We start from the raw sequence: 500,577 nt of genomic DNA, 5'->3' as shown, positions 1-500,577 counted from the left end.
CCCTGCTCCCTCCTGGTTTAGCGCACCTGACTCCGGGTTTGCCAGCCGTCAGAGCTGATAACGCCGCTGGATTCCTTTCAGCTCAGGGCAATGGGGCTGACACATTCCTGCTTCCTTCCTTTATAACAGCTGGTCACATCTGCACCTGCGGGAGCCCGGCAGGAGCCAAAGGCCATCCACACAACAGCCCAGAGCAAACAACGAGCCAAAGCACCGCCCAGACTGATCGCAGCATCTGCAGGCGCCGATGCTCTGCTCGTGCTGCTGCAGGGAGCAGCTCCAGAGCCAGCCTGCTGTGCAGCACCTGCAGAGCCACGGGGACCTGTTAACCACAGGACCCCAGCTTCTGGAGCTGCTTGTGCTGTCTTTTCCCCCCGTCTGTGTCAGTTGGCACTAATGTGAATGCAGTCACAGAGAATTTATACATCTCTGGCTCTGCCTTCTGTCAATTTAATGTGCCCTGACTGTGCATCTGCCTGCAGGACATTCCTCTGGCCTCACAAACTCTTTATTTACACCTCCTTCTCTAGCATATGTGTTACAAACCACACTGTTGTGTGCTCTGCAGAGCCAGCTAGCAGCTCCCCTTACAAAAGGGTACAAGAGACAGACATTCATTGAATACATCCCTCTCCAGGAGCTCGAGCTGACTGAGGTTTGCAGTTCCTCCTTCTCTAATTCAGCCTGATTTGAATTAACCCTGAAACAAGGGAGGCTAGAAAGCTCTCAGCAGGGATCTTTCCGATGACAGAATGGTCTTGGCTAAAAGAAAGAGCTTAAGAAAAGCTCAGGAAACAGAAATGGAGCCCCCATTCCATCCACAGGACTTCAAAGACATCACACAATCTTCCTAGGTGCTGTATGCTCACTAGTGCATGTAGTTCTCCATCCCCAGCGCATCAGTGTTGCCTCCAGCAAAGGGGTGCTTGTTCTTGCTTAGGGTATCACGGCCCTAATACAGGAACAGAGCTCATTGCTTACCAGGGAACACAACCATTAGGATTTCATACCCACAGGTTCATTGCTCTTCACAGCAAAGCCAGGACCTATAACCAGCAAATTTCAATGCCTTATTTTCCTTTAGTAGTCGCTAATGGCTATGGACAACCAACTCCCAGAATCACAATGCACAAGACCCCTCATTTTCCACCTTTCTCAGAGATGGTTAAACCTCAACCTCAGTATTTCTGAAGCAGGTACTCTCCCCCTCTCCTGTTGCCTCCTTTGGGCCATTCATTTTAAACAGCACCAATTGCCACCTTTTGGCCTTTCAAAGCACATCTCACCCATCTGCACTGGCAAGACCTTAAACACAGGAAAAAACAGGGTTTTGAGTCTTGTCAAAGCCAGGGAGGGTGACAAGGGAGAATGTGCTAAGATACACCCAAGCTGGTGAAGAGGAGGTGTAAAAGACACCATCTGGATAGCACCACAGGGTGGATTCACTCAGAATTAGGATCGGCAATGCTGAAGTGGTGATGTTACTGCCCTCCTTCAGGGCAGCCACAGTTGCTTTAATGTTAGCACTTAGTGAGCTATTAAAACGGCATTATCGGGTCCAAAGGCCCTGTATGAGCCTGGCACATCAGGAGAGGGGCACAAGAAGCCAAACAGGAAGCAAAGAGTACACCCTCATAGCCACCAACAACTGGGCTTGCAAGGACGGCACTGCCTTATCTTATTATATCCCACCTCATCAGCAGTCCCTTTGAAGCCCTTTTAAAGACCCCCACACATAACAGAGCATTTGCTTTCCCAATTCTGCTTGTTTTCCAGGAGGCAACCAGAAACCAGGAAAACCCACCAGCTGCTTCTCTATGGAGACAGCCCTGTGAAAACAGGGACGTCACGCAAAGTTAGAGGCCAGTTTGGGGTAAAAGGCTGGTAAGGTCCCATCTCCACTCTTCTTACTCAAGGATAATTGAGTCCAATCTATTCCAGACACAAGCCCCTGCCCCAAAGTCAGCTGGACTCTGGCTCATGTAAATCAATAGAGTTTAGGACAAAAAGCAGTGACTGGCTCCCCTCGTGTGACATGCTGCTCAGTAGCAAGGCCAAATCCATCCCCAGGCTCAGAAGTCAAACCACAACTGAAATGGACTTTGCCCATTCCCTTTGTGCTTGCGGTTCTTCCTCTCCTCTTTGGTTATCTCTTTATGCCAGTGAGTTCCAAGCAAGGGAAGAGATGGAAACCGCAGCATCTTCTGACAGAATCTGTCCTCCACTACATTTACAGCTCCGTTTTATACACCTCAAGGGTTCTCACGCTTCAAAAAAGCCAAGGACAAACTGGAATACCTGAAATGAACCTCCAAACCTTTTGGTTTTTTTTCCCCAGCATATGCAAGGAAAGCAGCTGCCAATCTCAGTACACATCGAGTCAGACTGAAATATATAGCAACTATTTTATAACAGAGCCGTGCAATGATTCAACTTCAGCTCGAGTTTCCATAGCCTATGGCTAAATATTGGTTCCATAAGAAGAATGTTGGCTCGGGTTCTTCCAGTGCTGATCATGGCACCTCTTTGCTTCATCACAGTGGCACTGATTTATCTTTCCTTTGTGCAGCTCATCTGTTTAAACCGCTACACGTTAACTTCCAATGCTGTCTGCAGAAGCTGGAGTGTGTTTGAAAAGCACCTAATCCTGCTTCCACCTACACTGGGGGGATGAGGGCAGCTCTGCCAGGGATACACCAGTGCAGGATGCCAGCCTGGCCATTTATCTTTGGGATGAGCTAAACTTGATGGTCCTGACCAGTTTTTGAGCCTTCAGACACTCTGTGGCACACAGGCATGCGAGCTGTACATCTAAAATGCTGCGCTAATCCCACCTCTACAAATACACATTCAGGAAACACCACCTTCCTCTCCCGCTTCCTACCACTGTGATTTACAAGGTGAAATTAAAGCCACACACATCCCAGTGCTTGGGGTTTTACATCTTGGGTCACTGAGTTATAAAAGCTGCCAGTGAATTTTAAATGCTTTGTTTTGACTTAGCAATCACTGCATTTACCTGGAATATTCAGCTGCATTGCACATCACAGGAAAGCTGATTTAGGGATTGCGAAGTGCATGCAGAGAGACTACAAAATGTATTTCCAGATCACTCCCCCTAATAATAATATATGCAGCTCACCCACCCAAGAGATATGCACATATTCATACAAATGGGTAAACGCATAAATGTGTATGTATCTCACATATTTCTATTAAATCCTTCTCTCCCTAACTACATTTTTGATGGCAAGATCAGGTACCATGTCAATATATAATGAGAGGCTCTGCAATTCCTCCCTGCCACCCCCTCACCTCATCACCCCTGCTAGCACGTATCAAATTCAGCTTTAAGCTCCATTTCCAGCTCCCTGGGTGCCTTTTCCTCCTGCTGCTGCTGCCAAAGGTGGAAAGACTGGAGCAAAACCAGGCCAAGTAATTGCATCCTTCATCCATCCCTTTGGTGAGGCTGTGGGATTGCTCCTGTGGTCCTCTGTCCCCACCTAGCTTCCCTCTTGCTGCTGGGCTAGAAAGAGATTAAACCCAACCATGGGGGCACTGCTTCCCTTAAAACGGAACGGAAAAGACCTGCTTTTCCTTCTGGACTCATCCCATGACCACTGGGAGAACAGGAGGAAGGCCGAATCATTCACAGGAAAACGGAAGGATGCTCATTCCGTGACAGCTTAGTTTTCTTTTCCCAATCTCATTTCTTCAAAAGCCAACGATTCCTGCTATTTCATCTCCAAAGCACATCACCTGCTAATGGCATCACACAGTGCCTCATCACCCACTGGGTTTTATTAAGTAAGCCAATGGTAGTAGAAGTTGGGTCCTATTATGTGAGATGCTCTCAAAAGCTCTCGCCATGTGCAGCCTTTGTCAGCAAACAGGCTCAATCTATACACCCCCTTTTGCAAGTAGTGAGGTGTGGGAAGCAATGGGATGATTAAAGCCATGCAGAAAGTACATATACACGCTATTTCAGTCATCCATAGGCACTAATCCCAGGTTTTCCCCAACCACTCAGCTGTTTTCAGCTTGAACTCCATTGCACTTCATGCTACTGGACAGGGGACATAGGGTGGCATCACCCGAGGGCTCGTCATGACCTGCACCAATTCAACCACATAAATCCACATCCTCACACCTCCATTCACGCTTGTCATTGCATCCTCCTGCTTCATTGCCACAACTGAGACCAACTGCACAGAGCAGTTTGTTAGCAAAAACATTCCTGAAGCAGCATCCCTGGTCCCCGGATAAAGCTGGAATCCCTTCTAACTGCTCCTACACACTTGTTCGGGGTACCTGTGGTCTTCCCACTCATTGGCAGCTCATCTGATCCCCTTTATCTGCCTCCTGGGGATGCTGTGAGCCTTACTTGAGCTTTAAGGCCCCTTCCAACCCAAACCAGGCTGGGATTCTCTAATGAACTGATTTCTACTGCAGAGTGCTTTGGGATCATGAGACAAAAGGCAGAGAGATATTCAAAAAAAGGGTGGTTAGAGCATCTCGACACCATGCAAAGGACCAGAGCAAAAAACAAGGCAGGAAACCCTATTTTGCAATGGCTCCTCCACACAGGGGTTAACTTCACCCTCTGCTCATGATTAAAAAATAGCTAGCCTAGTCGTTTGCAATTATTTATAGGCTGAAGAGGTGGTGTACATTGTGCTAGCAGCTCTTTTCAAGCTGATTAGGTTTGCATTACAACTTCATGTACAGTGAGGTCTGCTGACAGCTCGCTGTTCTTACAGGTTCAACATTACACCTTCTGTCACATCACAGCCAGAACTGCATTAGAATGCCTCCCCTCTTCCCCAAAGGCCATTGAGAACACCAGGTAGCTGGGGTGGGACAGAAAGGAGGAAGATCCTCTTCCATCTGTATCACATATGGGAATAGATCAGGAGATCCACCATGAACCTACCTCTCCAATCTGGACTCAGGTTTTTGCAGCTCCTCCTAAGGAAGAGGTTTCATTGTCCTTACAATGGCACCGGGAAGCACAGCTTTGTGTCCACAGTTAGGTTTCTACATAGAACAGGGGCTGTGATTTTAAGGATGAATCAGCATGGCACGATGTGGTCTGTCCCCTACAAAGGGAGGAATTGGTAGGACTGAGATTCAAGTCATCCTTTCTATAGATTAAAGAGATGGGGCTTGTCCATGGATAGGTTGTGGTAGTTCTCAACACTGTCTTTAACAGAGGTCTTAGAGTTTACTCCACATTTGAGAGCTGGAAGTACTGAAGTTGTTGGGCATCTTGGGAAAGCCTTTGCAAACCTGATGCTAAAATGCTTTGACTCCAAATCAAGAAGCTTGCATGGACCACGCAACAACCCTGTCCTACTGCTCTGTATCTCCTATAGTCTTTTCCATCAGGGATGGAGAACACTGTAAGTTCCCTTCGTCATGTTAGTGTTAACGACTGCAGAGATTGTGGGGCTAAGAGAGCTACAAGTAACACCTCTCCCTCCCTGTTGAGCCCCTTTAGTGCTAAAACCTGACTCAGAGGCGAAAACACACACAGGGAGGGAAGGAAGGTGAAAACAGACATGTAGGATAGTTATATGTTCAACTTACTGTACAACAAATGCCCTACGTAGAGTATGTTTGGAGAGCATTAACAGGTATTTATCCAGCCAGAAGGCAGGTTTATGAAGATACCTATAAAATTAAATGTTGGGCCGAGATAAATAACAATAATATAACTATACTCCATTATCTGCCTTAAATCGAGGTAATTAAAAGCCACATATTTCAGCTGCCAAAAGGCATGCTGCAACTTTTACGGACACATTGCCATTAAGATCCATCAGTTATGAGTAATATAATTTCCTCTTCACTGAGCACTGCTTACCCAATTTCACCTTTCCCTTAATAATAGGCATTACTTAATTCTCCAAACAGCTGTGTAATTTAACTAGACGTGGTAAAAATCCACTGATGAGCCTGCCTGCAACTCTGAACATGCAATGGAGAGAAGAGGCTTCTTCACCAAAAAGCCTTTACATTTAGGACAGCATCAGGATGTGGGGCAATGGTCTAAAAGGTGCAATTATGATAATATGCTTGGAAGGCAAAAGATTAAGCTTTTTATTATTCTGTAACATTTTTGGTTATATTTTACAGCCCGTAATTACAGCGGTTTCTTTTTGATTTTCATTGCCTCAACATCCCCCAGGTTAATTATGTTGTCAAGAGGATGTCAAAAAGCCACGGCTAAAATGATGGTTCTCATTACATGATGATCTAATCAATTTTGTGGGGTAATTTTGGTCCAACCTATTCTACCAACACACATATCCTCTACATGGAAAAACCTGTCACGCTGTATTATACTGTTGTTCTTGTGCTACTACAGTTAAGAGCCTGTCAGCAGTTGTGTTACAGCCTCTTATATCTGAGGTTTATAAAATAGATATAAAATCATTCCTGGCTGACATTTGACAGGCATTTTCATTATGGAAACCAATTATATTTAGTTGGAATTTTGGTTCCATTTGAGCAGAGAGTGTCCATTTGAATAGATAACAGTCCTACCTGTTATCCAAAGCGCTGTTAAAACTAGGGATTGAGCCAGGAACCAGAACCACAGCTCTAAACCACCCCTGAGAAAGAGAAAAACGCCTTGCCTGATGCTCTGCCTCTATCACGTAATTAAGGGTTTAGCTTTACCAGCATCATAAGCTGAACTACGTGGCATTAACCAGACACACAGTTACGAGAGGATCTGCACCCTACAAATGGCAGAAGATGAGATGCAAACAAAAAGCCCTGAAAATATCCCAAACCATGTCCATGCTCTATGCAAAGAACCTGCTCTTATTGCTGATAAAAGATGAAGACCTGTTTACATCTATAATATATAGGGGATGTATATAAGTAATTGAATCATGCAATGGTTTGGGTTGGAAGGGACCTTAAAGCTCATCCAGCTTCAAACCCCTGCCACGGGCAGGGACACCTTCCAGTAGAAGGAAACTACCTCTGAATGGGGAATTACCACTTCATAAGCCTTGCTCTGAGACATTTAAACACTTCTGATGTTCAGCCGTAGGTGAAACCATGACACAGAAGGTCAGAGCTTAGCAATGGCCAGCTCGAAAGAGAACCACACAAGCAACTCGTCACATTGCCACGGTTAACCAGATACACTTCAGTCCTGCCTGCATGCCCACATCTTGTGTTTGCTTCCTACAAACACTGCACTGCCAAGAATGCCTCGGGGAGGGGACTTTGCCAATGGCATCTGTGCATATGCATGGAGGCAATGTTGTAAAACATACCCGTGCTGAACTTTCTGCTCCAGAACAGGCTGCACCCTCAGTAGTCAAAACCACTGCTGAGTGGTTTACCAGGCTTGTCACTGAGGGAATGACAGAGCCACTGGAGACAAATGGAATGCGCTCAGGAAACGAGGCTGAATCCCATTCCTATGCAAAGGGCAAAAACCCAAGGCCTCAAGCGCTCCTCCAGCTCCACCAGGATCCAGGCAGTGCAAGGAGCTCAGAGAATACGTCCTGCTTTGGCTGAATTACTCAGCACAAGAAGATCTTCCAAGCTGTAATTACCCTGGCACACTTTGCTCCAAGAGGGATGCAGGTGGAGGAGGTATTCAGATCCTAATCTCTGCGATCACAATGTGCTCAGTGTCTCTCGAGCCCTAAACAGCATACATAACAATTTAAAACACATGTGATTCCAAAGTGGAATTCAATATATATACAAATAAGAAATCAGGTGTACCATTAAAAGAGATGGGTCAAATCTGCTCAGAGCAGCCTAGCTCAAAGGGATTCAGAAGCACCAAAGCATGTATTAGGCAAGGATCAGGCATTAAGTGGTGGGGAGTTCTACTGCTGGAAGATACATGTTTTAAATGGGCTTTCCATCTAACAATTCATTTCAACCCCTATATAAAAACAAGAGCATTCCCTCCTTGTACCACTCAGAATCAGAAGAAAGCAGGTTTCTGCAATTCCTGCTCTGAATTATTGAACATTTGTGTAAAAAGAATAAATAAATCTGTGTAAAAAAATAAATAGGACATAAATAGGAAAAACTGTTCATGGGAAGAGGTAAAAAATGATTTCCAGTTCATTTTTAAGTCATGCGTATGCTGTGGGCTAAGAGCTGCAAAGGGCTCCACTGGGACCCTCTAGACACCTATCCACAGACAATGATGCTCTGCAGAGGTGCATGTTGGACCAGGTTTCAAGGCCAGGTTCGACAGAGCCTTGGGTGCCATGGTTTAGTGTGAGGTGTCCCTGCCCATGGCAGGGGGTTGGAAGTGGATGATCTTAAGGTCCTTTCCAACCCAAACTATCCTATGATTCTATGATTCTATGTACAGAAAGCTGGTTTACCCACCCCAGCAGCATGGAGGAGCTCACACACTCCCTAAACACCCTGCCTAAAAGCCAGCCAAACCCCAGCTCTGCAAAAGGCTGACCTGCAGATGGTTCAGTAGCAGGCATAGACTTAAGGGTGGGGAGAAGAACTGCAGAACAAAGACAGCTAAAGGACCAGTGGTTCCTCCCTTGGCACCAACACATCCAGCGGCAGAGCAGCAGTCACGTAGCAAGGCAGGCCTATTCCTCTTCTTCTTCCTCTCATCCCATCCCAACCAGGGTTCATCCACCTTTGGGCTTCACTCACAAATGCAGCCCTGTTTCTCTTGTCCAGGACAACTACTGCCTCTTTCTCTAACATTGTGCCCCTTCTGGAAGCACTTTGGTTGTCTTAGGCTTCCTTTGGCTGACAAACAGACCCCTTCCAGACCTGTTAAAAGCAAGAAACCAATCCTCTGCTGAGGTTTTCCACACATGCTAAACGTGCTCCATACAAACAAGAGACCAATACATTTTTTCCTGCTTAGGCAATGCCTCTGCAGCTCTTCAACTGATAGTCCATCAGCAGGGAAGTATAAATAGGTTGCTGTGTGGATCGGCCAAGCTACCTGTTAGTCAATCAGATTAAAGAGATGATGGCAACTCTCCAATAATTATGCAGCATAATTAAAAAGCTGGGAAACCTGATTTAGGGCTTGTTAGCCCTCCAAGTCCTTCATTAGCCACATTTGTTTCCTGCACTGGATCCCAAAGGGAAAACATTACTGTTGCACCAGGAGTCACAAATATCTGACCAGTACATTCAGACATTACATCCACTCCTCCATTTCCTGACATTTGGAATGTCAGGGTATAAACCCAAATGGTTTTGCCCTGCACTCTACGTGGAGAGAATACCCACACATTTTATGGCAAATACCTTCTCCATAGGGAAAACCTAACAAGAAATCCATGAAGAAAATCCTATTTTATCCTAAGGGGTGCACCTCTGTCCTGATCTTTAAAATGGGTGAAAGATCCTGATCTTGCTTAATGAAACATTCTGACCTGTATCTGTTCTCTTGCATCTTACGCATATTCAGATTTGTCAGCCTCTCTTGGGCTGTGGGGAAGAAAAGAGCAGGGAAATCAGTGACTCCCCCTCCACAAAGGCAACCAAACCCCATCACGTAACCTTGCAACGTTTGTCCCTCTTTCATGTTAGATGCTCTCCTCACATTTGCCACTATGAAGACAAATGTAGATGACAAGGGTGAGTCTGCACAAGCTGTCCTGTACCTCAATCCACTTTCCCATGTGTAAGATCTACAGAACAAAAGGTAATTCCTCCCAAACCTATATGTGAAATAAATCGGTCCAAAGCACTGAGGTCAAGACATAAAAGCAGTACCGGGATCTCAAGTTGCTCTGTGGATGGGGACGGGGTTTACGTGGGATCAGACAAAGCACTTCCACACAGAAGCTGGATTTCTGCTCAGCTGCATGGGCTCGTCCCCTCCCAACCCTGATGAGGCAGAGCTGTAAACTGCAGGACACAAATGCCAAAGCAGAGGAGCTCTTAACTGCACAGACAGCATCTGGCGCCTTCCGATGGGCTGTGTAAGCAGATGCCATTGCACAAATGCCAGCACTTCTCAAGTGGTTCACCCAGTGTGATATCAACTGGCTCCCTTCCCATCCCGCTGCCAGCTGCCAAGGATGCTTCCCTGCAACCTTCTCACCTTCGAGCAGGAGCTGACATGCAGCTCTAAAGCTAAGGGTGATACGCCATTGTTTTCTGCAATAAGAACATGTCATCTGGGTCAATGGACACCGTTGACCAATGTCTCCCACTGTCACCTTCTCATTTCCTCTGCTGTCTCACACATCACACTGGAATCTCATCCCTCACCTATGATGACATGGTCTAGTGTGAGGCATCCCTGCCCATGGCAGGGGAGTTGGAAGTGGATGACTTTAAGGTCTTTTCCAACCCAAACTGTTCTATGATGGAAGCACAACCGGACACTCGGCAAGGAACTTCTCATGCTGTAAGACTGGGTACACATTCCCAGAGTACGGCCCCGTTGATTAAACAAGCACTGTAGATCAGTAGATAACAGTTCTTACCTAAACACAGACAAACAGGTTCTGTATTTGCCTTTGTTCCTCTCCTCCAAGTAAAAAAAAACCCATCACTCCACAACTGTGCTGCTTCTTCTGTCTCTAGACTGCAGCTCATCTTTAGGCTGCAGGCTGACTTGGGCAGGCATCGGCTCAGTTCCTCCTAGCACAGTTCTGCTCTTTAGTTCTTACTGAACTTTGTTTTATCGTAGTAATTGTTTGCATTTGGTGAGAAAAACCTCACGTCCATGATCAGATGGAGGCTTTCCTGACGGAACATCTCAAAACAGGAGCTACCATTCAGCTGAGGATTATCATGCAAGTCCTGCCATGTAAATCAGGACAGGATCTACCCCATCCATCACCACGGCATCTAGGCTGCCCTACTCTGCTATGAAATTCCTGCCTGTCCAAGACACCTGTAAACCAAGCAGCTCCTCCTGTCTTCCTCCCGAATGGAGCTTTCCAAGCCCCATGAGTTATTATTTTGGCTGGGCCAGCACTAAGCTAATCAGAGCTGCTTGTTTCTAAAAGCCTCTAAAGCAAGATCCAGATTGCCGCTTGTCTCTGCGGTGCTCTTCCTAGCACCGAGGACGATGCTCTTCCACAAAACAACATCCCCGCTGGAAGATGGGAAGGGAGCTGCTAATTAAAGTCCCATTGCCAGTGGCTCCTGGTGGGGAGGCAGCTGCATTGCATGTTCCAGTGGTTTAAAAGCATCCTGGTGTTCAAGAACGTTGTCATTACTTTCTGGGTAACATCCTGAACGCCATGAAACGCACCGAAGCAACGCGTCTGCTCGTGCATCGCGTTGCAGGTGATGAGGGTTCACTGGAAGACTGTGACTGGGTGGCGTGTCTACTTTGAATGCATCCTTCCCTTCTACTCTTCCAAGTGGGAAGAGATGGCCCTGGTTTTAAAGAGCTTACAGCCTAAATGCATGGAAAGAGGAGGTAACACCCTTTCCTATGCATGAACACCTTCCTTTGTGTGGAACCAAGATCCTACCACATAGAGCTTCATTTTTGTTCTGTTCCCCAAAAATTAAGAGGGTATGAAAGAGAATCACATAGCTCCTATGGAACACCACTGCCAAGGGGGCAGAGACAATGGCAGTCTCCACTACTCTGAATCCTGAGACTATCAAGCAGGTCAAATAGCTGAAGGCAGTTCAATATGATGCAATTAGATCACTGCTCCTCTTCTTATGCTGTTCACTGGAAAGGAAGAGCTTGACCAGTGAGAGTGAATGAGGTGTAGAATCCAAGAGCTGCCTTCTCCTAGCACCAAATAACAGGGATGCCTTTAGCTAAAGGGAGGGTAACACAGGAAAAGCTTATTCTGCTGGTCTGTACTGGAGCTATTTAGGCAGAGCACCCGGGTTTGCAGCTAAAGCAGGGCCGAGAAAGAACCACCCCTATTACAAATAACTGCCAGGAAAAGGAAATGCATTAGGGGAAGAAAACCCAGCGCACATAAAAGCTCTCGTTACCCTTCTTTACACATGCTCCTGAATTTTATACAGGGTTAAATGCATTTTTTTGGTGACTAACACTGCAAGGCTGAGGATTAAAAAGGATAATGCATGATGCGATTTATGAAGTTTTAATGGAAAATCCCCATGGGTTGTGTATAAATCTTATTTATAGCTTTAAAAGTATGTAATATACTTATTGCATAGTCTAAAAACTGTGGGAGTGCAGTCCCTGTCATAGTTAATCCATTAAGAAAAGCAGCTCCCAGGGATAAAGCATTTGATATTTTAGAGACTATCGGTGTGTTCAGTGTGAAATGTCCAATGTGATTTAGTTAGCAGGGGAGAAAAGGGGAAATAAAAGGACCCAAAGTGTCTTGAAGGAAGGAACAAAACTGCTGCTAAGGAGCAAGCTTGAACCATTTGGATAAAGGTGATGAGTGTGTGGGTGGGAATAACACAACTTGCTGCAGGCTCTGTCCTGATGCCTTCGCTAGCTAATCTCTGCCACAGGCCTGAACTTAAAGCTCCAGCTTTGTTTTTAGATTAGAAGAGTCACTACAAGGCCTTGCATCTCAGATGTCAAAGGATGCACATCCTCCTAGACGAAGTTAATCACGTTAAATTGAAACCACAGAATCCAGTAGCTGTATCTGGGCAAGAAACACATAGAATCATAGAACGGTTTGGGTTGGAAAGGACCTTAAGATCATCCAGTTCCAACCCCTAAATGCATGGTATTGTCTACCTGGCTTTATGAAGTTGCTTCCTCTTATCCATGTGAAAGTAGTTGTGTTTTTTCCCCCTAAAGGTTATGGAATCAATTTTACATCAATTCAGGATATTAACTCTTGGACTCTGCGCTTTAGATATGAAAGAAGGGAGCCCTTTGTTGATATCAAAGTAGGTAAGCCGATAAACCAAGTAACTTCCACATTTGCTGCTTCAGTCCATGCAGGTTTATTGTTTCCAGTGCTGGATGTTCATCCTTTGGGCATCGGCCCAGAATAGCCACACAGCTCCTAATGAAGTAGCACGATTATCTTGCAAGATAAAATCAGGCTTTCTAAAAGATCCTGACATATATTGCGTGAAGATGTTGTTTGGTTATCTTTAATCATAGGAAAAAAGTCCTGGGGTCCAGCCAGGGAAGCTAAATCCCTAATCTCATCTAAGTTAGGTACAGAGGATTGAATAAGGGTGCCTGAAAGTTAATTTGCTTTCTTGTCTTTCTTGCCGTTTCTTAGAAGGCTGGTGATAAATGGGAATTCCTAGACTAGACAATCAGAGGCAATGATTCATTTCCAACGTGCCAAAATGAGCTAGCATGGTACTTTGGCTGAGAGCATTGCATGAAATCAGATTTCTTCTAACGATATTTCTGAGAAATGATGATTCTTCCCTCCTAAGACACTCCACTCAGATTTATTCTAATTATATCATGTTGCTCAACATCATTGCTAGCGCTTTAATAACAACGCGAGGCGTTCAGGCATATTTCAGCCTAACCAGGGAATAAAAGGTAAGCATGTGCAGCACATGCTTACCTTTTGGAAGGGGCTAGGCATGATCATTCAGGGAATACTTTACATCCAGATCGACTGCTTATTTTCTACTTCCACAAGGCAACATGGGCATTACAAAGTCGGATTCAGTGCTCTGGGAACGACAAAGAGAATAAAGAGCAACCTCAGGAAACTGGATGCTGAATGAAATCCATTATTTCATGCAACTGTAATAAATCTGGTCTTCAATGGAGTATAGCCATTATAGCAAAGACTGGGGCCCCCCTAGGCCAAACACACCCACATGGAAAGTCAGTCCCCACTTGGATTAACCAAGCTAAATCAGCTGAGTAAATGAAAGGAACATTAACATCACCATTACAGAAGGAGCACAACTCTTCCCAGTCTTACAGAGCCACATCTTATCAGCGCATCACACTTTTCCCCCCCAAGGTAAGACTGTGATCCGAATCTGCCTTCTCCCTTTCAAGTTCACACGTATAGATATAGCTCATCACTTTAATGCACAGGTCCCTGCAAAAGAAACCTAACTGGGGATGATGCCAAGGTTTGGAGCATCAGATGGAGTTCCCATCTCCAATAAATGTACTGGAATCCTCGCCTAGCGCAGTCCTCACCTTCCCCTTGGAGGAATTAATCAGGGCTTTGCAGAAGGATGCAAAGAACTGCTAGAGAATTACTCCCTCTCAGATAAAATGGTCCAGAACTTCCTCCACCATCCCCTTTCCATGGTGCCTTCCTTGCCACTGTTTCTAACCTTGATAAATTGGCATGCACAGTCTGTTTCTTCTTCCTGCAGTAAATGACCTGCTTCAGCGACGGTGCCACGTACCAGCTGCACTCAACATATGGCACACAGAGGACTGCCAGCGAGGCCCATTATGTCCTGATGTTCAGTTCATTTGGAGAGATGTCGTGCAGCACAAGCCTAGGCAGAACTGCCGCTGTGATCCCTGGAGAAGGCTTTCACACCATGGATGCTTCAAGGATCTAATTTAGGTGAAACTCAGTGGATTTGAGCAAAGCTCCCTTTCGAGGGGAAGAAGGTGATGGTGATACAGGAATGAGAACATTTAAGATGGATATAAAGTAGTCTGAATGGAACTTGGACTGTTTCCACAGGTTGGGGCAATTTGGAGCCTGAGAAGAAGTTTACCCCAAGACTTTTGCTACCAAAGGATAAGGGATGAACCAGCATGGGTATCATGGCAGAGAAGCAACAGGGAGAAAAAGCCAATGTCAACACATAGCATTTCCTTCATCACCTACTAAAACTCCTCCTGAAAGGGATCACAGAATCATGGAATGGTTTGGGATGAAGGGACCTTAAAGCTCCTCCAGCTCCAACCCCTGCCACGGGCAGGGACCCCTTCCACTAGAGCAGCTTGCTCCAAGCCCCTGTGTCCAACCTGGCCTTGAACACTGCCAGGGATGGGGCAGCCACAGCTTCTCTGGGCACCCTGTGCCAGCGCCTCAGCACCCTCACAGGGAAGAGCTTCTGCCTAAGAGCTCATCTCAGTCTCCCCTCGGGCAGGTTCAAGCCATTCCCCTTGGCCTGTCCCTACATCCCTTGTCCCAAGCCCCTCTCCAGCTTTCCTGCAGCCCTTTTAGGCACTGGAGCTGCTCTCAGGTCTCCCCTTCAGGAGCCTTCTCTTCTCCAGGCTGCCCCAGCCCAGCTCTCTCAGCCTGGCTCCAGAGCACAGCTGCTCCAGCCCTCACAGCATCAGTGTGGCCACCACTCAAAGACACAACATAAAGCACACAGCCATTAGATTCCATGCATGTTTCTGCAGCAGGAAGGCAGAAGCAAGGCGCTGGTACAATAACTGCCAACATTTTATCAACCTGGCCCAAAAAAAGTTCTGGGGGGCCTTCAAGAAGTGCTAATTTATTGGGAAAGTCAAATCATCACCTATGAAATATTTACACTTCTGACAGCCTTATCATGTGAAATGCAGCAGGAGAGATCTCATCAGCATTTTTCAGCATGGCAAAGACAGCTGAGAAATTAAAGGAAGGTGATAAAGTTGTACCAGATAATTGCAAAAAAAAAGCAAGCTTGAAAACAGATACATTAGCCAGCAAAAAGGGCTCTTGCTGTTATCACAGCCTTAGGGGCATCTTCAGTCCTACAGAGTTTAATAGGAATGAAGCCCAATAGGATTTTGGAGGAAGTGCATTAAAAGTCCTTATTTGTTAGAGAAAATGATAACCTTTCTGTAGGGCTTTAGAAGCTCCCCAGTAGAATTATATAGCACAGGCAACATTTCCTATTACGTTTAATAGGATGATTTAAAGCTTTTTTTTCTTAACACCCATGCTACAGATATTGAAAAAATCACTAGTGTTTATCTTAGAAAGGAGGAAAACACCTAATAACAGAGGGAAAGTATGAGAAAATAATCCCTAGGGAAAACAGAATGTACATCCCTTGATAAAGTACTAGGATAAATACAGTTTCTTTCAACATCATATTCGGGTACCATGGAAAACAAGAGGTCAGAATAAGGAGTCAGAATAAAGAACATCTGGAGTTACAGGAGGAGGGTTACAAGAATTAACACTGGGGGTCTTTCAAAGGGGTAGAAATGGCCCCATGTCAAAGAATAGCCTGTATCTCATCTATTGGGTAAGGAAATCTATCATAGAATCACGGAATGGTTTGGGTTGGAAGGGACCTTAGAGCTCATCCAGTTCCAACCCACTGCCATGGGCAGGGACACCTTCACTAGAGCTGGTTGGTCCAAGCCCCATCCAACCTGGCATACATGTGTACCTATAACCTATTGTGGCTTCATGCATCCTAAACCCCCACTAATTTATTGTGCTTCCTCTTAAACCAGATGCCAGCAACCAATGTCAGCAACAGCCTAAGGCTCCTCTCTTGCCTCTCCTTAGGGTAAGAACTGAGGAGACAGTTGTTTGGGGAGTGAACACTATAGAGGAGCCCAGGTTTCTGAGCCTTTCCACAAAGGTACTTGGCAGCAGGCTCTGACTGAGATGAATGACAGGTCCTCAACATAAAAAGGACATGGAACTGTTGGAAAAAGTCCAGAGGAGGCCACGAGGATGCTCAGGGACTGGAGCAGCTCCCGCATGGAGCCAGGCTGAGAACATTGGGGCTGTTCAGCCTGGAGAAGAGAAGCTGCGTGGAGACCTCAGAGCAGCTTCCAGTGTCTGAAGGGGGCTGCAAGGATGCTGGAGAGGGGCTCTTCATAGGGACTGCAGGGATGGGACAAGGGGTGATGGGTTCAGACTGAAACAGGGGAAGTTTAGATTGGATCTAAGGAGGAAATTCTTTCCTGTTAGGGTGCTGAGGCACTGGAATGGGTTGCCCAGGGAGGTTGTGAATGCTCCATCCCTGGCAGTGTTCAAGGCCAGGCTGGACAGAGCCTTGGGTGCCATGGTTTAGTGTGAGGTGTCCCTGCCCATGGCAGGGGGGTTGGAACTGGATGATCTTAAGGTCCTTTCCAACCCAAACCATTCTATGATTCTGTGATTCTAAAGAGCTCTCTATTTAGCCAAAGGAACAGAAAGGTGCTTTTTCAGAAGAGAAACAGAGCCCCCAGTTTCCCACTGCCAGCTCTGAGGTGAAACTGGTGAAAATCAGTGCCCATCCAAACCAGAAGACCCTTTTAACACCAGTTCGAGACTTTGCCATCGGCATTTCTAAGGGAGGTCTGTGATGCCAGGGAGTTTTCTCATGAACAGGTTTCAAACACACCTCAAATCCAGTTGAACTGAGCGGGTTAAAACCTGCCAGAGGCTAAAACATTTGCATGAATTAAAGAACAGCAAAAACCAAGTGCCAAGATCCCCCTTTCATACTGGTATATTGCTAGTACATCACTAGCTCCGGGGAAGTCTGTTCTGATTTGTAGCAGGGAATGGGAGAAGTGAGACCTATTTATCATTCTGTTGGAAAGTCTCTCCTACATTAAAGAAATCTTCTTCACCCTTTGCTTTCCTATTGAGTTTTCAATGCTAGAAAAGCATTACACCCAGAACTGAGGTTTTTCCCCTTTATTATTCAGTCTTTCTCCCATGGCTGCCAACGCAGAGGTTACATTAAAAGCAGCAGCAAACTGGGTTAGAGGATTAAGGAGCAGCGAGCTTTCAAGTGTGCCCCACATCTGATTTCCCTGCTTTCCACCCCAGGTGCAGATGTTCTGTACTCGTGCAAAAGGAGTGCACAACCTTAGCAAAGTGGTGGGGAATCAAGCTGGTGGTTTGTAGCTAATATCACTCCGTCACTCCGATGGGAGAGCTGTTATGAAGGGGGAGCCTCCTGTCCCAGTTTCCTCCTCGTCACAAGATTCAGGCAGGCAGAAGAAGGAAGAAGCTTGTTTAAATGCTCTGTAAATCTGGGAATACAAATAAGCCCTCACCTCTGATGGAGCTGGGGGTTGAGGCTTAAGAGTAGGGGTGTGTTTGGGCAAGGACAGGGAGTACTGCAACTACAACCACTATGAAAGCATTTGGAAGTCAACACGAATGAGCTGGTCTAGTGGAAGGGGTCCCTGCTCTCAGCACGGGGTTGGATCTAGGTGATCTTTAAGGTCCCTTCCAACCCAACCCATTCTGGGATTCTATGAATTACAGAAGCAAATTAAGACTACTTAATTATGAATTAAGGGGTCTACACAGGATTCCCATACAACTTAACTCAAACTAGGTCAACTTGAATTCACAGTGGGTTGGGAGGCCCGATTCATTTAACAATCTTATTCTTCCCCCTTTGGTGGCACTCTGTGAAGTCCAACAGAGCTCTTCCTACTAAAAAAGCCATCAGGATGCAACTGATTTCTAACTATGAGCAAGTTGTAAACCAGTAAGGAAATGGGGCTTGTAACTATGGAAGGGACCAGGTTAATAGGTACCAGCTCCTCATCTGCCTCCCAAACAGCTCAATAGTTAACTAGACACGGGCTGCAAACTGCAAGCTTGAAAGAACTACTTAGCAAGAGCGAGAGCCATCCACATGTGCAGAGGGTTTGGGACTGGAACGTCTGTGTTTGTGCGGTTAGGTAGCAGGGAGATTTTCATTGCCTCCTGAGAAACCACGTCCCCATGGTTTGTAGCAGATGTCCTCCAATCTGCACACACAACCCTCCTGCCACTTCCTTTTGGATGGGGTGCAAAACTACCCGACCGTGCACTTGGGATCATTAAGAGATCCGATGGCATTTAGCAGCCCCAGAATCCTTGCCAAGCTCCAATTTGCTTTATCACCTGCTGCCTAACTAGGATCTTTGCATGTAAAATCAGTGTATGGCTCTTGACAGGAAGCCAAGTAAAACCCTAACTGCAAAGTTCGGCAGGCTCTGGACCATTCTCAGGGAAATAAAATGAAGGGATACCAGGGAAATCCCAGTCTCCAACAGGGTATTAAAAAGAAATACAAGCAAGGCAGAGAGCTAGGGAAGAGAAGAGCTTCCCTATAGCTAAAGGTTTAGCTTTTATCTTCCGAAATCAGTGAAACAGAGACTGAGATTTGCTTGCCCCATCCCTGGCAGTGCTCAAGGCCAGGTTGGACACAGGGGCTCGGAGCAAGCTGCTCTAGTGGAAGGGGTCCCTGCCCGTGGCAGGGGTTGGAACTGGATGAACTGCAAGGTCCCTTCCAGCCCAAGCCATTCTGTGATTCTATGATAAAGAGATTCTGATATATTTATTAATGCTACAAGATCTGTGGTAGGCATCAGAAATGGACCCTGATGTCCCCGTTCAGTTGACTGAGCCACAAGACTAACCTACAATTAACGTTACAAACACACAAACTAAGTCAGTACCAATAAGTCAGTCCAGATTATCCCGATCTTAGGGCCAACCGAAACAGGACAACAGACTTGGACAAGCTGTTTCCATGCAGGAGTCCTGCAGATGGAATCTCCTCGTGGTGACCTAGCTCAGCAGCCTGCTCCAACACGAGCCCTCAAACACCCCACAGGAGCTGGGCTTTCCCCTGTGCTGTGCTTATGCAGCACAGACACGTTAGCCCTGCACTGAGCATCGGCATCGCTGAGGCAGCACCATGTGGCAACCAGCCTCATCCCCATGATAAGAAGATCATTATCCCAGGCAAAGGACCATAATGATGTTGCTCCTGGGACACGCCAGGCTGTCTGCTGAACAAGGAGGAGAAGGTGGAAGCCAGCGATTCCATTCCTCCCTCCTCTCACCAGGGCATCTGCAAGGTGAATGTGTGAAGAAGGGAGACAGGCACTAAGGTTCAAGCAGGTTCTTCAGCTCTGCAGAGCTCCTGGGTTTCAGAAATGCCCTTTGCTCTGGTGCCCAGCAGTCTGGGCTTCTGTTCATGGCTGGTTCCCAAGTGAAACCAAGTAGAAGAGCAGCTCTAACGAAGCAAACAGCAGCAGCACAACTCTATCTCTGTATTAGTTAATGTTTCAGAACCTGCAGAGACCTGTGGTTGTGTCTCCATCCATTAACTTGTGTTTTATAGCGTCTTCTTTCTCATTACATTCGTTCTTCTGAAATCTCAATCGAAGGCTTTTTAAACGTGGGTTTTCTTTAAGCAGATCAGTAACTTACGGCAGCAATAACAAGAATTCATTGAGAGGAATAAAGTGTTTGGAAAGGAGAATATGTGGGAGTGGAGAGAATGAAAATGATGATGCTTTGTGGGCAAGCTTTTATCTGAGAAAGCAAAGTGGGTCACGGTGGCAACGTACAGAGTGAAACTCGGCAGCAGGGAGAGTTCAGGCCTGTGTTAATGAGGCATCCTTGATAAGTCCAGGAGGAAACGTGGTGGCAGAACTTCACTCTGAAAACTCATAAACAGAGCTTGAAAGGAAGCACACAAGTCGATGATCCTAGAGAGACAACGACAGCAGCCTTGCACGTATGGCTTTACATCAACAGAACGTAACAAACAGAGGCAAGTCCCTCTCCTGTCAGTTTAAAAAGGGAAACTGAGGCAGGGGAATGATGTGAAAGCAGAATGTCACTTAGGAGGTGAGTGCAGAGGCAGAAACAGCACCCAGATCTTGGCGCTGTTCTGCTCTGGTTACCACGTGAAGCTGTTTCACACAAGCTGCCTGCAGCCTCGGTGTGGGTTGTTGCTGCATCTTTCAAGTGATGGATAAACCACAACTGCAGCAATTTCCCCAAATACTCATTTGTAAGAGTTTGCACATGGTTTCTGGCATGGGATGGGATTTCTTCCCACACAACTTCCAGCTACCAGAAATTGTTATTTCATTATCTCTCAGAATAAGCAGCCCTTTATAATCACATAACGTCTCCCGGTGGGGATAGGCTGTGATCAACTTTCCTTTAGCAGTATTTTGATTAACTTAATAAATTGAACTCCTTAATACTTCTGTTGCAAAGGGTATTTGCAGCCCTTTTCTCCCAACCTCATCTGCAGAAATAATGGCATCCCTGAAGAATAAAAGCCTGGTTTGCTTTCAATCACGGAAGTCTAAGGACAAAGGAAAACCTGTTGCTATGAGTGTTGCACAGTCTGGCTGGAGAAAGAAACACAAAACCTGCAGCTCCCAGTAGGAAAAGACCATTTCAAACCCGAGCCGCTCCATCAAGAAACAGCCAAACAAGAATGCTGTTAGCAGGGGAATTCTCTTCTACAGCATACTGCCTTCAGGACGCCATAAAGTCAGCTCCCCAGGTTGTCGCACGACCCTCAAATGCCTCCAGTACCAGTAACGACAGCAAGTCTTGTGCTGGGTATAAAAGCCTGCGGTGTGAAGGAGGTGCCAAGTGCTGATGCAAAATGTTTTCCCTCCCAGAGCTCAAAAGCAAAGTTTGCTGGGGATGTGCTACCCGTGTGTCAACAAACCTGCATCTCCTGGGCTTCCAGTGTCATCCTGGCTCCTAAATCATCTTACTAACGGGATGCAGCCAAGAGACCGCCAAGGTTGGTTTGGGTTTGATTTTCATCCGGAGCTGCAGTTAATCCCAGAGCTACTAATTCAGGGGATCCAATACTGCACAGTCTCAGCAGGAATCTCTCTTGCTATCACTACAACTGGAAGGATCAGACTCATTAGAAACCCTAACATTCAAGTTTGCTCCATGCTAATGATAACTGGAATCGGAGAGACTTCTAATTCTGCCTAGACTAGTCCTCAGTTTTTCCTCTCTGTTACCTCCCTCTGTTTGGATGAGTAAGTTCCTCTTGACATTTGAGATATTATTTGTTTCCTTCTTGGGTTTAACATTTTATTTCCTTTAGCTGCCTCGTGAACCACTCAGACAGCACTGAGTTGTGTTCTTATGGGATTCACAACTCACTTCAGCAATGCAGGCTCATCGGGATAGCCAAGAGATGGAGGGGATATGTAATCCGAAAAGAAAAGACATAGAAAATGAAAAGGAAAGCAAACCATGGTAGGAATTTTATGGCACTAGAAAGATATCAAGCTAAAGGAGGAGTCAGTAACGTGATTATTGCATTAATAGTCTCCTATGGGGTCTGCTGGGCTAAGAGATCTAAACCCAAGACAGACTCCTTGTTTCAGTCGAAGGGGATTTCATTTTCAGCAATTCCCAAGCTAGTAACTGGTGCCAGAATCCAGCCTCTCCTCCCTCAAGGTTAATGCCAACTGTGGGAAGATTCCAGACTTTCTTTCACCAGGCAATTTAAACTATTTATCTAGTTGCAGGCTGCTAATGTCAGGGGTTCAGAGAAACCATCTGGTTTATACCTCCTCAATAACACTTCATCCTGTGATACAGAGCAGGAATCGTCAATTCAGGCTCCAGGCTGAGCATCCTCCTGCACAGGGGAGCCTTTTCTCCAAGGACCCCAGTTCAAATGTTGCTGCCAGCCCACGTTATTCTCCTCTAGACACACGTGCTGGCTTGCTCCTTACTGCAAAGGGATGCACATTGATTTTCCTGTCCTAATTCTTCGCCTTGGAAAGTATTAATTGCCTAATAGAAACCCAAACCCAACCAGAAAGCCCCCCAAATAAACCACTGTGCATTCATGTTAGTTTCTATCTTAAGTATGGAAATACCACTGTAAGTGCTGGATATACCTTAACTCCTTTGGTGATGGCAGAGGATCTACTCCCTACCCCTCTGTCAGAGCCACAGCACGTTTGGCAGGAACTTTGTCAGTCAAATAGCATCAATACCGGGACTGGCAGGAGCCTGGATGCGAGAAAGCCACCACTGAAGCAGAGCTGAAGTTCCCTGAGTGTGAGGAATGAGTTCTCCTGCCTGTTTCTCAGTAACTTCCATGCGATCAGTGCAGACAGTGGCTCCTGCTCCATCACCAGAGTAGCCACACCACTTCGCACACATCAGAACTGGCCTCTTTCTCAACAGGCATGTCCTGTGTGTTTGCTAGTTCCAAGCAAGGGTGCTCAGGCTGTTGCTATTTATCCCCTAGGACCTCATTAGACCGAACAGTCAAGCCTGAAGCAACCTATCTTTTGGCATCCTCTCCAGATAGGAAACCAAACCCATTTCCCATCCTTATAACTTGCCATTAAAAGCCACTCTTCTGAAAATAGGCTCAATAATTAATCCCTTTGATTGCACAGGGAAAACCATTGAATCTGTCAGGATTCAATTTCAAATGCCAGCTTTCACTTGCAATGCAAGGGAAGGAAACGGAAATTCCCAATACAGCAGCCACACAATCCCAGGTACCACTACAAAATTAATGACTTCTCCAGGCCACCTGATGCTAAATTGAACAGAGACAGGTTTTCAACATCCCTGTTACTGTCTTTTCCCAGGTGGAATAGGCTTGCTGTTAATGAGTAACACCAGGAACACGCAACTTCACGGTTAGTATTAGCTCTAAGCATTCAGACTGTGGTCTTACCGAGGCATTCCATTCAGGATTGAGCACTGATAGACACTACAGAAGCAGGGAGATTCAACAAGCAGGATATAATCAGCCTGGTATGCAAAGCCTCTAAAAAGGAGTCAATAAGGAGTTTATAATGCAAGAAACAGAAGAAATGCAGGAAATAAGTTGTTAATATTGAGCAGTCCTTTACTCCTCCACTGTGCAAATCACCTAACCCGAGATCCATGATGCTTTTAGGAATCCCAAGTCTCATTGACCTCAATGAAAGCTGGTTATTCCAGCATCCTTCAGCTGCCTCCTCAGAAACAGCCTTCTAAGCTCTGCAAAAATGCTTAGCACCAGAACCATCACAAGGCTTCAAATGTATAGGATGATGAAAGCTCCAGCAGGCACCCTCAGGTCATGCTGTACATGCAAACCAGTCTCGCTGCACCCAGAGAGCAATAGATTAGGCACATTCCCAGTTTATCAGAGCGATGACAGAGATGGTTGCACTAAGAGTGCACTGGACAACAAGAGGTTCTCTCAACAAAGAGAGGCACAAACCCAGTTCATGGAAACAAATTCAAAGCCAAAGTGACAGATTTATCTCCACACTTCCCACTAGCCATGTCTCATTATATTATCTACAGTCATCAAGAGGTGGATAACTAGAAGCAGAATAAAGATGCTTCTTGTAGGTGAAAAGACCTAAACCGACTGGAGTCTGCTAGTGATGCTAGAGAAGACAGGCAAGCAGCAGGTGAGAGGACCCTTTCCCTGGAGCTTCCAGGGGATGTATAAAGCACAAAGGAATTCACTGCCCTTGCAATGGAGTCAGGGACCAAAGTCCCATCTCCTGAATGCCTCTTATACATGCGTTTTTGTCTTGTAAACCTCTACAATGATAGTAAGCAGTGGCTGCAACTGTACTCACAAAGCCTACGCAGATCTGTTCAGCAACAGCACGGTCATCAATTGATTCTGACACACATGAATTAAACCAGAAGAGTCAGCTACGAAACTGCGTGGATAAACCCAAGACAACCTCACAACGGATGGGTAGGGATTTCAGCAGCCTCTGCTCAACACACTCTAAGTACCCCCCCGATTGCCTCCTCTCTGTCCCTTCAAGTGACCACACAAACAGTGATGCTTGTGGCACAGTCAAGACAGAAGACAACTGCTGACAATAATAGGACACAGCAGGTTTTTAGAACAGAAGGCTGGTACCTACAACTGCCATAACTGCACTGGCAACACAGATCTAACACCCATTACATTTTAATGCTTTACAGGGTAACTGCAATATTTGGCAAGTGCTTTTGCTGGCAGTATTATTTTGCTTCTTAGTTCATAATGAAACATAAGCCACCTAAAATGGGAGATGGAGAGGGATGTTTCTAATCCCACACTTTGGACACCAACATTCAGTGTTCCGAGTCTGGACAGCAATGCAGCCACCACCAGCTGTGCCTATGGAGAGCTGGGATTGATCACGAGGCCATTTCCCTATGAACAGAAGCTCAATCTCTTTGTCCAAGGGTCCAAGTGGTGACTTGATCATCATTTGTAAGGTCTTATTCTCTCAGCTTTCCTAAGATTTGGGAGCTGGGTATTTATCTCTTGGCACCAGCTGGCAAAAGCTGGTGGCTGACTGATTAGATTCAGACTAAAGCCACACGAATCATCAAGGGTACTGAAACTCTGATTCCTATGGAGACGTTGGAATGCAGCTGCGCTCAAAGGGATGGAGCGAGCCAGCCTTCAAACGCATACACACAATTATACAGAGAAATATTCTATGTATTTATAGAAACAGCAAAAAATGCTGCTCCTAAAAAGATGGCTTCCAGACCCTTTCTGAAAGCACTCAACGACTTCCACAGTGGATTGAGGAAAATGGGAAACTCTCACTTGGAGTCTTAAACCAAGGCTTTCTTTCTAAAACACATTTGAGAGCTCTCAGAGACACTAAGTGTGTGCAAGACAGACGATTGGGAGGGAAGGTTTCATGGGATGCAGAAGCTGATTATGGGAATGATTCCTTCTGGTGTGAATAAAGCAGCACCTCTGAATGAGAAGCTGCAGAATTAAAAATCTTCTTTTATAAATCTGAGAATGGTGGCATCAAAATGCAGGTCTTGAGGTAAATCACAGCATTATTCAAAGTCCATGAGCAAAGCATCAGCTGGCAAGTTAGGAGAAATGGGATGACAATGCCAATCCTTCAGGCAGCAGCGTGCAGCTAGCACTGAATTCCTGTTCATTATCCTTTAATTATAATTTCATTAACTCTATGCTGGAAAACATATAAGCTAAGGGCTACATACTAAAATAACTGGCTATAGGATGTTACAAAGAAGAACCCTGAGTTTCCACAAGTGACACAGGGGGAGCAAGTCCTGTGAAGCTCTCACCAATTACTACACCATGGAGGAAGTACACTAATAGGGGTCTTTAATAAATAATAAGCATCCTGGATGCTTAATATTTCGCTGGGTTTCTAAGGTGCTGCTTATTTCCCAACAAGGGCTGTCAACATGCATATGCAGAACTACTCATTAGCAGTATTGAAGGATGGTTCATAGAAGGTCAAATAACGGGCCATGACAATGCAATTATGTTCCCTGCCATGAAAGTCACTTTTCCTCATCATACTAATTATCTTGACAGGACTACATTTACTTCCACTGGTTTCAATGTAGGGATGTCTTCAGTACCTTGGCCTTTCTGATTTCAGCAATGCATTTGCCCTCGTTGTTCTTTCTAATGCATGCTTCCTGATGCAAGGCAAGCAACAGAACCAGTCTCCTAGGGAAAAAAAACCCCATCACCATCCAGCAAGCACTGTAATTAAAAGCCAAGCAACGAGTTAGCTTGCAGCATCAAGGACACACGTTCACATGCTGAACTTCGCTGCTGTGTGAGGAATCACTATGGAGCAAAAGGCAAAGGCTCTCACAATAGGACAGAACTGCACATGCCTTCGAAAACCCACTTGAGTTCTGTGGGTCCCAGACTGCCCAGCCTATCTTGCCAATGGGATAGTCAGTCAGTGTCTTGAATAGTTAATTTGTTTAGACTGATCAATGAATAGAAAAGGGCTCATGATCTTGCTGGATTGATCCTGCCCAACAGTACTGACCCATCTCTCAGAAGTGAACTATTCTCAGAGGTACAGAAAGCCTGAGCTGGTTCCTACAAGCTCCCTGCATCCCATTTGGTTCTGAGAAGCAGCCAAACGCCACAGAAGTGTCAGCCCTGGGGCTTGCAGCCTTTTGCTCGGCTCAAAGAAGCAGAACGCGAGTGTTCACAAGTCTCTTTACCCTCCCTACTCCTCATCCTGACCCCTAAACAGAGATTACTTCCAACAAAGAAGGTAGGAGGAAATTTATCCCATAAACCCAAGAAGTTAGGGACTATTAGGGAGAGAACATATGTTTTATAATTCATTTTCTGATATGGTGGGATGGAACAAACTCATAATTGACGTTAAGCTTTAAGACTGAAGGAGAAACTAGGCTAGGAGGAAGACTTCTGTGAACGGCTATGAATAAACGAGAGAAATACTTGCTGAAAGTAGATAACTCATGTTACATGCTTTCATTCTAGAGAAAATGTATAGGTATTAAATTATGTGCACGGAATTATGTGCAAAGCTACAATGAAGCCTTTGCAATGAGCTGGTGATGTCTACAACCCCCATGGCATTTGAAAGGCTTTTGACTTGGAGAATAAAGGTAAATACATACAGCTTTCACAAGCTAGCTGGATCAGAGTATCACACGGGGTAGATAACGCTATTCAATTTAAGATGGTGAACTATATAAATGGCTTGATTGTTCAACAGAGTTTTGCTAATCAATCCAAGCTAAATATAAGCTCGCTGTGATCTAGACCTTGTGCATCAGCAGCAGGATTGGGCAACACACACACACACTAAGGGGAATGCAGGGAGCTGGAGGAAAGAACAATACATGAAGGTTCAAGCCAAGAGAAAAAGCACATAGAGGGGATTCATTCATCACAGACAACAGAGGGATGCCTGCAACAACCTTCTGGGTGCATCAAACACTGAAGCATCTGTTCTTCCTTTCTAAACTACTTGGTCTCCCTCTGTAACGCCTCGTAACAACCAGCAACCGCTTGTGACCATCGAACCATCGAATGGTTTGGGCTGGAAAGGATCTTAAGCTCATTCAGTTCCAACCCTCTGCCATGGGCAGGGATGCCTCACATTCACCCAAGGCTCTGCCCAAGCTGGCCTTGTACATGCCATCATGGATTACGTTTTCTTCCTTTGGAATAGCCACGGTGCTGTCACAGGGAGAACAGAGCGACAGGGCACCTTTGCTGTGGACACTATACGGATAGGCTGCATGGAGCCCACAGTATGTTGTTAGAAGACTCTTTGCTCCCTACAGCTCTCTCAATGCCCTTTCTCAGCAGCAGGATAAGCATAAAATAACTGAAAGATGAAAACTCCTTGATTTTCCACTACATTCAGGACAATGTTCATGACTCTACGGTGGTACATGGCCCAGTTTCAGGGCCCGAGGAGTGAAAAGGCAATACTGTAAGAGAACGATGCAAATGCAGACATCTCTTCCCAGCTACAGTCTGTTTAACTCCCTGTGGCTGAGCGAATCTGGTTGGCTTATGGGTGATTTAATTAAGGAGATGGCAAGTGTGAAGAAAGAGGGAGAAAAGCACTGCTTCCCATCGATGCCTTCCAATACTGTGCTCAGATGTGTTTGTGGCATCTCTGAGACACAGCAGGGCTTATGTCCATGATCCCAGAGCACCCGAAATCCCCACTAAGTTCAGGCTGTGCATCGAGTCCCTCTGCAAACAGAGGCTCAGTGTTTGTTACCGCTCCACCTCTCATTTTAAGGTCACTCTCAGAACAGATTCTCATTCACCGACGGGCTCCAGTGCACTGCTGGATGGGGCTGACCTGCCACGGACAGAATGATGGAGTCCCTGATTTTGCAGGCAGCACACTGGGTCTGTTCTGTGATCTGCTATGCTGGGTCACCACAGACCAGTCACTTGACGTAATGTGGCAATTATGACATTCATATTACTTTGTAAAGTGCTTCAAGGCCACCTCAGGAATGAAAAGTATAATTAACGAGGCAGTAACCACCTCTTTCAGGCAATAAACCTCTCCTCTCTGAATTGGACGTTGATTCGCCCTTATTAAACCTCAAGCAACCACTTGAAAAGGACACACCGGCCTCGTACATGGAGGATGGGGGGCTGCAATAGGATAACACGATGTCAACAGCCCCCACAAACGCAGGGAGGGCTCAGGCACAAAAGCATTTGCCCTCCTCTCAAAGCAGCCTCCGCACTGCCAGGAAATACAGGATCGATGGCGAGGAGCCCTCTGGTCAATGGTTACACACTCACAGAAAGGTCAATGATTTGTTTACAGCCTCCCTGGCACCACACCATAAGAGCAAGAGGAAACATAGCTATAGGTATGGCTCATATAACTCATCCTAACTAAATTACTGGCCGGCTTTATTCCATACATCACGCAGCGTACTTCACTGAAGGGAGAACCCACTCTCATTTAGCAGGGGAAAAAAATGAAGGGAACTAACTCCTTCTCCTATCACAGTAATATGGTCATGATCCCATAAATGTGTCATAGTTCAGATTGTTTTCAAAGTAATCTTTATAGGACGTTCACATCCTGATTTATGGCCAATGAGGAAATGCTGTGCAGAGACAGCCCTGAGTGCCGAAGGGAAAAGGTAGCAACGTTTCTTCTCCTGATCCTTCAACCCTTGGTTTCATATAGCAACGAGGAAATTGGGGCAGAACAAGGTAAGCACGTTATTCAGGAGAAACGAGGCCATTACAGCACATCAATTCCCTGCTCAGCATTGAAAGGGTGGAATTAAAACACAAATAAAAATGAAACAACCGACCCCAAAACGGAGCAATCTGAAAGCGTGGGCAGAGATATCCCAGTGGGACTGGTTTGCAAAGTCCATTACTGCTCTAAGTTTGTAATCAAACCCTTTTAAAACCGTAGTGGTCCCTGTGATGAGCACAGCCCTTGTGGAACACTGTCCATCTGCCCTTGGGGGGTAAGGAGATGGGTGAGGGTGTGATTTCCAAAGAGCTAAAAACCTTTCATAGAAGCCAATGAGGCCCCTGTGAAACCCATCTAACAGGATCATAAGAGCTGTGAACAAAAGCAGCAGGTCAGGGGAAAACAGCCAGGTCTGGCTTGGAAATGAGCTCTAAAAATCAAATCAGCTTAAAAGCAAGAAATGGGCAATAAGTACTGCTTCCACAAAGAGGCCACACACACCCCCAGACAGCCCTTTCCTTCCCGGATTGTTTTCCCTGCTTTTCCTTGTTACCTTGAATCATTCCACAGAAAACCCTCCCCACCCACATGTATTCTGAGGGAACAAAATACACCCAGTTTCTCACTACCCTTTTCTATTTCTGAGGCTCTCCCAATCTGCATCCAATGCTACGCCTATAAAAGAGACCCGAGGAATATGGAAGGCTGTCGAGTCATCAGCTTCACTTTGTCTTCCTTCTGTTCTTGCTTGCTTTCTGACTATCAAATCAGTGTTTGAATGGGTAGCAACTGTAGGACACTTAGGTACAGAAATTACCAGACCTTACTATTCATTGCACCAAAGCAGTGAGGCCCTCAAGTATTAATTACATCTTAGATTGCTTTCTGGGGCAGAATGAGTGCTCTGGTTTTAATGGTCCCAGGAGCGTTACGGAAACCAGCCTTTGTGACATGCCCAGAGCCATCCAGTGAATCGATGCGAGGTCCAGAAGAAACGACAGAGAACCGAAGAGCTGAGCCTCAATTTTCCCCTGCAAACACTCCAAGCCTGAGAAATGAAACGACTGAAGCAGCCAGAGAGAGCAAAGTGAAGACAAGACAAAAGCTCTGAGCTCACACGGAGAGGGCAAATTCTTGTTTGGCCAATTATTTGAACCCAGGGAAAATGAGATGGGGACACAGAGTGAGAAGTATGCGGATGATTACGGATAATGGGGTTGTTTTTCATTTACAGGAAGATCTCCCTGTAACAGCCTTCAAATGACAGAAAAATAGGCCCCAATAACTTCTGTTTTGCAGAGACTGTTACCTCGGCAGCTAAAGTAAGGACTTGCCTCTTGGTACCAGTCCCACTTCCAAGGTGAAGTGAGGAGCAAACCAAGGACATGTTAAGAGAGTCATTACAAAGGATGCTATGGGCATCCGTTGGCTTCCCGAGATCATAAAGAGATTCTATGGCCCTGAATGATGGGAAGCACAAAGATCTCTCAAAACTGTTTGCTTCCTACTCCCCTCTTTTCAAACAAGTGTTAGAATACTAGCTGAAGAGCAGGCCAAATATGATGGCAGCTCAGGCATCAGCCTCCCAGCAGGAAATCCATTATGGAGCAGATGCCTGGCGTATATTTTTCAGCTTTGCCTGAATAAACATCATTTCCTGACACTGAGGTACAGCCTGGTTTCTATAACACAATCCTATTTTCCCCATAGACAACAGATTTATATTTACATGCTAATTAAGAAACACAACCCCAAAACAAAGCCATTTTTGTTTGCAACCGCACACGCCACCAGCAGCACTCATTCCATGTCCTCCTACAGAGACAAAAGGCAGCCTGATCCATCCCTGGCAGTGTTCAGGGTCAGGTTAGATAGGGCTTGGAGCAAGCTGCTCTAGTGGAAGGTGTCCCTGCCCATGGCAGGGGCTGGAACTGGATGAGCTTTGAGGTCCCTTCCAACCCAAATCAGCCTGTGATTCTATGATCAGAGAGTTCAGAATTATCCAACCTGGAGCCCGTCTCATAGTGCATTAACAGCCAAAAGGACAGGTTAAAAAAGCAAGAATCACCTCAGCTTCACTCATCTCCAGGCTCGCAGCGGCCTCATCATCAGGAGATTTAATCTGAGTTTATTTTCCAGGTCATCAATTCAATTTCTCCACTTCTTGCAGTTCCTGGTACTCCTTGTTAAATAATGTCAGGTCACTCAATCATTATCTCTAGGGCTTCAATTTTCCATTCAAGACTCTGCCATTTTAAAGGCTGAGTTTTCAGCCCCCCTTCCTCGCTCCTTGCCTTAAATTCACCTACTTCAACTATTCAATATATTCAATTGTCACCTTCCTGATTTTAGTTTACCTCTGCGTGCTTGGTTGGCAGAGATAACGCACACGCGCGAGACTGGATTCAGTAAATCTCACCTGTGCTTCTGGCCATCCTGTTTCAGTGAAATGACTTATTAAAGGTCCAGGAAAAACCAGAAGGATACTAAAATCATAACAGGTTTGGAAATAAACAAACACCTGATTCAAAAACCTGACGTGTGGGGAAAGGGAGAAGAGAACACACCACAGGTTTAAATAAGGCCTTCAATTCCACCATGCTTCAAATGCAGGACTCGGTCAAGCTCAGCTCTCACAAGCTTCAAAGCACTTCAAAACAAGACTCCTTGAAACTACATGGGCAACTCTTCAAAGCCCCTGGAAGACAAACTCAAAGACTTCAGCCATGAAGCAGTTGCTAAGAGCTCACTCTGAGCTCTTATGATACAAGGGCCTGTATTTTCAAGCTGCCAGAAGGATGCAAATCTCAGCACTCCCTCAAACAAGCCAAAACCCACCTAAACCAGAGCAAGAAATCCAGAAAGGAAGGTACTGAGCAAAACACTGCAAAGAGATTGCAACTCACCATTACAGGAATGGTCACCTTATTCAGAAAGATAACCTTTGAACATCTGAGCATCCTGCGTGCTCCTTCCATTATAAAGAGCTGCACGGGCAAGGTTTTGATTTTAGCCGGTCATCAGAGCTGGGTTGCAATTTCAGGCAATAGAGAGCAACATGAAAACTCCATTTAGCCATTCAGATTTGAAAAGGCAGTAAGATCATCCATGAAAAATGTGTTAAAAGCAACACATTGTTGGAATAAGGAATGAGGGGCTGGTAACACCAACGACAAGACACCGCTATTTAGCGCCGAGATGATCAGCCCGTACACAATTGATACGCACAGGCTTTTGATGCATCTGTATTTCCAACACACACCTGGCTTTCTCTCCCAATCAACAACTGTTTCACATCATGTACATCAGAACATGCTCTGGTTTTTGCCTGGTAACACAGGATTCTCAGCCTAGCTGCTCACTATTGCATATCTGTCATTGGTAAACTCCTATGGCACACCTCTTGTCAGCCTACGAGTTCCTTGAGCAGGGAACTCTTCTTGCATATGGTGCAAAAAGCAATGTGCAGCTCTACTGAGTAGTAAGTACTAATCTGATAGCAGGTTGGTTTGCACTGTTTTGGTGTAAAACCAATGTAGAGGTGAAGCCTGCCTTCTCTTGCACATACACTAAGGGGCTGTGGAGATCCTAAACCAGTTTGAGCTCTGCACAGTATCACAGAATACAAGGTCCTTAGGAAACCACGAAGCACAGCTTGTGAAAGATGAAGGATCAGTGCGTTGACGCTTCGAGTTTGATACACAAACATGCAGAAACCCCTCAATTACATATTCTTACAAGATATTTGGTCAAGAAAAACACGCCTAAGCTGCTTCAGCAATGTGAAGAAATGCAACATCCAAAGTTGGGGAGGAAAGGAAGCAAAATAACCCAACAATTCTTTTCCTTCCCAACCTTTCCTCCCCCAGATAGAATCATAGAATAGTCAGGGCTGGAAAGGACCTTAAGATCATCCAGTTCCAACCTTCTGCCATGGGCAGGGACACCTCAAACCAGACCAGGTCACCCAAGGCTCTGTCCAACCTGGCCTTGAACACTGCCAGGGATGGAGCATTTACCACTTCTCTGGGCAGCTTCTTCCAGGGCCTCACCACCCTCACAGGGAACAACTTCTTCCATGTATCTAACCTTATATCTAACACTGACTCTGTCAATGGATCCTTAAAACAAGACATAACTCAAAGGCAATGGGCCTGAATTAGACTGAAATGCATGAACAGAGCCATTCTACTCTGAAGCAAACACTTTTTGTTCACTACATCATGAAGGTTTTTTATTCAGGCTTGAAGAGGCACTGCAGCTTGCTGAAATACACACACTTCACAGCAGGGTTTTCAAAGCTCTCAGAAGATTTTGGGGCTCACAAGAACTCCAAGCATTAAGCAGAGTTCAGAAAGACGGCTTGAGAGGCAGGATTTAGGTAGGTGAGTTATTACATTTGACAGAGCATTCCATCATCTTTATTTATCAGGAGAAAATTCCAGAGTAACCTTTGCAGGGCTGCTCAGAAGAAAACCTGCCCTGATAAAATGCACTTCTAAGGCTAAAATACAACGTGGGTAAGTATTTAATTGGTTGCACACTGTTTGGAATGTGATGGATTTATATGTGCTCTGCTGAGCTGCTACTTCCCTGCAGTCTGCAGGAGAGATGAATTGTCCTAGGAAGAACCTGGAAACCTTCCAGCCCAGCAAAGGGTGAACACAAAAGATTTGTTAGTGAGCTGCTGCTATTAGGTTTCAAGTGGATTAGCAGCAAAAATTAACATGTCATTAAACCCTCTGACAGGAGACAGGACCCTTTTATTACATGCAAAGTACATAATTAGCAATAATAAGTATACCTGCAGGTTCTTTGTGCATAGCCCATTCATTATATACAGGATGCAATAGGAAAACACTGCTTGTACCATCATTGTGACCTGGAAGACACTAGGGCATTACATATTAAACCTTTTCTATAATTACTCCTGATCTTCAGCTTTTCTTAGTTTTAACCATTCACAACAATGAAAAAAGAATCCCTGCTGCAAACAGCTAACAGTTTAGCTCTAAGTTACACGTATTTTATGCCATTAAACAACTTGCCTGGGTCACAAGGGTTTTAACTGATGCCATTATAACTCTTAAGACCTAGTAGTATGCATCTGAAGGAAAGGCTCTGCATTTCCATGTGCTTTAATGAACTCGTACTTAGTTTATCACATTGCTTAGGACTGCTGAGACTCTCCATTTACTCAAACTGGGAGTTTAAATAGGAAAACCTAGCCCTGTTTCCTAAAGGGAAATCCAAGCTATCTTCACACATAACCAGTGATGTCCCTGCCTCCACTCAGAAGCCCCTAAATTACAAGAAGTCTCTTGGCAGAGCCCAAACCTCATGAGGGTGCTGCCTCAACCACCGAGCCCATAACTAGACACCCAAAGGTTCCATTCCTGGATGTAAGCAGCCTCTGAATGATGCCTCAGGAATGAGGATGTCAAGGAGTCACGTTTTGTATCTGCCCAGTTCAAAACAAGTGTGTATTAGCAGATGTCTCCCTTTTATCCGATTCTTCCCTGCAAGGGCTTATCAATTTTGTACCAGATTCAGTCAGAGTCCATTTCTGTTACAGGCTTATCACATGGTAATTCAAATGTTGCAGGTACCACTACACCTACAGGAATACTGATGAGCCAAAAGGCTGACAAGGCTTGGAAAACCGTGGACTGATTGCAAACTGCTCTAACTACTCCCTGTGTCTTGGCAATGTTAATATGCAACAGGCAGAAAAAGAAAGGTGCATCGAGCATGAACTTTCGTTTAGGACATGGACCTGATTTTTGCTAGATGGAAAACAACAGAACAGTTGCAGTTCCTATTCATTTGGGATGACAGAACGCTCAACACTGCTGGCGATGCTGTCATCAGATTGGATTGAAAGCACTGTCAACTGGGGAGACGAGGTAAATAACAACAGGACCCGGGTCCCATGTTTTAATGAGTCCCAGAGAACATAGAGTATTCAATATTTGCAATTCATTAATCACCTCTCTGGTTCATTGTAAACGAGGATGGACACTAGGCTGGAATTCAAATCGTTGAGAAATCCTGGAGCTCTGGAATTGGAAAGTTAACAGTTTTCCATGGCAAACACTGTATGGGAAGAAAACTGTTATTACAGTAAGATCAGGAATAGGTTAAGAGTGGGATTGGATTGCTTTGGTTCCTGTTGCAACAGATAGTTATCAGGGAAGGAGTCGATAGCAGCAATCGCTGCAACATGTCAAGCTGATTGTGCCAAAACATCTGCCAGATACCAAACACAACCATGGAACTGAGGTCAACAAGATGGGCAGGACAAGCAGTTCTGGTACCTAATAAGACATGTCACATCAGCCTAACATTGGCATCAACGTCGCTAACACCGCGCTCATTTGGATGGGCACTCAGTAGAAGCAGTTACTGCTGAAATCAAAGCCTCAAACATTGCAGCATGGTGCAAAGCTACTTCTTATTTATTTTATTCCTTCTTCATGTGGACAACATTTGATACTGACCATCCCAGCTGATATCACTTAAATATGCCATCATTGGCACACCATCCTGTAAGCAGGACAGAAGCCATTTAGAGGAACTGGTTCAATGGTCTGAATTTCCCTGCTGCCACTGAATCTACTTTAAAGATTCCAGGAAAAGCCCTTTCCTTCCTCTCATTCTCTCCTTTTCTTGTTTTTCAATTAATCCCACTGCTTTATCCTCCACAATAACTGAGTCCAAGAGGTCTGTTGCTCCACTGCATTTATGGGAGCTGCACCATTTAACATCGGTTGGGGTTTTGGCCTGTATTATACATTAGCAGAAGGAAAAAAAACTATGATAATCCACTGTGGAAACTGAAGGAAAAGATCCTGTAAAATGTGTTTTCACACATATCTGATGTATTGCCTCTGCAGACACACTGTGTCCCTTCCAACGGACCTCTTTGACATTAGCAGAGTTACATACATTACCTAATCTAACATACATTACCTAATCTCTTTTCCGCTTGTCTTTAGGATGCAAGGCAAACCTTTTAACATCAAAACTGCATGGCAATAGCTCAAGCAATAATGCCACTGCCCACATACTGCTCTCTAAATGCTTGCTATACAACAGGACTGGCAGAAAGAGAAAACTTATCAAGACAAGAGAGAGAGGGAAGATCTGCTCCCCAAGCTCCTGCTATCATCACTGCAAGGTGTCAGGCCAAATACATAGCAAGGTTATACAGCATCCTTGTAGCCCCCGTCAGACACTGGAAGCTGCTCTGAGGAAGAGCCTTCAACCAACAAAGATCTCCACAACCTGAAAGATTTTAACACTGACACAGTGGGGATGGAGAATCCCAACTCCGACCCAGCTTCTATACTCTCAGTATTTGCAAGACCTTCTAGATGGCCTCCTATGCTATTACCAGCCCTAAGTCACAGAAAAAGCTTTCAAGGGATGAAGTTAAAACACAAACCAACATTAGAAGACATATATATATATATATGTACAGTGAATCTGCCTTCTACCATTTATGCTTTTGAGGATTTTTTCCCTCTCAGGTCTAGCCACTGCAGGTAAAAGCACAGCGTATGTGAAATCAGGGAGGGGTCCTTGCGTAAAGCTTCTCAGCAGATGAGACTTTGAAACAGACAATATAATGGTAAGAGCTGGCAATGGCTCATTCAACACAGGCCTTTGACTTTAGCAAAGGCTTGAAACGTTGCTATGACAGAATAAAGGGACAATACTGAAGTTGCTGGAATGGGCTGGCCCAGATTTCGGGTTGCCCGAACCACCTCAAAAGCAGCAGAAACGATGACAAAAAGAAGCCTTTGAGGACTCCAAACCAGCTTCGACACTCTCCGACACTCAAGAAGTGAAAGATGAACTCAAAACCTCCCACTGCTGCACTCGCTGGGCTGTGTGCAATGACTCTGAGCTTCCCAACTCGCTTTTCTTAGTGTCCAACAAGAAGGATTTCAGTCTCCACGTTAACGTGCGTTCTGAACACCGCCACTTATTGCCAGCGTCAGATCTGCCCATTCAGCTGCACGCTGAGTACCTGATTTTCCTGGTAAAATATGCCCTATTTTTCTGGAAGGTATCAACTTCATGGAATCTCAGCCTGGTTTGGGTTGGAAGGGACCTTCAAGCTCATCCAGTTCCAACCCCTGCCTCCCCTTGACTGCATCACTTCCCTCCACTTTTGCCTTTCCCGACTTAAGGATTCACTGCGTGACTTCAGCTGTGCTTCCAGAAACCCCTTCAGCTCCAAGGGAACAGCCAGCCCTGCCAATCATTCCTCTGTGCTCACTGACAACGTTCCAAGCTCACAAAAAGACAGATGATGGGATTGGCTTACAAAAATCCCAGCACTTCTCTCGTTTCATCCTAACTCCCATTGCTATGCAGCACGAGCGAGCTCCAAACGCATGCAGCAAAAGCAGCAGAGCTGTGGGAGGGGAGTACTTATCGCTAAACAAGGCTGGGGTGATAATAAGACCAAACCCCACATTAACAATGGAATAATAACAGCAAATGGATGTTCCATTCAAGTGACAGGCCTCTAGCTGTGGATACACAAAGCTCCCAGCAAGCTCACACGCCAACCAGGTCTTGGAAACACTCAAGTAGGTTTGTAGCTATAGGAGAGGCTGTCGCTAACCTGACATATAAAGAAACTCCCCCTTGGTTTCTTTAGGAGGGGAGCCTGCCTGATGTCAAATTACAGCCTCTTTTGTCTAAGCAGCAGAAAGAAACTCAAAGTGTGATGTCCTTCAGAACTGCATGCCCGCCCTGGTCCCCCTTCAACCCGCCTTCCCTACAGAACAGGCACAACTGCTCTTGCTTGGCATCAAGGCAGATTAACCAGGTACCAGAATATTCCCTTCCCAGCTTCTCTCAGGGACAGGGGTCAGACATCCTTCAAGACAGCCCAGTGGCACTGTTAGTTCCTGGATACGTCCTGTGTTTGACTGGGGTAATGGGTTCAAACTGAAACAGGGGAAGTTTAGATTGGATCTAAGGAGGAAATTCTTTCCTGTTAGGGTGCTGAGGCACTGGAATGGGTTGCCCAGGGAGGTTGTGAATGCTCCATCCTTGGTGGTGTTCAAGGCCAGGCTGGACAAAGCCTTGGGTGAGATGGTTTAGTGTGAGGTGTCCCTGCCCATGGTCCTTAAGGTCCTTTCCAACCTGAACTATTCTGTTCTATGATTCTGTGATTTTACCTTGTCCTCCCACCGTGAGTGAACCAGGCAAGGAGCAAAGGCAGCTGCAATCAGTGCCACCAGCTCCAAGTCGTTCAGTGGGATGTCCTGCCTTTATTTTCCAGCTGCTGGATTCATGTGAACCCAGAACAAGAGGCACAGACTTGTTGGTTAGTTTCTGCTTTTCATGGTGGATGAGGTGAGAAAGATGACCTGAGGGGGAAAAAAAGGGTAAGAATAGAATGCCCCATCCCTGGCAGTGTTCAAGGCCAGGTTGGACACAGGGGCTTGGAGCAAGCTGCTCTAGTGGCAGGGCTTGGAACTAGATGAGCTTTAAGGTCCCTTCTAACCCAAACCATTCCATGATTCTATGAATAGACAAATTATAACAACGGATAAATCTGAGTAAAGCATTATGACTTGAGCACAAGGAGCACAGCAGAAATACAGAGTTGCCATATTCTTTTTTTCAATAGGGAGGGATGTACCTTTATTGGGCTGGAATGTAATAAAAGCTCCACTGACTGGAAAGGCTTCAGGGCTCTCTTCCATTCAGATGAGGTGACACCAAGCCCTATCTTCTGGTTTAGGCAGTTAAAACACCATGAGACACAATCCCAATGAGTCTCTCAGGGGTATGCGTGCAATGGAATTCATTTTAGGTCACTCACAGAGGCTGCCCTCTGGGGGAACATCAGGAGAAGATGGTTTGGGGTAAATGGAAGCATAAAGAAAGGCCTGGAGAAGTGAGCAGAGAAACCCTTCTCTGCTGCTCGATTCCTGATGTATGGAGGGCAACAGGAGTTCATATATAGACTGTAATAAATAAGAATGGAATCCAAAGGATACCTGACCTCAAACCCCATTTCTCCTCTGCATTAAACCAACTTCCTAGACCTCAAATGCCAGGTTTTAGCTCGTGTCAAGCAGGGTTGTCGTGGTTTAAACCCAGCCAGGTAATTCGTTCGCTCACTTCCCCCCCTTTTCTTGCCCTCCCCCTGCTCTCGGAGGGACGGAGAGGAAAATTAAAAGAATGCAACTCCCACGGGTTGAATAAGAACAGTTTAGTAACTAAGGTATAACACAAATCACTACTGCTACCACCAATGATAATAATGATAAAGGAAATAACAAGGGAAGAGAATACATCATCTCACCACCAGCCGACCGATAACTCGCCCCCCCAGCCCGACCAAGCTCTGACCGATACCTCCTCCAACCCTGCAGTCCCCCGGCCCTTCCGGCTAACTCCCAGTTACCTCCTGGGCATGACGTGCTGTGGTATGGAATACCTCTTTGGTCAGTTTGGGTCAGGTGTCCTGTCTCTCCTTCCTCCTGGCTCCCCCTCCTCCCTGGCAGAGCATGAGGCTCACAAAGTCCTTGGCCACATCACCTATCAGCTCTGTTCCCAAGCTGAAAGTCAAAACACTGCACTGCACCAGCTACCAAGAAGGGGAAAAATGACTGCTACTGCTGAACCCAGGACATTATCCACCCCTTATTCCATACCATTCATGTCATGCTCAGATCCCCCATTTTCAATATACCATCATTCTTATCTTAGTGCATGGACCAGTCCCTATAAAGCTGCTGAGTCCATCTGGTCCATGATGTCAGGCTCCATCTCTTGTACCAGTCTTCCAGAGCAGGACAGACTGTGTGCAGTGCTCACACTCGTGAATAATCTGGGCAATAGTGTCCATTGCTAAGTCCACCCCTCGATCATGAGTCCATCTCTGTGTTGCATCTCTGCTCTGATGGCCTGAAGTGCCATGGGCCCACCAGGCTTAAAATAATTCACTGTCCCCTTAAGCAGTTTCTGCAGCTTGTTGCTGGGGACTCCATACAGCTGCCTTCCATCTCCGATGCTTCCAAAGCACTGGAGGGGCCCAGTGGACTAGATACTTGCCCATACTGTCCCACACACCCTGCCACTCATGACTGTCCAGCCTTGGGGAAAACCTTTTGGTCCCCCTATATTGTTGTCTAACCCCAGACAAGACCCAAACCTGACTCTGCTTAACTTTTGAGATCAGACAAAATGGTTGTGGGTAGAACACAGTCTGTGTGTGTGCCAACATGCTGATCCCCATCACAATCAGCAGGCAGGTCCCAAGGATGCCCAAAGGCCATTCAAAACCTTCAGAACTCTCAGTTGATGCTGCTGTACTTGTCACTGGGGCTGGTGTAGCCGCTGTGCTTGCCGGCTCTCCCACCGCCAGCTTCTCTTTTCCCGAGTCCAGATCTTCCTCCTCTGCCTTGCTGGGAAATGCTGCGTGGTCTCCTGCATCCTCCTGGGGCTCGGCGGGCGGCTTCCGTGGAATGCTCTCGGCCGTCGCGGGGCTGGGCTCGGCCGCGGGGCTCGGCTCCTCCGCGGGGCTCGGCTCCTCCGCCGCCTTCTCCCGCTGCTCGGCAGCCGCCTCCTTCCGCTCCTCGACCGCCCCGACCTCCTCCACCGGCAGCCGTCCCCTCGCGGCCTCCGGCCCCGCTCCCACCGCCGCTTGGTCCCCGGGGCCGCTTTCCCGGGCCGGTTCGGCTGCCGCCGGCTCCCGGGGCCGCTCCCCCTCAGCTCCCCGCAGCCTCACGAAGATGGAGAGTAGGGTGAGGGCCAGGACGGTGAAGAGCAGCCGGACGGCCAGGTACAAGTCCACGGCCACATCCGTCCCGCCCTGCTGCTGGAATTACAAGCCATTGCCATAAAGCACAGTGAGACAAGAACCTTAGCCCAGGCCCCATACTTGATAAACACTAACACAGCAAATACCGGCTCTACGTAAGTTACAACATTCTGAAGCTGTGAGATCAAGCGAAACAACTCTGAGAGCCAATAAATCAGCATTGTGACGAGTGACTATTAATCCAGTCAAATCTGTTGTTATCTCAACCCTTCGTGCCCCACGTTGGGCGCCAAAAGAACTGTCGTGGTTTAAACCCAGCCAGGTAATTCGTTCGCTCACTTCCCCCCCTTTTCTTGCCCTCCCCCTGCTCTCGGAGGGACGGAGAGGAAAATCGAAAAGAATGCAACTCCCACGGGTTGAGATAAGAACAGTTTAGTAACTAAGGTATAACACAAATCACTACTGCTACCACCAATGATAATAATGATAAAGGAAATAACAAGGGAAGAGAATACATCATCTCACCACCAGCCGACCGATAACTCGCCCCCCCAGCCCGACCAAGCTCTGACCGATACCTCCTCCAACCCTGCAGTCCCCCGGCCCTTCCGGCTAACTCCCAGTTACCTCCTGGGCATGACGTGCTGTGGTATGGAATACCTCTTTGGTCAGTTTGGGTCAGGTGTCCTGTCTCTCCTTCCTCCTGGCTCCCCCTCCTCCCTGGCAGAGCATGAGGCTCACAAAGTCCTTGGCCAAACCAAAACATCACCTATCAGCTCTGTTCCCAAGCTGAAAGTCAAAACACTGCACTGCACCAGCTACCAAGAAGGGGAAAAATGACTGCTACTGCTGAACCCAGGACAAGGGTAATGGCAAATTTTAATTTATCTTCTCGACTAACTTAGACTTGAATGACCTTTTCTGGATGTGCATCACTTTGCTTTCGTCTCACGCAGGCACAAAAGCCTATCCTTAAGGTGGTAAACAGGTTCTGTCTACCAGGTTTTCCCACCTGCCCACGAGCCTGCCCAAAGGTCTCATTTTTGGTGCTAACAGATTGCAAGGAATAAATCGCTGGAATCTCTCATTACATGGGATGGTTCCATCAGCCAATTTTCTTGCCATTAAGTGCTCTGTAGATGCACTTTATGGGCAGCACTCAGAAGCTAGCAGAGAAGGAGAACCAAACCCTGCTGAAAACTAACCCAAACTAGTTCTTCATTAGCTTAAAACACCTCTGTAATAGGCAATTACTGAAAGAGCACTACCTAATGCTGGGTATATTTTCACCCAAGAGGAGTAATAACTGATTGAGAATGGTGGTGGTGCTAATATGTGCCTCTGGATGCTTCACTGATTATATTCCTCTCCTCCATAGCCTCTTTCTAGGTTCAAGACAAGCAGCAGAGAAAAAGCTGCTCAGCTCCCTGGGGTTTCCTACAGGGCTTGCAAGTAGAGGGGGAACAAATGCTCCTGCTTGTTCAGCATCCATTCGAGAATCCAAATAGAAATACTACTGCAAACACGGTTCTTCCTGTGCCACTGCTCTTACAGCAAGGCCCGGCTCAAGACAAGCAAGATCCTCACTCAGCTCTAGTGCAACTCTTCATTGGGTTGGCCTGATAACATCTTAAATGAGAACAGAAACCGAACAGAACGAGCATCTGTATGAACAGCAAAGATTCCAGGGTGGGAGCACTGCGTTACCCAGATCTGCTTGGTTTTCCCTCAGTAATCAAAGCCAAAAAGATCCCATTCCATCCATCTATCAGGCACTCTTTCTTGCTCCTAAGGAAAACCTGAAGCACAGGAGTCACTGTCAAACCCTGGCAGGGGTGGTGGAAGTGCAGCAGCAACGCCCTCCCAATCATAAGTAGCTCAATGGATTATTCTGTACCGTCACCTCCGTAATACCAAGGCTCTGAGATTTTATTAAAGCACAAAGTGAGCTCTTGTTGCTTTTATTAAACTCCCATATAGAAATCCCAATCACAGCCCCGTTCCTCATAATGAAAGGCCTTACACAAGCATAAAAATAAAGCCTCCCAAAGAGACAAAACCGGAGGCAATCTCATTTTCATTTTAAATCCTAGCCTTTCACAAAGGCCAGGGGCCTTTAGGAAGGACCCTCTGTCCCCAGGGTTAAGACAAGTGGTGCTGTTTGGTCCCAAAAGGAGGGGACTTCAAAACCCACTGCACAATCGCATCTCCCCCTGTTACCTGCCAGCTCCACAGCAACAAATAAGAGATTCTCTTTCTCTGATGAGTTTGTCAGAGCTGCTTTGCAATGTTGGCAAGCCCCTGGCTGCTTTGATGGCTCACAGCAGTTCTCCTATAGGCAAGAACCAAGTTCCCTCCTTGTGTAGCTCAGTGATGCTCCATTAAAACCCATGGAACAACGACCAGGAGCAGGGCTGTGCTTCACTGACCTTCTTATCACAGTCTCAGGGCAAGCCCTCTGTGTTGCCCTTCGCTGTTCTTCCCTCCCTGCACCCCCAGGTAACTCCTTTGCCTGTATTCTCAGGAGATATGGGAATCACACCAGCTAAGCCATCGCTTCAAAGCACCGCTGTCACATATCCAGCCTCTTCTCTCCCCTTAGAGTACAATGAGATGAGTATAAAAGGGCCTTGGTATTCTAAGCCACTGTGCTAACTTAAATTACCTTAATCTCAAACCATGACTGCTTTAAAATCTCTTTTTCTTTCTTAGTAATACTAATAAGGAGCTAAACTGCATGGACACAGTGGAGACAGCGCCTTAGATTTAATACAGCACATTTAAATTAAATGGGCCTAACACATGGTTTTCTTTTCCTTTTCAAGTTCCATCTTTCATCTGCAGATCCTATAGCTGTTCCAGCCTTGACAGACTTGGAAGAATTAGCAGCTCAAATATATACATACATTAAACATGTAAGGCAGGTCTAGATCCCAAGGGGAATAGTTCAGCTTTTCCAATACTCACATTTGATTATTTATGCAGTTAAATAAGAAAGGAAATTGCTAACAAATCTATGCATAGGTTTGGTGACCTACTCCCATTTGCCTTTTCCTGCTCTCCTCTTCTAATTGCTATCTGATTAGGAGTGAGGAAGAACAGTCTCGTTTCACACGCTGGAGTGGGACTTGAAAGCGTATTTCCTAATTCACAGCTCTGCCAAAGACATCAGACACTCATGGATTTGATCCCTGTGAATCCATATTCCCCATCCATAAGACCAGGAGGCAGTGATGCTTCCTTCTGCCTCTGTTGGGGCACTGCAGAGGCAAGGGCTTTGATGCAGCAGCTACTCCCCGTGGCAAACCCATTCTTAAGCAAAGACACTGACATGTATTTGCTCTGCCTCAGACATTAAGTACATAAATCACCACATTAAACAGGCTTTAACAGGTCATGTCCCTCTGTGGGGTCTGGCTCTTCAAGGTACTGCTGCAAATCTCACCCTTCAATGTCATCTTCAGAACAGGAGGTAGAAAGAATGGATGCTTCTGATACAAGTTTAATGAGCTGAGATCAACCTAATACAACCACACTGCCCAGTTACAGGGATTCAGCTCTAAAGCAGCATCAGGTCTCACACTTGCATGAATCCCATCAGTTATAATCTCAAATCCATGCCCACATCTGCTACCCATCAGCATCCCTTCTGCTTTCTCATGGCTTCTTTCACCTTACTTTTGACACGCTGGGGTGGAAGGTGGGGGGGGATCAACTTTTAACCTGCTTTCTGGAGCTGTATTCTGTCCCATACACAAACATAGATATGGCTGAGAGCTGAAGGAAGGCCCAAGAGCCACTGAGACCTTTAGTAACCCTGGGAAACGATGCACAGATCAAACTAAATGCCTTTTGCTAAATGTATGCTCGGGATCTATTTCCATTAGAGTTGTGTCAACTCCTCTCTTGAGCAACACTTTACCTTTCTCACTAGATCTGCCTAGCGCTGTATAAGATACTTCGCATGAATACGGCATCAATCACTTAAAAATTAGTCCTTTCTTCCCCTTGAATACTTATCTCCTCATGTTTATGAATAAGTTCCAGCTATGAAGAATTTACTGGCATCAGTGAGCGCCTTCTGCTTCTGTTGTCATTCCGCTCAGATCTCAGTATTCCATCTGAAACATTTGTTCTGTAGTTTCGCAACTCGCAAGGAAATAAACGGGAGGGAATGAAAGCAAAACCATGCCCGTGTTAATCCAGGCCTCTTCAGAAGCAACACCACAGCACTTTGGTGCCTAAGTCAAGATTGTTTCTAGAGATCATCTTGAAAATACACTTGGAGTAGCTCACACTCTTACTGTCCCCTGCTGCTGATTGCCACTGAGCACCATGACAGCAGCAGTGTCCTGACAGTGCTACTTACATAGCCTGGTAAGAAACCAGTTAACTTTGCTTAACTCATGGGTAAAAACCTCTATTTAAGTTGCCTAACACCAGCCAACAGCCCCTCAGAGAGCTCCTGCTGTTGGAGCTATCAGAGGGTCTTTGCAAGCCTCAGGAGGTTGGGACATCTCCAACTGCCACAACCGCTGTCACCACAACCACTTCCCACAGCCTTTGACACTCTGGGATTTCCACACAAAAGTAGGTGGGTAAGCATGGAACTTCCCTTGCTTTCAGTGGGGCCACTGTAGGATGCTTTGCAGTTCTGAGAACCAAGCCCCACAACTGGTACTGTTACTAGGAGACACCGACCGCTGCCAATGGTTACGTGTGTCCCCTTGAAAGCAGCATCCTTGAGAAACTTCCAATCAGAGATCAAGGAGAGGCCTAAGATGGGCAACCAGGAGGCAACTTCTGGGTGGCTGAGAGCACCCATTACACGGGGAGCTGCAGGAGTCACTTTTCAGGATGGATGGGCAGGATAAGGACTTGATAGTGGAGACCAGGAAAATCAAAACAATCTATCCCTGGACCACCACATTAATGCTTTCAGCTCACTTTCTAGAGTTTAACTTATTTGCATTTCATTTTTCATATTAAACACATGCAAGAATGGCAAACTTAATGCTACCTCAATTTCTCGCCATCTTTTTGGAACTTCTATTATCTTCTTCTGGTATCTAGCATGTCAGCTTCCAAACTGCTTGGACCAATGCACGCAAAAAGGTACCCACACATACAAATACTCAGAATGGAAGAATCTCTTCCAGTGTCTACAGACCAACTCCATTCACTTCAGTAGAGACCTAAGTCACAGCAACCAACCACTTGGCCTGTATTTAGTAAGCTTGTCTTCCAGTAATCAGATTCGTGATGGTCTACCATAGACATGAAGACTACTTCCAACTACTGACTTCAATCGTGCAGGGTTTAAACCTCAATAAAAGGACCTGTCAACCTCCAGCCTGGCTTCTTATTTCTCTTGTATTCTGACAAACACAAAAATGAAGCCAAAAAAGAACAGAAACCAGCTCAGTAGTTTAGGAGTTATGATCATTTGCCAGTTTTACTGGTATATATTAGGTATGTTCCATAACATTTAATAATGCTCAGTTTTGGGCCACATTTATCAGGATGTCAAAAGGTAACATGCTGAATTGATCATGATGCAAGCCTGCCACCTGAATGGGAATCTTGAAAGATTCAGCCCTTTAAGATTTGAGGAAAATAGCAGCAAATTAGAACTGACAGGATGTTACTTTGATCTGACAATCATGACTGTAAGTCACTTTGAATATTGAATATCAGTTCCCTTTTAGTTCCAAGAAGAGTGGATACACACTCTGCAGTTTGTGCATCTCATCATGTAACAACTGACAACACCAATAAGCTTTCTGAAAGTGGAGCTGCTTGGAAGAACTATGTATTATTTTGCCTTATTTTGACACCCACATACTCAATAGAATATAACTGAAGATATATTAAGAGCCACGTGCATGGGCAAAGCTGGTAATCTGTCACTCACCGGGAGAACTGTTTCTTCTATATAAATACTTCTCTTGCTTGATGCAACAAAAGGAAGTGGGTTGAGGCAAGAAGAATTTTCCACTGGCAGTGCCTCCGTTCTGGGTGGTTTATACCAGGCTGGTTGCAGTTAAGAGCTAAACGGTAACTTGATGCAGGGTTACATTATCAAAGACTGAAATGCCATTTTCTCTTTACTAAACATCCTGGAATCAGCCCCCCTCCCGCTCAGTTGAGTGGGAGAAAAATATTACCAGGAGATCTACCACAGTTCCAGGGATTAAAGCAAGGGAGGAAGCTTTAGGATATCCAATTGCTCATAAACAGGACCTAGATGACATTTTGGACATGACTCCTTTGTGCCCTTCATTCAACAAAGTAGCTATAAAGGCACAGAACGCTGTCATTTACGCTCCCTTAAAGCACAACCAACCAACACATGTGCACCCAATGTGGGGTTATACAACCCTGTCTTTGCTCTCTGGTTTTGCATTAGCACATCCTCCATCCCCTATACATGATAGCATTCTCTTCAGCTCTTACCATTAGCAGGACACAACCACCATGCCCCTTGCTGAAGGTTTGACTGATGAGCACTAGTAAATGAGAATACATCAACAAACCTCCCAACAGCCAGCACTGAGCCTTCAAACAGCAGAAGGAATGTTATCACACACATTGAGACTCGCAGCAATGAGTGGGAAGTCTCAATGGACCAGTTTCCTTGATCCAGTCAATCTCCAAAGCTAGGAGCGTATTTGGCTTTGGTAAAACATGGAAAACCAAAGCAAACCTACCCCGGTTGTAACACTCCAAAGTCACAGAAAATGCCTGTTATTCAAGGAAACTTCACTCTGCCAGACCAGTGGTTTATCAGAGCTATAGAATCATAGAATAGTCAGGGTTGGAAAGAACCTTAAGATCATCCAGTTCCAACCCCTCTGCCATGGGCAGGGACACCTCACACTAAACCATCTCACCCAAGGCTTCATCCAACCTGGCCTTGAACCATATACTATAAACCTGTTTAACTTCCTTTTGTTCTGCACCTCACGCTGTCATTCCTACCAGGAGGACAGAACTGCTCTACATGGCTACAATGCTGATCCATTATCATCTAATGTCTTCAGCAGCTATGCTGAAAACCAGCTCGAGTACCTACACAATTAAATGTTTGTATCAGGACCTCACTACAGGAGAGACGTGGCTAAAGATGGATGATGAAATCTACCCCCAATTACCTGGCTAAATGTTCTCAAACACAGTCTAAGCTAGTGAAGAAGTTCAAAGCCAATTTGTGGTCTCAGCTCTACACAGAGCCTGAAGGCTCTTCTGCACTCTCAAAGCATGATTGAATGCATCTGAACATAAGAAAACATCACGGAGGGGTGCTCCAATATTGGAGTAGGCTGCCCAGAGCTGTTGTGGAATCTCCATCCATGGACACATTGACTGGACATATTCCTATGCACACTGCTTAAGCTAAGTAACCTCCACAGGTCCCTTCCAACCTCAACAATTCAATGATTCTATATGCAATATTCAGTTAGGGTGAAAACTGGATAAGATCAGACAAGCAGCTATTTCCATCCATTTTCCACCAAATTTTACTGTTTCATCTTAGTAAGCACTGGACATGAAAATGATGTTTCCATACACTGAACAGTCCACATTAAACGCCTCTTTAAATGTGCTAAGTCAGGGCAAACTTTGGGATTTAAATAGCACCGAGATCATTATGGGACTTTCTTCACCTGAAGACATATGGGACTCTAAACATAACACTGAGCACTTCCATCACCCTTTAAGTCTTCAAAGGGTCTGCTGACATTCACTCATGAAACATTAACTAAGCACTTTCTTACTCTCTTTCAGAGACACATCCATGCTGGCATCATTTCACATAGGAAAAAAACAACTAAAAAGTCACAAATAAATGTAAAGCCATACACTTACTGCCAGGAGTTGCACTCCTTTGTAAGCTCAGCTTGCTTGGAATCATTCAGGACATGGACTGGAGATTACAGACAATGGCTGGAAGTCTGATGGAGAGGCAACGCTAGTTATAGCCACCAAGGTCCTTGCTCCTTGTAGCCTCACGGTGTCTCTGCAGGAGTTCTGCAGCTTCTCTTCTAGCTGAGGCAATGATGCTCCTGTTGCCTTCAGCACCTTCTAAGCGTGAGGAGCTTTTTGAAGGCAACTGGATTGACCTGGTGACAGAAGACTGATTCTGGTCCTCTTCAAAGAAAATAATGCCTGTGGGCTCCAGTTTGGTGCAATAGAGGCTGCTTCCCCTCACAAATTGGGAAAGGACATTTTCCAACTAACCATCAGGCTTATCTGCTGGGAAGGGAAATCTGCAAGCTGGCCTTTGTGCATCTCTGGCTGCTTCTTCAAGAGCTGGTTGTCAAGGTACTGCCTAGGAACAGAGCAGGTACCACAACAGTCAACACATCTCCATGGCTACTGAGGGCTTCTACATTCCATAGCTTAACAGAACTGGCCAGAAGCATGAAGATGTGAGAGATCAGTCAGGAAGACAGATCCTTTTCATAGGCTTGGTTGAAAAGAGAGTGACAACACTGAATTGGGCAGAAATTCCTACTGTGATCTCCTCTTCTGTTATCAAGATAGAGGCAATTATGCTTGAGTAAGAGAAGTCCACACCATGGTGTGAAGCAGCCTCCACTTAGCAGCACTGCATCTTCCTGGGACTTGAGAAACTACAAACATCAGAATCGCTTTGCTGACCTTGCTGCACAGCTCCTGACAAAGAGAGACCCAAGATGAAATTCAGTATGCTGCTGCACCTGGCAGCCCATTAAAACCTTCCCACTTATTTACACGGGGATGACACCATCAGCCAGGAAAGGCAGTAAAGTGTCTTCACTGGTCAAAACCTATTTGTCACCTTTGAGCACGACTTCGACACATTCAGCTGCAGAGCAGAAAGCCTTTGGTCAGAAAGTGCCTCAATAAAGTTGTTTTAAGGCAGAGGCAACATTTGGACCTTCCAGCACTACTTCTCCTCTTTGAAACACTTCTCAAAGAAAAGCCATCATCTTCCATTTGCAACACATGACACCCAGCTACCCACACAGTGTAGTTTATGTCATTACCTCTTATTGCCTGATAGATTGCACTCTGACTGTACGCACCAGATTACATCGAGCAGCTTTGTCAGCTGATGGCAAGCTTGATCACAGAACCCTTGACTGCTTTGGGCTGAAGGGACCTTAAAGCTCCTCCAGCTCCAACCCCTGCCACGGGCAGGGACCCCTTCCACTGGAGCAGCTTGCTCCAAGCCCCTGTGTCCAACCTGGCCTTGAGCACTGCCAGGGATGGGGCAGCCACAGCTTCTCTGGGCACCCTGTTCCAATGAGAGGTTATCACACTCCATGTCAACCCATACTTCAGGAGTACTGTATCTCCCTCTAGTGCCTGCTCGACTTACTGGATAACGACCTGCTACTGCTGCCCACCACTGAATTCCCTTTACATCCAATGCTTTGAAAGGGGCAGAATTCAGAACTTCCATAGCAAAACCCTCATTTTTGCCTAAGGAACAGATGCAGTCAGGTCAGGTACAGTTGTGACACCCTTAAAAAGTCGATTTTGAAGACAAAGGATTGAAAGCTGGGAAATATTAGCTTTACTGTTGCCCAATACATCCCAAAGTTAGCTGCACTGCTCTAATGTGGACCGGTTCCATCTCTCATGGTCATACCCTTCTTTCATCTCTTTTGTACCCTCACCAGACGCAGGGTCCATAATGTACAAAGCAGGTTCTCCTCACTTAACCAACAGCTATTCAGTATACTTTGTCATGTCTTTTATTGTTCAGTGAGAGGTCCTATACCTTATTTACAGCATATTACTCTAAACCTTCCCTGAAGATACAATTAAGCTCCTCACTGGGTTTTTTATTGCTTTCAGCACAGGTTTTCAGAAACAATTTCTTTTTCCTAGCATCTCTAAGAGATAAAAGACATCATGTCCACATGACAAACAGCAAACTGAGAGAAAGAAGGCCTTCATGGTCAAGGGAGACCACTAACTTCAGGTGTTTAACTTCCAGTGCCCTGGAAGCTGATGTAGACAGGAACACATGCTCAGCTCAGGGGTTTCCATCACTTTCAAGCACAGTTCTGAGTGCTCAGCACTTTGTGATTGAATATGCAAACTACTGATGTTTTTACTGTAATAGATGTGAGCGTGTGAAGGAAACTACAGACAGCAGGAGAGAAATCTTCTGCATTAGTTACCCCCCAACCAGCACGCCTGCTTCCAGGCACACCAACTCCCCAAAGCAATTTATTTCAATCAGTACAGGCATTACTGTGAGATGAAGTTTTTCCCTATAAAGAGATACAAGACAAGCTCCTATAAGCAATTTAGATCCCATTTTGAGGCTCTAAATGGTACCTAGGCCATGGGATGATGCTTCAGACAGTGGATTTCATCTTGTGTGCTCTATTATGCTATTTGCCATTCAACATTGCCATGTTTCCTGTTGCCTCTCAATACAAAACGCTCTTAAACAGCTGCTATTCTGAGTGTGTATTTAAACAGTAACCTACTGAATTGTTTGCCCTCCAAGTGGATATAACCTGGTAAGACCAATTTGCATCTGCAAAGGCAGGTATACAGATTACAGTGCACTTAAAAGTGCTAAAAGTGCTTTTCTATCTTCCTCAACCCAATGAGGATTCAGCATATGAGACCAAAGACACACAGACTACCAAGTCATCAGAAGGGCTATTTCCAGCATCGTCATTTCTGCACTCACAGTGACATCCCCCAAAAGCCAGACCTGTTGTGCAAGACCCCCCACACGCACAAAGCAGGTATAAGCTCCAGTCAGGATTGCATACACTTAACCAAGGCAGGCAGAGAGTGCTGAGGTCCTTAAGTGACTGAAAGCCTGAACAGCTTGCCTAGAATTAGAAGGGAGTGTGTGGCAGAGGTCACATTTCAGACCCTTACAGCAAGCCCTTTAACTATACTACTCCTCCTAGCCTTCAAAAAAAGGTGTAGATGAAGTCCCCAAGGACATGGTTTAGTGGTGGACTTGAAGATTCCAGCATTAAATAGCTTTCCTTCCTATGAAATCATCTCCCTTCACAGGATTTTCTATAATTTACTGTATCTGTTCATAAATATGGAGTTTATTCATGTGTGTATAAGAGACTCCCTTTTGCAATCTAATGCTTCACTGAGCTATAACCAGGAAGTGCTTTTCCATCCATTTCTTATGCCCTCTCTATCCTAACCAGGAATCCAGGTTAGAGCGTTTTTAACTTCCAACTTGGAGGCCCACGGGTACGAAACGGTAACAAACAGCATCCTCCTTGTCCAGTGTCCTCAGGAATCGGTACCCTCATCACCTTGGAGATGACTTTGTCCCAGAGGCTCTAGCACCATCCTCATGTTCGTTACTGCACTTCAGGCAACAAGTACCTTGCAGAATAAAGTGAGATCTTACAGATATGAGAGCAAAGTGAAGAGACTATTACATACTACATTATACAGTGAGCATTTGACAGCATATTGGCCCCTTGGCATTTGAGCTGCAGACCAACCACCCAACTTCCATGCTCAGCTGTGTTGTAAAAATGGGAGGGAGAAACAGGAGGCTCAAGTTCTCTTCTGATTTCAACAGTCACATCCTCAACAACAGACTTGGCAATGCATTTTCCTCCACTGAAAGCAGGAAAAACCCTCTTCCTCTTCCTACTTTCTGGTAACAGGACCACTAAGAGGACATTCACAGACCTGCAGACTGATCCTTGCCCAAATTAAGAACTATCAGTGCAGGTGCATTCCCCCCTTCTGTATTTCAGTGCAAAACTGCAGCAGGAAACCAGCCAAGGCAGAAATCAGCCTCACAAACAAAAGATTTAAGATGGTTCCATGCTTCAGGCTTCTGCCTTGTTCTCTGCATCACCTAACCAGGAGGAAGAAGCTGGTCTGTGGCTCAGATGAAGAGGTTAACCTCTGCGCCCCAAGCTTCCTCAGATCTAAGAGCACAGCACAGCTGGAACCCACAGCTCAGAAATATTTAGCTCTGCACGTGTTTGTAAAAGCACATTAACATCTCATTCACAGCACTGCAGGAATGGCTTAGAAATGGTATTTGGAACAGCAGTCGCTTCATAGTGCCTGTAGAGAGACGGTGTTTGGGAACGCTGGACAAACCCCCTGCTCCACAGCTGCATTTCTTGCATTATACAGCATCTACTTCAAGAGGGTTTCACTTGGATGAGGTCTGGCTGGCACTGATTTGGTTGCCAGCTTCTGTTTGGTTCAGGAATGAACACACTCTGCTGCTATGGGTGAAAGAAAAGTGGGATCTTCAAAGAGTAGCTTATGCAATACTGAAATACTCCCTCAAATCTTCACCCTTTTGGACCCCCAGGACTATTACCACGATGGAGAGTCTTCTGCTCCAGCCAATGATGCTCCCAACCTCCTGCCTGACAGCATTACACTGAAATCAGTCAGAAAAGCAGCAAAGAAGGGCCAGGAGGAAGGAGAGAAGCCACATTCCTCACTGCAGCATCACTCTTAGGGATGTTACACTTCTCTCTCAGCTGTAGTTCCCCCCTTGGAGCAAAACCCCACTTCAATCTCGTATGTTCATAGAATCAGAGAATAGTTAGGGTTGGAAAGGACCTTAAGATCATCCAGTTCCAACCCCCCTGCCATGGGCAGGGACACCTCACACTAAACCATCTCACCCAAGGCTGTGTCCAACCTGGCCTTGAACACTGCCAGGGGTGGAGCATTCACAACCTCCCTGGGCAACCCATTCCAGTGCCTCACCACCCTTACAGGAAAGAATTTCCTCCTTAGATCCAATCTAAACTTCCCCTGTTTCAGTTTTAACCCGTTACCCCTTGTCCTGTCACTACAGTCCCTAATGAAGAGTCCCTCCCCAGCATCCCTCTTGCCATTCCTTCCATTCAGACTGACGTGCTGCTGTAGCCAAGCTGGTCTCAAGCACGGCCGAAAGCAGAACTCTACTTTTTAGTTCTCCTTCCCTGCATCCTCCCAGTCCTCATTGCCCTCCTCCTCTCCCGCAGCCACCTCCATCCCGCTCCCACCACTTTCCTCTTTCAGCAGCTCTGCTGACAAACCCAAGGGTTTACTCCAAGTTCACCAGCTGAGAGCTCTTCAACGTTCATGGGGAGGCCAACAACCACCACTGAGCTCCGGTTTCAAGAGATCAGCTCAAAATACACCGCGGAGAGAAACCCAAACCCTTTGTGAGGACCAGTACTGGCCTCACCGACACAAGCAGCAGCTTTTGATCTCCGCATGGCAGGGCATGGAGGCTGCTCCTGAACACCCAGCAATACAATGAGCTTGGAAAAGGAGAAATTGAAAACTAATCCAAAATAAGCAGGGAGACAAGCAAATATCAAAGCACAGATTCAAGGGTCCGAGTGCTCTCAAGGGGGACAGCTCAATCTCAAGTGTCCTTTAGGCAGAGCCCGATGTCTTTGATAGTTCACCAGATTTGATCAACTACAGCTATTGATCCCTAGCATGAAAGTTCAATACAGGCTATCAGTGCTGTAAGAGTAGTACAATAAAACCTTCGGTCTTTTTGATCTCTGCTGAAGCATTTCATCTTGACATTTGTTAAATGTATCAGTAGATTGCTTAAAATGAGAATAGGGCTTTAAAAGCTTCCTGGAAAAGCAAAGCTCACATAAAAATATTCAACTTTTACATTTGTTCACTTTTACATTCCGTGCTTTTCATTAACTGGATTGCCCAGCCAGGTATTATCATCCAATTCCATTTTAAGCAAGGTGGAGAGACCTAAATGCATTTCTAAATACATATTCTTGGCTTCGTTCTTACAAGTGGTTTTTATGAGGGTTTATCTGCCTCTGCACCTTTGGAGTTCATCATTCCTTCAGACCACCTTCTGACCCCAAACCAGCAACAGAAACAGGGGGTTCAGACCAGAATATCCCCAGCAAGACAGAAGCCAGATGGCAACACCAGCAAGCAAGTAAAGAAGAGAGGAACGAAAAGAACATTTCCCATCATCCGATCCCCTGTAACAGTGGGACAGATTGCTGCCCCAGCGACACCAGTGCAAGCCAAAAGCAAATGGGAAAGCCATGGATTTTATTACTGCTTCTCAGGGCATGGTCTTGTGAAACTGGGTATAACATTCACCCACATACAGGGTGACGCAGGTAAAGCAGTCTGAATCGTGAAGGTGTCTTTACCATTTGAGTTGGTTCTGCACTGGAGTTACTGCACCTGCCTCTTTCAAGGAGATATTCAGAACAAGAGGAGGCCTTTGACAAGCCAGCCTAGCTCTAAGGTGAGGAGGAAGCTGGTTGAACTGATGTGCAAAGGTCTAATCTGACTCTTTCCATGAGCTCGTGACTTAAGATTCTAAAGACATAAGGACGGCGATGCTGCCGCATTAGGTCATTGCTCATTTCTCCCTCCTTACCTCAGCATCTGTCAGGAAGCCAGGGAAAAACTCTGCTTTTTCAGACACCTGGCCTGGAACGGGCCAAATCTGAGGTAGGACGAGTGGAGCTGAGGATAATCAGCGTTACAGGGCCAGGCTGCTGGGAAGTACACAGACAACGCTTGCATTTCCTTAAGGTCTGGCTTACAGACTTGCCTAGAAGAACAGACCGCAGGCACACAGAAAAGCAGACTGTGTATCTTCAATTACACAGTCACAGGAGCAGCAGTGTATGTTGGGTTATTAGCCCATCTAGTCTCAAAGTTACTCTCTGCTGAGGTGATCTCAACTGCTCCAAAGCTATTTTGTTATTCATAGATACACACGCTTCTTCCTTCCATTAAAGCATGGAACACATCAAACACCCCAACAGGTCAGAGCATCGCACGGACCTGATCTTCGCTTCTGCCCGTATCCACCCTGGAATAGCAAACCTTGAATCTGCCAGGATGTCATGAATCCTAAAGGTTGGGAATGTACAATCCCAGGGTTAGATTCTCAGCTGGAATAAACTGATGTAGGCCACAGAGGTTCATTAGTTTATACTCTTTAAGGCGCTGACACCTAATGTGTGTCTTTGGAGAGGGCTGAGATGTCAGAAATAGCTTTCTGTTTGATTTTAAACCCAGTCAAAGCACCGTGCCTGACATTTTGATCCCGGCTGTGCCATCCCTGCTGCTTTGTAGAATGGAAAGAGAAGAGACTGAGGAAGACAATGTGAAAGTGCTCTGGAAGTGAGGAGACCTGGAGGAAGAAATGGAGATGGGAGGGGAAAAAAAGATCACAACAACGTATATTCTCTTGAGAAACCAACATGATTGACCTGATTCTTCCCTGCTATTCCCCAGGCAATACCAGGCCCATATCAAGGGGATATCCTTGGGGAAGGAATAGGTTTCATCTATGATTACCACTCCAGCCCCATACACAACCACGGTGTAGCCACAAGCTCTGTATACAACAATACAGCCCAATGACCTCTAATGCTGCTTCCTATATCCTCAAGAAAGACTTAAGGGCCTGTCAGAGCCAGCCTCCAGCCCAAGCCTGGTGCTGCTGTCTTCCTTGAGGGAAGTCACCTTTGGAAGTAAACAGTTCAGAAGTACTACAGCAGGGCTGGGGGGACAAGTCTGTGTGATTTCAAACACGATCTCAAGCCCAGAGGAACAGAGCTGCACGTACGCACCTTGAACTCCTGATGCTCCCCACCATTAGGACGCTTTCTGAGGCAATGGAAAGCAAGTCAGCAAGTAACTTAGAGTGTTTCTTTCCCTTCTCTGCAGTCAGCATCCAAGAGGCCCTGCTGAATAGAGAGTGGGCTGAGTGACTGAAAACAGAAGCACACAGGGGAGCAGACAAAAGAAGGCAAAAAGAAAGCTCTTCTCCCCTTCCCTTTCAGCTAAGTTTGTAACCGTACTGGAGAGAAGCAGCAAGAAGTTCCTTTTGAGATGAGAGGGCAGGGATCTAGGGGAGAAAGAGGCCAGAGTATTTCTCTCAGGGCTTCTTTTTCTTTTTCTTCCAGTAATAATAGCATCAAAGAACCCATTGTTGGGCTTGCTTTAATGCTGGGAACTGGACTGAGATTTGCTACTAGGCAAACCAATCAAAACAATACCTGCAGGTAAAGTTGCACCTCCCAAAGCAGGAGTGGAAGAATTCCACACTTAATGGGATGTAACTGATAGAAGTCTATAAGTAAAACGTGATGACAGGTCAGATTTCCATAGAGACCTAAACCATCCTGGTACCTGCCCAGCTTCTTCCCTGCGATCGTTCTGCAAGTCCTGTACTTGTACAGGTGTCATGAAGCTGGATCTCTGCTGCTATTTGGCAATGAGACAGGTTAATACTCTCTAGAGCATCTTCTGCCCCTGGAATGGAAGGGAAGGAGTCTCAACAAAAGCTGTACCTAGGTACCAGACAGGCTTTCCTATGACACCAAGCAAGGACACACCGTAGTCCAACAAGGGGGAAACCCAGAGGCAGCCAGGAAGCATCCAGCAGCACCAGCCAAAGCATCCAAGTCATCTTTAAAGAGAGCCTGGAGGGGAGCTGACTGCAGTAATCCTGCCTGGAGGTAATACAGCCTATACTGCTGGGAAACCCCCCCCCAGGAAGGGCAGCTGAAGCAGAACAACACAAACCCATGAGACAGAACCTGCTTTGCTTTGTTTTACAGTGGTTTTGTGCAAGAGAGGGACCAAACCACACCGCAGCTGTAGTTCTACTGAAAGCATCACTGAGCACTCAACCTCTGCTTTGGGATGAAGGGGTGAATGCTGAAGGGCTGCAAGCACAACTGGAGCAAAGTCAGCAAGAACAAGTGAGAGTCTTGAGCTCACTCTGCAGGACCCAGCAAGGTCTAGCAGATGTATCAGTATCACAGTATTGCCTAGAGAGGGTATCTAAGACTCTTACAGGAGATGCTGTGAGAACAACCACCAAGATCATCACCTGTTATTTGCCAAACTTTCAGATAGGAGACAGAAGAATTGGGACTTTACACAGCCCAGTAGCAAAGCAAGGGATAAACCCCAGAAGGCCTAACCCTCAGCCCTTGGCCTCTTCTGCAACACTGCCTTTAACAATCATGGAAAGGTTTGGCTTGGAAGGGACCTTAAAGCTCATTCAGCTCCAACCCCTGCCACAGGTAGGGACACCTTCCACTACAGCAGCTTGCTCCAAGCCCCTGTGTCCAACCTGGCCTTGAACACTGCCAGGGATGGGGCAGCCACAGCTTCTCTGGGCACCCTGTGCCAGCGCCTCAGCACCCTCACAGGGAAGAGCTTCTGCCTTATCTCCAACCTGAACTCCCCCTGTTTCAGTCTGAACCCATCACCCCTTGTCCTATCCCTACAGTCCCTATGAAGAGCCCCTCTGCAGCATCCTTGTAGCCCCCTTCAGACACTGGAAGCTGCTCTGAGGTCTCCATGCAGAACTCTCTCTCTGTGATAGAAGAAGCTGAACCAAACTGTGTCTTTTTTCCCTCACTGTGCTTTTCTATAGCTTTGCCCTCTCTCCACTGTTGTTGAGAAGCTCCATCAGAGATGCTGCTTTTAAGTCTCTTCTTGGCAAGGTTCCTAATCTGCTTATTATTTCCTTGTGAAAGTACAGCCCTGATACGAAGTCAAACACAACCAAAACGCTTAATCACATCCTTTCCCTTGGGATGGGGAAACCATTTCAGCCTCTGTGAAAGGGAGGGCAGTCTTAGTGGAGAATACCTTTGTTAGAGAAAACAGCAGCACACTGCAGGAGCAAGAAGGGAATGCAACTTCTAATTGAATGCTACTACTGCATTATCCCTCAAACCCCGATACTATATAAAAGATGGAGTCCTCCTGTAACACTCATCATGTACTTGTTAAATGTCAGGTTTGGTTGCAAATTTTTTGCTTTCCAACTATTTAACGGGCTCTCTGTTTCCTTGTTTTCCTTTAAACAAGTGAAGCAATTCAGAAAGTGCACTGCCAAATGAATAATCATCACAGATCTCTTCCCAAGTGCCTGCAGTAAGATAAGGAATAGCTCTTTCCTTGACTTGCAAGACAGTGAACTCAAGAACAGAGACAGCAATGGGAAACTCGGCCAGCCTGAGGCATCCTGCTTAGAAACGTGGTTGGCCCACATTCTGGCTGGATAACCGGTGGAGAGGCATTCCCAGAGGATCGTTCCACCCCAGTGCAATGAACCAGCCTCAAGAACTGCTGCAGACGCACCACGGGGGCAATTTTTGTGCCTAAAATGAGATGTGCTGAATCTGTGGAAGCTCTGTACCTGTAGCCATAGAGGAAACACACTGGCAGTGCAGAGGATTAAACCCAAGCCTCCCAAGTCACTATCTTAACCACACACTTCTACTACCCAGTGTAGTGCTAGGCAGATTCATTGGCCATGATCTCCTGTCTCAGTGGTGTAAATGGAGTCTCAGCACCGGAGGCAGCTGTGTTGGAGATAGCTGAAAGCGAATGCAAAGAGCACAAAACCTGGTATTTGGTTATGTTGGCTTAAATCTAACAGCATAAAACCTGTCTGTTGTTTGGAGGAGCTTGAAGGGCGTTAAATCACGCTTTGGGAACCTCCAGTGCTCTCCTGGATGGCATTGCTAAGCTCAGAACGCCTGCATGATGTATTAGAGCTGAGAGCCTGCCCTGCCTGTGTCCTTCCTCTTCTGTAGAGCATTCCCATGTAATGCTTAGTGCTAAACTGCCTGCAAACCACAGGTAGACAACTGCTGGAGTATCTCAGTAGTAAATTAAAGTGACTAACTCTCAATAGCAATTTGTTTCCAAGAGGTACATTGTCAATAGATTTAACACCTCTGGGCATCGATGCAAAGCCAAATATATGATCCTTCTCATCTCAAAGTACTGCTAATTTTTCAGTAGGCATCTGGATGAAGATACATAAAACCAGGTCCCTTCTGTTTGCTTAAATGGAACATCCTCAGTGGATAGTTATTACTTAGCAATAAAATAAGTGCTTGCACTAAATTTCTTTAGTCAAGGGCCAGTCCTTCACGTTGCTGAATAACAGAAGCTCCAGATCCTGTCAAGAGCTGGAATGTAACATTGATTTTCCTTGGACAAAGCCCTAAATATGTTTTAACTGGAGATTCTGAGGGTGAATTGCCAAATGAACAATGGAAATAAAATATACCTGACAAGCTCAGCAGATTTTCTTTGGATGGTCTCAAACATATTCTGACAATCTGAAAACCAGGAAGCATCTGAAAACGATTCCTAACATTGGGAAAGTGTTCAAGCCACTTTAACTGGAAACCTAGGAAAAGTGCATGAAGCCAACAGTATCCCAGCGCTTCCCTTCACACCCTGAGTTAGGAAGAGAACCCAAAATGCAGGTGCTGAAGGCTCTAAGAACATTACTGGCCAAGTGACCAGCCTCAGGTCAGTAATAGAACTGGAAACATACCAAACAATGGCAGCAACACAACCCAGTATCGAAGCATTTCCCTCTTTATCAGGTCCTGCAGCAGCCTCAACAAAATTATGAGTGTGTTTATTAGCTGACAGATCCAGGAGGAAAAATGTGCCATCCAGCTAGAGAGAGGAACAGCATCAGCTATCTTCATTGTCATCTGTGAGCACCAACACGCAGCTGCACATTACAGACTCAGAGTAAGGTCAGCACATGGAAGGTGTTGGCATTTATCAGTGCTTTATCATTTATAACCCAGTGCTGCTCAGCTGTCGCTTGCACCTGCAACCAGGAGGCTGCTTGGCTTGGGTTTGGAGCCAGAGCTGAGCTCGTTACAATAGACATGGAACTGCCATCCAAAAACCAATCCCAACCCCAAACCATTCACAGCAATGGTGCCTCCTCCTCTGCTTTCCAGGGATCCTCCTCTTCTGATTCAACCCTGCAATTGAGACCACTCCAGAGCATCTCATGCCTGCTCCTGCAAAAGGACTGGATGAAAATCCCTGTGCTTTGGGTATTCCTCCCTTCCTTTGCAATAACAAATGCCCCAGGCTCAGTTCTGCATTAAGAGCACAGCATACTCCAAGCTGCTTCATTATTTACTCCTAGCATTAAGTGGATTAACAAACCAAGAGGATATTAACTGTATCTACATACCTGTTATAACTATTAATCTGTGTGCCGTCCTGCAGTGTAAAACAAGCTGATATTAACTCAGATGAGGAGCTAATCTCCCAAAGGGTACAGCCCTTTAATAGCCCTGTCCCCTGTACTGGAAGCATGCCACGTGCATAACTCACTTTTCCTTCAAGGTATCTCAGTTCTGCCACATCCAGCTAAGAAAAACGCTTTTCTACATGGCTCCAGGGATAAAAGCAGGCAGGCTCAGATCAAAAGCCTCACAACAATTGTTGGACCAGCCAGCACCATGCTCTCGTGATGGACTGATTCGTTTCCCACAAGTAGGAGGATGAGGAGGAGGTGAAAAAGGGCTGGGGCATGAGCCAGGCCCCCGCTCTGGGGCATGAAGCATGTGAGATAGTTTTGCATCTACTCCAGCCACCGCATCTTTGGAGAAGCAGTAAGTTGGCAACAGGCAGGGAACATCTGAGGGCACAGATCTGAGAGCACCTCTGGGACTATGCTGCAACAACAGAAGGTCCATTAAAGCCCCTCAGCTGACAGTACAGGGCGAAAAGATGTAGGACATCTAGCATACTATTAAGCAGTTACAACTACACTCTAAGCCAGCACTCAGGTACCATCAACATCACTCATTACCAAGCGACAGAGAAGCTGACAGAGGAGAACAAGGACCTCATTCACACTTGCATAAACCAGGAATAAGAGCACCATTATCCCAAAGTCAATGAAGTTAAGATGAGAACAGACTCAGCCGCACTGAAGAAGGCATTTAGATATATTATGCAGGACCCTTTACAATGTAATATTTGGCCTTGGAGATGACACTGCAATTCCATCAGATAATTAAAAGACTGAAACAAATACTGCTTTAAAAGACACTAAAAAGATGCCCCTGCACCTAAATAGTACTAATGTTGGGATTGAAATAACATTAAGGGGAGACTTTAATCCTGACCTTACTTTAACTAATTGAGAAAGTATTCACCAGATGGTTTTATTAGGCAACCAAAGGTAGAAACTGCCACATCAGCCGTCTCTATATGACTTAATTAAACAACACACACAACCCCAATGCACTGCACAGAGTCTCTGGGGAGAGCAACTGGGGAGGAAAAGGCCATGGCTAGCAAAGGTTAATCACATTGCCTAATGCACTCGCAATGCTCCAGTGGCCAGGAGGGTAGAAAGTGAAGTAATAGCCCTGACAGCATATAGACATCGCAGATCAATGTAGGACAGATGCAGCTGAGTAAGTAAGATGGGAACAACCACTTTGTGGTTTCAATACGGAACCACTGGAAGGCCTCCTAAAAGACATTAATGTCTTTAACCAGATACTGGGGCTCCAGGAAGAGAATTTAGACAAGCAATTGAGTTTATGGAGCAGAAAGACTATTTATGATGGACTGCAACCAGTCAGCTCAGAAACAAACCAGGCCACGAAAGCTGGGATGACGATGAAACAGTCCATGGATGTCAGGAACAACAGGAGAAGCTTTAAGTACAGATTATTATCATCATCATCATCATTTTAAAATCAGTGGCCACTTCCTGGTTAAGGGGAATCAGACTGGGAATCACATCATGTAAGTGCAGAGGCTGCACACCCCCTCCCTCCTTGGAGTAGGGGTGGTTTTGACAGTATCTAACTATAAACACTCATATGTGCCCAAGAAGAAAGCTTCTCCAGTCCTCCAAACAGGAACATTTTCATTCTCCTGCAGATCCACATTGGGCTGTTCTGCTCCTTCACAATTACCTTCAACCTCTGTGGCTAAACCTGAGAAATACTGGTCCAATCCATCACCCTCCACAAGCGTCAGAGAGGCATCAACCCGACTGAAATGAAGGGACTGGATGATACCACCTGAAGATGAAAACCAAGCCGTGTCTTTTCAGCTGGTACCTAAAACTCCAGGAACACACTTCCAGTCTACCATGGCCACACAGCTGTAGGTGCCTTGGTCCATTGTAGGTGCCTTGGTCCATTGTAGGCGCTTGGTCCAAGCGCTGGCGCAGAGTTCCAAATGATACTTGCACTGTGTCATCGATGCCATTAACAAAATAAACAGCTCCTCTGCTTGGCTGCAGGATAAGAACTATCTATAGATCTTTTGCCGGAATTCTGCTCCAAGATAGATCCAAGGTGACAACAAAACCCTCAGTGCAGGGGCTCGCGTTAAGGCCGTACCATTCAGCCTCCTTGGAAACAGCAATTTCTCCTCCAAATCTTTGCTAGAGATCAGGTAAGATGTTACTTACCGTACTGCAGCCAGCCTTGGTTCATACCACACCCCTTTCTAAATCCATCTGAACACATTTCCCATATAAAAGTTACCTGAGGCTTTGCAGAAATGCAAATATTAGTACAATAACCCCCACCACCCTACCTAATAACACCCATCCTTTATTCATCCAACCCTGTATATTGCTCATGGATCAATGGCTGACCTGAACTCGCCCCATTTCAAGAGCTGTACCCTTCCAATTTGTTATGGGCCTGGCTCATTGTATTTGCAACGAGAGTAACTTCCTTCTCTGCTTCCAAAACGCATGCTGAATGCAGGAAGAAGCAGAGCTCAACAAAATGACCTTCAGGAGTGAGAGCTACAGGGTCTGGGATAGTTCCACAAAGGGCAAAATGAATGCTCCTCACTATCAAATGGCACTTTTAAAGACGGCAGGTGAGATACAGACCTATTTCTGGCCAACATGCCCACAAAAAGTGTGCTTCAAACCCAGCCCAAGTTACACTCTGAATGATCTCAGTGCATATCACACCTGAAAGAAGAGCTCAGCTTGCCTTTCGGGCAGCCAAAATACCCCTATATACAACTGGATATGGACTACACCTGCAAGTCCTCAAGACTGACTTTTGTTAAACTTCCCAGAGTTTGAAATATAACTTACTAACCCTAATGGGCCCAATTTCCCCCTACTTATAGCCACACATAGTAAAAGTATGTGCAAAGGAACAGCTAAGTGGCTGAAGAGCTATTACTGTGATTTGGCAGCATTTTGCATTCACTGTGCACTGGCTTTGCACAGGGCTTAAATGACTACGCTGGAGATGCAGGAGGAAAAGCAAGCAACCACAGGGAAGGCAACACGGTTCTGTCTGACTCAGAGAGGATTCAGTTTGGGCTGAAGAAGACTGCTGTGTACGTAGATGGCACAACTATTCCCAGCTTCCCATCCGCCCCCTTCGAACACTTGGAGGCAGGGAGCTATGGGCAAAACACTACCCAAGAATGAATCATGATGAGTATTAGAACACGTTTCCTTAGCAATAGGTGCAGGTCTTCATCCAGTAACAAGTAACAGTTCGGTTTCTTCCCCCAGATCACTGAGTTTGAAAGATGCGCATGGTTTGTATCAGTTAAGAGAAAGAGCTTATGTGGGAGGGTGAGACCCCATCCTTCCAAAGGATGCTACAGCAGTACAATAAGAAGAACCCCTCCAACATCTCATGGGACACTGCAACCTTTCCCTTTCTGTGGCCTGACAAACCGAGCCCATAAAACATGAATGAGATCCTAGTCAACCCAAGTCATTAGGTTTTGCTGCCCTGAAGCAAATCAAGCCCAGAGTTCTCCGTCTCCTAATGTTGCTCAAAAACGCACGCATGAAATGAAAGGAATTTATCCTCACCAGGATATTCTGGGTGAGGGTGTGTTAAAGACAGGGGGTTTTGTGAGACATTCTGGAAAGCAGCTGCAAAGCCCAACATGAACCATGCACATGGATACAGCTCCTCCGTCCAGCACAGGGGCCTATCTTTACTAGTAAAGTTATAGAGGACTGCAGGAGAAGAGTTACAGCTCTGAATAAAGTGTAAGGTTATGACCCTCATTCTTTGCTGCACTTTACAGAGTAATTTATGGTAAGGCACAAAGAGTGCTAAATGCTACCAAGTCAGCACCGTGGCTTTTTGTTCTAATGGATGAATGTTACTCCAGGGAAGCAAGAGATGCCATTCGGCCATGGGGCTGAGACACCCTGGAGTATCATTGTCCTACGTAAAGCAAAGAATGCAATAAAGAGAAGGGAATTTGACTCTTGATTTCTTTGGGTTGAACCAAGAGCACAGAAAACCGTGATGCAACAAAACAAAGCATGTAGAAGTGAACAGACAACATCTTTCCAAGAGAGGTTTGGGTATCTGCTTTTTAGGGACATGAAACACCCCCTTGTCCCATCAAAATAACTGCTTCCACACTTACACACATTAACTGGTTCAGTGGCTATTTCTGTAGCTCTTCAGAGGCAGGCAGGGAATCCTGCCTGCAATTACACTGAGCTGTGGGCTACAGAAACAACTAGCCAGATAGCTGTGGTTGCAGCTAATCTGGGCTAACTACCCTGAAATAAGCAGCTCCATCAACCGTGGAGCTGTGCAAGGTCAGAATCTGGTGCTGTGTGGGACAGAGCATCTTTAAACCCAAGCGGAATGGCAAAAGACGTCTGCCTTAAGCAGATGATGATTATGAAATACAGGAAGATATTTGGTGCCTTTAAAGCAGTCTGAATGATTCCATTTTAAGAACAGAATTAGCCATAACAGCTCAGATGTGACATGGTTATAGGAGGGATTCAGCTCCAACAGAAATCCCTTCCGCCTTGATGGAGTGATAAACTCATGATTGATGATACAGGGAACTATCTCCATATTGAACCATCACCATTCTTTCTAAAAGGAAAACCAGGGTGGACCCAGAAGTTGCTGCAGGGAACAGAAAGATGCCGTTGCTGCGTTCTGAATAGGGCTGTCTGGAATAACATCACTTCCTGATCTAAAATCAGGCTTTCCACTGGCTCGGAGAGATTTCGGAATCTTTTATTCTCACAACATGGTTTCGGGGAGAAAAAGCCTCCCTGAAGCCAAAGCAGCAGCCAAGGCAACTGTCAGCAGCCTGTCCCCGAGTCTGCCGCACAGGCAGGCACTTCCACGCCTGGCAATGCCTTTAGACACACACACATTCCCTCCTGATACTCTCCCTATTGGCCAAACTGGATTGAATGCTATAAAAAGCTGCTGCAAAAACAGCCGGCAGCTAATGCAAGTGGGAGGAAGGCTACAGAATCATAGAATCCACTGGAAACTGGAAAGGACCTTTAGGATCGTCAAGTCCAACCTTTAAAGAAGAGCATTCTTGTTGTGGGGTACACAACCCATGTCCCAGAAGAGTCAGGGCTCAACAGTGGTGTCCCCAAGCGCTGCCACATAATCCTAACTCAGCTACTTGAGTGCATCACATCCTGCCTTCTTCCTCCATAACAAGGCATACAAACAGTTGAGAATCCATGTTCCCCTAATATACATGCACTGAAAATGCAAGAAACAGTGGCATTACCTGTACAAAACCACAGAGCTGAGCTTCATTGAGAAGTCCACCTCCTTGTCTCAGAAGTGCTGGCACATGAATGCCACTTACCCAGAACATGAACCAAAACAGCTTCCACCCTAAACCAGAAAGGCACCAGAAGCTCTGCATAGGTCATTTTGCTGTTCTGATTGCTTATGCAGAGGAGATGCTTGGAGACAATAGTACAAAGCAATATAAAGCCTTGAGAATGAGGAAAACACCTGTATGGATAGAACTGACAATACCACCACTTTCCATTCCCTTCACAGTGATGTTATATGATTTAGCTTCTGGTTTTGTACCACCACAGTAAATAGAGATATAGATGCACAAAAGGGTACATCCTCTCTGTACAAAGATAATCCATTTTAAAAGATGCTGCTGCACAGTTGACTTTTATACCCACACAAACTGGTCATTTTGTTGTCACTTCCCTGTCATTTAAGTGCCTTGTGCATCTGTGTGTCCATCAAGTACTTTAAATCATTGGCCATCCGTGCCCCGCTGTGAGTGATGGAGATGGCTGGCTCATTGCATTGAGTGTGATGTATCAGAGACATCCAAAGAGGTAAAACTTGAACTTAATAATGAAAAAATAATCAAAACCCCACCCAAAAAGGCCTTCAAACCACGAATAGTGGAAAGAAGAAAGGTAGGAGGAGATTATTTAGGGAGAACAGAGAGAATACTACAAATACCTTAGAGAAAAACCTCAAAAATACCCTTTTTTATTCCAGCACAGTCTAAAATAGAACACTGTCTTACACTTTAAATACTTAATGACTGAAATGATTGGATACTCCAACTTCTGTCCTGGTTGTCAGCACAACAGCTGAATATGAGCTTCAGTGTGTATATTCTTGGTTCAACTGTTACCTATCCTGCCTCTGTGCCGGCTTCAATTTGCAAGCAAGCAAAAGATGGTTTTGTGAGGTCCCCACGAAGTAACTGAGGCCTCCCACATAGTAAGTTCAAGTCTTCACTAGCACCTCAGGATCAGTGAGAAATGACCATTTAAGCCTCGATCCAGCACACTGATTTGAACAGAAGCCTTGCAAACTGCATCTATGTAAGACCAAATAATAACAGTAAGCACAATTCTGTCTCCTCTCCAGTCCCACCAGTATTCAGTGCTCCAGTATAGCTCCAGCACAGCTCTGAAGTGCATTTACCCTCAGCTTCACATGCTTAAGAGCAGTCAGTACGGTAGTGAAAGGAAAGATGGGGATGCTCTACGGGCTCCCGTACACTACTGTAAGTGCTGTATACTACAGGTACTCAACTCACAGCAGCAAGACTTAACAACTATTGGGAAGCATCCTCCATGCAAGAACTGCCCAAACCCATGTAATATTCACAATCCTCCTTGGCTTCAAGACCTTTCCTTTCCTTGCATTAGTCCAATCCCAGAGGAATGAATTTTTAATCCCTCAAACTTCTATTGTAGCAATTGAGGGAGTTTTGAAATATGGAGAAAATGAACACAAAGTTACAAGGAAGAAAAAAACCCACCAAGGTTCACACAAACGTACAGTAACTTTGACTGTTTGCAGTAATAGGATTTGGTGCAGTAATTTATAATTCTTGTGCAAGCAACAGCAAAGATTAATGCTGGTAGTTATTATATGCAATAATTACAGGCTCTTTAGAAGCTGCCTGGCTGGAGGGACGCTGCCTGTTTGCACAAAAGATAATGATGGGACAAATCTGATTTTCCCATTCCCTTAGTTAGGCAGCTGCTGGAGACAAACACATAGCTCACTTTCAAGTGCTTGTGCCTTTGAAGTGGCACAACCCTCACCACAACCTGCGTGTGGATACAGCTGAGTTCACCAAGGTACTTACACATCAGTGTTATGCCAGCCTGAAAATCCCCTCTCTCAAACCGAGGGCTGCTCCTATTCATTTCCTGCCACCAGGCAGGAACCACAGCCCAGTGTTCAGCCCTCAGTTTGTGCCTGATACACTGTCAAGTCCTGCTGTGGCACTCTGGAGAGGGGAAACCCAACCACACACGTAATCCTGGCATGATCCCACCTCCAGGTCTGGACCTGCTACAGCTTTCTTCTCCCCTACACAACAGACAAACCAACCAAGCTTTGCTTTCCTGAAGGTGGGCAACGCTTTGGACCCTATCAACATCAGCAGTTTGGTTTGGAGCAGCAGGATGGAGTTGGAAGCAGTTCCCAACTGTTTTTGTTTGCAACACGTTGGGTCAGTCCACTGAGCAGTTCTGGCAGGAGCAGAATCATCTTGGTCCAGTTTAGCTCTGGAAACTCTGCTCCAAAGACTCCGCAGTGATTTAGTGGAGCTGTGACCTTCCAAGTCAGCTCACAGGCAGTGCTTCCACCGTCCAGCAATATCCTCACTCGCAGCAAACCTCAAGTCCTGTTGGATGTGAAAAGCTTGGCTCGAGAGACCAGACTAGATGCTACCTGAGGTGACCTTCCCTTGGATCACATATAACGCACTTATGGAGCTTCAGCACCAGCTAATCCAACCTACTGATCTGCTCCTGCTGCCACAACCTATCTGCCAATACAGCCTTTAAGTCAGATCAAGAGCAACACAAGAGGAAAACATGCAGCTATGAGGGTCCACAGACCTCTATCTGCCAATAGAGTGATGTAGGAACATTCCATTCTGGTTAAGAAGAGAATAAAACACTCCCTCTATTTGGGTCTTTTATTTCCCTAACACATCCCAGGGGCTCATACCTGGAAGGTCTTTAAAACATGGTTTATAAAGCATGGAGGAAAGTAACTGCTGCATGGCTTAGTCTGCCTGATCAAGCAATCCCATCTCTAGCATTTTCCCTTACAGAACTCTGTTCTCTTAACCTCAAGCCAAAGAGTTCTGCCATGGATTCAAAGCCCGATGAGGCTTGCAGCCCAGAGCTCTGCTGGCTGCTACCTGCACGAAGAAAAGCCTTCAACCACCCCTCTTGCTGCTACACAATGAATTCCTTTTCCTGCAGCCTTTCTGAAGCTATTGAATTTTACTTTTTTTCCCCTCTGCTGACTCTTCCACCCTCTCCGGAAAGTGCTGCTTAGATGCTAACAGGCACAGAGACAATGAGATGAACACAAAAAGACTCCAAGTGGTTTCCTCATTCTCCATCCTCTACAGGGCTGCCCATTCCCTGTAGTCCAAATCAATTGTTAGTAAAAACAGGGCCTTTGAAACCACTAATTTCCTGCTATTTCCCTTTTTGTGTCAAAATATTTACTGGCCTTTTATTTTTCAGCTCTGCCACCCCTAATTCTGCTCTCCAAAACTGCTGTCGTGTCGGGAGCTGCAAACCACACTACTAGGCTTTCCCATCTGCAATCCATGCTCTTGGGATGAAATTCCCCTCTCAGGGCTCCACTTCCCTGCTCCTTCACAACCACGAGCTGCTGGCAACTTCTGGTTTCATCTCCCAAGACATTTAATCCCATATTCTGGATCCCTTCCCTCTGTAAAACAGGTTCTTCGATGTATTTTGATTATAGAGCTCCTGTGCCAAGGGGCCGTTTCTCACCCCGTTTCTATCATGCCAATGTAAAGATATTTGTTTGAAATGAAGTCTTAATATTCTGTGAAACACATTGAAATAAACGTTCAGAATTACAATCCAATTCCTTACAGATATAAACCACTTGGATGACCAGGGACTGGGATCAATACCCAGGTTAACTTCCCAAACAGTTACAAAAGAGTTCATCACTGCTTTATCTCCAGAGCTTTTCCTCCCAGAACATCAGCTCCTAGGAAATGTCTGCAGCATTAAACCCAATTTCCCTGCGTGCTCGTTTGCTTCTTGCAGGGACGTATCACAGCAGAGCAGAGCTGCACCAGCCTCACCCCCATGAGCATCGTTCTCCCTACATTTACCCTTGAACTCCTTTTAAAGAACACACGCTCAAAATTAGGTTCCAAACTCAGCCTTCAAGTTGAGGAATGTGTAATTTGGAGCTTGCTCCCAGAGAGATAACGAACATTAAAGCAGCTGCCAGTCCAGAAACTCCAGGACTAAACTAGTCTCGATATCAAACCCACATCTCAGTATAATGGACCATATAATTAATCCATGAACGAGATGACAAAGTCCCTGCTCACAGAGTCAGCTGCTGCTTTGTCGATCTGGTTACTAACTCAACTGTTTCATTTAATACTCTGAGTTAATGAGGGGTCTCCTAGCCTAATCAGCTGCACATTAGTGCACTTCTACACCGACTGGAAGAACCTCACAAGGTTTAGTGGCAAACACAGGGAGCAATTACTAAAATCGAATGGTGACAACGGTGCGCGGAGTTTCCGGATGGGATGTGGAGTTCCCTGTGGGCTCACACCAGGGAATCATTACCTTGGAAGTTCAGTTTTACTTGGAGGTTTATTTACTGAGAAACTCGTTAGAACAGGGTTTCAGAGCAGAGACAGGAAACTCGTGCAACTGTAGGGAAGGTCCTTTCCTAGGCAGGAAACAGGTTTATGATCTGCAAATGCTTCCAGCAAAGTTAGGGGCATGTTTCTTCTTCTTAACCCATAATAAGTGCTGAGACTTCCACGGAGATTAATGACCTGTCATTGCTATAATGTTGTTCAGCACCCCCAGTTAAAAGCCTTTTTGATAATATAATTACACTGAATATCACAAGCCCCAGTTCTCCTTACCCTGAGCCTCTCTACACCATCTCCATAGCATTAAGCTTTACATCAAAATCTTACACCTGAATATCTTCTCCTCCTCCTTGAATTGCCTGTCTTGAGCTGGGGACAGACAAAGTCCATCATTTACATTAATACTGAGAAGAAAAATGAAGCAGCAAACTGGGTAGCAGTGCTGAATGCAAACCTAAATGAAGGCTACGGACAGCTGTCCTTGGGATGCGTTGTTGTTTAGGATGCTCTAAAACAACATTAGTTTAATTGCATATATGTTTAAATGGAGTGTTTCAGTGGTTACTCTGAATGTACAGCTAGTTGGAGAAAATTAACACCATCTCTTTACTTCAAAAGGCTTTGGAATGAGTAAATCAGCATCATTTACAAATTATATTATAGCACTTCTAACAATTTATGGCACTGAATCCACAAGTGCTGCAGGGAGCAGCTTGGTTGCAAATGTTCTGGGGAAGAGCTGGCTTAGGACTTTGGGAGCTTAGTGAGCTCTCTCTGAATTCTCACAGGAGCTAAAGCCTGTGGCCTTCCCTTGCTCCAAACACATTGGTTTGGGGCTTACACTTGAGATAATGCTCCCTTCCATAAATGTGTAATTGCTGCAGTTTCCATTTGTTAGTGCATTTTGAATAAGCTTGCACGTAAGAACTCAAGTTTGGACCTACCCCAGGACATCAGCGGGACTGTCTGATTTCATAGCAGCGGGGAACCAAGCCCCAGAGCCTGAAGGAGAGCTTTGGCCAAGCTCAAAGGAATGACACAGGACTTAGGTTCCACTGCTTAGGTTCCACTGCTGTGGTGGAAGAGTGCGCTCATGTAGGGCTCTGAGAGAGGAGAGCAGAGTAAAGCAAAGCAAAGAGACATTACACATCATGAGGCCAGGAATGATGTGGGCAAGAGATCACTGAGCCAGTGTCTGAAGGCTTCTTGACCTGGCAGAGAAAATGCCTTCCTAGTCCTCTTTGCCTATGCCAAGGATGAGCACTTCAGCTCCTCTTTGACTTCCACGGATCCAAAAGGATGCAGCTCCTTCAGCCCCTAATCCTTCACTTTTCCAAGGTAACTGAAGAGTGAACCCACTTAAATGCACCAAGTCTGAAGATTAACAAACTTATTCCTGCATATTTCTTAACCTGGCTCAATGCTTGCTAAACAAGAGTAAATAACAGCGTGTGTGCAATGGGATGGGACACATCGCTGCCTTATTGTCTGCCCATTTGTGGGATAAAGCAAAGCTTCTGGTCAAAAAGATGCTTAAAGAGACACACATTCAGCAGCTATTGCTATTACAAACTAAATCAAGTATTTCCATCCAGCTTACGTTGCAGCCACAAGTCATTATTGGCATTTTTTGTCGCTGATGGATCTGTCCAAAAGCAACCCGGAGAAGCCCAGTTTATATCTAGTCATTCACACCATTTGGATAATGCTTTGTGGCCATTGCTTTGTTAAAGAAGCTGCTGCTTTTGGGCACCAAAGGCAGATTGGGCTCTCACTCAAAGATGATCCAGTAGGTGCCATTGGAAGTCATAAGGGATGCAGAACAGTTCAGAGCAAAAGGCTGCCTTCCGGAGGACAAAGGGCACATTCCCACTCCTGGTAGCTACACAAGGTCAACATCCAGCTCTCTCCATGGGCTTCAGAAATCAAACATCTCTGGAACTGCAACTGAGAAGCTGAAGTGTGGAGTTTGGACAAGACACCACAGAGCACAGCATCCCCAGTAATGGAAGCAGCCACTGGTCCTACCTATACCCAGCAGTGGAGCTCTATCAGCCCAAGACAAGACTTTATGAGGACACTGAAACCCTGCCACTGTCATCAGGACAGGAATACATCTGCAGGAAATGGCTGCTAAGATTTAGCCTGATGGATATCTTCGTTTACATCCTGGAGAATCCCTAATGGTTTGTGAAACAAGAGTAAACAACATAATGGATCAAAGCTGGGATAAGACTTGCTTTAGATAATAAGATGAAATAAGCTATAGCAATTTTAAACCACCCCTGTACAAAAGCAAGACAGTCAACAAAAGCCAGTGCTAATACTTTCCCTCTGGTACCCCACTGTCAATAGTGATCCCTCTCAAACCTTAATTCTCCTTGCATAGCTGGTGGGCCAACTGAGATCAGTGGTAGTATTAGTTAGAATCATAGAATGGTTTGGGTTGGAAAGGACCTTAAGATCATCCAGTTCCAACCCCCTGCCATGGCCAGGGACACCTCACACTAAACCATCTCACCCAAAGCTTCATCCAACCTGGCCTTGAACACTGCCAGGGATGGAGCATTCACAACCTCCCTGGGCAACCCATTCCAGTGCCTCACCACCCTCATAGTAAAGAATTTCCTCCTTAGATCCAATCTAAACTTCCCCTGTTTCAGTTTGAACCCGTTACCCCTTGTCCTGTCACTACAGTCCCTAATGAAGAGTCCCTCCCCAGCATCCCTATAGCCTCCCTTCAGAGACCAGAAGGCTGCTTAGGTACAGGCAGATGTTCAAGGCACTTTGTTGGACTGGGTCTTTCCAGAGAGGTCAACTGCATGGTTTTGCATGGAGGTCCATAAAATAGGGCAACAGCATCACATCACCAAATTTCTACCTTAAGTATTGTATAGCTTTGGTATTTTACATATGACTGGATAGGACTGAAACGGCTTTCAATTCATTTAAATGATAGAAGGACCCTTTTTTAATATCATGGAAAATTATTAGCGCTAGAAAACTGCATGAGTAGCTCATAACTTGGGTTCAAAATGGCTATATGATCCCAATATTTAATTAAAAAGATTAATCTTTTGGAGTTCTGAAGAAAACCATGGCAAACAAAGCCTATTAATCTGGTTTAATGCTGTCCTACACCAGTCACCCACTTACATGGTAGGAAAAATGTGTGTTAACTCAGCTATTTTTTGTTATCATCATTTTAGAGAGGGGTTATTTATTCCAGTGAATGGCCTTATTTTTATAGCAAGTATACAGAGCATTAATATTAACACTACTTAATTGTTCTGGAGGAAAGGCAAAGAAAAAGGGATGGAAAAAGGAGGAGAAAAAGGAGCAAAGTTGTGATCTAAAGCCCAGGAGAGCCAACAGGAAAAGGCTATGGACCAAGCCACAGTGTCACTGTTCTTGCATGGAATTAGTAGCTGGATTGTAGAAAAGGCAGGGAACTTCTTTAAATCCCACTTGAATGAAGTGATTTGAAAAGGAAAATGATGCCTGTGGATGGATCCTCCCCTACAATAGCCACTGATTCTATTCCTTTCTTCCCCTCCCTTTTGTACATTATGAAACACAATAAATCAGTGAAACCACATCTGGGCTTTTTATACACCAAGCTGACAGCAGGGTCCAGCTTTGTTTGAGGAAGTGATCAGAGACTTCCCTGGCAAGGGATGTGAGCTCCTGAAAATCCCAAACGAGGGAAAGGGGCTCCATCCACAGCGGAGCTTTGCCAGCGGGAATCTGCTGAGGATCCCACCTTGCTCTATTGGAGGGGAAGGACCTTACTTAGGAGAGTTAATATGGGGGCCATTAAAAAGTCAGCATGGGCCAACTCTTGCCACGCTGTGGGAGCAGAGATAACCATAATCTGGCCCTGCATTAGCCTCCGAAATAACAGCTGTGTGATCTGCTGCTTTAGTTCAAATAGCCACTATGGGCCCAGCGTGCAAAGCAAAGCACTCACATAGGTTTTCAAGGAAGGAAGAAAATGATTTATTTTTTAATAGCAGTTAAATGTCACCCTATTAATTCTTGCAGGGTAGAGAACACCCCGCAGGCTTAACCTTTAGGATTACTTCATTCCTGAAAGCAATAACAACCCTCTGCATTGGCCAGATAACCAGCGGAATGAAATCGCCATTTACACACTTAGTATCAAGATACATCCCTGAGTGTGCTGGGTTTGGTTGCAATGCCATCCTGTCCAAAGCTTCTTTACCAACAAATCCAGAAAGCAAGAGGGATGATGGTCACAAACGATGCCCCAAAAGAGGGCTGGGGGAAAGCCGAGGTCACTGACAGTCATCACTATTTAGCTGCTATGAGAATGGAGAGCTCAGAAGCCCTGGTCTGCCCTGGAGTTATTTGGCTGCGCACTGGTCCAAGAACATCGCGGCCCAGTGCTCGGTTTCCAGCATACATCAGTGTCATCTCTGATCACTCTGATCCCAGCTGATGAAGCCAAGATCCCTGCTTTACCTCTCACTGCCCTGCACATCTTATTTGCCAACAGAATGGCCAGAAAGCCTATGGCAAACAGCAGAAGGGATTAGCATAAATTGCTCCCTAAAGTTTGCTTCTCAACAGGTTGCAGGGAGGAAATGTGCCAGATGCTCAACTAACGCTAAGTTAGACCCTGTTTATACAGCCAAGCATCTGCTTTATTATGTTTTAATACTTCTTTAGGTGCAGCATACTGGAAAAGGTCATTACTAACCTGAGCATCAAATTCCTGCCATGTGGAAGTCAACGGAGCTTCAAGGTGTCTTTCGGCTTGCACGGCATTCATTAAACACCAAGCCCAATAGCGGTTAATCAATATGTGGAGAGAGAGTTGAGCTGTAAGATACTCCTACGTTGTAGGATGTCTGACACAAACCTCACCATGCTTTGCCTCTGAGCCTTGAGGCATTCGAAACACAAGTTACTACAGATAGTGTCAAACAGGCAACACTGGGGTCTAGATAAAACTGAAGCCAGTTCCTCTTAAATACCATCATTTGATCCTTTCCCTGCGTCTCCATCCCCAGCACATGTTCATTTAAAGCAAAACCAGCAGTTAAATCAAACCCAGCCTAAGATACCAAGTTCCCCTCCTTCTTACTGCAACAAAGACCTGCTTGTTTCTTTAACCACCAACTTTCTGTTACATGGAAACTAATGTGGCTTGAGCTTTTAGAAAGGCAGAAAGGAGTGCAGGTAAAAATAGCTTGAGAGGAAACTGCGCTAGGTAACCATGTCCCAGTCCTGTCAGCACGTCACTGCAAGTTACTGGTATAGCTCTGCTGAAGGAGAGCTGTGGATGTGGCAGCAGTGGAAACCACGTCAGTCAAGCTGTGCAAGAAAGGAATCCATCCTGCCTACGACACGTCTACTTAAGTCAGAAGCTGGATGTTTTACATACAAAACTGCTGCCGCTCGGAATGGGTTTTGCTGTCGTGCCAACACAAATCAAGGAGAATGGATAAGGGAAGAGGCTGTGCTGGGCCACAGCAGTGCCATTTGGAAGCTGAGGAAACCTGGCCTCAAGGATTGGATTGCTGAGAGACTGGAGATTAGCTGACACACCAGGCTGGGAGGGTTGTGCCAGGTTAAAACTGCACATCTCCCATAAATCATTCCAACCCTTCCAGCAGGCTGAGAGCCAAACAGGTCCCAGTTAATCCTTCCCTGTGCGCTCCCATTTCCATCAGTCAGGACACAAGGCATGTGGCCTCGAAGCCTAAGATTTGCCAATGCTCTGGGAGGAAGCAATCTGTGCAACCCCATTTAATGGGAAGTGGTGGGAACGCCATCATTTGAGCTGGGATCTTGGAAAGAGATCCCTGCTTTTTTTGCAGAATTAAGCAGTAAAGAAACACAGGCCAAAAGGAAAGAATGAATTTCAAAAGACCAAAACATGAGCTTTACAATGGACTCATACTAATGAATAACAAAGGTGACTCTTATGTTAGGTTTGCATCCACAGGACATTACTAGTTTTTACATAGCCTGAATAAAACAAGAGAAAAGAAAGTGGTAACAGAGAATACAGGCAGATGGAGAGAGCTTCATATCAGTTCCTGCACCCTGCTGAGGGTTGTACCCTATGAACCATCTAATTAGCTGCCCAGCTGGTCCAAGAGGGTCAGGAGAAGAGATTACAGACACATCTTTGCCTTCTTCTTAGTGGCACTGAATTCCCTCAGGGCTGAACAGATGAGCAGGCTGCTGTTCCTCCACATGTCTAAGTCATTACAGTGCTGCCCTAGGGCAAAGGCATAACTTATTCCTATCACTCGCTGGTGTAAGAAATAGCCTAGGTTTAATCCTAAACTGAAATTAAGAAGCGGTTGATCTCAGCCAGATGTCAGAGTGACAGTGGAACAGATCCCATCTAAAATACAGTGCTATTTTGGAAGAGTTTTATATAGCAGCTATGCACACAAGCTTCCTAATGGTGATGGAGCTGTATGTGTGCAGCAAACACATTTACTAACACATTGTATCTGCACAAGCCACATACTTAACCCACAGACACTGACTTCTCAAGAGTTCTGCATCCATCAGCTATTTTCAAGCCTTCCAAAAATGCTCATCTGCTAGAAATAGGTGACAAACACCAAAAAAGCTTTTAGTTTTCAATCAAATCTCAATTTTGATTGAAAGGGGGTAATAACGGAGGGGGGTTATTAAAAGATCCCTTCTTTCCATGTAAACACAAAGGCCAGCAACCAATCTCCCCTCATCACAAAGATGCACTGAAGAGACTCAAATTATCCCTTGTTCTAGCAAACCTCAGCAGCAGTTGAGCAATGGTCTTGCCACCTTCCACTGGAAGCTAAGACCCTCCTAATGACATGATGATGTTTCTCCCATCCATGCACACATCCTTCACACAAATAGAGGCTGTGCCTTGCTGGGAAGAAGCCAGGAGCTCCGTGGCCTGTCCTGGAGGACCAACTTCACCCTTATTTTGCACCAGGAAGCATTCCGAGGATGGCAGTGTGATGCAGGCCACAGATCAGAGGATCTGTCACATTTGAAGCCTCTTCCTTTTGACTTTCTTGTGACCTTTCCCAAATCACTGCTGTCCTTTACAGCCCTATTTCCTCTTCTGAACTTCTGATGTTATCAACTCTTTGTGTCTCTCTGGCTGCTTTGTTGGACATCAACCCCTGTGGGACCCACAGGAAGAACCCAAATACAAACGGGCAGCTGATGACTGCACTGCTCTCACTATTGGCTCATTTTCTAGTAGCTGCCACCATAAAAGGGTTATACTTGGTTCCAGGGGCTGTAGCCCAGCTCTCACCCATTGCAAGCACACCAGTCACCTGGATGCGAAACGCTACGTGCCTGAGCTTCAAGGGGAATGCAGGGGAGGCTGAACTTCAAAAGGAGAGCTGATAGTTTTGAAGGGTTGTTATTCATCCCGCTAATGCAGGCAATTGCCTCGCCGCAAACAGACTGCAGTGTTAAGAGACCATTTGATTTTCTAATTCCAGAGCGTTTTGCAAAGGAGCTGCTTCCACAATTTGGCTGATTACTGTTAGGAAATACAAACATTCGATCCGTTATAAACACTACACACAAGACAGGTTTTTCTCTTGTCCTTTTCTGAAGTGCCGAACGACCGATTCAGGGCTTTCTCCTGAAGTGGCTTTGTCCCATCTCTTTGATTTATTGCTCTTCCATGGGGGGATTGAAATCTCTTCATGTTTTCATGACTCAACGATGCTGATTAGGAGTTAGCAGCAGCCGGCCTGAAAAGGTGGGTTATTTTGGTACTCACTGTTTGAAAGACAGATCAGCGTTCGGCAATGACTGGTTTTTTCCAATGCTGTATCGCATTCCTTTATCACACACTTTATCAATATTCATTCAGAACTGTTCAGAGAATCAGCATAATATTCCCTTCCCTCCATTATCTTCTCTTAATAACTTTTTTCTGCTTAGTGATTTTTTTTTCCTAGGCACTAGTTTAATATTCTCTTTGGACAGTAAGAAATATTATCCCTTAGTAACGATTTACTAACTTTGTCCCTTTATCCTTGACTCCATTCTTATTCCTCCTGCCTTCACTGAACATATGTATAGTTTGGGGGGAAGTTTCAGAGGCTCCTGATGGGATGCCCTCAGCTCTACACCCTTTATCAAGCTGACTTTTCTCAATAGGGTTCAATGGAAGAGTCAAACCCAGACTCAAACCCTTGGATTTCGTTCTCCATGTTGCACACGATCAGGTCTGCTATCCCTCCTGCTATCCTGTAGTTCAAAGCAGGAATACCACTTGCTTTGCATTGTAAAGCACTGTGAGCTCTCCACACTGTTTCATATAAAGAAATAAAGAGAATTATTATTAACACTGTCTTTTTAGTAACTCAAGTCAGAGTGAAGGGAAAACCCGCAGGAAGTTTTGGAATTTAAAGAGCAGGGAGGAACATCTTCTCTGAACTCCTCTGTAGCACAAGCCATCCAATTTCATCCCTGAGAGCCTTTGCAATGACATTCCCAAGGTCTAGGCTGGATCATTTCAGGGCTGGCATTGGTGCCTGAGGAAAAACTCTGACTAGGGTTTTGTTATGTTGTTTCTACATTACCTGACACAGAATCTTCCCAGAATAAAGGTCTTTATGTGCTTCTGTGATGGAAACAATAAATAGGGCAGACTGTCTATGGTACCAGTCAGCAGAGGTTCTAACACAGGGATTAATGAGAAATGAGAGTAGAGAGTTGCATAAAAGAGTGTCTTTAACAAGTGGATTAGAGAAGGAAAGGGTTTGTGGGACTCAAAGACCTGTCACTGTGCATTTCCCACCAGCAGTCAGGTTCCTAATGCCCGATTCTCACACAAAGCAGGGCTCAACCAGACTATTCCAAAGGTGTTTCATATCAGGTCTCAACAGAAACGAAGCACAAGCACACACAAGCACACGTCTTCATCCACTAACTGCTGACCCTACGCTTACTATCCTTGTGCCACCTCTTGTTACTACTATGTCTCCCACTCAGTAACCATCAGGAGATGCTACATCTCGCAAGCATCCAACAGTGGATCAGAGAAAAAGGGCAAAGCTGCTGTTAAAAGCCAGTAACAAATATCCTAGTAGGGCAGAATCACAGAATCCCAGCCTCGTTTGGGTTGGAAGGGACCTTAAAGCTCATTCAGTTCCAACCCCTGCCACAGGCAGGGACCCCTTCCACTGGAGCAGCTTGCTCCAACCCCTGTGTCCAACCTGGCCTTGAGCACAGCCAGGGATGGGGCAGCCACAGCTTCTCTGGGCACCCTGTGCCAGCGCCTCAGCACCCTCACAGGGAAGAGCTTCTGCCTAAGAGCTCATCTCAGTCTCCAGGCTTTCCTCTTAACACCATTTCCTTGATACCCCTCCAACGCTGCCCATTAGGAAGCAAAGAGGCTTCCATTTAAAGGCTGCTGCTGTATCTGCCTCTTCCTCCCAGACCTGATTTCTCAAAGCTTCTTGATGGAAGGCAGGTCCATTTGCCAGCACAGCAAAGGCACGGAGAAGCAGAGAGATGCCACCTAAGGTCAAACAATCTGACAACATCTTTAAACATGTGCACTCGAATCATAGAATCATAGAATAGTTCGGGTTGGAAAGGACCTTAAGATCATCCAGTTCCAACCCCCCTGCCATGGGCAGGGACACCTCACACTAAACCATCTCACCCAAGGCTCTGTCCAACCTGGCCTTGAACACTGCCAGGGATGGAGCATTCACAACCTCCCTGGGCAACCCATTCCAGTGCCTCACCACCCTCACAGTAAAGAACTTCTTCCTTAGATCCAATCTAAACGTCCCATTTCAGTTTGAACCTGTTACCCCTTGTCCTGTCACTACAGTCCCTAATGAATTTATCATCAGTCTTTCTGCAGCACACCAAAGGGATTATTTCTCACCCAAGCAAGGAAAAACCAGGGAGAAAGTGGGAGACACCCACCCAGAAGCTCAAATATGCAGTCACCAGGAGAAATCCATGCCATTTCTATCCAAGCCACAGACTCCCTGACTGGTAAGGGGTAAAGCTGCTCGAGGACAGTTTGAAAACTGGCTGGCAAGCTCCCAGCTTTAAGCCTTGGAAAGATCTCTGCAGCCTGCCTGTGCTTTAACCCATCTAGGACATCAAATCGCTCTCCCAAAGCAGTGCTTTGTCTAGGTTTTCTGTTTAGACTCCGAAGCTCTTTCAGGAAGGCACAGACCCCCCTCTCCTACGCCCTGCAATGCAAATCCAAATCACCAGGTTTCAGTTGCCTGCTGCCATGAACTTGGGGGCAGTGAAGCAATGCCATGGGAAGTAGCTAAGGGCATATTTTGGTATGCATGAGCTGCACATCAGCAAGTGGTATCAGCTGCAGCTTTGCACCTTTTTCCAATTGCCTTCAAGTAACCCTGGCCTCCCACACCATGAATCTCTGGAGCTTCAACCAGAGGTGATTTTCCCCTTTTTAAAGTAGAAGAAGTAGCTGCAGTTTTGAAATTACCTTTCACGCCAAAGTAACACCCTCCAGGATGGGGCAAGAAGGGAAGAAATGATGTGCTCAGGTGCTAGAAGCAATAGAGCTTTTTAGTAAGGAATGAAAGAGTGACCATCTGAGCGCACCAGCTGCAGTGTTTGGCATTGGCTCTGCCTGAAGTAAGGCAAAATACAGGAAAATCAAACAAAACAACCCTATAGTACTTCATTGGTTATCCACAGGCAGACTATGCCAAAACCAGGGAAAACATCAGCCCAAATACATCTATTAAGGGGGGACAGGAGATGCACTTGCAGACAGGGTGGTGGTTAAAGAGCCCCCGATGAGCTGTGACTACAAGACACATGGAAAGGGTGATCTGTCAGTATCCTGACAAAGCCCATGGAAACCCAGACTGTGGCCACCAGATAGATACTGGCAGGTAGGGCAGCAGCTTTCTCATCAGCAGAACAAGCTCTGGGGGTCACAGCAAGCAGCAGTGCAAAGGAGACACGAGGAGTTAATGAGGAAGTGAGATGGGAGAAGCTTCAAGATATTCCTAAGGAAAAAGCCTTTAGAGAGAATCACAGAATCATCAGAATCCCAAACTGGTTTGGGTTGGAAGGGACCTTAAAGCTCATCCAGTCCCAACCCCCTGTCACCAGGACACCTTCCACTAGAGCAGCTTGCTCCAAGCCCCATCCAACCTGGCCTTGCTATGGAAGTTTGGTAAGAATGGGAACATTTCCTGTCCCTCCACTGTACTGGCTCCGGAACCAGCAGGTAGAGAATCAGATCTGCATTGTCTACAGGAAAAAGCAGAAGAGAAAAATGTGTTTTTTCAGCACACATTCCCTCATGGGAGACAAGATCGGAGCTGAAGCGTATCCAGTCTGCCTGTCCAGTGATGTCAGGAGCTGAAGTATGGGTATATGAGAAAATAGCTAGCAGCCAGAACATAACAGCTCCAAAAGTGGATGTTGGAATAGCTAAAGACAAGCTGTAAGACTAAACAGAAGCAATGGCTCAGAAGATCTTTAAACCTCTTCCTTGGACTGAGCACAACGTAATTCCCCCCGGGGAGGGAAAAGTACTTCTCTTTTCACCACCGTATTCTTAAGGGCACCAGTTCTCAAAGAGAGCGTGCAATGAAAAGGATAAAAGTTTAATGCATTAAGTAAGTCAGCAAAGAACGCTCTATGGCTAATTACAATATTCATGATAAAGTCATCTGAGACAGCGATTCAGAGGAGAACTTATGGGGCACTGCTCACCTCTCCAGAGGAGAAGGGAATAAACAAGAGCCATATATGCTCATTAATCTCAGTGTATTTCCTACGGTCCTTAAATTCCCTGTTTTAGCAAAGGCTAAGGAGAATATGCTAACTAACCTCATTACTCTAATTACCTTTTGCTAATGGGCCCAATGAACCTTAAAGAAAAAAGGTTAAAAATCTCTTCAAACTGCAGTACACAAGCTATTTTTCTTGCATTCTGTACTGATACTGAAATGAGAAGATGGAGGAGATGAGAAGATCTGAAGGGGGCCTATAGGGATGCTGGGGAGGGACTCTTCATTAGGGACTGGAGTGACAGGACAAGGGATAACGGGTTAAAACTGAAACAGGGGAAGTTTAGATTGGATCTAAGGAGGAAATTCTTTCCTGTGAGGGTGCTGAGGCACTGGAATGGGTTGCCCAGGGAGGTTGTGAATGCTCCATCCCTGTTCAAGACCAGGTTGGATGAAGCTTTGGGTGAGATGGTTTAGTGTGAGGTGTCCCTGCCCATGGCAGGGGGGTTGGAACTGGATGACCTTAAGGTCTTTTCCAACCCTAACTATTCTCTAAGATAGTTAACTTGCATGGTTTGGATGAAGTGAAGACCTGAGTGCAAAGAGGCCCCAGGTTCCATAAAAAGCTCAAATACGAAGAGTTACCATTTGTTGCTTACCACCTCACAGTGCAACACTGGGGTCTACAGATTAAACAAAGCAGCATCATTTCACCTCTAATTCAGACCTTGCCTTCCTCTGGATTAGTTCATTTGTGCATAAGCTAAGCCAACCAGGTTGCTCTTTTGCAACCATCAGCTGGGCAGGGGAAAGGGTGAAACACTGCAGCAGGGCTGACAAGTTGTTCACTGAGCCAAATACCCTCAGGTTGACGTGCCAGAAGCACCAGGAAAGACTCAGGGGGGATTTCTTGGTACAAGACACACGTGGGTACTGCCAAAGGAAAACAAATAGCAAAGCAAAAGTAACTGGCAAAGCAGCAGCAACCACCGGTCAGTAAGGAAAGCTGAGCTTTGAGGAGATGCTGACACGGGAGCCCTCACATTTGCAAGCAGTGAAATCAGATTAAGACAGGATTCTCCTTTATGGTTGTAGTGTGGTTTATGGGATGAAAGAAAACAGGCAGAAAGATCTGATAGATCAGAGCTTTCAGGTAATGTGGCTCCAATAGCAATTACCTCAGAACCCAAAGAACAGAGTCAGTGACACAAAATCAAGGTAGTTTTGCCTGCCCAGTATTAAACAAATAAAGCCTGTTTATCAGCTGAAGCTGACATTATCACTTCCATCACGAACTGAGGCGATGCTCGCCATCATTTGTTCTTATCTATGCAGCAATAGGACCGAGACCCTGTTTTATTTCTACAGCTTCTTCAGCGTTATCTCTTGCCCTTTTAATTGCACTTACCATCTATTAAAATCCCCAATTCAGAAGTCATGTGCTGATGTCCAAAGCCCCACATTTTTAAGCCTCCCAGCTCTGAAGAATGAAAAGCGTACAACTATCTCCTAAAGGGCTCCACATCTATTTTTCATGCTTTCTGGGGGACCAGGGCAGGGGAAGATGATTTATGGCTTTTCAATGCTTAAGTCGTCACAGCTGCTTCCCCTTCCTCCGTTATTTGGTAACATAAATGGAGCGATCCATTCTTAACGCATGAAGAGAACAAGGATGTTCATGTTCTGCTGCATAATGCGAGGAGACAGGCTCAGGAAAGGAACCACAAAACTTCACCCAAGCACTGGAGGAGTTGTGACCTGATTGTTGGCTGTGTGAAGGGGGAGGACCAAGAGGCAGGCGGTGCAATCCGGGCACCAGGCTGTCACCATGCGCAACAATGACACTTAACAAGTGAAGCCATTCCAGTTTCCTCCCGCTGAGCTCCTGGCCTCTGGTGGCAAAGCTGGAGGAACAACTCAGCTTCTCGTGTCACTTTGGTGAATTGTAGTCCCCTGTATGTGCCTGTGCAACCAGCCAGTGATTGCAGCTCTCCTGCACATCCCCTCCTCACTTACAGCCATACCCTTCTTAACTGGGCACAATGTATTAGACTATTTATGTGGACTAAAGTCACAGTGAGCAACCCAGCTACACCATCCCTACAGCTTTTCATTAAATCCACTTCATTAAACCTGCTTCTTCACTTTAATAATCTCTATTCTTTTAGGGACTTTTGACAAGTGCATGCAGGGACAGGCCAAGGGGAATGGCTTGAACCTGCCAGAGGGGAGACTGAGATGAGCTCTTAGGCAGAAGCTCTTCCCTGTGAGGGTGATGGGACACTGGGATGGGTTGAATGGAGAAGCTGTGGCTGCCTCATCCCTGGCAGTGTTCAAGGCCAGGCTGGACACAGGGGCTTGGAGCAAGCTGCTCTAGTGGAAGGTGTCCCTGCCTGTGGCAGGGGTTGGAGCTGGATGAGCTTTAAGGTCCCTTTCAACCCAAACTGTTCTAGGACTCTATGATTATCTCTGGCAGCAATAAAGTCAAGCTGGAGTAATAAAAAAGGCAAAATCCACACAAAGAGAACAAAGCCATTGCAAGGATACCTTTCTCTTTATAATATAATTAAAAAGAACCATGCTGGCCATGAAGGTGGCAGGCACTCTCCAGTTGCTGCTGTAAGGTCAGTGGGGTACTGCCCTTAGGGTTTCCTGCTGCAAACTCTACGCCGATGTCAAACAGCAGCAGGAAAAGGAATTACACGGACACAGTCCCTGCAGAGCTGGTGTGTGAGGCCTGGGCAGGAGAGCAGCACAAGGAACACACATCTCCAGTTCCATTTAACCCAGACAACACAAGGCTTTCAGCTGTCCCCATTTCACCAAAGCACTTCAGCATCTCTCTCTAAAACAGGGTGATTTACAGGACGTGCAAGTGAGTGATGCTGTAGTGGTTTCCGTTCTCAGGACCACAAAACCTATGGGAGGGGACCATGGGCAAAGTTCAGTTCACCTCTTTCTTGCACAATTAACAGCGGGTGCAGCTGTTTCCAAAGTGCAGTGAAGATGGAAAAGTTACAGACCCAAAACACTCTTCCAGCTGTACATGAACACCTGCCTCTAAAGGTATGAGACAGCTCCTTTTTGAGAGGCTTCCTGTACCCCTTTCCAAAAGTACCTGATGCTTGCTGCTACTGGAAACAGGATGCAGGACCATGACCCATCAGTGTTCAGGTCTGACCGCCATAGCAACTTGGCTGGTCCTGCCTGCAGAAACCTGGGCACAGCACAGACCCAAAGCAAAGCTGAAGAACAGTTTCCAACACAATTCCACCTATTCTGCAGCGCTGGCAACGTGCACAGACATCTTTTGTATCTGTAAGCAGAGAAAATTTGATCTGGGAGTCGTGGAGAGAGCAAGCGGAATTTATGGCACTCCCCAGGTCATTTATTTTTCATAGCATCATTTTTCTGACCATAACTACCCTTTAAATGGCAACAGCAGAGAGCCACTGAGGTTTCTAAATTAAAATGAAAAAGCCCCATGGTTTCTTTCTCCTTCCCTGAATAAACATATTTAAAGTACAAGAACTGAGCTAGAAATCACCAGTAACAAAGACTTTTCATCTGTGGTAGCCTCCAAACAGTCTGGTACCATCTGTACTTTCCTGATTTCAGCAAGCAGCAGTGAGTAATAGCATCTGATTGTCTGTAGGAGTTGGGAGGAGGAGGACTGAACACTCTTCCACCACTAAACTCATTGTGTTATAAAGATCAAGGAGCCTTGTTCTGATCCTACTTGCATGCTGGTGTAAAGTGACTCCCAGTATAAGCTCTCTTGGGAATGAAGTTGCTGTGGATGCTCAAGGAGCTCCGCAGAAGAAGGAGCTTGATACTGTTAAGAGTTCTATGTTTTCATTGAGAACAGACCCTGTTCCCTTACTCTGTGTCAGGCTTCAGGTCTTGCAGAGCCTCTACAATTCATTGCTACAGGCATCACAAGAAATACTCTTAGTTCTGCTAGTAACATAGGATCAAAACCCTCAACTAAAGCTTGGGAGTAAAACATCTCTTGCATCCATTCCATTCCATTCCATTCCATTCCATTCCATTCCATTCCATTCCATTCCATTCCATTCCATTCCATTCCATTCCATTCCATTCCCTTTTGGTCCTCTTATGCACGCAGCTAACACCACTACCACTGATACCAGCTTTTTGCTCAAGAACCTTATCTTCAGTGATAACTATCTAGCTCCAGAGTTCTCTTTCAGCCAGCTAATAAACCATTCCTACTCCCTGTTGCTTCTCTCCTTTTGTCACTAAACATCAATCCCAATCCAGAGAACCTGGAGCAGAGCCTGCACAGAAAACAATAGGCAAAGCTATGTGGTGATGCCTCCCATTCCTTTGGGAGCTGGCCACATGCACCCGCACACTGCTCACAGCTGTGCAAAAGGATCAAAAGGAAAAGCTGGAAGCAGATTGTCTTTCCAGCCAGCATTGGGGTAAGGCACACTCCTTGCAGCAGGAAAGGAGAGGAGGCTCCTTCCTATCCCAAGCTAAAACCACCATCAGTGCCTTACTCAGCAGGAGCCTCCCAGCAAGTCGGGCTGAGTTTAAGACCCCTATTCAGTGGATCTACAGTGTGTTTAGGGGATGCAGGAACAGCTGCCTGGGAAGGATGCAGGGAATTCACCTACAAGAGTTAAATTCACTGCATGGAACAAGAGGCAGCTGCCACCTTCCCTTTGCCTTTTAAGCGAGGAAGCAATCAAAGAGACCTAACTGGACTTTAAATGGTCAGGGCTGAAATCAAGCAGTGCAGCTGATTTAGAGGCATGTTCACCTCCCTGCCTAAACCCAGCATCATTTAACCTTCCTCTATAAATCAAGAAGTTAAACAGAAATAGGTACAGGCAAAGTGGCTACCGTAAATCAAGTGATTGAGTGAAGGAACCCAGGCAGAGCACAGAGCTCCTCAGCCACACAAAACCACTGCCTATGTAGTCTCTCTCGGGAGAGTTATGATCCCAGATCGGCATGCTGAGTAATAGCTTGAGCTTATGCGGTGCCTGTCATTTGGTAAAACCAGAAAGTGCTTTCCTGGTTGTGTACAGATAGAGGTCAGTCATCTCCAAATACAACCAGCCATGGATGCAAGCGGAACGCAGCAGCAGCTCTCTGCAAAGCAAGCCAAGGGGTTCTGAAAGGGGAAACCAAGGCAAACATCCCTCTCCATGCTTTGGAGAGGCAGAGTAACATCAGCTTGGCAACCACTGAGCTAAGGGAGCACGCTCACTACTTCGAGAAGCAGACAAGGCACCCCAGTGGATACAGGAAGGATGAGAGCAGAAAGCGGTTTTACATCCTTCATTTGCGAGGTACCCACTTCAGCTCCAGCCAGTATCAGGCAGCTTCTGGGTCAAGAAAACAAAGCTGAATGCCAAACAAAAAGAACTGCAGGAAAAGAGATCCACATGATCCAAGGCACTTAAAGATCCCTTGGAAAATTCAGCAGTCAAACCCAGGAGAGGTTCTCTTTTAGCTCACCATGTCAGCCCTGGTGTATGGGAAGCAGACGCAAGGTACCAGGGTTAGATCTTGAGGATTCTACTCGATCTAGCAATACAGCTTATTTCACTTCTGTCACTGCCACTTGTCAGACTTCTGTGATGCATGGTTTTGTCCCTAAATCCAATTTCTAAAGTAAAAAACCACCCCAAACCCTAAAAGAGTATCAAGGAAAAGAAAAAAGTGATTGTTCCAAGGCTGGCTGGCTCCTGGTATGGGCTGTGGCAGGAGTCATATATTTTGCTTAATTAAGATAAGGCTGTTGCTTCTTTGCAGATTGCACTAATACAGAATTTATCGATGCAGCATTACACAGCGGTTTAAAGTGATAAAATACAGCTGATGCAGAAGCCAAAGGCACCCTGAGCTGAAAAGCAGAAAACACGCTAATAGAGATGGATCTCCATGCTTCAGCCTAGCAGGAGTGCTTCCCACCACATCCAATAGCCAGTCCTGACTTAAGGAAGCAAATACTTAATGTACTGATTCAAATGAATTCCTGCCTGTTTTAACTTAGGCAGGAGTGTCTGCACTCAGCCCAGGCACTCAGCCCCATTCCTAGAGCCCACCTGAAGCAGTTCAGTGCCACCGGTTCAACATGGAACCACAGAGGCACCAAGTGGCAACTCTTCTGAAGCCCTCACCCCACATACCTGTTTGATGACCCAGAACTCCTCCGTTGTTGAAGATTATCCTACCACAGCTAAATGTTCTAGCTGTGTCTTAGCTCTGCGTGTAAACCCAACTGTGTTCCCTGCAGAACACTGTTTGCTTTGGGGTCCAGGTTCCTTGTTGCTCAGGTTCCAAGCCCCACGTTACCAGGGCAATGAGCCTTTATGACTTCAAGTGACAGCTGGTAAGCGGTGAGGTAAGAGTCTTTGGGTGGCTTCAGAACAGAGCATGGCTTCAGAACAGAACCAGAGCATGACTGGTATTAACAAGTCATCAAGAGCAGTGATTAATGCCCCCCTTTCCCTTTTCCCATCCTTGGCAGTGTTCAAGGCCAGGCTGGACAGGACTTGAAACAACCTGGTCTAGTGGAAGGTGTCCCTGCCCGTGGCTTTTAGAAGGAGAAAACCATGGCATGACAGATCAGAAGTGAACTCAGCAGCTGTACACATCATATCCCATTTAGATTAAGATATCTGAGCTTCCTGAGAGTGCAACCATGCCTTAAAAGGTGTGCTCTGGCCAAAGGGTATAGAAGAGCCTGACACCAAAAGCTACAATTCTCCTGTTTGAACAACCGTGAGAAGGATGAGCTCAGTGGGGCTGGATGGAGCCACTGTGGGTCTGTAAGATGAGTATTAATCAGTAATGGTGTCTGACACTGGGCCTTTGTCACCTGTACCTGAATCCCATGGGAAGGGCACAGGCTCAGCTAAGGAGAAAGCATCGCTTGTGTGTATCTCAAACTCACAATCATTTTTAGACAGCTTTTAATCATGGTGCATTTTGTAACACAATGTCTTGATCTCCTCTGACTTGCATCTCTCTGTTAGACAGCTGATGGCACGACACATTTCCCTTTGTTTAGATTGCAACAGACTAGTCCCCAAGTGTCAGGTGAAAAAGAACACCCTGATTATGCTGCTTAACTTTAGTTCCTAATGACTCATGTTCACTCTTGGCAGCGCTGACTGATTTGATTGCCATTTAAATTCCTACGTACAGGTGAGGACCCAATCACAAAGAACAGCTTCTTGGTTTTCAGGGTTTCTGGGCTGGATCAAAATCAAGATTAAAATTGAGGTCTATGGATGGGAATGTTCATTCTGCAAACTGCTTTCAGGAGAAGTCTGTTTAAAGTGATAAAGCTGCTTGTAAGACCTGCTTCACGTAGTCTAACTGGGACACGGAGGCTTTAGCCTGCATACTTGTGTTAGAACAGGACACCCTGAGAGCACGTTTCTGGTCTATCTGTGCATGTCCAGTTTCTTTCCATAGCTTGGGGGGGTCAGGAATGGGTTTGGGATCTGACAAATCCCATTCATGTGTTGTGTTAACTATAAATATGCATGTGTACTGTATTTGAATCTGGCACTGGATGCTGAACGTGGCATCTTGAGCAGTATTTTTATCTTTGTTTATTCTTAGATCTATTTTGCATGAAAATCATACATATTTTTGTAGAGAGGGTTATAAATTTATCCAGGACACTAACAGAGTTTGGCTCCTTAGCTGATCTCTCACTTAGTCCCCAAATTCCCTGAGCTATTAGTTTATTTACAAGGCTAATGAATGCCCTACTTTTTCCTTTTATCCTATGTCAACAGCATAATGCTACTCTCTTCTTTTTAAATTAACACTTTGCCTAAAAATCTTTTTATAGTATCTTCTTCTAATCAGTAAATAATTGGGAAATAACTCGGAGCTGTTACTATAATAATGATAATCATCCTCATCAGCTCACTGGGGTGATTTCTGGCTATTCCCCATGTAGAGCAGCACTAGCTTTAAGGCAGTATCAGGAGCAGCAGCGTTTCTGCAGTGTTTCCAGCATGATGGAAAGCAGAGAGGCTGCTGGCAGCTCTGGAGGAACCTGTGCTCGTAAAGCTTTCCTGTCCAGTTGGCAGATCCGTGAGGTCTGTTTAGATAAAGCCCTGCTGGAAGCGTTGGCATTTATGTGAAGTGGGCCAGGAAGTCTGACACTTGGCATTGTGTGCTGCCTCGGGCATTCTGATTCCAGCACCTACTCTGAAACAACGGCACACAGCGTGCATCAGAACAGGGATTCGTGTCGAGCCGTCAGACAACTGCGAAAACAGGGCTCTGAATGCTCAGTTTAAAACAATTAGACAGCAGGAACATGCTTGATTTTCAGTTCTCTTCCCCCTCGCGGTTGAGAGGAGCTGTTTGTGGGTTCTTGAGGCTTTTCTTTGTTCGTGGTCGCAGACCTACTGCTTGCTTCTAATGCAGTAAACATGCAGAGCAGACACCGGGCTGTCACCTTGGAGAGACTCCTCCATCCCTTGAGAATGGTTTGAGGGACTGCACAACGCATATATGGAATAATATTCTTATTTGAGAACACTCGGAACAACACAGACTGAACATTGGAGGCGTTAGGAGAATAAAAAGGAATTTCGCTTAATGTGACATCGCACTTCCAATGCCTGGGAGCGAGTGGGAACAATGGTGAACTTCATGGAGCTTAATCTTGTTTGTCAGGCGATTTAGCACGCTTGTTTTTGTAAATCTCAGAGATCATCAGCATCCATAGCGAATGGAGACTGGATTAAACAGGAGCTAACGTGTTGTTCTCTTAAAGCGCGTCGTGTAACACAACACGTCAGGTTTTAACCGGGCACAGTGCGAAGCGACACGATTTCAGTGGGGTGATGCGATGCGAGGTGTCGACCATTGAAGAGTGCAGTTGGAAGTGTGATGGCTTTTAAGAATTCTAACAACAAGCATGTTTGCACCTACTTCTACTCACTTCCTGGGCTACCGTGTAACTACAGGTAGAAATAAACCTTACCTTGACATCTGAATGCCCGTGGCTAGAGTTCTGGATGCAGGCGATTCTAATCAGCATCCCAGAATCACAGACAGCTTCCCTGGGCACCCTGTGCCAGCGCCTCAGCACCCTCACAGGGAAGAGCTTCTGCCTAAGAGCTCAGCTCAGTCTCCCCTTGGGCAGGTTAAAGCCATTCCCCTTGGCCTGGCCCTAGAGAGGCCCAAAGCCCCTCTCCAGGTTTCCTGCAGCCCCTTTAGGCACTGGAGCTGCTCTCAGGTCTCCCCTTCAGGAGCCTTCTCTTCTCCAGGCTGACCCAGGCCAGCTCTCTCAGCCTGGCTCCAGAGCATCTTCATGGGTTTTCCCACCATTGGCCTCCAGCTGCCAGGCTCTGAGGCAAACTTCACATCCAGCACTGAAACATGCCTGTGTGTACCCACAGCATCAGTGGCAACGGGTACCTTAGGAACTGATGAGTCTCCTTTAATGTCACCTTCTGGATTTATACAAGGGGACCATAAGCCCGGGCTGCCCCTTGCCCCAGGGGGCACAGGATGATAGCTGAGGTTAGGAGCTCCCGCTGAAAGCAGCTGCCCTGCCATGAATTATGTTTCCAAACTGCACCCTTTGTAGTGCTTTAAATGCTGCTTGGGCCTCCAAATGGGAAAGAAGAACAGAGCTGATGATTATGTGTAATCCTATGTCCTCCCAATCCCCTTCACCCCAGGTTTCTTGAGGATTAGTCTAAAGCACCCAGGGTGTCTCTAATTACTGGATCAAAGCTGTGCAACAAATGATGGGAGAGCCTACAGCATCCAGGAAAACACGAGCTCAATGCAGTTTAAGAGGAGAGAGGAGGAAAAGGAGGATGCTCCCCAGGCCCACAGCCTGCTGCACATGGTCTTGAGGGATCTAAGGCAGCACACGCTTGTTTGAAGGTGTTACTATCCTGCTTTTGTGTGAGAATTCCCCAAGCTTTATCCACACACTTTTGCAGAGGATTCTGGCTTCTCCGTAGGGATTTATTTTTACCCAGAGAATTGGGCTTGCGGCACTCCTCATGGGCTGCATCCTTGGCAGATGGGAACTGGTATTGCTCCACTGACGTCAGCACTCACAGCTTGCAAGGAATCACTGAGACAACAGTTTATCCTGAACTAATCTCCTCCTCCTCCCCTTTCTATTTACTCACACCAGGGAACACAGCTCATGTCTGGCATGGGCCATAAAAACACTCAAGGCAACACTCCTCATCCCTGCCCTGGAGCAAAAAGCCTCTCGTGTACCTGAAGGAACAAGGCACTGCCTTCCAGGTGAGAAAGGGGGCTCTGCAGCCCTGCCACATCCTGTGCTGATGTGACACTGGGGTGGGTACCCGAGCAGATGTGCCTGCAAGGGGCTGCCCTGCACTACGCAGCTGTAAGAACACCCCTGCAGCCAGCTCAGCATCCCTGGAACATGTGCTCTTATGTAGGATCCAGATACATGATTCCAAACATAGAATTGTATCATAGAATCCCAGACTGGTTTGGGCTGGAAGGGAGCTTAAAGCTCATCCAGTTCCAACCCCCAGCCATGGGCAGGGACACCTTCCACTGGAGCAGCTTGCTCCAAGCCCCATCCCTGACTAGAGATGATGGCACCCAACATGCCAGAGAGTACCTGTTAACTTTGTACATTTAAAAGAACAACCTTGTACATTACAACTTCTCTAAGGGAAACAGTAAGTTTTGAGTGATTTTGGTTTGTTTTCTACTTATTAACACAATATACTTTGTGGTTACTCCCTGGAGCTACAGACTTAGATCTACAATAGCAGGCTGAGGTTCTGACATATGCACAGGGTACGTGAAGATCAAGCTTTAAGAAGACAGCACGTATTGATGCAGGGTCTGCCACTGAGTTATATCATGGGTGGAAAGCTGGGGCAGTAACACAACACAGCACAACCAGGCTTACTTCTGCTTTCTAGAATAATCTCAGCCTTGGCATCGCTTTTTGATGGACTCAGACAACAAAAAGCTCACAAAAAGATCACAGAACCCCAGACTGCTTTGGGCTGGAAAGGACCTTAAAGCTCATCCAGTTCTAACCCCCTTCCCACAGGCAGGGGCACTGGGTGCAGAACTGCTCCTGTAAGCGAGCATTAAGAGACTGTGGAATGAGCCAGACCATGGAGCCACACAGTGCTTACCAGTGAAGTCAGGGAGCAAGGAGACAAGGGGTGATTTCAGGCCCATCATTTCCAAGTGCCTGCTGCATGACGCACCAACAATACATCTCCCACCTTCCGGCGAACCACCCTGGCTCTAGTCTGTGAATCCATTCCTGTGTCATTAAGAATACTTAATGGCCTGGACAACTGCTGGCAATCAGCACACAAATAAATCAGTTGCATTTTGGAGCAAAAAAAAAGCACTACCCGTTGAAAGCTTGTAGTATTAACAGTGCACATTTAACTACCCTCGTGCAGCTGTCGAGGTGTCATTTAAAGAGCAAAATGATGGGGAGGGAAGGATTTGAAACGACTCCCAACAAGACCCTGACCCTCTTCTTTCTTGCCATTAGCAAGTTTCTGAAGCCTTCAGAGCAGTTTCATTTGTTCTCAATCACCAGGAGTTTTAACTGTGGAATTTAAATGATTCTCTCTCAGACAGACCTAATTTTAAGAGCCATTCAAGTGACATCCCTCTGAGCTACGGCACTTTGAGAAGACACTCCACTAGCATCCGCAGAGCTGTTTGCTCCACTGGAGCAAAGCAGACAAATACGACTTATCAGAAGAGGAGCAGGGGCTCAGGGATAGAGCCAAGGAGCTCCTAACAAAGGACAGCACATTCAGAAAAGCCCTGGCACCTGAGCTTGCAGCTAGAAATCTCAGTGGGAGCAGGCTGGTGTTCAGAGATACCAAGTACCTGCAGCAGCCCCTAATGACTCCACAGAAACATGAAGATCTTCAGCCCTTTGGAAAGATCCACGAGATGAGGGTCTGCCTAAAGGAGATTTGAGCATCCACACCGAGATGCTTATAAACCAGTTATAAACTCTTTGGCCCAAGTGGTCCAAACCAAGCCAGGATGTCATTTACAGAAACCAAAACGACCTTTCATAAAGCCTTGGTATGCAGGAAAGGGAAAAATCCAATAAAACCCAGAAAATGGATGAAGTTTGGAGGATCTGAAGCATGCAAAGTTCACATGAAGCACAGGAGCCAGTGGCCTTTATTAGGTTGCAGAATCTGCCCCAAAACCTATATAACAAAAAGAACAGCAAGGATCTTTAAAGCTGTGACCCTGCTGGATGCAGATGCCTTCTCTTTAAGAAACCTGTCTTTCTCTAAAACATTTGATCTGAGCCATACAAGCAAATTAGTGCAGATGTTGAAGCTGTCAAAGAACACAGCAGAACCTAATAAACACGCTGACAAATAATTGCATGCACACTGAGGAGGAGCCTGGAGGCTTGTACCATCCCTGTCTCCCTGCGAGTGCTGCTCAGAATCACCATACCCTAACAGGAACATTTCACTTCAGGAGGCTCAAACCACTGTGTAGTGCTTTGACATCATGGTTTCAAGCAGATGTCAGAGTAGGACACAGTCGTCTTGCTCTCAACTTGGCAACTGTCGTCTTGTGCTGTGTTTTACACAGAGAACATACTTTAAACATCTGCAATGAATACATCAAGGAAGCTCAGCGGCTCCATCGTGGCAGTCTAATTTACTCCCTAACCTATTTCTGTCCCTGTTCCTCTCCTTAACACACACAGAATCAGTGTGAGCAGGCTGGGCCTTGAATAAAACTGGCCAAGTCCTTCACGCTGCAGTTCAGCCCTTGCTCCAGATACGGTCCAGGTTTAGTCCAAGACTTCAACCTACAGGAAAAATGCCACCAGCTTCCTTATACATTTTACACCCTGTACTTACTGAGAAAAAGGTTTATGTGAGAACTTTCCCCCCGATAACAGCATCACATTCTGATCTGATTCTGATCTAGAAGATAAAATTTGCTTGTCCTGCAACACAGTACAACGCATATATAATTCTCCAGCAAGAAGTAAATCAGCTGCTTTGAACAGAGTATGGCATTCCAGCTCCAGATGTTAAGAGAGAATATGCAGGAAGAGTTACACAGGGGGCCAATAAATCTCTCCCTGCTGATAAAGACCTGGAGGTGTTTACTAAACCCATGATAGATGTGACTGAGCAAGCAGCAAAAGGCCAGACAAGAGGCAAGGTGGAAGCGGTGCTGCTTCTCCTTCTGCAGGCTTTTCTGTTCCAACTGCTGCCCATCATAACTCCGAGCTACAAGCCTCCTTGGAGAATTCAAACCTGACTGAAGGGTCTTCCAGATGAACATTCAATATCAGAGCATCAAACTGTTTTGCATGAACCAAGCATCTTTTATAGATGCTGTGGTACCTGGCTATGGACGTGAACTCCATATACAACAGCTCTTTCTCGCTGCAGACTTTAATCTCATTAGACTTGACTGCAGATACTTATCTGGCCCTTGTCATTATGCATAAGACTATATATTGCTTTCTCATTAGAAAGAGGAAGACTGGCTGACAAAATCTGGCATGCCTTGCTTGCAGTGCCCACTGGAATGACTCATTTATGTCCCTCCTCTGCTGGGAGATGTACTCACCATCACCCCCGTCCTCTTATCCAGGAGACTCAGAGCTAAACACTATGAAGAAAGCACGGAGGAGATCTTCAGAAGTGCCCCAAATAAAACAAGCTATTTTGTTAAATATCAGCTCATTAGCACATCCCAAACACATTCTTTCATGTTTTATATATCAGTTTATAAAGCGGCCTTCAAGTAGGTGCATACTGGGGGTGTTTAAAGGTAGGGGCTTTTTGGTCCTAGTTAACCACAGCTTTGAACACGTGAACAAGGAAAGGCTGCAAGTTCTGCTGTGATTACCTGATGCCACGGCGAGGGAATCCATAAGGAGCAAACCTCTCAAACACAGCAAAGCAATGGGAACGAGGCAGCATTTCCTCATCTGAGCCCGTTGTTGTGCCCACACGGGACCACAGCAGCAACCTCCCTGGCACTTGCATTTATTACCAGCACCAGCAACTACCACACACAGCAACTAAAGGAATTACTAGGCAAATACCTGCTCACTAAGCTAAAGGGATCATCAGTGCAATTAGCCATGAATCCAACACTTATTTCAGAGGAAGACGGATCAGTCCAGATCCTCACATATCTGCAGCTCACAGAATCAACCAGGTTGGAAAAGCCCTTTAAGATCATCAGTGATGACAGCTAAGCCGTTATAGTTACAACAGAGGATGTTTTACAAGGCAATATTATGGATTTCAATTTGTTGGTCATATTAATCCATATACTTGCTGCTTCCCCAGTGTGGTAGACTGCAATGGATCTTCATCAGCTGTTAATTAGAAAATGCATTTAATCCCATTAGCAGTGAAAAGATGTCTGCAGTGTAACCCTTCCCTGTACAATTTTCCCCTCCTTATCACCATCCTCTGAGCGGCGGTTCATAGCAAGAAGATATGCAGCAGCAAACCTCCCCGAATAGGAAATGTTCTGAGTAATTCTGTCACAAGTCTCCCAGGACAACCCAGTCAAGGATGAACAATTCAGGCAAAGCCCTACAGAACAGCAGAGAAATTCATCATGCATTTTTAAGTGTTTGCAACCTGCTGGTAGGAAGAATTCTGTGGTGTTTCTGAAGGCAGAGGGGGAAAAAAAAGTCTCACCTAAGTCTATAAATGAAGTTTTTGGTATAAATTAAGTTGATCACCATGAGAGCAAATCTCATCCTGGCTTAAGGCAATGCTAAGGAAACCCTTGATTTCTTACTGGGTGGTGTGGTTTCTTTATGGCATCTCCTTCCACAGAAGCCAACAGCAAAGGTGGCATTAACTCCTGACCAAAGAACTTCCAAACACTCGCTCAGTCTTTAATGGTCCAAGAGTGGGAATTATCCACCGGCTACTCCATAAGCTGGAAATTCTTAGCATCATTAAAAAATAAATGGCTTCCCTACATAAAGCAGTGAGGAGCTTGCTTCTGCAATCAACTCTTTCATTTGCAGTTAACAGGCAAAACTGAAAGCAGGTATCAAGTGTGTCATTCCTTCCCCGGGAAGTGCAGCGGGCCCAGACTGTTAAAACTTTATGAAGTGGCTGAGAAATAGCCTTTTCCCCTCAGATGAATGGGATCTGCTTTAAAATACCCTGGGCGCTGGCATATGACAGTAAATGACAGCAAATAACCACTGCTTGAGGATGTCATTTCAGGATAAGAGTTTAGTCAAAGTCACAGAAGGAGTTGTAGGGCTAAAAACCCACCCGGAATTGTCGCATATAAACCCCAAAACTTCAGAAATCATAAATCCCCTTCTTAATGCAAGGAATGAGCCGGCCCCTAATTGAGTGAGGCCAGGCTGGAAGGAATCTCCCCTCGAGGGGATGTTCTTCTGTGACTGCACAACAGAGGGTATTTTTGGTAGCACTGATTGCTGTCTAAGAGGATGCTGGAACAGCATCTGATGTGCAGCAGCACCGCACGCATGCAGGAAGACTGCAGAACAAAGAGCTGCCACCAACAGTACAGGTGAAACTCTGGCTGTTGAATCATTATCCTAATGCTTTTTAATGGCATGCAAAGACTATGTCAGTAGCACTTTTCATTATCCACTTCACCAGTCCAGAACTCCTTGGTAATTATGCCCATCCACTCTCCTTTGACAGAGCTAACTACCACAACATGAGCTTCTGATAATACACAAGCTTCTTATGAAGAATTCGAGTGAGAAGGCAATAACCTAAATAGCAAAGCTGATGAGTTTGCACAGTGCCTTGCTCTAGGGAACAGGCATTTCCCCTAGTATGGAGCCAATACCTCATACATGGGGAGCAAACAGAGAGGGGCTAAGATGCAACTACTTTAAACTATTGAAGACAACTCTGACAGCCCCTACCTTTGCCAAACAAGTCTGTGAGGAGAACTATAGAAGCATCCCAAAATAAGCGATTTGCTTCTTGTCAACCCCAAACAAGGCAGTTTCCCTGCATCTTTAGATCCTCCAAAGAACACATCCCCCCCCCCACTATATCTATTGAGAGTATTAAAAGCCAGACACAGAAATAGTAATGAAAAGCCAAGGAAGTTTCTTTCACACTGAAGTTCTCTGAGCATACAACTAGATATAAATCATAACCCCTGATACTAAGGCCTGATTTAACTTCAGTTGACTTCACCTAATTCCTTCCACTTCAACAGCTACTGGACTTGCTTGTTCATACTGTTCCTATGACCGTTTCTTTTCATTTTCAAGCTAAGTATGTCTGTAGGGCAGAGGAGGAAAGACCTTCTCGTGTCCCAGCCCCAGAAAGAACACTGCAGCAGGGAGCAAATGTCATCAGAACCTACGTGGCTGTGCCAATGAAAGGAAGTACTGTAGCTGGTGCTTGCTGCATGGGTATGAATAGGCCTCCTTCACCTATACAGGCACAACTCACCCTCTGCAAACTCAATGATACCTTAAGGATGCTTAAATGAACTGGGATGTGTTTCGGAACAGATGCTCCTGTTTGCGTCCTTCTCATCTTCCCCTTTATTCTTTAAACAGAGGACTCCAAATCACAATCACGCCCTCTGCATAAATCTCACTGATAGCTGCCAAATCCCTCATGTGCACCTTTCCTCCACCCACGCCTGCAGACAATGTATTACAAAATGCAATTAAAACCACGTCAAGATAATGATAAGAGAAAGTCTGTAAAGTCTCAGTCATGGGATTCCCCACTGGCAAGAAAATAGATTTAAGATATGACAAAGATCCTTAGAGCCTTCCTTAGTTTCAGTATAATCTGAGGCACTCCTTTCAGATGAGCACAAAATCCATAGGAGCTTAAAACCATTTTCTGCTGGATTTGAGGAACGCACCTTCAAGACATTAATTGAAGGTACCAGCTCCAAGCTCAGCACCATCGCAGTGTAACAGCCAAAGCTCAGGCTAGGCAAACTAATAGCCTCAGCCCCTGTAAGGTAGCTGAAGATTAAGCTTCTTGGCTAGATCAAATCAGATTAGCAATAATGACACATTTTAGGTGTTTTCAACCTATATTCACAGACCAATCTTCCTAATGCTGCCCATAAAGCTGCCTCATTAGACAGCTCTTCATACGAAGGCTTGGAGTGTTTCAATTTTTCATCTTCCTCTTACCTTTAAGCCAAAAACCAGAGAGATACCTTGTTAAAGAAGGAGAAAAAGGAAATATTTCATCCCTTCACCGTGACACCAGACAGGGTTTTGCACAGACGACTTTGAGAGACCATAAAGAATCTGTGAGAAACAGCAGCTGGGTAAGAAATCAGCCTCTTGAAAAGGGTTTTTTATAGGCAAAATATCAAGCTCTGGGTTTGACACTGAAAATGCTTCAGCAGACTGATTTCCTAATCCACCCATCCACAAAGGAACAAGGATCTATTTTACCCAAAGAACTGTTCTGGGGGTTAGCAATGTTTTGCCATCACCTCTAAAAGTGGTACTTAAGTGATCCATTATTTTACACACTTCCCTTAATCCCAAAGCTCTGTCAGACCCTTCATCATGGCAAAAGGCAGCGCTTGTGCCCAACCTGTCACATCCTCCTGCTTGGTGTCAAGGCAAATTCTTACACCTCCACTTGCTCACTTCATTATGGAATAGCATTGTCCAGAGAGGTTTTTGCTTCATCCTCTGCCCTCAAGAAGCTGCCCCGAGGTTTCTGCCCATGAAGATTCTCCCAAGACACGAAGTGGGGAGGGAATTCTTGGTGTCCACACGAACAGAGCTCACTGCACTTGGGGGCAGAAGGAGGAAGTAATTAACACTCCCAAAAGCACACACAAGAATTGGAGGCAGAAACGGGGAGAGAATCAAAACCTGAGGCTAGCTCAGAGCCTGAGCACTGCTCTTGATTCCCTTCAGCACAGTCCCCTAGAGACCACTTTCCATCAGGTGAGAACACCCATCTAATCAACTTCCTTAACTTCAACTGTCAGTCACCTTTGGGGATGCAGGCTTCACTTTAAACTATATCCCAATGCCTTCTTGCTAGTCACCCAAGTATTTATAGCTTCTTGTACATTTTATTCTATTAGGAGAGTTATGAAGAAATAAATTGGAATCACAACACATCTACAGCTTGCTCTGAAAGAGACTGTTAGCACTTGACTCACCTCCTTACGTGTCAAATTAGCACTCTTAGCTGGATTTGGATGGAGTCAAGACTCATCTGCTTAAGACAGAACCTGCATTTGCCCCCCCAACAAGATTAGGATGAAAGGGTTAGTATGGAAAAACACCCCTCAATTATTGCTGTAACGTGGGGACACTCACTAATCCCGAGCACGACAGGTTCATCCCCCTGCCTCAGGCACCAAATCCGAGTGTTGCCCAGGCACAGAATGAGCTTTTCGTGCTGAAAGTCCCAGCTGCTGGTACACTCTTCTGAAGAGGGAACCTTGCCTGCGCATCTTTAGGGAAGGGCAGGCTCAAAGGTAGAAATCCCCCTGAATTTCCTGCTCCCTGAGCCCAAGTTCCTCACTAAATGACACTTTCATCCCTACTCCAGGCTGTGATTTTCAAAGCCATCTTTCTCAATACAAACCGCTGAAGCTTTTCAATCAAACAGCAGCCAAGGAATAAGAGGTAGGTGCCATCTCTTCCCACACTGCATGGCTCAGCATGGCAGCACAGCAGTCACCACCAGGTACCACTTAAGTCTTCCCCAGGAAGAACAGCAGCATGTGAAGAAGCACTTAGTGCTACTCTCAAGTTCCTCCTCTCCAGCTTTCCTTTCTTTAGCTCCTTAGGATCTCTAACACTGGCCACCATCACTATTTTTCATGTTGTCTTGCATACGTGTTAACTCTTTAGGGCAAAGGAGGCTTCTATTTGCAGTAACTAGCACAAAGATGCTCAGTCACTAGTGGGATAACTCCATTACTCCTAGGAGCAGTGATGGAGTGTGACCACCAGGACAAATATAGACTCTATTTAACCCACATCACCAGCCAGAAATACCAGCTACTCTAAACTATGGGTGTCTGAGGTTCAACTATGCAGGAGAAGGTAGGAGTGAGATCTTCAGAAGCAGCCAATAATTACGCCTATGTTCTTGCTTTAAATAAAAGGCCCCAACACAGAATCTTTAAGAGACTCATTATTCAAGTGTATCCAACAAGTCCCCAAACCAGGTTCTGGCCCTAATTCTGATGCAGTCACTTTGGAAAGTTGGTCTGGATGCTCAATTAACTGAGGAAAAAACCTCTGAGCAATTCCAACTCCACCTATTTGCTACAAACCACAGTGTCTCTGCTCACATCGCTACCTGCAACCACTCGTCCACACATTACTGCAATATAAGCCTATCTTTAGAGCACCTCTGACTTCTTAAAGAACTCGTGAGCTGACATTCAGCTAACCAAGGGGAAGTTTAGTGCCTCAATCACAACCCTGGCTGGGCTCCGGATTACAGTAACATTGCACAAGTCTGGTGAAATACTCCTTGTCACCAACTGCATTGCTTTAAAGTGAGAGGGGTTAATATCAAAGCAGAATCTTAACTGTTAAGTCTAACAGTGAAGCGGACAGAAGACACATGCATGCAGCTACAAGCAATCAGCCCAAGCTCAGAGATGGAACATCTAAGGAGAAAAGCCCCATCTTCTTGCATCAATTCAGTAATTCAGTGTATTAAGGGCTGTGCTGTTCTTAATCAAAACAGACACAGCTGTTCTATAAAGCAAATTGCTATTTCTTATGTAGACAATACCAAACACCTACAGTTGACATTAATGATGAGCATACAGAAAATGTGGCTAAAAAGGATGCACATTGTCCTTTACCTCTTGAACAGAAGGGAGGACTTGCCAATCCAAACATATGCTTACTAATAACGTCATGCCTTATACAGTAGTTACTTCCAGGGTAATTTATCACCATTTACTCAAGTTGAATGCAACACCCACCCTCTTCCCCTATGTAAAATAAAGCCTGTTTCTAAGGTAGTTACTCATTCACCTCTCAAGGCTCCAGTGCTTTCACAGCTCCCTAGCTGCTCTCCTTCAGTGTGGAGCCCTGGTTCTCATCTACAAAGCCATTAGAGAGCCAGCTCCTCAGGAACCACATCACAGCCCTGCTGCCCCCACACCACAGCCAAGCTCATTCACACCCTCTGCTACACCAGGTCCTCATGGGACTGTCCACAAGCAAGTTAGCTGCTTAATACCCAGCACCTTTCCCCATAGCAGAGTTCAAACCCATCCATGTAGACTAATTCTGAGCACTGCACCTAAAAGGAGTGAAGCCAAGGGCAGGCTCAGCATTATCCAACCATTCATAGAATCATAGAATAGTTAGGGTTGGAAAGGACCTTAAGGTCATCCAGTTCCAAACCCCTTGCCATGGGCAGGGACACCTCACACTAAACCATGGCACCCAAGGCCTCGTCCAACCTGGCCTTGAACACTGCCAGGGATGGAGCATTCACAACCTCCCTGGGCAACCCATTCCAGTGCCTCACCACCCTCACAGGAAAGAATTTCCTCCTTAGATCCAATCCATTATCCAACCATCTTCCTTCCTACGTTAACGTGGCACATTCATTGTTTGACTCCAGCACATTTAGAACCAAGAAGGCTCTCTAAATCACAGCCAGGAGCTCTGCTCCTCCACCGAACAGCTAACGCTGTTGGGATGGGTTTCCACCTTTGCAGACCCTCTGAGCTGCAGTGGAAGGGATGCTCAAGTTTCACAAGGAACCATTTCTCTGCCTGGGCATTCCCACAGGAGCCCATCACCCATCTATAGGAACATGCTCCCTCCTTACAATGCCACAGTGGATCTAATTTTCTTTTGAAGATAGGGCAGAAGTAGTGACTGCTCCTCATTATACAAGCCTTTGTAGTAAGGGCACATGCCTAAGGGGTGGGAGATCAAAGCTCCTTCTCCTTGTCTGCCAGAGGGAAATCCATAAAGCAAAGCTGCTCTGCATGGAAGCACTCCCTCTCCTATGGCTGACCTGGGCTGTGATACAGCAGATTGCTGTGATACGCAGAAAAAACCCACTTAAAAAGGAGGAAGAAAACGGAGCTGCCAACTTGTGTCTGTTAAGGGCAGCTTTGGTTTCATTATCTGCCATCCCCACGCTCAGCCCTGGGTGCAATTAACATCATCGAAATAAAACACGGGATGGAAGCAGCAACCTGTTTTACTGGCAGTGAAATGTTTATGCATCCATTTGGTACCCGAGTAAAGAGCGAATGAATTTCGTTCAGGATGGGAGAAAACAAAGTGTAGATAAGCACTGAGAAACACTCTGACTCCAGACATTCACCCAATGTTATTGCTGTTGTTATCCCCCACCCCCAGAAAAGAGAATATATTGACTGGGAATCATTTGGACGACGACATCAATGTGTTTTCCTGAGAGAATATGACCCATTTAGGAGATGCCTGCCCAGAAAACAGCACTGACCGAAATCAAGCTCCACATTTAAAACCTGCTTTGATAAATCCCCGGAGGAGAAGACCTTGACATGACCTCTCTCCTCCACAGTTCTTCTCTCTCCTGTCATTGTGCTTCAAGGACCGCATCCCATGGCTATTGGGACTAAAGTGACAAATTTTGCCTGTCCCTGCTTTAGTTTTAACACTGTTTGCATCCTTAAGACAAAAAGAGAAGATTAAATCAGGTTCCTAAGGGCAGGAGCAGACGGAGACAGTGCCCAGAATAACAAAAGCCTCAGCTGGGATGAAAGGGAAACGGCTTCACCACTGCAGCAACCATGTAAGAGAGCTTTTGATCTAATGTAGTTTAACACGTGTCAGAGAGGGGGGGAAGAACCGCAGAGAATGTGGCTGCTTCTATCAAAGCTGAAATGCTCTCTCTTCTTCTGGGTTCAGGCACTCTTAGGAACAGCATCACATCCCAACCGCACAAATGGGTAACAGAGCTTTGGGTGGGATCAGCGGGATTCCCTCACTGCTGTTTTTACAGAGAGCTTGAGAACAAAAGGGTCTCTCCAATGTGCTGGGAAATAAAAAGAGGTCCAGGACAGATTCCAGCTTTTCCTCTAAGTTCCCAGAGGATTCCCAGCTCCTCCTTCCTGCACTCTCCCCCTTTGGTCTCAGTGTTCTTGACACTGCTCAGACCCAGCTTGCAATGAAGGTGCAGAATGCAGCTCATGAGAAGCACCATACAGCAATAAAAGCAGGGTGAGGAAAGAAAGGAAGAGAAAGCAAACACGGCTGGAAATGCAGGAGAGCTGGAGAAGCTTCATTCATCTCCACGGAACAAAGGGTGATGCAAAACAAGCATCAGATCCTGAAGAGACTTCAGCACTGCAGGTCCCAGGAATTCCTGGAAATTCTCTGGACTGTGCCAGCCCAACAGCTTTTGCAGAGGGCTTGAGGACAGGCTCAGGAAATGATCACGTTAGATCATGTTACTGCTGCTGGCCCAGAGAGGTGGCAGGTTAACCCAAAGACAAGCTTCGCCACCCATCACATTTAACCCCCAAACCAGTGGTTCTCAGCAGTCTTTGAGCCTGGATTCATACTACTACGTTCTAGCTACATAGTATGTAGTATAGTATGTGTACATAGTATGTAGTATATAGTATGTGTATACAGCGTGTAGTATAGCATGTGTATATAGTATGTAGTATAGTATGTGTACATAGTATGTGGATATAGCGTGTAGTATAGCATGTGTATATATTATGTAGTATATAGCATGTATAGCTACATACTGCTTCATACTAGCTACAACTGATAAATGCTGAAAGGCTTCACCAAGGCTCCCACACGTCACCCCTCCACTTTGAAACAGGCAAGGACAAAGTCACAACAACCCCTGATGTGTCTGTGGGACCTGCAAGACAAACCCCCCTTGTAGGGTTAGGCCTCAGCAGTGAAAATAACTGATTCCAAGTCTGGTAACAAGGTGTACTCATTAACAAAGGCACTTCAGAAAAGGCACCTAGCCGACCATCACACCCAGATGCTGACCATCACAGACAGATGCCGACCATCACAGACAGATGCTGACCATCACACCCAGATGCTGACCATCACACCCAGATGCTGACCATCACAGACAGATGCTGACCATCACACCTAGATGCTGACCATCGCACCCAGATGCTGACCATCGCACCCAGATGCCGACCATCGCACCCAGATGCCGACCATCACACCCAGATGCTGACCATCACACCCAGATGCTGACCATCACACCCAGATGCTGACCATCACAGACGGATGCCGACCATCACACCCAGATGCTGACCACCATACCCAGATGTTGACCATCACACCCAGATGCCGACCACCACACCCAGATGCTGACCATCACACCCAGATGCTGACCATCACACCCAGATGCTGACTATCACACCCAGATGCTGACCATCACACCCAGCAGCAGCTCTTGGAGACCCAAAGCAACCTAACCTGTTTGCATCCATTCTGCTTTTTCCCCCTGAAGCATAATACAGCTGAAAAGTCATGCTTCAAACTAAGCAGTGATGCTTCAGTGGAGGAGCCAACTTCCCCAAGAATCCTGACAAGCAACGAATGAACACGGTATAAAATATGCAAAGGAAGACTCATCTTTGCCTAAGGACTGGAAAAGTTACTGAATCCCAGCCCACACACCTAAAAGAAGACTTTTCCAGAAGACTTCATCAGTAATGTGGATGCAGACTCTGCACAGGTTAACGCTCAACATGCCAAAACAGAACATAAGCAGAAACAGCTCCTTCATTAGCTGTTCACCTGAAAGTTCATTTAACTTTCCAGTTTCAGGTGAACTTTTCTGAAGAGGTATAACAGTGTTTCAGGTGATCGTTCATGGAATGTTTCTTTATGCACAACCTGTAGTTATCTTAAAGGCTATCTGACCCTGAACAGGCTGCCCAGGGCAGTGCTGGAGTCACTGCAAGTGTTCACATACCGTGGAGACAAGGCCCTCAGTGCCATGGGTTAGTGGTGGCCTTGGCAGTGCTGGGGTAAGGGTTGGACTTGATCTTAAAAGCCTTTTCCAACCTGGTTCATTCTATGATTCTAAACAATGAACATTATTTGGTTTACTCCAGAAAGAAGGATGAAGTTAACACATCAATGAATGGCATTCAGCCATTCCTCCATCCAACTTACAGCAGCCTGGAATACAACATTTCATACACCTTCAGCATCACACAGACTTTCACTGATGAATAAATGACCTTCCTACAGAACTCCTCCAATGGATTAAAAGCTTTCTTTTATTTTGCCACTGTGATTTCTCTATTCTCAACTTATTTCCAAGTTTTTCAATTGCCTTCAGGGTAATAAGTTTGATCTTAGGATGAGCCATACACCTTCTTAAGGAGTTTAGCAGCCTCTTTATTCCTTACTCAATTGATTTGTCCTTTACTGGGTCGCCTGCCACTTGAAGTCATCTTCAGGGAACCTGATTAGTCACCACACTGAAGAAGAGATCTTCAACCAGGTTTCAGCACAATCCCCTACCTTTCACAAGCACGAAGCATCTTCCTGTCCCCATGATTCTAGAAGAATTTAGAAGGACCCCATGGCTTCAAAACAATCTATATAGTTTGGGTCATGCTTCAATTTCCTGCAAAATTCACTAGTGAAGCCGTAAGAGGGAAAACTGCAACACAGAAATAGATGGAAAAGACATATGCTCAGAAAAAACACTGCTCAAAATTTCAACAAATTCAAACAGTTTTGGTTTACTATTCATAGTTTCTCCCATCAACATGTCAGAAGAGAGCTCTGACTGTTGCACAAAAGGGTTGCATTATGTATCAGTGGAATTTCAAAGCGGTGCAAACTGCACCCATTTGATACAAATCACACCGTTTCCCCCTTCTTCATATTTTGTATTTCCAGCCTGATGCCACCGAACCGAGAAGGGAACAGATGCAAAATGTGCTTGGACTTGGTGACCCCTCCATGGCAACTGAGACGCTTGTCAGTTTGTGCAGCAGTAGGAATGCAAATGTGTGCGTGTGGGCAGGGGAGGTCATGTATAAAAAGGTATGTGTGTGGTTTTTTCGAGGCTAATATACTCATTGCACCTACAGCCACTGAGAGAAAAAGCATCCTTTCAAGAATGATACGGCCACTGCTATCAGGTCACCCAGTTATCCCCATTGCTGCCACAGCGCGGGCAGTGCGAACGGTTCTGGACTTCAAAGCCAATCCCAATCTTTCTGGCCCGTTGTGTCTGAAGCCAAACTCAAACATAGTGCTGTGCAGGTCCACCCCTTTACCATGAAGCAAAGGCCAAGCTGACAACCCCAAAAGCATCCCACCAATTTGTGTGTTTTCCACACTGTGAAATCTCTGACAGGTCAAGCCCAAACTTCTACAGAAGCGCGATTTCAAATCAAGATGAACAAAATGGCTTGCTTCCACCCTGGGAGGACTAAAATTAGCTTGTTTTGAACAGATTGCTGCACTGAACCAGGAAACAGAATGCTCAGAAGGATGTTCAAACCTCACAAGCTGGTTCTACCCCATGCAATGAATGTTTCATCCACACGACTCAGTTGAGCCCATTGCCAGGGATCTGCTTCCCATCTGACTCCACCTGCTGAAGAATTCACTTGCTCTTCAAACAGACAGCAACTCTTACATTTAGACAGGATCGCTTGTTCAGCGATGACAATGAATAACCTGTTACAAGTTCCAGGCAGAGCAGCGAGCTTGACCACATCTCAGGTAGAAGGAAATGGAGTCACTACTGAAATCAAAGCCACAGCGTATTTATATCAGCTTATTTCTTAATGAGGATAAAATATATAAAGGAATTCCCAAGTAACCCCTCCTTCCATCACCCCAGCTCACAAAAGACTATAAAATCAGCATTTATCCCTGTCATCTTGCTGTTTAAAGTCTGTGTTTCACTGCAGAGGGTTTATGAACTGAATACAACCTGCAGAGACTCGCCGCGCCACAGATGATGGCATCTGAGGGTACAAATGCGATGCAGAACTAATGGGTTAACGTATGAGGAGCACATAGAGATTACTCCTCCTTGGAGTGCATCAGGATACTTCTGAAAGTATCTCTGCCCTGGAAAAATGTCATTTCATGGAATTGTTCCGGGAAAGCTGTCAGTCCTGCTACAAACAGTTGTCCTTTTCAGAACATACAGTGCAAACACTGTATTTAACTCACTTTCTTCTCTCATTTTTAAGATCACAAGACTGCCAGAATGATAATGAAGTGGGATTTTATGCATTCCTCTACTTTTGAGTCCCCAGTCGCAAGGAATCCTGACTGCCTCCATCCCAATGGATTTCAGCAGCAGAAAATTGATGTGGAAATGAATACTGGTGATAGCAAGAGTGGACTAGACCACAGAAATTGAGAAGTGTTGCCTTCTTTTGTTATGCATAACATCAATAGAGGAGGGACCAGAGTAAACAGAGATAAAGATTAGGAGGATGGCAACACTAGCAGCGCTTCCTTAGTTACTTGTGATATTTTGGGGGATTGCTCAAACTACAGACATCAGTATCACATCAGTGCCTGAAATAAGACTTGGTCCCATCCTACATCGTGCTGAGAAGCTTCACTGGGAGCTGGGGGTACTCTGCAATCCAGTCTTTTCCATTTCCACTGTTTACAGGTGAACCAAAGCACTGCGTAGAGATGCAGTAATGGAACGAGGGAGGCAATAATGGAAAGCTAAAGGGTGCCAAGAGGAGCCCATCCTGGACTCTGCGGTGTAACAGCAGATTTGCTGATGATTTCAATAGAAGCAGGCAACCTAAAAAATGGGAATCCATTTCCAGGGCAACACCGGGAGGAGGTGAAACATAAAAATGAGTGATGGGTTAATGAAAATAAATGGTGTGAAATAACAGTAGTTCAGCAAAGCAGGTATTTATCACGTTATCCAAGTTGGCTACATGGGAGTTATTAAGTTAAATCAGCCCTCATAGAAGCTGCATAAATGGAGACAATTCTGATGATCTCGAAGCTTTAATCTCCCTGTTCAGAGTATATTGGGGATGGAAAGAGCAAGAAATTGTCACAATGAAATACCTTAATTTTTAATGCAAACCTTTCCACAAAAACTCACTGTAACACAGGTGTATCACTTCCATTTCTAATGAGGACCCATTAAAACTATTATGAAAGGCACCACTCCATACTTCCAGAACCTACTCGTCAGCTTAAAAGACAATTCAGCTGCAGGGGCAAAGAGGGGAGCACACCAATACCACCAGGAAAAGGAACACAGCAACATTTGCTGTTCACTCCTTACCTTCCAAGGACATGGATTCTCTGCTATCATCAGTATTGCCAAGTATATAAGTAAGTTTGTTCAGCAACAGTGACAAGGTGATGGCTGTACAAGGGAATAACACCAGGAACTTTGGATCTTAAGAGATCAGTCTTGTGATTCTCACAAGGATAAATAAGTCAAATCTCCCTTTCAGCTCCTGCTTTTATGAAGCTGGGCTATTTATGCCCATCCTCTGGTCCTGCTACCGTATCAAGACTGAGGGAGGCCTGTCATTTGGAAAGGTATCAGTCAATGTGCCACCTCCAAAGAGAAGGGGAAAAAAGATGGCAAAGAACAAACCCCCTCCCACAGCCTCCTATCCCCATCCCGGCTCACTGAGAGCTCAAGGACATACAACACAAAAGGTCCGACTCCACATTGTGGAGGAAAAGAGTTATTTCCCTTTCTCCCCAGAACTGTTATCTTCTATTTTTCATTACACATTTCAATAACCCTTGCTCAAGGCAGCAAAGTAAAAGCAAAATAGGCCAGGCAGAAGGCCTAGAGATCCCAAGATCCCTTCCACGATCTCAGTAAAGACAGGTAGGAAACACAGACAACTAATGATCCCTTCTTCCCATTTACTCTTCCATTTTCCATGGAAACAGCAGTTTATAGTTTCCAAGCCCAAAGAACTTAGGGTGTCATCTTTGTTTATTGCTCCCTAGAGGCTGCTCTTTTCCAAGGGTACCTTATTTTCCCTCTGAACTCAGCTGAAATCTGCTCCTGTGGCAAAGAGTTCCCCCACTGGAACACGCTGCAGGGGGGAAAAACCCCAAACCTGCCTTTTTCCTTATTATTTTTAATCCTGCTGATGAGTTTTAAAAGACCGCTGCAGGATGCCCTGCAGATGCTTTCCAGTTTGAAAGAGAAGTGGCAAACCATCATTCCCACCTGGAGGTGGAATTAGAGTTGCTCTTCTGAGTTCAGACCTTGCTTCCACCAGCGCTATCATGAAACCGCACCTATGTAATTCTTCCCTAAGTACATTGTCCATAAGGAAGAGCTGATAATGGACCACTCTGCTCTATTACATCAATGTAAATCCAGAGCAATTTCATCTACTTTGCTCAAACATAAATTTAACCAAGCCCTGGTTTTACTAAAAGCAGGCTTTTCCCTAGCAACGCGCTGGTTTTCTCCTTCCAAATCCCCTCAGTGTTTTAGGTAACAAAGAGCATCCACTGCTTTATGGACCAGATTATATATCCACAGCTCCACTCGATGTAATCAACCACTGAAATACAGACACCTCTCAAAAGTTTACAGTGGAAAGAACATTAGAGTAATGGCCTAGGTAAACTCAAAGTAGCCTGTTAAATATCTCCTCACAGGTTTACTGCTGATGGCCACTTCCAGACCACTGAAAATACAGAGGAATTCTAAAGGAACTGAACACTGTCAAGTTCTTTTTCGTTGCCTTTTACCTTATTGGCTCCTAATCCATTATTTCTAGAAGACATCCAAGGAAAAATCTACCTTCCAGACCTGCTCCCATGAATCAAGTTTTCAGGCTAGAGTTCATGAGATTTTGAGCATCATTAATTCCCACAAGAGATGCTGCCCTGCACTTCAGTCCACTGCTGCTCTGTGGTCATTCCTCTGCAGCCTTGCAAAGGGCATGGTATCAACTGTTAAGATAAAAACGGACCTAGAAAAGTGAGACTTCCTCACTCCTGTAAATCAAGAGAAACCAAGTGTGAATCCATGCCCCTGAGTACCTTACATCCAGGAGAGCAAAGCACCTATGGGGCTCTTCAGCCTTATTCATTTAAGGGTTCACTGAGTATTTATATCCCAAAGACATCACTGGGGAGGTATGCTGGCTCTCAGACTTCAGAACTTGTTTCAGTGGCCATTCTGCCACAAAACCTAATGACCATTACAGAGATCATAAGAAGCATTCTCATAAAGCATCAACTTCTGCTGACACTGTCTTTTCTCAGTGCCTTGGTCAAGTGCTTGGGACCGATCTCAGCATTTCCTCCAAAGGCCCATTCCTCCTCCAGTTGCTGCTGTAGTGACGTGACAACCTCATAAAACCTCTAAAGGTCAGTCTTGAGCTTCAAGGAACACATCAGCAAGAAGAACCTGAGCTAAGTCACAACTGGCTGCACAGACAAATGGAGTGCACAAACACTAAAGAGGAAATTAATGCCCAGCAGCTGTTTCCACCTAAAGCCACAAAGTAAAATCAAGCCAAGGTGAACCTGCCCTATGAGACAAACATAGCTTGCTGCTTTTCTCTCTCATTAATATGTGACTATGGTCTCTTTCTGGAGAGGATGCTGTTGCAGTGAAGAATAGCAAGGAATAACTACAAGATAAGTAAGCTCTGCCTTAACATTACTGACCTGTCACTTACTAATCCTACATTGATTAGGCTGGAGGACACTGCTGGTCTCACTTTTGATCTGAAACTCCAGTCAGATGCTGGTTTATCTGAAGTCTGTATTCTGTTGGAAAAGACAAGTTGTCCAAGTGTTACAACTAGCTCGACAGCGAGCTGCTTCCACTGTATCGGATCAAGCAGCCTCCATGGTATCACAAAGCTTTGAGCTCACCAGGCAACCTTGGCTGAAGAAAAGGAAGAAGTCCTACAAAGTTACAACAGCCTCCCCAACCTTTGCTCTGTCACTACACGATCCTTAGCCAATGGCCCCGAGAGCACACGTCACCTGCTGTGGACAAGAAGGATGTGACAATAGGGCAAGTCTCATTATTGCATCCACCACGTGCCTCTTCCGCCCTCCAAGGCCCCCAAGGTCAGCCAGGTCCTCCTTGTTGTGGCTCTCCACAGTGGATCTGAGGATGAGCACAAAGCCACACAAGCTCTACTGATGGGTGTATCACACCCTTGCTCTCTGAAGCGCTGACTTCTGAGCTGTGGCTGCCTTTCATAGCGGTGACTTTTAGGTTCTCTCTGTAGTGGCCTCTTCAATGCCCCTTGCCAAGCCTTTTCATGCAAGTCAGCCGGTCACGTCTTCTTGCTTGGGTAGCTTTGAACACACTGTTGTAAGGGAAGGGAAAGCTCAGCTGTTCTGGACCTCCGCTCCGTTTCATTTATTGTGGCTTTAAGAGCTGCAGAGCACCCAGTTCTGAGAGGCAGGTCAGGAGGTTAAAAAGGAGGATCAAGAAAAAACACCAAACCTCCCCAAGATAGGAATTATTGCTCACAAAGATGCATGGGGGCAAGAAAAGTATAGGGAAACCTGGCTACACTTATTCCAGGGGCTGCCGTGCCTTCTGTTAGTCCAAGGCCCATTGAAACTATCTGCAATTGAATTAGCACTCCACAGGCAGAAGAAAAAGCAAAACCTTGTCAAAGGAAGGGCTAAAGGTTGACACAACCCATAAACATGACCTCCAACAATAGAGCTTTGCACACAAAAACATGGCTAAGAAAACCTGGTAAACGAATCCAAAGATGCTGCATACTGGGACATAGCAAAAATCATGCTCATTGTCCACAGTGCCCCATCAGATTTGAAGTACATGGAAGTAACTGAATGAACATTGCCCCATCTCCTTATTCTTCACCTTCCCTCTTTCTCTGCTTCCACGCTATTAACTCAGGCACCTAAAACCCCACTAAAAGCCAACTGCAGAAACGTCTTTCCTATCAGTCCATGCAAGGCAGCTCTGCTTGGTGATTTCTTTAAGGCTTTGCCAAAGCCCGAGGCCTTGTCACTTGGAAAAGGTCAGGGAGGATTTACACTGCCAGAACACGGCCTCGGAGGCATGGGCTGTCCCATGCTTCTCTTAAACCCTGGCTGCATTGCAAATGGGCAGCAGTTATGGAAATCAGGTCAAACTTGTAAGGGCTGCAAATTCAGAGCGGGTTACCCAGCGAGAGGACCACTGTTCAAGGGCTCCAGCATCAAGATGAATTCATCTCCTCCAGCAAGCCAGAGCTTTTTTCAGCCTCCCCCCCATGCTGGGACTGGTTTTATCTCCTCTGAAAGCATCTCCTCTTTTCAGGGTTCTGCAGAAGGCAAGAGGCTGTTTTACTCTTCTGTGTCAGTGCAGCATCCCTGTTGAATGTTAATACTCACAGACATGTGCTTCTGAATGAGAAGGATCAAGAGCTGCTACTCTGGAAGTGACCGGGAAGCCAGGCTGACAGCAGGGATTACAGCCTGAGGCACTGATGTCTAGCCTGGAAAACTGCTTGTATTTGCAAGACAATACTGAGATCAGATGCCTGATCGAGATGGATTTTATAATGTTAGATACAAGTCCAGGAGGGGAATAAGGAGGCAACAGGGGAGGAAAAATAATTCTTTACCAGGATACAAATACGGGTTTTGTCAAGAAGATCCTACTCACGGTTTTAACTTTCATCTTGCTACAGTGAGGCATTTGCTCCTCTCCCCATGGTCAGTGATAGTGGAACGCAGGGAGGCAGGAGAAGGGCTCATTCACAAATAGGAGCTGCAGTCAATCCATCTGCTGCTACCTTTGCTATCCATGCTTTAACAGAAGTTCTCCCCATGACTAGCACAGGAGGGAATAAAAACCCGTTCACTTCTAGCACTGTCCAAGAGTGAAACCATCTGCAGCAGTAGCCATACCACAGCTTTATTTTTAACGGCTCCTTGTGTTACAAGTCCTCAGTTCAGGGGTTGTCAGGGAGGCTCGACCACACCAGAACAGGATACGTATGCTGTACTATCAGTGAGAAGCCTGAAGAACACCAAGGGTTTAGTAAAGGATGCAAAGGCATGAAATGGAATATAGATATACATATTAGTACATACAGATGCACATATATGTACATACAGATGTACATATTAGTAGATTCTTCACTACCTAAACCAGATAAACCTTATTAGGTTGACTTACTTTATAAGGATTCTCAGATGAGTAGGGATTGAGGATGAACCAGCTTCTACTACCTGTCCATGGACATCAGCTAAGTGTGACATTTCCAGCTGCAGTGTGAAAGGATTATACCCAAACCCCAAATCACTGTATAATGTGGGTGAACAACAGCAGCCACAGAGGCAGCAGAGTAGGTGACATGGTCAGCATTCAAGAAGGTCAAAGAATCACAGAACTCAATTTACTCGTGTTTAACTACAGTCACTTATGTGATGTTTGGCCATATTTGCACAACTGCTTGGTGCAAGGATGCTTAAGCACAAGATGGGATTCAACACTGGGCAGAGCAGGATTTTGTATCACAGTTCTTGAAGAGAATTACTTCAGCTGGACCTGTAAGTGCCCTGGGCACCCTGCAGCTATGATTTAGGTAGCTCCCACCTCAGAAGATGACTTCTCACTATACAGATGCAAATACACACCATACAAATGAGGAATACACGGTTCAAGTATTCGAAACTGCCTGAATTCCCCTTCAATACAACATGAACATTTAAGAAGCTTGGAGATGGTATTGGAAGTGTTACCCTGCAATATATTGCACACTGCATTTATGAAATGAAGAGACAGGTAAAGACTCCACTTTGTCAAAGGATCTTGCACAAAAGCCACAGTCTTTATATGAACCCAACCTAAAGGTAAACCTCCAATCTACAACCCCCATCTACAACACAATTACTAAAGCTGAGTTTTGAGGTGGTTTTAAATGCTTCACCAAGCTCCTAGGAAATGAGAATGTGTCCCCCCAGGAGTTTAAGGCAGCTGGAATATGGGGACCATATTTTCTCTGATAGCTGTTGCCAAAGATGTGTAACCACAAGCAATGTAAGAACAGAGAGAAGTCCAGATTTCAGCAGAGCTCAGCACACTGACACCAAATGCTTCTGACAACATCGTTCGTGGACAAAATGCAAAGTGCAAGCAAGCAACATGCTGAGCAATCTGGCAAATCAAGAAGCCCTTAAGGCTGAAAGGAGAACGTGGCTTTAGAGCTGTACTGACCCCCAGTTAGGAGCACACAGAGCCCAGTGACTGCAGCATTTACAAGTATTGATGATGTAGATACACACAGGAGATGAGCATAATGTGTACTGAGGATGTGTGTTTTAGTCCTGTGCAAAAAGTAAAGATGAGTGACCATACGGAAGCTGAAATTTGAGCAACATCTCGTGTCTGCTTGCCTGATGCCTTGACAAAGCTCTGAGGTCTTTAAACTTCATGGACAAAGATAGAAGACACCAAAAGGCAGTCAACGATGTTCAGGGAACTGTATTTGGTACTGGAAAATGTGATTCTGCTGAAATCAGAGTGGTCTGCAAGAGAATTTCAATTCAAAACACAAGAAAGAAGCAGAGTAGGGATTCATTCTCAAACCAAAGACATTTGCAGTCAGCAACTACAGAGCACACAGCCTCCAAACACAAAAGGCCTCAGCAGTTCATCCCAACACAAACCATGACAGTCCCCTCTCTATTTTCAGCTCAGCTCTCACTGCTATTTATAGGAGCAGACAACTCCCAGGACAACAAAAAGAGCACATTACCTGTTACTTAATTTAAGCCATTACACATGCAGATACCCAAACGGACTGAATTTGTATAAACCTAAAATGGGCCTGAAACCAGAGGAACCGATTGCTAAATCTATAGGAGAGCGCTGACATCAACCAACTTACCCACCCAGATGAACACGGTTTTCAGAGTTAAATCTGGCTGATACGTTAACAGGCACCAATTTTCCACACTGTGTATTAATAGACAGCTTCTGCCTGCTCACTGAAGCGTTCCCGGAGGTGGAGGCAGCTAGATGACAGAAGTGAACTTGACAACGGTACCAGTGTTGGTTGAGCACAGACGCTGCTCTTCGTGGGCACATGGTACCCTGAGGAGCACAGCGGGAAGCAGCCAAGAGGGTGTTAATGGGAGAGAAACAAGAATGACACAAGCTTGAAGGAAAACAGTGTCCCAAGGGTTTAAGGAAAGAAGGGAATCCTGGAACCACAGAATGGTTTGGGTTGGAAGGGCACTTAAAGCTCATGCAGTTCCAAGCCCCAGCCGTGGGCAGGGACACCTTCCATTAGAGCAGCTTGCTCCAAGCCCTGTCCAACCTGGCCTTGAAACAAGCACTGCATTGCCTTCATCACATCCCTGCTTCAGCAGAAGCCCTTCCCTCTGTCAGTGTGAAACTAATCCATCACAAAAACATTATTTATCAGTACTGTGTCCAGAGATCTGTGTTAATTTGGGACGCTCTGTGTGACAGATCAAGACAACAAACTGGTCACAGCAGTGCAGGTGTGTCAGCTTAGGAAGACATTTCAAACCCCAGGTGTAGTTGCCATTATGATGTGGAAACATCATCCCCATCCTATACTGCCAGGATACACGGTCACAAATCCTAACACAGACAGAAAGGGCTCGCACTCCCTTGCTGGTAGTGGCTTCACGGGAGCTTGTGGAACTCCCAGGATCCTGGGAAGAGGCACTGCTGTCAGCAGGGAGAACTTCAGCCAGTGCCTCCCAGTGGGCAGCTTTTCAGGTGGTTCAGACCCCCTACTCTGCAAATTATAAGGCTACAGCTGAAATACATCAATACAGACCTTGGGTGACACACACTGCAGATCACAGAATCATAGAATAGTTCGGGTTGGAAAGGACCTTCAGATCATCCAGTTCCAACCCCCTGCCATGGCCAGGGACACCTCACACTAAACCATCTCACCCAAAGCTTCATCCAACCTGGCCTTGAACACCACCAGGGATGGAGCATTCACAACCTCCCTGGGCAACCCATTCCAGTGCCTCACCACCCTCACAGGAAAGAATTTCCTCCTTAGATCCAACCTAGACTTCCCCTGTTTCAGTTTGAACCCGTTACCCCTTGTCCTGTCACTACAGTCCCTAACGAAGAGTCCATCCCCAGCATCCCTGGGAGTAACTGTACAGTCATGCACAATCCTCCTCTCCACATACTCTCCACATAACAAAATAAGAGGAGAACACAACGAAGGTAACAAAATGTTCTCTAGTGTTTTCAACCTTTTAAGTCAGGGCAGGGAAGCAGAGGCAAAGCAGGGAACATTTCCAGCTAACACTCGGGGCATTTTTGGGAAGTCAAGGCCCCTGTTTGTTAGCTCCAATGGAAAACTAAAATTGACTTTTAGCTGGTGCCATTCCAGAGCACCGGCTTTCAGTGAGTGCTGTCTATTTGCATTAGTGCAGCCAGCACGAAGCCACAAATCCTCTGTATTCACCAAAGAGGCACAGCAGGGGATGCAGCAACTCCTCCCAAGGACCCATTGTGCAGGTACCGATCCCACGGCCACGTCCCTGCAATACACTCGCTTCCTTGCTCTCCAGGATGCTCCCAAGAGGGAGGATGAGCAGGAGCTGACTTTGAGGGGTGATTCAGAGCCTGGTGCAGGTCAGCCCGCAGATGTTAGCAGCATGCACAAAGGCGAGCTCTCCCCTGAGCACCAGCACAAGGCTGCAGTGACAGCTCCAGTGAGATGGGAACTGTTGTGTAGGTCTCCTACTGTACTTACCAGGGAAGCATCTAAAAGTGTGTATGTATATATATATATATACACACACACACTTTTTTTATATATATATATACACACTTTTATATGTGTATATATATACACTTTAAAATCCCTATATATATTTATAAAAGGATTTTTTATATATATACTATATATAAAAGTATATCTATATATACTTTTCAATCCTTTTTTATATATATAAAATGATTTATTTATATATGTATAAAAAAGGATCCTGTTATCCATGTTGAAATACTCCAGCAAAAGTTACCTTTTGGGTACAGAAGGCACAGGGAAAGGAGAGCCAAATGGGGACTGAGAGCCGGTTATCAGTGAAGGTGGCACTGATTTCAGTAATTTGGGGGTTGGAACTAGCTGAGCTTTTAGGTCCCTTTCAACCCAATCTATGATCCTAATTTGATTTCTGTAATGGGTTGAGAAACGTAACTAAAATATTTGACTTTCACGTTTCAAAATCACACGTTTCAATTTTAATCACTCAAATACGGTTTCCTTCTGGAATGTAAAAAAGACCATTAAGATATTTACACATATTTTGATCTCTGTGAAAATAAACTCGACTTCTTGAATCCAAGCAGCTGTGTGCCTCTGCTGAAACTACTGGCAAAGCAAAGCGTGGGTTTATCCTTCCCCTCATACACTTCTAGTGCTGATGAATATCTTACTGCCTTCAGACAGGATGCTGGAGACCAATCTAATCAACTTGGGCACAGCCTCTATTGCAGAACCTTTCATCTACATTGCTTGGATTATTTAGAGGATCTTCTAATGCCAGATGCACAGACAGGCAAATTGTGTCAAATATATTGAATACACATTTCTTGAGTTTCCTCCCAAAATGCACTGAGCAAGCATTTGCCACTCCTTAAGCAGAGGTTCCAGAGGAAGCTCAAAGGAGAACTGGGCGCCAACCGCTGCGTTTATGAACTTCTTGCTCTCAAATGAATCCCAGAAATCACAATATTTTCCAAAGCTGGCATCTTTACTTTGGAACTTCCCATGTAGTTTCAAACCAGATTCCAACCTTCCCCCAGGAAACACAAAACCAAGCAGCCAAGCCTTCAAGTTACATCTTTTTCTTCCTACCATTGAAAGCCAAGTTCGAATCTGCTCCCTGTTCATCATGACCTGTCAGCCTGGTGCAACAAAGCCCAACAACCAAGCCAAACCAAAGGATTTCTGTCTCAGCATGGAGAAACATCACAATTACTTGGCCAAAGCCAAACTCCACTTACTAAATGCTAAGGAGAAGCTATTCAAGTTCTCCATATGCTCAGCAGGGTGTGCTAATCTGGGCAGCACCCACATCACACATGCTCTACCCAACTCCTCCTCCCTGCCCTGCCTGCAGCAGATGCTACGAACATCTCTGCATCTGCTGCTGCCTCGCAAGTTGCTTTGATGTGCTTTGGGATTTGAAGGGTATTTGCTGTCAAATCAACCTGTCAGGGCAGCTGGAAAGCACAGAGGGAGATGGAGATGGTGATGTGAACCCACGAATGAAAGGGAAGCTGTTTGCTTCCAGTTCCTCCTTGATTTCTAAGAGCCAAATCCTGGAGCCCACCCTAATCTTAGCCTCAGTCATGGCAACAAGTGCTCAATGGGAACCACAGTTAAGCACAAAACCATCTCCTTCTGCTGGCATCAGGAGTGATGGGAGTGAGGGGAGTCAAGAGATTACCTCTTCTTGCAAATGGGGCCCTCACCTTTTGTGCACTTCAGGTCAAAATGACAAATCCCCCCCTTCTTTTTTGGCTACTGCCACCAAAACGCTGCCATTCTGATGCCACCAAAACGCTGCCATTCTGATGCCACCAAAACGCTGCCATTGTGATGCCACCAAAACGCTGCCATTGTGATGCCACCAAAACGCTGCCATTGTGATGCCACCAAAACGCTGCCATTCTGATGCCACCAAAACGCTGCCATTCTGATGCCACCAAAACACTGCCATTCTGATGCCACCAAAACGCTGCCATTGTGATGCCACCAAAACGCTGCCATTGTGATGCCACCAAAACACTGCCATTCTGATGCCACCAAAACACTGCCATTCTGATGCCACCAAAACGCTGCCATTCTGATGCCACCAAAACGCTGCCATTGTGATGCCACCAAAACGCTGCCATTCTGATGCCACCAAAACACTGCCATTGTGATGCCACCAAAACGCTGCCATTCTGATGATTAAAACTCTTTCCTGGTACCTCTCTCTGCAAGATTTGCAGTGAATAAAGGTGTGTGCTTTGCCCAGTGTGTTGAACACATTCAGATGTTCACATGCACCTGGCTGGCTCCTCTTTGCCAGGCTCCAGTGTCTCCATGCCCTGTTAGTCCAGCTGGGGATCCAAGCTAACAGCACCAACACAGATCCTCTCATATCGTAACATGCTGCTTTCAAATCCAGTGACTTTCAGGAACAAACCCCAGATATTCAAACCATGGAATGTTATTAATGCTTGCATTTATGTGCTGATGTGCTTTAAAACCTCTGGTTCCACAGCTCCCTCTGTTCTACCTCTAAATGCGAAGTTCCTAAATCGTACTTGGATCCTAACCCAATTTCTATTGCTCAGCAAGAAAACCTCCAGGTAGTGGCAACTGGGACACATTCCTGGTATCAAAGTTGATTTTTTAAGGGTTTTCTGTGGAGTAAGTGCTTTAAGGAGCTGTTGCAGCAAGGGTTATTGCTGCATCAGCTCATCACTGCGGCTGGTTCCATGGGAACACGCCATGACCAGTGATCCTACTGTATGCCCAGCTCTCCATTCCTTGCACCTGATGTCACCCACCAGACATCAGAGAAAGAAACAAGGAGCTGAGTCTCACTTTACTCCTTTGGATTCACCAAACTGCCAAGATACAACATCAACAGGCAAAAGAACATCCACCCCAGCTGATGCTATAGTTTACTGGCTTAAAACCATGTTGCTGCCCTCCCCATGTGGCACTGGATTGAAGTCTTCAGCCCTGAGAGCAGAGGCAGCTCATCTCCTGAATCAGCTCCTAAACAGGCACCCTGCAGCCCAGCATGTTAAATCAGCTGGGTTAATCACAGGGTGCTGATGGGGGCTGCAACGCCTCCGCAATACACTGGAATACTTCAGTCCCAAATCAGCTGAGGGACACATGTGCAATGGTAAACCCAACAGCGAACATCTAAGCTGGTTTTTGTGCTCTTGTTACTCAACATGGAAGTTCCTCAGGGCCATTAGTGATGGGATATGACTGGAAGGATGAGACTGCTCTAAAGCTGCAATGGGATGCATCAACTCAGTAACAACTGCATTACAAAAGGAGCATGAAATAGCTGCTTCTTCTGGCCTGTCCATGACTTAATATTGTTACTATTCCCCTTCCAAGATCTTCCAGTCCAACTGCAAATGCAGAAGGAAATAAATAGCAAGAAAGACCCTTCAAAACCAAAGTGCTTTACTATTTAGACAGTTGAATTAACCTGACTCACCAGCAAAGCAAAACAGCATGTCCATCACAGACCAGAACAAGTATTTTCCTGCAAAGGGTATTTCTACATCACTAGCTCAGCTTCATCTTTCACCTATCTGTGTCCACACGCAGGGAGGCTTCAAATCGGGTGACACTGACAGTCAGTCATCCTTGGAGGGATGCTAAAATGCAAACCAAAGCTGTCGCTTGAACCGAGAGCCTGCCTTTCTGGCAGTGAGGACGTCACTCAGCCCTCGGGGTGCTCAATGTCTCCCCAGTGGGCTGGCTGGGAAAAACCAAGTTCTGTTGCAGCCTTTCATGAAAAAGCCATGCTTTGCAACTTGTCCCCATGGCACAGCACGGCAAAACCAGACCGTACCAAAGGGGTCTCAAAAACCAACCACCCAACCCACAGGATGCAGCTCCTCGGGGGTTAGAGAAGCCACCTGACAGGGTTTGATAGGAGATTTAAGTTCAAATTCACTTCCAGCTGATGTGAGGGAAGAAGGCGAAGCTGAACCTCTGCTATGGCAAGGGAATGTCCTGTAGCTAAAGCATGGGATCTGCCTTTGTAAACCTATGCAGAACAAGCTTAGTCAGAGTAACTCAGTGTCTGATGGACAGTTTGGGGCTTAAATTGCTTCTCTGGGATATGGGAAGTGAGCAGAGCAGGATCTGGGTGCTCAGCTCCTCCCTAGTTCAGGGGAATACACCAATACCAGCGGCTGTCCTGCAGCTTTGTTTCTGAAAGACAAATACCCAGCAACCAGCTGGTTTTCCTAAGGAAACCACCTCCTTTGGTCTCCAAAGTGTGAGATGTGCACTGTACATGTGCGCAGAAGGCAAATACCCTCTCCAAACTCTGGAAAAGACTCAAAGAACAGCACAAGGAATCATAGGCAAAACACCTACAGATCCAAGCAAATATATCACAAGTGAGAACACAGTAGAATCTGAAATTGCTTTGCAAGGTGGTAATTTATAGCCAGGCTGAGGCCGTGGTTCCACACTGGTACCCAAGTTTAACACATTTGCTCTACCCCAGGTGCCTGTTTCCCCTTCCCCAGCTGAGGATCACTGTCTACCACATTACACCCACATGGAGCAGCAGGGAAACATCCAGTGCTACAATTCCAGTGTTATTTCAGCCTGTTGCATGCGGAAGATGTGCCCCAGCTGAAGCACATCAGACTTGGAGCAGACACCGCTGAACTTCCTGCAACACACTGAGGGCAGTTTGGATGCTCCAAACCAAAGCTCCCTCTGCAAGCAAACACCCACTTCTGCACAGAGGCATCCAAGTTACTCTAATCTCATTAAGCCCACTCTTTAATTGCCATCAGCTCTGCAAACCTACAGCATCTCCTCCCTGCACCCACACACATCTGGTCACAATCCCTTTCCCTTCCAAAATAAACTCCAGGGAGCAAAGCAAAGTTCCTAGGGCTTGAGCTTATTTCTTTACTTCTTCTCTCATCTCCCCACTTCAGCTGCCCATATCCCATTAAGTGTGGCTGTTCCACATCTGGATATGCTCTGTCAGGTGTAGCAAATGATACAGAAGAGAGAAGCAGCGTTCAGCCCCTCTGTTTCGCACTGAGGGATGCGCACAAGCCTATGGCAGTAAATGTCAACTCAAATCAATCATCACTATGACTCCAATGGCAGTTTGCTTGTGCACAGCCCTTACAGGATCAGAGCCTCCCCTGCCTCCAAACACAAAGGAAACCTTGGTAGTTAAATGCTCAGTCTGGCTCTTATTAGTCTCATAATCCACATCTCACCTTGATGCATCACAGCCTCCCTCCTCCCTTGGAGATTCACCCCAGTTAAACCCCGCAGCACCTGAGCACAGCAATGCTGCTGCATGAACTGGGGAACGCTCTGCACTGCTTAAACCCACCCTATTGCTCAGAGGAACCCGAGCTCAGTTTCAAGCAGAGTCACCAACACCAGGCAGCATCCCTTCAAATCAGCATCGTGTCTCAGGTAATTCCTTTCCAGGGGAAGACGCTCAGCTGTGCTCCTGCAGCCCAGTCTGTCCAAGCTTGATCCACAGAATGAGTTTCACTGACACCTTTAAGCAAGCTTATTGCACAACTGGAGAACAATCATGCAGCACGTTTCATCCCCTGCAGACAAAACACAGGGCCCTGCTAACTCAATTAACCTGACAGCTGTGTCTGGGCTAGGTGAGGCTTTGCTTACTGCGGAGGACGCAGGAGGGCGCAGGCAAGGAGTCGGGAAATGCTGCTCCACTCAGGTGGACTTTATGGGGAATTTATAGAGATAAAACAGCCTGAAGGGCACCCAAGTCAGGTGGAAGAGAGGTTGCGTGAGAACACGGGGTGGGGAAGGCATGGCTGGCAGGGCTTTGGCAAACTCTGCTATACACACAGGGGAGGGGGAGAGAAAAGCTGCAGTGCTCGGGGGGGCTGAAGAGGCAACTTCTGCAGAAGCGAGCAGTGACTGCTCCTGGTGCTCATGTGAATCATCATCATTAAAGAAACTTCATGAACAGATCTGCTCTGTTACACAAAAACCTCTTTTTTTTTTGCAGGGCCCCAGAGCTGGGTCCCATCCCTGCTGTAGCTCACCCAAGTAAATCAAAGACCTAACTGCAGCGTGTCATGCATCGCAGGATGTGGCAGGATGAGGCAAGAGCAGGAGGGAAGCGCATCAGTAGCTTCCATCCCCACAGCACACCACATCACAGCAACAAGTATCTGGTCCCATGAGTCTGAGCATGGACTGAACTGAGGACCTCGCACCTCTGGGCACCACTACTCCTGGTGAAGGACAATGTGGCACCAAACCCACCCCACCTCAGCAAGCACAAGTGTCAAATGCCTTCTAGAAGGACCGAGCCTGAAGGGAAACGAAGACTCTTCATATAAATCCATGTTCCTAACCATGCAAATGTGACCACAGAAACGCACCCAGCTCTGGGGCAGCAGCACAAGAGGGACGTGGAGCTGTTGGAGTGAGTCCAGAGGAGGCCATGGAGATGCTGCGAGGGCTGGAGCAGCTCTGCTCTGGAGCCAGGCTGAGAGAGCTGGGCTGGGGCAGCCTGGAGAAGAGAAGGCTCCTGAAGGGGAGACCTGAGAGCAGCTCCAGTGCCTGAAGGGGCTGCAGGAAAGCTGGAGAGGGGCTTGGGACAAGCGCCTGCAGGGACAGGCCAGGGGGAATGGCTTTAACCTGCCAGAGGGGAGACTGAGATGAGCTCTTAGGCAGAAGCTCTTCCCTGGGAGGGTGCTGAGGTGCTGGCACAGGGTGCCCAGAGAAGCTGTGGCTGCCCCATCCCTGGCAGTGCTCAAGGCCAGGCTGGACACAGGGGCTTGGAGCAAGCTGCTCCAGTGGAAGGGGTCCCTGCCCGTGGCAGGGGTTGGAGCTGGAGGAGCTTTGAAGATTCTATGTAAGGCATTTGCACAGACTACTTCCACCCTTCCCTCAAAGGGACTGAGGGAAATCAGTGTTTAAATCATGGGAGCGTCAAACACTTCATTACTCCAACATGAGATCGAAAGATTTTCAGATGACAATCTATTAAACAGAGTAATGGGTACATTTTATTAACCTGTATTTTATACACATCTATGCTGGCACTTTTCATCAGCTCTTCGGGGTTTTTTGTCTCAGTTTTTGCAGCCAATGGTACAATTACTTCACAGATGCTGAATTACAGCAAACCCACAACTTCTGTGGGGACCTCATCTAAAAACCACAGCAGTCCACTCAGTAACAGTTGGGAGACACTGAAAACTAACAGGAATGTACATTCATCTTGAACAATACCTGTAAGTGCAGACCTCAGCTTACAGAATGTTAAAATGCAAGGCAAAAAATACAATGGGACATGGGAAAAACAAATGGGTTTAAAGTAGATCTGAAGCTACCATAAACCAACATTATCAAGCCCCAGCCTGCAGGGGTTAAGCTGTTCTCCGGGTGTTCACAGAAGGCTCTGTTGTGTGGGATGGATTCTTTCCTTTCTCCTGCCCGTTGCAGGTTTGTATGCTGGCCCTGGTCATCATGAAAGATCAGAGGGTGCTGGGTCTCAGCCAACACACGCTGCTGTTCACACACAGCTCTCCATTGTGCTTGGCCAACAAGAAGCCTGAGCTCTTCAGGTAACACAAACCAACAATGACCCTTTCAAGCCACAGCATCAAACCCAAGCACATCCTTACACAAACTTGAGTAAGTGATGTTTCTTCAGCAAAACAGACCTTAGGGACTGAAGGCACAGCTGGATTCACTGAAGGTACCATGATTCTTACACAAAGAGGAGGCTTTTGGTACATCTCTGTAATTTCTGTGTATCACTCAATAAGCACCAATACCCAGCACAGTGTAAGTAAGTAAAGACCTAGGTCCAGTCTGATCTCTCCTTTTTACAGTAACCCATTGATTTTAACAGTCGAATCTATATGGTTATGTCATCACTACTCCTCTAAGGTCAGTTTGGAGACCCTGGACACACAAATAGATGCCCTACACACACACAGTTCTCTCTAATACAGCATCCAGTAAAAATAAGTCAATAACAGGCTTGGCAGGAAGTAAAAAACCCAAACCCACAAAACCCAGCTCCCAGCTTCACAGGTATCTGGATGCTGGGCTATGATCTGTTAAATACTGAGATAGCCATTAACATAACTGGACAAGAGGGAGCAGCTGCCATCCCTTCCCTCCAGCATTCCTCCGTGGATACAGCATCCTATTGCTTTTTCAAGTACCAGACACACTATTCCCTCTTGACATATCTGTATGGACACAGAGCAAGGGGATGGCTTCCAGCACCTTCACTCAGACCCAAATTGAGGCCTTAGGCCAGCAGGAGAAACTCCTCTCCCTCACCTCCCAGCCTTATTGATTTCAAGTAAGTAAATCAGGGTTGCAAAGCAAGACCAGCACAGCAAAAGCCCTGGAGCTCTGGTATGGTTTAGGCAACACCACAGATGGTAAGTGGCACAGCAATTCAATCCCAATTTCCAGCCATTTGCCTACAGTTGAAGCCCAGGTTCCAATCCTGAGATGCTGCACTTGCATTCCTGGTGCTGGACAGGGAGCAAGCGCTCACCCAGGCTACTCAGGACACATGGAATGTCAACTCCAGTGACCCCAAACCTTTGTTTACCCCTTCTGCTCATCACCCAGCTCCACAAACCTGTGGGGATTTAACATCCTGTATCTGAGACTGGTGACGGGGTTCAGAAGCACTCGGTTAAACAGACACACACAACGTGATCCCGTGGGTCTTGTTCCCTTAGGAAAGCAAAAGACATGACTAGCTATTTTCTTTTCTTCCTCTCAGTGTGTGGCTTCAGGCATCCCATTCTCCTTCTGTTTATCCATCTGTGAATGTGAGAGAGCACCTATCTTCCCCACAGTGACAGATGTTGGATTCATTCCGAGGGTGAAACCCACCCCCTCGCAGCCAGCCAGCACAGGACCCACAAAGCCTGTCCCGTTCCCAGGATGTCAGTGATGCTCAAGGAGTGCACACGCAGCAGCACATGGAGAGGTTACAAATGTGAATCCCAGTCTACTTCTCAAGTCAACTGAAGCAGATGCATGTGTTATGGAGGCAAGAGCAGCGTTCCCATTGCTCGGGGGCAGTGGCTGAAGCGCTACCACCCTTCCTCACGTTTATCAGAGCTGCTGCCTCATCTCCACGAGTGCACATTTGTGCTCATTAGAAATCACCCCCTGTCACCTCCTCCTCGGAACCAAGATCTTCAGTATCACCAAGTCTGTGTGATACCAAATGCAATCCACCCAAAATCAGAGCCCTAAAACTCCTCTGTAACACAGCCACGACACCAAAGACTCAAGCTCTGGCTTCGAACTCAGGTGTACGCTTTGTGGATGTGAATCCAAGTTTGTTTTACAGGAACACAAGAGTCACAGGCAAATGCTTCCCCACACATCCACCACTATTTGCTGTACTCTACAGGACTATTGAAACACTTCTCTCCAGAGAGCAGATGCCATATGGGTGTGTAGGCTCAATGAGCACATGCTGACAGATAGCAAGACGCTTAAAAACAAACCCCAAAGTCTTGGCAAGCTTGAAAAGTTACTGTATTGATTATGTCATATTGCATCTCATGGTGCCTCAACTTCTGAGCTTCCTGTGCTGGGAAAGGCAGGAAACAATCAGAGGAGCAATAGGAGGGATTAAAAGGAAAAGGTGGAGGGGGCTGTTCAAGGAGGCACCAGGTTGGGAGCAGTCAGCAAGTGCCCATTTGCCAGCTTCCCCTTGCCAAGGGCGGGCAAAGGCACTGCATGGAGCAGACGTTTTATTACTCACACATCTCTGAGTACCCAAACTGATCTTAAAGCACTTTGGCATGTCCCAAGGGTCGTCAGAGACGACTTCCTCCCTGCATTAATAATGAAACAGCTCTTAACCAAAATTAAACTGGAGCAGTGCAATAGCATTTTAAACCTGACAAAGCTGAAAGAGCTGATTTCTTATTCCCCTCTTGCCCATGCAATTAGCAACGGGAGGAAACGTCAAAGTTTTCTCTCTTAAGAGCTGAACAATCTTCAGAGCTTCTACAGGAGACAGAAAAGAGCAGCCCCCCCCCCCCCCTTTACAGGGGCTCCCCAAAACCACAGGCAAAAAGGGGCTAAAGTAAAGGCAGAAATGATAGCTGGTTTTCCCAGCCAGAAAACTGATGGAATGTGATGTATGGGCTCATCCTCTGCTCTTCTCACAGATGGCTGATTCATCGGGTTCCTTCCTGCTGGGAAGGGCACACATTGGGTACCTGCCACCACATCCCACAACCTCAGCGCACATCTTGTGGTGAGCACCAGCTGGACAAAGCACATGACCCTTTGCCTCCTGGTAAACGACCATCTGCCCCTGCAGACACCATCACAGACTTCCATAGGGGAAATAAAAATAGGAACAAGGAACAACTCTTCCCAATCCCACCACTGTGCCCTAGAAGCCACTTTCAGTTGTGAAGTGAGCTCCGGCATCTGTAGCTCTCTTCTTCCCTAAGATAACACTGTCACAAGAGCCTGGTTGACTTTTCCATGGGATCCCTGTGGCTGCTTCTCAGCACAGGAATTTATGGAATGTGAATCCAAAAGTCACTTGTGCTCTGGGAGGGAAAGGGAAGGCACCAACTAAACACAGAGCAGCTGATGCAGCGAGCCAGGGGATGCTCTACAACTCTGCCATTCCCATGTCTGTTTGACTCAGCCAGGAAATGAAGGGAGTCACTGCGACCCCCCAGGAGGAATCCAAGTGCCATTCCAGTGACCTGTGGTGAGCAGTTTCCCTCCTCCAGGAACAGCACCCGGCTCCACTCCACAGTGGTTTTGCTACAGCATCTGTTTCAACACACCAACCACCTCAACTGGAGAAGGGTGAGATCAGGGGAGAGGGGAGGGACAGAAAAGGTTTTCCTTCCTGTTGGTCAAACACAACAAAGGATAAACCCAGCCCTTCCATATGAAAACCAAACCTGAAAGGAAAGAAAACAAAATACCCTGGTTTGGGTTGAAAACGACCTTAAAGCTCATCCACTTCCAACCTCCTGCCACAGGCCAGGACACCTTCCACTAGAGCAGACTGCTCCAAGGCCCATATGCCAGAACAAGCAAGAACTTGGACGTGTTAATCACCTTGTGACAAGATCAGTGCATGCCAGCAGGAAGCACGGTAAGAACTGGGCTGGGGAGAGGCACATGCAGCCTTTCCAACAGTGGCGATGCCACTCGAGCAAGCGACGCATTCATCCCTGCTCCAAACAAAGGTGGTTTATTTAACCCATCCTGGATGTATGAAATAATCTGAGCAGTGAAGCCTCACAGCACTGCGTTTATGCAGAGAACTGTGCACTAAAGGACATCATACCTGAAGGTCTCAGCACTGGCAGCCTTAGAGGGTGCTGAGCCCTTCTTGGTTTCATCTCAATGGTTAACTACGGAGCCGGACTGTGGCTCTGTGAAGAGGCACTTCAAAGCTCAGAGTAAGCTCACTGTCCCTAGACACGAGGTGCTCTTCAAACTACAAAGACTCAACTACTTGTTGCCCCAGTACTGCAAGGAAATAGATGGAGACTTGCTGATCAAACAGCAAGAGGGAGCAATCCACTGCTCTGCTCCTAAAATCACGCTGAGAACCTCTCTCACACACCTTTATAAGCATCAACTTGAGGGAAAGGATCTGAAGATCAAGGAACGGTCTCACATCTGAAGATGGGGACAAATGACCCCTGCCAGCTTTGATGAAACAGCAAAGGGGAAACATCCTTGGTTGTTTTGAAGGTGGGGGAAATATATGGTCATGAAAAGAAACAGATTTCTTAGATGAGACAAGCAGAAAAGCGCGGTGCAGAGCACGCTGCCAGAATGTTGTCAGAAACCTGCTGCAAAGCCTGTGGCAAGAGCTCCAGCCTTTGCTACCACATTGGCTGCCAGCCTGCGAGCAACCTCCTGCTGCTCTCAGAAGCAGCTTTCGCCAGCAAGTTCTCCCACCTGACGCTCAGCAGCTCCCACCCCTTCCTCACTGCTGTCCCCGCCGCTTCGTGCGCCTGTAGGATGAAGTGGGCCTAAAAGGGGGCACAAAAAGGAACAGTTGTTTATCCCAGAGCGGTGCCTCAGTCTTGATTCAGTGCCAGCTCCTTTCCCCCTCCCCACCTTGGTTTATGGGCTGCACAGATGTTTAACTCGATGCCTGCTTATGCTCTCAAGTGCCTTATTGCAGCAGCTGGTCCCCTGAGACAAGCTGTTTCCCCCCCAGCTCTCCCTTCTGTTACCAGCAGAAGGATGCTTGCTGCTCTCCTGCCTTCGCACGTGGGAATGCTGAAGCCCTCCACCTCTCCGATGAACTGCAAAAGCCTTCCACAAGGTCATTTTCCTCCCTTCTCCACCTCTATTCTTCCTTTAGCCCGAGTCTATGCCTGGCCCAACAAAGCCTTCATCTTGTACCCGGCTGCTGTGTGAACACCATGAAGTCCACCCATGGTGGGGAGAATGCTTCTGGCAGATTTGGATGCACTCACATGGAGTAAAACTGAATCAGGGCTGAGATTCAGTATAACACCAGTGTGCCAGTTATTTCCATAAAACAAAAGCTATGGGGAACTTAGCAAGGAATGAGAAGAGAAATGGTCTGGTGGTGCCTATGGTGCATAGCAAGACATGAGATAACTCACCTCTCCCTGCCAGCCTCAATCAGAAAGGTTTCAAACTGTGGTACCCAACAATAAGATACTTTGATGGGAGCAATTTTTTCTCTTCCTCGGGAGGATATTAACTGAGACACAAAGAAGGAATGTTGATTTAAGCAGCAATCCAAAAAAACCCCTTCTGTTCTGCATCAATAACTTCTGGATAAACCGAAATTCTCTGCCAGGTTAAGTTAAATTTAACTCATATTTCTTTGCTTTTATTAAAATGGAAAAGCAGTCCATCAGAGGGGTATTTTCACGACACACAGTTCTCGGGTGCTATATCTTATGTGGATGTAATTATTCCAGCTATTCATCACAGAACCACAAATCCAACCTTCAAAAAGCATCGTAATGCTAGATTCATTGAATCCAGCTGATATTAAATATCAACAGGGCTCCATTATCAGTTTTTGTATCTGAACACTGTAATATCAGCTATTACTCTTCTATATTAAAGTTGTATCTTTGCAAGAGAATTACTTTCCCTTGGCAACAATGGTAAATGTTAACTACCTTGAATATTTCAGTCGCATATACATTATGTATAAGATTGTGATCTGCTAAACAATAATGGAGAGAAACAGAAAGCGACAAAAAGATTTGCTCTGTGAAGGATTTCTTTCTGTTCTCGGAGAAAAAGCACTGTGCAAGGGAAAAAAATACATGGAATAATGTGTTGAAGTCTTTTTCCACTGGGAAGCAAGAATGTGATTTAGCATTTCTGAAAGAAGGGAGTTCTGCATCGCCAAACATAGCATTAGAAGTAAATGGTTAATGGTATTTGGATGACAGTAATGCTTAAGGACTCCAAGAACTGCTGCGGTGAGTCCTGGAAAGCACTACACCTGCAAAGCAGGAGATGCACTAATCCCATACCCAGGATCCCATGAGAGATGGCCCGTCTCAAGCCTCAGACTCCCACCTGGGTACCTGCGTTCAGACCTCTCTCAGAAGATGCATGCAAATGCTCCGTCTCCCTGCTCGCCCAGAAAGTAAAGTTCTGTGTTAGCATCAGGTTTAAATGAATGTTTACCCTGACAAGTAAATTGGAAATCACATCACTTGCATGCATTACACCAGCTAATTCCTCAGCCCTGTTTGCAAATATTTACAAAGCTCTAACTCAGTCATTAGACCACATACTAATGACAAATCATTTGGAAACCACCAGTTTATGTCAACTTCATTTTTCCTACCGTGATATTTAGTCATTCCTTGTTCCAATTCCCAAGGTAGGAGGGTCGTTCTCAACAGTAAGGGTGAAGCTGAAGATTAGCTGTGACTCTAACGATGCTGGTTATGCTGCTCCTCTTGTCTATCCCATTCCTGACCATGCTGCCATCTGATCCAGTATCTAGCTGGATTCATCAACCCTCCACACAAGCAGATATCTTGAGGCAATAAACTGAGAAGCAAGAGGCTACTGAAATGAAAACTGCCACCAAGAAGTTGCCATGCCATGCCCAAACACACAAGCCCCTACGTGTCCTGCCTTTATTAACCCATATATTTCAACTGCTCATCTAAAGCAAGATATGGCTTTTGAAACTTGTGGGTCTGTATCATTCATATGCAGATGCCAGAAGGAAGCAATTTAAAGTACCAATGATGCTGCAAAAGAGCCCGTTGAAATGTTACTTTTAGGGATATCACATCTATTCCGTCCTGGAGGAAGATGACGATGCCCTTGCTCACCACAAGTAGTGCTTGACTTTTCACACACTCCACCTCACTGCACCAAGAGCACTCGTGCTAGTCAGCACCAGTATCAGCACTGCAATCTAGAATGTGATAGCTTCACGTACAGCTTCTAAGCATATAGATACACTTCAATGTAAATTACAGGCACAGCAGGTAACCCTTGTTCATTTATACACTGATTCCATCTTTAGAAAAGCACCTGTTAGGAATCAGTGCGAAATGTTACAGGTGCTCTTAAAACCCAAAAGGTCAGAGGATCTTTAACAGTGTTACTGTTATAAGAATATATATTGAATATTGAATATACTCAGTATATTGAATTATATACTCAATGTTAGCCATACTTTCTGAAATAATCTCTATTTTTTAGATGCAAAAGCATCTATAAGCATTTTAGTTTGGTATCAAGAGGCAGAAACAGTCATTGCACCACACACTACACCACACTGCACCCTAAAATCTTACTAGTTGTCTAATCAAAGCGACCTAGGTTTGTACAAAGATGAGTTTTTAAACAGTAATAGATTTACATCCATTACTTCAGCTTTTGGCCACCTTTGATCAGTCTGGCATGAAGTTCAAGAATCACAAGCTATACACACCACTCTGCTGCACATGCACACGAAGCAGTCCTGCGTTAGTGCCTGCTAAGTTCTCTGTTCCAACCTGTATTCCACTTCAGAAGTCAAATGAGAGAGGAGCACTTGTTCTGCAATAGAAATAAGAACCCAAGCAGAGGAAAAACTCTATGAGCACACCCATCCCTAACTTCTTCCTAAGCATCAGGGGACCACATGGGACCAGCTCTGAGCACATTTATAGGCAACCAGCATCCCTAGAACAAATAAGGACAACAGAAGGGACCAGATGGGATTTTTGCTCCCTGTTGCATGAAGAGGGTGATACCTTTCAGTGCCCATCACTTCGCTGCCACTTTTCAGAGCAACATTTAAAGGTCTCTGTAACTCACTACTGAGGATAAAACACATGAATTTTGGCTCCTCCAATGTTCAGCATAAAGCTTACCACAAAGTAGAAGCCAACGTTGAAAAATCCTTTCAAAAGAGAGCCCAAACCACTTGATAGGGACAATAGGAACAGCACAGAAAAGAACTGCTGACACTTCCTTCGGATTCTTTCCCAGCTCGACTTGTAACACCTATTGATTTTGTGTTTTTCACAACTATATATACATTATTTAACACATCTGAACACTACGTAAACCAACTTTCTTGTGCTTCTGCAATATTGATGCCTTTCAGAAAGTTGAAACCTCTACTGAAAACCCCAGTTCCATGTGTGAAGCCTGAAATACTGCAGCTGAAGCGGTACAAAAGCAAAACGTAAGTGTTCCTTAATGACCAGGGGCCTCTCTGCCTGTTGTTGCCCCAGAGCTGGATGATGACTGCAGGAGGTGGGGGTCTCCCCAGAGTGCAGCAGAAGGGCAGGATCCCCTCCCTGAGCTGCTGCTCACACTTTGGGGGTGCAGCCCAGCACACAGGGGGGTTCTGGGCTCAAGCTGCATCATGAGAAGCTTCTCATTGACCAACACCCCCAAGTCCTTCTCTTCAGGCTGCTCCATCCAGTCTCTGTGCTTGGAACTGTCCTGACCCATGTGCACTTGGCCTTGTGCAAACCTCTCACAAGCTCCACCAGACTCTGGAGCCTCTGAACAGCAGGTCCCTGATGTTAAAATAGAAAGCATTTGAGTTTTGAGACAACCTCCACCCCCTGGTAATACAATCAGCATTTCTTAAAGGCTTTTCTGGCACAGTTTGAGACTGAGACTGCTGCTGAGAATCTGCTAAAATTCAGTGTGCTCTGTTAATACAAACAGCTGTCGGTGTTTATCATGTCTGCTTCGTTCAGGTAGGAAGCTACCTAAGAGAAACTGCAGCAGAGAGTGTGAAGAAGCAGCCCCAAAGGCAGAACTTGGAGGAAAAAGCACTTTTACAAACTTAATAGATTCAGTCTATAGCAGAGAGATGGGGAGGATAAGATTCAACAGTTTACCTAAGAGCACCTAAAAGCATTTCTACCTTTTCACATTACATAATCCATCACAGATAGCATCAAGAATATGTATTTTAGCCACTTGTAAAGATTGATACGATTATGTCTCAAGGCTCACTTGTTCCCTGCCTTTTTTCCTGTGCAATCACACACACCTGTGGAAGGCCAATACAAAGCACCTGGTGATCTCTGTAGCAGGATTTTACTCACCTGGCACTAAACCAACTGCTGAAAATACGATTCTGCATTTAAACAGGCACCCCCAGGCCTGCTCCTGCCCAGCACAGCAAGCTCTGCCTTGCCTGCTGCCCCAAACCAGCCTTGTACATAAAAGAGGAGCAGAAGCTCTATCCAAGGTTCCTGCTGGGGAGAATCTTGCATCCCTGCTTTGATTTTACTCCCCAACCACAACCTGTGTGAAGGTCCTCTCAACATAGAGCAAGTAAGAGATATCTGCATCCCCTTCTATCATGTGCATCAGTTAACTCTGAACTTCCATCACCACAGCACAGACTTGAGCTCATCTACATCCCTACTGACCTGTCTTCACTGTCACCTCCATTATTCACCAAAGTCTGATGGCACACACAGTCCTGCACCAGAACCACATGCTAAACCAGCCAGGCCTTGCCCAGACAAGCCTATCATCTAGGCTTCTCCCTCAGTGACATGGCTTAGTGATGGACTTGGCAGTACTGGGGTAACAGCTGGACTTGATGATCTTAAAGAGCTTTTCCAACCAAGCTGATTCTATGATCATCTAAAAGATAGATGACACAACATGAGAGGAAAGCCACGGGTGTCACAAAACGTCTGTCAGAAGGTACTGAACAAGACAAAATCAATATATAAGCCTAAATGTACAATACTAACGATCTAAGACCTGAGGAGAGGTCAAGGATGCTCACAAGGAAGAGATGGTTCTTGCAGTGATCTGCACTGAAGCTTTAGCTGGTACTGCATCCAGGTTTTAAGCTCATTTTCCTTGTACATACACCATTTCCTAGGTGGATCATCCAGGGCTATCACTCAGCATTTTCTTGTGGTGGTTACTGTCAGCAGGAGCCTGCTAACACCCAGCAATCACCAGAGTCTGCCTGGTGCTGTCCCAGATTCATTCAGTCACCTAAAGGATGTTCTTGTAGCTAAGGAAGTGCAAGCACAGGAAACTGTAATGAATTCAGATAGCCCCATTTAGCTCTAACACAGTTTTACCTCTACAGAGCTGTCCTCCAGCAGTCTATTTCCAAAGGGAAAGTCAGAGCAAAACAGAACTACACAAATTTTAGCTGAAATTTCCCAAGAGAGTGCAGTTAGGACGCCTTTACTCAGAGCCAGTTGGTTGTGCCACAAGTATTCACCTAAACCTTTACTAAATGTGAATAAACCATATTAAACTAATAGCCAGCAACCAAAAGACACCAAATAAGAGCATCTGGGTATATAGCTATGTACTATAGTGTCCTCTTGTCGACAACAGTTAGCATGTTTTACCCTGTTTATCCTCACTAGGACATTAACCCCCATCTATATGTTCCTACCGTGTCAGAAAGGTCATCCACCAAAAAAAGCTAACTCCACACTTAAAGAGTAACTTCTTATACCTGAAAAAAAGCTGTTTTATCTATGTACACAAGCACACACGTAGAGAGGGATGCACACTTTACAAACACTCTGTTAGTACAAGCTATTTTCAGTTCTACAGTTCCAAAACCATCTACATTTTCAACCTTAATGAGTTTAAGCAAGAAAAGGACTCCACGCTGCTCCAGCTGGACCAGAAGGAATTTCAAGCACTACTCCAAAACTCAATTGCACAGATAAACAGAAACCAGCAGCATTTGCATCTCAACAGGTACAATTCCAGGTCTTTAACACCTCCTTATTTTGGTGCATTTTACAAGTTACTTACCTGAGGTACTTTGAAGGGTGAGAAGTTCATCCCTGAAGATCTGCTCCTACAAAACCCCACAAAGCAACTGAATGAGAGCATGGTAACCACAGACCCCCATTTACATGATGAGCTTCAGGTGAAGGGATTGAACCATTCAGACCAACCCAGTCCTCCCCTCAGCTGTGCCTTACCTTCCAGCTGCTGCAAATGGGGGCTCTTGCTTTGTAATCCACGTAAAAACCCTTTGCTAAGGCAACAAATAGCTGTAGACTTTGAAACATGTATTAACAACCCAGTTTCTACAGAACATCTTCTAAGACCTCTTCAGTGCTCTACAAAGCAAAGGTCAAGCTTAAAAACCCTCCTGTGTTTTGCAGAAGGTTTATTAACACCTCTATGTTAACCTTGAAGGGTTTTTCCCTATGTGTTTCCAACTCAGAAAAGTCATTTAATGCTTTGCAGGAAGAACAGAGGAGAAGACAGAGGAATCGTCTTGGCTTCAGGATCTTGTAAAGTGAGATTCTCAGCTCCTGTTACAAATTCTGTTGGTTTCTTTGCCTGAGTGAACACTGCCAGAAAACTTCTAAATCTTTAAGGTCCCAAACATTTGCCAAAGAATCCCTTCAACAAAGCTTCTAAGAAGTCTGTATGGGATCAGAACAGACTGACAAGCAAGGGATGATAAGAAGAGAAAGAACACTGTCTTCAATTTGAAGGTGGAGAATGTGGCTGAAAGCAGAGAAGAAGCTCAGAGAAGAGACTGGAATCGTGACTGAACACTGAACTGCTGACAAAGGCACTCAGGGTTATGCTGTCTTCCACAGCATCTACAGATAATTCAATTTGCTGTTGGTTCCCAAGTGCTGATACGATGAGTTTGCAATGAAGAAAACCTGGGAGAGATTCACTTGCAGCCTGAGCTACAAACGTGGACAAGGAGGGGGTCTGGCCCATCACCCCAGCTAAGCTGCAAGCCTTTTGCTGCCTGAGCTAGTGAGAAAATGAGCTGTAAATCACCCCCAAAGCACTTGCAGATCATCTGCAAACTAATTAATATCAGACTTATTGATGCCCAGCAGATATCTCCCAACAAATTTATCTGAAACTGTCACCATTTCCAGCACTGATTTATAAATCATTGAACAAATACTGACGTGCCCAATAAATACTTTATGAATGTTTGCCAACCATTTATCTTACATGAGATAAATACATGCAAATACTGCACTGTTTGAGTATGCTGCTTGTAAATTACAACCTGAGTACCACCAACTGCAGTTTAGTCCTTCCTCTGCCCAGTACAAGGAATTTAAAGGGAATCTGGCCCCACGTTTGGTGTGTAGCCATATGAAAGGCAAGCCCTGCCTCTGACTATGTGAGTTTGGGCCTTTCCTGAAGCTTTGGAGGAGTTCCCACTACCTACAGGCTCCTTCACCTGAGTTTAAGAGCAAAAAAGCTCCTTGACATTGCTTAGAATTCTACTAACTACAAACTGCTCCTATTTGCCAACACTCCTTACAGCCAGTGCTCTGTTCCCAAGCTCTTTTGTATGTCTGCATCCATCTGTTTGCCCTTGAATGATCTTCAGATAAGATGTTCTTTAGGCAAAGGTTGCCTTTTCCTTACATTCTCCATAGCAGTTGGGACCATGGATCCAGGACTGTGGTCAGATGTGGGGTAAACACCAATATGAACTCAAACAAGGTCTGATTCATTTTCCTATTACATCTCTCCAGTGCCCAGCGCTCCAGCTTCAGAGAACACATGAGAAACATGCCTAAATCAGTTAAACTTTGTCTGCCATAACTTCAAACATGCCCTATAAATACACATATATAGAGAGAGAGGAAAGCACAGATCCCAGGGTTTGAAGAGCACAAAGTGCTGCTGTGCTGAGCGTGAGCACAGCCAAGCTCACCCAGCCTGCGATCCTCTGGTCACAGAAACCACAGGAACTTCTGGGGAGGCAAAGCAGGTTGTGAGCGAGCTGACTTCACTGTGTGTGCAGTTAACCCTGTGCTCACCAGGAAGACCCCCAGAGGACTTCCCAACCCATGCTTTCCTACTAGCCTATGATTCCATTTGACATGCAGAGAAGTTCAGTCCTCCCCTGAAAATTCAGCCTGACCAAACAAGCAAGTCACAAGATGGTGATTTAAGACTGACGTTGGGACGTGCACCCCTTGCTCAGCAGAGCACTAACCTCACAGCCTGCTCTCTTTTTCAACTCTAAGTCCCAGGATGACTTTGGAGGAAAATGCTTTCTTATTCCTTATCATCCTATCAAGATCCTTTCACTCCTGCTGTTCTGAGAACACACTCTGAGCAAACAAGAGTGCTTCAGATCACTGGGGAGCCCAAAGCACTGATTAGTCGTCACGAGCTACCATAGTTGCTGCATTATCACGTTGATTTTGCTTGCCTTTTTAATACACAAAATATCACAGGGGGGTGAGGGGGAAGGGGGGAAGACACAGAGGGCTTGTTTGACTTTATTTCTGTTTTGCCTGCACCAAAAGCCATCACTGAGACCAGGGCTGGACAGAAGATGCAGGCTCTGTCCCAGAAAGCTCAAAACTGAAGTGAGGCAGGCTAACAGCTAGGAAGGAATTAAAGAAGAGGTATTCCCCAGGTCATAAAGCAGAAGCAGTGAGAAACACCTAAACCCCACACCACTGAATGAGCAGGAACTAATGCAATGAGCTGTCTTAAAGGCCAGTGCTTCACCAAGGTCGAGGCCAGTCACATTCTCCATAGTGTTCACAGGAATGCAACAGGAATAAGGTCTACTACCTGGCCAGGTGGCAGCTGATCATGTGCATCTTGCCCCCATGAGAGGCAGTAACTCCTGAGTTACTCAAGGCTGCTTTGCAGATGCATGATGGTTCAGCTGCCTCTGAGTTTGGGATGATTCTCTTCCTTTTCTGCCTGATTCTGGATACTTCCTAGAGGAAAAAAAATACAAAAGTTACTAAAAGAAGCAAGAATACATTTAGCAGCTTATTTGTAGCTATTCAGAAAACTTGTCTTACCTGTACTTCAATCATGCAATAGAAATAAACACAAAATCATATATATATTGCTCACTTGATTTTAAGTCACTCAAGTAATCAAAGAATCCCAGCCTGGTTTGGGTTGGAAAGGACCTTAAAGCTCAACCAGCTCCAACCCCTGCCACGGGCAGGGACCCCTTCCACTGGAGCAGCTTGCTCCAAGCCCCTGTGTCCAACCTGGCCCAGGGATGGGGCAGCCACAGCTTCTCTGGGCACCCTGTGCCAGTGCCTCAGCACCCTCCCAGGGAAGAGCTTCTGCCTAAGAGCTCATTGAATCTCTCTTTCATCTTAAAGCCGCTCCCCCTTGTCCTGTCACTGCATGCCCTTGTCAGAAGTCCCTCATTGCCTAGGGTGATGTATCTCAAAGCCACTGAAGCTCATCGTGTCTTGGAAGCTGGCAGATAATGTCCACATCCATCTCTATGGTCCCCTGAATACCTCAGAAGTGCTGAGCCAGCACTGGAGGGCTGCTTGGCAGCAGATCTGTGGGAGAGAACCCTGCGATCTGCCTGCCTCAAACAGGGTTTTATTTTTGCCATGGTAGAATATGTCTCGGCATAGCAATGACAAAGGTGTAATGTGTCCCTTGACTCCAGTAATGACTGACATAATTCTCTTCTGTAGACTAATTTACTTTAACCTGCCTACATATTAGTAAAGTGCCAGCCACCAGGGCATCAGAGCAAATAATGGGCATTAGTACTACTGAAACGTGTGCCTGAGAAGCAAAGGAAGGATTATTTAGTACTGCTGCTCCATTTAGGACCCAAAACTGCTGTGGTTTTTGGTTTCCTTCTTGCATTTAACCTATCCACTTCACTCTTTCTGTTTAACTCTTACCAGGATGCAGTTAGCCTGGCTGCAATTTTAAGGAAAGGGCTGGTTTATTCTTCGTTGCCATTGATACTGACCTTGCTGAAATAATGATAATCAAAGCTCATCTTTCCAGTGATGAGCAGGACCCTATGGCGATCAGCAAAGAACATCTTCAGGGCACTGGGGAGCACTTTACGTTTCCCTAAAATCTGGTTTTCCCCGTTTTTTTGGCAAGCAAGGAGAGGTTTTAATTCTTGCCTTTAACCAGCCCAAACTCAAAGTCTGTCAGATCTTTTTTTACTGCTCTTCACATTCTGGAGAAGGCCATTCCAATGCTTGTGCATGGGTAATCACATCAGACAGGTCACTTCTTTCTCTTAATTTAAGGCAAGGTTCCAGCTTGATGGACTTACAGCCTTCTCACACCCCCCCCCCTTTCCTTGATATAGGTTTAAAAAAGTGACTAGTGACATTTAAAGGAGCCCAAACTGCAAAAAACACTCCTAAAAATTAATAACACAGTACATTAGGCTCTTAAATCTTCATGCAGCTTAATAATACCTATAAAAGCACTAGATTTCCCCTGAACAATGTGCCAAATTCCTTCAGGGACTGTTTTTCCGGTGGGGAGTCAAGCTGAAACTGTGTTTATCAATCTTCAGAACCCTTTCAATTCATTATGGGAAAGGACAGCTTATTCCAAAAGATTTCTGAATCTCAGAGCAAAATATTGCCAGCTCTCCAAGTGGCAGATTGCTTTTACAGGCTTCTCTGCCATGGTTGCAGATCATACCCCCAGCATTACCAGGACACTGTGATTTCAGTGTCCCACTGATATTTGGAATGTAATTATTAGCTAGAGAGACAGGCAGCAGGCAATTTTCCTCCCCCAGAGGCTTCCAGAACCTGTTATTTGGTCCCATCAGTTGTCTTTTACACAACGCAAAGTTCATCAGCTTTGGTTTGAAGGTCAGGCTCAGTCTGTTGCTTGTCTGGATACAGCACAAGTGTGAGCTCTCACAGCAGTGCTCGGGGTGCTTGGTGCTCACTGTGCCATGACCACGAAGATGCCACCACAAGCAAACACTCAGCAGTGAGCCCTGGCTGCTGTTTGCAAGGAGAGGAATCAATAGGGACATTGCAAAAAGGTATTTCTTGGGTCTTACCTGGACATGTGGTGGGTTGCTCCATCCTCTCTTTCACAGCAGCCACTTCCCTATGAAGAGGAGTAGAAAGACCTTCCCTATGAAGAGCTGGGACATATTTTCAAGCTGAAGTTGTAATACAATCACAGGATTCCAGGAACTGACACTTTAAAAACAAAAACCAAGTATGAAACTCGTAAGAACAGAGTGGAGAGCAACACTTGACAGTCTTGGGCTTTTGTATCACAGCTGAAGAGCAAGTTCTTAATCAAATTGCCTTGGCTTTAATTGCAGCTATTGTAGCTTAGATTTCAATTTGTGTAAGATCCAGAGTCCCAGATGGGCTCCTATAGAGCCCTTTGAGCTTGTTCACAACCCACATTAGGTCAGGTAGCTCAGCTCATGCTGCAGTGACTTCTGCTTTGATCTAAAGCAATCCACACGTAAGTATTTTGCTCGTCATGACATTTAGCACTTAAGCAAGGTATAACTTCATGCCTTCAAACCATTCTTGGAACATTACCCCCTTAACTGTCAAGAACACAAAGAAAAGTAATGGGGTTCTTGCCCAAACTGGCATCAATGTATAAAGAGCAGAAACCCAGCAATGTTTCAGGCAGGAGCATGAACTGATCCAGGAGACTTTGCACCCAATCATGTATTTGTTCTCCTTGGGCAGCACAATTCCCACTAATGGCAAAGAAAGTCTGTGATCTGAGTCTAGTGCCAGTTCCAAACATCCCCCAAACCAAGGCTAACGTTATTCTGAACCCAGGAAATGAGAAAATGGAGTTTGGTTCATTTTACCTTCCCTTTGAGGAGCTGCAAAGTTCATTTTTCACAAGCCTGGGGGAAAGCTGCATTCATGCAGATTACAACTGGAATTAGCAATCACACAGGTATTCTCCACTATTCACATGACCTCAGCAGCTGAGGGTTTAAGGAAAATACATATTAAAAGACAATAAATATTCCTGCTTGCAATTCCTTCTCTGATTTTACTGGTATCAGGTTGGCAGATACATAACTGCCCTCGTAAAACCAGAATCAGACAACTGTCTTTAATGACCCTTGCAATAAAATGCCACCATCCACACCTTTTAGGAGCATGGGAATGCCATTATGCTTGTGATGCTCATGGAAATGTGGCTTGCTGCTGATACGGAGCTAACAGGAATCGATGGGAGTTCTTCCAGTTTCAGCTCAATAGGCTGCGGGTCAATGTTTTAAACTCAATTTGAAGGAAACCAGTGCTTCAAGCAGCTTTCTCCCTCCATCTGTAGCACAGCTAAAGCTGACAGATACCCTCATGTCTAACAGAGCCGGCAGTAAACTCATCACCGAGCCCTTCATTCCATTTTCTTTTCATTTCCTGTCTAACGCTGAGCTCTAAATATGTTACCTTTGATGCATCAAGTTGACTTTGCACGTCCCGGTTTCCCTGCAAGCTGCCTAGCACACAGAATGGGTACATCCAGACATATCCTTCCTTTCAGAGAAAAAGAGGTAAGTTTTTCAGGCAAGGAAACACAGAAAACAATATCATATCACAGATGTGAAACAAGACTCAGCACTTCCAGAAATTCATTAAGCCCTTACCTTGTGGCCAAGTGTATTTCTCATAAAAACACCCACTATAAATACCTGAAACTATCACAAAATTCATTACATCCTAAACCCTGCAGTTGTATTACTCAGCCTCCAGTTCAAAACTTACAGCTTATGTTGTAATCTGAACTGCTTTAGCTTCAGCATGGGGTTTGCATCTGAAAAGCCTGACTTCTGAGGGAAGAAACAACAAACTTCGATAATAAAGAAGGTTTCTTCTCTCTCTTCCCCTTCCACAAGCCCGTATCATACAGACACAGAGTGGTTTATGTTGGAAGGGAGCTTAAGGCTCATCCAGCTCCAACCCCTGCCACGGGCAGGGACCCCTTCCACTGGAGCAGCTTGCTCCAAGCCCCTGTGTCCAACCTGGCCTTGAACACTGCCAGGGATGGGGCAGCCACAGCTTCTCTGGGCACCCTGTGCCAGCGCCTCAGCACCCTCACAGGGAAGAGCTTCTGCCTAAGAGCTCATCTCAGTCTCCCCTCGGGGAGGTTCAAGCCATTCCCCTTGGCCTGGCCCTACAGGCCCTTGTCCCAAGCCCCTCTCCAGCTTTCCTGCAGCCCCTTCAGGCACTGGAGCTGCTCTCAGGTCTCCCCTTCAGGAGCCTTCTCTTCTCCAGGCTGCCCCAGCCCAGCTCTCTCAGCCTGGCTCCAGAGCAGAGCTGCTCCAGCCCTCTGTTCTGATGAAACCACACCTTATATTTCCTAAGTAAACCAAAGAAATTGAGCTTCTTACACCTCAGAGCTCCTCCTAAGAGCCAGGCTGGAGGTGAAGCAGGACAAAGCACTGCACCCCTTGGCCACAGAGCCACCGGGTCACACAAGCAGAGAAACCATTCAAACAGTAGCTTGGCTGTGGTGTCCCAACCACAAAATCATATGTTTATTTTTTGTTTTTTTTTTTTTCCACCACTTTTGTTGTTGTTGTTGTCATTTTATTGATAAAAACTACACAAAAACTAACTGATCATAATAATTAATTAAAAAAACCAAAACCCAATGTTACACATTCTCCTGTGGTTTAGAAATGGCGTCAGCCAGTGAGTTGCACCAAATACTCTTTTTGCTTTAAAAGATTTTTCCTTCTGATCCATTCCAAGCACAGCACTTCCGTTTTGGTTCCCCAATGTCCATTAATTTTGCTCCACAAGCACCGCTGGACTGGAAATAGGAGTCGTTATTCCGTTCCATGTTTTCCCCTCTTATTTTTTTAGAGCCCGAAAAGGAATTATAGTGTCAACAATGAAGCACAATGAAGATAGGCAAAATCAAAAGCACCCTCCATAGTGTACAGCCTGTGTCTTAAATGTACATGCACCCAAGTTTCTTTGTTTCTGCTGCATCAATTGCCAATGTCCTTTTGGTTCAACATAAGCCTTAATGCCCATGTCTGAAGGTTGAAGTATTAGTGCTTGACCACTAAAAAAAAACACCCCCGAACCAACCAAAAAGAAACCAAAGCCCCAAAAGAAAAACCAGAAAATAGAGATTTATCTGTTGTTGCTTTAAAAAGAACAAAAAATATGAGACAGATCTTTGTCGAGTAATAACCACTGAAGAAGGGACCATGGTTGACCCACCCTACCCAAGCCCTCGCCCTCCCCTTTTGTTTTTACCTGTGGTTCTCCTTCCCTGGAACCGTGCAATGTAGAAAAATCAAATATACAAACAAAACTCTTAAATCCATCCCTTTATGTAGCTAGAGTGAAATCTATTTTTTTTTTCTCTGTTTTGTTTTAATAAGAACTTGACAATCTCTCTTTAATATTTACATTGAGGAATCTGTTTGAAAGTTTAAAGCAAAGAAAATCCTGAAGTTCTCAGTGGGTCCTGCAAGGTCGCGCTTGCACAGTCTGCGGAGGTTGCTTTAGCCCCTTCCCTTTGTCTCTGTTGGAACATTTGTAACTGGAATGGTAGATTTGAGTGTCTTGCCCTGGTCTCTTCCGAGACGAAAAGTCCCCTCAAAAGAACTCCCACTCTGCCCCTGAAGAGCTTGTCTCCACTGTTAGTTTGGTATTCTCTCAATGTAAATGGCTGGAGCAGCCGAACGCGCGATTGTAGCTATGAAGCTGTGGTCTCGACTGAGTTCCAGGTTGGTTGTCTCAGCCTGCTCCCGGGACATGGCATCGTAGCCCTTATTTACATGGAGAGGCTTATGAGCTTGGCAGTATCCGATCACCGGCTGGTCGTAACTGTAGTAGGGTAAAGTCTTCATGTGGTGAGGAACCTGCACCAGAGAAACAGAGATCAAGAAAGAGAAAGCTGTAAATGAGGTGCTCAGGCATGCATTTGTACAGCATCTATCACAGCACAGCCTCAAACCACCTGGGTGCTCAGCACATCCACACTCATCACACCCAGATAAACCTTTGAGGCTTCTAGGTTGGCTGAGGCCCACGCACATCCCTCTTGAACAGGACTGCCTACATCTGTGTTAGCCAGTGGATCCCCACTTGAGGATGGACCTTGTATCTGCTGCAAGCCTGCAGTGACCACAGCCTCCTTCTGCCCCTTCTGCCTAGAGAAGCTGTGGCTGCCCCATCCCTGGCAGTGTTCAAGGCCAGGCTGGACCACAGGGGCTTGAAGCAAGCTATTCTAGTGGAAGGTGTCCCTGCCTGTGGCAGGGTGTTGGAACTAGATAAGCTTTAAGGGCCCTTACAATACAAACCAGTCTGTGATTCTGTGATTTGCTGTCTGAAGTCAGGTTAGAGGGGACTGCTCTATCCATTTCAGCAACTGTGCTTGTGGACAGACTCTCAAAGCAGTCCTGAGTGCTGAATTCCGGCCTGTTTTGGACAATCCGGCTCTGAAAGGTGAACTGGAAGCTGCTGGTAGAGCCATAGGTTGGTTTAAGTTGAAAGGACTGTAAGATGATCCAGTTCCAATGCCCTGCTATGGGCAGGGACACCTCACCATAGACCATGCTGCCCAAGGCTTCATCCATCCTGGCCTTGAACACTGCCAGGGATGAGGCAGCCACAGCTTCTCTGGGCAACCTGTGCCAGCGCCTCAGCACCTTCACACGGAAGAGCTTCTTCCTTCTATCTAACCCAAACTTCCCCTGTTCAGGTTTAACCCCACCACCCCCGTACCCCTTGTCCTTGCAATACAAACCTGTTAAAAACTGGCCCTTCCTCCAGTGCCCTGAAAGGGGCTGAGCATTTCCAGAGATCCCAGCCCAGCCTGAGCATGTCAGAGCACTGGGGAACCCAGCTGCCAGCACACGGAGCTTCCAGCCCAGCTGAACACGTGTTTGTCTCTCTATGACCAAGCTGCCTGCCCCAGGTCACCATCTCCTCAGGTCTTTCTCTTACAACCTCCCCCAGATAAACACTATCAAAGCAGCTCAACAGCGCTGAGCAGATGCACACCTTGTGAAATGGTCACGTAGCTGAGCTCTATCCTGAATCCCATCTCTCTGCTTCATGGAAATACTCAGAAACTGCCAGCCTCCCCCCCCAGCCTTCTCCCTTTCCCATAAATGATCTATGCCTGCAAATGTTAATCCTGCAGCTAAATATTATTTATGGCCCAGCATCAGCTACAAATCTTTGCAGATAATTTTATCATCTGCAAGAGAGGAGCTGATCAAATAGCAAGAAATATGCTCTTAGGGATAAAAACACACTGCAGGAGATACAGGCAAGAGTTTATTGTAACACAGAAAGCCTAAGCTCATTAGAGCTGCAGATATCCTACACATAATTCAATCTTCTAACAAATGCCTTTTTATTTTCCATGCCCAACTTTAAGAGAAGACTACAGAGCTAATTTATCACAAGCTTCCATTGCAGGGCATGGAATCACAGACTGGTTTGGGTTGAAAAGGACCTTAAGATCATCCAGTTCCAACCTGCTGCCATGGGCAGGGGGGCCTCACACCAGACCAGGTCACCAAATGTTCTTTCCAACCTGGCCTTGAACACCGCCAGGGATGGGGCAGCCAAAGCTTCTCTGGGCACCCTGTGCCAGCACCTCAGCACCCTCACAGGGAAGAGCTTCTGCCTTATCTCCAACCTGAACATCCCCAGTTTCAGTCTGAACCCATCACCCCTTGTCCTATCCCTCCAGTCCCTGATGAAGAGCCCCTCTCCAGCATCCTTGTAGCCCCCTTCAGACACTGGAAGCTGCTCTGAGGTCTCCACGCAGCTTCTCTTCTCCAGCCCCAATGTTCTCAGCCTGGCTCCATACGGGAGCTGCTCCAGCCCCTGAGCATCCTCGTGGCCTCCCCTGGACTTGCTCCAACAGCTCCATGTCCTTATGATGTTGAGGACACCAGAACTGCACACAGTGCTGCAGGGGGGTTTCGCAAGAGCAGGACAGAGTGCAGGCACGCTTGGCTCAAACAGGTACGAAAAAGCAAGGGCATTAAGACTAACTGTAAGCTTTGCAGGGTTAGAGTTCCTCCTGCATTTGGATCCTCTCAGCAGCTCAATTCCTCCCTCTGCTTCTCTGCAGAATACTGGAGAGACTCCAAAACTGTTCCACTGGATGGAATTCAGCTGCAAATGTTGTTTTACGTGACAGCTGAAAGGCAAGGATGCCGAAGACAAGCTGCTGGCCAGAATTTGATGGGACAACTGTGTTCACTTGTGGATCAAATTCAGCCACAGTAAGAAACTGTGACTCCCTCTGGATACAGGGCTATCTACGCCAATGCCTATCAGGGCCTGGATTTGTCCTCAGCCTTTAAGGCAGCTCTTTATGCTTCTATAAAAGCCAAGGACCATTTGTGTTCTGGAGAGCTGAGAGATTGAGGTCCCAGCTTTACAGCAATAATCCACAGGACATTAACCTGGGTGCAGCACTGTTTGCTTGTTTTCTCCCTTTCTCCATACAGGAGTCAGAAGGATCAGGATCTCAACAGCATCCCTGTAACAGGGGATGAACACGCTTCCTTTCCAGCTGTTTCTCTGTGGTTTTATATAGCTTGCTTTCACTTCAAAATCAGGTTTGTGTATGCCTGAATCACATTAGGAAGGGTCTCTGTGCCCTGTGGGTGGAGAGAAAGGTGTAAAACACAACATAGGTGTACTGGGCAACGAGGGAATGAAAAAGCTGCAGGTTAATGTGTAGAAAACATTTCTAGGGTAATGAAGGCCAGCAATGGGTTTGCTGCTCCCCATTTTCAGGCCTGGCCCTTGTATGACTCTTCCTCTTTTCAGTGCTAGATCCCACCAAGGGAAGTAAAACAACAATCACAGAATCACAGACTGGTTTGGGTTGGAAAGGACCTTAGGAGCATCCTCTTCCAACCTCCTGCCATGGGCAGGGACACCTCACACTAGACCACGTCACCCTAATCATGTCAAATGACTGTAAGAGCCATAATCCTTAAGGTACCTCCAGTAAAACTGGGTTAAGAAACGCCACCAGCACCCCCCAGGTTAGCTCTTGCATTGGCTCCAGAGTCGAGGTAACAACCACAGAAAACATGCAACAAAACAGAACCTTCCTGATGGCAGTGAAAGGCTCCCAGAGGACAGTCCCACAGAATGAAGTGTCCTTTCCTTCCCTGACACAAGACTGGAACTGGATGAGCTTTAAGGTCCCTTCCAACCAAAACCAGTCTATGGGTTTCAGAAAGACACGAGGGATCATTTTCATGTACAGTGAAGGGACCCTACCTCAAACCTAAGCCCACAAAAGCTCTTTCAGGACACAGCCTCGACTGTAGATGCAGACTGCTGCAGATGGGGGCACGTTTGTGCCACCAGACTGGCACAAGACAGAAGGATGGCAAGTACTGATGCCTTTGCTCATTAAACAAAGCTGGTACTAATCGGATTTCTTCTGATTCAGAGATCAACAAAACATATTTAAGACTACCTAAGATACTGAAAGTTAATTTTATATGTCTTTTTACTCCAGGATCTGAAGCAGCTTCTAGTTTCATTATAGCTATGGAACTAATACCCGAGATACTGAGATGTGACCTTGGAGAAGCCATTTTATGAGCTGGAAAATGAGAAGATTAAGTCCTGTCCCTGCTTGCCCTTAGAGAGTAGAGCTGGTTGAGGCAAGGGCTGTTTGTGCAGGGACTAAACCAACACAACTGTAACCTAAGCCAGGATCTTTCAGCTCCTACGGTCTCCAAGAGACGACAAAGCAGAGGAGAGTGAAGAAAATGCAGGCAGGTCCCTAAATACCTCAGCAAACAAATACAGCCTCTGGGATTGTGTCACCTCTATCTCAGGGCCTTTGCCATGGAAGGCATGTTTTTCACTAGCTGGAAAATGGAAGTAAGGCTGAAAATTACCTGCCAGCAAATGAAAGGCAGAGCCAGGAGCAGAACAGGGATCCTCCAGCCTCCTCCACGCTGCCACTCACCACAGCCACTTGTGCTACAGCTCTCTTTAAGTTTAGTTCTGGACTAAGTTCAATTGTAAATGAAGATAAAGAGTTGCTTACATGGAAACAGCACAGATATAAAACTCTTTCTTTCCTATCCCAGACTGGTTTGGGTTGGAAGGGACCGTAAAGCTCATCCAGTTCCAACCCCCTGAGCAGGCTGCTCCAAGCCCTGCCTTGGCAGGTGAATTTACTGACTTATTCTATCAATTTCTGATAGAAGAGAAAGTTCTCTATAAGATGTCAGTGCTCAGGATTCATCCTGGACTCCTGCTGCAGCACTAAAGCCTGGAGTTTTATCAAAACAGCTACAAAAATCCTTATTCTTGGAATACACATCAGTAAAGATGTAACCTCACCTTATAGCCAGTGAATGCAGTGATCTCTTAGAGACTATTTGGACTGGGGCCTAAGTGAGCATCAGGTGACCTTATTTAAAATACCATTCTCTACCACCTCTCACAGGATGTTAAACACCCTCATACACCCATAATTCCTTCCCTGATTCCTAACAGGATGCTTCAGCCAACCTGAAATTCAGCCCTGATATGAACTCTAAGGTAAGGCAGTTCTCTATCAAGTAATGCCAAGAGCCTTTACCAGAATGCCAAGCTCTTCCCACTGCAACTCCTGCTTCAGTACTTTCTTCTGTGCTCACCACAGACTCAGTGTAGTGAAGATCAGGTGAGGATCAGAGAGGAACTTTCTGCCTCCCTCAGTCTGTTGCGAGATCTGATCACCGGCAGTCCCAGTTGGAATAATTTCCTGGTAAACTGCTACACCACCTTTTGGAAACACAGGTTTTCCAAACAGATCTGTTTCACGCTGGAAATATTACTGCTTTTTTCTTTATGCTCCATTTTGAAGAAGGATCTCTCACCATTCATCACCCTGCAGAGAAGGAAGCTGTCTTGAGAAACATGAATGGTCTCAGTGACTCACTACCAGAACCATCAGCAAGGGGACAGGAATATAACGTAAGGCAGGACTGACAATCCCAGCACGGTTGCTGGGGGTATGGATGTGGTGGGATGGAGTGTGCTGTATCTTCTTCCCTGAAAGGAGAATGGTTTTAGGGCATAAACTGTCACAGGATCCTTAAACAAGTGACTGCTTTGGCAAGAACCTAAAGCCTAGAGCCTGGCAATAGAAGTGATGGATGTTCCCAGAACCAGACTTTCTCTGTTCTCTCAGTCTGGGCACTTTGGCTTCATACAGTCACTGTTTAAACACTGCACTTCATAGGTCTTCCATTCTGTCGATCCCGTTTTCAAAGAGAAAGAGCCCTCTGTTTTTAAACCTGAAGACATGCTCCATTCATCCGGGTGGAAAATGCAATCTGACAACCACCCCTGTCCTGCAGGAGACACCTTTCCCTTCCGAAAACCAAAACTGAAGCATGAATAAACTCAGGCAGTTGAACATGATCTGCTTTCACATTTGTTGACACTTTATAACCCAGGTAAACTGATTCATGTGTAAGTATCTGCCTAGTTAATGATTAAATGATGAAATTACAACTTTAGAAGTTGTCCATTCATAGTAGAAACTCAAGAGTTACAAAACATAGAAGCTATCTTTTCTCATTAGTGCTAATATTTAGTCTCAGAACACCATGGCCTCATTGCTGAATTAGCATCATAGCTGTTGATAAATCAAATTCAGAGTTCATTTTAAAGCCTACCATAATTTAGAGTAAAAATTAGCAAGATAAACTATCCCAGCTTTACGATTAGCGAAGCACAGCTTCACATTCGAGGTGGATGGCTCAAGCACATTAGCAGATAGAGCTGGCTTAAACTATGTCAGTGGATTGCACACTGCTGAAAAATCACGGTTCACAACTCTGGAACATCCCTTTGGAGTCAGCTCACAAAAACATTCCCGTTCAGGAGAAGGCCCAGCCATACACTTCCTATTAGACCCACTAGAAAGGACATTGAAGGTAGCTCTGGAATATGAATGGGTACCTGTTTGCTTCTGTTTCCAATGGGAGCAAACACAAAAGGGACTGGCTGGTTTTTAGAACAGGCCTAAACTCACTTCCTAAGGTAATTCCCATACTGACAAAAGAATCCAAATCTCATCTATTGTAGCTCAGAGGGCTCAGTTCCGAGGTGGGGTGAGGTGGTTACTGAGGCTGTCTGTGAGACATCTCATGCCTGTTTCTCATGTGAAGGTCTTCACAATCTTTAATCAGCTCAGGTTCTCCAAGAGCTACAGATCTGCTGGGATCTGCCTGAGGTTGGTGTGCCTACATAAGGCATGAGGCACGGAGCAAGAGTCTTTTGGTAGTTTGAATTGTAGGTGCAATTCCCACAATCAAGCTCCTGCAATTTCACGTTCAATTTCCTTCCCACTCCAGACAGAAACCACTTGCCTCCTCCAGCTACTTCCTACCCACTCAGATTAATGGTCTAAGCACTCCCCCATGGTGAGGAGGGAAATGAGAAGGAATCTTTAGTCTCTAGGTGAAGGTCCCGCATTGCACGGTACTGAGCCCACAGCCCCAGAATCCTTAGTGACACGACAGGAACCCCCAGCTCCTTATCACAGACTGGTCTGGGTTGGATGGGACCTTAAAGCTCATCCAGCTCCAACCCCCTGCCATGGGGAGGGACACCTTCCACTAGAGCAGCTTGCTCCAAGCTGCCCCCTTTACATACAGGAGCCTTCCCTTCTCCAAGAAATTGAGGACATACTTCTAAGCATCCACAGAGGGCTGGTGTCCTACAGGGATAGCTCCTAATCTCTTGCACTCTTGTACACACACGCAAAGGTGCATGTATGCTCTAAAGTGACAGTGCTGTACAAAGTAAGCTTGTCTTCTAGTTAAAGCACATTACCTCTGCTGATTCACTTCTCTGAAGCATTTTACATTATCTTATGCTTACATCCACCACAACAGTGCTACAAACTGGTCTTACGAGCACCCTACATCCACTTAGACTTGGATCCTACCAGTCCAGTTGGAACTGTGGCTAATGCAGAGTCCTGCAGACACTGACGAATATGCTTTTGACCAAACCAGAGAGTGCATTTAGCACCCTGCAGCTTCCTACCCAAACCAAGCAGTGAGAGGCCAGGGTAAAGACTGCTCTCCTGACCAGATCTGAGCACTAAATCAAGGTCTTTAGAACCAAGCCTGAAGTCTTCAGAAGGATGTCAGGGTTGGGCACAGGACAGCTTCTTCAATGCACGGAATGGAAGCCTTTTCTTCCTGTTAGTGACAGCAAAGACACCATTCGTAGCAAGATGATGACTCTATGATTCTTTACCAAACATTAAGCTGGAGATAAAAGGTTGTGGTTGGCAGATCTCACACCTTGTCCTGGAAAAAAAAAGGGTATCAGTGGAAATCTGGAGCCGAACTACTACAAATGACTGACAGATGGGTCATTAACCTCCCTCAATTCTTGTGCTTCTAGCTGGAGAAATGGGATCCCAAAATTGACACGGACTGTCAGAGCAGGGGTGTTAGCCTGACAGATGAGGAGAAGCAGCAGAGAGGAGACAGAGGGCAGACGGCAGCGCAGCCATCAGCTCCTCCTGCGCGTCCTATTAGAGGTCTATTTATAGCTCATAAAAAGTTAACTGATAATTAATAACTAGAGAAATTAAACAAACATCATTGTGTCAGATATGATTATAAGCATATTAACCCAATAAATTATGTCATGTTAATAGGCAACTTTTGGATAGATGGGGCTACATAATACTCTGCAAAATTGATTGATTTCATATAAAACAAAGATAATTAGAGCGTATCTATTAATTTCTGATGTGGCAATAAAATATTCCCCAACTTTTTTAAACCGTCCATAAGCAACAGAGGCTATCCTATAAAGACAGGAATTGATGATTTATTCATCCTTGCAGAGAGTATTTCATGGTTTAAACCCCGATACAACATCACCCTGTCACTTCCACTGACACTATGAAGTGGATTTTAAGCTTTCCTGTCCATCCCTACAGATAACTTCCTAATCCTTCTACCCCATCACACAAATACCTTTCCCTTTAAAGAGGAACCTCTCCATGGGCTGTTTAACCAAGAGTGTTTTTCCAGAGATCAGGAGAAGTATCATGCACACTCCTCTGCTCCCTCTATGGGCCGATTTGATCTTTCAATCAGGAAATGAAAAGGTTTCCCTAAAGGAAACCCTGAGAAAGAAGAAAAGCCTTGTAAGGCTTGTTATTGTTCCTTGGGCAAAATATTTCCTCTAAATTGCTTTATGTGGTTGTTATGGAGTATCTGGCTCCTGACAAAAAGGCCCCACTGATGGAAAACTTCAAGTGAGATCCACGGTAACCTTCGATTTTCCGCCTTGGAAGGCCAATAAAATAAACAAACTATCCAGATATCTAATTGGAAAGCCATTAATATTGCTTCCAGTGCTATTAGGATAATTTCCTATAGAATTCAATAGGGAGAGAAGCCTGGTGGTTCAAAAATGTTTTTACATTGCATAGAGACAGATTAGTTCTTCAAAAGTGATGCAGTACATTGTAGTAGTTACTTACCTAGATGCAAAAGAATCCTTTTGGGTGTCTACACAGATGTACCTTCAAAACATAGAGTCTATTTTAAGGCAAGTCGGCTTGCATTTAGCCACTTTAAAAAGCTCTATTCCCCCCAGGAATTTCTGCTCCCTGTGAATTGCACCAAGAGCTGCAAAGGGAGGATCGGTTGTACTTAACCTCTCAGGACAAGGCAAAGGTCCACCTAGCCAAGTCTCCAAGGGATCAAGAAGAAAGAGTTGAGCATAGATCAGCAATCCAGTAATAACTCCCACAGGGCATTCTCCTGACCTCCAACACTCCCAGCTTCAGTTAGCTTTCTGAATTGCTGGCATTTCAGGCCCCAAGTGCTACAGAGCTGGACCTGTGATGTATTTAAGAGTCTGAAGCATCCTCCCAGCCTCCAGGTCCAGTGCAGCACTTGGGAAAAGGAAGGATGACAATAAGAGAAAAGGCAGAGCTGTAATCATGACGATGACAACCTGCTCCAGCCATTACAATAAATAAGTACATATTTAATATGATCATCTGATAACGTTGCTGCCACAGTGACAAATGAAGGCAATGGCGAATGAGTGAAATAAGTCTTTGTCTCATATTAAAACACTGCCTTTTCATTCGATCTGCCTAAAGTTTATAGCAAAAGAACTCGAGGGCTTCTTTAAAGGTTTTTGAATACTATTTAAAGTTGTGCATGGATTCTGTACATCAAGAGACCAAAAATGTACTGCCTAAAGCTGGAGAAATGTGACTCAAATTGCACAATGCGCTGTCCTTAAGACATGAGTAGGGATAAACAAGGCAACGTGATGGCTTATGCTTAAAACCCACACCAGTGCTAGGAGAAAGGGATCTGGGGTGTCTCATCAGGCTGATAAAAGAAATGGAAGCTTTTGCTTCTCTGTTATCCAGTTAAACTACACCCAGAAGGTTCTGTCTGGAGTCAGAGGCCAGTCTCAACCCACTATTTGAGTAACAAAATGCTTAGAGCCACATTCATAATCGGCACTAATTCCCTTTAACATGGCAATATCAAATATGCAGGTAGTATCCAGCCCCTGCATCCCCAACAAGCTGTAACATGACAGAGTCCTCCTCCTCTGTCATCATTAAAAATTCAATGCTCAGCATTATGGCATTGGCTTAAGAGAGCAGATAATTTGATTTATGTTTCAGTCAGCTCAAGGCAATTTGAAGGGGTCCTTCTTTACAGAAACTGGGTGCCAAAGAGAAGAAAACATGAAGAAATCAGATGCTCACGCTACTGTTTCACCTGATCTGGGGATCAGATGGTTACATCAGGCCATCGACACCCAGACCTGTTGATATGGAACGACATACACTGAAAGCAGAGGAGCCAGCAGAGCATCACAACTGTAAACTGAGCACAAGTTTTGGGAATTACTCATTTCACCTGAGAAAACAGTGAGATAAATTCACTCCCATGGGAGAGATGAAAGAAACTGCTGGCACCACAGACCCTCCTGGACACGGGAGGGAGCTCCTATTGTACTGAATGTCTCAGCAGGGTTCTGTTCATGAGAAATCACAAGATTCTAATTGCCTCCCCTGTCTCCTAGCAGAGGAATCAGTGTGCGCTGACATACAGGTGGCACAAACAGAGTGGTGAGAGCATTAATCCAGGAGCAGAAGGGACGGCTCCTGATGTGCGGATGTCACTCCCATTAACGCTGACGGGAGCCGCGCGCCTACACCAAGAGGAAGCTGCAACCCCCAAAAGGTGCTGAGAGATGACTCATGTTGGGGTGAGGATTTACATAAGCACCATCTTCCCTGAAAGGGTGAGCATCAGTCTCTGCCTCTTGCAGCACCATAAGTTAAGGTAGCATAGGGCTGAGCTGGAGGGAAACGACTATTTTAGGCTGTGGGAGAGAAAATAATCCAGGGATGAGGATGATGAAATAAGCAGGAATGTGCCCAGTTGTGGGTGACACGCTGCCGGGTACCAAGGCTGGTGCCAGGGTTCCTTGAAGGCAGCAGCTTGAAGTCAGAAGACAGGGTGGAATGGCTGGAATGGGACACAGCGTGGCTTAGGCGTGATGGGGAACAAACACTCAGCTCTCTTCCCAGCTCTGCTGTCACTGAACCCACAGACTGTGATGGGAGAGCACGTTCAGCCCATCAGCTCTGAGGAAAATCTCTCTACCTGACCCTCAGAGGCTCCCAGCCTACCTAGCTATAAATGTATTACTAGTAGGTATGGCTACAGAGCTCCCTCCCACCTACCTGTGTCAAAACAAGATGCTGCAGAGCAATATAGGCACTTTAATTAAACTCAGAGAAAGCCTCGAGACCCTTGGCTGTGAATTACAACAACTCACTGTATTCCTAAAGCCTCTCCTTTCCGTGACAGGGCAAGCACACGCTGCCACTGCCCACCTATGACATGCAAAGGAGGGATGCAACAGCAGCATCGTCTGAACGGGCTCCTGGCATGGCAAAGGGGAGAAAGCAGGGCAAGGACTCAATAGAGAACAGTGTTAGAGAATAAACACCAAACGTGGGGTCATGCTTCAGTCACCTACAGAATCGCTGTATAGCAGAGGGAAGCAAGCAGAGAATTAATGCAAGACTGTCCAGCATTGCAGGCAAGGGCACTGCACAATGATGACATTATTTTTTAATGCTATACAGAAAACAAATGACTTTTTCATTCCTCTGGGCAAGTTTTAATAGGCAGGGAAATAATCAGCTAAGACGTACTCAAAATCCTCGAGAAAACTGGAAGAAAGATGAGTTAGAAAATCTTGCCTTAGCAATCTTTGATGCCACAAAGCCCAGCAGATCAATTCAATTACTTCATGAAAGCAAAAACAATGGCAATAATTATTGAGCAAAAGTCATTGCTTTTAAAGCAGACAGGAATGCCTGCATGACAGCAGAAAACCAGCCAACCCCCCCCCCCAAAACCACACGCTAAATCCTCAAAGCAGCCGCTGTCAAACGTGTAAGGAGAGTGCAGCAACTACCCAGGAAAAACACTGAAACACCAGAAAACAGGGTTTAGTGGTCAACCTGCTGAGAACTGGCACAGAAACTACACGGTCAAATGGCTCAGAAGTAGAAAGGCCAGATGCTCCAAGCTGCCTTTGCTCTGCGGAGATGGGCATCAGCACGTCTTCCTCACTCTGTCCCATTTCTAAGCACCAACAGAGCTGCTCCAGCCCCGGGTCCAGGATGGAAGAGCTCTGGGACTGCTCAGTGTCAAGATCACCCCTGTCCCCTTGGAAACAGCTGTCAGCTGGAAGAGCCAGAGCTGTAATTACCGGCAAACAGATTGGGATGTGGAAATGTGAGCGGCAGCCTGAGACTGGCTCTGGGAAGCAAGAAGCAAAGAGAAATCAAGCTCCTTCCCTGTGCAGCCGAGCACTATTGAATCTGGCCAGGAGAGGGCTGCAGAGGACATGGACTTCGGAGCCTGCTGCCTAATACAGACTGGCGTTTAGACAAGCCAGAGCAGTCTCGTCCCTATTCTAATGCAATGAACATTAATGAGCAGAAGTAGTTGCTGCCCACTCGGACCGTTTCTGTGCACAGCAGTCGCGATGGAGTGTAAATGAAAAGAACCAGGTTCAAAGAATCCTGCTGCAAACTAAGATCTGCCCTGTGCCCTGGATTCTGGAAGCAAAGGACTGGCTGCTAGAAATACCTGCAGCTTACATCAAGGGAGCGGGCTTCAGCACTCGACCAGCCAAGCGTAAGCCAAATGCTTTCCAGCTACTTGGATATTTAAACTTGTTCTGTTGGGAAAGGGAATGCCAGTGGGTCCAAAGGGACAAAGAGACAAAGAATTCAACTTTTTTGGAGTGTATTACCACTCTGGTGCATTGCTGGTGTGGTGGAACGTGGGGCTGCAACCATTAACAACCTTCAGCATGGGCTCTTCCCCTTTGATGTATCTACACCAGTTGCAAACACCTAGAACAAGTACCCAAGGCAAGATGCAGGTGGTATCACGACCTCATCCCCGACTATACAATAGTGAAAGAGTTCAGGAGAAGAAATATGAAGAGATAACCAAGCCTCTCATCATCCTAAATCTGTTCCTTGTTTGCAGCGCCTGGAGGCCTCAACAAGACCTGCAACCACAGTGTGGCAACCAACGCTCAGGCACTGGGTAAGAGCCCTGGCCCTCAAGAGCTTGTACTCCAGACAGGCATGACAGATGAAGGGTGGGAGAAAAGCAAACAGCAAACAAGAAAGAGATCTCGAAAGTGATGCACAGATTGAGGGACAGATTTTCCCACAAGCTAAATACATGAATACAGATCTTTTATCCCTAAATGACTTCCCTCATCATGCGGCCACTGTGACTGTGTATCTATCTGTAAGCTGTACAGCCCAGTATGAGCAAACCCGCTGAGAGCAAGAGCTGGTGTTGAGTACACAGCGTTCACAACAAACACATTTGAGAGGATTTAAGGTCCTCTCCAGCTCAAACCATTCTATGATTTACATCAAACCAGCTCCGGTCTGATCCTATAAACTCTCAGAGCAGATCCAGTTTAGCTTAATCTCAAAAGGAGTCAGTCTCTGTTCTCTAAGACTGCTCTCAGATGTTAACTGAAGCACATTAAGGTCCCTTAAACCCCAAACCACTCAATGATTCTATGAATTAGACATGATCTTCCAATTCAGGAAAGTGAAACTCTGATACTGTGTCTACAGCCCCTTTCATTTCACCTCCATCCAATTCGACTGGTTTCTCCTTTATCCAGCCAAAAGGACTTCCCTATGAGGTGCTCTAAGTGTTCTGGTGATCAGCTCTTCCCTAAGTACGACCACACACAGTGCCCAGCAGAGCAGGGCAGCGATCACAGCAACACTTACAGCATCTGCTATAATCCACTAATAATCCCAACACTTAACAGAAGGGACACAAACAATGGGGGCCTTGGGAAAAACAGAGTCCTCTGCTTGCCACCTCACTTTAAATACGGAATACAGCCTTTTTCTTTGCCCTGTGTGTTTTCCCACTCACATAAACAAAACCAGGGGAAGGTTATTTAAGTATCCATTAGTTTCCCAGTAACTGTTCCCTTCCTTATTCTTTACCCTGGAATAAAGGACATGGGCTTGCATCAAAACACAAAAGCAGAAAGACCAGTATATACAGTGATTATAACCAGCTATTCACTGCCTTGACACAGTGCTCACTGCTCTGAGGAAGAGCCTCAGAGCCTTCATCTCCGTGATATAAACAAGCTACACAGAAAGATGAGGTATGGTGAATGATAGTAATGCAAAGTACTGGTTCCCAGCTGGACAATGGTTGACATGGTTACCCTTTTCCTTTTTGTGCTCCAGGTATGTAGTAAGTTCAGCTTCAAAACCTTCCTACAATAGAACACAATGCCACGCAGACTTCCTATTACCACGGAGGAGAAGAATGTGCCATTGACAGACTTCTGTGCCCTTCTGAAGCAGAAGCGCTCCGACATCAAAGCTCACAGCACTCCGCTGCAATGGTTATTCACTGCGCCTTTGTGCTCGGGAACTAAAACATTTTTTATGAAGTTCTAAGGGGAAAAAAAATTATCTCCTCAAAATGAGTCTCTTGTAGTAAGTGCTGCAAATAATGAACAGCGGCACTGTTTCCTTTAGGAAGGTGAACTGAAGGAAATGCACCTTAATGTGCATTTAAAGCTGGACCGGGTCAGTCTCTGAGATGTTTATTGGGCATAATGGAAACACTCAGTTGTCAAAGGAAACATTAAAAGCAAATTGACAGCCTTAGGTAGGATGCATTATTTAAACACATTTATCTAGCTGAAAGCAAGCAGCTGCACATTAGAGGGGAGTGTGATCAACCATGGCTCAATTGGAGCCTCCACCATATGGGTTTTGGCTGACAGATCAGGGACTAACTGGTTTGGAGGGGAATTTTCCCCTCTTTTGCAAGTGGGGCCTGGGCAGCATAACAATGAAGTAAATATAGCCTCGTGAAATGTCCTTTCATGGAGGGCTCTGCTGCCACTTGTTGACATTAGTGACAGTTCTCACAGCACACCTGATGCACTGTGGATGTGACATTAACGGCACAAGGGCAGTGCCTGTGCTCAGCCTGTGCTGAAGGACACAGAATCATTCATAGAGGAATGGTCAATGAAGAACGTTCACAGAATCCCAGCCTGGTTTGGGTTGGAAGGGACCTTAACGTTCCTCCAGCTCCAACCCCTGCCACAGGCAGGGACACCTTCCACTGGAGCAGCTTGCTCCAAGCCCCTGTGTCCAACCTGGCCTTGAGCACTGCCAGGGATGGGGCAGCCACAGCTTCTCTGGGCACCCTGGGCCAGCGCCTCAGCACCCTCACAGGGAAGAGCTTCTGCCTAAGAGCTCATCTCAGTCTCCCTGAGATTAAAACCATTAAATTAAAGCCATTCCCCTTGTCCTGTCCCTACAGGCCCTTGGCCAAAGCTCCTCTACAGGTTTCTTATAGCCCCTTTAGGCAGTGGATCCCCACTTGAAACATAACACAACCTAAACCTACTTTTTAAATGCAGCATGAAATATGAGTAATTCATGTTCTCTTTGTGATGCATGCTGTTGCTGTAACTCTCTGAATTTTGGGGAGAAAAAAAGTCTTCAGCAAAAGAAGTTGACACAAATATAGGAGAGAAGAGAACCGAATGACCTGCATATACAAAACACTTGAATGGTCTTCAGGCATTCCCAGCATCCAATTCCAAGCATTCTATTGCAGAAACCTTCTCATATACATTTGGTAGAAACTACATAAAGACAATATATGGCAAAGCATGTTTGCTTCTGGTTTTGGCAAGGGAGGGAAGGGACAGTTAACCACTAACCACTGCTGACTTACTGATAGCCACGGAATTCCTTAGGCTTGTTGGAGTTGCTTTGGTGTAAAACACTGTTTGACCAAGCTCAGTTGACGAGGCCCTCAGTGCCATGGGTTAGTGGTGGTCTTGGCAGTCCTGGGGTAATGGTTGGACTTGATGATCGTAAAGAGCTTTTCCAGCCTGGTTGATTCCATGATTCTATGATGATCTGTGCCCAGAGCACAGAGGCTGCCACATGGGATCTCTGGTCCTAGTGTGAGACCTTGAGGAGCTTGGGTGATACAACACAATTCATTCTGGTCCTCTGGAAGAGTAATAAGGAGCTTTGCAGTTGATGCTGCTGGCTGCAGAATGCCCTCTCAGGCATAAAAAGGACAACAAATTACTTTCTCCTTTCCTTTCTATGGAAATCAGACCTTTCAAGTGGTGGCAAACACGATCATCGAGCCACAGCATCGCTTCTGTTCCTACAGTTCTACTTTACCCAGCTCAGATGCAAGGCAAGGTCCTCATTCTGCAACCTTCATGCTTTCCTGAATAGTCATTTGATAACCAACCTTAATGTTGTATTATGAATACATTCTGTATAAAAATAACAGCCACAAAACACACTGAGGCCAAACCTCATTTCATTCAACATCCACTGTGAAAACAAACTACCTCAACCCCCCCACCCCGTCCCTGCCTTTCCCTGTAGATCTTTGTGTACCAAAGTCTGTGAGCACAGACCTGTTAATGCAATTAGCACAGTTCATTCTGTTTATTCTATTTATACAGTTTGTTCATTATTCTGTTCTCTGGCAAATGAGCTCCATGGCAATTGGAGCCTGTGCTGGGTTATTCTCACTAAGTAAATCTCTAGCTCAGTGTAAGCAGTATGTAGAGGATGATGACTCCATCTTCTCAAACCCTCCAGGAAACACACTTCTGTCCCTGAGGAGCTGATGGGCAGAAGAGGGACAGTACCATTTTGAGGGACCACTGAACAGAGCCACTGTGAGAGTGAGAACTTCCTTTTAGAGAACTGGAACTGGCTAAAATTCCTTTGCAGAGGTTTCTGCTCAGTTTGGTTTAGATTTTACAAGCCTTTTTAATTGATCTGGTTAAAATCGTGTTCCCCCTTCCAGTGAAACTGTGTAATCCTTATAAAACATAATAGCATCTTATAAGGTTACAGTTTTCCTCTCATCTCCGCTCAGTCACCTCTCCTCAAGCTGAGAGATGCTGTTCATTTACTATCTACTTCTATGTAAGCCTGTTCATAACTCTCATCTTCCTACTGCCTTTCTCTCTGTTTTCCAGTTCTCCTAGATGTCCTTTGAGGTGGGTGGCCCAGGACTTCAGGAAAGCCTCACAATAAGTGAGTAAAAATAATGATGTTCTCGGGTTTATTCTCAACTTCTTTTCTAACCATTTCTACCAGTTCAGTCAACCACCACTGAGCTGCTTTCAGAGAACTGTGCACAGGAACCCCAACACCTCCCTGAGTGGCAACTTCTGTGTAGTTTGTAAGAGCCCTACTGAACAGAAAGAAGATATTATACTTGCTCCTTTTATTATTCTATGACTGATACAAGCAGCAGACACCCACAGTTGTTAGCTTGGTAATTCTATACTACAACAGTTCTTAGAAGCCTGGAGTGAATACATCTAGCTCTAGGATATTGCTGTGTTGTAAAACCCCCGCTACAACACAAAGTTTTCCAGATGCTTCAGGGAGTTGTGTTTTGGCTGCTCATTTCCATCAAGTATCATGTGGCTGTCCCACCCCTGGCAGTGCTCAAGGCCACACTGGAGCAAGGTGGTCTAGAGGAAGGTATCCCCGCCTAAGGCAGGGAATTGGAACTGGATGAGCTTTAAGGTCTCTTCCAACACAAACCAGTCTGGGATGCTTTGATTCTATCTTTACTGAATCTGAAACTAGAAGCTGAGCCTGTTTCCATATCATTATGTAAAATGTATGCTTATATTCTCTATACACACAAGCAGAAGTAAGGATAGGGGGCTCATACTCCTTATGCTGACTGTTGATGCTGTAGATTTACTCCTGATTTATACTGGTATAACAACCAAGAGGATCATGATGCATGTTTTGATGTGCACTGGGAAAACTGCAAACAGCATTCCATTTCCATCATGGAAATCTGATGTCTCTGAAACTCCAGGACTGGTAAGATACGGTGTGAGCAGTAAAAAGAGGTCCAGCACGTCCCCCACTGCTCTGTAACCTCTTTGTACTAACCACAACCAGCCTCATTGCATTTCTTTGTTCTTTGCCATGGTAACGTGGGATTGCTTTCACAGAGCTGGTTTTTAACATTGTTTAATAAATGCAAAAACCTGTTGAAAGGTTGCTCATCCTAAAAAGCAGTCCTTCACGTCAGAACACTCCATGCATTTCCTGCTAAACTATGTGAAAATAGTAGGCTGTTTGAGGAAGAAAGGGATTGGTGTGCAGTAGCACTATTACCACCACAGCCAAGTTTCTGCAACCAGGATCATGCATCTGAGTACAGAATCGGTGATTTTGTACCTTAAACTGTTTTTAACTGGGCTGTGCACCACCGCCTCTAACAGCAAACTCATGTTTCACAGAGGATTTGGAGCAGAGTTACACAGCACTGAGCTATTATCTTCAAAAGCAAGTCTGACCCTACCGAGTTCAACTCATTTCCATCAACTGTTTGCCTCCTACAAAAAGCTGCTTCCCATTAATTTGTGTTCTTTTGATGTTATCACATCACATCCTGAACTCACAGTACTCAGCTGTCCCTACTCATCTTTAACCTCTCTGTCCCCAGGGCCTTCTTGCATCCCCTTCCCACCACTTTATCCCCACATCTGCACTCTTCTTGGTCCCACAGCTGCCCTTGGGAAATCCTTGTACCCAGAACTTGGGAGCAAGGTTTCTATTTCTAAGCTCTTTCCAGTCCTTAGCCAGGGCTTGATCCAAACTCAAGAACAAAACAAAATGAGCAAAGTTAATTCCAGTCCTGTAAACAACCCTGGAAAGAGCTTTTAGGTTTGAGACACTAATGTAGATGGGCAGCATTTAATGCAAGTGGAAGAGAATTAACTTGAAGGCTTTCCAAAGTCTGATATTTATGGATACAGCACTTTTCAACACGTCACACACAGCAATAGCCCCAGCAGAGCACAGGGAAAAGCAAACTGGCTTCTGAGTGACTGGAAGTGAGTAGATGCTTACGCTGCAAAACCCTCCTTGCTGACACCACTAGAAGATGTGTCTGCTGCTTGGGATGGATGTGTCTCTCAGGGATCCATTTCAACTCACCACAACCTCCCATGTACCGTATTTCCTTGTCTTTCTGTCACCGAGGTTTCTGCTGTCTCATCTATATGGTAACACTGGCTCTCAGCTTCAACACCACTCAGAGAAAAGGCAGCCCTCTATTTCCTATCAAGCAATGGGAAGGGGGAAAGGAACTCCATAGGCTGCACCTCTCACTCAGTTTGATGGAGGTTTAACCTAGTGCTGGCTTCCTTGGCTAGGCAAGGAAAACTCTCTCCACAAAAACAACTTTGGCTGGAAAATACATTGTGTAAATGAGGCAAAACACAACCAATTTAGTGCTGCTGGAGTTTTACTGTACATTTCCAAGTAATTTCTCCTCTTCTGTAGCTAAAGCTGGAAAGGAAGCAGTTCCTTATGTATATCTTTAGTTCATATTAATATATAGATAGGAAATATTTATATGGAGATGGGAAATATGTTTATGTTGTTCAGGACATAAAAGCAAACTAGTCCCCTATTACAATCAATGGAAAAGTTACTGCTACCGTTACTAACTCACAGGCTCTTCTTCAATGTAGATATGAAAATGTGGATTCAATACAGAAAACCTTGGAATTTCAGAATTCAGAGATCACAGAATTAATCCTGGGATGGTTTGCATTGGAAGGGACCTCAAAGCTCATCCAGCTCCAACCCCTGCCACGGGCAGGGACCCCTTCCACTAGAGCAGCTTGCTCCAAGCCTCTGTCCAACCTGGCCTTGGCACTTCAGAGCTGTTGTTTCAGAGCTCCAGTTCAAGTCAACATGCTGAAATTTCTCATGGAATTCCATGAAAATTCCATGGCGTTTTAAACTGGAGTTTGTGCTCAATTAGGAATTCTTGCCTAACTCTGGAGCTGTCTGACAGTCGAGGCCTGTGCTGAGAGCAGCACGATGAGCTGCTCTATGTACCAAGCACAAAGAGATTACCACAATTGTCTTACAGATGTCAGGACCACATCACAGAATCCAAAAATCAAAGATAAGAAATCACAACATTCTCCTATCAATGAGGAACTGTTCTCTAGGGTATATTAACAAGGATGATAAGCTCCTGTCTCCAGCTGAGGATTGTTTCCTTCACAGGGTTTCCTACATGTGGGTGCTCAAACCCCTCCCTAAAGACTTTCTTGCTGGGATTAAGGGGTTTGTGACTGTACTCTTGAAAGCAGAGCGATGTGAAGAGTTTCCTTTATACTTTGCTAGGGATATTCTGTGGGGCATAAACAGTTTGATAAAGACGAGAACTGCATCTTTGATTTTTTCAGTTGACTCGAAGTACTACATTCCTACTACAGAGTCATCAGCCTTGTGATGCCCGTTTAACAACTGTCACATCAGTGATGTTACAAGGGCAACAAATGTCACAACGCTCCTCTCCGGGGGAAGCTCTTCCTACATTTAGGTTTACGCCAATAGGAGCAGAGAGCACACATACAGAGAGGCAGCAAAGAGATGTACTCGAAGAACAAACCCCAAGTACAATTACAGAAGCCAGCAGGAGCCCTCAACTTCGGGAGAGTGCCACTAAGTGAAGCAGCAGCAGCCCACAGACACACTCGGCACGGCGAGAGGCAGATCTGTTAGCCAGCTAATTCCGTTCTGTTCACAAGAAGGCAAACGACATCGAGCGTGCAATCCTCCTGGGAACGTGGGATGCTCCAGGGAGGGATCAATCCATTCGGCTCCCTGCACTGCAGGAGCTAATGAAGGCCAACAGGGACCATCGGGACAAGTTAGCTCTTGCCGTAGCAGGCTGCTACACCAGCGCGGTGCGCTCGGCTCCGAGCTCTTCTCTTGGTAGTGCTGCACCATGTGGAAGCAACAGGGCCTTTCCCAGGGGATCTGAGCTCCATCTGTGTTAGCCCATCACTGCTTGCTGCTGCTGCTTCCAAACAAATGGCACTTAGAAGAGTGAATGCGCAGCTCTTACATCATTAAGTGCACCCTCTTAGGTTCATCTGCTCCCTTGTTTTTATCTCCAAGGGCTCTCACAAACTTAGAAGAAGGGTAGAGAAAACTGAAGACCAGTAAAGCCCAATATCCTCTATCAAAACTGCTGACTTACCACACAGCTGGTTGCTAAAGACCCCGATTCTCCAGTCATTAAGGAAAATTTAACCCACCAACTTCTTATCTATTGATGAGAAGCAGCTTTCCAGTGACTTACACATCACAGACCGCATAGAATGGGGAAGAAAATAACTCCTAGAATTAAACTAGCAGTTTCAAAAGGAACACTGATCTTAGAGGTTCTTATTTCAAAGACACCCTCTGCAAACATGGAATTCCTTAAATAAGAAGTACATTTTAAGGTTTTGATTTAAATTTTTCTGCTTTGAAGAAATGGTTTCTAATGGCACCACTAGCTAGAAATGATGACTGGGCCTCAGGAGACCTGCCTGTGCCTCAGCTGTGGTAGGTGTCTCTGGACAGACCAGTTCTTTCATTGCTCCTTGGGTTCTGAGGGTTTCAAACCAGCACAGTTTTCATTGAGTGCTTTGAGATACCCCAGTGAAAAGAGCTTAATATTGTGTCGAGGGTTCTGTGATTTCTGGTTGTAGAAGAGCAGCAACTATCTGTCCATAGAAGTTGTGAATGCTCCCTCCCTGGCAGTGTTCAAGGTCAGGTTGGACAGAGCCTTGGGTGACATGGTCTAGTGTGAGGCGTCCCTCTCCATGGCAGCTGGCATGGATGATCTTCAGGTCCTTTCCAACCCAAACCAGCCTCTGATTCTACGATTCTAGGATCTCAGTTTCAATGCCTAGCTGCATGCCAGTAACTCTATGAATACTTTACTTACTGGCATCACATTCTAGCTAACCACGAGGGCAAAGAACCAATAAAGGCTTGTAAAGCCTTTGGCAGATGTGCAGTGGAAGTGTGCAGTGGTACGTGTAGTAGAACAACTGCTCTGCTCCTTCAGAGGCCCAGCTTAGCAGGCGAGGGCTTCCTGGAGACTGATATTCATGCAACGGGCACATCCTCCTACACAACAATGGCTTTTCAATGAACAATCTACCAACAACAACCACTTTGAGGATAATTAGGTAATTAATTATATTTTCTAATCTATTAAGCCTTGATTGCTTATCAAAGCATTCAGCTGGATCATTTTCCTCTTGTCATTTTCAATTAATTTTGCCTTTATTTTTGGTAAGCAAAGGAAAAAGTCTCTCAAACTTCCTGGGGAATAGGGGCTTCAACAGAGCAGAAAGAGGAGCTGCTATTCTGTTCAAGCTATAGCTTACCAAGGGATGAGGATGTACACACGATTCCATAGGTCGGGTACCTGATAGCTAGAAAGTATGAAGTCATTATCTTCTTCATCAGTGAAAAACTCATAACGCTTTTATGGCTTTAATAATCCCTGAAGCTATGCAGTTGCCTTCACCACAGTGCAGGATTAAACACAGCAGCATGGGGTAATTAGTGCAATTAGGAATTAAACTCATCTGGCATCACATCTGCAATCGATACAGACTGATAGGGGATGCTGGAAGTGCTAATGAAATAAAATTAAAAATACCAACATGCTCTCTGACAGCAGAATCTTGCAGAGCTCCATCAGAGACCACGGGACTGCTCTGCTTCAGGAAACTGGAGATCCAGCCCCCAGGTCAGTCTCGGTTGGTAAAAATCATGGCATGGTTTGGGTTGGAAGGGACCTTAAAGCTCCTCCAGTTCCATCCCCTGCCACGAGCAGGGCCACCTTCCCCTAGAGCAGCTTGCTCCAAACCCCTGTGTCCAACCTGGCCTTGAGCACTGCCAGGGATGGGGCAGCCACAGCTTCTCTGGGCACCCTGTGCCAGCGCCTCAGCACCCTCACAGGGAAGAACTTCTGCAGTTTTCTCACAGAATAACCCTTTTTGGCCACTAATTTGTCCTGGGACTTTCATTAAGCACAGAAAACAAGTGAATATCCAATAAGGGGGAAGAAAAACCTGGCTGTTGTGGATCTCGATTGTATTTGGGAAGGAATTGTTTGGGAGAAAACCCACACAGTTGTGCATGAAAGCACTGCTCCAACTAACTTTTTTACCCTGTACTAGTATCATAAGGCATTTATGAAGATGAAATTTGGTCTAACAATATAACATTCTGACCTGCTGAGGACTTAAACCTCTGGGATCAACCTGGAAGTGAACAGTTAGTAGATTCTCTTACATCCTCCTCACTTCTAATAGCAGCAAATTACAAGCCTTTTTGCATGTAGTCATGTATTAACTAATAAAAGCTAAAAGAACCAGCTTTCCTTCTCCTTGCTTCTTCTCCAGCTGAACCAGGAATGCTGCTGCATTGCAAACAATCCAAGCAAGCAGATGATTACCTAGTCCCTCATGGGCATATAATCCAGCCATAATGAACAGCACAGCCACAGATGAAGTGCTCTGCTTTGCATAAAGAAGTATCCACACAATGCACTACATACAAAATACATAGTGCATATGATACAGAAAATGTAATCTCAAATACATACGATGTACAAATACATTGTGTGTACAAACAGATGTCTGTGATTACTGTAAGAAAAAGTGATCCCTATATGAAATGAGATGTAAAACACAGCAATGAGACAGGAATTTGATGAAAGAGGATAATCTCACTTCTGTTGGTATGGATCCAAGGTCTTCCTGCTGACTGTGCTGTGAAAGCAGAAGATGTGGCTTGTCTGTTATTTCTGCCTTATGAGTGACACCAGGATTTCTCGGGTGCCTGTAGGAGTAGGGATGATGGCATGTTTCCTTCCAGCCATGGAGCTCTGACAGTTCCTTACATTCTTTATGGAATTGTATGCTCTCAGTTCAGCCCCAGGATGCTCTTCCTCAGGGCACTGCAATGCTGCAGTTGTGAAACCCTCTGCAACTCTAACACGATGCGCGGGAGCGCATTGCTTCAGTGGGCAAGGTGGTTACAGTTAGAGTGAAGCTGGGAGAACAGGACTGGAAAATCACCCAGCTGGGTACTGATACATCCCCTCTAAAGTACAGTCAAATGGAATAAAGCGGACAAAATTAACTGCATTCACTTCTGAGGATAATGAGTTGAAAAGATGCTTCATAAAATAAAATGTAATGCTAATTATGCTTTTATGGAACAGGATTATGTTGCCTTGCTAGCTATGGGGAGTGGACCATCACAGCTAACACTCACTGGAGACACATGCTGTATTCCTAAACACTGCTTTCCTAACTCTTTGGACCCTGATGCACCATCGTGCAATACTTACAACATGTTTGGGAACTCTACTACCTATATGAGTCCATGAATCATTCAGAAAGGCTGTCTCAGTAGCTGCAAGTTTCTATTCAGACCATCCATTTCTCTTGCTTGGCTGATAGCCTTGAGCACCCCAGGAGAAAGAAAATGGGCAAAATAGGGAAGAGAGAGAACTGAAACACTTTGCTTTCTATTGAACAACACTACTGCAAAAATCAAAGGCTCTCCTAGGTCCTGATTAAATTCTTAGTCAATTAAACTTGGAATTTTATTCCAATTACTTTGTTTTATAGTAGATATAAAGAAAAACATCCTTGCATTGGCTTTCTTGATATACATATATCAAACCCCAGAAAAATATTATCCACATGAACAGATTTCAGCAATCCCAGGGGAAGTTCCTCACATACCAAAACTGTGATTTTTCACTGAACCTCACTATAACCCTCACCCAGTCTAAACTTCTCCCCTGCTTATGCAAAGTCATCCCTTCCCTGCCTCACTGTGGGCTTCAAACAGGGACTGGAATGGGCTGGACATATGAGGCACATGGATAAACTAATTCCAGACCTACTCCCCTCCTTCCACAGAATCAGAGAACCCCAGACTGGTTTGAGTTGGAAAGGACCTTAAAGCTGATCCAATTCCAAACCCTGCCATGGGCAGAGACACCATCCACTAGAGCAGGTTGATCCAGCCTTCCAACCTGGCCCTGAACACTGGCAGGGACGGGGCATTTCCCATGCAGGCAGGGAAAAAACAGCATTCCTTTTAGGAACCTTGGATCTTGCAAATGGGAACAATCTTTCCCCTTAAGTGACAGTTACATTTGAGCTATTAATGCCACAGAGAATGGCCCTGTGCTGTTTTCATGCTAAAGAAAGGGATACAGAATATATAATTCACTTTAATTGCCTCTTCTAGGCTCAACAATGGAAATTTCACAGGCACAACAGAAAACTTCCATAAGAAAAATAATCAAATCTATGTGTGAGATTCAGCTTGGTGAAGAAATTCATTCCTGTGCCAATACATGAACGAACAGGGTTTCTCATCCTTCTCCTTGGTATTGAAAGTCATTCATTTGAAAACAGATATATAGATGTATCGCTATTTCCACTGCAGAAACAATGCACCAGAAAGACAGTTAAGTGACTGGATAGGAAATAGATTTCCTGCCTTACTGAGTGAGGTGAATACAAAGAGATGAAGCACTAAATCCTGCCCACAGCATGCCACCCCTGCCTGACGTCATGCCAGGCTAATTGTGTCTAACTCAGTCCAAGTAAATTGTCCATCAGAAATATTCTTATTAAATAAGCTGGGGAGGGTTTGTCTCTCTGTTAAACCTACAAGCTCCTCAGCATGGGGCTGGATCCAGGGTTTAACATACTGACAGCACCATTCTAGAGAGGAGAATTCCATCTGACGTCCTCAGTAGCTCTCAATGAGCACTTCAGCATCAGAGAGAGAATCTGTATGAGCAACTTAAGCTATGTAGCTTGAACTCTCCAGGTCACTGTAGGAGAGAAAGCAGTTTGAAATACATGGTTTCAGAGAGTTATAATCTCAGGTGTATTAAATAAGTCATAATCACTTTAATACCTGGTATGTTCCTCTACAGATTCATTCCACTAGTCCTTTCCATCCTCAACGTCTCCAATCTTCATGTAGTGCTGCTTTGCTGCACCCACAAGACCCAGTTACCTTGGGCTGTATGTATAAAATAAACCCTGAAAACAGGGATAAACAAACAGGTCAACTGCAGGATCTTGGGTAGCTGCAGAAAGGAACAGGTCCATATCCAAATGCATCCAACTGCTGTAACCAAAAGCTTTTCTCTCCTCCTCGCCACAGCCCAATTCCCAGCCTGCTGTTTCAGCACAGCATTAGAAGGTGCATCCTGAGTTTTCTCTTCACAAGAAGAATCAGACAAATAAATAATTAAATAGATAAATATTTTATATATGTATATATATATATGTACATATATATAGAGAGAGCATCATTTAAGTGACTTTACCTTCTCCTGGAAGAACAGTGAAAGCCTTTAGGACTATTTGGATTTATGTCACAGAATGGCAGTTTTTCAATCACATCAGCTAAGAGCTAGAGATAAGACAGAGCCAGAAAGGGAATTACATGGAATATACCTTGGTATAATTTGGCTTTAGGGCTGGGGAGAGGAAAAAAAACTACAAAATCAGACCTAAAATATCAGAGGGAGCCTCTGAAAGGCCTCAAGATTTTAAGATTCCATCTTTAAAACTTATTTAGTAAGAATCAAAATTGGGATACATTCAAGAAGCGTCTCTATGGCTTAAAATGTGAATCTGGTTGTTAGGCCTGACCTAAGCACTCCGAAGTTCAGCCTGAGCTGCATAAGGTGCACTACAGCAGCTGAGTTTTAGGGTTTGGGGGTTTAGAGGTGTTTTTTTCCCAGAGAGGTTACTCACTGCCTGTACTGCATCTGAAAAGGAACCTTTATATTCCTGAACACTTGGAAAACTTAAACTGGAATAGAATTTCTAAAGGCTCAAGAGCTTTTTTTGTGACAGCAGCTCTGACTCTGCTAAAATAGGAAGGTTGGAATATTCCAGGGGAGGAACGTAGGACATTCAAATGCTGCCTGCATTACTCCTCAGGTTAATGACTTCCCTTTAGGTGTTTCTCTAGCACCTGGCACGATGAACCCTGGTGCTAAGTGGGGTCTCTGGGTCTGATGGTGAGGACTAAACGGTTGTGTGACCCCCTCGGAACGGCAGCAGATGAGGGGCAGCCTCCTCAGACTTGCCTTCTCCGTGTCCCATCCTCTAACCATCAGGGCGGCAGCTGCCTCTGGCTGAATGCCAGTTTGGATCTCAGAAGTGAAGAGAATGGTAACAACAGGCAGCTAACACTGAGTCATGGCAAGAGCTTCCACTACTAGAGGCTCATGCTGCTTCCAGCGGAGGCTTCTTTCCTCCCAGCCCTCCCAGGTTCCATGTCAGGCAGCAGACTGCTGGACGACAACCAGTAGCAAACCTGCAGCAGCACCTCCCATGAGTCGATTAGTTCTTCCTGGCTCCAGAACAGTAGCTGATTTGGGCTGGGTTTTATCTTTATTTCCTTTCTGAACTGTTCATTCAATGGAGCAGGAGCCAGGGGCCATTGGTGCTACATAAAGGACTGCCAGGTCAGTGTTAAACTGTATTCCCAGCTGCAGGGAATGTTCCCAGGCAGGACCGTGTGTGTGCAACGAACGGTGAGAAAGAGAAGCAGTGAGCTGGTTACTATGGAGAAGACATAATCAGGTTTAATATAAACTGAGTGTGCCTGGAGCCCTCTGGTTTGTTTTGTTTGGGTGTTTGTGAAAAGCACTTCAACCCCCCCCCCCCCCCCCCAGCCTCACCTTCATACACCTTCATCCAGACAAAGATGTAAATCCCTGCCAAAGCCACCAAGAGGGAAAAGGCCTGAGCTTCTACACACATAGTGTGGTGGATACCTTCTCACCTGGAGCTGAGACCTACAAAACAGAACACTAACAGAAATAATGTACGTGTACAGGAGACTGGATACATGAGCTCTTAGGCAGGAGTTCTTCCCTGTGAGGGTGCTGAGGCGCTGGCACAGGGTGCCCAGAGAAGCTGTGGCTGCCCCATCCCTGGCAGTGCTCAAGGCCAGGTTGGACACAGGGGCTTGGAGCAAGCTGCTCTAGTGGAAGGGGTCCCTGCCTGTGGCAGGGGTTGGAACTGTATGAGCTTTAAGGTCCCTTCCAACCCAAACCAGGCTGGGATTCTATGACTGGATTTACACCTCCATCCTCAGAGCTACCAAATGCAGCCAGATTCTTTCTGCGCTAAAAGCCTCGCACCAAGTAGTGAAGTGGAGGAATTCTGCCCCAGATGATTTCAGGCTCTGTCCAGCCAGGGGAGCTCTCGGGCAGCACAGCTCACACCTCCAGTAAGCTACATCCTCCCACTGGGAAGTGCTGGTTATCTCCCGAACCTGTGATATTATCCAAGACAGCTGAGAGTGTATGAGCAGTGCCTCTCAAAATGAGCTGTGACCGACCCCTTGGAACAAGCCCAGCACAACCAGAATTAAAACTGACCAGGAGTGAATTGCCAACTAACTCACTGCCTCTAGTCCTCTACAATCAGTCCCTTTTAACCCATACCTCACCTTCAGCTCAATGCATGCTCAGAGAAGTAGCTGAATTAAGATACTCTAATGATTTTAGCTGTCTTGGCAACCTAATTACACACACAGACTAATACAGTGATGTGTTGTCTCCAAGATGAGTTGAATGATGAAGCTGGTAATGAATATATGACCATCTACAAGGAAGAAAATAGAAGCTTTATAGAAACAGCAAACCAATCAGCAGATGGCAAACAGATGGATACAAGATTCAGAGATGTGTACATACAAAACTTAATTGAAATTAAAATTATTATTCATTGCAACAAATGCAGCTTGGGCGGATGAAAGGCAACATCCTGAAGTAAGGAAGGGAGAAAATGGGTTTAAATAATGAAGGCTCTATTTATGAATGTCTCCTGAAGTATTCATGAGAATCAATTCATAGGGATAATAAAGAATATATTTCTTCCATGTGACAAGCAGAAGTATTATCTGAGCTATAACCCCTCCAGATGAAGAGAGCTTCCGCCAGTCTGGAGAAGCTATAGGACAGGTAAGAAATCCCAGCTTGTGGGTTGGAAAACCTGTGCTGGGCTCAGGCAAACTGCTGCTCCAGCACCAAGCATTAGAATCAAGATCTTTGACAGCCCTGTTCCTCCATGCTTTTAAAAAGGTCACATAATACATACTTGTAGCTATGGTGCTCATCACTCTGCAAACGTTAACTAACAGTAAGCAAAGGATCGTTTTGTGCCTTGTAACAGAGTGTAGATGCAGTTAGTTGTAGCATTGCTCTACATTATCCAAGTACAAGGAGCTCAAACTTGCCCCCAGGAACCCAAAACGCCCCAGCACACCTTGTAATGTTATTAGCCTCACACACAGCTAAGTAGAACTTCCCAAACTCCCTTGATTCCAACAGAAGCTGTGGGACCCTGGCAACTCACACAATGTTCTGTGTGAGGGGCTGTAGTGACAGGACACTACACATTGACAGGACAAGGGCTGATGGGTTCAAACTGAAACAGGGGGAGTTCAGGTTGGAGATAAGGCAGAAGCTCTTCCCTGTGAGGGTGCTGAGGCGCTGGCACAGGGTGCCCAGAGAAGCTGTGGCTGCCCCATCCCTGGCAGTGTTCAAGGCCAGGTTGGACACAGGGGCCTGGAGCAAGCTGCTCTGGTGGAAGGTGCCCCTGCCCGTGGCAGGGGTTGGAGCTGGATGAGCTTTAAGGTTCTTTCCAACACAAACCAGTCTGGGATTCCTCACCGTTTGGATTATAGGGTTCACAGGGTCTTTCTTCGAGGATTTGAATACTTGGAACCCTCTGGGATTGCAGCACAGCCCCAAGGGACAAGCTGTCCTTGGGATAATCCCAGAGCAGCAGCACAACCGCAGAAGGAAGCAGTGAAGCCTGGCAATGAACATCAGAGAGCACGAAAAAGCATTCCAAATCCTGTCACTCATATGTATTATAATACAGGACTAAGCCAGATTTATCGCGTGTTTCCCTCCTTCCAGGGCAGCAGCTCCAACAAGCAGCACATTCTGCAGGGACAGAGAGACATAAGCTGTTCTGGTAAGTGCCCTGACACAGCCCCAGTGCAATTCCTGAAGCTACTGCACTGCACCTGGGCAAGGGCTGATGATGGGCTGCAGTGGTAGGAGGTCATGCCATGGTACGGCAGACAGCAAAGATCTACTATGCTTGCAAGCTCTGCAACTCGTGCCTGAGGTGGTGCTTCTGCTCTCCTGCCCCCTCTCTCACCTGCATGGACAGGGCTAGATCTGCTCTTAGTTTGGCTCTCACCCAGCCTGGAAGCTGGTTGTACTTTGCAGAGAAGGGGAGACAGCCCCTACACACAGAGCTGTTCCACCACGGAGCACTCACCTCTGCCAGAAAACACCTGAACTCTGCCTGTAGCAACTCAAGGTACACGGTAAGATTTTCTTTTCCAATTGAAGCTGCAAGCAGAGGAGAGGAAGTTGGGAGTGTTATTACCTGGGCTGGAATGTGCCCCAAAGCAATTCCCTCCCTTCTCTTTAAAGGAAGGAAAGGACAAACCAGGTGCTCATTTCGGGGACGCATATAATGGAGCAGAACTCTATTAGAAAGGTTGTGAATCTCATGTTCATCTCCTGGACCTTCAGAAGGATACAACAGGTCTCGGGCTGTACAGATATTTCCCTTACTGCAGGTGGCTGCTGTTTAGACAAGGGAGCTGTGTGCCAGTCTGACCCCCAGACACTGACTAATTGTAATGAATTCATACCCAAATCCATTTGCCTGCAAGCACAATTCAGCCCTCAGATAAATAAGCCCAAGTTCAGGCTGGGAAAGAAAGCTGCTGTTCAGTGTAAGTCAAATCTGGTACCTATGGAACTGCCCATGGAAGATGCTCTAGGATGGGACCTGGAAAGCCTGGTGTGCATCCCTGCAGCAGCCCCGAGCTCTGGGCTGCTCCTGACACTGCAGTACCTACTCCAAAGCTCTGAGGTCCTGCAGACACCATCTGCCCTTCCCTTGGGGCACATTTCCTTGTGCTGCATCTGCTTTTGCTGGCAAACAGGCTTCCAAGTGACGGCGAGAGAAGTCAAACCCTCCCTATGGGGACTGCAGAGAGCACGGCACTGGCCTGATTTGCCATGCAAGGAATTGTAGGTTTTAACGGACCAGTGACTTCCAGAAATGAGGGAATTCACTACAGAAGCATCCAGAGATGACATTCATTTGTTCAACTCCAGCATGCTTCACCTACCCACTCTCTGCAGCGTGTACTGCAGGCAGCAGGGCAGCACAGCGCATCCTTCCCTCGCATCCACGGCATTCCCATCCTGTCACCACTGCTGAACCAAGCGCAGCCACTGCGCTAACACCCTGCCAGGTTTCTCCCTTCCTCTCCCTCTTCTGTAATGATAAAACTGGCCATTCTGAGAGTGCCTGCCATCCCCAAAGCCAATTTCACACAGTGACAGCCTAATTAATCTTCTTCTTTTGTTTCAATAGCATACGGGCTCCACTCAGCTGTGGAATATGGTGGAATCTTGCTGAGAACACATCTGTCAGGATTGCAGTGTGAAGAAAGGCATCGAGCTGGATTTTGTGTGATTATATCTGTATTTATATAGCTATGTGCCTATCGTGTGCTCCACACGCACACAAGTAAGATAGAACAATCTATATAGTAATGTCCTGAATTTAGAGAAACACCTGTGATCCCAGACAATCCAGCATCAAAATGCAGCAGGAAAGCTGTCTTTTTGCTCAGGGAGACATCATTACTCCCTCACACAGCACTCAGGTAAAGAAAGATTACGTGACTTGGCCAAGGTCACCCAGACAAACTGTGACAGAGCTGGGAACTAAGCCAACGTCTCAGATCATGAACTGAACTCCAAAGACATCCTTTGCCCTTGTTTTCCAGGGTCTGCCTTCCCTCTTCCTTTCCAGGGTGGTAATTACAGCCAGTGCTGGCCTGGCATTACCACTTCTATACAGCTGTGAAACGGGAAAACTCCTGCCGAGAGCACAGCAGCAAACTGAGATACTTGGTCACAAGGATCTTCACTCACCTGAATGGAACCAAACCCACTATTTTTGTTCACTTCATGTGTGAAGAAACTTTACACCCTTAGGTGCCCAGACGCTGTGTTGCTGTCCTAACCAGCTAACCCCTAACCAGCAGCACCCTGGGCTGGCTGAGATGTGAAGAGGTTGACTTAAATCTCACTAAAAACATGTAGTCACAGAACCATAGACTGGTTTGGGTTATAGAGACCTTTAAAGCTCCTCCAGCTCCAACCCCTGCCACGGGCAGGGACACCTTCCACTACAGCAGCTTGCTCCAAGCCCCTGTGTCCAACCTGGCCTTGAGCACTGCCAGGGATGGGGCAGCCACAGCTTCTCTGGGCACCCTGTGCCAGCGCCTCAGCACCCTCACAGGGAAGAGCTTCTGCCTAAGAGCTCATCTCAGTCTCCCCTCTGGCAGGTTAAAGCCATTCCCCTTGGCCTGTCCCTACAGGCCCTTGTCCCAAGCCCCTCTCCAGCTTTCCTGGAGCCCCTTTAGGCACTGGAGCTGCTCTAAGGTCTCCCCTAAGGAGCCTTCTCTTCTCCAGGATGAACAATTGCTAGTTGGTTATTTCTGTGAGCAACAACATCTAACATATGTCAAGTCTCAGTCTGTGTACGGTGCTGAAAACTCTGTCTCCTAATACCTATTTATGTTCTCAATACTGCAGGTTCTGGTACCATGAAATTAAGAGATGACAAGTTTTACTGAAAACAAAGATTTTAAGACCTTTCACTTAAAACATGACCCTGAAGCAGACCCTCAAAAGCTTCAAGGAAAGAAACTTTGCTATGGTCTTTTGATTGGGGTTGGAGAATGGGGTTTGAACGTCCAGGGCTGTCAGCGCTGCCCTTCAATCACTGCACCACAACATAATGAAAGGTCGCGGGATTTCAATCGAGATCCTCCGCCAGTGTAAATCTTGTCTCTCCACGAAAGCACTTGGTGGTGTGTGGACTTCTACCTGCTGAAGTCAGGCTCAATTTACAGTTTCAAGAACAATCAATAAAATTTGGTCTCTTGGTTTTAAATAGGAAAGCTAAATTCGTCTCTCCTTCAAGCTACATTTCTTCCAGTGCAGCTTCTTGCGCTTACACCAAAAGAGAACCTGATCTACACCAGGGAAATCTCAAGGACCAAGCTCTGCTTTGCACCACAGGATCCTTCCCGACTTGGCTGCCTCCATTTCTGGTAATTGCTGAAGAAATGCTTTGGCTAATGAGCAGTGATAGCACCAGTTCTCATGGGGAGCTGCTGTGATCATTAGGAAGACAAAGAAGGGGGAAGGGAGGGGGAAGAACCTACAGGTTCTTTAGGATAATTATCATTTGTGTCAAAGAAGACAAATATTTCAATTTTGGGCAACATGTACCTTCAGAGTAAATGTGGGCTGCTTTAGTCACAACATGTCACGGGAAGCAGTCTGATCCAATGCTTGCAGTCATACAATTAAACCTGGCATGTAGTAATTAGGGAGGCAGGTGTACCCGATACATACTACAATGTTCCTTACTAGCTGTTGCCTTACATTAGCCCATCCTTGGTTAAGTGATCATGGAGGCAGAATGTAACTGCTTGCAAATACCCAAAGGGTATGGAATAGAGGTCGGAGAAAAATTATTTATGGTGGGTATGATTAAGGGCAATGTGAAGTGACTGGGAGGAACTGGGAATGAGCAAGTGGGGCAAATCTCCCTGCCAAAGACTATGAGACCTTAATGTGCTTCCAGTGGAGAAGAGCAGGGTAACTGACCCAAGGGAGACAACTTCATGGGAGCTTATGGAGTAGGTTCCTGAACTGTAATAGGGAATTGTTCAATGCATGGTGTTTTTCTAATGCAATTAGGGCCCCTGGAAGAGGAGAATGTTCTACAAGAAGAGCTATTACGATACATGCAGATCGTATTATATAGAGGATATTCTAAGGGTGACCTTAGAGCAGCTTCCAGTGCCTAAAGGGGCTACAAGAAACCTGGATAGGGGTTTTGGACAAGGGCCTGTAGGGACAGGCCAAGGGGAATGGCTTTAACCTGCCCGAGGGGAGACTGAGATGAGCTCTTAGGCAGAAGCTCTTCCCTGTGAGGGTGCTGAGGCGCTGGCACAGGGTGCCCAGAGAAGCTGTGGCTGCCCCATCCCTGGCAGTGCTCAAGGCCAGGTTGGACACAGGGGCTTGGAGCAAGCTGCTCTAGTGGAAGGGGTCCCTGCCCGTGGCAGGGGTTGGAGCTGGGTGAGCTTTAAGCTCCCTTCCAGCCCAAACCAGGCTGGGATTGTGTGATTCCTAAAATGTCACTGTGACTTACAGGTTATTTTTGCAGAGAGTGAAGTTTTTGCAAACCTTTCTGACACTGAACACAAAGTCACGCACACATCCACCACCAGTGATGCCTCCTGAAATTTAGGCACCTGATACTGCTTACAAGAACACCAGTCAAAGAACAGCCACTAACAGCAAGAAACACTCAGAATAAGCTACCACCGTGGAGAAAATTCATTCCTCTGTTAAGCACGTTCCCCTACCCGTGAAAGCTGCTGCTAATGAGAGCTGTAGTTCACATGTCAGTGCACAGGGAAACAATTAGGAGCTTTGTCCTACTTCATAAATACCAATATTGATAGAGTAGTAGAACTTAAACCACCATTAGACGTTTTTATGGTTACTAAGAACTTCCTGAGTTACATTAAGTGGGATGAGGAGTTACAAAGGAGTACAAACACCCCAGCTTCAAGCCAGCAATGAAGTGCTTCGAGTGAGGAAGAAACTCTCACCTCCAGAGCAGGTCATTATAATTATCTGTAACAGGACGTTTTTATCATCTCCTGCTGAAGTATCTAACACTAACGAACTCCACAAACAATTCAACTAATTTTAATGGGGATTTTTATGTCTCCTACTAAAAGAAGATTTTTCAGACCTACCCGGGGCATTTAGATGGTAAAGTCCCATAACAATTAATGGGAACTGAGCCTCCCAATTCCCTGAGCATCTCTGAAAACCTCAGACACAGTATATACAAGTTCTACTCATTCTGAAGGCTCCTAATGCACTTTACAAGCATTGCTACATGGAACACATTTCACTGAGATGTAGCTACCTCTGTGATGAAACATGGCACAGGAACACTACATGAAAGTTTGAAGACTGGAAGTGAAGAATACCCAGAGGTAACTGGGGGAAGGTTAATGGTTTGTGATACACAAGTTCAGAGGAGATGATCTAATGGTCCCATCTGCCTTTGGATGCTACGACATTAATGTGTCAACACAGCCAACCATTAAGCCCAGGAAGGCCAGGGGAGGTGAGGTGGGTGCTTGAAGAGGACAGACAGCTCCAACTTCAACGTCCTGCAGCAATAAGCCTGCTGCACAGGGCAGTGCTTGTGCAGTGAAGGAGGGGGCTGGCTGCCTTCACCTCCTCTTACTCCAACTTTGTACTCAGCTGGAATTGCCACAACATCAGAAGTTACTGTATCAGTTCACAAAAGCCTTTGAGTGATGTACAAGGGCTCCAGAAGGGTCAGGAGCTCAGCACTTGTGTAGCCCTTGACTGGGAGATCAACTGGCAACACTGCATGGCAGAGGGTGGCCTTAGGAATAAGCATTTATACTTAGTCTGCACTAAAAACAGTGGCCTGAGTCGTCACCTGCAACTCATTGCTCCTCTCCTGAACTCAAAGGATCACAGAATCCCAGCCTGGTTTGGGTTGAAGGGACCTTAAAGCTCCTCCAGCTCCAACCCCTGCCACGGGCAGGGACCTCTTCCACTGGAGCAGCTTGCTCCAAGCCCCTGTGTCCAACCTGGCCTTGAACACTGCCAGGGATGGGGCAGCCACAGCTTCTCTGGGCACCCTGGGCCAGCGCCTCAGCACCCTCACAGGGAAGAGCTTCTGCCTAAGAGCTCATCTCAGTCTCCCCTCTGGCAGGTTAAAGCCATTCCCCTTGGCCTGTCCCTACATCCCTTGTCCCAAGCCCCTCTCCAGGTTTCCTGCAGCCCCTTCAGGCACTGGAGCTGCTCTCAGGTCTCCCCTTCAGGAGCCTTCTCTTCTCCAGGCTGCCCCAGCCCAGCTCTCTCAGCCTGGCTCCAGAGCAGAGCTGTTCCACCCTTCTGGCATACCTGAACAAGCACGTGTACCACCACCTTGTATTTCAGGACAGCAACTGCTGTTTCCTCCGAATGGCAAGAAAACAACTGCCCTCTTCATACCTATGTCACCTCTCTATCATTTTCCTGCAAAGGTGTATTTCACCAACAGTATCGCTTTCTTCCTGCTGATACTGACACAAAGGCAAATAGAATCCTGCACTGGAAGTCTGAATACGTGCAATTATGGGTGGATCTATTGTTTGGAGCACACTGCAAAGGATTATCATTTAATCACACAAAAAAACTATAATAATACTATCCACAATTTCTTGTCCTTCTTATCTTCTATCACAGGTCCTCTTTGGCAAAGTGAAATTGGTGCTTGCTGCCTTGACAGCAAAGGACAAATGCCACGACAGCACATAATGCTTCTCTAAGAATAATTAAATCCAAGCATGGTGTAAATCCCACAGGTGCCTCTCCATTGGTAGTATTTCTATCAAGAATCTTCAAAACCTTAAATCCAATATTTAAAATTGATGGCTTTCACCTATGGCTTCAAGGTGAAAGGCAGCTGTAGCAATGCTTTGGCACTTCTATCTCTCCTTTTCTTTCAGGCTGATAAAGAGCAGAACAAAACTCACCTGCATGCCACGGCACTCATAGTTCCTGTCTGAACAAACACAGGGAAAAGGGTAATGAATAGAAATATCCCCCATAAGCCTGATGGGTAAAGAGAACTATGGTATGAACATAATTGTTTATACTGCAATCTAAGTGTTGCATGAGTAGAGGCCCCAGGCAAGGTCAGGACCGTGTGTTAGGAGATATCACAAACAGACAGGTAGAACAGAACTCTCATTATCTTTGTTTAAAAATAGGGAACTAATGCACAAAAAGATTCAGTAAATTGCCCAAATTATCCAGGTTTCTGTCAGAGAACTGGCAAGTAACTAAACACTCTCCATTCAAACTCCCATCAGAGCTAACTGAGACAAAGAAGAGACACAAGAAAAGAGACAAAAGTTATTTATGCTCCCAGAAAGGGCATCGCTACCTGTAGCAAAAAGAAGGGGAAAAAGGGGTGTTTGCATGGAGAATCTTCTAAGGTTCCTTCAACCATCCTGAAAGCCACCACAGGAACAGGAGGACTGTGGATGTCACAGTATTTGATGAGTTTCTGGTCTAGAGTCATGATGTCCATCGCAATGATACCAATCTTTGGAACAACCTAAGTTCAAACCTTTTGTTTGGACATCAAGCACCCACACACTGGTGAATTCTGGACCTCCCAGGTGGTAGCAGCACTGACAAGAAATCCTGTACCAGCAGCCCTGGGATAAATGCTGGATCTAAGAAACATGAAGGATTGTTTTCCTGTTCTCACAGTCATTGCTCACAAAGGCCTCCATTAACCTCTCCCACTCGGCTTTCCCTGCATCAGAACATGCAACTTGAGCACCCTGAAAACTTTTTCTCTGCCCCTCCTGTGGTTTTAAGAGCTCAAGTTGTGCTCTGATCGTTGCTTAAGAGAACTTACCGGAGCGATGGATTCTAAATGTTACAATCCAAATGGTCACGGTTGGATGCAAATCCAGTTTATTCAGTAATGCTCCGACCCTGGCACGCAACCATATTCACTTATGAAACCGTTGCTGCCTGATGGGTTGAATAATGAAACTGCAGGAACATCAGCTTTGAAGATGAACAACAGTGGGGCATGAGTTTTGTTAGTTTTAATAACATCTCTGAAACATCATTTAGGAGAAAACCAGCTCCTTTAATAAGGCAGTCCAGATCGACACACTGAGCTTGATTTTCACCTCCAAATCGACTCTGGGAGTGTGTGCCAAGATAATAATTGCTTTTAGACCTTATCCATGTTGGGATTTTGGCTCCCAACTGATGACCATCTCCCAAAACAAAGCCCTAAGTCCAGCTGTTCAGCTTTCATGGATGAGCTGCCTCTACTTCCATGAAGGCAGGAGCTCTGGCAGTTCCCATCATCTGACCACTCAGCCCCATTGCTGGCCAGGGAAGCAGTGATGTGCCTGGGGACCATCTGAAGCCCAGGTTCTCAGTGTTCAAATCCTTCATGCTTGTACATGTGCACAAACACGGTCTGTAAACAGGCACAGTCCAGACCATTTGCATGCTGGAGCAGTCCAGAGGGACCTGGAGAACTTCATCCCTCGGAGTGAGATGGATGCTTCAGTCCAGTGAGCTTTTACTGGTAAGCCAGGGCATCAAAAAGAGCAAGGGCTAAGCTAAGACAGTGATCTATTCCATCAGTTAGTTGTACACAAACGGAAAAGATTTGATTAGAAAAGCAAGTTAACATCCTGATTTAATCTATACTGACACACGACACAAGCTCTCTGTCATCCTCCAACTACCTGGGGATTGCAGCCAAGCTCTGACAGCTGCTTTAAGCCTCATAGAAGTGAGTAGAGAAAATGCAGGGGCAAATATAAAGCAAGTATCAGGGAGGGGGAATTTTCACTCTTGTCCACAGCAGCTCCTAGGCCAGCTTTGCTGGGGCTCTGCTCTTTCAGCCCTGCGGATGCTGCAGTGCCCTGCTCCTCCCCTCACTGTCGTGACCAGGAGGGAGAATCACAGAATCAACCAGGTTGGAAAAGACCTTTAACAGCATCAAGCCCAACCCTTTCCCACCACTGCCAAGGCCACCACTAACCCATGGCACTGAGGCCTCATCTCCATGGTGTGTGAACACTTGCAGGGATGGTGACTGCAGCCCTGCCCTGGGCAGCCTGTTCCAATGCCTGAGCACCCCTTAGGGAAGGAATTGTTCCTCAGCTCCATCTAAACCTGCCCTGGTGCAGCTTGAGGCTATTGTCCTATCAGTTGCTGCTTTTGAAAAGAGACCAACCCCACCTCACTAAGAACAGGAGGTGCTGCAGTTGGAACCTTGGTGGAAACACCCAGGGAAAGATCCTATGGCAGCAATATAGTAAATCAAATCCTAGAGCCCAAAATGCTGAACAAGCTGAAAGTAATGAATGAGAGATAATATTTGTAACCACTTAGCACACACTAAGACAATTACAGTGATGAAAATCACACAGGCAGGACTGTACATCAGACTTATTTTGCACAAGTCCATAAATAGGTAATTTGACTTGGTAAAGCACTCTGGGATGGCCTGGGGCTTGGGAAGTGACACTGAAGAAAGAATCTACATGTACACTTGTAGCTTATTATACTGCAGCACAAGCAGTTTCTGACCTCATTGTACTTACATTGCAATGCAGTAACAATAACAGAATCTCAGACTGGTTTGGGTTGGAAATGACCTTAAGCTCCTCCAGCTCCAACCCCTGCCATGGGCAGGGACCCCTTCCACTGGAGCAGCTTGCTCCAAGCCCCTGTGTCCAACCTGGCCTTGAACACTGCCAGAGATGGGGCAGCCACAGCTTCTCTGGGCACCCTGTGCCAGCGCCTCAGCACCCTCACATAAATCACTTCTTCCTTATCTCCAACCTAAATCCCTCCCGTTTCAGTCTGAATCCATCACCCTTGTCCCATCCCTACAGTCCCTAATGAAGAGCCCCTCTCCAGCATCCTTGTAGCCCCCTTCAGACACTGGAAGCTGCTCTGAGGTCTCCACACAGCTTCTCTTCTCCAGGCTGAACAGCCCCAGTGTTCTCAGCCTGGCTCCATATGGGAGCTGCTCCAGTCCCCTTAAGAGGAAGGCTGGAAATGAATGGTGGATGCCCCTTACTGCTTATTTCTTCAAAGGAAAACACTGTTTTTTTCTAAGCAGAGATCTGTGTTCAGACAGATACTCTGAGAACCACAGGCTCAGTTCTGAAACCATTTGCAAAGGTCACATGGAGGGAGAGAAGCAGACAATGTAATATAGGAAATCCAGAATGTCAAATCTAAAGTAAACTTCCAAAGCCTTTTCATAGGGGATGCTGAATGAGGATGCTGAAAGGATGAACTGTAGTGGAATAGAAAACCAGGTGCCAGTGATGTTAAAAGTACCTGTTTAAAAGATTACTAAACTACATTAAAATACTCATCACAGGAGAACAGTCGGTATCTGTGAAACATCTAAACATCATTAGAAGGTGCTTAGCAAGAACTTTTAAGGGACATGTATTTGTTGAGTGTGTTAAGAAGGGATCTCTACCATGAACTGACAAAAAGCTGTATGCACAGGCAATAAAGCATTAGAACAGAACCAGCCCCTGACCTGTTGAACACATCTCCCTCAAACAAATGACTTATTGAAAACATTTAATGATCCCCAACTCATTTTTCACATCCTGTTAATAGCTGACCAGTTACTAGAGCATGTGGCCCAAAAACCTATTTAAGAAAGACCCTGGGGACTGTGGTCCAAGTCTTACAGTTCTCTGTTATTACTTTGCTCTCCTTACATCCAAAACACTGTAAGAATCACAGGCTTGATCCAGAGCTCGCTGAGGAAATCAAGGGGCATGTTTTTATTCTCTCTGGTACCAGGAGGGTTGAAGGGGAGGCTGATGGAGAACATTATCATGCTCAGAGATGAAGAACACATTTTCCTCCTCAGATCTCCTTTTTTCAAGGACAGATAACCCTGTGACAGGAAACGTGTGTGTTCAGCTGCTGCTGCAACTGAACTAAGTCAAAAGGCTGGTGCAGAAGGAGGAACTGTCTCAAGTGAGGCTCTCTCAGGGTGACCTCATCAAGAGAGACACAACACCACCATTTAGAGGGGTCAGACTGCACACAACAGAAAAAAGAAACCCTAGTTCCAGCAGACCCAGAAGAGCAGATTTTAAGGACAATATAGTTATTTCCTTAGCCCTACCTCAATGCTTGATCTCCATGGCATCACCATTTTATGTCCTCCGTCCGCATTTTCTCTCTAACATGCCCACTGCCTCCCTCCCCCTGCTACAGCACCCCAGGGAGAGGAGACTGAACGCAGAACTAGAGAGACAAGCAGGCAGATCTGCACCATCTCACAGGCAGAAGACACCCATGCCCTTCTGTCGCCTGGGACACCCAAACACAACTCACCCTGGCAACACCACCAGCTCTGACAGCCAAACTACTCCCTTCATCTCAGCAGGGCTGAGTTAATGCTTTGACCTCTGCTCACGGTGCTGCATTGCAGCTCTCGTGCTCTGGGGAAGTAGAACACCAACAGAATCCTTCCCAGGCTCCACAGAGAATCATGGAATGGTTTGGGCTGGAAGGAACCTTAAAGCTCATCCAGTTCCAATCTCCTGCCATGGGCAGGGACCCCTTCCACTGGAGCAGCTTGCTCCAAGCCCCTGTGTCCAACCTGGCCTTGAGCACTGCCAGGGATGGGGCAGCCACAGCTTCTCTGGGCACCCTGTGCCAGTGCCTCAGCACCCTCACATAAATCACTTCTTCCTTATCTCCAACCTGAACCTCCCCTGTTTCAGTCTGAACCCATCACCCCTTGTCCTATCCCTACAGTCCCTAATTAAGAGTCCCTCCCCAACATCCTTGTAGCCCCCTTCAGACACTGGAAGCTGCTCTGAGGTCTCCATGCAGCTTCTCTTCTCCAGGCTGAACAGCCCTGACTTTCCCAGCCTGTCTTGCAAACAGGGTCCCCAAACAGGCTGGTGCTGTCCTGCTAACATCAGCATCCAGGAATCATTCCCTCCAACTCCAGCCCATGTCACTGCTTCTATTACAATCAGGATTTCATTTCTGCCTTTAGCCTGATTAATTTGCTATACATCATTAATTTTCCCTGTAAACTTTTTCAACACCTCCCTTCCCAAGGCATTTTAAAGTCCAGCAATTAACTTCTCTCATCTCCCTTATCACGCTCCCACCTCTGCTGTGTGCTCACAGTTGGGTTATTTGGGTTTATTCCTTAGTTACTGACAGCCAGTGCCACTGTGTGAATGACAGGCTCTCATTAATTAATATTCTTACATTAGCAAATAAAGAGGATGAGCATCTAGGGGGAAAACTAGAGTGTAAGAACTAAAAATACAGCTTTGCCTGTCTCCTCGTGATGTATGGTATAATGATATATAGCTCTTAATAGAGTGCTAATTGAAAATGTGAGTTTGGAATGAAATAAATTATCAGCTGCTCGTATTTTTACAGAAATCAAACTCAAGTTGTCCCGTGCCATCCACCACAATTCACAGGGACTGCACCTCACTGCTGTATGAATGAATGGGAGAGAAGGAGCGTTTGGAGCGGAGGCTGGGGAAGAAAGAAGCTGAGAAAACCCCCAGCTGCTCAGGAACCAGCTCAGAGCAGCTGTAACATCAACAACAAACTCAATTAAAACTTGAGAAAGAGAATTTCAGCGCTGCTAAAGAACTCTGTCAGGGAATTGTCTGGTTCCTGAGCTCAGTCCTGGCACATTCAGACTCACAGAATGCTGTACCCTGTGGATGAGGCTACATGGTACCGCCAGCCTCAGCATCTCCGAGCCCATGACACTAAGAGCGAGCCCTTTCCCTGGGATTCTGCCACATGAAAAACATTATCATAAAGCTGTTTCATGGGTGCTGAGGCGCTGGCACAGGGTGCCCAGAGAAGCTGTGGCTGCCCCATCCCTGGCAGTGTTCAAGGCCAGGTTGGACACAGGGGCTTGCAGCAAGCTGCTCCAGTGGAAGGGGTCCCTGCCTGTGGCAGGGGTTGGAGCTGGAGGAGCTTTAAGGTCCCTTCCAACACAAACCATTCCATGATTCTATGAAAACACCTTTATCAGTTCACTTCAGTTTCATTTCAAAACACCTATTATGTGAAGGAAAAGAGCATGGAGAAGTGGCCCAAACTATTACCAGGTACCATACTGCACATGAGGCTTCCATAAAGCTCAGGTATCAGCAGGACATGCAGCTCTGCATTCAAAACCAGACCTGGTCCCAAGAATAAAGCTTCTTAAGCAGCTGCAGTACAAACTGTGTCTGCATCACACACATTCATGTTGTTAGTGCTTAATGCAGAGATCACAGAAGGGTTTGGGTTGGAAAGGACCTTAAGCTCATTCAGTTCCAACCCCCTGTCACAGGCAGGGACACCTCACACCAGACCAGGTCAACCAAGGCTCTGTCCAACCTGGCCTTGAACACTGCCAGAGAGAGAGCATTTACCACTTCTCTGGGCACCCTGTGTCAGTGCCTCACCACCCTCACAGTAAAGAGCTTCTTCCCTTTGTCTAAAGCAACCCAAATCTGCACTGACTTAACTGCTCCCAGTTCCTTTGGAGGAACCAGACAGTAATCCATGGCTTAACAGCCCCCAGGGTCACAGTTTGGTACCACATGCTGTATCTAAAAGCACGACTATAGGCATACAGGTAAAAAACAATTCCAAAGTTATGCTAGAGAAAAACTAATTGACAAAAGCTGCATGGAGATAAAAATGAGATGCTGCATTCGAGCACAGTTTACAGGGACATACAGTGATAAATGAACCCAAGTTTGAAACGGAAACTGCACATCCTAATTACATGATTTATATTAGGTAAATAATGAATTAATAGTAATTAATGCCAGAGATCTGGATTCTAGTCTCAGTTAAGAAAGCACAGTTTCTAGGCAAAAAAGACCTTCATTCCATCTTGGGCTGTTAAAAGAAAACCACTTTCAGCACTCTTCTGACTGCAACTGTTCAAGAACATTTATTTTGGCATTAGAAAGCACCTTGAGACAACCTCAGCCCAACAGAGGCTGCAACTGCCAAACCTGGGGGGTTTTGCAAACACTACTACTTCATTGTATTTTCCATAGAGAAACAAAGGCATTAAAGAGGGAAGCAATCCACATGTGAACACAAGTGCAGTGCTTCCCACTGGATCTTATTATCTCATTGGCTCTACCATCCTGTGCGTGCCTGTTAATGCATTGCCAATAGAGATGTTAGGCTGGGTGTGCAAGCAAACAGTGTGTATGTGACAGCACTCTGATTTAATATCATGGCTGCAGTGGATGACATTTCATTGGGATCCTGAGGATAGGCAGCTCTTGGAATGCCATGTACCAGCAGACCCAGCCAGGCAGAGCAAAGTAGCAGCGCATTACGGACACTGTGCTCCTGTCTGTGGGAGAAGAGAAGTGCCTTAGCTCCAGACAGGGATATTTTCCTGCATAACTGTGCAGCCACTGGCCCTGCAGGATGCAGGGTGAAATGGAGAGCACTCCATCACCAGGCAAGTGTGAATGAGATGGCATTTCCCAAATTACTACTCACTCTTTGTTAGAAAATTAAGCCACTCTAATATATTTGTGTTAGTGAACAACACTTGCTTGGTGCACAGGGGAAATCATAGGATCAGAATAGTGTGGGGTGGAAGGGACCTTCAAAGCTCACCTAGTTCAACCCCCCTGCAAATGAGCAAGGACATCTTCAACTAGATCAGGTCGCTCAGAACCAAATCCAGCCTGGCCTGGACTATCTCCAGGGATGGGGCATCCACTGTCTCTCTGGGCAACCTGTGCCAGTGTTTTACCACCCTCACTGGAAAGAATTTCTTTCTCACATCCAGTTGAATCTCCCTCTTCCAGTTTAAAACCATCACGCCTCATCCTGTCACAACAGGCCCTGCTAAAAAGTCTCCCCCCATCTTTCTTTATTGTGCTGCAGAAACATTACACCCACCATATCGTGCTTAATTCCAGCTCCCTGCATATAAACCTGTACAAGCAAGGTAAAGCCAGGAAGCAAAGGAAGAGAGAACAGGGCAACAGAGAAACCTGTTACATCAAGAGCATGCTGCAACTGGGAGCAGTGACAGTGATTTATAATGCAGCATTAAGTGTCAGAGTGTAACTGTCACGCTGGCTGCTCCGTGAGCACAGACCAGTGCTGCAGAAATGGGATGGGATTGGATACTTTCCATTCCTCTCTGAACTGGTGCAATTCAGAAATGAAATTTCCATCGCATTGCTGCTGTAATCTGGAAGCAGATTTTGTCAGGAGTGTTTGGAGAACAGCTGGGATTCAAGTTTCAAATAAGAAGTCAGCCTGGAGGGGAGGGTGTAGGTGAGGAATGTGTGAGACCATCACCCACACACAAGGTGTGTGCATTTCCAGCAGGAATCACCATGGACAGCCCAGTTTGCTTTTGGAGTCACTAAGGCACAAAGGAAATTACAGAGCTCTCAGCACTTTCTTTCCAGGGAAGCCCTAATCCTGCCACCTCCTGCAGTCTGGGCTGGTGACAGGCACTGAGGAGGCTCTGCTGACACGCCAGGGCAGAGAGAACAGAAGAGGTTCAGCACTTCAATCCTTTCTCAAACACAATGCGCTGGAAGAATAAAACTTTTAGAGTCCACTCCTATGAAGAAAGGTGGAAAACATCAATGAGGAATTTAACCAGAGCCTGCACCACACTATATTATGTGGCAGGGCACCACTGTGCTCCTTTGCTAAGGAAGAACGTAAAACTGGCAGAGAAAAGCAGAATCAAGATGCTGTTGATGGCTGCTTGAAAAAGACTACTGCTGGAAACTGAATTTTACCACTAGCAATGAGATGAGTAATGGGAAAACTACTTCCCGTTAAAAACAGCTCCATGGGTTTTCAACCAGCTTAAAAATACCTACACAAACATACACATGCATTGAGGAACCCAGTATGTTCAGGCAACCAACCAGGAGGAGAAGAAATCCAAGTCCACATCCATCCCCCAGGTTGGAGGGGGCTTGGAGCAACCTGCTCTAGTGGAAGATGTCGCTGCCTGCGACAGGGGTTGGAACTGGATGAGATCTAAGATTTTTTCCAACTCAAACCATTTCATGATTCTATAAATGCAAAAGAAAGAAAGGAATCTGTATCTTCCAAGGGCTTTATTAACGCTTTGACTATTAGTTTTTCCTCCTCCCTCCAGAAAACAACTTATGTTTAACTTGCTCCTCAACTAAACCCCCTGCCCAACACACACACAAAATGCATCTTTCTTCTTCCCTGATTCTAACACTCCTCTGGGAAAGGGCAGCAAAACTAAAGATACCTGTATCTGATGTTATTTTGTTAATTATCAGACCTTTCTCACGTCAAGGTCTTACGGGTCTGTGAGCAAAGAGACAAAATCTAGATTTGATGGTTCTCTCCTCCGTTGCTTTCAAATTTGCATGCCTTTGATAGAAAACAGAAGAAAGCAAAGCAAAGTAAATCCATCACTGAGAAGGCTGGCATGAAGTAAGATATAATACACATGCCACAGGTGATTTAGAGGATTCTGGCATCAGAACCAACTAGTGAGGCTCTGCATGCAGGTTCATCGATAACGCAGTAATTTATGTGACAACGCTGGGGAGGGGGGAACTGATGAAGGAGGAATACACAAACATGAATTTCCTTCAACACAGCCTAAATTTAATAAAGCAATCCCACAAGTGCCAGTGAACACCACGGCTCCTGAGTGATTAAACAAGTACGAGCATAAATTATGCAGCACAGTTCATCAAACTTGTGTGCAATTGGGAAGAGCACCCACTGCACGGCAAAGCCTCCGCAGCACCGGCCCAGTGCATCCACATGCACACAGACTCATCCTCAGCTCAGCACTTCAATCCTACACTGCAGGAGGAGTTTTGCCTTCACAAGAGGGTTTTTCCCCTCACAAGAGAGTTTTTCCCCTTCACATGAGGGTTTTTCCCCTTCACAGCACTATTCATTCCTGAGGACAGGCTTTTTGCAGCCGTGCTGGAGGCAGCAGGACTTTGCTCATGCCTTTACCTTAACATAAAAAATGGATTTCCTACCCACCCCCCTTTCTGGTTTTGAAAGATTAAGGCTAATCCGAACAGGGCCCCAGTGGAAATCTAGGATTTATTTTCCATACTTACTTTTTTTCCACTTAAAAGCCCAAGCTTGAATTCACAACACGTTTATCACTGTGTTCAGCATCACCGACTAGATCTATTAATAGCTTTCCCAATTTCTAATGTTAACATAAGTTTCTTCCCATACATACACGCACACATTTCTCCCTTTGCAGTTTTAAAGGGATAAATTTATGCTGGCACTTTCAAATGCATTTCAATGGCGTTAAAATGGCATTCCAATGAGACAAGCAGCTCAGTCATTCCTTCACCCACCAAAGAGACTAAGGTTGGTTTCAGTGTCTGTCCAGAACTGGGGATGTAGACGGCTCATGGAGGCCCTTATGTTCACAGGGATTTCCATGTTACTCCCTTGTAGGAGTGTCAAGACTCACATAACCATAATCCTTCAAACATCTGAGCCTGGAACTTTCCTGCTCTCCATACGTTACTTTTGTCACCTTTAAAATTCATGTTAGAGTCCTAAATTCATCAGGATAATGAAGGATGTGCATGCTGGAAATCATGAGGTGTTGGGATAATTTTAATCTAGCTGAGACTGAAAACTGTCAGGCTCCTTGGAAAATCACAGGTTTAAAGTAAAGCCTTTAGTATTAACAATTCAGGGTGGGAAGGAATCAGGGCACTATACACAAAGACCTAACCTTCGATTCATTGATGCTGTGCCACTGCCATTAATGTGAACAGGATCCAAATGTATACAGTTCTGTATAAGCGAGTCCCCAATTCATGGATTCTTGCTTTTTTCTCTCTTCTAATTCAGTCCCAAATACCTCAGCTGAATCAGTGAACTGATCTCATACCAGAATGGGATTTCAGCATCCTGGTCCACTTCAGCTCTGGGTCTGGCCAAGAGCTCCAGGGACATGTTCCTGTTGAATAAGTTGCCCCACTGCACCAAACGGTCTGTCTTATCTGTTCTTCAGATGATGCCAAGACCTTCCACAGCCAAAAAACTCTTCCCTTATTTGAATGGGATTAGCAAATGGATTTTCTTTAGTGGCTGATTAGAGGAAAATACAACATATTTATGTCATGAGAGGGCTGATACAGATTTCATTGTACAAAGAGTCAGTGAAGTGACAGGGTGCAACAGGTAGCAAATACATGAGTCAGAAAGGCAATGACACTACACTTTGAGATAGAGGTGCAAGCAGAATGAGCACTTTAAATTCCTTAGCAGTTGTAGACAGCTATCAAAACGTCATGAGAAAAAAAAAGATGACCATTTAATATACTTTACAGCTAGGGAACAGGTTGTAGGTAGCTTATCTTACATCCTTTGATAAGCCAGAGCAACAGAGCCCCATGAAAATCCTATAGCTTTTGATAGCACACATCTTTTTTCTAAGCAGCAGGTCTTAACCTTGGCACAAACCTTGACAAAAAGACCTGTAAAACACTGCATGAACTACTGCCAGTGGTGGTGACCACAAAGATCCCCTTCAGCTTTACCTGCAACAAACACCAGGCAGGTTCTTCTCACCTTCACCTTCTTCAGGCCTAAACAATTAGGTCTCCACATATTGTGCCAAACTCAACACTTCCCAGTCTATGTCACTGAGTTCCTCCCAACCCCATGGCGTGGGTTGGAACTGGATGATTTTAAGATCCCTTTCCAACACAAACCATTCTATGATTCTAACAACTCAACCACAACACTCTGCTGTTAGCTCGACAAAGCGGTATCTTCCACAGCTTCAGTACAAGTTTAACTGTTCATCTCACTTACCCTCTCCCAAGAGGGGAGAAATACCAGTGTTCAAAACCAGGACTCCTCCAGACTTGCGGCAGTGAAAGACAAAACATCTGAATTTATCCCACTTTTCCCTGCGTTTTGGAAGAAGATCCCCTGCAGTTCCTGAATTTCCACTCTTCCTACAGTGATTTATTAGTTACGCAACCTGCCCAAACAAACTCAACCCAGTTTACACACAGGGTTGCTTTTTCAACAGTCACACGTTACCTGTGGAAACAATCAGACACGAGGTGGAATTCATCCGTGTGACCTTGAGCCATAAGGACTCAAACCTGCAGGGAATCACAACCGATTTATTTCAGGTGACCTTCCAAGACTGTGCTAAGAAGTTTTACAGGGAAGTGCTGAACAACAGGCCCAAAGCTTGAGAGATCTGACATACACCTTATGGCTGTGGCTGACCCCTGCCTATATCCCAGCACCTCATAGGAGTGGGGAGATGACTGGTGTCCTCTCTTGGAAGCCCTAACATCCAGGTAATGCAACCAACAACACGGCCCTACAGTGCAGAAGGCCATCAGCATTCAGGGCTGCATTTGGCAGTGTTGCCCCTCTACTTGGCCCTGGCCAAACCACGTGGAGCTGTATGAAACAGTCCCATGTCCAGCCCATGTCCTGGGCTCCCCAGGACAGACATACCCACACTGGAGTACAGTCACAAAGGTGATGAGGGGCTGAAGAATCCATCATGTGAGAGGCTGACAGGGCTGGGATTGCTCAGCCTGGAGGAGGGAGCTTACCAGTACATACACTTATCTGAGAGGTGGTGGAAAAGGAGGGGGTGAAGACAGAATCTGCATCCAGACACTCTGATATGCAACAATGGAATGACAAGAGGCAGTGAGCATCAACTGAAACAGACAAAATTGCATGGGAACATCAGAAACAGCTTTGTACAGTGAGGGTGCTCAAGCACTGGGGCAGGATGCCCACAGAAGCTTCAGTCTCCATTCTTGGAGATGTTCAAAACCCAATCCTAGATGACACTGCCCTGAACAAGTAGATGATCTCCAGAGGACCCTTCCAGCCTCAGTGACTCTGATTCCGCAAGGTACTTTCAAGATAAGCACACTACATGAGGAAGTTTCCAAAGGATAGAAAAGGTTGGTACTACCCCACATATCCCCTTCCTGAATGTCAAAGGGGGTGTCACTGTCACTTGGAACAGAGTTTTAATGAGGATTATATTGTGTTTGCACCTTGTCTCCAGTAAATACTGCTGTTGTGTGCAGAGTGGTGACTACAGAGCACAGACCAGGGCATAAACCAAGCTGGAATTTACTGCTTACATAGATTTCTTACTGTAAGGCCTCCATCTGTCTCTCTGTGCTTGTACTTTGGAAGAGCTGAAGCCTCTCCATTGCCTTTACCCTTCACTACTCAGATTCAGATCCATGCGACAATGGTAGCTCCGGTTTGTTCTACCCCTCTTGCTCCGTATCACAGGAAGATGTGTGTGACTCTTGCAGGCAGTTTCTGTACACTTCACAAAGCAATCTTCCTAATCATGATCTGAAGCAAAATCCAATTATAGGCCCGCTCTTCTGTCCATTAGATTACTATTAGCAAAGATAAAAGATATTGCTTGTAGTGTTGCCCTCCCTCTCTGCTATCCTAAAACCTCCCACTCAGACAGCTCTAGAAATAATAGCAGCACACACTGCTATGGAATGCTCCATCAAGAAGAATATCTTCCTTCCCAGTTAGCAGAAATGAAGGGAGCAGCTGCTTTGGTAACCAATGGGGAACGTGAATCATGCTCATTACAGTCCAGATCTGAGAGGAGCTCAATGCCTGATCACCACCTCCTCCAGGCACCCACAGGGGCAGTCAGCTTTCCAAATCCACTCTGAACTCCACAGTTCCTACAGAAGCCTTCTGGGGTTTGATGCTTGGTGCTGAGTGCTTTTGATTAAAGAACATTCCTGCCTGCAACCACAGCTGTTGGAAACTCTGCCCAAGCAGTGAACTGGATACAGGAACACTCGCCTCGGCTTTGGCTTTTGCTGACCTTCATGGTTGTAAAGAACAGCTGCAATGGACTCACTGTGCAACGACCAAAGGGACCAGCTCAAGAGCAGCGAGGGAGAGAAGCACAGCCCTGCATGAGGACCACAAAGATACCAGAGACCTGGAGCAGCTCTGCCCTGGAGCCAGGCGAAGAGAGCTTGGGCTGGGTCAGCCTGGATAAGAGAAGGCTCCTGAAGGGGAGACCTGAGAGCAGCTCCAGTGCCTGAAGGGGCTGCAGGAAACCTGGAGAGGGGCTTGGGACAAGGGCCTGTAGGGACAGGCCAAGGGGAATGGCTTGAACCTGCCCGAGGGGAGACTGAGCTGAGCTCTTAGGCAGAAGCTCTTCCCTGTGAGGGTGCTGAGGCGCTGGCACAGGGTGCTCAGAAAAACTGTGGCTTCTGGGCTTCTAACGGAGATGGTAAACCTGGCTCTGCCACTTTCTTCTTGTGGGATGTGTCACTTCACGGGTCCATGACATTCCCCTCTTTTCCTAGTAGAGACTGCATTCTCCTTCAGCACCTGGACACTGCTAAGCACAACAGAGCACTAATCCCAGGACACCTCAGCCTTCCTCTAATTTAATGAATAACAGGCTGAATTCTATCTGTGGATAGAGTGAAAAGATCAGATAAACACATTTTACATAACCCAGGCAGTCAACCTGCTGCTCTAAGAGTGCAGAGATTCCTTTGAGCTACTCTGGAGGGGAATCTGATCCCTTTGAAGCTTTCTGATCCTTTCGCACTGACTGAGGTTCATAACACTTGTTTCTGAATCACAGCCCAGCACTAAGTGGAGCACTGCAAGTTGCTTCAGATGATTTGATTTTCCATCTATCTCATTGTAACTGTCTGCCTCGGATATATCCATAGGACACCCACTAAGGTCTTTCCCCTTTTTAATACATATTACCCTTGTAAATACACATTACACAGGTAGCATTCATCAGGCCCGAAGCATGCAAGAGATACAACTTCCTGAGACCCCACTACACTTGGGATGATCCTGGCTTAAGGATCTGCGTTTTCCTTGACAAAGATGTCAGGGGTGGTATTTACCCTCATGAGACATATCAGAAGCTTCATTGCTTATGAGCATTCACATGTTACAGTCACTGCAATAGAGCTTCCTGTTGAGGTGAAAAAAAAGGAATGACAAAAGAGGCAAGTGGAACAAAATAAGGATTCAGAAGGAAAGCTCAAGGTCTCATTTAGCAGCAGTTTCTCGCACCCTTCATCAAGCTTTAGCTTTTCACATTTATCTTTGATGTATCTGCAGAAACTTCTATCTGCCAGAGGTACAAGTCCAACGCAAATCACACTTACTGGATTTTAAAGCTATGCCATGTGAATACAGGCTCATTTGGTGTTAGGTATTTCCTACCCCCAGCACAATGAGATGTGATATTGCTTCTCATTGCTAACTCATGCTTCTTTTTAAAGCTTGTGAAACAAAGCAGGAGCCATGGCTTGTGGAAACTTCAGGTTTGCTCTATAGTTGTGCTAAACTGAATTAGTTTAGGAAGTGTGTGGCCCATTTCTTTCCAATTCCCCATAGCACTTGCAGTGTACCTGTCACTGCAGGGCTCAGCACCCAAGGAAATTTGTCCAGCAGTCATCAGACAGAATCACAGAATCATGGAACCAAACAGGTTGGAAAAGACCTTTAAGAGCATCGAGTACAACCATTCCCCAGCACTGCCAAGGCCACCACTAACCCATGGCACTGAGGGCCTCCTCTACACTTCATTGTTCCTCATCTCCATCTAAACCTCCTCTGGGGCAGCTTGAGGCCATTTCCTCTTGTCCCATCCCTTGTTCTCAGGGAGCAGAGCCCAGCCCCTCCTGGCTCCATCCTCCTGTCAGGCAGTTGTAGGGAGTGATCAGGTCCCCCCGAGCCACCTCCTTCTCCAGGCTAAACCCCCCAGATCCATTCCCCATCACACTTGTGCTCCAGGCCCTGCACCAGCTCCATTGCCCTTCTCTGGCCAAGCTCCAGCACCTCAATGTACTTCTTTGCAGGATTCATTCCTGTGGAGGTTTAGGGAGGAAACAAGAGTTTCCAAATCGCTTCACAGCACATCAGCGTGCTGCATTGTTACACTTGGGTATCTTGTTGGAGCTCGATGCATGCATTTTGTTTTCTTTTTATGCATTTGTTTTTGCGTTCATATGTTCTGAGAGAATGTGGATTGATAATTCTTTTTGGCAAAAAATCATCCTTAAGGAATGTATTTGTATCTATATATAAAGTACTATCTAATATACGTGGAAACTGCGTAACATGGAAGACATTGCAGAGGGTTCTCAACATGCTGTGGGAATGATCCAAGGTTTTAGCATCCTGTCTTACAACAGCTCACTCCACTCAAGGGGGATGGTAGAGATAGGGTTTTGGTTTAAAAAAGGTTAATTTGTTCAAACCCTTTTTACATGAAAGAACACTTGAAGAATTTCCCCTTCGCAAACCACAGTGTGTGCAAAGTTCTGACTATGTATACTTAATTCCAAGGGTAGGATTAACCTCATCCAGGTTTATAGCACAGGTATATATGTGGATGCACATGTCTGTATGCTTATCTCGGTGTCTAAAATCAGCTGTTGTAAATGTTCACCAGTATCAGGCTGAAAGACCAAATCAGGCTTTTCTTAGGGACACTGTGGGCTTTGGCTGCCTAAATCTTCCCACTGTTTGCTAAATCCTCTGCCCAGTAAGTAACAAGTGCAGGATGAAACCTTCTTCTGAAGTCAGGGAACAAGAAATTAAAGTTTGAGGGTTTGGGAAGGTTTTGTGTTTGTTTGGTTCGGGTTTTTTTTCCAGTCTAAATGCATTCTAAACAGTAGGTTGCTCTTTTATGCTAAATGTGGCTGGGAGAGAATGGAAATACTTGCTGAGAGAGGCATAAATAGCTTTGATATCAAAGGCGCTGAAAAGCTTTATTTACATTCACTCTGTGTGAATAGCAGGTTCCATATGGTCAGAGCCATGGATTACAGCTCTGTGGGGGAAGGTGAATAGGTTATCTAGAGCTTCTTATACAAATTGTAGTCTTCCAGCAAATAACACAGTTCTCAGCTTCTTGGGCTTTAATAGGTCTATCTGAACTACTTTATCATTCAAATCTGATGTGAGCTGAAGTAATGTGGAATTGCGTAAGTGCATAAAACTGGAAAGAAAGCAGAAGAGGTTGTATTGCTCTTCAAAGTCATTATAACAAGTGTGGGGTTCCTCCAGTGGGGATTAATGGAGGGGACTATTAAAAACAGAAACAAGTGGAAAACCACTTCAAAATCCTCTCTTACAACCTCCTCTTATGCTGCTGTAATACTACAGAGTGATACACAGCATAATACTAAAGACTGGCTGACTGAGAGTAATGAAGCTGCAGCTTTTGCTGCTGAGTTGGAGAATAGCTTTAGCCAGAGGTACAGCATCCCGTTCATGGCAAGAAAGCTTTTCTGCTGGACCTGTAACAGTATGAAAGATAGGGAGAAAATTCACTCATCTGTGTATGACACAAGACTCCAAATAGCCATCCTGGATCACCTCTGCTAAGGAGATCTGGTAGCAAGCTGCTCACAGGGTCACTATCTACAGCAAAGGTCTAGAGAAGATGCAGCCATACTAGTTTCAGAGATAGACTATGAGAAGACAAAGAGGCAGTGGCCTCAAGCTGCAAGGAGGGAAATTCTGATTAAATACGTATCTATTATCATAACTATCATTATGATCATTATTATATAAATACATATAAAATTGCCAAGAGTTACTAAAGACCGAAATATGCCCCACAAAGGCCCCAACAAGGCCTACCTGCAGACAGGTAGTGCCTTCAGAGAAACAAGCAGCTCTGGATGCACACCAGGAACATCTTCATAGCCTTCAGACATCCACTGCCTCTCAAATGGAGTATCAGCATGACTACGGACAGGGGTAGGAACTGCATTTGTTGCACCTAAGTCCCAGGTTCAGGTGGTTAACTAAGGCACGCTCAACACAAATCTGATCTACTCACTGAAAATCTCTGAGGAGTAAAGAGACGACACTCCTCATTTGAAACCTTCTATTGAATCAAAAGCCAGGGTTTCATTAGATATTTAATGTTTAGCCCCCATCCAACTTGGACGAGTGAAAGGTGTCCCTGCCTGTGGCAGGGGCTGGAAGTGGATGAGCTTTAAGGTCCCTTCCAACCCAAACCAGTCTGGGATTCTAGTGAAGTTTAAAAGTGCTCTGGAACTCTAAGAGAAACAGAAAGCAAATAAATGCACAGAACACTGGGTTTTCCAGTCAATGCGATAACAATTCATCCTTATTACAAGCTTGAGATAGGCACTGGTGCTAAAGGATGTTTCTCCAGAACACTTTAGTAGTGATTCTCTCTTAACCCAGGGACTTCTCTCATGAGGCAGCGCAGTGCTTGTGCCAAACAGCTGATTTCCAGGCAGCTGCATCATTTCCCACACAGAATTATTCACAGCTTGGTGATGGGAGGAGATAATCAACATATGGAATAAGATGGTGAAGGGCTGGAGACAAGAGGGCAGAAACAGAAATTCCCAACCTGCCAGCTGGGGAAATAGAAGGGATGAGGAAGAGAAAAATAAGATCAAAAAGACAAGAGACTTGGCGATTTTCTGACTGGAAATCCCTCTGTAATGAAGAAAATGAATGAAACATCAACCAGCCCCAGGCAGGAGTAATATTTCCAGAGTATTCATCTAAGTGGAGAGCTGAAGTTTCCTTTTTTAGAGAGGCTTCCCAGTTGCCAGTCCAAGAGAAACGTCAATGAAAGCATATGTTATGTGCCAAAGTGCTTCTAAAAATCAGTTTTCACCTATCCTGTTACTTTGTTCTGGAAAAGTGTACCTGGAAGCTGAGCTAAGAATTAACACAAATTATCTTGCCATATAAAATACCCCGTGGTAGGAACAGGATCAGCAGAAAATACAGACAAAGAGAGCTATACACATACTACATCTACTCATCCATATGTATCAGTTGCTTTAATAGCTGAAATTCACAGGAAAGAGAACAAAACACAGGCAGGGAAAGGTGTTCTGTGGTCTAGGCAGGAAAAATAGCTCCTTCTTACATGCTTTTCCTTCTCATTTCCCATAAAGCCTGCTGAAATCACACTGAGCTTTTGACTGCTGAAGGGCAAGCGAGGACAATATTGTACAGATGGACAAATGAACAGGAAAAGGGATAATGGAGGAAACAAAAAAGCCCAATTCTGTGGTTCTCAAGCAAGCCAGAAGTGCTACTCAGACTGTACCAGTTACAGCAGTCAGGCTGCGAGAGAAAAATCATACCAACAGCATTCCCAAACTCCTGGCTCACAGGAAGAGCTGACAATTCCCCTGTTTTTCAAGCGTCAGGGTGGAGTAAGCAAAATACAGCAGCTCTCCTGACACCATGGGAGGTATCCAGCCCCATTCCTAACCACGCCATCTGGGCTGCCTGCCTTCTGCTGTACTAACTTCCCACCTCTGCACGCAGCTCCTCTTGCTGGAGGCAGTTCTGCTTCTTAGGAATGCCAGTGTTACATGGGCCTTGGCACAAGGAGGCACCGATTGACATGATGAATGTACACCCTGGAGTTTATATCCCAGGGTTCTGCATGCAGGAGGAACACAGTTTGTGTTCTGCACGTATTTACTCAGCTCTGCATAGGCCATACCAGGAAATGAGAAACTGCTCTAATTTCCATTGGCATCAGCATGAGTCAGCTTAAGTAAGACAACATAAAGCACAAAGGAACAGGCACAGACACCAGGCTTCCACCTGAAAATCCTGAAGATAATGTGCTCCATTTAAACCACTGCTGCTGCAGGCCATGGAATATTTGTTAAAGTTCAATGCTCATCTTAAAGATCTCATTCTTAGGAATTTCAGCTGTCCCAAACTGGCTAGGATGATGCAGGAATTCAGGCTGTTTCCTCTGGTGTCTTACAGCATGTTTATGGAACACTAGGTTACCACAGACTTCCATTTAGGATACAGGATTTTCTCCTGTTCCTCTTAAACCTCAGCACTGGTATCCCATTTATGCTGAGCCTAATGACAGAGAAACAGGAGCCTGGGGTCAGTATGGGGGCTTTTGGGGATAAATACCGGGTAATACTACAAAAGAGCTCTGGATTCCTGCTCACTTGCTCCCAGACTATAAACACAGGCTGTGCGTACGACTGGCCTGTACACCAGGTATCCCTCAATCCTGGTTTAAAACAACCTGCAGAGAGATTACAGAATGCTGTGGGATTTTGTCTTGCATTCTCATCATCCCCAGGCAGAACAGAGACAGGAAATACCCCAAGAAATAGCACTCTCCAAAACCCTCAAAATTTTACAGACATAAAGGTAAAACTAAACCAAGAAAGTTAACGGTTAACATCTTGCAAAACCTTCATTGCTTACTTCTGTGCTGTCAAGAAAAGAGCTGTGAGGCAGGAGGATGAAAGTGCCTTTCAAACAGGGAGTAAAATGAACTGGGCATTTGTAAAGAGCTCAACTCAAGTGGTGTGCTCAGCTAACACTCCAAAGCATGACTGCAAGCTTATACCCACCCTTACAAGAGTAATTTCAATGCGTTTCACAGGAATGTGTTAGACTCCAATCGATAAGAAACCCTGTAATGAGCAACATCTACAAATAATGGCTTTACTTGTGTTTTTCAAGATTTGGCAACTGCTCCAAAACACAGGGATGTGGGAAAACAAACACTTCATTCTCTGCTCTGCCACAAGCAAATCACTTGACCCTATGGCTGCTGGAGGTACATCACCCTGTAACATGGGCACTCTGTGAAGAGGAACGTTGCAAATGATGTTCTGCATCTTTAACGTAGGAGAGTGTGACGTATCATGGAAATACTGATGACGTTCATCAGCATTCACCATTCAACAGGGACTGCAGTGATAGGACAAGGGGTGATGGGTTCAAACTGAAATAGGGGAAGTTCAGGTTGGAGGTAAGACAGAAGTTCCTCCCTGTGAGGGTGGGGAGGTGCTAGCACAGGTCAAGTACCTCTTGGTGGCTTTCACATTACCAGCTAGCTGGAGTTTTCCTACTAATACTGAATGAGTTAGAAAAAGATGCACTAACTTCAGGGCTTCATGCTTTGTACTCGACTATTTTAGAGCACTAAATGGCCAAAGCAGCTTTATAAACTGCAGCTAAATGTGCCACCACTGTTGAGCTCTGAGCGTGCAGATGAGCTCCTCATCCCAGCTGTGGTGGAAGCTGCCTCCACATAGGGAGAACAGGAGCAAAAGCCAACAGAAAAGGCAGGTTAAAGCCATTCCCTCTTGTCCTGTCCCTACAGGCCCTTGTCCCAAACCTCTCTCCAGCTTTCTTGTAGCACCTGCTTTGAATTACCCTCCACCTTTCTGTGTTGGTTATTGTGTGGGGGTCAGCTTCGCTCTGCTGCTACATTCCCAATGGGCTGTGCATTGCTCTCATACTTAACATCCCAAAAGTATGATGACCACAACCAAAGGTGCTGCACAGTGATTTCTCTCTCCCTAATGCCATTATAACAGCCAAAGACCAAACACATTTAAATGCTTTTGGCGTGAGACGGACCAGCAGATAACACCAGAGGCACCTACATTACAGATACATATTTCAACATGAATACACTGGAGTCCAGAGCCCTCTCCTCCTACCCACAGACCTCAACACACCTCTGTAGACCTACCCCCAAAGCACAGAGCTATGTAATGGACATCTCTTTTCTGCAGGTGCATGAACTGCTGTCATGCAATATGGATTTTAATAGAGAATGCAAAACCACACAATCAAACACTTTCTTCTCTTTATCTGATAAATGTATTTTTCTTCCCTTTATCTAATTCATTAAACTCCAAAGCAAACAGAGAATTTTCCTACCAATCTCAAAGGGTTTATGAAGCAGAGATTCAATGGAGCTAGATATACTTTAATTCACCTGTTAAATCATACTATTGATTTAATACACATGATCCAACAGCCTAGCTGGATCAGGATGGATTAGATTATTCAAGAGGGTAAGGTGGAAGTGTCACATGACAGCAGGAAGAGATAAAGGATTAGCTGAATGTTCTGACTGGGATGTGGGTCATATTTTAACTTGTGTCAGTTCAAATACCTGACAATTAATACCGAGGTCCTGGGTTTTATCCTTACTATTGAACTGAAGCAGATGGAGAAAGAAGTTCATGCTTGAGAATCCTCTTCTACTTGAGACACCAAAGATAAGGAGCATGGCATAATCTTTGCAAGTTTCCCAAACCACAGAATCCCAGCCTGATTTGTGTTGGAAGGGATCTTAAAGCCCATTCAGTTCCAACTCTCTGCCATGGGCAGGGACACCTTCAGTTAGATGAGGTTACTCCAAGCCCCTGTGTCCAACCTGGCCTTGAACACCGCCAGGGATGGGGCAGCCACAGCTTCTCTGGGCACCCTGTGCCAGCGCCTCAGCACCCTCCCAGGGAAGAGCTTCTGCCTAAGAGCTCATCTCAGTCTCCCTTCTGGCAGGTTAAAGCCAAAGTACTCATAAAACGTTCCATTAACCCAAGCACCCCACTCCTGGTTTATTTTCTGGTCTTTTCCCAGATGATCAATGCGGGCAGAGGAGAGGTGAAGCAGTTTGAAAACACTCTTCAACTTGTCAGCTGTAAACCCAGAGACACCACGTGAACCTGCCTGCTTTGAGCTTCTCTCCTCTGACTACAGGACTCTCAGTCTGCTATCGGTCTGGTACATACAGCACAGCAGTAGAAATCCCAGACTGAGTTTCACAATTAAATACAGTAATTCATTACTGCCATGGGCCAGCTGCTACCAGCAATATTAAACCAAGAGGAGCGAGCAAGAGAAGTTACAGCAATGGCTTATTATCATGCATAGTGACAGTGCCTTGGTGTGGGAATGGTGCACGTGGTGCAGAGTGAACTCAGGCAATGCACTTATGGTGGTAACTCACATGGAACAGTCTGGACTATGAGTGTTCTCTTCCTTCCTTCCTTCCATCAGGACCAGTACATGCTGTGGTGCTGGAAAGCCATGCTCTGGTTTGCACACTGCAGTCTTGCAAATAGCTTACAGGCCAAGCGCTTTTATCCCCTCCAAATAGGAAGGTAAAGTATTATTTTCTCTTGCAGAACACATAGCATTGGAAAGGATCTAACACACTTAACACTACCTACTTTAGCTGCAAGAGGAGCAAGGAATCCCACTACCTGTAAGGATTTGGGCCTCTCTGGTTTCACTGACATCAGCAGCCCATCCCATTTTCACCTTAATGACACTGAGCTTCCACCCTTACACGTCCATGTGCATGAATAACCTTCAGTCAAATGCCAAGCCTAAATCCTTGTCTGAAACCATCACAGTTATGCTCATTCCTGTTCTTCAAGCCTCAGTTTCCTTCACCAGAGGCCCACAGTTAATGTCCAGTCACTTGCTATCACAGAATCCTTTTCAAACAGATACTTCTCATTTACTACCCACAAAATGAGTGGTTTTCGTTTGTCTCCAACACAACACTTGTATGCAAAGAGGCTCAGCCTTTCTCTCCCACAGAGACATACGGTCAACTACAATTATTAATCCCCCATTGTTGTTGTGACTTTAAACCGTGCTTTAAAGCCACTGTGATCCCTTTCAAGCAGTGGAGGGAAAGAGCACTTTAATCACTAAAAGTGCATTAAAAATTCAGCACTGGAATCTTACCTAATAGACTGATATCTCCCAGGAGCTGTCAGGGTAGGACTGGCTATCCAAAATTCACTGTCCACATTTAACGCATGTTAAATCTACCTGACACTGGGCTCTGCTTGCTTTCATGTTTAAAGAGAGGCTTAAATTCGGACCTGTTCAGAGTTTAAATAAATCAGAGAAGTTTAGTTGTGTCTTTTTACAGTGTTGTAAGACCAACTTCTATGTCAAGAGCCAGCAGACACTGGGTCCTCCTTGTCCCTCCAAACTGTCAAGGCTGTCTCAATGTCTGTGGTACACCCCAGATAGGGAGCACAGTGTAACTGTTATTGCACTGACTTAAAATCTGAAGCCATGTGTCTTAAATTATGCTTTGCCACCACCAACTTTGCCATTGGCTGCGATGAGGGCTAAACTGGAAAAGACACACAAACAGATACAGAGAATAAGGAAGCCCAGTTAAAGCCTTAATTAGCCTCTCAATGCACATAGAATCCCAGACTGGTTTGGGTTGGAAAACACCTTCAGATCACCCAGTTCCAACCCCTGCCACGGGCAGGGACACCTTCCACTGGAGCAGCTTGCTCCAAGCCCCTGTGTCCAACCTGGCCTTGAACACTGCCAGGGATGGGGCAGCCACAGCTTCTCTGGGCACCCTGTGCCAGCGCCTCAGCACCCTCACAGGGGAGAACTTGTGCCTTGCTTCCAACCTGAACTTCCCCGTTTCAGTTTGAACTCATGCTCCCCTGCCCTGACTACACAGATTTAGACAGGAGTCCATCTAAATTCGGAAGCAGGTAGAAGCAATCTACCCATTCCTCAGTTCTTCCTCCTATGACTACAAATAGTTTTCTGGTTCATTTCACGGTATTTCTTCCCACCCTGATGTTACAACCAGAAACCACACTGGGAACAATTTGGGATTGAACAGAAAATGATAGTGTCTAGACAGCAACTATGCCTGAAGTATTTTCAAGGAATATAAAAAACAAGCATTACCATCAGCTCTAATAGCAAGAGCTTAATAGTGATGTTAATTTTAACTGATTCAAGATGGCTATTCAAAAAAACCAAACCAAACCAAAGCCACAAAAGAAAATCAATGACCTGGAACAGAAATTCCAATTTTCAAAGCAGGACAATTATTACATTCAACTAATACTGAATTTTCTAATGAACAGTATCAGAATATAATCTTTACAGAATAGCCTGCAAGAAACCTGGAGAGGGGCTTTGGACAAGGGCCTGTAGGGACAGGCCAAGGGGAATGGCTTGAACCTGCCAGAGGGGAGACTGAGATGAGCTCTTAGGCAGAAGCTCTTCCCTGTGAGGGTGCTGAGGCGCTGGCACAGGGTGCCCAGAGAAGCTGTGGCTGCCCCATCCCTGGCAGTGTTCAAGGCCAGGTTGGACACAGGGGCTTGGAGCAAGCTGCTCTAGTAGAAGGGGTCCCTGCCCGTGGCAGGGGTTGGAGCTGGATGAGCTTTAAGGTCCCTTCCAACCCAAACCAGTCTGGGATTTTTATGCTTTATGCCCCTATCTGGGATTCAAACACTTAATTCATTTTTATTCTTAAGAAGTAAACAGAGCTGCAAACAGTTCGATTTACAACTAAAAGGAGACTCGAATCAGGCACTGGATTCCCTTCTGCATTTGAGAAAAACCATTCCCTTGAAAAAGAACGCATTTTGTTCTAACACTCCAAGGGTTTGTTGCTCTGGATCCCATCTGCACACCTTTTTTAAAGGAGCTTGCCAAATTTTTTATCCACAGCCCATTTTCCCTGCCTGTCTGTGGACTGCGATGCTTGGTTAGGTTCAGGCATTCAGAAAGAGGTCTGCAGGCAACATTTACACATCGAATGACCCAGACTAAACCTCAGCACTTTCCACTGGCTTGTGGAAAATATTCCTACACAACCTGCTTCTGTGTACCAGAAGGAGCTGCTTTGACTGAGAGTACCTATAGGAACACGTAACATCAAATAATGACATGAGAATTTCAAAGAGCTTGGTTCTGCTGAGGTCAGATTAAGTTAAACTGGCAGCATTTAGTGATTACTTCTGGTTTATGGAAAGAGCTGCAGGCTTTGATTTAAAAATCAAGAAAATACAGATTTGAAATTGAAGAACTTCATGTTTTTAATGCAGATCCTGTATTGCAGATCAAGAGCCATAGTGAGGGCCACTGTAATTCTCTGGGTCAAGATGCATTAGAGTCTGGTCCTTTATGTCCAAAACAAACGGCACATCTTTAAAAGAGCTTGTCTAAGATTTGCAGCGCAGCTCCTACAATCAAAGCTGTAAACAGCTTCTTGGCTTTGTCCTGAGTAAGCAAGAAAAATTACAGAGAGAAAAGCATCAAAACTCTGGATCTTGAAAGTGGCCGAAACCTTGACAACAGCGAACAGCTTCCAGGCCAACGCTGGCATTCCAAGGGAACAACAGAAGTGGTCTTCAGGGTCTCTAAACCAAGTGCCTTTATCAAACACTACCCTTTCCATAATAGTGCCATTATGTTCTATTGGTGGAGTCTCTGCACGACTGCACTGATAATGAAGTCCATAAAGGATGCAGTCTGCCTTCTGCAGAGACTGGAGCAGGCAGTGCCTGGCAGGGAAGGAAATCAATGACTCCAATGCAAGCACCCTGTTGCCTACAGTGTGGAGTTACCAATTTTCCTCCCAGCTAGACAGCAGCTGCTTCAGTCACAAAAAAAAAAAAAAAAGGGAAAAAGAGGAAAAAAAAAAGAGAAGAAAAAATAAGAAATAAACCCCCACCCTCCACAGAGCAGCCACCATGCGGTACATCGGGCTAGAAACATGGATATGCAGGAAGCTCATATTCATGGCAAGCTGAAGATCCAGCTTCTTTTGGTAAGATTTTAATTTCCAGATCTTCAACCTTAAGTACCAGGACATCTGTTCAAGCTTTCTACGTGGATCTAACCCCCAAAGCAGATCCCCTCAGCTGCTGTGGATAGAGGGATAAGCTTAGCTATGGAAGGCTCTACTGCTAGGTCAGTGCCTGCCCACTGTTTGCAATAACATTCAATTTAACTCTGCTAGAACAAGTCAGTCATTCACAGCCTGATTTTCCCATTAAGAGAAAAATATTAAGAGAAATGTTACCTGTAACCAGGCAATGAGGAAACAAAACCATAAGTACAGCTTCAGCTCCCCTAAATGCGCTGCCTATGCTGCTATCAGTGTGCTGGTTTCCAGCACTGAGCCAGGCACTGAGCTGGATACAGCACTCACTGAACTGAATGGTGTCGTGGTTTAGCTGTGGGTGCTCCAAGGCCTCACTCTGTACACATCTGACTGCTCATTTCACAGAAGAGCAGAGGCACACACAGCCAGACCAAGATTTGGGCTAAATAAATGAACTGCTCTAAGGATCCCAGTACAGGTCAGGACAGCACTTCTCAGAACAAGGCTTTTAGAGTGTGAGAAGGTTCCTTAATGTGTTTTCCTCCATCAAAGGAACATAAAACCACCCTACGTTAGCACCACTACACTGAGAGAAAGTGGTGAAATAAACACAAACTCATCCCTGAACACCTCACAGATAAATCATACCCGGATTTCCCATAGTTACTTGGAAAAGTAATTTGCAGAGTAACATGTACTTCATGAAACCTGATGACAAATGAAGTCTGAAACTTACTTTGCATAACGGGAACTACCCATGTGTGTGTAGGCATTTATCCTATGGTAAGCTCTAATGGCATCTTTCTTGGTGAGGAAGGTAACACAGTGCTTATTACAGACCAGGATGATAGCATGGACAATACAGATGACCTGTACTAAATATACACCTTGGTTACCTTATAGGCAGGGTCTTGCTTACCGGCCCACATACCCAACTCATGGTCCTGGCAAGTTCACAGCATTAACATTCTCTGGGCTTTTCTATGATACTGTTTGTGCTTTTCAATTTGGTAGACTTCTGAGTTAATAAACCTCCTTTTCCCTTCACTGGAACACAATGGATAATGAGAACCATCACCCTGAACCTCTAAAATATCCTAGGACACTCAATAAACACGGTACAGCGCTGCAAGTCCATAATTTGCAAAAGAAAAGTAGCAGATATTTCATATTTAAACACTGCAAGTGTCAACTCTGGGTACATGCATCAGCAAGAGACTTGGTGAAGAAGAACAAATAAGACACTACTACATATATTTATTCCAAACAGAGCAGCAGACAGCACTAACTTAATGCAATATTTAATTTAAAGCTTGGGCTGCTATGCTAGCATCACCAAAGTTAATTTATACTACTGAGTATGACTGTATGGCCTTTATTTTAATACTCTGCCATTAACCAGTTCCCTGTGTTAGTTCAGAACAGAGCCAAGCGGAAGCTTGAACCCAGACACTAAGACAACCCATGGAATTTCTCATCCTCTTATAGAATCATGCTATGGTTTCACTGACATGGTTGGAAGCGACCTTAAAATCACCTAGTTCTAACTGCCTGCACAGGCAGGGACCCCTTCCACTGGAGCAGCTTGCTCCAAACCCCTGTGTCCAACCTGGCCTTGAGCACTGCCAGGGATGGGGCAGCCACAGCTTCTCTGGGCACCCTGTGCCAGCGCCTCAGCACCCTCACAGGGGAGAAGAATTTCTGCCTTTGATCTAGCCTGAACTTCCCATTTCAGTTTGAACCCATCACCCCTTGTCCCATCCCTACAGTCCCTGATGAAGAGCCCCTCTCCAGCATCCTTGTAGCCCCCTTCAGACACTGGAAGCTGCTCTGAGGTCTCCACACAGCTTCTCTTCCCCAGGCTGAACAGCCCCAATGCTCTCAGCCTGGCTCCATACAGGAGCTGATGTAGCCAATGATCATCCTCACGGCCTCCTCTGGACTTGCTCTAACAGTTCCATGTCCTTATGTTGAGGACATCAGAACTGCACACACTGTTCCAAGTGGGGTCTCGCAAGAGCAGAACAGAGGGGCAGGATCCTCTCCTTCAGCCTGTCTTTGGGGAGGCAGCAGCTCACTGCAGGAGCTAACAGGGTTAAGCATTCGTCCACGAGAAGCTTTGACTTTCAAATGGAAGCCTTCAGCATCAAGACAAATCCATCATTCTAATGCTCAGAACTAAGCTGTTGAAACCAAAGGAAATGAATCCATCCAGGGATCATTAGCCATGTGTAAAGCGTTGCTCCCAGAATTAATAGATGCTATGTCATGCCTTGGGACTACTTTCAACCCGTTCCCAGTCAGCTGGAAAAGGACAGAGGAAAATTTCTATTCTATTTTTTCCCTGCTCTCTCTTTCTTCCTTCCTGCCTCCTTTTGAGATCCACACTGCTGAGAACTTCTCCACAGAGCAATTCATAATCTATTAAAATAAGCACTGCTGCTGCTAAGCATAAACCCAAAGATGAATTAGCAAAACAGGAGAACAATACTAACACTGAGGAGCTGAAAGCTCTTTGCAGGCATGGGAATAGCTTGCACCAAATGTCTGCCTGCCCCCTGAGATGAGTACTCCAAAGCAAACCATCTGCATCAGAAAACAGCCACCAAAAAGGCTGATTGTATTGCTCAAACCTCAAACTTCAGCACCTCTTCTGACCACAACAGACTGACCATGAGCATAAGGAATTCTGCTTACTCTGGGTCATACTGGTAAAGTCTGTGTAGATTATACAACCACTAATGAACCATTAACATATGCTTCCTTTCACTGAGAGGTTTCAAAGGTTTCTAAGCCTTGGGATCCATCCCAGGGAGCATCAAACAAGCAGCTCCTTTTAGACTGCTGAATGCTGCCATAACCTGGCTGCACGGGAGGAAAAAGACCCCATGAAAGTCATTGTGTAAAGCAACAGCCTCCCAGCTTGCTCAGCTCCAACCCTGCTGCACTCCAGGTTATCCCAGCACTTGCTCAGTGTCTCACTTCCTCCCCTCTAACACAGTCAAGGGCTGTGCAGCTTTAACCCTAAGCCAGCACACAGCAATGAATAACACTGCATTCCCAAAAAGACTTGCAAACATGTTTGTGCTTTTCAATTTGATAGACTTCTGAATTAATAAAACTGCTTTCTCCTTCAGTGGTACACAGTGGATATGAGAACCATCATCAGTGCTCTCTTCCCAGTGCTCTTAAATAAGCAGGACAGGTTTGGCTTCTACTTCAGCAGTGAAGATGGAAAATAATCCAACATCTTCATTGCAATGGTCTTCCAAGATTTTTTATTCCATGCTCTTACAGTGACTTAATGACAATCAGTCAAGTCGCTCCATGTCGTTTCTCAATACATTACTCCAGAATAAGGACATTCATCTCGCACCCAGCTCACAGCTGAAAGGTGCTGTATGGAAAAGCTTTCATTTCTATGTGGTTTAAAATACAACACCACCTGGAGATAACAAACAATTGGCCTTAATTCTACACATCAAAACAACCAGCAACTCCCAAAGAATGCCCAAAACAGTAACAAGCAGCTTTCTGTACACTGAGGCACTGAGCCAAATTCATTTGCCACCAAGAGCTACATATTCAGGGCTGTATTCTGGTAAATCAGAAGGAAAAAGTCTCAGGAAGTTTAGCAGTAGAAGTTTTTCCATGCCTAACTATCCAATTTTAAGGAATATATATATACACACACTCAAATATAGACTTTCAAATTGCCAACACTTAAAATTCCTGCTGAAGGCAATTTGCTTTCCATGCCATGAAATGAAAAAGGAGCCTTAGAAGCTGAAGCCATTCAGAGCACTCTGGTACTGCAGCAGAGAACACAACAGTGGATTCTTGTCCAGAAACACTCAAGTTTTCATCTTACTAAACAGTTAGCATGCCCAGAGCATCCTTTCTCATGTAGAGGAGATTAACTATGGTGGCCCTGCTCGACAGCATGCTTACATAGGCCTTCCTTTAGTATCCCAAAAACTGAAAGATGAAAGGGTTCTGCTACGGTTCTGTACAACAGATAGAGAACAGTGCATAGATACAGTGAACATACAACAGATCTGAAACTGGTTTTTGATTGCAGGGTTTAAAGACAAAACAAAAGTGATTTAATCACTGTTACAGTTTTGTTTCATTTCTTATATTCCATTGTTGAATACTGTATCTGCTGTAAATAAAGGAATACAACAGCTCAGCACAAAGAAAACTGCAGGGCCTGCATTTAAATATCACATCTTCCCTTACTGAGTTTTTAGCCATCAAAACTTGCAGCAAGTACATGTTGTGTCAAAACTCCATTCTGAAAGCTTAAGCTTTGCACTAACTAAAGACATTATTTGCATCAGCTCCAAAAGAACCAGTCAGGATGATGTAACAACTCAGCTAAGGAAGGAAAATCTCCTTAGAGGTACCAAACTTTGCTGCGAGCTTCCAAACTTTCCCAAGACAACAAAGCTGCAGAAGAACAACTCCATCCTGTACCTATAGAAATAAGCTTAAACAATTGGCACATTCATTAGGAATTTGCTGAATTTGAGATGACCACTCACCTTGGATGGATGAAGAAAAGCTGGAGCAGAGAGTTCAAAGCCTTCGTATAAAATCTCACCACAGCCTGGCAGCCCCTGCAACAGAAACAGGTTCCTCTACTCTATAAACGCTAAACCAGATTCTGCCCTGCATGAAATGATGCTGAACCCCACCAGGAAGAATTCAACCCTACTCATGACACAGATGGCTGTTGCTTTGAGTAACTGATGCTTTTAACAGCTGTAGTAGCTACCAGGTGCCTTTAATATCAGAAAGTTTTGACTATCACTAGAACACACCCAGTACTGCAGGTGAGTAACATTATATGGAAACAGAAAAGATAATACAATTATGTTATTAAAATGTCTCATAGATTTGAGATTAAATCGACTTTTTACATTACATGTCATCATCTTTGATCATTTTAAGAACTCTTTAACATACACCTCTCTAAACAATATAATTATATATAATTATAACCTGCAATCTGGAATTTTTGGTACTATCAAACTCTGGGTTCACTGCTTCAGTGAATATCATGGTTCCATGTTTTCTAGACATCTGAATAAATGAGGAAGAGTTACTAGACAGAAAAGGAAATCAAGTCACCTATTTGATACTAGATTTGATCACTAAAATGATCTGAGGTTGCAGGTGATTCATAACTAGTAGATCTTTCCTTGCAGGAAGTATATTCTGTACTGAAATCAACAGCTCATCTCGTGCCATCCCACTGTGCCATCCCAGCCCCACGTGTTACGGAAGCATGTTTCAGAGGACTCCTTTGTTACTCCAAGCCTTGATGTGTTCAGTCTTCCATACCACAGTCACAGGTGGTGTCTTTACCTTATACCACTAGAACAATCCTGCAGAACTTCCTCATCCAGTGGGAATTCATCATATCACAGCAAGGCCCAACCTCCCCCCACCCTTTCTGATGCAAACACTGCCACTGAACTAAAACATAAAAGGTGCCAAAGAAGCAAACCTACCCAGGAAAGGATCTTCTTCATTGCTTATGTATAATTAGATCTGGTAAAAGAGCCAAGCAGGATCTGACCTTCTGCTACAAGGACATGGCAAACCTGAAAATAAACCCCCCCAAACCAACCAAAAAAAGCCCCCCCAACACCCACTCCTTTGACTCTGGAGTTCATTTAGCAAATGTAAGATGCGGGCGTTGCAGCAAGCAAAGTAACTGGACACAACTGTTTGTACAACTCATCCAGTCAACGATTTTGTAATGGCTTGACATAAAAAGTGGTACCCGCCTCACAGTGTCTGCATGCTGACGGGACCCTGGTTAGGACCTGCTGCCCAGGGACACGTCTTTGCAGTGTGCACAGCCTGTAGTTCTCACTGGGATTTGCTTTGTTGCTGTTGTCATTTTCTTTAAGTGAGAGCAAGCAGAACTCTTACTTCACCCATCTTTCTTAGCCTTAAATCTCTTAGTGTGTTAGAATGAGCTCCTCTCCTGACTAAACACAGGGCTCTCTTCTACTTCATCATTTTCAGTATTACCACCAAGAAGACAGACATAAAAGTCTCACTATAAATGAGTGAAGTTCACAGGGTTCAATGAGCTCAATTCTCACTGCAGCCTGGCCTGACACAAAGCTGACTGGCACCAGCACATAAAGTCTGATTTCAGGGTTTGGCTCAGCCTCCTACACCAAAACAGTGTGCATCTGAGATCTAGGCTTCCTCATAACTGAATATTCATTAAAACTGCAGACACAAAGAGAATATAATGAAACAGTAGATGACTCAACAATAAATCATCATCAATTCCACTAAGCTCACTTCAACCTGTTTACACAATGGAGCAAGGCTACAAGGAAGCCGCACACAGACTGCAACAAAGCACACAAACCACCACAAAAAGCTTGGCAAAACATGGGATTGTTTAGGCTGGAAAAGATCTTTAAGGTCATCAAGTCCAACTGTTACCCACCCAGCACTGCCAGCACTAAATCATGTCCCCAGGCGCCACATCTACACGTCTTTTAAACCCCTGCAGGGATGGGGACTCCACCACTGTGCTGGGCAGTCTGCTCCAGCTCCTTTGCCTTTCTCTGGATCTGCTCCAGCACCTCAATGTCTCCCTTGTAGTGAGGGGCCCAGAACTGAACACAGGATGCGAGGTGCAGCCTCACCAGAGCTGAGCCCAGGGGGACAATCCCTTCCCTCCATAGAGCCTCCTATCATCTAGCAGATCAACACTCCCACCCAACTTGGCTTCACCTGCAAACTCACTGAGTGTGCTCCTCATCCCAATCACTGATGAAGATACTAAAGAGAACTGGCCCCAGCACTGAGCTCTGGGGAAACCACTTACAAGCAGCCACCACAGGATTTAACTCCATGCACCACCGCCTCGGCCTCCAGCCAGCTAGTTGCCTACCCAGTGAACAGCACACCCATCCAAGCCATGAGCAGCCAGTTTCTCCAGGAGAACACTGCAGGAAATGGTGTCAAAGGCTTTAGTAAAGTCTCAGTACACAACATCCACAGCCCTTCCCTCCTCCAAAAGCTACCTGGCTAAGCTAATTATTCTCTTCTTTCAGATTAGTCAAAGTAGCTGTATTAACTGCATGGAAAAAAGTCTACTATGCCCTTCCATATTTCCTTTTACTAACTTTAAGTTCATTCTCTCTTCATTATTAGGACCTGCTCTGCATTGTCCTGGATGAATAAATATAAAAATTCAAGTCCAGGTATTTTGTTCTCAGCTACTGGGAAGTGCCGTGTGGTGTTTTCTCTCTTCTGAATAAGGAAAATTGAAGAGACACATTTGTTCATGACACCAACAGAATCGCTGGTTTGTAACAAGACAAATATTATCCCAAGTTAATGTGAAGGTAGCATACATAATGCAGCATATCAATTTTGTATGACATATGAGCTTGTCCTGAATAACAACAACTTAAACCCAGCATTGTGTTGCAGTGACAACTACTACACTGTAAACTACTGCAGTGGGACAGACATTAATGCATTGCAGCAGGTAGGGTGACACACAGAGAAAAAACATCACTGCAAAATGATGAATGCTTTACATTTTATGACATAAATACTTCCTCCAGGACTACTATCCCTTGTCACGACAAAAGGACCTTCTGGTATTACTCCAATTTATTAAGTAAGCCCCACTGCAACAAAAATCAAGTAGAGGACAGCCACAGAATCAGGAGTGGTTTGATCGGAAGGGACCTTAAAGTTCATCCAGTCCCAACCCCCTGCCATGGGCAGGGACCCCTTCCACTAGAGCAGCTTCCTCCTCTTGCCAGCACCTCAGCTACCTCACAGGGAAGAGCTTCTTTCTTGCATCTAACAACTTCCCTGTTTAAGTTTAAACCCAACACCCCTTGTACTGTGTCCCTCATATGGATGCAACAGCAGAGAAAGCATCCAGGAGCTTTCACCTAAAACTCCTGGAGAGTACTATGAAATACAAACCTAGGAGCATATCTGTTCTCTTACAGCCAAGAATTTACCTGTCAAACAAGCCCTGACTCAAGAAACACTTTACGTGATATAGTGGGCAGCATGCTTCACTGGGAAACCTGAAGAGTTGGAGTCATTTCAGTTTGACAGATACCTGCTTTAATCCCATCAAATGGTTGTGTCCATTTTCCCAGCGATGCTAATATAATAATGGAGAATTCCATTCATTTTAGTGAAGCTAAAGCCTGCAGTGGATAAGATGGATGGGCAATACTAGTCCTGCAGGACTGCCCAACCATTCCACTGCTTGATCTTGAAAAGCCCTCAGAACACATGCTTCCACAGGGAGCTTCAGGCAGGTATATGCTCAGAATACAGACAGAGCATGTAATTTCCTGCACTGATTTAACAGGCATGCATGAGAAACTGGTATGTACAGTTCTGAAGGCAAATAGGCTGGTATCACCAAGGAAGTGAACGAACAATTCACATTCTTGTCTTGGCAATGGACCACTGAAATGACTATCCTTGTTGAGGGTACCACTGTCTTCAAGCTGCTTTGGAAAGGTAGTAAGAAACCACCACAATTAATCTGTTCATTTAACAGTTCTGCTCTTAAACTTCCTTTCTTGTTCTTATTTCCACATGAAATTCTCTCACACAGGAAGAGACTACATCACATTCAAGTGGAAGGGCCCTTGCTTAGTGTTCGAAAACAACAGGAAATGCACAAAAAGAATCCCAAATCACAGGGTCTTCAGCCAAAACATCGCGGGGGAGAATTATCCAGTGCTAAAAATCAGTTGTAAGAGCAGAGAAACTTTCTCCATGTTATACACAAGCTACTGTCTTTCTCGTCCTTTCTGCCAACTATTTTAAGCCATTCTGTCTCTGCTGGCGTCAGTTGTTGCTAACCATAGTAATCTCCTTTTACAGGAAAATAAAAAGGCTTCATGTGATTATGTAAAGTCAACCAAGAATAGAGATGAATATAAATACCAAGGAATGTATCAGCTGTTAACATTCAAGACAAGCTGTAAGCTTTTGGAAGCAACAATGTTTAGATGTCTTTAGTAGGCATTCACCATTTGTGTAAGAACTACAACATCTTGAACTGATCTATTTAGATTTGGGGCCAGGATTTCAAGAGGGGCTGGCGCAGCAACAACAGCTTCCTACAGAACAGGGGCAGCAGTGTCACAGTCAGGACTTCGCTTGACCATGTGGACCGAGATTGCTCATTTCTGGCCTTACTGACAAACTGAGACCTGGTCCGTTTGCTCAGGGAGGAAAAGGGAAGTTATTTGAGTGAGTTTCAGGCTTTTACCAGTTTTCATGCTTTTTAAAAACAATACTTCCTCTTCTTCTTTCTTTTTGCGGTGCAAAAGTGCACACACTTTTCAATTCTCTTCCCTCCATCATCACAGTTTCTCTTTTTCATGGCAGCACAAACTGAAGATGACAGTAATTCCAACCGGAATCACACAGAACCTTGACTGCATGGAAGAGCTTTGCAGAGATTAGCTGGTTTCCAGTTCTAATGAACCAGCTTAAACAGAGACAGTGTTTACATGCAGGAGAACTAAACCCATTCAATTGCTGTCTTCATGCGAGGTGCCCAGGGCTGCCAGTGCTCTTTTGATGGCAGTTCCCAGAGGTTTAATTTACAGCTTTGATACCTTTCCCCATAGCTGCTGCTGGACCTGATCAGTAGCTTGCAAAGGAAATGTAAGTGAAAGCAGTCAGAAACTGTAGGCGGCTTGGCTCTGCAATACTTGGGAGTTCCCAGGTTTCACCTCAGCTTTCTGAATCATTCTAGAAGACTGAAAAGGTAAACTCTCATGTTGCCCATATTTCTGTTGATCTACTACAGCGCTTTGCAACTTTCCTTTAAGAAAAGCTTCCCTAAAAAGGCTGCCACAACTGACAGACCCTTCCATCACCCTCAAAACTTCAAACACCAAGCAGTGACTGACTGTATCTGACAAATCACACACAGAATGGCTTGGGTTGGAAGGGACCTTAAGGCTCATCCAGTTCCAACCCCCTGCCACGGGCAGGGACACCTTCCACTAGAGCAGGTTTGCCTCAAGCCCCGTTCAGCCTGGCCTTGAACACTGCCAGGGATGGGGCAAATGTTTGCTTTAAGGGAAAGGAATGATTAGCACTACAACCAGACCACGTGAACAGGGCACACAAGTGCATGCCTATGATGCATATAAGAAAACGTGCAGTGAAATTGTCCACAATACTTCTTTGTTCCTCTCTAAATCTTGTATTGCAAAGTCCATGAACTTTGTAGCTTCCATAATAATATTTCTTAGCATGTGGAGTTCACACGACTATTCTCAATACACAGACTTTTTTCTGTGACAAAGGATCTCAAACATCGGCCACTCCAGAGCAAGGTATAAAACAGGACAGGGGAAAAGCAGTGAAGCAGATGAAGCAAAATACAGTAACGTGCTTCCCTGAGCAGCATGTGCATATGCACTTTCTTGACTGATGGCCTCGGCTCATAATCTTGTTAAATCAGATGAAGTTGCTGAAAGCCTCCCCTGGCTTTAGCTCCTCAAAGCCACTGTAAAAACGTTTTAGGCATTCTGGAGCCCATGTCTCCTCAATTTATGGCTCCTGTGATCACTGAGTCATACCTGCAAGTTGACAGAGCCTTGGCATCATGCTGCGGCAACAGATTCCTGCCTCCAGCAGAAAGCTACCAGTCCACAGTGTCAAGCACCAACCCTCGTGAGCTAAACCAGGTACCACACCGTGATTTCCAGACATGTTAACATGCCACACAGCAAGCTGATAGCTGACAAGCTGCCATTCAGGTACTCCTTCCACAGGGAAGATAAGAGGGCAGCCTGATTGCAGGGAATGACTGCTGCTACCGCAGACTTGAGCCCAGAGCATCTTGACTGGGTTCAAGTCAGGGGTTAAAGGCACTTACAGCTACAGCCAGGTCAGAATCTCATGGAGCCCGAGGCCCTCTGGTGTAGGGCTGTACCCCTGTGGTCATCCTGATCCCTGCAGCAGGTCCCTTCACTCGGGGTACAGTGTTATGCTGGGCAACTGTTCCACATACAGCTCAGACTGCATTATCATACTGAGCTGCACTGAACAATAACAGAGTGACAGGAAAACAGAACAGGTCTGTAAGCAGCTAAGCTACACCAGAAATGAATTCTGTACCCATCTTGTTCAGCACTAGATACTTAAATGCTTACAAATTTGGCTGTAGAGTCACAACTGAAAATGTTATCTTTCCTCCCCCTCCAAAATCCCTTTCAGTCCAATGAAAACGAACAGTGTAAATGTCAACGCTAACCCAGTATCAAACACTTGTGCAGTATCAGCCTGACACTCAAACACAGAGGGGAATCAAGTTTAAACCAGATTTCAAGTCACCATGATTAAGAACTTTGTGACAGAACCCTCTTTGAACATGAAAAGCCAAGTAAGACATACTCCATTTTTAATTCATGCCACTAGTTACAAACAATACAGGTGCTTCAGAACAGTGAATTACGTTCTCTCTCCTACTCTGAGCACAGCAGTAAGAATGAACAATGAGATGTGACTATGATGGAAAACCAGCCTCTACATCTGAATTTTAACTGAGGCGTCTTTCTGCATATAGCATTGCACACTGCAAGTACTACAATGCTATCTGGAAAGTAATTAATCTTCTTCCTTCTCTCAGTCTCTCGTCTACCAAACTATGCTGAAAAATTCTTGTGCCTCCTGTTTCTGTAGTAAAGATATTACTCCTGAGTTATCTGCACATTGAGCATTAGTGATGAGATGCCTTGTACCTCTGTAGGATAAGATGCCTCCAAATTCAAAGCTTCTAATAATTTCCTTTGTGAAATAAATCCCTCTGCCTGATAAAAGCATTCCTCCATCCCTGACAGTCTGCATCTATACCATCAGACACAATACAGATGACAGATCTGTGTTTGCAGAAAACTGGGGTTATACCCTTGTGTTTTGTGGTCTTGTAGCCACACAAGAGAGGGTTAGAAATAGCCCAAAGCAGCAAGGCCTCCCCTTCCCATGTGCCTGCTGAAGAACATGTACTTACTTGGTATAAATACTGTAAGTATCATAGAATCACAGACTGGTTTGTGTTGGAAGGCACCTTAAGGCTCATCCAGTTCCAACCCCTGCCACGGGCAGGGACCCCTTCCACTGGAGCAGCTTGCTCCAAGCCCCTGTGTCCAACCTGGCCTTGAACACTGCCAGGGATGGGGCAGCCACAGCTTCTCTGGGCACCCTGTGCCAGCGCCTCAGCACTCTCACAAGGAAGAGCTTCTGATCTTGTTCAGCTGATCCAGCAGCATTTCAGCTGGGGAAGCTGATACCCCACACAGGGTTTCAGTTTCATGCTGCAAACTGAGGCAAGGATCACACACAGGAAAACGTGACTTGGGAAGAAGCATCTGAGAGAGCTCTTGCACCTTCCCAGAAGCAGCATTAGAAGTGAAAATCAAAGGACCCCAGGAGCTGATCTGCCCCACAGCACTGGCAGTAAACATGTAGCACTCGCCTTACCCATCTGCAAGAGGATGCTCCTGGAGGCAGGCTGGACCCTTGGGAGCCATGATGTACCTCACAGAGCAGCACTGCTCTGTGGCTGACTTGGTATCTCCTCCTCTTGGTTTTGATCCCCAGTCAGGGATCAAGCCTTGCAAAAGAGAACCTCAGCTACTGTAGTTTCCGGTTCTTCTCCTCTCCCCTCCCTTTTTTTCATATCATCCTGGCTAATAACTGTGAGTGGACAAAGCAGATGCTGTTTGCCAGAGACAACAACATGGTCATCAGCAACAGAGTGCCAAAGAGATGCATCTCAATTAAAAACCAAAGCAAAACAAACCCTGACCAAACCCCACCACTATCAAGATGAATATCTGTTTTGCTGCATCTAGAGTTGGTTCATGGTCCCTCAGTGATTTTACCAGGAAACTGAAATAAATATACCTGAAATGTGCATATGTGTGTATTATAGATTGCAATCAGTGGGGCTTCCAAGTTTTTTAGTAAGAAAGCAAGGATAATGACTGAAAGAAATGCACCAATTTGATTTGCTGGCTCACTCTCCATTCAACCCCACTGATCAGACAGACAAATTAAGAAGGATAGTGAGCTTACCCAGAAGCCATTTGTTAGACATCTTCAAAAATCAATGCTTGACACAACTGAGGATCTTTTTGCAACAGAATTTTATTTGTCATGTTGGGCTCGAAGCATCAGCTAATAATTCACTCCACAGTTCCATAAACCTCCATCACTATCTTTCACACAACCTTGCAGTTTCACAGACTGTTGTTAAGAGTAGCTTAAAATAGTCTGTTATCAGTCCTGACCGTCACTGTTATAACCAAACAGATGCACTATCTGTGATCGTTCTGACAAGGAAACAAAATAAACAACCCAGTAACTTTGAAAAGGACATAGGCACACTGAATACATACACAGCTGATGGCTACCCACTCACCAGCTCGTACCATGAGCAATGAAAGGTCAGATCAGCTACACGGAACCGCTGTCCCAAGCTTATGATGAGCTGGAGGATGGGAAAGCCATAGAATCACAGAGTGGTTTGGGCTGAAGGGACCTTAAAGCTCATCCAGTCCCAAACCCCTGCCATGAGCAGGGACACCTTCCACTAGAGCAGCTTGCTCCAAGCCTTGTCCAACCTGGCCTTGAACACTGCCAGGGAGGGGGCATTTACCACTTCTCTGGGCACCCTGTGCCAGCGCCTCAGCACCCTCACAGGGAAGAGCTTCTGCCTTATATCAGTTCTAATAATTCAGATTTGAGTTTTCTCCCCAAGTCTTGGCTGCCTGCACATATGCATCTGGTTTGAATGACAGGGTACAGAACACTCCAGCTGCAGGTCAAGGCAGCTGGAATTCCCATGGTTTGAGTATACAGGCACACTTCCAAAGCAGCCAGGCTTAGTGAGCTATGATGCTCTCCACAGAAACAGAAAACTCCACAGAATAAAAATCTTAAGCAGACAAACTAGTTTGGAAACAGCACCTCTTTTGAGTCAAACACACTGTTAATTCTGCAGCGTCAAGAGACTTCCCATCTTCAGTCACAAATACACCATATCTGATGTATTTCAGCTTCCTGATTCCCAAGCTCCTGAAGGAGGGCATCAGCTAAGTGCCAGCCTAAACTTCACTGCACTAGAAAGGCTACAACTTACACATGCCTTAAGTCTTCAGCCCAACAAATAACATTTTCTCTCCAGAAACAGAAAAACACAAACACGGTCAGAATTCCTTCCTGCAGTCATGACTGAGTCACTGCAGGGCTCTTCACGTGCCCCAGGCCCTTCACACACAGCCTAGACCCAGTTAGTTCTCTCCTGCTGTAGGCGCTCCCAATGTGAGGTTAGACTGTGGCATGGAAGCACTCCACCTGAGAGCAACTCAGACAAATACTCTTTGCCTGCTCAGTGGACAGCTTAGGCTGTTATCCAACAAAAATCTGCAGGAAGATCTGTTCCTTATAGTTAGTTATTGCCTTAAGTCTTTACAAGGTCAGCCTGAGAGTCAACAGACCCCAGCTAGAAAGGGGTCACTCTGTTGACCACAGAGGTGAAGGAAACTTCAGAGCACAGGGACTTGCTGTGAAGGTTTCAGGATGAAATTTCACTTCTCCAGGTCTGTTGTTGCTGTTGTATGTGTTCACTGTGTTTCTGCAGTACAGACAGAACCTGCTATTGTTACTTGTGCTGACAGCACAGCAAACTCTCCATTATCTCTCTTCCACTTAGCAGGTCCCAATAATGTAATGCTGTCTCCACAGGCTTGCGCATCCTATGGGCAAGCCATTGCGGAAGCAACTCCACATGCTACCCTAGGAAATGGGGAATTACTGGTATGGGAAATCAGAACAGAAATAACTGGGGTGCAGTGCACAGCAGTCATTTGTAAATGCAGAGGGTAGGAGACTGCTAATGCAATTTAACTTTAATACAACAGGAGTTCCTCAGATACCTTTGACGGATTCTCTACAAGCATGTGGATATACCTGGGATGTGTGGACTGTGGTTTGGGCGCTACGTTGTTTACAGTGTAAGGAAACAAAACCTGATAGAGTGAAGAAACACTGAGGAAACAGAGAAGCTAACCTAAATTCATTATCTCACTATTGTACCCTGCCTTTCAAATGCAGGATACGCAGACAGATGGGAGTGAGGAGCAAAATCCATATGTTTCCTTTACAAAATCTCACAGAATGCTCTCTGAAGTGAGTTTGTGGAATTAATCAGATGAGTGGCAAACATTACACGTTTGTAACGTGGATAAGCAGTGTTGCCACAGCTAACACCGAATTGTTCCATTACAAACTCTGATGTTACCAGTTTAATATTCCTAGGTGGGAAAAAAAAAACACCCACTTTGGGCTGAATGCATGTGGGATCATACTGTAAATGTACCTATCTGGATTCAAACTTGGTGGCTCTCACCAAGAACATATTTACTGCTGAGCTTAAAATCAACAGGGGAAAACACATTCCCAATCTAGGCAAGGATTAAACTAAACGTGTATTCATTCCTAGGAGTTTATAAGAATATAACTAAAAACTTGAACCAGTGACCAATGTGCAGGCAGCACAAACAAGCCTGGGCAGGGATTTCATTGTCATTGTCAGCAACACTTCAGAAGAAAGGCGCATCTCTGGTTTTAAAGCTTTGCAAATTTGGAAATAAGTAGATATTCTCAAGGAAGGGAATGGCAACAGCAAACAGATGCTGCTGTGATTCACAGAGAAATTAAAAGAGAAGTTGGGCACATATTTCCCATTGTAATTGAGATGCTGTTACTCAGGGGCATCTAAAAAGTACTTCTCTGGTTATAGAATAAGCTCTTAGGGATAAGTTAATGGTGAGTGAACCACAGAAGTTGTCTGGTCCCACATTTAGCAACAGAAACACCTGCGTGTTCTGTGCTGTTTAAGCCCCAGGACAGGTATGGCTCCCCATTTTTTGTTTTTAAATGGGAAAGGAAATCCACTCCTCTTTATGTACATCATTATGTGTTGTAAATATCTACCTGGCTCTACAATAACAGCATCACAGCAGTTGCTTGTTACTGTTGACTCATTTTCTCTCCCCTTGCCTAAAGCAGGTTGCAGCCAGGGGTGTTTTTGAAGTGGAAAGAACACACAATTCCTGTGGTTAGGAAATGATCAGAAAATTAGCCTTATGGAAGGATGGAGGAAAATACCACCAATCTGCCAACAGATTGCATTTAATTTTCATATATTATAATAAAAATCTTTATTACAGAAACCATCCTTTCTCTTAGCAATTTTATTGATCACTGCAGTGATTCACAAGTGAGCTCTATCATGGGAGATCAGCAGCTGTAATTTTATGGTGCTGCCTACTGGAAGAGACCTCAGCAAAACTCTCATCTTCCACTGCAAACACAGCACTGTTTCTAGAACTTGTACGACAAATAAAACACTTGGTAAAGAATATAGGGAAAAGCTTTGTGCTATCCTCCTTCTCATTATATAAAAGCTTTTAATGTATTACCAGTTTTAAACAAATCTGCTGAGGGGATATTGTCTCTGCAGAACAGTAATGGATTCAGATTACACAATCATCAGGAATCTATGGTTTTGTGATTGAGCACAGGCTAAAGGCTTAATGCTTCAAACCAGGGTTGGCCTCCCTGATTTATGAGGCCTCAACATAATCAGCGTCTCCCAGTTACTATGAAACTTGTGACTTAAAATATAATACACTCCTTAGTACTTCTTTGTCTTATATACGTACATGCATAAAACCCATTATATGTGTGTATGTACATTACAATGAAAATCTAAAGTGAAAGGATAGCAAGCAAATATGTACTTGCTCATAGGGGGCCTGCAAGGAGGCTGGAGAGGGATTTTTCATCAGGGCCTGTAGGGATAGGACAAGGGGTGATGGGTTCAGACTGAAACAGGGGGAGTTCAGGTTGGAGATAAGGAAGAAGTGATTTATGTGAGGGTGCTGAGGCGCTGGCACAGGGTGCCCAGAGAAGCTGTGGCTGCCCCATCCCTGGCAGTGCTCAAGGCCAGGTTGGACACAGGGGCTTGGAGCAAGCTGCTCCAGTGGAAGGGGTCCCTGCCCGTGGCAGGGGTTGGGACTGGATGAGCCTTAAGGTGCCTTCCAACACAAACCAGTCTGGGATTTTATGATTCTGTATCACACATTTGGGTACTTGAGGACTCTCCGTTTTCCTAGCTGTTAACTAACTGCTAATAATAGCACCAAAATAACATCACAGCACTGTCCCTAGGTCATGCTAGGCTCAAAAGATACCCCACAGGACAAGCTATATGGTTATATGAAAGTGGGGAAAACAAAGTTCAGAGGCAAAACCCCCCAATCCTTTCTTCCTCCTCATTCAAGCAGAGTTAGAGCCCTCTTTGCATGGCAAAGCCTAAACTGGAGGCTATGCCAAGAAAGAGGGATTTAAAAGCTGAGAGAGTGAGTAAAAGCAGACACTTGCCTGTCCAGTATACAGTTAAATGAACAGTGAGGAGCAGTTAATTTGCTGTCTTGGTTACATTTAATTAATGTCATTATTCCTGGCTGCCTAATAGATCAGATCTGTAATTAAGCAACTACTCTCCCTGATTAAAAGAAGTTACCGTAACTAAAGCTTTGAAACAAAGATAACTATAGTCGACAACAACATTGTCAGGTAGTTCTGCATCTCTACATCAACTCTGAGCACAGTGTGAGGCATCCCTGCTCACGGTAGGGCGTTGGAACTGGATGATCTTAAGGTTCCTTCCAATCCAATCCATTTTGTGATTCCAGTCTGTAACTGAGCCTCGCTTTCCCCAAAAGAATATTCATCTATCAAATGTTGCAATTCAGACTTCTAGTTTAAAACAGGATGCTTTGACACACGGAAAGGTTAACATTTCCTTCCGTTCACCAGCAAACAAGTTTGTATCCATCTTCTCCTTCAAGCATCATCAGATTGAGCCTGAAAACTGGAGTTTAACAGACTTCACTGCAGCACTTTATTCTAGTATTATTTATACTTGAATAGAGATATAAATATTAGAATATAAATATTAAGAAGTAACAAGGTCAGAATGAGCAGAAGCCATTTTAATCTCCATCTCTTTTATGCTGGAGTGGTTTGATCACCTTAAGGGGATTCAGAATCAAGGTCTGGAAGCCATATGGGCCCACACCAGCATTAATCTAGTTTGCCTTCCATGCCCTGCTCACTCTCTCCCCGCCTGCTCACTGGATGCACTTGATCTGTCATGTTCAGCAAGGACTCAGCTGAGGTCAGACAAGGTGCAGGATGTAGCCCTGCTCTCCATGTTCCCAAGGATTACCCCAAATGGTGAGATTAGAGCAGTGCAAGCAGCTGGAAACCTCATCCCCCTCTCCCCCTGCTTCTGTCCACTGTGGGAGGAGGGAAGATGTGCACAGATATATTCTTACACATAAGCAGGCTTCTGGTTTTTAGGGGAGGGGAGTATAATTTGTCTGTATTTAACCTTTAGCCTTAGTTCTTGTATCTTCAAAAGGAGATAAGTGACTCGTGCATGAAGACAGAATTGGCTTGAAAAAGATCTCTGGGCTCCATCTAGGGTTAACAAGTGAAATCTTTCAGTTAGAGAGGAGACGAAAGTGGATTTTCTAAAGGTTGCTTCTGGCTTTAAAAAAATACATCTAGAAAGCTGTGAGAGGCAGCTGATTATCTGCTCAGCGTCCTAGGCATAAACATGGGGCTACTGAAGGAAGAACTGCAAATCATCAGCTTAGGAAAGCAAGAAATGGAAATACAACAGGATGCAAAAGGTTTCTAATTGTTTTTACCACTGCCAGACAAATGCTGCCCTGAGGTATGCTATGTATGCACTCCTGCTTGCTTTCTAACCCATGGGCAACTGCGTGGCAGCAAAATTATGTGCCATAGGTTCAGGTAAGAGCAGAATCCACTGTGTGGCCAGCCTGGTGCAGTCTCTTTCATTTCTATCACTGACATGATCAGATCCTACTGAATTTTAGCTGATTTCCGTAGGAAAATACCACACCTTTATGCGTATCATGAAATCACAGAATCCCAGAATGGTTCTCATTGGAAGGGACCTTAAAGCTCCTCCAGCTCCAACCCCTGCCATGGGCAGGGACCCCTTCCGCTAGAGCAGTTTGCTCCAAGCCCCTGTGTCCAACCTGGCCTTGAGCACTGCCAGGGATGGGGCAGCCACAGCTGCTCTGGGCACCCTGTGCCAGCGCCTCAGCACCCTCACAGGGAAGAGCTTCTGCCTAAGAGCTCATCTCAGTCTTCCCTCTGGCAGGTTCAAGCCACTCCCTTTGGCCTGAGGGAAAGTCTTCATCTAGTTCTTCAAGTTTTTAGGAAGCTATAGATTTAGCCCTGCCATCCGTTGTTCCTGTGCTATGTGGAATGAGTACAAAATGCTGGTGAACCAATAAAGGAGCATGCATGTGCCAACCTGCTATACAGCAGCAGGCAGTCACACCGAGCACAAGAACACACAGGACAACATAGAGGAAAACCACTTAAGTCCCTAGGTCTCCACAGAAACAGATGACAAGATGCAGTGTTATCTGCCTGCTACGTTAAGACTGTGGCAACACCGATTTGACATAGATGCAAATACTTAAAAGCAAAACTTCTAGCACTAAGGGAGAAAGGAAAGAGAATAACTCCATTAGGCAGAGACTTCCTTCAATGAAAATACAAGGCACAGGTAGCTTATAGAACTTCCTTATTAGCCTGGAAAAACTCCTTTGTATTAAAAGACCACAGAACGCATTTAATTTCTCAGTCCAGCACAGGAACCAACCCACACTCTGCCATTTGTTCATTTACAGCAAATATTAACACGGGATACAATTTTCTGCCTGACACAATCATTTTAATTTTTACCAAGACAAATGTTTTGAACAGCAAAGAACAATTAAATCATTTTCTAGTCCAGAGGAAGCCTCACGGCCTCATCGGGTCTTTGCACCGTTCTGTAAATCCTCTAATGATTTTCTGCTAGTTTAAATACTACCTCCCCATACCAAACTGATTACCAACATGAAATACATGTGGCAGAGGAGCTTGCAGGAGGCACCAAGTTCCTAAATCATCCCAACATTTCCTGCTGCTTTGAATGTTACTCGCCCTATGAGTCACGATAAGGCATAACAAGTCCAAATTCCAAGCTGCAATGCTTCTTGCTCACTTGAAATCAAATAATCTGCTCCAAAAAGAGAAAGGAAACTGCACCTTGAAGCTCAAATTCACTCTTCAGTCACCAGAAAGAAAAACACCTCCCAGTTTGCCCAAGACAAAAGCTGTAATATGCATTTGATAGGGACAGACAGAAAACTTGAGCTGTAGAAATAAACTGATATTTCAAAGTCATTCAAATCTGGTCTACAAGGGTCCTAAACCAGTGAAGAGTTGTCACTCTCACTTTAAAATGCTTGGGGTGAGCAATGAGTAGCTATTTCCTTCATCAAGAATATGGTCTGTGTTTCACTTCAAGTGCCGCATGTGAGAATAGTGATTTCCATATCAGGCCTTTCATTCATTCTTTGTTTTGCTCAAAAACCAGGGAGTAACGGGCTCACCTCGAGCCCCAAAGCCTGACAGAAAAGCATTTGATGCTTTTTGCAGTGCACGAACCTGCAGAAAATGGATGAGGCTATGCACTGCCATTGAAACCAGAAGAGCCTCATGACGCTGCCGTCTCACAGCTCTCCAGGATTCACTTGGAAGTTCTAACAGATGTTAAGAAATATTGAGCCCAGTTTCATCTAAAATGAAGCAAAATTGTTCATCCCCAGGAATACTAGAAAAATCTACTCATTTTTCCCCGAACTTTAGAAACACTGCCCCACTAAGTCATTTTGATCTCTCTGTGCCACTCTGCAGCCATGAAACACTAGACAGATGACCATTTCTTCCCAGTTCTCCATAAGGTTAGAGAACCAGGAAGGAAGGAATCCCTGTCAGAAGGAATCCGTTTTTTTCCCCCTGCTGGATCTCAGAAGCAAGTTAAGCTGGCCTGTTTCCAGGCATCTGTGCACCAAACACATCCCACATCAGGAAGCCTGCTGGCTGCTACCTCTGGAATGGGCTCAGGTTCTTCACAGGTAGGGGATGGTTGTCAGCCTTAAGGACACAACTCTTGATTATATCTGATACATCAAGGTCAGGTTAGAGGGGTTCTGGAGCAACCAGGTCTAGTGGAAGGTGTCCCTGCCTGTGGAAGGGGGGTGGAACTGGATAAGCTTTAAGGTTCCATTCAACCCAAACCAGCCTGGGATTCTGTGATTAATGCTCAGAGCTGCAACTGAACAGGCCAGCTTAGTGTTATCATACCTGCCACAATGACAGGAACACCAGCCCATCAATAATGCATATTCATTTCTGGCACTCTTTTGTTGCTATATTTAGCCTGACTCTTCACCTTATTCTTAGTCTGACCTCTGTGCCCTCACAAAGGGCAGTTCAGAGCTCTAAAGCTTTAATGTAGTTTTGTGTGATAGAACATGGAGACAGACCACTGCTGCGATTCAGCCAAGACAAAGCTCTCAGGCTCATGCAGAGTAGCTAACTTGGCATCTGATTTGCAAATGTAAAAACCTGAGAAACTAAATGAATTTTTCAAGGTCAGAGAAGGAGTCAACAGCAATTTCGAACAGAGCCTGACTGACTGACACCTTAATGACAGATTGACCATTAATTTGCACTTTGACTCACTCACAGCGCTGCGAGCACGCACTGAGGCTTCGAAGCCAAACCATTACATTTTAATTTCACTTTGCACTGGTAGAACAGGGACACAGCTATGGGACAACAGCTAATCCAGTTGCTACAGAGTAACTCCATGGAAGCACAGCTGCTTCATTATCAGAGCATTTATGCCTTCTCCTTGAATCCTGCCTACATCGCACTCTTAGTTCTGCCGGGCTGCATCAGTTAAGGAAGAGAGAGCCAATTCTCTTCTGCAGCATGCATGAGGCATCCAGATAACCACAGTGATGGGAGCAGCAGAAAAAAACACACCAGGACAATGAATACATTGTTGTCTCATTGTCAGAATGGAACTGGAGAAAGTAGATTTAATCCTTTGAATTTCAAAAGAAATTAATTTCTATCAGAAACTAGAGAGAAGGACCAGAGACTCCTTTAATTGCAATGTAAAGAATGACTTTTCTTGCCATAATGAATGTGGAATTCAGGTGATAATCTGAATTTTAAAAGCACAAGCCTAATATACACACACTCCATTTTTCCACCACTGTTTTTTTTAGGGGGGTTAAGTATCACAAGTAAACAGCAGTTATGAATTACATTAAAGCCTTACCAACAAGAAAGAAGGACTGGATCACATTTCCATGCAGCAAAACTGCGCCCTTCCAAAAGCATCATTGTTCTATTCTGCTGTTAAAATGACAAAAAATAACCCTCCACCCCAAGAGATGATGCAATTTATTGGTATTTCAGTGCTGAATGCACCTGTCAAATACTTAATCGTCTGCTCCTTTACATTAAAAACTGTGCAGAGGGAGCTGCCCCTAGGGAATAGTAACAATCCACAGAAGAGGGAATATTTCTGAAGGATACTTATCAAGAAGAAATGAAGATATCGGTAGGAAAGATGGTACTGCTGCTATTGTATGCTGAGGAAAACATTAGAGGTGGCTAGGGAATAGAATATGTGAGAACAGCAGGGCTTATCCATGCCGTGATTTGCTAAATGCACACTTGAGAGAACTGGTTAGAAAAGATTTGCACACCATAGTCTAGGTCTGCCTCTGCATACAAAAATAAGAGGTTTTTTTTCAAGGGGCATGGAAGCAACAATCCCTTTGGCAATGCTGCCCCCTTAAAGCCTGCTGGCTGTAGATGCTCCAGGGAAGTCATGATCTCTGCTCAATCAGCGAGATAAAGTTGGGAAATGAAGCTGCTCAGACACCTCTTGTCAAAGCTTCAGACCTGGCACTGAAGAGGGGGGTAAGGCCATGGAGGCTGAATTGAAGGCACAGAACAGGACAGAAGGGAAAAGCCTCACTCACACTACTTACACTCCTAGATTTTCCTTTGGCTTCCAGAATGGAACAGAATTTAACCTGATGCAACAACTTCTTTAGCTTTATACCATCATCAATCTCTTCTACCATGGGTTTGGGTTGGAAGGGACCTTAAAGATCATCTAGTTCAAATCCCCAAATTTCTTCCCTAATCCTTTCTTGTTCTACCAAATTCATTACTTCTTTCTTACTGCTTCTCTCCAGCCCCCCCAGTTGCCTCTCTTCACAGTTGGACCATTTTTCCTTTACCAACAACATTAACATGTAAATCATTAGCACACAGAAAACCTAAGTGATACAATAACTGCTCACTTAGAACAATACAAAATCCTGACCACTGACCTTTCATCAAACTCAATCCATTTGTACTGTAAAGCTTCAAGTCTACTTTGTAAGAGGAACTGAGGTGGGTTACATCCACAAAGATTTATGTCTACAAGCTTAGTATTTCTCGTCTGCTGTTTGGCTCACTATGTAAGAGACCCCTTTGAATAACCAGAAATTTAAAGTGAAGTCTTCCTTCGGTTAGAAGCCAGTCAGATTTGTTTACTACATTCAGTCATGTCATGTGAGTCTAACTCAGCACTTACATCCTAACACCTGCAGTGCTTATCTAGCAGTTACACTTCATCGGTGCCTCAGCCTCCATTTACACATCAGGATCTATAGATATTATATGGACAGATCAGAAAGCTGACTCCCTGACCCAGAGTATCTATATTCAAGATACCAGACATGAGTCAAGAGATAAACAAACAGACCAGAGAATATAGGAAAACACTTAGGAGCCTCTGTGAGAGCTGCCCCCAGAAGATGGAATTTCCCTCCCAGGGAAATTGTGCTGTTCAAATTTAATTTTCCTCTAACAGAGGAACAAGAAAACACCTGCTACATTCAGCAACAAAGAGTTGCACTTGTTTCAGCCCTTGCAGACAAAAGGCTTTCGGTGTTGCTAAGAACGAGTAACATAAAACCTAAGAACACCACCACACATTTCAGTTTTTTATACATAACACCCCAATATTTGCAACTCATGTGTAAATCTATGCACTTTATACTGATTCATCTGCAGCCTGTGAACAAAACTCAAGGCCTTTATATTCCAGCAGGGATCCATGCTGTGTGGCTAATTATAAACCATGTCTCTTCCCCCCTGCAAAATGTGAAGTGTCAGAACTACGACACAGGTAAGGATACATCTGAAATTCATCAAAAAATACCTCATGTTTCATTTGCTTCCCAGTACATGGTAAGAATTCATCACCAGGACAGGAAAATAAGACTTTGCTCCTTATCATTCACTGGTATTCAAAGAAGCAACCTTAGCTCTTCATGTTCTTTTCAGAGTGATCTGAGAGAGGAACCACAAGGGTATTTTGACAATATATTACACCTAAAGAAACGTGCTACCTGTGTCAAAAAACCCCAATCCAACTCCTTACATGAAAGTCAAAGGCCATTCAGTGAGACAAATGGAAATGAGAAGCATAGGGAACTCTGAGAAGCCTCAGATTTGAAATTCCATGCAGAAATGCCTCTTGGGAACACAGCACTGCTTTCACTAGTGTTTTGACACCAGAACTTGAGAACTGACACTGCATGCTTCTAACCCCTTCTGCCTTCTAGGTTAGCTCCTAGACAGGCTCAGGTCTGAGCACTGTCTGTTCAGTCCTGTGTGACTGAAATAAAACCTCCAGCCAACAATGCGAGAAGGTACCACAGCCTCACTGCTATGGGGAATTTATCAATTAGTATCACTGAGGCTTAATCCTCATCAACTGAATCTCCTTCTGGTGGAGTTCCAGCAACCCTCCAAACAACTGGACTATGGCATTATCACAGAACCACACACTCGTTTGGGTTGGAAGGGTCCTAAGGCTCATCCAGCTCCAACCTTCCACTAGAGCAGCTTGCTCCAAGCCCCTGTGTCCAACCTGGCCTTGAACACCGCCAGGGATGGGGCAGCCACAGCTTCTCTGGGCACCCTGTGCCAGCGCCTCAGCACCCTCACAGTGAAGAGCTTCTGCCTAAGAGCTCATCTCAGTCTCCCCTCTGGCAGGTTAAAGCCATTCCGTCTTATTACTGGTATAAGCAACATTCACAGCAGCAACAGCAGACAAATTCCAGAGTAAAAAAGACAGTCACAGTGCTCACAGTCTTTTCAAACCATCAGGTTCTAGGTGTTAAGTTTCCTTTAATTAGACATGTATGATCCAAATCAGCTTGACTGTGACAACTCCCCGATTACTAAGAAGGCACATGACCCCTAAAAATACCATACCTTTAGGACTGAGTCATTCTGCCCACTCCAAAGACATTCTTGGCAATGAGCATCAAGGCACAACTACTTTTTCAAAATAATCTTGTTTTATCCATTTAGTTTAACAATAAATTCTGCAGTCCCTCACTGAAAACGCAGCTCTTTGCTATCAAATGCAGTAAACGTGGTCTGTCACATGCAATTTATCTCCTGAAAAATCTGAGATTAAACAGCCACAGGTTTAGAATGAAAATGGCCAGAAGAGGAAGAAACAAAAGCAAGGTGTGTAGTCTACATATGTAAAGTGTCCCAGGCAGTACAATGGTAATATTAATACAGAATTAACCTGAGACATTTTGTTATGACTACAGGATTAGTTATCAGTGTATGGGGGAGGGAGGAAAGGTAATGAAAATGACAATAAAGGCATAGATAATTCTGAGGGATTAGCTAGCGGAGCTGCAGGGGAGAAGTCACACATTCCCCTTCCATAGTTACTCTACTATAATCATGGTTTTGATCTATGTTACTGCCATTTACTGCCCTGAATAAGCCATTAAACCTCACCCGCTGGATTACAGGAAGCCATTCCAAGCATGACCCCCAAGTGGCCTTTGTGCAGATATGCACAGATGTAAAACAAACACCACCACCACTTGGTGATAATTAATTTCAACCTCATTTGCCTCGTGCCAGCCCATCAAGTCCTCCCTCGGAACAGTACTTTCAAGGAGTCACGAAGAAAACGTTGCTGAGGTTTTACCTGGTTCAGCCATAACGTAATATCAGCTTCATTTCCAGCCATGTGGATGCCCCATCACAAATCAGGAAGTAACTTAACTCATGGATCTACTCGTTAATTGACAGAATAATCACTTCACCAGGTGATTTCACCCCCAGCAACTGTGTAAGCTCCTGCTGCTGTTGGGAAAGACAAGATAACATCACTAAACCTTGGTAGTCCACAGAATCCACCCTGGCTCTGTGAAGTCAGTGCCAGGCTGCATTAAAGTCCTTGGTTCCCCTTTTGCCAAACTTAAATATTGGAAATGTAAATTTGGTTACTTCCCAGGATGCTGAAACAGGAGAAGAAAAATAAAGTAAGTTCCCCAGTTAGTAGCTGTGTATTTCTTCTGTGCTGCTCAGTGCCATTTGGACACTGTGCGCTAAGCCAGGGGCTGGAGGTTTGCTGCACAAGACAATGCAGTTTTAGCATTCAAACCACTGCTATGCTAAGTGCTCTTTGGATACAAGGTCTTCATTTGAGACTCGAGATAAATCATCCTAGCTGCTCCTTGCAGCACTCGACTGCATTTGTAATGTGCAGCTATATTCTAGTGACTTTTAGCTTTGTTTAGGTTTACAGTTCTGCCTGACACTGTGAATACCAATTCCTGGGTTTCCGGGCAGGCACCTGCAGCACTAGGGAGGTAAGTGACACAATTACACTGCAAGTCAGTGATCAAAGCCCTGGTTGCTTTACAATTCTAGTCACTGGACTGCTTCAGCTCCTCAGCAGCGCTCTCCGATCAAAGGAGCCTTGACAAAGGCCCACGTGTAGAGTGATGCAATTTGTACAAACAGCAGGATGTGAACCTTAGTGGTCGGCACAGGTGACAGAATATTGGCTCTTGTGGCAGTTACAACTAAAGCAAGAGCTGTTCCGGACACCCCTACAGGCTAACAAACAGGATGGCACCTGCCTGAAGCCACTTGGCATAAAGCTCAGTCAATCCTCCAATACAACAGAAAATCAGAGGGTACCAGACTAGTGCAACACAAAGTCCCGTCTCTATTCTGATGCTGTAAAATACCTGTCATTCATTGTCCATTTCAGTGACCCACTGCATGCCCTTATCCCCTTCCATGAACCTCTGTACTGAGGCAGGCACAACACTACATTATGCACCACAGCTGAGCATGAGCCATGCCTAAAGCTGATGTCTCCGTGTCACACTTCGTGTCTGTAAGACACTTGGCCAGTCGCATCCAGAACTCAAATGCTACTTCCCTAAAATTAAAGCAGAAGTTACTGTGAGCGCTGGGGAAGGCAGCACTGGAACTCTAGAAACCAGTTCTCTTCCTCCTGCCATTTTCTATAGGACTCGAAGTTTCTACTCCAAACAAGACCCTATGTTACTGTAACATTCTGATCACTTCTTCCTCATACTCCTGCAGAGCATATTTTGACATACTTATTTTATCTTCATGAAAAACTGTTGTCATATGTTTAATGAATAATGAAACATAAAAATATCAATTCATTTTGCAGTGAGATTTCCCTCCCTAAATAAAACAACCTAATTACTCCCTGCTCTCTTTAAATAAGTCATTTTTATTAGGCTATTTTACACTATAACTAACAGAACTTGGCTCCCAACTATTCTGAACCCAATTATAAACCAAAGGTACCATCTTCATTGTATTCAGCCTTATTATGACATTATAGTCCTGGCACTTGAAGACAGCTTTATATAATAGAGTACAAGAATGAAAATCAACATTGATACACAACCAGTAAGACAATACCAGATCTTTTAACAGAGCAATGGGGAAACTAAGAGAGTGTGATCCCCTGACCACCTACTTCTGACCTTTTCTAAATGGGTAGATTTTGCACACAGAAGGTCAGTCATATCCCAGAAGTTAACACAGAACTGGAAACTAAACTTTTAGATTTCCAAGTCTCAATTTCCACATAAATTTATTTCTCAGTGAACTGTACATAACCAAACAGAAGTGTTCAGCCAAAACACCCTCAGGCTTTCTGCGTATACACAACAGCTCAGTTTCACTGGCTTCCCAGTTAACCCTCAGGTACACTTGAGAAGCATAGGCCTACACAGACAGGCAGCTGCCCAAGAGCAGCAATGCACAGGATCCACCACTGAAGTTGCATTCTAGGAGTTGCTCTTGTTAGCCCAGAGCAGCTGTGGCTGCCCCATCCCTGGCAGTGTTCAAGGCCAGGTTGGACACAGGGGCTTGGAGCAAGCTGCTCCAGTGGAAGGTGTCCCTCCCTGTGTCAGCGGGTTGGAACTGGATGAGCTTTAAGGTCCCTTCCAACACAAACCAGGCTGGGATTTTATGAGTCCATGATTACAGGAAACAGGAGAGACATCAAGCTATAAAGTCACACATTAAGCAGATAGTAAACCCAACGCTGCAGTTACTGTTCAGGGCCTTAGTTTCTCCCACTGCTTTCAACTGCAAACACTGTTACCATCCCATCAAAAGCATTATGCTGTTTCCCTGGCATCAGAGCTTAAGGACAAGTTTTAGAATAAAGGACCTTTTCCAGTAAGATTTTGAAACTTCATGTGTAAAGCAGATATATAGACATGCATTTTCAAGCACTAGAAGCACTTGAAGGAGTAGTTTCCAAAGTTTTTCTTACACAGTAAACCAGTCTTGGTTCTTGGTGCTATGGGGATTTGTACATGCTAACAGTATGATTCAGCACTGCACACAGTTTTCACGAGGGGGTGGGAGAAGGCAAATGCAAACTGTCAAGTCATATAGATGAGGGCTAAAATCTCAATCGAGCATTCTGAAAGCTTGTCAGGAAAATTAATTACCCTCTTGATTCAAGGAGTTCATTTTTGTCCCCACAGACAAAAGCAGCATTTAACTATTAAAAGCTTATAGTGGTTGACAAGTGACATCCAATTCATAACATAGCCAAAGCATAGTATATTCAAAACAGAGATCCCTCAGGCACCCCATTCTTTACCCCTTTGGTGTGTTGTTTAGACTTCTATCAGAATTTCCCTAACAGTAAACCCTATACTGGCACCATCAGATTTGTCAAGAAGTTCCACGATTCATCGTTTTATGTCCTCAGAGGAGTGAGTTTTAACCTCAAGTTTTCTGTGATAACAGGACACTTCAAAAATTAAATGTAACCTCCCCATAAGAGACCAAAACTGTTTAATGGGCCCCAGAACACCTGCACTTCATGCCCTGCCTCAAAAGGAAGCTGTCTTAACTGGTAGCTAAACACTAACAAAGAAGAAAATCAAAGCTTGCTTCCTTCCATTCACCTGTGTCTATTAAAAGTTCATCATGAAAAGGGAGCCCAGAGAGTAATAATGTCTAAGGCGAGACACTGAACAGGCAGAAAGAGAGTGTGCAAACATGAGATGAAACAGAGCCCCTGAAATTAAACAGGGCTTTCTAATGAGAAAAAATGGGTCACAGTCTATTTTGGAATTTTTTCCTTCCCTTCAGAAGGGAGAGTTAACCTAAGAAAACCTGGAGTCACGTGTACTCAGAGAGAGAAAACAAATACAAACCACACAGAATTTTCCAAGTACGTCCAAAGTAGAATAAAAAGAATTCTGTTGTTCAACCATCAACCCCCACACAAGTGACAGCAATCGCAAAAGCGAAGAAACTGTGAAGTACATATAGAAAAGATGTAAGAAATGTAATCTGGCAAACAAGAGATGAAAAGCACATAATAACAACAGTTATTTTCAAACACTGCAAAAGCCTTGTCCATTTGAGATCAGAAATGCTGACGAACTCATAAGGACATCTTTTTCTACCTTCTACATATGAACCAACTCCTCAGCAGCACTGTCCAGCCAAAACTGATTGAAGCCTCAGCAGTACCTGATGCAGCAGGTAAGAATTAACAGCTTTTAAGAGCACAAAAGGATTTCTCAATGTCAGCAGATGAGTCAGTAGTGAAGTGAGGCCATCACACAGCTTACTGTATCCCATAAATCATAGCAGGATGAATAAACCCGTCCAACTTTATGCCCAGTCAAGAGAAGGGTTGCCAATATCATCAAGGAAAAGCAGCCCTCTAATACCCTTTTTCTTTCCAGACCTTTTAAACTCCTCATCTAACAAGCCAACCATCCCCATTCCTTCTGCCTTATCTGCATGAGGCTGACTTCCTGTACAGGAGAGGTTTCTTACACTGCAGTCAACTCAGCATCAGATTCCCTGCTCTGATTCGTCTCAAGCCCTTCATACTGTAAAAGTCATTGAGTGATGACTTTATTTTGACACACAAGCAAGGCACATTATATTAAAACCAACAAAAAAAAAGTCACCCCGCACTGTCTTACAGGAGGTATGATTAGAAGATGCACCCCAAGATGTCACATAACAATATGAATGCTCTTACAGGAGTGCTGAGCCAGAAGACCTTCATATATTTACCTCTTGTCCTTCATGACATTTTTACTGACTCATGCAAGGAGAGTATCAGCACTTGTTCTTTGAGCTGACTGACAAGCACAGTGTTTCACAGTCTCTATGTGGTTAGATATGCACAAAACCATTGGAAGATTAGGGGATTTAGGCTTGATATCTTCTCCCCTCCCCACATGATTAATGCTAGTTTAACTCCATCAAAGAATCAGGCTGTAAAAGTGCCTTAATGCAGATGATACAGTCTGCAGTTGTGCAAAAGAGTAAGCGGAAGACTCGGCTAATTTTACTACCGAGATTGATTTCTTGTCACCATATTAGCTTTACACATGTAAAATAGCACGTATTTGGGTTTACTCTCTCAGCCAAGCAGAAGTGGGAATATAAGCATCTGGAGTCAGCCTTGAGGGAAGAAAATAAAACAAACCGGGGGTTGTGACAGGAGAGAGGAGGGACAGAAGAAGGGTGGCAGAGGAAGTACTATTTCTGGGTCACCAAACGTGACCTGTCTTAAAAACAACAAAAAGCCCCAAAAGACAGACATAAATTAAAAAACCCAGGAGAAATTCCTACACATCCAAATGAAATTTCTCCAGCAAAGGAGATGCAAGAGTTGTAGGTTCATTTTTTAGCTCCAGCCCTCAGCACTAGACTGGCAGTGTTGGGAGACTGCTGGTTTCTGGAGCTCCTTTCTGGTCTCATTATTATTGGTCCCATTTTGAAAGTCTGGTCCCATGATTATTTTATTTGCATCCTACTTTTTCATTTCAGTCATGCTCATGATTTCCTCCCTCCCTTTCCCTTCCCCCCAGACTGACACAGACCAATCCTACAATCACCATACTGAGGCCAGGCGATTACCAACCTGCCAAAATGAAACTCCTGGACACCTCATGTGCTGCAGTCTCTGCAGCACAAAACAGAATGAATCATGTGTGCCCACTGAAATTAAACCAAATACAATACAGTCTAAGTAGAGTCATTCATCATTCCAAGGGCCAAAGGGACTGTCGTACTGTACAATATACCAGCAGCGTTCTAAAGAGAGTATTTTCTCTTTGTAACTGGGGATGGACAGGGAGACTGGAATGCAATGGCCGCAGCAACAAGAGAGTGTGTAGTCATCACCTGACTAAACCTGAAAGAAATCAGACAGATATTTATAAGCCTACAAAAAAGCCTGAAAGGGGATTTGGACAAGACAAGGGGAATGGCTTTAACCTGCCACAGGGGAGACTGAGATGAGCTCTTAGGCAGAAGCTCTTCCCTGTGAGGGTGCTGAGGCACTGGCACAGGGTGCCCAGAGAAGCTGTGGCTGCCCCATCCCTGGCAGTGTTAAAAGCCAGGATGGACAGAGTTTGGAGAAAGCTGCCCTAGTGAAGGTGTCCCTGCCCATGGCAGGGGCTTGGAACTGGAAGAACTTCAATGTCCTTTCCAACCCAAACCAGATTCTGTTCTATGATCCTTTGATATTTCTTGAATTATTTACAAATGATTATGAATAATTTCATAGCATTTAGCAAAAGACCACATGTATTGCAGCAGCAGTTACAAGATGATCAAGATACTTTTTGGTAAAGCACCAACACAAATGAATGTTCCAATAAAGAGATGTTTTCAAGTTACTAATTGGACTGAAGAAGACAGAAACACAGGAAGAGTGGTAAAGCAGCAGCAGTGTGCATGATGAACTGTCAGCTTAGAGCATTGCCCAAATGCCATTTTAGACTTTTGCAGACAGCGTGTTGAAGGAGTTTTGAAAGAGCAATCACAGGGTTATTTTGCAAATTACCATGGAAAATCTGCAAGCACATGGGGAGAAGGCATAAAAGTGCTCGTAAATTTAACATAAAGAAACAAACACAATTATCCAAGACAGAGCCATTTGAATTGCTACAATACTTCTATAATACATAACACGATCTTAATCACTTCAAGTCCAGTGCAGTAGGATAATGAATACCTCCTGCAATGTGCTGAGCACCCTCATCACTCCATGATAGCAACATGAATTGTTCCTAAAAGCTGCCAATTTACAATGTTGGTAGTAGGTAATAGTTACCTGCTTCCAAATCTGTCCACAGTAATTGATTTAGTGGAAGCACGCTTACTCAGCCTGGCCCCAGCCAGACTCCAGCTATTCTGCTTACTTGTCTGGTCAAAACCTACCATGATAGCCATCTTTTCTGGGTGCAGTACATCCCAAGGAGATATGAACACCAAATCCACTGTTCTCATTACAAACTCTTCCTCAACAATCTTCAGGACATTGAAATCACTCTTTCAACTACTCTCCTTAGGGGGGTGCTTTTACAGACCTGAAAACAGGATCTGTCACACGATGCTTCTCACCTGAATGGATGAAATATAGATTTACTCCACTGGCACACGCGAGAGTTGATGGTCTGCACAATGCAGTTGTCTGGACACATCACTGAAAAGTGAAGCCTATCAGAAGAGTGAACTGGTTGCCCTCAGCAATAGTGTAGCCAAGCACTTGATAACAACATTCATTACTCTGTTAACACCTTTACAACAGGAAAGCCATACTACCAGTTTACAAAGACAGAAATAGGAGAAGCAAAATCCAACCTGAGCTGGGAATACAACTGGTCTCTGCAGTGCCCCGGTTTTGTGCTCTGCCCACTGGGTCAAACATCAAATGCAGTGAGACTATCTACACCCCATAGGTTTCAGTCCTCTTACAGCTTTGCTTGCTGGAACAAATCTCTCCCCGTTATTGACATCTGTTACCTGCTCAGCAGGATGTTCTACTCAGCTTCATTCTCCTAAATTTCTCTTGAAGTAAACGCACATAATGTCTGACTGTAAAATGTGCACAAATAACCTGAATAATTGAAGAGTTTTGCATTTTTTAATACTGGGCACTGAGTATGGATTCTTCTTTCCTTTTTTCCCCTATTTTGAAAAAAATTGGGAAGAATAATGGATACATTAGTAACAGTTTGGAGGATAAGAAACCTTCTTTTTCCACGCACCCCAATGAGATGAAGGCTGATGGTTATGGGATGCAGCCATGCTATGATCAGGCAGTTTCTTCTGTCTCCTGGGAAGAAGGTAACTATGGAGATAGTCAGCAAAATCATCAGCATAACTGGCTTCATTACTGCCCGACACAGATCACACAGACCTTGGGCAGACTCAGAAACTTTCTTCTTTCTCTTTATTATTGAAACAACATTGCTTTTATTCGGAACTGCTAAACTGAAGGTGGCAGTTTGGGTTTTACACTTTGAAAGTTTACTCCATAAAAAAGGAACATATTTTGTTTATGCTCAGCTGAAGAGACAAGAAAACATCTAATTCTAATCTGTCCTTGCAACCAACACTCACAGCCTGCAGTGATTGCAAGCTATTGGACTGCATGTGCAGAGTTTCTAAGGGATGGAGAAGTGGACTGAGGTCAGTCTGTGGCATGCCATGTACAGAACAAAACAGAGAATTAACAGTGACTTGCACAAACACGACAAAGCACAGTCAACATCTCAATCTCACTCCATCTTGGCGGTAGAGAAAGCTTTGACTCCATCATCTAAACTAATACTGCAGTTAAAGCAGTATGGGTAGTTATTTTAGCCTGCTGCTGGTATGTGGGAGCAGCTAAGCTGCAATGGCATTTGGAGTTTTCAGATGATGTCTATACTGCTGCCTGGTGACTGATGGATGTCAAACCAGAACATGGGGTGATGGATTTTCAATAAGGTGCCTTGTACTGTACCACATTTGGGGATCTCAAAATGAGCCCACACTTCATAGTGAGGGCCCAGCAGACACTGGTTGCACAGTAGTGCTCTGTGCTTTCAACTATGGCTGCCACAACTTGGAGCCCACACAATCCAAGTTTTATTTAAGCTCTGCAGTAACAAAAAGGGAGTCCAACAAGGAATATCCTTTACATTCATGTCCCTTCATGTTTTCTGGTATCGCTGCCAACTGACACAGCTTTTTCAACTACAAGCCTTAAAACCTGAGAAACATTCTTTTGCAGAAAGAGAACAGTGAATCTCTCTGGATAATTAAAAGCTGTGAAAATTTAGGCCACAAAAGAGGAATGAATTATGAACAGTACCATCCTTCTCAAGAAGGATGACACTGGGCATGGCAGTGAAACAATGAGAGGTAGTAGTGGATTTCTTAGAAAGGGCACTATTAAAGGAATATGGCAAGACAAGGTACAAATACTTTCCACATTTCTCTTCATTCCTCAACATGAAAGTGGTCAGAAAAAGTGAGTTTTCTTCCTAATGTGTTCTTAAACCGTAACCAGTGATAACAAAAAAATACTTTCTGCTAGCTCAGAAAGGGAAGCAAGGCTAAAGATAGACTAAAAGAAACAAGATGACACAGTAAAGGATAAACTTTAAAGATGCTGACAAGAATCCTAAAGCAATTTGTGTCTCTTACTTCCACTCACACTGTATGCCTCAATTCAGGCCATGTTTTGTACTTCAGACTGCAAAGCACTAAAACAACAGAGAGCAGAAACCTTCTATGGGTTTTCATCCTCCTCCCCACCCCACCCTCATGGCAGACAGAACTCCATTACCTTCAGTAAGCCAATACAATAAACCACAGCAGGAGGTAGTATTTGTGACATTAACCTCACTAATAAGAGGGATAAAACCTAGAAGCACCACCCCTGGGATGGGCAGACACTGCAGTCACACACCCTCCCTTAGTGCAGAGGCTTCACTTGCTAAGCAACTGCTTACAGCGTCAGACACTCCATGAATGCCATACATACCTACTACTGCATTACACTTCCCTTAAGACATGTGCCACCATTAATCCTTAATGTCAAAATACTAGCTACTAATGAATATGAAAGGACACAACTTCTTCAACTACAAGAAGCCTTAAAACTCGAGGAACATTCTTTTGCAGAAAGAGAGTAGTACACCTCTGATGATTAAGAGCTGTCAATATTAAGGCTGCAGAAGAGAAATGAGTTATAAACAGACAGCCACAAACCCTGTGCATCCTTCAGTTTGTAAAGTGCTCACCCACTTTTTAATAACATTTTTCTTCATTAAACCATTTTCCTCTCACCCCCCCCCCACCCCTCACAGAGGTATTATTGTTGGAGGATGTCATCAGTGCTGTTTCAGATCTGTCAGATATAATCTTCTAATCTGCCAACTTTTCACAAGGAAGAGATGAGCTCATGTACTGACTGACAAGATGTGCTGAAAAGTCTGGGCTTTCTCGAAGCCTGTTAAAAGTTTAAGTTCCCCCATTGTGTGAATACTGTCAAACTTGGCCCTGCAATTTTCATAATGACAGCTGCTGTCAGTTTAAAAGGGTAAATTATTCAGTTCAACTGGGAATGCTGACAGTAACTGTAAAAAGGGCCTCAGTAGTGGAAAAAAGAAAAAGGTTCCAAGTATCTAAGGGAAGACGTAGTAAAATCATGAAGACACCTTAGAAATATTCAACTCCAGCTCTTCTCTAGTTTCCTTCCAAAAACTTGGGAAGGTGTTTACTTTGGCAAGAAAAGAATACCATGAAATTAAACCACATCAGTAACAGTTTGAGACACCTACAGCCAAGTATACGAAGACATTTTGCTGTCTGTAATCACACATCTTTACATCATTTTGCAAGGCCACTGTGCAATTTAAATTGTCCTACCCCTGGTGCTTTCAGTGGGAGATCTGAAGTTACCTGATACATCCTTTAAAGTTACTTTAAAAGCTCTATTAGATGGTTATCTGATTTTGGTTTTTTTGAAATCTGTTTTCACTATTTCATATTATAAAGGGGATTTACCATATAGATTTTGTAGTTTCTTCTCTGCACTACAACAACAGATCTAGAGATCTACCTCTGCAAAACACATTTTGAGGTCAATCCATTTTGGAGGTGGACAGAGAGAAATAAACTGCAGTTTCATCATTCTACTTGCTTGAAGGAAAATGAAAAAAGGAACAGCAAACCATGACCTCGCAGCACTGCAATGGGCAGCACTTATGCTCTGTGCAAGATTGTCCACCTGCTCTTTCAACAAACTGTGCAGGTATATAGGATGACATGTAGTAGCAAAAAAGTGAAGAACTTACTCTCCACCATCTACAATCTGCAGCATCCTTCTGGACTAGGTGAAACAACTACTTCCTGTTCTTACTGGGAGGAACAGCAGTACTCTAAGCCTGAAGTTTGCTAGGACATTTCGAATGTGAAAAAGTGTTGTAATAGATACAGAGTGTTTGCCATGTGCTGTTAATGGACTGCTGGCTCCTAACAGTGAAAAAAGATGTACTTAAACTAAGGGGGATGTGGTTTTTTTTGAAAACTGGGGATCATTTAAACTGAAATATATTAAGTCAGTCTGGAATAAGATAAAATAATAGCATTACTATACACCAGCCTGAATAAAGCACTATCTAAACCCATTACAACTTGCACCATCTATTCTCAATTACAACAGACACAGTGATACTTGTAGATGAGCTATGAGAAACATTAAATTAACTATGAAGTGATACAATCTCTCTCAGTAAACGTAGTCATCATCTTTCTGCTCTCTTAAGAAACAAATCTTTCTGGCATGTAATTGCATGTTCAGAGCATCTCTGCTCACCTGTGCTCCTGCTATTTCCATGCTCCATTATCCATGTCTCAACAGACTCATTTACCTATTTGGAAATAGGATTTCAGCCTTTATAAAAGCATAAATTCCATACTGAGAGGCTAATCAATGCTTCAGTTCTTGGGGTAAGGAGAGGTGGAACATTTACAGACTTACGTGGTTTCATTTTCAACTCTCCCTCATACAGCCATATTTTAAACTCGACTGCTGCAACTGTAGATAGGCTCAGTTATATGGATTCAACCCCAGAAGAAATGTATCACCCAGTCTGTGAAAGAAAAACGGTTAATGAATACCCTAAAGTGGTCTGCAGCCTTTTTCTACTGCCTAGGTCAAAGGAGCACTCACTCTGTGGAGAGATTTGTTACAAGCTTTTAACCATTCCCTTAAGAATACAGCACTTTCTCCTTCTGCACTAGAACTCTCGTAAATCTTCTAAAAACGATGCTGAGTTCAGAAAACTTTCAGAGCAGGCTTGAATTTCAGTTTTGTTTCTCCCTATAGCTAACACTGAATAGGACCATAATTTAGTGAGAGTATCAGCCAGCCCACAGCACACTTTCCAGCACAGCCAGCTCAGAATGCTCCACTGCTTCCTTTACTTTCTCACCAAACACTAAAACCAGTTCCTCTCAGTACCTAATAGTCCCATTAACATTAAGCAGGTGATGATGATGCTGGTGAGATTTTATGTGGCTCCCAGAGCCACTTTTGACTGATGCTTATAAAGTTGTGCTTAATCTGCAACATAATTTTTAGCAAGCAAATCATGCCTCCTCTTCAGCTCTTCATAACGTGCCTCCTTAATAGTTACTTGATGGCTATATTTAAACTTGGCACAAGCTCATGTATACAAACATGCCTTTGCTACATGAGGCAACAAGGCCCACCAAACAATCCCTAAACACCAAAGCAGAAAATAAAGCTTCTGCCATTAACCAGCTGCCTTAATGAAACTCAAAGGCTGTGACCCTGCTGCAAACAGAAGTTGTGTTCAGCATGCCTGAGCCAAGATAACAGTGTTGTATAGACTGTCTTAGCTGTTTCTTCATAAAGTCATCAGGACCCAAAGGCATATAAGCTCTCTCAACAACTACATCAGTGACAAGATGCCCTGTGATGCAACCAAGCTTCAGTGGAACATAGCAAGAGGTTTTCTACCCGAAGCATCTCTATGTGATAGCCCTGATCAAATGCAACTCTGTTAAGGAAAGGGAAGAAAAAGATCACAACAGTTCAAAAATTCATCATCTCTTATGGAACAGATTAAAAAACAGAGTCAGGAAGCTCTTTCTCCAGATGTGGAAGGAGCCTCTACCAGATCACAGTCCAGTAGCCTAAGGTTTCAGACTCCTATTTGACAAAGAATCACGGACTGGTTTGGGCTGGAAAGGACCTTAAAGCTCATCCAGTTCCATCCCCCTGCAATGGGTAGGGACACCTTCCACTAGAGCAGGTTGCTTCAAGCCACATCCATGATGGAAAAACTGCCCTAAAATAAAATCTCAAAGATCCAGATGATCAAAAAGCCTTGCATGATTTTTACCTCCCCAACAGTTTTCCAGCTGTTTCACTTGCAATAAAAAACAGAACAACCTTTTGCTAGATCTCCTTTCACTTCTAGTTCTACAGGAAGAAATGAATTAAGAAAAAGGAGAAGGGGCTGCTCTTCTTTATCAACAACAGCCAAAACAAACAAACCCCCCCTACATTACCCCAGTTCTTACTCTAACCAGTGGTACAGTCATTAATTTTTTTCAGATCATTAGTTGGTTCCCTCTGTCCAAAAAGATTAAGAGATTGATATTTGACCAGGATTAGAATAAGGGTTTAGTTATTGCTTGTAAGCACAGTACACTCACCCCTTCTGGACCTAGCTGTTGTCTCATTAGAACAATGATGTTCCTTTTCTTCTTTCACAGTCCTTCAGGTACTCCTCTTGTGGAGGATCAGATGGCAGTGCTACACATAAAGCAGTTGCTTGTCTAGTGATGTTAAGAGTAAGATAAATACAGTTCTATGTACATGGTACTGTTGCTGAAAATAAGGAGGAGGAGCTGATCTTACAGGAACAAGCTCTCCATGAACTATCAGTGACCTACAAATGACAATTTGGGAAGCTCTGCTTGTATTTTGTTCATGATACTGGGCCATTGCACAACAGATTCTTCTGTATTGCAGACAGAGCTGGAGAATGCTAATATCAGCCATGATGGATGCATTCTCAATAAAGCCAGGCTTACAGGATCTTTCAAGGAAGCATTATGGCTACTAATCATTTTACAGCATCATTATACTTCAGAACAAGCAATTCAGGGCTGGAAAACCAAATAAAAACCCCTCTATACACATGCCAGTACCTGAGATGACTGAAAAACTGATGGAAGCGGAAAGCCTCTCTGCTGAGAAAACTAAAAGGAAATAATACAAGGTTTTACAAAACAATTCTCCTTCTTTTGCCCTCTACACTGTTAACTGTCTTTTAGAGAAGACCATAAGAGATCGCTGCCCTTGGCCTCAAGTTCTCTTGCACTCATCTACTAACAAGAGTAGACCTGATCTCCACAGAGCATCTAAGTCCCTTCTGGTGCTCCATTAACAAGACAACATAGGCAAAAGGATACACACTTTAAGTGAAGAAATGTGGAAGACTAGTGATAAGCATCACACCTTTCCATTCACAAGGCCTTTTCATTTCCCCTAAACTCAGATTTGGCTCCTCTACTACAGCTCTGTAAGTGTATCTGACTTAAGTAAGATCAGCTTGCCCTCAGTACTGCTTTTCCTGTTTTGTAACATCCTACAACAGGTTCATTGAGATCATCAGGTTCCAAATACAGCCTCCTGGAGCAGTCTACACTCATTACACTGGAGTACATTACCTACTCCAGTGTGGATTTGATGCTTCATCTCTTCATTTTATTTTGGTATCATTTCCTTTATGGCGCTTTTAAGCACCATAACAAAAATATTTAGCATTTCATTCTCCATAATTTCAATATTTCATAGCAAACAACTTCATTGAGATGCAATTTTAGAAGAGCCTTCAGCATCAGTTAGATTTCTAGCCAGTCAGAAGGAAAAAACAGTCTTCTTTTCATGTGACACCCAGCGCCTGATACAGAGAAGTGACAAGCGCTAAAAGCTCCAGCACAAGCATAGCTGGCTCAGAATCTTAACAGAAGTTTCACATCCTACCAGTCAGATCACAGGACCAAAATGTAGTGATCCACACTTAAAATCTGACAGACTGTAAGAGTGGACTGAGGACGGTAATTTATCTGGTTTTCCCCCTCAGTTTCCTACCAGTCCAAGCTTATTTTATCAGCTTTTAAGTCAATTTTGGCACCTCTCTGAAAACCATGGATGCTGAGTAGTGCAAAACTATTTACCACTGAATGCTTACAGGACTGTTTGCTGTCAGCTGCAAAAGAAGATTAAAAACATCACAGATGCTATAGCTACAGCATTTTAGAATTCAGACTTTCTGTATTGCAAGCAATGAACAAATTCACTTTATGATCAGCCAACCAGCTAATGTGGACCCCATTTCCCTTCACATAACAACAGCCCCACATCCAACAATCTCCTGGAAACACCTAGATCAGCCCGTGAGTCAGTACCAGAAACCACCCGATAGGAGCTGAAAAGCTATTAAAGATGAATTTCTTAATTTTCTTTGTTCAAAACCATAACTGCTGTTGCCACAGGTTATTTATAGTACAGTAAACATGGCACTAACAACTATGGTGTGGAAACGTTAAGTTTAGAGTCCTTAAATGAGTGGAATACATCAAGGAAACAGATTACCTTTTTTAAAATCAGTAAAGTTGTGATAAGTGAATTAGTAGCAAATGTACAGCCATGTGCCAGGTTCCAACTTCTCTCTCAAAAAGCTTTTGACTTATATTGTATCTGGATAAGAGACAGGAAACTCTGTTCAATGACTCCAGCACCTGAGCACAGTTTCTTGCTGGATGTTTTGCTGTGTGCACAAGGATAACAATGAATGGACACAGAAAACTGCAGTGTGGAGAAATATACGTTACAAGCTGCCTCCCAGCAAAATTCCACAGCAAATCTTTCCTACTGAAGTCAATCTTACAGGTAAGATTCATTGCCATGTACAGGTCAGTGCAAGACTACAACTTCCTGGTCTTCAACATGCCTCATATGATCCTGAAACGCTCCATTTTCCAAAATGGATGAAATCCAACTCTCCTAAGCACTTACTGTAATTGAAACGCCTCCTTAGGCCAAAAATCACCTGATTTACTGCACAGGGATCTTTAGACAGAGACAGGAAAGGACATGGCTTGAGGGCAGGCCTCTCCCACCCCTCACTAGTAACTAAATACACTACAAACCCGAGTTCTATGTTGTTCCATCCAAAGAAACCACTTAGCTTTGTTGTAGCACCTGTGTGAACCTTTTGGTTTCTGGCTCAGAATTCCTCAGCACTGTATTTTAGAATTTTCTTAATTCTGTACTTACAGAAGAGGGAAGGAATCCCCTGTTTGCTGTCACTGGGTCTGTGTGCTCTTTTTTTTCCAATTCCACTGAGAAATGGTAGCATAGAGAAGAAAGCAGGTAAGAACAGAAGGACCAGAACCTGGACTCTTGAGTTCACAGAATCATAGAATGGTCTGGCTTTGAAGGGACCGTAAGATCACGCAGTTCCAACCCCCTGTCATGGGCAGGGATGCCTCACCCTAGAGCATATCATCCAAGGCTCTGTCCAGCCTGGCCTTAAACACTGCCAGAGATGAGGCAGCCACAGCTTCTCTGGGCACTCTTGTGCCAGCGCCTCAGCAACCTCAAAGTAAAGAACTTCCTTACATCCAACCTGAACTTCCCCTGTTTTAGTTTAAACTGAACAGTTTACAATTAAACAATTACAATCAGGGAGTTCCATGCCTGATCATTACCTGCATATTACATGAACTGAAGAGTTCATCTGGAGCAAGATCTGTAAAAAACATTCCAACTTCCATCTGTTCTAATTCAAGTCACTGAGAGTGGTAATTGTCAACGTGAGTCCAAGGAGAGATAGATCAACAAAGTGGGATTTTGGAAATCCCATATTCAATATATTCACTATCATGCCTTGCCATCTTATGGAGGTGTTGAGAACATTTAATTAAAGCTGATACAACTCAAGAGGTCCCAGTTGTGAAAGGCAGCAGATCAATGCAGAACCTGTTAATTAAAGGCCATCTATACACAGAGCTTTCAAAATGTGTCCCCAGAAGAGAGCAACAAACACAAAAGCTGCAGAAGAGATTTCCTTGTAACAAACTTTACCAGTCAACGCCTGTACTAGCTTTTCCCATTGTTTTCCTGAAATACAATTTACTATTAATTTCTTACATCATTACGTCTTACATCATGACTTACTTATCAGTAGAGATAAACACTTTGTAAAGGATCTATGGACAACCCAAAAACACTGAACAAATTAACAAGGGGGAAGTTTTGAATGCAGTGGTGAAACAACAGATACATTTTCAGTAGAACTATCTTTCATAGCGAGTAGTCTGGTCTGAGTTTAATAATGGTGGTCAAGAACAGTGCAGTGTGCTGGAAAGGTGAGTTCTACGCTCGCAGAGCTGTGGGAAGTGCCAAAGCTTAATAACCCCCTTTTTGCCCCCTTCATTTGGTGCAATTTGTATAGGTGACACAGGGGAGGAAGCAGGCAGTCTCCTGAGCAGGGGACAAATACAGTGAGAGATTTTAACTCCCTCTAACAAAGACTATACGCTTTCCCTTAGCTCACTAAGCACATTAACTGCAACTAACCTTGAAAGACCTGTGACTGCATTCTTGATGAGGTCTCTAGTACAGTGACAGACCTATGATCATCTCACACAGTGAGTGCAAAGGCTATCAAAAAGGCACACATGAAAGTCACATATGATGCTGGAAGCATTCTAGTTTTACAACAGTTCTGGTTTTACAATAGGACACAGAAATACCTAACAAAACCCCAGGTTCACAGGCCATTTACAGACACAGGGAAATAGAGGTTTCCATTCAGCTGCAGCACTCCAGTTCCACTCTGGAATAGCATGTGGTTGTGTGGCTCAATAAAGGAAGAAATACAGAAACAAGACCTGAATATCCAAGCGGAAGACAGATTCTAAGTGATACAACTTCATCCTCTAAAACTACACACGATATTTAACATATCATCTTTCCTCCACTACTGTTCTTCTGAGAATATTCACCCTGCAGCATCTGAGTACTGAAATCCCACTGAAGTCATTGGGTAGCAATGAGGCACCAAAGGCCTGGCAACTGTTTGTTAGCATTTGTGTTTCCTCTGAAGCATGAAGGCTTTTATATGCATGTCAAGAAAGGTTATATGGAGGCACTGATACCAGAAGCAAAGTTTCAAAGTCATACATTGATTTGAAATGGCTCTATTTAAGGTATTAAACTTCAAACACATCAATATTTCCAGAGATCGAACCCTTCTCAAACAGAGGCTTATGGTGTTTGTTTAAGTTGCAAGACAGGATGACAAAGCTGAAGTCAAACACTCGCTATAGCTAGTTTCAAGGTCAGTCCCTAGCTCTGGGAAACACTTTCTGGCACAGAGGGGAGGAAAAAAACCGAAAGAACAGAAGGGAAAAATAACCTCAGGAGCAATAATCTCCATTTTATTAAATGAAAGGAAAACAGTGAGATGGATTATCATACCAGCATTACTGAATGACTACATTTAATTCTTCATGATATAATTCTGTGTGAGAGATTCAGGTGCTGCCCACACTAAGAGTGGATCCAGAAGTATTTCTGCTTCTAGGCACTATGAGGACATTTGTAAAACAGTACTTTGAATTCTTGGTAAACATCCGTCCTTTTGTATTTCACTCAAAGAAATGGACTAGAAAATGCTTGTCTAACAGCGTTTACCAGCAAGAAAAATACCACAGTTCATACTCTGTGCCATGGCGTGACAAAGGCAGTTAATTTGCAGTGTTGAATAAATTTGTGCAGGTGTACAAGGTTTTGCAAACTATCTGCTGAAGCACTTTTACGGTCTGTCACCATGACAAGTACCATAGAAAGTAAACAAATATTCAGAAAGAAGCTAGATAAGATAGGCAGAGCTTAGATCTGCTGAAGCTGCAGAAAGCCTGTGGCTCCTGTGCAACTCCTAAATCAGAAGGATAGAATACACGGCTTAGCTATTATTTAGTCATACACATAGGCACACACACTCCTCCACTCTCCATTCCTGCCAACAAACTCCTGTCTGAGAGCCCTAGGCAGCACAGAGAAGCAGCAGGCTCTTGCGCACTAGAGCTTTGGTCTTAATGCCTCCCTGTACCTAAATCCTTCATACACTTGAGTTTGGCGAGGCAGACACTTCTGTGCAAAGGCAATTCCTGCCCTCCTGAGGGCTGACAATTCCTAACACAAATGCCATGCTCCACACTTACCTTTTAACACAAAAATGCATCAAAGCCTGAGATATACTAAAGGACAATGTGAGGTGTAGGGGGTTTATTGTGTTTTGTTCTGGGGGGTTTGGGTTTTCTTGTTTTTAAACAAGTGTAGTGTTCCCCCAAATTGTTTCTGCTTATTTTTTAACACAGCTTAAAAGCACACACGTAAAATGTATTTAGGATACAAATGCACACACTAGAAACCTTGTTAGCATCCTCCTCTTTTTGGTGAGAAGAAAGCAAGTATGATTTTAAGCTGCAACTTCAATAAAAAGAAAAAAAAGAGAAATGTTATTACAGTTAGTGGGATAAAACACTCTGCAAGGGCTTGACAGCTGAGAGGAATATGTACGTTGGCTGAGAGTAATGGAAATAATTAAAGGGAAAACATGAGAAAGCAACACTGCTGTAAGTAAACTGAGTGGATGTGTCAGAAAGCTACTGTGTATGTCAAAAAACTCATCCAGGCCTAGCTCAGAGCTCAGGGAGGTGATAGAATGAGCAAAGTGAAATATATGTGAAGTAATTTCAGAGTCGTTAGCATGCTGTAAAGGTCTGCACTACATTAAGCATTATTGTCAAGGCCGCCAGCCTGAAAAAAACAAACCTACATAACGTGACTGATGCTGAAAGCAACTGGTGTATCAGCCACTAAGGTCAGGCGTACCTGTGAGGTCACAGGAAGGGCCAAAGGAGCAACACAGCTTGTGCTACCACATTCCGTCTGAGGAGATGCCAAGACACATTGAATGACACCAAAAGGGAAGTTAAGAGGATTAGAAGAGTGAAATAAAAGGGAAAAGGTTAACAGAACGTTCTCCTCTACCCCTCTACTCATCCCCCCTCCTCTCCCAAGGAGGATATTACAGACAAAGAGACAGCATTCCCAAACCAAACTACTGATAAACATGTGGAGGAAGGCGGTGTGAAATCACACTCCTTCTCCTGAAGACAGGGAACAGCTGAACATATCCCCCTGTATACACACAAAGTGAGGTAGACAGGCATTCAGCCCCTAGCCACTCAGGCTCAATACACAGTGAGTCTGCTGCTGTTACCAGTGTCCTACAGAGTGGTCACCTCTAAACTGGCAGTACCTAAGTGAAGGAAATGGAGAAATAACCATCTGAACAACCACTTCTTCATAATTGTGAAGAAGCCATGGATAAGAGATGTGATTTTCAAGTCTTCATTTTGTGGATCTCCTACCCATCAGCCCAGTGCTTCTAGGCTTTTATACCTATAGCTATCTCAGCTATAATAAAGCACATCTGGTCTGGTTTGGGTGATGCAAGAGGGGGTAAGATTGCACTCCCCTGTATTTCCCTCCACAATTCATCATGCATACAGGTTGTGTATTACCAAGGCACAAAGGCTGGTATCAGATGAATGAAGTACAGAACTGCTCAAAATTGAAGGATGTCTAATTAGTTCCTATTGCCCAGCCCAACTACAACAACTCTACAGTGGGAAGCAAATCAGAGTGAAATCAGTTTATGCACACCCCAAAACGGAACTAGCGTTTCAGCTTTTCCCAACATCCAAGCAGCACGTCATGTATGCATCACAGTGCCAGACCTCTTCTGGAGTGTGACACCTCTTCCAGACTAGCTTATTAGTTAAAACATTGAACCTTCATGCTTGAAAGGAACAGAGCCTTTGGGACATTATCCAAGCAACAGTAGTAATTAAAACTTGGAAAAGAAAAAGGAAAAATTAAACATACCAACTAATGTTGGATGTTTGACAAAAGTTTCTGACCAAAGAACCAGTATCAAGTGATTATTTTTTTCATGGAAAGATTGAATAGAGTGAGTTGAAGTGATATTTGAGAGTGGGAATGAATTGTTGTTTAATAAGATGTGACACAGAGCACCCAAGGGTGCTGTTTTCCTCCATTACTGTGATTAACAATGTTGTCCACAAAGATTGAAACTTAATTAACATTTTTAAATTCTGCTATGCCATTTTTAGCTCTTCCTATGAAAGCACTTGTGCAGCTGTGTCATTAGAACAGAGAAGCTTCACAGCTTCAACTGTTTGAGCCACTCACCCACTGGAGCCTGATTGTGTTTAGACTTCTGGCAACAGAAAACCACTTTGAATCCAGATGTAGCTTTCTGGACATTAGCAATGTACATCAGCATTTAAAGAACTTGCTACGAGCTACTGAGGTAATTCAGTGTCCAGTATTGGGACTCTTCCTTCTGAAACACACAGAAAACATGGTATTAACTTTGGCAAAAGAGTTTTGTTCAAATATTGTCTCTCAGCACCTGAGAACAGTTAGCCTGACCTTGGTGAACTGGTAATATACCTATCTTCTGGTGAAAAGAAAAAGGAATCCAAGCCTCTCCAAGAACTTTCTGTTCCCATTGAACTGCCAAAGTAAGCTTCCCACTTAAAGCGGGAGTACCAAAAAAGATGGAAGGGACAGGAAGGACCTAAATGTTTCCTTTCTTGTGAAAGGGCCTGCAATCCACTCTTGTTCTCCTCCCTGCTTCCAGTAATACCAGTGCAATGCACAGACTGTTGCAGGCAGGAGCTATGGGAACAGTCCCATGGGACAAGCAGAAATGTACAACCAAGCACACTTTCTTCTTGCTGACTCATGAGCTCCCAAGTACCACCCGAGACTTTCACTCTTTGACCTAAGTTTATGAACCTGCAGTGGAGCTTTTTGCGGACGTCGGCAGAAACTGTGCATGGCTGCTGCAGCATGAAACTCAGAACTATATTTAACTTTGACTTTGGGGTACTGCGGATAGAATTCCTCATGCATTCCTGGTCTCCCAACGGTCTCCCCTCTTGTACAAGTCGCTCCTTTATGGCTTTGATCCAAAGAGAGCCAGTACTTCCCCAATAATTGAGTATTAAAAAGCAGAAGAGAAAGACATATACACTGGAAAAGAAGGAAACTGAATGTTCTGAAGGCAGAATTATGATCCTGTTAAAACAGCGAAGGAAAAGATGTAACTGCCATGTATTATGCATGGAAAAGCAGAGGGGAAAAAAAGGTTGGGAGGAAAACCTTTTTTCTTTTTTTCCCTGAACTCTGGTGGAAATTTACAGTCCCTTCAAGTCTCTCACATGCAACAGAAAACGTCTCATCTCCTATTGAATTCAATAAAATTCACTCTATTGAGCAAAGGACTTTTAAATAGCTGGTTATACATACACTGCAACAGGTACTCACCGTGATGTGTACATGCACCAAAAAAGAAAGGCTACAGTAAACAAATGCCATTTGTTTTACTGAATATTTAGCAGCTTCATTTAGAAAGCAGAGCCATTTTACCTTTTTTATGTGCACTAGGTGTCAAGACACAATCACATATCAATCTATTCAAATCAAACCTAAACCAGAGCCCCTTATATATAAATACAGAATGTGATTAGAAGGAAATGGTCATCTCAATATTGGCACACTAATGAGAACTGCCTCTATGAAATTACTATATTCATTTAATTAAAAAGTCCATTCTGGATCCCATTCAAAATGCTGTTCATTGAACTCTTTCATGTAAATCTAATTTGCTTTTGTAGAATGTCAGGAGTATTATGTTTATTTGTATAAACAGGCTCTGAAGAACAAAGTCTTAGGAAAATCCAGGCAACCCTTCATGAAAGGGTTTTAAAAGAGCTGCCTATTAATTTGAACACTAATACTTGCAGCTCAGACTCCTGAGTAGCATGGATACAGGAGTTTCCAACCCATCCCTTTCCCTGAATATCTGTTCCACTCCTGTGGCAAGGACAGCTCAAACTGCACATGCAGCAGTTGCTGAATCCCCACAAACTCCAGTCAGGCTGGTTTAGAAGCAGCTGTGTCACCCTGTAGTGGATAAGCCTCAGCAGGATCAGCTGCAAACCACTACAGCACTCCCAGTGCAAGCCAGCCTTCACTGTTAGTAAATTCATATGGGCAAAGATGCATTTATCATACCAAGTTACTCACATACGAAGCAGCAACACAAGAAATGACATTTTCCAACAGTTGTATTGGTTTTTGTCTTCACTGAAAAAACAGCAGTTGAAGCTGAAAGACGCTGAAGAATAGGAACCATTGTTCTGTGAAAACTTGGGGGGAAAGCACTGTAATTTGTTGGTACAGGAAGTTAAAAAGCTACTAAGCAGCCACATCTACTTGTGCTTCCAAAAGGCACTGCAGAAGCAAGCAGTTGTTTGGATTTTCTCTCCCTTACCTCCAAGGCTTAAGTAACAGAAAATAAGACCACGTTCAATGCGCAGAATCACTACTTCAACAGACAAGGCAGCCCCAGAAAGGTAACCCCAGTATGCGGGTATCTGCTAAAAGGATGGACATCTTCAATTCAGCAACACTCCTTAGCTGACCTAGCTTTAAGAAATGCACAGCAACACACAGACTAACCTGGAGTCTCAAAGACTGCAGCACAAGCCTTCGCACTGCACAGCTTTGCTTACCACAGACACACCCCTGTGTACTGAATGACCCAATTCTTACATCCACCAGGCCCCCGTTACCAGCAGTTGAGCTGGAATGGCAAAGCAGGAAGAGGGAAGAAAATCTGACATGCGCATCTGATCTATTTAGCTTTTCAGAGATTTGGAATCAAATGTTGCCTATGCAGTATGTGCCTAAATATGCCAGGACTCTAGTTTTGGATATCACCTCAAAGTTTGACAGGAACATAGAAAAGTTATGGCATACATGTTGAAGAGACACCCAGTTCCAGGACTGAGCTGTAGTTTCAAACATTAAACTTAGATCCAGACATCACAACACTTGAATTATTTATGTGATTGCTAATGTTAAGACCCAGCATTTAAAATGAATGCCTTATGCCCTGGTCTTTGGCACACACATTTACTGCTAATGAAGGCATGTAATGCCAATGACCTCCATTCCAGATTTCAGCTACACTTAAAATTTAGTACACTGGAGACTGAAAATCATAGGCTGCCTGTATTTACATCCCTTGCAATCCTCTTGAAATTAATAGAGCTTTGTAGCATACATAGCAGGCAATTTGGCTCAGAGTAAGCAGAAGGCACACTTTCAGCTTTCAGTGCAGATTATGGCACATTCTGTTAAACTGTCAAGCATCTTTGGTAAAAGCAGGCTCGAAGAGTGACAAGCCAGCAGTGCTGCCCTTTAATACTTCACATTCTGCAGTGTTATTCATTTCCACAGCCCCTTAGAAAACAGGATTTCAGGAGAGCCTCATTAGTCATAATGTCTATTTCTTGTCAATGCAATTATGTTCTACCAGATGTTGCTAAGTGGTTTGGATAGTTCTCTCTAACCTACAGATTGGTATTGGTGGCCATCACCACAGCAGCTCAGGATCTTCTGTATCACATATGTAGCAGTGAGGTGAAGGTGCCACTAAACAACTTTGGCACTTTTCTGAAAGGAAGTAAAACCAGAGAGAATACAAAATAGCGATATAAAGGATCACTCTGATTGGAAGCCTTTGTCAGAGAAAACCATTCGACCATCCCTAGCAAATGTTGTCAGAGCCTAGATATGTTCTGTTTCTTCTGGAAGCTCATTTTCTGATCTCATGCATAAGAACATCTTGTCCTCTTTCACGTTAAAAATGAAAACCTTGGAACAATAACATAATTGTTTGCTTTAGAATTCAGAAGCTTCATTTTCATCCCATGCAGCTTTCACATTCCCAACATTAAATGCTGAATATCTTTGCTACAGGTCTGTGCTGGTAATTTAATCTAGAGAAGCATGAGTGGGAAAATCTGAGGCTACAATTCAGGAAGTAGCACCAGGTCTCAGTTTTTCTCAAGTTTCCAGCACAGAACTGATCAAAATATACAAATCATCTCCCTATTTATGCAAGGATAGATGGAAGAGTGGAGTATGCTATATCTGACCTGCAAAACTGTTATTACTCTGTAAGGAAGGGAACACAGAGTCATAAATGCAGCTTTTCTCCCTGCTTTGCTACCCTGCCAGAATGAAAACTTCCTGCCTGAGGAACAGAACAAGAACAGACCTACTGAATCAAGCCAAAAGCCGACTCAGTCAATATCCTGTCTCTGTTAGAAGAACTACATGCTATCAAGGAGCATAAGAACACGGTAAGCATAAGCTATCTTCTTGCGGCAACGTGACTTTCGGATCCAGAGCTGTCACTGCTGTGCTCAGTCAGGATCCAGCCACACGTCCCAGCCTTACTACACAGGAACCCTTGCAACGCTACAATAACAAGCGTGTATCACCTGTAGGCATCTTTCTGTAAGTTAACTCAACAGGCAGAGGAGAAAGGGAGAAAAAGGCCTATTTTTAAGGCACTGTTAAAAGATTATGTTCTTACCAGTAGCAAGCCCTAGCAGACAGGTCTCAACAAGCCTCTTCCCATTCACTCTGGGAGAAAGTTAAACTGGGCAACAAGTTAAAAAGAAGGTTTTCTGTTTCCAAATTTGTGTTATCATTAAGACTGCACAATTCCTGTGTCCCCCCCCCGAGCTCAATTTAAGTAATCTCTACCTGTTATTCTGCAGTAAAGACTTTAGGGAAGGCAAAGCATTAAATTTTGCCTCATCTTCTAATGACTAACAGGGGAACCTCAGTGCTAAGAATGCCCTTCCACACCTGGCAATCTTTCTTTGTGGACCCATCTGCACTAGGCTAAAACCCAAGCAGTTTAAAGTCGTATCAAGTGCTTTAAGGCAAAGACCTGCTGGACTCACAGCAGCACTTGTGAGCTATTATAATTTGATTTCAAACTCAGCCTTCAACCCAAGCAGCTGTCAGTACCACCACAAAATGGCCGCCACACTCCACTCAAAATGGCTCCGACTGAGAATGGTCCTGAAGGAAGTAAATGCTGGGAATCACTTCACAAAGCTGCTCTGTACAACACCTAGAAACTGCAATCAGTACCCAAACACAAACGGAAGATAACAGTGAACACGGTTTCTTTTTCTTTCAACAAGGTGACAGTCGACTGGGACGCAGCCACCATTCTGTGTGCCTGCACACTTAACAACATCACTGGTGACTGCAAGCAAACACTTCCAAACGAGCTCAGAGCCTCAGGTTTGATGCTGAACGACTTGTTCTGGCTTACAAATTGCTCTCAAGGAGGTTCAAAGCCTGGGATTTATAAAGTTAATCAGGTATTTCCATGTGACGCTAATAAGTCAAAATTAAGGCGTGTCAATAGGTTGTGACAGAAAAGTGATTACCCACATTATATAAAACACATCATTTCATATTACTGTTTCTTAGTGTATCATTAAAATACATTGACATTTCAATTTAAACCATCTTGGATATTGCTGTGACTCCTTCAAACTACTACTGCTCATCCTGAGAGGGAGCATGCAGTGAACGAGAAGGCGATGAGCTCCCAAAGCACCACTGCCATCACACACACCACCTTCCACCCGGGGATCAGCAGCACCACTGCCATCACACACACCACTGCCATCACACACACCACCTTCCACCCGGGGATCAGCAGCACCACTGCCATCACACACACCACTGCCATCACACACACCACTGCCATCACACACACCACCTTCCACCCGGGGATCAGCAGCACCACTGCCATCACACACACCACTGCCATCACACACACCACTGCCATCACACACACCACCGCCATCACACACACCACTGCCATCACACACACCACTGCCATCACACACACCACTGCCATCACACACACCACCTTCCACCCGGGGATCAGCAGCACCATTGCCATCACACACACCACCGCCATCACACACACCACCTTCCACCCGGGGATCAGCAGCACCACTGCCATCACACACACCACTGCCATCACACACACCACTGCCATCACACACACCACTGCCATCACACACACCACTGCCATCACACACACCACTGCCATCACACACACCACCTTCCACCCGGGGATCAGCTACCACAACACCCGCGGCAATTTGCTCTTCTAACACTGAAACACAGGGAGAGAGGAGGTGGGCAGGAGCGAAGCGTGGGGAAACAGAAGACTTCCCAGGCAGAGGCCATGGTCCACCAGCACTGCCACAGCTCCTGCACCACAAGCCCCTCACACTCACCCCTCAATGTCGCGACATGTTCCCAGCGCACACCTCCGACGCTCGCTCGTTCACCCTCCCGCCAGCACGGGACTCGCCGCTCTTCTCACTCCCTGGCTCCACATACACCAGGTCGAGCCGTCCCCGCGCTGTCGCGACCCCCAAGGGCCCTTCCTCGGTCTATCGCGACAGGCGGGGCCGGCTACCAAAGGCTTCAGAGAGCCCACGCGCGGCCCCCGCCGGCTGCACGCGCCCGGCCAGGAAGGGGCGGGAGGGTCGCGGCAGGAAGGACCTGCCCCGCCGTGAGGGGAAGGGCTCGGGCGGGAGCGGCCCCGGGTCCCTGCAGCCTGGGTTAACCGGTAACACCCCGTGAGGGGCGCCCCGAGGGCAAGAATCCTGCTTCGGTCATGGATAACCCAAAGGTGATGCGTCAGAGAGAGAGGGGCCATGTGTGAGGTAAATGGGAGAGAGATCCCTTCCCTCTGAGGAGGCAGACCCTCCAGCATCCACGCACCAAAAACATACCTCGAACTTCACACTGGCTCCTGGGTATGTTAAAGCTTCTCCATCTCTGTGGAGAACACTGTTGTGCCTGACCTCTAATAGTCAAGGGTTATGGGGCACTGCCAGAATCACAGCACCCCAGAACGGTTTGGGCTGGAAGGGACCTGAAAGCTCCTCCAGCTCCAGGGACCCCTTCCACTGGAGCAGCTTGCTCCAAGCCCCTGTGTCCAACCTGGCCTTGAGCACTGCCAGGGATGGGGCAGCCACAGCTTCTCTGGGCACCCTGTGCCAGCGCCTCAGCACCCTCACAGGGAAGAGCTTCTGCCTAAGAGCTCATCTCAGTCTCCCCTCTGGCAGGTTAAAGCCATTCCCCTTGGCCTGTCCCTACAGGCCCTTGTCCAAAGCCCCTCTCCAGGTTTCCTGCAGCCCCTTTTAGATACTAGAATTTGCCACTGAATTTGCAAGCTTCCATGTCTGCAGCTGCTAAATGTTGGGTTATTCTTGCTCAGATCAGCTGCAGATCAGTGGCAATTCCACCACAGGATCTGTCACCTTAATCAACCCAAGAACAGGACAATTTATTTTCAATGGAACATTAATTTCAGACAAGCTGAAGTGAAACCTTTTAGCAGCTTAATGCAAAAAAAGGGGGGGGGGGGGGAAATGAGGATCTCCCACTAAACTCAAGCAGTTAAGGATAAAAGGTAAAATAATAGCTATCATGGGAAGTAGTGGAGAAGTTCATCCCACCTCTAGGAGAATAATTAGTAAGATGTAGAATGCACAGTCAGGAAAAATAGGAAAACGTATGAGGGCTTATATATGGAATTAAATCGAGGTCTTATAGATAATAAGATGTATTTTTGCTAGGGTTCAGTTTCTGTTTATATAAATACACACTTATACATATCTTAAAGTGAAGGCTGGAGATTTACAGTGGCAGAGAGATGTGTATGCACACACGCATGACAAGATCATCATAGCCAGCATGGAGAAAGGGCTGCATGCATTTTAAGCCAACTTCTCTCTTGTGAACATGCCCTGAATTATAGAGACAATTATACAGAATATTATTCTAGGCACATTTTTCAGAGAATTTAAAGGATTTTCTTGGCCAAGTCCCACTAAAGTTAAATATGAGATAGGGATTATTCCTTTGGACTGTCTTGCAAATCTTAATCACAGATATCTACTAAGTGTCTTGAATCATGAATCCCTTAATCAGAATGCAGCTGACAAAGCAATCTATAAGATGCTATTATGTTTACAGACTCTTACAAGGTTTTCCATTAATGTCACCTTTGTCATGATGCACCATTTTAAGTTATTATCATGTTGACTACCAGGTCATGACAGTTCAGTTTTAGTTATATCAATGCTACCCTTTTGTCTGTCTTATTCTAAACACACTGAGTAAATACTTATCTTTGGTAGCCACCTAAAGCCATCTGAAGTCCTCAGAAGGAATGAACAGTGCCTGCACTTCTGCCTGTGTCACCAAATAGGACTCTGTAACTGTGGTTATACAAAAAATTACTGAGTACGCAAAGCCAACAGGCAAATGTCCTACTCCTAAGTGCTGATACAGCTTCAAATACTGTAGAGTTAATGCAGATTTCTAAAGGAACTGGGGAGGGACGAAGTTTTAAAGCTCTGAAGCTGCTTTGAAGCCATGTTGAACTCAAAGTTTCACCAGCAAGAATGGACGTAATTTTTTTTTGAAGGATAAAAGCATTCCATGCTGATGTGTTCAACAAAAAAAGTTTCATCTTAGAAATATCAAAACAGTTTGAGGGTTGGGTTTTTTGGGGGTTTGCCTTTTGGGTTTCTTTGGAGACTGTACAATCAACCAGAAAATCCATGGAGCAGTGTATTAGAATCTAGGATTGATTCACCGTGATAGTCATAGAGCTCTTTCTCTTACACCTGCTCAGCAGCAAGAATGGGTCAAAGCAATGGTTTTTTGTTAGCTTCTTTCTAACTATTCTTTTAAGCATTCTTTAGACTCCCAAGTAGCTACTGGATTCAAGAAGCTTCCACCATTTGGGGTTCTATTCCACAACCTCTTTTCTAACTTTAGGTTTGTGCTTCCAAAAAGACACCTTATTCTTGTGATATATGAAGAGGCTAAGTGAGACTTTCTTCCCTAAGTGAGACTATCAGCAAGCTGAGTTCTGTAGCTACAGTCTGCACCCAGGGCAGAGATTTTGGCTTTCCCTGCCAAATGCAAACAGCCTGCTGCATGTATTTAGTAGGAGCCATAATGGTCATTTGCACTGCAACATTTGTACCACTTTGCTGCAACTCTCTGATTGTCACCAGAATACAAATACCTGATGGAAAACACTTATTCACTTCCCAAAGACCCTCTGTCTTTATGATTAATATTTGATTTTCTCCCAGAACGCCACCAAAGTGAGTTAAACATACTGCAATCTTATCTGGCTAACAAGAGGTCCACTTAGTTGTGATTATCACCTCTGTCACTGCACACACGCATAGAAATCAAAAGCTTTACATCAGATTCAGTGTTATATGCAGAGGAGGAACTGACATACCCAGCGACACACGGCAGTTAGAGGTGGCAAAGCCAGGAGCTGATGCTCAGCTCCTCAGCATCACTGCCCCTCTCACATACATACACAGAGATGACTAAATACATGATCAGTTACTGTCTCCATCGACTAGAGGGAACCTAACAAAGAACTTTTATCACGTCTCTTAACAGCTCTTATCTCAACTCAAGCCCTATATGCTGTTTCAGCAGACCAGTCCAATTTGAATTGGAATTTGAAGAAGGAAAGCTGCTCATTCTAAGGTGAATCCAGAAGGCTCTGTGTCAGGGAGTCAAGAGTATGTGGTCTTGGCGTGCTATTCCCCCTCCTCTATCAGGTATGTCCTTTAAAAAAAGACACACGTTTCTCTTTTCCCTCTTTTCTACTTATGACCCCCTAGCAGTCTGTGAGTCATCTGTACCCCTGCGCTGATACAACCACAGAGGAGAGCAGGCAGCAACTTGCAAAACTCACTCTAATCAGTCACAACACTGTAAATACAGCTCTAGATAATTTGCAGACTGAGAGTAAAGATGCCATAATGAAAAGTGTATGCAAGATTTGTACTTGTTGGCGCCTGTTTCGTTGGTGCTGAGTGACCTTGTCTACACTTACTTGGAAAAGACAACAATCTGCTACCGATACAAACCAGACCATGCTTTGCTCCTTCTGGAATAAAAGAGAGCTGAGATTCATGCTGTAGGAAAGAAACATTTATCCTGTGGGTCAGATGGTATGCAGCCAGCACATGCTGTGCTCCGTGACCATCCAGAGGTGCTAGTTTGTCTTCAGGGGACAGGCAGACAAATTTAGAGCAAGCCCTGGGCAGCCCTTGAAGCACAAAGCCACCATGGAGGTTATTTCAGGCATTTTCTAGGAGCAGATCTGCTCTCTCTTCTCTCCCTTACATACAGAAGACAAAAAGAACAATATGATTATACTTATGAATCAGCAACACTTAGTTCTTGAAAATATGATCGACTAATGAAAGTAGCTCCTTTCTGTGCAATTCCTGTATTTAGTGTAGGGTTATAGTTAATACTGAGGCACTAGAATGGATATTAAAGATTGTTGCTTTAGCCTTCCTCTCCATAGCCATTATAGTATCCACCAGATAATACGAGCAGCCTTCACTTAACAGGCAAAGGAGGAGAAATGACAAGGTCTGCCATTACACTATTATATTGGAAGGCATTCTATTATTTTCTTCAAGTATGCTTTTGGAAAATTGCTGTTGAACTGAGGATATGTTCAAACCCCCTTCATTCTCTGGACAAAAGCCTCACATACGGGCATGTCATGGAGTACTCCCAACTTGAAATATTCTGTTATTTATATCTTGCAATATTTACATAAGAAAAACCCTTTATTTTAGAACTTTCATGGCTTTTGTCAATTCCTTTTTCTGTCAACTGAGGGACTGATAGATAATGGTGGTAAAAATCTGATGCCAAGGACGTGAAATGCAGACATGTAAGAAGTGGACAGCTGCAAAATGCAGAAGCTTACATGAGTGGTCCCACTGCAAGCAGGAACATCAGCATGAGCTGGGCACAGAGGAATGTAAAGGGTTCTAACCTTTCTGTGCAACTGTAGCCAGATGAAAGCAAGCTGTTTCCTTACATAAATAACATGATATTGGATTCTGACCTGAGAATCACATAAGAATTTTAGTAAGAGCTGCCATGCATACATTAAGAATTACGTTTGATAATACTGGTTCTTAATTTGTCCTTCTGTGCGTCATTGAGGTTATTCTCCCCCATACTCCGATTCCTAGCACTTAATGCCATTAGTAACTGTTTTAACCACTTAATCTGATGACATATTTATTATACACAGAAACAAATCCTCAATAAGTGAAATCAGAAGCCAGTGAAGAGTTAAATGAAAAATCCCCAGCTCCTGGAAAAAATACATACCATTTCTCCTTAGCTTTCCCCAAAATATAGCAAAAGACAAGACTGGAAATGTACCACATTTAATGCCGCTTAAATCAAACTGTTAAGAAGATACACACAAAGGTCTAGGTGTATAGCCTGTTGAAAAATCCATCCCTGACCACACAAAAGGTGTTGCTCAAACTCAACATTTCATACTCCAGAACAGAAATGTTTCTCTGTAACAACACCGCAGCAGACTATAGGCACAACCCATGATCCTGACGATAGACATCTCATTATCAGCCTTTTCCTTGTGGCTCATTAACTTTTTAAAAGGGGGGGAAAGAAATGGAGAAAACACTTAAGATGTATTAGTGGGGTCTGATGTGTCTATTACAGCAAACAATGGTTCCTATCTCATGGTTTCAGACTCAGAAAACAAGACACAAGCAAAAAGCTGTGATTTGTCTAAGCTGAAATCTTTCTAAAAAGAAGCATCTTTCTAAGAGAATTTAGCGTTGAAACAAAGGGCTAACAGGATTAAAAACCAGGTATGAGAAAGGAAAGAAACCTGCATTGGCAAAAGTGAGAACAATGCACTCCCAACTTGTACGCGCTTCTACCGAGGTCAGTGCCTTCAGGGTGCTGTTCCAATACCTGTCTCTCCCGGGGTAACTCCAGAACTAAACACTTTGGAAAGATCTTTAAAAGATTTTAATCATTTAAGTCCACTTCCATTAACTAAACAGCATTCTACCCATCTACTTCAGAGGAACGAAGCTGATACAACAGCAGAGTTGTGGAAATTGCAGCCTGAACGGCCAGAATTTCAAAAGAAGTTGGCGTGACTGGGTGCACTTCCAAGTGGAAATGTGAGAATAACTGTAGTTCTTCCTGTGTCCAACAGCTACAGCCCCTCTACCAGACACCAGAGCTCCTAACTCCTGACTGAAGGAGGCTGAAGATTCAGCCTCTTAGGAGAACGCGGGGCTGACCTTGGTGAGTCACTAGTGCTTGTTACATTATCAAGCCAAACAAGTGAAGATGTTTGTTCACATACACTTCAGAGAAGTACCAGAAAATGCTCTATTTATACCAACAACTGAAATAATGTGCTTTGTCTTATGAAACTGCATCACCCTGGACCTCAAAGCATTAGTGAATAGAGCCTCCCTAACAATGATCTTCACTACTTCTAAAATTGAAGCTAACACAAGAAGTGCAAGGCTGTCGAGCAGGGGAAAAAAAAAGAAAGTCAGGTTTGTGTGTTCTGGCTCCTCCCCATCCATATAGCACAATCCCCAGGGTTTCAGATGATGAAACTGCTTCCCCTGTTCCCAGACTCTACCTTGGTGAAATGCATCTTCTGAGTGGACAGCACAAGATACATTAATGGATTACCAGTGAGATGCTATTCTTGTGCTACCTGTGCACCGAGGCTCAAATGTGATCTGAATGACTCCCTAGAGTTTAAATTTATATGCAACTTGGGGACACTGGATATTGTGTGTTGCTACACAGAGCTAAAACATTACAATCTCTGTTTATAAATCTTGGAGAAAAATGCATTTTCCTGAGCTGCAGCTATGGCAACAAGCAACCCAATATTGAGCAGGGTTGCATAGTGTAATATACAAAGGACTTGTTTGTTAACTTCTGAAATAATTTATTGGAACATCCAGGGCAATTAGACTGGTGGACATGGATTTACGCAATATGGATGGGTTTCATGCTCTGCAGTGTTGGCCAGTAAAAACGGAAGCTTTATTTTCTCAGAGCTGTTTTGTTTTACTTAAAAATCAAAACAAATTTAAAAAAGCCCCAACTGACACATCCCAAACTTCAAATTCTGAACTTGAGTGAAAGTCTGTGATTTTACAATTGGCCCTAAAGGTCTCAGCTCTTCCAGAAAGGGGACACCTGACTTCATAATCCTTCTGAACTCTGGGGATATCTGTTAACCATTACATTGTTTTGACACCTTAGTGAAATGGATGCAGCTGTTCTGAACTACAGCTAAGGTGGGGATATAGATCTAGGCCTTAAGCCTGTGTCTTTAATAAGTAGAGCTCTAAAATATGTCTGCTTTTGTAGTTGAAAGATTCAACTTCTGGCACCAATGTCTCAGTTAAAAACATCCTTCATGTCACCTGCTTACACATTCTTAGGATGCTGTCATCTGACTTTATCACTTTACAGGGGAAAACAGTCATTCTTGTCCTACTTTCAAGAGAAAAATTAAAGCAACCTCCACAAATCATTAGGGTATAGTTATGTGACCAAGGGAGTGACATTCTATGCTCATAGGCAAAAGTCAGTCAACAAATCAATATATGCCTCTGTACCTCAATTTCCCCTTGTTCAATAAGGATTACAGTGCTGGTTTCCTTTGTAAAATACCTTGAGATCTATAAAAAACAGTTATAGAGTATTACTGGCAATATCCAGTTGGAACATGAAATCCCTAAGTGTGTTTCCTGCAGTCCCAGGCAGTCATAAAGTAATTGAGAAACCGTCCGCATACAGATTACCAAATAACAGCCTCCAAATGTTGTGTTTTCTTTTATTGACTCCTAATACTGATGCAGAAAGTGCAACCTGTTTCTGATGTCAAGTACCTACGTTTGTCTTTACCCTGTGTTACCCAGGATGTTATTTTCACAGCTGCAGAAAACATCATTATCAAAGAAACAGCCTGTCTGAATTATTAAGAAAACGGAACAATTGATGTTTCTATAATACACAGTATTCCCCATCTGAGCCTTGAAATCAATTATGGAAAACATTAGGCTCCTATGTCTTCCCTTGGACCAATTTCAAGATCCAGTATTTTATCATCATTTGTTCCAACGTTATAATTGTCCATTGACTTTGATTAAGCTCTTTTTAGCCTAAGCTCTTGAAGACTGTTTCTTACATCTGTATGCATAAAGCGGCTTGCATTGTAGGGGGGTTCCACCCCCTTCCCCATATGCTTTATTTTTTCCTGCAAGTGAATTGGTTATTTTCAAAGTAACTTCTGCAAACTTCTCTCCCATAACCCCCTTTTTCCCCTTTATTCTCAGTCTTTATAAACAGAGGTAGGTGTTATTCTTCATTAGGTTCCTTTTCCCCGCTACACAGTCCTCAGAGTTGGAAGCACATCAAAACAAAGAGATGCTCAACTGCTGGACACGTGTGTTTTTTCTGAGTTTCAGGCTGGATTTGGCATTCCTTGAACCAAATTACCATAATCATTGAAATTCTTTGCAAAATTACCACTTCTCTGAGTTTCTGGGGGGTCCACCATTGGTGCAGATTCACTATCTTAAATGCAAAGCACCCCACGTGCCAACTCAACCCCAACCAGCTCCAAGCACTCATTCCACCTGCATGTCAAGACAAAAGCAGTTTGAGCTGAAAACCAGATTCTAAAACTCTGAGATGACCTGTGAAAATTTTGGTCTATCTTGGTTTATGGAAAGTTCTGGATAAAAAATTATGTTCTTATGCCATAGGGACTTTAGGTTTTAAAAACATGTCCCTTCACAAACATAAAAATACTGCAACATGCCTGAAAGTTACCAAATGCCCCATTTCACTGTTCTCATGACAAGATGGAGAGAGAAGAAATCATCAATTAGGGATCAGGCAAGAACAAGTCCTTTGCTTAACTGTTAACAGCTGATGAGAAGGTGGGCAAACACTGAACACCCAGAAACTAACCCTGCCCTCTGTCACTGCATCCTAACTATCTTCTTTGATGCCTGTCCCTAATGAAAGCAGATCACCCCGTCCATCTCTACTGATTCTATCTAACCTTCATTTTCATTTCTAAGGCCAAAACCCTGTAGATTAGAGCAATTAAAGGTAAAAGGAATTTTTGATTTGGGAAACAACATGACTAAACCTTCTGAACCTTAACAGGACCCTCAGGGCTTTGCTGTAGTAGCCACTTGCCCTGCCAGATGTTTCTTTTGGCCTGAATGAATACAAAGAATTAAAAAAGTTGCCTGTTTCCATCATATGCTTGGTCTCCGCCTCGTTTGGCAAGGTTTTTAAGCATATACCTTACTCTAAGCTGAACCTTTGGGGCTATTTCTGCATGCTAAGTAACTTATTTAGTGACCATCGCTCTTACCACAGTGTAATTCTCCATTCCAAACAAATTAAATCTATAAAGCTACAGTTGGACGACCAAATTTCACCACAGAGTGGGCAAGGAACAAAGCAATGGAGGTTAAGAGGATCTGTCAGGTCTGCAGGCCTCATGGGAGAGGTTTAATTAGAGCCCAAATCCAGACTTACACGGTGCTGACAGAAAACTGCTAAGGTTTGGAATGAATATTGTTTAGCTTCCTTAAAAACCAGTCTTTTTGCTGGCTGCTGCTGAGAGTAAATCCACTTGGGTCAGGGCTGGCTTAAAATCATTACCACTCAAGCAGAAAGTCCATTATCCATTCAGACATTTGGCCTATTCCTTTTTCTTTTCTTTTCCCTTCTTAATATTACTGCACATCGGATGACTGTATTGACTCATCCTCTTACAGAAATTAACACTCTTGGATGTTAAGAGCATATTTGAAATCAATGTCCTTCTTGACTCACTGCTGCAAATATCCAGATTTTGGGGCTCATCTGGGGTCCTCGCTAAACCGAAAGGCAAAACTCTTATTAGAGACTAATTGGCTCCATAAGTAACACTGGTGCCCGAGACCCTGTAAGGTCCTGCAGAGGGACCTTCCCTTGCAAATGCCAGTCAAAGTGCTGATCAGGAAAGGGCAGCAGTAGGCTATTTCAGCAGCAATGCGGACACACCAGCTTTCTGGAAAAGCAGAGAGGATGTGAAACAGCATGAGCAGAAAGCCTGGAGGAGGCTAGCCTGGAGAAGAGAAGTCTCAGGGGAGCAGTCTTCCAATACATAAAGAGAGCCTAAAAGAAATCTGGAGAGGGGTTTTGGACAAGGACCTGTAGGGACAGGCCAAGGGGAATGACTTTAACCTGCCCGAGGGGAGACTGAGATGAGCTCTTAGGCAGAAGCTCTTCCCTGTGAGGGTGCTGAGGCGCTGGCACAGGGTGCCCAGAGAAGCTGTGGCTGCCCCATCCCTGGCAGTGTTCAAGGCCAGGTTGGACACAGGGGCTTGGAGCAAGCTGCTCTAGTGGAAGGGGTCCCTGCCGGTGGCAGGGGTTGAAGCAGAATGAGCTTTAAGGTCCCTTCCAACACAAACCATTCCATGACTCTATGATTATTTCCTCTTCTCTGTGATTCTATGATGAGTCTGTGATTCTGTGAAACAATAAGTGGGCTTATCTGACAAAGTTATATGTGAAATGTGCACCTCAAGTTCCCCCTCTCTCTTTACACCTGCTTGGAGACCCACACAATATAGGCCAAAACCAGCCGCACACAACTCCAGTCTCAGATCCTCACAACTTGCCTCGGGTTCTGGCAAATTAACTCGTCTCCCACTGACTGGCGAGCAGACTGCTCTGTATAACACGAAGTTACACAGGCTCTTCCTTATTCATTGCTTTTACCCTGTGCTTGAATGCTCAGTCCTCACACAAGGGATCAGTAGGATCCTGGCATATGGAGGAAAAGCATGTAAGAAATGGAGGGGAATTACGTGGCTGTGATTTGCAGTTTTGTACTGCAATTTGCAAAGGATTTTGGAAAATTGGAAAAGTACGGTAAGACATGCAAAAATGCCTGGTAGGCTTGAGAAAATGTTCTTCCGCAAGAGACCTTAAGACCTCAATCTATTTACCCTGTTAAAAAAGAAGAGTGACTAGCTTATCATGTATACATTCTTTTTGAGAAAGCAAATAGAAAGTACCAGAAAGCTCTTTAAAAATCAAGTGTAGAAAGATATCAAAAGAAACAGCAGCCAGCAGTGAAATGCCAGACTCATACAAACTAGAAGCCAGGATTTCTGCAGTTACTTACACAGCAAAGACTGTTAGCCACTGGAACAACCTGCCAAGAGAAGCGGAGGCAACTCTGTCTTTTGGAGCATTCCAATCAAGACTGCCTGGGCTGCATTAATCACAGAATCATAGCATGGTTTGGGTTGGAAAGGACCTTAAGATCATCCAGTTCCAGCCCCCTGCATGGGCAGGGACAACTTCCACTAGACGTGTCACCCAAGGCTCTGTGCAGCCTGGCCTTGAACACTGCCAGGGATGGAGCATTTATCATTTCCCTGGGCACCCTGTGCCAGCGCCTCACCACCCTCACAGGGAAGAACTTCTGCCCTTTATCTAACCTGAACTTCCCTGTTTCAGTTTGAACCCGTCACCCCTTGTCCCGTTGCTACAGTCCTTGATGAAGAGTCCTTCTCTGGGATTATATCCTATATATTATTTCTATATTGTGGTAAGAACTACTGCTAGCTATTACAATAACAGTTTCTCTCTGTAATTCTCAGAGTATCTTGACTCTGCAATACATTTGCTAGAGGATGCTTTAAAACTGCATTCCAAAGAGATTTTATATGCCCGGGATACAAATGCTCATATAGACATACACATATATACAGTATGTGCATGTTTAGAATGTGCCTGTCTCCCACACAGCCAAGAACTGCATTCTCTGCAACGACTCTGTCCGAACAGTACCTTGGATTATGTTACTGGATTCCAACCAGGAAGGTTACTTTTACTGGGAATCAAGATAATAAGGTTTCCTACCCTCCCTTCCCTGTGCATGCACGTACACATGCTGAGAAAACAATAATTTTCTTACAAACTAGAAACATCCCTTCCGATAACTGCTGAACAAACTGCTTCTTAAAAGATGTTTTGCTGTCCTGATTGGAATCAGCATATTCCCTTCAAAGACTGCCAATGTGGAAAGCAACATCTGAAATACATGAGGCATCTTTCCTTTGCTTTAAATGAGAATCTCTCTCCTTTCTTTAAAAAAGTCTCATTGGGAGATCCCTAGGGATAGTGTTGTCACATGTCTTCCGTACAGCTTTTAGTGGAGACTATTAAAGCTAAACTTAGGAGAAGAGAAAATAATCATAGAGTCATGGAATGGTTTGTGTTGGAAGGGACCTTAAAGCTCCTCCAGCTCCAACCCCTGCCACGGGCAGGGACACCTTCCACTGGAGCAGCTTGCTGCAAGCCCCTGTGTCCAACCTGGCCTTGAACACTGCCAGGGATGGGGCATATCAGAGTAAGTAAAGTGCAGAGGAAGTAAGATGCAGAGTATCTTGCACACCTTAAAGGTACCAAAGGGTATTTATCTGCTCCTGCATGGAGGCTGTTTAAAAGTATAAGTCAGCTTTCAAAGTCAGTCAAATAAGAGCAAAAATGAGAATAGGAAAACACCAAGAGTCATGCTACTAAATGAGAATTTAAGCCTTTCTATATAAAACCCCATACATTCTAGATCATGTGGCTAAGCAAAAAGGTATACCCCAAAACGTTATAATCTTCAAAATACTGTAGTTTTCATGCCTATCTTACAATCTTTTCATCAGTCATCATCTGACTTCTCTCCGCTCAGACTTGTTCTGTTTCATACAACATCTTGCAGAAGGGTGAGCAACAGACACAGTAAATAACAGGAACATAGATCCTACAAGATATTATTTCCATTTACTTCAGTGAGAGTTGGAAGGCATTCAGTACCCTGCAAAGGAATTCAGATCCTTTTAGGTGGCGGTCTAGTGAGCCGTGTATAATTCACCACACAAGAAGATACCACCACATCAGCTTTTCATCAGGCACCGCTTGCAGCCACACTGGTTAATGAAAGTTAGCTTGGTATCTCTGTACATCTGTATATACATCTGCTGAAGATACATGTTGGAAAAGAAAATATCCTTTTTTGACCTTTTTCCTCTGCATACTGTACATGTTACAAATCTGAAGCAAACGTGTTCAGAAGGTGGCAGGTAGAAACCAAGACTGGAAGAGTCAGAGTGTTAATAGCTGCAAAAAAACCCCTTCCACTTCTAAGCACTGCAAGCCAGCAGCGTTGACAAGAGTGATGGAAAGCTGACAACACCTTGCCAAGCAGGGTGAGGCTATCATAACCCAGCAGATGATTAGTTTTAAAACTTTTAATGGATCTCTGTCCACTGCAGCGTGATGGAGTGAACAGCACCAACAACCCCAGGGAAATGTGAAACTATTTTATATCTCATTTGCAGGAATGAACACCCAGGAGGCACTTTCTTTTGACGGAATACATCAGACCTACCTGAATGCTTTACATTAGCTTTCTGTGCTGCTCCATACAGCAGATGCTAATATTTTTTATCCTGGACTGGCCTCATTAAGCTGCCTGGCATAGGAGAGAAAAGTAAACCTAATAGAAATTTTTAGTTCTGCTTTGTGTGCTTTGTATACAAAACACATTGGCTGTGTAGTAAATAGCAGCAGCAGGGCTTAAGAGAAGGAGTAAAGCAGGAGAGCTATAAATGAGCTTACCTAGAAATGCACTGGGAATTGAGAAAAGTATACTCTGATTTAGTATTGACAGCATAAAAAAGCCCATTTTGCCCCACTCTAGGAAAGGGTTAATGTTTGTCTTAGCCACACGGGGTGTATGTTTGTAGGTAAGTCAGCTGAGAGAACAGTAACTTCTTATTAGCTGTGCACTGCTTCTTTAGCTTAAGTGCCAGATGCCTGGCCAGCAACATTATACCTACAAGCAGGCCCTCCAGCTGAAGAAATAAACCACACAGAACATAAGATACCACAACAGAGGAACTCGAGAGGCTACAGAGTGTGGGCTGAGCACAGCCAGACTACGAGTAATCCATCAAGTTGGACATAGCTGGAACATTGTCCTTGTTATTCACTTGCTTGTTCTCCGATCAGACTTACAGATGGCTCTTACTTCTTTAGGACTCTTGTAGGAGCTCACAGAGGTACTATGTGACCTACCTCTAAGGCAGCTGAGAAGGTGGCCTGGGTCCCTAAATCATCACTTTTCTGCTGAAGCGCACAGCATCTACATCTTTGTTCTGCTCCTGCCATAGCACACCCTGAATATTAACACTGCACAGGGCATGCAGATTGTGTCTAAAAGTAAGCTAAGAGTTATCTCCTGTTCAGGGTCTACAAACCGTTCAACAACTGGCCCTACAGGCAGTGAACTGTTAATTTTGCTTTTTAGCCAAGCTCCACTGGTTCTCTTGTTACCTCGTCGTGTGTTTCAGCTGCCTGCAGCCATCCATCTCGTGAGCAGACAGTTAGTTCTCTAGGGAAGTGGCTGTGTGTTTGTTACCAAGCAAGGCCAATGCCACGCACACTGGGGCCCAGACTCTTGACTGGGGCTATAAGGAAATTTCACATTTGCATTAACCCAAAATGCACCTACTTTACATAGCTAATGAGCTTCCCAAAGCAATCCCAGAGATTTCAGAGCAACCTGTTCCCACAAAGATCCTTCACCATACAGGATCACTAGAGGACTGCATGTAAATAATGTAGCAAACAAGATTAGAATTCCAGAATGCACTTCTTCAGCCCAAAGGTACAATCTTCCCCTAAACAACAAAAATGATAAAAACATTGAGAACTGTTTTCTGCATTCCCTGTGTCTCCCAAATGCTCAGAAAAACAAACCATTACAGCAGATTGAGACCACATCTACAGCATTCCTTTAGCCAGTTCTCATACAGAGGTGTATAGTCAAGTCAGTTTGCATTAGCTTGCAAAGCGAGTGTCGATCCACAATTATTCCAAGGGAAATGTAATGTTGTGAAAATTACCAGAGCTATCCTTTTTATTACCATTACTTGATAAAATGTGAGCGGGATCACGTTAAAACTATTACATTAATATTCCTCAGAGAGTTGTACTATAATTTTAGCTTCTCTTTCTCACTCTCACTCATTTTGCCCTGTGAGTCAACACAGGAGGATGGTTGGCAATCAGCTCCTGCAATTATCTTGCTCCCTAGATTTGAATTTTTAACCGTAGCTTCCACTAATAGAACTGCAAATGAATAGTATCCTTTTCACTTGGATTTACTGGATGAACATTATGCTCAATGACTCTTGTGCTGGAGGCATGATGCTAAACAGAGGGCAAAAAGGACAAGTTGGATTTCTATTAGCTTACAGTGGCATTAAGGACAGGAACAGAGACCCAAGGGCCAGAGTAGTATATCCAAGGTCACCTGGGTGGCTCAGAGAGACTACAAATGGATGGCAAAGATTTTCCCATTTGGGGAATTCTTGCACATACACAGATGGCATTCTTTTCTTCTAATAGCTATGTATCCAGGGAACTCCTGGCAAGTCTCTGGCTCCTCTGGGGCAGATTCAGCAGAGACTCCTCATTTCCCATTGAGTTCATTTGCAGGTTACAAGCATAAAGACTGGCGAATCTGGGTCCTTTGCATGCAAGTCCTTTTGGAAAATGGAACTTATAATCCAAATTCAATTTTGAGACATTTCACTTGGTAAAATTTCTCCATGAACATACATGGGGGGAACTTCAATTAAACAATCTCACAATCTTCCTAACCTAAACGCTAAACGCTTACTTCAGAAGCTTAAAAAGATGGAAAGGACTACGAAAAATATCACCCCCATCCTCTTTCTTGGATGTTCCAGGAACAACATATACAGCAAAAGACATTGATATTAAGTACATTACATACCTTGCCAGTTTGTTAATAGATGCTTTTAATAATCTGCTTTTTTAGCTTGCAGACAATATGCCTTTATGCCTTTGAATTCAAACTGTGCCAGGTCTTGTTCTGCTTTATCACATGTGGTCATTTATCTACATAGCAAAACGGGGTATATCAGAGTCCTGAGTATGTCCTTGGGTATAGAAGCATGTACAAAGACTAACCTGAGAAACCTCAAGACTCCACAACACTGAACAACGTGAACATGACTGCAAAGAATGAAAGAACTCCACCAAACCAATTGGCAACAATTGGCTTTTTCTGCCTGCCAAGCACACAAGACTACACTGCAAGCCCCAAGCCCATTGATTCAGCTGCCCTTAGAGCTGCTCACATAGGTCAAGAAATTCCAGTCAGGAATGAACACTTGATGTCCATGCCCGTGTTTGGTTACATATGACAGCAGTAATTACACAATCATACTGCTGCAGGAGGGTTCTGCTTATTGTATCACGCAGGTAAATTCTTGTTAGCAATGCTCTTTGCTGGCATTTGGACTCCTTTGACAACCCAAGACAAACACTGCAGGGAAGCTATTCTAGGCTCAGAAAAAGGAAGCTGGCTTTCAAACTAGAGACTGTTACAGTAAAAAGAATAAGGGGAAGGAGAATATCACAATGTCTTTGATGATGGCACATTGCTTTCAGAACTCAGGTAATTACCTACCTCTGGAAAATGTTCCTCAGAGAGAGGATTTGAGCCAATGGTACTATAAATCTCTGCAGATCTATAAATCGTGCAGCCTGTGGAAGTTCTATACTACAGCCCAGAGTCACCCATCCCTTGTCATCAGCTGCTGGCAGACAGGCTCTGAGATGACGCAGAAATTAAACGCTATGTTAATGCTGGTTTGAAGCTTGGCTCTCACATTATTCATCCTGACTCCTGAAGAAAGAGTACAACACAGACTGGAAACAAGAGGATGTGAAACATTGATCCTAGGCCTAGAAATTTCAGGTGTTAACATATTGCAGCATTTTTCTAAATGAAGAGCACTGTTGGAAAACAGCCTTGTGCCACAAGTGCTGCTGCATGGCTACAGTGCTCCAAGGTCAAACAGTTGCACTGTGTTGTTACCTGATCACCCGGGGCAGGGGGAAGTGTCCTCCATCTGATTGACTTGCTCCGCTTTTCCTAACGTCTGGTGCTTTTTAGATTGCTTGTACATCATAATTCCTGTTCCTTCCTGTGTTTCCTAAATTTAAGCAAATCAAATCTGAAAGATGATGTTTTTCATTTTCATCACAACTTTCAGCAGAGGAAAATAATTTCCTTTTTCCCACCTCCTTTCATTTCTGATAGGCTCTAATCAACATCCCACATACTAAACTCTGCTGAAAATCCAAAGTGGAATTACATGATTCAAAATACTCAAGTCCCATTTGCCTTCAGTAGTCTTTATTCACAAGATACTTTGTTCTTTGGAAATTCTGGTACATAATGACTAAAAATTATCCCCCCTTTCTGCTGTTTGGCTCTTTAACACTCAGGTCTTTCTATCCTGCTGCCTGCTCCCTTTCAAGACTCCACAGAATTGCATCTATTTTATACCGTTCTCCCCTGACACTTTCAGCTCCCTACACCAGAACATACATGGACTTTTGTATTCATAAATAGGAGCCGGTAAATCCCAGATCTACTCATTACTCTTTAAAATGAACTACCAGTTCTTCGAGTTGGTTGTGAAGGCAACACCACTTTGATCCCTATAGCACAGATCCAAGCCACAGGAGCCAAATACCAACCTGAATCAGTGCCAAAACTGCCACTTCCTTTGGCCAAAATGGAAACAAGACACACGAATTCCCATTGGGAACTCCTGCCCTGATTTGAACTGAATGATCTGAACTATCAGCTAGCCAAAAAAAGGATTATCACAAAATCAAGAGGTACATCATTATCATTTACTTGTAATCAGTTAGCCCCCTCCAAAAAGACGCACAGAAGAAATGGTGGTTCCTTCTGTATTTAGCTAGTCACAGGAACCACATTTTCAAACTGCTTACGAGAAAACAAGCTGATACATTTTAACCCTGAAAAATTATATGCACTGGATCATGTAATTCCTATCTATAAAGCATTCCAAACAGCAGAATTCACTGTTCATTCAAGCAAGAAGCAATTCTATAAGCAGAGCAATGGGGAAGCATCTTCACAGCATCAACAGGATGGAAAACAGATCAAACCAGGAGAAAAGGAGGTCAGAACTTAACATTTCAAGGTCACTGAGTCTAAAGCTGGTTTTGTTATATGGGATTATTTGGTTACTTTTAAACAGGAAGCCTGCAGAATCTCACCACTGCCCAGAAGCCAGAAAACACATGGATTTGTTAGATTTAGCCTAGAGAAAATACTCCGTGGAATTAGTAAAGACTAATACCAAGGTTGGTCTTAAAACCCTTTCCACTGAAGCATGTACTTGTCTTTGGCATTTCCTTACATAGAAGATGACAGGGTCATCACAAGAATGGTTCGCTATCAGGAAGCAATGCATGAAGTCCTAAGTCATAAAAAACATAGCAAAGCAGAATATGATCTCTGCCAGAATTGTTTGGAGATCAGATGCTGTACTGAAACTGAACTACTGGAATAAATTCTGTCTTCCACACCAGATCATACAATGGGTCTAAAAATTCACTTCACCTACATAGAAGCAGTGGTTTATCACGGTTTGTTGATATCAGGTTTACCAGCCTAATGATACTGACAAAATTACACTGGTAAAATATTTAGCTCAGTGGAAACTTTTCTTTCCATGTGCTACTTCAGATTAAAGACTTCCAAATACAGAACTATAGGAGCAGTTTTAGAAGTAATCAGTTCCTGTTATCTAAAAGGAATGATAAAAGGTATTTGGTTTATCTACAGTAACCAGTGTTTGGTTTATCTACAAGTAGTTGAATGCTGAGCACTTTTACATTCTTATTTAGAAGGGAGACTGTCAAAGTATCTACATGCTCTCTGAAAATCTGACCACTGTGACCATCTCTGGCTTGGCAGCTCATGGAAAATCTCAGCTCTGACAAACTCCCTGTGTGTATTTGCTACATATTAGTCATAAATGCTCCTGAATATTTCTACCAGCACATCTGCATGGAAGGGCCTGAGTTTCTTCTCAAAATAGGATGAACTCAGCATAAACAAATAAAGATGCTGCCATACAAACAATATCCTTTTCTCTATATAGATCCTTAATATGCTTTTGTCTCTTTAAAATGGGCTTCAAGAAGTCTTCATAATTGAAGAACACCTAGAAACTCTATTACTAAAAGCTCCATCTACTGGCTATGAGTGAGCAGTAAACTCAGACATATCAATGTCCATCTTGCCAGCAATTCATAAATGATGGCAGAACGTGATTTAATTCTTGTTCCCTCACTTCTGATTTTCTTCGGTGTGTCCCCAGGCTCCTGTGAGCTACTCTCAGTGGTAAAATGGCTTGTATGGAGCTTGTAAATCATCAAGGGAAAACTTAAGTTGTAAATTCCATATCCACACCATGCCTTCTGACAACATTAGCAGAGTAAATTCTAAGACTAAGATTATCCTCATAGCTATTTCTCCACCAGAAGACATGCCCACAATATAAACTCCTGTTCAAACCCCAAACTACAGAGACAAGCATCCAAGGACACAGATGCCTTTATACCACCGCTGATAACAGAACACATCAGCTGTAGAACCAACATCTTACCTAACTTCACATTTTGAAGCAGAACATCTAAATTCAGTGTTGAACACTTTGCTTGTTATTCACCGCTCAGCTTTCCTACTGCATTTTCAGCATGGCAATTATTGTCTTGCTATGCTTATTTTCCAGATATTACTTAGCCACAAAATGCATTCATGTTCTAGAGCATTCAGAGGGTGAAAATTAAGGAAAAAAGAGAAATATAGGGTACAGCTCAAGGAGGGAAAAGTGTTTTGTGGTGGTGAGACTACCTCAATACAGGGGTTTTCCAGGAATAATTCATTTAATAGATTACTATTACTCAGAGCAGCCCTTCTCTGGTGACTGTAAAAACACACTTTAAGTCCCCCTGTTCATTACTTTGCTCCTAATGATTGTTTTTTGGCAGTGACCTCATGGGGATTTGGGCTAAAAACTGGAGTGTGCTGTGGAATCAGAGTGGAGGAAGAGTCTCAAAACTCTGAGTTTTCTTGTACTGCTTTGTGAGCCATTTGGATAGTCCCTGAAAGCTTCCACTGCTTTACTGGGTTCAGCTTAGGACAGAGAACACACGAACCACACACCTGGGCCACTGCAAGAGTCACCTACTGATGAATCACACCAGTCATGACAGGCCTCAGTCACTCTCTCACCTCAGCCACCTTGGAGGACACTCCAGAACTACTTCCAGCCTCTCACTTTGACTGATACAACATACTGAGTACTTTGTGTTTCCTCAGCACCTTTCTCTGCAATAGCACCCTGCATTTTACTGGCAGTAATTAAACTGTCACTCCCTTTCTGACTTCTATTTACACTTCTCAACATGCAACTCCTGAGACATGAACACACCAAGTTCTTTATTCAAGGGCACACGAGCCAGGGCCCAAGTCAAAACCTAAAAACCTGATCTATCCACTTGTACCAGTCAACACCCTGGCTTTCACACCACTTTTGTGCGAGCTTTCAAAGCTCCATCAGCACACCTCTTCACTGCTTCCCTGCTTCACAAGGCTGTCAGATACCCCCAGAATGATCACCACTGTTAAAACTGCAAAGGAAAAATCAGCACAGGAATATAATACCAGAAGCCAATGAGGCATCTTGGAAATCATCTGCATTTTAAGGAGTAATTAATAAAGAATGGCATTATTCATTTACAGTGCATGGAAACCAAGGCTCTGCCTACAACTGCTGGAGAGAGCTGTCAGATGTATCATCACAGGAAGCCATATAAATCAGATATTACTATTTACTTGTTCTTGTAATACAAGGAAGAAAAGGAACATTCATCTAAACAAATGCAAACTGTAGAAAATAGCATTTTTATTTATTATTTATAAATAATACTAATATCTGAGAAGAAAAAGCCCATGGATCATGACAGCTACTGTGCAAATTTCTAGTAAAGGAGGATGTTTTTTCTCCAGAGAGTTTGTAATCTTAAATGAATCAGATGAACACATTTGGGAAGGCTTTTTCCAGGCACATAAGACAGATCAGCAGCAGAGCTGGGTACAAAGCTCTCACTTTTCTTATACTATCCACTGCATTTCCTTAGTGCTTGGGTTTATCTTTTAAGTCCTCAAAACATGCATATTTTGTTTCACCAACATAAACCACAACAGGCTTCCAAAATCTGTTAAGAATCACTGCATGTTCCTGCCATACAAATAACAAGTGAATTGAATCTATATTTATAAGGTTGGACTAATGAACATGATTTTAAATCCATACTTTTGTTATGACAAGTGCTGATCTGACTGAATGATCTTTTAGGAGGCTGCAGTCACTGTCAATAAGAATGAACAAAAGAGAGGCAGTCTATAAGAAGTTCATAATGGCTGCAATGCTGAAGTTCTAATCTCAGTGATTCTATTTTTGGATTGTTTTTACCATTCTGAAACTTCTGTGGCTCAAACATGTTCTTCCTCCCTTGCTCCCAGCTAAAATCACGTCTGTTTTCTCTCAGGCAGCAGAAATAGTCTGAAAGAGATTATCTGTGGTTTGGTAGAGACAGAAAAAGGGCTCACTTTGAGGACACAGGTCAGTGATACTGCAAATCTAGCTTTAGGCCTTCTACAGGCAGATGGAAACCACGGTGGCCACATGATGCAAAGCAATTATTTGGTAGGAATTCACTCTTGTGAGTATAATTCCATTACAAAAAACCTGATGCTTTAACCATACCAGTATTGCAGGCTTTATGCTAGGTCAGACACTGGCTTTCAAGAGTAAATTACCTCTTTCATAGAATCATCGAATCCCAGCCTGGTTTGGGTTGAAGGGACCTCAAAGCTCATCCAGCTCCAACCCCCAGCCATGGGCAGGGACCCCTTCCACTGGAGCAGCTTGCTCCAAGCCCCTGTGTCCAACCTGGCCTTGAACACCACCAGGGATGGGGCAACCACAGCTTCTCTGGGCACCCTGTGCCAGCGCCTCAGCACCCTCACAGGGAAGAGGTTCTGCCTTATCTTCAACCTGAACTTGCCCTGTTTCAGTCTGAACCCATCACCCCTTGTCCTATCACTTCAGTCCCTGATGAAGAGCCCCTCTCCAGCATCCTTGTAGCCCCCTTCAGACACTGGAAGCTGCTCTGAGCTCTCCACACAGCTTCTCTTCTCCAGGCTGAACAGCCCCAAAATAATTCCAGCATAATGTGTATGTTACATGTATGAAAAAAGTAAAGAAAAGGTTTCTTTTTCAATGTCGAAACTTTCTTATTTGCATTTACCTTGCTCTTAGTAAGTAGAACCAAATCCTGAAGACCCTATGATATTTACATCAGGAATTTTGTTAGAATTAGGATTAGAACTTCCTTCCATAGTCTTTCCAGGAAGCAGGGAGCAGGCAGGGATGGAAGCTCTAGCTTGTACCTCAGAAAATAAGCAGCAATAATGACATTTTTGCATTTCAGTCAGTCTGTCCATCTCCAAGTGCTGCACAAAGGAACTCTCTGACATTATCACCATTTACAAGCAGGGAGATGGAATCACTGCAGTAAGTAGATCACGTTCACTCATCTTATTGATGAGCTGAAGACAGAAACCAAGTTTCTCCAGTCTTAGTGTAGGTCAGCTGTGTTCAGTTCCTAGCTCAGCCAGACACATGTCCTCCCAGCAAATCAGGTTACTTTTTCTGTCAGACGTTTTATTATTTTCCTATCACCTATAAGGTTCTCAAACACTACAATTTTAGAAGTTATGGAGATACTTCCATTTCACACCAATCCTGTCTGGCTGCAATTTCCCACAACTGTATCAAATGCGCTAAAAATGGATCTATCTAGCACAGAAACATCACTCAGGAAATAATGAAAATGACCTTCCAGTTTCTCTGAGCCACAGTATTCCAGTTGGGAGTTAATATGAGTTGCCTGAAGAGGCTGCATGCTACAAGTTATGGATGTCTTACAAGATGCAAAAACCTTGCTATGTTTTTAGCACTATGTACTGACCCCTCCATGTTACAGCCCTGTCTATAACCGCAGCCAGAAGCATGGCTTCAGAGAACTGCTGCTTTCTGTTAGTCCGCAGATCTGGTTCAACCTGCACCGCTAAGACTCTGTCCATGAAAGGCCTGTTTGTTTGAGTGTCATCACTCAGGCACATCGGCAAAAAGCCCATTGACTTCTACTGGCCTTCAGTACATGCCTAAAATTTAGCATCACCTTGACCAGTTTTGAAGAGGATATTTCCCTTTGCTGACACAAGCCCAAGATTGCCAAACGAAGTCCCTGTATTTCCTGAGATGTCACATAACTTTCTGGTGAAAAGACCTTTGAATTCCCTGGAAGAAAGATCCTGTGAGTATTACTATATTCAGATCTCCTTGGAGAAGCTGATTATATGACACTAATACTTCACAAAGAACCTTCACTCCCCAAAAAGCTTTCTTGCCAGCAGAAACTGCAAACTTGAAGCATTTCCTTATTACACTGATGCATTTCTCTACTCTGGCTTAGGAAAGAAAAAAAGAAATCCCAATCTGTTTAGCACTTGCTGATTTCAGTCCTCCCATCCTGAGTTCCAACTTGGGAGGAGGAAAAGAAACGCGTTCCATAGAGTCACCTTGAGAACATATTTGAAATATAAGAGAGTGCAAATTAAAATGACTGATGAGTGGGTAAGGTGCTGTGAATGTGTCATATTTATAATGATGACCATCAAATCAATCAGCACTCAAGGAAGTTTTAAACGACTGCTGCATAAAAGATCTTTGTTCTGGTTCTCTTTCCAAGGATTGGGCCTGGCGTCAATACTGTACTTAACCTTCCCTTGAGATTTGTACTGCTTGAAGCTATTTGTTTAGGCCTCATCAGAGAGGTTTGAATAATAATTAGAGTTTCATGATGGAGAACCACGTTGTTGGCTGGATTTATAGCACACCAGATGGCTGAGGGATGCCAGAGAGATTCCAGTATTTGACTGCAATGAAAAGTAAATTTAAGATTTCCCTCAATGACCTAACATAGAGGAGAGAGATCACCGTGGCAATTACTCTGTGATTCCTGTCACCCCTACAACACTTCGTAAAACCCCTGGAAATGCAATTAGTTTTCTGCATGGCCCACCTTATTTACAATGTGCGCTGTTGTGTTAAATTATTTGGCAGAGGGCAGTGATTCCAAAGCACTGGCAGCTCCAGGTGTTTACATCTAACAGAGATATAACAAGATATGGTAGGCACAGAGCACAGGCTGTAAGTTAGAACGTCCACCCAAGTGACTTGGATGAGTGAGGTCAGGACAACTTCTGTTCTCCTTGCCCCAAACAGCTGCTCCTTCCAAGGCTGACATCGCAGCCAAAGCTCATAATCATATTACACCACACTGACATTATTGATGTTACTGCATTTATCAAACTTGGAATCTTATTAAAACAATAAACTGGTTTAATAAGACCTATACCTGTGGTTCAGGCTCTAGGGAAGGAGCAGATGGTCGTGTGAATCATTCTGCTCTATGCTCATTTAGGACTAGGTGGGACAGGGTTGTTAAGACATCACTGCTCCTTTCAGCCCTATGTTCCTGGTCACCAGCATGTACCACATGTACCACACCAGCATGTACCAGTGCTCCTTTCAGCCCTATGTTCCTGGTCACCAGCACATACCACATGTAAAACAGACTTTTGGGGAAGCTTTTGTCAATACCGGTATCATGACTGCAACAATATTAGAGAGAGAAAGAACAGGAAAGCAACTTGCATACAAGGCCACATGCGTGTGTTAGATTTTTCTATCACATATCATCAACAGGGGTTTAAACCATGGTAGATTGAGATGAGCTCTTAGGCAGAAGCTCTTCCCTGTGAGGGTGCTGAGGTGCTGGCACAGGGTGCCCAGAGAAGCTGTGGCTGCCCCATCCCTGGCAGTGCTCAAGGCCAGGTTGGACACAGGGGCTTGGAGCAACCTGCTCTAGTGGAAGGGGTCCCTGCCCGTGGCAGGGGTTGGAGCTGGAGGAGCTTTGAGGTCCCTTCCAACCTCCTGGGATTCTATGACATACAAAACATCTCAAAGCAATAGAAACAACATATAACCTATTCATTAAACACTCAAAGGTCATTCCTTTGTTAAGGAAACATTTCCAGTGAATTCTTCATCTACTTTACTCTCAGGTTGCTGATTCAGTGGTTTTCAGCCAGAATCATCAGTGTCCTCCTACAACTCTCAACTGGTGCCATTTTTTTCTCTTCCAGGACAATTTCTACTTCTATGAGACATGCAAAAACGAAGCCAAGAGGAACACGGATCTACGCAGAAACACCTTTATACTGGAGGTAGAGAAAACATTGATCCTTACATGAGCATGAACATGGGCACAACCCCATTCACATGGTAATCTTTCAGCTGTCCCGTGTGGGACAACATCAGCTGGAGTGATACAAACTGTGAGCCAGAAAATAGCTTCTAATTTTCCATCTCCAATCAGCTCTTTGCTAGCTGAGCCTTCTCATTTCACTCATCTATATAATGCAGGTATCTTAATAGAAACCCATTTCATGACTGTGGAGGCTGCTATTCTGTTGCAACCTCAGTGAACACAGTATTGCTTTTAGCAAAACACTAAATCATACGTTCTTTCATTAAAACACTTTCAAGATGAAAAAGTATTTTCATTATGAAGTATCAAGGTATCTTTCAAAGTAACACCAAAACTGGAATCTGCACTTTAAAAGAGGCAAATTAACAAAGGGCTATGAAAATTATGAAGTTGTTATGAAAGTCATGAACACTGCAGGATGCATATAAAATGTTCAGGCTTTCTGAAGACACTCTGTGGTACTCTGCATTTCAGTGGGAGTTGGTGATTTATAACACCACATTACGTCCACAGACAAGCATCTAGAGGGCATTGGGTTTTGTTTGTAATAAAATCCAGTGAAGCAAAGGGCAAGATTTTCTGGAATGCTTCCCCTGCCCTGACAGTTTCCAAATGAATGAAGACATGACTCTCAAACACTGAAAGCCCAGTGATGCTACAGGCCATTGCAGCAAGCTGCTATCTATACAGAAAGATATGTATAGATTAGTCCATAGCAATTTATATTCTTTAGTGGGAACTATGGTAAGATCTGTTGCATTTCCCCCACCAGGGCAACTTGGGGGGGGGGGGGGGGGGTGGTGCTTAGCTCATTACTGAGCAGGGCACCTTAAAATTGTTTAAATAGTATGTTAATGAATTGGATGTGAGGAGTTAATAATTCTTCTCATTTCAAGTCTATCACCCTCCATTTGGGTAAAAATCTGTCTGTTATGGCTGTCATCCTTCACTGCACTACCTGCCTCAGAACACGGGCACACTGAGAACACTGGGCTCCCCTGACCCTAACACCTCCTCCCTCTCCTTTGTGGGACCTGCTTAGTAAAGCACTGACAAAATTCACCATGACTTGTTTCCAACTTTATCTGAGGTAGCCACTGGTTTATCCTTAGCTTGCTCCTGTGTGAAGGTGCCTGTTGATTCTTGTACTGGATGAGTTCAGTAACCAAATGGAATCATTTGTCTCAGGCAGTTACTTGTGCAGGGATACACAATGTAGGTCCATGATGAGCTTTTTGGGAGAGGGCCACCCTGTCCATCTCTGCACAACTTCTACCCCAGCAGGGTTATGATCAGATGCTCCCTTTGAGTGCCACCATAACACTAAGAACAAATGAACAGTACACCTGTGCCTCTCCAAACAAGAAGCCAGGAATTTGCTGTACAAAGACAGTGTTTTCCATCAGCAACAGCCGATTTCTTCCATGTTTTCAATCTCCAGTGGACCTTTCTAATTTACTTACACAGCCTCCATTACCATGGTAACTGAGCACGTCACAGCCTTCACTGTACTTATCCTCACCACACAACTGCAAAATATGGAAACAATCATTTTGGGGGTGGAAACACAATCATTTTGGGGGCAGATACTCAGATTACTGGTTCACCCTCCAAACCTATCACTTTGCTTCACTGCTATTGCCCTCCATGCTGACTACACTGAAACCAGTGTGCAGATGGCTACTGCGTAGAGATTTTCGCCATTTGCTCTGAGGTCTGTCAATACCCAGAGACTCAGCAAGCTCATCCAAGTCCAGCACAGGCCAATCCCTTCCTAAAACTGCAATCTAGAAGTACCTAGGTGAAAGATGCAGTACTACCTGCATCTCAGTCCTGTGTTAATTTGCTGTGCAGAAATACCCACAGCACTGTGAAATCAGTTTTCATTTTCTCTTCCCAGCCTATACACCTATCTGCCCCGTGTCACAACGTATCCCAAGACATGCTAACGCTGAGGCACAATAGTGTGCATTTATGCCAAGCCAGCCATTGCAGCTCAACTCTGAGCTGTGACCAGAATAGCAAATGACTAACAAATGCTCCTCCAAAACACTCTCTCATTAAGAGTGTGTCCTCATTAAAAGGGGCAAATTTACCATAAACAATTGCATCCCTCATGCACAGACCTCAGCAGCAGCTGAATGTAACATATAACATTTACCCCCTGCTTGCCAGTAGGCAGTAACACTGAATGCTGTGGAGTTTTAACTAAAGATCTATGTGGGCAGCTCTTGCCCTAGTGCAGCCAAAGCTTCAGGGAAGGAGATTCAAATACAGTGGATTCTGTTTATCCTTCGTTTGGTGTAGGTACCACATCCTCCCATACAGTTTAAACTGAAACAGGGGAAGTTCAGGTGAGATACAAGGCAGAAGCTCTTCCCTGTGAGGGTGCTGAGGCACTGGCACAGGGTGCCCAGAGAAGCTGTGGCTGCCCCATCCCTGGCAGTGCTCAAGGCCAGGTTGGACACAGGGGCTTGGAGCAAGCTGCTCCAGTGGAAGGGGTCCCTGCCTGTGGCAGGGGTTGGAACTGGATGAGCTTTGAGGTCCCTTCAACCCAAACCATTCTATGATTCTATGAGCTGTTCTGACATATATGAACCTTTCTGCAATATACACTTGGAATACTCAGGTACTTTTAGAAGTTCCACAAGGCAAGGGATCTGAATAGTTTAGCACATTCAGCACATTGAGCAACTGGACTTCAAATACATTTTTAAGGTAAGTCTTAGGCACTGAAGTCCCCTGCATTGAGTCCCTGCATTGACCCAACAAAAAGTCCTTTTCTCTGCTGTATGCCCTCAACAGAAGGAGTCTGCACGTCAATGCAACCATGCTGAATGAAGATTATCAGAGTACTAACATGACTTGGAGAGGCAGCAGCCTTTTGGGAGAAACTGATTTATTGTATATGAATAAAACAGGGCTTTCAATTATTTTCAATCTTTAAAGAAAAATTAGACTTAAGGGTCAGGTTTACACAGATTATTAAAAGATGGACAAGTATATTAATGCTCTATCCACATGATGGCCCTTTAACAAACCACAGTAATAGAAAAAGGCTTTTCTAAAAGCAAGAATTGAGCTCAAAGATTTTTCATTCCAGTTACACACATATTTGCAAATAACTCATTTGCTGGACAATGAGCATATAATGAGAACATTACAAACCAGATGACTGGAGGGAACCTTGATCTGCTGAAAAGCCATAGTTTCAAAGGCTAATCTACAGTATAACATTTTAAATCAAACTAGTAACAGTCAGCTCAGCACAGAAAATATGTGTAGAAGACAGTCTTACAATTACCAGTTGTAGAATTAACATTTGTCTGAGTGGTGAAGAATGAAGCTGTTGGCCCTCTGGAGTGAGGACCTGATGACCTCCCTCTCTCCCATCTCTAGGCTCTTGTCTTTCAAAAACCAGCTCTGTGGATATCATCTCCTCAGGCATTTGTGGATGTTTTCTGGCCATACTCTTAGTGACACTTGGTTATGCTCTATTCCCATAGCTCGCAACTCTTACAAACATTGTGTTCAGTCCATCTCCTAGGACTCCATGCAGGGAACCTCCTGGGGCACACAGGGGCTGTCATTTGAACATGCAGTTAGGTTTGCTTCATGGTCATGGGATATGGGACATGGCCATAAGCCAGAAAACAGTCCAGGTATGTTGCCTCAATGCAGACCATGTGCTCCAAATGCACCTCACCACTGCCTCCCCATCAGACCTTCTAGCGAGGGACCACTGTAGAGTACTACAACAGGACTGAATGGGCCATCTCTGCTCCCTGGCAGCTCTGAACCTGTCACGGCACAGACAAGGCTTTGGGAAAACAGGCCACATGAGGCTGGAGCTCAGAAACACATTTCTCCTACTAAATTACCATCGCCCATCACAACTGAAACTTGGCTCTTTGGTTTCTCCAACCAGCTTTAGCTTAAAAACAAACCCCAACCCCACAAAAATAATCCCACACAATTTTCACCAAGATCCGTCAGGATTCGGTGGTGGTGAAAGGAGTTCATAAAAAAAACAGCATAAATACCTTTGCTTTGCACCAGAAACACATTGGGGATTAGGAATGTAAATGCAGGAAAGGAAAAAAAAGGGGTTTAGACATCAGAAAAATCTCCTGGTTTGATCCTAATTATTCTTAGTGAAAGAAAACAAAAAGCATATCCTGATGGCTGCAATTCCCAATCTTCCCAAACAGGGACTCCACTTGTGTACAGGATCTACTCCAGGAGCTCTCATTCTCTGGAGACTTCAAGCGCTCAACTAATAACAACAACAGATGAATGAGAAAATGTAACACTCAAAGCAGCCTGAAATAATACTGCATCTCTTGAGGTGGATTAGCACCATTGTAATGGCTGCCAAGAGGGAAGTAAAACTAAGAGACCTAGTCAGTATAATCCCAGTTCCCTCACAGTAATCCAGCCAGACTGAAAACAGTACTGGAAGAAAAAGAAATGTAATGAGTCTGCAGAAATCAGTTGTGCCACCTGATCTGCTCTCAACTGGGACACCCTTGAGCAGGAAGTTCTGGGGTCTTTTGATTGGTTCTCAGGCATAATGTTACACAACAGTACCTCCATTTATCATTCTTCCTCCTTACTTCTTCCTTTACTTTAAATGTGCATCTTCAGATGCTACAGCTCAGAGCTGGTTCATTTCGCTTCCAATACATAAAGGGGAGGCTACAAGAAACCTGGAGAGGGGCTTTGGCCAAGGGCCTGTAGGGACAGGCCAAGGGGAATGGATTTAACCTGCCAGAGGGGAGACTGAGATGAGCTCTTAGGCAGAAGCTCTTCCCTGGGAGGGTGCTGAGGCGCTGGCACAGGGTGCCCAGAGAAGCTGTGGCTGCCCCATCCCTGGCAGTGTTCAAGGCCAGGTTGGACACAGGGGCTTGGAGCAAGCTGCTCCAGTGGCAGGGGTTGGAGCTGGAGGAGCTTTAAGGTCCCTTCCAACTCAAGCCATTCTAAGAGTCTACGATTTCCAGCTTTTCCTTTATATACATTATCTGGATTCTTTTTCTGCAGTTACCATAAAAAATATTTGAGTCAGAAAAAATATAAATGGATATATATCACCCTACAGTACAAAGCAATTATAGCATTCCCTACTGAGTGATGGGCTCAGATAAAAACCTCACAGCCTGTATATTTAATCACATATATTTCTATTAGCTTTCAAACAATAGGTACTGCTATGTCCAACTTCAGCACTTCCAGTAGCTGAGCACTCACACTGCTGTGCCTCCTCAGGGCCTGGAAGAAAGGGTACTGCTGCTCTGTGTCATCAGAGAGGGACATGAGCAACAACAGCTTAATGATGCAGCTCATTTAAGTGAAGTCAATGAGGCCACTCACATGGGTAAATGCTCACCAGTAGCAGAAAAACATCTCTAATTTGGTCTCTAAATAGTTATTGCTTTTGTTTTTCACACACAAACAGAAAGAAATAGATGCAGGGCAGCAATTTATAAAGGGGCCACCACTCTCCAGCTTTCATCACAAAACATGACATGAAGAAAGTCAAGGCTTGGAGGCTAGAAGCATCGCAGATTCCACTATGGAATGATGGAAATCAATGACAGGGTTCTGTGTTCTGAGTCATCCGTTCTAGCTGGATAACACAAGCACACTTCTACGGGCCAAGCAGCCTTCAGTTGAATTCATCACAAGTTCAGAGCACTCTTTAAGAAGGGGAGAGATTCCAAGATTTCCATCCTCTTTTGCTCCCTCATTTCATTTTTATCACTCAACAGCTTTGTGTTCCCCAGCAGGAGAGCAAACTCAGCCTTGTGAGCTCACAAGCAACATAGGTATGAGACACATCAGCTGTAGCATGGCCATAAGCTCCTGTAGAGGCTCTGGCACCAGGTACAGTTTGGTTTTAGGGCTGAACAGCTGGAACTTTAACCTCTTTCAAGCAGTCCAGCTTTTCTGGACCTTCTCCCACTTGTCATAATCACATTCACTCTGCATATGCCTGAGTGATGAATTTTCAGAGAGACAAATTAAAACAGGTTTTTATGCAAGTTTTATGCATATCTGAATTTTCTCCCCCCAAAAGCCTTCATTCTTCTTCTCCTGAAAGCTCTGCCAAACTTAGGTGCTATTTCTGGTTAGCAATTAGCAAAAGAATCAGTCCCAAAAATACTGCCGTTACCAAGCAGCAGGGTTTAGGAAGGAGAGGAAAAAAGAGGAAGAAAGGAGCACATGCTATAGCCCACTGGCATATGATATTCTCCTAGAGTATGAACAGGATTTCACGTCACATGCTGTGCTTGAATTTGAGAATCCACTTCTAATTGTGTGCTCTTTCTCCTCTGCACCACAACTGTATCTCGCTGTGTCCTCCCATGTGTCTGATGTCCCAATCCATGGCACATCCAGCTAATTGCCCACCTACATCTGCCACCATCTGACACGTGGGGCAATGGAATGTCTCTTCCTAAAGTTCAGCTGCCACTAAGCCTGTGCTCTGCCTGCTGCAAAGTAACCCACACACTGCCCTTGATGAGCTGGGGAGGGTGGTGGATTTTTGCAGGCTCCATAAGGACAACACATCACTGTCAGATACCGGCTGCATTAGCAAGTTCCAAGCACTTCATGGTGAAAATCATTATTATATCCTGGCTTTACAAGTGAGGAAGGAGATACCTGAAGAAATGCAATTACTTGCTCAAGGTCAGTGGACCAGGAGCAGGGACAGAGATGAAACCTGGGATTCTGGAACTCCAGGCATATGTGCATCAGGACTTCCTGATGATGCAACATCAACAAAAGTATGATACACAGCACACATCCTCGAGTCACTACTGATTGGATTTACCCTTGATTCCAGGACACACTGCACCTGTCACAACTGTCAATAAAGCTATACCCTGCTTCCTTGGAGAGCCAGGCCCCTGGGAGTCAGAGCGGAGAGGAAAATAAAAGGTAATACGTGCAAGATGCCTTATGTCAGAAACAACAGAGAAATTCAGAAGCACTTTCTCTCACTGACAACTTCATGTCATTCTTCTTTGTTAGCTTATACGAGAAGTAACTTGCTTTCCAGTCTAATGCTGGCAAACAGGATGGAAATGGAGCCCAGGAACTGTCTGGTTCAGGCCTCAGTTGTGCCACAGAAAGAGCCCAGGCAGACAATGGCTCTTCCTACTCTTTACATTATTCATCAGCACAGAGGACAGGTATTCACAGTTGCCCTTTGCCTATAGACAGGGTTAAACAGGCTGACAAGCTGTGGTGCATTCTCACAGAATCCCAGCCTGGTTTAGACTGGAAGGGACTTCAAAGTTCATCCAGCTCCAACCCCTGCCATGGGCAGGGACACCTTCCACTAGAGCAGCTTGCTCCAAGCCCCTCTGTCCAACCTGGCCTTGAGCTCTGCCAGGGATGGGGCAGCCACAGCTTCTCTGGGCACCCTGTGCCAGCGCCTCAGCACCCTCCCAGGGAAGAGCTTCTGCCTAAGAGCTCACTCTGGCAGGTTAAAGCCATTCCCGTTGGCCTGTCCCTACAGGCCCTTGTCCAAAGCCCCTCTCCAGGTTTCCTGTAGGCTCCCTTTAGGTACTGAAAGACAGCTCTAAGGCCTTCCCTGAGCCAGCTGCAAGCCCACAGATGTATAAGTAAAAACCCCACAGCCTTTGTGAAGATGCTGCAGGTCCTGTGCTGTGTTTAACGCTGATTCACACTTATTTCCCAACTGGAATAATGAGCACACAGGAAACATTCAAGACATGGAAGGAAGGGAAAATCTACCCATGACTGAACTCCAGAGACAAGAGTCTAAGACCTCACTAACAAGGTTTAGCAAAGCTGCCTCTCCCCACAGGCCAGAAGACAGAGGCCTGATTCGCAGCCTGCATCTCCCGCTGACAAGGAACGCACGCAGCGGAACAGAGGACTCCTGCTCCAGTTAGCAGTGGGCACACACAGCCTGTTAGAACACTTGGTGATTAATGGGGCTTTCCTGGCCACTTCTGATAGCAGGTAACGGGACTTGTCACTGGAGAGCTGATCAGTGTGAAAAGTATGGTCATGCTCCACTAACCAGCAGTCATGTAATTCACTAAGTAAGTTCTGTATGTGAGATTCAGCTACCGGCGGCAGCAAATTGGGCCTGACTTATTTTGATACTGAACGTTAGCAAACTGGCTTTACTTGAAGGCTCAGGTTTTTATCACTTGCCTGTGTTTGGCTTCAGCTGTAACTCACAGAGCCTCAAGTCAGGGCCTGCAGCAGCACAGGGAGATCACAGCAGCAGATAGGCAAATACCCTACTTCACCAGTTCTGCACATACTGTGGTGAGCACGTTGCTTCTTTCAACACCCAAAACCTTTTAAAATTAGGCTTTGGCTTCTATGAGAATGACCAACTTTAACATTACACACTGGGACCAGTCTTGCAGAGCATTCCATGTTCATACAGCCTCTTACAGCATCAAGCACCTCAGTAGGAAACGAAAAGCAACAACTCCCAGCCCCTTCACAGCATCTCCCCTTTGGGTGTCTCCTATTTTCACTTCACAGTGCCTGCTGACATTATGATGTCATTTCCATTATGATGGAAAATGAAGATAAGTAGATACACAAAGGATGTAAATTGACTTCTCTTGAGTGAGCACATGCAGTGACAGACATGCCATAATCCCAGGGCAACTCCATGAGAAAACCACCATAGACATCCAAACACATAGACACAGAGAATTCACTCCTTGCACTGTAAGGGGAGAACACAAGGGTGGAAGGAAGTGGGGGACACGAGTCCTGCCCCAGAGCATTGGTGGAAGCAGTAGACCATGCCACCAAAGGAAAGGCCTTCGCTATTGGAAGATCCATCTTCATCACCTCAGTGTGCTCAGTGTTAAAACCCTATACTAAACTCTTGGTGAGCAGCCACTAGGAATAATCCACAGGTAGAAACTGGGACAGGAGTACACTGCACGCTGTCAAGGATGTGCTCTTGAGAAGAGCCACAATTAGCACTTAGATGGATACCTAAGTAATTCTTTCAGCAGGAATTAATCACTTGAGAGTGGATGCACACAGGGACATAAAATACTCCATTTAAATACATGGGGATGGTACACATGACACGGGAAGGGAATGCCAGAAGCAAGTTTGTCAACTGCCAACTGAGCATCCAAGAGAAGCAGGAGAGGTAAAGGAGATGGTGGCTTTTCAGAGCGGCCTTGTGGGCAACTGGAGACCTGGATACTGCTTAACATGAAAACCAAGAGATGACTGCTTACAGACCTGAGCTTGTGATCAGCAGATCCCTTGCTGGGGAGGGACTCTTCCTTAGGGACTGTAGTGACAGGACAAGGGGTAACGGGTTCAAACTTAAACAGGGGAAGTTTAGATTGGATCTAAGGAGGAAATTCTTTCCTGTTAGGGTGGTGAGGCACTGGAATGGGTTGCCCAGAGAGGTTGTGAATGCTCCATCCCTGGCAGTGTTCAAGGCCAGGTTGGACAGAGCCTTGGGTGCCATGGTTTAGTGTGAGGTGTCCCTGCCCATGGCAGGGGGTTGGAACTGGATGATCTTAAGGTCCTTTCCAACCCTAACCATTCTATGATTCATAAGATCAAACCTTGGAGTGCCCAACTGCTCTCAGACACATCTGAGTGCCCAACAAATCTTTACATGTAAATGTTCTCACTGCCTCTTGCCCTGCTGTCATCATCTACCTCAAACGTGTGCAGCGGATCAAGGTCAATCAAATCAATCACAGGTGAAGGATGGAAAACCAGGATAATGACAGGTAACCAAGCATGGTATTAAATGCTCAATGATTAAACTGGGAGACAAAGGAATGCTGGATAGTGGGGTGTCACTGAACCTGCAAAACCAGTCACAGCGGAACGACTCTAATATGGCATGATAGAGTATGATAAAGAAGAAATAATCCCAAATAGAACTGGGGAGAGGAAAGAGGAAGGTGCATGTGAGGAGGCAACAAAGAGAATTTCCTGAGATCAGGCCATAAATTTACTTGGACGACTTCTAAAAGAGAGGTGCTATCTGAGCAGGAAACGAGTTTTATCCTATTATTACATATAAACAGAGACATACTACAGAGTGCAGGAATCAGGTGATGTCAAAGGTGATGGATAGCCAGTAATCCCACTTGGGGACTCTCTGGATGCTTTTCAACAACAGACAATCTCGCTGTTGCTACAAGGTGCACTTGACTGCCTCAAAGTACATGGTTTATGTTGCTAGAAAAACACTGGACAAAAGATTTGTTACAGTTTTCTATGTAAGTGCAAAAGTGAGAGGATACAGAAGAATGCTCCCAGGACAAATAGCATCTCTTCTCAAGATACTCTCTCAGAAGTGTTCAAGGTTAAGTGCTTTGTTTTGCTGTTACCAGGTTGGGAGCATAAAGTGTTTTCAGCATACAAATTAGCTCATAGAAAAATGACACCGTCCCTTCATCTTTGCACAGCATTCAAGAGACTGAAGTCACATCAGTTGGACACTTGACACTACTGTCATCTAAATTAATATTAAGAGCTATATCAATTATTTCAGCTACTGAAAAGCTTATGCTGCAAATCTTGTCCTATTGCTTGTGTTCTTCAAGTCTCATAGGTGAGGATTTAACCATCATTTGCATGACTAACAACTGATTTCACATCACATCTAATAACATATTTCAACTTCAAGGAACTCAAGACAGTTTCCAAAGAACTACATAAGCAAAGAATACTCCTATGTCTCCGAAACCCCATGGATGTCGGTGTGCAAAGGCTCTGCCAAGTCCACCTGCTGGAGCCACCACCAGATCCCACCAGTCTTTCGCTGAAGGTTCTTCCCAGAGAACTCAGCGACTTCGGATCCTTCTCACGTCTTCAGCAGTTCATCAGAGGAATTATTCTAAAACTTGAAAGCATGGTATAAATGAGAGCTACAAAGTCTTTTTCAACACCATTAACTAGAATTAGCTCAGTCAAGCCACTGCACATTGACTGCATACATTTTTCATACATAAAAAGCAGAGGGTGGGTAGAAGCAATGCTGGGGATATGCCATGCAGTATAATTTTAGTTGTTTTGATGTAGAATTAATTCAAAGGCTAATATTTTCGGCTGCGTTGCTGTGCATGAATCCAAGTGCAGCAAGTTCCTCTAAAAATAAGTCTATGCAGAAGAAATTAAAAGAACAAAAAAGAAAGGTTGGAGGTGTGATGAAATGACTAATGGTGCTATAATAAGTGAGCAGCTTACTGCTCAGCTTCATCGTACATTTGCCTGTTATTTCTGTCAGTGGATTTTATGCAACCAGCATTGCAGTTGGTTATTCACTTGTGTCTCGAGAACTTTGTTTTGGTTTAGGTATTTTAATGACTCTATTTCTATTACCAGAATTACGAGGAGTACAAATGGCTGTTGTATTACCACATATATCAAACAGCCTTGACCTTGAGCCCCTGCAAACTGATCAATATGGTCGAGAGAACTTGAGTCTGGATACGACTCCAGCTTCACGCTGAGAGTGTCTGAAGGGCTCAAGGCACGAGCATCAAACATGTGTTACTCCAGACTATCTGCAGTGAACAGCTCAGGCATTGCTAAAAACCTCTATTTCCACTGGATGATGTGTGGGTATCTCTTCTGATGATCGAGCATATCTGCAGAAGTGATATGAAAATGCCTCACTAAAGTGCCAAGCATTGCCTGGAGTGAATAAAAACAAGAGAGGACTGACTTAAAGCTCTTAGACAATGAGCACTGAATACAACAATGTAAGAACACAGGAACACTGATGCATTACACGTAAGAATCACACAAGATGGGTATTAACAAGGGTGTTAGCAAAAGCACTAAGATTTCCCATCAGTAGATCTGTTCACTTTTGCCTCCTCACTGACTTTCCAATAAATTCCCAACAGATTTTCCATTAAGGTTTCAAAATACAGTCATTTTCCAGTAGCCTCTGGAATCACGTTAGCAATCGTCCGTCATGCCATAGATGTACAAAATCTAAAGAGACAAACTTAGCCATGGTATAAGCACGGAATGCCCCATGGGTTGATTTTTGTTGCAGTCATCCTTCATCTTCACACACTTATTCAAAGGTGGGATTGGTCTTAACAGCCAAACCCCACATACATAAACTTCAGCACTTCACAGGATACTGAAGCGGCTGTTCTGTACACTGGGAACACCGGTGTTTGACCAGATCTGTTTGGTCTAACTTGGACCAGTGATAATCTGATTTTCAGAAGTTCTGGTTTGATTAGCTTTGAAATTACCTGGGACAGCTTCTTGGCAAGATGAAGAACTGTATTTCCGTATATTCAGTGTGCAAAACTGGCCATCGGTCCCTATTGAAATAACTGCAGAATACAGGTAGATGTTGAAAGCAGGTCCAAAAAGCACACACACACACACACACACACACCCCACTTAACATATCCAGTCATTTCCTTAAATGCAATGAGCAGAAGCCAACTCTGTGAATATCCTGGTTGTGTTTGTAGTTGTAAGAGGGCCGTAACCTTTCCGTGACTTGGACTCTTCTTCACAGAACAATAAATATATCTCATTCTTTTCCACCAAGGGCTCTGATACCAACCAACACTAATAATTATTCTGATCAAGTGCTCTGAAACCTGCAGCTAAAGCAGGGGCAAGCAGCATCACTTGTTCCCACTACATAAGGAAGGATGGGTTTGGTTTTATGCAGACCTAGGAATGTCTTTTACTTCACCCTCAATTCAAGCCCTCCCCAAAAGAGATGGCGTAGCCAACTGTGACAGAAAACATTTTCATTGCAGTGTATGATATGTATTTAGGCACTTAATCATTCTGGAAGCATCCTGCTTTGCCACGTGTGAAACCAATGATGAATATGCAACCTAATTCTGGTGAGCTTTCTAAATTCATTTCTCTTCCCATCACCTTCATGACTTCTCAGGTGAGGGCAGGCATCTGTTCCCTTCTGCCTCTTCAGTGTCACGGTCAAACGCAGGCTGTTCCTACAGCCAAGTACCTCAAGGAAAACTACATTTTGCAGTAGCTGCTTTCAGAGTCACAGTTTATTAGGAAGAAAGAAAACTTGCTTTTCTCTTTATGGTCTGTTTCAAAGCAATATGCTCACTGTTATTGTATTTCCTATGTAAACCTTCTCAAATCAGGCACAGCATTGGTGAGTAGCCTCAACAGTTTAAGTGCTTATGGTTCATACAGGTTCTTGTATTTCTCATCATAATAATATCTGAATTTCTTATAGCAGATATTAAACTATTTTAACATTAGCCCAAATGGGGAGCTCTGCCTCCTTCTAATACCAGCAACAAAAGTGCTCTGACTTACATTCTCATTAGAATCTATTGCCTTGGTAATGTATTTTGAAAGCAAATTCTGTGAGGCAGCTCCTCTGTACGTGTAAAACACCTACCACAGTGCATGTGAGGAGGGAAAAAAGAAAGGAAAGAAAAGAAAATCTATCAAAGAATGCTGTCTTGACAGGAGAATGGCCAGATTTGTGAGGGTTACTCATCCCCCCAGAGGAATTCATGTAGAACAGGGAGGAACTGGCCCTCGGAACACATTTGCCTTGGTTCGGATGAACTTTCTACAGCAGCATTTTTAGAATCGAGAGAAGAGTCCTCAGTGCTTTGTGAGGATCATCGTCATAGCCAATTAGTCTCAGTGCAAATTAATATGAATATACAGTACAGAGAGAGGCACTGTGTGACACAGTTTTGGCAGCCCTTAGGATTCAGTGGAATTGTAATGCCAGTGTCTTCATCAGTTCACAGCAGAGCTTAAATAAAGATACCTGCTGCAAGAACAGCATGCACCACTTATCCTTCAGACATTAAATTACACATAAAGTGGCACAGGTCTTACTGGAGAGGGGCTGGCTACATGCAGCAACCCACACTGGACCTCATCTACTGCTGCAGCAGTGAGCAAAGTGAAGGAAAGAACAGAGGGAAGCCAAGGCAGGCTGAGTGTGTTGTAGGACTGTGCTGCAGGAGGAGCAGGGAAACGGGGGGAGAGGCAAGCAGTAACTCTGGGAGTTCAAAGTCACAGAATCCCAGGCTGGTCTGTGATGGAAAGGAGCTCAAAGCTCATCCAGTTCAGTCTGTGAGTAGGTCCCAAAGGACACACCCTGTGCTTTAGTATAGGAGGAGAGGAAAAGGATGATTTGGGGCTTGGTGAAATGCAGCGGGCTTGCCACAGATCAATCTGTACAACGCTTCATTTATGTTCCTCAGTTAACCTATAAAATGGGCATAATAATGGACTTTTCTGTCTTGCCACTGTTGGTTTTAAGTGCTGAGGCAGAGGATCTGTCCTCTACTCCCTGAATCCTATTCACATGTTCTTAGTTGGATACTATTCCGATACGAGTAGAGCCATGTTACTACTCAGCCTTGTTCTACAACCTAAATTAAAGACGTGTTCACTTCTAGCAGTTTTTATCTACTGTGGTATCCAAATTAAGCCTCTTCTTTAAAACAGCATTGTCATAAACAACTAAAGCTGCAAAAATGTACTTATTTTATTCCACACACAATACTGCACAATTATTGTCAAAAGCTCTTTGATTTACTGGCAGAGAAGAGTAAGATTGTGCTCAGTCCCAGCCAAATGTGGGGTTTTTTTAGTATCTGGCTTGCCCACCTACCCTTTGGCACAATTTGTTCTAGAAAGTTTAATGCTACTGCAGCTTCCAAGGGGGTGGGAAACATTTCAGCCTATTCTCTTCCAGGAGCAAAGTCAGCACTGATGGAAGCTTGCTTCACTTGAATTACCAGATCACGAGAAAGCAGCCACAAAGTGTTGATGGGAGGATAAGAATGAAGGGAAACCTGTGTCATGGTTGAGAAGACTGTTTGAATGGCTCATTCTGGTGACCTTGCTGTCTGGAGCTCATGCATTTACATGAGTGTTCTTTTACACCTACTTCTTGTCTTCATCTGGGAGCAGGTTAGAATGCAATTTGCAGTCATTGCTCCTTAGCGTTTACTTCTGCTTCTACTGTGTAAAACAGCTGCTTCTCCAGCTCACAGAGGAGCCAGGAGATCAAGAGTTAATCAAGCAAAGAAGTGGAGGCCATGCAAGGAGAACAGAGGCAGATCATCTGCCTCACGCCAAGAGGAGGAACAAGACACGCTCAGAATCACAAATACTACAAAACACGAGTGGAGGAGAAGCTGCGTTGTGGGAAACAGTGCTCTTGAGACCTGCCCTTTGGACAGTGTCTCCCAGCTCACTGGAAGTACTTACTTCTTTATAATGCTTTAAAAACCTATCATTACTACTATGCTGTAGAAGGTGTCCCTGCCATGGCAGGGGTTGGTCCCTTCCAACACAAACCAGTCTGGTGTTCCGTGATGATCTTCAAATCCCTGGATGAAAGGTGTCAAGCACCTCACAAGAGGCAGTTGATGGGAGCGAGTTGAGTGGATGCCCTGCTCACAGGCATTTGCTGTGCCGTACCTGTCAGATGAGTTTGTGGTCTGACCAGGTTAAACTCAGTTAACCCTCAGATCACCTCCTTATAACTAAACTGTTAAATGCTGTGTCCTTGCCAACGTGGGGAGAAACTTCCAGACAGGCGGACAGGGAGCACCAGCAAAGACACCATGGGAATAAGAACAGATCAGAGCTGCTGACTATCCAATCCCAAACGCAGCTGACAAACTGGATCTAGCATAAACCACAGGAAGTAGGGGAGGGAACTGGTATGGGTTAAGACTTGTTGGCTATTATTCTGTTATCAACCACCATGGCCTTCCAGACTGGATCCCTTGTGACTTAGTTTATGTCCTTGAACATTAGGCTTGGCACCCCTACCAAAAATCATGTCTTAGAGTAGTACTTTCAAACCTGCATATCCTCATTAATCACACACATGCCTTTTGAAACTGCATTATTTTTATACCTTGTTGCTCTGTTTCAAAGCCATCTCACAGTCATGAGTTCCAAAGAATGACTTCATGTTACATTACATGAAGAAAATACACTGCAAAGCTCTTGTTTAAAATGCTTCTTGTCAACTGCTCACAAGGTTCAATTATTCTTTGGGCTTTTAAATGGAATTCAAGTCCTATCCAATGCCTTAGCTGCCCTCCTTGATGAGCACACTTGCCCTTAATTCAGAGCACCACAAGTTATGTGTCAGAACAAGAGCTGATGGACATTTTGATTTAAGATCTAGCATGTTATAGTTTTTAAAGCAAATTAGATCAGGCAAAACCTTTCTATAGCCTGTTTAGATTCTACACGCTAACTTATTTTTTATCCCTATTAACATATGGTGGTGGTGGTTAAATATTACCCAGGATCCAAGAAGCAGGATCCTTCCGTGCGCAGTGAGCCTCGGCGACAGACGACGGTACAGCAAAGCCTCACATTTCATTTATTGGTGAATGGGAATGAATCTGTGTGCTGAGCTGTGACCGCTCAGATCAGGTGATTCCAATCACACCTCTGAACTCCAGTCACACACAAAAACCCCCACCTTTTCCCAGAAGCAATGGCTGAGCTTCACCTACAGACCTTTTCTATTCCTCCCCTTGGGTTTTGTGTACGATTTCTACCCCAGCAGCTCCACAAAGATGGTAACAGATCATTTACAGCCTCCCCTGAACTGACAAATGGATCCAACCCACTCAGCAAAGACAGAGCTGAAAATCAGCTGGAGCAATGGAGTAGAAAGAATGGAGCTCTATAATCAGGTTATTTGACCCCAGGCATAATGGAGAGTCTCCCTCTCTTTTAAACCAGACTAAACTTCAAGCATGATGCATCCAAGAAGTGAACTGAGCAGAAAGACACAGGCAGTTAATTTAAAGCATTTAATGGGGAAAAAACCCAACTCTTTGATGAGTTTTTCCCTGATCATTTACAGGGAATTACCTCCTCCACTTCTTTAGCTGCTCTGACAAACTAGCACTACTCCAAGCAATCCCTCGATAGCTCAGACTCACTGTGCCACACCAAAGCAGCAGAAAGACCCCTCAGATTTCAGATCTTGTTCAACCACCTGCCAAACACAAGGAAATCTGTCTTAGGTGCAAGTCCCTGCATATGCACTCCAACAACTTCTGTTTCTCCAACAGAAAGCGGTGTATGTGTAATCTATGGATATGTGCATTTTAAAAAGCCAGCTTGTCTAACACCACCATTACTATAATGCTGCATATAACTGCAAAATGCAAATAACTGTGCATTCCATCCTGTGCATTCCATCCTCTGGAACAAAGCTTCCATCACAAGAAATACCCTCAACCTCCTTCCGTTTTAAGAGGCAAACTCTAATGTTGGTTTAGGTTCCCTCTCCCTCCCTTCAAACTCTGAAATGTTTTTATGGGGTTTCATTAACATTGTTGTTTTGCCAAAGGCTTCATCACCCCAGCTGGAATTTGAAATATCAAAGAAGGGCTCTGAAGTTATTTCTGTTTGGGGTCAAAAGCAGGTGAGAGCAGAATTCCTTCTCAGAAACTTCCTCTAAGATTCTCCAGTCTGGTGTGGTTGACTTGAAGAGCTGCTAAATTCCGAACTTCTGAGTTTCAACTCTCAACACCTAACATGAACTTGATGGAACAAGACTACCAAGAGCTGTCTTCGGAGTCAGACATGCAACCCTCCATCTGGAACCTGCTATTTCAGAGGCAGTCAGACGTCAAGGAAAACTAAGGCAAGTGAGGCCAGGGATAACACAGGAATGCCACGGTGCATTCTCACGGAATCACAGAATCCCAAACTGGTTTGTGTTGGAAGGGACCCTAAAGCTCCTCCAGCTCCAACCCCTGCCACGGGGGCAGGGACCCCTTCCACTAGAGCAGCTTGCTCCAAGCCCCTGTGTCCAACCTGACCTTGAGCACTGCCAGGGATGGGGCAGCCACAGCTTCTCTGGGCACCCTGTGCCAGCGCCTCAGCACCCTCACAGGGAAGAGCTTCTGCCTAAGAGCTCATCTCAGTCTCCCCTCGGGCAGGTTAAAGCCATTCCCCTTGGCCTGTCCCTGCAGGCCCTTGATCAAAGTCCACTGTAAAAGAACCAAATGGGGATTCTGGGCTCACCAGGAGGATCTGAGAATGGCTGAAAACATTATTTCTAAAAAAATAATAAGTAACTCTTTCGCTCTCCAATAAAAGCAACCCACGCTTAAAAAGCTGTAACAGCTGACACTGAAAAATACCAACCCAAACACAGCCAGGGAAATCATCTTCCTCATAGCATCATTTTACACAGCAGTACTCACATTATACCGGATTCAAGTAAGGAGCAAACAGCAATATTCCAATTTGGACAGGAATGTCTTGCTGCACTTTCATAAATGCAAGTGAGGCAAAGCGATTTCAAATCTGTGTCTCTATAAATTGTATTTTCAGACATACATTATATTTCAAATAGGAAGACAAGAGATTTTTCTCTTCCTATTTTCCTCTGCGGTTGAGCCCAGAACTGACTGAATTCCAGTGAAATCTGCAGTTTTGCTGTTATTTTGGAGGTTTCATGGTTCTTTCTGAGTAGGGCTCACCCTGCTGGGATATGGACAGTGCACACAGCTCATGGCCAGAGCTGGAACTGATCCACCTGATCCAGTTCACCAGTGAAGGCCATGAAGTGCCCTTACAGACATGACCTGTGGCTGATGAAGCCACCAGCTGAGCCCCAGTGCAATGTAAGGGCAGGACCTGGCAGCACACATGAGCCCGTATCCATTCCGCTTCTGGAAACAGCCTGGTGCTATTTTACTGTCCTCTGCAACTCACATCAGCCCCATCTTTTCCTTCAATTCTCTTTCCTTTTTCCACATAAAAAGTAAATTGTATTAATTTGGGTTTAATTAGTTTGAGGTCAATAAATCTCAGCTTTCAACTCTTAACATCTGTGGAACCACAGTGTTTATAACAAAGCTTTTAAATTCATTATGAGACTCCCATAAATCAAGTTTACACCTGCTATGTACTGAAACTCATCTCGTTGCTGCTTAACCAATCTAATTCACAAGTCATGGTGGCAAGATCGCTTCCAGAGAGAAAGAGAACTGCAGCCTGCTTTTTTTTTGCTCAGCCTGGAATCTGCATGTTCTGAACACACGATGAATCTGTGCCCACATTTCATCTGCTCATATAAGGGACGTCTGTGCAATCGGTTACTGCTGCTTCATAAGAACCCAGCCAAACAGCAGACTCTTACTCTGTCTTATAACATACTCTGCTCTGGGTCTGACTTCTAAGGATATGGAGAAAATTATGGGAATGGGAAGGGAGAATGCTCCAAACATTCAAAACATGAAAACAAAGGGTGGCAACTTCAGCTCCAGGACTGCCCGCTTCTGAGCTCTGTCAATTTAGACCAGCTTTGGGACTGTATGGAATACATTTAAACACACGAGCTATCAACGTGGGGATTAATCACTCTTGTCCTCAGTCTTTCACGAGGTGACATGGACTACACACACTATGCGCACACCCCCAGCTCAGACTGGCTGCAGCACTCCCACGTTCAGTCTCTGGATCAGGGATGGTTTCAGATCTGCTTCTGCATTTCCCATTCATTTCGCTCAGCAGTGCTTATTCATTGTAACTTAAAACATTCATCTAAAACACCATGTTCTTTAGAGGTTACATCAGTGTTTGCAAAAGATGTGAGTCAAAATACTCCCTATAGTAAATTAATGGATAACTTGTGTCACTGATTCAGTTACATACAGTGATTTTATTAAGCAAGATCTCAAAGATGGAATGAATGTGCAAGGAAGTTATCTAGAACATGGTGCTCTCATAGGATCCAGGGGTGGTTGTTACTGTTAAATGATCCTAGAATCCCAGACTGGTTTGGGCTGGAAGGGACCTTAAAGCTCACCCAGTTCCCACCCCCTGCCATGGGCAGGGACACCTTCCACTAGAGCAGCTTACTGCAAGCCCCATCCAAAATAATGAATACTAATTAGTACTAATTAAATTAAAACTAGATTTGCACAGTGAATAAACTAACTTTGAGAAAGGAGTAGGCACAGACAAATTACTTTTACTTTGGGGAAAAAGAATTCAGGTATTTACTCAGATTAGGAGCCCAACTTCCATTGATATTTAGTGGTGCTTAACCTCTGAAAACAACTGGGCTTTGTTAAGTATAACTCACAAGCACTGAAAACATCTCTTAGGGACACAGCCTAAGCTTGTCTTAGCTGAGCCCAGCACCGTTAGTTCCAGTCACACTCTACTCAGAACATGTTCTAGCCACAATATCGAATGTGGCTGACGTGGTTCTATGTTGTCACAAGATGAAAAACTAAATGCCTGATGTATCCCCACATCACACCCGAGTCCTCTTTCCTGAAGTGGGATTTGCTGGGATAGAGCCAGAACCAAGCGGGGGCGGGATGGGCTGGGAGGAGCAGCCACATCCCAGCAGCTCAGGTGTACTGGTCCACACTGCCCCCAAGTCGTGCCAGTGGGACCCTGCCCTGGAAAGAACACCGGGGAACTGGAGCTTGGACCTGTCGAAGTCCCTGCTATTCAAACCTGCAGCACACAATGTTTTTCACAAGAAAGCCTCCTTTCACCCCTGATTAACCTGCAAACCAGCTGTGTTCTGCCTGTACGCTGTATCTGAACTCGTGATGGTTGTGTGCATGGAGGAGACTTGATTCAAGCCTCACAAACCCTGGTGCTGCTACTCACGTACAGCAGTGGGAATGAGCAGAGGAACATGTCCTGGCTAGCGGCCACCTGGCAGTTATGAGGTATCTGTGCTTCCTTCTCATGTCACCACTCATGGACCTTTAATCCAAATGCTTGACCCCACCTCAGCTCACTTACAAACACTCAGAGGTTCTTCATACTGGTTTTGTTCACATCAGGGTCATCCGAATGGGACATTCCCCACGGGGCGCAGGACTGGAGAGGAAAAGGATGCACTGAACATGCCTGACACCTCACACGTTTGGTAAGTGCAGAATTTACCTGTTAATTCCATGTTAATTGATGCTGCTGTTCCTCAAGGGATTTTTATAGAATTGGGATGCTTTATCCCTTAACATCCTTAGGAACAGTCATCAGAAGGTACTAAGACAACAGCCAGCTCTTAAATACTGTCATTAATAGTCCCAAACACTATTAACATGCAAACAAATCTAACCCCAATCCCACAAAGCAATGGGTATCGTGACAAATGTGTGGATCCCAGAACAAAACAGGTCTAGGTATAAAACTGAGCCTAAATTTCTCTGGGGAATTATTTCTTCTCTTTATGGGATCTGGTTTATGGGAACAGAAACTGCGAAATTTCATGAAGCTGAAATTTCAGCTGCAAATGCTGAGCTCATTCTGGTTTAATCAAAATAATAAACATCCTTTTGAGTGGAAAAATGTTATTAAATCCAAATTAAAGATGGGATTTTTGTTTCTGGTTTTTGATTGCCTGGTTTGTAGTGGCCAAGTCAAACACAGCAACTTGTCACAGAAAGCTTTGCTTCTGAAATATCTTTTTCCTGACAAAACCCAAATTGTTCCTTTACTTTCTTCTCAACCCTTTTTGGCAGCTTCACTGTAACTTTCAAATCCTAGAATCACAGGATAGTTTGTGTTGGAAGGGGCCTTAAAGCTCACCCAGTTCCAGTTCCCTGCCATGGGCAGGGACACCTTCCACTAGAGCAGCTTGCTCCAAGTCTCATCCAGCCTGGCCTTGAACACTTCCCAAAAGTGAGGCACTGCAACACTGGGCAGTTTCGAGCTCTTACACAGGCCCAGGCAGAAAGAGAGGCCCAGAAGATGGAGACGCACTTTTGATGGCTGTGCCTGGAAGCAGGGAAGTTGTGAAGGATGCACAAGGGCATTGCTGGCTGCCACTGTGCTTTCTATGGGAAGAGATGTTCAGACTGCAGCAGCTTATTGAGTGAGCAGCACATCTCCAGACTATGCTCTGGTTCTGTAAGAAACCAATCTGGTTAAAATCTATTGGTAAATGAAGCTGCTGATTAAATCACGGATTGATTAAATACTCTTTGGTCATGTGAGAGCTGAAATACAGAAGCCAGAGCACTGGCTGCATGGCAAACACTACTCAGAAGCCAGGCTACACAAAAGGGATTCCCTTAGGGACTAACAGCAAGCATAAGGTATTGACTGCAAGAAGCCAAATGAGTGTTAGGCCTGCTGGGGTCAAGTGCAGGAGGGAAGCCAAGGCAGTGTTTCTGCATGAGCAAGGCTGGAAAATACAGCCCTGCAAGTGTCTGTATGTCTGGTTTGTCTCTGGGCTGTCTGTTTGCTAAGAGCACCGCAGAGTTGCACTGATGAACTGTCATCTCAACAATTCCTCTTCTACCTCAAACTCCTGAATTTTGCAGACTGTGACATTACAGGGCTCTGTATCTATGAGATCACAGCTCACTGATACCAGGCATGTGGTATCAGCTGTGCCTGCACCTCCAGCCTCAGCACCTGCCATGTGAGACACACCATGGAGCCAGCACTGCTTATGGCAAGTCACTTACCCCATCAGCAAACTGCTCCCACTGAAAAAGTGGCTCTTTCTTAAACCAAACCAAACCAAAATAAAGCCAGGCCCATATGTTGCTGATCAGTGCTGCTAATCTGGATGCCAAGAGGGTTGGAGACAAGGCAGAAGCTCTTCCCTGTGAGGGTGCTGAGGCGCTGGCACAGGGTGCCCAGAGAAGCTGTGGCTGCCCCATCCCTGGCAGTGTTCAAGGCCAGGTTGGACACAGGGGCTTGGAGCAAGCTGCTCCAGTGGAAGGAGTCCCTGCCCGTGGTTGGAATTGGATGGTATGGTCCTTTCCAACCTAAGCCAGTGTGTGATTCTATGATATGGCACTTATTACCTTCCCATTAACAAGCGAGGCAAAAGCCCTAATCCCTTCAATTACTGTGAGGGCTAGTACCCTCCAAACCAGCTTTTTCTTTCCTTCTCACATACACACACAAACTGCCAAAACCAAGACCACCCTTTCTCCCGGTATCGAGACACTTCCTGTCAAGCTTCATCTCATTGCCAGTGTTTCCTGCCACCAACACTCCTGAAAACAGAGCTGAGAATCAGTTGAAATGACAAACTCCCCCATGTTAGCAGGTCATCTCCTCCCCTTCCCCAGCACAGAGCCTCAGTGACACCTCCATGAGATGACATTATGCAAAAGAGCTGCCATGGCAAAGCATTTTATTATGCTTTGCCTGATTATGCTAATTCCAACTCTGTGGAGCCACTTTGCTTTCTCCCTCGCTCCTCTTCCCTCCTCCCCTCTCCTTCCTGTGCTGTTAGCAAATGGTTTTTATTGAAATGGGGAACATGAACACAGTTATGAAACAGAACAAATTAAACCAAACAGTTGGGATCACTTTTCTTTACCTCATGCACTCTCTGCTTTTGGTTTTCAGCTATTCCCATCACATGCAAAGCAACGCCGTGTTGAGGGGCCAGGCTGTCCATACCCCCCACACCCTGGTGTGCAGGCAGCCCTCGACCCGGCACTGCTGACCTGCTCCAGCAAGTCCTGCAGGACCACAACATCATCTAGGGGCTCCCCTGCTGAAAACACAGAAGCCATGTCCATGCACACAGGTAGAAGAGAGCTTTCTGGTTCTGGAAGCCCCATGTTATACCTGCACAGGTTTGTTCATGGGGTTTATTTGACTCACTGTAGTACTGATATTACTGAATACGAAAGGTCTCCAACAGTAGGGATGCTCACACTAGCAATATGAGGCTGGGGGTGACAAATTCTTGTCCTGATAACCCTGAGGCCAGTAACAAAACAGAAATCAGACAGAACTCGCAAACATTCTACTCATACAAGTGCCACAGGTGACACACGACTCCAGCCCAAAACTGATGTTTTAAAGTGAGAGAAAATATTGCAGAAGGGGCAGAAGGATGCTTGTGGGAGCAGGAGGTTTGCTGATGAGGAATGAAATGCTCCAGCCTTGCCCCACACTGCAAAGGAGGGCGGAATATCATTGGCACCTGACCCTCAAGGAAATATTCCTCCTCGACTCTGAATACAAACCTGGCTGAGTCCTGAGCTCAGATACAACATGTACCCAACAGGCACCTCATAAATTTGATCCTAAACTCAGTTTGCGGCCCTTGCCAATTGCAAGTACTTCAGAGGAAGGAATGGAGCTCCCTGCAGAAGCTGTCACACAGCAATGAAGGGGGAGGGCAGAAACATATTTGCTTCCTGGTCTCTGCAGGCAACCAGCAAAAGCCTCAAAGGATGGGATTAGTATAAAGCAAACATGGTGCAAAGAGACAGGAACTTAGTTCCCTGATGAAGTCTCTTGTAATACCAATGCATTAGGCATCTAAGGGCTTATATGAGAAGCTTAATTATTTCTCTCCAGGAATTCTCCTGTTCTGGAAAGAAATCTTTTATAACATTACAAATCCTTAAAACCCCCTCAGGATCCAGTTGTAGAATGTCCCTCTCCAGCCCGTTCTACAGCTTCCCTCCCACACGCCATCCTCATTTCTGGCCCAAGCTGAAAGGAAAAAGCAGCATTAAAATCAGGTTCCAAAGCACCAAGCCAGGATTGGTGCTGGAGAGATGAGGAAGAAACAAGGATCCTCCCTACCCTCAGCAAGAGCTGCTCAAGGTCTGCTCTTAGTTGACTTGCATTCCCCTCAAAGGTCCCTGTTCCATTAAGTGGGATGTATCACAAACATGTTCCCCCCACAGGCACCAAGGTGGCTGTGCAGAACATTTACAGGAGACGTGCTTGTGGGGAACACAAAACTCCTCTGGGAGCTTCTCAGCAGGTAAATTTGGTACAGACCAACAGGTCACATCACCCTCTTTAACACCTGCAATTTTCACTCTCAGCACAGAGCATCTTTCTCCCTTTCCTGTACCATCAGTCCCTGCTCTCCACACAGTGAAACCAAACGACCTGAGCAATCTCATTTATTTGCGAAGAGTATTTTCTCATATTGCCCTCTAATTCTTACAGGCTTTCAGGTCATGACTGCAAAATTCATGATAAACAACTCAGTAAATAGCTCCTGAGAGAGGTCCAGCAAGTCTGATCTCATCCCATGCCAGTCCTTTACTGACAGCTGTGGGTGTGGTCGCTGCCTGTCAGTCTGTCGAGCTGGACACCCAGTGCTCCAGGCACTCTGAAGGTAACAAATTGATCACCTTCCTTTTTAAAGGCACCACTGTGTAAGGTAGACATAAAAATCATAACCACTGCACCTTTTGTGTAAATAAAATAGGCTTCAGTGTGGAAAAGTAGTGACAAGGAAAGATGGATCAGTGAACCCATTGTTCAGCAGATCTGTTTCCATGCTCCTACTGCAACACCCCAACTGCTTCCAGAGAACGTACATTCTGATCTCTGATCTTAGGAATTCTGCTGCAAGGAATCTTCACAATGACAGGAGCTCGTAAGACAGGAGCAGATGTGGTCAGGGGTAACAACTGGTACCTGGAAAGCCCAGGTTACTGTTTTCCTGAGGCCTGACTCTCAGGAGTCTGTAGATGCTCCATCACACACGTCCCTTCCAGGGTTAGAAATAAAACGCAACCATGGCATTGATCAGAAAAGGACTGATGCCCAACAGCATCACCTACTGCTTCAGACACCAGAAACTTCTTCACTCGTTCTACCTGTAACCTCAAACTCTCCGTATGTGAGGTTTTCTTGTGGCCAACAGTGACACTTCAGCCACTCTCTTGTCACCCCCTAATTCCTCTACTCAGTCTTGACCATCCAAACTTCTGACTTGTAGGGGTGGGGAATGGAGAAGCTGACCCACCACATGTCCCTGAGTGGAAGCCACTCTCTGAGTCACCACATCTCACTTTGAATGTTCCCTGAAATTCCCAGTTCTCTCTGCTAACTTGTGTTTCAGCCTCTCCAGAAAGAGAACGATCCTCTGCCAACCAGAGCTCAAGGTACAGCACCACCTTTTTGTCTGCGGCTTGGGCTTCATTACTTCCTCTTGCTTAACTGCATCTCCCATCCCATGTTTTATCTCCATCATTCATTAAGGATTGCTTAAAATCTGAATCTATACTGTATGGTCAAGACTTCCATCTACTTTGATAGATGTTGATAATTCCTTTGATCCTCCACTTGTGCAGATCTTTCTAGAGAACACATCTGAACATCAGATCTTTCCCTTCCCGTGGGACAGGAGTCAGCTACGTGTTGGAACAGAGCCTGCTTTTCTGCTATTCAGGTTAATTTCTCTGGGGTGAAGAGGAAAAGGTATCTCTGAAAGCTCATTTAACACACTTAATGTTTCAGAAGTACCTAAAGACCTTCTGGAAAAAAGAATTCCTTTGCAATCCTAGCAGTGTTAAATATCATCATATGAATCATTTTTATAGCAGCAATGCCTCCTTTCAAATACAGAATCACAGACTGGTTTGGGTTGGAAGGGACCTTCAAAGCTCACCTAGTCCACCCCCCACTGCAATGAGCAGGGACATCATCAACTAGATCAGGTGACCCACAGCCACATCCAGCCTGGCCTTGAATGCCTCCAGGGACAGAGCATCCACATCCAGTGACACAGAAGAGGCCAGTCTATTGCAAAAACCCCAAGCTATATTGAACATAAAGGAGGCTCAGAAGCAATACCCCAAATTTCCAGTGTTTCGTGATGAGGTTTGATATTCCTGATTAACTGTGATGAATTCCCTCGAACAGTCTCTTCCCATTTCCAAAGCCTGCACGAGCTGGAACAGATGGAAAACTCAGTCCCTGTCACTGGAGATAGTGCTTAACAGATTACTTCAGAAAGCTGACTGAGGGTTGTCTCTTCTCTTATCACTGCTATAACAGCAGAGTAAGTAGAAGGCCTGGTAACGATTCCAGCATTCCCAGTGCCACCCCCAGGCATGAAGCAGTACATCTGCATGTTCTGGAATGCATCTTGCCCATTAGATCAGATTTATAGAGTACCTTTCTGTTCCTATTTCTTCAAGGGAAAAAGACTTGGAAGTGTTCTTGAGAGGAATTTACAATTCATATTCTGTTCACAGCTATCCTCCCCCAGCCTGGGAAAAGTAACCAAATCCAAACGGAGCTGGAATTTACACACACACAGGCTTCCAAACACCCTTTGCCTTTCCCTTCATTTAATTCCCATCTACTCGCCCGCTCGTGAAGACATTACTGGTACAGCCTCCATCAATTAAGAGCCTTGTGATATTCCCAGCACCCATTTTTGGAGCATTCCATTTTAAACCCAGAGCACTGAGGTACAAAGCGTCTGTCTGAGCATCCCGGAGCCACGAGATCTGAATTAAAGTCGACCACAGCTGACTGGGTCTGTTTCTTTCCCTGTCTTACTCAGAAGTGATGGGCTTGGTCTGGGCTTTGAGCTTGGGTTTAGGTTTGGTTTGTTTGCTTTGTTTGCATTTTAAAGGTGGCAGGTACAAAGCAAGTCCAGCTTAGACTAAGACAACCTGCAACATTAAGTCACTTACTAAACCAGTGAACACAGAACCCCAAGATGGAAGAGAGATGTGACCTCAAAGGACTTAAAGGGATCCTCAACAATCACATCTGCAGATATCAGCAAATACATGCTCAGAACAAGGTTTTAATTAGCAACTAAAAGAATTGAAGTATCTGAGTCCTAAATCCAACAGTCTCTCACCAAACACTCAAGGATTCTGGCCTCTGCACCTCACTCGAAGATAAAGCATGGGCTGCAGTCACTTCAGCCACAGAACAGCAGCAGTTGAGATAATATCTTTCTTTCTTTCTTTTATTCATGTTATTCATTGCCCTCAGAGTTTGAGCTGTGGTTTAGAGCTGTGACAACAGGATGTTAATCATTATCTTTCTGACAGAACACAGATTTCACACTTTAGTTTTTGTCCTGCATAAAGGACTTCACATCAAGAGCAAGAGAAAACAAAGAGCCTGTCCTCTACCAGCTGAGTTTAAGTGCCTTTGACTATAAGGTGGCCTTTATGGATAGAGCAATGACAGGCCCCAGGAGTCACTGTGAGAGGGATGTCAAATTCTGCCTGATGAGCAGGAACAAAAGGCAGAAGTGAAAAAGCAGGAACTAGGCCTTTCCTGCCAACAAATCTGTGTGGCATAGCCCCACATCCTTGTTAAATCTTAATAAATCACTTCAGACCTCATTGTGAACTGTGTTCAGTTTTCAATGCAGGTTAAAGAGAAATCAGAGTCAAAAGCTTGTCTTAATTATAATTCAAAGCTGACTGATACATCCATAAATAATGAGCCTGCTGCAAAGGAGAAACACTCTGATCTCTTCCATTGCCTGGCTTCAGCAGCAGCTCAGGAGCAGAGCTCTGCATCCCTTTAAGGACCAACACACACCCAACCAATAACTGATACCCAGCCCAGGTTTCAGTAAGATAAATCACTTTTTTTTTGCTTCTTATACAGATTATCCTACTTTCTACTTAAAACAGATGCTTTTGTGTTGTTTTGTGCTCTGATTTGGTAACACTTCATCATTTCAGTGTTACTCTCCTGATAATGGAATAACAGAACAAAAAGGAATATGCAATGAAGTTAATATGAGCTACAAGAGATACAGGTAGGTGTGAAAATGACAGTGTGACCAATCCCTGCTGTCAGCAACAGAGAATTATAGCTGTAATGTATTTCAGTTGGTTCTCTGGCTTCAGAAATGGTAACTTGTTTATCATTTCACCAGCATAAGAGTTTTCTCATTCATATCTCTGGGTTTCTACATGCAAATGCTGATTTCTGTTCAGCAAAGATGAGCTGCTGTAGCACTGCAATGCCAGTCTAAGGGCAGCTACCATGGAAGTGAAGGAAAGTTTTGCATCTCTTCATCAAAGGAGGTGAATAAAACCAAAACCACCCAACAGGTAGCAGCTCCAGCTTCAAAATGAGCAAGTGCTCTCTCTGAAGCGAGGACAGGCAGGTAATCGATTCCCTTCCACATAAATTCCTTTCACGGAATTCCCTACTGGACTATTATTGTTCCTCTACTCACTTCAAATGGAATATTGGGTCCGTTAAAACCAACACGAAAATTTCTCAGACACAAGATTTCATTTCATCTTTGGCTGCTACATACCCAGGAAGCACACACAGATAATAGTGTCAAAGGAAAAGCAGCTTCTCTTCAGATTCCTGACATGAAAGGAGGAAGAAAGTGCGATGAGAGGCAAACAACCATGGCTGAAAAGCAATGGGTGCGCTGAAAGCAAAACCTCAGCTCCAGCCTAATGTGAGACAGGAGGGGAGGCCACCCACCCAGGAACTCATTACCACAGCCTCATCAGCAGCTTAACCTCTATGAGGGGCTACATTCTCCCTAACAAGGCTGGGATTATCCCAGTCATCCATCTGGTAGAATCAGTTGTCTCCTGTCCGCAAACACGAAGGTGAAAGTACAGGAATGAATGAGTAGCCCAACACAAACACGTGTGTGTGCACACATCTCAGAGTGCTAAGGTAACAGAATGAGCAAGGTTTAATTCAACAGACTCCCCAAATAACATATCATCTAAAAGAGATGTGACACCAGAGTCAGATGGCTCTGGAAGAGGCATCTGGAGATCACCAAGAGCCAGCCCCAGCTCAAGCTGGGTCACTCACATGCCTACAGGGAAAAGATGTGTTCCAGGAAGTAATTACCTGGAATGAAGACCATCAAAACCAGTCTGAGCAACACAAACATTTCATTTCTCCACAAGCAAAATAAATTGATCTTGCAACAAATTCCAATTCTTAATAAACTGCTGCCTCAGATGAAACCAGAATGGATTCTAACAACGAGTGTCTAACGTGCTCCAGCAGCAGCACCCTCCTATTTACACCAGGAGGGTTCAGGCCAGAGCTCTCTGCTGACTGTAAGCATGGGAGAGAGGTCATCTCCCAGCCAAATTTCAAGCCATTCAAGACTTCAGAGGTCAAATCAGCAGCTTAACTGGAAACCAGGTGATCATTTCTGATCCCAGCCTATCAGTGCTGCACAACACCATCATGATGGGCCGTGTACAGGCAGGATCACACACTGCCTTCACTCGGTGAAATGCTGGTGGCCAAAGCCAGCAGAGAAGAGCAGAGCTGCCAGAGAATAAGCACAGCACCAGCCAGAGCCTCACAAAAGCCTCCAGGTGAGGCTCACTGTTAGGGGGACAGTCATGGCTCCAACAAGGTAAATCCAGCTCTATGAAACTGCTCTACCTATGTGAGTTACTGTGGGGTTGTAGCAATATAAAGGAGGACATTGAACATATTGCAGTGTCCTTTAACAACACTGACAGAAGGGCAAGACTCAAGACAAAATACAGTTCGGGTTCTGAAATCAATACAAGATACAGTTTTCATGTTCTGACATTCACAAGGGATCAATCACCAGGCGCAAGTGTTAATCCTCTATGGTTTCAAATAGAACGCAACTCCTGCTCTGCTTCCGTCTCTCCCCATCACAGTATTCAACTTGTATCAGTAAAACGTCAAGCTCAATCCCCTGCAGCACTGGTTAAAATTAAAATCTATTGTAATTATGCCTGATTGAAAAATGGAATTTTTGCTGTGTAGAGAATTCAAGGGGTTTGCATCTTATTGATCAGAAAAAATGAAACAAAGCATCCGATAGAATGGGAAATTCCACAAAAATCTATTGGAAAATAGTTTTTCATGTGTTTCATCTGAACTTTTTTCCACCAGCCCCTGCTCTTGTCTATGCATCATGAGTCTCCAGTGCCTCATAGCCCCCAGAACCTCTCATTTCAGTGTGGCAGGGGGATTTGGGCTCCCACCCTAGGCTGCAGCGCTTGCTGCTCTTCTAAGGCAGGCTCTTCTCACCCCATCTTCTTGCACTTGCTTGTTCTTTCCTGCTTGTCACTGTATGCAATTATGCACTTGCATTTCATTATCCAAACCTCTTTGAGATGGGAAGTGAACAAAACAGCTTTAAAAATGCTGTTCATGGGATGGAAGGAGAATCTGCATCAGCTGACCTAGACCTGGACCCCAGATCCAGATTCAGGCACGGCTCTAACCCAAGAGCAGCAAGGCCACCACGTGTTACAGTTAACAGGTACATGGGGATCTGGTTTAATCCTTAGCTCCTGACTGCCTTATCAGGCAGTGAACTGCAGATAAACAAAATTAAAAAGTGCTAAAAATTCTTGATGATTATAATAAAAGGACTGCAAAGTCCCATAAACTCTTCTGAAGATCTGGTGATAGTATCCCAAAAACGAGCACACTCCTCCAATTAAGGCTTCCTTATAAATACTCTTTATGCCCAAAGGTGTCATTTCATTTACATATTTATGAGCCTAACAAGAAAACTCTGAGGCTTGTGTTTCCCTTTTAGTTGCTGAAGGGAATAAGCTCCCTCTGAGAACACAGCCTGGTGAGCTTTGCTGCACCAGGTCATGACAGAAGGCGGCCATGCAGGGCAATGCTCCTGCCTACCGTGGCCACCTTTGGTGCTCACTGGTCCGCTCCTAACTTCCAACACTCCCATTTAGTGATCCGGTGATAAAAGCTGCTTCACAAGCTGATTCGGGGGAACCGAAGTATCCCTCTAACTCTTGCATCAATCCCACGGTGTAAAAGAGCCTGAGGGGGGCAAAAACAACCCTGCATAACCAGGGGCAGCAAGTTACAGACTAATTGGAAGAAGCGAGACAAGGCAGTATAGATTTCTCCCTAACTAGCCTTACTTTTCAATGTGAAAAGAAAATATTAAATTAAAACAGTGACTCAATTTCTATCTATTACAAAATTAGGTTATGAAAGTCAATTAAATCTGCAGTCTTGAAGCTCCAATTCCACGTGCTTGGCACCTTGCATATAGAACATCATTTCCTTTCCTTGTGAGCCCTCAACACGAGCTGTAAACCTGCCTTTAAGAAATCCCCCAGTGACCATCCGCAGTGAGATAACAAAGCAAATAAAGGAATCTTATTTTCACAACTCCCTGTGAACATTGAACCCTCCACAAATGCCCGCTTGGTACCCAAAAGCAGAGCTGTGCTTTAATTTGTTATGGGAATGACTCTATTAGCAGGAAGCGATTGCAGATATCTTTGCTGAGCTCCATCCTTAATGAATATGACCTTTCAGTGCTGCTGCTCAGCTACATTTCCACTTGGCCAACACGGGGAGCTCCTGATCAGCTAAGGACTTTCGGATGGTTAAAGAAACTAAAACACATCAAATGAAAGTAGAAACACCGAAAGAAGACAGACTTGTTCAAATATGCCCTTCAAAGCCCAGAAGACCGTTTAAATTATGTCTTCCTTCGCCTCACGCAGGAGGTATTTTTTTACCTTCCTTCCTCCTGCTTAATGAAATCTATTTGTTGACTCATGCAAGGAAAGAAGGTGATCATATTCTCTCAACTGGGCTCAATTTTGAGGCAGGTGTAAAAGCAGCTTGACCCAATAGATGAAATACAACAGTAACATCAAGAGCACTGTGCTCTTATGAAGAACATAATCCTTCCTGGTGCCAAAGCATTCTGGTAGAAAAAACAATGTTCCTGTTAAAAAGCACATAAAATTACAGAGCTTCCTGCTCGCAGCTGCCTCTCCCTCCCCTTCCTCTGTGCTGAGGGGTTTTACATGCTTTATGGCCTTTCAAAGAAGGCTGGCCCATGCGTTCGGAGCCAGCCCTGAGCTCAAAGCTTGCTGCTCAATGCTATACCCCAGCACTGCTGCAGCTTTGGGCAGTTAACCCCCTTCATTTGGCTCTCATCAAGCTGAAACCAGTCGGAACACAGACACTGCTCCACATTTATCCCTTAATTTCCCTGTACTTTAGTTGATCGGAGCCACGCAGATAAGCCAATGAGTTAAAACCAGAAGAAAAGAAGGACAACACAGAAGACACAGCATCACAGCAAGGCAGGGAAAGGAAATCAGGAGGGGGAAACCAGTCTGGGCTTTGGCACTGCTAGCTTTATCTTTGAATGTAAAAGTTAAACAATTAGAAGAGGACTGGACTCAAAGGCCCCCCTAAATCTGGGAACTGCAGCATCCCTAATTTTAGTCCATTTTAGAGATACTAACTTAGTATTTGAGTAGGGCAGGTTAGAAAACAGTGCACAAATATGAATATCCTTGCCTCTTTTTCCATGAATTTCAGAGTGTAGTACAACTTCCCATCAAAAGCACAAGATTCTAATCAGCCCTCATTAGTACCCATGTCAGATGCATGGAACAGCAGATTTCCATATGTACAAAAGGACATCAACACGATTCCTCCCATCCCATAGCCAGAGAAATTAAAAGGCATCTATGCTTTTAATGCAGCTTTGTCAAATAAGCCCCTTGTAATATTCCTATGATCATTCTGGGACTACTGTGAGGGGAAGGAACAAAGCACGGCTACGCATACTTGTGTGCCTAAGAATCATGGAATGGTTTGGGTTGGAAAGGACCTGAAGATCATTTCGTTCCAACCTCCTGCCATGGTTTCTTTTTGTTACTAATCAAAAGACACAGGAATCAGAGAGCCCCAAGAACCTGTAAGGAGAACAGAACTGAGCTAAAGCCAAGTCAGGTTTAGACAAGTCTAGACAGTCTGTACAGCAACCCGGAGCAGGCCTCAGGTCTTCCTGAGCATCCTCTTCCCTGGGGAATGTGCCTATAAATTGTGCTGAATCCTAAAAATATTTACCAGGTGACCAATCATCTGTTAGGCCGTGGTTGTCAGGGAAACAGACACTTATGAACACCCCTTCAGGCACACCGTGCCAAAGCATCGCATCTGCCCTTCCCTGCCCTCCCTCTTCCTCACTCACACCGCTCAGAGCAGCACCGAGCCCAGCACCACACAGGGTGTTCAAGGACCTCCCTCTGTACAGCCCGACCCCTCACAACCACACTCACTCTTTTCAGCCAAGGCTTCCAGTGCAGCAGCTCCCCAGTGCACACAGGTTGATGCCTCTATCCCAGCGATCACTCCTTGGAGTGGAATCTCCCTCTTTGGCCACTGAACAGCAAGTTTCCCACCCACAGCCCTCAGAGGAATTGGTGACAGCCAGAAGATGCCCTGGCTTCCACTTCTGCGGTCCCTGCTGTGATTCCTTTACCTTGAGAAAGAAACCACCTCAGCACAGAGGCTGCTGACCCCCTGTCAGAGCAGTTTACTTCTCGACAAGATCCATGCACAAGAGCTACTTTGAGGTTTAATTAATGCCTTTTGCTCTGAAACTCTTTGAAGATCAGACAGTGAATTACACCTGCATGGAGCGAACGCGGATCCTGCCATCGGAGCAGACACGTTTATTTCTGAGGCTTGGCTGCCCTTCCTTTTATTTTCTCTATAAAATCTTTTTATACTTATTTTTTTTTAATAGAACACCATTAAAATCAGTCAGTGTCAAACGATGAGGAACAATTCTGGAAAGTATGTTCCAGGCAGAGAGTTATAAATTCACTGTATTTGACAAGAAAGTGGCATTTTCTGATACTCACTGCAGAGAGCACCCAAACCCACCCAGTTGCTGTGGTTACCCTCAGGATGCTGTGCCCACCATGATAATCCCCAGAACTTTCATGCAGTAACATTTGGGCCATATTTGTGTTTTCACCTCCTCTGCTTTAAAATAAGAGGAGAAAAAAATGACAAGAGGAAGGAATGAGAGACTCCCTTTGCAGCTCTATTACCCTCAACCTTCTGTTCCATCTGCATTCAGCACAGAAGATGAAGTGGTAATTTTTAGTGCGTGGCTCTGAACAGCAGACCAAAATCAGAGCAACTGCGAACAAAACGTGTGAATATGGCAGACAGGAGAGGGGGGCCCAGGAGAACTACAGAGGGAGCAGCACTTTCCACACAGCAGAACTCCCAGGAGCCTTTCAGCTCCACCATACAGGCACAGGCAGATCACACAAGGTCACAGGAAACTACAGCAAGAAGAGGAAAAGTCATTTCCCAAGCAAGAGAATCATCTTGTTCCTCGTGATCTGAGAGGGGCTTGAAATGGGAGGAATGACATTTTATATCTGTGCATGTTTAAAAACATTACCCATGACATCTTCAGTTATTCTTGTTCCCCTGAAAGCAGGGAAATCTCACCCTCTGGACCTCTCCTCACAACGACTGCCAGAGATTTCTGCCTTTCACTGGAAAAATGTATTTTTTTCTTATAGATTCTTTTTTTAGTTCCCTATCTTTCGGCTTCACTATCTTCTAATTTGTGAGTAATGAGACAGAAGTGAAGCTCCAAATAACTATCCTCCACATCAGTCATTATTGAGAATACTTTAATCATCCTTCATCTTAGTCATCTCTTTTCTAAGATTAAATGCTTCCAATCTCACTCATGCTCCAAAAAACGCTGGGAAAGCAACAACAATTAAACAGCAAATATGAACACAGAGACATCTGAAAGGGTACTGACAGATTGTACTTCACTCCTGGTGTGTGTGTGTGTGTGTGTGTGTATATATATATGTATATGTGTGTGTGTGACTGGGTACTGCTCAGTGGCAGGCTTCTCAAGGCAGCACTTCAGCACTGGAGAGCAGAGCTGCTTTGGGCCGCCCAGGCACGCTGCCACGTCGGCTCTTTGCAAACAGCTTGTAAAACCAGAGGCAAAGCATCTCGCACAGAGCAGCAACTCAGGGGCTGGAAAACACAGGGGCCCCGTCTGAATAGCTGCCTCTGTTCGAAAGGCCATGTGCCTCCAGCACCACCTTTATGCCTCAGAACACCCCGTGTCAAGCCAGTAAACACTGACCTACTTTAGAGATAAGAAAACTGAGATTTGAGAGGCCTGAAGCAGCTACTGTGACACTGCAATGAATTGTTATGACCTAATTAAAAGCAAAGGCGTCGTCTAAGGGAATGGATTTCAAGAAAGCTGCATTTAATCCCCATACAATCACACAGAATGGATTTACTCGATACGCTCTGTGCTCGTGGGGCAATCGCTTATTCCTTCCCTCTGTATCCATTTCCCTTCTCACCACCTTGTTCCTCCTCTTCGTTGCAATTCAATGGGGGCACATGTGCAGCACCTTGCACCGGAGGTCCTACACTCAGCAGAGCCCAGAGTGCTGCTGCTAAATAAGCAACAGTCACAAACCAGCATCCAGTAACTAAAGGAACTGATTCCATAGAACATAAAGGATACCCTTTGCTACCATTATGGCAAAGGTGAGATCAACTACAACCACAACACCCGGGAATATTTTGCAAACAAATTCACAACAGTAAGGGGAAAAATAGCAAAATTTGCTGGATAATTTATTCACAAGGAATAATTCTTCCAGCTCTAATAGTAATACATAATTACATATCATGATGGCGTATTATGTATTAGTTGGGGGTACTAATTAGTTAATGTTTGTACAGCTTCTTGAAGGTGTAATGTGCTTAAGCATTATTATTAAGGGGAACACTGCGTTTGAAATTATTTTTACCATAACTGAGAGCGGTATCACCCACACCCTTTCAAAGAGCTGTGATCAGTTGAACATGGTACCTGCCGCGCCTTTGTCATGGAGGAGAACTCACAGCACAAATTAGGTACGAGGGGGAAGTCTTAACAGCTCCCTTGTTGCTGAGCAGATTAAAAGTGAGCTCATTTATTGCCATTTTCAAGGAGCCTTCTTTGAAACCGAGGTGTGACTGTACCTGACACGCACGAGATCGCACCAGCTCCAGCTCATCAGGTATGACACGATGCCAGGACCTTCCATGGGCTTCAACAGTGCTACAGTAGATGCTCAGTGCCACCGATAATCAGGCTCTTAAAGCAATCTACACAGGTGCCTCATATGGCTATTACTTAGATTAGAAAGGTTAAAAGCCATGAGATATACCTGTACTTGCCCAAGCCTGATCAACCTACTGCTCAACTACTGCAGGAAGGAGGAAAAACTGCCCCCAAACCTATTTGACATTAGAAGCTTTAATACCTGCCTCTGAGGCTCAGAAAGAACTCTGAGGAAGTGCAACATTACCATGAAGAAGAGCTTTTAATTTCATAAAATCTCCATTATACACAAGACAAATGTAACAGCCATAAACATCAGAGGTTAATACACTCCGAACAGCCGTGCCAGGCAGTTCGTTGCTTTTATTTTCCCCTAGTGACAGAGACAAGAAGTAAAGCCAGTGGAAATTTTCAGCGTGGAAGTAGCCTGCTATCATTTGGAAGACAGTCCATTGGTACTTCCAGCTGTCAAACTCAGTCCAAAGGACACTAACGCAAGCAAACACGCTGGCATTTTGCTGCTAAAAGAAAGGAGGATTCTTTTTCATGAGGAGTTTCATCAAAAACCATTACTTGAAGCTTTCTTTCAAAACTTCCAACATCTGCATTTTGTAATTGTTCTGCGCCCTGGCTAAATGATCCATGAAAGAGAATAGAGTGCACATCCATTTTATGCAAGATCCCCAGCAAATGCACACCACTCTTCAGCCCAAAGGCCAAGCACTTCAGCTTTTGCCTTTGGAACTTCTTCAGAAGCATCCCACGCTAAATATCTCTGGCACTGGGGAGTCTGATCTCACTGGTGCCTTTGGTACATGTGAGTAACTATTCATGGATCAAGGAAATGGCTAACAAAGCTGTTACTCTTAGCTTGTCTGTTGCAACTACCTTGCACTGCTTCATAAAGGGGTTCAGCCTCCTCTTCTAACGCTGGAGAGCAGATTCATGACAGGACTTGCAGTCACGGGTCAGCTCCTGACAGTCTATTTGTGTACATACATTACTCTTGACAGATGCTAAAATGAATGCCTCCTAAATCAAGTGCGGTGCGAAAATGAAAATCAAGTGTTTTATGTTCAGATGAGTCACTGCTATTCATCTCTTGTATCTGCACTCTTTTGGACTCCACAATCTTATCCCAGTGTATTTGTATTAAGTGTATGTGACGCTAACATAACTGGTGGCAGATCAAGACGCTTCCCAGCTCCCTTTGGGAATCCAAGTTTAGACACCAACATGCAAACACATGCACTATGGTCCAACTGACAACTAAAGGATGCATTAGCACTGTCAGTGTGGAGGTGCTCGGTTTGAACTATGCAAACAGTGAGTAATGGCCAGGGAGGGAAGAGATGAGCTGGCACATTTTCAGGCCAAATTAAGAACCTGGAAAATTACACTTGCGGATGTTTGCATTCATTTCCCTCCTCAATGTTCCATCACTCTGTGATAGCCACTGATGCAGCTTCTATTAATTCAACAGCAACACAGCCACTATATGCTTAATTTGGTGGTGCAGCACCTTATCTGAGCTACAACTCATTGAAGCATAAACCATCATCTTAATGGTTGAAGCAATATCACATTCTCACCAGGAATGTGACTACCTACTCATAATCATCAGCCAACTCTTGCATCTCCAACTCAACAGCCTCTTCCACCTCTAACACTGGGTCTTCCCCAGCCCCTCACTCAGAAGACCAGACACTGTGGTCACAGAAACGAGACCACGTGTGTCCTTGGGCAAGCTGTGCTGGGGATTCTAAGTCAAACTAGAGTACGTTCCGAGGTGGGCAGAAGGCACAAAGCAAAGAGGCAGTGCAATGACCAGCCAGACAACGTGCTGGTCTCCAGGATGGAAGCTTTCACCAGAACCGTTAACCACCGTGCTGCCAAGTACGTGTGGCGAATCTGAGTCAAGCCCAGGAGCTGTGCAGGTACTCCATTCCAATGTTTCTCTGTCTGTCCTACAATAGCAGTTCAGGTAAGAACAGGAGCTTTCATCCCTGCAGGAACGAACCCACTCTGAGGCTGTCCTGTATCGCTTCCTTGCAGCGATTTCATCTGTCAGACTGGCTGAAAACAACACCCAGGTCATGCAAGTACCTGGTTACATGTATGTCTGCAGATGCTGTAACAACACATCAGACACCCTCCTGATGATTCATCTGACCTAAGAAACTTAAAGCCTTTGCAGGAGCCTGGCCTAAATCTAGCACATAAAGCACAGTGAAGTCAATAAAACATACACACGACTCTCTTTAACCATACTGCCTTTCATTCTCCAAGCAATTTTTCATTAAAGCTTTAATAGTGCAGTCATCTATATAGAAATGACAGATATTTTTTAAGTCCTTGCTTAAAAGTTGACCCCCTCTAGTCAGGAACCAAGTGCAGCATGTCACTTCTGATAGTATCTATTAGTATTATGAATACTTTTGTGGTTTCCTAGTAGCACTTGTTCACACTTGGCTAAATCAATAAGCAATTTCCCCCTACGTATGTAATATACAGTCGCTGTGACAGGAACCAGATGGCTTCTTCTACCTGCAATTGAGTTTAGTATTTTACAAAAATAATAACAAAAAGAATAAACAGAATAAATACTGAGAGACAAAAAATACCTTTTGCTTAATTCCTCTTGTGCTGCCTACCATGGCAATAACAGACCCAACAGTTAACATCAGCATAACAAGGTAGTGGGGAGCTGGGGCATGGGCACCCTGTGCCAGGGAAGAGCTTCTGCCTAAGAGCTCATCTCAGTCTCCCCTCTGGCAGGTTAAAGCCATTCCCCTTGGCCTGTCCCTACAGGCCCTTGTCCCAAGCCCCTCTCCAGCTTTCCTGCAGCCCCTTCAGGCACTGGAGCTGCTCTCAGGTCTCCCCTTCAGGAGCCTTCTCTTCTCCAGGCTGCCCCAGCCCAGCTCTCTCAGCCTGGCTCCAGAGCAGAGCTGCTCCAGCCCTCGCAGCAGCTCCATGGCCTCCTCTGGCCTCGCTCCAACAGCTCCACATCCCTCCTGTGCTGCTGCCCCAGGGCTGGATCAGGGCTGCAGGGGGGTCTCCCCAGAGCGCAGCAGAAGGAGAGAAGGATAAAAGGATGAAAATAAGGATCAAAAAGCGATAAAAGCTCTGTGAAGGCCAGCACTGACCACACACAGCTGAGACGACAAATCTCAGTACTCTGGTTTCCCTTGCACAAAAGGCAGATCCAGTCCAGCCTCTGCCAACTGCAGCTGACTCAGTGTGTAACAGGGAGATATACATTTATATAGAAACACAGAACACCAGGTTGGAAAGTCCAACCCTTCAACCTTTAGTCTGTACACAAATCCCACAGGGAACTCAGAAAACAACTGGCAGAACATAAACTGAATTGTTGCTCGTTCTGGCTCTAACAGCACTTCCAAGCACCAGGAGCAACCTATTCCAGACTGAGGTCCTGAGCCCTGGAAGCTCCAATGCTTCAAGCAAGACCCAAAGCATTCTGTAAAGCACATTCAACTTCCTACTAGGTATGCACTGTAACTTCTAAACACTCACAGTAATCGTTTCAAATCCATAGAAACACCAGGTTTAGTTTTAGATTGTCTTTAAATCTTTCCTTTAAGCAGTCAGGAAAATGAGTTTTGTTCAGTTCCTTTGAAGAAGAAAGGCCACAAATAATGAAAAAAGAACCACTAAAAAATGAGAAGACAAACTCAGGCCCATAGAAGTCATGCGAGGACAGGGAAAAAAGGGGAATATTGTACGGAAGTCTTTTTAAGAATCTCTTCTTAATTTTCTATTAAACATCTCTGACAGCCCCCTTGTCTGTCTCCAGAGCTTGTTGATCTGGTTTCCCTTGTACCTTCCCTAAGCCTGTTCAGGCTCTCCCCATGTAACAGAGCACCCAACGCCTCCCGTTTCTTAGCTGTGCGATTCCCGAACGCATCCCATGAAAGCACAGAGCACTGGAGAAGTAAATGTTTGCAAGTGACATTTTCGTATGGTTATGTGCTGCCTCCTTTTCTAAATGACACCAAAAGCTAAAGACTAATGTGAAAAGGGCACATTTATTATGACTTTTATTGCTGTAGCCCTCAGAGGCCCCCGTGGAACAGGAGTTCTGCCCAGCCCCAGCCCACAGCAGTTCAGTGGACATACCAAGCAAAGGCAAAAGGAAGACTGAACTTCAAGGAAGAAACCTGTTCAGACAGGAGCAGGGAGAAAGCTCCGTCAGCTCTTTGTAGACAGTGAAATGAATACCAACAGCTTGGGACAGGCTCTATTACTTTGTTTATTCATCTGCATGTAATTTAGAGGAGACTGAACTAAGCTGCAAACACGGTTGGGATGTGCATGATGGCAGCAGATGGATTCCGTGAGCGGAGGAATCCAGCACTCCAGATTGCCAGCTCTAGAGGCACAAGTCCTCTCTGCAGCCACCAGACAGGTGCAACAGCGGTGTCATCCCCTCCATGGAGTGTTTCAGACCTAGGCTGGAAGGAATAACCAGTCTGTCAAAGCTCTTTTCTGCACCAGACCCCTTCTACAGGTATCACTGCTTTCTGAAGACCCATGGATCAGGAACCTTCTGGGTGCAATGCTGGAAAACCTTTCCATTCATCCTTGAAGAAACTACCTGCGAATGAGTAAGTGCTTTTACATAGGCCAGAACCCTGGATCTTTCCACCTGTAGTTCATGTGGCTGGATTTAAACTACACATTGGAGCTAAGACCTGATGCACACTCATTGCCTGCTGGCAGTCTCCTGTCTTTCCAATGACATTCCTAGAGCACCTCCCCTTCCTGGCTCCCCTTCCTGGAGCTGCCACACCACCCAAACCAGCCAGGGTGCTGGTGGGACCAGCATCCAAACAGTCCTGGTGATAAAACAGTTTTATCATAGAATCACAGAACCCCAGCCTGGTTTGGGTTGGAAGGGAGCTTAAGGCTCATTCAGTTCCAGCCCCCTGCCACAGGCAGGGACCCCTTCCACTGGAGCAGCTTGCTCCAAGCCCCTGTGTCCAACCTGGCCTTGAACACTGCCAGGGATGGGGCAGCCACAGCTTCTCTGGACACCCTGTGCCAGCGCCTCAGCACCCTCACATGGAAGAGCTTCTTCCTGATGCCTAACCTGCTTCCCCTGATTAAGTTTAAACCCAACTTTGCTCCCTTTAAGCTACTGCTCTGTGCTGTGACGACTGTTTCAGGAGCTGATCGTGCAGTGCTCAGCACCACGCACCAGAGTGCCCAAAGTGGGTCAGCACACCCTGAAGCCAGCACCATAAAGAAGTTTTCAAGTTCCTTCTGTAATTTTGGACTGGAGGAACTGCTCACCCCAATTTTCATTTCTAGGTTTTGTTTCCATAAATACTTCTTGTGCCCCATTTCTGATACTGCACATACACATAAAGCTACAACTTTGTGGTAAGCCTGTTCTAAAGCAACTCAAATGAAGGGCCTCTCCTGAACAGCTCACTCCCCAGATCCTTGGAATATGCAGAGAACCCCTTCACTGGCACATTTCTGCTGTGATGTCTCGGGAAGAAGATTCTCCTGCAGACCCATTGCACCCATATCCGAAAGGGATGGTTGGGATGGACAGAGCTGGCTTCACACCAAAGACAGTGGCCAGTGAAGCCCTGGATACGTCCATCTTCAGTAAAGGGGTGGTCTGGAGCCTTTGGCCATCCCTGCGATTAAAGGAACATCCATGAACACGAATGGTGTGCTACTGAGCTGGCCTCAATCTGAATTTCTCACATGCTTCTCAAGAAGGACAGCAACAGCTCCCAGTGAGGCTCTGTGAAGGTCCTGGAACAGATTCTGTTCCAGAGAGCAAAGCTACTTTCTGGTAAATTCTGTATAATATGAGTTTTAAACTGGGAATTACACCAGAGGTACTGAGCGCCTGCATGGCTTAAAGAGGAAACTGAGTTTAAACGTGTAAGTCCTGATCCTGTTGTCCAGCTGCATGGTTAAAGCCATTACACAGTATTTTGGCTCCAACAGGATTCTGCACATTAGAAAGGAGATTATGAAAATCAAATTTATGGGCCAAAGGTCTGTTTAACAGCACAAGAGGAAAAAGTCAGAGGAAGAGACAGAAACCTTACAGCCTGGTCACTAGACTAAGAAATGAAACAGAGAGACTCTGCAGACCTCTCTGGCCGTGAGACAAATACATCTCACTGCATCTCTAGTTGGGAACAGGAGGATAAACCCTTCTACTGCCAAACTGATGCTCTGGATGTGGTGAATAAGCAAAGGAGGAACTTCAATATTAACAGGAGGGAAGGAGAAACCAGCAGTGGGAATGAGCAGTCCTGTTTGCTGTGCCCTGGGAGACCAGGGCACACTGCTCTGAGCTGATAAAGAACACGTTGACCCTGCAACGGCTGTAACCAGTCCGGAACAGCCCAGTGCCATGCCTGGAACACACTGAGCTCAGCTTTGCCTCCCTTTCTTTGCCCATGCAGACCTGCACTAAATAGAAGTGAGGGACAATTTGATTACAGTTTGTAAGCAGTTTTGCATTTAGGCATGAGTTCACTGCAGCACAGCCTGAAAGTGCATACAGCATCTGGCACAGGGGGTCAAGGTCAGCAGAGCCTCTATGATCATACACAACCATGACTATAAATCAATGCTATGAAAAGCAAAAATGGGAGGAAAATAATGATCCAGCTTTTTAAAATACAATGAGGAAAATACCACTGCAAACTGCCTTTAAAGGAAGAGAAAAACCTACCAAACTAAAACGGAGCAGCAGCAGCCTTTTCTAAGGATCCTTATGGTAGAGAAGCGTACCAAGTTCAAGGACCTGACTTGAAGAAATCAGATAAAGCTCAGAGGTAGGTAAAAACAGGGAGAGAAGGGAGAAAAAAACCTTCAGATGATCAAACATCAAACGGATGAGGAGTTGAAATAAGGTATAAAAACCCCAGAGCTTCCACCCTAGGATGGAGGCAGCTGCAAGCAAAGCTCAGAATGGCTCTGCCTGATGTTCATGCTGTTGTCTGACTCCAAGATGATGAGAAAATAGTCCCAAGCAAATGCTTGTGAAGGGAAACAAAGCAAACCTTGCATGTTTGTGTAATTAGCAATCAGCACAAGGAGAGAGGAAAAATACTTAAGTGCCTACCTGAATGAAAAAGCCTATTGCAGAGCTCGGAAACAAAGCCCCGGCCTGCTGCCCAGGGGAAAGCAGGCATAAACAGGGGCTTTCAATGGGATCACATTATCCAAATGTTGATTCACTAAACATAAGCACGGAGAAAAGCTGATTTTTTTCTTTTCCTGTTTGTGAAAGGTCTGTAAAGACTCTGGAACTCAAAGAACAAATTGTGCATGTTATCCGTGAGTGCTGTACCCATACATAACTGACACCTACAACATCACACACTCTGCTCTTCCCCAAACACAGCTACTCATAAGTGGAGAGGTTTTGGCAATAACAAATTCACTTGAATCTTTTCTATCATGGAAAAAACACCACGTGGTGTTTCTTCTATTTCACAGAACCCTGGAACAGTTTGAGTTGAAGGGACCTTAAAGCTCATCCAGCTCCAAACCCTGCCACGGGCAGGGACCCCTTCCACTGGAGCAGCTTGCTCCAAGCCCCTGTGTCCAACCTGGCCTTGAACACTGCCAGGGATGGGGCAGCCACAGCTTCTCTGGGCACCCTGTGCCAGTGCCTCAGCACCCTCACAGGGAAGAGCTTCTGCCTAAGAGCTCATCTCAGTCTCCCCTCTGGCAATCGGGCTCTGGAAGTCTGCATGGGCAAGGAATCTTGCAGGTGCATTGGCTCTGTGGGTACCAGTTGTAACGCTGCCAGAGCTCTCCTAACTGTAGCGAAATCAAGTCTCTTTGCAAGACTTGTATTTCCCACACAAATGTGTCTTGCTCTCACTTCTGCAGCAGGCTGGATCTCAGTCACAGCTGGATGCAAGTCCAACATGCAGTGTGCGCAGGCAAGCATTTCCAGAAGTTACATCTTCCACGTTCTGCAGGATGGTTTGCATTAGGATGAGTTTTTTGCCACCCCAAGTGCTCACTCCCATCTTTCTCCCCATGGATAATGGGACCTTCACTGCAAGCAAAGTCTTTTTGTTATGAAGGTGCCCCGAAGCAGCATAACTTAGCAAGCTATAGTAAGGCATCTATTCCATGCTGTTTCCATGGAAGGGCTGAGGTAGTGAGCCTCTCGACTACCACAAGGCAATTCAAACCACACAACTCCCCTCTTTAAAAAGTCCTGAATGACGCAGACTACCCAAGATGGAACCTCAAGAATGGAGCTGACTCCTTAAATCACTGTTTCCACACTGGGAACCGCCTGATGGGTGCCACAGTCTCTACTTTCAATCTCAGCATCAAATATGAATAATTATGAACTATGTTTTGTTCACTGAATCTTTCAAACGAATTTCCCTGAGCCAGTGAACTGCTGGTTCTGTAAAGCAGACGTTAGTTTTTGGAGGTTTCTATTTGCTTTACCACTACAGCTCATTTGAGTAGGTTTCAGATCTGACATGTGGTTGTAAATAGCTTATCAGCAATTAATAAATAATTAACACGCACTGTAAGAAATGATCAGAAATCACATGTGACCTCTTATTTATGAGCTTACCCGGTTTTAAAATTCATCAATGATTAACTACTGCTTCTTAAACCACTTCCAAAATGTACACAGAGCAAAGCAGTAATTGCTATATTAAGTCTGAAAAGTGGCTCACCCATATGCTGCCCACCCAGGGGAGGTTCCAACTAACAACCAGCAGAGGTGAATTGTAGAAACAGTAATGAAAATCTAAAGGAACGGGTCAGGGTTTGGGTTTGTTGGGTTTTTTTCCCCAATTGAAACATGTTTTCCTTTGGTTTTATTACTCTGGTTTTAGAGCCTTTGTTAGCAAAGGGGCCTTGACGCAACTCAACATGACTTCAGCAGCATCATTTAATTTCAAGTGTGTCAGTGAAAGCACATATTCATGTGCTAATTTCACTTCATCTCCTTGATAACAAGCACAAAACAAAACTTGAACGTTACCTCTGTTAATGCTGCTCTGACACGTGGTTTAGAGGCTGGAGAAAGAAGCAGGAAAGAAGAGGAAACGCACCGGTACTGGCCAAGAGAGACAACAGCAGCTTAGTACTAAGCAAACAGATGTAAACATCTCCACTTGAAGAGAACCAAGACTCTAGTTGTACCAAGTACAACCAGTACTAACTGGCCCAAAACCCTACTCAGGTCTCTGTGTGCTGCTGGAGGTGCCTCCAGTCCTCTCCACTTACTGCCTGCTTGCACCCTTCCCATGTTGTCAGTTCATTTCTGTATGGCTGTTCCCAGTGTTAATACCCTCACGTGGAGACCCTGTGGCCCCTGTGACCCTGTGGTCAGTGTGGTCGTGTTCTCCAAGTGCAGATTTTACCCCTTTACTTCCTGTGCTTATGCTTCTCTCTCACAAGTAACACATTTGCTGTGTCCCAACACTGCCAGAGTCCCTGCACAACGTTATTTCTTGGATTAGGAGGTAATGCAGCTGTGTCTGTGAGCCAGGGGCGCATTTTAGGATCACATCACCTTTCTCCTTTGCTGTTGTTGTTTGTTACGACATGCACATACACCCCAGGATGCACAGCATAAAGTATCCCCTGCTGTTCCCACCCTGCTTTAACCATAGGGTTAGGATTTATCAGTGCTGCTTCCAAACCCTGGGTCTGTGCCTTTACTGATGAAGACACAAGACCTCTGCCTGCTTGAGAATGGTGCTGCAACACAGAAAGGAGCACTGGAATCTAATGTACCTCGAAATGTACCTTGCTGCTAACAGTAAAATGAAGCCATTAAATAAACAGGAAGTAGTGCAACTCCAGATTAGGAATGAAGTTATTGCCATTTTATACATGCATATAGACAGAAGCCTCTATTTCCCTTGAGCTCAGTTCGATCCCATGCTGCTCGTTTTGATTAATATTTAATCACTGCTTAAAACAGTGAACATGAAATAGTTAAATCATCCAAAGGCTTTTTTTTTGTTTTAGGTAGCAGGTGAGATGAAAACAGCTCTGCCAATGCCCTGCTGAAGGGAGGGAGGGAACACTTGCTTGGGAGGAAGAGAGACCATTGCCATTTTTTCACCTGACACATTTTCAAAGGGAATAATATGTTTTCCTTCCTGGTATTTCTGCTCCGTGATGATCTAACACGCTGTTCTGGCGAACACTAAAAGACAGGCTGGAAGCCCTTTCAGGTAAGGATTTATTTTATAGCAATGTTCCATGTCTATAAGATACCTCATCACAAAGTAGGACCTTGACCATGAACAGGAATTCTAACTACTGCTGCAACGCAAAGAGGCAGAAAGAAGTCAGCATCTTCAGCTCCTGCCTTTAGCAGCCCTGACTAAAATGTCACTATTGTTTTTTAAGGGAAAACAGCATTTTCTATCCAGAAAGCATCGATAGGAAACATCCATTCCTGATAATAGAAAAGAAAGAAAAAGACAATTCCTGGGTTAGGGATACAGCTAGTTGGGGTTTTTTTTTTTCCATTTGGCAGGTTCAGGTTTCCATGAGGATACCAAAGCCCCAAGATTTGATGTTTCTGGGAACCCAAAGATGCTTCTAGGAAAAAAAATACATCTTTACAAAACCTGTCTATTTGTAATCCTGCAATACTGTTTGTAGGATCATAGAATCCCAGAACCATTTGGGTTGAAGGGACCTTAAAGCTCATCCATGGGCAGGGAAACCTTTCAGCAGAGCAGGTTGTTCCAAGCCCTGTCCAGCCTTGAACACGGCCAGGGATGGGGCATCAATGACAAAACAAGTGCCTAAAAACGGAGTCACTAATTACAATATATTCACTCAAATGTATTCAGTCCCCAGGATAAGTATATAGGAATATCTGATACATCACACAAAGTCTTCATTTGTAGCTCTTCGAAAGCAGAGGAATGGTTAATGAAGAAAGGAACAGGAAAGCCTGTGAGGATGGCAGCAATTGCAGACAATAAACCAGGGTAAGAGACACCCAAAGAAGCTGGGTGCTAAATCTGACTTTCCAGGTCAATGCAGAAAGATGCTACTGAGAAATATCTCAGTACTTAACAGGTAATTTAGACAATGCTGAGAGCCAGGTGGTAAGTGGAAAGACACATGCTTTAAGGAGAGAATGGTGTGATGGACTGAGACAGGGAGAAAGAAGCACCTCAGAAGTACTACAAGATGGTCCTAAATGGAGCTTGATCCTGCATGGCTTGTTGGTTATCCCTGACTGCTGAAGTAAGGGAGAGCTGAGCTCTAGTAAGTGTTTGGTAAATTACTACCCTCTCCGGTGTCAGCTCCGAATGCACCTTCAGCAGTTTATCATGGCAAATTAACGGGAGGAATATCTGGACTATCAATGATTTTTAATTAATCACCTATAATGGGAACATTTGTTAATTCTGTAGAACAAGACAGACTTGGGCTCTTTGACAAATACCTTCATTCCTCAGCTCAATGACCAAGATCTGCTATTTACAGAAGATCTTGAAGATACCAGCTCTAGAACAATACCTCTCCTTTGAGAGCCTGTTTTCTATGGGTACGTAGCTAACTGAGCAAACCATGAGCCATCATATCCCCATCACGGCAGTTGATCTAAAGCCAAACAATCAAACTCCATGTAGTTAAGACCAACCCTCAGCCATACATTAAACACCAGATACATCATCCTCTTGGATGAAGCTTAATATCATTGTGGAGAAAGGCATTATTTAACAGCTGGATAAGTTCTTTTCAGTGTGAAGGTTATTAACCTTTGGAACAAATCATCAGAGAAGTGGAGGTGCCTCTCCAAGTCCTCCAGTGACTCTCTGGAGGCCCTTTGCAGTCAAAGTAAACCAGTGGGTTTAAAACCAGTGCCACTTTTGAAGTTGTGTGGCCCTTGATACAAGAAGGGAAAGCAGATGGTTAAGTGCTTCTTCTCCACTCGATTTTTATGTGTTCCAGGGTAAGATATCCCCCCTCCAGCCTCCATTAGACATAAGAGGTAATGGGATACAAAACGTAACACCTACCTGTTACTCATAACCTATGTGGAAAACTCACTGAGCCATGTTAATTCTAGTCCCTTGTCTGTTGTGGCAAAACAAAGCATTCTGGACCTCGCTCTCAAAAGCTAATATAATAAACATTTGGGAGCTAATCAGAAATAGAAAAAGGTTAATCAATTCCTCACATTGTGGAAGCTTCGTGCCCACTGGGACTCTTGATATATTCAACAAAGAAAAGGCAGCAAAGGAAATAGCCATAGATTTTCTTTTCAATTAAAACTTTCTAATAATTCAAACCTGCCGGTGGGTTGTTTCCTTTCTGCATCGAGCACTTCGTGTTCCAGCCGCAGAGCACACCAGCAGCCTTCATTTCCCCATTTCACTTTGCACGTGACATGGATGGGGCTTTTCAAGCCAGAAGCCTAGGGGCTCTGGGAAAGAAAATGATGATGTTGGGGAAAGGAAAGGATCCAAAATTTACATTAAGATCCTGCCATTTCACTGCTCCCAGGACAAGGGAGCACCTGAGTAGCTGTAAGTCACCCTCCCTTGCATGTGAATATAATATAGACATTTTAAAAGGACTAAATAGGCATGTGCTAATATCACACCAAGACAAAGCAGACCACTTCAGACTGGCTTTTGTGACAGGAACAAACATTCTCAGTAGGAGTCCCTTCAGGTTCCAGACAATTCTTCTTTCTTTCTGCTAAAGTAGCAGCTCCAACCCCAGCCCTGTTCTGTTCAGCATCATGCAGGAAGGGAGTGAAAGGAAATCGTCCAGCTGACCCTCCCGTAAGTAGATGGGAGGGAAAAGACTGAGTCAAGAGACATTTTCAAAGATTTTAGCACTGGTTTCAGTGCTCAAATCCTACTGAAAGTCACCGTGCCCTTGCTTGCCTTTTTCCTTTGGCACTGTGACACTTTGCACTGAAACCATCTCTCCCACATCGCACAAGAAATTAACAGCAGAGTTTAGAACGGTTCCTAAGTCATAAAATCATTTGTGTTGGAAGGGACCTTAAAGATCCTCCAGCTCCAACCCCTGCCACGGGCAGGGACCCCTTCCACTAGAGCAGCTTGCTCCAAGCCCCTGTGTCCAACCTGGCCTTGAGCACTGCCAGGGATGGGGCAGCCACAGCTTCTCTGGGCACCCTGTGCCAGCGCCTCAGCACCCTCACAGGGAAGAGCTTCTGCCTAAGAGCTCATCTCAGTCTCCCCTCGGGCAGGTTAAAGCCGTTCCCCTTGGCCTGTCCCTGCAGGCCCTTGGCCAAAGCCCCTCTAAAGCTTTCTTGTCAACCACCTTTATGTATGGTGCCTCCAGCCATAGCTGACTGGTGGACCACCTTGCCTTCCAAATTCACAGGGAGGAAGGATGTTCCGCAGTCTTGGAAACAAAGGTTGAGTTTACTGGGTAGAAGCTCTCCCCTATATATCACAGTATCAAACAGTATGCTAGAGATTGGAAGGGACCTCGAAAGATCATCTAGTCCAATCCCCCTGCCGGAGCAGGAACACCTAGATAATGATATATCTTTGAATCTTACTTAACTCTAAAGCATGCCAGCCAGCATGACACATCCCTGTACTCACAAGTTCAAGGGCTACAGTTTCTTTTTGTAATTAGAAGAGTAAGAAGGATCCAGAGCAGCAGGCTGAGATCTAGCCTTAGGTTCTTCCACAAATCAGAGCTGTAAACAGCGTGCAGACCTACATTAAAGGGAGCAGTGCAGAACTCCCTGATGGGATTATGCATAATGCAGGCCTGAGGATGCTCCCACTAACATCACTGCTACCTCACTCTCACACATGGGACAGAGCTGCTCGGAAGCGAGGGCAGATCAAAAGTTGCTAGAATGCTTTGTACATATTCTTGGTCAACTTCAGTATTTGCAGCACTTTTTCCTTCTGGGCACCAAGAATGAAGAGAACTGCAATCAGAGCTGGTTTCCAAAGAAGGTATAATCGGATGAATAACTGCCTTCTCCCAGCTGCAGCACAGTGCTTGACACCAAAGGTCTACCCCATGGGAGCAACAGAGGGCCATGATGTGAGGAACACCGAGGGTTCTGTTTCCACAAGATCTTGGATGGGAGTTGACAATAAAATTACTACTAGAAATTATAGTTGGCAATAAAATTACTACTAAAATGTCTTAGTCTCAGGATTGGTTCTGTGTTCTCTGCCATAGGTTTGTGTGTGTATACACAGACACTGAACATCTGCCCCGACCTTCGGGGCTCCTTAATACACATTGTTAAATTAAATGGATAATAATGGCCCAGAAAAATCAGTGTGCTCATCTTTAATGCGAGCAGTGCATGGTGATGAACCAGCCTTTAAGAATGACACTGGCGATTACTTCAGGACAATCAAGTAACAGCAGAGATAAAGGAGTTGGATGGGGCAGGACAGTGTCAGATGCACAGTTTAAACAATAGCTGGTTCGCCTGTCATTCATCCCAAATCACTGCAGGAGGGGGGAGAAACACTATTTATAACCTGTCAGTCTCAAGGAAGCAAATTACCATGATTTAATTAACACATGGAGAGGCTTCGGGCAATCACAGCGTTCTGGATTTCAGAAGGAGCACGTTGCAGGCCCAAGACGATTTAGAACATTAACAAATGCTAGCTGAACCAGGGCAAGAATTTGATGGCCTTGTTGGTTCCTTTTAAAGCATCCATCACGGCACAAAGATAATACAAATGGATGTGTTAGTGAAAGATGAGAGCAGTGAAGAATCATCTGGGGCTTCAGAGGCCATCACACAGGAGGAGCAGCTGATTGTTAATGAGAACTGAGTTTGAAAATGAGCAAACCCACACAACTCAGGACTATTCATCAAAGAAACTCTATGCATTGGAAAAGTCTGGGACAAAGCCAAATGAGGTTGCAGGACTGTGCAAGCAAGACACAGAGACTGACCTTCCCATGGAGAACCTGAAGGCAAAGAAGTCGTTCCTTGGCTTGATGCCCAGGAGTGAGCTCTAACCTACACACAGTGCAACCAAAGGACATGGGATGGCCTTTTCACTGCACTGTACAGAGCTGGAGTCACCCAAGAAACAGGCTCTTAAAACCCAGATTGCAGTGCTCACTGGTCAACTCACCTCCTGCACAGAAATCATGTCTCCATCTCCTCTTTCCGTTCCCTGCTTGTCCACATTACCTGCTGCATCCTGTTCCCCCAGCCCAAATGATTCCTTCAATACTTTCATATGGTGATTAAACCTGGGAGTTGGCAGCTACTACCCAAACACAAGGAGTCATAGTAACAACACTCCTCTTACATTGAGCTCACCATAGAATCATAGCATGGTTTGGGTTGGAAAGGACCTTAAGATCATCCAGTTCCAAACCCCTGCCATGGGCAGGGACACCTCACACTAAACCATGTCACCCAAGGCTCTGTCCAACCTGGTCTTGAACACTGCCAGGGATGGAACATTCACAGCTTCCTTGAGCAGCCTGTTCCACAGCCTCACCACCTTCATAGCAAAGAACAAAGATGTTGAACAGGATCAGTCTCAACACTGACCCCTGAGAGGCACCACTCGTTACTGGTCTCCAGCTGGACATTGAGCCGTTGACCACAACCCTCTGTGTGCAGCCATCCAGCCAGTTCTTTATCCACTGAGTGCTCCATCCATCAAACTGATGTCTCTTCAGTTTAGAGACAAGGATGCCGTGCGGGCAGTGTCAAACCATCTTTCACTTTGTATTGCCTGCTTCTTAATTGGATTAACAGGAACCACACACAGGGAAAAGCTACTTTTGCATCTATGGAAATCAAACTTGACCAGAGTTTAGGTACAAAAAAAACATAATGAACCTCCTGCTTTAAAAATGGTTCTTTCGTTCTCAGCCCAAAGTTGGGGACTACAACACAAAGGGACTTAACAACCATCTGACTTTCTTCCTGATGTAACACTTCTGCAGTGCAGCTGAAATGCTTGGGCAGAAAAATACTATTTTTATATGACAAAAAACTCACAAAATCCAGTATCAAAATTAAGATTGAGTTCAGTTTTCCCACTGAGGTCTTCACATACACAAAGCACACACTGATGCACACACAGTATCAGTGGTCCATCATAAACTGATCACGCTGTTTTTCCCCTATAGGCTAAACCCAGAAACATTGGTTTTCTTTCTGTCGTTGTGTATGTCAGAGGAAACTGAATAACACAGTGATGGTAAAAGAACAGGAGAATAAATGGAGCCTTCAAAGCAAAAAGCTGTTGCTTAAGATGGTGATGTATGTGACACAGGAAGTAACTATTAGGAGAAACGTTACTTATCTGATGAGTTTGGAGAACTTCAGATGCTAAGTGCTGTGGACAAAAGCGAATAGGAAACAACAAGGAGAAGTCCCAGCATCCTCAGAGTCCTGTCATGTTCTGTGGAAGCTGCCCACTGACAGAGACTCAGCCTTCAGGAAAGGCTCTGCCTTGACAGCATCCACAAACTTCTCATATTCCAGCCAACTACATTCAAATGTATCCAAAGATCCACATAAATATAGCTATACATGGGCTAAGAAACAAAGCTGGAGATCCTGCTGTAGCAGAATATACCCAGATGGTGAGAGATTATAGATGATCAGCACGTTCTGGCCTTTCCCGCCTTCCCCACTCTCGCAGGTGGAACAATTCCCATTCCAGTGCCCGTGACAACAGCACGACAGACACATCTGCCAGGAAGACCTTTCCATTTCCTTGTGACTTAAAAAGGCAAAGACAAAACACAGTCACTAGGCCAAGAAGCAATATTCCCATCACCTAATGCCCTCTCAGGCCGCCCCTTCACTGCACACTCTGGCTTCTAACAAAGCTGGAATGTTGCAGCTAGGAATGGAGATAACTCCCTGGACATCCCTCAGAAGCGATCCAGTCATCTTCATGTGCAGATGGAGAGATCTCCAGGCAATCTAAGCTTCTCTGGCTGCACAAGAGGCAGATGTGATAAAAGCTGATCAGTGTCACAAATGTTTACTGCTGCAGCCCATCTGTGCTCAGCCCTAAAATACCTGCCTTGAAATGACCAAATACCAGGACTTTAGGGGTGCTAGAAACACAAATCACCCTGAGATTTTTCACATCCCAGCGTTTATAACATGGACAGCAGAGAGCTGCACACTTCTGTACACGCAGCAGCTCCTGCTGGAAAACCACGGGAGCTGCTGGACACGACAGGTACCATGGCAATGGAAGTAACACACCAGCACAGCTGAGACCTCAAAGGCTTTGGAACGTGAAGGTCTCTTCTATCCGGAGCAGAGAGTCTGCCAAGAGGAGCACGTGTGAACAAGGAGAACTCATACACAGCTCTGGTTATTCCCAGCACCCAGCCCAGCTCACATTGCTCTGTGCTGGGAACAGCCCGTGGAGTTCAGGTAACAGTCCAACATCAAGAATCAGGTCAACCCTCTCATTCTGGTGCAGGGTTTCAGGCAGTGGGATACTTACTAAGAAGCCTGCTTGCCCCTTTGGTGTGGGGTTCTGGGGATTTTGATTGATTTGGGGTTTTTCTTGGTGTGTGTGTTTTAAAGGAAAAACCCCACAAATGAACAGGTTCTGCAGATTTCTTTGCCATGTCTTTTTGCCTTCTCCCTCCTCGCACAAGCTACATAACAGAGTAGAAATGATTTTTTTCTCCTCCTTAAAATAGTGGCAGCCCATCGGAGAGTTTGAGCAAAAGCAGAAGAGGTGAGAGAAAGGAAAAGAGGGATGGAAAGGGCACACTGCACCCGTCACAACACTGGCAATGCAAGAATCCTTCACAGGGCCTCAGCAATGAATACAATAGCAATACAATAGGAATACAAGTATCTTGCACAAAGGTTTTATAATGCAACATCCTCTCCATTTGAGCAGTCCTCACTGTGTGTAACTCAAAACCATGAGGTCTCTAGGAAGTGGCAAAAGGAGGGAATTAGCTGCATTATCCCAGAGGAAAGCACTTCCAAGGTCACAGCAGCACCTGTAGAGCAAGAGCAGATTTCAGACAAGCTGATTCGCACCCAGGCACCTGAGGAAGGACTTTCAGAAGCGCTCAGCATCCTTTTGCAGTTTCCTTTTCCAATTGACAGCCCGTGTCTCAATTGCTGCTGATGCACAGCTGGCAGAGCTCTGCCGGAAACACGGCCACTCATTTGGGGAATATCTTTGTGAAGTCTCACACTTTACAAGTGCTGAGCACAGGGAAATTCAGCCCCGCGTTTATTGCTGCATCACTGGTACTTCTATAGCACAACTTCCTGCATACTGACAGTACACTTGCAGGAACCAGTATGCAATGCAGAAAGCTCTTCCCTGGGAGGGTGCTGAGGCGCTGGCACAGGGTGCCCAGAGAAGCTGTGGCTGCCCCATCCCTGGCAGTGTTCAAGGCCAGGTTGGACACAGGGGCTTGGAGCAAGCTGCTCTAGTGGAAGGGGTCCCTGCCCATGGCAGGGGCTGGAACTGGATGAGCTTTAAGGTCCCTTCCAACCCAAACCAGGCTGTGCTAATGACAGTCTGCAATGCTAAGGAAGGCTTTGAATGGGAACAAAACCCCACTTCTACCTTTGGTCCTAAATCCTGAAGACATTTCTAAAATCCACCTTCTCCTCAACCCTCCCACCGGCCTTCTGCCTGAAAGATTTCACCTCTGAGTCACTTCTGATGTATTTCTTCCAGCTATACTGCAGGAGGAAAAGCAGAATCAGCTCAGGCTCTGCTTACTCTCCTGCCACAACCAGAGAGCTTAGGACAGAGTTTCATTAGATTGATTCACCCTTCAGTTGACAACTCAAGCAAGAATTCAAGGTCCATCCATAGTCCCAGGGAGGTGGAGAAAGCGAGGCAGGGAAGGAGCCACAGTGCAGAGGGAGGTAGGAAAGCCACATTAACAATGCCCATCCTAGTGTGTTCCAAAGCAGTCACTGGAAAGACAACCATAGCACTATGGCCTGTAGTGATGACAATAACTGACAATTCCTGCTGCCCCCTCATGCTTCACCTCCCCTCTGTAATGGGATCACTTTCCTTTTGCATTCCCCCAAGCTATAATGAACTCACACCTCTCTCTGGAGTGCTTGCTGATACTCGTAACAACATCAGGCTGATGACCAAAGGGAACAGGATCACTGCTTTGGTGATGTCCCACACAAAGTCACAGGATCCCCCAAGCTCAGGCTTAGCCCCTGGGCACCCCTCCAAAGGTGAGTTACAGAACCATGAGCCCCTTCCAAACACTGTCTGGAGATGGAGGCTGTGTTGGTTTTGCCGTTCTGCATCTGTTCAGAACACCACAGTCATGATGTTTAATAACTAAATAACAAACATCAGTAGCATGTCAACATGTCCTTCGAAATAAGGCTCAAAAGGAGGAGGTCAACAGCAGCCCACCACATCTGCATGTGTGGCATTCCTTTCCCAATCTATGTCTTCCCACTGGCATGAGGGGAGGAAGCAGAGCTCAAAATGAACATAACTTTGTGTGATGGATTTAGTATGTTGGAATACAAGTGACAACTGCTCTGCTGTTCACTGCGGGAAAACACAAGAGCATCAGGACAGAGATGGGTTGTTTGTGAGGAGGTGGGCTGATGTGGAGAGATACGGAGAAGGAAAAGTGTAAGAGGTAACCTCACAGGGTCTGTGTCAACCATCCCTCAAAGGGTTTCACAGCGACTGTGCTCAGTTAACAGGGAAAAGATGTTCGTTTGTTTGGTGGGTGCTGTTGGGTTTGTATCTACTAGCCTGGAACAGGAGATGAATGACCTCCCAGTAGAAAGAAGGAAACATTTCTGTACCAATGGTCCTTCTCCCCATGTACCTTCACAGTGTGCTATATACAGCTATTTTGTGCGTGATATGTATGAAATACATAATATTACAGCTTGGTTTATGAAGCTGCTTTTTATGGCTCCCAGATCTTCAGCAAATGTACAAATAAATATGAAAGAGAGAGGGAATATGATGCACATACACAAAGCAAAGCAAATACCAAAATGAGATAGCAGCAGTCTGCTAACTGGATGGCGAGAGCCAAACTCATCAGCATCCAGTTATTTCACAAACCCTTGCCAATAGACTAAATAGAATTCCATAGGCCAGGTGTCAGTGATTATAATCCCACTGATGCCAAGAGAGTTGCTCCCATTTACAGCAAGCCTGGCTTTGGCGCTGTCTCTGTAGTACAAGGAATAATTCATGAAGCATAAGCTTGCAAAAGCAGCCACACCAAGTGTACCTGCAACTCCCTTAGCTGCAGTGGAAGGACCCAGCACAGGGCAGCTCTCAGCTGCCTGTGTTCCTTTGTTATACCCTAGAAACCTCACCGAGCTTAAACCAACCACAAACACCAGCCCTGCTCCCACGTGGAGTGCTGGGAAAAGAAGAACCTGCATAAATACCTGAGCATGACATTTCAAGGGCAGTTCTGCCACAGAAAACAAGTGATTTATCCTAGAATCCCAGCCTGGTTTGGGTTGAAGGGACCTTAAAGCTCATCCAGCTTCAACCCCTGCCATGGGCAGGGACCCCTTCCACTAGAGAAACTTGCTCCAAGCCCCTGTGTCCAACCTGGCCTTGAGCACTGCCAGGGATGGGGCAGCCACAGCTTCTCTGGGCCTCAGCACCCTCACAGGGAAGAGCTTCTGCCTAAGAGCTCATCTCAGTCTCCCCTCGGGCAGGTTCAAGCCATTCCCCTTGGCCTGTCCCTATATCCCTTATATCCCAAAGCCCCTCTCCAGCTTTCTTGCAGCCCCTTTAGGCACTGGAGCTGCTCTCAGGTCTCCCCTTCAGGAGCCTTCTCTTCTCCAGGCTGCCCCAGCCCAGCTCTCTCAGCCTGGCTCCAGAGCAGAGCTGCTCCAGCCCTCGCAGCATCTTTGTTCATGAATGAGATTAGCTGGATACCTCTAACCCCCAGATCACCCCTGTGAATGCACTAGGCATGCTCACACGTTCTCAGGCCCCACTCAGGAGCCATTCATTACCACCCAACTGCCAGCAACAGAGTATGCTCAGGCATCCTTCCCAGGTTAAAATGGAGCTAAGCCAGTAACTCTCCTCTGAAAGACACCATTTTGGACACCTTGGCTGCTTTCAGAATGTGTGGGGTAGACATGTGAAAGCAGGCAATCATTTGAAAAACATCACTGAGAAAAGGAAAATCAAAAAAGTCGTAACCAGTGGGTCCTGAAAGCCCTCCTGCCTGCCCTCATGTTAGCAACCAGACCCTCTTCTCCCCTATTCATGGTCTTTGTTAGGGGGAGAAACGCACTGAGCCCAGTGACTGACAAGTCAGACCACAGGAGGATGGGCCTGAGCCAGGACCCACTTTAGAAAATAACACTTTTCCTATTTCCTACAAGTATGTACTTCTGTGTAAATGAGTAAATAATGACATGCTCCATCTTCTTTTTCCCCCTAAATATAAAAGCTCTCCACTGCTGAAGCCACTACAAGGATTATTTCTTCTCACCATTTTTAAGTACTGTACAGTGCATATCTATCCTTTTACAAGTGGAACCTTGTAGCTATGGAGACGAAGAATGTTACATCCATGCTGAAGATAGTCTTTCAGTGGGGGCCTTATGGTTGCTACATGTGCCTTCAATGATCTGCTGTGTTCTGTCGCCTGAAGTCTTCTGCAACAATCATACCAAGCCACTGCACAGTCACAGCGTACAGTCACAGCACTATCATGTGCAGTACAGCCTTCCTGATCTACAACCTAACCAAGGATCCCACAGAGAACACAATAAACAGCTCGAGTCGAGCTTAATGCCACCTGAACAGAGCAGTGGAATAAAGCTGTTCTGGAAAGCAGGCAGACTGGGGTCCCCTTGTGTTTAATGCTGGGTCTAACAGTCGACATGAAGAAACGATACCACACTGACCTTCTGTTATAGACCTTCTGCAGCTCTTCATCCATCTGCTGTAGCCCAAATTAGCCCAGTTTCAGTCACCCAAACGACATCACACATTCCCTGTCTCTGTGCGCAACACTCGCGATCTGAATTTCATTGCAGATGATGTTTTCATGAAATGGACTTTCAGTTCTGTGTGCGAATTCAGCTGTCTGCACATCACCTTGGTGTAAATTAAACAGCAGTTTAGTCAAGCTAATGAAACTTCAGCAGTGTTCAACCTGAGCATGAAGAGGAGACAGCCCTTCAGGTCAAATTAACGCTCCTTGTGACAGCCAGTGAAAATGCAAACTAACCCAGATAGCATCACTTACTTTGCTGCTAACAGAGGAAAAAAACCCACACCTTCGTTCACATGCTACTGGCAAACATGACAAGGGTCTGACAGGTCATTTTCTTTTCTGAAGGTAACAGAAAGTAATGCCAAAACACAGCATTTCTGTCTACCCTTTAGCTCCGTGGTCCACAACTAGGTAGGGATTTCAGTGCCAAACAGGAAACGTCTTAAAGATGCCTGTCCTGGTTCTGGCATCTTATTGTCAGAATGAAAAACCATCCACTTTTAAAAGCTCAGGATCCAGAAATGCAGCCTGCCCAGCTCTGCCCATCTTTAACAGACCTTTCACACTACCTGGCTGTCAGAGACACAGGTCAGAATCTACCAGAGACAAACCCAATGTGCACAAATGGATATGAATATGTATCATTAAGCACTCTCAGGTAGGATGTCCACAACACGGAGGCAAAATCAACCACAATCCCCTAATACCTCATGACATGCAGGAAGAAGCAACAAGTACTGAGAAGCAGTTGTGCAAATCTTCCTTACCAGCTATATAAGCAAGCAATGGCATTCACAAGTAAAAACATCTCTTGCATACACATTAACAGAGTCATTGACAATAAAGCAATGAAAACCCACGGTATTCTCTTGTCAAAGCTCAAGAGGAGACAAAAGAAGCACTGAGAACTTCTCCTATTTGGATTTCCCATGCTGCTGACTCAAAATCATAACATGGCCTTAAGCGTGTGAAGCTATTAACTCCAGCAGAGCTCTTCTCAAGCTCAGCCTTCACTCATCACAAAAATGAAACTAAAAATAACAAGAATCCCCCTTTCCCGACCCAGATATTTGCAAATGTACTGTTTGCCTCGAGGCCTCGACAAGCTCCAGTTCAGCAGAGCGAGGAAGGCAGCAGGTATGCTCCTGCTCCTCCAGGAAACCAGTGCCTGGCTCTAAGGTTGCACTGCAGTCCTGCTGGCCCCACGTTTCCTCCTGAACCAGACGGAACAGGTAGAAAATCTTTGGTGTGCCTTTAACTAGGCCGTAAGGTTCGAGGTGGGGTTTTGAGTAAAGAGGTTTTCAGATTCATTTTTAAAACAGAAGAGGTTCTTAGACTCCTCTGTTTCTACCAACACATTAAAAATGGGACTTTTATGGCCCATTTGCTAATCAAATGGGTGCAAGAAGGAGAAAATAACACTTCACATTCCTCTGTCATAGTTGTTTACTTCAACTTACTCTATTGATAAGTCTGAATTAGTCAATATCATCCCCATCCCTTCCCTGGCCATTGCCCTTTAATGAGATAACCTTTCACACCGAGCAAACCCAAAAGCACAAAATCTCATGAATCTTTCTAGTGTTTAGAGATACCTCAAGAGCTTCAAACATTTACCTCTCCTTCCCAGCAGCTGAAATGGGTTTAGGAGGATCATGGTTCATACCTCACATTCCCTGGAGCCAGAGATGGTATACGTGCAGGGCCCAGATCCATTAACCGATACATCCATGGTCTCAGAGTTTGTTGGCTTGTAGTCCACGTAATATTCCTGTAAAGGGGAGTTCATTTGCCTTTCAGACTCTCGGGCCTTTTTCCTGCGCCTCTTCATGAGCGTGTGCTGCTGGAGCTGTTTCATGCTGGCTGGATAACGCTTCCAGGACACGTAGATAACCAACAAAATCATGGCCACGGAAAGGAAGAGGGCTACGCTCCCAGCAATGATCTTGTGAAAGGAAACGTGCTCGTACTCCGGTTCCACTCCAGGTGTTGGGAGCTCTGCAGAAGGGCTTGGCACAATAGATGTTGGCTGGTTGCTTTCCAGTTTGGAAATGGTAGGTTTGGGAATGAAGAAAGGTCTCTGGGGGGTTTTGGGTGGCTGGTATGACCTTTCAGTAACCACCACCTGGATTTCAGCACAGATATTATATGTTTCCACAGCATCGCTCACTTTTTCGCCCTGGATGTGTTTAGGGCCTGCACATATCATAGTGCTTTCCTTATTTCCCTTGAAATTCTTAAGCCAAGTAAACAGAGGGCAAATGCTTCGAGTACATTCCCACATATTTCCGGACAGAGTGATGGAGATGAGCGAGATCCACGTATTGATGGTCTCCTGAGAGATGTTGGTGAGTTTGTTGGAATCCAGGTTCAGCTTTTGCAGGTTGGGGAGGCACTGGAAGGTCCCGGGCTCTACCCCTGTAATGTCATTTCCTGATAAATCCAAGTTGTGCAAGGAACTCCAAGTCCACGTTAACCCTTGGCTAATAGAGCGGATCCGATTCCACTGCAAATAAATGGAGCGGAGGTTGAAGAGGCGCGGGAAGTGGGCAAAATTGATCTTAGAAAACTGGTTGTGCTCCAAGTGGAGCTCTGTCAACTTCAAAAGGCCAGCGAAAGCATTACGGGATAAGCTCCGCAGGCGGTTGTAGCCCAAATCCAGGAAGTCCAGGTTCCGGCAGTCCTGGAACACTCGGATGGGAACGGTTTTCAGCGAGTTGGACCGCAAATGCAGGATCAGGAGTTTCCGGAGGCCCTTGAACTGCTCAGACTGCAGCACCTGCAACTTGTTGTAGGACAGGTCCAGGTTGCGGAGGTTGGGGACGGGGTGGAAGGTTTTGTTGTGCAGATGGGTGATTTTGTTGGAGCTCAGAATTAATTCCTTCAGCCTGCGGATGCCCTGAAACGCATCCTCATCCACGGAGCTGATGTAATTATGGTCAAGATAAAGCCATATGAGCTGATTGAGGCCCGCAAACTGATTTGATTTCAGCTTCTGGATGCTGTTGTACCGTAAGGATAAGCCTTGAGACCCTCCGGAAATGTTCTGAGGGATGTCTCTGAACGCATGGGACTCGCAGTACACGATCTTGCCATCACATCTGCAGTTCTTGGGGCAAGCTCGCTGAGCCCCTGTGAGCATCACAAGCAGCACGGTAGGAAGCAGCACTAACACCACACTCATGCCTCTCAGCTGCTTAATTAAATGGAAACCTACAATATTAAAAAGAAAACAAATGTGCATTGTAAAGCTATTAAAAGAAATTGCCAACAGATTACAGACGTCAGTGGGGTTTCTAATAAAGCATTAGTGAGGCAGTGGATGTGGAAGACAACCTGTTTGCCTCCTGTCTTGAGCTTTTGTTGCGTAAATGCCTGTCCTTTTTGAGTTTCTGGCTTGCCATCTCACCGTCACCAGTACTACTCTTGTTATTCAATTACTTCTGTGTGATTTATGATGCTTTAGAAAGACCCTTAGAGCCTGTTCTCTATTCATTTTCCTCCTGTACATCATCTCTCAATGTAGCTGGTATATCTTTACCGCTAGATGCTGAGGTTTTAACAATAAACATATTTGTCAAGTCACTGTGCTGAATGCTCCGTAGTGCTGGAAAGGAAATGAACCAAAGATGCTGGTCTTTACATGCTGCTAAATGTGTTCCTTCTTAAAAGCAACTTACAGTCCAATGCCTCCAAAAATTACAGCAAAAAGTGAGAAATCTACTCATCAGGAAGTTTGATCCATCTTTAAAATGTATATTTATTGTAAAATTAGACCCTAAGTAAAGGCTTTCCTTTTTGCACTGGGTCATTTGTTTGTAGGAGTAGCTCTAAGGAGGTTACTCATCATTTTATGTACCTAAAATACATAAACAGATGCACAGAAACAGAAGTTCTACCATACATAGAAGTAAACCATGGAATGCTATTATGGGACCCAATATCAGGAGCATGGTAGAAGACATATTTCTATCAAACAAATCATAGCTTTAACACATATTCATTTCAAGTTGTCTACATGTAGCTGTGAATACCTAAGCATTTATTATTTTGTATATTCGTTATATACTCTATGAAACACAAATAACACTGCTTCAGAGCAGCAAAGCACAGAAAGTTTAAAGGGGTATATTCTTATTTCACGTCTCCTCTCTCTTCCCCAGCTCTACTGATGGAAAGACTTTGCATTTGAGACGGCACATTTATCACACAGGAGCAATGCTGGTACGTGAGGACAGGCACATTTCCCCCATTCTTGGAATAAGGAGGAAAGGAGGTGGAGGGGTTGTCAGAACACCCAACATCCATTCGCACGCTCGCCTTTGCCTCTGATGATTTTAGGACTGGTGCCTCTGTCCAGAGTTGCAGCCTCGTTAAGACTGAAATGCATTCCTCTAACAGAAGTATTTTAAGGGTGGTATCTCCTCAATCAATAACTACTTTATTATTTGTCACACACACAAAAGCACCCCTGTGCTGCAGTTATTTAATCCCACTTGAAGCCAAGGGGCATTCTGCAAGATAATTCTTAATCTAAAATGCCCCCGACCATGTCACAGTCATACACGATACGTCTATTTATATGACTTTCACTTTAATGCTAGCTTTTTAATTGAAATCCTCATCTCTTTGCTACTGCCTATGTGCCAGCAGCAGTCAGCTCAAAATCTGTTCTGGCTGCTCCAGACTTGGGGGCTGGGGGGGGGGAACGAAGGAAGGAAGGAAATAAACCTGCCACACTTGAAAAAATAAGACTGGCAAATGCCTGCTGGAGACCTACAGCAACCTTAGGGGGATCTTTTCAAAGCCCAAACAAGCCTTTTCAAAACCATCTATAAAGAAAACCTATCCCCCCCCCCCCCCTTTCCCTTTGCTTCCCACATACTGCAAAGTGTTAACGGTCCTTTCTGACAGCCTGAATAATAATACCAGCAGAAGCTCACTGAATAGGGATCTAAACCCAGCAGAAATGCTGTGTGAGCCTCATGCATACATGTCCTTATCTAGACGAGTGCAGGTGTGTAGGTGGCTTGTGCAGGCAGCAAACGTCCTCTCTCCAGCCCTCAACTCGGTGCATGCATGTACAGACGAATTACATACAGAACCACTGCAGGAGGAAAGGTGTGTGTGTGAGGGGGGAATACATGATCTAAAAATACAATAGCAAGTACAGTGAGTCACCTGGCAAAGGAATGCACTGCTGCTGCTGCTTAGGCTGTTTCACCCTCCTGAACAGCTTAATAATCCAGCTGAAAAATAAACCATCCAGCTGCAGCTCTGCTACCAAACAAACAAGAAAAGTTCACTTACCCATCCTTCTGTCATCCACAAACGTCCTCCTTTGCCTTTCTCCAGCTGTTTTCTTCTCTCTCTTCCCTTCTCTGCTCCCCCCTTTGCCTCTCTCTTTTGAAAACTGGTCTCTTTTCCTTAAACCATCAGAATCTTCATGTCACGGCACGGCTGCCACTCACATCACCTCCATCCAGCGTGCGTGCCAGAAACCCACACAAAGTTCCCTAGAGAGGACAAGCAAGAATTTTTGGGGATGAGGAAGGGAAAGGATAGGGAAGGGGTTGGGGGTGGGGAAGACAGGACGAAGGATGGAGAGGGGGGAGTGGGGGGGGGGGGTAGGGAGGGACTCTAAGCTCTGAGAGCCATTGTGTAAGTCATCAGAGAACCATCAGCATTAAGTGGCAATCTGCAAGGCAAAGCTATAGCAGGCGATGAAGGTAAACCAACTTCTCTGGGAGAAATGCAAAGCTCTTCCCCGGTACCTAGCATTTGTCATTCTGCTGCCTTTAGCCATTCCCAGGCACAGCATTCCATCCTCCGGCTCCCCAGCTCCCGAGCAAGGCAGGCCTCCCGTGCTGGGTAAGACCCCCGTTTAAAAGCTACGCAGGAGAGGTTTATCCATTTAGCTGCTCAGGTTTAAAGTGTTTTGTAGCTGTGCTGAGAAGCAGCTCTTGTCTAATTCAGAAGGCTTTCCAGAGAGTGATGATGCTTTGGAGCTTGTTGGTGCTAATGTTCTAGTTTGTGATACACTGAGTGCCCTCCACTGGAGAAAACAGATCGCACATTAAAGGCATGAACAAGTGATCCTGTCATTGCTATGCAGACTTTCTTCCTTTGGAAGAGAAAATTAAAGACACAGCATTGCCTTGCCCATCATTATCCCCTCCCGTACCCCTCTGCCCTCCCTAGATTATTATGTGGTTATATTAAGGATTTTCTGGCAGAGAGTGGAAAACACTGAACAAAACTCCTGCTCCCTGGGTATTTGGCAACCTGCTCTTTTTCTAACCCACCTGACCTGTATGTTTTTCTTGGGCTAATTCTGAACTGTTTTGCTTTTCCTCTATGCACAGGGTGAGGCCAGGAGATGGATTAAAAGTGTAAGCAGTGTTAAAGGGTTGAAGCGCACAGACTGATCACACCAAAGGCACTGAACTGCACCCATCAAACCCAGCGCAAACATACTGAAAACAGCAGTCTAAGTGTCTGAGTCTGATAAACAACCCAGAACTGAAGCTGCAGAACTAGTGACACCTTTTTTCTCTAAGCCCCAGCTCTCCCCCATTCAGAAACAGTGATTTCTTGCAGCCATGATGCTGGCCTGGACCTCAGCAGACTTCACCCACAGCCTGAACGGTGTGATCTAGGGTATGACACTGACACCCTCTCACCCCCTGCTATTTGGTTGGATCACTCAGGCTTGAATCAATGCTCACCCAGTTCAATGGGAAGAAGTCAAGGGGATCTGGAGCAAGCATGGTACCACACAGAGCTCCTCTGAGCTGCTTCGGATTAGTCCTGGTTACCAGCCTCAGCAAAGCTTCACAGACACAAAGGGACCATTTTGGGTTTCAAAGCAAATCTGGGCTTCTCCAAGGGCAGCAGCACCTGGCTGCTGAGCATTCCTAACCTGCCTTCCTAGAGCTCATCTATCTGTGCTGTCTGTCCAGCTGCTCCCTCCTTTCCCTGGGCCACACAGACAGCAGATGCGCCAAAAACAATTCCGTACCCAAACCCTGAGTTTAGATGGCAAAATGGTGGCAGTGCTTTTTAGGAAATGTGTCAGGAGCTAACCATTATGACTTAGTTATTTTAGTACTTCCCACTCTGACTCAAGAGCACCACGCTGGTGTGAGACCTCACCTAGAGTACTGTGTGCAGTTCTGGTGTCCTCAACATAAAAAGGACATGGAACTGTTGGAACAAGTCCAGAGAAGGCCACGAGGATGCTCAGGGACTGGAGCACCACCCGTATGAAGACAGGCTGAGGAAGTTGGGGCTGTTCAGCCTGGAGAAGAGAAGCTGTGTGGAAACCTCAGAGCAGCTTCCAGTATCTGAAGGGGGCCTATAGGGATGCTGGGGAGGGACTCTTCATCAGGGACTTGTAGGGATAGGACATGGGGTGATGGGTTCAAACGGGGAAGTTTAGATTGGATCTAAGGAAGAAGTTCTTTCCTGTGAGGGTGGTGAGGCACTGGAATGGGTTGCCCAGGGAGGTTGTGAATGCTCCATCCCTGGCAGTGTTCAAGGCCAAGCTGGACAGAGCCTTGGGTGACATGGTCTAATGTGAGGTGTTCTTGCCCATGGCAGGGGGTTGGAACTGGATGATCTCAAGGTCCTTTCCAACCCAAACTATTCTATGGTTCTATGCTCAGCATGTTACAGCCCATATCCCTAAGGTTTCTGTGTACTACTACTTCTCATTCTATTCTAGAACAAAAAAGAAACTTGTGTGAATCTCAAGGTCAGATTTTGGCCTCTTTTGGTTTATATATTCCTTGTTCCTGGCTCAGATCAACAGACCATTGCCTGCCCCTGCAATCCACCCCAACTGCAGTCAGCCCTGCCCAGGCTAAGTACCCTGATCTTGATCAGGGATCTCCACTGGAGTAAAAAGATTGGAACACAGAATGGGCCAAGTAGTTCAACTCCATTAATAAAACAATAAAATCCACAAAACAAGCCACAGAAGCCAACTTTTCATCTCCTGAATCTGCATCCAACTGCAACAGCTTAAAGCTTCTGATTAAAATAAAATGGGTTTCTTTGTCCCCTAATGAGACTCTGTTGCTATCTATAGATCAGAGATTGATCTATGTGAGAAAAATACCATAATTAATCACTATTTTCACTCTGAAGTGGCCTGCAATACACACACCTCTCTTAACAAGATGCAGCATTTCATTACCATAAATGATGTTGAAAGCGCTTTTTTCCATCTCTCGACTAACTACCTCTGCATTCCAGTCAGTCCCATATTTATTCATGCTATAATTCCCTAATAAAGGTAAAAGCTAAAGCATGCAGTTATTACACCTGCCATTGATAATTCTCCAGGAAGAGTCCATTTGAAATTCTGCCAGATCCGAGAGTGATGTCAAAAGAAACTCTTCCCATTTCCAGGGGAAGTCTTTTCCTGGCTCCTTTGATCCTTCACAAGCTGAAGCAGCGCTGTCATGAGCTGTCCTACTGCCACCTGCTCTCCGAGCCTCAACATCCCAACATTCCTACTCAAAGCTTTAAATAATTTTGTTTTCATAAAACCCCGGTGATACTGTACAAGAAAATGTCAGAAATTCCCAACTGGAAAACTTCAGCCCTAAACCCAGCAGCATGAACGTGCATTTGCCGTCCCCCTTTTGTAAGTTTTCTACTAAAATAGAAAACAAAACTACCTGAATATTTGCCAAGAGGAAGAAATGGGGAAGTTTTAATCAGTGACTTTAAAACAGAAAAACCTCATGGACAAAAGGAGGATGAAAAAGCCCACTTGTGGTTTTGTCCTGTTTCCTTCATGCAGCAAGAGGCAGAAGACCCCTACCTGAGACACCCGAAATGTTCTAAACACTCACCTGGTCCTCATCCAACTGGCCAATTTTCCCACCACCTGACCAAGAGTTCCTTGGGTACATTATCCATACTAATAAGCTGTGTGTCATGGGATCTATAGTTTCTCTTCCAGGACAATGGAACTGCACATGTCTCATTAAGGTGTTGATCAATAGAAACAGTTACATGGTATGCTGGCACTGCAGAACACAACAAGAGCCCTCATAAACTGCCTGTAAGGAAGAGAAGGACAAATCCACATATCCACATATTCCTCTAGTACCAACTGGTGGGATAACTGGAGATTTACAGCCCTGAATAACTTCTCCTAATAGCATCAGCAGTACAACTACTGCTGGAAGGAAGGGAGCTGATGCTCTTTGACTGGTTTCCTGCCCATGGAGACCTCGCAGGTTTGTACTGCCCTGCACACTCTACTCAAAATGCTCCTTAGTGAGAAAGACATGAGGAAAATAAGCAGACTTAAGAGATGCTTGGGCCTACCCAAGGTATTGCCAGATCCAGGTTTACAAAGCTCAGGACTCAGGGTGCAAACAGCACTTTATATTTCCCTTTGATCTACTCAGCCATTAGATTGTATTCCAGTTGTATTTTCAAGGCTTTACAAAATCATTTAGACTCCCTGGCTAGATTTAGAGGCTTCAGGCACACAAAGAACAACTGCAGTCACCCAGGCAGGATGTAAAACAAGAATCCTCCCTAAAATATTTCCACAGCAGACCCATAATTTCTGCAATGACATCCATTCCATAAAGATGAGTGGCCTTTATCTGAAATCCACAAAGGATGGAGGAGCCACCCCGTTCCTGGGCGAGCTGCTGCTGTGTGTAACAATCCAAGTGACACGAATCAGAGCTCTTGGGAAGCATCTGTGTCCAGCATGAGCCCAACATCAGTGTCTCTCCCCCCCAGCCAATGTCAGTCTTACATCAGTCACAACAGTCACACACAAGCCTTTGCTCCCACTGTGCAACCAAAGACACGGCCCTCATACAGCATCTAGGAGACCTCTTGCTCTTCAGTGTATCTGCAAAGGTTGAACTAACTCAAAGCATTAATTCAGGTTGTCTTGGCTGTGTGGTGAATCCCAGCTTCAGTCAGTGCATCTCACCCAGGACAGCAGAAAACACTCCAGGACAAGCTGGACACTGCACCAGCCCAAATAGTGGGTTTAGATGCTCTCCAGCCTTTTTCAAACCATTATTCTCACCAGGATTCATTTCTTCTTCATGGAATTAAGGTTTTACTTAATTCTTTCTCAGACATGTAGTTACTTTTATTTATACATTATCTGCTTAGTGAGAAATATCTAATCTCAGCTTCATTGCTTTAAAAGCCTCTAATATAGCCTTAGACAACTCAATCCAAAAATAAGCAGGCAGCCCAACAATACAGACATTGCATATCCTAAGATTAACGAGAGCACAGCTCCTCCTCAAATGCAAGCCCTGCTTTTCTATCCAGTGCCAAACCCTTAGTTTACAAGTCTAACTAACAGTTTGCAGGATCATGTATCAGAATTGGCTGGCAGCAGGATAGAGCCAAAAGACACTTAAGATGTTTACTGCTGTCAACATTTGGGAGTCTGAAGCAAAAAGATGGTTGCAACCACAACAGCTCAACCACCCTCCATGTATGGAGTGTGTGGTGCACTGGGTAAAGTGAGAAACAAAATGCTGCTGCTGATTTTCTGGAGTACGTAGAAGCCCATCTGTGATCCCCAAGTGAAGCACTGAGCTATTTAATTAAAATAACAACAAGAGAACATTCCAGATGGATAATTATTCAACACAGGATTGACTAGAGACTGTTAGAGGTACAAAGTCATGTCCATGTTATTAGGAACTGCATCTTTAAACAAAATTCTTCCCAGTTCTGGGATTCATGGTGGGGAGGTGCCCATTATGGATCCCTATCAGTGTTCAAGGCCAGGTTGGACACAGGGGCTTGGAGCAAGCTGCCCTAGTGGAAGGTGTCCCTGCCTGTGGCTGGGGGTTGGAACTGGACGAGCTTTAAGGTCCCTTCCAGTCCAAACCTTGTTCTTTTCCTGCAATGGTTTGCCCTCTTTGGCCTCAGCTACACCCCCATCACTCACTCTTTCCAACCACTTAGCATTATTTCCAATGGAAAGTATTGACACCTCCAATCAGCTTGCTCAGCTTTCAGGTAAAGATCTTCAAGTGCCTACATTCTGAATGAGCTTGCACATTCTACACGCTAAAAATGAGTCTAAATTCTGCAAGCTAATCTGGCACATTTTGAATGAAACAGATGTGTCCACATTTGATGGGTGCCGGTAATGTCCATCCCCAGATAAGCAGGAGCCTTTCTGCCTGTAAATGGGGGTCTGTATTTCATCAGGTAGCTTGCACATCACATTCCGTTTAACACCTACTTTGCACAGTGCTGCAGACATCTGCCTAATTGGCAGGCCTTTCAGCACAGGACTGCCTTCAGTGCAATTCACAAGCAAAACAGTAATTAGGGGGGCAGGGGTTTGGGATTTGAAGGTGGACACACTGTGGTTCAAAATGCAGCTACAAATGAGTGTCAAGTTCAGAACAAAAGGGAAGCCAGACCCTGGCTTTCGCACCTGAGTGACAGCATGAGCCAAATCAATCCAAAAGCTGCTTCTGAACTTTCTGAGCCACAAAGGCTCCTAAAGCTTCTGGGTTTTTCTGTGTCACAATCCTGCAAAGATGGCACCCGGCCTCTTCGATGCCAGAGCCATCCTCTGGAAGAGGACTAGGATTAAAAAGTCATGTCCTTTGCCTGTGTTTCCCAATTGGTATTTCCAGGAATACACTGGTTAACAAAGGCACACAAGAAATGACCATGTCATGCTGCTCTGCTGACACAGCAGCTACAGCAACAGGTAACAGGTCAGTATTTTGGCATATCTTCATCTCATTAATACACTTTAACTTATGGTGAGTATTTTTGTTGGGATAACAGTCTTCACAAGAGAGATGGGGAACCAGCCAACAGGAACAGTTCAATTCACAGGATTAAACATTACAGACTCACGGTGGGTTTTTAGGGAAATGAGCACACGTTTCCCCATATCATCCTGAACACATGGCTGCCCATCTTTTGTTAACATTCAGCTCCAGTGGAATGATCTGGAGATAAGGCCTACTTGGAATCAATTTATCTGGGCTGTATTCACTTGCTTCCTTTTAATCTAGTCTCATTCACCAAGGCAGAAACAGATACACAACTCAGAAATCAAATGCTGCAACTAAAGCTGGTGTGCACCTTTGTTTCAAGGGCTACTGAACTCAGACCTTGGGTTTTCCTTTCCTCCTCTCCCTCCACTGCTAGTAAGCTATAAATAAATCAGCAATTGGAGTGTAATGGCTGGAGCAACTTCATTAATACGTGTCACTCTGTGCAGAGGTACAACTTCTGACACTGAGGCTCTAATGTCCTGTGAATTACTGATGGAATTGTATACATCTAAGTTCTCATCTTCAACTCTTCACATGTGCTAAGTGTTTGTCAGCAGCTCATGACCACTGCCAAAATATCTGTACCATACTTTGAATTGAACCAACACCTTTTCACATTCCATCCATGGCTTATCCATGACCACCCTTCTTGTAGTCCAACTGAGCTCTACAGTTGTGACCAAACAAAAAAATCCCGGCAGGAAATGCTCAAGTTCCCTAATCCTGGACTACATTAAATGTGTATGTTAAAAGCCATACTAACCATGAGCCACAGAAAAAGGAGGTGCACAGCGACAGGACAAGAGGTAACAAACACAAGACACAGCACAGGAAACAGCAACTAGAGGGAAGGAGGGATGTTTTGTCATGGGATGGTCGGTCACATACTAGAACAGGTTGCTCACAGAGGTTGTGGAATCTCTACCCTTGGAAATATCCAAACCTGAGTGGACATGGGCCAGGCTGAACTGCTATGAACAGGAGGGGCAGGACTACAGGATGTCCGCAAGTCCCTTCCAGCATCAGTTACTCTATAAAAGGAAACTAAGCGCTTGGAGCTTTTAGGGTGAATTAGACACATACCTTAGTGTGTGATTCTATCAGGCACCAGTCAGCATGATCAGCAAGTAAACAACTCCGTAAATCAGGACTGGAGTTCCTCATGTGATACTGTCAGATGAAAGGACAGGATTTCAGATGGGAAATACTCACAGCTGGAACCTGAAATGGAAAAGGAAAATGCTCAGAACTCTGAATGACCAGATGGGTAAATGAACAACAAATGAACTCTTCAGATACTGGCAACAGTTCATTCTCACTTAAGTGAAAGATTCCAACTGATTTTGACATTTAATTGGATCTCTATGGATCTCCATTCAAAACAGGGAGTACCACAACAGTAAAAAAGTGTTAATCAGTGTTTATTCCACCTGACATATACAAACTGGAACCCCAGAAGCATTAAGCCTTGCTATGGTTTTCATTTCCTCAGGAATTGAGAAAGGCTTTCTGATTTTCTTTCTCCTTTCCACCCTGCTGCTGATGCTCCCCAAACCCTGTTCATAGGAAGCGTCCAATCACCTTAGCAGATACGTGACTCAGATGATCAAGAAGGCAGACACCTACAGTAAGTAGGTGGATTGACTATCAACTCCACAGACATTACCATTAGGTTGTTTTCTCACTAAGATGAAAAGGAGTAGGAAACTATTGGCCTCTATCTAACTATATGTTGAAACTCTGTAAGAACCAGCATTCACACTGGGCAGTTTGTGGAACTGTGCTTAAAAGACAAGACAGAAAGGCAGGCTACTAAGGATGATTTGCAAAAGAAAGACCTGTTCCGACCAGCCTGACCCTGTTCAAGTCCTAGCATGGGTGTACAGACCCCAAGCAAAGAATCATTTAGGATGGGGAAGACCTTGAAGACCACGGAGTCCAACTGTAAGGCGACAAAGGACTCTCTTCACGTGCCCCACAACTGCACTCCCAGGCATCAGCCGCAGTATGAAATCTGTCTCTTTTAAGCATTCAGAATCTATGCAAAGGTAATTTCCTTTCCATTCCTTGATTTCCACCGGAAAGGCTGAGAATGGCAGCCTGTAGCTGTTCCCTTCCTGCAAATATTAGAGGAAGCCACTGGGTTCCAGCTGCTGCTGCTGGTCCTTTTTCCTGCCTCATTAACTTCTCTTCTTGCAGAGCGCAGTGGAACGACAGCTGAAGGGTTTGTGGTATGAAAACTTCCTGCTCTCCCTGTACCCACTGATGGCAGTTTTCCTCACTGATCCAAGCTAACAGGCATCCAGCATCAGAAACAACTGCACCTTTTGTGGTAGTCATTGGGAAAATGCTATTTGGAATCATTCTGGAGCATTATGCTACAGAGGTGGTAATTTCTAGAGCATTATGCTACAGAGGTGGTAATTTCTATCAGTTTTGATATTAATCCAAAAGGACTGCCCTACCCTAAGCTAATTAAATACAAACAAGCTTCACCTAAGGACCAAGTCCTAAGAGACAAAGCTGCTCTCAAATTTCCTGACGAAAAACCTGATTTTGGTTGAACACATAAGTCTTCATGAACAGGAACATGGAAATAAGCTGAGAAATTTCCCCCAGGAAGCATGAGATGTGAATGAAATACCAAGCACACCAAGAGGAGGATTTTGCCTTGGCACTTACCATTATTAGAGCTGTTATCAGTGAGGTTAAAACTGAGTCCAGAGCCCAAGCATCCTTAAAACCGATTGACATCAAGGGCACTCAGCACCTCACCAAATCAAGCCTTACTTCCTCGGAGTAGTTATCAAAGAAGCCTCTTCTACAATTGTGGATTACACTTGAAATAAACAACTGAACACACCATATAGGAGAGATACTTCATACAGGTTTTTTCAATGTAAAGATAATTCAGAATGCTACAGTAAAACATGGGCCTTGCTGTGAATCCCCTGTTTTCACAGCAGAAACCTAAATAAAACCTAAAGCCAATTTACAGAACCACTGATGAGTATTTCTGAATGCTGCTATCACGTATGAAATGCACTTGAAGACAACTCAGGCCAAATGAGTTACCTAGGAGTAAATCCAGAGCAGCTCACAACAAACCTTCCGCCCCAAGTCTTTAAAAGAGCAGTAGAAAACTGTTTAGAACCAGCTCTACCTGTTCCAGCACAGGCTCTGCAGCATTTCTCATTCCCACTGCTAAGGGCAGCGGCATGAAGAAGCTCATCTGCTCCTGCTGCTTATCCCTCGCCTGGAGTTTCAATGCTGTGGTTGTGCCCCCATAAGCATTGCCCCCACAGACACACAACCAAATCTCCACCAAAATCCTCTGGGACAGAATGCTGAAGCACTCTCAGAATCATAAAATCACAGAACAGTTTGGGTTGGAAGGGACATTCAAAGGGCCTCTTCCTGGAGGGTAGATCCTGGATCCCTCTCCTGTTGCTTACTGGGAGCTCTATCATTACACAGCAGGGTTCAACCCCCTTCAGCATCAAGCCTTGTATTTCCTGCATGATAACTAGTTACAGATAAGACAATTTGGTTTCAGGCTAATGTATTTTGTTTGACTCTTGCAAGAAATGTCTATTAAATGGGCATGTAGAGCTACACACTGTAGAATACAAGAGTAAAGGAGTGCAAGTTAAAAAATAACTGTTTAGTTGCTAAACAGAAGAAATCCAAACCATACAGAATTTTTAAAAGTACATAAAAATGGGGGTAAAGCCATTTTAAAAATCAAATATACTTACTAGAAAAGGGAGTCAAAGCACCAGCAACGCTCAACCCTGTTACCTACATGTGCTCAGAGCTGCTACTCAAATCCAGTGGGTAACTGTCTGCACAATTTGATCCTCCAGGACTTAAGGCTGCAGGACCCACAATGCCTGGCTTGAACAGAAATGGACTGAACTGGAAAGCTCCCTTTAGTATTCTGCTGCACATACTCGTTTGGAGTAAAAGTGCGCAATCACAGCTGAAGAGGCTGTCATTGATGAACCCTGAAATAACCATTTAGCAGCAACCAGCAGCAAAAGCAAAACTAAAGGTTATTTATTTCATTCCGCAATGTACCTCACTCCCCCCAGTGTATTAAATAAGCTTCTGAGGGTGACAATTAATTGAAGTAGATGCACATCCTGCCAACCAGGAAAAAAAACACTTTTTATTTGCCTCTAACCTTTGTTATTTTCATGGCAATGTCTGCATTTCCTCACTTTAACACACAAACAAGTCAATGCGAGCATGGCTGGAAGGCTGCGATGATTACGGGATCATTTGTGTTTGCAAGAGCAAATAAAATCAATTGCAATTGTTTAAGAACCAGACACATTAAATGGTGGTGAAAAGATATTTGCTGGACTTTTACAACATCCCAACAGTGATAAGGGATGAACTGACAAAACCCCTCAGGAACTGCTTCAGAAACGTGCCCAGCTCTCTACAGAAGAGCTGAATGTGTCTGCTGCAGATGAAACATGAGCGGATTTGGACAATAACTAAAACCCAGCAACCAAGGCCAAACCCCGTCTGAAAAATACTATGAGAGAGAGAGGAATTGATTAGTTCAGGAAGTCAAGTGAATTCTGTGTTATAACAGATTAAATGCAAAATTACTCAAGTAACTTCAGATTAATTCTGCCTTTCACGTAAACATGACGACTCTTGTCTTGGCTAACACAAGGCACTGAAACACGAGGTACGGAATCAACTGCTTCTCATCAGTGATCTAAAAAGCCCAAATCATTCCCCTCCCCATATATACCAAATATCCTCCATAACTGGATACACATGGTTCACAATTCCAGTTCTGCCCTGTAGATCTCACTGATTTTCTTCCTAAGAGCTGCTTCTTAGGCATGACCAATGGTCATGTTCCAGTTATGTACCATGATCTCTGCTTGGAACTAGGAATGTGACAAAGAAATATAGATCAAATCCAAAGCACGCAAGGCAGGAGAAGCGGAGAGCTGGGAATGTGTAGCTTCAGGAAGAGAAGGCTCAGGAGAATGTCATCTACATGTCCAAGTACCTGATGGGAAGGAGGAAAGATGACAGAGCCAGACCCTCATGCTGCCCAGAGACAGGACAGTGGGCACAAACTGAAACATGGAAAATGCCATTTAAACATGAGAAGGTTGTTACTGCGAGGGTGATGAAACACTGGAAGAGTTTCCTCAAGAGGACACAGTTCTGGGCAACCTGCTCTATTGCTGACCCTGCTCTGAGCAGGGGGCTCGGCCTGGCCGATCTCTTCGAGACCCCTTTCAGTCACAGCTCTTCTCTGATTCTCTGAGCTTTTTGGGCTGGCAATCCACCCCTAATACAAATTACACAGATAATGAAGGAACTTCAAGGTGCCTGAGGAAGGGGAAAAGAAAAAAGTTCTCCAGTAATGTGTCTTGGTTTAATTATTTATGGTGATGCTTGATGGTCCCATTACTGGGTCATATATGACCTCTGGGCAGTGCCTTCATCCTTTCAGATTAATAAGTTATTTTGACACAAATAACTTTGGCAATTACTTCCCCTTTAATGCCACAGAAATGTCTAATTTTTGCTAAGGAAAAAGGTTGATTTTAACACAAGCAAATGTCCTTTAGAAACAGAAAGAACCATTATACTCAAGAGGCCAATTACTCATTCTCTATTCACCTTTTAATCCTAGTCTCTGCTTTATAAGACATGGGCAAGTTGTGAGGGGTTATCTTCACTGAGGTCCTTTAGATAGTCTGCACTAAATGCCCAAGAGCATTTGAACATGTAAGAAATTTGTCAGACTGTTGTAAAATATGTGCATTGTCAGGAAGCACCAGTTTTCTGGCACTGATTCATATTCTAACTTAATAAATTCATATAGTTTCTAATTTATCTACAGAACTCCATAATATAGAATCCCAGACTGGTTTGGGCTGGAAGGGACCTTAAAGCTCACCCAGTTCCAACCCCTGCCATGGGCAGGGAAACCTTCCACTGGAGCAGCTTGCTCCAAGCCCCTGTGTCCAACCCGGCCTTGAGCACTGCCAGGGATGGGGCAGCCACAGCTTCTCTGGGCACCCTGTGCTGGGTTGTCTCACCTCCTTCCTGCAGTGTGGAAGTTCCTGGTGCCCTTCATCAGGCAGGGCAAAGACCTGATGCACAAAGCAGCAATGCTTAAGTCCATTCCAAGGAAGCCATTCAGTGATGGGGAGCTTGCTTCACCATGTGGCAGCTGGCAAAACTCCTTCTGATCTATCTACAGCTATGGGTAGGGGGGTTATCTCTGTAGCTGGCTTCTTCCCATCTCTGTCCAAGGAGGGACTTTGATCTGGTTGGAATGCCCTTCTATCTTTATCTACCAGACACCTCTGACAATATCACTTCTAATGCTAGTTCCCATCCTTGCTGCTGTTTGTTAGCCTCTAGAAGCCCATCACTGGGGGTTAAGTTCTCTCACAGCATGAGAATGATTCAAGATTATGCTCAGCAACAAGTGCCTTGAGGAAACAAAAAGCAAGAAAACACTGAAGGGAATGACATGATCTGTAACTATTTGGGTCACCATTCAGTTGTGATTGTGTGTAACAATGCTGACCTACACCAATCGGAGGGGGGGGAATAACCAGGAAATAAGGTACAGGAAAACACACATTAAAAACCCATCATCCAGCAGACAGCGTGGGATGAACCTGGGAATTTGGTTTCTATTTCTGGCTACATTTTGACAAGTTCCCTCCCTTGTCTGCTCTCACCTATTCTCCTACTGGGACAAGGTTTCTCTCTTGCTATTGGTTAGTTATGGCTTATGCTGTGCTGGTGCCTATGAGTGGAAACCACAGACTGGGGCCAGAGAACCTCAAGAGATGTTCCCTGCTCAAAGGAAAGTGGTACAAAGACACCTATGATCTTGCCTGGCATCTGTTAACACCAGCATGTCCAGAAAGTCCTTGAATTTAAGCAAAGCAAACAGTGTCATGCTGGGAAATGTCCAACCCAACTCTTCTCAGCAGCACTTCCTTACCAAGTGTATGTTCCTCAGGGAGCTAAACACAGAATGACACCAGAGTTGAGGAAAGCTCTTGCCCAGTGAACAAAAGCTAATCAGTAAATAGCATTTTCTCACATTTATAAGCATTTCTCTTTACCAAGAGTGAAATACTTCTGAAAAGGCTGCTTTAGTCTATTGTTTAAACATAGATTACAAACGTCCCCAAACCTGCAATGCATAAGGAAATATCTTCTATTAACACATTTATTTACCTGAGAGGTTGGAAGTGCCCATCACAACTGTGTTGGGTTTTACAGGTTTCTAATGAAATCAAATACAGAACCTTGTCCTTCTACTCATCATCTGAGCAACAGAATTAAACAGCTCAGCAGGGGCTTTGGTCTGTCCTATACAGTGAGTAGAAATTGTTCCATGGACACACTTTTTCCTCCCCTTGAGGGCTGGGGTTGAGCACCCAGTGCTTACACAGCAGGCAAAACAGTAAAGAAAATAAACCAGTCGTCAAAATAAGGTGGTGTCTGAACACTCAACATGACAGGATACATCTTGGATTACTGAGGATCCAGGAACAAAGGGAAGTTCAACTGAGGAAGAACCGGATGGATGAGACCAAAGTCCTCCCCATTTGGAGCTTTGGAGACTTGGAACGTCCTCCATGATGTGCTCCAGATTATCTCTAATCTCTACCACAACTGCTTTGGCAAAATTTGCTTCAGCTCTTCTCTTTCATAGCAGCAGTGATGAAGAATCTCTTTTGAACTTTCCAATTCAGTCTCAGATCAATCCCCCAAACTCCAAGGATGTGCCTGGCATCCCTCCATGGAACTCTTCCATTCAAATACACTGTTTCCTAACGGACTGATAACAAGGAAAGCTCATCAAATAGCTATATCATCCTAATAGCTACAAGGGAAAGAGCTGAAGAAAATGGGTGTCTGGATTCCAACTCTGTCAAAGATTAGAAGCTCTTGCCAAATTGAGCCCTTGCTTGTTTCTGGCTGAGCTATATTAAACAGGGATATCCGTGCTTTTTCTTTGGAAAGATACTGATAAAAACATACCTACGTTCATCTCCTTGCTGCTGCCACCAGCACAAGACTGGGCTGCAAGTGACATCCTGCACAGGCACCCCTGAGCCACCTCACAGCCAAGTGAACCTGTTACAGTCATCAGAGCACGCTGTAATTTACTCCACACCCCCCATCCGCCTGCTGCAGGTTTCAAACCTGCAATAATGGACCACTTGAGTTCAGAGGAATCAGATGTTTGTCAAAAGGTTCTGCTGTTGGCTTTCATTTAGGCCTCAATTCAGCAAAGCATTTCAAATATGCTTACCTTTAACATATGGTTAAACCCCATTGAAGCCATTCATATACGCTAAGTGCCGCACTGAAGAGTAAGCATGAAGTAGAAACACCAGGTATGTGCTGAATGGGTCTAGCTTTCTACAACAGTGCAGGAGTATTCAGTCATTTGTTGCTACAAGCACAGATAATTCCTTATTGTGCTATTACATAGAGGAAATGTGGTTTACAAATAAAAATATTTACTTTCTAGAGCTGTGAGAAGCCTCTGTTTGTTGGCAAGATATAAAAACAATACAAGAGACAATATATAGCTGAGGGTCAGCATTTTCCTTCCATCCTATGCAACTCCTTGTGCATTTGTTTTCCTGGGGCACGGCTGACCCAGAGCAGGGACATTTGAGCCACATCAGCCACAACCTAATTCCTGCCATAACTCAAAGCCACAGAGGCACATCAGCACAAGACTGTCTAGATTAGCCCTGCTGAGAGGCAGAGCCCACGTGCTGCCCTACTACCACTATTCTGCTTTCAGACAAACCAGCCTGCTCTGACCAGCGTGGCACAGTGTGGACACAACCAGGGAGACAGGGCCCCTGGCAGAGAGGCTGAAGAGAACACGTTAAGAACACAGTATTAGGGGGTTCATGTTGTGTCCTTTCTAGTGCTAACAGGACAGCGATCGCTACATCCCATTTGGTGGGGATAAACAGGAAAAAATAGCCTTGCAACAATTAATGCTGTGGCTAACAACAGCATCGATTCGTGTAGGAAATACTAATTCAGGGCATTTTCAGCATAGCCTCTTCTGCCACCCTCACCTCTGGCATGTCCCTGACTGCTCCTGCTGCTCTGCCCGTGTGTTCTAAGCACGTCCTCGAGCTACTTGGCTGGACAGATGAAAGGTTCATTTACATGCCTGGAGCAGCTGTAGTGGAATTAGGTTGGTCTCATTATCTTAGCATAAGACGTACAAGCCACTGGTTTTGCAATGCATACTGATGCAATAAGGAGAGAGGAAGAAGGCAAAGCAAGCTGGCTATTTGAATTATGAGCGATAAGGCAAAGAGTTGAGGAAATCCTAGAAAGGAGAGAGTTAACCTGGATTAATACCCTGAGAGCTAATAGCACCTAATGCAATTTATTACAAGGAATCTGTTGAAGTACACGGTCTATGCCACAGTGGTTTTAATTAAAAGGGGGAAGAAAAGTGAAATCATTTATCCAAATCACTCTCCTTAAAGTTCAGGCCCAGTTTTGAAACATCCATTTCCACATCTGCAGTATGGGTATCACCAACTCCCACATTTAAATATTCAAGAGATTATTAAAGAAGAGATTTCTGGGTTGCTGTTGCTCAATGAGCCCATAGGATCCAATAAGCTCAGCTTTTCCAAACCCTTGTCCTACAGGTATGAAGAAAAAAATCACTATCTTGGGCTGGGGGACCTGAAGTGCTTTGGACATTAAGACTACTGAATGCCATGGAACTTCTCTGCATCAGAAATTGTTGGCACTCAACTACCAAAGGAGAGGGAAAGGAATGGGAAGTTTAGGTGGACTTCAGGACTAAGTGCATGGTACTGTACTCCTCAACAGATCATCTATGATGTGCAGGAACATCCCTCAAACACAGGGTCCTACAATCAGTGGTATAATACGACCTTGTTTCCTTGGTGCCAATGCTTTATGAAGAGGGACACCTTGAGAAACACCTCAAGTAAGACACAGCTAACGACAATGAATCCAGATCTCCCAACTCAATAGTTACGCTTCTACCTTTTGAGAACACTTCACATAAAAATATAAGGCCTGAATCACAGCCTATTCCAGGCAGTCATCTTCTCATTGATTTCAATGGAACTAGACCAATCCCGTCAGTATGCTGTGAAACATCAAACCAAACAGGGTTTAGCTCTGACTACACAACAGAGAAATGTCCCAATTGTTTAATGATGGATGAGGGAAACGGCAGATGAATTATTTGCCAAATGATACTGGTCCATCTGTTACAGAATTTTGCATGCAATGACAGGAAGAAATTAAATTATATCTAGTTCGTATATAGAAGCATTTTAAATTGTGAATCTTGGCTCTTTCCATAAACAAGTCCAGCATTATTATACCCAGTATCCACATAAAAAACTGAAGCAGTAGTGGAAGGGTGGTCACAAGCCTCAACTTCAGAGACACAAGATGCCTAAATTAGGAAGCAAGTCTAAGAAAGCAGAGGCAGTGAAAGGAGCAATGGGTTACTCCAGCAGCAACTCAAAACTCCCTTCTTCGGCAAAGGCTGGGAGCTATAGAGTACGTGTCCTACCTTCAGCTGAGTATCTGAAACTCAAGAGATGCAAGTGCCCCTCAAATGTCTTTCTCAAGTAATGTAGCAGGACGCCAGGAGAAGCAGTCAGTTCAGGTCTGTTGAGTCCCCGACCTCAGTCCCTCTACAGAGCTGAGCTGTGTGTTCATCAAGCAGACTTTTCCTGCAACTTCAGTTGCCTCAACTCCTAAGTCCACTGGTGTGGTAGATCAAAGCATGCTTCACTTTAATACCATTCAGATTTCAGTAACGTTGCAACCACACCACTTAGTACTTTTTTCCTCAATGTCATTTTTCCCTCCAAGTTAACTGTTCCCTCTCTGCTTTTGAGGAATACAAAGCACACATCTCCTCTACAGTCTCACACCACTTTCTCTGAAAGTCTGATTCTCCATATGCATCTTCAATCCCTTCATGTATATGGATTTCACAAAGCAAGGAATTTACTTCCAACGAAGGAATGCAGATCACAAGACATTAAATTTCATGAGATTTAGAATGACACAGCCCTCCCAATAAAACTCAATTACCACGACTGTACTAACATTAGGGTAAAAATCATCTTGCAACAGGAGAAGCAACACTGCATCACACTGTTTAAATGCACAGTCACTAGTGCAATGGACCAAAGGCAAAATACCAACATATAATCACAGAATCAGCCAGGTTGGAAAAGACCTTCAAGATCATCAAGTCCAACCTTTACCCCAGCACTGCCAAGGCCACTACTAAACCATGTTTTTAACATCTTACCTTCTTTTTAGCCTGGGAATAACAATTTTATCCTGAGCAACATTCCGCCCTGATTTGCTCTGGAATTCAGCTAAACCTTCCATATAGGCAGAGTTGGCATCATCTCTGTGCACCGCTGAGATCTGCAGACCTTGACATTCAGAGGGGTTTCTCCTGGCTGTCCCCTACCAAAGAGTCTTTGCTGCATTTCAGAGCGATCCACATTTCTATACAAACAAAACATCCAAAGCAGTAACTTGGCCTATTCTAACCTAACTACGCTTGGTCCTCATTTTTAATTCATCTTCCTTCTTTGACTCCAAAAGACAATCCTTTACAGCCCATGAAAAATTCAAAAGGTAGAGAGGGGAGAGATTGAAAGCAACCCAGTAAAGAACGATTAGGCCAAGCAAGGATTTAGTGTGGGATTGAGCATGTCACTGGGTCTGCTTCTGCTAAATCAGGGAAGTATAAATCACTCTGAACAAAAGATTTCAGATAGCAGATTTTCAGCTTTGGGGAAGGGTTAGGGCAGCTTCAGTTCCACTTGTAGGGCAAACCTTGCTCACGGGAATTGCTGAGATGGATGAATTAAAAGACAACAAATCAACCCGACCATCTCTCTCTCGGTGCCAATATCACCTCTTTCATGGGCGCTCACTCCGAGGTTGCTGGCCAAGAAGTGCACCAGATATTCAACTGTGCCTGTGCAGAGTGAAGACAGGTTCTTAACAGGGGTAAGCAGATTGAAGACCTGGTTTCTCTAAGCACCAGTTCTCAGTGACTGAATCCTAAAGTACACATATAAGGAAAGATTTCAAAGGACAGCAAGAGATCATAATATCAAGTGAATCCAGATGGATTTAGAACAGCCTTTCTGTACCAGAGGGCAGCTTCCATGGCAGTTTGGAACGCACATGTTTTTCCACAGCAAATCCTGTGTCTGCACACTGAGTTTCTGTTAATGACTGCAGCCAGCAGTGCACTTAATACACTGCTTAGCTGCAAGCAAACTGGACTCTCTAAGCCTGCTCATAAGCTTAATGCTAAGAATGCTTTGGGGTTTAGTTAGGTCTATACAACGTATCTTTTAAACAAATGATATAACGAATGCACATTAAAGATTATAAAATTGTTTTCAGTTGTACAGGTATGGCCAGAAGGCACTGGGCTTATTCTGAATGCAGAAGTAGTGGTTATTATCAGAAGCAGTAAATTCCATGCATTGAAGATGAATCAGAAAAAAGGTGATTCAAGAATTTACAGATCTGATCAAATTGCATAAAGGAGACTGAAAAGATTCCTGACGTTGGTGCCATCGGATTCAACCACAAGATGAACTCTGAAGTACTCAAACTAAATATTAGAAGCCCCTGAATTTCTGCTGCTGCTGCTAATGCAGTCCCTTATCTGCCAGAATATCTTTCTGATGCACACACACAAATTCTAATGTATTATCAGTGCTGCTAAAACGGGCCACCCACACCCATTAAGAGCGAGGACATGCCAGTAAATGTCTGTGGGCACCATCTGTCACTGAGCTCTCCTCATAAATCCATCTGCTGTTAAGTTCTTTCTTCCCCAGACCTGTCTGGCCAAGTCACATACACTGAGAATCCAAGGGCTGAGAAGGTCAAGAGGCATTTGCTCTCTTTTGGTAAGGTAGATCGCTCTTGGAAAGCAAAGGTCAGCAGTTTTAAGAATCATATGTGGAAGCAGCATGGGTCAGACAACCTCCATGAAATGACAGAAGATTTCTGTGCCCTCTATACACAGTTGGAATTAAGGATGTGGCTCATACCGGGAGTGCTGCTGCCTTGGGAAGGATTTGAGTTTGGTTTGTCTTTTGTTCCTTGAGTGGAGAAAATGATGAGGAAAGACATGAGGCAAAGAGAGGAAGAGCAGCAGGGAAGGAAGGGAGGGGAAAAGAGGAAACGTAAGCTGTGTGGTCCTGAAATATTGAACCCGAGAGCTGTAGCACCACTGACAAAACACGGCTTTTGTCAACTTAGTTCACATCAGCTGAGGAACTCGTGTAGCAATGCCAACAGAAAAAGTTTTGCTGGCATATGCTGTAGTTCTACAGGGAGGAGCTGCCAACATAGTTTTGCAGAAATAATTACAAAAGCAAAGCTGTGTCTTTGCTCCCCTTCAGCTCCTGAATCGCAGAGCTCACACACCTTATCCCTACCCCTTTCTCTATTACCTCCAAACACAATCCTGGAACAAGGCAAGGGAACCCAGAGGAAGTTTAGTGTTCTTATCTGATTACTGGCTGCAAATGAGATTTAGCAACAATGCCCAGGAATTACATAGCAATAAAATAATCTCCAGCACTTCCCAACCTCAAGCAACACTTTAGCACTGTTACAGCTCTTTACAGATGCATAGCTCTAAGCACAAGGAAAGAGGGTTCCTTCCAACATACTTGTCCACACAGTGAGGAAGCAGCATGCCAGAGGACAGCACCCACATTTCAGCGACAGCCAAGGCACAGTTAGTAATATTCCCTGATATTCATAGAATCATAGAATGGTTTGGGTTGGAAAGGATCTTACGATCATCCAGTTCCAAACCCCTGCCATGGGCAGGGACACATCACCCTAGACCATGTCACCCAAGCCTCTGTCCAACTTGGCCTTGAACACTGCCAGGGATGGAGCAGTCAAAGAGAAGAACTTCTTCCTTATATCTAACCTGAACTTCCCCTGTTTCAGTGTGAACCCATCACCCCTTGTCCTATCACTACAGCCCCTAATGAAGAGTCCCCCTCCTGTATCCTTTTAGGCCCCTTCAGATACTGGAAGGCTGCTTGCTTCCCACCCACCCCAAGCCTATTTAAAGAGATTCAAGACCAAGACTGGAAGAGAGAAATGGTGGTTGTGAAATGCTCCTGCATCAGTTAGTGAGGTGGGACATGCCCTCTTGATTGAAAACTTCTGCAATCCAGAGTTCAAGTCACACCATCATAGCAAAGAACCCCAAGGAACCAAGACAAGTTCTGCCCTGTTTGAGTCAGCCCATGTGATGTGCTTTAGCAAACCCCCCCATGGAAGTTGGGTGCTAAAAACCCAGGTTACATATAAGAGGATAATTTCACATTAGGGTGACATGGCCTGATGGTAATTCTGCAATTAAATTAGTCACAATCAACTTCTATTTTTTTAATACATTCTAGCACTACATTTAGCAGTGTATAGTCCTCAAAACCTAAAAAGACAGAAAAATTCCTACTTTTTTTCAGTAATCATACACATTTCTGTGTCAATACAGTGAATTTCAGCAGTTGCAAGCTCTGGACGTGGTGCTAAGTGTAAGAGCAGAGAAGTGCTGTACTGCATGTAAGCACTGCTCCATTTTCATCATAGTGCATATAGAACAGACTAATACAGCTCTTTTGTTTATGAACTAATCCCGTTGCTGCTAATAGGATTAGCATCAAGAACAGATGCAGAGGAATTCATGGTGCATTCCTTCCAGACACAAATCTACGCACAGTGGTTATTCTAACAGTAACAGAGAAGGTAAATCAACGCCTGAAGTTAACTCAAGCACAATCAAACCTGCAACATGCCTGTGCCATTCTAAGTCTCATTCTAAGCAGACAGAATGCTAGTGCAGGGACAAAGCAGATGCACCCATTGTCACACACAATGGCAGAACCTGGAGGCTAAAGTGTTCCATAAGAAATGATGCTTTTTTAAAAAAGAAAGTACTTTTTAAGGTATTTTTGGACTGTAGTTTTGGAGATGATAATACTTTGGCTGGTGACCATCTCCAGGCTGCTTAAAAACACCCTGCCTTGAAATGACATTTCCATTACAGAATGCATTAGAATCGCTGTGTCATTCTTGGGTGCAGGCCACTCTCTGAAATTCTCCTGTCCTCTTCAATGAGAACTGTCGACCAGCAGACCTGACTGATGCCTTTCTAAGAAACTAAACCCACAAAGACAGAAATTACCATTTTCAGAGATTTCCGTTTTTGCCAACTGCAGCCACACAAACCAAGAGAACTGCCCAGATTTCCCCTTCCAAAAACTGGGTTTCTCAGGTGAGCTCTGCGTTGATTTCATTGTCATTCAATGTTTCTCCCATGCTAAACATGGCTGTGCTGTTTGACTGCAAAAAACTGACACACAGGTTTTAATTATGAAACATGGCAGCACTCAGACACATTCACTAGTAAAGAATCTCCCTCTCTCAAATATATTCTGAAGTGCAGAGGTGATGCTATCATTACCTTTACATGTAGTAAACGAGGAGGCAAAGCCCAGCAGTGTCAGGCTTATGGTTGCTGTATCACGTCCTAATGCATCCCCTCTGGTTTAGATCCTGGGGTTCTATGATTATACTACAAATAAAAACTACAGTTACAAATGTAAGAGAAATCAAAGTTGATCTTAATGTGCAATGTGTGTGCTAACAGCAACAATGAAAGCAAGGAGCACAGAGCTGGAAGAGGTATTTCTCATGGATAGTCCACATTCTAATAGAAAACACCCTTTCAGTTTTATTATAAACCAGGTAGAGGGTACAGAAAGAAGCAGTAACTTTGATTCTTTCTTTACTGTAATCTCCCATTTTACACCACAATGCCTTAGGAGGGTGAGCCAGCCAGACATGCTGTCAACAAATGCAAATTGAGATCAAGTTATCTCTTAGGGAATTTGAGTTCACATACAAACCCTGTAAATTGGAACCACAATCTCAAGTTATTAGGGCATTTGTAGTAAAGAAGTAATAAATAATACTTGGTATTTCCAGCATGCTCCTCACTGAACAAGCTTAGCGATACATTACATGAATTCTAATTTATCAAGCCTTCCATGGGCAGAGTATTACACATGTTTTATTACTTAAATCAGATTGACCATTGCTAATTACATTAAATAACAGCATCGAGGACCTGTTTGGACAAGTCCAGGACTGTACATGTAGTAATAAATGACAGCGCTCTGAAGAACATGCGATTTAAATACAGCAGAGACAGAAGATGAAATAATCCATTGCCCCTATTTAAATGGAGAACTGACAGGCAGAGATAGAGGATGAGATTCTGACGATACAATACTGTAATACAATGAATATGAATTTGAGTTTCTAACATAGCCTGTAGGGTTGTAGTAAGTCAGACTTTCAAAAGAACTGAGCAAACACCAAGTTCAATAAATGCCCAGCACTTTCAGTCTGAAAAATCAGGCCATGTATTTCAGGCTTCCTACGAAGGCTCCTATTTTCCTTTCTTCACCTGAGTGCCATGTCAGAAGCAAAGCTGCCTGCCTGTCACATAGTGTTGTGAGTGACAGCTTCTCAACCTCATCTCCATTGCTGCTTGCAGAACCCTCCACTTCAGCCCTTTAATAGTGAGAAACTCTTCACAGGTGGAACCTGTGAGTAAGGGATGACCCACTTCAAATTTACCTCCCACACAAACTGAGGAACAGCTCAATACACAGCAGAGCTCTGAGTTACAAAAATAGTGGCCAAGGGAACTGCAGTGATAGGACAAGGGCTGATGGGTTCAAACTGAAACAGGGCAAGTTCAGGTAAGATCCAAGGCAGATCTTCCCTGTGAGGGTGCCAAGGCGCTGGCACAGGGTGCCCAGAGAAGCTGTGGCTGCCCCATCCCTGGCAGTGCTCAAGGCCTGGTTGGACACAGGGGCTTGGAGCAAGCTGCTCTAGTGGAAGGGGTCCCTGCCCATGGAACTGGATGATCTTATGGTCCTTTCCAACTCAAATCAGTCTGTGATTGTGTGATTCATCTCCTATACGTTCCTTGTTGGAATTCCAATCATTTGTTTCAAAGGATGAGCTTTGCGGGAAGTTGGCTTCTTATGCATTGAGATTTTGATTCAAAGCTGTATTTTACTCTCTTGAGGGATGCCACACGTGCTCATTTTCAGTTATTAATGTTTGCTAACAGTTCAATCTCTCCAAGATCAAAGATAGGATCTCTATTTAGGTCAGCCATATTTTTCCCCAAATGAACCAAATGAGAGTTTATGCACAGAGCTATTTTAAAATAATAAGTAAAAATAAAAACTCTTTCAGGTCATTTTCATGCTCTGCCAGAAAAAAAAAAAAAAAAGTAGTAAAAGAAAATACAGAGAAGCCCATTGCAATACGAACCATCCCAATACTGAAAAACAACCCAGGCACAGGCTGTCCTATGAGCTCATTGAGCTAAATCAGCTCTATTAATACAAGTTGCCCCATGACTGGCAGTGTTCAAGGCCAGGCTGGACAGGGTTTAGAGCAAGCTGCTCTAGTGGAAGGTGTCCCTGTCCATGGCAGGGGGTTGGAACTGGATGAGCTTTAAGATCCCTTCCAACCCAAAGCAGTCTGGGATTCCATGAGTCTATGACGTGTCAGCCTATACTTACTGTTGTACTCTCTGATAAACCCGGCTTGAGCTCCCCTTCACACCTCTGCTCATCAGATGGATCTTCCCCCTGAAAGTCACTAGAAGAACTGCAAGGAGTGAAGAACCCTTTCCCTCCCCACCTCAGCAGGTATCAAAACTCAATTCCATCAATATCACCCAGGAGGGTGAGAGGTTCCAAGCAAGTTTTTCTTGGCTGAGAGCATATTGTTCCTGGAGCCACCCTGACTCCACATTAAAACCAGGATAGTCAGTCCTTTAGAAGTGGTTTATCCGCAGGGACTCAGTTTTGCACTTAGTTTCAACTCTTTCAATCATGTGAGGCCAAGATAACTGACCTGAGCTACTACTCAAGCCCAGAGATGGTTCTGGGCACCTAATGTCTGTGCAGGAACTAAGTCCCAATAAAACCAGTATTATTTTGGCATCTAAACAGCTTGTGGGCTCTATGAATGGGTGAACTGTCTAACAAAGCCCCTGGATGATGAACTGTCATAAATCAACCAACATCTTCCTACTTCCCTTCTGTACAATCCACCCATAGCACCCATTCAACTTTTGCCTTTTGCATACTATTGCATAGAGTCCTAAAAATTGAGGGTATAACATACCTCTTCTACAATACTTTATAAGGATGTTTTCCAATCTTAAACATAGTCCTTGTCTATATACAGTTAACTCTAAACCACAGAATTTCCTTACTATTTTATTAGATTTACTAATTATTCACATAAAAGTTATACTAGGTAGTCTTTCTGATGGCATAATGCTGTCCATTCATTATGCTGCAAAACTAATTAAAGGGAGCTAAATGATACAGGCTGCTGAAGGCAAAAAGCAGGCATGCATTTCCCCAATAGTTTTATATTCCGCATATACATCATGAATAAAAGCCCAGAAACATTATTTGATGCTGCATTTCATAATCAGAGAACACACTAACCCCATTTTGGGGGCACAGCATCCCCTCAAGTTCGCTGGGCACACGTTTTCTCTGGCAGTGTAAATCTTAAGAGCAGCAGCACAAGGGAGAGTTGGCATAGCACAGAAAGCAATTTAGTAGATTATCATAGCGCTAAATTGCACCTCCCGAAAAGCATATGTGGACGTTCCAAAAATAATCTGACAGTTTATCAAAAGTGGCAGGCGCTGCCCTGGGTCATCAGCATAATGGCGAGGAAGACAGAAACCATCTATCACTGGTAGGATGGCCCAAGTGGAAAGCAAAAGGGAAGGGAAGGGATGGGGGGAAGGAAGAGCAGAAGAGGGCAGGGACTCATTAGCATGCCATGCTGAGGCTGCCCGGCCGAGGTGGCTATGGAATACTAATAGATGTATACTAATGCAACCAGGATCCAAGAAGGATCAATTTGAAGTGTCGTACCCCTTAAAGCCTTACCGAGCAGCAAGGCTGCTGTCAACAAGCCGATTACCAAATACTTCATTACAGCATATCAAAGCATATGCAAGAAGATCAGGCTTTTTATTCCCCTGCTATTTATTCTCCCAACCATCTACTCCCTTCTGAGGTTTTTTTCTTTACTGAGCAAAAGCACAAAAATTCCCTCTGCTTTGCATTATTTTAATTAAATGCAATTCTCCCCAATTGTCATTGCAGGAGGAAAATGGTAATGGGAGTTAACAACATAGAAAAGGAAGAGGCTTGGTTTGCTTTTTGATAAACATCAACAGCCAAGTGATTGTGCTTAGTAAACAGTAATACAGAAATGCTTTTAGGAGTGGAAAAGAATGCAGACATAATGAAAATATTTAATCTCCAACCCCAGATGATAACATCACAGCCATTACTTACACAAAGCTTAAGGCAAAGTGCTCTCCATATCGCAGGTTCGTGTTCCAACACAGAGTTCAGAAGGTTTTTTTCCCCTCATTTTTGGTGATGTACTGCTTCTCATGCTGGGGGAGGAGGGTTCTGTGCCTGGCCTGCTCTTCACCAGGCAGATCTGGATATCCAGAGCCGGTTAACAGGCACGATGAAGGCTCTTTGTATTTGTTCTATATATTTTTAAAAGCCCAAGCACCAACTGGCTTGCCAAAGGCGACAAATTCTGTAGGAAAGCCAGAAGCTGCTGCCAGCCCTCCTGGATCTTTTTCCATTGCCACATGGCCCCTCTCCTTGCAAAGCCAAGTTCAGTTGTTAAAGGAAAGGGAAAGAAAACGGTCTCTCCTTTAAGGAGAATTACAAGAGGAATTACCGTGTTACCTGGAAAGAGCTTTCCACAGATGCTGGCAATTGGGTTGCTTTCCGATAAGGAGACACCTGGTTTTGACACCTTGAAAAATCTTAGTATGAGCCTGTTTCCATTTATTTACATTTTTGAACAGCAAAGGTTAATTCCTTCCAGCAGCAAGAGATATTAACAGCGATTACTGTAAGGGTGGTGAGGCACTGGAATGGGTTGCCCAGGGAGGCTGTGAATGCTCCATCCCTGGCAGTGTTCAAGGCCAGGATGGACAGAGCCTTGGGTGCCATGGTTTAGTGTGAGGTGTCCCTGCCCATGGCAGGGGGGGTTGGAACTGGATGATCTTAAGGTCCTTTCCAATTCTATGATTCAGGCACTTCTTCATGTGCTGCTGAGTGAGGGCATGTTGCAAAAGGTGAGACACGGAACAGCTGAGTAGTTTGCTGAAGTGACACCAGCAGGAAGAGAATCCACCAGGCCCAGAATCATGGAATGGTTTGTGCTGGAAGTGACCTTAAAGCTCATCCAGTTCCAGTCCCTGCCATGGGACTGGACTGGACACTGACAGCTTCTACTAGAGCAGGCTGCTCCAAGCCCTGTCCAGCCTGTCCTTGAACACTTCATTTCACCCTGTCACAGCATCACTGACAGGTCTGAGTGCTGTGGGAGAAGCAAAGCAGTGGTGAAGCTGAGAACTCACTTGAGTAGTTGCAGCCCAGAGCTCACCAGTTGGTGCTGCAGCTTTAAGACGCTGGGCTCAGAGACAGGGCACAGTCTGCTGAGCCAAATCTCACACAAGCTCCTTTTATTTTGTGTGCTACTCACTGAGGGGGGAAGGAGAGCAACTGTGGCAGAAACAACGTGTGACATGAACACAAAACAAATGCCTGAATTTCAACTAAATTCACTAAATTCACTGAACTTTATGGCAGAATATAGAAAGAGCGAAAGCGAAGGACAAGAAGGGTTTGTGTCCTCTGCTGATAGAGCAAAAGAATCTAAAACATCAGCTCCAGGATTTCCAGCAGCGATTTATGTAGTGAATTCAGTCCAGAGCTCGCTTCCATAAATTAAATATCCTGATTAAATCTATTGACAGGGCGATTGTGAGTGTCAAACCAGGAGCAGACACAAAGAAGCCAACAGGGAAGCCTGCATCAGCAAACACCACATACACTGAAAACAGGAACAAATAATGCAAACCACTACTGTAGCCCCTGAAAAGGTGTGAAGATTATCTAAAGATCCAAGCATTACTAACATTTACATGCCTAATATGTTTGAAAATTCCAAGCAGCTTCCTGCAGATCCCTGTGGCACACCCTCTGATGTAAAACACTGCTTACAGATAATTATTGTTACTACTGCAAACTTCATACATAATTCACAGTATTAAAGTGTTTCAGGCCATGAACAGTTCAGAAAACAAAACTGGGTAGTGGGTATCAAAGGGATGGCTCACAATGTTTTACAACAATTGATGAATAACTTCAAGTTTGGCTGCAGTAATGTATCCCCTCTCTGCTCTTGTATCAAGGAAGGGAAGCTTTGATTTGCACAGAGCTACTCACAAAACCGAACATGAAAACAAGAGCTCAGGAGCTTGGGATTTCCAGAGCCAGATGACCCGAGTTTAGGAGCTGCCCGAATTGAGACACTTTGATAGATCCTTTCCTCAGTGTAGCATGATGAAGCTGAAGGTGGCATAACTTCAGCAGAAGATGAATTCTAACCAGTGTCCTGGAAGTTGGTATCACTGCACCGAAGAAAATCTACCAGAATCACACTTGTTATCAAGCCACAGAATGGTCTGGGCTGGAAAAGGCCTTAAAGCTCATCCAGTTCCAACCCCTGCCACAGGGGACACCTTCCCCTAGAGCAGCTTGCTCCAAGCCCCTGTGTGCAACCTGGCCTTGAACACTGCCAGCGATGGGGCAGCCACAGCTTCTCTGGGCTCTCAGGGCTCTCTTCCCCCTCACAGGGAAGAGCTTCTGCCTAAGAGCTCATCTCAGTCTCCCCTCTGGCAGGTTCAAGCCATTCCCCTTGGCCTGTCCCTACCGGCCTTTGTAAACAGGGCATCTAATACCTTTACCATAAATAGCTTTTCTTTGCCTTGAGAGGTGATTATTCTGGGAGGGTTTTACATTCCTTGGTAGCTTAAATTCATTCAGCACACTCCTGGTGCTCTACAAATGCAGGGGATGGGGTACATCCTTAATGTGAGTGAATAAAGTGGACCACAATGATATCACAGGGTCTTTTTTAAAATTGATTTTGTTACTGGTACATACTTCACGGATATTTTTTATTACAATGGCAGGCTGAATTCATTTAAGTTGGTCCATGTATTTAACATACTGCTGATGACCACCCCTAGCTTCTAGCTAGGGTGGTGAAAGTCTGTGTGTGTATTTGTATGTATTTGACAGAGAGAGCCAGGAAAAGGTGAAAAAATTGCCTCTAGTGACACCTGAGCATCATCCTCCCAGGAGGAAATCACTCTAGTGTAATAAGAGAAAGCCCTGCAGCAGTGAAGAAGGTAATAGCAGCATTTACTGAATCTGCTTGCTACATTTTCTGGGCAAAAAATAAATAGTGTGTGACCTGAAGATCATCTTTTAAGCTGGTTAGCCTATAGACAGAGATGGAAACGGTAGTGTTGGAAAGGGTGTGTGGCCCCTGGAAGTGGCAACTTCCAGTTTGTTGGTCAGTCCAGAGAAAGAAATAAAGGCCAAGGGGCTTCTGCCTCCTGGACAAGATTAGGGTGCTGAGCAGAATCCTCTTCCCCTATGGACAGTGGGAGGGACGGGTAAGGCTAAGAAGGTGGCCACAGATGAAAGCCCCCTAGAAAGCCAGAGGCTTTGTTAAAACCTGTGACCCCTTTAGCTCTGAAGACAGTTGCAGACAGAAAAGGTCCTTTGAATCTTTTAGTGCATTCTCCCACCCTTTGTTTCTCCCTCTTTCCTTCAAAGCAGCATTTTTTCTTTATGCCCTTCTTTTTTCCCTTCTCAGTTCTGCTCAGCAAAGACTCTCGAGAGCCAGGGCAGAGTTGACTTGGCACACGCAGCCAGGATGATGGCTTGAGCTCCGAGCCTGCACGACTGTCCAGGATAAACTGCTGTATTCATATTTGAAATGATTTCCTAATGCAGTGTGCACTGTGGCAGGGATCCAGGGAACAAGGTTTTCCTGGTGCAATCTGCCTTCTCTTTTTAATGTGCAGCTATAAACAGTTTATTTTTAAATCTGTTGTGAGGAAAGAGCAATGTTTTTGTTAATGGAAAATCCTGACACCCTTCTTTTGGCCTAACACCAGGGTTGTTTCTACTTCTCTGGAATTATACCAACTTTTAATGAGTGTAGTGCTAGAGAATCTAGCCCTGTTGTTTTACAGCTATGTCACTGTAAATCTCTTCAGAGTGGGAGTATCTTTATTAGTTAGAACTTCACTGAGTGAAATCTCTTCCCAGACAGGTTTAATTTAGAGTTACAAAGCAGGTTTTTGTTATGTTGCCCTAAGAGCCTTGTCCAGTATGAGACCGGAGGCTCTGGTTTGCCTCAAGGCAGATGCTGGGTTTTGGTTGTTTGGGGTGGTTTTTACCCTGAGTCAGTGTTGAATGGGGATAAAAAAGTGAGATCTTGTCCTCTTCTGAGAAAGTGGTTTATCTCCAGGACAGAAATGCAAATTATTGTCAGGCAAACTATGGTTTTATATCTATATCCATCTATCTATATATACACACACACACACACATATACACACTCTGCTTGGAAGAAAAGAAACTTCACAGCACAGAGTAGTTGATGATTTAGTCTCACCCTCTTGCTCAAAGCAGGGTCAACCAGAGCAGCTCACTCAGGTCTCAGGTCTGTGTCCAATTGGGTTTGGAATATCTCCAGGGATGGAGATACCACCTTCTCTCTGGGCAATATCGTTACGTGTGACACCCTCACGGCATAAAAAGCAGTTTCTCTTCTGTTTAAATCAGATTTCCTGTATTTCAGTTTGCATCCACTGTCTCTTGACATGTCACTGCATAACGAAGAGCCTGCCTTGGTCTTCCATAGTCCCCACCCTCAGACATTGATTCACATTGATAATATTTCTTCTTCCCCATCTCAAGGCTAAATAATTCCAGCTCTCAGCCTCTGCTTGCATGTATATTCATGGCAGTGCTTGGTATCATGCACATTCCTCTCTAGCTTGCATTCATGAGTAGGGATATGAAACTAGAGCCCTCAGAAGACCAGGACACAGGCACTGGCAGGACAGAAGCATGAGACAACGATGTGTGAACAGCCTTTTTCTGCAGACTGCTTCTAGAGAGGGAGAATTCTCTAGCAAGAATATATTTGCCAAAACTCCTAGAGCTGCCTTTTCTAATGCTCATTTCTATTTCTTATTTCTAATGAAAAGAGCAGAGAATGCTGACACTAAGTGTGTTTGAAAACCAGCGACAGCTACCTTAAAGCCTGACTCAATAGCTGTTGAACTTGGCAAAGTCTTTTACTTTGACTCTGTTTGGCTTCCAGAAGCATTGAAAAAGTGTTGTACATGCAACTAGATGAGTCATTGCATAAAACCACATGGTGAGCTGGGCCTCAAAGGCAGTTAGTACCCTGTTCAGACAGTTTTACCAGAAGGATACTACTGTAAGAGTTGTCTGGTTTAAGTGATACTGAACTTTAACATTAAACTTCTTCTTGGGCTGGGCTTTATCTTACTTCTTCTGGCTTTAGTGACTCCAAAGCAGTTGATTCTCTCACTGCAAGACCCTTCAGATCCAAATTCTGGCTGTGAAATGTCCCATTTATATTACTCCTACCAGAATTCACGATGACAAGTGAATAAGATTGTTGTGACAGCTCTGAGTAAGCTTTCATTGTGGAATATTCCTACTTGCATACATTTGTAGGTAGATGTTTACCTAATGTACACCTTTACATAACACACATTTTGAATCATGCTGTTAATCCCTCAGAGGGATGAATTTTCTTAACCCCTTTAAGTATCTAAAGCTGAAAGGCAGGAAACGACTTCCATTTATTCCAGCTGGAATCTGGACAATTGTACTGGGGTCAGTGAAATGAACTGTGAAGTGTATCTGCATGGAGGAATTACATCTGAAACCTGAATTCTGCCAGGGCAGACTCACAGTTTCTCAATGCACTGTTTCCAAACGCCCTGAAATCAGTTGGCTGAACTATGTCCAGGATTTATCAGTAGTCTAATGCTCAAAGGCAGTTTTTGACCCAGTCCTGAACAACGCCTAAATGTCAGTGCTAAAACACTCCTGAATTCCTATCTCCCTTATTACTCCCCGTTGCAGAGTTTCTAGCTACCAGAACCGTAGCACCTTCCTGTGCTACTTTATATTCAGGAACTGAACAGACATAGGATGTTTGTTGTGCTGTTTGCCCTGCAAGAGCCTGGACCCTGGAGGGCTCATGCAGCAGCACAAAAGCAGATACTTCTCCCTTCCTAATCTGATGAAAAGAGAGCACAGTCTGAACTGCAGCATTGCCCAAATGAGCAAAATCAAGGAAGGCTGCAGACAGGAACAAAGCATTCCCCATCTCCTAAACATCAGTGTTTCTCTCAGCCATTTGATTTAATGAAGGCAATCACCCTGCCACTCCAATTATCTCTGTGGGACCCACAGGGCACATAAAGTAGACCTCTGATTTTTAAGAGGAAGAGAGTACCCTGGTGCTGGCATGCCTGTTAGTCCATCCTGATGCACATCTTATCAGAGGAAAGCATTTGGAGGTTGCCCTGATAACACAGACAGGTTTCTGGCATATGGCAAAGGGTTATTTTTTTATTATTTACACAATTAATGGAGAGGAAACATTGAGTGCCTCTGATTAGAATTAATGGTTCATTAGCCTGGGCTGTCATCACTGGTAGCACTGTGGATCTGGATAGTGAAGTTGATGAATTATTCTGGCTAGAAGAATAATAGTGGGGATAGGGATTCACAAAGAAATACTGAGTCTGAGTAGGGAATGGCTTCTGAGGGCACTGCTCTCACTCCAGGTGTAGATCAGTGTGTGTTTCATGAACAGTCATGCTTGTGGCAGACGTTACTGCCTGCACTGCCTTCCTGCAACGCTACATCCTGTTACTGCTCCACTGACAGAGCTCCCCGATCCCCAAGTCCGCTGTCAGAGCTACTTGTGAGTCAACACACTGTTCCCAGGTTGGGGTTAGGTGAGGAGGAGGTGGTACCACAACTCAAATCCAGAGGGCTTTTTACCCAGTACGTAGTTATCCCATTGCTGTTGGGTGGTTTCGTAACTCAGTTACTCCCTGCCATAATTCACCATGTGTAAGAGGGGATGTGGAGCATGTATTTTTATTCAGCTACCTTTGTGGACTTGGGAAGTCTTTAACATCTTGAAGCAGGAGCTGTCTCTTCACACTGTGCTATGATAGAAGCTGTGAGTCCCTGTGCAGAAAAAGGGGTGACCCAGGAGCTCCACAAACTGTGCTGACATGGACCAGGGCAAGGTCTGCAATCAGACCTGTACTGAGGAGCCTTGTTTCACAACCAACCAAAGGCTGTTCTATGAGGGGTTTAGGTTTCGGTGTTATTTCTACCTGGGAAAGGAGCAGGGTTGAGAAAACACAACCGGAAGGGTTTTTAGAGACACTGGAGAGAAAACGAGAACTCTCATGGCAAACAGACTAGCCGGCAGCGCTCCAGCACTCTGGATTAGCAGAGATGGCTTTGCCTTCTGTGCTGGGAAGTGCTGAGAGGGTGTCCTGGGTTCAGCAGTAGCAGTCATTTTCCTCCTTCTTGGTAGCTGGTGCAGTGCTGTGTTTTGACTTTTGGCCTGGGAACAGAGCTGATAACAGCGATGTTTTGGTTTGGCCAAGGACTTTGTGAGCCTCATGCTCTGCCAGGGAGGAGGGGAAGCCAGGAGGAAGGAGAGACAGGACACCTGACCCAAACTGACCAAAGAGGTATTCCATACCACAGCATGTCATGCCCAGGAGGTAATGGAGAGTTACCTGAAAGGGCTAGGGACTGCAGGGTTGGAGGAGGTATGGGTCGGTGCTTGGTTGGGCTGGGGGGGGGGGCGAGTTATCTGTCGGCTGGTGCTGAGGTGTTGTATTCTCTTCCCTTGTTATTTCCCTTATCATTATTATTATTGGTGGTAGCAGTAGTGATTTGTGTTATACCTTAGTTACTAAACTGTTCTTATCTCAACCCGTGGGAGTTGCATCCTCTTGATTCTCCTCTCTGTCCCTCTGGGAGTAGGGGGAGGGAAAGAAGGGGGGGAAGTGAGTGGACGAGTTGCCTGACTGGGTTTAAACCACGACAAGTGGCTACAGAGTTAATGCAACATTCAGAGCTGGTCTCTGTGACAACGCAAACGCAAGAATTTTCTTTCTAATACATATTCTCGGTATTAATAGCAAAGAAGCCAACAAACAAAAACTAATCCATCACTTTGTGTAAAATAGCCTACACAGACAGAACACCCTCACTGCTCCCTGTGCTGCTGCTCTTAGTTCTGTTTTATTGTTTCTATTTAATGAACTGGCAAATAAATTACAAAACTCTGGTTTATAAGGCGGTTACTTATTAATTCCATATTTTCAGCAACAGGCTCCCAGATTAATGAATCAGGGAGATGGAAAAGCCTGCTAATTTAATTACACAATTACAGTGCTGTAGCATTTATTTTAAGGACATGACATAGCTAATGGATGTTTTCTTTTATTTATTTCAAGTCAGTGATCTTAATATTTGCAATTTTATTTTATTTTTTGCTTTAGGTATTTCCTCTCCTTCCCCTTCTGTTTGTTCATACTTATGAAAAGTATTAAAAAAGGACTGCTGACATGGCTCACCCAGCTGCCTTCCTGTGCAGATCTCACTGTGGTCCCAAACTGCAAACTGGCTCTTGCTCTTAAAATGATTTTATTCAATGATGAGTGGAAGAAGTGGTGTAATGCTTCTGAATGAAGACTGAATGAAAGAGCTAGGCTGGTTCAGCTGGAGAAGAGAAGGGTCTAGAAACACCTTAGAGCAGCTCCAGTGCCTAAAGCAGCTACAAGAAACCTGGAGAGGGGCTTTGGACAAGGGCCTGTAGGGACAGGCCAAGGGGAATGGCTTGAACCTGCCAGAGGGGAGACTGAGATGAGCTCTTAGGCAGAAGCTCTTCCCTGTGAGGGTGCTGAGGCGCTGGCACAGGGTGCCCAGAGAAGCTGTGGCTGCCCCATCCCTGGCAGTGCTCAAGGCCAGGTTGGACACAGGGGCTTGGAGCAAGCTGCTCCAGTGGAAGGGGTCCCTGCCCATGGCAAGGGCTGGAGCTGGGTGAGCTTTAAGGTCCCTTCCAACACAAACCATTCCATGGTTCTATGATTCTATGAAAATTCCTTCCCAAACTCTAAACTCTTTATAGGAAAACATTCCATTCTAAAGCAGCAGCAAATCTGCTGTTTCCTCAACAAAACAAAGGAATCAGAACTTAGTACTATGTTATTAATAAGCTGAAAGTCCCACATTGACACATCCATATGCTCCATGCTCTCCTGGATATCCAGCAACCAGATTAAGCACATGTCTCAGCCAGAGTGTAAAAATGCACTTGACTGAAACAAAGGGAAGACGTTGCATGTCCATGTGTGTGAACATGATAAATGAGATTTGACAGGTTTTAGCAAAACCCTTCTTAAACTATTTTTAAATAACCAAGACCCAGTTACATAATGAAAGTGCTCTTGTGCTAAAGAACTGAGAATTGTTCAGGTTTTCAGGCTGTCTTGTGGATGTCTCAAATAAAAGCTTCTAATGCACATGAGCTATTTCTTCTCCTATTCAATGTGTAAATATGTTTTTCTACTTTTGCCTAATTTTTACTTTTCAAAGATCATCTCAATGTCATTTTACTGAATGAAGCCCTCCTGTGTTGAAACTTTAAGACAAGCAGGACCACGCAGCAATACCTCAGGTAACATTGGCTCACGCTATTCAAACTCATATTGCATGTGACCTTTTCCATCTTTCCAGGCTCATTTATTTTTGGACACTTTCAGATCATGTCAGGATTTGCAGGCATTAGAGGGTGAAGGATCAGAATAAATGCTGATTACAGAGAACAAAAGATCCATGCTTATAAAGAGAGCAAATATCAATTTCATAATGGAAACAAATCTGAAGCAGCTAAAGCAAACCAAAAGCACCTACTCTCCATTCCACACATCGTTTCTTTTACAGTCACCACAACATGCTCTCATGGGTTTTGCTGTTCGCTTTCTCAAGTTTGAATATTTTACAAAGCACTTTTAGTCTCTTTGACACTAAAATAGAACCAAAACCAGATATGGTCTAACCGAGTCTTGCTGGTTTGATACACAATATTTCTTACTGGAGAGTAAGAAATAGGGATGAGCAGGAGAAGCCAATAAGAGAAACAAGTGTAATTTAGTGTCTGATAGAGGGAAAGGATTTGCCTCATGAGTGCATCTATCTGAAATTCACCATCTTCAGCATTCACTTTTGGATTAATCTGACTCAGCTGCCTGGAGGCAGGAACACTTGATATTTCATGCCAGTATTATGCCAAATGTGACTATAGCAGACTATTGTCCAACAGTTGCAGACAGATATATTAAGCATCAACATTATTTTTCACATTTCTAGCTACCACTCCTAGTCACACTCCTGTAATACCTCTATTACTGCAGTGCTGAATGGTAAAGTGTAGCAAAGATCTGTGTGTTGAGCTTTAGGCAACTTTTCATTTCACTCTGCTCATGTGCGCTCATTTCAGGAAAAGCTCATTTTTTTGCCTATTTAACTTGCATATTAATCTCCATTGAACTATACAAAATGAATTTCAATCTTGATGGAGGAAAAAGGGACGATGAGTTTTGATTCGCACCCGTCTTGATTTTCATCAATCAACTTTTCTGCTTAACTACACTTTAATCAAAAAAAATCCCAGATGGCTCCTAAGATCTATCACAGCATCATTGAAATAGCAAATACAGCACCTCAGCTCCCACATAGAGCTGGTCATGTAACTAACCTAACCATCTAAGATTAGATAGATAGATAGATAGATAGATAGATAGATAGATAGATAGATAGATAGATAGATAGATAGATAGATAGATAGATAGATAGATAGATAGAAAAGCAAAGAAAAATAACCTATCGAAGCAAAAAAGCCTAAACCTGTAATTCCTTCTACCTCTGAGGGAAGCCACAGCCTTGTCCCTCACGGCTTGTGTACAGACACCTCACTTGATTCAGCTGTGTCCTCAGCAGAAGGACACCCCAACTCCCCTTCCAAGGCGAGGAGGCCTCCACGTTCCTCATCCACCTCCGTGATGCATCCAGAATATCCATCCCTCCAGCAGACATTGCCTCGGTAGCACTTCAGATGAGAAGAGCCCTGGTTTCAAGCAGCATGATGCAGAATTATCACATCTCATATAGAATCACACAATACCAGAATGGTCTGTGTTGGAAAGGACCTTAAAGCTCATCCAGTCCCAAGCCCCTGCCACGGGCAGGGACCCCTTCCACTGGAGCAGCTTGCTCCAAGCCCCTGTGTCCAACCTGGCCTTGAACACTGCCAGGGATGGGGCAGCCACAGCTTCTCTGGGCACCCTGTGCCAGCGCCTCAGCACCCTCACAGAGAGGAACTTGTGTCTAAGAGCTCATCTCAGTCTCCCCTTTGTCAGGCTAAAGCCATTCCCCTTGGCCTGTCCCTACAGGCCCTTATCCAAAGCCCCTCTCCAGAGGGTCAAAGCCACACAGCTGTGGCTAGTCTGCAGTGAAATAATTATATAGAGACAGTTAACCCCACACATAAAGTGAAATAAAACTTATTCACACAAAGTACAAGGGTAAGACACTTCTGTGTTACAGACTATGCACAATTACATTAAGCATTAGTATGCTGTAGTGGCTTTCATAGTAACGTATGTGTATTCAATACCATCAAATTCTGGTCCATGTTGTACTATAGGTAACACATATTGCTGTACAAATTTAAGATACTGCTAATTCAAGACCTTTTCCAAAGCTCAGTGGAGTCCTTGAGTGCCTTCGTTCCCCCAGTCCATGGGGCTGAGTCATTACAGATCATTAGGAATCCAAACTGGCAGTTTCAGTGGTGCCCAGGGGACTCAGGCACTCAGCTGCCGTTAAGTTTCAATTTAACTTAGTTATCTAAGATCCCACTGAGAGCTGGAAAACACCAGCATAAACAAGATGCAGGGTAAGCTGCAGTACAACGCAAGACCTGAATATAGAATAAACAACCTTACATAGTGCTGCTGCTTCATGTTTCAGAAGTGTCTTATCAAACTATATGGGAGAGTTGCGGGCTGTTAAAAATCTATCAAGTCCCCAGTGTAGTCATTTTAGCTGGGAGAGAGTTAACTTCCTATTGCCTACCAGGGTTAAACCACGACACCCAAATATCCAGGAGTTGTCTTCTCCTAGGAAACTACAAACTGTACGTTCTTCAGCCTAATTCATGCTATTACAACAACTCGGATCATTTCCTTTCCTCTCGCTGCCTGGAGAAAGCATTGGTAAGCCAGGAGACTGTCTCTACTCAGTAACAATAAGCTACAGGAAAGGTTTTGTCAATGGTCCCTTTGTTAATATTTAAGTTTACTACTGAGAATTTCTATTTTAAAAAGAAAACCACATAAAATTGACTGAAAATGTACGGTTAAAAGAAGCAGAATGAAACAAACAATATACTGCTGCTACAAATGCTGTTCCATATGCCACGAGATTGCTCACATGTCAAGATGTTTTGTGCAGGGGTTATAGACAGAACAGATCTATAGCTAAAGACAAACATGCCTTGGGACCCATTGATTTTCATATTAGGACTGGCTGAAGATTCAAAAGGACCATCAAGTACACACAGATGCACAGGCACATACAAATGCTCCTCCTGAGGGCAACACCGATTGCCAGAAAGGATAATAACAGCAGCAGAAAGCCTGCCTCTTCTGAGTGTTCTATACAGAGAAAAAGAGCTGGCAAGGTGTTTGGAATACATTGTGGAGGTAAAAACTCAGACACTGTGTCCCACAAATTAATGTTAACACTCAACATATACAAATGAACCAGGAAAGAAAAACCCTTTATAATCTGTATTTACCATTTTCTAGACCTAATCTGCAAACCCAACCTTCCAGTTTGAGATTGGACCCTGATTGTACCTTTGGTGACAGCTCCCCCTCCTGCTTGTGCCCACAGTATCACACCGTATCACAGTATGCTAGAGATTGGAAGGGACCTCAAAAGGTCATCTAGTCCAATCCCCCTGCCAGAGCAGGAACACCTAGATAACGTTACACAGGAATGTGTCCACGAGTCCTTCCAACAATGGTCAGGATGTCCTCAACTTCCACAGTCCTTAATAAAAGGTGGAATAAAAGGCGAAACAAGAAGCAAAAGTAACCCAGTGACTTTAACCCCTTCATAGCTATGGCAGAGATAGCTGCAGTAGCTCCCCCACCCTCCTGAAGAGCTCCAGAAGGACTGTTTCATCTTCTTCAGTGGCAACAAGCATGAGATATACCTTTTATCACAACAGTTCATCACGGTTTCCCCTCGTTTCCAAGAAAAGGATAACAAAATCATCAACTGCATCACAAATGCCAATTCTGACAGAGGACCAGCACTTAACACTGCAAAAGCTGCAGACTCACACTGCCCTGCAAGCACTCCCTTTGTTCTAGCAGGACCTAAATGCACCTGCAGCTGAGAGCAGGGTCTCTGCATCAGGTTCTGTGGGTACACGTCTACAGATCCATATCATGAAACCTGAACATGAAAATCTAAACCAAAAGGTCTGTTTGGGGAAGGAAGCAAGGTACCAACTGATTTGCCTGTGGCTGCACTGCTGCTCACAAGCTTCTGTTTTTCCCCAAGAAAGTAACAATTGGTTCTTTATTGCTGGACTTCTTATAGAAGCATTAGAATAAACATGGGAAGCAATATCTGAGTCAGCAGTCTGAATCAATTTTATTCACTTAATCTGAATAAAATATTGAAGATTCAGGTACAGAAAGGTAATAATTCACAAGGTTATAGGAATTCTGTACTGAGCTCTAAAGGTGTGTTTTTCCTGTGAATAACAATCCCAAAGGACTGACCTCTCAGTAATTTTTTGCCCAGCTACTGAAAATGAGAATTATTAAAGCTGGTCCAGGAAGAGCTCATTCCAGCTCCCTGTCCCCAACAGTTCCGCCTCCTGGCTCTAACAGCAAAAGAAAACCCACGTAATTAAGAGAATATGAGAACAGGGCACACACAGAATGTACTTTTTCTTCTACAGTCCAGTGATTTCAGCTAATTACTGGTGTAGGGACCTCCCGAGCCACAGGTGAGCATGAGACCACTGCCTTAAACAACCAGGAAGAGCATCTGCAGGATGGGTCTGATCTGAACCAGCTCACACTGACCACAGAACCCGCACAGCCTTAGATTTCCAGGCATTGATCAGAAGACAAATGAAAAACTCCTGCATTCTCAAGATGATCTCAATTCAAACTACTTTGATTATCATCTTTATAGCAGAGCCCATTACTTCTGCCACAAGCAAACAAAATCACTAATAATGCTGCATTATCCTTTACTTTCACACAAAGCAAGTGAATCTCCCATCCGTTTTAAACACATAAACCATTTCTGATATTTGGCTTTTGTGATCCCCCTGATATTTCCCATCTCAATTCCTCCCATACTACTATTCAGAACTTGATCTATCTTTACACAGCACCATCAAAATATAGAGAAATGCTTCGTCTCGCTTTATCATGAAAGAGATCCTGTTTCCCAGACTTACCTGCACTATTAAATCTCTTTGTTTTAATTAGCACTACTGGATGATTCATGAAATCTCATGACAATAAATAGCTGTTCTTAGCAGTTCTTCACATAATTTGTGTCAGTGCATTGGTTTTGGAGACCTGTATCAATCAAGAGCATTTACCACCAAAGAAAACTTGCTTCATTTAAAGACTGCTCCCCACTAGTGATGAAGTCAAGTTGACTGTTCATCATGAGCATTAATGTGAGGATTTACACGCCTCTTAAAGGCCTGCTCAAATGGATCTTTTGGATGCGTCCTCAACAACATAAGGACATGGAGCTGTTGGAGCAACTCCAGAGGAGGCCATGAGGATGCTCAGGGGCTGGAGCAGCTCCCCTATGGAGCCAGGCTGAGAACATTGGGGCTGTTCAGCCTGGAGAAGAGAAGCTGCGTGGAGACCTCAGAGCAGCTTCCAGTGTCTGAAGGGGGCTACAAGGATGCTGGAGAGGGGCTCTTCATCAGGGACTGTAGGGATGGGACAAGGGGTGATGGGTTCAGATTGAAAAAGGGGAAGTTCAGGTTAGATACAAGGCAGAAGCTCTTCCCTGTGAGGGTGCTGAGGCGCTGGCACAGGGTGCCCAGAGAAGCTATGGCTGCCCCATCCCTGGCAGTGTTCAAAGCCCAGGTTGGACAGAACCTTGGGCCTCATGGTCTAGGGTGAGGTGTCTCTGCCCATGGCAGGGGGCTGGAACTTGACACAGTACAGAGTGGCCTAGAAGTATTCTCTGACACTATTAAACAACCACTGGGGAGGAAGGTTTTATGTGTCAGGATTTAGAACTCTGGAAAATAGACAGCTCTCCTGAGACAGCACCATCCATGGAGTTAAACCTCACAATCTATTTAGGACTTTCTTTTGAACCTTAGTGAGGTTTTAAACCTTATCTGATGAGCATAATGATATTAAACTGTTTTTCATTACCCATAAAAAATGAACAAAAAGGATAAAGCTGCTCACATCCCAGGCTATTTGAAAGGAATCAATAGTCTGAATCCCTTAGTCTATCCTGCTCATAAAAAAACATTTTCTTTAAACTGAAAGGAATTACTTGGACATGAGAAACTAGTTTCACACAAAGTACCTTTGGAAATAAAACATCCTAGGATTTAAGAAACAAATGTAAAACATGCTCTAGTTGACACAGATACAGGATATACAGCTATATGTATGTCAGTACATATGCACATAATGCATTCATACGCATGTAGAACACACCAAACCACATTCACCAGACTGAAGGAGGTCTGGGCTCAAACACTCAGGTCACAAGTCAGGGAACATGAATAGAGCTAAACCAGGATACAAGAAGCTTGAGGCATGAGGCAAACAAAAACTACTTTGTATCTGAATACCTTGACAAATACATCCTTAGCATTTAGCCAGTCCCCATTCACTGTGCTGCACCGTGCCTGCAGACCCAGAACCCAGCAGCAAGATACCCAAGCGAGGAGCCACGCTCCAGAGCAGAGCTAACTGTGAATTTCCCAGTGCATTTCTTGTGTCAAACCCCATTGATTTGTTGACCTTTTCACAGGAATGCATCGTTTCAAGAAACAGTCATCACAACGTTTATTCACACCTGACACTTTCTGGTCAAAAATGCGAGAGAGAATGGTTGTAACAACCACCACCTACTTTTCAGACCACTAGCATCCCTCTAAAACTAAAATCTACTCTTTAAAACACACACTGAATGACTAATGTCACTCTTTGAATAAAGAAATTCTACATATTGATTTAAGATATTCAAACTGAAATCATCCTAAAATACAGAGGCTTAATCCTCGCATGGTGTAAATAAGGGCGATTCCTTTAAATTCAATGAAGCTCAGCCAATGTATAGCAACTAAGGATCAACCCTGGTGCCTCCAAGGCTTGCTTAACTCCGTGTACCTTTTCTATCACATAGTGCTCTTAGATGAATTAATGTTTCAGGTGTTATCACCTGTAAGATGTGGAGCATGAGAGCTGCAGGAATGGGATATTATTCTATCCTTACTCTTGTGATGGTTTCCCAGACTCTGAGTGAACTCCCACTGTGAGGAGCAGCAGCACTTACTGTATTTACATATTCAGGTCTACAAACAAACACCCAAAAGCATTACTGAGGAGGAAACCTGTCCATAGGAGTCCTTACAACTGCATTCTGTACCTCCAAACACAATAGAATCCGTACAGCCATCTGCCTCCAGGAAGCTGAGGGGCATGGGGTATTCATGGAATATAAAGTAAACCTAAGTCTGCAAACACAGCTCAAAAATAGAAAGGAAAAACGGAATCTTCACCCCAAGTCTTTGTTACTGGAAACACCAAAGATGATGAATTTTGCAGCCATGAGAAAAACAATAGTATATGCAATTATACTGCTATTTTTATCCTGGATCCAGTATTAGGAGATGGGGTTGAGGAGAGGAATAACTGTCAATATTGATTAATGAAAAGTTCATCAAGGCAGGTATCCAAAACCTGGTTGTCATCATTAGTATCATGCCTTTCTTGTTACAGCTGTGAAAGTAACTCTGGGACATCTGTACTGTTTTTAAAGGGTTTTAATCCTTATTGCTTCCATCTTTGCTTTATTCTGGCATATTGTCTCACAGCAAAGCAAAAAGCACCACGTCGTTCGGAGGCCGGCATATTAAATCCTCATATGCAGCTACTGGAGACAGATTTATAAAGTAATTAAGTATAGCAATCTCCTAAGCACTGGTTATGTCTGATGACTCTCCTATCAACCAGCTGAGTCATTCCAATGGATAAAACCCTCACACTTATTCAACAGAACGTTTGCAGAACCAGGCTAAAATGCTTTTCTCTCTAATGTAAATCAACCCATGCACAAACACCTCCCCACGTTATTAAAGAACCTAAAGAAAGCTCAGAATCATTGATACATTCTTCTTTCTTTCCCTCCTCTGTTCCTCTAGGCACTTAATGGTTTGCTTCTGCTTCTAATTCAACTAAAACTAAGTTGCTTAAGACAGCAAGAATTGCCACTTTCCCCCTATTGAACTGTAATATTCTGCTACACTGGGGATGAGTTTTGTACAAAGAGCAGCTAAAACTGTTTTTATTCTTGTCTTCATTTTTCAGTTTGCTTCTGTCTGTTGCATGCCGGGTCCCATGTCTAGCACACGCTTTCTACACTCTCAGTCACATCAATCTGCGTGTTCCTCACAAAACCTCCATAACAATCTGTATTTAAGAACCTATTTCTCCTACTGCAATTTTATCATAAACAGGCAGAAGCTATAAATGTCCTTTAACTGCTGAGCAAACACCTCAAACTTTTTTCAGCTGTTTTTCCATCAATACAGACCATCAAAGAACACTCTTTTATGATTCCCTGTTACAAACTCTGATTGCCTACAATCTATTTCCAAAAGGAAAAAATTGCCTTCCTTAGAGTACTCAACTCCTGAATGCTACTGGTGTGGGTGCCCCTATGTTCAAGAGACTTCTGAAAGTCCCACATTTAAAATGGCCTCATCTTCTAAAGCTGCACTGACAGCACCCACGCCACTGAATAACCCCAAATGCTGAGGCAGCTGAAGCCTGACCCTGGGATCCCACTGGCGGCACTGAGGAGAGAACATCTGGAAGTGCTTCCAAAATGTCATTGTACTCAGCGACTCCAGACACACCATTAGTATTGATTAGCTGTGTGTTGGCTTTGTTTGGCAAGGTTCTGTTGAAGCTACAGGGGTGGCAGCCCACGGTAAGGCAATCTGTGCCCCCACAGCCCGTGGACGTCCACATTGTAACAGATATCCACCTGCAGCACATGGAGATCCAGAGTGGAGCAGATATCCACCTGCAGCACATGGAGGTCCACATTGTACCAGATATCCATCTGCAGCACATGGAGGTCCAGAGTGGAGCAGATATCCATCTGCAGCACATGGAGGTCCAGAGTGGAGCAGATATCCATCTGCAGCACATGGAGGTCCAGAGTGGAGCAGATATCCACCTGCAGCACATGGAGGTCCAGAGTGGAGCAGATATCCACCTGCAGCACATGGAGGTCCACATTGTAACAGATATCCACGTGCAGCACATGGAGGTCCCAATGTTGGAGCATGGGATACCTGAAGGAGGCTGTGACCCTGTGGGAAGCCCATACTGAAACAGGCTCCTGGCAGGACCTGTGGCCTGTTCATATACGAACTTTTGATACACATGAATCAGTAAAATATTGATAAATAGAATCACACCAGAATAAACCCATTTACGACCTGCTCCTACTGACAAAGGTAAAGATTTAGCCAAGCAACTACTTGACTTAGAGCTGCTTTCCTGGGTATGCTTCACTTAGCATACATCAAAATAAAGAGAAAGTGTGAGAGCCTGCCCAGTGATTGATGGGCTTCTATTACTGTTATAGAGTCAGTAATATATAACCTATTGTTTGGGTAATAACTTACATGTTTTCTTACTTTACAAGACTGTTCAGTGTGGAGTTTGATATATGAAGAGTTTTATGTACTTCATCTACAGAAAAATCCAGGTAATTCATTTCCATTACGGGAAGATCTATGTAAATAATTCTGACATCTTGATTCTTTTACAGAAATCTCTAACTCCACAACCCCTCCACTGTCCTGAGTGGGATGGTTCCCAATGTCAAAGGGTTCCCCTTTCCTCTCTTTTTTCCCTTCTCTTTTTTCCTCTCGTCTTTCCCCCTTGTGATATTTAAGGGACTTTTAAGGTCTCTTGGGAGGCTCTAAGCACCTACCTCATCCAGCCCATTACATTTACTTATGCAGCGCCTTGAAACTGGTGATATTTTGCCTTAGACAGTTTCAGAACCTATTTTCATGTGCAGATAGGTGTTTCTCCAGTGTTTTAGACTTCTCATCCAAATGAGCTCCTTGAACTGTTCACCAAACACCAATAAAGATACTTGCTCCTACACTTAGCATGGAGCAGGGAAGGGCGATACTGAGAATTACACAGAAAAAGCCTTTTCCAGCACAATTAACTGATTTTCATCAAGCCTACAAAACCTACTAAGTGTAAGAATATTTTCTATACTACATTGCATGCACAGTATTTTCTGCATCCTACATGTGCATATAAAGTATCTATATTCTATATGCACATTTCAATAATTCATGTTAAGTCTCCACACAGATGAAGAATTTCTTTGAAAATTCTCCACACATTCTGAGATTCCTGAAAGACGCCAAGGCCCTGGAGCTGCAGCCAGGGAATGTCACTGTAGCCCACTCAATCCAAAGGGTTTGGGCTCTGCTGCTGCAAGAACAGGGAGGAGCAGAGCTTCACACAGGTATTCATCAGCTCAGATCCTAAATGAAAGTGCCTGCATTGGATAGAACAGATTTACAACTAGTTTGGCGCAAGAGCTCCACTTAGTTCTCACTAAGAATCACTACGGAAGAATGTAATACATTTAGAAAGGTATATATATACATACACATATATATTAGATTTCTGTGTTTCTAGAAAACGAGAGCACTGTAATGTACTCATAAACCTGGCAGTGATTTGCAATTCAGGGACTTTCTGGACAGGTATTATCTGTGTGCTGAAGAGCATCTAACGGATTTTTTTCCCCAAAATACTCTTCCCTTCCCTTTATTTTGGCATCCATAGCATCACATGGCAACGCTGTTTGTTTTGAACTGCCAACTTAGCAGCTTCGTTTCACAACCTGTAGTTCACAAGCAACTGTGAAGAGTAATTCCTTAGGATGGTTTTATATACATCTACTAAAATGTTCTCTTTTCAAGGCTGTAGAATCTCCTGCTGGTTTATTTCTGGAGCTTTTGTACATCAGGACAAGAACAGATCCTTACATATTATAAACATGACTAATTCAATTGAAATTAAGATTCAAGACTGGCTTAAGCTCCAACTTAAGTTATTCCAGTAGTCTCTGTAAAGCTTAGGTCCATGCCAAATTCCTTCACCACAGAGAACTGAGCCCACTGTTTCTGTGATCACCAGTCACTGCTCAATTGAGGCTTATGTGCAGGATGATGTGAGTTACTCCGGTCCATCTCAGTTACTACAGCCTGTCTTTTCCTTGGATAATGCGAGAAGCTGACGCTAAAATGCAAGTATTTTAGGGTAATGAGCCTGTGTGCACATGGCCTTGCTTATGGAGCCCACACCACCAGAGGCATAATTGAAAGACAGACCAATTTTCATCAAGGAAAAGGCTTTTTCGGGGAAACCATTTACAACAGCGACAGAACAAGGACAAAAGTGGTTCAGGTTCTCCTCTCCCATCAGAAGGGAGCAGACTGATTGACTCTGCTATATTTAAAGAAGTTTTCTAGATTTATATTGACAGAATAGAATTCGTCCCGAAGTATCTCAGGAACAACCAATTGAGATGACGATAGAACATATGTCCTCTTTCCCAAAATCCTTCTCCTTTGCTATTTAAAGTCAGAATAGTGGAATAATGCACAATCACATTTAACTGCTGGGCACTTGCTTACTGTGAATCTGTTCTGATTATAACCTCCTGTTCCTCTAGGTGACATTGCTTTCAGTGGAGCTTCTAAGTTCTAATTCATTGCTAGTGTGCATAGTTCTGCTCTGTTGACCTTCTACAGCTCTACCATTCCTCTACAGGATGCTGGAAACGTGGCCACAGATCAGACATTTTACAATAAACCTTCTAATTTTTGAGAGGAGGTTGGCTATAAACAGGTATTTGGATGTTCTGCTCTCAGTGCTCTCAAGAAACATGGGGATTTGACAGCAGATGGGCAACCAAATTCACTTTGAACTTCAAAAAGCCATTTGGAACAAAGTTGGAGTATTTAAAGCAAAGCAATTTATGTGTTTCTAAATCATAGTTTCATCTCACCCATTGCTAAAATAAGCCATGTGCATTTTTAAGTAATCTTATTAAGAAAAAGGTCTTAAAGTCTTTAAGGGTTGGGGGGGGTATTTTATTTTGTATTCTTTGGGGAAATATGGGAGGAATTTTGAGTTTAATTAACATCAAAAATATATTCTATTAGAAGACTGGGAAATTGCTCACAGAACACTCACTTCTTACAGGAGGAGGAAAAAACCTGTTATTCCTTCCCTGCTAATCCCCAGTTTAAAAAGTCTTTTAATATTTCTGGGTTTTTTTCAGCAGCAGAGTGAATCCATTAACAAAGATTGAGAACAGAGCTGGAAAATCCACCACTTGCTCCTCTGTGCTTTCCCTCCTGTTTGCCTACTGTCATTTCTACTGCTAATTTAATCAACTTCCAGCACATCTGCAGTATTTATCATAAGCTCGTCTACTTTAAGCTAAAGACTCTAAAAAAGACATAAAGTCCTGGCATTACATTGATCAGGAAGAAAGCTTATTTAAGCCAAAATACTTCTCCACTCATTTAAATACTAATGAGGCTGACAGTTCCAGAGTGACAGAATGAGAACAGGAGCACAGCAAGTACCTCTGGCCTTGCTGTGGGCCCTTTAAGGGGACTGGTTTTAGCTACTAAAGAGGATCTTTACTACTGTTTAACTATCAATGGAATAAAATCAGAGTTCTGCAATACATATACTTTCAGTTTGTTTCTGGCACAAACACATAACGATGCTTGGGAAGTGAATGTGAATTCTGGGGCAGCTAAAATCAAGACCTGTAATGTTTAACTTGTCTATTCTCTCAATTCATTGCCCTAGTGGGCTCTCAGACTATCACCCTTCCAATGCTCATAGGAAGTACTGTGAACATGCAACAAATGGCTAGAGGACCTGTTATGGTGTCCCCTTGTAACACTTGACTATTGGAAAGAACAGAAGAGTATCACAATATCGTATTAAATGGAAGGGATCATGTTTTCCTTTGTAGTAGACCCAAGGGCTCATTAGGAAATTGCGAGCCTCCTGCTTTTTGGTCTTCTTGTAGATGTGGGGGTGTGCAACCGTAAGGCCTCAACCAGCCCAGAAAGCCACGTACTCCTCCTTTGCATCAGGCTGGCAGAACGAGCAAGCAGCACGCTAGGAACAACGCTACCTTTTACTACAAGCACACCCTGAACAATGCAGCTTTCCAGGGGTCTATCATAAAGCAAGAACCCTGCCTGCTACACTACTGCACAGATTCACACTATACATCTACCCTATCAGTAAGCACTATCAACACCTCACCGAGCCTGAGTTTCATAGATGAGCTTTGATACTAATTGAGAGGGAATGAATTTGAAAAGCTGAAAGCTGTGGACATTTTTAAATCTACCTGTCACACCAACACAGAACTTCACTGACTGAAGAACTTGTGTTTGATAATCCTGGACTTGCTATTTTAACATATGTTGCTTAAATACTGCTTGTATTTTGAGAGCGCCTAAATGGTCTGAACTACAACCCAAACTCCACCAGGACCGGATGCAAAGGAACACCAGATTGTACAGGAAAGGACTTAGAACACCAGCGTCAGCTGCCATAGGACCTACAATACAATAAAAGGAGCAGAAATATTCTAGAACAATCTTTGAGAAAGGAGGAATTTCCAAAAAAAGGAACATTCTGCAAATTCTTCTTTGCAAACAAAATCTCTTGTTTGAAATAAAAATTCAGAATGGGAGATGTGAGGAAAAAGGTTTTCCTATTTTTATCCTTAGTTCCAGTTTGACTTCTAGAGCCCTCCCCCTCTTCATTCTACTCCCTTCTGCTTTAAAAAGTGATGTTTGTATATTCCAACTATCAAAAAACAGTACAGTTCCATTCAGTTTTGTCTGAGACTCTTTAGCGATCATGCATGAGGCTGATGAACATCTACATTCCTCCAAAACTGGATTTTAGGGAATAATTTAACAGAAAAAAAAACCTCCAACTGCAGCTGCACAAAAACAAGCCTCAAAAGACAATGAAAGTAACACAGGATTTATAGACTGAAAGTTTTACCGGCTTAAAAAGCTTTCCAAACTCCAGCAGTTTTACAGCAGTGACTTACTGACAGCACACAAACAGTGCTTTGCTTCTCTGAGGAGCCCCTGTCTGAGGGAGCAGCACACTACAGGTTATCCCAACTGGCCATCATTTCATCTGGTACCCAAGTACATCTGCAAGCTGTTGGTAACCTCCAAGAGAAAAGTAACTGCTAATGCCACTGTAAACATAGAAGCACATCTGTATCAGTACAGATTAAGTTTGGTTTATATACAACTCTGAGAAAGAAAAAGCTGAGTTTGAAGTTCATCAAAACCTGGGCTGCCACAAGCAGTTTAATTAGAGGCATCAGCACCTCCATTTAAAATACATGCAGAATATATTTAACTAAGAGTTCAAATCGTTATATCTTCTCCCTGACCTTCTACTTTCCAAAGCACCTATCCTTTTGTTCACCTCTGCACTGTCCTTTTAGCACTGCTATTAAATGTTTGTATTACAGGAGACCCAAGGCTTAAATCAAAAGCAAAGCTCTGCAGTAGGAAGCACTGCGAATTCACATAAAAGCACCGCTCTTGCCTAGAACAGCCTTTAATTGAAGTAATGATCATGCTGTAATATATTAAGACAAAAAGGATGTATAATAAGCAACACGTTTAACCTACAACTAACTGGCAAAGCTACAGAAGGATTATAGGCCTGCCCAGCCCAGGCACACCTTGAGCAGCACCACATGGGACTTTGCACCTTTCTACTTGTCCAGTTGCAAGCCTAAAATGCACAAGGAGGCAGGTGAATTTTCAGCTTAACTGGCAATACAGCAAAACTCCATTTCCACAGTAATTCTTCAAGGCTATCAAAACACAGGATTGCCAGAACATAACCTATGTCCATTGGCACATGATATATCTCCAAGTAAAATATACATTTAAACACAGGTGTTTTAGTGATGCTGAAAATGCACACAACTCAGTTGGGTATCTGGTCCAGGTTAACGTGATTGTGGTATGCCACTTGCAGTAATGGGGTTTGGTTCATTCATATCAGATGATCTTGTGCTTGTGAGGATAAAGTGATAGTTGAGGAAGAAATTTTTTACAATGAGGTTGGTAAAACACTGGCACAGGTTGCCCAGAGAGGTGGGGGATGCCCCAACCCTGGAGACATTCAAGGCCAGGCTGGCTGTGGCTCTGGGCGACCTGATCTACTTGAAGATGTCCCTAGTCATCACAGGGGGTTGGACTATATGACCTTTGAAAGTGCCTTCCAACCCAAACCCTTCTTATGATTCCACATACTGTTATGAATGTTTGTCAGCCAAAAGTGGAATCTTACCTGAAAAATAGACAGCTTCAGCAATGAAATATCAAAGCACCAAGAAAGTAAGAGTAAATACAGTCAGTAAAATACATGTGGACACAACAACTACAGTTCACATGGCTGCACTCAGAAGAGTTGGTTCAAAGTTTCCCATGTGTCCTGCAGTCACTGACTTGTGTAATTCATCGCTACAGCCAGAACAGAATAATCACTGCCTTATAAATCTGCAAATTTACTTAATTTAATCTTCTTTGTGCATTTTATTTAAGTTCCTCACTGTCCTGGGGAATTGATAATCTTCCTCCTCAGGGCCAGTAAAGCCTAATAGGAGTAGAAATGGGTTACAAGGATTGTAATTTCAGTAAGATTTGCTCTTCGCTTAGGCAAAGACCGCAGCTCTCAAACAAAAAGCAACATTAGATAGTCAGATTCAATTCCTTCTTAAGAAGTTATTGCTCTGCATTTGAATATTCTCATCTTCTACACCCCTTTTTGCTGTCCTTCCCATTCACATCGTCTATTGCATTATACGTATGAAATTCAAATGATCCTAAAATCAATACAGCAAGTTCTCTATTGCTTCCCATCTATTCTCATTTGCACTGTTTCAGTCCAACTCTTCTTGCCCCTCCTAGGCCCCTTTCCTTCACTCACTTCCTTATCTCAGATTCAGTTGAGTGATAAAAACATAACAGCCTGCATTTCAGAAGCTCACCTATGTGCATTTCTGTTCCAAGAGTACCTGCACATTAAACTCGGGCACTATCTGCTTTAATCCTCATTCTTCCCTTTGAGTTAATTTCCCATGTTTGGAGAAAACAACTTTGAAGACATTTCTTCAATGTACAGGACAGCCCATGCATGTAAGAATCCATATTGCTAGTAAATAACTTGATGCTACATGAAAGGAGACTTGCTGGTTGTCAGCAGGAACATCGTGGGGTTAGAGGAAAGCTGGACTGGGAGCGCTGGGGATTCCTAGTAATTAGTGCTCACCATTTAGTTGTCTGGAGCACAGCCCTAGTGACTTTTTTCTTCTTTTCTTCTTCTTCTTCTATTCTCCTCCTCCAAGGCCTGAGACGTGACTGTATTTACTTCACTTCAAGGTTATTTTCTGTTGATGTTTTTCATTAGTTCTGCAGCACAACACCCTACTTGGACACTTTTATGATCACACTGATTCTCTTGGTTATGTTATGACAATGACTGGTGGGTACCTGTTTCTCCTCCCCTTTCTACTGACATCTCATTAATCCAAGGCTATATTTTAAAAAGTCAAATAAGAACGGAAGAGAGCTGCTTTCAAAGCAGATGCTCTCAGGGAGCTTTGAACAACACAATCTTTTTTTCTCTTTACAAAACATTTTGCAATGGTTATTTCAGTGTTAACCATCCTGTGAAACAGTTCCTCTGAGGGAAGAATTCAGTGTTTCTAAACTAGCTTCATCACACAGCCTCATAGAATGACAGCAGCACTCTGGCCCTCTATGAAGTTACCAGGCATCAGCTACTACAGAATACACCAGGCACCCTCCTTTAAAGCACTACTTGAAAGAAAATATTACATTCTTCTACATATAACATACCGAATTCCAGAGAAACATCTTAGGCTGGAGCCAGCCTCAGGCTTTTGGAAGATATGGTCTAGGAGAAGGTGCCCCTGCCACAGCAGGGGGTTGGAACTGGATGATCTTGACGGTCCCTTCCAAGACAAACCAATCTGTGATTCTAAGGTCTGTATTCTAGGTTTAGGGCAGCACGGTGCTTCTAGAACCAAAGGAAGAGGTCACGGGGTAACAGAGGCACCACCTGCACCATCTTCTGCATGCAAGTGATAGACAAGGAGCTAGCAACCTCCTCTTCTCACAAGCCACAAAAACACTCAGCTGTACCCAAACCACAGGGGTTTAACGTCTTTCTGTCATACCCACACACAAAGCATCAAGGAACAAAGCAAAAGCACTCTCTAAATCATGTCCATCCCCCCATTCACAGCATTCACCTTCCCATGTCCCCCTTCACCTACTGGGGTCAGGGTGATGCTAAAAAAATTACTTATCTATTAATAGGGGCACTGGAAGTTCATTTCCACATTTATGGCTCCTGTTTTACAGCATTAGACAAGATATTCCCTCCTTCATCACCAAATGGGTTTGATGGAAAGCCTCCAGGAAGATTTTCCTTATACTGCTGATAAACTGAAGAGCTCAAAATGCAAAGCCACAAGTGAAAATAGTGATACAGCCTGAAGAGGTGTTCACACAAAAGTACACAAATTCTATAAATGAGGCACCCTGAGAGATTATGAAACCTTGAAGAATTAAATAATGAATGAGAATTAACTGGTTTTTTCCCCCAGGGGCATTCCTGTGGCTGCAGCATACTTTGAATGCAAACAACAAACAGCAATTTTCACTAATATAGTATCTAGTGCATATACTGAGACAGGGACAGGCAAGAAAACTTGTATTATTTTGCTTAGACACTCCCTCACCCACAGAGAACATTGAACAGTTCTGCTTGAAATTCCATATACATAGAAGCAACCGGATTCATAAAATGATGCTGGTTTTAAGAAGTATTCCCAGCAAAGCTGCAGCTTTCAAGGATCTTTCTGTCCCAAATTAACAGTTTTACTTGTCTTTAGGTTTTACTGTTTATATAATCATGCCTCAAAAACATTCAGGACAAAAAACAAACGTAGGCTTCAGTTTGAGAAGGTTCCTTTTCTCTCCCAGAGCTCCAACAGTCTCTAATGCCAATTTGCTCACTGTTTTATTAACTAGCCCAGAGCCAGCTGTTTAGTTCTTCCAAAGGAAAGGCACATACATATACCTTAGGTGGGAGTCAGCAGAGCTATCAGCTGGAAATCAGCACACCTCAGCCTGATTCCTGACCTCAGGAAAGTCACTCCACTTTTATGCAGCTGACTATACAGCAGGGATGCCAACAGCAGTTTGTTTAGAAACTTCTATGATCTACTGATGACAAACACTATGAAAGGAACAATTTGCATGCCTTAGATAATCTCTGGACACACCAAGTCCTGGATCATGGATGAAAACACAAGGAAGAGGAGCAGTGGGGCTGTTCAGGCAGAGAGGTGAGTGTTATAAACCTGGGCTCAGCGGGGTGTCAAGAAGAAAGGTTTGTTTTGTAACACCCACACTCATGTGGGATATTCAAGGCCAGGTTGGACAGGGCTTGGAGCAAGCTGCTCTAGTGGGAGGTGTCCCTGGCCATGGCAGGGGTTGGAGCTGGGTGAGCTTTAAGATCCCTTCCAATCCAAACCAGTCTGGGATCCCATGACATTGCTGCTATTAACAAGCATGTAATGAAAATAAGGAAACACTAAAATGTATTTGTAAAAGGATGGTCCATATTTAATTGAATACACTTTTCTGTTAAGAGTTCTCATAACAACATTGCTTTGAGAGCTGGGAGAAGAGGGAATTAATACTTTCTAATAGCATATAAAGATTATGCCACTCAGATTGACAGAATCATTGGCTTTATGTCATAGAATACAAATGCCTTCTTTCTTCTACATGATGGTGCCTGCCACAGACACCTCTTGAAATCTGAGAAGAAAACATGCAAGGAAATTATGCTTCTACTGAAGAGAAGCTGAAGCAATGAACATTATTAATAAAACAAACTTGAATCTAACACCACTTTTCTACTCAACCTCAACAAATTGATTTAGAGTACTTAATCCCCACAGCATAGCTTGTAGTATCCAGTTTTCCCCTAGAAGAAACCTCCCTGACCAACAAAGCCTGTGTGGATTGACACAACCTGCATGCAGGTTTGCAATGACAGAAGAGAATGGCAAGATTAGTAATGAAAAATCTAACTACTGGAGGAAAAAAGGAATGAAAGCCCCAACTACTCCCCCTGGGAGCATGACTCCTACCAGATCATGGAGAATACTGAAGCACAAACACCATCCCCAGCTGCATACAACAGGCAAGTGTTTGAAGGCATCCACAGCCAGTCTGTAAGGAGGACCAGGGAGGCTGGGCTAACACAATTAGCACTTGAAAGCCTGGGTCTTAAGTCTGGGAAAACAAGATTATTCTGCATGAGGGATCATCTCCTTTTTGCTTCCAATCCACAAGCTTCAGGTCCCTCGGAACGTTACTGGAGAACATTCCAATGGTACAAGGTTACAAGAGTCACAACAGGTTCCTTCACTGAAGAAACTGGTCCTTCTTATTTGAACAGAACAATCTCACTTCAGAGGTTAAGAACTTCCATTCTCAGACTTTCAGTCTCATTCTTTCTAGAAAGTATGAAGTAGGATAGAGGAAAAAAGGTTCTATTAGTACTGTTGATCCACGTTTTGATGAAAGCTTAAAATGTAAACAAAAAGAGAGAGAATAGGGATGAAGCATCTTTAAACTTGCAACAAATCATTTTATATTGATAGAGTCCTGGGCTTAAATCCAAGCACAGCTATTGCCTTAATGCAGACCGATTTCAGGAGACTTAAAAATAGCCAAGATACTATGGTGACTGGCAGCATTGTAGAGCCCGCTGCCAAAGGCAAATTGATTTTTTTCCTCCCTTTTGAAGGACTCTGGATTATTTAAGCACAGCTACAAATTAAAGCACACACATATGACTCCTTGATGACTTAAAAAACACAGTTCCCACAGGAAGGGAGCTTCACCTTTGAGAAGCACAGGGAAGTGCTGTGCAGACTGACCCCACAGCGCTGGAACACGCCCAACCAAGTGATGCACTGCCATCACGTATTGGATGTGGTCAGGCCCAATTTAGCTGCTGCGCCCAAGACTTCTGACAAGTATGAACTCCAGGGCTTCACAAAGAGCAATTCCTGGTATTACTTGCTATTCGCTGATGGAACTACCTCAGGATTTCACTAGGCAAACAACTCAATTACACTCCACATCTACCCAAGGTAGAGCTGCAAGAAGAGGTCATACAGGGTCACAGATATGTACAGGTCACTGGCAGTACTCACGGGGAAAAGCTCCACAGGTTGCTAAGCGAGGGAAGGGCTGGAGGGTAGCGAGGCATGAGGTTTGGTATGGTGGGTTTTTTCTGTCCTCATATTAAAACTGTCAGTTTATACCAGAAGGTCAGGCAGGCAAAGGCAGAGAGGAATCAGAAGAGGAGGGGGTGGTGTTTTGAAGCATTTTCTAATCCACTGAGAACACTGCCTGCTTACAGCATCCACACATCTGCCCAAGGCTCTTGAGATATTGCTTGCAACAGCAATAGAAATGAATTCAAACACGCATTACAGGTCTGATTAATTTCCAGCTAGTGCCATTTTAAAAATAAAATACATGTCAAGTGGTCTCTCCATCATGGGGCACACAATACATCTCCAACCGCTTGTACCTCCCATAGGTGGAAGAGTATTAGTTTCCTGGTATTAGTAAAGCTCAAGCCTTCAGGTCTTGCTGGCTGCTAATGTTCCAGAGAGGTTTTAAATAAATAATACTGGATATTGTTCATTGCTTCGGCAGTGAAGGTAACAAAAACAAACACCAACCCATTCAGCTTATGGGTGTTTATATGGTTGGAGTATATACCGTACTACCAGATGCAGAGCTTTTACTTACATTTGTGATACTCTTGGCCTTCAGTTTCATGCTATGGAGATGTGACAACCCTCGCTAGATCCATATGAAGCAGAACAGTGCCATATCACTGCACATCAAAAGCATACAAGTGGGTTGCACAAAGACTAACATTGACCCTGTTGAAATAATCTCCTTAGTTTCTCTTTACACTCTTAGGAGAGCTAAGTGCAGTTATCAGCATTCCCCGCCGCATATAAAAGGAGCCCAGGAAGACAAGTCTCACAGTGACAAACATTAGCCATTAAAAATATCACTTACAGACATTAAGCAACTTGCTGGAAATGACAGGAGAAAGAAAGAACTGCTACCCATCAGAAGGTACTAAGGGACTGCCATCGTGCCGCTGTACCATGCTCTTTCCACAGTCAAATTCCTGCCTTTAGGGATAGCTGAGATGTCCTTCACTGAGATCTTGACTTGCTGAGTCCGGTATCAAGGGTGAGCTCATTCTCCTAATGAATCTGTTGAGGCTTTGGTAATTGCTATATTAGTATCTGCACATGCAAGTACATTCATATGCTCTCTAGAGAATGAAATGTCTAACATTAAAAATTCTAACAGCAAACCTCACTAGACTGAATAAAACTGTGAAACCAGAATATGAGAAATAAAGGATATAAAATATTAATGTTTTCTTTTTAAAATGCATTATAATGTATGATGCATTTCTCTTGCAATGAACAGATAATGATAACTATGTGCTTAACACCGACATCTTAAATGCAGATACCAGCTCTGAAGATACTATTGGAATAAAGAACACAAACATTGGGTTTGGTCAAACTCTGACTTTCTACAGGCAAAGTTGAAGATTTGATGTGGTGAGGCCTGATCCAGCCCCCAATCTTTATTTTCAGTAATTAAATGCCTTCTGATTTCTTTGGGAGGTTGGTTCAAACCTCAGGTGCTCCTTCTCATGGCCTTGCATTCCCCTATAAAGCCAATCTAGCAGCACCCAGCATGTATCACACTCTGTAATTCAGTTACTCCTTTTTCATCACAAATCTTTCTATGGGGGGAGGCACTGGCTCCCCATTGTAAATCTGCCTATGCTAAACGCATCCTTGGTACAATCACTAAGAAGGATGCATATTTAAAGATCACCTTTACTCAGTCCTCCAAGACCATTAAAGCATAAGCATCCATTACATGTTCGGCCCAGCCTATTAGGAAGGTCAAATGTTGCAAGACAGCTCCCCTTCAGCTCCAAATGTAATTACACTTCCTGAAAATCATACTGCTGGCATTCTTTCTGAAATACATAATGAGATTTTCATACAGAAGCAGCACTGTAGAAATTATAAACCCTTTATATCATACCACGACCAGAAAATAAGATCTCTGTTCAATTCAATAACACAGCAAGAATGACAAAGTCACAGGGAAGATCACTGCGAGCATTTAGAGCCAGAGCTAGAAGGGCTCATCAGGAATGGTTCCATGTTGCTTTACAGGAATAATTACAATTAAGATCAAGTTGTGTGCAGGCACCAGAAGGGTTGCAACAAATTGATAAAAAAGACAAATGAGGGTGGGAGATGATGAGGTGAAAGAGAGAAAAGGCAACAGCTCACTACAAACCTTGCCTCTCATTTGTCTTTGAGGGCAAACTCAAGGAATTTATTACTTGAAATTAGATTACATCAGAATGTTTTCTCCATGCCAGGGAGTACCACACAGCACTGCCTGAGTGAAAAAAAAAGAAGTTAAGATAGTTGGGAGGTAAAATTTTCTCTCCCTTTCTTTACTACTGTGGAAATTAGCTTCTGGAGTTGGATTTCTCTCCTCAAAAAAGTTGCACATCTCTCAGAGACCATCCTGCTAACAAAGAGACATCAACATCCTTGACAGTTTAGACTAGAAATGAATACAGCTGGGTTTGGTACTATGCAATATTGAAGATTTCTCTTGGTTTATTCCCATGACTTGAATGTTCATAGATTAAAATTTGCTCTGTAAATCAAAGATGCTGACCTACAGCTCTTGCCTGCAGAGATAGGAGAGAGAGTCACTACTAGTGTCAGGTGAGGTTCTCGTCCTCAAGGATAGCCAAAGCCTGAATTGCTCATCATAATGCAATGAACAATTTTACATGGAAGTGAAATCTGAAGGCTCCAGAAAGAACATCCTCTAGAGAGGGAGACTGCCACAGTTCATGTGTACAATAGGAAATATCTCTTTTAAACACAGTTAAGGAAATACAAATGCTCTGGGTGTTCCTGTATGAGAAATTCACTTTGGCAGAAATACGCTATACAAACACCACACTCAGGACAACTGTCCTCTCCCGAGCAGGTCAGTCTGCCAGCTCCTTGCAGCTGTATTGTTACAGAGCCAACAGGATTGTGTGTTCAAACTATCCCATCCATCTCTGGGCTGACAACTCACAGCTTAGAGTAACTTATAGGGTGCCTGGAGATGTCTAGCTGTTGGAAAGCTGTTGGAAAGCCAGCTTACTGAATTAACCACGGGCCTAACAGAAGGACTGCTGAAGTCAACAGGAAAATACCTATTCCGCTGGGCTTTGTATCAGTCCTGATACACATTTCTTCTTCTCAGCTGAGAGACAAGCTTCACTGACTGCAAATGTCCCCATGCTTCCTAATTCGTTATTTAAAGGTCAAAGTTTCCACTTGACAGATAAAAGCATTGCTTGTATACATGCTCCCTATTGTGGTAGCAGATAGAAGCCCATGCCAAAATCAACGCCCCTAATGTGGGAGAAGGTACATGTCCCAGTCAACAAGACTCGGTGTAAAAGAACCAGCTCATAAAAGAACCAGCTCTAAAGTGCATTTTTATTTCTATTAAATTTCTCTATTCTGTCCAATTTATGTGTTTGCAGTTTTCTTTCCCTACTAAAGGCAAGGATCCTTGTGCTAGATCAGCTCAACAGCCCTCATTTAAATAAGTGGGAATTCTAATTCCAGCAAAATATCCATCAATACTCCCGATAGCTTTAGATCTGACAATACTTGAGTATTGTAAAATATACAGATATATTGTAAATATACAGATATACCTGACAATACACAATATCTGAGTATTGTAAAAGCTCTGAATAGGGATGTTGCTACCAATTACACCCAGAATGGAATGGCCTGAAGAAACTTGGTTAAAAAGATTAGCTTTTAAAACTGTTATTAAAGTAGCAGCAACCCCAAAGCAGTAAAGCATGCTTTAAAACTGTTATTAAAGTAGCAGCAACTCCAAAGCAGTAAAGCATGCCCCTCTGCAACAGAAACTTCACCGTGTGAGAACAAACAGCAAAGCAGTTCATGAGCATGCATTGACATCCTTTTGGCAATAGCACATTAGGGAAACACAAGGGATAAGGTAAGTGATATGATGCTAAGGGTTAATTATGCTAATTTAGAGAGAGAGAAAAACATCTGCATGCAGCTACAGCTCTCCAAGAAAACTTTCACCATCTAAGCCTAGGCTCTACTGAAATTAGCACTTCAGCTTCTGCAGGAGCTAGGGAAGGGAGAGCTTTTGTGGAAATTTAGTTATAATGGTTTCAGCATTAACCTGATGGAGTCAATAGAATAATGTATTACTTTGACAACACAGATTAAAGATGACTGAGTGACAGGGAACTTCTCAGCAAGCAACAGCACAGTGCCAGGCCTGGGAGCCTTTTCTTCCTGGACAGCAGTGTTATCTTCATGTAAACACCAGCTAGCCCATTCATGTAGCCACAGTTAAAACTTATTAATGTGTATATTTTGGGAGCCTACTACCACCAGAAGCAATGAAAATGCAGTGACTGCTCATGCTAGTACGTGTTCTTCAGCCTTAGTACTGAAAAGGAATGTTTTAATGTGTGATAAAGCAGGAGGAGAATTTAAATCAAATGTACCAGCTTTCTTCCTTTTCCCTACCACTGGTGCATCAATATTCTGATAAATCAGAATCAAATGCTCTGGAACAACAAGAGTTCACAGCAATAGACTTGCCTGTTTGGTGATAAGGAGGGACTCCATTTAAGATCTCTTGCCAGATTAAACTGCACATAACTGCAGCTTGACCTGAGGTGCTAAATATAAAGAGTAGGAACCAAAACAGAGTCACATCTTTCATGGATCCAACTACAAGAAGCTGCATTAACAAACTGGTCAGAATTAGCTTTCATCTGGATTTTGAACCTCTGTACTGTAACTGCAGTCTCCCAGGTTCCTTAAAGCAGCGAACAAATATTTAGGCGTTATTTGCCCTATTCTGCTTTGCTAAGCCAGAGAACATGAGGCATTTTGTAGCTCATCTATTAATTCCCTTATATTAAATTGCTGTATATGCAATATTACCAATCACAAATCTGTAGAGAAACAGGATTACCCTGAGTTATTTGACAGTGCTGAACATTATATCCTGGTTCCTCAGCCCTGTGCTGACACCCTGACAACTGGAACACATTTCTTCTGTCAGACTTGCACATCTCCCTCTGCACAAGACTGCATGAGGAAACCAAAAATGATCCTGGAATAGCACATAGGAGCAGGGAAAGAAAGGAATTTAACAGTTTTATACTTGTGTGGTCACTATATCAATTACGGTGCTCTGAAATGGTGGTAGTATTCCGTGTCTGTGCTTTACCAAATGCAAGGAAATACAATGGAGGGATTACAAAAGGATTTTTTTTTCTGCTCACGAGTTAGTTAAAGTGCAGGGTTTGGTTCTGGCTTATTTTATGACTTGAGAAAGTGACATTTTTAATGTGAGAAAGGTCAGTCTTGTCAACTTATAAAGAATTAGGTGTTGTACTATATGAATCGCATATTACTTCATAGAATCCTTCCACTTAAAGGTCTCCAAAGAAGCATGTACACACATACACACACGTGCAGGCAAGGTAAGGGAGGGGTTTTTGCCTTCCTTCAGGAATGCATCATTTCTGAAGGAGTAAGAATCTTAGCGGTTTCTTTCTGTATATGCCAGGAGAGGTCCTCCCCAGGTAAAAGGGCCTTTGCTGCCTAATTAATGCCTTATGACTATTTGATAGACAATGTGCCCAAGATTGACAGACAGGAGGCAGAGTTCAAGGTATAGCAGTGGGAAGAGAGTCCAGTATCATTTTCTTAGCATCTTACTTGCTCTTAAAATACAGGATTCAGTATCACCACCTCACACCTATTCCAGAGTTCACTAATCCCTGCAGGCAGCTGTAGCAATACTGCAGTGGAAACCAATAGAGCAATTTTAAACCAACATTGTGATCATCTCATTTACAGGACTCTTATTCTGAGTGCTGCCACACAGCAGGACAACAGCTGAACCAGGAATACAATTGAGGTCCTTCTCATATAAACATTAATACCATTGGAATACCGAGGAACAGAAAAGCAAGCACTGCACATCCAAATATCATCACCAAGCCCACATAAAAATTCTAAAAGATGTCATCGTAATTTAGGTAAAAAAAGAGGAATTATTACTTTTTTAAAGCCTTTAAGAATGTTTCTGAATTTTTAGGCTGTTGCAATATACACTATTTTCTTCTCTATCCAGAAATGCTGCAAGCATGGAGGAACAGTTACAGACTTGCCAAGATCACACAGAGCCTAGCACTGCAAATGTGGGGAGGAGAAAAGGCACACAAAGGAAAAAATGCTGGAAATACTAGGGTTGGCAAATACTACTGGGTTTCATTTCTAGACAACTGGAATAGTAATGCATCTAAATTTTCAACTAATGGTATGTCCTCCCATATAACTCCTCACAGGGATGAGAACCCCATGCATGTGTGTCGAAATCCAGGGCTGACACTGAGCAATCACTGAGTTTACCTTGCTAATTCAAAGACACATACCACGAGAGTTCGACTGGTTCCAGGACAGAGTAAACAAGAACTAGCAGGGAAGAGAGCTGATCTAGTTCTGTCATTCTATTGTTGGAAATACATTCTTCTGTATCAATGGAGTTACACCCCTGTGAAACCCAGAACAGGCAAGCGGCAAGTCAGTCACTACCAGACTGGGGCCATCTCAAGGTCCCCCAGTTAGTGCCTGATCATTCTCTTGTTCGCCTGTGCAAACGCAGGCATCCTTTCCAGGGGGACTGCCCTTGCATCAGACTCCACACAGGTACAGTGCCAAGCACAATGCATTTTTCTTTCCTAACTGGAACTTCAAGGCATCTAACGCAGTATAGAAAGCAGTCACATAAGGAGATGACAACAGTGATGATGCAACACAATGCTCCTCGTACAAATTTTTCTTGACTACATGTTAATATCTTCTACTAACAGAACCCCATTACTTTTTAATATAAACACTTATTCTTGAAAAATGCAAGTCTTAGACTGGGCAGCAGGGTTGGGGGGGAAGCCTTTCGCTACGTGGAAGTAAACTTAAGATCTGAAAATACACCATGGAATTCCATAAAGATCTTCCTCAAATATGACCCATGTGCAAGCAGGGCCTGTCTGCACAGAAAACTTAGTGGAACTGCGAGAATACTCAGTAGCCAAGATGAACACAGACCAGAAGCTGAGATTTCCAAATGTCCTCCCCCTGATTTACAAATGTGTCTTGCTTGGTATTAACTAAAGTTGTGAAAAAAATCTTATTAATCCTCAGCTAACATTTCCTTTCCCCTATTTTTTGTTGGCTAAAAACCTATTTATTGAAGGACATGATTTACAGGTTACTTTGCTGTCCTTTATACCTAAAAAAAACAAACAAAAAACACCCACAACCCCCAAACTCCAGCATATTAATGCAGCATTTTACATTCCCCGTTAATGTCTCTGGCTCCCCTGAGGAGTTCTCCTTCACATATTGTTTCATCATCGAAGACGGTTCCAATGTGACCTTTTCATTCAGCTGTCCTGCAGTAAGAAGGTACTATGAGAAGACAGTTTCAAGTAATGGTCAAATATGATTTTCATTTACAGTCACATCAAAGCGTATTTTCATCTTCATCAGGATGACATGTTAACCTTGAAAAAATGCTGGAAAAAAAATGTGAATATTTGACTCACATGAAAGAAATCCTGTGGAAACACCCCAGTTGCTTTATCCCGATAAATCCTATTATATTAAGACCTGGTACACTATACAATATTTGAAATAGAAGGGTCTGAATTTCCATAACTTCTGCACTGAAAAGTAACACTAACATATTCTGAGGTACTTTAGTATCAAAAGCTTTTGCCCTGTAAATCTATTCCATAAAAAAAGAAAGTGAAAATACTGAGAATAAGAGGAGCCAGCACAATTTTTACTGGTTTCTTGTATTTACCGAGGGGGTTTCCATCTTAGCTGCTTCCCCGTGACCTGTGCTGCTCTTGTCAAGGCCAAATCCTCAGAGATACTCAGCTCACAGGAGCTGTCTTTGTTGCCCTTCACAACCCTGGGTACAATGCTCTTCCACAAGTTTGCCTTGCTCAAGGGGTACCTCTTGTTATACTGTGACCTCAATCACATCCACTATGATATTCTTTTTTCCTTCTTTTCACATGAAAGTTTTTCTATGACAACTACTTTAAAGACCCTTCCTGCTAAAGCTCTCCCTCATTCCAATTCTTTTTAGGTGAATGGATGAGCTTTTATAAACGTTTTTGGGTGCTGAATAGAAAGACCAGAAGAGATTCACACGAACAACTTTTGTACAAGAGCTTAATGCATAATGCTCATCAACTCTGGCATATTTCAACTCTGGCAACTTCCATCCCTTCTCCAGACTGGTGGATAGGAGGGAAAGGAAAAGGCGGCCTTTAACTGAATCCAAGGTCAGCATTTAATACTCTTTAATGCTGGACTATCAATTCTGGAGGCCTATTTAATCCCTTTTAAACTGTCAGTTAACAAGTGTAAACCTTGTAAATAAACAAACCCTTGTGTGAACAGGCTCTTTTGATGCTTAAGAATAAGGCTAAACAAGCAATGAGACACATTTGAAGTCTGATGTATTAATCAAAGCATGTCTTCTATGCTGCTTCTGAGCTGGGAGCTAACAGCAGCTTCAATGCACCTCCCAAACGGCCTTCATTCTTCAATACTTCATTAAAATACAGTATTTTATTTAAACTTGGGGGGACCAAGCTTTATTTTGCATCTCTGAAGTCTCTATCTACGCCTCTTCACAAAGGAATGAATTCACAACTTTGCTCTGAGTATTGGAGAGCTCCCCTTACTCTACCTCATTCTTATTCAGATTCAGAGCAGCCCTGCAGAGAAGGACTTGGTGGTGCTGGTTGATGAGAAACTGAACATGAGCAGGCTTCAGTGTGCACTTGCAGCCCAGAAACCAACCGTGTCCTGGGCTGCATCAAAAGGAGCGTGACCAGCAGGGCGAAGGAGGTGATCCTGCCCCTCTACTCTGCTCTCATGAGACCTCACTTGGAGCATTGTGTGTAGTCCTGATGTCCCCAGCATAAGGACATGAAGCTGCTGGAGCAAGTCCAGAAGAGGTTCACAAGGGTAAGGGGGCTCAAGCACCTCCCATGCAAAGATAGGCTGAGAAAGTTGGGTCTGTTCAGCCTGGAGAAGAGAAGCTGTGTGGAGACCTCATAGCAGCCTTCCAGTATCTGAAGGGGGCCTATAGGGATGCTGGGGAGGGACTCTTCATTAGGGCCTGCAGTGACAGGACAAGGGGTAATGGGTTCAAACTTAAACAGGGGAAGTTTAGATTGGAGATAAGGAAGAAATTCTTTACTGTGAGGGTGGTGAGGCACTGGCACAGGTTGCCCAAGGAAGTTGTGAATTTTCTGGCCCTGGCAGTGTTCAAGGCCAGGCTGGACGGAGCCTTAGGTGACATGGTGTAGTGTGTGGTGTCCCAGCCCATGACAGGGGTTGGAACTGGATGATCTTAAGGTCCTTTTCAACCCAAACCATTCTATGAGTCTGAAAAGAATTAGAATCAAGCCTCAGTGGTTTAACTATGACTTCACAGCGTACCACCTCAAGCTGAGCTTTCACTACCTAATTTTGGTACTCCTGGCCTTAGCTCCGTGCTCACTGTGCTTTACAAGTCTTAACGCCTGCTGCACATTAGATTTCATTATGTGAACTTGCAGCAGCAGCTGTTTGTTCTTGCCATGCACATTTTCTATCAAACGCTACATAAACCATTTGACCCCATCTGCATACAAACCTTCATAGCTATCCCCATTCAAGCTACCCCCTCCACTCACTCTGCTTCAGATTCACAACTTACTAACAAAAAACAGTTCTATAATTAATGTCTATAAACCTGACTCATTGCTGACATATTTTTTCCTGCTTTGGGTCAGCGCTATCATTAGGTTAAAACTTATCAGGAATACAGTGAAATCACATTAACTGACTAACTGTTAAGAGATCAAGACAGTAGCATTTAACTTGTCTGAATGGCCAAGATAATCTAAATATCAAAAGTGAAATGTAAAATCACAGATGTTAAAGGTCTAAACTTTTCTGTAGGAACACATGCACAGTTCCTACTGAGACTACAAAAGCCCACATACTACACATGCCCTAATACACGTACCACATGCAGTGCTTTCCTGTTATTCAGGTGCTAAATTTGAGGAAAAAAGGTAACAGTTTAGGCACTAAGACAACAGGCATGAGATTAAATCTCTATTAAGACTTCTCAGAAAAAAAGTAACATGTTTTCATCAAACAGAAGCAAGCTGTGAAATGTGCTGTCATGAGACTCTGCTGAGGACAAGAATTTAAGGTCAGCAAAGAAACTGATACAATTAGCAATGACAATAATTTGGGGGGAATATTGGACAATCATGTAAAAATGACACTTATAGAGAATTTTTATTAGAATAATAACTCAGCTGAGACCAGACCTTCGGAGCAAATCTGCCTCAAAGGGGTCTAAAATCAAAGACAAGTATATATCACTGCTTGGCTTGAGGAGTCCCCTAATGGGAACACACAGTCCAAACTTTTTACAACAGTCCAAGCACCAGGCTGGTGAAGGAACACCAGGGGACACCTTCTGTTCTGAAGTAACAGAAGCAAAAATGCACTCCTACCTGCCAATTATTGCAGGAAAAATGAAGTGGAAAGGTCACCATATGTCCACGTTCGCCTTAGCAAAGTGAAGACAATGCTGAACTCATTTGGGCTGGTAGGAACGGCAGAACCAACACGCTCTGGTTTAAAACAAAGCCTGAACTCCATGAGACTGCAAATCCTTTTGGGTCATCTCTTCATTTAGAACCTAGGCCAACACTCATTAGGTTCAAAGCCCAATTCAGACTTGACCAGAGATAATGGGTTCTCCTCTCTTGCTATTAAATCAGATCAGGATCTGAACCAGCAGTAACACTTCATCTGGACCTTCACACAAACTGGCTGACACAGATTTCATGATACACATGGATTCTATGACACTCAACATAGGTACATCTACCTTTATAGGCATAGAGAGAGCTAAGAAATGTTGTTCCAGTAAAGCTGTACCCAAAAATTACATTGCACAGCTCTTAAGACCTTGCACAACCCTAAAGCCTGTGCACTTACACTGTAAACAGCTTCCCTTCAAAGACTGGTTCAACTCATCCTACCCCATTCTCCTTAAAATTAAACATCATCTCCCTTGGAGTCTAGAGGTCGTGGCCCAACTATAATGTAGTGGTGTGAATATATTTAAAGTAAACCACCAAAATCACAACTATTCCACATTATCTTGTTTTACTCTCAATTTTGCTGTAGTAGGCTGTTGGAGTACTAAGTCAATACAGACACTCTACTATGATGGCAGCCTTCGGCAGTACAGAGGGGGAAATGCAACCTGAGCACTCCAACCCAGCCATCAGCCTTTTTAATGATTCTGAACCACAAAATATGCTAAGATTCTAATAAGCATCTCATTCTGCTCATCCTGCCTGTGCTCGAGTCATAGATGCTCAATAGACTCCTGATTTCTTTGGCCTTCCATTAAGCTGAAGTCTGGATGGGCATGAGACCTAAAGGAAAAGGATTACAGGGCTTTATTCAGTGCTGTCAGAGACAGAAAATCCCTGTCTCGCTGCCAGATGCATTAAACTACTGATCTCACAATTGCATAAAATTATCACTGGCATTAAATCTATGCTAATTCAACCCATAGCAAGGAAAGATGATTTAACCCAGAACCCTTTTCCAATGTCATTCAAAGCCCTAATTAGAAAAGTGCTCCTGTTCTCCCCTCACGTTCTATTATTATAGGTATTATTCAAAATGTATTATTCATATTCATTAAGCAGAATGAGAATAACAAAGGGACACTTACTATATAGTTGAGGAATGCTGTTTAGACATTCCTGGTCACAGTTACCTTTTCTTACAGAAACATTAAACCCATGTTACATAGGTTCTTGCTTGTCATTACTAATGGAAACAGCACAAAAGCAATGTTCATTTAACTGCTACATATATAATTTCAGCTGACTGAAGAGCAATATCCTTTTCTTCTTTCCTTTGTAATTCTCCCTTCTAAACTTTCAGGAAGCATGAACTCCCACAACTGAAAAAAATTTCCCTAAGCACACTCCAGTTGGCTGTGGAACATGTCATGACACTATCAGGCAAAGACAACTTCATAGAAACACAAATACACAGATGAAGAGAGTGTCTGAATTGGGTTAAGAATGTATCTTAAATCTAACAGCACTACTAGAGCTTCTGAAGCACTTTTCATTTATAAGTCTCAAAATCTTCTTACAGAAAGATAGTCTATATCATAGAACCCCAGCCTGGTTTGGGTTGGAAGGGACCTTAAAGCTCATCCAACTCCAACCCCTGCAGCTACTATGACCAGACACAGTGCACAAGGGAGCAACAAACAAACCCATACTTTTAAGACAAAAAGAGATGAACTTTAATACTTTGGAGCTCAAATTAATGTTGAATTAACAGTGATTAGAAGAGACTTTTCCATCAGGGAGATTTTTCTACAACAACTGTTTTGAGAGGCCTATTGCTGGTCTTTACATTCTGCTTTAATGTGCTTGGCACACATTCCTCTTCAGACAGCTATCTGGCTAGACAGATCACTAGTCTGATCGAATATGGCAATTTCTATGTTCTTAGGGGAAAAAATAAAAAGCAGTGCAATAACACACTCCAGGGAAAAATCCAGAAAAATCTAAAAATTAAAACAAAAACATAAAAATTGCAATAAATTCATTTTGCCCTCCTGTGTTGCAATATGATTTTATGTGCAGCATTAAACCTACAACATGAGTTATCCTTTACTTGGAAGTGACTATGACTAGAGGCAGGCAATTGAAATACACAATCCTGGTGGGTGAACTGAGTTTATATCCATTCTAATTACATTCATAATACACTCATTTGAACTACCGTAGGTATTATTTAGATCTATGCTATACATTCTGTCTAAAATAAATTGAAATAAAAATATAATGCATAGCTGAAAAATATACTCTGTACAAAGTACTGTATCTCAGTGACAAGTACTTAAAAAAAAAAGGCTAAAAGTAATAAAAATTACTGCTAGAAAAATCGAAGTGTTCCATTCCTAGGTTTTATGGAGGCAGTAAAAAATGAAAAAGCAGCTCTAGTTAAGCTAGACTGATGAAGTGATATACTGCCAGAAAGGCATTCAAGGTTGTGTTGAAACAGATTTAAAATTGATATATATCAAATACAATAATTCTGGTGCATATTAAATAGAGTCTAGCTGGAATGCTAGTGCACACTTTCACTGGATGATTGTAAATGCAATAAAACACCAAAGCTTGAGGTGGACAAAATTTGAGCCTGGCTGAAGCTGTTAATAGCAGGTTTAACCCATTAAACATGTTGCATTTGAGCAATACTGACAACTTTGTTTTATTTGCAGAAGTTTCAGGAATAACAACTACTGCCATTTAAACTCTTTAGTTTCTTTACTTGTAACAAAAGGTTTCTAAATGATGCGCAGAAGACACAAAGAGTTTTGGCTTTAGCCAGACCAAGTGAGAAAGGGCACTCGTGTGTTATAAATTATTTAAGAGCCTGTCTTCTACAGGCACAGCTCAGAGAAACGCACACCTGTGCTGGGCACTAGTGGGCTCCGACACCTCTCTCTGACACACAGCAAAAGGAAGAGTTTATCCCCTTCATCTGCATCTCTGCCTTGGTGGCAGGAAGAACACCAGGCCAGGTAAGAGGGTTATAGCACTGGGAGTAAGACTGCAGTGTTTGATTTCATTGTTATGGTACAGCCAGTGGAAACTGAAGATAAGAAGTACTTCATGTTCATACCAAACAAGTGATAAACAAGTGGACCATTAACATTCTGCCCACATTCTGTGTGGGTTCATGTTATGACACCACATTTATTCTCTTAAGCAAGGTGCTTTAACCTGAGTTTACTGGGAAGAACGAACTGATCTTTCCAACACTACCCAACACTCATCTTCCTCCTACTGGAATTAGATAAACTAAAGAACAGGCTTCAAAAAAATACCCAATGTGGCTGTCCAAAATAATCATGAAAAAGGTTTGAATTGCAGAGTGTTCTGACGCACACATTTGCTTTGCAGTTAATCATTCTGAAATTCATCTTCAGCAAACAACCAGCACAACATTACTCTGGTGATGAAGAAACTAGTTTTTTGATAAAACAGAGTATTAAGAATTTAAACAGGCTTTGTACTCTTCCTCCACAATGGGGAGGATTTCAGTTTCCTCTCATTTTCACAAGGATTTAGCTCATTACTCTGGTTAGGACTATGAGAAGTTGTCATCAGTTACAGGAACAGAGGTCTCTTGAGTAGCCTCTGCAACACAAACAGCATCCTACTCTTCAGTAGCGTAGATGCTGTAGGAGTGTAGTATGCATCACCACCTTTGTTCCTATGTGTAAAACCTTGCTAACGTAGTGATTTTAATGAGTAACTCACATAGAGAAGTCAGGAACACGACACCATTACCTCAGTGACTAAGAACACTTCCCCCAGCTATTTACCTTTGGTGATACCCACACCAGCATCATTGTCTACAGACACATTGGCAATTTGAAATGGATCAATCATTACCAACAGCTTTCCACCTGTATCCCAAACCCATGATATGAGGTAGACAGAAAAGACACAGTATCAACAGGCACTGGAGACCTCAGCATTCTATGCCTACTAAATTGCTCAATCCATCCATATCAAGGAATGCAACTGACTTGTTGACAGCAGAAACTGAAAAACACTGTCAAAGATAAAGCGGGCTGGTATCTGACAAGCTGAGTGTGCTATAGCAATTATCCCAGAGAAATTCTAACTACAATGTCAGCTTCTTGCAGGGCATTTGTGTCTGCTGACAAAGACAAAAAAGAGGTCTGCTTCTGAAACCTCCACACGTATAAATGCTCACCAGCCTAAGACATCCTGCAAAAACAAGTTCCTTTAACAGTTCAAAATGGAAAGCATCCAGGCCTTACCTACACTAGGAAATGCTGAATTATTAGTAACAAAATGTTTTAAACTCGCCTGCTTGACTACTGATGTGGAAGAGACAATACCTTCCCTTCCTCCCTTCTATGGCCTGCAGAGTGTTCTCTACTAAAAATCATATGCAAAAAAAGCACATGTACATGGGGCATGTTTGTGCAGCCCCACCATGCTCAGCCTGGCACCTGCAAAGATACACATATACAGAGCCAAGCCCCGCTTGAGGCAGTTCAGATCCAATACTGCTGCTCTGATTTCTCACAGGCATGGAAAACAGAGTATACCCTCCTTTGCTGCAGAAGCTTTCTACTTTTTTGAAGACTTCAATAAGCTTCCCCTCAATTCCCCATGCCAAGCCAGCCAGGCTGCTGCTCCTCCAACAAAATTCTGCTTTACAGTACAAATATTTACCATGGATACATGAGAGAGAGCATGAGATTGAGCCGTCACACGGAGCAGCATTCTACTAGCCATTTTGAGAATATGGAAGGCATTTTTGGCACTGTGATTTACAACAGACTTATACAGGAGAGCTGTAAAGGTAGCATTTTTTTCTTCTTCAGTGTCACTGAATCTCTTGTGATCCCATTGCCATGTGACTTAATATATTATTAAAGACCAAGCTCCAGAGTTCTTTGAACAAGAGGTAGGTATGAGGACACTTTCAGTCCTCCTCACTGCAAAGCAAGGATTTGAATCACAAACCCCCGAAGACCATAAAGCAGATAGTTTCCATGATTTTTAATGCAGCCTTGCAAATATTTGAGCCATGCAGAGAAGTTACTAAACAGCAATTTTAAAATAAATAGAACACATTATGGTATTTAAAAAGAGATTGGAACAATTCCTAAAGGACACATTCACTCAGTGCATCAACTGCGAGATAATAAGAACACAATTGTCTAGATGCCACCTTCCCCTCCTGAAGTTTCTAACTGCTATTTCAAAGAGGCTGGGGAGAAGCCTCAGGAAAGGGATTGCTTGTTGTTCTGTATTTGCCCTGGTCTCATGTTATTTTTCCTTAGCATCAAGTATTAAACGCTGTCAAAAGTGGGACTGCTTACAAAGATGGACTTTTATTTATGAACATCATCAGTACACAAATGCCCCTGTAGAGCTTTCTGGCCAAGACGGTGCTTGTTAAATTCATTACTTTCTTTAAGATCACAGATGAAGGCGGTTTATCTCTAGGTGTAAAATAAATACCACACTAAGGAAGAACCAGATAGAAAATACAAAGGCTTGAAAATCACAATGGAACAAAGCACCGTGCAGATAAGAGATCAGTCTTTCAAAGTAAACCAAAGGGATTAAATCAAACTCTGAAAGAAGACAAGGAAATGATAAATGACATGAGACTGTAACTAAACTAAATCTTTGGTGTCTAAATGAAATATAGAGGGCTGAGGAGATTATGCAAATCAAAATGAATCAGGCTGAATCAAGACTTAGAGCTGACCTGAAGCGTGAGGAACATGCTGCATTGTGAAATCAGAGCAACTATACAACCTGAGATTGAATAATTGACCAGAAAGTAAAGGATGGAAATCATAAAGAGAAGGAAAGGGGGGTCCATCTCCATAGCTGCCATGCAGGCAGCTGCATGAAGGGCAGAAAAAAGGAAGAGGAAAGCTGTCCAAAACGTGTATTACTGTTTGCTTACTTTAATACAATCATGCTCTTAATTCTTGGCAAGCCAGCTGAGATCTCAAAGCCACACAGAGTAAACATCTACCAAGATTCTTCAGTTTCAGTATGTTTGAAATGGCATTGCAGGTGCTTTGTCCAAAATTCCCTGTCCTCAGCAGGCAGTTGTATACCTTCTGAGCAAAAAGTCCTCCTGAGGCAGATCATTCTGCATTGCTTCTTCTGATCACTGCAGCTGGAATTCACATTCCAAATGTTGCAGAGGAATTTCAGAAGAGTTCAGATCTCAGCTTCTGGTTTATTTCTCCTCTCCCAACCATTTGTATGCGTATGCACTAATAGTCACACAGTAGAAGTAGGAACACAGAAGTTAAGCAACAACTTAAATGCTCCAAAAGGATTCTGTATTTATTTTATTCACTATTACTAGCAATTACAAATCGTGACACAAGGGTCTTTTGACCTTTAGCATAACTGACACAGTCTTTTGCAGGCTGAGCAAACCAGCCTCCCCAAGAACACAGGGAAGGGAAGGATGAAAGTCAAGTGCTGTAATTAGCTGCATAATTATTTTCCAAAATAAAATGTGCAGTCTTCACCTCTCTGGCACTGAATGGCATCATTGGGGCTGCTATCATTAAGCTGCCATCACTGCACTATCATTATAGGGCTGATAAGGGAAGACAAATACTTCGAGATCCACTAGAGGATGCATTCATTTCCCAACTTCCCTCAACTAATGTATTTATCTACTTATTTTAGTGGATGATGGGGTTTTGAGGACAGGAAGGAAGGTCACTGACACTGGAACCAGCTGGGGCAAGAAGCATTTTTCTCACCAGGAATTGACTCTGATGTTCTAATAGAGATTAGACCATCTATCTCTTCAGCACATGACAAAACTCTCATTGACTTGAACAGGACCAAGATTTTACTCCAAGCTCGCAGCCACAAGAATGAAGTCAAGAAAGGAGCTAAAGTAGGAGGGGAAGAAGGGGAAGGGAATCCATATCATAAAGAAACATTGCTTAAGTGAAATCCTTTCCTCAATCGGTAGGAAACAATTTTATGTCAAGAGGGTCCAAGCTACCCAACACAGCTGAAAAAATAAGCTGTGTAATATTGTTTTCATAATAAAATAAGAATAACTGAAGTAATTTAATTATTGTTGTCCCAGAAGTATGGCATTATACAGTGTTGATCCACCTCTGGGTATTTCTAATCTTGGATGGCATCTGAACTAGGACTCGGTAACACAGTATTTGCTATGTAGTTGACATGCATTAAATTGTATTTGCATGTGTGGAAGAACTTCTGTCTCCCCAAACAACAACAGAAAAGAAACAAGGAAATTCCCCATAACTGAACATGTGATGTAATTTCATACAAAGAATGTTAAAAACTACAGCCACGGATTATCTGTGTTTACAGAACACATGACAAAATGTTTAGCAGCTCACTGTGGTATAAACAGACAGGGACAAATGGAGTCAAACAGTTGCAAGCAATCACATGCATATAAAAATGAGAAGATCCTTAATTACATTTGAAAGGCTGGTTTAGTGTCGTGACCTGTTCAGAGTACAGTGGAAATGGATGTTTTTGCAGCCAGAATCTCTCATAGCTACCAGGCATCAAATTGAGATTTATCTGCTGAAGAACTGAGTCACTGAACTAAACACTGAGCTGCTATTATCCATTTATACCAACACCAAGGTTACTCTCTGTATTACAGAAACACAAGCTTCCCCCCCATTATACAAACCAAGCATACATTGGAGAATGAGCACTTAAACCTAATTCAGGAACCCTGGGCTTGTCTGGAATCAGAGAAACTCCACTATGCAGAGACTAAAGTCTAACGGCGAAATAACAGCATCCCTGTCTCCCTGGTTTGAAGTGTGAAATACCTACAGAAGAAGGAGCACTAGGGGATACCAGTTCTTGCAAGGCATAAAAACTTCAGGGAAGCAGTATGGGATATTTTTTTCTTGAGGCCAGAAGGCAAAGAGAAACTCTGAGAACAGGCAACTGCAAAGGACAGAACGCACTAAGAACCTCCACAGGTTTTGAGGGGGTTGGGTTTTTAATGAACATAGATTTAATTATTCAGAACAAAAAAAGAAAGAACTAAAGGAGCCTTAAGTGACTAATAAAAGTTGTTCTGAAATACTTAGCAGAGAATGCTGATTTTTTTCATGTCACGAATTATCAGTGCTTGTGATAGAGACTGATGTTAATAAACAGAAATTAATACAAACATCAAATGTAAGCTTTCAGACTCCCACAGAGGTAGAGAAGCAAAGGGTTTGTCCTTCCAGTGTGTGTCAGAATTAACACTAACAAGACCAAACCTCAGACCCATCTAACTCAATTCCCATGTCAGCACATCTACCCACAGATATCCCAACAACAATACCAGCTGCTCATTAAAATTTGTTTCCAAATGTGGATTCCTTGGCATTTTGTATCTAGTCCTGACCAAAACTATTTTATACTCCTACAGGCCAGAAAGATTAACTCCAGGCTTCTGGTTAGGAGTTTTTCATTGCCCTTAGGTTAATAGGCACTTTAAAAAAAAACACAACAAGCTTTTAATAACTAATTATTGCAACACTACTTTTTTTTTCAAGAGAAAACAAAGCAAACAAAAGGTTGACATTCACATGAGTTTCAAAATGCATCCAAATCGCCAGCAACATTCCTTTATATTGCATTTTTTCCCAGTATTTTCCCCATCTGTGATCTTTCCGTGCCATACTTTCAGTTTCGAGTTCATTAATCCCATCAAGTGTAATCAACAATACTAATGCTAAAAATACTAATAAATACCTGAAATCCTTGGGTAAATTTATACATCTATGGGAAAAGGAGGTTCCATGGCAGCGGACAAGGGAATAAATTACTTAAGTAGCAAAGCAAATACACTAATTATTTTCATTTGGATGTTGCATCGCTGCCGTTTGTGCATCATTATCAACCTGTTTTCTCAGCCAGCAAATAGGATTCCCTTTCAAAGTGCAAGCCATGCTACTAGACTGTAAACTCCAAAAACCCCCAACTTCTAACACAGATTCAATTTCCAGCCCATAAGGACTCTCTATCACAGCTTACACATTAGGTAAGGCTATTCTTTTGAGACACGGAAGACTTGCTATGCTTATCAATTCAAACAAAGTCTGAAAGCCAAATCTTGCCAACATCCATGAAAACACAAAGCCTTTCCAGCAGACCATTCTCACGTTTGAACTACTTCAGATGCACTTCACTATAATTAAGAGCAGATCTGTTCTTCAGACATTAGGTAGCACTTCTCTGGCTGAGGACATGTTCACAAACACCTTGAAACAGCATTAACACACAAACATTATTTCAGGTGTGCGGAAATAAATCTCAACCACAAAACCTGGTATCTCACTCCTTCACAAAACAGAATAAGCTCTCTTAATTAAAACCAAGTAAAGTATTCCTCCTTGGGTACTGCAGGCTACGGCTATTTTATGAAAGCTTTAAAAAAGCCATCTGATTTCTAAGCTCTGGAAGGCATAAACTCATTTGTTTTCTTCTGTAGAAACAGAATCCTACCTTATCAAGTAGCATGATCCTATGTCCTCTCAGGCTCAAACCCATCTTGATTCTCCACACTGCAAAGATGAACTGGAAAAAAAAACAAAAGAAGCAAAAAAATCAGTGAATTGCTTCTTTTTGTAGGATTTTTACTGTTACCCATCACATATCCCCACTAAAAACCAGAACATTACATAACTTCAGTAACACAAATTACTCAGTTTGTGAACCGTCTCGAATTTGTCCATTCCCTTTCCTTCCTAATCAGCCCTGGTATCTCCTTATGAAAGATTACAGCAGGTTTCTGGTCTTCTTCCAGGTATTTTATGAGGTTTTGGTAAGCGGGATGAGTCTCCCCACCCAGTGTTACACTGCCACTGTACATACACAGTGACAGCAAGACACGGAATGAATTCCTCCGAAATCATGCTGATAGCACAGCATCCTATCCACCAGCACTACATTCTGCACCTTCCCAGGGGCTTCAGGCTCGTTTCTACTTTCTGAAGTATTAATTTCTACACATGAAGCGTTAGGTATTGCTTTGCCTTGTTCTAGGAAACAATTTCAGCCACGCATCTGCGCCGGCCTTGGCAGCCATCAGCACTAAGGGCATATTTTAAAACGAAAATAAACTGCCTCACGATCACACAACTATAGAAATCTTCAACATAAAAAGCATGCAATTTGACGGCAAGAGCCCTAGGAAACCAGTAACACTGACCAGGATTTCCAGCGTTACACAGACATTTAATAGAAAGACAAGGAAGTCCAAGGGAGGCAATAAATAGCAGCAGGACAGAGAAGAGCTGCTGCTGGTTTGCAGCAGAGGCCCTCCGAGGAAAGCAGCCCCTTTCCGTACCTTTCACAGCGCTGTATTTACTGCTCTCAGACAGGAACGCAATGAAGCAGCCTGACCCCTCACAAAATGAGAACATAAAACTCCTCACCCTTTGAGCTCCAAAACGGGGGGATCAAACCGGGCAGCGAGGAAGCCTTCAGCCCCTTCTCCGAGCAGCCATTTCCCAGCGCTCCCCAAACACACGTTTCCTCTATTGCGTGGAGAAAGTTACCACTCAAAGCATTTCTGAGCCCAAGTCTCCACACTGAGATGAGGATTTTCCACTCAGAAAGGGCTTTCCTCCCTCTCTGTGGCAGTGTTTTAGTACCACACTGAAGTTTCCTTCCTCTCGTGGATAACTCCATCAGGAGGTGACACTTCCCACCCGCAGCCTTCTCCTCAGGATGGGCTCTGCTTGGTCCCCACACACAGAATGGCAGCTCAGCTCCTGCTCCTCTTTCACAACTGCCCTGAAACCCCTTCCCCACACATCCTGCCCCCCCACCCCACTCTGAACTGACCTGGCCTCATTTTATATCTCCAGGTTCAACCTTGCAAATGCAGAGCAGCAGAATCAAGTTTAGTTCTTCAGCCTGAAGGTGCAGACTGAGAGCAATGGAGGGAGAGGCCCCCCGAGTGCCCATGCGGCCCTGTCAGGGCAGGCCCCAGCAGTTACCAAAGAACCAGAGCCTGGTTTGTGCGTGAAGGCACCTTAAAGCTCACCCAGTTTCAACCCCTGCCATGTGCAGGGCTCCAAGCCCCTGCGTCCAACCTGGCCTTGAACACTGCCAGGGATGGGGCAGCCACAGCTGCTCTGTTCAACCCATCTCAGTGTCCCATCACCCTCACAGGGAAGAGCTTCTGCCAAAGAGCTCATCTCAGTCTCCCCTCGGGCAGGTTCAAGCCATTCCCCTTGGCCTGTCCCTACATCCCTTGTCCCAAGCCCCTCTCCAGCTTTCCTGCAGCCCCTTTAGGCACTGGAGCTGCTCTCAGGTCTCCCCTTCAGGAGCCTTCTCTTCTCCAGGCTGCCCCAGCCCAGCTCTCTCAGCCTGGCTCCAGAGCAGAGCTGCTCCAGCCCTCGCAGCATCTCCATGGCCTCCTCTGGCCTCACTCCAGCAGCTCCAGGTCCCTCTTGTGTTGCTGCCCCAGAGCTGGATCAGGACTTTTGCAAAACCTTTTCCAGTGCAGGCAAGACCTCGAGCTCTTGCTGAAATGCCCTTCCCACAGAGCAAGCACTTTAACAATATTTAACCTAGAGGAGGGCTGAAAACCATTCAAATACAAACTGATCCGTTTGCAGGATCACATGTGAGACATCTCACTCATCAAACCTGAGCAGCTTGCAATCTATAGAAACTCCTGGAATGATCTTAAATATAGTGACTTATTAGCAGGAAATGAATACCGTTAAGCAGATGAAGGTGAAGCTATTGCTGTCGTTAGAGAAAAACAAATTATTGCATGTGCCTTTCTCTCTCTCGCTCTCCCTAGAGAGCTAGTCATGTCTACAGGGCACAAGTATAACAGCAGCATTCATGTTAATATACTTAACTGGGGCTGGAAAAGAAGTATCTTTTATTTCTATACAGAACCCTCACCCCCAGGCAGGGAACTTGCTGTGTTTGACAGTATGATTAGGCAAGTACAGTTCTCCTGGCTTCCGACATCCTTTTACACTAAATACATCTGAAGGAGCAAAAACCTAAGTGTTAAGTTCTGGAATACGACCACAATACTCATAGTGAAGGGCTATTTATATCAGATAATTGCAGGTTTTAAGTGGACTGCTTCATCAGGAGCATTGTGGGCATCCTATGTGAAAGGTCTGGGAAACATGACTGAATAGATGAAGCTCTGGAAGACGAATGCCTAAACATGGGTTTGATTTCTTTGTGACCCTGGGCAAGTTCTGCAGCAATGCTCATTGGTCTCTATATGAAATGGAGCTCCCCATCCTTGTGAGGTGTTTTAAACAGGCAGGCTCCAGGTACCTTTCTCAGGCACTAAAGTAAGTGGAAAAGACTGGCCTCAATCAGGACAGAATATTAACCAAATTTCAACAGTGACTGAATAATGTTCTATATTTAGCATTACAGCTTCAGAATCACAACTGTGTGTAAAGGAATTAAGAGAATCGCATGAGGAAAAGCACTTGTGAAGAGCAGACCATGTAATATCTGTCAGTGCAAGAGCTGCAGTCACTTAAGACTGCATCTGCAGCGACAGTTTGCTCCTGCTCTGGAACAGGTTTCTTGCTGCCCTTGTCCATCAAAACTTGTCTTTTCTGTACTGCTGCTTCACTAACATGGTTGGATGCACTGCCTGGGTTTGGTTTGCAAAGTATTATTAGGAAAGCTGGTGAAGGGGAAAAAATAGGAAGCAGTGTGACAGCACATGGATGATACGAGAGAAGGAGCAGCTATCTGACAGATATTTTGGAGAGGATAAGGATTACATCCTGCTATTATGAAAGGACCCAGAGGGGTTTGCTCCAGATGTCAGGTGGGCTGTTGAAATGATGAGTGCTGTTGGGGCAGTGTGTTAAAAATTGTACTGGGGCATCGAGAGATTGTCTGCATCACACAATGCCTTCATGAGCTAAAAGAAGGAACCAGGGCTAATTAGCTCAATGAAATATTAACAGCTACACTCTTCCCAGCACTGGAGCGAACACCCTCGCACACACAGAACTCTGCTGTGAAGGAATGCAAGCTCATCCATCACTCTCTCAGGTACCTCTGGAGCCTTGAATAAAGGTCTCATTATTAAAATTCCAGGGCTTGATCCTGACTGAAAGACCAGGCAGAAAACTGCAGTATTTACTGTTGCAGACTTCTCTCAGAGTGAAACAAAGGGGATAATGAAAAGGTATTTGTGCTAAGTCAGATTCCAGTCCTCCTCTTGTATTAGATTTTACCTTAACATCAAACATGTAATTCCTTCTCCTGATCTGGTCATTTGCTATGGAAATGCTACTTCTCTGCACTCATTTTGCCCTGTCCCTCATTAACTTCTTCCCTTTACTCTTTTCCCCTCCCTTACCCATTTGAAGTAAAAACCTTGTGAATAGATCTTTTGCATTGGCAATACATTAACACAACTTCACCCTGGTCTCAAAATCTGCTACAGCTCTTCCTCCACACTGAGCAATATTTCTCCTTTTCAGTGAATTTGTCTCTACAAGTCCGTCACTCGAAAAGAAGATAGAGTTGTTTGCCCGAGTGCTTTTAAAGCAGATATGCAACAATCCTGCTCACGTCAGTAACATAAAAATGCATAATCACCAGCCTTAAAACCATAATTTGCATTAAGATTGTGAAGTCAACCTGTTATGCATGCAGTGCTGTAATGGCAGCCTCAGCACTTGTGCCTCCTTCTAGATGGGCAGGGAAAAATACTGCTGAATACATACATCATTGCTGACCGTCCTCGAACAGAACTTCTCTGATTAGATTTGGGAACCGGCAAGGAATTGACTTTATCCATGAACTCCATTTCCTGGATAATGTTATTAATTTATTCATTAAAATGTTATCAAATTATTGCAAAGAAATCTCCATCCTGAGTGTTAGATAACAGCAGCTCTGCTTCCCATCTCAGCAGTACCTTCTCTTTAACAGGACTTTTAACTAGCAATATTGTTTAGTGATTTTATTATTACCATTATTCAATTCAGCCAAGTTTCCCCCCCCCTCCTTCTTTGCACTCTGTTTACACTTTTTAATGAGGTTTTAATCTTCCCTGACACGTTTATTCAGGTTATTTGTTTTACAAAAGGAAAGGACTTTAAGTGCAACTGAGGAAATCGATGTTTTTCTTCAACCTGGGTCCAAATCTCTTTCCAATTCTCCTTTTCAAATATTCCTCAGCCTAGGGAGGGGGCAAAAAAAGCAGTGACGGTTCTGGAGAGTGCATGCAAGAAGGATAGATGGGTTTAGATTAATTCAAATACAACTCAAATTCTTAGGGGAAGAGCCGTGAATTTGACAAATCCCCATGAGAATAACTGATTCCAAAATACTAAATTGAGCCCTCAGAGATTCCTGGATAAACTTTAAGTGCACTTTTAAATGAAAACGCATTAAGGAGCATGGTAAACCTTAAGCTGGCACTGATCACAGCAAATCAGCATTCCCTTAAAATCAAGCAATGCGTGTCCTTTCCTGTTATATTCCTGCAGTGTTTGCCTATCTCTTTTGGGTTTGGGCTTAAAGGGGGGACAGCCTGAAAACTCCAACTGCAAGAGCAAGCGTGAGAGGCTGGGTTTGACGTAGAATACCTGAGTTCCAGCTGTGGATCACTAGCTCTCCAAACTCTCACTGACTGAAGTTTCTCACACAGGAAAAAAATCTACACCCATGTAAAGCCATCAGAGCACTGGCATTGAGGCAGACACACCTAAGCCTTGAATCACTGATGGTTCAAGTGAACTCTATCTTTATAGATTAGAGCAGAAAAAAAAGGTTGAAAAGGTAGATTGTCTGGAGGACTGTTCGCAGATTTGCTGAATCAACTCCTCTAAGAGGAGATCTTGCTTCTGTCCTTACTCTGTGAGCACTTTCCACACTGCTGAAACAGAAAATGACCCAGCGAACTCCTACCATTGGGGCTGAAAAAATACTGGGATGCAGTGAACTATTTGAAACTGGAACATCTAAAGATATTGTATATTATAGAATCATAGAATAGTTAGGGTTGGAAAGGACCTTAAGATCATCAAGTTCCAACCCCCCTGCCATGGGCAGGGACACCTCACACTAAACCATCTCACCCAAGGCTCTGTCCAACCTGGCCTTGAACACTGCCAGGGATGGAGCATTCACAACCTCCCTGGGCAACCCATTCCAGTGCCTCACCACCCTAACAGCAAAGAATTTCCTCCTTATATCCTAATCTAAACTTCCCCTGTTTCAGTTTGAACCCGTTACCCCTTGACCTATCACTACAGTCCCTAATGAACAGCCCCTCCCCAGCATCCCTATAGGCCCCCTTCAGACACTGGAAGCTGCTCTGAGGTCTCCACGCAGCCTTCTCTTCTCCAGGCTGAACAGCCCCAACTTTGCTGCCTGGAGTACAAAGCCTTAGAGCCTTATGGAAACATCCTGAAGGCTGGAAGGATCATCGTTACTGCCCTTCACTAGCACTCTAAGGTTAAATGCACATTCCTTGCTCCAGACCTGCTATAGTACCTTCGCAAGAAAAGCGTGCTCAAAGTTAATTTAAGGTCCTTACTTACAGTGACACCGATGAAGGATTTCTGTCCTGTAATACTTGTCAGGCTGAATGTACACGGTACTGCCTCATATGCAAAATAACTAATAAGATGCTTCCCATTTAATTTTCTGAGCAGTAGAAGTATTTAAAGAACATTCATGCAGTCAGACTTAATTTACTCTCCCCCCCCCCCCCCATAACTTGCAATCATTTTTCACCATCCTCATGCTAGTTAGCTATTATTTTGTAAATGAATGACTTCATTTAATTTAGTTGCAGATTTAATTGTTCCTTATTGGAAATGTCAGCTTTCACAGTTCATTAATAAGGGCACTCGGTGGAAAGCAAGCAAGGAAAAAAGTGGGAGTAGGGAGAAATAAATAATACTCCTGCACGTAACAAAGAGCTTTAGTTAATGTTACCCTCCCATGTTTGCGTTAAGTCCTTCTTGAACCTTGGTCTCTGGATTAACATTGCTGGGGATATCTGCTGGAATTCAGCAGACTGCATTCTCCATCAGATGCTGCTTGCTGACAAAGACATACAATATAACCCTTGAACTGTTCAGACTCTCCTCCCAAGTAGCTGGCAGGGAAAGCCAGAGGTGGCAACTAGCCATCCTCCTGCGACAGTGGTTTCAATAGGCAGATGTAAAACGGCTCTTCCAAATTCTGCCCCAGCAGAACTGGGATTTCCCAACTGAAATGCATTTTGGATCCCTTTGGACAACCTGTGGCCTAGCTGTACTTCTGGTCGAGGAACAGGATCCCACTGCATTAGACAATCCAAAGGCATCGCTTGTTCCCTGCATCTACAGACTGCTGAATGGTGACCACTTTCCTTAATAAATACATCAACACTGCCTTTATTCACCGTTGTGCCTCAGTCACTCATGAAAATATGTGCAAAACCTACTCCAGTTTGTCCCGATGCAGCAATTAAAGCCAAGCCATTAAATATTATTGTACCGAATTCCTGGAGGTGGTCCAAAATTATCATTTTGGGGTCTTATTTTACTATAGTTACTCAATGTGCCTGGAAAAATAAAAAATGAAAACATATCATTTCTTTCTTTGCCAAGTACAATGTCACTGAAATGATGAATTGCTTTAACAGCTTTGTCGTTAGTGATGACATTAGAGTGTTTTCTAAGTTCTGCAGAACCAAAGTGCTGAGGTTTTTTAATGCAGTGGAACGCTTGTGATAATGATGAACAAAGACTGAATAAATGTCACATCCATCCACCAACCGCAATACACTACAAGTTTCATTTTGATCCAAATTTGTCACTCCCACCACCAGTTAATAAAGTAGATTACTGGCAGAGCAAAAAAAAAACCCAATAATAATCTATGAAATCTTTATGACATAATCAAGACTTGTAGTAAAAAGTGACATATAAATCCAGCAACGAAACACTGCAGTAATATATTACTATGGGAATGGATCTTGCAAGCCACCCTGCACTTTCTCTGTAAAATGCTTTCTAAGCTCATTCCGATCAATTAGCATTTCTGAAACACTTTCTATGCAATGGCTTTGACTTTGTGTTATTGGTCTCCCTTCTGCTGCTTGCACATGTTTAAATGAAAGGCTCCCCACAGCTTTTGGGGAAAAGATGAGAAAAAGGAGGCAATTTCAGTTTCAAACAAGTAAATAGCACATGGAGAACTGCATAAGGAAAAAACAGATCAAATCAGAAATAAGCTTTTGCATATTTATGCAGAGGCTCCAAAAGACAACAGGTGAAAGAAAACAGAGCTCCTGTATGAGGCAATTAATATACAACAAAAGAGGCAAAACTGGCTTCATTTATGTGTGAGAAGAGAAAGATGGGTTGTGTTGCGGGTATTTGAAGATATTAACAGCTTGACTGAAACAACAGGGAAAATCTCCAATGTGGAGTGTGTTGGATCAGGCCCCAAGAGCTGCACAGATCCATTCATCCTCCGCACAGCTCCCTACATCCCCAGTTCCTTGCCCTCCAGGTCAACAGAACATAAGGCACACCCTCAGCATTCAACAGATCGCATAAGGAAATGCTTTGTTTTAAGTAGATCTGAAATCCCTTTTAAGAGAAAAGATTATACATGTGAGGACACAGCTGAGCTGGACAAGGAGATCTGATCTCAGGGCCTGATTTCCAGGCCCTCTTACTGCCTGATTTACCTCTTACTGCTTTGATTTACTTCAAAGAGATAAAAAAACCCATCCAAGAAAAGAAGAGACCCAGGAAATTCTTACCTCAGATTTTCCAAGTGTGCAGCACTGAGCTGATTTTACATAATGGGTTGATAGGTTCATAATGGTATTGATAGGTTCATGCGAGTGTTTCAAAACCACATTCAGATTTTAAAGGAACTACAATATAAATGCAAAAGATATCTCTAGTAAACGCTCACCCGTACAAAGGAGAACAATCTTCAGTTTTTCCTTCCCAAATAGCAAAGGTAACTATAATACACGTACTTACCAAGGTGAAATTACCCTACCTTAGAGAGACTATGAATGCAAAATTCTACCATGGTATTTGCCTGGATGAAAGCTGCCATGCAAGTGTAAATTATTATCATTAAAATAATGAATTCTTTGCCTGGTTTACGCTTTGCAGCTCGCTCTCGAATTGAAAAGTGCCCTCTGCTCAATAAAACTCAGGGGTGTCGTGTAAATTTTCCACAGCGTTTGGTTTTCAACTTATTTCTACAGACACATGATCAGGGGACAAAACCCCATTACAAAAGGCTTGCGAGTAAGCACCCACAATAGTTGTCTTCCAGTTACAATCCCTGGATAATGTGGAGGCTGAGCCTTATTACGACATTTTAAATACTAGCTCATCAGTTCAAATCTGGGTCAGGCAGAAAGTTAGAGAGAAGAAAGCTCTTAGATACACTCTATCCAATACATTACTTTTGGGCAATGTCCCTATATATATATATATATATACACACACAGAGATATAAAGAAAGCACCAGAACATCTCATGGATTTAGGGAACTCTTGTCATTCTCACCCAGAATTAAAACAAGCACCAAGCTAGAACTGACCTCAACACCGAAAATTCTCCCTCAGATGTCCAAGGTTGAAATGCATTGTCCAGCACAGCATTCACATTCACACTTGACCCTCACCAGTATCACAAATGCTGAAGAAACAGATGAGAGAACCATTGTAAATTCATTTTCACACACTGCTTCACGCCAGAGCAGAAGGAGGTTTTTATCCTGACTTAGCAATAGGAAGACCTGTGCAAGAATCACCTTGCTTTTGGTTAATTCAAATCTCTCACCCTAACTATTATGTTTCAAGCTTACATTCAAAAACACAAGAAAGAACAAATCAAGACCCTAACTATTCTGTCCCTGAAAATTCTCGCATTTCTTCCTTGGCTCTTCTGTTTCAGGAAGAAATAAAATTTCGAGATCAGGATGAAAATTCCTTCTATTTTATCATAGAATCATAGAATAGTTTGGGTTGGAAAGGACCTTAAGATCATCCCTGCCATTAAGATCAACCTGGCCTTGAACACTGCCAGGGATGGAGCATCCCTGCCATGGGTTGAGATAAGAACAGTTTAGTAACTAAGGTATAACACAAATCACTACTGGCAGGGACACCTCACACTAAACCATCTCACCCAAGGCTCTGTCCAACCTGGCCTTGAACACTGCCAGGGATGGAGCATTCACAACCTCCCTGGGCAACCCATTCCAGTGCCTCAGCACCCTAACAGGAAAGAACTTCTTCCTTAGATCCAATCTAAACTTGCCCTGTTTAAGGTTGAACCCGTTACCCCTTCTCCTATCTCTACAGTCCCTGATGAAGAGTCCCTCCCCAGCATCCCTATAGGCCCCCTTCAGACACTGGAAGCTGCTCTGAGGTCTCCACACAGCTTCTCTTCTCCAGGCTGAACAGCCCCAACTTCCTCAGCCTGTCTTCATATGGGAGGTGCTCCAGTTCCCTGATCATCCTCGTGGCCCTCATCTGGACTTGTTCCATCTCTATTTCTAGATTTCACTCTTTATGTACAGCCCAAAGCACCTTGTGCCCAGCCTTTGAAGCCTGTGCAGGTAATCAGCACTTCCTGATTTGAGTTAGATTTGGGACTAATAATGTTTGAAATAAGGCCTGACTATGTTAAGCTGCACATGCAGGATTCAAAACTAAAGGCCACCTTTGAACATATCTGAATTACTTTGAAGAATTATTATTCATGTAAAAGAGGCCCTAGGACTAGTTTATCAATGATATACAGATGTTATTAGCATAATGGCAGCACCAGTAGTAGCCCATTTAGACAAGTTATTGCATATGAGTATAACACATGGTTCTAAGCAACATTTTCACTGATTCAATCTTGTAATTACAGCAGTCAATTAACATTAATATGGCAATTCTGTGACCCACTTTGTAAAGGGGTCAGATAAAGTGATTGAATGGTCCCTTCTAGTCATCAAACCTATAAATAACAATTTATTAAGGTAGTTGATAAGCAGGCATAGCTAGATGGAGTGTAGAAACCCAACCCTGAAGATCAGCCTTGCACTGCCATTGCTTAGGGGATGGAACTGGGTCAAGCCTCTGTCCTCCCACACCCTCCAGCTTTACAGGAAGTGTGAAAATCTGCTTTCTCTTCGTGTTTTAGAAACCCCAAAACCATCCCTGGGATGGAAAACCAAAGCCTGTTCACTTTGGCATTAATCCTTTAAACCCTGTTTATAACTGACACCTAAATTCAAATTTTATTACAAGGATTTGGAAAAGTTCTTTTGGCATTTAGAACGATTTCTTTGTTCCTCTTGCACATCACATTTACAAAGTAAATTCATTTACGAAATGCTGCTTAATGAGGGAGTCTTCCACTCTTCCCTCAATCACTTCTCTCTTTTGGTGGGTTATATGCCAACAATCATGCCCTATGTGCAATGTAATGCCTTCATGTATGGTAGCGAGTTGAGCAAACCTTGGCTAAGAAGCGTGCCCTTGTTTACTGTTTATGGAGGATTGTGTATCTCTTCGTTAATGTTCTTTAACTGCTATAATTTGATTGCCTTGTGTGCTGAAAACAATAAAAAGTTAATTAAAAATAAACACAGAAAAGCAAGAGGAGTTAGACCCGTGTACCATCCACACACAGTTGTAAACTGAAAGCTTCAATGGAACCCAAGCAGCTAGAGAGATTTTAGGTGCTGTTTTGATGCTATACAAGCATCACTCACAAACAAAAGGTGCTGCATACTTCAGTTAAGTGCCTAAATATTTCTGTTGAGCAAGGCAGCTGCATAAAGGAGATGCAAAACTAGTCAAAAGATAATGATCGTAATTTCCAGTGGTTGTCTTCTGCAGTATTTGTAGCTGTAGTAATTGCAAGAGATAATGTGCTAGACGGGCAGTAGTTCTCTCCTTGACCCCAGTCAACTGCTGTATTTTCAACAAAGCTATTGTTAGCTGAGGACGTTCTATTTCTACCACAATGCAACTGGAAAATGCCTCTGTGCACATTACCTGCCCTATTGCTTCACCAAGCAGGTTTATCATAGAATCACAGAACCACAGACTGGGTTGTGTTGGAAGGGACCTTAAAGCTCCTCCAGCTCCAACCCCTGCCACGGGCAGAGACACCTTCCACTGGAGCAGCTTGCTCCAAGCCCCTGTGTCCAACCTGGCCTTGAGCACTGCCAGGGATGGGGCAGCCACAGCTTCTCTGGGCACCCTGTGCCAGCGCCTCAGCACCCTCACAGGGAAGAGCTTCTGCCTAAGAGCTCATCTCAGTCTCCCCTCTGGCAGGTTAAAGCCATTCCCCTTGGCCTGTCCCTACAGGCCCTTGTCCCAAGCCCCTCTCCAGGATTCTTGTAAGCCCCCTTTGGGATTTCTCAGGCAGAGTGGCAGTTATCCCACTCTGTCCAGCTTTAGTGCATGCACAGCTTGTTTCTCTGCTTCGGATGAGGATGTACAAGGCTTACCTCGCCTGTAGTGGAAAAATGCACTGCCTACATGTCCTGTTCCCCCCACGTTCAGAACTGCATGTTTCCTAACCCTGGAGAACCGTTATGCTCTGGAAAACCCTCTGGAGCTGAAAGCTTTGGCCTTTGCTGCATGCTGAGGACAAAGCAAGGACAACGTCAGGTACATGCTCTTGGGAGCAGGAGGAGTTGTGCACTTAAGTGGGGTTCAAACCTCCCCCTACCGCAACATAACTCTAACAGGAAACCTGACTGCAGGCAGGAAGCCAAAGCCCACTTGGAGCCCATATGCTTGCAGGCTCTGCTCCCCCAGTGCCCCCATACTTCCACTTCTCTGTGCAGCAGCAGCTTTTCTGCCATTTGAAGGAAAAAAACCTGTGAGTCAATATTCCTGTAATGTGGAAACTCAGTAAGAGAACATCCCTTGGCATCCACAAAGGGGCAGGCACAAGCAATATGAAACCCAAGTTAAAAAATAGGACAGGTGAAAGTCATTCCAGAAACTCTAAAATGTGTTTTCCAATGATTAGGGGAAAAAGGAAATTGATTGCTAGCCTGCAGATGTTCCTGAGCAATGCAGGAACGGGGAGAGCAAGTCTATTGTGACTACTATTTGAACTGCGGTGCTTGGCATTCAGTAAGTCAGGTGCTTCCATTCACAGTCACCGTTATTTTGCTCTCTAAATGTTGACCAGATGGTCAGGTTTGTGTGGCAACAAGAGGGGAAGGGAGTTGTGTGTGAGGGGAGAGGACTGGAATGACAAGATTGTGTTAAACTCCACAGCTACCACTGCAACACAATGCCTGGAGAAACATCAAATTCAGATTCCGCGTGCATGTATTTCATATGCAGGCAGCAGCATAACTGCCTGGAAGGAAAAGTCAGTTATTTTCTCTTTCTAAATCCCTTTTCCTTATCAGCTATAAAATGTTACAATAAAAATATAATAATCATCATCACATTGGGGTGAACTGAAGTCCCAGAAGGTGCTTCTCGAGGGGAAAAGTAACTGTGAGTCAGAGCTGGTTAAACAGCAGTATTTTAAGAGACTGAAAGGAAGCATCCAGGAGATGGTAGCTGGGTATCCTCCACTTGTCAGGAATGGCTGATTTGCTCAGAAATACATCCTAGGGATGCTGATGCCACATGTACCACCCCTCCCCAGCCACACTAATTGTGTATTAGCATACAAAAGATTCACTGACCTTTCCAATGGATGCTCAGTGTCCCTTGCAGCAGCAGGAATGAGCCTTGGCACAGCAACAGAGCTCATTCCTTTTTATTTTTAGGAAAGTAACCTTTTCAGCAATGAACTCTTCATCAATAGTATTGCACAGTCTGTATTTAATAATCATGGAACTAAGCAGAAATGTGTTATTTTGCCACTTCATTGAGGATTCAAAATTCAACAGCAAGAACTAGGGTTATTTCAAGTGTTAAGTAATAGTTGTATAAATGGAAATTATTTTGATTTAAAAAACTGAAAAGTATTTTGATTTAAAAGATTTAAAAGCATACTAGAAACGTTTGGAGGTGTTTCATATCAAGCACCAGCACTATACAGTTATGTGGAGGGTGCACAGAACTTGGACACTACTCTTTTCAGAGCGTCACCCCTTCCTCCTCCAACTCAGCATTGTAACTGACTGAGGAGCTTGACCCTCATCTTCAAAAGCCATTTGAAACTCTGGGACACTTCCTTGTCTTTCAGGATCGCAGAATCCCAGACTGGTTTGGGTTGGAAGGGACCTCAAAGCTCCTCCAGTTCCAACCCGTGCCACGGGCAGGGACCCCTTCCACTAGAGCAGCTTGCTCCAAGCCCCTGTGTCCAACCTGGCCTTGAACACTGCCAGGGATGGGGCAGCCACAGCTTCTCTGGGCACCCTGTGCCAGCGCCTCAGCACCCTCACAGGGAAGAGCTTCTTCCATATAAAGTAAATATAAAACAAAATCAAGATTGGGCTCCAATCTGCATGTTTGACTTACCAAAATTACAGCTCTCTGAAAGACCCTGTCTCTCTTGCCCTGGTCATAAGCATTATAGGAGCAAACTTTACAGAGAAACTATTTAATGCATCTATTAACTATGTGAATATAATAAAAACGATGATGTGACTTGATTTCGTTTATTCCATAACAAGAGTATATTGAGGCTTGGTTAAAGGTAGCCACAAGAGAGACAGTTTTCAAGACCTGGAGGAGACCAGGCAATCTGTTAGATACGAGAGTCTTAGTCCATTAAGTTGCTGAGCCAATTCATGATAATGTTATTTAGTGTAAATTTCCATTTGGATGAATAGTAAAGAGCTTGATCTATCACATTTCTAATTAAATTAGCAACCTCTTTGTTTCCCTATTCTCTTTATGGCCAGGGCATGTGTGCATTCTGTGAGCATTCTGAATTACAGCAGTCAAGCCATTAGTTGGGGAAAGTGCCACATAATGCCCTTTTGGAAGCAGAGTTTTATTCCATTTAACTTTTATGCTTCCTGCAAAAGTGATGTTTTGCCATTCACTGCTGTTATCCAGCAGCTTTTATTTAAACCTGCTTTGTTTCACTAAAAATTGGATTAGTTTCCATACATCTCCTCTGCATGGCTGATACAGCCTGAGCCTTACAAGCCCAAAGCGGGGGTTTCAGGATTCATTTGTTTTCCCATTATTTTTCTGGACAGGAATAGTAATGGTAGATTAAGAAAGAAAAATATAAGACATTAATTTAACAAGGGATTTAAACACCTGCTTAATTACATCAGTGCTGAGGGCAGCACTGATTCAAGTGCTTAACTGGGTGTTGTTATCAGAAACTGTGAAAGAACTGCACAAAAAGAGGGTTGTGAAAGTACCTGAATGGATAATAACATTCGCCTCTTCTTGTAGTGCTCAGCATTAAACAGTTGGAATCTGTCTAGTGGATCCTCACGCTGGGCTAAGACTCACTGAAGAAAATAGATACCTCTATAGGGTGAAGGATTTTCTGCTTTTGACTCCAGACGTTTGTCTGCAGTCGCATTTCAGTTTCAAACCACAACTTGAGAAGAAAACAGAACTTGCCCAAGGTTCCAAGAAACTGGGATCCATTTGCACCAAGTATCCGCAGGCTCTCCACCAGGACCAACACCTGAGGTGCACAATTACTATGATCAATCACTACTAAAATGAGTACTACCAGTTTACAAATGGGGAAACTGAGCTCAAGAGTTAGCACAGTTTAAGTACAAGGAACAGCGACACCTTAGTAAACCTAACAAACCTCTAACAAACCATATGCATACTGCTTACATGAACACATTATTATACACACGCTGGTAGACCAAAATAGCTTTTCTAAGAGGTTTAAAGGCTAATAAGTGACATGAAGCCATGGCTGAACAGGGTGAACAATAAAAACCTGACAGTGAATTTACCCTCTGAGAGTAAACCCAATTTACTCCAGTTTGGGGAGTTTTTTTCCCTTGAGGGTACCTCCACTGAACGGGGCTTTGGATCGTATCAACCTGAGTCCTCAACTTCAAGCGCTCTTCCCCTGCTCCTTTGAGGCGTCAGTCCTCAGGGCTCCTGCCAAATGTATTGCTGTGAGGCAGCTATGCAAAACAGAGCCAACACACACACACTGCAGCCAGAGAGAGAACAACCAACAGCCAATTCCTTCAGGGCCCAATTATTTGCCACAGACTTGAAGGACAGGGATAAGTTTCTGACTTCAGACACTTCCAAACCCACTTCCCTTTTCTACTGCACTTCAAATAGTAAGAAATGAAGAAAAAGAACCACTTTACCAATAACGTGATGGAAGATCATTTGCTGAAGTTGAGGCTATTTAATAATCAACTAGAAACCATGGGCTATTCATGTCATCACCCTGATTATCCTGAAGATGATGTTGCTAGAAGCTGAGCTGTGTTGGCCAGACCTGTTTCAAATCACAGAAATGTCTTTCCAAACCACAAGTATTATTTATTAAACCAGTAAACAGTTGAGTGCCCTAAGTCAGGACTGCTGTGGGAGGAGGTCTAAAAGGAACCTGAGTTCTGGGTTTATTTAGATTGTGACTTCAGAACTGCTTCAATACCAACAATGGCTGGATTTCATCTTCAGACAACGCTGAACTCAAGAACCAGCTTTTATTCAACTCCACAGCTAGAAACTCAATGAATACATATTAAATACTTCTTATAAATCAGTAGAAAAGATACCTGTATCTTCAGCATCTTTGCATACCTCAGTTCTTTATATGCTGGCTAATACCTGGAATGACTTCCACCATTTGTTCTAGCATGTCCTCAATTTATTTACTGCTTTATATTAAGGAAAGAAATCCAGAAAGAACGGACTGGCAGAACCTCAAAGGAGGAAACTGATTTGCACACTGTGACAGAATAAAAATCACACTATAGGGACTCACAGTGGCTCTAACCCGGCAACTCCTACAGCAGCAGCAGCAAAGAGGAACACTAACCATTGATGTACATTAACTTAGGTTCACTTGGAAAATGACCCTTGAATCACAAGCATTATAAATACAATGAAAAAACAATAGCTGACATGAGCTAATGCAAGAGAATGTTAGATAATGTAAGAGAAAAAAAGACCGAGCAAACTCCTAGCAAACTGAGCAGTGTTTTGATTGCATCTATGGAAGGGGAACTGTAGGCATAAGGAACTGGTGGCACTTTGACTGTTGAGATAATGGGAAGAGCAGAAAGCTGTTCAAAGACAGGCAGGGTAAGTCAGAGGAGGAGGAGCGGGACAGGGGACATTCTCTAATGGATGAAATACAGCTGAAGGGAGACACTACACCAGTCTTCCAGAGCCTAAAGGGGCCAACAAGAAATTGGGAGAGGGGCTTTGGACAAGGGCATGTAGGGACAGGCCAAGGGGAATGGCTTGAACCTGCCAGAGGGGAGACTGAGCTGAGCTCTGAGGCAGAAGCTCTTCCCTGTGAGGGTGCTGAGGCGCTGGCACAGGGTGCCCAGAGAAGCTGTGGCTGCCCCATCCCTGGCAGTGCTCAAGGCCAGGTTGGACACAGGGGCTTGGAGCAAGCTGCTCCAGTGGAAGGGGTCCCTGCCCGTGGCAGGGGTTGGAGCTGGATGAGCTTTAAGGTCCCTTCCAACACAAACCAGGTTGGGATTCTGTGCAGCACAGTGTTTGTGCCTACAGATTGAGGCCTTCTCTCTGTTCATCTTCCCTTTTAGACATGATATTTGACTTCAAGGAGCCCATTTAGTCTCTCCATGCTGCACTCTTTATATTTTAATCAAAACAGACATAAAAGGGTATTGTAAAAAGAAGCAAAAAGTGGCATTGCTATCTTCAAATAAGACATGCTGCATATCTGCAATTTAATCAACAGGCATATGTTTGACTAAATTAAAATTCAAAGACACATGCCAAAGTCAACCAAACAGCAAAGAAATCTGTAATATGAGTTAAAACTATCCGAACTTTTGATATCCTTATTAAATTTATTATTTTTTAGGAATTAAAAGGCAGAAAGATAGGGGCTGGTTTCTAACAGAACAGCTGAAGGAAAAGAAGAATTCTCTAGATAGTGTAATTTTCACTTGGGGGGTATCCAAGATCTCCAGATTTAATGTTATCAGTAGGAATTAGAACCAATGAAAACAAGAAGATAACCAAGTAACTGGGCTGCTTGCTGCCAAATAAACAGAAAACAAACACCGTGCATATTGTGGTGAATTGAAAGATAAGAGGAAATCAATCTGTGGGATCAGAGAATCCACAACAGTGCATTATATCAAAGCTGGACTACAGAAAAAGCTGAAAATGATACTGAGCGAAGGATGCCAGTGGTGCCTTCTGTGAAAAGCTGGCCACTGCCACCATTAGAGGTTTAATACCATGCCACACCACTTTTAGTGACTTTCTTTCCTATCAGTTTGTAGTGCAATGCATCAGCAGAGGCCTTGCCCTGCCTCATGACCCAACGTGTCAACAGGGAGATTGTTCCACAATGGAAAACGCTGTTAAGGAAGGATTTATGCCTCGTGGTGTGAAGTCCTGCCCTTAAGAGCTGTGCAGAGGAGCTGAAATAAGGAATTTGCAAAGCACAGGAATAGGTGTTCAGCTGTAGGACACTATCCCGGCTTCCAGAGTATCTGACAACTTGAGCGATGGCCAGGGAAGGAGAGGGGGCTTTGTTCCACGCACCAAGAAATGAGGGGCTGGCTGCAGTGAAGATGGGCAACAACCCTTCAGCAACAAGAAAAGGACAGCTATAAACACACCCACTCATAAATAAAGTATTCAGGGAGAATACTGAAATTACCTTGGTTAAAGTGAATACCTACATTGCCCTCCCTTCCCTGTCCCACTTTTCTTTCACACACCCATACAAATCCAACGTAAGAACATTCTGGTGTTCACATTCAATTATAAACCTCAAATTTGTTGCAACAACAAAGTCTTCTGCAATTCCAGCATTTTCCATGGAATGGGTCACTCTATTATGGCCAACAGCAGTTACAGTAGGACCTTTGATACAGGAACCACGCAAAACACACAGCAGCAGACCCCCTCCCAAAACCCTTATCATTAATACACTTTCCTTGCTAGTCCAACTCTTTGTTCAATAGGCCAAGAAGATACATATTCCTTACCACACTTTATCTGAGGGAACTTGCCCTGAGGCTTCCTCGTTTATTTTTCTATCTAACAGATTTTTACGATGATCTGCTACAGCTACAGCAGCTTTTCTGGTTGTAATTTATAGACAAGAAATGAAATTGTCTCATTGCGTTCTGATGAGAGGAGGAGGAGAGGAGTGAAAGAAAATGAAGGCTGTGCAAGTATGAAGCAGCTGTTTTCTGCTTGTGTGATACCTACTCATATCAGAAGGGCACTGTGGATGGCACTCGCAGTTATGGTTGGACTCTTTTACACCCCTGTGCAAGGAAAGGAGGTCACAACACCTGAAATACTGTAGTTTAGTGCCTAAACTCCACATGGACCAGGGACCCGATAGCTTAAGTTTCTTCTCATATACTGAAAAGCATCGGCAGTTATCCAGTCTGTGTGCCTTTAGTTTCTCTTGCTATTTTTTCATCCACTTTACCTTGCCGCAGGTAACTGGTGAAAGCACTGCAGCAAGACTCTCTTGGTGTACACGGGCCAACGTGACTATGGGAATGGTGCCAAATTTACCCCTGAAAAAAACACAGAATCCCAGCCTGGTTTGTGTTGGAAGGGACCTTAAAGCTCATCCAGCTCCAACCCCTGCTATGGACAGGGACACCTTCCACTAGAGCAGCTTGCTCCAAGACCCTGTGTCCAGCCTGGCCTTGAACACTGCCAGGGATGGGGCAGCCACAGCTTCTCTGGGCACCCTGTGCCAGCACCTCAGCACCCTCACATGGTGGTATCCCAAAAAGTTATGTATCAGCTGATGTCATTCATATCTGAATAGGACCTGGAGAAGATGATTTAGGGAAAAAGAAAGCCTCAGCTGGAAAAAGCAAGTTAATGCTGCAGGTGACTTCTTGCTAAACCGCTGCTGTTATGAGGACATGGGAGACAGTTTAATTTACAATGGAAATGACTGAAGGGACTATCAGCGGATTCATCTGTCACATCTATCAGACCACCAGCTGCATGCATTGCCCATGGCTACGGCGGCATTCCTGGTTTGATTTGTTGTTGTTGATTGCTTGCTTCCTGCTAATTCATTCTACTGTAGTAGAATGTTGCAGGGGCTCATCTGTTATTATTAATATTAATAATCCAGAGCGCTTTCATCCAAAGAACTCGAGGCACTTGACAAACATTAATTAAGCTTCACAACACCCCCAGGGGTAAGTAAACTTTTGAGATCTCTTGGAAAGGTCAGACAGGGCTTGGTTTAAAGCAGCAGCTCTGGTTAGAATCAAAGGACTGAGGAACAGGAGACACGAGTGCAAGTGCCACTGTTACCACAGGTGCTCTCCTCAGAGAAGGAACGCGCTATCTCTGTGCCTCAGTCTTCCACTGAAAAGGATGGATTTTAGGGCAGGTTTAGCTCACAGGACCTGCTGAAAGGACAAGCTCACAAATTATCAGGAGAAATACGCAGATACTGGAAACATTGGACAAGCAAAAAGATTGATAGGGGCCTTCAAAGCAGGATCTGGCACCTCTCTTTTAAACTGTGAGCATAAACACCATAGAGGCGTTCCTCAGGTGTGAGAGAACATGATCCAAAGGCAATGAAAACAGAGGTCTTTAAAACCTCAAAGAGATCACCACAACCAGTGTGCCTGGAAGAAATCCTACCAGCTGTAATGTTTATATTCACGGGCCTGTTTCTGAACAGCCCCAGCTCTGGTGTTTGCTGCTCTCCTAGTGAGCATTTGTGAAGAACAAGGGCAAATTTCTCACAACGTTCACAGAATCAAAGAATCCCAGACTGGTTTATGTTGGAAAACCAACGGAAAACCAGCCTCTCCCCTTTAAACCCTCTGACACTGGAAAATGAGGGAATGAAGAAGTCCTTATCTCTTTCAGATCTAAAATACAAACCCTATCTTCTTGACCTGAGCACTAATTGTCTTACATGCAACTGCTTCTCTTCGTTAAGCTTTGACATTCTGGATTTCTTTCTATTGCTTTGCTAAAGCAAACAACCTGCCCATTCTCATCTTCAGTATTTCAGGGAAAGAGATTTTACTTTTGATGGGAAGACCTCAGACGCTAAAGCGATGGGCAGAGAGATAAAACCTGAGGTAAGTGCATGCTAAGTGCCACAGAACCCATTACGGGAGGAAACACTGAATGACTGCAAAGAACTTTTTAATATTTCCATATTCCAGGAAAAATCTCTGCTGTCTGGAATGTGAGAGACACGTGGGCCACGTCTGGGAAAGCTGCAACAGTGAACTACAGATTTCTGAAACCATTAGCTGAAAAATAAGACCCCTCAATGAAACTGGTTTTCAATGATTCAACAGGAACCTGCCTTGGAAAACAGGGCTCCAGTGAAATTCCTATTTAACCTATTGGAAAATCCTGTTTCTGACCCTATGTAATGTTTATGTGTTTTCTGAACAGTCCAAGCTCTGGTGTTTGCTGCTCTCCTAGTGAGGATTTGTGAAGAACAAGGGCAAAATTTCTCATAACATTCACAGAATCAGAGAATCCCAGACCGGTTTATGTTGGAAGGGACCTTTAAAGCTCATCCAGTTGGGCAGAGACACCTCCCACTAGAGCAGCTTGCTCCAAGCCCTATCCAATCTACTTCATGTGAAGAACACAGCCCTTGTTACCATTCTTACAGACATGAGTCAACCAGAATACCCAGTTCATGAAGCTGAAGCAGTCTGTAAGCCCCAAGCTGGGAATCTAAAGCTTCTTGCATTGCTGCAATGTGTTATTCTACTGAAATACCTGTTTCTTCAAATATACTGCAAAACTGATCAAGCAGGAGTGGTAAGTTGCTCTGAAGATAACGTCTTGCTTTGTGTTTGAACTCTACTACTTACCTTTAATACAAGCACAGAAACACTCCAACTCCTCACTAAAGAAAATAGATTAAACCCAAACCACACACCCCTGAATTGACACACCAGCTTTCTGCCACAGCTTGAGCCTCGTCTTGTAAGCTCTACAGCTGCAGAACGCTCACTGAAACCAGCAGCAGCTCCATAAATCAAAGGCTATCAGAGGATCAAATATTTACAGCCACGCTCCAGTACTTCCACTGATTTCAAATGGGAGAGCTGGGTTCAGCCCTTAAATGACTCCCAGTGAGACAGGTAGACACTGCAAAGACAGAAGCTTCCCAGTAGAAGTGCAAACACTGGTCAGCTGCTTAACAGCCACAATTACCTCTTCCCAAGTGTTCATTTTGTACTACATGACACCTCTGTCTCCAGCTCCAAGATAAACTTCAACCTCATGAAGGCCCAAAGAAAACAAAGCCAAACCCACTTTCATTAAAATGACCATTTTAGGGCCTTTTTTGCATCCAAAACTTTAAACAATTTGAGAGGCTGGGGTGCACTTCCACGGTTCTGTGAGTTTTCACTGCTCTATCTTAAAAAGTTAAGAATTCCCAAATGATCAGACTCCATGACAGCAATTCACAGGACAATGTAAGTCTTCAGTAAGGTACATAAACACATCCTCTAAGAACACTAAATGTCCCCATGTTCTTACTGCTGTTGCCGGCATCAGTTAAGACACCTGGACCCTCCCAGCCATAAGCTCCAGATGTGTGTAGAACACAAACCAATGATACCCCCTCGCTCAGCTAAATGCTTTGTCAATGCTGAAAACTGCAAGGCAAGGAACATCTGCAGATCTCACTGGAGTTCCTCCTCTGAGTGCCCCTGGACCCTTGGTTGCATTCTCAGCTCTGTACCCAGAATTGTGTCTTGCTGGTTGTTACTTCTGTCATACGGAAAAGCACAAGTAAATTAAGGTGTTCCTTTCTGGTGAAGAAATGTCTGCAGTTCCAAAAGGGAAAAAGGGAAGAATGCTGAATAAATGACCTGTGCTATGACCCATGTGGAGTAGGCCATCTTCTTTCTAACTGTGTGCTGAGGACGAGCACATCTTGTTGACTAGAGGCAGTGGATGTGCACCCCTGGAAATATTCAAGGCCAGGCTGGATGCGGTTCTGTGCAAACTGATCTAGTTGAAGATGTCCCTGCTCATTGTAGGGGGTTGGACTAGAGACCTTTGAAGGTTCTTTGCAATCCAAACTGTTCTGTGATGCTATGATGTTCAGCAAACATCTGCTAAAGCGTGAAGCCTTCTCCCTCCACTGCCAAGGTACTGCATTCCTTCCTTCTGGACCTTAAGTCCCTTAAGTGCTCTTGGTAGTTCATTTAGTTTCAACACAGAGGCAAAAGAAAGGTTCTTTTATTCCTCTCTCCCCCTTCAATGATCATTTGTTATGTGTCGGAACCATGTCCTTTCTCCCAGTCACTGGGAGCTCAAAGTGAATTGTCACTGCCAACTAGTGACAGGTATTGATAATACATGGAGGATTATCCCGACTGATTTTGTAAGTTATTCTGAAGCAAGATTAAGAAATGAAAAACACAGCCAACACAAGTAGGAAATGTCAGGCTGTATATATACAATAGTGTATGGATGCTGTAATATTATTACGTGACCTTCAAAACCCCAAGAACCAATCTGAGATTCACATACAAGACAAAAAATACAACATTTAGCAGGTATTTAGGATGGGAAATCCATACTGCACTTGCACCAACAGAGCTGGTGACTTTTGCCATGACTGATGCTCTCCTGCATGACCCAGATGGGGCCCAAACTGGAACCATCTTCAGTAGCAGTGAACGATTAAACATGTACCCACCAGAAAGCAGTTTGACTCCTTGTAACTAACTCAGAGCTGGGCTGCTATAGCTGGGTGGATTCTCAACCTCTACAGTGTAATGAGAACGATGGTCAAACACATCCAAGAGGTTCAGGACCATGCAGTGATCTGGTGGGCAAGGAGCAGAACTGGGTATCAGATAACTGAGTCCCTAACTATGCCTGCAGCATGGGTTGAAATTGAGGAGCTAAAAGTGTCCTTCTCTCATCCCATGAGCTTTTCGTCCCCTTTGGCTCAGCTGTCAATTCTCCAGTTGTTAGATGTGGAGGGGTGAGATGGGGCAGCCTCTGACCAGTGTTTCTAGGTCTGAAACACTGAGTGTATTTCTCACTTCAAAAGACACTCAGAGAAATGAAGAAAAAAGTGGCAGCCATTTGCTGAAGCTCGTGGCTCCCAGAAGGCAGGAATAAAAGTCCCATATTTTTGTCATCAAGCTGATAGCAGCAATCCAGAGCTGAGAGTTCCCAAACATTTACCTGGCAGAGTCCCTAAAAGTCACAATAAAAAGATAAGCCCAGAGCAAATTCCATTTCCCTGGTAGTGTTTCTGTTCAGAGCTGTTTCTGAGAAAACACAAACAGGAGCTGTGACCAAAATTGGCCACTTATTGCTTAAACCACTCTCAGGAAGTGGCAAATTCTGGCTCTTTGCTGTGCTCTTGGCAGCTACAGCAGACGGGTAAGCACAGCCAGGGTTTAGGAGCTTTCTTCTGCTGACACTTCTCTGAAGGCCGATTTTCTTCTCCCAAGACATGAGGTGAACTTTGGGTCTTCAAACAAGAAAATGCAAGTTCTGAGGGAAAGGAATAGGTCTTTCAGGTGATTGTTTCATGCTTCTACACTACAAACCAACCAACCGCTTAACCTGCACGTCGCACAGACATCTTTATTTGGACACTCAGGATACTACCTCTGTTGCTCATTCCCAATGCATTTCCAAGCAAGCCCCATCATTGATTTGTGCCTCATTTTTCCATCTCTGCAAAATGGGCAATGACACATTTTTCCCTGAGTGGTTTGTGGATGACCAAAGCCCACAAGGAGGAATCACTCACTGCCAGTGAAAGAGACTAGATAAGCACCTAAAATAAAGCTGTGAAAAATCTTTACATTCTACTCCTCACCTGAAGTCAGGCAGCACAGGGCTCCTTAATACAGTTCTAAGGATGCATTTTCATAGAATCCCAGCCTGGTTTGGGTTGGAAGGGACCTTAAAGCTCCTCCAGCTCCAACCCCTGCCACGGGCAGGGACCCCTTCCACTGGAGCAGCTTGCTCCAAGCCCCTGTGTCCAACCTGGCCTTGAGCACTGCCAGGGATGGGGCAGCCACAGCTTCTCTGGGCACCCTGTGCCAGTGCCTCAGCACCCTCACAGGGAAGAGCTTCTGCCTAAGAGCTCATCTCAGTCTCCCCTCTGGCAGGTTAAAGCCATTCCCCTTGGCCTGTCCCTACAGGCCCTTGTCCCAAGCCCCTCTCCAGCTTTCCTGCAGCCCCTTCAGGCACTGGAGCTGCTCTCAGGTCTCCCCTTCAGGAGCCTTCTCTTCTCCAGGCTGCCCCAGCCCAGCTCTCTCAGCCTGGCTCCAGAGCAGAGCTGCTCCAGCCCTCGCAGCATCTTTGTTGCCTTCTTCTGGACTCATCCTTTTCATATTCTGCCTCATCTCAGCACTGTGAAAGCTTATTTTGAAAACTCTGATAAAAAGCTCTTTGAATTGTACAGATATGTTAAGGAAACATAGGAGACAGTGCAATCCAAGACAGTCAGAGATCTTAATATACCGAAACAAAGCAAATATCATCAACGCATCCCAAGTCCTAAATACAAATGACAGAATGTATTGCCGCCTATGCCTAAAACAGCTTTCAGCGTATCTGCAACTTGTAAATCAAAGTAATTCCATTTTCATTTATTTCACTCAATAGCTTTCTATTTCCTCTCTCTGAGCTCTGTTATTTACTGTTTGAAGAAAACACTGGTGGTTCCGTTATCCCTTGCTCATGAGTAAGAAGCAAAAATGTTTCTCGATAAAGAAGAAAGTGGGAAAAACAGGGATTAAAAAAAACCAACCTGAAACAAGCTCTAGGAAAGCTTGAAAACCCATTAGTAGCCTGTAGATGGTGCCTACCTGCTGCATCAGGACAGGTCTCTATACATGCAGAAAGTTGACTTCACCAGAGCAAGAGTTATGTGGGACAAGCAGCAGCAAGGCAGGTGAGGAGGCTGCTCCTCCCATGGGCTGCAGTGTTGAATGGAGAGGACAAAATACCCTAAGGAATCTCATACACCTCAAAGAAGAGCTCTTACAAAGGGGAAGGTAGCACCACGCTAAGACGTGAGACACCTACATAATGAATACAACATTTGGTACGTTCCAGACAGGGCAGCTCATTTCTGCTCACAGGAAACGAGAAGCAGAAGCTCATCTCCCATTTCTGCTGTCTAGAAAAAGCCAGTCTCTCCACGTGCCACTTGGCTTCCCGTAGAAAACAAACAGTGCCACATCCTGAGCTTTTCCTTCCTTTTTCCATCCTTGCAAGGAGAATTTGGAGAACGGGAATCCTCTGAGGATAAATGATTCACCAAATGATCCTCACAAAGTCTGCGGCAGAGAGAGGGCATATATGAGGCACTCCTAAATCTCAGCATCCCCATGGAACCATGTACAAAGTTCTTCCATAGAGAGCACCAAGAAGCAATTCCACATATCTAATTCAGGAAACTGAAGCACAATCTTAAGCAAAGTGGTCGATTAGGACCTAATCTACTATTTGCTGATCTTAGTTTAGCATTCTAACATTCACAACAACAATAACCATTCAGAATGATCCGGTGTTACCATACAAGCAATAAGAAATGTACAGAAAAAGCTGTTGTTGCTAACAGTAACTGCAAATATAATAAATCACTTGAGAATATTCTCTGTAGCACTGTGTTATATTGGCAGTTTGGGCACTGTAATCTTTCATCAGAATTTGTCAACACAATGCAGGATAATCACTTATAAAAACCTATCTCTGTTCTGACCCTGGTTTAGTTTCTCATCTAAGGAACTTCCAAATGCACTTTTGAGTTATCTGTGTTGATGTCAAATCCCCTTATAAAGATGGAGGAGTAACTTCAGAAGGAGCAAAGACACGACTTACTTGCTGGGAGCTACAAGCCTATTCTTGTGAAGCTTTTATGGGACATCACACATCTAATTGCCTCCACACAGCCTGAGCCACCCACACCACTGCACAGACCTTCATCCTGTCTCTCCACTGGAGCAGGAGTCCAACAACGGACCATTGCTTTGATTTTAAGAGTCAAGGCAGAAAAAAGATAGGAACTAAAATGAAACAGAAGTTAAATTAGAGCTAATACTAACAGGAAAAGAATGCTTAATGGAAACCATCTTCAAAGAGACACAGACATCAAGATAGATAAGGAGCAAAACAGAGACAGCTCTGGGATTCAAACACCAAGCTGGTCAGGAAACCAAATACATTCAGAAATAACGCAGGTGATGACAGAAGTTGGTCAGACAATGGAAAACTGCTTTGCTTTCCAAGGGGAAGACAAGTTCTCTCTGGAACTCCTGACACAAAGCCTGCTGCAGGTGTACTCAAGGGATTTCTTACTGTCTTCTGTGTAGTCTCAGGTTGGGCAATAAATCCACAAGGAATTGATCTCATCTGTTCCACAGGGGGAAGAAGGCTGCACCACAGAGGAACTACAGGCACCCAAAGGAAGCCTGCACCAGCCATCAGCCAGCACCTCCCAGTGGAAACAGGGTTAGAGAAGTTCCTTAAAATTCCCTTCTCCTTTTCCTCCAGCACAAGAGGGGGAAAGAACATCACTGAAAAGAAAACATATTTTTGCAAAACTAAAATAAAACATAGCAAAGAAAGGTAGTAAGAGTGTGCCAAGACATCATTTATCAACAGAAAGCCACTGCAAACACCATTTGTTATCAGTACTGCTACTCAAGACAAGCCACAGCACCAACTTCTCCTTTAGCCAAATAAAAATACAGCCTAAGACAGTCCCATGAAACTACCAGCCTGAGCTGACTCAAAATTGCCTTTTTTTTTTTTTCTCTGTTTTCCCCTCTTACTTTTAAGATTTACTATATATTGAAATAGGGACAAAATTTTCTTGGGATCCCTCTTCAGGAAACCAGCGAATGCAATGGCATTCCCATTTCTACAAACCCCACCGATTGTGAGAAAAGAGATTTCAGCGTTTAATTCTTTCAAATCCACTTCCAAAACCACACATGAAGAACATACCGAGCAAGTGTTGCAGTTGCCAGGTTCAGTCCTTTAGTTACTAGAGAATTCCTACTCCAAGCTGCACACTGCACCTCCCAGATGTGAAGCTGCACAACCACAGCCTCAGCCCTCCTCAGCACTTAAACCCTCTAAACATAACTGCATGCAGAGGTCCCCGGACTTACCCAACAGCAGTACTGGCTGTGTGTATGCAGAGCACAACACTCCATAGGAAACTTCGAGTATATATAGTACTCTATACTACTCAGACACAGTAATGCCTATTCCGACTGCTGCTTGAAAAGACCAACCTCACTTCGCTGTTGCTAACCTGCTATAAGAATACAGCAGTGGAAAAAGAGCTTGTTAAAACTTACCAGATTATCTCTGCCCAGGATAAGATATCTAATGGATACAGAATGAAAAGGTTATTTTTTTTAAGCTACTTTTAATTATCCACAGAAGGTTCTCTGCTGCAATCCTTGAGTGTTTGATATGCATGCCACATAAACTCTCCCTTGTTTGTGCCTTGTTCTCCTCTACTGCAGTTTCAGGTTACAAAAAACAGGAGGAGGAAGAAAACCGATCCAAAAAAGCACAACCAACACAATGTGTTTGCATGTAGAAGTTCTTATAGATAAAACCAACCAAGTTTAAGTTATATTCATACTTAGCTTGCTCTGGGGATGAAAGGGAGTGGAAAGGACAAAGTCAAAGGGCAGTACAGCTGGGGTTCATTCATACCACTATTGTATGGTTTGCATTTTGTCATTTTTCTCCTGCAACCCTGATGCTATTATAGAAGAGCCTGCAAGGGGATTTACTCCCTGTGATAATCCTGAGCTGGTTTTCTTCTTCTGCTTCTCTTCCTTGAAAGAAATCACAAATGAGTCAGATGATCAATTCTGTCATTTGCAGTTGCCAAGCAGCTCTGAAGCAATTTAGTGATTTGGGTACTTATTTCCTCCCTGTACCCATGGCAGGAGATGATATAAGGATATTGAGTCTTAATAATCTATTCATTCCCCTGATCAAACTGAGGGAACGAGAAGCAGAAGTATCTTTCTGGTGTTAACTTTGCTTTTACAAGAGCCTGGGTTTCTGCTGTGCATTGTCTTTACATTCACTGAAGAAAGCTCTGGAAAACAAAGGCTCAATTCAGAGAAGCATCCAGAGCCCCTTCACTGAGATCCTGCACTCAGCCAGACATGGACACTCATTAATTAATATGGTCAAGTTAACCAACATAAACCAAATGTGAGCACTGCCATTCAGAAGCAAAGTATCTTCTGTTCACTGCAGTTTAATCCTCCTCCAAGGATTAATGTCAACAATAGAATTTAAACTCACTAAATTACCTTATCAGATGGGCATTTAGCCAACCATTAAACATTTATCACAACATCAAAAGCCTCTAGCTAATTCTTTGCATCCACACACCTCAAGTTATTTTGTAAGAGGTCTGCACATCATTCCCTATGGGCCAGGATGCCATGGAAGAGCTCCAGGAGCATAGTACAGGAGTGACTTGCTTACAATCACTTGTGTAAGTGGATGACGGCACTGGATCCCTCTTCTTGACAGAGAATCCAAAGTTACAGGTATGTCTTATGTCCTTGTCCTCAAACACATTATATTCTATTCTATCCTTTTACATGGCTATCTTTAACTTTTGCACCCTGGAAGACAGAGGTGACAAGCTCTACCTAGGTCACCCAATTCCACTATTACTAATTCATTGTCACCTCACCATAGCAAACACTTGCTTTGCACTCACAATAAATGCTTGTTCACTTCTAGCCATTTCTTGTTGTCTTGCTCCTGTTACTATATAAATCCAATTCAAAGCAATCTTGCTGCCAATGAGGGCGTTCTTCTGTGAAGTACATAACGCAGGACTTGTTCTGAGCCACATTTAAAGATACCCACTAAAAAAGTTCCCCTTGAGAGTTTATCACACAGCTTATCAGATCTTTAAACATTTTCATTTCTGAGGAGTGTGGATTTTCAGCTGGAAGGGAGTTGGTTTGTTTGCTTTTTCCTTTTTTAAAGCTAATTTCTAAGTTTTAGAAAGTGGAGAATTGGGAGGGAAGCATCAACAAGCCATTCACCCAAACAGCTGGCTACAACCTTGACAAGAAAGGTAAAATCTGATCTCTTGAAGGATTTGCTGAAGTACCCAGGTGTGGAGAGTGAAATGGCAAGTGAGAAGGGCTCAGAGTAACTTATCTGTGTAGAAAAACAACCTATCTCAAAGGGACTTGTAGAGATTCTTACTATTTTAAACCATAATGTTGTTAGGATTGATTCGTTTCTGCAGAGAGGAAAGAAAACCTCTGCCAGCCAGAGGTCTGTAATACTGTGCTACAACTGAGCCTAACAAGTCAGGTAACACAGGCACCTTAAAAACGTAGATTTTGCCATTTTGTTTGTTCAAGTTGTTCTTCAAGGAAGGTATCTGCTGTAGGCTCTTGATTTTCTGTTGTTATTAATTCTTTATTAATGGCATTATGATAGAAGCCTAGAGGGGCCTTGAGCAGCTCAGCACTCAGCTCCTTCAGCACAGAATTACTGAGTGACAGAGTGGGAACCCTGTGTCAGCACCAGGGACATCATCTCCTCTTCCAGCGTGGCCTTTGGATACTGTAATCAGAAGGCAGCACTTTGCCTGTGCATAATCCCCTGCTTCACCCCTGTACCTGCCTTCCAACTTATGCAGCAAATAAGGAAGAGACGCTACAAACCATAGCTTTAGTATTTGTATTTCAGGTGTAATGATAGAAGGTGAAACACCTGCAGGGTGCTTACAGTTAATCTCAACAGCCTGGCCTGGCAGGTACTGTGGCAAGCATGATTCATGTGTTAAGAGACACCTGCCAGGCTTTTTCATGATTTAAAAATAAAACTCTCCTCTTTGCTTTGCTGTGTGGCAGAAGCCTCTCAAACAGTAAATGGATTTCTTCCCTAAAGTTTCTTTGTATTCTCCTCTTTGTGCTCAGGCCACTTTGTTACTGCTCCGATGACCAGGAGCACTGAACAATCCTATTTGAAATCCAGGATAGCCACTAAGAACGTGTTTCAGTGGTAAAAAAGCAACACTGCTACTCTTCAAAAAGCAAAAGAAACCTCATGCCTCGCACAGCCCCAAAGAGGTGATGTTCTACAGAGATGCTGTACCAAAAACCATCCCATTTGTTGAAACTCCATTTTTCTACCCAAGGATTTGCAAGTATCTTTTAATGCTGGCATGTATAATCTACAGTAAGCCCTTTGTAGCTGCATCTCTATGCTCCGCTCTGCAGAAGTATCAGGAGATGAGACATACCTTCATAGCTACATGAGCACATAGCACCATACGCTGTTCAAAGTCCCTCCAGGATTTGGTAGTCCATACCCCTTGGTCTCCTGTGGCCTGATCTGAACCTCAATCAATGTCAGGAAGAGATTACATCACAAAACTAGAGCCAGGCTTTTTTTGCTAGGGCTACAAATGAAGCGATAGATTGGCTTACATGATTCTGGAAACCATGAGGAGCACCAAATCCAACATTTCTTCAGTTCAGTGAAGAATAAGCTCTCACCAGCATCCCTGCTCCTCATCAGCAAGTCCTCTTTTTGAGCCTCGTTTCAAGGTCTTTCAGCCTGCAGTGTGCAACAACACCGACTCCTGCCTCCTCTCCAGCTTCCTAAAGCCCTGATGGTGAAAGCCATTGGAAGATGCAATGCTGACAGAAGTAATGGCTGGCTGAACAGATGGCAGAGAAAGTTAATTGATCTACAGGGGCAGAACGATTTGGCCTTATTGAGGAGAATATGCAAAGATCCATAATGAACTTCCATTAGCGATGAAGAAAGTTCTGTCACACGGACAGATTCTATTATGGGCATTTCATGATGCAAATCCAAATTCCAGCTTAATGACTTCCTGTATCCAATTCAGAAAAGTTGGCTCCTAAACTTACTACGGAAAAAAATAACGTAAAGGCTTTCCTTTAGTTTTTGCCAGTGTGAAATGATTTCTTCTGCTTCTCTCAAGCCATCCTCCTCAGTAATAAACCCATCATTACACCAAAGAGTAAGACTGTTTCCCTCATGCCCTTTTGGGGAGGAGGGTGGTTGAGGTTTTTTTAAGTCTATGTGAAAAGGAAAAGCATTTCTGCATTTTGTTGCAGCAGGTCTCTGACAGGAGAGAAAGAACATCAAAGAGGGATGCTGGAAACAACAGAAAATGGAGCACTGACAGCAGCATCAGTGACAAATTTTACTCTAAAAAACACACCGCAGGCACAGTCCACATAGAAATCACAGCACAGGGCAGGGAAGAGAAGAGCAGTGATGCAGAGACTCCTGTTTCTGGCTCCAGCACTTGCTGGAGGTGACCCTGATGTAAGGCAGTTCATTTTTCCACGTCCCCACAAATCTGCAGCAGGGGAGCAATGATGCCAAGTCCATGAAAACCCACTGATGAAAAGTACTGCAAGAGGCAATTTGAGATTAGCAAGGAAAAGGAAGCTTCACTCTAGGCCTGGGATCAGCTGCTCATCTGTGGTCAGCCCTGGCACCACTAGGCTCTCTGAACGGACTAACACCTATGCCTATAAGACCAGTAAGCAACATTACAACCATCTTTTCCTCTCAGAAAGCCAAGTGTGTCCTGGGCTGCACCAGAGCCCGAGACACCACACAAACACACACGGAGTCCAGCTCTGGGAACAGTACCGCAAGAGGAAGATGGAGCTGCTGGAGCAAGGCCAGAGGAAGCCATGGAGATGCTGCAAGGGCTGGAGCAGCTCTGCTCTGGAGCCAGGCTGAGAGAGCTGGGCTGGGGCAGCCTGGAGAAGAGAAGGCTCCTGAAGGGGAGACCTGAGAGCAGCTCCAGTGCCTGAAGGGGCTGCAGGAAACCTGGAGAGGGGCTTGGGCCAAGGGCCTGTAGGGACAGGCCAAGGGGAATGGCTTTAACCTGCCAGAGGGGAGACTGAGATGAGCTTTTAGGCAGAAGCTCTTCCCTGTGAGGGTGCTGAGGCACTGGCACAGGGTGCCCAGAGAAGCTGTGGCTGCCCCATCCCTGGCAGTGCTCAAGGCCAGGTTGGACACAGGGGCTTGGAGCAAGCTGCTCCAGTGGAAGGTGTCTCTGCCTGTGGCAGGGGTTGGAAATGGATGAGCTTTAAGGTCCCTTCCAACCCAAACCAGTCTGGGATCCTATGATTCAGATCTTCTACATAATGCAAGGAGAACAACTTCATCCAGTAACTTCAGCAGTGAAGTCAATAATTTATGTTCTCATAACACTACATATATATTTTATCCAATCTGTCATTCAGTCCCTCAGGGCTGGGAAAACCAAGACAAACATTACAGAAAGTTTATGATTCCCTTACTCGGAGCATTTCCACTCTGCACTCATTGTTGGCAGACTCACTGTTGGGAGTTCTTCTTCTTCTCCCTGGTTATAAATATTCCATGCAGACTTTTAATTAGAGCAGCATGTTTGTTGGCTGAGACAAAAGTAATTGGATATCCCCTTACCAGTTGGGCTTCATTCAGCTGGATGGACTCACACTAATACGTAAGAATCAAATCTCTGCATGAATAAAACGGAGTGTATTTGATAGAATTAGAAGTTTAATTGCTCTTACCAAGAGGTGTTTCATAGTTTGAAAGCAAAAGAAGTATTTGATCTGGCCCTGCCTTTAATTAGCAAAGGATGAATTAGCAACTGAAGCAAAATACGCACTTTACAGCCTGCTATTGTCTGGATAGAAACTGATCTCGTAAAACGCATCATTCAACAGCAACTTGCTTATAAAGTTGCCCAAATTAGTTCCAGAAAGCACCGGGGTCTCATCCCAAATTCCACATGAGCAAGGCAAAAGGAACTCTATAGGGAAAGATGAAGAAAATAAAAGAGAGTGGCAGAAAGGAAGGAACTGAGAGGCAAACACAGAGGCAGCATTTTAACTATAAAAGAGGTTATTAAAGCAGAAGACTTTATATTTTTAAGGGCTGCTAAAAGAAAAAATAAACGGAGGCTCAGATTTCACTTTTCTGACTCATAAACTTATAATGGGAAGAAATCTCCCCAAACTCTAGTATCTACATCAAAACCACTACATATAAGCACGTCAATATACACACCACTTGGTGCATATTTACACACTAAATGCTCTTGCAAGACTTCTTGCCACTTAACGATAGTTCTGCCTTGTTGGTACCACAGTTGCTCAAAGGACTACTTTTTTTTGCTTGTTTCTTAAACTTACCACAGTCCTCCCTACAGTTTTTAATGGATTGATACATTATGAACATCTCTGGTATTTAAAGCCCTAATGTTTTAGAATATGAACAACCTTGCACAACTGTGTGTATTACTACTGCACTGCCAGAGAAGTTACTCTATCTCTTCACTGCACAGCAGATGGGATTCATGCTTGGTCCCACAAGACACAGAAGCCCTTTCCCTGCTTCCCAGGTCCAGAAGAGAAATCCAGAGCCTTTGTGGCTGGCAGGCTTTGGCATTCCCAACACAGGGAAGGGGAGGAATGGCCACTAGAATGAACACAGGGATGTGGCACACACAGCACAGCTTTGGAGACACCGTGGTGTAGGACACAACCACCAGACACACACAGCAATCAGAGTTCAGAAGGATAAGGATGTGCATATGCCCTGGTAGGCTGAAGATGATGATGATAACATTATTATTATTAATATTAACAGATAATTAATAATTATATCATCATTATAATTGAGTCTCTGTTTTGAGGGCTTTATTACATTTCTCAGACCCCCATATTTTATGTAACTATTTCCTACCATTACAAAGAAATAATTTTGCTGTTATTTTTTCTTCTTCCTTTCATCAAAGACCTTTATGCCCTGAAGAAACAACAAGAAGAGGAATTTGGAAAAGCCATATTTGGAAGGCATTCTTTCTGTAACACAGACTAATACAATATACACATTCACTGCTCCGTACAATGCCTCCGATTCACAAGACGTGCTCAGTTTTAAGTGTGATGATCTTGCAGAACTTTAGACCCAAACTGCTTCCATGATGACAGGCAAGCTGGAAATCACTGCTCAGATGGATGGCTCTAAAGGGCAGGGGTATGCTAAGTCTGAATAAGAGAACAACAGTTTCCATAGGCCACCACCTGAGCCACACTGAGATAAGTTACCTGGCTCAGGGAGATCTAAGAGCACTGCTTGGGGGTTCATTATTCTCCTGTGCACTGGTCCAGGGCACACAAATGGGATTTGGAGTTAGTATTTCATATGCAAATGTGTGGTGACTTTCTGCATTGCTGGCAGAAGGAAGGGAAGAAAAGCAGCTGCTAAGGTGAGAGCATGTCATATTATTTATTCATGAGCAACTGCACAGAAAAATAGATGGGCCTTCCACTGAGAACAGTAAGACATATATAAGGGTAAGGGACTACTTATTATATCCAAAAATCTTAGCTTAACACTGATATACTGAGGTCTCTAAGTCAGTTTTATAAGAGCCATACAGGAACTTGAAGCTGGATTTGTACTGGCAAATGGTTCCAGGCAAAACTGGAGTTCAAGTTGTCAGAGTCATCCACAAACTGCCATCCGTAACTCCCCTTCCCATGACATGAAATTACTGTGTTTCATTTAAAATTAGTTAATGCTACTCTCAGAAAGAAAACAGGAAAGTCAGATGCCCAAAGCATCTTGACAGGTTTATAGATTGAGTGTTTAGCTTGCCCCGAATGAAAACTCACTACTAGAGGAGGCACTTTGGAATGCCCAAAATTCATCATATCGTGAAGATCATTTCCAGTTACACTGGGCCCTTTTACACCACTGTGACAGCGCCAAGAGATACAACCAGCAGTGTGAGCTGCCCTTCTGGGAGGCACCTGATTTCAACTACTTGTGGTTGCTGATGTGGTTACTTACTATAAAAGGCTTTAAAGTGATCTCTTTGCATTCGAGTGAGTCCTAAACTTCACAGTACTTTCAATTTTGCAACTGTTCTATTTTTAGTCTAAAACCAGATTAGATGGCCACAAATAGTATCTTTTTCTCTCACTAGTCTCCAGCCTCTGCCAGGTAAAACAGCCCAGGATGTTGGTCAATCTCCTGTGTATGACGCTCCTCAGTTACAGGTGCTTATTTAAAAGTATCCACAAGCAATGCAAATCTGCAGCAATGAAATCAGGACTTGAACTAACGCCTGTTAGTTTACACTGTCATATTGCTTACAGATCATTGACAGCATAAGGAGAGACACTTGGTCAATGAAAGGGTTTCTATCCCTATGGATTTCCCTGCAGACAAACAAACTGGGATGAAAAAGAGATACTGGGAGAGAACTGCCTTTGAACACATAATGCACAGATCAATAGTCCCATTCCCCAGCTCAGCGCTCCACACACCCGATGCTCCCACATTTAGGTCTGAGCTCTGACTCCAAACATGTGCTCAAACTTTGCATCTGTTCAGCAAATCTGGGCCAGTCTCATCTTTAATTCTTACCACAGACCTAAAAAGCAGTTCACAGAAAAAAGGTGCTTTGGAAACCATAGAAATTGGTGTCCTTGTTCTTGTAATTTTCTCCCCGTGTTCCACCCCAGGCACAGAAACCATTTGGCTTTTATAACGAATTCTGCTGCAAGTGTTAAGGGCTTCTTCATTTTGTTTATCACACAAATCTAACTTGATGCCTTCCTGAGCACTCCTGTGAATGTTTGGTTATTAAAAGGTACAAGTGTTACTACAGGCCTATGAACATCGCAGTGACAAGCTCTTTCCTTACAGTTACAGAATAAATAACACAGAACAGAGAACCACAGACACCCCCTTGCTCAACAGGAGACTGTGGCTCTACATGATGCAATTAGGGATGCAGTCTAAATGTTGTATAGCAAAATAAAGCTAAAACCACAGTGCCTGCAGGGCCAAAGAGCAGCAAGTTATTGCAAGGTCCTGTCAGTAGGTGCTATTCTCCAGGGACTTGCCCTTACACAGTCATTTTTACCATACAAAATCAGTATGCACTGCAGAAAATGCCATGGAGCACTCTTTTGCAACTGGTGCCTTGCTAGGGTTTGAAACCTCGCTAGGAAAACCTCCTTATGCAAAGAGAAGTCCCACATGGGGGGAAAAAAGCACACGAGAATGCTATGATCTTGGCAAATCGCAGCAGTACCACACCAATAGATTTGTGTTATTTCTTTTTGTAACAACTGATTTCAAAGCACTTAAACATAGACCAGTCTCATCTTCTTCATTTTATAGCTGGGGATAAAAGCAGTGAAGTGGACAAAGACCATTCAGAAAGCAACAGCAAACATGGGCCCCACAAGTTTCAGGCTGGTGCTGCAGCCTATCAATAAGCTCAACAGGCTATCAATAAGCTCAATAGGCTATCAATAGGCTACCAATAAAAACATCTGTAGTGTTACCAGCAACAACTTTGGGATCTTTAAATAATGAGCAATATTCAACAGCCATGAAATATTTCCTTCCACTGAATCCAGGTATTAATCACAGAATCCCAGACTGGTTTGTGCTGGAAGGGACCTTAAAGCTCCTCCAGCTCCAACCCCTGCCACGGGCAGGGACCCCTTCCACTAGAGCAGCTTGTTCCAAGCCCTTGTGTCCAGCCTGGCCTTGAACACTGCCAGGGATGGGCCAATATTAAGCTTGCCTTAGCTCTTTCTACTACAGCACATTCCCACATTGGCTCTTCCTGCAAGGCACAAGAGGCTGCAATGCCAACGCTGGCTCAGCATCGATGACCTTTGCTCACAGGATTCATTCAGTAGGATACTTTCCTGTGGAGCTTGTAATGTATTAAAGAAACAATTCCAACTCCATAAAAAGGAGAGCAAGCTGCTCACAAAGTAAGATCATATTATTTCATGAGCAAAAATAGAAATAAAATTTAATCTCCAAAAATTAGCCTCACTTCCCTATTACTTTAGAGATGTGCTGATTAAATTAGCTTGCATCGCTTTAAACAGAATGAGAGACGAATGCTAAAGAAAAAGAGCTTAAAATTCAAATTCAAACAATAAAAACCTAAGAAAGATGCATAAAGGTGAAAACCCACAACACTGCCCATACCAACAAACATTTCTGTAATCCCATAATACAAGAGTATGTATCAGTCCTTCCAGGTTGGGGAATGAGTCCTCAGGCCCGTGCTCTGACCCACTGAGGTTGCATTCAGCTCATCCTGACAATTCACAGCGTCACTACAATATTCCAGCTTGTTTTCCTGGGCTGTCCTGCTTCTTGCAGCAGCTGATTTAGAAGATCAGTCCCTCCCATCCCACACTTTAATGGATGAAATATGGAAAGACTTACCGGACATTCCAAATCATACTAACTGTGAGGAGGAGTGGGCAGGTTGGTGGGTTGAGCTAATACTGTCAACAAGGCCTTTCTCTATCTAACACTTGAGAAATCCTTGTTACTACAAGGTAATAAAGGTAGAACCTAAGGCTGGTCAAGTAGGAGTTTTTGTTAAGCACTGCCATGTAAAAGATGCCTTATTTTGAGTACCATATTGCTCTGATTTCCTTACATGGGTTAAAGAAGTAAGAATAATAATCTAATTGTCATATCTTTGCACAAATATGAATCTATATGTAAATGCACTGAAGCATGAAGATACTAATAGGAGGTTTCTCTCCATAATATAGCATTAGCACAGTTTATGCTGCAAAGAGAGAATCTCTCCCTGACCAGAAACCGTACACCACAGCAGGGGAACATCAGGCTCATGATTCCCTTTGAAAGGAGGAGGACAGTGGCTTTGGCTTGGCTCTGTCTCATTAAATCCACACTACACAGCACGAATACAATAGGAGAACAGCAGAAGGGAACAGGAGAGGAGCAACAATATTTTCTCCTCTTTAAACTACACTGACGTTTTCACTGCTCTGCACTAACTCTGATTGCTGTCCTCACCCCTAGCAGAGCTCATCACCCACCGATCCCTCCGATCCCTAACAGAACTTTTGGTAATGGGGAGAAAAAATTTCGTTGAAACCATATTCCAATTAGGAACTGTGGTTATCTGGACATAAAAGATCCAGTAATTCTGGCTGATGTGATCATTATTGCAGAGACTTAATTGCCCAGAACTGTCAATGGAATTAAATGCTTCCAGTTGCAGCTCTCGGAGGCTCAGTGACTTACTGTATGTTTTTAAAGCATCCCATTTGTTCAGTCACACTGGATGACTGTGATAATGCCTGAAAACCTGAATTCCATCCTATGATAACAGAATACCCAACAAGCAAATCTGGTATAATCAGTAGTTTAGAGGCTGCAATCACTTGCCTTATCTTTATAGAGAGAAGCTGTGCTTTTAGTGGGTTTTTTCACTTCTTGCTATGGGAGGTTGTTCCGATGGGAGACTGTAATTACAACTGCAGTGAACCACTGGAGCTTTGAAAGGCTGGAAACACCATCCTCCTGGGATGCTTTCCTTTGAGAGCTTTCTGGCTGCTAGCCATGCCTAAGCTTCTCTGAGTTCAACTGAGGGGTTTAACCTCAAAAGTTTCACAAAAAGGAACTACCAACCCAATTCCTGGAGAGTCAAAAGGGTGGGACAAATAAGAGCTTGGAGAGCTGGTGTGAAACGTTCTCAAGAAACCTTCTTAAGCCTGATAAGGTCAACATTTGGGAAACAATATGTGACACAGTGGTCTTCCAATACCTAAAGCAGCTACAAGAAACCTGGAGAGGGGTTTTGAACAAGGGCCTGTAGGGACAGGCCAAGGGGAATGGCTTTAACCTGCCAGAGGGGAGACTGAGATGAGCTCTTAGGCAGAAGCTCTTCCCTGTGAGGGTGCTGAGGCACTCGCACAGGGTGCCCAGAGAAGCTGTGGCTGCCCCATCCCTGGCAGTGCTCAAGGCCAGGTTGGACACAGGGGCTTGGAGCAAGCTGCTCCAGTGGAAGGGGTCCCTGCCCATGGCAGGGGTTGGAGCTGGTGGAGCTTTAAGGTCCCTTCCAACATAAACCATCCTGGGATTCTGATTCTAAGGCATCTATGGCTACAATATTGTTTAGTATCAGTAACAGAACGCACACCCAAACGCAGGTCAGGCTCCAGCATCAGACATTCTCCAACCATAGGGAAGCACAGTCACTTCCCAAGAACGTCCCACATGGAGCTCTAAGGCAGGAGCGGCTGCAGCAGGCGTGATGACAACGCTCATTCGGAAGCGTATGGCAGAAGCCTCGCTCTGACACTTCAAGGACACATCTAAATTAAAAATCCCTTCTGCATCTGAATCGGTGCCAGTCCAAATCCAGGACAGGAAATCTGTGCTTTAGGAGGGGGGTAGAAAAGGGGGAATGCTATTGCTGTTTCATGGATTTACCCTTCCTTCCGCCGCCAGCCAGCCAGCAGAACACCAAGCAATGATCCATACAGCGTATGTTGTAAAGTGGGTACACACTTGGTAGATGCAGGGGTGTGAATTCAGAAAGACATTTCCCTCACATAGAGAACGCACTTTTTAACAAATTATGCCTTCTGAATACTGGTGGCCATGAACCAATGTGTAAACTTCCACCTTCCCTTCAGCAGGGCCAGAATCCTCCTTGAACACCTGGAAAAGTTGCTCTACAGAAGCAGGATTCTTTGTTTTCTGATTCAAGGGCTTGTCTACCACAGGAAGTCACTCTGATAAATTACAATCTGCATCATGATGTTTGTTACCTTGCCACTGGATAAGAACCAAATCATACGAACACCTCCGTGCACACTTACTCTTAGTTATATCCATGCTTTTTAACAACATCATACTATAAACCACTGTACAAGAAAATATATCATTAGTGTAAAAACCGGAGAAAAGAATAAAAGGGGGAGACACATCCAGAGCTCAGTGAAAGCAAATAAACCCACTAAATAAATCACTACAAAACCAGGAACCTTTATGCTAGTCTGGAAGAGTGCTGCACTTCATAAAACCTGATGCTGTCAGGAGTCTCCAAAAAGGAGATAGCAAAAGAGAATTTGGATGCTAAATTTGCCCTTTATTTAGAGTCTGGAAATAACATCAATTTAGAATAAATCAGTCAACTTCAGTCCCTTCCACTACAGGCATTCTCTATTATAGATTGTCCAGTAGATACTAAAGAATTTGGAAGCTAAATTAGTCCTTCAGTTAGAGCCTAAAAATTATAACCTAATAGATGAGGAATAAATCAGAGAGTTCTGGGCCCTTGCACTACAGGCATTCTGTATTACAGATTGCACGTTAGATACCAAGTCTTAACAGTCAGATATTCCTCCAGGATAAGGCTTTTTGTGCAGTCTTCATTATTCTGCACAATTAGGCAAGGAGCTGGGAAAAGGCAGCAGGACTGCCTTTGTCACTGCTATTTCTACTTCCAGCCAGAGCAACAACAAGGAAGAGAAAAACTAAAGTGCCCTGACCCTGAGGGACTTGAATGGAACAATATTTTTAGCAACTCCTCTGAAAGGCGCGGTGCAGAAAGCATTAAGGAGGAAGAAAAAATATTCACCAAAACCTGGTTCAAATGTGACTGAAAGCAAAGGCAAATATCTACAGGGGAAAATTCAACCATCTGCATATAACTAAGTGATGGCAGGGTCTGTTCGAGGTGTTGGCTCCTTTTTCTGCTTCGGGGGGGGGGGTTGGTTTGTGGGGGTTTGTGTGCTTGGGTTTCTTTAAGAAAAACCCAAAGGGATAAAAAGTTAAATACTGGAAACCAAAGAGGTTCCAACACCCGGACAAGTGAAGTTACTTCACTTTTCATCTCAGGCATTAACTCTCAGAAGTGGCTATTTACTCACAGTTGCTCCTCCAGCTTCATTAAGTTCCAATTAATTAAAGATGCATGACCTTGTTGAGAACCTGGTCATAAAAACGTGTGTGTGCAGTCTTGTAATTGAAACCCAGACACCTTTAGCAGGGAAATGTTTAGGCTGGTGAATCCCATACCTGACTAAGACTGCTTCTTGTAAGTACATAACCTCTGTTTGCAAGGCTGGAGGTCAGCAACAGCATAACAAACAGCATCTTGGCACTGTGTCCTCTGATGGAACTGGACATAGCTGAGCCACGCTGTTAAAACATGTATTTTAAAAGCAATGATGGAACATCTTCAGGCAGAGGTACGTGTGAAACTGGAGCCTGCTTCAAGAGCTCCTGTGTTCAGAACTCCCACAGTGAGGATGGACTTGAACCTAAGCCTCATGCTTTGGAAGTAACAGGCCCTTCACTTACTGCATAAAAAGAGTAACATTCTCCTCTTTCTGTGTTGAGAATTACACATTCTGGAGCCAATACTTATAAATGTGACCTGAATGTGCAAGGAGTTTCTTCAAGATCCATTCTGAATCTTTCACCAAATATTCTGTGTGAACACAAACCCCTCTACCCAGCTGTACCTGCCACATAGCTACCAGACCATGCTCCTTCCCCAGCACCACTAACACCTCTGAGCACGCAGCTTGGTCCATCTCCCGGACTGCTGCTCTAAGGGAGTGTGAACAACAGAGGCTGTGCTTAAAATCTTCAAGCTGTGGAGGAGTAACTGTACGTCATATCCAGCTGCCTTAATTAAAACCAAATTCACTGTATTCATTGCAAGCTAAATCCTGGCTCACAAAGGGAAACAAGAAATACTATAAACAACCCATTTCATGGTATTTTGAGAACAAAGCTAAAGCAAGAGCAGAGTAGGGCTGGCCCAGGGCAGGTCAATGAGCTCTCCTGCACTTCTGCCATACAGGTTCTCACAGCCTGTGCTATCAGCAAAGACAGTTTCACACGAGAAGTTGTGCCTGTGATGCAGGATTTTGTAGAAGACAAAAGGAAGGCAGCCCAAACAGCAAGGTCTGCTGCACAGATAGAGATGGACTTCTTACAAGGACTTTTTACAGGGGCCTGTAGGAACAGCATAATGGGGGCAATGGCTTTAAACTGATGGAGGAGATCTAGAACAGACATTAGGCAGAAGCTCTTCCCTGGGAGGGTGCTGAGGCGCTGGCACGGGGTGCCCAGAGAAGCTGTGGCTGCCTCATCCCTGGCAGTGTTCAAGGCCAGGTTGGACAGGGCCTGGAGCAACCTGCTCTAGTGCGAGGCATCTTAATTAAATCATCCAGAAATACTCCTCTCCAGGCAATGTGAAAGCATTCCTGGGCAAGGATCTGACTTTCGTGCTCCAATCCCAAGTAAAACAAATGCAGTTTGCAAATTCAAACATCCAAAACACTTTTACCTTGCCACTTATAACCTTGGTTTCTACAGATATCCCAGTTTGAAGGCTGAGAGAGGGAAAAACATGAACTGGAGAAATAAATACAATGGATAAAAAACTGCAGAACAAACCTCAGAGTGAACAGGACGCAGCTTTGTAAGATTATTCAAGCAAAATGGATGGAAAGGCAACACTAAACCTCACACTCAGTCAGTGAACAAAGTATGGGAAGATGCTGAGAGTTGTAGCTCACATTTTGTGAACTGATTTTTTAGAGGTCAGAAAGAAATTAAATAGGCCTATAAGGGAAAAGCATCCACAGAGTAATTAATGAAAACACCACACTGGACAGGTTGCCCAAAAAGCCAACAGTACTGGCAGAATTTTGAGATATGCAAGTGTATAACCTCTTTGTGCTGTTAAAAATCTGCCCAAAATGAGGCCGAAAGGACTGTGCTGAAATCAACCCACTATTGCACTAGACAATGCTGCTGTATTAACTGTGTGGAAAAGCTTGTGATAGAAAACAGAAAACGAAATGGGAATATTAGAAGATGGAAAAGGCAGCCAGCTGCCCAGTTTAAGTAACCTGGAAGGGAATTCAGACAAGCAAACACCCCTGACGAACACATTAAAAGTGGGATGTGCTAATCCAACATTTTCACCCACTCATACGGCTATGGGAGTTCCAAGTAAGAACAACTCCTTGAAGCTCTGCTGTTACAAGCACACAGTAAAATGCAGTCACGTTGCTTTGCAACTATTTTCACCCAAATATTTCATTTTTCTCCTATGACAGCAGACAATAGTGGTAAAATGCTGCCTGAATTTGTAAACCAGGTGACTCTAATGTGGCATAAATGTGTTCATTATGTAAATCTGATTGCTTAAATCTTCAGATGTAGCTCATTTATTTGTATGAGACAGAAGACACTCAGTCCTTTGCCTCTCCTTGGTTAATTCACTAACAGATCTCTCTAGATAATTGTTCATATTCCACCAAAAGCTATTCACTTTCCTGTAAAAGAAAGCACCTTACCCTGAAAAACACTTCTGATAAAGGAAGAAAAAGTTACCTGGGGTTTCAGCTTGAATTTGGCTGCCTAATTCAGTGGGATGGGTTGCAATGATAAGAAAAATATAAATGCCTCATCTTTGAGATATTCAGATTTAATTAAACTCTTTGAATATTATTGATGCTGTGTAAAAAGAAACTCAAACTGGAGATACTAAATAATTGCAGGCTGTAAAATAAGGAAACAGGAGGACTAAGAAGGGCTCACTTAGAAAACACCTCCTTAGCGGCAAAAAGATGGATGCTTAGTCCATCACAACAACATTTTACAAGACTACTCAGCTTCCTGCATTTGGGCAGGAACTGGCTTCCTTCTCCAAATTATCATCTTCTTTTCCTCCAAAATCATAAAGCCCCTACTGAAGCCACTAGAGCCGCTTCCATTGAGTCTGCAAAAGGCAAAGCATGTCCTGACCTTGGTGTTTCTGTAAAGGTTTTCAACATTTGGGCACAGCCACAAAGCTGCTCCTCTCTACTGTTTTCCTCTTCCAAGACAATGTGATCCTGCTCCTTATGTTCTGCTGTGTAGTGGAAATGGAGTATTTGTGATGCATCTCCTACAGGCCATAAATATATTGTTGTGAACGCAGGTGCTGACTCTGTGAAATCATTGTAGCTGGCTGCGAATGAAGCATGAAATGAGAAAGCCTTGTCCATTCCACAGAGAGAATACAGACAGTGTGGTATCATTTATTACTCTGTGATAAAGACTGTGCTGTATAAACAAAGCAGCCCCTGGTACTTTGAAATTCATTTCCACTTCCCATTTCTACTCACTACATTATCCCCTCCTTCCTTAACTAGTTCAAAGAATCAGCTAAGACAGATTCACTTTGAACAACCAACTCTCTCCAAACAAATACAGTGGGGCCTGATTCACATAAATCCATTTGAACTCATTTAAGGTTAGAATGAAACAGAATCCCAGGCTGGTTTGGGTTGGAAGGCACCTTAAGGCTCATCCAGTTCCAACCCCTGCCACAGGCAGGGACCCCTTCCACTGGAGCAGCTTGCTCCAAGCCCCTGTGTCCAACCTGGCCTTGAGCACTGCCAGGGATGGGGCAGCCACAGCTTCTCTGGGCACCCTGTGCCAGCGCCTCAGCACCCTCACAGGGAAGAGCTTCTGCCTAAGAGCTCATCTCAGCCTCCCCTCTGGCAGGTTAAAGCCATTCCCCCTTGTCTGGTAATGCTGGTATTTAACACTTAGAGCATGCACATAAACAGCACTTTTGTCTAAAGCAAGTCAAACTGTTACTTGAAGCTTTTCTTCAGTTACTCTTTTCCTACACGATCCGCTAAGATGATGTTTTATCTCACCTATGTGAGAGAAGTCTATGTTTTGACACATCTTTCAGCTGTACTGGCTAGAGACAGGCTGCTGCACTTGAAGCAGTGTTCTCAGGCAGTGCAGAAGGCAGGTTCAGAGTCTGCTCTGCACTGAATGCAGAAGACACAGCTCAAAACAAACAGTGAAATACTCACAAGTTATACACTAGCAAATGCTTGCAGAGTTTGCAAATGTTCCTCAGGAGCTCAGAGTCTGCTGGATCATTAAAAACAAGCCAGGGAGCAAGCCCTGCCTTTGAGCCACATGGTGAGGGCAGGCTCACACCTCCCTCCTCACACCAGCCTTCCCCTGCAGCATGTCTGCCTTGAAAAGCACCAGCTGAACCAGTCCAGGGCTTGGCTTTGCTCCTGGGCCGGCACTGCGAAGGTACCCCGAGGGACTGAAGCTTCAGCACAGGCTGGAAGCCTGACCTTCTCTCCCCAAGGCTCCAGGTCCGCTTTGGAAATGCTGATAGGAAGAAAATACACAGCATCGGCTGCTGAAGAGAAAGCAGCTTTCTTTATGAGCCCTAAAAGATTACACGCTATATAGGAAGTTATTCAGAGTGAAGACAACATGACAGCAGAAGGAATGAAGAGTTGCATCAATAATCACAAACTTAAATGAAAAATATACTCATGCTGCAGTTTGTGGAGATGCACTTGTTCACTCTGCAGCTCAGATCAGCAGCTTTGCTGTTTCTGAGCAGTCTCTGGCCAGTTTTGATCAGATTAAAAAGCAAAACTAAGCAGTACTGGGCATCGTGTGTATGCAACTGCACGACCATGCAGAACTCTAAATCCTATCTCAGCATTTATGGCTTCTTAAACATAACATGGCATTGCAACAGCCTTTCTCTTTGTTGTACATGTCCTTGCCAGGAATAAGATTGCATCAGCCCTAACATGGAAAGGTCACCACAGAAGAGGCTGCAGGAAGATCAGTACTAAGGGGAATCCAGTGATGGCAGCAGTGGTGAAAGATGAGATTATCCTGCCACTGGAGAAGGACTGCTCCTGGGCCATGCACTCCCATGCAGAAGGGCCTCCACTAAAGTATGAGGTTGTGGAGAGCCATTATCAATCAGCAAACACTGAATTACACTGGAGGTCCACTAAAGAGAGATGGAAGTGAAGCTTTAAAAAGTTAAAAATATACTTTTTCTTTATTAAACCTCCATTTTCTTACCAGAAATCTGAAGGTTTCTGAAGGTTGGGATCTGAGAGGTTTTTTTGAGCATTACTTTGCAGTGAGATCTGGTCTGCATCCCACCTTTCTGACACGGCAAAAGAAGCTAAAAATTCAAAGCCCCAGAACTCAATCTGGGGTAAAAGGCCTGATAAACCATCACAATGTATCTAAGCAGACTCACTCCAAAAGCCACATCTCAGCTCCTACCCCAGTTCCCTGTGAATGTGCTTGCTCTTGTCAGCGGGTTGCACTGGGGACAGAGCAGCAGTAACTAGATGTGTACTGAGCAGAGATACAAGAGCAGGATGTCAGGCTCTGTTACACTCCAGGCTGTAAAACAGGGCAGCATTAATATTTTCTTGTGATGAAATAATCATCTGTGGGGTTTTGTTCTGGGTGAAGAGGCATGTGTTAGACAGTGTCTCCTCAGTGTTAATCACCTGGGAGTGAAAAAGCTGCCTGTGCAGTGGTTCTGGGATGTGATGCTGCTTATGGACTATGTATGCCCCAAATGATTACAACAGAAAGTGGGGCTTGCTATTTTCCTCAGTTCTATCAACCAGAACACTCAGACAACCAAATCCTCACTAAAAACTTCCCTTTCCCCATTTTTTAGCTATGTTATTTATAGATTACAACCACTCTAGGAACACTTTGTCTGGGTGTGTGTACAATTAAGTCCAAGGTGTGACTGCAGTGAGTGCAGTTAGAGCAATGACAGCAATACGTGTTGTTAGATTGCCAACACTTCATCACCCAGTGTACCCAGGGTCTGAGGACACACCACATCCTGCACCAAGTTCTGTGCTGCAGCAGTATATTCTTCATCACACACAGGCTACCCCATTCAGTGTTCCAGAATTTCAGCAGGTTGGAATAGTGTTTTATGCAGCAGAAGTATCTTAATTTATCAGACAAGGGGCCTCAGGACATCTTCTGAAAGCAAAGAGGGTATGTTGTGCTGCGCTCTGCATACAGCCGTTGGGGAACAGTCCCTGCCCTGAAAGCTCAATCACGTACCTAACGGAGGCAATGAGATTAAAACCAGGACGGTGCATGTAAGGAAAAGCAGCAGCATGAATACCAGTGCTAGAGTGTTACTGCTTCCCAGTCCTTACTTTTGCCACTCTTCACCTCCTGCGTGTATGGTAGCTTAAAGGGAAGAACAGTTTCCTCTTGCCTCTCAAGCCTGTGCAGACAGTCTCAGGAATTCATTAGGCCCTTTAGAAGTTGCCACATTGCACACGTGTTTATGTATTTGTATCCATGTTTATGTGCTCCTGTATTTATTTGAATCCAGTCTTCACTCCAGCCCCTTTTGGCTGGTGTTATCCCAGTAGCGGGGGGATCTATGGAATCTGTACATGGAATCAAGCATCAGGCACATGTATACCCAATCCTGCCTTGTCTTCTCAACCTGCTGGTACTTTGAATACTTTATATTCAAAGATTCTGCTCCTGTCATCCTCAGACAAGCAAAGCCCTCCAGGGAGCAACTGCAGGATCAAACCCATGATGTGATACATGCCCCTTGGCCTTGATTTATTATTAACTGCTGAGCAGAACGGCTGGAATTTGGGCTGACAATAACAAGCCAAACTCTCTCTTTCATCCAGGAATTTACTACCTAATGTTTCTAAATGCTTGCTATGATTAGAATACCCAGTCCTGCACCCATGCAGAAATGACAGAGAATTGGGCTTTGTCTGGTTGGAATTCTGCACAGCCTGCATTTGGTGATAAAAATTAAGCTAACTCATATACAAAAATGAGTTTCAATAAAAAAACCTGCTGTATCCTGAGCATTTTAATTCCCTGGGAGGTGATGATTTTTCACCCAAGTAAGTATTACATCTCCACTAAAACAAGGGCTGTTTGACATTTTACAATAGAATTAAAATACATGTAGTGGGCAGAGGGTCAAGAATGAGTGTACACTTCTGTTAGAAGATATATATTCTCTAAGCACAAGTGAATGGAACAAAACCAAGGACTTAATGGTCAGATTTACAACTGTTACTATTGCTGTCACTGAATGCACCGTTAACTTCAGCATATTGCATAACTAAGTTGGAAAAAAAACCTAAATCTAGCAAAAAAAAATAGTATCTACATTTTATTTTTCATCCCTGCTCTGCAATTGCTATTTGTGTGCTTATCTTGCCACAAAGCCCCTAGAGATTTCCTCAGCATATAGAGAGATTATTTGATAACCCAGCTTCCTGGTGTTCAATTCCCAGAAGATAAAAACAATTCTCCAGCAATGATAATACAACAAGTAACTTTTAATGTGTTTTTCATCTGCACAAATCATCACCGTGCTCTTTGTTCATTACATGAGCAACACAATGAACATGCTTCGGGTTGGATGGCAAAAAGCAGTGCCACGTAAGAACCTGCCTCATGTTCTCCCTTTGCGTCTGTAGCTTTTTAAGGTGAATTTACATAGTGATGGAAAACAGATTTGTGGGCCCTGAAGGGGAAAGATTAACAGGCAAAGAATAAATCCATGTTGAGCTGAGAGATAATTAAGACTTGTTCCATGTTCTTCACTGGGTTTCAGGCCAGCACTAAGTGCCTCAAGCAGCTGGCGTGATAGCTCAAGACTCTGAGAACCACATTCTGCTCCAGTACAAACCTTCTGCCCCATGCTGGGCAAGGAGAAAAGTCATCAACTCTTACTGGGGGGATAGGGAGGGAAGAGTGTTTACATCTCTAAATAGTTCTCTTCTATGGCAACAGAGCGCATAAAACAGGCAGGTAGATCAGACTACTCAGGGTGGCCACACCTTCAAGTGAGTGTAGACTGCATATAGTTGCACTGACCTCAGTAGAAATACATGAGTCTGAGCCAAGGGAGGTTAACATAGACTATGAACCTTTAGAAAGTTTCTAATTACTTCAAGAACAGACCTATCTTTATCCCAGCAGGTTTGTTGGACCTGCATTACCCATTAATAAGAGCCTCTGGCAATGATTTTATGCTTATTGGGTTCTATATATTCTGTATGGAGATGTCAAGCACTGTTCCAACTCAACTTGGAAGCAACTTCAAATGCTGGTTGTCAGCAAAATTTGAGACAAAAAAAACAACCAAACAACCTTTAGAACAAAACAACCTGCTCTAGTGGAAGGTGTCCCTGCCCATGGAAATGCGTTATGAGAGGAAGGAAACAAAATGGTCTTTAGGGGTGTACATCGAAAAAGCATTCATAGTCTAAGATGGGGAAATGAGTCAAAGAAGGGATCTTTATGTGCTCACTTTCTAGGAAAATATTAGGGTGAAAACACCCCACTTAGGACAATAAACTGCAGATTTCAGATCAGTCACGAACCAGAGCAGCTTTGTCTCCTTGTGTCACAGCATCCAGCCTAGGACGTAAAGCAGTGACTCTGAGAGCTTTAGTTCAAACACAGAACACGTTTACCACTTCTAAGACAAATGTGTGCCAAGTGAAGAAGTTTCATGTCATAAGTAGAAGTGATATGATCACAGTAAAAAAAGGTGATAACACTGCTAGGTTGTGAGTGAGCAAGGAATGGCAGAAGTCGAGTGTCCTCCTGCAATGCAGCAGACGTAAGACACGCAGCTCCACGCACTGATTTTGGCACGTGTTCATCTCCCAAGTCAGCCCAGGGATCTGAACCTGCTTCCTCCAGAACCATCCATTTCACACACTGTAACTCCTCATTGCTAAAAACGTCAGCACGTCCCAGCTGCCTGACCCAGTCTGGGTGGGTGGACACGAGCACAGCTCAGTTCTGAAACACCTTAGAACAGCTTCCAATAGCTAAAAGGGCCAACAGAGAGACTTTTGTAAGGACAGGACAAGGGGGAAAGGCTGGATGGGGCTTGGAGCTGGGTGAGATTTAAGGTCCCTTCCAACTCAAACCAGCCTGGGATTCTATGAACTTGTTATTTAAATATCCAAGCTAAAACCTCTGCCATAATGTGAATACCATATATACAGATGCATCCACGTATCTTTGTGTTTTCTGCTCTTTTTGGCTATTAAGATTGTAATTTCATAGCTACCACTGGCTGCAATAAGTTCCTTCTCCAGCACTCAAGAAGTTTATACAAATTCTACATTCTTGGACCCAAAATAACTCAGGAGGAGATAAACAGCTCTATCCTGTAAAAAGTCCTGCAATCCTATCAGCGAAATACAGCAAATAACACCAAATTATTGGGAGAAACAGCCTTGTTACCAGAGAAAGAGTTAACAGCCTGTGTTTGGGCTGCTCCATATGCATTGCATGCCCTCTCTGAATAGGATTATGCTCAAATTCCCTACACTGGTAATTATTATATGTAAATACCCGAAGTCGATTTGCCAACTGCATGGTTGTGTCTGACATCTGCATATTTCTTCCGTCCGCCGTACCTCTGCATGCAAACAGATGCCAGCTTGTATAAAACTGCCTTTTGACTCTATAACTCTTAGGAGTTGTGGTCTAAGCAGCTCAGATCTTATGGAAAACTTTGGGAATTAATGAGACCCAACAGCACAGGTATTTTGGGATGAGCAGTAGAGGCTGGGGCTGCTGGAGCAGGTGGTATTTTTCAGAGCTGAGAGCACTAAATCCCTAATGGTTAAGACAGAGGACTCCAGTGCTATTGCAATTAAAATTAAATGATTTAAAACACAGGTTAGCTCTTGTTGTAAAGAATAAGTGCATAAAAAAATCACCTCCCGCACGTCATTCTTGTCAAAGCTGCAGCATGCCCCAAAGGCCACAGCTGGTTTGCAGTTATTAAGTGGAGCTGTAGAACACATGGTTGGGAATGCAACTGGCATTGCTTTTCCAAAAGCAAAGCCATGAATATTATAGGTCCATTAAACAGAGAAACTTTGACCTGTTTCTGAAATGAAAGTCAGTAACTCCTTCAGTTGATCTTATGGAAACTGTTATTTCAATCATGATGTATTTTTATTTTTAAGAAATAATAGGAAATATTAAAATAAAAAAAAAACGCATTCAATAGTTCTGATTTATTTTTCCTTATATCTTGCTCAGAGATGTTTGGGCAGGAAGCTTTCCCTAAGGGATGTTCGGCAGGAAGCTTTCCCTCGGCTCCACAATGAGCTGCCACTTTATTACAGATCATTCAATAAATGCAATACAATTTCATGTGTCTGAAAACATCTGCTCTACAGTTTGGAGATATGGGGCAAAGCAAGCAAAAGGGGTCCTGACACAGAACATTCCTCAGCTTGTGACGACGTAGTTATTGCAAGGATTCCACTGAGCAAAACTGCGTTACTCAGAGATGCTGAACAAAGGGATTATGGAAAAAAAACAAAATGAAGCAAGGACTCTTCCTAATCAAACTCTAATCATAGAATCACAGAATGGCTTGGGTTGGAAAGGACCTTAAGATCATTCAGTTCCAACGCCCTGCCATGGGCAGGGATGCCTCACCCTAAATGGAAAGCATTACAAGATTACTTTCAGTTTCTGAAAGCTCTTGAGTACTAATATCTTCAACAATGATCTCAGCAGCATCCCAAAGGTGTCCACACTTCTTTATGCATCAGAGTGACAGAAAGAGAAATAAATTATTAAAAAAGAGGATTAAAAAAGGGATAAAATATTACCCCCCATCCTTGAAGAAATTTCAGCCCACAGGATCCTCTTGCTGCCATGAATAAAGAAGGTGACAAGGTCCAAGACAAGGTTTCAAAACCAGGAGGAAGAGAAAGTGGAAAAGGAAAGATTTATACATTTCATCCCGACAGCAAGCAGGATTCTCTTTGCCAAGGTTAGCTGACACCAGCACAAAATGTAGTAGCTATAAATTTGTCTCCAACAAGATCTACTGTCACTTGGAGATGATGGAACCTGGTTTATCAACTGGCTTTTAAAATACATACACAGAGCGAGACATGCTATTAACCTCTACAATAATACTGGGTTTGAAGTTTTCAGAGGATGCACATACCCAGTATGGATTACTTCAAGTACAAATGAGTATGTGGTCACTGTTTCCTCGAGGAAACTGCAGAAAGTGTGCAAGAAACACTTGAGGCCTTCTTATCCATGCAAATATTCCTACATCAATCAGCATTTCAAAAAAGACAAATGCCTTCACAGAACACCAGTTCTACTGAAAGCACAAAACTAAACCCACTGTATGAACAGAGACCTTCCTACTGAAATCTCTTTTCACAGGGTAAAGGAGGATGGTAGAGAAACTAATACCTGCTTAAGAAATCATCTGAATTTCTTTAGGTACATAAATTCAAGCAAAGAGTGGCTTTAAAAAGCTGAAAGCTTTCTGTAGAGGTTTATTCAGGCTGCATTAGCTGACCACTTTTAGGGTTGTGTCATTAGTCCCCAAATTAAGAAGAACATGGAGGTGTTGGAGCAAGGCCAGAGGAGGCCATGGAGATGCTGCGAGGGCTGGAGCAGCTCTGCTCTGCAGCCAGGCTGAGAGAGCTGGGCTGGGGCAGCCTGGAGAAGAGAAGGCTCCTGAAGGGGAGACCTGAGAGCAGCTCCAGTGCCTGAAGGGGCTGCAGGAAACCTGGAGAGGGGCTTGGGACAAGGGACATGAATATCAAGTAAACAGTTCAGGTGACAGAACAGTTTGCTTATATGGCCCCCAAGCATGCTCCTTGTGTTGTGTACAACACTGAACTTCTTGTATGCCAAATTAGCAATGGAAAGGGACTAACGGGAGACCCTTCTGCCCTACCCTGCAGGGTGGCTTTGCTGCTGCTTCACTCTCCCTAAACCAGGGTGTTCCCACAGGTGATGAGCTTTTCCTCTTTCTCCCTATATTCTGCCAACACATCCCATAGGAAGCACTGTGACCTGTCTTTATGGCACATTGAGCCTCAGTGTAAGAGAAGGGAAGTTTCTGGAGTTCCAGTTTTCAGGCTATAAGAGGACATTTGAAGTTGCAATAAGCTTTTATTTCAAGACTCAGTAGAACGGAGCCCAGCACGCTGAACGTACCAAAGTATTAGTGGAACTGCCTGTTTCCAGTCCCACCATAAAAGAAAAAATATAGTCTATAAAAAGACCTCCTGAAGCAACATTTAACACAGTGGAGGAAGCAAAGCTTTGTTTAAACAGATGCCATAAATTTAATATGGTAACATTATTGCCACCCAGGATTTTGATTGTATCTTTGCAAGTTACTTATCTAGAAATTTATTGTGTGTGTTTCCACCCTTATTTAAACATGATTTCTGCAATGAAGTTATTAATGAGCTGTTATCTGAGAAGGGAAAGGAAAAGTGACTTAAATAAAAAGCAGCATCAAAGGCAAACGCAGACCATGATAATGTCATCTTTTTGTCTCTTTTGAATATCCTAATACAAATCTAGAGAGGAACCAGCTTTTGGGAGAAGACTCTGCTATTTTCCTCCAGTTACAGCACACTGGTTTCAGTTTTCTCCCTCCCGTTTCCCTTTTCCCCTTCTCTCTCCATTTCCCACCCTTTCCAGTCTTGAGAAATCTCTGCCTTAGAGAAAGCACAGGAGGTGAAGTGCCGCTGGGATTGCTGTCCACACCTCAGAAGACACAGGGTGTTAATTTGCCCTAGGTTGCTCACACAGTGCATTGATGAATGCAGGTGCCCCTGGGAAGCAACACTGCAGGAACCGCTGCAGATCCGGTCAATGCCTGTGTTCTGGGCACTCCTCGAGAGGACTCGGCATCTTGGCAGAGGTGCAGAAGGGAGAAAAAAGGAATCCAGGAACGCTGCTCTCCCAGCACAGGTCAGCTGCCTGCGCCTCTATTCTGCAGTAGTGCTCAAGGAAGGTCCCAAGAAACGTCTGACCTGAAGCTGAGACTGCTGGTGCTGATTTAGGTCGGTTCTGTGGTGTGGAATAGTAAGGAACCAGAGAGGGGAAAAGTCCTTAGGATGGCGTTAACCTACCTGAGGAGAGACTGAGATGAGCTCTTAGGCAGAAGCTCTTCCCTGTGAGGGTGCTGAGGCGCTGGCACAGGGTGCCCAGAGAAGCTGTGGCTGCCCCATCCCTGGCAGTGTTCAAGGCCAGGTTGGACACAGGGGCTTGGAGCAAGCTGCTCCAGTGGAAGGGGTCCCTGCCCGTGGCAGGGAGTTGGAACTGGATGAGCTTTAAGGTCCCTTCCAACCCAAACCAGCCTGGGATTCAATGAATGCATCTTCAATTTGAGGATCTGCATCCCATAAACAATCTTTAGGGAAGGTCCAATCTTAGCTTGGAATGTGGATTCACTGTGCAGTTTAGGACAAGTTGCTTCAGTTCCCCACCAGTGAAGTGATGATTGCTTAAAGCTCAGTGCCAAGCAATACTGTCTGTATCTATCTACAGGACTTGGGGATTTGAATGGGGGGAGCACAGGATAGGAACAAACCACAACCTGTTTTATCATACTGCAGAACATTCAACAAACAAAGTATTTTCTTGCTAAATTAAGATGAAAATACAAAATACCAATTTCCCTCTATATACATAAAAGAAGGAGGAATTTCATCCAGGTTACTTATTGGGCTATAGAATAACTTAAAAAAGAGGGGAAAAGAAAGCAAGAGGCACCTCACAGGTTGATTCAACCCACTGTAAAAGAGATTAGAATTTGCTTTTATGCCTTAGTATGGAAGGAGCCATAAGAGCACTCAAAGAGTAAGTCTTAAAACTTGCCTACCCAGCTCATATTGACAGAGATTAATTTCATTCTAACAGAAATCCAGACAATCTTTAATTTTACATGAACCTTTGACTGTCAATCACATTTTCCCAAGCGCTTTACTTCATTTTCAGATATCCGTATTCCCACAGAACAGTTCCTGACCAGCTCTGATGCATAAATTGCAGGTTTGTTCTTTTTTCAGACATGTTTTTTTTCCACCACTTAATTCAGAAAACAAGCATCACAGTCATCTGAATTATAACTGGATCAAAAGCTTCCGCCATGTTTTTATTGTTCATAGGGCTTGGAAAAAGTTGCTTTCCCTCCCATTAATACCATTCTATTTGATGCTCACTGATTTGAGTTCAGCTGTATCTCTATTTCCATTATTTCTGCTCTTGGGGGTAAAGGGAAGCGTTAGTCTCTAAAATAAAGTCCTCTCGAGATTCGCCCTCCAACTCCTAGTGACTTTTTATCCTCTTCATGTTTCAAACTTGTTTCTCACACAAGGCAATAAATGGCAAAGGTCCCCAGTGGGGCACTGGCTGGAGTGACTAATAGGAAGGAAAGCCCATTACACTCCTTATTTTCCCATTAGATGCCACTGAACAAACAGCGCTCTCCTAAGTGGAGTCTTGGCTTGATTCTCCTTTGTAATTAGAGGAGTTCTCCAGTTCACAGCCCTATAAAACCTATCTGCTTGCCCAAACACATTTTACCCAGCCTGGGAAGACTGAAAGAGTTGAAATAACAGGTTTGATCATGCAGACCAGTGTTCTTCAGGGTGGGAAGGATGTGACCCCTGCAGGCCAACACGAGAACCTGTGTCAGGGATAGTGGAGGGATTGTTCAGCGTTTCTCACAGTACTATGGCTAAGAGGGAGCTGATGAATTTCAGATGTAGGAAAATGAGAGCAGGCAAACGCTGTGTAACTCACTGCCATGGAATATAGTGGAGGCAAAGTTCAGAAGTGGCTGTCATTGAAGACTGTAGCAATGAATACCTATTTATTTGCTGAGTAAATAGCCTGTGTCAACTTCACCTCTCCTTTCTCAGTACCATACAAACACTGATTAGATTCTGAGGAAATTAAGCTGATACACTGATTTCTCCCAAACATTTTGAATTTAAATGTTATCTCAACACAATTAATAAATAGTTTTGCTGATCTGCTAAACAGTCCTTTCTGTGAATAGACAATTTAAGTGTGTTATTTGCCTCTATATACCACAGATGGAGCACTGGTTAGTAACTATCACAGAAACATGATGTTTTTGAAGCCCCATTCCTTGATTTCCCTCCATGTACTGTCCGTTCTTCAGCAGCCAGAATACATCTCTACTACAAGCAAAGGTATACAAAACCAGTAATAAAACCATGCCCTAATGCTATCAAGTGTTGTAAATCCCACCTAGGCAATGCAAATGAGGCTTTTTGCCCAGAATAGGTAAGTCCTAAAGAACAAACACACAAATAAGGCAGAGAAGGAATCAGAGACCTCACAGAACTGACCCTTGCAGTGGACAACATGTTAACTGAAAGCAGCACAGTGGCATGAAAATACTACAAGAGCCCATCGACAGAAATAAAAGCTCTATAAGATTAGGATGCCCTTTAACGGTTGCTGCTTTAGGACTTTTCTGCCTGGAGAAGTAACTACTCAGCCAACTAAAGCATGTACCTGTCTCATGCATTACTTCACAGTGATTTCCTCCATCAACTTACTGGACAGCTTGCTTTAAAAAGAAAGTACAATCAGTAGGTGAAATGAGTGTGTACATTACACAAATCAAAGAGGTCATTGTACAGTGTAGCACAGTTCCTATTAAATATTAAGGCTACATATAAAAACTACAGACAAAACCTCAAAGTAAACTGTGTCATACAAAGATGTCCATGAAAAGCAGCCACGAGAGCTCTGAATTTATCATTCATGCTTTCAATGCCACAAGAGCTCATGTTGTTATCCGAACACAGTAAGAGTTACTGGCTCCTTTGAAAGACACCAAAAGCCCCCAAGACATGGGAACACAAATCGTAGTCGCCTCAAGCTGCCGGTCCATGAGCTGGAGAAGAAAACAGAGGAATAAACGGAGCGAGGCCAAGCACACAGCGAGGGGTGAGCAGATGAAATACAAAGGTCGAGACCCCCAGTAGCTGTGTGTCAGCCCCATCGTGGGGACAGTCAATCTGCGGGTCTGAGATCAGGTGCTGGCATGAAGTGATTTATTCTAACTGAACAAAGTGCCTTGCCCCCTGAGGTCCAGACATAAATAGAGCCGAGCTGCTTTCAGCCAGCATCCCAAAAGCAGTCGTATAAATTGTGCCTTGCTTTAGAAAGGTGTTTTCAAGGGGAGAAACAAATAAAATACATATTTTAAGACTTCCCTCAGCTGCAAGTACATTCCCGTGTTTTACTCCCATGACAAAATGCTGTCAGGCTCATGCCCCAACTCTACATAAAGCAAACCTCTTCATTTCATGTAGTTCTTTCACCACAGAGCATTCAGTTCCTGTAAATACACAGAAGAGAATTCCCTTCCTCCCTGCCAGTTTCTGGGGACAATCTTCCCAAACAGGAAAAAACTGTACTTTTTTAAAGGATGTTTAAAGAAACACATTGTGGTGGTTTAAACCCAGCCAGGCAACTTGTTCACTCACTTCCCCCCCTTCTTTCCCTCTCCCTACTCCCAGAGGGACGGAGAGGAGAATCAAGAGGATGCAACTCCCACGGGTTGAGATAAGAACAGGTTAGTAACTAAGGTATAACACAAATCACTACTGCTACCACCAATAATGATAAGGGAAATAACAAGGGAAGAGAATACAACACCTCACCACCAGCCTGATAACTCGCCCACCGCCCCCCAGCCCAGCCAAGCACCGACCCATACCTCCTCCAACCCGGCAGTCCCTAGCCCTTTCGGGTAACTCTCCATTACCTCCTGGGCATGACGTGCTGTGGTACGGAATACCTCTTTGGTCAGTTTGGGTCAGGTGTCCTGTCTCTGCTTCCTCCTGGCTTCCCCTCCTCCCTGGCAGAGCATGAGGCTCACAAAGTCCTTGGCCAAACCAAAACATCGCTGTTATCAGCTCTGTTCCCAGGCCAAAAGTCAAAACACAGCACTGCACCAGCTACTGAGAAGGAGAAAAATGACTGCTACTGCTGAACCCAGGACACACATCAACATCCAAGACCTGAATTCCAGCAGCAGCTTTCCTACGCTTCCAGTTGTTGTAGGCATCCTTGGCTTACAACAGTCTTACTGAAGACAGATAGACAGGAAGGTAATTCCATACTACTTGGAGCTGTGCTGTACTCCATCAGAAGTGAACAAACAAACAATGATCACAAACTTTGAATCACATCACCAGGTATCTTCTATTTCTGACTTCTAACAATGTTAAAGAGTGGCATATGAATGATGCGGATTAATGAGTACTGCAAAATATTCTTACAGTGACATGCACAGGCTGAGAACTTCAGCAGAACTGAATTAAACAGGCAGGAAAACTGGGTTTGCAATGCATGCCTGTGAAAATCTTTTGCAAAGAGGAAAATGCAGTCTGGTACATAAGTGAGCTTTTCTTTCCTGGAAAAGCAGGCATCCTCAAAGCACTACGCTCTACAGCAATGGGACAAGACAGTGTGTCTATACTGATGGTGGAAAAACATGCCCTGAAGAAGCAGCAGATACTTGCAGGAGAAGCATGCTGCTGTTTTTCAGGTGTCCCATTCAGCCCAATTGACTCATTTTGCACACAGAACCTCAGGAAACTCTTTTCTCAGGTGCAAACCACAAAAGCTAAATCCATAGCATGTTAAATAAGCAACATGCAGATTTTCAGCCTCCATCATTCCTGCCTTTCTCCCTGCTTTCCCACAGGGACTTACAGCTGCTGTTGTGAAAAAGCAACAACCCTCAGGTAGTTACCAGATGGAGGATCTCCTGCAAGCTCAGAGCTTTCCAAGCAGGTACTGTGGTTTTCTCCCTCGGGTAAGCCTCACACCACCCACTCAGCTCCACACCAAGGTCTCACTTTCTCATTGCTTAACCAAATCAAAAGAATAAGTTCACACCAATGTACTGGGCTGAATTACAGACTTTTGATTCTCAGCCAAGGGAAGAAAAAACAACCCCAAACGCAACCCATACAACCCAAACCACAAACCTTAAGCCAAACCCATTTCGCCTACTGCAGAGTGAGACGTGTACAACTCCAGGAGGTATTTATGTTTTCAGAGCTGCAAATCCTGTGCTGCAGGTAACAGTATTCCTCCTAGTCTGAAAGACAGCCAGGAATTAACTTGAAGCAAAAGGAAAGATGAAGATGATCCTTTTAAGGATGAATATATGGAAGGTGCCTTTGAGCTTTTCTGTTCTGTCAGCTCAGTCTTAGCATGAGAGACTAAAGCAAACAGAACTGCTTTAAATAAAGGAAGAAAAAAATAAACAACAAAAAGGATACTGACAACCAGTCCATCTGCAGTGTAAAGCAATGCTGCCTCAATGTCTTCAGACCTCTAACATTTTACATCCCCGAGGACCCACTTCATGCTGTGGATGGTCGGCACATAGAGTTTCTACATCTCTAAATCACTGACTTCAACATGCTGCATTACACAGGAAGCTATTTTATATTACTGCTTTCCAATTTGCTTTTTTTCCTAAGGACAACAGCTAATAAGCAGGCATCCCAAGGGATAACAACCTGAAAGTCTCTCTCATGTATTCTTTGGGGGCTTGTTTACTTAGAGTGAAAGCAAAAGACCTAATGTTCAGCAAACTGATGTACTTTAGAGCTTGATTCTCCCAACCACCTGCATCAGGATCAACCACTGGTAAATCCAGCAAATCCAACACAATTTTCCATACATAAATTACAGGATTGTAGAGTACAACAAATAGCTTATTTATCCCCTATACATTATTCTGAGTATGTCTGAATATAATTACCCACCTTTTTGCACTGAATGGAGCTAAGAAAGGCTAGATACAGAATGTGCAGCTGCAAAGCAGAAACCTGCTGCTTATATCAGCGTTCAGCTTCTCTTGATTCAAGGTTACAGCAAGTGGGCTTAGTCTTCTGCCTGCATCACCCCTAGACTCAGGTGTAATGGGTGTAAAGGAGGTAGAAACCTGCCCCTGTGGTAACTGCCCAGGTCACATCTTCTGTTACCTGTATTCACAGCTGTCTGGGAGGAAGGAACAACTGTAACTCCTATTACTGCACAATGCAGTGGATTCTCATGCCACCACGTGCCTGGCTGAAACCCCCACCACATCCCTTGTCCTGGTCTGCAGTTGTGCTTCATTACTGACCCCAAGCTCGTGTGTACCAAAGCTGTGAAGGTGCTGTGTTAAAAGGCAGCAAGCTATGTAGCAGTATCTTGTAACTTCAAAGTAGATCTACAAAGCCCAGCATAGGGAATATTTCATGCTAAGCCTGTTTTCTTGGCCTGTGATTTTACACGCCACATTTTCTACACTGTTTTCCCCAAAAGGAAAAACCCTCCTTGCTCTGGAGAGAAGCAATAGTTTATGGCTTCCATTGACAACACTAAACTGTAAGAGAGCGAGACAAACCAGCTCGAGTTCCCCATTCCCCACCTGCTTGTTTCCTGCAGGCAGGCAGCTCATACCAGCAGCTTGTAAGCCAAGACTTAGGGCGCAATATCTCATCAAGAGCCATACCGGAGGATCTTAACAACTCTTTCACTCCAAGGAAGGGACAGGGTGTCAACAGCACAGTCTAACCTCTCACATTCGGTCTGAATTATTCCTCTTCAATTTTTCTTTGTGCTATTTTATCCCCTACTGAAAGTTATATTCCCTTAGAGGACCCTAAACCCCTTCCCTGGGGGTGCACCTACCTTTCAACAGCTCTTGGGCAACTTTTATAGTCCCATTTTAAAAATTGTTTAGTCAAGCCATTCCTACTTTGTCACTTTAATCTCTCCTTATAAATCAAACCCTCCATCTTCATCATTTTTCCTGTCCTTCCAGAGCAGTCTGTTCCTTCTTCATTTCTATTCTTGTTGGGAAACTCATAAAGGAAAATAGCAAATAGTTGGATGTACCCTACATTTTGTCAACTGCAGTAGTAGTTTTTCTGTACTATTCTGATCCATTACGTTGTTTATTCTTCCTGTTCACTACGTTCTTCTGCTTAAAATCTCGCTTACCTTCCAGTAGGGAAAAGATAACCAGGTACTAAAATGATGGGGCAGTCACAGCTTCTCTGGGGAACTTGTGCCAGTGCCTCACATTAAAACGTGTCCCTTGTTGATCCTTGAGCAAGCCGAGGCATTTCTTGAGAGGACAACAGTGTGTGGGCTTGCTAATGTGAGGAAGAAGCAATGTTTAAATGCCAAAGAGCCAGGATTAAACCTTCCTTTCTGGGAACAAAGCATAATATGGAGAGAGTTGGGGTTTCCTCCATGGTCACTGGTGAGGAGGAGGGCTGTGGACCCTGACAGGGTCCATGGTTGGCAGCTTCCCCAGTAAACTCTGTCTTAGCTGGAATCCATGCTCCCTGTTAATCAGGATTTAATTCAAAGTCATAGTCTGTTCCTTTATTTGAGTGCGTATGCCACTTCCTCCACTAATGAGATACCTAATTCTGTGTAAAACTGCCTACATTAAAGCTGCTCAGAACATTCAGATGCTTTTTGCATACCTTTCTCCCCCTGTAAAACAAGCTGTGGCCTCGTCTCAGGAATAGTGTAAACACACTTTGGTGAGCTCATGCAGGTCAGAACTGCTCCTGAGGCTGGGGAAACAAGCTACTATGGTCCCACAGAATAGAAAACCTCCCTTGAACCTTTTTATTCCATCATGATTCTTACTTATTTCCTTGTTAGAGTCTTGAGTAACCACATTAGTAACAAAGCAATGCCACTTTCAGGGAAGCTACCCCCTTGGGAAAGCCCTTCTATTCTCGTCTGAGTACCCCTGACCTCTGCTCACACCTCTTGTAGTTCTGTGTTGCTGTAATCCATTTTATGTGCATGACTGCTCAACCATGCCTCCAGCATATGTTTCTGATAATCTATTATAGCCTATATAGAAAACAGGATGTAGAGGGAAGGAGGTAGAGGAGAAGGAGCTCTTATGGGATCAAAGGGATCCAGTGCTCCTGGCAATTAGCTGGATTTTAGAGCTCATGGCTTTCTGAAAGTCCTGTTAGTTTGCCATGGCTGACGGGAAGCGCATCCGAGTTTGAGCACAGATCCCATGGAGAGCATCCATAGAAAACTGCAGCTGAAGCAGAGCGAGCATAGATTCAGTGGCATGAAAAGATCTGTCCTGAGATATGTTTGAACCCATCACCCTTTGTCCTATCCCTACAGTCCCTGAAGAAGAGTCCCTCTCCAGCATCCTTGTAGCCCCCTTCAGACACTGGAAGCTGCTCTGAGGTCTCCACGCAGCTTCTCTTCTCCAGACTGAACAGCCCCAATGTTCTCAGCCTGGCTCCATATGGGAAGTGTTTATAAACTCTTAAATATGCAGATGTAGCCACAGACATGAATAATTCTTTATGTCAAGTGCATTTAACTTTACAACTTTTTGTGTAGGTTTTTGGGGTGGTACTTTGTGCAGGGGTCTAATCTGCCCTCTGCATGTGCACTGAAGTGATAGGACAAGGGGTAACAGGTTAAAACTTAAACAGGGGAAGTTTAGATTGGAGATAAGAAGGAAATTCTTTCCTGTGAGGGTGGTGAGGCACTGGAATGGGCTGCTCAGGGAGGTTGTGAATGCTCCATCCCTGGCAGTGTTCAAGACCAGGTTGGACAAGGCCTTGGGTGATACGATTTAGCGTAAGGTGTCCCTGCCCACAGCAGGGGGGTTGGAACTGGATGATCTTAAGGTCCTTTCCAACCCTAACTGTTCTATGATTCTATGATTCTATGATAAGCCTTTCTGCATAACTGCAAGTACAGGAAGAATACAACAGGGATACAAGGAGGAAATGGCTCTGAGCAAGTACTTTTCACTTTTGGGATAAAAACAGCACTGAAAAAGGATGATTTCTCCTGGAAGAGAGTGGATGCAGGGAAGTACATCACTGTGTTAGAAGGTGGCATTATCCTGAGCTTTGTTTCCTTGCTGCTCCACATTAAAGTCTCCAAAGTCTGCTTTGGAGAGGGAACTTCCTGCCACTGTCACAGCTTTTGGGCCCATGCAATGACTTGCTACCCAGGCTTAAAGTGTCTCCTAAAAGCAAAGAGCAGGTATTTATGTTCCAAGTATCCAGGCTCGTTGCAATTGGAAAAAAAATAAAAGGCAATGGAGGATATTAACTCTCTGTTTCTTGTTTTTATTGTCCTTATTGATCAGGGGAATTAGTGTTAGGACAGCAACTGTTCTGTGAGAGCTCTCTGTGTCCATCACAGTGTGTTCTGTCCTAGGTGCATGGGTTCTATGGGATTTAAGGGAAATCAAAAACTCAAAAAACAAAACCAAAGGGTTTTTTCTATAATTAAGAAGGCTCTGAAGAAACAATTCCAAAATTTTACAGGGAAAGGGATTTTTCCTGTAGAAGAAAAGCACCTTTTCCATTGCCTTTAATCAATTTGGGATTAAAGTTAACCAGCAGTATTCCGTAAAATGTGAATAAACCAGACTGCTTCAGTTCCCCTTGACACACACAGACCAAAGAGCTCTGTGAGCTCTTGGGACATCTCTTCAACACCCATCTCCAGAAGTTCTCCTGTCTGCGTAATGACACATCATACAGTATTCACTCCCAAGGTTTCCTATCAGTGGGATTCACCACCCACAGCTGCAACACCACAAACCCAGAGTTAACACTGGATCAGAAAAAGATGGGAGGGAAAAGCTGAATTATACTGACTAGTTCCACTACTTAGGAAACCTTGTTTCTAGCAGCTTAGAGGGTGGGAAATAACGCATCACACTTGATACCCACCAGTTTCAGTGCTCCTTTGACATACTTCACACAATCAGTGCAAGAGACAGAGCCAAGAGAAGATGTCGTGAGAAATAAAGGAGAAAAAAGATAACTGAGGGGCTCCTCATGATTTTGTGATTTGTTGTGGTTGTTGCAAATGTGAAACAAAAATCAATTTTCTTATTGACAGTTTTCTCTCTCCAAAACGTGTGCATTCTTTTTTATTGCCAGTGGTTTGTCTGTTGTGTGCTCCTGCATTGATTTTTCTTTCCGTTTTGGTAAGGATAAAACCCCTTAATTTGGGGAAGCCAGCATGAAGCATAAAGCAGATAAACTCCTGCCACATTCTGGGGACAAGGGGGGTTTCTGCACTACTTCCAAGTAGAAAAATTTATGCAACTATCTAAGAGTATCTGAAGATCAAAGAGGACCGTTTACACAGTGGCTGGACAGCTCTAATGAGTTTGATAATCAGGGTCCTGGGAATTTGCATAGCCACATTTACATTGTAATGGTTACACTGACATTGCATTGGGTGTGAAGGACCCGGTGAAATGATGGATGACAGACAGAATAAGCTAGAGACCTGTCCCTGTCTGTCAAGCTCACTTTCTGCTAGCAATAGTAACTTTTGATTAATGCCTAAGTACAGAATTTCTGTGTATTCATCCCAGTGATTAAAAGAACTCGCTTGATTTTTCATACTGTAGTAGACTAAAAATAACGTTTTGTGCTTAAAGCCTGCTTGAGACATTGAAATGAAGGTAGAAGTTCAGTTCCCTCAGTGTATTTTAGCCTGGCTAGTTAACCTTGTGCAAATTACCATACGATTACCTAGTGGGTTGCCTTCATCAGCCAAGTCACCTTAAGAAGTTCCCATTCTCTCTTTTCTCCCTACCCTTTCCCGTCAGGCTCTACAACTCATACACACACAGACCTCTCTTTCAGTCTCAACTCATGCTCCAAAGTGCTTGAAAAGCACAGAAATCTTGTTTTCATTCTTTCCCATAGCTGTACACAGCTTTTCCTTTCTGAAACGCTTATTTTTCCTTAAAAGGAACTATAGGGTAACTAAATCCCATATTGGATTTGGCCATAGAGTATTACAAGGCCTAAAACCAGCTATATTCCATTTACTATCTTGTTTGTTCTTAAGTGCATCCAGGAGGTTACACCCCCTATTAACCATAACAAAAAGTGAACATGCTAAAACCTGACTTCTAATCACTTATAATACCATACTAAAAGAAAGCAGGAAGAATAAACAAAGTACTACTAGTAAGTAGTACTGAAAATTACACAGGATCATACCCGCACACACGTCCTCTCCCCCACTCAGGATATTCACGAACTGCAGATGCTTTTCCTCATGACAAGTCTAATACTACTTGACCTGGCTACTACTGGTAGTAATGGACTGAATAAAACTCATTTCTGTCATGTCAGCAAAGCCTGAAAGGGCACAAGGAGTTTGGAATACTCTCCATTGGAGCAGTAGATAACAGCAATGCACACATCACGATGGGAAGCCATCACCTTGTAAACAAGGCAGTAGTTCTCCTTATGTTAAAAGGAAGGGAAATAAAACCAGATTAACAGAGGACCTGAAGTATCAATAAGGGATCCCAGGTATAAAACCACAGCAGCAAAACCAGGAGGTATGCATTTATTCTTAAACTAAACTGAACACTGAAACACAAATACTGGTCCATCACATTAATGGCTGTTGTGACTACAGATTATACAGAACACTAATATATAACACTGCCTGCCTGCCAAACACTAACTAAACATGAAACACCATATGAATAATGGAAAAAGTATGACAGGAAACCAGACAGCCCTGACACCCAAAACCCAATTCTGTATTAATTTCCAAGGCAATTCTGTCCCTCACTTGAATTTGGCAGCCCGGTTTTTACTACAGCAGCGAATACTAATAAACACGGGCTGCTTGCTCCGTCTTTACAATTATCCTGCCTCCCCCAAAGAAATAGAATCAAAAAACCCCACTTGATCTTGTCAGTGAGAAACAGCAGTAACCTTCCCTCATCTGGCAGGCTCTCAGGTCTGCAAGTAATGCACGTCAGCAGCACAGGCCGCTGTGCTCTGCTGAGAAAGATGATGTAGCCACACGTGATTAGTAAAGATCAATATTACTTTATAACAAAGCCACCTCCAGGTCCCCTCCAGCCAAGCGGGTTTAAGGAATGTGCATTTTCACAGAGGGAAGAACAGAAAGCCCTGCTCAGACAACCACTGGATCCAGCACCAGACCCAACTGCCTGCCCCAGCACACCCGGGCACAGTGAGGCTGAGCCATGCAGTGATGCTGCTTCCCATCAGATCCATAGCAGCTAAAAGCTCACGAGTACACAGACATCCTTTTGTCTCCAAATTCAGCCCTGCAGCATATTAATAAACAGATACTCAATATGTTTTTCTAAGAATAAATGTTCTGGTAGGGCGTGTGACTCCTACCCTGGGCAGAGGGGTCAGGATGTAAGTGCCTCTGCAGCAATTCATCTCTCGGATTAAAGCAAAGCAATTCTGCACAAGGGTGATTTCCACAGTGAGAATCTAGCTGGGCACCAACAAAAATCAATGGAAGTTTGTTGTCAGCATAAACAGAATAACATCCTCAGGCTCCCTGTCTTGCAATACAAAAGCAACCTGAACCAGAGAAACTTCCTGATGTAGATTTAAGGATTCTTCCCTGTGAGGGTGCTGAGGCGCTGGCACAGGGTGCCCTGAGAAGCTGTGGCTGCCCCATCCCTGGCAGTGCTCAAGGCCAGGTTGGACAGGGCTTGGAGCAAGCTGCTCTAGTGGAAGGGGTCCCTGCCTACGGCAGAGGGTTGGAACTGGGTGAGCTTTAAGGTCCCTTCCAACACAAACCATTCTATATGAGTCTATAAATGCATCTTCAAGTTAAGCATTTACATCTGCTTTGCTGAATTGAATCACTGTGTTCTTTGCAGTCTTGAGCCTGAACTGCCACAATGGCACATGCAGAGCCAAGCTCTGGCTGACCCCATGTGAAACTGGACAGAAAGGGAACAACAGAAACATGCCCAGAGGCAGCTTCCAGCTGAAATGCTGTAGAAGTTACAGCCAAGGCCCCATGGCACAAACAGATCCTTCTCAGAACAAGGCTGGGAAGAGGCTCTTGTAAGAGACACAAAGAGGCACTCCATGCCTTCCCAACCAGACATTGATAAAACATAGAAATGATTGTTTTCAACACTGGCTGTTCCCAGCGAGGTAGGAGCCCTCATGGAAAACCTCTGTGCGGTTTCCAAATAGAAACCCAAGCATTAAACTAACCATCCGTAGTCAGACAGGTCTCCTGAATACATTCCCACCAAACTCCCTTTGATATGAAGTGAGATCAGCCACATAAGCCTGGAAACAGGAGGTACAAACAAGATTGAAAGAAAAATAAGGCTAATAATTGTACTTGAAAGTTTATAATGCCTACCTCTGTATTCAGAAGAAAGTATGCTTGTAAGACTGAGACAGCCCAAGAGGTCTTTTATCTCCAGATTATAAATTTAAAGCCAATTTCTGTTAATAGCCACTTAAAGTTCATTTCCATTCAAAAGCCATTAGGCATCATATGAATGTACAGGCTTTGAGACAAAATTAGTTGCAGAGGTGAAAATCATCTTGGAAATATCTACAAGAGAAAGACTGACAATACATTGTTTGTAAGTAGGTAATTCAAGCTATGGCCCGACTGTATCATCTTCTGGATAAACAGTGCTGTGTAACGAGATCCTTTCCATGCTATGGAGATGAAAATAAATGAAAAGTACCAAGGATTGTCCTACTAAACACCGTGTATATGAAAAATATAAACATTATTAATTTAAACACCACCAAGTTGGGTGGGAGTGTTGATCTGCTTGCTGAAGGGCAGGATGGATCCTACAAATGGATCTGGACAGGCTGGTTCCATGGGCTGGGGCCAATGGGATGAGGTACAATAAGGCAAAGTGCCTGGTCCTGACCTTGGCCACAACAACCCCCTGCAACTCTCCAGGCATGGGGAAGAGTGGCTGGAAACTGCTCATGGGAAAGGAGCTGAGGTGCTGATTGATGGAGCTGAGCACAAGCAGCTTGTGCCCAGGCAGCCCCAGCATCCTGGCCTGGATCAGCATCAGTGCAGCAGCAGGGCCAGGGCAGGGATTGTGCCCCTGCACTAGGCACTGGTGAGACCGCACCTCGAATCCTGTGTTCAGCTCTGGGCCCCTCACTACAAGAGAGACATTGAGGTGCTAATGTAAAGAGGGGCAGATTTCAGATTTGGGGATTCTAATCCTGGCAGTTGTACTTGCCTGTGGGTAATTATTGCTCCATGATGTATGTGGAGAACCAGGTGAAAGAAAAAAATAAGGATGTGAAAGCTACACAAAACCTATGAGCTCCCCCAAACTGCCATGGTTCCTGTCCCTTCTGTGTTTAACCTTATACCTGTGTCGTATTCATGATAAGCCCTTTACTGTCTGAGATACACCTACATGTGTAAGACAATTTATGACCTAAGGAACCAGCTCCTACACACAAGCTGAGTTATCAAAATGTTGCAGCACATTCCTCTCTTCCATTCCAGGGACACGGCTGTTTGGAAGCTGTTAATCATTTTAAGACCAAGAGACGTAGATAATGGGCATGTAAGAGTTGAGAGGTGGCCCAGAATCTTACTAGATGCATAATAGCAGCTTTTAGCATAGCCTGTGAAGTCAAAGAAGTACAGAGAAAATAAAGAAACAGTATGGCTGGATTATCTTTAAATGGTTCAGTGGGATGATCTTGTCAGTCTGGACAATAGCTATTAAAATAGCTAAGAAGGGATTTGATTACAAAAGCATAATATTCTAAACATCAATCATATTCACTTATGGACTGTATATCTGTAAAGGCCTCATCAATCAATTTGCTGGTTTTACAGGATTATATGAATGGAAGACAGTTGCAAAATGTTGGTATAATCTACAGAGACATTGGTAATAAATTTGGCACTGGGTGACCACTTCAGAAATCAGAGTAATGTGAAATCAGAAAGACAAACATTAAATACACTTGCTTGTATATAAGCAGGCCTCACACTGTAACAGAGCTGTGCAAAGAACTAACAGTACAATTCCAGCAGAATACGGGGGTGATTTGCTCACTGTCCTGTATGAGTTAACTTCTCTATTAATGACATACAACAGACACACGGGACCATGACACTGATGAGATGGAACACAAGTACGGGAATGGTTCCTGACAGACGACTGGAGAAGGGTATGAAATTAAGAAAAGCAGTAGAATAAACCAAAGGAAATGCAATTTTAGTTTCCTGCTTGTGCCTTGGAGGGATGTTTCACATTTATGAGAAAACACTCTCAACAACAGGATCTAGATGTGGATTCCCCAAAGCTCAAACAGTTCTTCCACCACTGCACTTGTCACACACAGGTGAGTGAACTTGATGTAAGGAGCTGATACCAGGGGACTGGGGCTTGGGCTGCTCAGCATGTGGCTCTCTCCAGCCTTTCCTATCTTTAAATGGTTCGAGCAGCTTGTGCTCTCTGCTGTAACTGGGGCCCAAGCTAAGGAAAGATGGCTCATTCCAATGCACTAGAAAAGCCTAAAATGCTAATTATTATTTCAAGTTTCTCTCTGAATAAAGCTTATTAATGGTTTCTTCCTCTGCATGCAAATTGCAGCAACTCACACACTGTAATTAAATTAGCATTGTTTATGCTTTGGAGTATTTAAAGTCTGAAATTACAGGCAATAACTATAAAATGGAGTGATAATTAATGATAATAACTCATTCTTGCAGAAACTGGGCTGATGCTTTGCACTTTATTCCCAACAGCTACTTTATGGTACTTGAAATTACTTAGTAATTCTCCTAAGTTAATTTTTACTACCATGCAAAACTTTCAGTAGTACAGGGGCAGGTTATCTGTGTTCACATTTAGATTGCTCGAGGTTTAGATGATTTCTGACTGCTTTCTCCTGCTTTGTCTCTGCTTTTAGTGCTTTATGGCACTAAAACATATCACAAAAGTGGATTTGATTCTAAGCAGATGCCTTGTCCAGATGCTAAAGACCTTGACTGAGGCTTTGTATTATGTTATGTGCTGTTCCCAGCTCAGCAGCTATGTACACACGACGCTGGACAAGACCTTCCGGGGGCTGGGTAGACCCTTTGTCCTGCCATAGCTCTGGCTACCTCCAGCCAAGCAAGTTTTCCACTGAAGAAAACTTCTCACACAACTTCTGAACAACAAAAAGTCTCCTGGAAGTATGAGTCTAAATCCTCCTTGTTGTAAAAGCTGGTACAGACCTAAATCTTCCCGAGTTTTTTTGTGTTTTAGCATGGAACAAAGCTTTAAATCACGGAGACTACAGTAAAATTGCTTTTGCTTTTTAAAAAATGGGGCCTCATACACCACAAAGTCGAGGGCAAGAGATCAGCAAAGCAGCAACGGCAGCTGAGGGATGGGTAGAGACACTCACATCAACACTATTAACTCTCCAAGCTCCAGATGCCCCAAAAACACAGGACAGGAGGGATTTTCAATGGTTAGCCTGTTTTGATAGAGATCTGTTCTATTTTAAGCTTTTGTATATACAAATAATAAAGTAGTTATGCAGTGAAAAGACAAAAAATATTAACCACAGGCGTGTCTGCTTTCAGGATCTAGGTTTATAAACTCAGCACAGAACTACCAGAGTCTCTCAGGTGCAGCTATATAATTCAGAAACGAACAAATCCTTCGCTCATTTTGAATGCCAGCTACCTGGAAAGTGCAATTACTTTACTCAAGACTAAGATCAAAACTTCTACCAGAACAGCATTTGTGAGAAAATTCTCTGTAGAATCATACAATGGTTTTGGCTGGAAAAGACCTTAAGATCATCCAGTTCCAACCCCTCTGCCACGGGCAAGGACACCACACACTAGACCAGGTCACCCAAGACCCCATTCAACCTGGCCTTGAACACTGCCAGGGATGCAGCATTCACCACTTCCCTGGGCACCCTGTGCCAGTGCCTCACCACCCTCACAGGGAAGAGCTTCTGCCTTACATCTAACCTGAACTTCCCTTGTTTCAGTTTGAATCCGTCACCCCTTGTCCTAACTAGGAGGTTATCTCCTGAGTTAGTTATCGCTACAGTCCCTGATGAAGAGCCCCTCTCCAGCATCCTTGTAGCCCCCTTCAGACACTGGAAGCTGCTTTGAGGTCTCCTCACAGCCTCTCTTCTCCAGGCTGAACAGCCCCTGCATTCTCAGCCTGGCTCCATACAGGAGGTGCTCCAGCCCCTGAGCATCCTCATGGCCTCCTCTGGATTTGCTCCAACAGCTTCAAGTCCTTCATATGTTGAGGACACCAAAACTGTACACAATACAGGGGGGGCTGGAGCTGGATGAGCTTTAAGGTCCCTTCCAACCCAAACCAGCGTGGGATTCTACGAAGTGATGTAATTCCATGGAGTTTCAAACAAGTGAGCTTGAAAGACCTGAGCTGCTCTGCCATACTACATAAATTCACACAGAAACACCCAAATACTACTGCTGCTAGTGCTACTTTCTTTTACCATCTGTTCAACTGAGAACTGCTCTATATAGCATCTCCACATAGGGTATTTTGCAAAACATGAACTAAACCTTTGATTATGTGCACACACAGTTCTTGTACACCCAGTAAGTGAGACTCAAGTGTCACCCATCAATCCAACTACTGTAGACAGCTGAGCACACAGGAGGAGAGCAGGTGAAGCACCTGCTTTTAGGAAAGGAAGCAAAGTGTGAACAACAGTTTCTTGAAACAGCAAGGATCAGTTCTGATACCTGTCAGTGTGATTTGTACAACATGAAGTGAGATAGGTCCCTTCTGCCTTGTAAATGCCTAATAAAAGACAGGCACTGAAGGATTTATAGCCCAAGCACAAAAGATCGATACAGTGCGAGATTCCCCTCTCAAAAAGCGAGGAGAGCTAATTGCTGATATTACAGCCCAGAGCCAGGGCAGAAAAGCCCAAGTGCTGGACCCGCACTCCTCAACAGCTATTCAGTTAGCCAGGAATCTCTGCTACTTTTCCTATACAAGAAGGATTTAAATCCAATTAGACTCCCCATTTAGTTGGCAATGTCTGTGTATTTACAGCACGCTTCTTAGTGTGGTATCTCCGCATCTGTTCCAGGAAATCTTCCTGCTCACAGCCAGGTCACACTGTGTCCAGCCAGGCAATTATTTTAGGAGTGGTTAGAGATTTCCACTTTTGCAAAAGTAGTTTCTCGGCAACTAACAGCGCTCTGAGGAGACATCCCTCTTGATTAGAGCATAGATCTTTACCCTGACACCCCTCAACTTTTATGGTTGGTTGGAAGTTCTGCAAGCACAGGAGAGAAAAACATTCCAACCTTTATCTGCCGACAAATGAACATTTAGCTGCTACTGCCACCTTGCTTCTCAGGTGGACACAGAAGCGTGTTGGCCATCTAGATACCACCTGAGCCTTTGCCTCACTTGGGGTGAAACGATGACTCTGTGGTTATTGATCCTGGCTTCCTCCAGCCAGCCATTCCTTCCTCCCCACTTACCGCATCCAACTCGGATGTGGTGCATGTGTGTAACACGTGAAGTCTTTTTCAGTCAAGTACCTGGACTAACAAACCTTTTCCAGTCAAGTAGCTGGTATTTAAATCTAATCCAGCTTGTATAGACTGGAATGGGTTTAAAGAACAAACAGTTAAACAACAGGCTCTCAACCAAACATCTCAGGTAGGAGATCCTGGATAAGAGGCCTTAATCTCTTCAGCCAACACCTCTGCAGCTAGAGAAAGCAGTGTGAATAAACCTAACAGGTACTCTCACTCCTGTTTCCTTCCTCTGCTAAGAAATTTCCATGAGTCCCTTCCTGCAGAATCCTCTCACAAGCATCAGTTTAACTGTGCAATTTTGTATGTCACAGGGAAACTTGTGACTAAGTCAGCTCTTCCCTATGTACACATAAAGACCTTGCAGACAGGCAGCATCCTCTCCCCAAACCATGAGCTGGTTTGCTCCAAACTCAGGGCTCTATCCAAAACTTTTGCTCCTATTGTAAGCCTAATGCCTATAAAATGCAGACAATTTCCCGTGTGCAGCTGCTGAAGGTGTTGAGCTGGCAGAGCAGGAAATATACGTGTTGTTTATTTGCAAAGAAGGTACAGCAGGAGCATCACCGGTCCCAGCTTCCTCATGCTGCGCCTGCCAATGTATTGTACCTCATCCATGTCTGGGCTAAATTCCAGCCAGTGATGGGAGAATGAATGGGGCTGCATCCTATTATCAGTCCTTGGAGCCATACAATCCCCTCAGTTTATGGGCTGTAAAATATGCCTAGTGGCTTCCCAAGGCAGGCACCTTCTGCACTGGAATCGGTAGAGCTCTGCCAAGGTACATGCTGAGTGCAGGGGATGCCCCAGAGGGGCTGCTGAAGGGACACAACACAGACAACTCCTCTGTAAATAGGCCTGCAAGGGAAATGGATTTCCTGGCATTATTGCTGTGCTTTAGATGGGACTGAAAAGAGGACTTGTAATTATTTTCTTTTTTTTGGTCTTATTTTATAATTTTTCCTATTTTATTTTGTCTTCTCCCTACAGGCCCTTATCCCAAGCCCCTCTCCAGGTTTCCTGCAGCCCCTTTAGGCACTGGAGCTGCTCTCAGGTCTCCCCTTCAGGAGCCTTCTCTTCTCCAGGCTGACCCAGCCCAGCTCTCTCAGCCTGGCTCCAGAGCAGAGCTGCTCCAGCCCTTGCAGCATCACTATTTCCTAACAGTGGGGGCCAGAGGTCCCATGCAAAATCCAAGCTCGGGTTCAGCAAACATCCCACACACCGACACAAGCAGCTGTTACTGATCTAATATATACACTGATATTTTAACAGACAGGCTACAGAAACAGAGATGAATTAAGAGGCCATGGTCACACAAAGCAGCTGACAGAAGCAGGGATATATCTAAGTCTCCTGACTGCTAACACATAGCCCAGCACTAACACCTGCCTCCCTGATTTGGGACAACAGCCGCAGAGCAAAACATCTTCTGCACACAGCAAACACAGTGGATTCAAGGTGATAGCCAATTAATTTCCATGCTTCCCAATCAGGGCTCAAGCACCAAAAGTCAAAACAGTCCAACTCCTCTTTTCTATACCAAGTGGTATCAGGAAGGCTTCATAAATAAGATTCTCCAACTTCCCAGTTTCCATGCCTAAAGTATGTTATAAATATTCATTTCCAAGGAAGCTGCCACCCACAAATAAGTATTAATTCCTCTTTCTAAAATTAAGGACTTCCTTCTGTCCGTTCAAAACAAAAAACTCAAGCAAACATAAATGACAGCAGGGGAAGGGATCACCTGCAGCACAGCTGCACACACCAAGCTGGCTATTAATGTCAAGAAATCACAAGGAAAGCTGGAAGCATATTTCTGTGAATGGGAAACCTATACTCAGGCACAGCAAGCAGAGAACTGGCTGACACAGCAGCCACAGTCAATGTAATGGGTCACCCATACAGGCTCCTTAATCTCAAATCCAAAGCTAAAATTGCTTCATCCAGTTCCTGCTGCATTGCCTTTTCACCACAGGAAACATCAAGCCCACTCCATTTCTTCTCCTGCCTTCACCTCCTCCACTTCTTTAGGAGTGCTTTGGTTTGTTGGGATTTTGAAACCTGTCTTTAACATGCAATACTGAAACACACCTGGTATTTAAAAAGTACAGTGAATTCTGAAATTAAACCTAAGAGCAGTCTATATGAAACACAAAATAACGGCTCCCGATTTATTAGATTGATGTAGTTAGAGATTACACTGCTATAAACAACAGATTCTTTTACTTTCCTTCCTCCTTCACAGTTCTGATAGGTTTCCTTAGTGCAAGAAAATCTCAATGTACAAAGAAAAATATCCCCATGTACATTACAGTCTGTACATCTCTCACTGCAAGCTGCAGGTAGCTTTTCCTGCTCTGGTGTCCCAATGCAGCCTGCAGC

General features: G+C 44.3%; 1 protein-coding gene and 1 long non-coding RNA gene across 5 annotated transcripts; one reads left to right on the top strand and one right to left on the bottom strand.

Annotated features, from left to right (window-relative positions):
- Window positions 1-143,872: 143,872 nt before the first annotated feature.
- LRRTM4 (leucine rich repeat transmembrane neuronal 4) lies at window positions 143,873-425,665 on the bottom strand. 4 transcript variants are annotated; one of them, XM_062621101.1, is made up of 6 exons: window positions 425,583-425,665; window positions 357,443-357,580; window positions 349,857-350,062; window positions 346,213-347,759; window positions 212,754-212,828; window positions 144,701-145,250 (listed from the first exon to the last, which is right to left on the bottom strand). In XM_062621101.1, the coding sequence occupies exons 3-6, from the start codon at window positions 349,858-349,860 to the stop codon at window positions 145,029-145,031; spliced, it is 1,848 nt and encodes a 615-aa protein (XP_062477085.1). In that variant the 5' UTR covers window positions 349,861-350,062; window positions 357,443-357,580; window positions 425,583-425,665; the 3' UTR covers window positions 144,701-145,028. The 4 variants fall into 4 exon arrangements, with proteins under 4 accessions (XP_062477086.1, XP_062477085.1, XP_062477087.1 ...); XM_062621102.1 differs by lacking the exons at window positions 357,443-357,580; window positions 425,583-425,665 and adding an exon at window positions 350,321-350,588 and having other exon boundaries at window positions 143,873-145,250; XM_062621103.1 differs by lacking the exons at window positions 212,754-212,828; window positions 357,443-357,580; window positions 425,583-425,665 and adding an exon at window positions 350,321-350,587.
- LOC134164898 (uncharacterized) lies at window positions 310,561-316,380 on the top strand. Its single transcript, XR_009965305.1, has 2 exons — window positions 310,561-311,006; window positions 314,341-316,380. It is a non-coding gene; the product is annotated as an uncharacterized LOC134164898 (long non-coding RNA).
- Window positions 425,666-500,577: the final 74,912 nt, after the last annotated feature.

Source organism: Pezoporus occidentalis, unplaced genomic scaffold, assembly GCF_034315485.1.
Source record: "Pezoporus occidentalis ecotype Australia unplaced genomic scaffold, CSIRO_AGI_Poc_V1 ctg228, whole genome shotgun sequence".
NCBI classification, from domain to species: domain Eukaryota; kingdom Metazoa; phylum Chordata; class Aves; order Psittaciformes; family Psittacidae; genus Pezoporus; species Pezoporus occidentalis.
Note: the sequence above shows the minus strand (reverse complement) of the source record. Positions and strands in the feature narration are given on the sequence as shown.

Bases quoted from the DNA above. Each gene is read 5' to 3' on its own strand.
- LRRTM4 (XM_062621101.1), bottom strand. The intron at 212,829-346,212 runs GTATGAACCATG...TTTCTGTTGCAG, and splicing joins CTGGCTCCAGGGAATGTGAG to GGGCTGCCAGGCTGTGGTGA. The intron at 145,251-212,753 runs GTGAGTGGTCAT...TCTCTGGTGCAG, and splicing joins CTTTTCTTCATCCATCCAAG to GTTCCTCACCACATGAAGAC.